Below are 425,041 nucleotides of genomic sequence, written 5' to 3'. Positions count from 1 at the left end.
AATGTAACATTTTACACAAATGTGTGTCTTTATTGTCACACAGTTGTGTAAAATGTTACATTTGTGACATAAATTTGTGAAAGTATAAAAAAAAAATTGTTACAAAGGAGCTGTATAGCTGCATACTAAAAAGCGCAGCACTGGTTTACAGCCAGCCCCCTTATCTTGGTCGTCATGCAGGTTTCGTCACGATGTTTTCCATCCCGGTTGAAGCAAGTGGATATTTTAATTGCTTAAAGCGTATATAACTTAGAAACGTTCGAGGTGCGTGCTAGGATTCGAACTCGGAAAGTGAAGTCCTACCCACTGGGCTATTCCGCTTCCACCCGGAAAACCTATATTTCTTGGTTTTCTCAAAAACGACGGAGTGTTATAAGTTTGACGTGTTTGTGTGTGTGTGTGTGTCTGTCTGTGGCATCGTATTTCCCGAACGGATAAACTGATTTTAAAACGTTTTTTTTGTTTGAAAGTTGAATTAGTCGGAAGTGTTATTTACAAAGGAGCTATCCGTTAACAATCCAAATGCTATAAATGATTTTTTCCTAAGTGTACCAGGAAACGAAAATGTGAAACATAGTCTTAAAGAATCCATCTTTTTAAAGAGCAGAGACATTCAAGCAATATATTCGAAATTAAACAAGTAACAGAGGAAGATATCTTAAAAACAATTTCAACAAATACTTTTGGTCATGACGACATAAATATACAAATGGTTAAAGTGACACTACCTTTAACGTTACCGATAATAACACAAATAATAAATCAGTCAATTTCCACTAACACTTTTCCTGACTCCTGGAAACTAGCAAAGGTGAAACCAATACCTAAAGGTGGAAAGGTTGAGGATTACAAAGATTTAAGACCCATTAGTGTACTACCTGTTCTTTCCAAAATTGCGGAGAGAGTAGTATGTACTCAATTAACCAAGTTTCTGGAAAATGGAAAAATGCTACCTGAAATACAGTCTGGATTTCAGGTAGCATTTTTCCATTCCAGACTGTACAATGTATCCAGACACCGCAAGTGCGCTTGCAAAAGTATCCGACGACATTTTTTGTGAGTCAGACAAAGGCATGGGAAGTATTTTAGTGCTCTTCGATTTCTCTAGAGCCTTTGACTGTCTCAATATAGACTTATTAATTGCTAAGATATTGTACTGCGGTATATCGAGCACATCAATTAAATGGTTTTCATCTTTTTTATCAAACAGACGTCAATACGTTGAAAGTGAATCTGGACAGGGTGAATGAGTACAATCAAATGTAAGAAATATTAATAGGGGCACTCCACAAGGATCTATATTAAGCCCTATACTTTTTATTTTGTTTACGGCCGATCTTGTCAATTCTATAAAACACTGTAAAGTACACTTATATGCTGATGACACCGAATAATAAATTTGTATTATTCTTTTGACCCTCAGCATACACGCACAGCTATTAATTTAATAAATGAAGATCTTAAGGCTGTTGGAGACTGGGCCAAAAATCATGGTCTCATCCTTAATCCACTTAAATCTAAATTCATTATTTTTGGCACTAAACACCAAAGTCTGAAAGTGAAACAAAATTTAAAACCTTTCATTGTTGATGGTAAAAATATAGAAAGAGTTGATTGTGTTAGGAATCTAGGATTGTTAATGGACGAAGATTTGAGATACGCTGAACATGTTAAAAATAAAATAAAAAATGCTTTTTACTGACTTAAAGTTCTTTATGGCATAAGAAAGTATCTGTCAAAGAAGGTGAGAAGAGTTCTTGTGGAATCCTTAGTACTATCTTCATTTAACTATTGTGACACTGTTTATGGGCCACGTCTATTCCAAAAAACAAAAAAAATATTCAGCGAGTCCAAAATGCTTGTGTAAGGTTTTGTTTCAATATTAAGAAGAAAGAACATGTACACACAGACACAACACCGTACTTAAACAAAAACCAAATTCTAAAAATGGAGTTCAGAAGAAAGCTATATCTGACATGCCTGGTCCATAAGATTGCTACACACAAAAGGCCTTTGTATTTATATGAAAAATTAAAGGTAAGAAAGATAGGGTAAGAGACTCACAAGAGCGGAATACACGAAGAAAAGAAGCCAATTGCATTCTCATTCCGACACATAGAACTTCTGGTTATAAAGGTTGTTTTAAGTATTCACCATCAAAAATTTGGAATGACATCCCTCCTCCCCTACGCAAACAAGTAACGTCTACAAAAAGAGTTAAAAAATTCTTTAAATTATTGTACAAAAAATCTTAATGACCATTAGTAAATAAAAAAATAAATAAAAAATAACAAATTATTACTTTTCACACCTTTTAGTACTTTTATATAATTTTTCCTTTATTTCACATTACAGACACTCACATTACATTTAATTTTTGATTTTAGATTTTTAGTTTTTCATGTTTATTAATTTCAAATTTTTGATTTTGTTTATTATTTACCTCTTTGATGATTTTGTATTACTCGATGTAAATAAGCTTGTGTTAATGAAAAAATATCTTTTGTTTGTTTATATATTATATTCTACGTTATTGTCCTTTTTCATGATTATTTTGTTATTGTTTAGTCGCGAGGATTCAGTGACGACGAAGATAATGGGGCTGGCTGAAAACCAGTGCTGCGCGTTTTAGTTTGCAGCTATACTGAGCCAGCTCCTTTGTCACACATTTTTTTTTATGTTTTATACTTTAACAATTTTTTACACAAATGTAACATTTTAACACAAATGTGTGACAATAAATACGATTTTTCTTTCTTTCTTATTAGCTATGTTTGATGAAAATCGGTCCAAGATGGCCGCGGTCACAAAATGGCGGCTTACGTATTTTTTCACAACTCCCTTATTACAGGTATCCATTAAAGCTCTTGTATAGTAGAATAATGTACACTATATTAAAAATAAAAGGTAGGTATTTAAATTTCTTTATCTGTACTTATTTTTAACCTGAATAAATGATTATTATTATTACATACAATAATGATGAAGGTACCAGCCAATTGAGGACAGTACTGCATAACAATTTTACCTATGTATCTACTTCGGTGCTTAATTATTTTCCTTCCCGGAGTGAATCGTATCACGTCATCATTTTGATGTTTAATTTATTGATTTGCGACAGCTTTTAGTGTTTGTTATGAGATAAATAGTTAAAACAGGTTATTATAGTAATTTATTAATTAAAATTGATAATCATGACTTCGATAATCTTACCCTCGTGTATAGTGCTAATGAGTTTTACAATGTGTTTCTTATTACGTAAGTTGGTCATTTTATTTTTAATAAGAATCCATTAAACCATTTTTCCCAAGCCAGGCTGTTATTCATAATGGCCTGAATACTTTTGTGCGGTGAACTATTGAATTACAATAATCTTTATACTAATAAAAAGATGAAAGATTTATTTGTTTCATCTTATCAACCCATTGCCGGACCATAACCGAAAGGGTCTAGGTCGTTAGTCCACCATGCTGGTCGCTGGCCCAGGATTGGTGGACTCCACACCCCTTTGCGAACATTATGGAGAATTCGCAGGTATGCAGGTTACCTCACGATGTTTTCCTTCACCGTTGAAGGAAGAACGTTAAGTAAGTTAAATGCTTAAAACGTACATAACTTAGAAAAGTTAAGAGGTGCGCGCTGGGATTAGAACTCGGCCCCCCGAAAGTGAAACCGAAGCACTAACCAGTAGGCTATCACGTTAAAAATAAGCAATAGAACGTAAAGAAACTATTTTCGAAATTTTTATCTGTTTGTCTTTTGGTTAGTGCGCATAGAACACATTTATAACTCATACTCAGGATTAAAATAAAGGATTTTCTTCAGCTTGCTTAGCTCTCCTTAGAATTACCCGTGTAAATTAAGAATCATTGGTGTTTATGGATGAAAATATGTAGCCAGAAGGAGTAGCGTTTAGGCGATACATCTTTTTTAAGCACAAAGGCAAGCACGCTCCTCAGACGGCGGAGACAGTGGCAACGGTGTGTAACTAAAAAACTTTTAATGGAAAAAAATAAATGGGAGAATCCCTTTATGGAGCACTGGGTTGGTACACACTCACATACCAAGTGCTCAAGTGGGTTTAGTTAGTTAGTTATTCTACTTATTTGGCGTGATAGTCAAATAGAATAGTACTGCGCTATTTGATTTGACAGCCGATTGGCGCAGTGGGCAGCGACCCTGCTTTCTGCATCTAAGGCCGTGAGTTCGATTTCCACAACTGGAAAAATGTGTGTGTGATGAATGTTTTTCCATGGCTGAGTGTTTATAGGTATATATGTGTATTATATTCATAAAAATATTCATCAGTAATCTTAGTACCCATAACACAAGCAACGCTTACTTTGGGCCTAGATGGCGATGTATATATTGTCCTAGTATATTTATTTATTTTATTTTATTTATTATACTTCTGGATGCAATAGCTTTCGAATAGTAAAAGATATTGTTAAAATCTGTTTCAGACTTTATCGATTAAGAAGCCAAAATTTGAAATGCGTACTGTCCATAACATATCTCTTTCTAAGACAAATCCAAAGGATAAAACGGGACCAAGACCCCTCTGCCTGTTTGTCCGTCTGTCCCTCTGTCACAAGGCTGTAGCATATGAATCGTGATAGTTATATAATAATAATAATAAGTTTATTTCAATTAACAGTTACACAGTTAATTAAAAATAGTACAAAATACGGGAAACATAAGGTAATGTGTATCATGAAACCCAAAATCGATAATACTGTGCTATAGTGCAAGACAGAGTCGCAGTTATTATCGCCCATCTCTGGAGCGAGAACCGTACACTTAAATTAAATCTAGTGAGATGAATAAAAATAGAAACCTAAAAACCTTTTGAATTAAATTCAATTGAAAGCATTTCTACATTTACATAAATACATCCATAAGATTTTTTTTTTAAAATTGTACTTAAAAAATTACATATGAGTGTGTGCGTGCGCGTGTGTTTATGTGTATGTGTATGTGAGTTATAAATAACAATTCATGAGATACAGTAATTTGCTCGATCAAAATATTAAGAAAGTTACTCATATATTTCAGATGCAGCAGTAGCTGTTGAAAGGTGTAACGCGAATGGTTGGTATAAATGTTTACTTTAATTAGCGGATTTCGACTTGTATCATTTCTTTTGTACTAATCATTAAACACAGGATTTGAATAAAATTTATTATTATTATTTATTTGTTTATTGAAATAAATTATGTAAAACTAATTAAAATCTAAAACGTCTTCGCAACCACCGCAGCGAGGCACAGTTCTGATGCTGGCAGCTTTTCCTCTTTGGATGGCCAAACTAATTCTTTGGCCAAGGTAACTGCCCGCTCTAGGATCACTAGTAGACTCGATAGCCCTTTTTGATAATTCTTTAAAAGAGCTCAGGCCTCCGGGCCCCGCGGTCAAAAACAAAAATGAAACTGCTATCCAAGTTTTCATATTTACGCCTCTTGACCTGGTCAGCACTAGTAGCAGCTGCACCCACCATGGAGGAGGTGGTCTGGATGTGTGATGCAGCTAGGGTATCGACATAAAAATAGAAATAATAAATTTTATTGAAACAATAATATAACATATTTTGCACCCTTGAGGTCTTGGGAAGTGTTGACTTATGCGAAGAAGTTATCTCGCGGAAGGAGGCCGCGGAGCGGATGTGTGAAGAAATCTGTTGACGCACATCCGTTCCGGTGTAGAGGGGGGGGGGGGGGAGGAGACGGCGGGATACGCTGCACGTCCGCTTTTCCTGGAAGGCGGCTTCCTTTATATTAGTATCCCTACTGACACTGTGTGTGAGGGAGTTCAAGCTGTCCTGATCCCCTCCTTAGCGTAGTAGCCCTGGCAATCTGTTTGGGCGGTTGGTTGACGTCGGGGAAGCATAAAACGGGTTCCCGGACGTCCACTGAAGCCAACGACATGCGGTGCAAACAAAAAGCATTTAGTTTTTTGCCAATATATCAAAATACATTCTGAAAGAGGGGGAAATCTCCAATAAATAACTCCCAACTCCTGGAACTCTTTCTCCATTATTTATAATTTTAATTTAACGCTGAAAATAGGTCTGCGCGCGCGGTTTAAGATTGCGCGCGCGGCGTCAAAAGCTTGTAGGGCACATTTATTAATTTATTTAAAGTATAACCTGGATAGCAGCTTCATTTTTGTGCCTTTTGAAGTAGAGACTTTGTGACCGTGGGGTCCGGAGGCAAGAGGAGCTCTTTTCAAAGAATTATCAAAAAGGGTTATCGAGTCTTCCGGTGATCCTAGAGCGGGCAGTTACCTTGGCCAACGAATTAGTTTGGCCATCCAAAGGGGCAATGCTGCCAGCATCTTAGGAACTGTGCCTCGCCGCGGTGGTTTCGAGGACGTTTTAGATTTAATTTAGTTTGAAATAGTTTATTTTAGGTTATATTTATAAAACAATTATTTTAAAGAATAAATAAATAGTTTAAAGTATTAAATTGATTTCTTTTTAATTTAAAAAAATGATGGTGAAATTTCTTAAGTATTAATAGTTAATGAAATATTGGCAAAAAACGAAATGCCATTTTTTTTAATCTTTAATTGTTTTTAACTTTAGCAATTTTTATGAGCTAATACACGCTTTTGGCTTTTTCTAAGCGCCATTCCAGATCCAATGAGCTATCGCACATAAACAAGAGCAGTATCTCTATTTTTTTACCATTTTCAACTTGTCGACTAGACTATACAGGCTGTTCTGTATAAATGAAAATGTAAAATAAAAATAACGTTAAATTTTGTCCGCCAATTTGGGAAGTCCGCCATATTGAATTTTCTGTGACGTCATTTTATTTTTCACAGGAAACCCTTTTAATTAGTTTTTCACATTCCGCAGAACAAAAGTAGAAAAATACTAAGAAAGATTTTTTTTATGGGTTTGCATAAAAGACATTAGTCGCAGGGGTCGGCTACGTCAATGGGTGTCCCACAGGGCTCAATTTTGGGTCCCTTTCTATCTTATTATGGGGCAAAGCTGTAGATATTGTAACTATATTCATATTGCAGAAAAGAGCTGTACGGTCAATATATAAACTTAAATCACGTGAATGCCTCCGTGAAAAATTTTTAGTCTTTATAAACAAAAGTGAATATAAAGAGTCGACTGACAAGAAATGGTCATAAATTAGTGAAATCTGCATATCGTCTGCGAAAGGTGCAGAAGTCATTTGTGGGATTGAGTATACGCTTTTATAATATGATTCCTAAGGTAATTTTGGACCTACCAATGCATAAGTTTAAAGAATGTGTTAAAACACATTTATTACAGCGAGGCTATTATGCAATTGATGAATTCCTTAATGACAATGTTGCTTGGAAGCATCCGGCTCCGCTTTCATCTCTCACAAGATAGAAAAATGAATTATAAAATGTAATTTGTTGATATTGGAAAAGAGCAACTGGTGAGTTTCTTGCCGGCTTCTTCTCGGTAGAATCTGCCTTCCGAACCGGTGGTAGAGACACTACACACAGATAGACTTGACGTTTCAAAAGTTCTTATATTAGGCCTACTTGAAATTAATGATTTTCTTGAATTTTTTAGTATTTTATCGTACTCGTCATCTAGTATAAAGCGCGAAGAATCGATTCTATATCGAAAGAGAGTATTTTTGGATATCCTTAAAACATTGGCAATAACATTTGCGCGTTATTCTTAAAGCTACAATATTCAGTGGTCCGTTTATAATTTTCATTTGGGTTTTCATACCTCTTATGTATTATTAATTTAATTATTATTTTAACTTTCGGCTAAAATGTCAGTCACTGCGAGGTCAGTTATTATAATAAGTCAGTAATTAATCAACAACATCATTCCGGGCTTTTAACTTTTATTGACTCTATTGAATAACGTAAAATATAATTAACTTTGAATTTATCTGATTTTCAGGTTACAAAGTACCCCAGAAGTGTAATGGGGATGGAGGTACGTAACGTTCCACAATAATCTATAATGCCCGCCAACCCGCCTTTGAGCAGCGTGAAGGATAAAAGCTCTATAACCCTCTATATAAGCAAGGCCTGGTCCAGAGAATTAGCCGCTTCGAGTAAAATTTATTTGCATTAACACCACATAAGGGTTGAGCTTGCTTTTCCAAAGATGGGATTTTATACAAGGCTAGTAAAGTCGGTAGCATGTACACTTTAAAAGTGTCGCTAATTCTTGATTTAGAGAAAAAAATCAAAAACAAATATGAAACGCCTCGAAAAATGGCACTTACGTACTAGTTAAGGCAATCGGACAGTAACTTCAAAAAGATTTAGCAGTATTCAAAATAAATCATGCTTACAAAAGTAAATCGGAGAAATTTCATACCTACATTCCTTCGATATTTTCATCTTGTCGAGTTCAACCATTTTTTTCTTATTAACTTTCTTATTGAACCAGGCTTAGCTATCCTAAATACATAAAGTGCTGCCACATTTATGAGGCACATGTCTTTCGAAAAAACAAAAACAAAAGCGGACGAAGTCGCGGGCAACAGCTAGTTTAATATATTTTGAAAATTTTGACCGGGGGATGCTTTATAATCTATACTGAGTCCAAATCAGATTTTTATTTTATTTTTGTTTGTCTGTCTGTCTGTCCAGGCCTCTCGTGAAAACTACTGAACGGATTTAAATTCAATTTGGTATAGTGGTAGCTAATATTCCGGGTTAACATATTTTTATCCCGATAAACAAAAAGAATTATTAAAGTTAAGATTTTAATAATTCTTTTTTTTTATTTGAAAGTATATACTATCAAGCATGTATTGTCTAATTTTAAGAAAGATCTGGATCTCGGAAATAAAGGACATAACTCTTCACTGATAATAGCAAGTCGCAAGGCATACGGGATATTAAATTATTTAAATTAGACCTATGTTTAGAAGTTAGTTAGTTTACGGGTATAAAAATGCTAAAAGCAAGAAAAATGCAGAGGGATGCCCGGCCGCGTATTATTTTAATCTTAGTTTTTCTTAGTTTTTTTTAAGATATTAAAACAGATAGTAATCGATATGATGCAGATGAAGTTGCGCGGGTCAGCTAGATAATGAAGATTTTATTTGGAGTAGTAGCAGAAGTATTTGTACAGTACTAAACACCACCGATATGATTTTCGATCCATTTCCAATAATTAGAAGATTCCAAAAAAGCTCTATTAATATTAATTTTCAATCGTTTTTTTTTTTTTAATCTTTATTTAAAGAGCTTTGTCGGCAATGTGACTTTGTATGAAATGTTTCCTAAAACTATATTTATACCGTCAATAGATTGGTATATACAATTTGTATTACCTATTGTATTGTATGTTATTTGTATTTGTTATTACCTATAGATGGCGTCACGTGAATGTTTACGCTTCGTTTATCGATCGTTCGATATCATCATATCAACCCACTACCGGCCGACTACAAGGCACGGGTCTCTTCCCACAATGAGAAACTTGATTAGTGGACTCCACACCACTTTAAGAACAATGAAGAAATCTCAGGCATGCAGGTTCCCTTACGATGTTTCCTTTATCGTGAGGAAACCTGCATGCCTGAGAATTCACCAACACGTTCTCAAACGCGTGTGAAGTCTACCAATCTGCATTAGATACGGTCAGTGCGGTTAGCTACGGCATACCCTTCTCTTCCTGGTAGGATACCACAGTGGGCCGATAATGGGTTGGAAGTATGAGGCTACTTATTTTATTTTCCAGAATTTTGCTTGTCTCACAACGGTGCGCCTATAGAATCAGGAAAGTTCGAATTTGGAAGTCTAATGATGGCAACGATCGGATGCCATTATAGAATGGACCCTGCAAAATATCCTCATAAAATAACAGTGGATTTAACTTTTAAAAGTGAACTAAGTAAGTGACCGCTTCTATTTAGTTAACACGGCTAGCATAGGCTGAAGACATTTTTTTTTTTATAGACGAGCGCTTGACTGCATACACACCTGATGGTAAGCAATGATGCAGCTTAAGGTGGAGCGCGCTTGCCTAGAATATGCCTATTCACTCTAGATTTGAAGGTACTCAATGTGGTTAGAACTGGGGAAAATGGAAGCTGGAAGAGCATTCCAGATCCTAGCGGTGCAGATCAGAAACGAAGATGCGAAGCGCTTCGTCCGCGTCCGCGGTATATTAACCACGTAGGGATGCAGATCCTTACGGTGCCTCGCGGTTCGATAGTAAAAAGGCGAGGGGGTAACTAGATCAAATAGTTCTTGAGCACACTCTCCGAAAACAAAAAAAACACACAAAGACAAAAATTATATCCCTCGATTTTATACCGTTTTTTTGTTTTGGCGCGGTAGAAAATCTTTATTGCTATCTGCGACCCTTGGGCAGGGCAGGACGGAAGTTATGTGGGACTCTAAAGGGGGTATACCCAAACCTAAAAACCACCACGGCATGTCGCTCTTGTGGTCTACCAACCACCCCAACCGATTGGGGATAAGAGTAACAAATGTAATACAATAGATATAATAAGTTCTTCTTGCTAACGTAAACTAATATTTTTTTTGTTGTTCAGGCTAACACATAAGGTGTGTTAGCCTGAACAACAAAAAAACATGTACAATGAGTAATTAAAAATACAATAAGTAACGCCTAATCAAAGGATATTCCTAGGTACATATACCTTTCACCAGTCGACTTTCACTAGGCAACTTCAATTATAACCTAACTTGCTTAAGGTTCTTGCCACAATGTAATATCGTATTTTTCATTTTTTTCATCTGTCAAGTTTCAGTTTACGAGTCCCCTAAACTTCACGATCCGCCAAATTGGTGTCGTAACTTAAAACGGCGCCTTACGTCCTTAGGCATCACATAAGAGTTCGTAAAATGTTTTATCTCTAGGAATCATCTAAATCACCAGGCATGCGATTGCCCTAACCATTTTTAGGAAAAACGGACATTAAAGTATTATATATATATATATCATGTTTGTCCGCGATTTCGTCAACCAACTCTCCAAAATAAATAAATAAATGTACAACGACAATACACACATCGCCATCCGGCCACAAAGTAAGCGTGGCTTGTGTTATGGGTACTAAGTTGACTGATGATAATTTTTAATGAATAATATACATAAATACTTATAATATACAGTAAGCAATTAGGATTTATTTTAACTAAAAAAAACAATTAATAAACAAAAACATTTAATAATTATCAAGTTAAGAAACACTTTATGAAATGATTTTGCAAATGGACAGCAATTAACTATAACGTCCGTCTATATCTGGTGCTGAAGCCGAACTGAGCTCCGTTTGGCGTGCGCGCAGCCTTGTACCCCGCGCGCCCCTCCAAGCGCGCCCCTCCAAGTCCGCTTGCCTCACGCCACGGCATCGTCCGAGTAGGCCACGCCTCCAAACATGACTAGTCGAGACTAATTCTCTGCTAATTATACATATAAACACCCAGACACTGATGTTAATCACACAAACATTTTCCAGTTGTGGGAATCGAACCCACGGACTGGGCTCAGAAAGCAGGGTCGCTGCCCACCAATCAGCCAATCAGCTGTTAACGCTCCAAAATATAACTTCTTTCTATTGTAATATTGTCCTGTGTGGGCCTTAATGAAAGTAAAGAATAGTAGACCGCCTTTGTGCACGTAATTTTCTCCCTTCAAAGTTTTAAATTTACTCTTGTTACAGATGAAGTGCTGTTAAAAGGAGCTCATGATTGTAGAAATCTGATGAAACCTATACATTTGTCTCCAGACATTAACAACAGAAATTTAACTTGTGAGGCCGTAGTTAGATACACATCGATACTAAAAGACACAAAAACAAAAACAATAACATTTAAATACGAACCGCCTACAACCCCACCATCACTAACAACAATACCAACATTACCAACGAAGATACAAACAACGGCGGCAACGATTCCCACAACTTCACCAACCACAACACAAAAAACAACGCCAACAACAAAGTCATCAACAACAGTGCCAACAACAACAACGTCTGTAACAACGGCCAAAACAACAACGCCATCAACAAAGTCATCAATAACAACAACGTTTGTAACAATGGCCCAAAAAACAATGACGCCAGCAAGCATAACCCCAACAAGAATAACGCTACCAACAGCGACAACAAACGCGTTAGCAATAATGCCAACCCCAACAACAATAACAACCGAAAGTATTTCAACGAATAATGCAGTTGGAGGTAAGATTAATATCAGTTAAGTTTATCAGTTTTCATAACAATGATATTTTTTATTAACCGACTTCAAAAAGGCTTCCCCCTTTTTTGAAGTGGATATGTATGATCAGGATATCATTTTATATTTTTTATGTATAATTCCTCGCAAGAGATTTAACAGTTGGTCCTATCGTCATCAAATTAAGACCTGTAGTGTTATCTTGGAGAACTCGATGGACTTTTTAAATAAAGTAGGCAACCTATAGAGATTTGGGTAGGTATTTTTAATAGTAACATATCCATTCTAATGCACAATTTCGGCAAGTAAAACTGATGATGAAGAAGGATTTCACGAGTTGCCATTAGATTACTTTTATTTAGATGCCCAGCAATTTATGATCATCATGAAAAAGGAGCTGTTTTTATTATTGTATCATTAAATTGGTTACATTTAAGGACATCAACGTGACAATAACAAAAATAAAAGAGAAAGGCAGGAGATTGAATCATTCTAGAAATGACCACGGTATGCAAAATTAAACTTAAAGCTAATCAACTACAAAAAAATAATTATAATTTTATACCTGTGTAAAGAAAATCTTTACGACCATTTTGACGACGCAACCGGGAGCGCTGTGAATTTAAGTAGGATGGGTTCGATTTCAATTGAATCTAAATTAAAAGAAATTGGCAATTCGGCGGGAGGCTTTGGCCGTGGCTAGTTACCACCCTACCGTCCAAGACGTGCCGCTAAGCGATAGTAGCCGATTAGGGGTATGGGTTTAATATAACTACCATACCCCTAACAGGTTAGTTACCATCTTAGACTGCATCATCATTTACCAGCAGGTGAGATTGCAATAAGAGCTTGAAAGCTTGTAGTGATAAAAATATAATAACATAGGCAGATGCATGGTTAAGCATTGTTTTTTTTTTAGACAAAGACACCACAAACAGCAAAGAAGATAACAAAAATGACGGAGAAGATACCAAAAATAGTCAAGAATTTTACAAAAACGTTGAAAATAACAACCAAAGCTATGGAGAAGTAAACCCAAACGACCAAGAAGTTATCGAACCGTTTCTAAAGAAACACTGGATCCCGTTAACGTCTGGTTTCGTACTGCTTTGTGTAGTAATAGTTTCAATTGTGGTTACGTGTACAGTTATAAGAACCAGAAAAACGCAAAAAGAGGTATGGTTTCGTTTATTTTTGACCAGCTGATCGACTACTACTGACCAGCAAGCGACATCAAACGTGTTGCTCAAAGCTGCTGGACATCTATTTGTTCAATTTTGGAGTGAAAACTTCTTTAGGCGCGGTGAGTAGGTACATTATGCGTTAACAAAAATCATGGAACTCGCGTCATCGTCACAGAACGCTTTCCATGAGCTATATATTGCATATACAACGCGTAACCGAATTACGAAATAATATTTAAAGGTGCATAAGTGTATTTCATAAGGAATCACCTGTAAAAATATTAAATCAAAAGAAGCATATTTTTTTTTCAATATAAACTCATTCATAACATTTTAAGTATTTACTTATGACAACCCTATTGAAGATAAAAGACTGACATGTGCATAGTACCTACGCTACGCGACGCTTGCATAATAAAGTACAGGAGTGGCTTATTTTAATTCTGCATGTGATTTTAGGGCTGTATCTGATTTCTTTCAGAACAAATTATGGCAGTGGCTTACTCAAAAACTATTAGATTTTCGGTTTTAGAGATAAGTCTCACGGACAGTGGATAATGTACTTCTAAAGCCATTAAAGTATTATTTCGGTTTTCATATTATGTTCGTTGTATATGGAAACTTTTTGGGTGAACAAAAAGCTCGAAACTCGCGTCATCGTCACCGGACGCATGCCATGAGCTATATGTAGACTGTATATATATGTGTACTTTATGAGTAAACAAAAAACGTGATCCTTGCATCATCGTCACCGAACTACAACCGGATTATTGTATTGATCTTTCCAAACGTCGATTCCCAACATCTCATTAAAAGTCCGACTGAAATAAGAAGAAAAGCAAAGACTGCCAACGCCTTACTCCAGCAGAACCTCAAAATCAATTCCATGATTTATACGTTATCAGGTTACAATAAGACATAAATACATCTTCTCAAAAAAGGAAAAAATTCAAATAATTCTTTTTTTTTTATTTAGTTTTAAATAAGGACACGGGTCTCTTCCCATAATGAGAAGGGGTTGAGGCCGTAGTCCGCCACGCTTTCCCAGTGCGGATTGATGGAATATAATATAATTAATGCATATTTTTGTGAACTTAAAAAACAGCATTTTCATACAAACTTCCAACCCCATGTTTTACCCCTTTAGGGATAGGATTGGATATTTGAAACATATTATGTATTTATAATGAGTATATTGACTCAATTTCTAATGACGGCTTAATGAATATTAAGAGTGGGCTCCTACACATCGCACACATTCGTGGCCTTTTCAGGCGTCCGAGTTGACTAACTAAAGTCGTTAGTCATTATACATGCAAGAGGTGTGTGCTCAAATAATTAGACTGGTGATTATTGTACTTTTTTCGTTTCAGGACAAATCACATCTAAACTCAAATGGGTCAAGAAACGATTTAGACGTCACACATTCTCCACCTGGTCGAAACGAAGCGCGCACAGAACCTAAAATTAACGATTATTATTCTGATATCAACTACGATTATCCTAGCCCAGAAGTATACAGCGACCCATACATGGCGATGTACAGTCAACCTCTACCCAAATGTGTTAGACCACCACCTAAAATAACACCAAATCCTAAACCCAAGCCTAAACCGAGTTATCGAAATTATTCTAATTCGACTCACCGCGACTACAACGGGTACAGTGAATTGAACAAGCCATCAACTTACAATAATATTGTCAAGAATACCGGTACAATGTACAGAAACACCGGTAAGACTCACAAGAATATGGAAAGCGTTCAGTTTTACGATAACATGGCAGCGAGTTATTCTAATACGGCCAAACGGATATGTCCTGATGTCAATAGTGAGCCTGCTTTGTATGAGGTACCGTCCTAAAAGTTGACGATCAAAAAAAAAAAAACAATTAAACGTCTGTACAAAAAACTTGTTTTTATTTATTACGTGCTACTACTATTGTATTATATAATGCCGTTAGTTGTGTACTGCTAGAGCTGCCGATGGCTAAGGAAGCAACTAGAAGAGGACCTGTTATAACTACAGTTTGCCCACCTTAGTGTGATGTGGATGTCAAAATGGCAACTTCCGCTAGTGTTCCGTGTTAGTGTGTTTCGATAGTACAAACAAAAATAACACTTTAAATTCTGCTTTATTATAGAATACACAATTTCAACAAAACGCATGACCATTGTGTATGTTTTCTCAGGAAATGTGCACGCTTTAATGGTGAATTTACACGTTCTAGCTATATGACTATACTATCTTATGCACAGAGTATGCAGATGATATAAAATTAAGAAAATCTTCAGTACTATTTATAAAAACTTGGGTTAGGCTTTTTATAATTCTTACAATGCCTATCGTTAAGTTTTTATAACTCAGACTAGTGATTTTATTCATTTTATATCATCTGCCCACTTAGTGCATACCCTGTATGCACGTTACAGCTTATGGCCGTCTCTTATTCATTTACTGCTATCTAACACCCTAAACGTTACATTTTAATGTTATGTTATTCTTAAGTTGTCAAGAATATCGGAACAACCTACAATCGTCAAGTCGTGTCTGTGATTGTGTGTGTGTGCATCTTGGAACCCCAACGTCCATCGGTTCTCCGAGCTATGTGCCACCCACTTCAGCTTTGCGACTAACTGAGCGCTGTCGGTAAATATAGTTCTTCTACAGAGCATTCTCAGTAATCGAGCCGAACTAGGTAGCAAACAAACCAATAAACACCCAAACAAACACCATTCCGATTTATAATATTAGCATGGACATTTCGTGTAGATAGGTACCGCTTATTTTCCTTCCTCGTTGTTACTAATATAGACATTATTTGAGGTATCTATTTAAATTCTAGTGCCATACTAATGTGAGCTTTCAGTATAGCCGATCATGAATATCATAATTAGGATATTTCATTTTTTTATTATTGTGTTTGTCTTCTCATTGCACTTCTTACACCTAAGTAAGTATCAAAATAAGTTTTCTCGGTGTTCAAAAGTTTAATAACCGGAGCCTGTTTTGACTCACGATGAACAATTCAATGCCCGAAGTAAGTGACGCCTAATCAAAGAAGTTTCCTAGGCATAAATTTATTATATATGAATTACCTTTCACGATTTTCAATAGGCAACTTGTTCAAATTTTTAACTTGTATATGATTCTTGCCACAAGTATGTAGATATAAAATTCCACACGTATTTTGTGTTAGTATTATCATATTTTGCATTTTTCGTATGGATAAGGTTATTATAAAAACCTTTTTATTTTATCTTCTTTGGCGCAACAAGATATCGGTCTTTTCAAAAATTTTATCATACGTCTTATGTTCTACGTTTGTAGAGAAAACAACACTAACAATAAAGAAAAGGTATTTAATAAATTGAAAGTTTTATTATAACGCATTATCTATATAGTTGTCTCATTATCGGATCACCAAGTTTCACTGAACATTAAAATTCGAGATTTTTGTACAATTGAATGGAATGAGCCCGCAGAATTTGAAAATTGAATATTTGTCGCGATGGAGAAAAATGATGAGAGTGAATTTTTAAGATGCGCGCGCACACACTACACCTGAATTCTACATCGTGAAGTTAGTTCTAGGTGGCATGGAAATCGATAACTATGTTCAAGTTGTATATTCTAGTATTTTTATATTTAGAACACGTGTTTCGTAAATCGTAACAGTACAAACTGCAAATAAATAAATATTATTACGATAATAAAACCTTTCATATTTAAATACAATCTTTTTGATTAATATTAATATTTATAGTTAATCACTACTGCATTTTAGTTATTTTTGTTCCATACGCCAAAGAAGTATAACTTCTAACGCGTGTACATAAGTACACACACTCTTTCTCATAACGCCGCTAAAGAAGTATAACTTCGAAATTCTGTTTAACTAAATAGTTATTTCAGATGCGGTACAAGATTACGACTGCGCTGATAAAGGTAAAATATTTAGTTCGCTATTTTTTTAATTCTTTATTTATTTGGGACATTTTTTATATTTATTAAGTACGAGCGCACCAGGCAGCAAGTAACAACCAGGTACCCATTGAATATACACTGAAATTTTCATCAAATTGACCCAGATGTTTGGGAGGAGTGGTGACAAATATACGTAACGAAGAATTATTTTACTGTGAGATGGTGATAACAAAAAAAATAGTTGCCCGGCTAAGTTTGTTGCGGGCTCATCTCAGACCAGGGCGCTTTTGGAACCCTCGTAGCTTTAGGTTTAAGTTAATCGAACGAAGTAATCACCATCCCCTTACAGTACACATATATATGTTTAAATATATATACGCTTCATAATTATGAATATGAATTTAAATGTTTGTTAAACCTAATAAATAAAAAAATAAAATTACCTTGTTATTTTTCAGACGTATGCATAACCGGGTTTGATGAATCAAAAGCCAGGTTTGAGAACAATAGCATAATATACAGCTACAGTGGTAAGGAGAAACTCAAACTTACCTGTCATGTAACAAAACATAAATTGCTAAGTAGCTGTTTGTACGATGACAGTGAAGTAGTCAATACGCGATGGATGAAAGGTAAGTTAAGATTTCCCAATACCACGGTCTTGTGTCGCTTGGATCCAGCGGCTCCCTGCGACTAGTTTGATGTAATCTGTCGATGTTCTTGGGAGGCGGCGGGTAGCTAACTATAAGCTATTGGGCTAGCTACCAGTCACCTACACACGCCTCTCTATCGGTCTGAGGAGCAGTTCAAAATGTCCTGATCCCCTCCTCGTTAGTGCGGGCACCCCAGCAATCGGTTGGGGTGGTAGACGTCCGGGCGTCTAACAAAACCAAAAAAAGGGGCATGCCGTGCCAACCAGCAGAAAACGAATATCCATTAGTTTGGGTATACCCCTTTAGAGTGGGGAGTCCCATATAACCTCCGTCCTGCCCAAGGGTCGTCAAAAAAAAAAACAACGCTGAGTTCACCGGCGCGAGGTCGCCATTTTAGCACCTTGGGATCCCAACGTCCATTGTTTCTCAGAGCTTGTGCCCCGCCCATTGCCACTTCAGCTTCGCGGCTCGCTTAACTCTGGTCTGTAACTCTGGTCATATACGGATCTGCTCATTTCTGATTCGATCACGTAGACATACTCGGAGCATACTCTCTCCGTCCGCTGTGAGACTCTGAGCCTTCTTATGAAACCCAGAAGAAGGCTCAGAGCAAGAGAGAGCGAGAGAGCGAGAGAGAGCGATATAGGTAAATGGCCATTTTTAACTCTTAACATTTGATTTGCCCATAGTGGTTATAGATGTATTTTTTTGTCACAAAGCTAAATTCAAATTCAAAATTCATTTATTTCAAGGCCTAAATAAACGTCGAGCTCGAATGCATACCCTGTCTTATTAATAATACTAGATTACCCGCCGGCGCTTGTTTTTCTGGGATATAAACCTATGTTACTCTGCGACATTTCTACTACATTACAACTTTATGCCAAAAATCAAGTCGATCGGTTGGTTGATTAGGTAGGGTTTAAACTAAAATGAACAAACAAACACAATTTCACATTTTTAATATTAGTATGGATTAATGAATTTAAACTAAGAACGAACAAACAAACATATTTTGCCATTTTTAATATTAAGTAGTATGGATTAATGAATTCCGTGTGGTGACGGCAGATCGGAGCACACTTGTTCCGTGGGTGTCGTATGAGTTGACTAGCGGAATAAGTCAAAGTCAAAAATATCTTTATTCAAGTACTGCTGGAAGCTGGAACTTTTAATGACTGAGATAGGCTGATGATGATGATGATTTGCAAGAACATTTGTACAATATCAAGATGTTGGTAAACGACATAGTCAGTTTAAAGAGCATAACATTCTACAAAATTAATAGTTTGCAAATTTGGTTGGTGCTAAAAATTGAAAAGATCAACCTTAATTAAATGTCAAATTAAATCAAAATAAACACTACAAACACATGATAAAATTAAAAATGTCAGATTTACCACTAGGCTATCAGCGCTTCACCGTCATCATAGTAACTGTAATTTATTCCACAGGTCAAGCCTCCGTCAGCAATGAGATAACTGGTGACATTCTTACAATAGATATTGATTTACCTTTAGACGGTAATGTGACCGATTTCAAATGTGAGTCGTTTGCAGCATTATATCCTTGTAAAAGCACAGCGTATATTACATTTTTGTATGTGCCGGAAGTTCGGAGATTAACTGAAACGCAAAAAGAAAATTTTAATGTAAGACAAAATGAAAGCCATACTGAAGCGCACAATGGAACTGTTCAAGAAACCCACACTGAAAGACAGAATAATGTTACTGACAATGATACACAAAATAAGTTTCAAAATTTAACGTACAATGGAAGACAAAATAAGACTCAAAGTGTAACTAACAATGAGACACAAAATAAGACTCATAATGTAACTTACAATGAGACACAAAATACGACTATTAATGAGACACAAACTGAGATTCTTATTGAAAAACATAGTGGAATTCAAAATGAAACACAAAACCAAAAACTAGATGAAGGTGGGTGTAATATTTCTTCTTTTATTAAGTTAATGAAGTGGTGATAGCACACCTCTAACTTTCCAAGTTATGTGCGTTTTAAGTAATTAAAATATCACTTGGTTCGACGGTGAAGGAAAACATCGTGAGGAAACTTGCATGCCTGAGAGTTCTACATAATGTTCTCAAAGGTGTGTGGAGTCTACCCATCCGCACTAGGCCAGCGTGGTGGACTACGGCCTTAACCCCTCCGTAGCTTGTGTTATGGGTACTAAGATGACTGATGAATATTTTTATGAGCATTACACATAAATACTCATAATATACAGATGAACACCCAGACATTGAAAAACATTCATGTTCATCACACAAACATTCTCCAGTTGTGGGAATCGAACCCACGGCCAAGGACTGAGAAAGCCGGGTCGCTGCCCACTACGCCAGTCGGCCGTCTAATTATAAACAACGTGGAAATGAAAACCGTAATAATACTTCACATGCTTTTAAGGTACATTATGTACTGTCTCTGACAATCTTTGAATCAGAACTAATAGTTTTTGCTGAAAGCACTGCCATAGTTTTTACTGAAAGAAATCAGAAACAGCTCTAACATCGCATGCATAATTACAATCATGTGACATCTGTCAATTTATTGTACGCGTCGCGTTGCGTTGGTACTATGCGCGTGTCGGTCTTTTATCTTCGATAGGGCTGTCATAAATAAACACTTAGGATTTTTATAATTTTTATTAGTGTTTTTACCTTTACTTGGAGGAATTATCAATTTTATAAATTTAAAATGCATATAAAAACACAGTCACACTACATTAAAGGCATGTACTAATTTCGGCATCGACGGTAGGAGAGCCGTAGCTTAATTGGTGAAAGCGCTCAGGCCGCGACTGCCCGAGAGTCGCAGGTTCAAATCCTGTCGGTTTCGAAAATTTTTATATGCATTTTAAATTTATAACACTTAGAATGTTTTAAATTTGTTTGTAGACAAAAATGTATATGTTTTGTTTTGATTTAATATTTTTACAGGGTGATTCCTTATGAAATATACTTATGCGTCCTTCAATATTACATCTGTTACACGTTGTATATAGCTCATGCATTATTTTTGATTATCGAAGTTTAATAATAATATTATTAATATACTTTATTGGGCACAAAGAAACATGTACAATTATAATGGTATAGAAAAATACATTTGTTATCGATATACTTAGATATTTTTTTACCGATATTGTTTACTTCTGCCCCTATACTAGGATTTAAACCTGTATTATAGGAGGCAGTGCTCTCCAACACTTGCACAAGTTTGCACTTCAAAAATATTGATAATTGTATGTGTAATATTTAATTTGTATAACAAACTATTCTTAACAAGTGGTTTTCTTTTTAGGAATGTCTAATAACTGGATTATAATACCCGTTGCGATTTTCATTACTATTTCAATAGTGATATCAATATACACACTATTAAGAAATAAAAAGGTATTTATAGTAAAACAAATTTTCTTTTTTTCATATAGACTTGCGTATATTGCAGTAAGTTTAATATAATTTGGAAGCGATGGCGTGCCGTGTGGTGACGGCAGATGAAAATAGAGATTGCGCGTGTTGTACGAGGCGATTAACGGACTATATAGTGCATCTACTACCATTGGCGTGCACGGGGTTTTTGACCAGGGTATGCCTAAAGAAGGAAAATGCTACATACATGAAGTGCACGCCACTGTCTACTACCATCTACTGCGATCACCAATCCGTCTGCCCAGTGAAGTGATTATGGGTAAACCCACTCCCGTTGGGAGAGGCCCTTAATCCAGCATTGGACTGTTATAGGATTCGATACCATAGTGGTTAGAGCTTCGGCATCCATTTCCAGATCACCGAGTTCGATCCCCGCCACGCACCTCTTAGTTTTTGGAGCTATGTGCGTTCTTAATTTAAAAATATACAACTTGCTTTAAAGTTGAAGGAAAACTTCCTGAGAACCTACATAATAAATCCATACCCCTAATCGTTTTCTAAACGCGGCATCGTCCCGGAGCGCTAAATCGCTTGGCGGCACATCTTTGTCAATAGGGTGGTAACGAGCCACGGCCGAAGCCTCTCTCAAGATCAGACCAGAGAAAATTTGGAAATTCATAAAATGCCCAAATTGCCCCCGTTGGACATCGAACGCGGGACCGTCTACTTATATACCACAGCACTCACCGCTGCGCACGGGAGGTTCTCTGTACTCCTTTTCCGACTAACCTTGTTAACGGCAAGTAGTGAAGCGGTGATAGCCCAGTGGGAAGGACTTCAACTTCACTTTCGGGGGGGGCGAGTTCGAATCCCGGCACGCAGCTCTAACTTTTCATAGCAATTAAAATATTACTTGCTTCAACGGTGAACGAAAACATGGTGAGGAAACCTGCATGCCTGAGAGTTTAACATACCTAATGTACTCAAAGGTGTGTGTCCACCAATCCGCACTGATGACAATAACGAACACAATCGAAATTTTGTGGGTCAGAGTTCCTCGCGTCAGGAGGTTTGACCATAGTTAGGTTCAGACCCTCAATACCCTACACGTGACCCCTGGGCGGTGCCAAATGAGCAACATAATATTGGTGATAGGCCGAGGCTAAAATAAACACCCTGCGAGCAAAGCCGCGTCGCAAAATGATTCTTCGTTGGGCAAGATTTATCATATCCCATGTTGTATCGTGTTCCGATGCGATGCTCGTAGTAAGCCATACTTGAGCGGCTGAGTTAGTACAGTTGAATGAATGAATGAATTAATATACTTTTATTGTATATGTAATATACAGGTGTGCAACCTGAAAAAGTACATAAAAAAGAAAGGTATTTAAAAACAACGTATATACAATGTGGCGGCCTTATCGCTTCATAGCGATTAATAAATAAATAATAATAAATAAATATACTACAACATTACACACATCGCCACCTAGCCCCATAGTAAGCGTAGCTTGTGTTATGGATACTAGGATGACTGATAAATATTTTTATGAATTATATATACATAAATACTAAGAAAATGCATATAAACACCCAGACACTGAAAAACACTTAATGCTCATCACACAAACATTTTCCAGTTGTGGGAATCGAACCCACGGCCTTGGACTCAGAAAGCAGGGTCGCTTCCCACTGCGCCAGTCGGCCGTCGAAAAATTTGTTTGTACATATAGTTTTGTTGTATTTGATGACAGGTTGTATAATGCAAAATCTCGTAAAACTTTCAGTCGCCCATACTTTAAAGGCAAGAGTGAATAGGCATTTTTTAGGCCTTCGCGCCCCAACTTAAACTGCATCATTGCCTTACATCAGGCTTGATAGTTGTCAAGCGGAAGCCCATCAAGTATAAAAAAAAAACAAATTTAATTTTTTCACTCCCGTTTTATTTTAGGTCAATGGATTCCAAGACCTTATTGTATCTAAAGAAAACTCGGAGTACGGCAATGATGAGGACAAAGAGGAATCAGAAGTAAAAAACGTACCGAGCATAAACGCAGTTGATCCTAATAGTGTTTACGACTATTGTGAACGCCTTCCCATGCCGAGCTTCACAAAATCGCCCATAATTATCGGATGTATTAATAGTGTAAACCTAAGTAACGAGCAATTAAAAGAAGATAATATTTATTACAATACAACAGCACGTTGCGATAAAACTACGGTATATTACAACACGTAAGATATATTTTAACAACATTACTGAGGATGTATATTTAGTAACTTTAAACTATGAAGAAGTGGTATAACTCTTTTCATATCTCAAGTTGGAAAATTGGCGCTCTTTATGTAAACTGCGAGAGGCAAACACCTTTTTAACGCCAGCGGGTAGTAATGTAATCCAAAAAGAGAAGTCGGAACAGCCTCTCATTTTATAACATACTATTTTTTTATGCTGTTGTTTTTTGATTTGTCCCCTTCATGAAGTAGGCCTATGATAAAAGCATATACCTAAACAAACTGTATGGTTTTATTTATATTTATTATATAAATAAAGTTTTGAGCTAAAATCATCGTAATTTACATTATGTATTTGATACACCAATTATAATTTTAAATAATTGTTGGTAATAAACGTAAAAATTATGGCTATTAATTATGCTAAAATGGCTTAGATATTAATTTGTCAGATTCCAAATAGGTACAATATAAAACAATACAACGCAATGACACTTTAAAATATTCCATATCTCGATCACGGTAGGTTGTTCTAACTTATCTTAAAAAAAAAAATTGAGTAAAAAATTTGAATGTCAAAAAAAATCATAAAATAAAAAAAAAACAGCAAATGTGGTAACAGGGTATGTGTGAATGTGTGTGGTTATTAGCTAATTCTATGAATATTAGCTAATTCTATGAATAATTTCGCATTAGAAGTGTCCTTCCCAAAAAAATATTATAATAATAGCTTCTGCCCGCGGCCTCGTATGCGTGAATTTCAGAATTGGGTCTTAAGCTTCGCTCGTTTACAATTTTTAATCCTACCACGGGGATTATTTGAGATCGGTATAGAAATTACATGTTCCATAGCATATGCGACATGCATACCAATTTTCAAAGCTGACTGGCAGCGTCTTAGTTCGTAAACAATATTTAATTTGCCTTCGGGAAATACTTAAGGAATCGGTATAAGGTAGCCTATGTTCTTGTTCATGTCAAAGGTACATGCATGCCAAATTTCCTCCAAAGCTGTTTTTGTGTGATTGAGTAACAAACATCCACAATTTCACATTTATAATATTAGTAAGATTAGTAGGATAGTCTTAGTGTGTGTAAGTGCCATCTATTGTATTATACGATTATTACTTCGGAAGGGTTTATGTATAAACATGTATTTATTTACAATGGCGTCTATTGACGCCATCTATACTTCGTCTAAATAGCGCACACTACACATCTTGATGCCGCTAGATGGTGCCGACAGCGTTCAGTTCTTTCATCTAACTATCGCAAACTACACGCCTTAATGCCGTTAGATGGCGAAGCCAGTTTTAACTTGGTTAAGTTCTGCCTTGGAGGCTTGTCTAGTTGTACAGATTACATTGATAATAGAGAAGTTGCAATCCAGTCATCTTTAGAGAATTCCGTCGTCGAATGGGTTACAAAATTTGCGTAGCAATCATTCTAAATCGTACATTCTGGTTTTTGTGACAGAGCTCGCCCGGGATAATATAACTTACTACTGCCAGGCTTATTTCTGCCTTATGCTTCTTTTTGTAGGACTTATTTTCCACAATAATTTTAAATGTGGTTAAAAGAGATACATTGGTAGGTACCTACCTACTACCCACAAACTTAACGATTCTCCAATTAAAATATGCAGCCGCTTATAACGTCGGTACGTACGTACCTATCTTAACTTTGTAAGGCACGGGGCACTTACCTAGGTACTTAGGTACTGGAGTTATTTTGTGGTACCTATGTAGCTACCTAATTCCTAGGTATAATACTTCCTAAGCGACGTTCTTTATTTTGTTCTTTTCTTTGATCTGGAAGATACCCAAAGTTTTTTGTTTCGTATCGTGGATCAGTTGCCATGCTTTTCGGTGTTGAGTCGAGATTTCTCTATTCCTAATGTCGTTAAGGTCCCCAAACTTTACTGTCTCGTAGATGACTTAAACGCCATATTTTTCGATGTTGAGTCAAGACCCTCGGCTTACCTAATAGGTAGTGATTTAATTGTCAGTTTTGGCTTTGGGCCAGAGATTTATTTGCATTAGGGTACTCTTAGGATTGCCTAAGAGTACCTACCCTAATTAGTAGGAAGTGAAACATTGAAATTCAGTTCGATTAAATCGGCTTTGGTGAGGATAACTTGGATTAAAATTTTCTACGTGGAATAAGCACCTACTGTACTTTTTTGGGAACTTGGTACCACTTCTACCTTCAGGGGCAGTTGGGGAATAAATATTTTCAGAATTTTCCATGTTCTGGTATTGGGAGGCTTTGGGCTGCTAATAGTTAAGATCATTCCGACAAAGACGAGGCGGCAAGTGATTTAATGTTCTTTTACCTACTAAGCAGCATAGAAACCGATTATGGGTGTCGATTTAATAAAACAAACTGCCATATCCCTAACAGGATAGCCAGCTACTAGGTATCTATCTTAGACTGTGCCACAGTCAGCTCTGACCAGTACCAAGTGAGATTGCAGTCAAGGGCTAACTTCTAGTAGAATAAAACAAAGACAAACTCGCTTGGCCGCCTCTTTACCTCTGCTCGTGTTGGGTTGTCTCCAGACCAGTCTTACGTTTGAAAACCAATTGGATTGTTTGAAGATAGGCAAGCTAAAACAGGACCGGCAATTTAGCTTAACCCAACTGACTAACAACATTAATTGATGTACCAACATAGTAAGCACAAGTCCTAAAATATTGTTATTCCAAATCACATTGAAGAAAAAAGGACAAAACATCTTTACAAAGCGAATAGACAACTAGCGCATCTACATCAAGAAGTAACATAGACATTTGAAGCTCTTTAAATTAGCCGTTTTATACGATCGAATAGTTTTTAAATAATAAAACTATATATTAAAAATTCTATTCTATTGCTTTGATTTAAAGTTTAATTTTGATTGTTTGTTTTTGACGGCTCCTGTCTGTCGCCATTTTCCATAATGGCCGCGAGTACCGCGAGTCGCGACATCTATACAAATTTTAGTGTCATCAAGAGCTTTCCGCGTGTCGGACGTGTGTGTTTTCCGCTGAGCTTATTGTTTGCAACCATTGTATTCAGAAAAATGATACGAAAATTGACTCGGAACAATCGGAATTCAATAATTTTCCATGTATTATAGTTAAATAAATGTGTAATAAACAAAGAACTGTGTTTCTCGCGTCGTAGGAAGTCGTTAGGTAGTAAAATAATGAATTTAACACGCTGCGGCAGTCTTTCTATCTGAATTGTCGTGAACCTTGTTGTGGAATCGATTTTCAGATGTTATTAATGAAATTACTAAGGTGCTTGTGGTGATATTGTTTGTAAAACAGAACCTGTTTTGCTGGTCTCGCGTTACGGTGACTTTTCGACCGACGGCGGTGGCGGGCTCTAAATCGATAGAGATAATAAAAAATGCATATTTTGCCCATGGTTTCATAAAGGTTCCGTTCAATACTGTGCCGGCACGATATTCCGACCGAAAGCTGTTCAGATTTCTCATCTGTTTGCAAACCGCAGTGCGATTTATATAATGATATCAATGTGATAGTGATACTAGAACATCGCGAAGGTTTTTTCTCAAGGAACGTGATAAGGTGAGTAAACAAACACTATTTTCTCTATTATTGTATTATGATGTTATCGCGATAAAAAAAAAACTTGACTGAGCTACCTATATTTTATATTTTAAATTGCGTGTAATCATATATTATTCAAAAATGTTCATATCACGAACGATGAATAATCAAACAGTGTCCGACCTGCATACTAAATTATGTCAATTGCTGTATTAATAAAAATGATACAACTGGCCGATCGCGTGAATAGGTACATTTTTATCAGAGCTAAAAATCTACTATTGTTTGGCATTTGACATAAAAGGAACCCTTATCAATACAGATTATAATAAATTGGTATGGATAAACTAAAAATAAATGGTATTTTAAGTGTCCTTTTCTATTTTATGAATGATCTAATCTCTGTCATTTTGAAACAATAATGTAGGTTTAGTTGGTATCTAATATGTACCTATTAAATTCATAATTATGTATTCAGTAAGACAAAATTTTGTATCTAATATAAAATACCTTTCGTTTTTTGAGGAACTGGTAACACATTCTATTTGTCAAAAACAAAGTCTTTTAGAATCTAAATGGTTCAAGCCCAGTTTATAAAAAATAAACTTTAAATAAGCCAGATTTTAGATTTATATACTTAAAGTACTACCTAATACAAATTTAAAATAAGAACTGCCTTTTTAATCGATTTTTAGGCATAATTAAAAAAAGAAGAACATATTTTAAATTAACACAATTTTATTTCTGTTTTATTTATTCAAATTGTTGAGTCATACTAAAAACTTCAATAATGTTTTAACTAAATACTTACCTATATGTTAAAAAAACAGCTAGATAACAGAACAGGTTATTTGACAGACTGAGTTACCTACATTCCCTTAAAGGCTGGCAACTGTAACCAGTTTAGTTCTAGCTAACTAGGTAGTTATTATATAAACTTGTGTTCCTGCAACCTTTGTGTCTGGTTTACCTACCACCTTACCAACACAACCGCTATAAAGAGACTGATTAGGGGTAAGGTAGTTTATATGAAACTCATGCATATTGTAAAAGTCAGTCAGTGTAATAATTTAATTTACTGTTTTTGGTATATAAAAGACTTTTTTTGACTTCAGAGCTTTAGTCTGCCAACCCTAGAATTATTGCAGTCTGAAATAGGATGTAACATTGCCAAGGATATGTAGATCTGATGGCTTAATACATACTGAATTAATCACTAGATCCTTCCCAATAGAGAGAGATATATAGAGCTTAGACCCATAACAATGTTCTAATGCAGGTTTTCAATATGTTTCTTATCTGGAAAACATGAAAGCAAACATAATCTTATTTCTTATTTGCAACTATAAATTGGCCTATGGCTATGAACAACTTGTACTATACCACAGAACAGACCAGTACACTTAGTACACAAAAGAAAAGGGGAGTTTACATAATTAAGGCGAAACTTTTGGGAACAGCTAGTGATAATATAAGTTTTATGCCAAATGAAATCACGTTTCATTTTTTACAGTATGCATAGTATAAGATTTGCACGCTCACACTCCTGTAGTCATTTTCAAGTATTGTAACACATCAAAGCATAGCAGACTTAATATTATACATTTTAGAGTTGCTTTAAACAACAACATTTTGCTCTGATGTTACATAGCATTGATATTCATACTGAACTATAATTAGGAGCATTCATAACTTATGCTAACGGTAAAGATGGTTGGTCGGAAACATTTGTTGTATGTAAAAACCTTTATGTTTTTAACCACACAATCAAACAACAAAGTTTCTTATTGCTTTCTTGACGAGATTGCTTGTTTGTGTTGGCTCTGATGACACCTTTTGGTAAGTGACATTACAATGTAAGTTGAAAGAAATATAATGTTGAAAGGTAATATGGTTAAGAACTTAAATAAAACTAGAGAGTTCCTAATAACAATATGTATTAGCTAGGTAGCTTGACTCCAACTGACTTTGTCATACAATATTTCAACATACCCACTTAATTCACTTTATTAAACAACAAAGTAAAAAGTACCTACTCCACATAAATTCTTCTTAAATCTTATGTACTTGACTGTATATAACAAAAGGGTATGGTAGTTCTATAAATACTGTTGTACGCAAATCTCTGAAGTAGACTAAATTGGCGGGTCTGAAAACAGCACTACTTTTGTTCTAGATTTGAATTCACCAGAATGGCTACCAGCATCTATTTACAAAACTACTGTACCCTTACAAGATTATAATACTTTCATCTTTGATTGCATCATCACTTAGCAAAAAGTGTTATCACGTTTTAGTTTGTTTTGCCAGTTAGTTTTTTTAATGTTTCAACAGGGCAACTTATAAGGTCACAACACACACCACTATCAGATAAGCAGTCATCAAAAATAGGCACCTTAAACATTTGTATTGCATAAACTGTTAATACTTCTATTTACGTTAATTTCTTTAAACCTTTTAATAAAAGGAAACATAAAGATTATTGTAGGGCAAATCATTGTGATTGAAATACCCCTTATGCCTTAAAATCATTAAAAGTCTAGAGTTTCAAATGGCAGATGAAATGCTGTTGTATTTCTGGTACAAATAACCCTTTCTCCCTATAACATATTATGATTTAGGAACATACAATGAGTATACCTATATATTTATATAATTTTCTGTTATACATTAACAATTAAACAAGTTCTTATATATTATATATATTTTTATTTTATAATAATATTTATTGTATTTCCCTCAAAAGCACTCTAGGATTAAAAAAAATATATCAATTATTATTATGGAAATTGCCACTTTACAGTACTTTTAATATGTGCTGTTTTTAAGGTGGTACAATGTTCACCAGGTCAGCTGGTAGGTATAAATATACTTATGAATTGTTCCATATAAGTGACCTAGCTATTGACTGTGTTTATTCCGTTTCTTTTCCTGGGATGAAAAGTAGCCTATGACACTCCATCTTCTCATGTATAAAATTCTCCTTGCCAAAATTCAAGCCATTGCTTGCTTAGTTAAGGCGTTAAGAAAGGACAAATAAACAAACAAAAGTATTCTAGCTTTTTTCTAAAAACGGTATTTAGGTACTTACCTATTTAATTAAGTGCATTGTCTATGTTTAAGTTATTTTAATGGCACTAGGTTCTCATAAATTTTCTCCTAACTTTACGACATTTAGGTACTAAAAGTTTTAATTATTAAATTACGAGCTTCTGTTTAATCCTGTAGGAATCCTTTGTTTTCGGGAGATAAAAATAAGAATAACCAATGTCAAAATCTGGCTCTTTAAATATCTATCATGACTTCGGAGAACACAGAAAATTTGTTCTGGTACATAGAATTTCTTAACAAAGAAATCTAAGCCTTCCTTTTTATCTGAACCGCGCATCGAAACCATGCCTTCTTGATCCGTAGTTCTGCATGTTCGATCAACGAGGCAGTTAATGTTACAGTTAACTAATATCAAACAGTTACGAAGGTAGGTACGCCCATGAATTATAACCTACACCATAGTGTAAACATCCGTTATATATATTTTAAGTGTTAATAATATTATGTAAACAATGCATGGAAGCTTAGCGTAGTAGCGCAGGCCTGTTACATCGACTTCACTTTCAGGGTGCCGAGTTCAAATCCTAGCACGTAGCTCTTTTAAGTTGTGTGCGTTTAAACAAGGAAAACATCGTGAGGAGACCTGCATACCTGAGAGTTCATCAAATCCTGACCTGCATACCTGAGAGATCTCAAAGGAGTGTGAAGTCTTCCAATCGGCCCTTGTACAGCGCGGTGGACTACATCTTAAAACCTTGCTCGAACATAAGATCTGTGCTCTCTAGTGGGCCGGTAATGAATTGATAATGTTAAACCTCTTTGGTGTAAAGAAACGAGTAAAAAACCACAACGCCTACGTCTCAAATTCACAGTGACATCTATTCAGTGTAACTATTTACTCGTCACGTGACACATACGGAGTGATATGGGATACAGCTTGACACTTTTATGAAGTACCTACACAATGTTGGTGGGAAAATAAATTCCACGCTACTGTTGACGATCTCCATGGCGCAGTAGTGGGCGCTGTGGTCATATAAGTGAGAGGTCCCGATTTCGATTCCCGGCGGGGACATTTTGGAAATTTTTTATTTCTAAATTGTGTCAAGTCTGTTGGGAGGCTTCAAATTCAAATTCAGAACTTCTTTATCCATGTAGGCCTATCACAGGCATTTACGAAACGTTCATACGTTTAACAGTAGTTGAACTTTTTGTAGCAGTAATAAGCCTTCGCCATGCTTATTTCTGCCCCTAAGCAGCCTTGTTGCAATGCTGTGTTCCAGTCTAAAGGGCGATGTTGCCGGGTTCATTACAGACACATGAGGCTTAACACCTACGGGACGCGCGGGACGCGCTCCTTGAATGCCCTGTGAATCATTACTATAAAAAAGTTTATAATAATACGATTGTGAGGTGACTGCGATAACTGCAATCGCTAACTAACAACTTAAGCTAACTAGCTGTCTTCGGCTGTGCCTCATTACCACCCTGCCGGCAAAGACGTACAGCCAAGTGATAAAGCGTTCCGGTACGATGCCGCGTATAAACCGATTAGGGGTATGTATATAATATAACTGCCATACTCCGTTACATTTTAACCCAAAAATAAAATACAACCGAAATTATACCCTCTGACTTTTTTTTTTAAGTCTGTTAAAAATGTATGCAATATGCTGACACAGAGTACAAATGGTAATACGGAAATATGCCTTCGAAAAACACGTACACCGTTTTGAAAGTTGGAGAAAAAAAAAATAACGATTCCACTCTCACCTGTTCCATTAGAAGCATGCTGCGTTTCAAACAGTACTTTATAGTCTTCAACACGATACCGTAATGATGGCGACACGACTCACGTTTATTAATACCGCTGCCAAGATCGATAAAAATACTATTATTATATTAAAACAAGTTAGCCCTTGACTGGAATCTCACATAGGAGTAAGTGATGTTGCAGTCTTAGATTACCATCTACAGGCATTCGTTAGGGCGTAGCAGTTATACATAAAACCCATACAGCTAATCAGTTGCATATATGCTGCATCGTACCGGAATGCTAAATTGCTTGGTGGCCCGTCTTTTTCTGTAGGGTGGTAACTAGCCACGGCCGGAGTCTCCGTCCGGATGCTATAGACTATAAGAAACAGCAAGAAAATTTTAATATTTATCAAATGTGTGCTATGATGATAATTTATTTCACAGTATTTTTAAGACTCGTCTAAAGAATTATTATTTAATACTGTAAGTTTGATTATTATATTCCACATTTACTTTCTGTCCCGATAACATTATTATATATAGTTTTAATATTAGTTATTTTACCATATAGTATTTTCAAAGTCAAAGTCAAAGTCAAAAATATCTTTATTCAAGTAGGCCCACAGGTGGCACTTTTGATGCGTACATAAGAATTACACGGTAGTGAGATGATGGCGATAACCACATTCGTAAACTTAAAACTAAAGCTACGAGGGTTCCAAACGCGTCCCGGTCTAAGAAGAAGCCCTTCAGATGAATGGCATAAGACAGAACAACCCAGTGGTAAATTAACTTCACTATCTACCCATAGTTTTGATAGTATAGGCAGTCATCCCCAGTTTGTGTCATCAGTGTCATCACCCTCTAATGTGAGAAAGGTGTGTGTCAGGTTAAGTAACTCAAAATCACAAAACATAAATATTAATAATAATTCCTTTATTGAAGCAAATGCTCATAGTAGCAGTTCAATAAAAACAATTATGTACAGCGATGAAATTGGATGTAACATGGGCTTATATCTTAACTCTCAGTTGAATGGACACACAGTTTTTAACTACTGTTTACCCAACTCAAATTTAAAAGCTATTGTAGCTGCAATTTGTAGAAATAGGAATATGTTTGACTGTAAAACTAATTTAATTATCATAATGGGAAATAGAGGGAATGTTAACAAACCTGAGCTGATTAAACTTATTGATTCTTTAAATACATTAAATGTAAATAGTATTGTATTATACACATTTCCTTATTTTCATAACTTGCCACACCAAGAAAATACTATTAGGTATAATTTAAATATGACTTTGTACAATTTATGTACATATAATAAGAAATTTCATGTTATAGACTTTAGCAAATGTGCTAATCCTACTTATAATTTGTACCGAGATAGATATTACCTATCACACTATTTTAAACAACAGATAGCTGTTTCGCTATCGTATTTTTTTACATTTCTAAATTTAAGAAAAAATGTGACTGCAATAATTTAAACATTAGAAGTAAGAATAATCTTACAGTGCAATATACTTGGTTACATAATATTCATAATTCGTTTAAAGGAAATTGCGTACAATTCTACAATAAACTACCAATTGACATCTTGGAGATGTCTCTTAAAAAGTTCAAAGTTTGTATTAAACGTAAGCTTATAGAAAAGTCCTATTATAGTATAAAGGACTACGTAATCGATAAAAAAGCTTGGGTGTCAATTATTGTTCTAACCAGGTTGCTCTTCTAATAATTTGAAATGACATTGTGAGATGGTGATAACAAAAAAAAAAAAACACCCGGCTAAGTTTGTTGTGGGCTTCTTCGTAGACCAGGACGCGTTTGGAACCCTCGTAGCTTTAGTTTTAAGTTTACGAATGTGGTTATCGCCATCATCTCACTACCGTGTAATTCTTATGTACGCATCAAAAGTGCCACCTATCACCTACTTGAATAAAGATATTTTTGACTTTGACTTTGTGATCTCAGATACAAAACCCATAACTGAAGATATTTTAGGTTTAAAAAACCTACATAAGCAGACACAGCACAAATAGACCACGCCTCTAGTGAGGATAATGACCGGACTATTCCTACGTTATAATTTTCTTGTGGTCGCTGTCAATTATTCATGAATGTAGGTATTTGAAATAAAGGAAGTACGAGGAACACATGAAAATTAACGAGAAATGGGTGAAAATGTTTTAAACAAACAAACAACGTAGTGTTTAAATACTCTTTGTATGAAAAAAAATATCCTCACCTAGGCTAGATCTGCCTTAAATAGATCAACAATACTAGAAACCAGAGCGAAAAAGTCAATTAAAACTATGCACTATATTATACATAGCCTGAAGTACGACTTTAAGAGCATGAGAAGTGAAAACAATATTATTTTGTCATCCGTCAATGTGGCGGTGTCCACATTATCCAACATTCATGAATGTAGGTTTTTGAAATAAAGGAAGGACAAGGAACACATGAAAATTAACGAGAAATGGGTGAAAAAGTTTTAAACAAACAAACAACGTAGCGTTTGCATACTCTTTGTATGAAAAAAAATATCCTCACCTAGGCTAGATCTGCCTTAAATAGATCAACGATACTAGAAACCAGAGCCAAAAAGTCAATCAAAACTATGCACTTTTATATCATTCATAGCCTGAAGTAAGACTTTAAGAGCATGAGAAGTGAAACAATATTATTTTGTCATCCGTCAATGTGGCGGTGTCCACATTATCCGACATTCATGAATGTAGGTTTTTGAAATAAAGGAAGGACAAGGAACACATGAAAATTAACGAGAAATGGGTGAAAAAGTTTTAAACAAACAAACAACGTAGTGTTTACATACTCTTTGTATAAAAAAAAATATCCTCACCTAGGCTAGATCTGCCTTAAATAGATCAACAATACTTGAAACCAGAGCGAAAAAGTCAATTAAAACTTTTATATTATACATAGCCTGAAGTACGACTTTAAGAGCATGAGAAGTGAAAACAATATAATTTTGTCATCCGTCAATGTGGCGGTGTCCACATTATCCAACTTGGCGCAACAAAGATCCTTCACGTGTTCACAATAATGACCATATATACAACTTCCAAACATCCACGGTCCCCTAGCACGATCAACCGCTCGGAGGAAGATCTTCCTATCCTTACGGTCAAGATCATTTCTTTATTATTTAAGGTCATTCAGAAACAAAACATTATGTACCTACCAACAAAAATAAATGCTCAGAATTACAAAAAAATATTTCCCTCCCTTCCTAAGTTCACTTATAATAGGTATTAGTACATAGTACCCAATATTTTGTTAAAAGCTGTAAGGTATTATTCTTTCAACTGCCTTTTCATTGTATCTGATCAATATCTTTACAACTACATCAAATTCAAGTGCCTATCTGTGACATAAAAATAGCTGCCTCTTTAAGCTTATATGGTTACAGCTGTTGCCCGCGACTTTGTCCGAGATTATATTGGGTTTTTAAAATCGCAGGAACCCTTTGTGTTCCCGAAATAAAATGTAACCTGCGGCGGTCTCCAGGTACACCGAGATTAAGTGATCGTACATTGGAACAAATGCAAACTCCTTTTTGGACGGTCGATTGGCGCAGTTTGCAGTGACCCTGCTTTCTGAGCCCAACACACGGCTGGTTCGATTCCCACTACTGGAAAATTTTGTGTGATGAGCATGAATGTTTCGTGTCTGGGTGTTTATATGTATTTTCTAAGTATTTATGTATACAATTCATAAAAATATTCATCAGGCATCTTAGTACCCATAACACAAGCTACGCTTACTTTGGGGCCAGATGGCGATGTGTGTATTGTCGTACTATATTTATTTATTTTATAATTAAGGTGCAACTGGGGGAACTCGGTGACCCCGAAACGGAGGCCGAAGCCCTAACCACTAGGCTATCACAGTTTTATTTCAAATAATATAGTTAGCTATTTAATCTTAATATATATAAATCTCCTGTCACGATGTTTGTCCGCGATGGACTCCTGAACTACTTAACCGATTTTAAATTAAATTGGCATACCGTGAGCAGTCTGGTCCAACTTAAGAGATAGGATAGCTTAGATCTTTAATTATAGTCGCAATTTTATTTTATTGCAAATTATTTGTCTATAATTACTTGACAGTCACATGTTATATATATATATATATATATACTACTACTATACTCATTTAAGGCTTAGCGATACTGAATACTTTAAAAACAAAATCTAACGCAGACGAAGTCGCGGGCAACAGCTAGTTAATATATATATTGTATGTTATATTATGAAAATTAAAGGGAGGGAGATTATGATTTAACAATGAATAATTTTCCAAACAATTGTTCATTGTAAATAAAGATATGAATTTGAATTTGAATTTGAAAAAAACAATTTGAATTTGAATTTGTTAAGTGAACATCTCTTGAGGATGCTCCGGTTTCGGAGCGAAACGTGCGTAGAGGGTACATTGCCGAAGGTCTGTTTGGTGTGGAGTATAAATAAGGATTTAAGAAATTATAAATTACACCATACCGATTCTCCTGCTTTTCGCGGAGTATAGCAAATTAAGCTTAATTTCCATGATATATCGTGGAATTCCGCAAAGTAACGCCTGCTTCTATCAAATATATTGTATGTTATAATTATTATTGTGCGACAGACGAAAGAAACTGGCCAATTTGATAGTGACCCCTAAAATAATGCCGACGGAGGGTCAATTAACTACACCACAGACTCGTCCTTATAACCGGTACACATCTCTTTAGTTGAGTGGCTTAATTGTTCCCGATTAACTAGCGCTGACAATCAAGTCACAATCCTTTATGATACTAGTTCCTCATGAATTTAATAATATCTAACAAAAAATTATAACAAATACATCTTTGCGTGTCTAATATGCGTCGCTACATTACATACAGTCCACAAATCCGCAAGTCCTGCAAACCGGTTCAACCACTTCTCATTCCTAGGTCTTGAATTTGAGCAAGACCAATTACCTAAAGGACTAATTTGACTCGTCATGACCTTTAAAAGTTACCTTCCTTTCTGTGCTAAATGACAAACAATATCAACTAATCTTTCAAAAACACTACGATAACGGTCAACACGCGAATTATGATTTGAAATTTCGATTTATAATTGGTTGGATTAAGAAGTTGCTATGTGCTGTTTGCCAAAATTAAAAAAAAAAATCAACAAACGAAAGATCTGTTATTTTTTTCAAAATTTTTAAATAGTTTACCTTTTATTCACCAATTAATATTTGAACACATGTGACGCTAGCCCGGCTTTTGGGCTTCTATGATAGTACCGCCACTGTTCTCATTCTCAGAGGAGACCCGTATCCTGTAGTGGGCCAGTAATGGGTGATGATGATAAACCAAACCCAAGATCAAAATAACGACGAAGCGGTTCGGTGGCCCTTGCGCATTAAGCTCGTCTTTACCGGGGCACTACGGTAGCCCCAGATTTTGAGTACCCAAGAAATAAATCATTAAATAATTATTCTGTATTGTACAAGTTAAAGCACGCTTGCAAGTTTAAAGTATATGAGGTGGATTTGTTTTCAAATGGGGTTGAAATGATTTAGGGGTGGTCTTTTGTCTTGCGTACGCTTGTCAGGCCCTAGGGTTAGTGGCGTGCCGCGGTTCAAAGCTAGGTTTTATTTATTAAGCTGAATGTGGTTTGACGTTGGTTGTGTGAAGTTTCTACTCAGAGTCGCCGACTAGGGCGCAGAATAAAGAGTTAGGGGTAATATTAAATTTATGTAGGATAAAAAAAGTCCGTGTGTTATGCAGGTAATTAAAAAATGTATATTTATGGTCGATTTTATCATTATTAATGCATTTGTTCGAAGCAGGCGTTGCTTTGCGGAATTCCACGATATGCCTACTATGAAAATTAGAATAATTTCTTAACGCGTACAGAGTGCCGAAGATATGTTTTGTGTTGGGTATGAAAATTTAAGATATCATAAATTACAACGTACAGATTCTCCTACTTTCCAATGAAGCATAATTTTGATAGTATTATTTTATTAATACTTTTAGTAATCCGGTGCGATGTCGCGTAGAAACCTATCAGGGGTATGACTACCATACTCCCTAACGGGTTAGCCCGCTACCATCTTAGACTGCATTATCACTTACTAGCAGGTAAGATTGCAGTCAAGGGCTAACTTGTAGTGGAATCAAAAAAAAAATTGATCCCGGAACCGGAGGCCACGTTTTGTTTACAAATTGCGAGATATTAAAAGGAGACCTCTCGTAGGTAAAGCCATTTCAGGCATCAGCTAACCCGCGTACGGCCGAGAACATAATTGCAGCGGCTCGGTACAATCTACCCATTATCTGCGTTTAACTGCAACCCTAACCGCCGGTTAGCGGTTAAATTGGGCGGCAGACGCGCGAAACTTGGGTTGCGGATTGCGCAAATTGAGAGGAAAGTAATCTCAGTGGCCATTATATGGTTTAGTTTTGCGTAATGCTGCGGCGGAGTGATTAGGAGTAAGTACATGTGAACGATGCTTTAACTCTGATGAACTTAACCTGGCAGTTTCAGGTAGTACGGCTGTTTGTGTCAGAGCTCTTGACGACCTCACTGGCGCAACGCTGTGAATTTAAGTAGGAGGCCTTGGGTTCGATTTCCGGCAGGGGCAATTTGGGAATTTATAATTTCTGAATTTTCTCTTGTTTGGTCTGGTGGGACGGCTTTGGCGGTGGCTAGTTACCCAGTTTCCTGACATAAAATCGGCTGGGCAGCGTACTAAGGCCACATTATATCAAATTCAAATTCCAAAATTCATTTATTTCAAGTAGACCTAATATAAGCACTTTTGAAACGTCAAGTCTGTCTGTGTGTAGTGACTCTACCACCGGTTCGGAAGGCAGATTCTACCGAGTAGAATCCGGCAAGAAACTCAGCAGTTGCTCTTTTCCTATATCAACAATTTACATTTTACATACTTACAATTTACGTATCTACTGGAAATTGTACAAATGAAGAATTCACCGGCAACAGACCACTTTTGTTGTGGGTGTGTGTGTGTTTGACTTTAACCCGACATAGATACCACTTTTGTTGTGGATGTGTGTGTGTTTGACTTTAACCGGACATAGATATTATGTTAATTCGAATTTCCAGTTAGGAAATTACATTTGATGACACGTAAGCAGGTTTAACTTTAAACATATTTGTAGCGGTGACAAAACTCGCTTGATATGGGTCACTCGGTATGGTATAAGTTATGAAATTATTGCGGAAGGTTACTATGCTGAATCTTAACTCTATTTCCACCACAAGTTAGACCTACGCTGCAAGCTTCATTATCATCATCATATCAACCCACTACCGGCCCACTACAGGGCACGGATCTCCTCCCACAATAAGAGGGGTTAAGGCCGTAGTCCACCACGCTGGCCCAGTGCGTATTGGTGGACGCCAAGACATGCAGGTTTCCTCACTATGTTTTACTTCACCGTTGAAGCAAGTGGTATTTTAATTGCTTAAAAAACTGCGATTTTATCTGGTGGTAAGTCATGATGCAGTTCAAGATGATAGCGGGTCTGGCAGTTATATTAAATCCATACGCGTAATTGGTTTCTGTGGGGTACGTATGCTAAATTGCTTGACACGTCTTTGCCGGTAGGGTTGACACTAGCGAGGGACCGAGCCTCCCATAAGACAAAAAAGTTATTTAAATGGCAAAATAATCGCAGTTTACTAGGGCTCTGTTTATCTATGAAAACACGGAACCTTCATAGTAAATAAATAAATATACTACGACAATACACACCTCGCCATTTAGCCCCAAAGTAAGCGTAGCTTGTGTTATGGGTTCTAAGATGACAAGATTTTCCAGTAGTGAGAATCGAACCCACGGCCTCGCGCCAATCGTTTGTCGCCGAGTAGGATTATACGCGTGTTTCTGTCAAAGCCTATTTTCCTCAACAACGTTTTCTTAGTTTGAATGTAAGGGGCCATGTGAGGAACCACTATGTTAAATTAAGTAAGAAGAATTAATACTAATACATAGCTAAAACGACTCGAATATTCTTGGTTAAATACATAGGTCTTACTTTCCATACACATGTACACTGGCGTATCTATAGCTGAATTTGAGGACATCAGGAGGAGAGTTTAACAACTAGGAACTCGCAACTTGCAACTCTATAATTTAGTATTTACCATTTTTTTGTACAGGGTTTTTACCTATACTTGGAGAAAATATCGAAGCCATAAGAATTATAAGACTGATGGATTTGAACCTGCATCTCTCTGGCAATTTTAATCTGAGTTCTTTGCAAATTGTCTTTTCGTATCAACAATACCGAAATTCAGCCCTAATTCGTTGTATATAAGAGCTATGTTTTAATTGTCAAAGCACTAAACTAAGCCTTTTATTTGCATTTTTAATTAATATATATATTTTTTGTTACTTACAAAACGCTGTCACTTCTAATTAAAACCGCGCGCCGAGTTCAAATGTCAACACAAAACTACCTCGCTTTTGAAAACGCACGGCCCGAAGGCACAGTTTACCCGCCCTATTGTAATGTTCACAATCCTTTCATCTCTACGTGATACTCGTGCTCCCGAAGACTTCTTTTGAGATATGTTTTGGACGTACGTGTTGAGATTCGTTTGAAAGTATTAATTATGATGCGGGGTCATTGCACACACATTTTGTTTCATTTAAAACAATAGTGTAACTAATGCATGTTTTCACTGAACCAATGGGACATCTAAATAGATTGCCTAGTGATTTAGTGGAATCCTAGAGAAAAAAACGTTTCATTAACGCTTCTGTGTTGTCTGACGACGTTAGGCGCCGTCTAAAGTTACGAGACTCATTCGGCGGTTCGTAGTTTAGGACTCTCGTAAGTGACACTTGATGCTCGTAGATTAAACAAAAAAAAAACTGTGTGCTGCCTACCACTTCATGCTTGGACAAAGCGCCTCGGTGCAAATTTTATTTACATATTGGGCGAGGTGTTTCGGGTCGCAAATATCCGGAGCACTTTGGTAAAATTACAAAAAGTTCTAAATAATCTTGTCGCCATAGAGAATAATATAACACAAGCGTTAGAAAGGGTAACTCGCGCGCGTTATGTGCTAGCATTACGAAAAATAAAAATGCAAGATGGCCTGTTAAACGTCCGGACGAAGACAAACTTCAGAGTCAAACATAAAGTTTGACAACTTGTACATTACCTTGCCTTGTTGCAATACTTGGAATTATAATCAATATAAGCAACTCATAGCTTGCCTGAGAGTTCTACATAATGTTCTCAAAGGTATGTGGAGTCCACCAACCCGCACTGTGCCAGCGTGGTGGACTGGAGGACTACGGCTTTAACGTGTGTTTATGTGTAGTGGACTTTCATTGTGGGAGGAGACCCGTGCCCTGTAGTGGGAGGAGACCCGTGCCCTGTAGTGGGCCGGTAATGGGTGGTTATGTTGATAAAGAATATATATATTCTTCTAGTTTCCCATTGCTGATCTACCAATAATAATAAGGAGGTATATGAATGCCTTTTACGGTTAGTATGAAACATGTAAACCGTGCACTTTTTGCCAAGATATCACTCTCCGCCCATAAACTATACCTACGCAGAATATAACAGTAACCCGTTGCTACGTTGCTGCATTAAAGAAAGGTTAGGTTAGGTTAGAAAACAATAAGCAATTTTCCGAAATTTCAGCAGATTATAGCAAATAGACAATCTGAATTCTTAATAACGCAAAAGGAACATATCCAAAGTGCTTTATCGAATATATAGATAGTTTTATTCGATAACACGCAACAATATCGTGTCCTTGTCACCATAACTAGCCAAAAATAGGTTACATTATGGGAAATAACTACGGGACGACAATACGGCGTAACCCATAAATCGTACCGTAAAGAATATACCCCATAAACATTTTATAACCCATTTGAAGCACGCACATGCCACCCATTTATTATCAAACCGACTTAGGCATATAATGTTGGCAATTTTTGAACACATGTGCGGGACTTTGATAAGAATTTTGGCCCGTATACGTCTTAATCTTATATAAGATCGTTTTATACGGCTCAGGAATTTGAAGACGAAAAATCTTTGAGGCGGAGTTCTGCGAATGCACGAAGAGGTTCTAGGTTTGATGTTTAGGGCTAACTCATTATCACCATCATATCAACCCAGTACCGGCCCACTACAGGGTACGGGTCTCCCACAATGAAAAGGTTTTCTCTATCGAAGAACTAGGTATATATGATGATCTTACAGGCGGAGCGGTGAGAATTCTTGTCTGTTCGTATAGATTGCCTCGGGGGTCTAGTGGTTCATAAGCTGAGAGTGATAAAGATTAAAGACTAAAGGTGGAAATGCTTCTTTAAAAAAAAAGACAAGATAAAAATCATATAAATATTTTGGCTGCCTGTAATCAATGCATTTGTACGCTGTATGCTTCGCTTGTATGATAACACGGTAGCGTTAAGACCTTCCAACCGCTATTTCATACCGTAAGTTTTCCAGACCAAAACCAGCTTGCGAAGGCCCTGGCAAACAGTAGTTTCGACTATTATTACCCATTAGCGGCCTATTACAGATAATAATAATAATAATAATAATAATAAACTTTATTCAGCTTCCACACATAAGTAAACTAATGAAAACTAATTACTAATTACATTAAAAGTAATTAAAACTAACTATACAGTATTTTACAAACTAAATGCCTTATCGAAAGGTGCTTCAGCTGAAAAGGCTGCCACCTCAGCATGTTGCTGCAGTATTTGATAACTGCAGCGCTGATTTTCAGGTATAGCCTTGATTGGCGTCACGGATTTGCCGGGAAAAGTTTAAAAAGAAGCGAAGTGAACTTGACAAGGAGAGGGAGTATACGGAAAAATAACGTAAAATAATATATATATAAAATTATCAAACGATACAATAGAACCACCACCACATAAAAAGAAAAATATATATATATATATATATATATATATATATATATACATATAAACAGATGTTACGCGTAAGCCCGACAACAAGCAATTAGTCTGAAAGATCCGGAATGTCTTTTTATTGATGAGTTTTTTGATTATCCAAAAATACCTTTTTAATGGCATTCTTGAACGAAATCATTGACTTCCTCATACGGGCTGGAGGTGGAAGGACATTCCAGACCTTACAGGCTGAGTACTTAAAAGTACCACGAAAAGCAGCAGTTCTATGCCATGGCATTGAGATCCGAGGCGCAGACCTTGTGCTACGTTTTCCATTTTCGTGAGCCCATTTTATTTTTGAACGCAAATATGCTGGTTTGCCTGTGGACATTATGCCAAACAGCATAGTAGCTAAATGGAGTCTACGTCGAGACTCCATGTTTAGCATATTTAGATCTTCACTAGCCTTTGTGAACATTGTGACATCATGAAGAGAACTGGCATGCTGGTTTCCATATATTGTTTCCCGTCACCAGTCCAGACCAGCGTGCACAGAGTCTTCGACCAGGGTATGCATAAAGGAACATGACATAAAATAGAAAAATTCCCCTCCAATACGAGTTATATAAAAAACTTGGGTAGGCAGTGCTTCTGTGCATGTATGAAGTGCACGCCGTTGCCCTTCACCTTCATCAAACAACTAATGTTTTTTTTTCTTTTCAAAAAACACGTCTCCATCTTTCCTTAAAGTAAGAGCGTAGCTTGTGTTTTGGATACTAAGATGACTGATGAAATTTTTTAATGAATAATATACATAAATACTTGTAATATACATATTAACACCCAGACATTCATGTTCATCACAAAAACATTTGTTAGTTGTGGGAATCGTACCCACGGACTTAAACAGCAGGGTCGCTGTCCAATGCGCCAATCGGCCGTCAAAGAGTTTTAAAACTGACATAACTCCGAAAAGTTTGAGGCCAAGGATATAACTCAGTTCTCCCTAAAGCGATTTGAGCTATTTTGTTTTTCGAATAGCATAATCGTTTCAATAACATAACTAATTATGGATCGCACGATCTTACAAAAAGGGATTGAAGTTAAATCTCGGAGACATTCGCGCGAATGGACTACTGCCTACAGGTAAACTTAGCTAAAATGAATTAAAAACATGGAAAGGTGGCGCTATGATATGTTATCAATAATAATTACGTGATAAACGCGAAAGTCTGTCAGCCTTTTCGTTCGTTTATTTTGTCACCGCTTTTTATTCAGTATAGCTTTGCCCGTATGTTTGTTTGTATGTTTATAAACGACTCCTTTGGACTTGATTTTGACCCTCTCCAAACGGTCTGATTTTATTAAACCTGTGTAGATATATCGAGAGAATTTGATAAAAGCATTCCATTTTTAATTTTGTTCTAATAAAAATAATAGTTAATTTTTACCTTCTTTCTGCTTAACCGTTGAACCGATCTTGTTGAAGCTCGGTACAGATATAGTTGCCATTAAAGACACGGGCCTAGGGATACTTTTATCACAGAAATAAATGATTTTTTTATTACTCATGTGGGATAAGAAGTATCTTAGTACTCGCTGTTGCGGTTGAAAAAGAGCTGTTTGCCCATTTAAAAATGACGCGTGAGTTTTTTCGTAAATGAAACCGTTATTTTAGTGCGACAAGTTTACTTGGCGCACGCAAATTATACTTAGCACACGCAAACTATCCTTGTCGCACGCAAAATGACTGTAAAAACTGCTAAAATTAAAATAAATAAAAAAAAAAAATCAATATAAAAGAAGTGAGGTTGACATTGCAAAGTTTATAGTTTTATTAATATTAATTAATTTGTATTTATTGTTTGAAATATATTTGTTTCTTTTTTTAAAACTTTTCATCCGTTTGTTGGGACTTATTATTTTGTGCCCACATACATATATCTCCGCATTTGTAATAAAAAATAGTATCTGCAACCTGTGCGATGTTGTCGATTGCTCACTCGAGCGAATGAAGCAACTTCGCTCTCGTGGGCAATCGATAACTTATCGCACTTGTTGCACAATATACTATGAATTTTAATTTTGAATTTGACATCTTGCAAAGTGTTGCCCTGTGTCCGTCAACCTGGGGTATATAAGTCAAGCCTCATGTGCCTAAAATAACACCGGCAACCACGCCCTTCAGACTGGAACATAGCATTGAGATAATGCTGCTTAGCGGCAGAAATAAGCATGCTCGCAGTACTTCCCCGGACGAGCTCTGGAACAAAAAGTTCTACTACTAGTAAATCGATTCTCTACTATTACTAGATTCCACATAAGTGTATGTTTGCATGATGTTTGGTGTTTATCTGTATATTATAAGTATTTATGTGTATAATATTCATAAAAAAATATTCATCAGCTATTTTAGTACCCATAACACAAGCTAAGCTTACTTTGGGGCTAGATGGCGATGTGTGTATTGTCGTAGTATATTAATTAATTTATTTATTATTTATTAAAATCACCAGCCGTGTCCAATCCAGGTTGAAAACAAATGGGAATACAAATGAAAAAGTATGTATTGGTATCCTCTTTGGACACGAGGCTTTGCCTAAAAAGATTACCAGCTGAAATCCTTCTTCGTAAAACAGCCAGATAAAAATGATCCAAACAGTTTGGCCGCCCGTACCGAATCAATGCACTTATTGGAATACGGTAGAGTGTTACGACCTTTTTATGGACTTAATACAATTTTACGATTTTCGATATGGCTTGAAGCAGAGCTAATAAACGCTGCCGAGATTCGGTGCTTATCTTTAGCGATTCCAATAAAAACTGCTATTGGATTGCTTTTAATAACATTTCTAGAATACCTAGAAGTTTATAATTTACTCACATAAATCACTATTACCACCTCACTATCGCACAGTGGTGAAGTGTGCATACACAATGATTCATATCAGCTTCCCTTTTGCCATGCGTACTTACCTCTTTATCGTGCCATCTTCGAACTGTAGTTTGCCGGTCGGCAGGACGGCCGATCACCGCAGTGCTTTCAGAGTAAAAGTCCATGAGTACGATTCCCACAACTGAAAAATGCTTGCGTGATGAACATGAATGTTTTTCAGTGTCTGTGTGTTTATGTGTATAATATTATAAGTGTTTATGAATATTCATAAAAATATTCATTAGTCATCTTAGTACCCATAACACAAGCTATGCTTACTTTGGGGCTACTTGGTGATGTGTGCATTGTCGTAGTTTATGAATTATTATTATGCGGTTTTTTGTTGCACCTTGCTTTAATTTTGAGTGGTTTAGTCCAGTCCACAGGGCTTGAATCCCAGCGCCTCTAACTATTCTAAGTTATGGGCAGTTTTGTCCATTAAAATATACACTGGCTTCAACGGTGAAGGCAAACATCGTGTGGAAACCTGCATGACTGAGAGTCCTACATAATGTTCTCATAGGTGTGTGGAGTCCACCAATACGAACTGGGCCAGCGTGGTGGACTACGTACGGCCTTGACCCTCCCCATTTTAAGAAGAGACCCGTGATGATGATTATATTCTTATTATGTGATGATATTTCTTGGAAGTAGGAAATAAATATTTTCTACAAAATTTTTATGTCAGTGCCAAATAAAATGTAGAAAGTTACCATATATATGTGTATGGATCATATACTTCGTATTCCTTTTTATATAGTAACAAGAAAAGTACCAGTAAGTAAGATGTAAGTATAAGCTCGCAGACACATAATAAATTATATAGAAAGTTGTGCGTTAAAACGGCCTATTAAACTTTAAAACTCGTTTATAAATGTCATTTTTAACTAGTACACTTTCTTTCAGTATAATATCTAAGTAGGTAGTTATATTAAAATTATCAATAGTCGAATATTATTCGCTAGGCATTAAATACAACTGACGATAAACCAATTTTCTATTTAATGCCTATCCGAATTCATTTCGAATCGGTACCAATGAGATTATCTTTATTTTATTATTTTAATGGTAGGTAGTTTAAGGTGATAGTGGTGTAACCTTTAAGGCATTCGACAACATGTTTTTGTTTATTCCACTACAAGTTAGCCCTTGACTTCAATCTCAGCTGGTGGTGCAGTCTAAGACGATAGCGGGCTAACGTGTTATGGAGTATGGTAGGCATACCCCTAATTGGTTTCGACGCGACATCGCACCGGAACACTAAATTGCTTAGTAACACCTCCTTGTCGTAGGGTGTTAGCCACGGCCAAAGCCTCCCATCAGACCAGAGATAATTAAAAAAATATATAAATACCCAAATTGATCCTGCCGGGAATCGAACCCGGGACATCGTACTTAAATTCATGGCGCTCACCGTTGCGCAAGGGAGGTAGTCAAAAATTTTTTGTTGCAATTTTAATACATATATAACTACTTAGATAAACTGAAACCAGTGGCGTGCACAGGGTTTTCGACCAGGGTATGCATAAAGAAGGAAGATGCCATAAAATGGAAGAAGCCTTCGCATTTATGACCTATACAAAAATTTTAGGGTAGGCAGAGCTTTTGTGCATTTATGAAGTTCCCGCAACTACCTGAAACAGAGGAGTTGTTACATGCAGTCCGATTCACCGAGGCAAAGTAAAGACCAGAGTTGGTCACCCATTCAATTGTCAAGCGGAGTAAACGGTGCTTAGTGATGGACTGCTTTACGATTTTTTTATTAATAACCACTTACTTATTATTATGTAAGTGTAACTTACCTATGAATATTATAAATCCGAGAATCTAGCAATAAGAGATCAACAGATTTCGTTTTGTTTATGTAATAGTGTTAGGAGCTGAAAGTGACATATATGTATTGCCTCTTTCTACCGCAATAAAATCTAAAGTGCAATTTTGTAATCACCCCGGCCAGGTATAATGGCTGAACGCATATATTTAAGCTTATTAGATTTTAGAGGAATGTGCAGCGTCCAAATAAACTCGTGTGAGTTTTAGGATGCGAAGAATAATAATTTTAGTAGTTTGTGTAATAAAAATAAATAAATAAAATCTTGACGAACTATTAACACGACTGCCAAAATAAATGAGTGTATATTTTTCTAGGTTGCATGTATGTTTGTGAGTTTAATTGTTTCACAATCAACACTAAATGGCTGAATATAATATCTTAAATTATTCAGGACTGATATAGGATATATATAATTATATAAATAAGAAAATGGAGTATTGGTAGGGCAATTTATAACCATATTCCTTCAAAAAGGAGAAGGCTTTTAATTTGGGTGTTTTTATTACGAATGTACGGGTATAACTCCATCATACACTTTTCATCCTCAAAAGAATCTCTACCATTATAAATTCCAAAGTGAATTTTTTGGTTTGCCCTTCTTCCATACATCAATATAACGTTACAGCACTAGTATTTGTACACACTATACAAATTCAAATTCAAAAATGTTTTATTCATTTAGACCTTATCACGGGCACTTATGAAGCGTTCATACATTTAACATGTTAACACTAATGTTAGGTGATGGTGATTGTTAACCTAAAACTAAAGCTAGGAGGGCTCTAAACGCCCCCTAGTCTAAGAAGAGCACACAAAAAACTTAGCCAGGTTTTTTTTTTGTTATCTCTATCTCACAGTCGAGTTAATGTTTAGCTATGACGTTAGGGCAATTCATATTCAAGCTTTTTTATCATAAATGTAATCCTTAATATTATAATAGGATTTTTTAATAAGCTTTATATAAACTTTGAACTTATTGAGAGACATAAGGTACCTACACGTGGGTGAAGCTAGCAGGTCTACTCTAATGAAATGATGAAAACCCTGTGCTATATACGCTCGTATAGCATTAATAAAACAAAGCCATTTCCTTTTCTCCCTCTCAAGAAATAGGATATAATGCATGCAAAGAAATTAACAAAAAGACGATGTGTGTGTACAACGCTCAAGGGTCCTCCAGCCTTGGCCGTACCTTTCCTTTCCTTGGCGAGAGTTGAGTGCAAAAAGAACAAATAAAAGGGCGTATCTCGTGACAAAGACCGTATGTAGCGTAAAGAGGTAAACGTGAAACGTTGTTGCATTTTTCTCTGTGAAACTATAAAGAAGTTACAGGCTCAAGTTTAAAGACCCCTGCAATGTTATGAATAATGAATGCTCTCATCTTATACGGACTTTTTTTTTTTGCTTTATTTATTTTCTCTTTCTTCTTATTTTCTGTCTATTCGTTAATAATAGCAAGACAAGCTGTGATGATAGCCTAGTGGTTACAGAGCGTCGGGCCCCATTTCGGGGGAACTAGTTCGATCTCCGGCTTTTCGGTGTTATGTGCGTTTTTAATTAAAGCAATTAAAATAACACATGCATTAACGGTAAAGGAAAACTTTGTGAGGAAATCTGCATGCCTGAGAGTTCGCCATAATGTTCTCAATGGCGTGTAAAGTCTCGGTATCCGCACTTGGTCAAAGTGGTCTTAAACCCTTCTCATTCTTCAATTGCTAAAAACGCACATAACTGAGAAAAGTGAGAGGTGGGACGTGAGATAGAGAGAGAGAGGCATGCGCTCAGCAGTGGGATATGAATAGCCTGAGATTTATGATGAAGATAAATTAACTTATTTAATTATTTAGTGAGTTTAGTAATATACATTTTAAAGCTGTATTTTTTTTTAAATAAACTTTAGCTTAGTCTATTAGTAAATCCCTACTTCCCTACTAATATTATAAATGTGAATGTAAGTTTGTTTGTTACGCTTTCACGCAAAAACTTCTGAACCGGTCGTCAGGAAACTTTGGAAACATATTCTTGGAGGTAATAGGTGAACTAGTTTGACGATTTTACACAAGGATTATATAAAAAATGTTAGAAATGTTATTCGTTAACCTTGAACATATAAATGAACTAACAATGCGATTTCAATTCGTCCTATAATGATTACTGTTTTTTTTAAGATAGGAGGAGCTGAGACTGGTCAGACAGTTCTTTTCAGATATTGTTTATGCGAATAGAATTTTTTTTTTTGTAAGAATTCACAACTTAAACATTTCGTTACAACTACACATAAATTTAATGTCCATGTGTCTCAGAAAACAAAAACAAACGCAGACGAAGTCGCGGGAATAAATATATATAAATATAAATATAAATAAATATATAAAAATACTACGACAATACACACTTCGCCATCTAGTCCCAAAGTAAGCGTAGCTTGTGTTATGGGTACTAAGATGACTGTTGAATATTTGTATTTATTATATACATAAATACTTAGAATATACATATAAACACCCAGACACTGAAAAACATTCATATTCATAACACAAACATTTTCCAGTTGTGGGAATCGAACCCACGACCTTGTACTCAGAAAACAGGGTCGCTGCACACTGCGCCAATCGGCCGTCAAACGACAGCTAAATCTTAATATATATAAATCTCCTGTCACGATGTTTGTCCGCGATGGACTCCTAAACTACTTAACCGATTTTAAATTAAATGGGCACACCGTGAGCAGTCTGGTCCAACTTAAGAGATAGGATAGCTTAGATCTTTAAGTAAAGTCACAATTTTATTTTATTGCAAATTATTTGTCTATAATTAATTGACAGTCACATGTTATATGTATATATATACTCATTTAAGGCTTAGCGATACTGAATACTTTAAAAACAAAATCAAACGCAGACGAAGTCGCGGGCAACAGCTAGTATATTATAAAATGTCGTCAGTGGATGGCTATTGTAGATGTAGAATTTATGTGGTGTCACCAGGTACAAAGGGCCATCTGAAAATCAGCGCTGTATGTTCCCAATGGCGCATGCAGCGCATTGCCGGTTACTGGCACCTTTTTCTAGGTTGTGCCACATATAACATAGGTGTCGTTGAAGTGCTCAGTAACGGCTTGAGGTATCCAGCTGAAACTCGCGCGGTATACTAATTCGCGGGGAATATCTGAGAATCAATTATTTCGATTCCCGTGCTGAATTATTGCGAATATTGCTGGTTACTAGGTCATGTGGGCTATCATATGAATAACGCTTTATTTATATCTATACTTACTTATATTATCAAACTGAAGAGTTTATTTGACAGTATATGGCTACTTTTACAGGTTGACGCATACGCGGACCAAGGCGCGGTGGACTGCTGGTATATATAAGACTAGTGGACCCGCGCGAATGAGTCGACAATTTAAAAAAATAGCCGTATGTTGTTGCGGACTGTTTTATAGAAATTTAAAGAAACAACAATTCCAAATATACTTAATTTCAAATAGCGTGATGTTATATATAGCCATAATTGTTTCTACAAATCGAAAAAAAAAAAAAAACGATACAGCATTATCTGAGATTAGCGCGTTCAAACCAAACAATAACCTATGAGCTATTCCAGACTATATTGTAGGTATCTCTGCCAGATTTCAGCCAAATCGGTTCATTCGTTGTGGCGTTAAAGCGTAAAAAATATCCATACATACTTCTAACCATCCATGCATCTATCCTCACAAACTTTCGCATTTACAATATTAGTAGGATGGTACGCATGCATTCGATCGTTGTCCCATATGCCTTGCGACTTGCTGTTATCTGTGAAGAATAATGTCCTTGATCTCCGACAATATTCATCAGATCTTCATTAAAATTAGACAATACATGCTTGGTAGTATACACTGTCAAATAAAAAAAGAATTAATAAAATCGGTGCAAATTTAACGGAGATATGAAGTAAAATTGATTTAAAAAATCATCTCATTTCCTGGAGGACTTATTTTTTATCAGGGCAAAAAGTATCCTATATGTACCCGGGATATCAGCTACCACTGTACCAAATTTTATTTCAATCCGTTCAGTAGTTTTCACGTGATGCCCGGACAGACATACAGACGGACAAAAATTAAATAAAAATCTGTTTTGGACTCAGTATCTATTACAAAGCATCCCCCGGTCAAAATTTTTAAAATATATTAAATGTACAGAATTCTTCCAGTTACAGTTTTATTATAAGAATAGATTATTTCCTTTCAAGCCGCATAGAGTTTCTATCACACAGAATTAAAAATCCATAATTTTTTTGTCTTTTGTAAACATCGGACGCATCGGAACCTCTAAAAAGAAATAATTTTTTCATGTATTGCAAAATGTTTAATGACCATCTTCTAGCCTAATAGTCGTAGTCCTAGTCGTAGCCTTTCTCGATATATAGACTATCTAACACAAAGATATTTATTTAACAAGTAGTTCTTGAGATTAGCGCGTTCAAGCAAACAAACTCTTCAGCTTTACAATACAAAGTATAAGTAAGTACCTATAAGGATACTGAAACTCTTCGCATTAATTTTGCTACGCTTACGTCAGCGCTCTTCAACAGTTTTATAACCGGAGCGTCTGTGTTTATCATATCGAAACCCTTCGAGGGTTTACCATCTACGTCATGTTACATGACCACTAATGTAACACGTTTAGCAGATACGAGTTTTAAAGGCAAAGGTTCTTTGTGAACGCGCTCGCGGAAAACAAGACAGGGTAGCGCCGGCGAGAGGTTTGGAGCATCCTTGAAATTATACAGGTGAATGGGCTAGTGATGGGGCGGAGGTGTCGATAGTTTTTAATTTAATTATTTATTCATTCTTGCATACCTACAATTTAGACTATTATTATGACTTAGCTGAAAAGTTTGGTTCAATATTAGGACTGCAGTGCTGTCACCGGCAGGAGACAAAGTTATATCCCCCGATTATATCCCCTGACAAGGAATATAATCAGAAATGCTATCAGTATATCAGCAACACTAGCATGCTAGCCTTGCTGATATGAAAAATATTATGTTCGTTTAAAAAAATATATATTTTTAACTTCTATTATGGGTAAATAATAATATTCCTTTTAGGTTAATCAGATTAAATTTTAGATTGCTAACATGCGTGCAACTAGATAATCATGTGTACAATTTTTTAGTCCTACTTATAAATAAATATACTACGAAAATACACACATCGCCATCTCATCATAGCTTGTGTTATGGTTACTAAGATGACTGATGAATATTATTATGAATAATATACAGAAATACTTATAAAATACAGATAAACACACAGACACTGAAAAACATTCATGTTCACAAATTGAACAGAAAACACAGAAATATTCTCCAGTTGTGGCAATCGAACCCACGGCCTTGGACTCAGAAAACGGGGTCGCTGCCGACTGCGCCACTCGGTCGACAACCTATTCTATGAGATGAGACGAGTACCGTGTAGACATAATTATATCGCACCGAGCTCCTTAGCCCTAAAGGTCAGCATTTCTGTCGTTATATTTTTATTGTTTCCCTACTATTGTTACACACTATAGTTATTGTACTCTTTATGTAGAACGATATCCACCAGTATCTTCCGATAAGTGACTTAGCTTTATTATGATACCCTACCCTACATAGCAGCTGGCCCCTTTCGAGCCTTCAGCTAGTAGATTCAACATTTTCCATAACTCCGACGATGACAGCATACTAATTAGATGCGGATACTCTAGCATACTGAGAGACTCTGCGATTAAAAGGGTGTAATCCTATAATAACCAAACCTTTGAACTGAAATGTTGCCGTTATCCAACCAACAAAACATTCCCAAGGGGGGTTGAATTCCCCGTCATCATATGGCCAAAAACAAAACATCAAATCTTCTTGATGCTTAAAGAAGGCATGATGCGTCTGCTCCAGGTTACGTTGGAAGAGGATAAGAAGAAGATCACAGCGACCTAAATTAACACCATGTTACTTATTTTAACTAATAGTTACTTTGAACCGTTGGACTATTTTACTTTAGAGTCCATCCGCATTTACAATATCATTAGTATGCAGTACCAAATTACAAGCAATAATCCTTCGAAGATAAACTAATCTCTGCTAAGATAATTTAAATCGCTCAAAGGCCATTATTTAGCGTTGAATATAAGTGAACTGTCGTTTTATTGGTCACGTCTTGAATATTATATTAGCTGGCATAAAGCAAGGCACTAAAGTTCAATTGATATATCTCGAGGGTTCGATTTCATCTTTCATCCTAAATATTAAATGCCACGTTTTAAATAGTACGACATGCTCCATAAAGTATTTAAGCTAATAACTTTTTTCATTATGTGTAATTATAAGTGGTCAGTAAAACTAAACAAATTTCCCCAAATGCACCATTTGCCATTAGGGAGTTACTGTTACCACCCAGTTACATAGTAAATCATAAATTACACAAACATGTAGCAATTCAGCTCGATCGGAAACTTGCAAAAATCAATTAGAAATATTCAACAAAAAGGTTAATATGTATGAACGTTAAAAGTTGAATAAAAGCTTCTGATACCCTCACGAGGACGAAAGGTTCGAGCTATAATTTAACTTTCAATTAGTTTCCAGTTAGTTGTCCAGAGTAGTTTAGCCACGAATTTGTCTCGCGTGGAGATTTCTTCTAAAGCCAGCAGGAATCCTTTTAATTACACTTGTGTAATGAATTATGCTAAGCCATTATCTCATCATGTCAACAGAAGGACGTGCTCTGCTGAACATAAGGTTTTTATACGGAGTTTCAACGGTTTCAGGGTCTTTGGCCGCTTGATGGCGCCTATCTACCTAGTCCTAGGGTCTACCTTGGAACTAAAGCGTCTATCGGTTCTCCAAGCCACTTTTGATTTGCGACTCGTTAAGCTGTATTGGTAACTCTGGTTGTTCTACGGATCTCGCTCTGTGACTCCGTTTTTGTTTGCGACCACGTTTGCCATGTCAATGCACTGGCAACACGTACCAAGACTGATTTTCAGGCAACGACATGACATATCCTTCAGTGTCTAGACGTTGTTATATGTGTCAAATTCCATAAAAACCCATTTAGCTGTTTACACGCATTTGAGTAATAGACACCTCAAAAAACTTTCAGTTTTATATTTTAAAGTGAAGCGTTAATAACAGTATTAAGCTTTCAGTTTATCGGGGAAAGGTATCGTATATCCGGCCCATAAACTACAGTATCTCTATGCGAGAAATCACGATCAATCTGATCATTGACGTGATTATTTGCAGGATTCTGTGAGGATTGGCGTGAGAAAATAAGAACACTATCTATCTTTAGTAAGTAAATTCGTATGACTCATCATTCAGCTTTTTGAGACAGAGCTCGGGGAATGAATTAATACACTTTTTATTAAAGAACACTAGCGTACCCAGCCCGTTTCGCCGGGCTAGATTTTGCTTTATTTTATATAAACCATAAACGTACATCATTAAATTTTTAATTTAAGTCTCTTAATATATTAAATAATTTATTTCTCTCCGTATTCATTCTCTTCTATTCTCGTCTCGAGCGGTTGAAGATCATTATCTACACCCAAGTACACCCAACAATAGAATATCATCATAGTACATAAAAGCTGTATTTGACAGTTTGACAGTTCAAAAATTGGAGTGCTCCAATCGTAATCAAACTTTACAGGATTACTCGCCCGGTCAATCCGGAGATTCCCTGAAAGTTTCATTGAAATCGGTCCAGCCGTTTCGGAGTCTATACGGAACATACCCACACACTTTCTCTTTTATATATAATACAGCATAGAGAACATTCACAGAAATAAAAATACAATAGAGCACTAAGTTAGAAGGTACAATTTGGCGGCCTTATCGCTCATAGCGACTTTGACAGAATCTAAAGAGGTACTTTGTAAGTGATAAACGACTAAGACACTGTAAGGTATCTTTGCATCGTTCGAGTCCATGTAGGACTGAAGTGTAGCGATAATCGTATTTATATTAAAATACCCACCAACTCAATGTCATGAACATTGGTTATTAATAAAATATAATATTAATTGTTTCTTGAAAACTATCCATTAACTAATTAATAATTATTGGGGTTAATATTTGTAAAATCCTAATCAATTTTATAAAATAAATACCTGGCAGATATAAAATTATAGTTATCAAAAGTTTGGTTATTTACCCACTTTATAAAATTACTATAACATAAGTCTTGTTTCTTGCATGCCCTGTGGTATTTTTTCTCACTCATCATCCACCCGATGATATATGCATTCTGGATATGCTAGGTCCGTCGATTATTACTAAAAATAAAAAATAAAAGTAAACATCGATATCGCTTGGTTTACAATTTTTTACATCACTTTCATAGTTCTTATACTAAGGGCAAACTTGGTCTCGCTTAGAAAAGAATAAGGTTATGGGGTCGCGACGGTTTTCGGTAAACGTCCGCGAGATTTGCATTTTTTTCTAACTACCCCCTTTAAGTACTTTTTTTGTATCGTGGGATGTAAGTAGGGTTATGCTTGTATTGGGGTCGAGTGGGTCTTGGACAATTTATGAAACACAAGAAAGAAAAAACGAATGCTAACCATTCTATCTTTCTATTTTAATATCTTATCTTTACTCATATTATAAAGAGCTAGGTTTGATTTGCACTTTTCAAAAATCAATTGATAAATTCGGAACCCACCGGAACGATTTTTTATATTTTCTATAAAATCTTAGATCGATTTATCGCCCCCAAAACTACTAAATTTCATTAAAATCGTTGGAGCCGAATCCGAGATTCCAATTATATATATACAAGAATTGCTCGTTTAAAGATATAAGATATAGGTAATAATATACTTAGAACTGTATCCGTTTCCGTATAATTATGTTTAAGTAAGTAATTATGTGTTCCCTTTGTGTTATTACAATTGGCTCTGGCGTATCTGGCTTAATTAATGTCTTTCTATTATTGGCTCTTTGTGGATTAAACAGTTTCAGATGTTGTTACCTACATTGTATCTTAGATATTACATTAGATAGATATTACATTTTTACACTGCAATCTCACCTGGTGGGGAGTGATGATCCAGGATTAGATGGTAGCTGGCCTTTAGGGGTTTCTACTCGGGGTATTGTGTCTAATCGCTTGTCGGCACGTCTGTGCCGGGTGGTAAGTATCTACAGCTGAAGCACATATATATACAACTTGACATAATATAATGTAGTTGGCTAGTTAGTTTGAAGTTTTTATAATTTTTTATTAGTGTTTTGTCCTACACTTGGAGGAACTATCAAAATATAAAAATTTTCGGAACCGACAGGATTTGAACCTGCTACTCTCGGGCAATCCCGGCCTGAGCGCTTTCACCATCTAAGCTAGGGCTCTCCTACCGTCGATGCCGAAATTAGTATATGTCTTTCACGTCAGTCTTATAGTGACTGTAGCGTCATCTAGTAGGAAACGTTGCAGTTTCGATCTACTTTTTCAAAGGTCCACATTACAATGAGACACGTTTGAAACAAGAGATGACACATTGCTTTTTTATATTTTTATAATTTTTTATTAGTGTTTTTACCTACACTTGGAGGAATTATCATATTATTAGTTTGAAGTGTATCGAAAATGCACCCCTATTTATATATCAAAATACCCACCGGCACAATGCTCATGACCATTGGTTGTCAATCAAATATAACTTTAATTAATTCTCATACCTTGGAGGCTGGGAAGGTCACTTGTGTGGGATGCAACTTGTGTCGATACCCTAGCTGCATCACTCATCCAGGCCACCTCGTCAAAGTTGGGTGCGGCTGATACCAGTGCCGAGCAGGCCAAGAGGCGTAAATATGAAAACCTGGATCATTATCATCGTCATCATCATGTCAACCAATCGACGTCCACTGCTGGACATAGGTCTTTTGTAGGGAGTTCCACAATACACGGTCCCGGGCCGCTTGCCTCCAGCGGCTCCCTGGAGCAAAACCTAGATAGCAGCTTAATTTTTGTGCCTTTTGGAGTAGAGACTTTGGGACCGTGGGGTCCGGAAGCACGAGCTCGTTTCAAAGAATTATCGAAAAGGGTTATCGAGTCTACCGGTGATCCTAGAGCGGGCAGCTACCTTGGCCAACGAATTAGTTTGGCCATCCAAAGGGGCAATGCTGCCAGCATCTTAGGAACTGTGCCTCGCTGCGGTGGTTTTGAAGACGTTTTAGATTTAATTTAGTTTGAAATAGTTTATTTTAGGTTATATGTATTTATAAAACAATTATTTTAAAGAATAAATAAACAAATTACTGATGATTTGTAACTCGGAACATAAAATTAATTCTTAAAACTATTTATTAATTCAGTAAATAAGAATTCGTAAAAATTCTAATCTGTTTTAATAAAATATCTGGCATAAATCAAATTATAGTTATCCAAAGTTTAATTATTTACCCACTTTATAAAATTACTGTAACATAAGTGAAGTGACTTTTACAAATGTCATGCCAGGGACCTATCACGTTCTTCCGTTACTGACCTCGCATCTCCTAAACAAGGTATTGTGTTCTAATCTGGTCTAATAAAATTTATAGCCCTGGAACCCTAGTACAAGAATTGCTTCTCGCAATCGAGGAGTCGTTTTCGAATATAGTAATCCTTGAGTTAATTTACATCAGAGTAAAATGGAACTTAATGCGTATTGTTTAAACGTACAAATTTGCCTGAAATGCGAGTCTTAATATGAGATTTACTTTGATGATTTCTTTTCTCTTTTTTAATTCCACTACAAGTTAGTCCTTGACTGCAATCTTAACTGTTGGTAAGTGATAATGCAGTGTAAGATGGTAGCGGGCTAACCTGTTACGGAGTATCGTAGTCATATCCCTAATTGGTTTCTACGCGACATCGCACCGGAACACTAAATCGCTTAGCGGCAAGTCTTTGTCGGTGGGTTGGTAACTAGCCACGGCCAAAGCCTCCCACACGACCAATATATACTTTGGTGATACAGAGACTCCTCGATTGAGATAGAGCAAAACTTGTACTAAGGCAAGTGTACGCTACAATGTGCCTACCCTACGTCCCGTATTTATGTCAATTGATATTGACATACAATGTAAGTGATAGGGGATGAATTAAAAAACGATTTTGGGGACCATCAGGGGGGGGGAGGCTTTTTAGCTGATTAAACTAACGCCATCAATCATGTATTGTCAATTGGGTTGAGTGTCCTAATAAGTTAACTCATACATTAACCATCAGCTATATCAAGATTTGAATATCAATATGTAATTAATTACCCGTGGTATATATGTAATGCTCTAATCACAGAATCAAGAACGTTCAGAACCCTCATTCAGCCATTGCATGCGGTGCATTGTGTCCAAAAACAGTGAAAACGCCCCATCTCACTTCACATCCGCAGAATGAGCTTACTGTTCCCATTTTTCCATTTTATGGTAAATGTTGAGTACATTAGAGGTCCAATAATTACTGTCAGCCGCTAAATAGAACGAAGTGACTAAATGCCTGTTCGAGAAACACTACTGAAGTGGAGTGATTTTTGATACTTCAATAGTTGTCGTGTACACGGTTTCTATATGTTCTCAATTCTGTGGGTCTTTTATCTTAGTAATTTAAACGGTGATAGCGCAGTGCAGCAACAGAGCTGGACTTCTCTTTCGGGGGGTAGAGTTCGAATCCCAGCACTCACCTCTAACTTTTCTAAGTAATTAAAAATATCGCTTGCTTCGACGGTGAAACAAAACATCGTGAGGAAACCTGAGAGTTCTACATAATGTTCTCAAGGATATGTGGAGTACAATCCGCACTGGGCCAGCGTGGTGGTTTAAGGCCTCATTGTGGGAGGAGACCCGTGCCCTGTAACACTACAGGTAATGGGTCGATATGATATACCGATCGACATCGATGAATACCTTTCCGGAGCATTAAGATTGTGACATAAGATTTAACACTGTTTTTTTTCACTTATTTCAGTTAAATTGAACATAATGCATATTGCTGAGAGAACCTTTCTGCCAGTTTGTAATTTTTTTCTTTCTTCTTGATCGTGTTAATCAAGAGTTTTACATGTTACATCAATAGCCAAATAAGTCAGAAATATTACTAAAAATAACATATTATTTTTCGTTAAGCAGAACTTCATCAAAATTCATTTATTTCAAGTAGGCCTAATTAATAAGCACTTATGAAACGTCAAGTCTGTTTGTAGTGACTCTACCACCGGTTCGGAAGGCAGATTCCACTGAGAAGAGCCGGCAAGAAACTCAGCAGATTGCTCTTTTCCAACATCATTTTAAAGTTCAACAATCTTTAGAATTTTTCTGTTTTGTGAGAGATGGGAGCGGAGTGGCCTGCTTTCAAGCAGCCAATTCATCAATCGTGTAGTAACCTCGATTTATTAAATGTGTTTTAATATATTGTTTAAACTTAGGTAAAGGTAGATCTAATATTACCTTCGGTATCATGTTATAAAAGCATACCCCACAAAGGATTTCTGTACTTTTCTCAGACGATATGCAGATATCACTAATTTATGTCCGTTTCTAGTTAGTCGACTGTTTATATCGACTTTTTGTTTATAATTACTTATATTTTGTTTAATAAAGATAATATTTTTCTTCAAATTTGGTACGAAGGGATTCGCGTGATCTAAGTTTATATATCGATCGCACAGCTCTTTTCTGTATTATAAATATAGTTTCTATATCAGCAGCTCTGCCCCATAACAAGATCCCATACGACATTACACTATGAAAGTACGCAAAATAAACAAGCCGAGCAGTTTCAACATCTGTTAACTGTCTAAGTTTTCTGACAGCATAAGCAGCTGAGCTGAGCTTACCCGCTAGTGTCTCGATATGGGCACCCCACTGTAGCTTACAATCCAAGGTAAATATGTCTATCAAAAATCAAGTAGATTAGTTAATTAATTAGAGCGTAAACGAAAGGACGGAAGAAAAACTTCTTTAGCATTTATAATATTAGCTAGGATTAAGAATTGTGTATTTTATTTAGTTAGTACAAACTCTAGGTCGGTAAATGTTAAAAAATATTATCTTTTTTCACGCCTTTTGAGCATTTTAACATTCAAACTAATTTGCCTCTATAGTAATATTATTTCCGTAACTTTCCCCGTAATGTCTCTCTGATCATCTTCCGAGAAGATCGCCGTAAATCTAAATAACTGGGAGGCGGTGACACTTCAAAGGGTCGACAAATAAACATAATGTGTCTTTCACGAGAAAATATTACAATATGGAGCTTTCTTGACTAAAAGAGATTAAACAATCACGTTTTTTTTTTTACTTCATGTCGCTTTACTAAACCGTGTTTGTTTCATCTACGAAGGAAAAAATAATCTAAGATGTTGTCGACCTTCTTGGGGCAGTGGTGAGTACTGCGGTGTTATAAATGGGAGGTGCCATGTTCGAATTAGTTATTTCTGAATTAATTTTCTTTGGTTCTTATGAGAGTGTTAGGCACTGCATTTATGCCTTATGGATTTAATATAACTGGCACACTCCTAATAGAAAGCCTGCTACTATCTTGGACCGCATCATCTCTTACGAGCTGAAATGCAGGTAAGGGCTAACTTGTAGTGATATAAACAAATAAATAAATCTCTATCTCAATCTATCTAATTCTTTTTATCTATCTACTAATATTATAAATGTCAATGTAAGTTTGTTTGTCACGCTTACACGCAAAAACTACTTAACCGATCGTCATGAAACTTTGTACACATATTCTTGGAAGTGTTAGAAGTAATATAGGATACTTTTTATCCCGATATTAAGTTCGGTTCCTTTGGGAAAGAGGATGAAAGTGTTTGAAGATTTTACATCATAACTCCGACAAATTATAACCGATTAAAATAATTTTTTTGTACTATAGAGGTTATAATATGTGTTTAATTTTGCTAAAACTGTTGGGGATAGAGTACAGAACTCCTCAGAAGACAGCAGCAAACCCCTGATTCAAGGCTTAGCGATACTGAGTACTTTAATTGTTTTTAGAACTACAACTAAATTTAATGCAAGATCAAAAACAAAACAAACGCTGACGAAGTCGCGGGCAACAGCTAGTAGTTCATAAAACTAAAAAACACGCTTGGTATAAAAAAAAACCAAACTAACTTCTACCTGTTAGTTTAGTTTACTTACAAAAGAATTTAAAATGAACATCATTTTAAATTCTTAGAAAAGAAAACCATATAAATTAACTAAAAGCTTATTTTTTTAAATTGAAATTTGGAATAATCTTAACAAATTTATTGTGTTGTCCGTGGTGTTGTCATTAGTCCTCGATATATGTACGAAGTTTGAACGAAATCAGACCGATTAAATCGGGTTAAAATCAAGTACAAACTTACAGGTGAAGTAGTGCACACCTCATAATCTCATTTTTTTCACAATAAAATTGAATTTTTTTTAACTGAAACTTTCAATGCTCATTACAATTTTTTTTTTTCATATTAATTATTATTCATTTTTTGTAAACAAGACACGGGAATGTCATAATGATTGCACATTGAAAGTTACAATTAATATTAGCGACAGTGAATTGAACGCTCATATTAACTAAGAAATTATGTCGTGTGTTACTTTAGATAATTAAAAAAAAATTATTCCGATACGATCATTTTTTCGACCAATTTTGATGCCACATACACCCGTCCATACACGGACGTCCAGAAAAGATTATGTTTAATGTTATTATTTACTATGTTAAACAAAAAAATTGTTATTGAAATGTATTTTATGTGCCTGACAAATTATTTGACTTGATATTAGTGTACTCAAATTAACCTGTAAGTGCAATATAAATAACAAAAAATCAATTTCAGTTTCGAGAAAACGGCTTTTTTTGAAATGTCGAGAGTAGAGCACAACCTCAACGCTTCGCTTATGAGGCGTGCAAAAGTGTAAAAAGATGGTATTTTGGCCCACTAATCATCGTAATCATATCGACCCATTACCGGCCCACCACAGGGCACGGGTCTCCTCCCACAATGATAAGGGGTTAAGGCCGTAGTCCACAACGCTGACCCAGTGCGGATTGGTGGATTATGTAGAACTCTCAGGCATGCAGGTTTCCTCACGATGTTTTCCTTTACCGAAATTGATATTTATAATTACTTAAAACGCACATAACTTAGAAAGGTACAGGTTCGTGCTGGGATTCGAACTCGGCCCCCCGAAAGTGAAGTCGAGCTCCTACCCACTGCGCAATCACCGCGGTCTTAAATAATGCTAAGGGTCTACTTTGACTTGAAAAGTGGACTCTATCTCTAGACTATATTCGCTTCAAACAATACAAATTTGTATCGATTTGATGAAACCTTACTTTCAAAGTTGGTTAAAAATACGAAAGAATGAGGTTTGGAAAAGTAAATCAAGAACTCTTTAGCGTTTCGAAGTAATTTGAAAGTATTTTAATGTCCATAAATCATGTTTAAGCACACGGTAATCTGTTTTTAAGTCTATTGTTAGACACGGACGACATCAAATAGTTTTTTGTTGCTCTATTTATGACGAGACGTATGAGAAATGCTTACAATAATGATTTAACTACTATTAAGAGACATTGTCCTTAAAATTGAACTGTTTTTTTTTTATTCCACAACAAGTTAGACCGCAATCCCACCTACTGCAAAGTAGTCTAAGATGGTAGCGGGCTAACCTGGGGTACCCTATAGGGTTAGGTTAATATTAAAACCACCTGTTTTTTTTTTTGACGGGGGGGAAATCTTCTTAAAAGATACCCAATTCTCTGTGGGAGAATTTGGGTTATGTAGGATTTCTACCCACTAAAACCCCCCCGGGTTGCCAGCCTCAGTACATAATGGGAGGCTCCGGGATCTCCTAGGAACGCACCGGTGCCTCCCTTGCACAACGCTCTAATAGCTCGTCCCGTAATATTAAAACCACCTAGACGGTTTCTCCGCGGTATTGCTGCGGAACTTCAAACGCTTTTTGGCGGCACGTCTTTGTTGAAAGGCAGGTTAATAGACTGCCGAGGTCTCCCGCAAGACCAGACCAATACATTTTTTTTTATATATACTACGACAATACACACATCGCTATCTAGCCCCAAAGTAAGCGCAGCTTGTGTTATGGGTACTAAGATGACTGATGAATATTTTTATAAATAACATACATAAATACTTAGAATAAACATTTAAATACCGACACTGAAAAACATCCATGCTCATCACACAAACATTTTCCAGTAGTGGGAATCGAACCCACGGCCTTGGGCTCAGAGAGCAGGGTCGCTGCAAACTGCGCAAATCGGCCGTCAATTGAATTGGCCCTGCTGGCGATCGAACCCGGCAAATACATATTGGTCCAGTAGTTTTTAAGTTAGCATTAAGTACAGACCTCTGTTCACTGAATCCCAGTTCCAACGTCGAATACCCAACAGGCATTGAAAGGAGCCGACAAGTGAAATGCTGGGGGAGAAGGAACAAAAAGTCGTATTACATATATATAAATCATTTGGTTGACTAACTGTCCTTCTTTATGTTGTCCGTCCTTTATACTGAGGAAACTTCTTTTAAGGGCACTTAGGCACATATATAATATATGATGGAATAAGCTTGCAATTGCAAAGCTGTGTTAGTAACTTTGTTTAATAATTCTTGCACACTTTTACAGTCAGTACTGCAGCTGTCCTTATCTAGAAGTAATAGTATAAAAAAAAATAGCACTACTTAATTCTCGGATTTCGTCGGATAACATTGATTATATTATTTTGGGCCTTATACACTATCTACCGTAACTACTAACAGTAACTATCATTTGGTCCAATTTACGTTGACTTTGTAGTGTTTCTTTACTTGAAAGTCAAAGTAAAATGGACCAAATGATGGTTACTGTTAGCTACTGTTTAAGGCCCGAAATAACCGCATGATTGCGAGCACGCAAAACTTCAAACGGTCAGCGAGGTTCGTAAAATGGTGCCAGCAGCGTCACTTCGACTCTACGAACCCTAAAGTATGTCCGTGAGCTAATTAAGTGTGTTATGAACCATTAAGCGTGATGTTAAGGTTGAATTTGGCTCGCACTATATAGTCTAAGTCAATATAACTTTAAGCACATAGCACGTCTGCAAATTTGAACTTAAAGCCACGCTCTTACAGTAGCTATCTTATTGCGGTGCTAGTGCAGTAGTTAAACATATTGAGGACAGTAGCAAAACGGACTAAAGCAATTCATTCGTAAAATAATATAATTTTTAACCATATTAAGAATAATATATGTAATATCCAAGTCGGTTTTGTGTTTTTGTGTTATTACCATATATATTATAATTTGCCCCGAGCTGACTGAATTATAAAATATTTTTCCACGACAGAAAAATATTTCTCTTTTATATGTTTTTATATTTTGGGCAAAATTAAAAACTAACAGAACATGTCCACAATTAAATCTGAAATGTTTCTATGACTAGGTATTATTTTTCGTGATCTAAGTAATATTTAAGCCTACGGCGAATTGTGTAGCCAGTAGAATCCCAGTTTAGAGATCATACAGTTTGAAATACATCATCATCATTTTAGTTATTAAACCTTCTTATACAAGGTTCTTTTGTAAACTACTAACAAACATTTTTTTTGTGCCATGAAAATGCAGACTGTAGTAAAAAATGTTATCTAGAGTCATGGTAGTTTTTACAACAGTCCACGGCAACTGAACGTGTAATTTCGATCAATAAATCTGTTAAATCTATGCGCTGTTACTATTCTTTGACAAGACAGCTTGTCAAAGAATAGTAACAGCGCACGCCGAATTTTAATAATATTTTACTAAATACCCTGAGCTATTAAAATCACGTAAAGAATTATTATTTTAATATTGTTAAGTTTTTATCTTATCTTTAAACAAAGACTGTGATTTTAAAATAACTATGAAATACAAAATCACAGCCCCGTTCATTTCCGAACTGTATGATTCCTAAGCTGTGAGAGAACGTTTGAGATAACGTTTAAAAAATTGTTCGCTATTTTTACAAGACGTTGTCGTTCCATCCACCCGTAACGTCGTAGAAATAACAGACATTCGCGATATAATTTCGAGAATTTTCTCGAGACTGTCAAGAATTACATTATATTATATATTACTTAGGTGAGTATATATATTTGGATCCCACCGTTTATGAATAATGGATTTTTAAAGAGAAGTGTCTTAATGCGTTTTCGGAACACAAGGATAATTCAAAGAGCGAAATAAAAAAATCGAGCGAGCGAGCGAGCGAGCCTATGATGAAACAATGAAATTACAAAATGGGGCTATATACATGATAGCAGAGAAGGTGCGACTAAGTTGCGACTATGCAAATCAGTCCATTGTACCTACTGGCTAAGCTATTATGAAAATTAAGCTTAATGGTAATTGTTAACAATAATTATTGATTGTAAAGTCAACAAACCGAGGAGAGTTTCGGAGCTCAACGTGCCTACAGGGTAAATTGCCGAAGATCTATTTTGTGTGAAGTATAAGGATTAAAGAAATTATAAATTGCACCATACAGATTCTCCTCCTTTTCGCGGAGTATAGCTAATTAACCGATTCAATGCGGTGGACTATTTGACAAACTTTCATGCCTGGCTACGAACAAATGTTTCGTGGCTCCTCTGGGGCGCCCAACGCCAGGCACTTTGATGGCTCCCCTAAGGCGCCTTCCGCCATGTATTGTAATGTATCGCTTTTTTTGTTGTTTCCACTTGCTGTAAGTTTAGTCGCCAACCAAAATCGAACGTAAGCGGTTTTATTGTTCGTTTAGTGTATAAAAAAGTGATTATCTACGTGTATTAATGGAAATGGAAGGTAAGTGACTCATTTATGTAAGGTGTTGTAAACCTTTTTGTAGTTTTCATTGAATTTATAAAACTATACTTATTTCTTTTCTAGTCTGTCGACAAAATTTAAATTCATGATAGATTTTTTATTTAATTACATTTATTTACATAAATTTAAAAGATTTACAATTCAGTTTACGCACTTTTTATTTTAAACAAAAAGTAGTTACAGAAAAATTCGTCGTAATGCTCACAGCAAGTTTTTTTTTTGCTTGATATAAACATATATTCTTTTTTGTTCTAGAATTACCAAAAAAAAGAAAATATATCCCAGAATCACAACTGGAAACGCAATGTGACACTGACTACGAGTTTGTCGAACAGGCTTATTTAGAACAAAATTCCCAGACTTATGATGACTGGGAACCTGGTCAAGAAAATGAAGATGAAATAAATTCTGCGGCGGAAGGTACAAAAAAACCTACGAAAGATTGTGCAACGTACACAGAAATATCCACCAAAGATATTTCAACGTTTACTGAAAATATAATGGTAGAAGATAAAGAACAATTTACGAGTACAACCGTCGTGGATATTCACGCCTGTAAATATTTTGGGAAATTCGTATCTAACGAGTTACTACGTTTTAGTATTAATGAGAGATATATTATAATGCAAAAAATTATAGAAACGCTAAAAAAATAATTTTATTAATAAACCATAAGTTTTAAATGAAAAGAGTTTTAGATGAAGAGAGAGAGGCGAGTTAAATGAAAAGCATCGGTTTTACATAATATTAAGGTTTATTTATTAACATTGTGCAATAATATTACATAATTGTACTTATTTATAAGGTAGATTTTTACTATAATCATTAAAAAGACTGATTTAGTAATTACTAATGAGAATTGTTTGTTATAAGTATTTAAAAATCTTCAATTAAACAAATTATAACATATAGTGTGTGTATTAATTGAAATCATGAAATACCTGCAAGCTAAAAATATCATAAATATTAAAAATTTCTAATACATTTGTTAATATTTATGATATTCTCGGAAGCATGGGGTGAGACATAACCCTGGGAATTCTGGGCAATCAGAACAACCATACATAACCAAGTTTCTTTTTTTAGTTTTGCTATAGCATACTCTGCATCGCTTTCTCATTGTCCTTCCACCACTCTTAGTAAAAGTACTAGGTAAATGTATTTTTCTTTCAACAAGGGATCGTTGTGGCACGGTTGGTGGCTTTAATAAATTTTCTAATACACTTTTTCTAAAATCATATAATTCTATATTCGATTTGCTTATTTCTCGATATAAAAGAAAGCTATTCACCAAACATATTTGGATTAAATGGATTATAACTTTTTTATACCAACGTAAGGTTTTGTGTTTGCAGGAATAATAACTTAAAAGCTGGTCGTGCCTATCAATTGCTCTCATGTATTTATTGTACTGAATTAGTACATCAGGCTTATACTTTATAGTGCGTATTCGGCGACTATTAGTCCCTTTGTAAATGCTTTTATGCTGCGAGCTCAAAAGCAGCACTTCGCGTTTATCCTGCCATTTGGTAACAACAATTTTTTTGGAATTGTGAACAATACAAGATTCACCGGTGTTTAATTTTATATTAATTAAAGTGGGATTACCAGCGCGCTTTGCTCGTAGTGTACCTGTTACGTACGTGTTTTTATCTAAAAGCTCCTCTGCTAAACCAACGCTGCTATAATAATTATCAATATAAAGTGAATGGCCTTTATTTAAATATTTTTCTATTAACAACATTACTACTTTTTTTACATGATTTTTTCCACCTACCAATTGATCCCCAGAACCAGCATATAAATGAATTTTTATTACTAGGCCATTCATGTCAGCTAACATATATAATTTAATTCCATAACGATGGACTTTCCCTTTTAAATACTGGCGGAAAGAAAGACGTCCTTTCCACAAAATCAAGGATTCATCTATTGCAACATTATTGGATGGGTAATAAGTTGTGGACATTGTTTCGTTGAACATATCTATTAACGACTTTACTTTAAAAATACTTTCCGGCCTCATTTCATCTTGGACATTTAATGCTCTTAATATTAAATAAAACCTGTCCCTAGCCATAAATGAATGTGGGCTTAGGCGCATTAAATAATGTCGAGACCAATATTCGGCCATTCTATTAACTTTCACGGTACCCATAAATAAAATTATGCCAATAAATACCGTGAACTCCTCAAGACTTATCTCCTTCCATTTTGTAAAACGAGCTTGTGCGGTGCGTGCTGCAATCTTCAATTCATTGCCGCACTTGTTTGTACAGTTTAAAATTAAATCAATGATACGACTATTGAAAAATAAAAAGAAAAAATCTATCGGTGTTTTTCCACTCATGTTATGAGGCGGTAATAAACCAGGTGTGCCCGTAAAAGGAATCTCGGCCATATTCGAGGGGTTTCCATTGAACCAATCGGTAGTAGGGGCTCTAGGGGCTCTAGGGGGACAATCAGTTGTATTTTCAACGTCCTGTTCTAACTGATCTTCAGCACAAACGGCTTCTTCATCTTCTGTGTTTTCATTTACCAAATCTTCCAGAAAGTTATCCACATCCTGTGCCAAAATCCCATACAATTCTGCATCACTTATAATAGCATCAATGCATGGCATGTCTGATAAGTTTATATGGCTGGGAGACATCATTCCGGATAACTCCATAGATATGAGATCCCAATTTGACGGGCCAGGTTCAGGGGATGGAGGAGTAGCCATTTTGGTTAGCAACTGAAAAAAATAGTAGAATAAGTTATCTAGCAGTCAACACACTTTATTTTATACGTTATAAAGGTGTTGTAACACAGACGAACACACACACAAACACACACACACTCTCTCACACAGATATACATTCTCACATTCACTGTCATACACAAGCACACACACATACACACTCACACAGTGTTTGTACATGTGAGTGTGTATGAGTGTAAGTGTTTATCTGTTTCGTCGAATGTTATGTATTTAAGCGCTTATGTGTGTGTATGTGGTGTTTGTGTGTCTATGTATGAGTCTGGGGGTGTTTGTCTGTTCATTTGTTTCAAGAGAACACCTTACATAGGGTACCTATCTTTCCGCTTAACGTAGAATTTTAAGTGTTTTACCTCTTACTTAACATTGTGTAGTTAAAGACAGAATAATAAACGAACAATTTAGAAAATTTTGTATTTTTTTTAGTTCTGAACACTGGTCACGAAATGGGATTTTTTCCAAAAACCATAAAATGTTCAATAACTCAAGACTGATTTATTTTGGCATATGAGTGTTCCTACAAAAGTTGTAGCACGAGACCTGTGCTACATGCCCTATCTAGGTTTTCCTCTAACATGGAATCACTCTGTCCCTCATGTTAAATTTCAAAAAGCTCATGTTAAATTTCAATGATTGAAAAGACTAGAAAAGAAAAAAAGAACATTGTTAAAAAAACTCACCTTGTAAAGTCAAGAATCAAAACAGAGTCCAAATTACTAGCCGGGGTAGTCACTGAAGCAAAATCTCGAAGTCCAGATACACAGTCCACAGTTGTTAAAAGGCAAACTAAGAGACTTCAGAAGCGAGCATTAAACGGTCACAACGTGCTTACGTCTGATCACCATAAATAGCAAAACAGAAGTAAACGAAAAAACATCATCGATAGTTAAGTAATTTGCGCGTGAGAAACCTTGTTAAGTGATTTATGGCACCGACTTCTTTTGTTTTTAGTTAAATAACATCTTTCCCTAGCCCATCAATAAAAAGGGTCGGTCGGCACGGCATATTAACAATAAGCAGTAGGGCAATAAAAAGCTTAAAAATCTTTAAAACATCTTTGATATGACTGCATAGCATAACAACAAAAGATAGTGCTTTTCTGAGAATCGTTTTTGTTGTTGTTTCTCACCAAAAATAAACTAAGTACATTGTCTTGATACCTAAGGAATGCAATTACTAGTCCGGTTAAATTTGGACATACTTCGAGAAACTACCTAGTTATTACCATAAACTTGCAAAAGAGCATATCCACAAAGCAAAAAAAGTGAAAACAGATATTTTTTAAATATTTAACTGTCATGATTAGTGCTATTCGTTTGTAACCCTTAATATTAAATAACATTTAAATAACGCTTAAAATGGTTTACCATCCCCGAAGAGTGTGAAATCACGCTACACCTTAAAGCGATTTCTCTGGAAAGGATCTACGTGATAAATAAAGACACTAATATTTTTAGAACACTGAAATATGTACTATTGATAAATTTAAATTAGTCAGTTTTTTGGTTTCAAATATTGGCTCCTCTGGGGTGCCACCCGCCATGCACAAAAGTTACCTTTCATAATTATTGTTTCTATTGAAAAGGTTTACAACATCTGAAATGTCTTTTTTCACGCTATATCTTGAAACTAATACTAGTATCGTAATCTACGTGACAAATAAGGAAACTTTCATTTAGGGCTAGCCTCTGAATAAAGCTTTTTTAGCGGAGTTTTACAGGAAAACATTTTGGCTCCTCTCGGGCGCCACCCGCCATACACAAAAGATACACATGGCGCCTCTGCGGAGCCATCCGCATTGAATCGGTTAAGCTTTATTTTCGTAATATGTCATGGATTTCCGAATAGTAACACCTGCTTCTATCCAATGGCTAAGCTATATTAATCTAAGTCAGTATCTGGAAGGTTGACCGACCAAATTTTTCGTTTTAAAATAAGTGTAAGTTTGAAACCCATCTATCTATATACATAAAATAGAAAGTGTGTGGGTATGTTCCGTATAGGCTCCGAAACGGCTGGACCGATTTCAATGAAACTTTCAGGGAATCTCCGGATTGACCTGGCGAGAAATCCTGTAAAGTTTGGTGACGATCGGAGCACTCTTATTTTTGAACTGTCAAACTATCAAATACAGCTATTATTTTCTATGATGATATTCTATTTTTGGGTGTACATGGGTGTAGATAATGATCTTTATCCGCTCGAGAAGATAATAGGAGAGAAATAAATGATTTAATATATTATGAGACTAAAATTAAAAAATTAATGATGTAAGTTTATTGTTTAAATAAAATAAAGCAAAATCTAGCCCGGCGAAGCGGGCTGGGTACGCTAGTAGCCTAAAAAAGAGCAACACTTCGCCGGGCAAGGAACACGTCACACAAAATACCTTCCTTTCTCCATCCAAGTAGATGGAGGGGTACTTGTTAGGCCCCCACGTGCCTGTTATAACAGCTGCAACCTTGCTCTCCAGCACGGCTAGCATGGGCAGATGACAATTATTTCCCCGTGGAAAGGATAAAAATGTATCTTCTCCCACAGGTTTATCAACTCTCGGAGCATTGGCGCACAAGGGGAAATAATATACAAGTAATATTTGTGTCATAATAAACAGGGCTAAACTTCTAAAGTCAAAGACAAAGTTAAAAATATCTTTATTAAAGAAGGCCCATAGATGGCACTTTTGATGCGTACATAAGAATTACACGGTAGTGAGATGATGGCGATAACCACATTTTTAAACTTAAAACTAAAGCTACGAGGGTTCCAAACGCGTCCTGGTCTAAGAAGAAGCCCACAGCAAACTTAGCCGGGTGTTTTTTTTTTGTAATCACCATCTCACAATGTCATTTTAAATTATTGGAAAAAGTTCTAAAATGCCATGTTCCCGTGCTTTAGCAGGTGGACTCGTTAATTATTTCCCTTGTCGGGGGATATAATTTTTGTCCCTGCCTATGCTAGGCAGAACTAAGCCTAGTGTAGTACTTCCCAAACGAGCTCTGTTGCAAAAAGCTCTATTACTAAATATATTTATATATGTGATCGTTGTTTGTACTCGTATTTATGGAGTTTCAAAAGTTTCAAAGTTTCAAAATATTATTATATATAGTCGACAATTCGTTGTAGAGTGTAAAAAAGAGCCGTTGTCAGGGCCCGTCTGACAAAACAATATTTGTATTTTAAGTTTTTAAAATATTTTTTATAAATTATACTCAGGTAAAAGGAGATAGCGAAGCTACGCAGTCATAATTATTAATTAGAAAAAACATTAGCCTTCTTAAGACAGAGAAAATTATAATAAAAGTACGTACTCTTGGTATATAAAAAAAAGTAAGCAAAAACACAAGTCTTTGAGCACTCAATGTTACCTGGGGCAAGTCTTCGTTGGGTGTGTTTTAAAAGAAATAGTAGAACGAAATAATTAAAGAGCTTGTCTTGCGTTAATGAACATTCAAAGGAACATGAGTGTTCAAAGTCGTGGTCGACGCCAGAATATCCAAATTGTTACCATAAAAAGTCATTATCATTAATTGCCTATAACAGTCCACAGTTGGAGTAAAGGCCTCTACCGAAAGAGGAATATTGTAATCTTATAGTGTACCTAACCATGAATAAAGGAAAGTAAATAATTATGCATGCAACGCGCTGGCAGGGTCTCATACACCTACGGTATAGCAAAGTATATGAAATAAATAAATAAAGAGGATTCGCTTATAATCCCCACGCGTGGTGATTGTGATAGATCGAAAATTTACGAGTGGCGTCATCAGTGGCGAAGCAGCTGAAATAACAATTAAAAAAAATAACTTTATTGCCATGCTTAGTATATATATTTTAGAGAAAAAGTATAAAAAAAAACAAAAATACAGTATTAGGTAACATAACAATACGGCAATTGACCGCAAACTCAGCATTATGGCGTACATTGTCAACAATGCTCAGCGCTGATTTTCAGTTTGCCCCAGCATCCAACTGAACTGACAACCGCGCCGCTCGCTGCGCTTTTCAGTGCTAATTGCAGTAGTTGTATAAATGGAAATGACAAACACAATAATTATATAAATAAAAAAAAGGATTACATTAATAAATAATTATAAAACATAGGTAAAATTAGAATTAAACAAAACAAGGTACTCATTTAGCATAAACAAATTTAGCTGCCTGAATTTGAGAGTTACTGTAAAAGTTTTTCAGTTTATACTTTATTGTCAGTCCGGTATGAAAAGAAAACTAATTGGTTGCTTAGGTACGATGTTAAGGACAAACAAACAAACACGCTTTCGCATATTCCAAAATTCGGCCGCAGCGAATCGGAAGCTACCTCTGAACTCTGCTTTTTTATATTTTAGAGTGGTTAGCTTGCCTATATTACACTCGCGTCCATACCAGGGTTATGACGTGAGTGTATCTTTACGCCAGTGCAGTCTCTCATAGAGGTATTTATAGGCTTTTTTAACCGAACTCATTCGATTCGGTTGTTTTTTTTTTAATATAAATTGGTCGTATTAATTGACTTGTCATATTCTGATGAAAGTTTCGGGGGTATACCCCTAAAAAGTGACAGCAAAATAACTACGATTGCGATTGCTATTGCATAAAAAAAAAAGTGTGTGTGTCAGCTCCGACGCACGACTGGAATTCACACCTTAAGTGCGATTGTCTAAACATACGCAAAAAAAATGTATTTAACTGAAAAAGGTTCAGTGGCGTGCATAGAGGGTATGTACATGATGTAAAATGAAGAAAATCTCCAATATAATTTATCAAAACTTTAGGGCACGCTTTTTATAACTCTTACAATGCCTATCCTTATGTTTTTCGTGAAATAAAATTAAAACAAAATCCGAAACTGGAGATTATTAAAATTTTATTTCATCTGACAGCTTAGTGCATACCCTGTGCATACCCTGCATGCACGCTACTGAAAAGGTTAATACCATATGAAAGGGTAAATTAAAAATCCTGTGCAATTTATTCACACCCGGCGTAAGTGTAACGTAGCCTAGGAGAGATTGAGGTGGATGTAGAGTATTAGAACTATTAGGATAAGTGTAAGGTTTATTATTTAGTTTCCATGGTAACTAGAATAGGTAAAAAAAAATGTGCTTGTTTCTTTATCTAGATATTATTCGGTTTGCTTGGTAACTTAAATAGGAAAAATAAGTTAATTAAACGAAAGCGACGTTGCATGTTTGCGCATCACAGTTGCCGGGCATGCAACGTCGCAAAGCGAAAACGTAACGAGGTCATTCATCGGTAGATTTTACTCCTCACATTTTTTCTCATACCGGGCGCCTTATATATGAAAATCGATTGTTAAGGAGTAAACTCCAATAATCTTTGTCTACGCAATCTCACGTAAGCGGTGATAGCCTTGAAGATAACTCATCCTTTCGTTGAGATCGAGTTCGAGCCCCGGCACGCACCACTGACTATTCGGAGTTAAGTGCGTTTTTAATTCAAGCTATTTAAATATCACTTGCTTTAACGTTGAAGGGAACATCGTGACAAAACCCTGCATGCCTATAATATTTTTACCTTATATACGTAATGATTACAAGTTTCGAAATGTAAATATCAAGTGTTAAATATTTTATTAATATTAAAATTATACTGAGATATAGCGAAGCACGGCCCTACTGCTAAAATATATATCATATATTTTATGTAAATGTACAATTTCATATGATACATATATATATATATATATATATATTTCAACAGTGCGCTACAGATAGTTAATTATTAAGTTTATACCCATCGCTCCGGGGCGGTCGAGATGAAACAAAAATACGGGGAAAATGGAGTAAAATAATTACTGCATTAGTCTTTATAGTGTGGGAGTCCACGTAATGGTATTGTGGGCGGTGTGTTGGATTTTGTGTCAAGATTTTTGTTTAAAAGCTCCCCTATTTCTGACGTCATCCAAATTAAATATCGTGGGCGTACCAAGGGCGCATTTTACTAGATTATTTTTTAAACTATTGCTTAGTATTGTGATTCTACATTTTTTTTCGTATTCCATTAAGTGAAATCTTCTTGACTACAAGGTCACCTGATGGTAAGTGATGATGCAGTCTAAGTTGGTCGCGGGTAAACCTGTTAGGGATATGCCAATTATAAAAAATAATCAGATTCTACGTCACACTATTGGGTATGCTAAAAAGTTTAACGGCACGTATGTGTCTATAGGGTGGGTGATAACTAGCCTCTACCGAGGCTCCCAACCGATCAGAGAGAATTCGCAATTTAGGAATTCCGAAATTGTCCTGTCGGAGATTGAACCTGGAAGTATAAGAGAGCAGCGCTCACTACGCCAAGAAGGTCAAAACCCATAACCTGCTTGTCTCATGCAGTACGCCCTCTGCAATACGCCCGACACATATATCGCCTATTGCTATAAGGCCGCTAAATATACTGCTATTCACTGTCTCGTTTGTTTGTTGAAACACATATATACACACATGTACAATAAAGTACACTTTCTTTTCTTAACGACTAACGCCTTGGTCGAAAACAACGCCGGTGGAGGTGAGCGACACACCGCGAAACGTGATTGCAAACGGACTTCGTTAATCCGACCTGCTAAGTGTTCATAAATATACAAGGTGACATTTATTCTTACAACGTTAACACGACGTATGTGTGATGACAATTTATTTGGTATTTGTTAAACAAATCAGAATTCAAGAAAATAATTAAGAATTCGTAAGAATTACATTAAGAAACGCTCTATTTTGAATGCGAGCGATGTGCGGACTCGGCTGCATGTCTTTCAGTGTTTCCATCATTTAATCCAGGAGAAAATATTTCGTGTGGCTCATGAAAAATGGCACAATATGTTTGGATGTGTGGCCTGTTTAAGAAACAGCCGTAACTTTTTAATTTTTGAATTATGATCGAATTTCATAGACACATTCGATCATAATTGTTTAGACTAGAATCATTATCAAGGTTACGTTTATGAACATTTTGTTGCATGACTGAGAAGAACGATATAATGTAGTGAAAAGGAGGAAGACGGCTATATATTGTTCAAAAACTAATCTTGTCAAATACTGAAGTGTATTTTGATAGTGATCTTAATTTGAAATTATTAGCTACACGCGAATCTAGAATATAATCATAATTGCAGAAATCAATCTGCAAATATGAGTATTTATTCGAGATTCTTGTCGTTATGCACATTATTTCAAATGTTAAAGGGCAAAGAAAAACACTAAATTTTACCATGGATACCTGTGAAGTCTTTATAAAGTACTCAACTATACTTTGTTCTTTCCATGAAAAGAATACTAATTCCACCTGTCAACAGCGGACAGGCCCTTTCAAACAGCTCCCTTTGAAATGGTTCATTCAACTTGAGTTTTCGTGAACCGCCTCTCATACTATACGGCATTGTGCTTTTGTGGAGTAATTTGATATTATAAAACGTAGTATCCTTTACACTAATGCTTTGAAGCACTAATAACCTGTGCGATAGGGTTGTCAACGTCTTTATATATTTTATTTCCTTTTTCACTAGTTAGCGCTTATCTGCAATCTTTATAAAAGGTTAGCGCTTAACTTGAAGAAAACTTAAAGCAGTGTATTAAATTGAAGCTTACCCTTTACTTGCCAGTAACTCTCGCTCGAATGGTTTAGTAGTCAGGTTGCTAAGTTGCCACCACCGAAGCCAGTTTAAAGAAAATTGCTAGAAATCGCACCCGGGGTCTCCTTTTTATAAGCCCAGAGAACATTGACGTGCCAGTAAAGTCGTCGAAACAAATCCTTATTCAAAATTCTATACAGTTTAACCCCACAGTGACGTATAGTCAACCCAACAAGAGCGTAGTCCCAACATGCTGCATCAATGCGTGTTGATGGTAACGTACATAGAATGAACTCCGTAATAATACACAATATATTACTTTGGCGATAGATCGAGATATAAAGACATCACAAATCTAGCATCGCGGGCATTGTTATTAAAAACAACTGTCATAATTCTAAAACAATACAGAACTTAATTTATCTGTCATGACAAAACATCTCGTCTACCATTAAACTTACCTTTGAACCGTCACTTCGTTTTTCTTTTGTGTGGGATAAAGTAATTTGATATCATGTAGTGCAGTATCATCTAAGCTAATAAGTAGCTGCTGCTTTTGAAGTGGAACCCGTGGCGTAGGGTTGCCAGCTTATCGAAATAATCCACACGAAGCAAAGATAGTAACAATGATAAGTAAATTACCAATAAAATAATATCTAGGGACCTGCTCTAAGGTTAATAAATCTTAATATCAACCCATTACCGGCTAACTACGGAGCACGGGGCCCCTCCCACAACTAGAAGAGGCTAACGCCGTAGTCCACCACGCTGGCCCAGTGCGGATTGGTGGACTTTTATAGGAGGACGTTTATAAATACTGCACCAAAGTTGCCCTTTTATTTTATTAACAAAACTATTGCATCGCCTCCTTTTTGCCTATTGAAGCCGAAATAAATAAATATGTACACATGCACAAAGATCGAAAAACAAGGCGGTCAAACTTATAAAACATACATTTATACGTCGCGGGGCAAAAATGCGGCTAATCATAGAATATCGTATATATATTTTCAGAACGTTTGTAGCATTCTAGCTGGTAATCGGACGGTGATTTTAGAAATCGGTGTAAAATTCAATATCTCGTACTACTATTAAACTAGAAACCCGTGCTCTATGGGTGCTAATATATCATAATAATAATAATAAAGGTATTAAAAAAACTAAACTTAAGTGTGTGACAGCCCTAAGTTATGCATTTTGTTGTACCAGCCAGTTGATGGCTGATGCCCTTTAGTGAATTCTCAGGGTAAGAGGGTAATTTGAGAGATCAAGCTAATATCAGATCTCGGATTTGCCATTATTTTTAACCGAGTTAAAATATGGAGGTTGTTGATTCCGGTGCATTTGTTTATTTATGTGCAATGATTTATCCGGCGTTCTTTGTCCATTATGCGCGATCTGTTTTCTTTGAGCCCGACCCAGTATTCTAAACCAGGACCTTGCGATCTGTAGTCGAATATATATACTAGGTGATTAGACCAGCGAGGCAATTTTATCCCAGTAATTTCTCAGTGTGCCGTGTGGTGCCGGTACATCAGAATACAGTACATGTTACCATCTCTTCCCACAAGGCAATATAACATAGCACAGGCAGCACCATCTTTTGTGCAACTACTACCATCTACTGCGATCACTGCTCAGAGTGGGAAAGGCCTTTAGTTCAGCAGCGGACTGCTATAAATCACAAATCCCGCATTGTGGACGAATCCGGGACCTCCCAATTAAAACTCCCACTCCCAAAAAGGGAGAGGGAGCCAAAACCTAACTATAACACAATATATATATATATATATCTATATATATATATATATATATATAACTGCGCTGATTATGATAATGATATATATATATATTGTATCATCATCATCATCATCATATCAACCCACTACAGGGCACGGGTCTCCTTCCACAATGAGAAGGGGTTAAGGCCGTAGTCCACCACGCTGGCCCACTGCGGATTGGTGGATATACAAATTATATTACTAGCTGTCCCGGCGAACTTAGTACCGCGGATCATTTTTTTTTTATGAATGCTATATTTTAATACTTATTATCCTATTCCGGTCTAAGAGGAATCCAATAAAATCAAATATCATGAAAATTGGTCCAGCCGTGAGTTATAAATGGTGTAACCAACACAACTTTCTTTTATATATATATATATATATATATATATATATAGATAGATAGATAGATATACTAACTTGTATTTACTTTTGTTCCAGGAGCTGGTGCAAACGGATGAAGTCACGTGAACAAATCCGCACTAGGACTTTACAGAGACGCAAATTAAAGTCGGCAGTATTATGTGATAGTGTAGTGGCAGTGTTAGTGTAGTGCGCGCGTTTCAAGATGGCCGTGTACAACATGTTCCGTTTGCGAATCGGCGGCCTGGTGATGAGGGTGGTGCTACTGTTGTCTCTAGCTGTTTATTCTTCTTATGGTGAGTTGCTTTGTTTGTTTACCCGACTGCAGGAGGGATACCCATTACTTCATCAAAGATCTTACGTTTATTATACAAATTGGCGTAGTTGGTGGCCACATATTACACTAAAGCTAAACTTAGACGACTTTGGTCTATAACGGTCACAAATGGCATTATTAAAATCACTACTGTGACCACGTAGATTTTTGATATGAAATCTCGATTTATTCGATTAAAACGTTTAAGTAGTTTTCAGCTTTAATTTACTCTAATTTTAGATTTATTTGAAAATTTACTTAAGCATTGCTACCTTGACCAACTGATTGTTATGGATAACAATGGAGACCTTTTTTGCTCGGTGCACCGAGATTGAGATCTCCATCTCTCGTTCTAAAATTAATTAATCAGTCTAAAATTATACTAGTTGCTTGCAAGCTATAATACTGTGTCAGAGGTGTGGTCAGTTAAGATCGTGTTAGCACCACAGGATAGGCTACTGTCATTATTTACTTAAATTAACGCGCGTCATTTTGGCAGGTGATGAGCTAAGTGACAGTTTACACAAAGGATATATTCAATACATGCGTCTAAGGAACTAAAATTTGAATCGCCAAAACCACTATATTATTAGTTCCAGAGACACTCGTGTGTCATGTGGCGCTTTTAATGGGGACAAAATGTGTGCTCTCATTTGTAAAGGGACAGTCAGTTCAATGGCTATTGATTAAGAAGCTTAAAGAAGAACGACATGCAAATATCAAATAGTTAGTACCCACGACGTTAGTAATGATAGTGGTATTAGCACAAAGGTTAATAAATGGAAGAAGATAATTTAATGGAGCTAAGGAATTATTGTTGAAATATAACTCTAATGTAGGACACGAAAAGGTTTATTTTATCAATGAATGTCGAGCCCCTTCAGCTGACGCTGACAAAAATGAACCGTTTCATATATTTTTTTGGTCGATTAAAACTAAAAAAAATAACTAATCAAGCCAAGCTTTAATGGAAAGGAAAAAACCTGCAATACGCTCTAAAAAATTGGAAAATTTTCCATTTACACATTCATTGACAAAATGATTCGATATATTGAATGTTTTAAAAATCAATGTTCGGTTTAAATTACAGTCTCTTCTTGCGTTTATTCGATTGGCTACATACGTCAAGTAACACTTTTAAGAGAGGACATAGTGCGCGTGTCCCATCCAAAAGACTAATCTAAGTCTAATATAAGTAAGGCAGAGTTGTGAGCGTACAGTCTCCATATAAGTGAGACTCCCCAGTTTAGATCCAGGCGCGGAAAATTGGGGAATTTATAGTTTCTGAATTTTCTGTGCTCTGCTTGGTCGGGTGGGTAGCTCGTAGCACAATACCGACAAACACGTGCCGTGCCATCAAGCGATTCAGAGCCCCGGTACGATGGCGCATACACTATTTTAATATTAACTTACTCGCAATCGTAGAGTAGTTTCGTGTATCGAAATACTATAACGTCAAAGTAAAATGGTTCTAATGTAACTGTTTGGTTTAGATTCGCAAATTCTGTAGTTACTACCTACTAATTTTAATTAGGTTCACAATCGTTCCACCGAGAGAGGATCTAGAAGTGTGCACGAGTTTGAGCTTTAAAACAACATTTACAAAATCCGGTCGGTGAAATGACGTGCTTTCTCCTTTGCACAATATATGTTATTGCGAATATGATATCGGCCAACTTTTTAAATTTATTTTTATTAGCGCATTTTGTTTTTAAGTTGGAAATGTGATATGGGGTTCAGAGTGGTATAGTCATTATTTTTCCCAAAAAAAAAACAGGTGGTAGGTATGTGATAGAGCTAAAGCGCAATGGGTTATGTATTGTGCATTTGCCAATGACCTTGTGGTCTCCTACTTTGGCAAAGGCATACGTGCATTTACTCCTGCTTGCTTTTTGGATGCACTGGTTGATACCTAAATAAAATCCCGTATATCCCGCCTGATTTAATATTTTTATTCTTTATGTTTTATACCCTCGAATATGGTGTGAAATGAATAAATTGGAAACATCTGGACCAATTTGATATTCATCGTGTATAAGTCGTATAAATCCGGGCACTCATTACGTTCGACCCAAAATTGGTCTCTACACAAAAATATTTTTTTCAGAAGCGCTCTGCGGTTTGTTACACACTCGATAAAATTAATTTCTCGCGTTTATATTTATATACTTTGGAATTCTTATTTAATTACTAATCGACTTTAATAATAGGAGTTCACAATTTTTTACGATTATGACTCTAATAATAAAAAAAAATGTTCAACTTGGTGCAGTCTACGATGGTAGCGGACTAACCTGCTTGGGGAAGTTAGTATATCTTCCATCGGTTTCTACGCGACATCGCACCGGTACGCTAAAACACTGGGCGGCATCTTCGGTAAACGAAAACATCTTTAGGAAACCTGCATGACTGAGAGTTTTCAATAATGTTCTCCATAGCCGTGTGATGTCCGCCAATCTGCCCTTGGCCAACGTGATGGACTACGGCCGAAACCCTTCTCATTGCAAAAGCAGACCCGTGCCCTACAGTGGGCCGGGAATGAGTTGATATGATGAAGGTGAATGTGGTACGAACATCCAAAAGTGATAGTTAATTCAGTGAGGGCAATAAAATAAATTGGGCATCACGAATCGCGTCCCGGCGCGGTCTGTCCTACAATTTGTACACAATTACATATTATTTGATATAATTCGTGTCTGCGGTTCAAATTATTATAAAAAGATCCATAGACTTATAAACTAATAGAACTGACTGCGGGTAAGTCACCACCATCATTATCATCATATGTCATCATCAAATCTGCTATTTCAATTATATGTCAGTGGTCGATCAATGATTTTGTAGGACTAATGAAAAAAAAAACGTGTGTGTACTTATGTAAACGCGTTAGAAGTTATACTTCTTTGGCGTAATAAGATAAAAACTTTTAAAAACATTTATCTTACGTCTTATTCTACGTTTGTAGAGAATCCGACACTAACAACAGAAAAAAGGAATTTATCTAGTTATCTCATTATCGGACCACCAAGTTTCACTGAACATTAAAATTTGAGATTTTTGTACAATTGAATCAGTTCAATCACTGGAATGAGCCCGCAGATTTTGACCATTGAGGTATCAGGAGTGTGTACAACATGTACATATTAAACTTTAAAGATAATTCAAGTATTATGAATGAATGAATGAATGAAATTTATTTATTTGCCCACAAAATCGCTTACAATTATAATACAAAAATATATCTTACAAAAAGCATGTGGACAAATAGGGTTCCACCTCAGCACGAAGCCGCAGCGAGCTGCAGCGCTGGTTTTCAGGGGGACCCTGTGTGCTCACAGACGTGTTTGCGACTGCATCATCCATGCCACAGTCTATACATAATAGAAATAAAATTAAAAATAAAACATGGTGCGGAATATAAAATTTACAGATCTAAACCAAGAAGCCTACCACAGGCAGTGTCCATGGAAACGCTAGATACTTCGTCTGTACATACGCCAGAAACAAATTACAGCCCTGCTACTATAGTGTTTTTCACACACAAACACATTCGGAAAAATAACTGATTCAAAGAAAAGCCTCATTAATGTCGATTTAAGAACTATAAATTTTTTTGTTGCTGTAGCAAATGTGCTTTGAGTTTTTCTTTAAACAGCCGAACAGTTTGTATATCACGTATGGGTGGTGGCAAGTCATTCCAACACTTAGTAGCAGAGAACTTGAAACTGCCGCGAAAGGCGGCAGTTTTAAGTTTAGTTTTATGACGTGTTTAAGTGTTTCTTTATACGACTTTTGTTCTGAAGCTTAAGGAAAAATGACTCACTAACCATAACATACTTCCAAATGCATGGGATTAATATAAGCCCCACCCTTTCCTTATTGTCATACAAAAAGCCACTTCTGTCTGTTCGTCACTCTGTATTACAGATAATGCGTTTTAGATGAGTCATATCGTGGAGAAAACATGGTTAGAAAAAATATATTGGATGCTATACCTACTATACCAAATCCCTATGGATTATGGAAATGATGAGGAGCTACTGCTTCGAATTGGAATAGTATTTTTGTATTTTAAAGATTTTAAACTAAGATTTTCGAGGTTAATCAACATTTCTTTATTATAGTTTCGACCCAGTTGCATGGATCGTGCTAACGACGGGACTGTGTGTGTGTTTTTGTATTTTGTTTGAAAACCACAGTGTAAAATCTTTAATTTAAAGTATACCTACCTAGTTACCTAGACTTTAATTTAACTTGTCATTATAAATTATATTTTATATTTTAAATATTTAAGTGTTTTACTTACGCTTGAAAAAATCAGTATTTAATATTAGTGAAGAAAAAAAAATATCACAGCCACACTCGGCAATGTCTAGATTTTATTTTATATAATACTTTAAATCATTAATTAAAAAAAAACGAACTTTATATACTTATTGTAACTTTTTTATCGAGACAATTTTACCATTGAATCAGAAAAGTCAAGAATAAAATCTCTCTTTGCACTGTGATAGGAATATAAGACATACATAGTTACGTTATACAAAAAGTTTAATAGGGATTCGTTCTTTCAATCTTATTTAGCAGCACACGAACGATTAAAATTTTTGGAATTCGCATCCCCCTAAAAGGGTCAAAATCTAAGGGTAAAACAGATCAGGTATGCAGATCAAATTCCTCCGGTAGGGGATCGCTTTTGATTACAGTGAATTACACAACAATTGTAGTTGGCCACAACAATTCGTGTAATTACGGGTTAATACACACGCCCGGCCCCACCGCTGCGGTTTGGTTCGCACGGCATACCGCTGAGGGATCTGCTACAACTTATCCCTATCCCTGTACGCAGCATACAGGATAAGCCTGGGCCTACACTTACTGAGCTTTTGTTTTCTCTCATTTAAAACTGTCCATCGTATTTTGACGCATACCATACAGTTCACGCGTGAAGTTATGATGAACGGTCTAAATAACACTGGCTCTAAATTTTTGCCGTCTGAAAAGTAGCGTCAAAGAAGGACTAACCAACAAACACACTTTCGTATGCATAATGTACCTACTTTATATTCACCCATACCACCGAACTTCCACCTCTTTCATCATATTTATTTCCAATATAAACATTGACATTGTTTTACCAATACTGCAATTCTTTAAATTCAAAATATGATGAATTTTGTCAGTAATATTGACGTATGTGCAAGCAGCGATAGACCATGTCATAATGTCATGTGGATCATAACAAAATAAAATAATAAATCACGGAACAGTTATACAGAAAACAGCACGTAAAAAAAAGTGTTTTAGACGTTTTTACTATGGCCAGTTGATGCGTTACTAAATGCTGCATTCCGACGTTATGCCACGTTTATTATTATTTTGTTATATAATATATACTGTCCTCATTGGCTGACAGAAAATTTACGTTAGCTATCAAATACGTATTACGTTACTATTTACCTATGTCATCATAATCATTTCAACCAATGGACGTCCACTGCTGGACCTATGTCTTTTTGTAGGGAGTTCCACAATCCACGGTCCTCTGACGCTTGCCTCCAGCCACTCCCAGCGACTCGCCTGATGTCATCTGTCCACCTCTCTGGGAGCCGACCTATGCTGCGTTTACTGGTGCGGGGTCGCCATTCCAGCACCTTAAGACCCCAACGTCCATTGGTTCTCCGAGCTATGTGGAGTAATCAAAATTTGTCGGTTGCGTGCCATACCACCATTTGTCTTAGAGGATACCCGGGCGTGCGAGCTGTAAGTAAAGTATAGTTTCGACGACCTCCATGGCGTGGCGCGAGGTGAGTTCTGTGGCTTTAAGTAGTAGGCCCTGCCTTCGATCCCCGCCAGAAGAAACTTGGGAATCTGTATCTGATTTTTTTTCTGGTCTTAGAATAAAAAAAGCAAACTTTATTCCGATACCCTCATAGCAGACACTTTTGATGCATTCATACATATTTTTCCATTGTATTGTATGTACGCTAACTTAGTTTCAATAAATTATTAACATAACTTTCCCCGAGCGCACGGCTGCGCGCCTTTGAAATCGTTCTATTTTTAAACCGTCTTATTGTCAACTGTCAAACACGATGACAGATGGCGCTAACTGGCTGAGGCGGGGATTTGTGAAAAAGTCGATGATTAAAGGCGCTGTCACATCGATAACATGATTTTATGCGTTTTTTTAAATGAATATAATTAATGAACCCGACTCCCTTTTTTAGTTGGGTTCTGTAGTCAAACAAAGGACTCTCATAGTTTCGTATGGTTAATCTGTCGTACTGCCACTCCGAACGTCTGTGCGTATGAATCAGCTGTTTTATTCAAGAATTATAAAGCTAACGCTGACTGACTTTTTAGAAAAATCCGGCTACTTAGTCGTGTATTTAAGAAATTACTTTGGCAAAGGGAATGGGTAACTCACAAACAGCGCTATGAGCGAGCGAACGTTTTTGTAAAATAATGATTAGTCAGTCATTAATTCGAAATAGCTTCCATTTTGCCTTTGGTCCTACTACGGTCCCATCATACCTTTTTAATACCTTCCTGCCATACAAATGAGGCTAGACACTTTTTGACCAACGAGCTGTTAAACTTTACTGTTCGTTGTTTTAACACACTCAATACAAAATGATTTCAACTATTTCAGAGATTAAGATTAGTTCGAGGCCAAGCGTTAAGATTGTTTCAAATTCAAGATTTATTTATTTTAAAAAGCACTTTTGAAATGTCCACCGGTTCGGAAGACTAATTCTACCAAGAAAAAGCCGGTAAAAACAGTTTGACAAGCATAGTTTGCAGACAACATTATTACAGTTTTATTTGATATGACAGGTAAAACTGATTATAAATTTGTATAGTAAATGTCCAGCAATTTAGTCTTACCCCGTCCATCTATCTTGATACCGATAGGTTGTGTAGAGGACCCTACCGCTATGTACATGACACGTGTACATAAAATAAAGCTTCGTAATCGCCCTCCGTATGGAGGCGACTTAAGTTCTATATTGGGTATCTCTGGAGAAAGCACGTTCCGACTATTAAGGCGGGAAGTATAATTTTAAATGCGGAACCGGATCGCTTGTTTGACATTTCGCTTTTTTAAATTGTCACTTTGTAGGCAAAGGATTATTGCTTAAGAGGTTTCATTCGGGTTTTTTTTTCACCATTTGACTAAAAAAAATACACAATAATAACTAATAGAATATGTCCTTAAACATGTACATTGTGTGCATTGTGATACGTAAGAGTTTACGTAATACGCTGAGCAATTATGCCTCTCTAGGTAGCAAAGGTTTAACGTTTAAAAAAAACAAAATAAACGGAGCTGAGGCTTGAGAGACGAACAAACAATAAATTTTATCAAGCTATTTGCGATGAAGAAAAGACTTGTCTCTCTTGAGAAATACTAAGCCAATTCACTAACAAAAATCGCTATTATAAAAATAAACCACGCGACGAATCTTGGACAAATACACTTTGCAAACAATTGCTATAGTAGCCCGTTATACCATGATGTCGCTTTTTTTCAGTCCTTTATGTATATAGTCAGTAAAACGATACAATTTGACGCAGGTCGCCCTTGTCTGACCTCTGACCTTTGACCTTTGAAACTAAAATAAATAAACTTTAACGAATAAATAATTTATGGTGAAAAGGTCACCGAAATTTGAAAGTCTTCACAATGAGCCACCTATCTATAAATAATTTTATATCATTTATGCTCGCTGCAGTACTATCCTCGAGAAAAGTGTTACAGAATTTAATTTAACGTCCTCTGGCATACATGTTTAAGGGGTAATATTACAAAGGACTTAAGGATCTTATAAGCTGCAACGGCGACCACACTCCAGCACGGCTAGCATAGAGTAGAAAAATGATATGTGAATGATAAATGATATAATAATGATACAAGGGGTAATATTAACATGTCCGCCTGCCAAAGCACGGCAACAGGAAATAGGAGAAGATTACCCACGTTTTTTATTACACTTATATTATTTCCACTTGAGTGCCATTGCTCGGAGATTTGATGCAGCTGTGGGAGAATGCTGTTCATTTTGTTCTTTCCCCGGGGAGAAAAATGTCTTCTGCCCGTGTTAGCCGTGCTGGTAGAGAAAAAGACCATATATTATAACCACTAAGTTCTAGTATATCTATGTCCCTCCCTTAGGCTGCCTGCCCACAATCTATATGATTGAAAATATGCAAATATTAAATATTAAACTTGTGTACATGGGGAGCCCTAGTCAACTGCCTGAATAAAAAGAAGAATTATACAAACCTAACCAAAATAATCGGTTCCTACATAAATAGTATTTTTGATATTTTCTCAAGATTTTAATAAATAACTTCAGCAAACTTGCTTAAGATGTTTAGAGTTTAACATTTTTTTTGTAAAGAGATATTTTCTTAATCATGTAGGTACTATTTAAGTATTGGCCAAAACATGGTCAAGAATAACATTTTTTTTTCGCGCGGGAGAACTTACTAGTTATAATAATGTTTTGACCTCATTTTAAAATACACCTTGTCATCGCTTAATCAGCTCATTCTCCACCTACGTTATTTTATTCGCCAAATTGTAGAATTCCGACTGTAGAATTCATGTATAAATGTTTTCAAGGAGATAGGTTATAAAACTATAGAAAATTTAAAGAATAATATAAGCAACTACCTACTTAATAAACGAAAAAGTTTGAACTTGTGAAAAGTCGCATAATCACTCGCGTAACCGACTGTTCGAACAATGGGGATGTGTTTGCCCAAATATATATCTTATTCGTTGGGGCTTAAAATTTAAACTCCTATGGGGTTTGTGCGCGATGCCATCGTTTAGGGAAATAACTTGAAATAAATCCACTGAGTTTATAATGCATTTTGAATAGAACAAAACATCCATGAAGTTGCATTTTTTAATAAATATTAAGTTTGTGGAAGTTTTTAGGAGTAGATCGTTATACCCACATGTTTGTATGTATCTTATTCTTAGGGTTCCGTAGCAAAATGTTAAAAATGATTATTTTACTCACTAATAAAGTAAACGAGAACATTTTGAATATAAGCTCCCTCAAACGAGAATCTGAAAATAAGACTAATATTAGTAAAAAAGTATGTTACGCAATGTGCAAATTAAATAACATAAAAGTACTATGTCCCTAATAACCTATTGTTTTCGAAATGAGCATTATTTACGCATTGTACGTTAATATAAAATAATCTTTGATTTTAAGTTTAAAAAGGGCAAGAGCTTAAAAATACTTCTATAACTATTAGATTAGATTTTAAGTGTTAAAAGATTTATCGCCCGTTTAAATAGTAACAACTCCATTACATTTTGTTCTATTGATTCATTGCGTGAGGCGGGGTCTCGGATTTATGACGATTGGTAAGTCCCGCTTCCGTTAAGCTCGCTGTTTGAACATAAATAATTGTTGTGTACTAAGTGAGATTACACTTCTCCAGTGTCTATGACTACCTAGTACTTATTTATGATAGATATTTTAAAACTAACAGAAAGAACTTGTGCCTTGGGAACGCCTTAGTTGGATGCCTAATGATTTGGGTGATGTGTAGACAGCGTTTCACCAACGCTGAGATTATGACAAACGACGCTAGGCGCCATCTAAAACTACGACAAAGGTTCGGCGGTGCGTAATGTTTAGAGAAATTGAAAACTGACACTTGACAGATGAAAAAAGGTATACATTCGGTATTTTTTAAAAACCCTAAATCCATACGAATAATGTAAATATAATAATACACAAATCCAAAATACCACATCTTGTGGTAAGAATCATAGAAAAGTTAGGTTAATCATAGGATTGTTGAAAGGTAAATCTATGTATCCCTAGGAATCTTTATTTTATTAGGCTTTACTTACGTCGAACAAGGTAATGTCTTAACATTACCTTGTTCGACGTTAGTGAACACTGGCATTAGAGTTTAAATCCATCTACCTAGCTGCTCCAATGCGGACGCCCACAGGGAACGGGTCTCATCGCAAGTTATATTTAATTTGTTAAAACTCATAACTCCGAAAAGTTAGAGGTGAGTGCCGGGGATGAAGTTGTCCGGAGGGGTAGGCTGAAATCTTACCAACTGGGCTATCACTGGGCTGGGCTGGTAACCGCTTATAATATTTGGTCTGACCTGGGATTCCAGACTATGACTTCCTGATCCTACCAACAGACAAAAAGGCAATTGTTCACTGTACTTTGTATTGTTTCAAATGAATTAAATTTGAACGAACATATAATTCATCGGATAAGTCGTTATCAACGCTAACTGATGTCGTAACTACGCCACGGTAGATTATACCCTTATCTTTTTAATACGAATGTTTTTTGAATGAAAAGGAATGTTTATTTCATTCCTTTCATAATATTTTACAAAGTTTTTGCGACTTAGTATTTTGTGTTCTTAGATTATTTAGCTTCTTATTATTTTATTACAAGTCTTTAAATAAAAGATTTTATGGTTGTTGCGACAGTTTTGTATCCAGGTTTATTGTGATTTTGTAAAAGAGTGAAAAGCAGCAGATTTTAATTCAAATAATAAAGCTGTATTATGTTTCGGTTAAGTTTTTTTTTTTACTGATATTTTCTGTATTAGGTGTTATTTGATTGTGAAAAGTGTTCAAATGAACAAAGCTAAAGTTAGATGTTTGCTTGAACTTGTATCGTCAAGAATATAAAAAAGTTTGTTAGTTATAAACATTTATTATTTTTTATTTAACTACAAGTTAGCCCTTGACTGCACTCTTACCTGGTAGTAAGTGATGATGCAGTCTAAGATGGTAGCGGGATAACCTCTTAAGGAGTATGGTAGCCATACCTCTAATCGGTTTCTACGCGACATCGCACCGAAACACTTACTCGCTTAGCGGCACGTCTTTGTCGGTAGGGTGGTAACTAGCCATGCCAAAGCCTCCCACGAGACAAAAAAAAGGTAGTTAGCATAAGGATAGTTTAACGGACCAAGAGATATAGGTTTACGGCTTATGCTTCATCATCATCTTACAGCTTATAAGTACTCTCATGTCTCTCTTAATCGTTTTTTCTCCTTCTAACTGACAATATAGTTTTGTATTCGCAAGTTGTGGCAGTCTTTAGGTGGGTCTGCAATATTACATTTATATGTTTTTTCATTTTTTGTTTAGTTTTATAAGAGTTGTTGTTGTAACCTGTTGATTGTCCATTAAATAAATAAATAAATCATCATATGAACTCATAACCGGCCCACTACAGCGCTTGGGTCTCCTCCCACAATGATAAGGGGTTAAGGCTTACGCAGGAGATATGCTGTGTATCGCTAGTACGGCTAGTGTACTTAAAAGCTTGTAATAGGGTCAGGATGCGGTAATAGCCCAGTAGGTAAGACTTCGACTTCACTTTAGGGTGGACAGAGTTCGGACCCCAGCACGCACCTCTTAATTTTAAGCACCTCTTAGTGCGTTTTAAGCAATTAAAATATATCTTGCATCAACGGTGAAAGAAAGCATCGCGAGGTACCTGAGAGTTCGCCATAATGTTCGCAAAAGTGTGTAGAGTCTGTCAATCCGCACTGGGCCAGCGACGTGGACTACGGTGGACCCCGTCTCATTATGGGAGGAGCCCTGTGCCCTGTAGCTGGCCGGTAATAGGTTGATATGATGAAAAAGGTCACATACTTTGTATCCCGTAAATATAAACATTGACGGCCGATTGGCGCAGTGGGCAGCGACCCTGCTTTCTGAGTCCAAGGCCGTGGATTCGATTCCCACAACTGTACAATATTTGTGTGATGAACATGAATGTTTTTATTTATATATATTATTCATAAAAAATAATTCATCAATTATCTTAGTACCCATAACACAAGCTACGCTTACTTTGGGACTAGATGGCGATGTGTGTATTGTCGTAGTATATTTATTTATTATTTATTATTATAAACAACTGTTTGTAGTTAACTGTCTTTACCGTCGGTTAAAATGAAAAGGAGTGGCCATCATCAATAAATAGTTCTAATTTCACTCGAGCCATTCAAGACACGCGGACCGAAGTTATTTCAGTGTTGCCATCAATTCCCAGCCCGCCCGTTCAGGGTAATTTGCCGAGACATATTCCCCCCTGATTATTTATGCCACGTTCATTGGCGCGGACGTTTTAAGTTCTTGTTCATTTTAAGATCGGCTCTTGTTCATTTTTCCGAACGCCCCGCGCCATTATAGTTGGCTCGGAGTGGCGCGAATTTGTGACAGTGACGTTGACAGCTCCCGCCTAAACTGTTTAATGAGGCGCAGGTCGTTTGTCTTTCCGATTAAGATAAATGTTTTTTGAGTGTTAAAGTATCTGTATTGTTGGTTACTTATCCTTAGAGCCGACAAACGAATGCTACAAGGCGACTTAGCGTTCCGGTACGATGCGTAGAAACCGATTTAATATGTACCACATTCCTGCAAGTAAAGTAATTCTATTCTATTCTATACTCTTCTCACCAGGTGAGATTGCAGTCAAGGGTTAACTTGTGGAATGAAAAAAAATGATTATTAGCTCATAACTTTGCCGTGTTTGTTTCGTTTTCCCCGCGCTAGCAAGGATATTCCTCTCCAACATACAAGTTTTCACTTTGCAAAATGTTGTCAAAAGTGTTTTGTGGGTAGAGCGATTTTTTTTTTCATTCCGCGAAAACGGATGCCTATTTCACTTTCGGTAAAAAAAAAAATGTCTATCCCAAGAAAGAAAGCTAATTGTAATGTAGTAAAGGTACCTAATCGGCTTAGCCGTTGTGCTTTGCATAAGTGCCAATTGATAAAACAAACAAAGAAACTGATATAAAATAGTTTCTTTTGTCAGTCAGTCGGGAGGAACGAGCTCTATTCCTGGCACGGTACCTTTAACTTATCAGATAATCTCATATTACCTGTACCCTGTAGTGGGCCGGCAATGGGTTGATAATGAAGATGAAGTTTTCAAAAAGATTATCAGGCTATGTTAGTGGAAGTAGTTGGCAAGAGAGGTTTCAGTAGTAGTGAGAGCTTTTTGCGGCGGAGCCTAGTCTATCCGGGCAAGTACTGTAACCCTGCTCATTACTGGTGCCAAGCAGTTCGATGCAGTATTCATGTCTGAATGCCCTGGCTCTGTTCATAGGCGAGGCAACCCTCACAGCTTTTGTTTTAAGTAAACTCGTATGTACTCTTTAAAAGTGCCTGCCATAAGTCTATTCCTTCCAGTCCGTACCATTCTTCTTATGGTAAACCGCCATCTAATTGTTAATAAGGGTTCGCTTAGGTTTTATATACGTAGGTTGAGTATGCGAAAACACTTAGTACAACACTGTAATATTTCCAAGAAAGAAATTCAGCAATGACTAACCCGTGATAAGGCGCGAATGATCACGAAAAGGGTCTGGTTTGATTCTTAGTCATGACAAATATTTGCATTACGATAGTTAGCATGCGTTATTATAATTCGAGAATGATTACGACATCACGTCATGTGGCCTTATTCACTATGATATTCCACTGTCATCTTCATCTATTGAATCTGATATCGGCCAGTAAAAATAAACTATAAATTAAAAAATATACAAGTTGCCTATTACCGTAATAAATATCTAGAATCCGTTTCTGTCAACTATATACAACGTGTAACCGAATAACGAAAAACTATTGAAAGCTATTTCATATTATATAGGGATAAGGAATCATCCTGTAAAAATATTAAATCAAAATAAGCATATTTATTTTTCAAGTGTTTACGACAGTAGAGTATTGAAAATAAAAGACCAACACGCGCATAGTACCTACGCTAGGTTACGCTTCCCTAATAAAATCAAGTGACAGGAGTGTTGTTTCAGTGAAAACTATGGCAGAGGTTAACTCCAAAACTATTGGAATTTATAATGCAATAATTATTTTTGACGTGACAACGTCTTATAATTCGATGGAGCCGGCTGCACGCACGAAAAAACATGACGTATGCGGCGTTACCTCGCTCTGAGGCGTTCCATTCAAGGCTTGAAGTGCAAGCGAGAGCGCGGAACGAGCGACAAAGAGGCACAGTCGGCCTCCGCGTTCGACATCTGTCTCTCTCCTACTTGAGTGAGAGATGCGTCCGCGTGGACAGCTTCTATACAATAATACATTTACATGTTTTCGGCAAGGATGAAGTGCAGTGAAAAGTGAATGTGGTGTCAATTGTTTATAGCAACGATAATATCTATCAAACAAATAAAATTGAAATTTTCTTTTGAAAAATGCAACCATTCCATCAGTATTTTCTTACGACGTTGTCACGTTCAACTATCGTCAGCCAACTTTACAGACAACCAACTTTTTCGATAAATTTATTACAATTGGGCGCCATGTAATCTCTCTTATGTATGTACATGGAAGCATTTGATTAATAAATTAAACTAAACTAAAGCGTTATGTGCTAGAGCAGGGTTTTTAGTGTAGAGCTTTGTGACGGCCGACTGGCGCAGTGGGCAGCGACTTGCTAGTATTTTAAGTGCCATTGTAACTGTTCCAAATAAAGATTTTTTATTATTATTATTATTAAGTATCGCAATGATATTATCAAAAGTTTTGCCATCTCTGACACTATTTCGATACTCATTGTGAATGGATTAATCATTTATATTCCTTTGGTATTTCCTTTACTAGAATCTTTACACCGGTGTAAGGACACATGTGAAACATGTGTGTGGAACAAAGATGGCGTGAAGTATACGGGTATATTTAATATATATTCCTAAAACGTGCCACAGTTTTGACTGTCTTGTTATGATTATGTTTTCGTCGAATTCCAATAATAGCTATGTAATACTGACTTTAATTTTGTGGATCTGTTAAATATTAAACATTAATTTTTTACCGAAAAATACTGTTTCTGCCTTTGTCTTTTCTTATTATTTTTGTAACCAAATATCTTGCCACTACAAAATAATAAAAATATTACTAGTAACTATTTTTCTTTAACTTGGATTCGATTAATATTACTACAGGTAAATATCGTAAATATAGTTTCTACGTTCTGGGAATCAAAAAAGTACAAAAAAATATTGATGAATTTTGTATTTCCTTACTGATGTATGTATATACGCATACGTAACGGATCCCAATTCCTTTTAAATCTAAATCATGATGACAGTTTAATATGATCTTTTGAGAAATGAACAAATACATAACACAGCCATCTGAGAACATGTCTTCGACACAAACAACTATATTGTAAGCAAAAAAAAGAAATGCGACTCTATTGCTTTCACTGTGCCGCCTCCGATGACAGTTTTAAAAGATCGGGATAAAGAATGGGTTAAGGATACCATATTACGTGTCGTCGGCTTTCAAAGAAAAGTAACGAAAATAAAATAAAAAGTCCAAGCGCAAGCGTGAATATGGCTGTACTGTTCCGTATGTATTATTTGGGTTATTCTTGATCTATTCATTCAATACATCTTCTTAATTTGCCTCCTCAGGGTTTAATCTCTCATAAACAACACGACTTTAATTGAAGGCGCATTAGGTTTAACACTACTTTATAGATAGTGTAACTATTTATAACTATTCATATTCCATGGTTTTTCACGAGCTATCAGGTTGATGCGGTGATTGAAGATTGATAGCCCAGTGAGTAGAACTTCGACTTCACTTTCGGGGGGGCGAGTTTGAATCCCGGCACGCACCTCTAACTTTTCCAAGTTATGTGCATTTTAAGCAATAAAAATATCACATGCTTTAACGGTGAAGGAGAACATCGCGAGGAAACCTGCATACCTGAGAGTTCTTCATAATGTTCTCAAAGGTGTGTGAAGTCCACCAATCCGCACTGGGCCAGCGTGGTGGACTACGGCCACGGCTACGGTTGTTTTCACTTTATACCAATTAGGTAGATGCCAGTGGCCTGCATGGAGGGTATACAGATGATATAAAACGAAGAAAATCTTCATTACAAGTAACAAAAACTTAAGGATAGGCATTGTAAGAGTTATAAAAGGCCTACCCTTAAGTATTTATATAACTCTTACTGGAGATTTTCGTGGCCTGGTATGCACTGGTAGATGCGCATAACAATAAGCGCATTTTGTATTGTAGACCGCATTGCTGTTAAATGATTACTTAATGCATAGAGACCGACACATCGTATAAACTTAGTAGTTTTATGATAGTAGGTAGTTTTTTTTTTTTTATATTACAGAGCTCGTCCAGGCAAGTATTACTGCTATGTTTATTTCTGACGCTAATTAGTGTTGTTGCAATGCTGATCTGAAGGGCTAGGTTGTGGTGTATTGCTCGTATACAACGGGTTCCCCGGACGTCCAATAAAGCCAACGAGAGGGACATGCCGTGGTGGTTTTTAGTTCGGGTAAACGAGTCCTACATAAAAGCTTTGTGGCTACCTCTGTCCTTTTGGGCAGGACAGAGGTAGCCATAAAGCTTTTCCACCACGACAAAAAAAAAAGAGTTGTGGTGTATTACAGGCATATGAGGCTTAACACCTACGCGTCAGTTTGATTGACACAGGGCGGCAAGTTGCAGGGCGATTTCCTTGCACGCCCTGCGAGGTGTTGCTCTGTTTATAAGCGACGCTTTTCCACTTATCATCAGGTGGGCTATCCGTTTGGTCCGCCAATCATTATCTACTGAAAATAAAGGTTAAAATTAGTTTACACATATTAATGATAAGTATGTTACATTTCTAACATTTCGCTGCGTGACTCTAAAAGAATATTCGTAACGGATATAACGTATCTCAATCGTTGACTAATTAATGATGATTAAGCGTTTATACGCTTTCCGCAGTCGGTATTAGGGTTCAGTTTTGGTTATTCACCTTATTAACATTTCGATCAAAGTGAAATAAAACATTATCTGAGATTTGAGATTTTTAACGGTTTTTTAATAAGTTGTTTTAATGTTGACTACGGGTCATGTGTTACTGTTTTGTTTAATTTAAGACAAGCGGTATCCCGCTACATCATTCGCGTACATAACTTCTGATTTTCCTGCAGTGCATAGGGGACTTTCAAAGAACTTGCAAAGCCCCATTTCAGATACTTAGGGGTGGTTTACTGGAATAAAAAATTGCGCAGATCACTCCTTTTATAATCCTGTAACTGCTATTGAGAGTAAAATCACATCAAAGCGGTCTTAGCAAAAAAATAAGACTACCAGCAGAGAAATTAAGAAAAAAAATGAATGGGAGGCTAAAGTTCTAGCCACCAGGTTATCTCCAACGACATATACTCGTATCTTCAAGGGTACATCTTAGCGAGTTATTATAGTTAATGGACTGAAATTTGAAACCGCATCCCTACAGCTTAGCAAAAGGATAAAAATCTGTGAAATATTTCGCAACATCGTTCAGTAAATCAAACGGCCACGCCCTCTTGGGCAACAAAACCGCGTGTTACCGCGCTCTACCTACTCTCTTGGCAACCCGATGTATTTATTGCTATAATAAGACGAAGATAAGTCGCTTTTAAAAATATGTGTGACTGGACAAACAAACTCACAATGTGCCATCTAACTGGAAGCCGCGACTTAGTCACCGTTAGTGGTTTAATAAAATCGATATCCGAATGTTAGATCACGTTATCTTTGCACTCTAAACCGCTTCAGATTAGAACGGTAGCTAAGCTCAACATACCTCTAGGGTGCTAAACAATAATATTCGTTTAGCACCCTAGAGGTAAAAGGACTTTCTACTCTTAAAGGATTCTTTGTTAAACTGGGAAATGGAAGTTGAAAGTCCGTAGTCCACCACGCTCGCCCAGTGCCGATTGGTGGACTCGAACACACCTTTGAGAACATTATGTAGAACTCTCAGGCATACAGGTTAAGCAAGTGATATTTCAATTGCTTAACCGCACATAACTTAAGCTAGAAATGCGTGCTAGGATTCGAATTCGCCCCCCGAAAGTGAAGTCGAAGTCCTATTATGACCGCTTCATATGTTAAAAATATGTTAATAGTAATAGTATAGTATAGTATAGTATAGTATTTATATAACAAACTCCAAAGAAAACTGCCCCTTACTTTCTGTAGACAGACATAGGTAGGAAGTTTATTGTTGATGAAGATGGTATACAATATACTTTATTTTTATTCCACTACAAGTTAGCCCGCGACTGCAATCTCACCTGGTGGTAGGAGATGAAGGTAGTTATTCGGAGTATGGCAGTTTTGTTAAACCAATGAAGAGAGTAGAGAGTAGGTAATCTAAGATATTAATTATATGTTTGAATGTTTTTTTTATTATTATTTTGAATTTGAATTTTTGGTTATTGTTATTATTGTTAGTTTTATTTTTTTTAACTCTTAATGTTATATACAGCTTATTTTTATGTTTTAATTTAATTTAATTTAATTTGTTGTAATTATTACTCGTTCATACATTATTTTAATAGCCCCGGGGAGATAAATTGGGCAACTTCACGGGGTGCGTTGCTAAATAAATAAATAAATACCCCTAGGCTCGAATCGGTTTTCAAGGCGTCATAGTACCGGAATGCGAAATCGTTTGGCAGCACTTTTTGTTCGGTAGAGTGGTAACCACGGCCGAAGCTTCTGACCAGATCAATGCAGAGACAATTTAGAAACTATGAATTCCCAAATTTACCCAGCCGAGGGTAATCATTTGACAGCAATTGCGATGATATGCAGTCTAAATTGGTAACTATTAGGAGTGAGGCAGTTATGTTAAACCCATAACTCTTAATGGATGCGTCGTCAAAAGAGGTCGTCAAAATCATAACATATCATGTTTATGCCCCGAACAAACTGAAGAGATTTCATCGCAGAATATCTAACATTTGTAAGTGCATTCCTGGAATTTATCTAATAACTTACAATAATATGCGCGACCTCCTCCTCTAACGCACCCCTTGGAAGGTTTCCAAGCTCGCGCAGATTTGCAACTCGCCCCGGCCCGACCTCCGCGTTCCCGGAACCGGATGCATGTACAGCGAAACCGCGCACTTAATCTTCGAGCTATTTTTGGTGAGAAATTTTAAAAAATACCGAACTTTAGAAATTTTTAGTTATACACCGCTTTTGGTTTTCTTTTTTTTTTGCTGTTATTACAAATGGAATAGTAGAAGTACCTAGTGCTTTTAGTGACGGAGCTGATAAAGTGAGAAGCAGACGCGCGAAACTTGGATTGCGGATTGAGCAAATTGAGAAGGAAACTAATCTCAGTGGGCATTATATGGTTTAGTTTTGCGTAATGCTTCGGCGGAGTGATTATGAGTGTGAGATGAGTTAGTATATGTGAACAATGCTGTAACTCTGACTGACTTAACTTGGCAGTTTCTAGAACAGCTTTTTGTGTCAGAGCTCCTCAAGAGAAGTTTAATTCTTCCACCAAGCAATTGCTGTTTAGTGGTCTGATGCGTGTGTCTTACGGTGTGAGTACAGGTACGTGAAAAGGCGCCTCAGATTGATGGAAACAAGGCGGTTTGTTGTAGGACCGTGTCCCTCGCACCCTGTGAAGAGTTGCTCTGTTTATAGGCGATGGGTTTCCACTTTATGTCAGTTGGGCCATCTGCTTCTCAATGACATTATAAAGTTACGCTAAATCACTTAGCGGCATGGTTGCGTTGGAAGGGTGGTGACTAGCCACGGCCGAAGCCTCCGACCAGACCAGATAAGAGAAAATCGACAGAGATCGAACCTTGGACCTCCCAATTAAAAGTCATCCACCACTGAGCTAGGGAAGGTCGTTAAAAAGAAATAAATGTAAAAGTAAAAAAAACTGATGAAAGCGCTATAATTTTAATTAGGAATATCTCAGTAGCTGTAGGGTAGTCCTGGATTTATTCAAAGCAACCTGCGGTAAGAATCGAATGCAGGATACAATTAACTTCAACTGCCCCTTTCCAAGTATGTACCGCAACCCCTTGAAATCCGAAGTGTTGTATACTTTACCCTCAAGGAATTTAACCCCTTTTAGCTTATGTGGTTTCACTACTTATTCATGTGCCGTTTCTAGAAAAAGTTCAGTGCGAAGAGACCCGTGCTCTGTAGTAGGCCTATAAAGTGTTGATATTACGATGATGATAACGACCTTTGTGTTGTAATTAGGAACATTAAATATTCACCTGATCACCTGTTAAAACATCGCTTAAAAAAATTATTATGTATTTATGTAATGGCGTCTTTCATAAGTTTATGATAGCATAAATATATATTCTAGTATATATACCTTTATATCGGTTTTTTTGTAGTGACTATATAAATGTTCATATAAGTTTATTTTATTTTTTAAATACTCCATGCACCACCCACTTTCCACTTTTTTATCGGCTTCGCTCGCTCAGGTTGCGTTTAAAAGATCACTTTGAGTGATAAGGCCGCCTTTGCACCCCAGCACTAAGTACTGTTATTGTTTTCCTTGTGTTTTGTGCAATAAAGTTTTTCTACTCTATTCTACTCTAAACCAGATATTCAAATCTACTATAAACACGTGTAGGTAAGGTATATTTCGAATTAGCTTGTATAAAATTTTGGTTTCCCCTTTCTCTTTATCCTATCATTACCGGCCCACAACAGAGCACGGGTGACATCTGTCAATGAAAAGGGGTTAGGGCAGTGGTCCACCACGCCGGCCCAGTTCGGATTGGCGGGCTCCACACACCGTTGTGAACATTATGTAGAACTCTCTCGTTTTTATAGGCGCTATCAAGCTCTACAACATTTTTCAAGAACTCAAACATAATATATTTGTCGTTCGAATTCGGCTAAGTTTGCAAATCCCACTACAACTTAAAAGTGTTTACATTCGGGTTAATATATAGCCTACGCAGTGGCGTGCACAGGGTATTTGAGAAGATGGCCTAAAATGGAAAAATCCTTTCCCTTTATGAGTTATATACAAAAATTTTAGGGTATGCATTGCTTTTGTGCATGTATGAAGTGCACACCACTGGGCCTACGACACTAACAAATAGTGTAGTTTTCTATTGGCATTTTCAAAATCGGTTCAGTAAATCCAAATATTATCCCCTACATCTTCGCAAATTTTACCTCTTTACATTATTAGTACCTATGCAATGTTCCCTTCTAAATTCTAGGTGAGCAAATCTGAATCGCACTTATCCGGTTTATTAATTATTTTTTACGCATAACTAAACAATTTTAGTGGATGGGCAAGGGTAATATTATACCTTATGGACAGCCGAAAAAACCACCCCACTTGTCCGTAGTTGCACGCCTGTACCTAGTCTGTAAGTAATAGCCGTTTGGATTAGATTTGAACAATTTATGTGTGTGCGATTAAAATGGCGGCCCGGGGCGAAACGATTTGTAATGTGCATTACGCTGATTGTTTCTATGTTCTCTTCTCCGATGGGGGATGAAATTGTCATGGCCGTTAAATCCCTTTGCCTTGAAAGTAATCCACTGTTCCTTTGCCATTTTCGAAATTGTCTCTTTTTGTGCAATGTTAAGAAAAGTTTTCTACTTATTGTGCAATGTTAAGAATAGTTTTCTACTTTTTGTGCAATGTTTAGACAAATTTACTCCTTTTTGTGTAATGTTAAGACTTATGACGGTTAATACATTTTAAACAGTTATTTCTAACGGTTATCTTTAATGAGGGAAACCAAGTATGCAAAGTCAACGTTTTCTCAGATATTCCAAATCTTCAAAAGGCAGCCTTAACCACAGTTTAACACTTAAACTGAGTTTAGCTCGCTTGATCGCGTTAAGGTTAAACGGTGAAATCAAGCCTTAATGTTATAAAGTTTAAATTACCATCTCAGAAACTACCAGTCTCACTGAAGAAAAACTTTTAGCGTTTGACAGCCGGTTTGTGAGGAAGGTTATATATTACTGTTATAGTTGAAAGCTGTAGGTACATTAAGTAACACGGGTAAAAGAAACATTTTTTTTTATAAAGGAATGAACTAATGATATCGATAATTATAATTCTACTATGAAAAGAGACTGTGTTTTAGCTAAATAAGTGATAAACGACTAAGACACCGGGAGGTATCTTTGCATCGTTGGAGTTCATGTAGGACTAAATTGAATCGTAAATGCACCCGTATTTATATCAAAGTACCCACCAACTCAATGTAATGAACATTGGTTGTTAATCAAATATAATTTTAATTGCTTCTTGGAAACTATTTATTGATTGAATAATAATTACATATAAGCGTTTTTGTAAAAATCCTTATCAATTAATAAAATATCTGGCCAATATGAATTTATAGTTATCAGAAGTTTAATTATTTACCCACTGCATAAAATTACAGTAACAAAAGTTAAAATGAACAATGAACTTGTGCAAATTGGGTGCAATATACTTAACACCAATAATAGTGACTTGCGACATTTCTGTCGCTTCAAAAATAGAACGTCTGGCATCCCTTTGTCGGGCGACCATTAACAGTATTTCGTTTCTTTTATTGCTTCTTGCAAGACATTTTGTAACGCCGCGCCGCGCCGCGACGTGATGTCTAAAGTTGTACAGCTGTAAAAAATCGTGTTGTGTCTGTTAGGTCCTCTATGCCCTATGGCAATATGAATACAACGTTGGTACAGTAACCATAGTCGTAAAAATACCAAGGGCTGAGTAAGTATGTATATATATATATATATATAATTATTAAATGAAATATCTGACACTAAAACACGTCCTCTCGACCGCGCGTCTATGTACGTATGAGCCATTAGTACACAAAACTGAAATCGAAACTTCAATACTCTACGTTATAACTAACGTATGCTAGTCATAAAAAAAAAAAAATCATCAGTTATCCTAGTAACCATAACACAAGCTACGCTTACTTTGGAGCTACATGGCGATGAATGTAATGTAGTAATTTATATTTATTTACTTATTTATCTACAAAGTTTATTCAACAATATTATCTGCAGAAAATGTATAAGTTGATCCTGTCGCATCACATAAATATATTAACAATGGATTTGTGTTAATTTGAAGTCGAAAAGCCATAGGGGTTAGCTGCCTAAGTTTGTCCCCATATCTAGACACCATATCAAGACCACGCGTGTAGGAAAACAAAACTTTTACATTGTGTATTGCTATCTATAGAGTCATGTTGACAAGACAAAAACTTATACTAAAGTACTTTTATGATTTAAGTATTATAAAGTTATTTTCAAGGGTGCATCCCTAAGATGATAAAAAATATCTTGAATATTATCTGATTGTATAAGACCCGATTCCCGCGAATCTTTTTTAATATAATGGAAGGGCATTAGACCTCATTTTACCTAAGTAAACTCGAAGTTCGATTAATGCTTTGACAATGCTTACGACTTTTTGGTCGCTCCCAAAATAGAATGTCTGCGCATCCTTTGTCAAACGATCATTAGTAAAGTTTTTTGAAGTTTCTTTTTGTTTGTTACAACTTACAAACAACTTTGCGTCTAGCCAGGAAGATTGTAGCTGAAATTTGAAAAATGAAATTCCTTTCCGAACATAATTGCGTACGGTCTTGTGTACCCATTATATAACCAGTTATTGACCGAGCTAAGCGAGGTTTTAAGGTATTTTTTTGAAGTTATACGAGAAAAATGATGAGAGTGAATTTATACGATGCGCGCGCACACTGACACCTGAATTCAAAATTTACCAGAAAATTAGTTCTAGGTGGCATGAAAACTATGTTCAAGTTATATATTCTAGTATTTTTATATTTAGAACAGTGTGAATAAATAAATATTATTACGTTACTCAAACCTTTTTTATTGAAATAAAATATTTTTGATTAATTTTAATATTTATCGTTAGTTACTACTGCATTTTAGATTTTTTTTTTCATACGCCAAAGAAGTATAACTTCTAACGCGTGTACATAAGTACACACACTCTTTTTATTTCTCTACAAGTCACTACAATCCCTGGTGGTAAGTGATGATGCAGTATATAATGATATAGCGGGCTTACCTGTTGGGGATTTATATTTAACCCATACACCCTAATCGGATTCGCGGCATCGGTCTTTGTCGGTATTTCTTCAAGTTTGAAAGAAGACATGTTGTGCCGACCGCAAATATAAAGTTTTTAACATTAAATATAATAAAAATGCGTGACAAAGGTTTGGTGCTAATATCAATGTAATTAACTATGCCCTTTGGATTCACATGCGTTATGGGTCTTTCAGTCAAACCAAATCTTTTCCAAAAAAAAAAATTATTAAATCTTAGTAATAATTCTTGTGATTAAGATGTTCAAAAATATGTACATACAAACAAAATCAGTTACTCACGTGATGTCTAAATACGAGTTTAACCACCAGGTTAAATTAACGTAAGGGAATAAGGCAACAGAGACGCGTCTTTTTGTTCGCTACCAAAATAGCACGTCTGCACTCTTAGTATGGTGATCATTAGTAAGTTTTATTTAGTTTTTTTTACTTTTTTGTTACATGGCGACACGATGTCTAGTCGTGAACACGGTTAATTATAACTTCGACTGTTTATTTTAACTGCCGATCGCTCGATTCCTGTATTCAGGACTCCTGTAGCCTTAGTATGAGATTTGCTCGTTCGCAATCGAGGAGTCGTTTTCGAGTATGGAAATGCTTGCACATCGGAGGCCAATGGATCTTATTTTTGATGAATTAAAGCCCAAATTTTCCTACAGCTCATTGGCTCGTTTTTTTAACAGAACATTTGTAAAAAAAAAATACAGGAGAACAGGACAGAAATACAGGAGTTGCGGCTCTAGAACGAGTGAAATCACGTCCAATTAACTTTAACGAAGCAGAGTTTGAAACGACTGCTTTATTGCAAATCCTTGTACTAAGGCTACTGTATACATACTATGTCTGGTGGGAGGCTTTGGCCGTGGCTAGTTACCACCCTAAGACGTGACAAAGACGTGCCGCTAAGCGATTTAGCGTTCCGGTATACGACCGCATAGAAACCGATTAGGAGTATCGCTTTTAGTATGACTGCTATACCCCTAACAGGTTAGCCCATAGCCATCTTAAAGTTCATCACGTGAGACTGCGGTCAAGTGCTAAATTTTAATGGAACAAAAATACCTAACTGTTCAACCTGATGCTACCTCTGGGAAAATCAGGAGACATACCGATTTCAATGACATGCCTGTCACTAACATATTAATGACATAGCTCCCAGAGGTACATTTCAAATAAAAGATAAATCAGTTAAAATTGAAACTGTTGCAACTTGGAAGATCGTCGAAAATATATAGTGTTTGATTTTTTATTTTTCACTACCTACATATTTTTATGAGTCACTGGGTTCCGATGAAGTGCTTCGAGGAGGCTACAGTTTGACCTAAATCGTATCTTCCAATACGCTTTCGAGAGGTTTCATTTTATGAACGTTACGTATAAAAAAAATCTTAAATAGTAACTAAGTTTTTTATTAATATCATGATAATGTTATATTTGTTCTTTCGTTACCAATTTTTGACTTAATTATTGATGTTGAAGCGGTGATAGCCTAGTGGTAAGGTAAGGTAATCTAAGCACGCACTTCTAGCATTTTTAAGTTATTTGCGATTTAAGCATTTCAAGTATCACTTGCTTTAATGGTGCCGGAAAAACGTCGCCAGGAAACCGGCATTCTGAGAGTCACTGAGAGTTCTCAAAGGCGTGTGGAGTCCACCAATCTGCACTGGGCCAGCTTGGTAGACTGCGGCCTAAACCTTTCTCGTTGTAGAAGGACACTCATCCCTTGTGGTCCGTTTATGGGTTGATGTTTTGATGATGATGATGATGATGATGATGATGATGCAGTATTCGCAATATTATTATATGATGTATGTAAACAGGACGACTTTCACGGTCCCCATACAACAGTGACCTAGTTCAACTGACCAATTTCTGCTATCCATTGGTAAAAATTAAAAACTAGTAAAAGGAAGTTAATAGTTTGGTCATTTGGTGTACATAATTATCGTTTCAGTAATCCCTAGTGTATTATAATAGGATTTTTCTATAAGCTTACGTTTCATATAAACTTTGAACTTATTGAGAGACATCTCTCAATAAGTTCAAAGTTTATATGAAACGTAGACGGCCGACTGGCGCAGTGGGCAGCGACCCTGCTTTCTGAGTCCAAGGCCGTGGGTTCGATTCCCACAACTGGAAATGTTTGTGTGATGAGCATAAGTGTTTTTCAGTGTCTGGGTGTTTATATGTATTTTCTAAGTATTTATGTATATATAATTCATTAAAATATTCATCAGTCATCTTTAGTACCCATAACACAAGCTACGCTTACTTTGGGGCTAGGTGGCGATGTGTGTATTGTCGTAGTATATTTATTTATTTATTTATCTCTAAGATTTCATCCGGTAATTTTTCATAATATACATTTCCCTTGAATGAATTACTAATTTTATGTAGCTCAGTAAACTGCACTACAACTTTATTTTTACATAACTTTCACACCCCCTTAATGTATACGTCTTATCCCGGAACATTCGGTGGATCGTCGCGCCAGGAGAATTATAGGTGACAAATCGATAACACAGGCGAAACTACATAGTATCCAGCACCGACGCTATGTTGCCTGTTTATCAGGTTTTTACCGGATATACTTCGGTGAGAGTGCTCAGGACCTACACAATTTTGTTCCGTCGTCCCCGTTCCACCACAGAACAGCTTGACACCATGAGCGGTGGCATCCTTATGTGGTTGATATTCCATCGACACGCACGAAACGTATTTTATCCACGTTTCTGATACGTACCGCTAAGATGTGGAACGCCCTCCCGGCAACTGTGTTTCCTGCCACGTATAATTTGAGCACCTTCAAGGCTAGAGTGAATAGGCTTATTCTAGGCAAGCGTGCTCCAACCAAAACCTCATCATTGCTTTCTAACGGGCGTGGTTGTCGTCAAGCGCTGGCCTATGGTTAAAAAAAAAAAAGTTCATAAGTTCTAGTAGGAATTACCAGAACCAAATTTCACGCAGACGAAGTGGCAGGCAGAAGTTAGTAGATAAGTAATAACCTTTTAAGGTATTAATAACGTCACTAGTGCAGTATTACTATTAATAAGTATATATAAAACGATGGATGCCCCACTACTAGGAACACATAAAGGGCAGTACCACTCTGCGAGGGGGATGTTTCATTAGATTGTGTTTGGTCAGCGTTTAATCTAACGGCCAACGGCGACCATTTGCACTTGATTGCGGATTCCGGAGGTAAAGCTGTAGATGAAGATAGCTACAGTGATAGTTTTTTTTAACATAATTAATTAAGTCTTTAATTAAAAGCTAAAATATTGTATAGGTAACTTCTGGGCAAGCGCGTCTTAACCTGATTATTGTTTTTCATTGGCCATGCAGTTAGGTATTCGCAATATTATTAAAAATGGTGAATTTTTTTGGACTTACAATAGTGACCCAGTTCAACGGTCCAATTTCTTCTATTCATTTGTATAAATGAAAAACAATAAGAAATTAAGAAAATTAAGTGAATAATTTGGTATAGCCAGTGACGTGAACTGGGTTTCTTAGCAGAGTATGCATACAGCAGGAAAATTGCATAAGACGGCAAAAATCCCCCTCCTATACGATTATATATAAATTTTAGGGTAGGCAGTGCTTTTGTGCATGTATGAAGTTCCCGCCACTGAGTATAGCTATAAGAAACATCCCATTTTAATTGCCTACGGCGCGATGCGGTGTCAATTCAAGTTATTGTTCTCGTTTCATGCAGCAGAAAATAAATATTCGAATAGGTACTTAAATTAATCAGCTGCTCCCAAATAACTAAATGCAGAAATTAATGTTTTAATTTTTTATGATTACTGTAGTAAACTTGAATCTGTCAACGTTCGATGATAAAAAAAACACTATTTTAGGAATCTAGTCAATCAAATGAAGTAAAAGGGTGGGTGGGCGATCCGACACTTGTGGTCGGATGGAGTATTTTGTTTAGAATATCAAGTGAAAAGTTGGCATGGGAAAAAAAAAACCTTTTCAGTTGTTATACGCGGACAAAGTAACGGAGAACCCCTAGTTCGAAGTACACTCAGCCACAGAATACTCACAATAATACTATAGATAATTTTAGGTGTTCCTTAAAGCGGGATTTAATTACGAGTTTTAATTGGCCTCGGTTTGTTCAAACCGAATCACGCCGGCTCCTGTTATCAATGGCGGAGTTTGTGAACTTTCTTACTTACATTTGACGCATTGTTGCTGTGACTCCTCAGCTTTGTCAACTTTAAACTTTCTCTTAGTCGGATTTGTTATGGTGTATCAGAGGTGTAGCTGAAGTATGATCACGGACTTGCTTTTTTTATTTATCACAGAACGTACAAAGTATTTGTGTGTGTGTGTGTGTGTGTGTGTGTGTGTGTGTGTAAAAAATCCACGGCGATTCCGAGACGTATTCTTGCATGCCAGTTTCCTGGTACACCTTGCAGCGGATTCTACGATTTTATTTCTATTTGAAGCGGTGATAGACTAGTTATAATGGCTTCGGTTTCTCTTTCGGGGGGCCAGGTTCGAACCCCAGCACGAAAATTGTACTTTTCTAAGTTATTGTGCGTTTTAAGCAATTAAAATATCCCTTGCTTCAACTGAGAGTTCTCCAAAATGTTCTCAAAGGAGACCAAAAATCCGCACTGGGCCATTGTGGTGGACTACGACCTTTAATCCTTCTAATAGTGGCAGGAGACCCGTGACCTGTAGTGAGCCGGTAATGGGTTGATATGATGATGTCTGCGGTTAAAATTTGTTTGTCTGTCTGTTTGTAGTAACATTACCACCGGTACGGAATACAGATTCGACAGAGATCATACTCAGCCATAGCTCTACATTCATAGCTTACCGATGTCGATAACAGATTTGGATTTTGTCGCTGAAACTGTCCCGTAAAAACAAATATTAGCTAATTATAAGAGCCGTGGGTTCATTTGGTCGAAGTTAGCATTTCATTACGGCTGTCAACAGAGGCGCTCGGCCGGAAGGGAAAACAATTGGAAAAAATTCAAGATGGCTGACTTTACATTCAGAGAGACAAGTCTTAATTAAATTGAAATTTTTGTGTATTCAGGCTATTTACTTAATGTAATATCCACCGTACCTAACAGGCCCAAGAAGTTTAACAGGCAATTAAGTTTCGCACACTTTTTGCATTTTTCAGTACCCATCGCTATTTTTCACCTTTTGCACATGCAATGCGCTACAGAAGCGATACAATCGCGTAGTTTGCAGTCAGTTTCGTTTCTGCATACATGTAAACGCGTGACTGTTTTGATTTGGATTAAAGACCAACGCGGAACAAAAATAAAACCTGTTTCGGGCGAAATCAGGTGAAAGAAGAAGCGCAGGAACGTATTATTAATATCGTTTAGGATAGGCTTGCTTGCTGGAAAGCAATGCAGAGGTCTAAGCTGGGGCGCGCTTGCCAAGAAAATGCCTATTCGCTCTTGCCTTGAAGGCATTCAAGTTGTATGTGCTAGGAAACACCGATGCCGGAAGAGCACTCCACACCTTAGCTACCGCTAATACTAAATCAAAAACGTTGATAAAAAACGCTTCGTACGTGTTGGCTGAATGTCAACCACATAAGGATGCCACCGTTCACGGCGTCTCGTGGTTCTGTGGTAGAATGGTGGCGGAGGAACAAGTTTATGAAGTTCCTGAGCACACTCGCAAAAGTATATCCTGTAAATAACCGATAAACAGGCGTTATAGGTCGGCGCTGCAGGCTGTGTTGTGTCGCCTGAGTAAGCGATTCGTTGCCGGTGATTGTTCAAATTGCTTGAACAGTAGCTATTAGATTAGCACTTTTGAACATACGACGGATCCATTCAGTATTATGACTAGTAGAAACATATTTAGCATAATTTTGGGAAAAACACTTTCAACCCAAAAATTATTTCATCGAAATTGAAATAAAAAATTACACAAATACTAAGCTATATAATATTATAATATTATATTATGAAAAAAGGTATATATTTTAAAAATTATTTCGCTCCCACCCTTATGAATGTTAACGAAATTTCCTTTTAAAAAATACAATTGGAAAATTTTCCTCAACATGTTTTGATAGGGCGCGAGACAGAGTTCATCCGGCATTCGGCACGCGGCATTAAAATTTTAAAACAGTACCCTGTAATGAGGTATTTTTCGCGGAGACCCGGGTTGCATGTAAATCAGGCCGATTTAACATCCCGGGCACCATTGGCTTAGTGGGGGGGTAGGATTTTAAAAAACATTTTTAAATCACACTTCTGCTCTAAAAAAACCTGCTGCAGTTCATAATGTCAGGCTACAGATCTATGAATTTTGTTTCAGTGGGCTCAATTCGATTCTAATTCCGAATTAGTTTGCAAAACTAGTACACTATGAAAATTAAGCTTAATTTGCTTTACGACTGATTAGAATTACTTTTGACAACTTAACCTAGGCATCAAAACAGAAAACAAAGCCTATTATTTTCTATAAAACACCAAAGAGTATACATATTCAAACCTATCATTTTCTATGGATAACTTTTTCTTGACAGATTTACTATACTTGCATGTTTTTGACTCCAAAACTTAAAATAGAGCCTCATTAAACGGGACTATTTAAAACTGCAAAGTCTTATTATATGAACAAGAGACTCGTGTTTCATTCAGTCGCCGTTAATAAGGTATTTCTCAACGAAGACGAGAGTTGAATTTGAATCAGACCGTTTTAGCTCGAAGCGTATGACCACAGCATAACAACCCACTGTTCGTATACATTGGATTGCTGCATTCGCGACAATATCGAATGTATGAAGTAACGCTCGACTGTTCATGTTCCAAGAATGAAAAAACGAATGAACGGACACGAATGAAAAGATCAGATCGAATCGTCAAATGCAAATAGAACTAATAAGCCGTTTCATATATTAGCGTACACAGGGATCGAAGCCAGGTTAGAAATTAACTTATATCATTGACATTGTCACTAAACTGTTTATTGCACTATAAGGTCGTACGTGAGATCAATAAAAAGATCTCAAATATGACTGACCCAGTGTTTTAGAATCTTTCACTACCATATAAAGCTGAAGAGTTTGTTTGTTTGTTTTCTTGAACGCGATGATCTCAAGTACTACGGGTCCTATTTAAAAATTATTTTAGTGTTGGATAGCCCATTTATGGATGAAGGATATATCATCACGTTAAGACCAATAGGAGCATAGCACTGAAGCAATGAAGAGTATTTCATAATTGGGAGTTTTATCTCCTTTTGGCAGCTTCCGCTGTATGATAAAATCGATCCCCTTTAAAAGATCTAAAGAAAAGTCCACGACAGCATATGTTTATCATTTAAGATTGACTTATACGTGGACGTCGCCAGGGACCGCTAGTTCCTTATAAAATGCAATCTTTCTCTGTTGGGCAGATTTGTTATCTCTATCCCTACTAATATTATAAATGTCAATGTAAGTTTGTTTGTTACGCTTACACGCAAAAACTATTCAACCGATCCTCATGAAACTTTGTACATATATTCTTGGAAGTGCTAGAAATAATATAGGATACTTTTTATCCCGACATTAATCTCGTTTACTTTGGGAGAGGGGATGAAAGTGTTTGACGATTTTACACCATAACTCCGACAAATTATAACCGATTTAAATAATTATTTTTGTACTATAGAGATTATAATATGTGTTTAATTTTGCCCAAACTTTGTGAAGACCTGATGAATGTGGTTGGAGATAGAGAATAGAACTCCTCATCGAACAGCAGAAAACCCCTAATTTAAGGCTTAGTGATACTAAATACTTTAATTTTTTTTTGAACTAAATTGAATGCCACATAAAAAAACAAAATCAAACGTAGACGAAGTCGCATGCAACAGTTAGTGATATATATATATATAGTTTTCACGCTAGTGAGTGTTTCCTTCAAATGAAAAACTCGTTTCAGGTAATTCCGTATGCTTGTTTCTGCCTACGTACGTTACCGTACCTACTGTAGTTTGCTACACTGTGGTATGCCATATGACCTAGTGGTTGGGGGCTGGCTATAAATCCTTAAACGTTTCACTTCCCGGCAGAATTTTTAAGTATGTCGCTCAGAAATAACATACATTATTGAACGTTCCTTACATCTCTGGGACCGGAAATGTGTTTCCCAGTTGTCATCCCGCTGTCAGCCGGTATAAAACATAATCGTGTAGCTTGGAGAGATAATGGGTATATTGTATTAATTTTGACCCAAATAGGTAACACAAATTCTCTCACACTGCTGTTAATTCATAAAGTGTAATTCCATTGTTTGAAAACATTATGTAGAACTCTCAGGCATGCAGGTTTCGTCGCGATGTTTTCCTTCACCGTTGAAGCTAGTGATATTTTAATTAATTAAAACGCACATAACTTAGAAAAGTTAGAGGTGCGTGGGATTCGAACTCGGCCCCCCGAAAGTGATGTCGAGCTCAATGCGCTATAACTGCTTCTGCTAATGACTAAACTTAAACTAGATAATTATCTTTTCCCGACACTTCTATTTTTCTATAGAGATAAAAGAAAGAGATAACTTTCTCGTGGTGCACATGCTAGTTCATACATGACTCGCCCGAAGTTTATTCTTTATAGAATATGACAGACAATTAAGTAGCAGAGTATTCCTGTATATATATAGAAACGAATCGATCAGAATGCAGTTGAAACAGTTTTGTTTCAGGGATGCGATATGATATAAAGAGGGTACTATTACATTACTACTCGATTTATAGAAATGATTAGAGATCTACATACTTCCAAATAACATAATAATAATATAATTCAATTGTGTACGTTTATAAACATACGTGTATAAATTATTACTTTAATATTTTATAGGAACATAACCTTTTTGTTATATATTACAGCGACAGTAATCTGCGAACTTTTGGACCTAATAAAAATAACTGATATTATGCATATTTATTTAAACAGTTATTTCTCCAAATGAATTGATTTCGGGTAAAAGTTATGGAACAAAAGTTAATTATAACTATAAATAGTATTGAATAGTGCATCTTGCATACCTCATCGACTTAGTTACCCCTTCTCCAACCAACCTTATATAATAACAGTTATATATTATATAACAGCTTTATGCAATTAAATATCACCTGCTTCATTAAAGGAAAATATCCTAAAGAATCCTGCTCGCCTGAGAGTTCTCTATAATGTTCCCAAAAAAGTGTAAAGTCCACCAATCCACACTGGGTCAGCGTGGTGGACTGTGGCTTAAACCCTTCTCATTGTGATAGGAGACACGTGCCCTTTATTGGGCCGTTAATGGGTTGATAATCTTGATGATATAACAGATAGGCATATCAGATTCGATGTGAAATCAATAATCTCTTTCATCGCTGTCGGTTAATAACCTCGTAACGCCCTGGGGCCTCAGACTGTATCGACTAACTATTGACGCGTACCCTCGCCGTCCATACTTCTGTTAGTATTTGTTTGATGTTAGGAACGGCCACGTTGGCATAGTGGTTAGCAGGTTCTAATGCAGATCGCGAGGGTAATGACATCTATCCTCGGGTTGGGCCAATGAATAGTTTTTTTTTATTCCACTACAAGTTAGCCCTTGACTGCTCACCTGGGGGTAAGTAATGATGCAGTCTTAAAATGGTAGCGAGGTAACCTGTGTGGCAGTTGTATGAAACCCACATCCCTTATCGGAACGCTAAATCGCTTAGCGGCACGTCTTTGTCGGTGGTTACTAATTGCTGCCACTGCTAAAGCCTCCCACGAGACCAGACCAGAGAAAAAAAAAAAAAAAGTTCGCTCCTGCCGGGAAGCGAACTCGGGACCTCAAACTTATAACCACAGCACTCAACGCTGCGTCAGGGAGGTCTTTCAAACGACGAGGGAGATCGGGAGTAGTATTCTTCTTTTATGAAATTCTTAGTACCAGTCCGGAGTTCGGAGTGCCTCGAAGAGCACGTTAAGCTGTCGGAATTTAACATGTTCACGAGGGCGTGGGTTCCAATCTCGGTTCGGGCCAAAAATCATACAACTTGTGTTTTCTAGTAGGCCCTATAAGAATTTCCAGTACCAGCACGGAGTTACGAAAATGGCGGTCTCAACCTCCGTGCCTCGTAGAGCATGTATGCCGTCGGTCCCGGTTATTACCGCAATACCGTGGGAGTTGTAGGAACTTTTTTTATGGAAATCCGTTCCGTGGAAATAAAAGACAAATAGTTAATAACTATAAAGGTTAAATAGGCGCGTTATCAGTTCAAATCTGATATCAATAATCTCTTTCATCGCAATCGGCTAATAACCCCGCACCGCCTCGGGGCCCGCTGGCGCAGCGCTTTGTGAACAGTGCACTCTGTTGACACACGTACAAACGCTATCCGTACTGATATTAATTAGATATATTAATAAGCGGTAGGGTAGCAACGCTAGCAGTTATAATTGGGATGAAATTGTCTATGTGCACCCAGTGGCGTGCTAATGTTTTTTGTCCATGGTAGACATAAGTAGGAAAAAAAACACCTTATATACATACTAGTTATTTAATGACATCCCAGATGTAGCGGTGAGCGCTTTACATTTTAAGTGTGAGGTCCGTGGTTCGATACCCAGTAGGGGCAATTTCGAAATTTATTATATTTGTATTTTGTCTGATCTGGTTTGTTTGGAGGTTTCGGTCGTGGCTGGTAAGTAAAAAAAAGCGTTTTACCCTTCTGCTAAGATGTCGCGTAGATACTGTAGGGATATGGGTTTTTCTAATTCTTTAGAAGGTTAGCCTGCTCCCATCTTTGGACTGCGTTATCAATTACCACCCTGTGAGGTTACAGTCCAAGGCTAACTAGTAGTGGAACAAAATAAAGGTTATTAAGGTCCAAGGCTAACTAGTAGTGGAACAAAATAAATTACGGAGGATAATGCTATTGTGCATGCATGAAGTGCGTGCCACTGTGTACACCGATTTGTTGATTAAGAAAACTTACAGCTGAGTACGGAAGATTGTAGAACAAGTAAACTAGTATATTCAAGAGTTTAGCCAACTAGTAGTTTTGACAAATAGAAAACTTATCTACTCGGTACTACTTATACAATGTAAAGATAGAGTCTGACTTCCTAAACACAATCATATTCTCGGAATGCGAAATAATTATTAATAAACGACCTGACACTACATCGCAGTTATCAAAAGCGAGCTATGGAAATTATTATGCTAAGGCCCCACACAACAAGTTATAGCCTTCGAAGCAAAATGTTTTTTTACTTTGCTTAAATTATACCAAATGTTTGCTAAATATTTACTGGTTACCCTACTACAAGTAAACAAGTCCGCCTCACATCCACTGTGGGGACACCACAGCCCTTGTTTCCCAGGATTATTCCAATCCGAATCAATTAGTGTTGTCAGTTGTATCGATAGATTGTGTTTTAAAAAAAATGTAAGAAACAGCACAGTGACAACCAATTGGTCTATAAATTTCGACAGATATGCCATGAAATTAATAGTAGGATGCCTATTCAATGCCTATTTAATGTTTCTTATTTAATGTTAGGATATGTGAATGGTGCAAGGAGCCACGTTATGCACTAGTAAAATAGTAGTTTCCAAAAAGTATTATATAATTCACTACTAAATTCGTTATTTCAAGTAGGCCTACTTTATAAGTTCTATTGAAACGTCAGGCATATCTGTTTGTAGTGACTCTATCACCGCTTCGGAAAGCACATTCTACCGAGAAGAGACGGCAAGAAACTCAGTAGTTGTTTTTTTCCAACATCAAATTTACAATCATTTTTCTATCTTGCGGGAGACTCATTAAGAAAGTTATCAAATGTTTAGTAACCTTGCTGTATTAGATGTGTTTTTACGCATTCCTTAAATGTATGCATTGGTAGGTCCAGAATTACCTTAGGAGGTAAGAAGATAAATCTTTAATATTAATTCGAGTAGTTTTAATTTTGAGCATAAAATTATTTTAACAAACGTTTCATTTAGCTAGCCTTTAAACAGATACTGATTATAAAGTTAAAGTGATAGTGAAGTCAAGCGCGAAGATAAAAAAGCAAAAAGTGGAGAGCAAAATATTTCTGCATCCGTATTTCCGAGCAAAAACGTGACGGCAATATATTTGACTTGAAAACAGTAAACAGCCAGTGAATATAAAGTTTATACGTCATTTTAATTCTCATCCCATTTAGCACGTTTAATCCACTTAGCCGCGGCGTGACCGAGTTGCTTTTCACACTGTTTATGAGTCAGTTGCTTTATATTGTATACACACGTGCCAACTTACGATCAAACAGGTCTTAAATGCGCCTGGATCCTTATCAATAAATAGACTAAGTCTAAACTTCTTGGCCCTATTAATAAACGTGGCATAACGTTGGAATAGTTATACAGTATTTTATTACATTTCAACCGACAGCACCTTTTAAAAAAATACTAAAATACTACAAAACTATTAAAACTCTTCATTAATAAGACCCTTTCAATTTTTGCGTATTTAGTTGATCATAAGGTCTTTTTTTTGTTTATTTTTAGAGTTAGGTTTACGTTAGTACGGTAGTATTCAATCAACGACGAGGCGGTACCTGAAATATTATATTACTAACTATTGTCGGTTTTTCGAAAATGCCACGAGAACTGCTATGAATGCGTATGTACTAATCTGATCTGATTTCTGTGGAAAATTTCATCTTGATCCGTTCAGTGGTTCGTTCGACAAACATTTATCCAGACTCTCCCATTTATAATAGTAATGAGATTAATTACTAAGTTGGATCGAAAGCTGAAAGTCGGTACGTGTGTATATTTTATAAGAGTTAGTTGCTTTAGCCGGAGCTCGTTGATTCATTAAAAAAAAACCTTTCATTAGAGTAAACTTCTTGTGTCGCTAATAAAAGTGCCGCGTAACGGGCTCCTTCCGCTCATTTACACGTGATTGTTTGAGTAACCGTTCATTATTGTGATTGCCTTTAATTCGAATACCACCTGGTTTTTGTTTTCTAAAAAAAATAAAAATACAGAAAAAGCTTTTGAAATCAAGTTTTCGTAAGTTTACGACCAAACACAACTCGCGGTCCAGATTAAGCAAGCGTGTTTTTTAGTTATTGAGTATATGTTATATTTTGGGACCTTACTCCTTTGATTTGAGTGGTGGTGGTTATTCTACCGAACTTAATCATTTCCAAGGGCGGTCGATAGTAAAAATTGTACCAAAAGTAAATAAAAACAAGTCTTTCTTTAAAATTTAAGACGACGTGAATGATAATGTGTGACAAGAGCACGAAGAAGAATAACGTTGAAGGTGAAACCCTGGCCACTGGCGTATTGTTGAGCGCTGTGGTTTTAAGAGATTCCTGGCATAGGAAATTTAGGAATTCATAATTTCTAGTAACCGATTAGGCTTATGGGTTCAATTAATTTGTCATACCCCCTAACCGATTAGCTCGTTACCGTCTTAGACGGCATCATTACTTGGAGAGATCCACCAGGGGGGCCTCACCAGGGGAGAATGCAAGGGCGAATTTCTGGTGCAATAAAAACCAATTGGGACTTCTGTCCAGGAATATTCCAGGCCCCATCATCATCTTAGTCACATTGCACCGGGGCGCTTATTCGGCATCTGCCCAAGATTTAAACTGCGTATAAAAATTCTTATTGAGATTTTGAGTTAAAGACGGGTGACACAAAGACACACGTACACTTTTAAATTTCGTCGCAAAGGTAACTTATACCGCGCAAGACAAGCCATAGTTTTTAAGAGACAAAATAAACACCTCTCTAATAATTGTATACAGAAAAGAGCTTGATAATACTGTCTGTAATATTAAATTTCTGTTTAAATGTCCTACATTGCAATATTGATCTTTGATCTATTTCTTTTACACTACTTTATGTATTAGTATGCAGTAATTCGCATGTATGTATTTTAAAAATATGCACCACTAGCAGTCTATTCTCCTCTTATTTTTTTCCAAATTCAAAGGTTGCCTGCCTGGCAGAGATCGCTCTTAAGCGAGAAGGCCGCCTTTTGTATTCTACTTCTTTCTTTATTTTTCTGTTTTTATTATATTTTGTATATGTTAATGTTGTGGTACACAAATAAAGAGTTTAATGAAGGAATAATTAATTGATGGTTTTAGTAGCTACTAGCTTTTGCCCGTGGGGACCTTTGGTTTTTCTGGGAAAAAGGACCCTACTCGCTTACATTTAACCAACTGTACCTATGCCAAATATTAAGTTCATTGGTTGCTTAGTTAGTGCGTTACGGTTCTTCCTAAACAAACAAAAAAATATTTGGCATTTATAATAGTAAGAATTAGATTTTGTATCGTACTGTAAGATACTAAACAATTATTCTATGTAAAATCAACATCTACTGAGGATGCTCCGTTTCGGAGCGAAACGAGGGTACATTGGTTTGGATTTGGATTGAAGAAATTATAAATTATACCATACAGATTCTCCTGCTTTTCGCGGAGTATAGCAAATTTAGCTTAATTTTCGAATTATATTGTTATCTTATATCTTTAAACGAGCAATTCTTGTATATATATATATTGGAATCTCGGAATCGGCTCCAACGATTTTCATGTAATTTAGTATACAGCTGGTTTCGGGGGCGATAAATCGATCTAAAAATATCCTTTTTGAGAGATTTTGATGCGTGCAATGCGTGAACTTTAAACGTTACGCCAAACGACGGAAGTATGTAGTAAGTAAATCGGAATTTTCGGAAGTGTTGGCTCTTTAAAGTTCTATGAAACAGTCCGCGACAACATACGAATATGTTTTTAAATAGGCTCATTCGCAGACGAAGTCGCGCGGGTCCGCTAGTTTTCATAATACGGAATGAGGAAAGTGTTTTTGTGTGTCCTGAAATTCGTGGTACTTACCTAAGCATCGATTTACAATATAAGTGTGGAAGAGAAGTTTTATCGTAACGTTTTTAATGTAAAACGTCGATGTTTGTAAAACGTGCGGTGTACATCACTAACGCAGCCGGAGGCAGTATTGCGCTGTGCATGGTGCTTTGCGCCCTTTGTTCGAGCATTATAGGTACGGATGCAGGTATTTAGGTACCACATATTATGTGTAACTGGCAGTTACCCCCCCGACTTCATCTCGCATCATTTCGGTTTTTCTCTTTCCCGCGGAATATATATGCCTATGAGCACTAGTCTTAACTTTTTTTCTATAGTCATAATTGACGACCATGAATATAACCCACCCAGTGGCGTGCGCTTCATATATGCACAAAAGCACTGACTACCCAAAAAATTTGTCATAGCTCATAAATGCGAGAATTTTTTCCATTTTATGGCTTCTTAGTTCTTTATACATACCCTGGGCAAAAACCCTATGCACGCCACTAACGGTAAATGGAATATCATCGCTTAATAACTAAGCTACAAAGTTAGCCGCACTGGTTCCGGAGTACGTCACGGTCACGGTATAAAGCACGGGTGAAAATGAGAAAGATTTATGCAGTAGTTCACGCTGCTCGACTGCAGATTGGTAGACTTCACGCGCCTCTTGAGAACATTGTGGAGAATGCTCCTGCTTTATTTTTATAAATTAAAAAGAAAATCCAGGCATGCAGGTTTCCTTACGATATTTCCTCCATTGTTAAATCAATGATATATAACTTCTGTTGCGGCGCGTCGGCGTTTTATGCCGAACCAACGCCAAGGGAACGGGTACCACTGGGTGACGAGGCGTGAAATAAGGCAGGTATAAGAACCCTGCCTTATGTTCTGAGACAGAGTTGGAGCTCTGTCTCGTGCGCTGGTCGGCGCCCGTCTGCTACGCACTCCGGTCGTGTTCTTCCACCAAAAGACGAGATGTTTCTTGTTTCAATGCTCCGGGTCGACTGATTGGCGGTCGGCAAGAGTGGCCTATTTATATTCGATTCCCGGTCGAGAACTCGTCGTGAGCTATCGAGCGTCTCATGTGTCCAACCGCTAATAAAACCTCTCGGGGTCTCTATATTTAGTAATAATTCTTGTTCCATAGTTCCGGCAAGTTGGGAGACCTTTACAAAAGACCGCTCACATTGGCGGCGCTTAGTAAACACGAACGTGACGAAGTTTGAGTGGAGGCGACTTAAGGCGCTTGATGCTAAACGCGATGAGCTAAAGGCCCGACAACCAGCGGCCTTATCATATAACTACATTGCCGGTGTGTTGACGTGTAGCGAATGCAGCCGCACGTTTAGCACAAAATCAGGTTATGCGAGTCATCTAAGGGCTCACCAGCGGCGCTCTCAGCCGGAATCTGAAACAGTCGCTGTGACCGAATACGGTTAGGATTGATTGATTGAATAATTCTTACACAATCTAACCGTATTACTAAATAATTGTCTAGTTAACATCTAAATAAAATCTATTCTAGCTAAATATCTTAAATGTTAACTGCTTATAATAATTATTCCACTACTTTTACTACTTATTTTGATTATTATACTCTAAGGTAAAAGCTAGTCGCCGACAACTTCTAAAATATAAAAGTTCTTGCACGGGATCGAACCCGGTACGAACGATAGATAAACTGAAGTACAGAGGTTAACTTGGCTATCACGCGTCAAACTTCATGTACCTATAATTACACCGGCGACCACGCCCTTCAGAACGGAACACAACAATGCTGGTCGGCGGCAGAAATAAGCGTGACGGTATTACTTCCTCGAACGAGCTTTGTTACACACAGCTCTACTACTACTACACTAAAAGGATTGAACTGGGTTTTCTGTTACAAAATTATCATTTCCAGTTATCGGAGTTAGGAAATTGGAGCATCTTGAAGTGGGTGAAACTTCCCAGGGTCCCAGTACAATAAAGTATTCACATACATAACATATGACGATATGATAATTTATATAAATACTTGAGTGTACACCACAGACACTATATTAGCTAGTATTATAAGTCATATTGATTGAAGCGGGCGTTACTTTGCGGAATTCCATTATATACCTATTATGAAAATGAAGCTAAATTTACTATAGAATAAATTTCCTCGAAAAGCCGGAGAATCTGTTTGGTGTGATTTATAATATCTTCAATCCTTATACTCCACACCGAACAGATGTACCCTACATTTGCCGAAGATCTGTTCGGCAAATGTACCCTACATTTACTCACGTTTCGCTCCGAAGATCCGGAGCATCCTCAGATGATGACTTTAAAATTGTAGTATAAAGATTGAAGAAATCATAAATTATAGCATACAGATTCTCCGAATATAGCAAGTTAAGCTTAATTTTAAACCGTTGCTAAAATACGAAAATACCGTTTTCAACTTATAATACTATGCAAGTGTGTTAACCAATAAAAATGGCACATCTCAGACAACATGAGCGAAAATTGTACATCGCGCTAACGAAGTTTCTAAACTTTTGAGCTATAAATACATGGTTCCACGTTTCGGTTATATACGTCGTATAATTTAAAAAAAGGCTTACAATGTATTTACAGCAATGCTGGGATAGAGTTTTAAATTGAACGCATAGCATCTGATTTTCATAATGCGCTAAAAGAACTTCTATAAAAACATTATGTCTGAGGTATATAGATTTCATTCCAAGACTACCTTCGGGTGAACAGCCTTTGAACTAGTTTTTGTGAGTAGAGCCTAACAATTAACTTTGCAGGCTTCATAGATAAGACCTCACGTAAACTGATCGCATTAAATTTCAAAGCCAAAGGAAGAAAGGGTCGACTCAGCCACGTGGAAGCGTGGCCGCCCTACAGTGTTACCTACTAACGCCCTTTAATAGGTAGATATACCCGCTCTATACTGTGGGTATGTTCAACAGCCGATTGCTTGCGACCCTGCTTTCTGAGTCCAAGGCCACATGTTCGATTCCCTTAACTGGAAAATGTGTAATAAACATTAACGTTTTTCAGTGCCTGTTTATTTTAAGTATATATATGTATATTATATTTCCAAATATATTCATCAGCTATCTTAATACCCATAACGCAGGCTATGCTTATTTTAGGGCTAAGAAAGCGATGGATGCATTGTTGAAGCACGATTATTTATTTTTATTTATTTATTTATATATTACAACTAGTTGTTCCCTGTAGTTTTGCTCGCCTTCATTGAAGTAAGGGATTTTTATTCTGGCATTCGTTACATATACCGTTACGTTATTTTAAGATTAAATCTTATTATTACTGAAATAAAATTAAAGTAAAGCCTGATAGTTAAGCTTACTATAGGCGAAAGAATTTTGAGAATCAATTACATACAGACATACAAAAAATCTCTGCATAATATAATAATATATACCTGTAGTACGTTTAAATTATGTAACCACCTTTTGTACTGTGTATCTTAATGAGTTATTGATATATGTACGTTTAATTAAATATGTTAGTTTAATTTATTATTAGTATAGTTGTGGATTTATTTAGTTAGTTTAGTAGTATTCGTTTTATTGTTGTATTTTTTTTTCCGATTGATTTTTGTTAAACTAAGCATTTAAATTAAAATATTAAAATGTGGTCAGTGGATGGCTACGTATTTCCGTGGTGTTACCTGGTACAAGGTGCCAACTGAAAATCAGCGCTGTATGCTCACTGGCGCATGCATAACAATGCTGAGCTGGCACCTTTTTTCTAGTTTGTGCCACACATAACATATGTGGTGTTGTGAATATTGTAATGTGTGGCGCAATGTAAAAAACTAATTTTTCTATCTATCTATCTTTCTATCTAATATAAGTATAGATCAGTGTTTATATCAGTGTGTGGTGGGTCTATGCTCTAAAAAGTATCTCTCCCATGAGAGATAAGGCCTCAGGTACATTAGTAGTCTATAATGATGAATATATAAACCTGAACATAAGGCAAATTCTTGGATTGTTACAAAAGGATTGTTTACCGAATAAAAAGTTGCTTGTCAACACGCACGACATGCAGGAGTTATGAATCTATTGAAAAAATAATCATTATTTTTTAGAATACTTAAAATAAATGAATAAGACTGTTATTTATATAATACTAGCTGTTGCTCACGACTTCGACTGCCTTTGATTTTGTTTTATCATGTGGCATTAAATTTAGTTGCAGTTCTAAAAAAATTAAAGTATTCAGTATCGCTAAGCCTTAAATTAGGGGTTTGCTGCTGTCCGCTGAGGAGTTCTGTTCTCTATCTCCAACCACAGTTTGGGCAAAATTAAACACATATAACCTCTATAGTACAAAAATAATTATTTAAATCGGTTATAATTGGTCGGAATTATGGTGTAAAATCGTCAAACACTTTCATCACCCTCACCCAAAGGAACCGAGCTTAATGTCGGGATAAAAAGTATCCTATATTACTTCTAACACTTCCAAGAATATGTGTACAAAGTTTCATGAGGATCGGTTGAGTAGTTTTTGTGTGAAAGCGTAACAAACAAACTTACATTGACCTTTATAATATTAGTAGGGATAGGGATAGGGATTATCTATATATATTTAAATTTCTGCTATTTTATGTTAGTTTATATAGTTCATCTTGATAAGTAGAAGAAAGCAGAGGTAGACTATCAAGCAGATTTCTGGGTTTCCTCATTTACTTTGTCTAGATCTAAATTTCACTACGTCTGCAAGCCCTGTTAAACCAGGATCACTCATCGTAACCAAGTTCGTTAATCGACAAAAAAACATCATCATTTCATGCCTTCTGTAGTGAATTTGAAGATTGAAAAAGAAAAATCCCAATGTAACTAATCCGATAAATTCTATGATGAGTACCATAATATTGGGTTGTAAGACATTTTGAATTTACAGTCAAACATTCTGAAAGTCAATTATTTGATCACATAACTAAACACATCTATTCTCGAACTGTTAAAGATTTTAAGAGCATCCGAATATCCACAGCTTTATGGAATTAGTTGGAATTTTTATCGCTTCCGACTCCAATATCGGCCGTTGGGTACATCCGTGAGATTTATAGCCACGTTTAACGATTGATTGGCTCTCTCATATCTGCGGTTTTGTTTTATGACTTCTGAGATTTTTTATTTTAACTTTTGGGCCGTTTTATTGCGCTTCTTAATTTTTAATTAAAATCAAAGGTGAGCGCTTAAGCTGTAGTATACCGAGATAACAGGGCCACCGAGATCTGTATTAATAAAACGGCGTCGTATCAATACCCGCCAACGGTACACCACGCTGGCCGAGTGCCGACTACACACGTCTTTGAGAACATAATGGAAAACTCTCAGGCATGGGTTCCCTCGCGACGATTAACTTCACAGGCGAATAATCTTATATCTTTAAACGAGCAATTCTTGTATATATATAATTGGAATCTCGGAATCGGCTCCAACGATTTTCATGAAATTTTGTATACAAGGGGTTTTAACAGGGTGCGATAAATCGATCTAGCTAGGATTCATTTATATTGGAACCTCAGAATCATTTATATTGGAAATACGAGATTTTTTTTAAGTCGACTCATTCGCGGACGAAGTCGTGCGGGTCCGCTAGTAAATGTGAATTGGTTAAAACGCATATAACTTAGAAAAGTGAGGGGTGCGTGCCGGGATTCTAACTCGGCACCTCGAAAGTGAAGTCGAAGTTCTACCCATTGGGCTATCACCGCTTTTTTTGAAAGTCTACAATGAAACAGGGTGGAGCTTTCTCTCTCCTTCTCATAAGATAAGAGCCATGTAGCCACGCCCAACAGTGGGACATTATAAGATCGATGGATGATAACGATATTGACCTATTGGCCATTAGTGTAGCTGGGCAGGTCGGTTGGAAACAATATATCTGTCAGAAGTTTAATGGTAAACTAAACCCCATATCGCTAATTTTCTCTCAAATATTAATATTCAAATATAATGTACTGTATAACCCCTTAGTATGAGAGTTGTACGCTCGCAGTATGCAGTCGTAGAGTCGTTAACAATTATCGAAGCAGTGACGTTGGAGTAAAATCACCTAAAAAGTTCTTTATTATATAAAGCACGTCAGAAGCGCTAGAGAACTTGCATATTTAGATTTTTACTTTTTTGAAGTTTTTACAGTTAGCACCTCGCCTTGATAATTTATGCATCCAAGCAGCATTGTTGCAATGCTGTGTTGTGTTCCGGTCTGAAGGGCGTGGTTGCCGGTGTAATTGGCAGGCTTAGGACCTACGCCTCAAATTGATGGACACGGGGCGGCATTTTGCAGGACGTGCCCTGTATTAATCTGTTAATAGGCTATGGTTTCCACTTACCGTCAGGAATGCCATCTGCTCGGTTCGTCAATTTACTATTAAAAAAAACACTTATACAGCCAGCGATTCATAAATATTAATCAGAAGTACATAATTAAACTTTAACGTCATAGCGACGTCATAACGTTTAATTACTCGAAAACTACTACGATTGCGAGCTAGCAAATCTTCTTCTAAGGGTTAAATCAGAATTACGTTTTAGTGAAAAGTACCTAATGCTTCCTAGATATAGAGCTGCTTTTTCAATCACCGAAATACTCATCCGAGGAATAAAATTAGTAGATATAAAAAATAAAAAAAATGTTTATACACTGTGTTGTGATATTTTTTGTTTTATGTACTTTTTTGAGAGAGGCATATATATTCATTCATACACTACAAAAACTTTCATAACGTAATAGTATTTATTAGTCAGTTAACGATTATCTTAATTTTTATAATTTTTTTAAAAGCGCTAAAAAAAGAGTATTAAGTAATATTTTAATATCGCAACACAGTGATTTGACTCTCGAAAGCGGTGCTACACTTGCGAGCGTGTAAATCTCATACTAAAGGTTTTGTAGAGTAATTAATTTGTCCTTCGCATACACACGTTTCACAAACAATAATCGAAACAAGTTTGCTCAAAGCGATTAACGTCCTACAGTGTATTGGAATAATCTAATGACTACGGGCTTAACTACCCCTGTTATGCTGTGCCTAACCTATTTTAGAACTATGGATTACTCGCTTCTTCATATCCACACCATTAGGGCTAGTATGCGTGCCACGAGATAATTATCTCTACCCGTTATCAGAGTGTTTTCTATAGATAGACGTCCGTGTCCTGTGGTTGGTATAAAGGAGCTAATATTCTTTGCACCTATTTAAAAAAGGTCCGTGTAAATCGGTTAAATTCTTTTAAACATTTAAAGGAGTACTAAAATTAAAGTTCTCATTACCCACCATGTCAATACGTTTAACAGCGCAGCGCCACCATTAGAGCTATAACGCGCGCTCCACGAGATCTGTGTCTACCGTTATCACGTCTACGATAAATAATAATAATAATAATACAATTTTATTTCAGGCAAAGCCCATATACAGTGCACTTAACATTTTTTTTTAAATAACATAAAAAGAAGCACAAATTAAATTAACAATAATAATAATAAAAAATAATTAAAATTAATAAAATAATAATAATTAAACACGAAACAAATATTAAAATAAATATAAAAATAAAATAAAATAAAATGGGTCTGATATAATTATGTCATCGCATGCTTGCTAGCCTTACTGGTATCGTTGACCATATGTTTTAATCTGCACTGAGAAATACACTTTTATTTGCGGTATTTTGCAATAGTATTGCAAAATATTTTGCAAAATATTTAGCAAAATACATTGCAAAATACCGCAAATAAAATAACTATTGCAGAAATCCTTTCTTTCCTATCAATAATACACTACGTTGGGACTACAACCTTAAAACCCTGTTAAAAGAAAGGTGGCGGTTACTCCAAAAACACTTCTAAAAAACAAGTCTAATAACAACCTACACCTGCAACCTGTTGACTGGACCAATAATAAAGCTCGCTTAAACGGCCGCGTCTTGTGATTGGTTGCTTCCAAGATGCAAACTTGGACGCCGCGCCGTTAAGATTGCTGTTTGGCTTTGCTTTTACGTGCTGGCAGCGGAACACGATGTGAATTAATGTATGTGTATAACCTAGGTTAGGTTGCCGCTAACCATGCATGCTGAGTATATGTTTCAATACATTAGTTTTACTCATTGACGTTTCGCAGGTCGCGTGAATTTTGCGTGACCAGCGCGTTAGACGAAATCACACCGTAGTGATCCATTCTTATCATTTTGGTACGGAACTCTGAAAGTTGGGTGATTAATTTGTCCTCCGCACACACGTAACACGTTCCGCAAACAAATAATAAACGAAACAGAGTTTACACAAAGCGATTTACGTTCAGGGGTATTTTGAGTTGCGAGCTTTGAGTTTGAGCTTTGAGGAGCACTGGCCCTGAAGTTGTGAAGCGAGGTATTTTAATTTTGTTATTGTATTCGTTTTGTTTTAAGTTAACGGAAGACTTTTTTAGGTTGTACTCTCGATTCTTCGCCCCATTATAATTTGTTTGAACTTTTTTTCCATGTGAGATACTTTGGTCCTCGTGCCTACTGTTTGATAGAAGTTTTTTTTTTGTTTACAGGTAAGCGAGTTGTCTTAAGCAGTCGTGGCTTTACGAAATGAGACGTGGGCTTTGTGTTTTGGTGAGTTAACATTAAATCAGATATACACAGCAAGTAGAGTCGCTATAAGACTGATATAAAAGGCATGCACTAATTTCGGCATCGGTGGTATGAAAGCCGTGTCTTAGCGGGAAAGCGCTCATGCCGCGATTGCCCGAGAGTCGCTGGTTCAAACCCTATCTATTCCGAAAATTTTATATTATGTATTTCAAAATTAATTACTCACGAACCCTACTTTTTGAATTCGCGTTCCGAGTGCTTGATCAATGACTAAAATATACTAATGAAAGAAACTAAACTAGTGACCACTGACAGGTTAACCCTCTTAGACTGCATCGTTACCACCAGGTAATGTTACTGTCACACACCTAACAGGTTAGCCTGCTTACATTTAAGACTGCATCATCATTTACCACCTGTAGGACTACATGCGTGCCACGAGATAATTATCTTTACCCGTTACTATATTTTTTTCTGTTGCGACGAGTTAACATAATTTTCTCGCGGTGCGCATGCTTACGCACTACAGGTGAGATTGCAGTCGGTGAATACAGAGAAAGCTATACAAACGAGCTTTGTTTATTACCCAATTCCTGAGAAATAAACAAATCATTAACTACATTCCCGTGATTCCCGTGTAGCTCATGATTAATTCAACCGCTCAAATATTTACGCGCTTCGCAAAATAACGCGTTATCTCAGCTGTAACTCAGTGTTAGTCATCTCTGAAAGTTTAGCATTATGACACCTTTACAACATAAATTATCAATGACTAGCTGTTGCCCGCGACTTTGTTCGCCTTTTTAATCAGTTATTGAAAATTTCGTTATGTACACGTTTTGTATGTTATCGACGCATCAAAAGTGCCATCTATGTGCTTATTTGAATAAAGAAATATTTGACTTTGACTTCGAAATTTCGGTCGGTCGAACCCGCAGGTCCTAGCGACGTCTGTCCCACTAGTACTGCGATCTAACAGTGGTTGTTAGCTATTGTTTTGCTCAATTAACGCATACTTTAGACCGACCTCCCTGGCGAGCCTTGTGGTGCTATAATTCAGAGGTCCCGGGTATTATTATTTTCTGGATTATTTTTGATCTCGTCTGGCCTCCCACTTCATCCGTGGCTAGTTACCAACCTACCGACAAAGTAGTGCCGCTAAGCGATGTAGCATTCCGATGTAACGTAGAAACTGATAAGGGGTATGGATTATATATAGGAATATAACTTCCATACTCCCTAACAAGTTATCCCACTACCATTTTAGTATGCATTATCACTTACGGGAAAAAAAATTCGCTGCCCTTGCAGCTGAGAACGTTTTGACGTATTCCATCCTACCTCGTATCAGACTTAGCTCCTTTATCAGACCGTATATAACCCGAGAACTGAAAACTTCTTTAACTACTATCATGTGGTAACGCACCCCGAAAAATTTGAACCACACCGACTCGACCGCCCGAGGGCACACTTGAATCTCAATTTAGTATTCCGCGGGAAGATGAAGGGAAAAAAATAACATTTCTGTACCCTCGCAAGTATTTGAACAAGACGCCAAGTCAATTTATCTTATTTAATTATGTACTAGAAAATTTGAATAAATATTTTTACTAAGCAAATCATCTCGGCCCGTTTAATTTATTATTCGATCAAAGTTTTGATGCGTTCGCAACTGATTGTAATTGGTGGAAACACATTGCCAATATTTCATCCCACCCTATGCACGAGTGTTAGTTTAATATATATACTACCCGCTGCCCGCGTCCTCGTCCGCGTTTGTTAAGGATTTTAAAGAATATGGCAGCAGCGGTTTCTTTACCCGTTTAAACTTATGCAATGCTATTTATGTCTATGCTATTTGAGAAGTTTTGCTACTTAACTATGCGGAAGCGGTTTTTCTCGCACTTGCCGGGATAAAAGTATCTTTTGTTCATCAACAGAATTTATATTTATTATTATTATTGATATATTATGTGAGCGAAATTTCAACGGTTGCGTCCAACATAGGTAACATAAATCACACCTTTGCATTTATAATATTAGTAGGGATATGATTTGAGAGTTCAACATGAAATGTATGTTACCAATTCATGTATGCATTGATGTTCTTGCCTCAATCACGCCTGAAAAGCTCACACCTCATCATTGCTTTCTAACAGGCACGATTGTCGCCAAGCGCTGATAAAAATCTTTAATAAAAAAAAAAAAGATCCGGATGAAATTTAGCACAGTGATAGATTATAAGTAGGCTGGAATAGGACATAGGCTACATTTTATCGCGGTGATGTACTGTTTCCGTGGTATAGCTTTTTGCTCACAGAGCAAGAGATCGACATATCTTTGTACATAATGGTTGGTTCTGGGATAGAGAATAACATAGTCCTACAAATCAAAAGTTCCATAAAGGGTTCACCACTGCCCCAGGGAATTCTTTAAAACCTAAGGAAACAGTGCGCATCGCATGGCCAGAGTTATCTTCAATACCAAATGGCGAACCCACACAGAACACATGATTTTACTTAAATTTGAAACAGCACAAAACCGCCCAAGGCGTCGCCAACCGATTTAGTATTCTGTAGGTAAATTTAAAGAGCGAAAAAAACCATTCCATCTCGAGAGCAAGTATTTGCACAAAATGTCAAATTATCTCATTTAATTAAGTGCGGAATACGTAATTTTATTTAACCGTACCGTACTATTCGACTATAAAACTGGGGAAGGATCCAGAGAAAGAGAGAGTTCTTGAATACGATCACTGGAAGTGAATCGAAATTATTTATGTTATGAAATGTGATAGATTAATGTTATCACTAAACCTAGAAATGGCCTTTATCGGATGCCCAGTGATTTCTAGAACGAACGTTTTACGAACGTTTGTGATGTCATCGTTATGACACCGATTCAGCGGATTACTCGTAAGACGATTTTTTTTTATGTTTAATAACCTTTAATCGTAGTACAGTAGTAGTAGTAGTAGTAGTAAGCTTTTTGCTTATTTCTGCCGCTGCATTGCTGTGTTAATGTTTAAATAGGTCTAACGCATACGCCTCAACTTGACGGACACAGGGCGGCACGTTGCAGGACGTGCTGCTTGTTTGCCCTGCGGCATGTTGCTCTGTTTATGTGCGTTGGTTATGTTACTGTTACTTTTATAACTGTGACGTAGACCGTACTTACAATAAAAAACGTATTAATTATTTCACGTCACTGGTCGCTTGCCAAACCTTTTGATATAATATCAGATTCCGTGGCCAGCTGAACCGCCTTGGGTATAAAATCTGTAAAGTTTAGCGAGGTATACAAGGTATTTAGTTATGACAGGTATCGAGGGTGGATTAACATTTCAAACGATATTAATTCACAACGAATCCCGGTCAGCCCGGGGGACGGTCTCTTTAAATTGTTTAGCAGTTTACGTAATCTTGCTTGCGGTAAGTTCGCCCTGTCACACCGACGCGGACTATAAGTTCGATTCAGGTTGCCATGATCATTATTATGTAAACCATGTTTTCATTACTTCTCTTTGTAAATAGTATGTTTTAATAATATAAAAAAATCATCAACAGAATGAGGATTTTTTCGTTATGTAGGTGTGTTTATAATTATTTTCTTAGCGATTTAATTAACACTGGAAAGTAACGAAAATATTGTTTACTTTATAGGACAGGTAAAAAAAAAATTAACTTTAGATTGCTCTATGGAAATTTTAAGTGGCAATGTGAGATACTGATATCAGAAAGAACAACCACCCACCAAAGATTGTTTTGGGTTTGTTTTAAGACCAGTTTACAGATAAAATTCACTGATATTACAAATGCGGTAGTGTGTTTGTTTGTTGGTCCTTGCTTAGCACTCTAACAACAGTAAATTTATTACCTAAAACAGTATGAAAATTAGACCCAGTTGATTGAGTCAAATATTACATACACTCCATGCTACCCTGTGCCCTTCCTTACTAAGCAACCATATTTTATCATAGGAAAACCAAAGGTTCGGACGAAGACCGCGGGCAACATCTAGTAATAATAATAAAGTTGCTGCGATGACCTAAATACATTTTTTTTAATTGAGGCAAATGATTTTTATTTTTTTTTATTTTATATTAATAGTGGGCAAACGAGCAAGTGGGTCACCTGATGATAAGTGATCACCGCCGCCCATAAACATCTGCAGCACCAGAGGAGCCACCGATGCATTGCCGGCTTTTAAGGAATTTGTTTATCCGCCCCTTGAATAACCCTAGATTGTATTTTTGAGGAAACACATCAGATGGGAGATTGTTCCATAATTTGCAAGTCCGCGGTAGAAATGATCTGGTATTTCGAACTGTAGAAGAATAATAAAAATCTAAAATATCGCTAACGTTCAAAACTAAAAAAACAATACCTATGAAGTTTTGTTTGTTTTGTTTTTAAAATATCTTTATTAATTAAATAATTGTATTACAGTTCATATACTAGCGACTTGCCTAGGTTGAACAAATCAATAATATATTACTTACAGATTAGCAGGTTACAACACCTTTTTAAAACTTTACAGCATATAAACTAAACATTTTTAACAACTTATTGAGCCCCACATAACAGACGGTAATAACTTGTTTACGTAGAACTTTGTACAGACGTACGTTTATTGATAAAATTAAATGCATTTAATTGTTAAAGATATAAATCCTATATTTATAAATTAAACGAGGGTAGCACTCGGAACTATGCAACAGTTACGTACAAAGCATTGACTCAGTCGTCGAGGAAGTAGTGATGTGGTAGTTGGTACCGATTGTACTTATCGATGCATATATCGATATAAGTCTTTATACCGGCTTTTGCCAATTGCGAACACAAGCGAATTTTTATGTTTTTTATTGCACACCATATAGAACTTTTTGGATTGTCCCAGTATGAAAGCTTTCATACCTATGAAGTAATATCTATTGATTTATATTTTTAGAATCCAATCAATAAGCATCTTCCTTTGCTTATTATAAAGCTCGATATACACGATAAGTGTGGTCGGCGTCTTCCACTCAATTCTATGAGGTGTTAACTGATTATCTTATTTAAGTACGTGTGAGTAGCCGTTAATTTCCATATTGCTATCGTATTACGCTACGGTGTGACACGGAGTCCGACCCAGAGCACATGTAAGCCGATTTGCGCGAGCCGATCAAAACTGCAGGACGTGTGTTCCTGTTAATACCCCTAAACTGACCACGCTTGCTTGCCTTTGATTATACGTGTGTTGGTTTGGCCTTTGTTTACTTATAAACGTCTGTGCAGACGGAGTTTTCAGTTCTAGCACGTTTTCGGTACTTAAACACTGACCAGCGTATTTATTGCAAGACAGTTGGAGGGTTTCATTTTAGCAGACTATTTTTGTTTGTACGTTGTAGCAACGATCATTATTAGATATTAGCAGGCTCTTTTTGATGGTTTATTGTAGCGGTTTTTGCCTTACATAAGAAGACTCTTAGGCACTATCCCAAAAATATCAGATTGCTAGGTTATGTGTGTTAGTTTGGCCTTTGTTGACTAATAAAATGTCTGTGCAGACGGAGTTTTCATTATTATCCCTTACTGGCCCACTATACAGTTTTCGGGTATCTTATAGGAAGACTTACCAAAAATATCAGAATGGTTTTCCTTAGGCTATGTGTTAGTTTGGCCTTTGTTAATTATTAAACGTCTGTGCAGACGTAGTTTTCAGTTCTAGAACGTTTTCGGGAATTAAACACTGAACCGCTCATTTATTGCAAGAAAATTGAAGGTTTGGATTGAAGCAGACTATTTTTGTTTGTATATTGTAACAGATTTGATTACTAAGTCGTTTACTTGGGCAAACACAGCTTACAGCACCGACTTAACGTTGCCTGTCTATCGGTTTTTACAGGATATAATAATATAATAATAATAAAATTTTATTTCAGGCATAACCCATATACAGTGCACTTAACATCTTTTTTTTAAATAACATAAAACGAAGCACAAATTAAATTAACAATAATAATAATAAAAAATAATTAAAATTAATAAAATAATAATAATTAAACACGAAACAAATTTTAAAATAAATATAAAAATAAAATAAAAAGGAAAAATTAAATAAAATAAATTAAGGCTATATATACTTTGGCTAGTGTGCTCTATGATCTTGTTCCATCGGCACCATTCTGCCACAGAACAGCGAGACGCCGTGAACGGTGGCATTCTTATGTGGTTGACATTCTGTCAACCCGTACGAAGTTCTACTTTTGTGATACGTACCGCTAAGGTTTGGAACGCTCTTCCGGCATCGGTGTTTCTTGCCACATGCAATCTTAATGTCTTCAAGGCAAGAGTGAATAGACATTTGCTAAGCAAGCGCGCCTTAACTGAGAATGCATCATTGCATGATAGTTGTGTACGGGAGCTAAGGTACAACATTTCAACTTTGGAAGTTGTGTATAGGTATGGTAATTTTTGTGAATATTTCGCGAGCGCGATGTAGAATCTTATGTGGCGCCATCTGGTTTAGTAATATGGAGATCGCAACAGTTGTCAAGCGCACGCCTATCTAGTACATAAAAGAAAGTGCTCTTTAAACAATAATAACCAGACTTGTTTAAGGATAAAGGAAAGCTTCGTAAGAAAAATTTAATGTTTGATGATGATGATGTTTTCAAAGCGTGGAGGTCTACGGCCTAATAAACTCATGGATGGTACCAAAAATTCTTTAATAGAAAATACACTAACCCAGGCAGTTTAGTGAAAATCCAAAATTAAATATACGTGTAATATATTCACACTGTATATATATATATATATTAAGTATTTTAAACTTAACTGAAAATTAGTCTACAATATACCCACTATGCAGCACTAAAATATATTTCCTCCATCCAGTTTAGTGTTGTACATACGTATAATGTATATCGATACTTCAATATCGACACTAGCACGTCCGTAATGAAATAAGTTGGTTGTATCGCGCGATCTTACAGAGTTTTGCTAGGGTTGTCGATACAAAATCTTCTAACGTAAAAAAAACAGAATTTTTTAAAATCTATTTGAATCTTTTTTTATTGAAAGCCAATTAGCTTAGTTCCGATCTGATCGCAAGTGTCAGTGTAGGTCTAAAGATCTTTAAGGGGTGTAACAGTATAATGCAGATGAAAGATCCCCGTTAAAATCCAGTACACATGTGATACCTACAAAATTTATTTAATATAGACCCTTTTGGTATGCTAAAAGAAATCTATTTGATTATTTCTATAATTGATGTTTGAAGTACTTGACAAATATAAACTAAATCGTTATCCTTAAAGCAATTGATATTTTCATTGTTTTAAATTAAAAACGCACTTAACTCCGAAAAGTTAGGGGTGCGTGCCGAAAGTGAGGCCGTAGCTCTAACCACTGTGATATCGCCGCTTCTAATCAATTACTTAAATGGGAGGAATCCTCATATCGTCTGAATACTCAAAAGTCAATTAATTATTAAGGTCGTCTTAAATATTAATTGACTGGTGTTTGATGTTACTTGTAAAGACGAAATGATAAATTCACATTTAATTGTACGTAACTTCTTTTTAAATTAGAAGTTAACTTGATTTAGTTTTATCTTAAACCTGAATTTGGGATAACATACACAGTAATAGATTTCTTACTACTCCAGTGATAAGTGTCCGTCTGAAAAACGGAATATCGAGAGTTATTTTTATCGCTCTTATTAAAAATATCATAATCTTTAGATAGTTGTACGCTATCCTTGCGAGTCGCTGGATACAAGCGGGAAACCGTGGCGCGGAGATTCCTTAAAAAGACTCCCGTGAGTGGGCAAGACCTCCAGCAGTGGACGTCCTCTGGTCGAGATGATGATGATGTTTTCCTAGTTTTCCTATATTATAGACAAGAAAATTCGAGGGAAGCTACGGTATTCCAAGTACTTTACTAATAATATATTAATTCTGCACTCATTTTATGAAAAGGTTGCCCTGTGGGTAGGAGCTCTTCACTTAAGGGCCGAGTTCGAATCCCAGCACGCACCTTAACTTTTCTAAGTTATGTGCGTTTTAAGCAATCAAAATATGACTTGCTTCGACGGTGAAGGAAAACATCGTGAGGAAACCTGCATGCCTGAGAGATCCACATAATGTTCTCAAAGGTGTGTGGAGCACAGTAAACCTCACTGGGCCAGCGTGGTGGACTACGGCCTTAACCCATTTTCGCCGGTAGTGGGTTGATATGATGATGATAATGCACTAATTTTTAACACAATTTGCGTCATTAAAAGACAATAAACAGGTCAGTGCGGCCTAGATGTAACATTATCCACATAAAACTACTTTACGTCGCACATAGCTACACGTAAGTCTACATTTTCTTTTTTTCCTCAGCTTTTTTTCCCTCGCCAAAGCCGATAAATGAAATGGCTAATGAAAGCTGACGTAATATCGAATGTCATTTTCCCTTTGCAACCCGATCGGCATTAAGTAAAAAAAAAAAAAAGAAACGTACTTATCGCAAAGTAAATTGAACGTGAATGAGCTCACTTGACAAGTCGTCGGTGGCGGCTTAAAAGTTTAAAGCGGGGCTTTTAAGGGTAATATGTATGAGGCATATTGTTCCGCAGCGTGGATTTTGATGCGGTGATAGCCTTGTGAGTAAGGCTTCCGCTTCTTTTTGGGCTGGACGGAGTTCGAAACCCGGCATGCACCTCTCGGAGTTATGGATTAAATATAGCTTGCTTTATCGGTGAAGGAACACATCGTAAGGAAACTTGCATGCTTAAGTTCGCTATAGTTTTCTCAAGGGCTTGTGAAGTACGCCAATACGCACTTGGCCAGTGTGGTTGTTGTGGATTTAACCTTCGGTTATCGACATCATTTTTTTTTTCCTTGACACAACACAACTGGACAGGAATGTTTTTTTAGTGTTTGGGTGTTTATAAGTATTTATATATATCTATATATATAAATGAAAGTTGTGTTAGTTACACCATTTATAACTCAAGAACGGCTGGACCAATTTTTATGATAATTGATTTTTTGGATTCCTCTTACACCGGAAAAGGAAGTTCGCCCAGACAGCTAGTTATTAATAAAAATAATATTCATCAGATATCTTAGCACCCATAACACAAGCTACGTTTTTTTGGGGCTAGATGGCGATTAGTGTATTGTCGTAGTATATACGAGTATATATATATTTTTAATTCTTTTTTTATTTCAACGTATGTTTGTGTAAGAACGTTTGGTTCTTGTTCATTATAGAACCGGACCTTGGAAGTGCCTAACGTGTAATAGCGTTTCTTCGTACGCGTTAATCACGTTTTTTAAAAATTCCTCGGCAACCATTTTGGTTTACTAGATAAAGTAGTATATCACTCTTCATCCTTTTAAATAACTCTGTGCCAAAAATCAAGTTCATTGGTTTCTAAGTAAGAACAACAACACAAACAAACACACGTTCGCATTTATAATTTTAGTAAGGATTATTAGTAGTACTAGAGATTTTCTTGAAGTCACCAATCCAAATATCCAATAATATAATAAAGTGATTGAAGCTACCATCTAATAATATAAAGTGGTAACCCTGAGTGACTGACGCTAGAAAAAAAAAAAAAAACTCCGTACACACTTTATATGTTATGTTAGATCCATTTTATTTCTTTGATAATATTATGTTCATCCTTAAAGTTGCGAATGTTATAGGATGGGAGCGAGATGTTTACACCTTACTACACTCCACGTAATAAACGAAGTGTTAAATTGACTAAGTTAACAATTTACTGGAGTCAGTCAATTTATTTTCAAACTTTTTCATAAATGAACTACGTAATAAGTTTGTATCAACGAATGAAGTAACTGAAAAACCTTTGAGGGAGCGGTACGGTAAGTATTGTACATACTACCGTGACTAAAATCATGATTAAAATCGGTGGTAGAGTCACTACAAACACACATAATTGACGTTTCAAAAGTGCTTATAAAGTAGGCCTAGTTGAAATAAATGAATTTTGAATTTGAATTTTACTAGCCCTTGACTGCAATCTCGCCTGGTGGTAAGCGATGATGCAGTCTGAGATGGTAGCGGGCTTACCTGTTGGGGAGTATGTTAGTCATACCCTTACCCTAATCGGTTTCTACGAGACATCGCACCAGAACACTAAATCGCTTAGCAGCACGTTTTTGTCAGTAGCGTGGTAACTAGCCACGACCAAAGTCTCCCACCAGACAAGACCAGTGAAAATTCAGAAATTTTAAACCTAGCTGTAAGTGATATTATATCGTAGTAATTTTTCATAATCACGAATCAACCCATTACCGGCCCACTACAGGGCACGGGTCTCCTTTTCTATTATGTTATTGCTACCTGTACAGTGATAAGTTTCGCAATATACCCCGACCAACCGCGTCGCCCCACCCGCCTTAGATATTACATAGCCTATAGGGGCTTTCAATTGATACTTTTTTCTTTTTTTAATACAACAGACATCTGAATTAAGCGCGTTCTGACAAATGAACTTTCTTCCCTATATGACCACTTTGGGGGTAGAGTGTTTATAAATCCTTAAACATGTAATTTACCATGTTAATTGTCTCACTGAATACAAAGTTTCAACAATCTAACTTGAAGAAGGACCGACCTACATACAAACAGCTTTTATGCTATGATAATTATTTACTCTCTATTTAGTGATATTTTATAAATTTATAATATGTCATACAGCCTTCGAGAATTGAGTTATCAAATGCAACCATTTTCCAAATCCGACTAAATCAGTCAAGCAAACTTTATTGTTGCTATAGAATTAGTATAGTGCTATTGTTTATGTGAAAGTTGTATGTCGAGATATATGTTATTCCTTCACGCCACAATGGCTAAACCGAGTTGGATGTAATTTGGAGTGGAAATAGCGTTTAAACTGAATTACCTTTATAGATAGCTGCTCACGGGTTGAGGGCAGAAACAAAATTAATTTGCTTCATTGAATAAATCGTTCATATTGTTGTAGTCCATATATTAAGCAGCATAGTATCCGGTATCCTATTTGAATAACAGTTCATTATATATTTTCATTGAGAAAAAATTACAATCGAATAGGTTCTTATATTTACTCAGTTTTTGTTAGGTGTTATATTAAACGTTCAATAATAATAAAGTAAAAGCCTTTAATTATGATATCGGTTTTAATAGTTTAGTAGCTAGTGTGAGACATGAACATGTTTCTGGTTAAATTTAACTTTGAACCTTTTAGTTAAAACTACAACTATACAGTGAAGGCAAGCAGTAGATTTTACGGATTAAGTATTGTATTTAAAAAAAGACAACAAAGAATCGATGTATTGAGTTTCATATTCGTACGTTTATGACCGTAGAATAATGAACTATGTAAAGAAAAAACGTTTTATTATTATAGAGCTTTATGTTTTAGAACGGTATATTTTAAAGTTTTTCTAAAAGAATTATTATCATGTATGAAATGGTTTTTAAAATCCCGCAGGAACTTTTTTCCGATATAAATGTGTTAATCCTGGTTATAATCTGTATGCGATCAAAAAAAATTGATACAGTAATTTTTGCGTGGAAGAGTAGCAACCTACAATCCATACATACAAACGTTCGCATTTATAATATTAGTAGCAGTCCTTTAAACCGTAGCATTTTTATGTAAAAAAAATACATAATTCTATTTTCTTGCATATCGTTAAAACTATCGAAATTTGTATCGATTTGTCGAAACGGAACATCACTATAGCGGGTCACGTAGCGACCTATTCCGAAATACACAATTTATCGTCCCAACTTTCGTATGTTCTCCACATATTTTTTTCCACTTTCTATTTCTAATTCCAAACTTTCGCAACGAAATATTGTTACGAAAACATTGTTATTTAATAGCTTCGAAATAATAATATAATTACTCAGTTTTTTTTTTACATGGATGATATATTATTTATTTCACTACTTAAGTTAGCCCTTGACTGCAATCTCAGATGATGAAGATGCAGTCTAAAACGGACCAACCTGTTAAAGGTATGGACCGTTATATGGTTTCTACACGGCATCGGCATCGTACCGGAACGCAAAATACCTAGGCGGCATGTCTTTGTCGCAGCCTCCCACCAGACCAAAATTACTATATTGTTAGTGTATGTATCTGTATTTTAATTTACTTCATCCGTCAAAAGTGTATGTGATAAAATATTGAAAGTTTTACGTTACAACGCGAGGTCGTTGTCCTGCGGCACCGGTCTCGTCTCTCACAAAAGAGCACTTTTGAGCAAATACCCACCAAGCTGCTGTAATCCGGGTTTGCGGACTATAACGACTATTTTCACGTATTGGTATTGGTATTAGGGGCTAATTTTCTAACTCCGGGCTGAAACTGAGAATTTATTAACAGAAAAACTTAATAACTAACGGGTCTTATTAACAAACGTGGCATAACCTCGGAATGTTTTGCCGCACTTTAACTGACAGCATTTTTCAAATGTCTGAGCCTAAGAAAAAACACTGAATAACAATTACGACGTTATGCCTCGTTTATTAAAAGAAGGCGTCGTGATCTATGATATCGTTTATGTATAATTAAAGTTCAGAAAACTTTATAATGAAAAAAAAACTACATTACTCTTAGGTTTGTGTAAAAGTATTGTTTGTTTCCCTGGAAGAGCTAATGAATAAATGAATGAATAAATATCCAGTCAGGTTTTATAGTTAGTGCGTAAGCTAGTTCCCAAGTAGGTTAAGCCCAAACTGGGTTGAACTATTAAGCGCTAACTCGCTAACTCTGAGCAGGCGGACGCGCCTAACGGATAATGCTAATTAGCGCATTTTGTGGATAAACGCGCTAACTTTTATAGCCCTTTTGTGTTTTGTGTGACTTGTGACTCATGTGAGTTAATTGACCTGTACCCTTAGTGAGAGAGAGATTGGTACGCTCGCAATAGTTAAGCCGTATTCGAGTATTAAAATAAAATTACTCTAGGTACCTTGTTTTTAACCTCAACTTTATCCATACACCCGCATCAATCGCTCTTGGCATTATATAAAACAGAACACATCATTTGCAATCCTTAACCAATTTTCATTAGATCTATTTTACCTTTTCGTAGTATAGTATATACATATTTTCGTAGTATCGTATAGTGTTTCAATACTCGAAAACGACGCCACGAATTGAAGCATACACACATTTTACTAAGTCTTAGTACGAGAGAGTACGCAATCGTTAAGTTGCTGTGAACCAGTAAAGTAAAACTTATCATTATTGTATTAAAGATAAAAATATTTCGCACAACTGCATAAGGCGCTCTTGGCAATATATAAAACATAACACATCATTTGCGTTCCTAAAACAAGTTTGATTAGGTATATTTTACTTTTGGCGTTACAGTGTTTCGATACTCGAAACCAACGCAACGAATAGAAGCTTGCAAACATTTTACTATAACTTAGTACGGGATTGGTAATCTCGCAATAGTTTTTGAGCATCAAAACACTAGAATGTCATGAGTAAAGTAGTACTTATCATCAATGTATTAAATCTAAAATTTGTCCACACCCTTACATAAAAAGCTCTTTACAAATTAAACATTTAAAACAGGGTTACAGAACATGCGACTTGACTAGGTTATTAACTACTACTAACCTAACTGGGTTGAACTTTTGAGCACTAACTTGCCGCGCTTTATAAAACAGTATTATATTAGCAAAATTAATATTATACTACTATAGTACAGTATTAATGAATTACCTACTCTAAAAATAATGCTATTAGGTTTCTTTTATCTTTTGCGTTATTGTTTCGATACTCGAAAACGACTCTGCTATTTATAGCAAGTAAACTTTATATTAAATGCACTTTACCCTTAGTATATTACTTCGCTCGCAATCGGAGAGTCGTTTTGGTGTATTAAAACGCTAGAATGTCAGAGTAAAATAGAGCTTAACGTCTGTGCTTTAAAGCTCAAATTTTTGCATAATTCTACAGCTAGTGCTTTTGCAGGCTTAACAGCAAATATTTTCCAACCAAAATATTAGATATATCCCTACTAATATTATAAATGAGAATGTACGTTTGTTTGTTACGCTTTCATGCAAAAACTACTGAACGGATCATCACGAAACTTTGTACACATATTCCTGAAGGAATTAGATGTAATATAGGTGCTTTTTATCAGTTATCTTGGAAGTGGAAAGTGTTTGACGTTTTTAAACCAGGCTTTGCTATCCTAAATGCATAAAGTGCTGCCACATTTTTGAGGCACATGTCTTTCGAAAAACAAAAGCGGACGAACTCGCGGGCAACAGCTAGTAAGATATATAATACAATACATAATATTTCATTGGTAGCTTGCATCCTGGATACCTGGTTATAAGATGCTTACTTTGAATGCCGTTAAAATAATCGACCAACTATAAAAAAACTGAAAAAAAAACGCGGACTAGGTCGGGAGCATGAGCTAGTTAATTATGCTTACTCAAAATATCACAACCCCTAAAGATTATACCCGCAATAATAATTCAGTAGCTTATAGTAGCGTAGCAACTTGGCTTCCTCGTTAAGGAAGTAGGTAACGTGTCCGCCCGAAATACCCGCCCGTATGTTTCCAATGAAAACTTACTTAGTCAAGATTTGAACAAGCCTTATAGAATTATACATGCAAATAACATTTTGATGGTCTGTAAGTGATACGTTGCGAGTACGGAACCCGGGGGACTTTGGGGTTCACTAATTATTTTGGGTAGTTCGTAGTTTCTTGTCAACTCAACGGAAGATTTGTTTGTGTGCTATTTGAATAAGAATATGTTGTTAAAGATCCTTTAATGTTACAAGCGAAGTGTATCTATCTATCTATCTATATATATAAAAGAGAAAGTGTGTAGGTATGTTCCGTATAGGCTCCGAAACGGCTGGAACGATTTCAATGAAACTTTCAGGGAATCTCTGGATTGACCTGGCGAGTGATCCTGTAAAGTTTGGTGACGATCGGAGCACTCCTATCTTTGAACTGACAAACTGTCAAATACAGCTTTTATTTACTATGATGATATTCTATTGTTGGCTGTACATGAGTGTAGATAATGATCTTCACCCGCTCGAGAAGAGAATAGAAGAGAATGAATACGGAGAGAAATAAATGATTTAATATATTATGAGACTTAAATTAAAAATTTAATGATGTAAGTTTATTGTTTAAATAAAATAAAGCAAAATCTAGCCCGATGAAGCGGGCTGGGTACGCTAGTATTTTATACTAGAATACTTTCGCTAGTCTAACAACGGCGGTAGTATAGTTAATGTATCCCATGTTATATTGGCCCTTCGATGAACTTTTTTCAACATCATTCTAAACAACTTTTTTCAACATCATTCTAAACATCAACAACCTAATACCAGTCCACTACAAGACACGCGTCTCCTCTCAAAAAAGGTGTTATACTTTATTCCGTAAGCTGGCCAAGTGCGGTTTGATAGATTTCACGTAATGGAGAACTCTAAGACACGATGGTTTCATTCACCGTTAAAGTAAGTGCTATTTTAATTGCCTTAAATTTAAAACGCACATAGCTCTAAAAAGTAACAGGTTGCGGGCATAAAACTCGGGTCTTCGAAAGGGAGACTGAATCCCTAACGATTAAATATTGGATAACAATTATTTATTGTAAAGCCAACATCTCCTGAGGATGCTTCGGCGTTGAAGCGAAACGTGCGTAGATGGTGCATTGGCGAAGATCTGTTTGGTGTGGAGTATTAGCTTAATTTGCTTTACCCCGCGAAAAGCAGGAGGATAAATAATTTTTCATTGTGAAGCCAACATCTCCTGAGGATGCTTCGGTTTCATAGCGAAACGCGCGTAGTGGGTACATTGTCGAAGAACTGTTTGGTGTTTGATTGAAGGAATTATAAATTACACCATGTAGATTCTCCTGCTTTTCGCTGAGTACAGCAAATTAAGCTTAATTTTTAGAATATCCCTTACGATTAGAGGTTATCACTGGCTTTTTTTATATGCTTCTTATTGACGAATCAAGCAATCTCCTATAAACAGAGCAACATTTCCTGCAAGGAACACTTCCTACAATGCCGCCCTGTGTTGACAACCTGCAGCGTTGGTGCTTTATGGGCCCGGAATAACACCGGCTGCCACGCCCTTGAGTACCGGAATACAGTAATGCAGCTTGGTGACAAAAATAAGAATGGCCGTAGTACTTCACTGGATAAACTTTATTACAAAAAGTTGTACTACTACTACTGAATGCTATAGCTCCGATACGTGGTCGCTAACTAGGGGCGATGGAAAGAGCGGTGCTCGTGATAATATAAAAAAAATTGACACATTTCATATTATTGGATAGAAGCAGGTGTATTTTGCAGAATTCCATGCATTATATTAGCAAATTAAGCTTAATTTTTAGAATATAACATTTCACAATTAAAAAAAATCCTGTGCAATTTATTCTCACACGGCAGAAGTGTAACTTCTGAAAAGTAGCCTACGAGAGATTGAGGTGGATGTAGAGTATCAGAACTATTAGGATAAATGTAAGGTTTATTATTAAGTTTCCATGGTAACTAGAATAGGTAAAAAAAAATATTATGTTTTCTGTCTCACTCTGTCCATTATACATTTATGAGTTTGTGTCTCAATGGACTTATTTTTTCGTATCATCCAGTTTGAAATCACAACGATTCAAAAGAAGTTTCACTTCAAAAATGTATTACAAATGAAACGTAAAGTACATACAAACGCAGCAAGTCATAAATAAAAACATTTAAAGTTAAAGTTATGATAAAACAATGCTTCGTGATGAATTTCCAATGGCCACTGTTTATGGGGGGGCAGCGGGTTAAATTCGTGACCTATTTAAGTATTCCTCACGATTGCCCCGCGGTTAATACTTAATCTTGTATATCGAGCTAACCTTCCGCGGAGCTACTGGGTTTTTGGGGCTGGTCATTTGTTACTCGATATGCAATCGATATGTTTACAGACGTCAGACGGTGACTTTTTTATTGTTTTACAATCATATTCATCTTTGCACTACAGGGCACGGGTCTCATCTGACATTGATAGAAGGAGTTAAGGCCGTAGTCCACCACGCTGGCCCAGTGCTGATTGGTAGACTTCACATACCTTTGAGAACATTATGTAGAACTCTCAGGCATGCAGGTTTCCTCACGACGTTTTCCTGTATGGAGTGCACGCCACTGGATGGCGGTTCTCCGGACGAGCTCTGTCACAAAAAGCTAAAAGTTCCTAATACTAAAAGCTCGATGTGTATGTATCACACCTAATGTTGAAAAAACAACCCCACAAAATATAATTTCGTTATACCCGTCTCCATAGCACATAAACGCAGATACTCGAATCCCACATTAATTATTCAAAGGGGTGACCAACGCACCCCAGTGTGTAGTGTTAAAAACCGACAAATCGAATAACCTACACTAATGTTTATTGTAAATACGATTTGGAATGAAATATTGCCATAGACCCCTCAGGAATCAGAAATTATAATATTTTATTGAAGTTTCACGTTACATCTCATTTCAAACGTACAATTTACCGTTAAGTGAAATTTTTCATAGTAAAATTTTATCATGTCCTTACTTCTATACTAGTATAAATGCGAAAGGTGTATGGTTGTCCTTCCCTAACGTCCTATCTTTTCGATTTTGGGCAATGAGTTAGTTTAAAGGATGGAGAGTAACATAGACTAATTTTGATTCTGGAAGAACATCAAATTCCGAAGGATGGTTCGGGAACATTCGTATTTTTACACCAAATATCATTCTTGCTTCACGTCCTAACAAAGCAACCAAACATATTCACCTCGGGTAACACCGCGGGGAGCAGCCTGTTAATCAATAATAAAATAAAGTTATTTTTGTTTTACTACGCTAACCTCTGGAACTACCTGTCGAATTTATAAAAACCGTTATAGCATTTGATTTTCCACCTTATGCAGAAGAATATTTCACTTTTTAAATTTTTACCTCTAAACCGTACAGATTTCGATACAATTTGGCAAGCCGTTAGATTGCGTTCTAGAAAAAGACAGAGGATACATTTCATGGGTTTGCACGGGTCTTCTTTCAGAATGAGAAGCGTTTACGCCGTAGTCAATCACGCTAGCCTAGTGTGGATTGGTATGGACGCCTTTGAGAACGTTATGATCTTCATAATCTCCGATCTGCAGATTTCGTCAATGTTTTCCTTCAGCCTTAGAGCCAGTTAAATCTAATAGTAGAAGGGATCGAGTTCGATCCCATTGACTATGAGGCGGAAGTCCTAACCACTTGGCTATCATTGCATCAATCTATGCACTGATATCTGCTTTCTGTTTTGGTGTCCTCTTTGTTTGAGTTTGTGAACTTTTTATTTGTTGTTAATATATTCTTACAGAATACTCGTTTCCATTCTTAGACCCGCTAAAATAGTTGGCTCTGCTATCTAGAAATTCTCAGTACTTGCAAAATGTTAGAACATTTTCCATCCCGATTCGCACCAAATCACGCTAAGCCATTTGTCCATGTTATAATCACTATTTGATAATAATTTAAGACAAACCAGTATTGTGTATAAAAGTCGCGATAGCCTAGTGGTTAGGGCTTCGAGAACATCGTGAGGAAACCTGCGTGCCTGAGAGATCTCCATAATGTTTCAAAAGGTGTGTAGACTCCACCAATCCGCACTGGGCCAGCGTGGTGGACTGCGGTCTAAACCCTTCTCATTCTGAGAGGAGACCCGTGCCCGGTTATGGGTTATGATGATCGTGATGAACCGATATTGAAACTTATATAAGAAAGGAGGTCTCAAACCCAGCTGTGGGAATTAATAGGCTTAGGATGATGATGTTAATAAGCGACCAATCCGGGCGCCGGATTAAGCGAACCTTGTGATTGGTCGGAAGTAGGCACTAGCAAACCACCTCTGACGCAGGCTAGACCCTTTAAAATGGCCTTGCTTTAAAAAGCTTTCAATTCCATAGAGAATCACGGTCCTGTTTCTTTCGATTCTCCGTTTCCCGTGGGCTTTAGCCGATGTTTTTGCACGTAGCTACAAATTAAATCTAATGGCAAAAACGCAATACTCTCCGCCGCGTTCCGCGCTAACTATCGATGCAATCAAATAACTCGTATATCATCGGCCCCGACCTAACGGTGAGGATTACAACGATTTTGGGGACTAGTGATGTCCCTTCTGCTTGTTGCAATTTATCGATATTGCTTGCAGTTTTTAATTTTGCGCTTTTCAAATGTGTAGTCCGATATGAACATGTGCCATTGTAAAGTAACTGGAAACGGTAAAGCTTTGTCTCTGAGCATACTAAGATGTTGCATCTTTGTAATTATAAGACAACTAAACTTTGTGTTTGGGGCTCGTTGATAAATGTGCAATAACAACTTGCAGTTACACCAGTGTTCGGTAAATAAGATCCACTTGAATACAAGGTTAGATAGGTATAACTTCTTTAACACATCTAAATTCTAATAATTTGACTGTTGAATCTCGAATGTTGCTTTATCTTTGAGCGCCGACGATGTGACCTCGCGTCACATCGAGCTATTTTAAATTAAAATAGCTAGTCTCAGTATCATGACATCTGTTGGTGATTGCCTGGTGGGAGCCATTGGCCGCAGCTAATTACCAGCATATCGACGAAGACGTTACGGTACGATGTCGCGTCAAAGAGCATAGTAAAATACATCTTACTAGGTAACACTATGAAATACTTAACAAAAATATGCTATTTCCGTAAATAGACAACCCCTATCCATAAAAGTTTAGGCGCAAACTCAACGGTCGTGCAAAAACATCTAATAGGTAGTTAACATTTAACCTGAACGAAGTATTAGAAATTTTAATTACTAACGTATCTTTGTTAAAATGTCATTAAGAAACACCTTTTGCTAGAAAAACCATGTTACTTTTAACCGTCTTAAGTTTATGAATTCACTACATTGTAGCATATAGGGTAAAATTTTTATATGGAAAAAAGTTATGTTTACACATGCTTGTTTTAGTGTTGTCCTTTTTAAAAATCGATAAAGTTTGTCTTTTATATTTATTATTGGCTATCTATTAATATCACCCATTAACACAAACCATTCAAGTAAGAGAGAAAGGTCTATTTTCTTTAAAAAAAATTAATACAGGCAAATGGAGTATTGATTCCTAAGGTCAAACAGATCATCAGAATTATGTAAAGGAAGTGAAATGGCCATAACGCCATTTCCAATATGTTTTGCCTTCTTGAAAAAATCTCAAGACAAAGCAATGTGTATCGTTAATCAGGTATTTTTATAACGATTACCTAACTTTAATCCATCCAATCCATTAGCGTTACTATTTAATCAATTCCTTATTGACAAAGTTGCTCGGAACCATCAACTCCGCACTCATCGTACATACAAGTTTTAGAAATGGGCATTACTGAGTTTTTCCCGGCTTCGTCTCAGTAAAATCTACCTTCCGAATCGTTGGTAGAGTCACAACTAACAGACTTATTTGACGATTCAAGTGTAAGTTACTTGAAATATAACAATGATATAAGTTTTTAAGAGAGTAATCTGCGATTTTTCTATAGAAGTTTAACCAGATAAGGGAAAATTTACTATATGATAACCAGGAATGGCTTAAGTGTTGCTAGAATTTGTATGCTTCGTCTCCTTAAACAGGTTTTTCCCATACATAGGTCGGATGATAATAAGCCATGGCCATAATGTTATACAAAATACACTGGAATTTCAATTTTATAATTAAGGTAAATTAATGATTCTTTTGTTTTACAAATCAAATTCCCACGGCTGTAAGAAGACATTTGCCCAATATAGACGTAGAAAGAACTGAGAAATCAAGTTAAAATGTTCATTTATTTTAACGCCTGAGAAAGTATGCACACTGGAGTCAAGTGCATGTTAATTATGCATAACTGCAAACTATTGCTTACGATAGCTGGTGGCTTCTTCTATAATTGCTCAGGGAATTAAACTAATGTAGAAATTCTACCCGTGCATTCAATTTGAATTGTAAATAATGTTCTTGGAAAGTGTACTCTTTTGTAAAGGTTAGGTTAGTATATACTCAACAGGATTTGAACTCGCGTCCCGTTAAGGCTCCGCTTACTTTACGAGAATGTCATTATAAGTAGAAGAAAATAGCTTCCAAGAATTGTTAGACGTTCGAATTTTAAATGAATAGGCACATATTTTTTAATCAAATACGCTCTTTCCTTAATTTTTGGAGTTACAAGGAAACATGAAGGTAATTATGACCAAGTTTACTAAAATAGCAACCTTCTCGCAGTAACGTAAGTTAAGGGCAGGGACAAAGGCAACATCCAGAAGTGGGATAAGCAAGACAGATAAAACAATAAAATAATTATGTCATTGTAGGATATAATTATTGTATTTGTTTGCAAAAAAATATCGACTGAATTTTATCGATAGTTCAAATCTCTATTGCAACCTCGCATTTTAATAGGCGTTTTGTTTACAATGCCAACTGAAGGGGACTAGCATCTGTCCGGTGCAAATGGACTTATAACCAAACAATTAAAACTGAACCATATTCCCATATGTATACGTTCCGAATTCCTTTAAAACTATCCCTGCTCTCTCCACTTCACTATCCGGAAGCATAACGCCGTAACTGACATTTTTAATAAACCTTACCTTCTGGATAATTAAGGTGAAAATTGCTCGTACCATTTGTATATATATAGAAGTGTTTATGAGTACAAGAGATCAATAACTCAAATTGAGTTCCCGTCGCCTATCTTCGCTCGGGAGTTACTTTTTTTGTACACACGTTTTTGTTTGATTGTTGGTCAAAGATGGTGCGGTTATTTGAATTTGAAATCGCATTGTGTGTTAATTAATCAGCAATCTCACGATATTACTGCAATTACAACTTTTTCCGTTTGTTTGTACATAAAATGTTCGGAAGTAATGAATATTCAATTCCGTTTGTTTGTTCATTATTCAATTGTAATAATGTTTAATGCCATAAACTATGATGTTTCGTAGTAATAATTGATATGAATGCCATGTGTTAAAAATTGAAATGTGAGATTTAATTGTCTGTGGGAAGAAAATATTTTACAATGCTTTACAAAAGCTTTGAACGATATATAATTTCCGGTAAATTATAACATTGGAAATACTATTAATACAATAGTAACGAGTGTGTTAAGTTCAAACATATTAATCAATGCACAGGTGTATTGATTAATATCTTCGACTTAAAATATTTTGGCTCTTTCTTTCGCTAAAGTAAGAAAATGTTACCAACTAAACTTAACTGTTGGTTGTGTTCAAAGATTCACGCGCAAGTATTATTGTTGTAATCCCGTAGCGACCTTTTACTTTCTCGTCACTGAAATTATATTTTGTGAAAGAGTAAAGAATATAGCTTAATTCAAACTCCGTTTCGCCGTTTTAGCTTGATATGTTTTCTGGCGAGCTCTGGTGCAGAGGTGTGCGCTGTGGTCTAATAGTTAAGTAGAAGGCCATAGAAGGATCCAAACTTCGATCCCCGGCTTGCAGGGAAAATTTGGTAATCTATAATATCTAAATTTTCTCTATTCTGGTGTGGTGGTCCTTGTCAAAGGCTAACTTGTAGTGAAATAAAAATTTAAAAACTTGTTGTGTTACTAAAAAAAATATCAGGATAGGAGGATCAGGATTATTAGAATGGCGTTACGTTGGGTTTAGATAGGTTTAGTGCCCAATCAATTTATCACTGTTGTATAATCTGCTGATAGATAGATGAAGCGGTGATAGCACATTGGGTAGGAGATCGATATAACTTTCAGGGGGGCCGGGTTCGAATCTTCAAGAGAGTTCGAATTTCCAAGTTATGTGCGTTATGAGTAATTAAAATATCACTTGCTTCAACGGTGAAGGAAAACATCGTAAGGAAACCTGCATGTTTGAGAGTTCTACATAATGTTCTCAAAGGTGTGTGGAGTCCACCCAGCCGCACTGAACCAGCGTGGTGGACTACGGCCTTAACCACTTATCTGCTCTGTAATTGGCCGGTAATGGTCAACCCATTACCGGCCAGTGATGATGAAATCTGCTTAGTGTATCCGACGCATCTCGCTTTGTGTTTAGAGCATACCTGAAATATCTACTTGTTTATTTGAAATCGAAATCAATCAACAAACCACCTCGCTGCGGTTTTGCACACTCTGTGTGTTGATAAGTTCCGACTGCCGCGCAGAGCTAAATCTAACTGACCCACATTCGATCGGTGATTCAAACGAGTTAAGGCTATCACCCATTATATACTCTTTATTCTTCCAAAATACATAATTCAAAAGCACTTTTGAAACGTCAAGTTTATTTATAGTGACTGGGCCACCGGTTCGAAAGGCATATTCGATCAAGAAGAAAACGGCAAGAAACTCAGCAAATTGCCCATTTTCAATATAATTTTACAGTTTAACAATCGATAGAATTATGTGTTTAATTCATTGTTTAAACTTAGGTTAAGGTAGATATACTATTCCGTTCAGCACAGTGGCGTGCACAGGGTTTTTGACCAGGGTATACCAAAAGAAGGAAGATGCCATAAATAACAAAAATCATTATGCAAAAATTTTAGGGTATGCAGAGCTTTTGTGCATGTATGAAGTGCACGCCACTGCTTCAGCATCATGTTTAAAAGCATATAGGTACCCCATCCCCACGAGCGCTTTCTGTAATTTTCTTAGACGAGCTTTCTCCTTTATAATATTATTTATAATATTTATGAGCATGTTGTATATTGCATATATTATATTATCGAACTGATTTTAAAAGTTCCGACTGCCCTTTCGCATATAGGAACCGCGTGGAGGGTCTGATCGCTTAATAAAATAGGAGGCAAGTTCTTAATAGTACTATTTAATAGCAGCATGATGATTAAAACCTCCTTCAAGATAACGGTAATTACCACAATATAAACATGAGCATGCTTTTTTAGATCTTTTAATAGCCATAAGCATATAAATACAAGTATTTACTCTTCATTTTTGTTTATGTCTTATTATGTTAACAATATTTCAGTTACTATTTAGTGTTAAGTATTAATAAAAGTAATAAAAGCATATATCGCTTGTTATTATTGTATTCGTTTTTCTTCTATTTTTAAAACATAACTTACAATAAAAAGTAAAGAAACATAAGAAGACGAGTTGGATAAAATTGAGTAAATATGTTACGCTTGTAATCGATTATTTAGTGCCCGTATAACTTTAGGCTGTATCTAGCCGATATGAACGCACTGATAGGCAAATCAAACGCATTACTATAATATACCTAATTGAAATTGCAACAGTTAACTACACACAACCAACTTCATTAGATAACATCTTCAATTAATTGATTAGATTTGAATATATGTATATTTAATAATTATTTATTTACATAGTATAGTTAATCCTGTCAAAATCGAGACAATAAACCTATAGAAAGCCATTCACCACTTTAGTCGCGTTACTATGGAATGGTAAATATTTCTATTGGAGTGAGATTTTAGTGAAAACTACATCCGAAATTAAAACTAAACCTAAAGGTTCTAAACGTCTAAGAATAAGCAAACAAGAGACCTTAACTGGGTATTTTTAATTTCACCATCCAACATTTTCAGTCACATATTGATTGAAAATGTTGGATGAAGTGATTTATACAAAATGTTTTAAATACGTGCGAACTGAGCTCAGCTGTTGCGCGTCGTATCATTAAAAGCAATCATCGTAATGTCATTTTATTCCATGTGCTATCCTTTCTCGCAGTTGATTTAATTATTTTGCCACTTACATTGTTATGCCGGTCAATCGTAATTTCATAGGTAATTTGGTCAAATTAACGAATCGCTGTTCTCATAAATTTAATATTTACTTATCACAGACTTTTTCAGTTGCAAATCATAGTACCTTTATTACCAACGTCAATAATTGAGGACTTGGTACAAAAATCAGATTTATTGCTAATATTTGCTGTGGTTTGCTATTTATGTGAACCCATTGTTTTTTCGGGATAAAAAGTAGCCTTTGTCTGTTATAGGATACTATCTCTTTGTAAAATTTTGCTTTGATTGGTTTAGCTGTGTAGCCGTGTAAGGGTTATAACAGCTATATTGAAATACCACTTTACTTACTTACTTGCCTAATATTATAATCTCAGGAACTTCTATTTCGAATTATGAATAAAATGAAGTATTTATGTATATTATTCATGAAAATATTCATCAGTCATCTTAGTAGCCACAACACAAGCTTACTTTGGGGCTAGATGGCGACGTGTGTTTTGTATATTAATTATTTAGTATATTTATTATTTATTTTATTCTTCATTATAGGGTAGGCCCGTGCTCCGCAGCGAAACAATAATATAGGCTGGTGAAGATAAAGAATTAAAAATTCAGAAATTTCAATTCATAGATTCGAAACAAAGTTCCCATTAATTTCTTAAATGACAGCATAAAGCAACCGCTTAAATCCAATTTCAAGCTCAGTAGCGACGCGGCCCAGCCTTTGATGTATCAGTCAATCAGTCAGGGCAAGCCTTTTTATCGTACGCCATACAAACGTCTGTTTGTTTCGCTGCCAGTCTGCCAGATGTCTGCCGGACAATAGGTCGGAACAAAGGGGTCATTAACCGCGCGGTGCCAATTTTTTTTTATTTTATTATTTTTGCATTAAGCTTTTATATTTGCCGACTGTATAGACGCCCAGAGTAAAGTGGGAATAGAGGGTCGTTTAATCGACTTCCAAATAAAAATTGAGGTACGATGGTTTTCTTTTCTTTTATGTTTGTGCACCGGGACGAATAGTACCATTCGATTAGCAATGTTCTCTAAAATAGGTTTCAATAAAATTTGGTCCAGTAATTTTTTTATATAAACTGAGATTTTAAACAGATAAGGCGTTTTACGCGCTTCGAGTACCTTCTGCCTAAATGTCACATTTAATGACCGATTTGTCGCTCAATTTTTCTAATACCGGTTTTCACTAAACCTAGGAAACGCTTAAATTGGATTTCTAATGATTTAAGTGATGCTACGAAAAATTAATAATATGAGAATATAAACACAAAATATGGCAAGAATCATACTAGGACTAGGACGGCCGAGTGGCGCAGTGGGCAGCGACCCTGCTTTCTGAGTCCAAGGTCGTGGGTTCGATTCCCACAATTGGAAAATTTTTGTGTGATGAACATGAATGTTTTTCAGTGTCTGGGTGTATATCTGTATATTATAAGTATTTATGTGTATTATATTCATAAAAAAATATTCATCAGCTATCTTAGTACCCATAACACAAGCTACGCTTACTTTGGGGCTACATGGCGATGTGTGTATTGTCGTAGTATATTTATTTATTTATCATAGACAAGTTAGGTTATATGAGTTGCCTAGTCGATGGGTGAATGGTAAATGGCCTAGGAATAATCTTAGATTGGGTGTTACTTACTTAGGCATTGCCTAGTTCGTCGGCAGTGAAAACGGCCATGAAGCGCATAGCTAGGCTTGACTAGCGAAAATAGAAACGACGCAAAAAATTACAATCCATTAGCAGACCACTAGCATACAAACCTTACACACAGTACAGATGAGCCATTTTACGCGCCTATCGAGTTGAGGGTTCCACGTGTTGTATGAACCTAGTATGAAGTTATCAGTTTGTCGCTACTAGCCACTTGCGCGTGAATGTATCTGTATAATCTTTAAACGGTGAATACGACAGGCTTAGTAGCTTGGTTAATATAAAACAAGATTTCAAGTTTTCAAAATACATACATACACCATGCAATACACACACTAGTGTAGCAATATAACCAGTAGATACTCAAAAATGTCTCAATTTTATCTCTAAAATATGTCCCTATCGAAGCAGATAGATGCAAACGTATAAAACTCGAAATATGATTTTCTTTAAATTAAATTCGCCTTCAGAGCACGATATTGGAAGTTTCCCCAGATTGCATATATGAATGATTTGCTTACGTATCGCAGCACTAAAAATATATTATGTGCATTCATATTTTTATTGTCGGTACGAATTAAAATCGTGGAATGTTAAATTGTATTTCGTTTGTTACGTGAATGGAAATCAGATGGTTAGCAATTAGTTATCATTATCATTGATCTGATTCAATGTCGTACTGCGGAGTACAGACTGCATCTATCATAGCATCATAAGCGAGAGTTCTAGAGTTGTTTGTATAAAACTCGCGTTTTATACAATACCACAATCATCATCAGATTAACCCACTACAGAGCACGGGTCTCCTCCTACAATGAGAAGGCGTTGAGGCCATAGTCCACCAGGCTGGCCCAGTGCGGATTGGTGGACTCGACACACCTCTGAGAACATTATGTAGAACTCTCAGTCATGCAGGTTTCCTCACGATGTTTTATGACATAAGGGGCACGGCTTATACCTAAATAAGATTGTCTTGATAATAAACCGACTCTTTTTGTAAGGATATGAGAGTACAAGACTTTTTTTAAAATCTACTAAAGACATTTCTGTAAAACATATTATTTAGTATGACTGTTCAATACCAAACGTACGCGGATAAAACAGATCATGAAAGATTTTTGTTCAAGCTTTTTAACAAATACCATTATTTAAGATTGCAATCTTAATGTATACGATATTCTATGTTACTTCTGGATAAAATAACTTTCTAATGATGAAAGTGTTATAACGATCAGCTTCGTAGTTTCAAAGTTTATAGATTACAAACAAACAATTAATCTTTCCAGTTTAAAATATTACTACCCAGTAGATCAAGTAAACAAGCGGCTGTCCGCGATTCTTTTGCGTGCTTATAAGTCCTTTTTAATGTTCTCCTCCAATTTGAGGATTTAGCAAGTATTTAATTTCAGGCACAAATGGCCTAACCACCTACACAGGTGTAACTTTCCTGCGAAGTGATGGAAGCGGAGATGAGAATTAACTGATCGCGCCGCGACAGTACTTCTTCAGTAACGATGGTAGAAAGGTACTTTGGATACAGTAATTTAGTCATACTAACCAAGACAAAACTAGAAATCAAATGATTACATAAACGTTATAATAATTATAGCACTTTCTGTTTTTTAACTACTCTGTATCCCACAGTTAAAATCGGGACTGAAATAGGTACATATTTGGGATTGAAACCGCAACTTTTTGGTTCGGCCTAAAAACTCGTCAGCGTGCTACATACGTGTACGAACCCTAAATTAAATCAAGGTAGGTAGGTAAAAAAAGAGCTGTAAGGATCGACACAGGGCAGTACACAATTTTTATGATGAAAACATACCAATTCCAAAAATTGCACTGATAAATTAAAAAACTATTACATAACTATTTCAGATAAATAAATAAATAAATATTAATGAAACCGATTATATTAGTTGACTAGTTGTTGCCCGCGACTTTGTCCGCGTTTGTTTCGGGTTGTTCGTCTCCAAAATGCTATGTAACATTTTTCCTCTTATAATATGTAACAAATATTAACATTAATATAGAACCAGTTTGCTATCGTTTTTTTTTTTAATAGAAAACTCTGTTTTTTGGCTTCCTGTAAAGTAAGATTATATAAATCTTAGGAAACAATTGTCCTTACTAAATTTAAGTGAGAATGAAAGATGATGATAACCAAAAGAATACCCGGATACGTTTATTGTAAGATTATTTTGCGAGGCATGGGCGCCATTCATCAATATGAAAATGTTCGAATAACGCCCGACTAACTAGGCTTAAATTTTAAGAGAAGAAATTAGAACCATTACATAAATTGCATGTGATGCACGCATCAAATATTAACACTTTGTTTTTAGTATTGTTTAAATTTGTTTTATTATTTTTAAGAATTGTGACGAAAACACAATCTTTACGTAGTATAGGACTGTCAACGACGTTTAAACCCAAGGTAGGTTTTAACCTGTCAGATAAATACGATTTTCTACACCTCTGACGGTAACTACACTGTGGACCGCAGTTAAATCGAGTCTGGAATTGGCGCGGTCGTTGCAAACTTCGTATGGAAACCGCAGTTTTTGATTTCAGTCTAAAAACACGTTCGGGCATGCACACGGTTCCGTACTAACGTCTACGTCATGGAACTTGCTCGTCTCCATCGGGAAAGTGTATGCCAGAGAAATGCAGTTCAATTGGTTGCCGTGCGCTTTGACAGATAGATTGCATTGCACTAAGAATATTAACATAGTGTTAATATTCTTAGTGCAATGCGTAGGGCCTTAAGTATAGGGAATAATTAACTGGTAGCAGCTGTATGTTAGAGTGTGAAAAAGGGTTTTTTAATCGTACTAGAGCTTTTCGTCACAGAATTAATACCACCATCACCATGGATATTTTTGCAGAACAGAGGTGTTCTGAACTACTGGCATATGAGGCTAAACACCTACGCCTTAGGTTCATGTGCAGTCCGGAACTTTGTAGGTAGTGCTCCTTGCATGCCCTGCGAGGTGTCTCTGTATATAGTCTTCTTCTGAAAAATACTACTTTATCCGTCCGTATATCAACACAATTTTTCTCAGAAACGGCGTGAGGTACCTACTAATATAAACTCGTCCATGTTAATCCCGATGGTAATTTCTCAGGTTTTAGTTTTACCGCAATTAAAAGACACAGCCCTGAATGTAGGCTATCGTTCTGAAATTCACTGGCATTATCAAAACCTACAGACTACTTCCCGACAACCTTGAAATTTCGTACGATACCTAGTGGGTCAACTACCGACGTGAAAACCTACTCGAGCTTGGTTCTTCTAAAACGAAGACTAAAATGTAAACCACTCAGCTATCACTGCTCTGATTTCGAGACCCGTGTTGAATTATAAATCCTAATCAATAGGAATCATGAAACTCAAAAAATTATAATTCCTTCCTACCATCTACTTAAAACTAAATTATTCTACCCTCATTTCGTTGGCATGAATAAAATCTTTTAAAATTATTAGTATGTCAAACACAAAATCTATCACGACCGGGCGATAACACTAAAAGGGAAGTAGGTAATAAGTAATATTAAAGACGGTCCTTTGAAAACTTTGTTCATTATGCCGCCATTAATAAAAAGGGTTCATCTGAAAAGTTTTTATTCGGGGGAGCCAATTTGTATACCTGGCACCGTTGATGTTACTTACAACGTGAACGTTATTACTTTGAACATGCAATAATACTGTGATGATACGTATTTATCATCTAACACTGTCATCCGTCCTGCGAACAGCAAATGAACCCAAACTGAACCAATTCCCTGTTATAGATGTTAGCGCAGTTATGTTTTTCGACTCCATCATCACTGACCTGTCAGCCAAATTCGAATGAGTCCAAACTGAGCATGTTAACAGCGGAGATCTTAAGGTCAATTACCTACTCTATGATCAGGAGGATAAGACCTTTGTTTAAGTGATGATTTTGGACTTCGTTATCACTAACCTGTCAGCCATGTGACTGTGAGAGAGACCAAACCGAATACGTTAACGGAGTTAAACGGAGATCCTTTGACTGATTTCCCCCGCCACGAGAAGGAGGAAACTTTTTTTGTATGTGGTCATAGTTGTTACAATATTTACCAGATAGATGATGATGAAGATGATGAATGATGACACAATCAAATTAATTTTGGGTGGTATGATTCCGTAACACCCAAAATTAACTTCATAAGCGATTGTTAACAATACGAGCGCCATCTCATGAGCGCCAATTCGAATAAATAACAAATTAAATAATTTTGGTCTTTTTTGGACACACAGAGTGTGATTGTGATTTTTTTATCGCCGAACTTCGACAGCTTCTGTAATATTTAATAGCTCCGGTATATGATACCTTACTATAAGCAAAACTCAAAATAAATAAATAAATATACTACGACAATACAGCGCACCGCCACTAGCCCCAAAGTAAGCGTAACTTGTGTTATGGGTACTAAGATAGCTGATGAATATAGATTTTTTTATGAATAAATACTTATAATATACATATAAACACCCAGGCACTGAAAAACATTTTTGTTCATCGAACCCACGACCTTGGACTCAGAAAGCGGGGTCGCTGCCCACTGCGACACTCGGCCTTCACTTACAAATAGAACTATTAAATCCAATAACGTCAAATTCTATAGACCAAACTACCCCAATAGTTGGAGTTCCAAATGTGTGAGTAGGTCACAACATTCATGTTATAGGTATTAGAATATAATACAAAGCAATAACAAAACAAAAGTTGTCAGAATGAAACCAAAAATCCATCAAAAGCTCGACGTTTCAAAACTAATATTATAGCGGAAACTCCTACAAAAACCGCAATTGTGTATTATACACTCGCAATATAGGATTTGTTCGTACCGAGAAATGAGGAACGCGGTCCTTCCTTCCACCGGGAGAGTTTATACTTACGTTCCTCTCTACCAAAGGACCAGACCTCAGGGTCAAAATTTATTTTAAGCCGGTGTATGTTACATGCTCTATTAATATTAGATAAATTCTATTGTTGTTGACTGTAAAATCAGAAAGAAATGGAGTTGCTGTTGGAAAAGAGCAACTGCTGAGTTCCTTGCCGGCTTCTTCTCGGTATAATCTGCCTTCCGAACCGGTGGTAGAGTAACTACAAACAGACAGACTTGACGTTTCAAAAGTGCTTATATTATGCCTACTTGAAATAAATGAATTAGCACTAATAAAATTGAACATTGATGATCACTAAATTCGTGTTTTTTCTACTCAACTTCAGCCTAATTGATCCTCTAGTAAGCACAAATATTTTAAAGGAAAGAGGGGCTTAGACTTCCCATGCTGCGCTTCAATGTGACTTGGAAGCCGTTTTGCACAGCATCCTATGAACGGATTATTGTTTTGTCCAAAATTTGCACAATTTCCTTGCATACAATTTTCACACTTTGTTATTGAATTAGAGCGCCTAAGAATTGTTGGTCTGCTAGACGCAGACCTTCTTTGAAGGTACCGATTGAAGGCTTACCCGCCACTTTACTACATTTTCTACTTGCATCGATTATATTGCTTTCTAAGTTGCAATTGTACAATTGAAATTTTCCGTTGTCTTCTCTTAGACCTGGTCGATGGTACATTGTACAGAGTAGGTACAAACGGACAAATCTAACTTGATATTATTACTGTTGACATATTCATGGGTTCAAAACAAACTTTACTCATTATTTCCCCTTCACATGTGTACCTGCGCAGCGACAGGTTTCACATTCAATGGCTGGATGAAGCAACTACATTGTTTGCTCATCACTTCGTCGGCCTATGAACCAATTTTAAAAGAATCTATATGCTGTTGAACACTTTTGTTAGAAATTTTTATTTTTGAATTTATCGCCCTCGTTGCTATTAAAAGGAATATTTTTTCTCGATTATGCAACATTTTTCATAGATGCTCCACGTCTATTGGTAGCAGCGTGATGTTTTACATATATATACATAGCTTTTAAACTTTTAAATGGACCATACAACACAAAAATATTTTTCCAATTCGAACCAATAGTCTGATTAGCGCTTTCAACAAAACAAACTCTTCGGGTTCATAATATTTGTATTGAATAAAATATTAACCTCACATGTTTTTCTTTGTTTCAGGTAAGAAAAACTTCCCATCAAATGTGAATATTCAGTGACGTGAATTACATACAAGTACAAAAGCACTGCCTGCCCTAAAATTTTTGTTTGTCTCATAAAGGACAAGGATTTTTCCCTTTCATACATCTTCTTTCTTTATGCAAACCGTGGTCAAAAACCTTGTGCACGCAACTGTGGATATTCATAATACTCAAACGAAAGTACCCTGATTTTTATTTTTCATCGAAATATAAATAAAGGTTCGTTTCGATGTGAAACTACCCCACCGTAGTTCATACAAAATACATTCATAAATGATGTCGCACTGTTTGTCCGTTTCCCGCCACACCGCAATGTTGGAGGAGGTTCGTTATTAAAATTGCGTTTAACCGACTTCAAAATTTAATTAACATGACATACGAACCACTAACTGTGCCCCTGATTAGTTACTCACATACTAACGCACTTTATAAACTTATGTATTATGGATTCTTAAAATTTTAAACGTCATGGGGCTAACCTGTTAGGGATACGTATGTTATTATTATATTACCATACCCCTAATAAGTTTCTACACACATCGCATCGAAACGCTTATTTGCTCGCCGGCACGTCTTAGCCGATTGGATGGTCACTAGCCACGGTCGAAGCCTCTCACAAGACATGACAAGAGATATTCAGAAATTATAAATTGTACTTATAAGACCCGAATGCAAAACACTGCGCCTGGTAGGTCGCCAGAAACCAGTTCAGTTTTACCAGTTTTAGTTACCAGTTCAGTTTTATATAAAAACATAGATGATTAGAGAAAAATAATACTGTTCCTATTTATTACCCACCAAAAACCGTACCCCGAAGTATTTGATTTCGTTACCGGGGCGAGAAATAAAATATAATTATATGCCAGGGGCGCGTTTCTGATAAATAAACATTATGTTATTTAAATAACAAATACAGAAATCGGAGTAAATAATGGCGGGCGTCTGGAGATTTGGTGAAGGAAATGTTTTTTTTTTGTCGGATTTATAAGTGTAATAAGAATTATTCAAGCCTTAATAGCAAGAGCGCTTTTTTCGCTTGTTTCTAAATAAGTTAACGCTTGACTCGATGCAATCACGGGCCTTATGTCTGTTTTCACTAAAAACTAAAAGGCAGTGCCTCAAAAAGTAACACCTTATCTAAGGGGAGGCCTAGTAGGCATATATCAACTTTTTAACAGAACGCATTCGGAGCAGCGCCAAACCGGTCGCTCGTATCTACTGAGCGACGCGATGGCTCGCAGTACAGCATTACCTACACTGATTTAATTAGTGTGCTACGTGCTGTTTACTCTATTGCTTGTTTAACGTTTACAATATGATATTGTATATTATTTAAACTTATTAGATATTAGAGAAATGTGCAGCGTCCAAGCAAACTTATGTGAGCTTCCGGATGCGAAGAGTAACTTTAAGTACTTTGTGTGTTAAAAAAATTAAATAAAAATAAACAAAAGTTATCACCTGAGTTAGTGAAACGTTTTTTTTCTTTGTGGCACAAATAGTTGTGGCAGAAAAGATTTGTTTGCAGCATGATTCCGAACAGCAGTGCACGCTTTTTTCCCTAAAATAATTAATTCTGAAAAACTTACGAAAGCGAAAAGAAGTCAAAACTGGAAATAGACATTAGACGTGGGTAACGTTACAGGCTAGTGTGAGCACAAACAGAATTTTGATTTCAAATTGTTTATTTCTAAAAAAAGTTTTTTATTATTATTAATTTTTGCTTTTTCATTGACCATACCGACTGACATGCAAGTGTAACAGAAGACTTGGGGCCTGATAGAACTCCTAACTTGACTACTAGTAGTAAAGCTTTTTATGATAGAGCTCGTCCGGGGATCGCCATGATTATTTCTGCTGCTAAGCAGCATTGTTGCAGTGCTGTTTTCCGGTCTGAAGGGCGTGGTTGCAGGCGTAATTACAGGCACATGAGGCTTAACACGTAGGCCACAAATTGATAGACACAGGGTAAAGTGTTGATCTGCTTCCAGGCTATGGTTTTCCAAGGCCAACGGCCAACTGTGGTAGGCTTTAAATAACTCTTACAATGCATATCCTTACGTTTTTTATATATCATATATATCATCTGCATACCCTGTGCATACACTCTATGCACGCCACTGATCTATACCATCGTCTGAACGCAGCATCTTACTGGTACTCGTTAGTTCTGGATTGTATATAGCCTCGGCAAATGAGAGAATTTACGCATTATAAATTTACAACCTATATCGTTAGTTTAGTGGTAACCTGGAGTTCCTTGGTTCTATTCCAAGGTCAGAAATTATTAGGTATTTGTGACTTATGAATTATATATCGCTCGCATTAACTTGGTAGTGTTTATGAGGCGACTTAAATGTGCTAAATAATTTTGAACAGCGACAGAGTTCTTTGGAATTTAGTTCCGTTCGAAGTGCAAAGGACGCTAAATAAAATTACCACTACCCCATAAACAGGAGAGGGAGAAGCGGGGGGATTTGAATAATTCACGCGACATCAAAACACTAATGGTGAGAGATGGGACGTATGGGATTGTGGTACACCGAGAAAAGGGCTCTACAGATAAGATGATCGGTATTGAAATCCACCATTTTAGGCACATAAAAGTATAGAACGCAACAAAAAACCACTCAAAGACTTGATTTTTGTTGTGTTAACTATATAAAATAAGGTCTATCCTTTTTAAAGACTAGATTTATTTTGACGAGACGGATAGACATACTTTACAAAATGTAGTTTAGGCTCCTTCTTACCGTGGAAGGGAATGAACCGGTTACGATCAAACCTGCCATAATTATTTCTCTTTTCAGGCTCTTGTTTCTCAAGGTAGCATAGTTTGGAGGTGTCAAAACTTAAGATTTCTATTTATGTATTTTCTGTGCCATACCTGTATTTATAACGGGATGAAAACCCATTTAGTATAGGAAAAAATATATTATTTGGCGACCCTGTCGCATACCCGGTGTACAACAAGTTTTATTTCTGGAAATTATGACTAATCGACGATGCTATATTAAATTTGTCACTTATTTATTACGCCTTATGTCCCCCCCGCGCCTCACATAGCTAAGTATCAGTTGAGTGATTTCTTTAATAAATTTATATCATCCTAATGTAATTTATAATTAATTAATATTGTCTTAATTATATTAAAGTCGGATAGCTTTATTTACATAGCTTTTTTTTTATCGCCTCGATGGTGTATTGTAATTTTAATGTTAATATTTTTGCTAGTCTTTAGATATTGGGTATCTGGTAACATATTTTCAGTACCAGCCCGGAGTTAAGGCGTAGGGTGGGTACAAACCCACCTGCCCGAATAGCAGCTAAATATTTGTTTCTCTGAGAGTTGACGAGGAATAAATATATTTTCGCTACTCATTTATTGCTTGTCAACTCTCATAGGAACTGTGTCTCATAGAAAAAGTAGTGTCTGTTTGTTTAATTATTACTATACAAAAAATACTACTAACATTTCGATGGGATTATCCACAAAAATGTTATCTCCTTAGGTAATTTCTTTTTCTTGACAAGCTAAGTACATTTTAAAATCTGACCCTCTAAAATTAATAATCTATTTATCTGTAACGTCTTCTAGACCATCGTCTGAACGCAGAATCTTACTGGTACTCGTTAGTTCTGGACTGTATATAGCCTCGGCAAATGACAGTCTGTTTGTTTCTTTGTTATCTATTTAATGACCTAGCAGATGGTACACCTGATAAGTAAGTGGAAAACGTTAAATATATACAGAGCAACACTTCGCAGGGCATGCAAGGTAAACGTCGTACAAAGTCCCGCCCTGTACCTATTCATCAATCAATATACAACGACAATAGACACATCGCCATCTAGCCCAAAAGTAAGCGTAGCTTGTGATATGGGTACTAAGATGACTGATGAATTCAAATTCAAATTCAAATTCAAAATTTCTTTATTCATGTAGGCCTATCACAGGCACTTATGAAGCGTTCATACATGATTGTTTACATAATTGTAACGGGATGGTGATAACTTCGTTCGCCAACTTAAATCTAAAGCTACGAGGGTTCCAAACGCGCCCTGGTCTAAGAAGAGCCCACAACAAATTTAAATTAAGCTATGAAGCTAGAGCAATTCACACCTAAGCTTTTTTATCGTTTAAATAATCCTTAATGTTATAATAGGATTTTTCTGTAAGCTTACGTTTTATATAAACTTTGAACTTATTGAGAGACAATTCAAAGATTTCATTTGGTAATTTGTTATAAAATAATATACAATTGCCCTTGAATGAATTTGCAATTTTGTGTAGCCTAGTAAACTGCACAACGAGTTTATTTTTGCTTCTAATATTTATATTGTTACAGTGCATTTTCTTTTTAAATTTTGATATATTTTTATGGACATAGATTAAATTTTCATATATGTACTGACTATGCACCGTCATTATTTTAACTTCTTTCAACAGATGAATAATTTTATTTATAATATACCTACACTTATAAAGTACCTTCTTATTATAATGCATATGGCCAGCGTACCTGGGAATATATGCTGCGATCACTTATAAATAAGCTGCCAGTTAATTTGTTTGATAAGATTAAAAACACTAATAACATTATATATGTAAGGGCAACCTTAAAGAATTTTGTTTTGAGATAACTTTATCAGAGAGATATGTCGCGTGGGGTAGGGATCTGGTATGTCATCTATGTACAAGTTGTAATCATAAACTTGCTATCTAACTGTTGTGTACTGACTACTGGTAGGGTTGTGATTGCAACTTAAATAATAATAAAAAAAAAAAAATGTTTTTAAAATGAATATCATTAATCTATACCTTGTCACATAAACTCTGTATGGTTTGAGATGAGGTGAGTGATCTAGTTGGCGTTAATTGTTTTACTCTTAAGTTAATCAATAAAAAAAAATAAAAAAAAACTTCCCAGACACTGAAAAACATTCATGTTTCGTCACAGAAACATTTTTCAGTTGCGAGAATCGAACCCACGGCCTTGCACTTAGAAAGCAGGGTCGCTGCTCACTGCGCCAATCGGCCGTTAAGCCTCATTTGCCTGTAATTACACCGGCAATTCAGACTGGAATACAGCGATGCTGCTTAGCGGCAGAAATAAGCATGTTGTTGTTTTCACGAGTTATACATTAAGTATTTTATGTCGTCTTCGGGTTGCAAATGTCTGTGAAAGTTTTTGTTCAAGATCAGTTCTTTCCGGACATTGCATAGGTGATAAAGGGTATTCTTTAAATTCTTAATTCTAAAAGAAACTCTGCTAAAATATTCATGTACCTATCCGTCTGTCTGTCACCGCTGTATCTCCCGAGAAACCGTACGTTGAAGAAACTTGTTATAAAGATTTATCACTCTTCCGAACTTAAAATAGATTTCATTTGTGTTTGAAGATAAACTTTGGATATTTTTTTTTGCTGCGCAGTTCAGTGCCTCTAGTTTAATTTTTAGAGTCAAGTTTTTATCGGCCGCGCAGTGCAGTCAGCGCTGTGGTTATAAGTTGGGATGTCCCGAGTTTGATACCCAGTGGGGACAATTTGAGAATTTAAATAATAATTTGAGAATATCTGATTTTCTAGTTCGTGACCCATTGATAAAGAGGTGCCGTCAAGCTATTAAGCGTTATGTTATACGCTGTAGCTTAGTACCAACCGTAGTGGTATGGGGCTTTAATATCACTGCCATACTGCCACCGCCACTAACTGTCACTAGCTGTATGTAGTCAATATGCCAAAAACTCGCACAAAGCGATTTGCATCTTTTTTTCTTATACGCATGGCTGGGATTTGGAACGCCTTCCGATTTCTGTGTTTCCTGAATCCTAAGTCTTAAGACCTGGGTATCTTTAAAAGAAGAGTGAGTAGGCATCTTCTAGGCAAGCGAACCCCATCTCAGGCCACATCTGCACTTTCCATCATTGTGGTGTGGTGGTGAGATTGTGGTCAAGCGCTAGTCTATTACCAATGAAAAAAAAATAACCCCGAACAGGTTAGCTTCCTTCCATCTTAGACTGAATCAACACCGCCAGGTAAAATTGCAGTTTAGGGCCAACGTGTATTAGAATAAAAAGCTGCTAAGGTGTGAGCTTCTTCTTAGATCACGGCGAATTTGGAGCCCTTAGTTTTAGTTTAGTAGTCACAAGAAATTGTGTCAAGCGGTTGTCCAGAGGTAGAACATCTGAATCACTCCCAAGTATGTTTCGCAAAACCGCGGAAGTGATTCAGGTTTTGAGTTATGATTTTTTACGTACTTTTTTTTGACCAATCCCGACTTGCAAGAGATTATACGTCACAGAGGCCAGATTATTGAGATGTGTGCTTGATTTTTTTCTTTTAGCTAGGTGAAAATCAATTATGTATAACAATAATTATTACCGCCGAATTATGAACATACGTAATCCTCATTCAGCTATTAATGCATGCATTCTATTGTTTTTAAAAACAGTGAAATCACGTCGCCCTTCACACCCGCTAGCTCACAGCAATTCTAGCCTTCTCACCGCTAGCAAACTCTTCCCATTTTCGCTTTTTATGGTAAACTTCTAGAACTTTAGAGGTATAATAATAATTACTGTCAACAGCTAAATGGAGTGAAGTGACTGACTGCCAGTTCGGGAAACACTTCTAAAGCGGAGTGGTTTTGGATGCTTTAATATTAATTGCGTACACGGTTTCTGTATAAATAAATAAATAATAATAAATAAATATACTACGACAATACATACATCACCATCTAGCCCCAAAGTAAGCGTAGCTTGTGTTATGGGTACTAAGATAGCTGTTGAATATCTTTATGAATATAATACATATAAATACTTATAATATACAGATAAATACCCAGACACTGAAAAACAATCATGTTCATCACACAAACATTTTCCAGTTGTGGGAATCGAACCCACGGCCTTGGACTCAGAAAGCAGGGTCGCTGCCCACTGCGCCAATCGGCCGTCGTATGATCCTAATTATGTGGTTATTACCATCACATGTCATAGGCGATCTTGAATAAAGAATTTATTGGCACGTACGAGCAATCAAATTTACTTAAACATTTCTACAATACCAAGGAATCTCTTGTACTGGATAAACACCTCGAACATTAGTCTAGCAGGAGGTAGGAATCTGAGTTCCTTGAAAAAACCTTCGTCCTCTGTAGTGGATTGACTTCCTGTCTAGTCTTACTGCGGCCACACTCAATGTCGGGAAATGAAAAATGGCTGACCGACGCGTCATAATATATTTCACCGCGTTTCCCGTGAATGCAATACACATAAAACCACTTTATATTGTTGTGCAGAAAGCATATTGAACAGTGATTTATTGTGGTCGTAACATGTATTTTAAGCATTGCCAGTGGGGTTTTTGTCACGTCTCCTATGTGAACAAAAGAGGTTGCACCTGGTTCTCGCACGCTAATCGACGAATTATCGTTGCGTAGCCTTTTTTCAGTGTATCTTTTATTTCTGTTTTTTGATAGTCCCCGAAAACAGTTACATTTTCCGGAATTTTATTCTGGAAAATGTAACTGTTTCCGGAAAATGTGTGTTCTTAATTCGTCTTGAATATACAAGCTATCCCTATGGCTGATTGTCAAGACCGGTGCAGTGTCTGAAGACCCGACCCGACATCTTGAACATAGTGAAACGGACGGTAACAAATAAGTCACTATCGTTTTTATCTATAAATATTAATACGTGAAACAAAAGCTTTGTAACCCCTTTTTACGAAAATTGCGAAGACGGAGGTCTATGAAATTTCGCACATTCACAGTTTATAGAAAGGAGGCGTGCAGAATTCTTAATTTTTTTTTAATTATGCATAAAACATACAGTATGTCATCACACACAAACTATCATGTATTTAAATAAATTAATAAATGTACTACGACGATACACACATCGCCGTCTAGCCCCATAGTTAGCGTAGCTTGTGTTACTAGATGTGTACGAAGATGACTCAATATTTTAATGAATAATATACATAAATACTTATAATATAACATATAAACACCCAGACACTGAAAAACATTTCACACAAACATTTTCCAGTTGCGGGAATCGAACCCACGGCCTTAGACCCAGAAAGCAGGGTCGCTGCCCACTGCGCCAATCGGCTGTCAAACAAAGTCATATATCATATATGCGTGTATGTGTCTGTATTTCACACATAAACGCATATTTATTATTTTTTAATCATTGTTTGGATTATAATTTGTTTAAAAAAAGAATGGCATATTTACAGTGTAAATCGAAATCAGTTATTAAAAAAGTAAAGTCTCCGACACTACTACTTTAATAATGTTCAAATTTTTGACCAGCGGGCGACCTCTAGTACAATTAATTACGGATCATTTCCTAAAGAGTGGCTTTACCTAATATGTGAAATAACCTGATGATTTTTGTCTTTCTTAGGGCGGATTTCACACTTTGTTAAAACCAAGTTAGAAAAAAAACATGTCTAGCTATGTGTTCAAACTGCAGCCCTGAATTTAAATTAACGCGTAAGCTTATCAACAGTTTTGTTAGATGCTGATGAAACTATGTAAAAGAAAAAAAAAAAGACTGAGTGATGCTCCATCATACTTAGTCATAATATCCCACCGTTGGGAAAAAGCCACCTTTCTCTAATAGCACAGAGTGAGCCCGAACATATTGGGAGCATCAAGGCTTGTGAGTTTTCGGTGATCTCCCTTCTGCGAATAGGTTAAGTCAAACAAGGAGGCGACACGAGCGGTTAACAGAGGACGACGTTGACTCTCAACCGACCTGTAGCTGGAGACTTGGGCGTATGTTTCTCGATTCCTTGCGAGCGATGTTTTATTAGTTTACAAGTTAGCCTTAAACTGCAATCTCACCTGGTGGTAAGTCTAAGATGGTAGCGGGCTAATTTGTTAGGGAGTATATTTAACCCATAGCCTGATCGGTTTCTACGCGTCATAATACCGAAACGCTAAATAAACGCTTAGCGACACGTACTTGTCGGTTGGTTTGTAACTAGCCACGGCCGTAGCCTTCCACCAGACCAGACCAAAGAAATTTAGGAAATAATAAATTTCCTAATCTCCCCTGCCGGTAATCGAACCCCCCTCCTTAAAACCACAGTGCTCACCGCTGCGTTAAGGAGGTCGACGTGTGTGAAGTTCCTGTTCGGAGACAAAGTTCTTGAGTTATTAAACACAACCCGTGTTTTCCCAGTGAGTCATCGGTCATTCGTAGGTAATTGGAGGAGAGTCTGCCTCGGTTAGCGCCGTTGGCTGGGTTGCGGATGTGTGCGGAAGCATTCCTGTGAGCCAATTACTAGATAACGATTTGGAAAACCTCCGTTTTAGTCGTACCGACATGACACTGTCATCATACCTCCCCATGCTGCGGTGGAATCTATGAGGATTTCCGCACGGAATAAAAAACAAAAAAGGTTGGTGAAATTTAACATTGTTGGAGTACGAGGCTAAAAACAAACATAAATAATATGTTCAATCCGATGTAACAACTCAACAAGCATCCGCTTCCCGATCCGTTCCGGACCCACCGGGATACGAGATCGGAATGGAAAAGATTCGTCGATTTGCACATAAAACTTCCGGACGTCCGGAAAGCGTACGGCCGACGGTGTACGAACACCTGCCTTCCGGTGGATTTAATCTGTAGTTTAGATTATCTTTGAAAATTAATTTAGGTTACCTAACCTACTTTATAAGCCACTAGCTTCCACCCGCGACAGCGATGGGGTGTTTAAAAGTTCCACGTGTCTGTGTGTGTGTCTGTCTGGCATCGTATTTCTCGAACGGTGGAAAGATTTAAATTGTTTTTTTTTAAGTTATACTTCTTTTGGCGCGATGGAGAAAAATTATGAGAGTGAATTTTTGCGATACACCGACATCTCAATTCTATATCGTAAAGTTAGTTCCAGGTGGCATGAAAATCGATAACTATGTATGTTCAAGTTGTATATTGTATTCTTATATTTAGAACACGTGTTTCGTATCAGTACAAACAGTGTAAATAAATATTATTACGTTAATAAAACCTTTTTTATTTAAATAGAATCTTTTTGATTAATTTTAATATTTATCGTTAATCACTACTGCATTTTAGTTTTTTCCATACGCCAAAGAAGTATACCTTCTAACGCGTGTACATAAGTTAAGTACACACACTCTTTCTTATAAAGGTAAATTAGTCGAGAATGTTCTTAGCTATGTTTGATGAAATTCAGTCCAAGATGGCGGCCGCCACGAAATGATGACTTAGCTTAGCTGACTCAACAAATGAACATAAGTATTATAATAAAGTTGATTCTAGCATTCAAAAATTGCGAGCAGAAGCCATGGAATAACCTCTCTCCGAAAGTCAAAATATATTAAAAAGTTACATTATGAAGTTGGGAAGGGTGCCATTAATTTACTAATTGTGCTTCATCCCCTATAGGTTAATTAATTAAGCGTTAACCGGCCGTGAAATTATACCAATTATGTATTTTATTATTATAGAACGTGACAGAGCAAGTTTTGTAACTCTTTTCCGAGATAATTATAATAGGGGGATGGGGGATAAATACGATTATCAAGTTCCTATCCTATCGGGATAATAACCTAGGTTTGTATATGAATTACGGGAACTTTTTTCAACTTATGTTAACACTAGGTGTTTCTGCTGCTGTTTATTTTGTTTTGGGAATTGGTTGTTCAAGGATAGAAACATGTCTAACTCCGCGCTGGTCCCTGAGAATTCTTGACAGAAAAGCCAAGATCCTAAAATTTTTGCCCGAACCAGGAATTGAATCCATTGTGATCTGTAAACCTGTCAAACCTTGTGATCTGTAGTCAAATATGCTACTAGGCTAACAGAAAGTAGCAACTCTCAATAGCTCTGCCTAGCTACTCGAGCAAACAATATCATTAATTATTTCTACGCAATACGCATTAGACGGATAAGGTCCTTATCACAATAAAATTGGGACCCCCCCAAACCCAAACAATCAAAGCCAAACGATTACACAACATAACTTAATCAATCTAACTATATGACATGACAGTTTTTGACCCCAATCTACCCCCAATTAAGTTTTACGCTGGACGAGGCGGATCCGACACGATAATTGGACCCCTATATTATTTTCACGGCCAAATTCGCAAGTCACTTTATTATGGCATATGGTTTTTGGTCATTAGTAACGTTAAGTGTAGCGTGACATACGCACTTCGACGGAACGTCGAACTCAAATGCGTTCCCTTCAAACATGGAGACTTTTATTAGAGAAGGATTTTTCTATGCTTGATGGAAACAGGCCGCCATTTTGCGAAAGTCACAATGTAAATCAAGCTTATACTTTGCCATATTCCATGGCAAAAAGTAATACTCACGGTGTTATTATTAACCTATTTATACGCAACAACAACCAGGTCTTCTAATTAAACTGTCTACTTTGGCACTGACACCCGACCTGATCTTGATCTGCCTGTCTAATGCTTTCCCCCCTTTTCAACTTTAACTTCTTCCATCGACAAACGCGAAATAGATTAATTTCTAGCATTAATCTATCTAGAAGAAGAAGTTGAAAGTTGATACATTGCGCAGCTCTGTCTTGCTTCGCACTTTGGTCATGAAACATGAACTGTAGCCTGACGTTGGAGCTAATGGTGCCAGCAGCGTCCAAAACCAATCGGGTCTGCTGTCGCTTTGTTGCTTCGCACTTTGGTCATGAAATATGATTTGTATCCTGACGTTGGAGCTTAATGGTGCCAGCAGCGTCCAAAACCAGTCGGAGCTTCTGTCGCTTTGTCAGTGTGACCTCTATCTCCAGGCTGTTACTGAGAATTGCTTGAGTTATGCCTGAAATTCTTTAAACCCAACCTGGTTGAACTCAGGACTTCGTGATCTTTAGTTAAACATATGGGATAGTACCATAATATTAAAGAATAACCAATTGGCTTTTATCGTGATTTATCTTAATCAATGTGATGACTTGCTGTTTAGAATGTGGGGTCGATTATGCCCCGATGTACCCCAAGTTTGTACCCACATATGTCGCGAGCTAGATACGGACTACGGTTGATAAATGCTTTGTCACAGTATTCGGTAAGGATATTTTAGTCTCACATGCAACTTATTATAAACCGACTTACAATTTCTGGTCTTATTGAAATTTTATAATGATGTGTGACATTCAAGGATAGGAGACGGAACTTCTGAATGGACACACCAATCTTACTATTATATATATATATTGTATATCTTTCGGTATGTCTTGTATTTTTTCTTGAGTTAGCAGTAAAGATGCAATGGCTTAAATGAGAAGATGTTATCGACGTTGCAATTTATTACTATAATTTTTTTTATTGGTAGATAGGTTTTGAAAATGGAAGATTTAGTATTGAAAGACACGAAGTTTGCTGTATATGTTATAGCATCACTTGAGGTTCAGCTTCACGCGGAAACCATTCGAGTGTAGAAAGTTAGAGAAAGATATCTTTAATTTGTATGCGAGTTATTAAAATTTTTACACTACATTCTATACTTATTATAAAAATTCTGAATTTAGTGGTAAATAGAATTAACAACGCATTTTCCAGACAGCTTTGCTTTATCTCACTCATGTCAGTTTTTACTACTTAATGTGTTTTTTAGCTTATCATCGCTCCACCAGTCTAGCGAACCTTTACCGACACATCGCATTTCGAGTTGTAAATGAGGCGTCGCACTGCGTTTTAGAAAACTCTTAATAGTATGGTTGCCCTTGTAATTACAGGTTCATGAGGCTTAACACCTTCGCCTCAAATTTAGGGAAACAGGGCGGCATGTTGCTGGACGTGCTCCTTGCTTGCCCTGTTTATAGGCGATGTTTTTCCACTTACCATCAGGTGGGCCATCTGCTAGGTCCGTCAATGACTACTTTACCGATGCAATGGTGCCGGTTTATCGGTTTTTTACCTGATATACTAATCTTGTTTCTCCTTCCCCGTTATACCACAGAACAGCGAGACACCGTGAGCGGTGGCATCCTTATGTAGTTTTTTATGCACGTTTCTGATACGTACCGCTAAGATGTGGAACGCTCTCCCGTCTACTGTGTTTCTTGCCACGTATAATTTGAGTACCTTCGAGGCAAGATTGATTAGGCTTTTTCTAGACAAGCGTGCTCCAACCAAGACCTCATCATTGCTTTCTAACAGGCATGATGTCGTTGGCCTATCGTTAATAAAAAAAACATGGTATTGCGCAAATAAGCACCTGCTTTTATCCACGAATCCAATACTGTGAGATGCTGTACCGTATCCTATGGTATCGGTGTTCGTAGAAAAGTCTCTGTGAGTTTACATATTGTGTAGGTAGCCCTACTGCACAGACACATCCGCCTGTCGAGCAGCAACTGACGCGTGTAACACTGAGTTATAGTCGTAACTTGTGTTCGCTTTGCCTTTGTTTTACTTTATTTGACGTTTTATTACCCACGACGGGTGAGGACGGTGGAGGTGTGCGAACGAAGTTAAATTTGTCTATGCGTTTTTGCGGTAATCTGTCACTATTTCCTGAAACCTCTTGCATTGCGCAGCTACTTATGTGTAATACTATCCATTCAGGTGCTGTGAATTCTAAAATTAGGTTCAAACTGCACATCTGGGTACCTACTATTATTTAATCTTTAAAGTTCTTTACAGCAAAAATAAAATACTAAAAAGCAATTTAAAAAAAAAATTGCAAAAAAGAAAAAAGGTACAATAGGTTTATCGCTTAAAAGCGATCTCTACCAGGCAGCCTACCACAGTACATGAAGTTTAGAAGGATTAGGGTGTACACAAAATAATACTTAAATGATAAACATAAATTACAAAGATAGATAAATTATAATAAAATAAATAGAATATACTTTTTTATAAATGTGAATGTAAGTTTGTTTGTTACGCTTTCACGCAAAAACTACTTAACCGATCCTCAGGAAACTTTGAACACATATTCTTTGAAGTGTTAGAAGTAATATAGGATACTTTTTATCCCGACATTAAGCTCGGTTCGTCTGGAAGAGGGGATGAGTTGTTGACGATTTTACACCATAACTCCGACAAATTATAACCGATTTAAATAATTATTTTTGTACTATAGAGGTTATATGTGTTTAATTTTGCCCAAACTGTGGTTGGAGATACCCTCAGCAAACTCCTCATATAAGGCTTAGCGATAACTGAATACTTAAAAATTTTTTAGAACAACACCAAAATTTAATGCCACATCAAAAAACAAACGCAGACAAAGTCGCGGGCAACATCTAGTATATAATATTTATACAATAAATATATACAATATATACCTATATATCATAAACATGCTGCATCATGCTACATCTAAGACTATCATTAATTACCACCTGTAGGACTTGCATGCGTGCCACGAGATAAATCTCTTTACCGGTTACCATATTTTTTGTGTTGCGACGAGATAATGGATAAACATAATTTTCTCGCGGTGCGCATCCTTAGCCCTACAGGTGAGATTGCAGTCGGTGAATACAGACAAAGCTATACAAACGAGCTTTGTTTATTACCCAATTCCATTATTGCATGCAATGCCTTGTGTTCAAAAACAGTGAAAACGCCCCGCGCACGTCTCACTTCACACGCGCGGAATGTTGTGAGCTCTCAACTTTTTCCCATTTACATGCTTTTATGTTATATGTAACACCTACCTCTCTTCTTGAGCTGTTCTGTGTTTTACGCCATTGGTTGCCTGGAAGAGATAGACATTGTTTAAAATTGTTATTTACAAATTATCTATTTCTGTATTTTTATGTGGTGTACAATAGAAGTGTAGTCATAAACTTACTATGTTTAACAAAAAAACCAAATACAAACTTCTTATTGAAATGTGCCTAGATATATTTTATGCATTGTTAGTTGATTTTTCTTTGTATTAGTTATCTTAAAACTAAAGCTTTGAGGGTCCCAAATGCGCCTTAAAAAAGTCGGTAGTGGAACCGTGATTTTCATTAAAATGCGGATTTACAAGTTTAGCAGCAGCGGCAGCAATAAAAAGCTTTGATGTGCCGCTGCGGGCGAGCCTGGGTTTTAATCACCGAGACCTGGATAACTGCGCCTTTGTCGCACACATAATATTGCCCCTTTGCGAGGCTTTGACCTGAATTTGTAAGTAGTTGGGGGGTTAGGATACCGTTTGAAGTAAAAACTTAGGTAAGGCGCTACGTAGACGTAGGTATGATACACTTTGTTCTACAGATACGGGGGGACAGCAACCCTCCTATTCTGTAACAAAAAAATTGCTGGACACAAATAAATAAATAATAAATAAATATACTACGACAATACACACATCGCCACCTAGCCCCAAAGTAAGCGTAGCTTGTTTATGGGTACTAAGATGACTGATGAATATTTTTATGAATTATATATACATAAATACTTTGAAAATACATATAAACACCCAGACACTGAAAAACACTTAATGCTCATCACACAAACATTTTCCAGTTGTGGGAATCGAACCCACGGCCTTGGACTCAGAAAGCAGGGTCGCTGCCCACTGCGCCAGTCGTCCGACAAAGGCGGCATGTTGCAAAACGTGCTCCTTGCATGCCCTGAGAAGTGTTGCTCTGTTGACGATGGCTTTCTACTTCATCATATATAACCTAACCTAAAAATATCTATAGTAAGTTTATAAAGGCAAGACCAAACAGCGGCGTCAAAAACTGCGTCCGTGGTGCCGTCCAAGTTTGCGTGCGACAAGACAAGTCCCGTGTCACGTTCTGTCTTGCTTTTAATCATTTTAACCGAGACCTAAATAAGTGCGCTTTTGTTGCACACTTTATATTTCCTATTTGCAAGACATGAATTTGTAAGAAGTTGGGAGTTGGGGTTTGTTTTATTTTTAATAGCTTCCACATTTAAAAAAAAATATGTGAATTTTTTAGAACTGTTCAAGAGTAAATATCCCTCTATACATTATTTTCATCTTACTCTAGGCGCTCAGATTTCTGAATTTTTCCCGCCTTACTTGAAACTTATTCTTATACTTACATGTTACATAAATATCTTTATAAATTATATCCTTTGTGTTATTCTGGGGTAAAAATTACAATATTACAATACATATAGACTCTATGTGTTATTCTGATGTAACCAGCGTAAAGTTTTATCTAAACCTGTTTTGCGTGAAAGAGTAACAAACACCTATCCATCTTTAGAAACATAAGGTCGCATCGCATTTATGATATTAGTTGGATTATCAAGGCAATCTTCAATCTATCCTCTTCTTTATCTTGCCTTCAAGGCCAGAGTGAATAGGCAAGCGGGCCCCGACTTAGACCTCATCATTGCTTCCCATCAGACATGATTGTCGTAAAATCATGTCTGATGGGAAAAAGCCGTGTCCATATGTATAAAATAATAGATATATACGAAGCGTTTTAGCCTATTGGGTTCCTACCCACCTCGAAGTCCTCTTCGACTTCACTTTTGATGAGGCGAGTTCGAATCCAAGCACGCACCTCTAACTTTTCTAAGTTATGTGCGTTTTGAAGCAATTAAAAATACCACTTGCTTTGACGGTGAAGGAAAACATCGTGAGGAAACCTGCATGCCTGAGAGTTTTCCATAATGTTCTCAAAGGTGTGTGCAATCCACCAATCCGCACTGGGCCAGCGTTGTGGACTACGACCCTTTGTCATTGTGGGAGGAGACTAGTGTCCTGAAGTGGGCCGGTAATGGATCGATATGATGATGGTATACACCTTACCATTTACAGCAAGTTATTTGGTTGCATTGTTTAGGAGAGATTATGAGACGTACAGGATAACACAACACTACATTAAAGCGGGTCAAACGGCGTGTAAAGTCTAGTTGACTGTTAGTACAAACCTTTTTCTAAAACACTAAGAACGTCGCCCAATCGATACCATAAGAGACATCGTGCAATTACAGGATTCGAACTCGGGATAGCGGGATATACCGGGATTAGGGGACTAAGCCCGGGATAGCGCCACACGGACCACTAACGACGGGCGTGTGTTTGTTTTTGTTTATGTCTTCGCCAGTTTGATATAAACTCGTAACAAAGGATTGAGATTTTAGTATTACTCTTTATTTTTATGTTTACTTGGTTGTGTTAAAGCCAAAGTGAAACTTTTGATTGTTCAAGTACGTTCTTATAAAAAGGCGTACAATGAAATATATATAGCAAGGTAGCGAGATGATGGCTACAACCACAGTCGCAAACTTAAAACCGCAGCTGCAAGGGTTTCCAATTATAATTCAATTTTTATAAAGAATCCGACGAATGCGCATTTACGTTTCTGTATACGTTGGGAGTAAATGAAGGATATGCATTTGGATAAATAATTAGACTTTAACAAGCTCAGAGTGATCATCAACCTATTGAAATCCTATTGCTGGCTTCTCTTATAGAAGTAAGGGATTTATATTGGACCATCCATGCTGTTTTAATGAGTGCGGTTAGGCTGTGCGGTTATGTATAGATAAGACAAGGTGGTGCATGTAGCCCACACAAGTACCCTGTCTCTAAGATAAAAGCACAGAGATATCTGACCAAATTTCGTTGCGGTTGCGCTGAACAAAGGTAAGAAAAAAAAAAACACACAAAGACCTTTTTTTTTAAGTCAAACAAATAAACAGTCACTAAACTTTCGTATTAATAAATAGTAGTATGTATTATTAATATCAACAAAAGCCTATAAAAGTCCACTGCTGGACTAAAAGCCTCTCTCAACGGTTTACCTAAAATCACCACGCTGGGTAAACTGGTTGGGGATCGCAGTAAATGGTAGTAGTAGCACAGAGGACGCTAATGCTCCGTTATATTCCCTTAGTTAAATCTTACGACAGAACGGTATTCTGATCTGCCGTCACCACACTGCACTATTATCCTATCCTACTTCCTATCCGTTCCTATCCTATCCTATCCTACTAATATTATAAATGTCGATGTAAGTTTGTTTGTTACGCTTTCACGCAAAAACTGCTTAACCGATCCTCATGAAACTTTGTACACATATTCTTGGAAGCGTTAGAAGTAATAAAGGATACTTTTTATTCCGACATTAAGCTCGGTTCCTTTGGGAGAGGGGATGAGTGTTTGACGATTTTACACCATAACTCCGACCAATTATAACCGATTTAAATAATTATTTTTGTACTAAAGAGGTTATAATATGTGTTTAATTTTGCCCAAACTGTGGTTGGAGATAGAGGACAGAACTCCTCAGCGGACAGCAGCAAACCCCTCATTTAATCAAAAAACAAAATCACACGCAGACGAAGTCGCGGGAAACAGCTAGTATTATATACAATTGAATTTTTTATTATGTAGTATTTAAAAAAAAAAGTTTCCGCTCCCGCTCTACTAGCTACCGCTGTTTGTACGCCTAGATCTTTTAAAAAACGCAACGTATTTTAATGCAGTTTTCACCAATTGATAAGAGTAATTAAAAATGCGTTTTAAACATTTTATATTCCAAAATCAATTTGTTGCATTTATAAAATATAATAATAGTTTCTTTTAATAGGTATAAAATAATTCAACACTGAAAGAGTGTGGGGCAAAACAATGTAAGAGGGAAGTGAGAATAAACAAGTAACTTCGAGTAGCGAAATTAAGAATAACGATCAGGGCCCCGAGTATAATTGTCACGAGAGTGCAATTCTTTCGAGCTCGCTTTGTCCATGTTGTATGGAGCCCGAGCACGCAATGTATAATGCACTTTGTTCGATTAAATTTTTAACAACATTCCAAAATAAAGTCCCAAAGGAGTTTTATTACGATACTGAGTTACTCCATACAATTTTAGTTTTCAATACTTATTTTCAACCGCTCTAAAAAAGGGAAGGTTTGAATTGAATGTGTATTGAAATGTGATTTGATAATCAGACTGACGCAAAAGCATGCGGTCTTAAGTGACAGGTCTAAGGTTCTATCTCCATTTTAGGTAATAATAGATGTACCTTGCGGCTTCGCCCGCTTTAATTACGGGACATACATAGTCTACACCCACCTATACAGCCATATAACCCAATGACAGTACGGATAGTATTTCAACATTTTTAAAACAAATGGCTTGCTCTTGGAGCATTAGTCACCCACTATTGGAAACCTTCACTCACGTAAACATTGCCAATCGCAAATTCCCGTCCCGAGGACCTACTCCCGTTTTGCCTTCTTCAAAAATACTTTGAATTCTCTATATTTTGGCTTAACAGCAGCTCCACATATTTGTCGATAGCTGTGGGTAAGCAACGTTTACCTAAGTCAGTAAATGCATGTGTGCCCGTCTTTGGAAATTTGAAAGAAAATTTGGTATCCATCGGTCTCAGCTAAAATGACTTACAAAGAATAGTAATCGTAAAAGTAAGACTCGAAATCGCATGGTTAGTTGATTCGCATGCTAAAGGTTTGTCCTAGTACTGAAGTATACCCAGGTCTTGTGCCGCTTGGGTCCAGCTACTTCCTGCGACTCGCTTGATGTCATATTCTGTCCGCCTCATCGGGTCTACCAACGCTGTGTTTACCGGTTCGGGGTCGCCTTTCCAGTATTTTGGGACCCCATCGTCCATCGGTTCTCCGTGCCCCGTATTCAAGCAAAATCCCTACCCTCAAATTACAGACTATTCTACTTATACTATGTTCCTGATATTATCTTAATTACTTACCGCGGAATATCAACGTGGCTCCAAAAATTGCATTCACGTCTGAGTGAATGAAATTAATGTTCTTATAATCGAAAATGCCAGCTCTGCTTAAAATGGAGGTTGACGGTCAATGTACCTAACGTAAAACGCGGGCAATATATTTCCTCTCTTCTGATCCACAATGCTTTAAATGAGTTCAGTACTATGTCCACATTCATCATAATCATTATAACAATGCTGCTGTGCAGCAGAAATTTTAAATAAATATATTAACATACTACGACACTACACACATCACTATCTAGCCCAAACATAAGCATAGCTTGTGGTAAGGTACTAAGCTGATGAATATTGTTGTGAATGTAATATACATAAATACTTATACAGATAAACATTTAGACACTAAAAAAAATTCATGTTCATCATACAAACTTTGTCCAGTTGTGGGAATCGGACCCACTGCGTCATTCGGCTCACAAATTTATTTATTAAAAATTAAACGCACGGAATTTAACTTCGTAGTCGCGATACGCCAATGAGTATACTTCTTATCACTTATAAAAAACAGTTGAGGAGATAAATTTCTTATACTCGTACTATAATACCAGGTAGGATTGCAGTCAAGGGCTATCAGGTATTGGAATAAAAAAAAACGAATTAAAATTTAAAAAAAATTGAGAATAATGGTAACGAGAGTAGGTACAACTTAACTTAGTATAATTGTCACGGAAGTGCAATTCTTCCGAGGGTGCTCCGCTCGTGTCACTAGACGTATGGGGCGTTGACACGCAACTAGGGAATCTAGTTGCGTTTATTTCATTGTCATTTTAATTGAATAACTGGGCAAGTGTGTCTTCGAACACGCATTACACAGGTGGGCTTCAGAGATAAATAAGAGTTTCAAAATACAAACCAATTAAACTGGGTTTTAAAATATCTTAAACCCAATAACAATATAAAGACTAATTATTCAATTACAATTTTTTTTTTATTTATTTGACGGCCAGTGGGCAGCGACCCTGCTTTTTGAGTCCAAGTTCGTGGGTTCGATTCCCACAACTGGAAAATGTTTGTGTGATGAACATGAATGTTTTTCAGTGTCTGCGTGTTTATCTGTATATTATAAGTATTTATGTGTATTATATTCATAAAAAAATATTCATCAGCTATCTCAGTACCCATATACATATAACACAAGCTACGCTTACTTTGGGGCTAGATTGCGATGTGTGTATTGTCGGAGTATATTTATTTATTTATTTATATTAACGGAACACCAACAGCTTGTTCACAATTGTTACAAATATTTTGTTTGTAATCAGTGTAACTAGCCACTTAAAGGTGTGCACAGCATTTACTACAAAATTACCGATATTAACACTACAAACTATAATAAAAATACAATTTTTTTTGATTAGTAGTAGAGTACTATCGCCGTGCTTATTTCTGCCGCTAAGCCACATTGTTGCAATGCTGTGTTTCGGTATGAAGGGCTCAGTTGCCAGTTTTTACAGGCACATATGAGACTTAACATCTACGACTCAAATTGATGGACACAGGGCGGCAGGTTGCAGGACGTGCTCTTTGCATGCCCTTTCAAGTGCTGCTCTGTTTATAGGCGATGGTTTCCACTACCCATCAGGTGGGCTATCTGCTTGGTACGTCAATTAATACTATAAAAAAAAAAATGTTTAACCTTTCTATGCTTTGTTATTATATTAAATTGAAGAGTCAGTATGTTATCTGAATTGCAGCTTTTGACGTGACAACGTCTTATAACTCGATGGAGCCGGCTGCACGCACGAATAAACATGACGTATGCGGCGTTACCTCGCTCTGAGGCGTTCCATTCAAGGCTTGAAGTGCAAGCGAGAGCGCGGAACGAGCGACAAAGAGGCACAGTCGGCCTCCGCGTTCGACATCTGTCTCTCTCCTAATTGAGTGAGCGATGCGTCCGCGTGGACAGCTTCTATACAATAATACATTTACATGTTTTAGGCAAGGATGAAGTGCAGTGAAGAGTGAATGTGGTGTCAATTGTTTGTAGCAACGATAATATCTATCAAACAAATAAAATCAAAATTTTCTTTTCAAAAATGCAACCATTCCATCAGTATTTACTTACGACGTTGTCACGTTCAACTATCGTCAGTAAGCCGACTTTACAGACAACCAATTTTTAATAAATGCTATTTCTCTTACATCCTTATTAAAAGTGGCATGAAATCGGAATAGTTCGAGTAGTGTTTTGTCAGACATTAACGACAGCTACTTTGAAATGTTAAAAGCGTGAAAACATATGTATTCCGACGTTATGCGACAACTTTTTTATAAGACCCTTATAGTTTAAGTTGTCGGCTCACGGATCGCTAACAGTATACCACCCTGAATGGGAAGATTTTACAAATTGATTGTTATTAAAGGAATATAGCCTAATCAGGAAAAGGGACTAAAATAAAAGGAAATTGTTTTCTTTTCTTTTCAATTATCGCATCCTGCAAAGCTTCTTTAATTCGTGTTTTGATATCGAAAGTAATCCATTGCTAGCTATGCTCTGCGGTTTTGCCCACAATCGCTAGAAGTCTTAGCGTATTAGTTTAAAACTACCCTCAATATATTATGACTATTTAACATGCGCTGGATGGGGAATTTGAACTGTAGATAAGTTCCATTTTCCTTTAAGGCTACTCTTAGAGTGTTTCGATACTCGATAAAGACTCTTAGTTTGCGTATAACTCTCGCATTTAGAGTTTTATACAAGATAAGCCGATGTCGTGATATCTCTTACGCATACTATACAGTCGTAAATTGTGTGAAAGAGAAGGCGCAAGTTTAACTAAGTTAACGCTGTATGATTATGACTAGCTGACCCGTGCAACTTCGTCTGCACACAATCGGTTATTACCGGAAAACACAAATAAAATGACATTTTCTCAAAATGAATCCTAGCTAGATCGATTTATCGCCCCCGAAACCCCCTGGATACTAAATTAAATGAAAATCGTTGGAGCCAATTCCGAGATTCTATATTACAAGATAAAAATATCTATATTACAAGAATTGCTCGTTTAAAGATATACGTTAACGCGCGTGCGCCGTGCAGCACTGTACGTACACGTGATAAAAGTTTCAAACTTTTTTTTTTTTTACGTTGGAGGTGGAATTTCAAAAATACCTCAACAAATCATATCTTGAATCTTTACAATTCCTCCTTTCAGCCGTCTGGGTTGTAGGTTATCTTTTTTTAATAGAAAAAAGTGGTACCCCTGATTGTGAGTATAAAACCGCCGTCCACAAACCGGGCAACACGTATGCAAGAAACACGTACTGCAACGTGTCGCCCTGGCTCCATCAGCCAAAGGTGTAAAATAGTTACAACGGTAACCACGCCTCCCGTACGGAAAAGAGTAATGGCGCTTGGTGGTAAGTGAGCATCTTCTTAGTCGTTTCAGTCTTGACAGACTGGTCGTGGTCGTCATCTGGGTGTTGTGGCTCGTTCGACAATCCTTCGCCACTCTTCTCTAACGGTTGCGTTTCTTGCGCATTCATGTAGAGGAGCCTCGTTTGCGGCCTTCACTTGGTCCGTCCATCTCATTGGTGATCTACCGCGTGTTCTGGTACCTTCTTTTTATTGTTTATTCGTTTATTGTTATTAGGTACACAAAACAGGTAATAACTAAAAGTAGATCTTAATATAAGTAATAACAAGTTTTTTTCTAAGCTACAACCCAAAGTATGTGTACACAACTTGGAATTAAATTAAACAGAAAGTAAAGATAAAATTAAAGTTGAAACAAAAAAGAAACACTTAAATAATCATACCCTAAAGATTATGTGGAATAGTGCTTAAAAATTTGATTTTTAAAAATATCTATATATTCTATATGTTCTACTTTCCCTTGAACCACAAGTCGCTCAATGGACACGTCATTACGCCTGGACACGTGACCGAAGAAACTAAGAATTCGCGCTTGAATTGCAGAAGATAGGTGCTGTTTGATGCTGAGTTCGTCAAGAATTGTGTCATTAATACGGAACATGTTCCAGGTCACTCCCAACATTCTCCTCCAGCACCACATCTCAAGAGCATCTATTCTTTTCTTCTCAGTCTCCCTCAGGGTCCACGTCTCCGAAGCGTAAAAAAATATGGGGAATATCAGTGCTTTAACTAGCCGGATCTTTGTGGCTTTCGTTATATTACGATTCCTCCATATCCTTTGCAACTTGTCCATAGCCGATCTAGACATTGCCATTCGTCTCTTGATCTCGTCAATGCAGCCACCATTATTGGAGATCTGCGCACCTAAATAGATGTACGATTGTACTACATCACAGTTCGCAATTTGTGTTACTTCGGGCATGTTGTTGTTGATACGGTCGACAATCATCATTTTGGTCTTAGCGCGGTTGACGGTTTTTGATAAGTAGCATGGCGGTAGAAACACCCCGGACGAGCTCTGTAACAGAAAGCTTTACTGTACATCTGTATCTACCAATATGTTGCCAATAAACAAGTTTCACTTGAGGTTTGTATTATTGTGTTAGCAAACTTTATCTACAACTACCAAAGTAACTACTAGGCAATGCCCGCGACTTTTTTGTTTTCTTAGAACTGTTAAAGAGAAACAATCCCACTATACATTAACTTCGCCTAACTGTTACAGCATATGCAGCACATATATATATTATAACAGCATATAATGTAATTTTTTTCCGACTAACATGACACTTTTTGTCAGTGAGATTATTAGGTACTAGGGTACCCAGCCCGCTTCGCCGGGCTAGATTTTGCTTTATTTTATTTAAACAATAAACTTACATCATTAAATTTTTAAATTAAATCTCATAATATATTAAATCATTTATTTCTCTCCGTATTCATTCTCTTTTATTCTCTTCTCGTGCGGGTGAAGATCATTATCTACACCCATGTACACCCAACAATAGAATATCATCATAGTAAATAAAAGCTGTATTTGACAGTTTGACAGTTCAAAAATAGGAGTGCTCCGATCGTCACCAAACTTTACAGGATGACTCGCCAGGTCAATCCGGAGATTCCCTGAAAGTTTAATTGAAATCGGTCCAGCCGTTTCGGAGCCTATACGGAGCATACCCACACACTTTCTCTTTTATATATATAGATAGATATAGTAACATATAAATGCTTTTTGTTATATTTTGGATAATTTACATGATATATTTAAAAATTAAAGCCCAGTTTTTTGATTTGGTCGGAGGCTTGGGCCGTGGCTACCACCTCATCGACAAAGACGTGCAGATAAGCGATTAAGTGGTCCGGTGCGATCTCGTGTAGAAACCTATAGGGGGTATAACTACCGTACTCCCTAACAAGTTACCCCCCTACCAACTCAGACTGCATCATAACTTACATTGACAAAAAAATCAACAAAATTAACAAAATAAACCTTATATGTGTTTCACTGATCTTTCCAAAATTCAAAAAATTCAAAATTCATTTATTTATTTCAAGTAGGCCCAATATAAGCACTTTTGAAACGTCAAGTCTGTCTGTTTGTAGTGATTCTACCACTGTCCTAAATAACTGTGCAAGTTTAAGGAATAATAAATATCCATGCATCGTCACAAGCTTTCAAGTTTACAATATAAGCAGGAGTGGAGAGTGGGATGTCACAACCACTACAATAAGTCAAGCTATCACTCGAGTTGTATTCGCGACATGTTTAGGCAGCGACACTCTTGTATGTAATGTGTTATGTAGTGAAGCCTTTACGCTTACATGGATGAAAGAAAGCTACATTAATAATGTCGGGTAATGTGAAAACAATTTAACCCCGAGTCGGTTACGTGTGGAAGAGGTTCAGCAGCTTGCTCCACCTAGACATTAGGGCACTGTCTACCCTTTCACTTGAGTCGAACCACGGCCTTGAACTCGGAAAGCAGGGTCGCTGCCCACTGCGCCTATAGCTCGTCCGACTAACTGACTGTAAATATATACTTTTAGTTAATACAAAACTAAGTGTCTAAGCAAAAAATATTTGTAGTGGATTAAAAAGAGTGAATGTAACGTGACATCTTAGAATATATATATTAAACCACTCCCGTCCTCGCTTTTATATATGAATGAATGAATGAATACACTTTTATTGTACACCAAAGAAAAAAAAGTAGTTACAGAGATATAAATACATATCAAGAGAGTACAATTTGGTGGCCTTATCGCTACATAGCGATTTCTTCCAGCCAACCAATGGCGTAAAAGGAAAAAACATAGAAAAGAGGTGGGTGGTGCAATAAATAAGATTTAAAATTATACAAATATATATATAAATATAATATATATTGTTATATATATATTTGTATATTTCACCGCGGAACCCCAACAATCTAGGCTACAAGCCGGCAGCTCGCAAGTATGATAAATCGCTAGACAAGCGCTTTGATAAATGGACCTCTTATAACATCAGACTCGAAGTGATAAGGCAACGCGAGATCCCACAGGGGACAACATGTTTTAGGTTTATTACACGCCTTCAGTTACCAGAACAGAAGGTGATGTTGAGGGTAAGCGATCACATAAGAAAACGAAAGCTATAGAAGTAGAAGAGTTTTTTGGCATTACCTAAAACTCGCTGAACCCACTTAATAACACGGCTTCAGTCCCACGTACAGAGTGTGACGTAAAGGGGAAGCGATGATATTCAAAATAAATAATAAATAAATATACTACCACAATGCACACATCGCCAACTAGCCCCGAAGTAAGCGTAGCTTATGGCTACTAAGGTGACTGATGAATATCGTTATGAATAATCCACATTAATACTTATAATATACATATAAACATCGAGACACTGAAAAACATTCATGTTCATCACACAAAAATGTTTCCCGTTGTGGGAATCGAACCCACGGCCTTGGACTCAGAAAGCAGGGTCGCTGCCCGCTGCGCCAGTCGTGTAATGAAAGAAATAGAACTAGTAGAGGTTTTTGTGACAGAGCTCGGCCCGGGGAGTACTACGCCACTATATCTGCCACCAAGCGGCATTTAAAAGAGTTAATTTTGAGGCGGTTTTCAGCTTTATAACACGGCTTCAGGTACCAGATTACATTAAAAAATTGAAGAAAAAGAAGTTTTAGAGCTTTTTAATTAAGAGCTTTTCCGGGGGGCTATTACCGCCAGGCTTATTTCTGCAGACAAGCAGCATTGCTGTATTCCAGTCTGTAGGGCGGTGGTTTCCGGCGTAATAACAGGCACCACTCTGTAGGAACTGTTTATTGCGATGGCTGATTGGCGCAGTTTGCAGCGACCCTGCTTTCTGAGTCCAAGGCCGTAAGTTCGATTCCCACAACTGGATAATGTTTGTGTGATGAGCATGAATGTTTTTCAGTGTCTGGGTGTTTATATGTATATTTTAAGTATTTATGTATATTATTCATAAAATATTCGTCAGTCATCTTAGTACCCATAACACAATCTACGCTTACTTTGGGGCTAGATGGCGATGTGTTTGTTGTAATATAATAAAAAATAATTGTAATATTTATAAAAAAATATAAAATTGCATGACATGCGACGTGTTGCTCTGTTTATAGGAGATGGTTTTTCACTTACCATCAGGTAAGCCATTGGCTAGAACCGATAATAAGCTATTTTCGAACGACAGATGATACCAAAAATTTTGTTAAAAAAGGTTTATCTCTCCTGACGACTCATTTGGCTAAGCAAACAAGAACGAGTCAAATATACATTCAGTGTTGAGTTACGCCATTAAGTGGTGAAGTGTTAATGAGACGAATTAGTTAATACGTACCTACTCGTTAAGTCTAGTGGTAACCATGTTCGCAAGGTTCGCATTGATCGCAAGGGATGCGGTTTGATTACCAGATCGAATCAAATATTATTTGGTATTGGGTTTTATTTGCTCCGTATGAAGTTAGAAAATCAACGTCCACTGCCGAATTTCGGAGATCACGTAAAGCCTTCTTTCTCCCGGTTTTTATCGCTGCTATGCGAATAATAATCGTTAAGGCCCTCCAACGCGAGTAGGAGCGGCGCGTGGAGTCTAAAGCTCACAATCCTTAACCCTATGTCAGGGAAGGTTTTGGCCAGCAGTGGGAGATTATCAAACTGTGTATGATGATGATGACACAGCAGATGACGTTAATTTTATGCCATTTAGATTCCTGCGAGCGAAAAGAAAGAGAACCTAAAGAAGTAAAGTCTCATTTGAGTGATTGAAAGATATTTTGTTGTGCCATAAAGTAGTTAATTTCCTATGTAATTCAAATTCTATTCATTTGCATTAAATATATATAGTTAAATAATTTTTGATACGTAAAGTCTGTCTGTTTGTAGCTACTCTTCCACTGCACCGGTTCGGAAGGCAGATGCCCGGCCTTCTTTTAAAGAACAACATATACAAATATTATTGTTATACTTGATAGTGATTTTGGAAAAGAGCAGCTGCCGAGTATCTTACCGGCTTCTTCTCGGTAACATCTGCTTTTCGAACCGGCGCAGTGGTAGAGTAGTTAGAAACAGACAGTACAGTAAAATATAACAATAATATTTGTATATGTTGTTCGATAAAAGAAGGCCGGCCTTCTTCCAAGTAACTTTGTCATTAAGATGTATAAAATGTGTTTAATTCGGTTACCTTTGGATCAATAACTATTTTTATAACGTCCAAAAGTAAAAGTGTGTGTACTAACACGTATTTGTTTTTGCTTCTAGTGTAAACTCAATTACACCTATAACCCTTGCCAAGTCGGGTACCCGTTTCTATCAACCGCAAACCTGTCATAGAATAAAGTGGATGGCTCTCATCCCCTGGCAACCGATTTACCCGTTAATATGTTTAGTGTATAATATTACTGCGCTGCGAGGATTTGCCCGGGATTAGTGCGTTGATTAAAAACTGAGCGGGCCCGATCGGAAGCCTTGATATATTACTGCTTTATTACATCCGAGTGATCAACACTCCGGTACAAATTAATTGCGGTATAAATAAACGTGAAAAAATTACTTATGACGAGAGACACGGTTTGCTAACTGGTGGTCAATACAGCTAATGTCAAAATACAAAATTCACTTATTTCAAGTGGGCTTGCTCTATAAGCACTTCTGAAACGTCAAGTAAGTCTGTTTGAAGTGACTCTACGACCGCGATCGGTTCAGAAGGCAGATTCTACCGAGAAGCAGCCGGCAAGACTCAGTAGTTGCGCTTTTTCAACAACAATTTAGATAGTAATAGTTAAAAATAAATATGCATTTTAAACCCCGACGCAAAAATGACTGGGTGTTATAAGTTTGACGTGTCTGTGTGAGTGTGTAAGTCTGCCTGTGGCTTCGTATTTCACGAACGGATGAACCGATTTTAAATTTTTTTTTTGTTTGTAAGGTGAATTAGTCGGGGAGTGTTTTTAGCTATATTTGAAAATCGCTCCAAGATTTCCATTTCTCAATATAGGTATCAAATTACTATAGGATTAACTAGTAAAGTAGGTAATAAAAATGAAACTGAAAAATTCCAAATCCTCAAAATGGTAATCTACATTTTTCACAAATCTCTCAATATGGTTATCAAATGAAATGGCTTGACTAGTAGAATAATGTACCCTATATTGAAACTGGGTTTTTTTTCATTTCATTCATATCTTGTGAGAGATGATAGCGGAGCCAGATGCTGTGCAAATTTGGCATTAAGATATTCACCAATTGTATAGTAACCTCGCTGTAATAAATATGTTTTAATATATTTTTTAAACTGATGCAAATATTTAGGTCCGAAATTACCTTTGGCCTACCTTAATCTGTTGAAAGAGTTTTAGTATTATTTTCTAGTCTATCATTCATAAGCCTAAAGCAGTCCCGGACTGAAGTATCTCCCAATGGGAGGGTTTGCCCATGATACGACGCATGGTGATCGCAGAAGATCGTGGTAGTAGTTGCACAGAGCTGAGCTCATGCCCGTTCTCCGCGGGAAGAGGAGCGATGTTGACACCTGTATTCTTATCTGCCGTCACCACTCTGGTCTATAGTGCCTAGTTTTTCCACCGGCAACCTCGCTTTTCAGACCGGAATACAACAATGCTGCTTGGCGACAGAAAAAGCATGGTAGTAGTACTTCCCCAGACGAGGAACAGAATGAGAGAACCGCAGTAACGTATTGTGACAATGCGTTACTGCGGGTGATTAAAAAAGTTATTATTTTTTCAGTTCATATTTAGCCCCTAATATATTACAAACACTGCGTACATTGCACTAGTATATCTTTTTCACCTTCAGTTATATTATGTCCTATTCGGAATGATGTATTTTAAACAAAACAGCGGCCATAAACAATAAATCATGATATGTACCCATCATAAACAATGTTCCTATTTGCAAAAAACAACGGTTGCGACGTTTAGGGTTACCAAAACATTTTACTAAAGAATCAGAAAGTCGGGACTCTGTAAAATTCGAATTGAAATTTAAAAAAATCTTTGTTCACGTAGGCCTAAAACAGGATTCGATCTGACCCCTCAGAGAAGTTTTAGGTATGGTAAGCTAAAGCTTAGCCAAGTTTAACATAAGCAAAGTCTGAACAAAGTTTGAAGTTCGGTTTGTAAATCTCGGTCTTAGAAGCTAGATAAGACATTTATTTCCTATGCCTTTTTTTAGCTTATGTAAACCTTAGAGTATTTAGTACCACAATTACCAATTGTTTTGGTCGTGGTGGAGGAGTTTTATTGCTACCCCCCTCCCTCGGGCAGAACGGAGGTTATATGGGAACCCCCATGAGGAGGTACATACCCGAACTAAAAACCACCGTGGCATATCTCTGTTGCTGGCTTGAACCCTTTGTTATTCACAATCATTGCATACAATGTTTGTTATATTATCAACGACGTGTACAAATTTGCATTTCAAAATTTTGAAATTTAAGAAGCCTTCCTTTGATCCCTTCGCCATCACTATAACTGAGGTAGCTATTCTAATAGATAATTATAAATATAAAAAATTTACAGATTATGGACACACTGACTAGTCGCAACTATATCTTGAGTCAGAGAGATGCTACAGACTCCATTTAATGAACCGAGCTATAACTTCTAACGCGTGTACATAAGTACACACATTTTTTTTTATATATTTTATATATAGAATATATAAATATATTATAATTTTAGCGGATTATACCAAGTTAATCTTGTACTTATACATCAATAATAAAATAAGTGTGTGTGTTTTTTCTATATATAGTCGCGTTACTGTTCGGGGATGACAGTAAAGTACGCGTGGCCCTTCTGGGATTAAGAATTCATGATCCTACATAAACAACAAGGTCATACGTAACGGTGGGTCGAAGAATTTGTCCCTATCAAGAGTTTTATTGCTCTAGAGATATACTTCTCTTTATTTTTAGTGCTATAATAACGTCGAGAAGTTTTAAGACACGTTCAAAGAAAGTGTTTGACGTTGATTGTAGACTACCAACTCTGAAATGTTCTTTTTTTGAATAATTTACAAGTCATTCGAATTTTATAATGTGCATTTATGAGTGAGAAGAACTTGAGTGTAGAAAAAAGTTACATAACAAATCTTACAAAAATTAAGCGTATATGCATTGAAAGTAGGAAATTTTCGATATATCTATCGAAGGGGTCCTTGGTATAATGGTACAAAAACGAAACTTCAAACGAGAATTGACATTAGTGCGGTTCAATAAAGATTTACCAATCCGCAGCGTGGTGGACTACGACCTAAACCATTCTCATTCTGTGAGGAGACCGTGCGTTTTAGTGGGCCTGTAATGGGTTGATAATATTTATTGCCATTTTATTAAGGCACGTGGCTGTACTATAGAACCTAAAACAGCAGCGATAATTGGGTATAATAAAGCATGAAAAAAAAGTTGGTTGCCTGTAAAGTCGGTATACGGGCGAAAGTTTTACGTGACAACGACTTTGAGTGGTAAAATAATTTTAATGTGAATATTCATTCGTATAGTAGGAAGAAGGATGAAATAATAGTAACAATTTAAAACATTTATTTATACAAAGAATTATATTTAAAACATTAATTTATACAAAGAATCTCGCACTGAATTTCATATTAACAAAATTTTATTTTTACCTTTACACATACATACGTATTTATATACAAATATACATACAATAACTTGCAATACATTTGCGTACAATGAAACAGCGTTTACTACAAAGGGACGCGTGCCTTTCACTTTTTATGTCTGTCTCTCTAGCTCTTAGGCGGGCTAACCATGCCCGAGTGGAAGGGACGCGTGCCTCTCACTCGCTCTCATTGTGAGCGCATAACGTGAGCGGAGCGTAACGCAGTTTCTTGAAGTGTCACCCGGCAAACCAATTTATAAGACGTCGTCACGTCAAAAGTGCTTTTTCGATATCTGTTAGTTAGTTCAGTTGAAAATTGTAATTAGATTTTGGGACTTATCCCACAACAGTCGAATACATGGTGCCCCTACGAAATGTTACGTTTGACTATCAGAATGAAAACACGCACCACATAAAAGTGTTTATTTGTTGCGAAAAAATGGGAAAAACGGGAAAATAAGCATTTTCCCAATGGAGCGGGGTGAAGCGATCCACGGACGACGGTGAAGTGCGTCTCGCCGTCTCTAGCATTAACAATTCATGGGCCTACATCAACTACAAGGTCGTATTGACATAGGGTTGAAGGATTCGCCCCTTTTTGATATTGTACCTATCTACATACACGTTTACTTTTTTATTATCTTACAACCGCGGCCCAGATGTAAAGTATCCAAACAGCATTTTAAATATATGATATTGATAAAATGTATGCAGTTTAGACATTGCGGTTTTAACTGAGGGTCTCAACGTTATATGATATTGGCCACGCGGATATCTGACACCAAAACCCATAACTCCGTACATCTTGTTATTCTAAAATTAAATTATCTTACTTGGTAACATAGCTTACTTTGGGATGTTTACAAGATATTTAGTACTAATATGATGATTGAATTTATATTTAGTTTGACATAAAATGCGTTATTGTGGTATATGATTATGTGGACTGTTTGGATATTTTGTGGTATATATTATTTCTGTATGACTGGCCATTTATATTATATGCCAGAAGCAGAGAAAAGCAGAAACAAAACGCGTACGTATTTTCTTCTGCCTTGTTTACAAATACCACTATTTCAGGCTGAATTCTTATTATTACTGAAACTAAATATACCCTCTTCTACTCTATGATGTATTAAACAAATAAATATACTACGACAGTAAACAAATCGCCATGTAGCCCCAAAGTACACACAAGCAACGCTTGCTTGTGTTATGCTTACCAAGATAGCTGATGAATATTTTATGAGTACATAAATGCTTATTACTTAGATAAACATCCAGTGACTTAAAAACATTCATGTTCATAACACCAACATTTTCCAGTTTGTGGGAATCACACCCACGGCCTTTAACTCAGAAAGCAGGGTCGCTTTCCACTGTGCCAATCGGCCGTCGAAATAGCTTTCAATTTCTAATATAATTATTAAAATAGCTTAGGTAGTTTCCAAGTTTATCGATATAAACGAATAAGTTATCTTTATTTCTTATAATCTTTTACGTTACAATCTTTTAGTAAAAGATTGTAACGCAATGTTTATATTGGCCACCTCTTTAAGCTTCTATTGTGGTTTAACTATGATAATATGATAGTTTGATATATTTTTTTCTCGTAGATTTTTTTGAAGTAAAATTCTTGCGCGACTAGTAATTCAGATTTTTTTCTGACGGAAGTAACGCTTACGTCAGACGTTTGTGTAGTTTCCGCTATTTAAAAATAATAATTTGGATTGGTCGTGAGTATATGTAATATACTCCAGGCTTCTTAGAAGACTTATACGCCAGCGAGTGGCAAATATAATAATCAATTAGGATTATTTATTTCCAATATTTTCAAACGGATCAATTGTAAATAGCATAGCGAACATATTACTCTTTCATCAATAAAGAATAATAAAAGTTTTACTTCCATCGCGCGTAAAAGTTACACGAACACGCTTTTTTGTAGGTTACAATGAGTAGGCATCTTGAAGTAGCACAAAATTTTTATCAACAATAGTTTTCTAAGCGCACAATAATGAATTTTATAGGCAAGATGTTGTCACCTTTGGTTGCATGAACACAATTTTTTTAAGGATATCTATTTTTTTTTTTTAAATTATAGCCTACGTTATTTCGTAATAATGAATGAATACACTTTTATTGTACACCAAAGAAAAAAAATAGTTACAGAGATAAAAATACATATCAAGAGAGTACAATTTGGTGGCCTTATCGCTTCATAGCGATTTCTTCCAGGCAACCAATGGCGTAAAAGGAAAAAACATAGAAAAGAGGTAGGTGGTGCAATAAATAAGATTTAAGATTATAATAATATATTTTTTTACTGGTAAAGAAATACTTAAAATCGATTAAGAAGTTTCTGAGCCTATTCAAAACAAACAACCGACCAATAGAAAAAAACAAATTGTTTAACATTAGTATAGCAATTTAGATCAGACATACTACATAGCCTTCGTTGGATCAAGCGAGAATCTCTCACGACAGTCCTCAGTTAAATCCCAGTTGATGGGAGCTCAGTCCCGGCTAGACTGATATATAATAGCCGGGCTAGATCTTTTAGTGTCATTAGCTTGATAGACAGGTGGAAATGAGAATGAAATGTATACTTCGAAAATGACTTTTCTCCCTTGGGACTGTTTTCATCATAAATGTTTAATCCGAACCGGTTCCAGACTTTAATCGCAGTTTACATTTAATCTTCAAAGACGCTTACTATGGGCCTCATAAGAAGGCTCAGAGTCACTCAGCGGGCGATGGAGAGAGCTATGCTAGGAGTATACGCGATCAAATCTGAAATGAGGAGAACAGTACTATAACTAGAGTTACCGACATAGCTCAGCAAGTCGCGAAAATGAAATGGCAATGGGCGGGGCACATAGCTCGGAGAACCGATGGACGTTGGGGTCTTAAGGTGCTGGAATCGCGACCCCGCACCGGTAGTCGCAGCGGCCACCGTGGATTGTACAACTCCCTACAAAAGACCTATCCACCTGTCCAGCACTGGACATCAATTGGTTGAATTGATGATGATGATTATTATGATATTTAATCTTATCTGTATCCCAATGAAACTAATATGAGCATAAATAATTTTTCATCCAATTATGGGGGTACAATTCGAAATTTCGTAAACTGTTACATAAATCGTCATTTTTCTAACCAAAACTCCAAGTTTTATAGATTCACCGATTTTGAAAAGCGGCACACCATCAGTGGCGTGCACTTCATACATGCACAAAAGCACTGCATACCCTAAAATTTTTGTATGACTCATAAATGCGAAGGATTTTTCCATTTTATGGCACCTTCCTTTTTTATGCATACCCTGGTCAAAAACCCTATGCACGCCACTGCACACCATACAACATTCATCCCCACTTTAAACCACTTCGAGAGGAATTTCAAAATACCCTTTCTTTGTGGGTGTTTAATACATTAAAGAAACCTAATCTCAACTCCAGCGGTTAAGGCAATGCTTTTACAGATCTGTCAGTCAGGAAAATCCTTTCTGTATACATATAGAAATTAAAATTATAAATAAACCTAACTCGAAATATGCTTTAATCTTAAATTAATTTTAATCTTAACGTAAGACGTTTCCCAGAAAACTTATTAATCTCGTCACGAAAACCTAACGAGATTAAAATTTTATATTATTAAAATATTCAAATGTAGCGTTACTTTAAGTTCGGTGTGAGTTATACTTTACGATTTTCACGTTAATTTTATTATTAACTAGCTGTAGCCCGCGTTCTTCGTCCTCATTTATTACGGTTTTTTACAAATCCCGTACAAACGTTGGTTTCGCTGTGATAAAAGGTAGCCTACGTTACTCGGTCCTTTCAACTGTTCTAAAAACCAAGTTGATTTGTTGCTTAGGAGAAACAAACAAACAAAACTTTTGCATTTATAATATTAGTATGGATAATACTTAAGAAGTACTTGTTAAACAGTTTTTTTTAGTCATTCCACCCCCAATCTAATAGTTTTATTTTCTATTTGCCTGTCTTGCTTTCTGGAGACGGACTTAAGGCACTGCTGCAAAATTTATTATTCTCTGTGTATTTAAGAAATAAGGGCGTTACCAAGTAAACCTGGAATAACGTCGGATAATTTTACAGTGTCGTATCACGCTCTAATGTTTAAAATGTGTTGTTAGTTGAAGTGGAACAAAACACTGCAGAACTATTCTGAGGTTATGGCCACGTTTATTCTTAAGACTCTTTGTGTAAGTTGGATAGATCTTTCGTTCGTTACTCACTAACGGTATTAATTGATATATGTCGCACTCATATAAATCATACATAGGAGATTTTTTATTCAAGTATTTTTTTAAACGCGCGGAAACAAAATTCCACGCCCTCGCGGACCCGGTAAAAAAAGTTCTCATTTTAATTATTCTTATTATATTTAATTAAACAATAACCACGCTTATTTGTCTGTAATAACACCACAGATTAAATAAAGCACTTGAAAACCCCAACGATTTTAGAATAAATAAAAGAATATAAAAACATAATGAAATCACAGCCGAGTGGGTACGAATAATTTCTATATGAACAATAAGCTGTGTGTAAGACGTTTAGGTGCATACGACTACGATACGATATTTGGATGATTCTTTAGATGGATTCGATAGCACTTCGCCAATACGATTTGGCGCAAAAATGCGTTGCTTGGGCATTTTTATTTCTTCCTTCCTTATTTCTTCTCGATCAATCGAAGATAAAGCAACGTCAAAAATTACACCAAAATCTTTATTATAATTTAATCAAATGTTTTTTGCTGTCATTTTGCACGTATTGAAATATTTATTAAGTTTTTCTTGTTTAAAATGTTAAAAGTAGTAGAGCGTTTTTAGAGGCAGTAGTGATATCGTGACAGAGCTCCGAAGAAGTAATACTGCTTATTTCTGCCGCCAAGCATGGCTCTGTGTTCCGGTCTGAAAGGCGTGGTTGCCGATTTTATAACAGGCACATGCGGCTTAGGTGGATTATTATGCCTTACAAAGTGTTACTTTGTTTATAGGCGATTCGTTTCCACTTAACATCAGGTTGGCCATCTGCTTTGTCCGTCAATTATTACTTGATTGAAAAAGGGCGTGTTGATATCGTGTCGGATCATGTAAATGGCTTGGCATGAGAACTTAATCTAAACAATCACAGTGCCTTATTTCTTTAGCAATAAAGGCCATAATAATCAGTTATAATACAATCTATGGGACTGTTGCCCAGTATACAGTACAATAAAATGCGTAACAAAGGGACTTTTATGGGGTGTTTTTATGGGGAAGATAGATGTAAAAATAATTTTGATATAAAAATTGGTCAAGTGCGAAATGTGCGCAAGGGGATGCTGTAGTAAAAAATTACTATCTATATTTTTTTATTTCCGTTTTGTCGAACTTGTATTTTTATGTATAAATCCGTTATCTTAAGGTAGTAACGTTTTGTCTTGATACTAAAGTGACTAGTGTAAGCACTGAGTGCAAGGATAACAATTTGGTGCCTTAAAAACACTTGAAAATTATATTATAATTTTTTTTAGACTTGAAATTCTTTATTGTGGCTTATGGATAAGAGTTCTATTGGTTTTTCATAAATCATAGCTTCAAAAGTAAAATTCAAAGTTTATCGATTACCAAAATGCTTTTCGAAGAGTATTGCATCATAGAGTTCGTAAAGTTACTCAGGTCTTTCCAACTATATCTATGCAAAATACTTATCGATCATGTGCTCATAATACAATTATATATATATACTAGAATAGTACCAAGCGGTGGTAGCCTAGTTGGTGGGACTTCGACTTAACTTTTGTGGGGCCGAGCTCGAATCCCGGCACGCACCTCTCTTTCTAAGTTATGTGCGTTTCAGGCAATTCACTTGCTTCAACGGTGGAGAAGAACATCGTAAGGAAACCTGCACTCCCGAGTGTTCTCCATAATGTTCTTAAAGGTGTGTGGAGCCCACCAATCCGCACTGGGCCAGCGTGGTGGACTAGGGCTTCAACCCCTTCTCATTGTGGGAGGAGACCCGTGCCCGGTAGTGGACCGGTAAAGACTTGATATGATGATGATGATGAGTTACGCTTAACTTATACAGCTGAAATTATGCAAAGACAACGTTCAAGATTCTTGGGCAAAAAAAGGGAATCCGCGGGATTTTTAAAAACCCAAAACAATCGAAGCCACAGGTATCAGCTAGTTTATAATGTTGTACGTATTGAGCGACCTTCTACCCTTTTACTTGTCAGTGTAAGATTGCAAACGTCGCTAGCATGTATTCGAAATTAAAAGATAGAAACTTGAAGGATATTCCTTTTAGGCTCTTACTTCCCATGCCCTAAGGGTTCCACTGAAACAAGCGAACGAAACCTCAGGGGGAGAAATGGGGTGTATTATAATACGGGTATGTGGAAAATTCTCAGCGTTTATCAACCTGAAACTTGATATAGGTACAAATACTTTTGGTAACAAACATGTATCTACATAGTTTAGGATGTCGCATGTATTAAGTCGCGGGTCCAGATATGTGTTAGCGATCGACAGCCACGGCATATTACATGTGACGGCACTCATCTTAAAATTTAGTAGTAGTAGAGTTTTTTGTGACAGCTCGTCCGGGCAGTACCTACTACCGCCATGCTAAAAGTCAAAGTCAAATATTGCTTTATACAAATAGGCCCATACATGGCGCTTTTGATGCGTAGGTACGTTACATAAATAGACGTATACATGGTAGTGAGATGATGAGGCGATAACTACAATCGTGAACCTAAAACTAAAGCTACCAAGGGGCTACGGGTGCTCTTCTTGTTATCACCATCTCACAGTGTCATTTAAAAAGCAGCCTTATAGCCTGAGGGGCGCGGTTGCCGGATTAATACGAGTACAGGCTCATGAGGCTTTACACCTACGGCTCAGGTTCAAAGACACAAGGCACAACTGTAATGTAGGTAGTTCAAATATTAAATATGTCATACCGGCGATCCCGCCACGCGGCGGGCGCTCGACAATAAAGGATTGACGCAATAAGATGCATCGTGTTTTATAATATTTTAATATCTCTTAAACAGGAAAGTTGCTTTAGCAACAAGATGTGTTCCCTGTTTATAGACGGTAGGTGGTAGGTTGGTGGTTGACTGTAGATAAGTGGTAACCACTTATCTACAGTCAGGTATACCATCTGGTACGTAGTTACAATAAAAAAAAAAGTTGGTATGCTTTGCTATAAATTTATAAAAGGTATCTGGAGCGGTATAAAATCTGAAGCATTGGCATTGTAGGAAATTCATTTTGAAAGATGCTCTTAGAATACTCGGTCTAGGATGGATTGGAAAAAATGATTCTTTATTGGAGGTCTTGGCGAAGGACAAGCTTTTGAAAATACCGTTGTCAGAGATACTTATCAAAATTAATTACTGTTAAATTCATCTTATTTATAACCAACTTCAAAAAGGAAGAGGTTGTCAATTCGTTGGAATCGTTTCTTTTTTTATGTTTGTTACCCGATTACTTGAAGACGCCTGAACCGATTTAAAAACATACTTTCCAGGTGGTACCATTTTAATTTGATCGAAATCGGTCGAACTGTTATTAAAAAATCAACAATAATGTAACCCAAAGTAGCAAATTTTTGCCTATAAAGTTCATTATTTGGTGTGCCCTGAGAAAAGTATTGTTACATAAAAATATGTACTACATGATTAAAGTACTCATCGTATTACCTACAAAAAAGTTCGCGAGGGAATATAGTCTAACTATCTAACTATTATTTTGTGTTCTAAATTTTAATAAGATCGCCGGTAGAAACAAGTATTTTTTGCTTTTTAGTTCCTGGGCGTATGCTAAAGTCGGTTATTTTTAATTTATTAAAACCACATTATATTTTGTTAATACTCCGAGACTGAAGTTTGAACGTGCTTTCTGGATGTTTCATACGAAATTGAAAGTACGTTTGCAAAAGTGGGTCACGCCGATAACTCAGTTATCGTGTGATTAGTTCATTTGCGAGCAGGATACGATTCGATTTGCTATTTGCTAGTATTACTTTGGTTGTTAGTACGATTGGGAGAATTCCAATTTTGCAATAAATTTTTCATACAATCGTTCAATTTGGTTTTACGAGCGAAGCGCGGTCTCCGAATTTGTTTAGTTTAACTAGCGATCCGTCTGCCTGTCTATCAGGCTTTTTTTGAACCAATGAAAGTTTTCAGTTTACTGTTTTTTTATACGACAAAAATGGATGTATGCAAAAACTTTAATATATTCGCATCATCATATCAAGCCCATTAAAGGTCCACTTGAGGGCACCGGTCTCGGTTTCGGCCGTAGTCCACCACGCTAGCCAAGTTCGGATTGGTGGAGAACTCTCAGGCATGCAGGTTATTCTGTTATTCGTTTATCGCAATTCTCATTAAATTCAATAAATAAACAAAAAAATATTGTTACAGTAATATAATACAGTCCGTAATTAATTCAACTTTCGATAACTATAACTTGATATCTGCCAGATATTTAATTAAATAGATAAGTATTCTTAATAAATTCTTATTTAATTTGTTTAAAAAAAAAACAAGGTTTTTAGTGTTAGTAGGTTTTTAATTATTGAAGTTATAATAAACAAATGTCAACTGACCATAATCTTTAACAAATATGCTATACCAATTATAACCCGGTTGGGGCTTCAAATGGTTCAGGAGTCCTCCCGACACTTCAGCATCTGCTATGTTATTGTGACGAGCATAAATTGCTAACCAACCATTTACCAGTAGTTCCGGTGTCCATCTGTGGTCTCTTTGTGTGCTATTCGAAAAAAATGCACAAGTTACTTTAAAAAATCCTTACAGGTGTGCCTATATTATTTAAAAAAATCCCTCAATTTTTCCAGGACCCCTTCAATAAATAAATAAGTACATAAATATACTACGACAATACACACATCGCCATCTAGCCCGAAAGTAAGCGTAGCTAATGCTATATAACTAAGATGACTGACGAATATTTTAATGAATAATATAAATAAATACTTATGATATACAGATTAAAATCCAGATATTGAAAACCATTCCTGTTCATCACACAAACATTTTCTAGTTGTGGGAATCGAATCCACGGCCTTGGACTCAGAAAGCGGAGTCGCTGTCCACTGCGCCAGACGGCCGTCAAAAAAGATAGATCTTGACCTGATTAAAATGGGATCCCTGGACCGTTTGAAACAAAAAATAATTTTCCAATTTAGTTTAGAAATTACAAGTATTACAAGTTCTGGTAAAGCTAACAAACATTGAGAACAGTACAAACGAATTGAGAACCTCCTCCTTTTTTGAAATCTCTTTAAAGTAGAAACACATAGAATCAAAAATCCAATATGACTTTCACAACAAATTAGATCGTTTCCCTACAAAACAATTTTAATACCTCCCGGTACGTACATGGAATTAGAGACGTATTTCTCGATTGGCCGGATCTCGCGATTCGATTACCGGGCCGGCCGAACAGTTCGGTGGAGTGAAAAATTTTCAACTAATAACCGTGCTGGGGTGAAGATTGGGTCTCTCGTTAACGTCTTATGTGTTCATGCCTAGTTGATTTTAATACGACAACGACGAAGAATTAAAACTAAAACTAAAACTAGGACGAAGGAAATTTTATTTTAATTGCATACCTCACTATTTATTAATTTTATATTCATTCGTTATTCTTTCATGGTATTAACCCATTACCGGCCCACTACAGGGCACGGGTCTCCTCCCACAATGAGAAGGCTTTATTATTTAGTACTTTTAAAATACTCATTGTTTTCTGTTCTTTTATTTGTATATTGAGATGTGTTTTACCTGAATCAAACAAATATTATTATTATTTAAGTAATTGTGGAGCTTCTTGTGACAGCTCGACCGGGGAGGTACTAGAGGAACAGACAGACATGCCCGTTTTCACTAACGACGGACAAGGCAATGTCTAAGTCAGCAGCGCCTTATCAAAGAAGATTCCTATGCCTTACCTTTCACCAATCGATTTTCACTGTCTATGGTTCTTGCCACAACGTGTGCTATTTGTTGTTGGTATTATCATATTTTCGATTATTTAAAAGAAAACGAATTGTAATTTTTTCATCTGTCTAGTGTCAGTTTACCAGTCCCCTAAACTTTACGATCCGCCGAATCGGTGTCGTAACTTTATACGGTGCCTAACGTCGTTAGACACGAGTTCGTGAAATGTTACTCTAGGAATCATCTAAATTAGTAGGCGTCCGATTAAGGAAATTCCTAGGTATAGTGCAAACGGGTATTAGTATCGCATCTTTATGAATGTAAATGGGAGAGAATGAACCGACGCCAAGCTGCCCTACTAATTTAAAAAGTATCTATCCACGGGCTCATCGCAAAAGAAACTGCTCCGGTTTTCTAATTGTTCTTTTCCAGTCAGAGATTACTTTCACTCCCATTTCAATTATAACGGATGCATGGAATGGGTTTCATACAAATTCAAATACCGACCGCTCTCATTACGTTATGTATTCTTAGAGTGCACTGAATCCATTTTTGAGATTAGACTTTTATACGTGAGTATAAGTTAAAAGGAAAATATAATACATAATTCTTTTTATAAATGAAACTCACGTAATTGAAGCATTAGTAGTAGAGATTTTTTTTAGCAGAGATTAGGGGTAAAGGTGTAATACTTATAATTACCATAACTCGAACTTCTGAACCCGCTACCATTCCTAGATTGCATCAACACTTATCATCAGAAGTGATTAAATTCAAGGGCTAAATTGTAGTGGAATAAAACAAAGAAGGGAAACATGAAGATGGCGAACATTTTTATTATGGATTCAAAACGAAACAATATAAAAAAACAAAAATACACATTTAAACTTGGGTTAAGGACTCGATAGAGTCTCTACAAACAGACTGACTTGACATTTCAAAAGTGCTTATTAATTAGGCCTACTTGAAATAAATGAATTTTGAATTGAATTGATTATAAACAACATAGGTACTTGTTTAGTACCTAGTTGTTTATAATCAATTCAAACCTGTTTAGAAAAATAGTTACCAAAATTAATGCACAATAATTTGGAAAAATTATAATTTGAATACTTTTTGTTTTACCACTACAATTTAACCCTTGGCTGCAATCTCACCTGATGCCAAATTTAATTGTGTTAAATTTTTGAATCAGCACCTCGCATTGCCAATTCTGTGTTGAATCTAACAACTGTAACTGGAAGAGGGGATTATAGAATAGCTCTGCAAGATGGGGCGTGATATTTTAATTTCGATGTAATGGACATTTCCCTGTGGGGCACAAATCGATATATTTCATTTCGATTTTATCAGAGGGCACGTCTAATTAGATTTTTAACTGGCTTGAAAAGAAGATTATTATTGGTTCTACGCGTATTCTTAAGGTTTCGATACCCCATTTAATATGCTCGTTGGTCTCAACTTGATATTTAGGTAAGTAAATGCTGTTTTGATGTTTTTTGTTTGTTTACTTTTACTTTCTGAATTTAGAAATTTGTTAGCAAATGATCAAATTAAGTATGTACCTAATAGAATATTTCTCCGGTGCACGCACGATCAAAGATTGATCTAATTGATACCTCCGCCGCACCGCACCGCTGACACTCGATATAGGATGGTTCTTAAACACAAAACATTTTTTTCATCACTCATTAGTAGTGTAGGTAGTCATTGGACAGATTAACTGAATCACTGTTGTAAGGCGAAAGGAAAGTCACGGTTTACCTCTATATAATGTACACTTTATAATTCTACATCCTTAGGAATAGAGTAAACATTTCAACTAGAACATACCTATAGACAAGTTAAATTATTATAGTACCTTTCAAAGAATAACTATAAATTCAAGTACTAAATACAATATCCGGCGTATCGATGAAAACTCCCGTACACGGGAAGTTATGAAAACAAACAGCTACTGCAAATAGGCTGTATTGCGAGTCGGAAGTCACGTGACGTCATCGGCGGAGCTATTTCCGGTCGCCATTATCCAATCGATGCCGGGGAAATTGTTCAATATGACACAAGTACGCTGCTCGAAGAGATTTCATAAGGGATACCACTTTCAAATAATAAAAACTTCTTGGATACGAGGATAACATTACTCAAATGCAACTCAAATTATCAATATTCAAAATAATTTCAAAACAGTGCCTGATTAAGCAAGCGCGGGCCCCGTAGCAAATTCTTTAAAAGAGCCCTTGATCTGCTATGGGTTCTTAAGTATAAAGTAGTAAAAATACAATTCAATACTCAATACGTATCTAAAATACGTATAAACGTATTTGCTATCTATAGTTCAGTAGTCAGGCATAGATGAGTGGTATTAAATATGCGGGGCCCTCTTACGCGCGAGGCCCGTAGCAATTGCTACAGCTAATAGTCCACTGCTGGACTAGAGGCCTCTCCCGACGGAAGGTTGATGATACCAGTAGATGGTAGAAGTAGCACAGAAGACGCTGCTACCCGTTCTCCGCTATATTTCCTTAGTCCTTTCCCTTCCCTTACTTTTTCATAGTAAATTTTACTAGGTATATAAAATAAAAAATAAATGTCCTCTTCGAGTGTCAAGCCTAAGGCTGCCAGTCCACCGAAGCGGAGCGAGGCAGCGGAGCCGAGAAACGGACTAATGCGGAGCGCAGTTGCGTACTGTGTCTGGTTCACTTAAGAGCAGCGGAGATTTTGTGCAATCCTAATGGTTAATATTTCTCCGTTTCTCGGCTCGCAGCCTTAGGCTGCTAGTCCACCGGAGAGGAGCGAGGCAGCGAAGCTGAGAAACGGACTTATGCGGACCGGAATTGCGTACTGTCTGTCCACCGGAGCGGAGCGAGGCTGCAGAACGAAGTGAGAAAGTTATACGGAGCGGAGTTGCTGTGTTTTTCAATATGCGCAGTATGTACGCGACAATTTCTCCGCTGCGCTTCCCCGCTCCACTTACCGGTTTTATATGAATTAATAAAGTTTCTTCGGTGGACTGGCAGCCTCATACGTTTATGTTTGAAATGTTTTCAATTCGAATATTGTTTTCGATATCTCACCACATAAAGATTTTCTTATATTAAATGTCACATAATAATAACTTATTGAAGTCTAATTTTACTTTTCGTACGTCATAAGTATAAACGTAGACGTTCAATATTCACGACATTGTTTAGTTAAGCATGTTTTAGGCACAGGTTTAGGTTATTACAAGTCCTACAATATAAAACGTGTAACAGAAATACGAAATAATATTGAAGAATGCATAAGTATATTTCATAAGGAACCACCCGGTAATATATTCAATCAAAAGAAGTATATTTATTTTTCGATATAAACGAATTCAGAACATTCTAAATGTTTACTTATGACATACCTATTGAAGATGAAAGTCCGACACGCGCATAGTACCTACGCTACGCGACGCATACCGAATAAAGTGACAGGAGCCACATGATTTTAATTATGCATACGATGTTAGGGCTTTATCGGGATTATATTTAATTTAATTTAATTTTTATTTTCATTTGGTAACTATGACCCATCTATACTATTACATAAACATAATTAAACACTTAACAATAACAAGCTAAAATATTATAGGGATTATATTTATAGTATAGGGATTTCGGTTTTCGGTGTTACAGATAGGTTTCAGAGACTTGTGAAGAGAGCCCGTGAAGATATACACTTTAAAATTTTGTCTATCATTTTTTTTATTTAGTTGTTTGTATGATACTGATTTGTGAAACCTTCATCAGCGCGATACAGGATCTCGTGGCGCCATCTAGCGTGGAGATCTACACAAATAGTTTTTATTTTGGGCGACGCCGTTACAGCCCTATGCCAAATCTCCTTACAAGTTTGGAAACTTTGTCGGCGCTACATACTAAATCAGCAAGCCGCCGCAATGTTTAGACGAGCCGGCGGCTTTGGTGTGTAGACTCCCTATGAGTTATCTGACGATTCTCAGTCAAGTCTCACATAAATAATATGGCGTCATTGCCAAAAGTCATAATACGTCTGGTTCCAAATTGAATATATAACGTTAACACGGCCCATTACCATTTCTTGCCGGTCCGGGGCACGGGTCTCGTACAGACGAAGAAGGATTTAGGCCGTTGTCCACCAAGTTGGCAAACGCGGATTGGTAGACTTTGCATGCCGTTTCAGAACGTTATGGGGAGGCTCTCAGGCAGGCAGGTTTCACGCTGTTTTCCTTCACCGTTCAAGTAATGGAAATTTGAATTGCTGAAAATAAAACGCACATAACCAAGTCACAGGTGCGTGTCGGGTATAGCACTCTGTACCCCCGAAAGGAAAGACGCAGCCCACTAGGCTATCACCGCGTATACATGTAAACAAACAAACACAATGTAATATTTAGGTGATGAAAATTTAAAGGCTTTATTATTATTATTTTTAATTGCCAAAATCATCTCAAATCATCTTACCAAAAATATAAAACTTTATTAATTTTGTCTCTGTTCCTTTCCAGGTAAGCTCAAATCCCGGTTTATAACGGCTCAGGAATGCTGGTAATGTCTGGTAAGTTTTAAAGTAGACGCGGTGGAGCGTAGGCATGCAACAGGAGTCGCGCGTCTGCAGTAGACTCGTATTTGGTTGCTAATTTGTTTTCTCCGGTGACGATCGATGAACGCGTACCTTTTCGTTTCCATTGTTCGACGACACGTCATACGATTGATTGTAGTTGGTAATACTTTGGATTTGTGATGTGTATCATATTTGTATTATGTTTGTATCGCTATGTAGCGATAAGGTCGCCAAATAGTGTACATATTTTGTTATTTTTTAGTCGCGAGGATTCAGTGACGACGAAGATAATGGGACTGGCTGAAAACCAGTGCTGCGCGTTTTAGTATGCAGCTATACTGAGCCAGCTCCTTTGTCACACCTTTTTTTTTTTATTCTTTAACAATTTAGACCCCTAATGTTAAATTTTACACAAATGTGTGACAATAAAGACGATTTTTCTTTCTTTTCTTTCTTTACATCATCATCATCATATCAACCCATTACCGGCCCACTACAGCGCACGGGTCTCCTCCCACAATGAGAAGGAGTTAAGGCCGTAGTCCACCGTGCTTACAAAATATTATTTAAAAAAAAACTAAAATATTCTTTAAAAAAAACTAAATCTTTGGTTTGTACGGTTCGTCCGGGGAAGTATTACCAGCATGCTTATCTCTGCCGCCACGCAGCACTTTTGTGTTCCGGTCACACGAGGGTTAAACCTATGATCCTGATTGATGGTCACAAAGCGGCACTTTGTAGGACGTAACCTTGCATGGTTCCTTGGATGGTTTACCGATTACCGGTGCGTCATCTGAGTGATACTTCAATAATCACTATAGCAAAACATTGTTTAAATGTATTCTAAACTATCGCTAACATCAAACTTCACATTCGATAGAGCTTGCATATTAAAAGAAAAACTGAGTAGAAATAAATAAATTAGTATGCTTATATTTTCAAAATTAAGTAGGGATCATGCCTTTTACCGTGACGGCATAAGGGAGCGTGGTGTCGTTTACCGTGACGGCATGTGTTTCTTTTAATTCGAAGTTGCGCCAAAAGTGTCACAATACCATTTATTGTTTTTAGTTTTTGGTTCGGCTGAGCGGAGTTATTATTGAGGGCACATTCCGAAATTGTATAACTTCCAGATCTATTACCCTTACAAGTATTATGAGCTAGCCTTGCTCGCGGCTTTGCACGCATGTCTTGTGTGTACCACACAATACCATTTATTTTATTTTTATTGAAGTTTTACTTCTTTTGGCGCGATATGGAAAAATTATGAGAGTAAATTTTTACGAAGCGCGCGCACACCGCCACAGAAAACGGACACCCTGAAGTTAGCTATAAAGTTTGACATTGTACACTTTCAATTGTCAAAGTCTACGGGCGCATTCCAAATGTATTTATCTTTATTATGTCCATTTCTTTAATTATAAAGAAATATATATATTTTGTGATATTTAAATATACCTTATTTAACTAACTGATATTGCGTTTTAATAAACTTTCAATGTATTAAATACCTCATTCTACAAACGTAGAATAAGGCGAAAGATGAATTTTTTGAAAAGATTTTTAATTTTAATCTTGTTACGCCACGTACCTACAGACGCTTTTTTTTTTAAGTCTGAGTAAAGCCAAACGGTTACCAACAAAGGTTTAATTTTAGTCTCATTTAAACTGTTTCTTAAATCTGAATAAAATTAAAGATACATTCTGTAGATCTCAGACTAAGTGGGTACGAATCAAGTTTTGTACGTAAACAAGTTACTGTTTCTTTTCCTGTGTGTTATACGTGCAATAAAGTGTTTCTTCTTCTTCAAAGAGGCAAAGCGCAAGCGAACCTTAAAATCTTAATTCAAAGCACTATGCAATCGTGATAGTGTAATGGAGACCCGACGAGGTGTAACCCGGTAGCACTTGTAATTCAGGCTGCAAACGCGCTCGAGTCGGGAATCGGGCCCCTTTATTGGCTTGTATTGAGGCAACCCATTGTATTGTAGTTGGTTTGTGTTACTGTTTCAGGGTTATTTGCGGGTTGTTTACTTAGTTCGACGTTATCAAAGCGCCAACAGGTATTATAGGTAGGTATACCTTTCTACCCAATGACGCCTGAGATCAGGTATCATTGAATATGCTCTGATTTAAGTAACTATTATCACGAAACAAGGTTATTTAAACGATACCTATGTTTAATGGTTATTGAGGTATCGTTTGTTTTATAAGTCTGAGTTGAGTCAAAGATACTCTCTTTCGATCTCAGACTGAGCGAGTACGAAGGTAGTTAAGGCTGAGATCAAACTTGACTTTATTCAGACTTAAGTAACATTTGAAGCCAAACGTTTACTTACAAAGGTATAATGTTGTTCTCATTTAAACTGTTAAGTTACACTCTGTAAATCTCAGACTCCACTGAGTCACAACGTACACTCACATTATAAGTTTGGCTTTACGCAGAATTGAAAAAAAATTAAAAAGAGCCTAAATTCTACCTTTCTACCCACTGACGCCTGAGATCAGGTATTATTGAATATGCTCTGATTTAAGTAATTATTATCACGAAACAAGGGTATTTAAACGATATCTTTGTTAAATTGAAACAAAAGGTATCGTTTGTTTTATTTAAATTATTTTCTAAGTCTGAGTTAATTCAAACATACACTCTCTATCGATCTCAGACTGAGCGAGTACAAAATTAGGTAAGGCTGAGATCAAATTTGACTTTATTCAGACTTAAGTAACATTTGAAAAAGACAAACGGTTACTTACAAAGGTATAATGTTGGTCTCATTTCAACTGTTAAGATACACTCTAAATCTCAGACTCCACTGAGTCACTACACTGACATGATACGTTTGGCTTTACTCAGACTTAAAAAAAAAAAAAAAGACCCAAATTACTACCTTTTTACCCACTGAGACTGAGATCTACCCAAAACATATTATCGTGCTACTAACTAAAAACAATAAATGGTATTGTGTGGTACACACAAGCATGCGTGCAAAGCCGCGAGCAAGGCTAGCTCATAATACTTGTAAGGGTAAAAGATCCGGAAGTTATACAATATCGGAATGTGCCCTCAATAATAATTCCGCTCAGCCGTACCAAAAACAATGCTGTAAAGGCGGCAACACACACCGCCTCATTAGCGTGAACGCGCCCTTATTAATATTCCGCTCGCGATGGCAACACTGATTCGGGCTCACATCCCGCTAATGCTGTTACTGGCAACTCTGCAAATGCAATTTATTAGCAATTTCGGTTTTACAAGCTATTCGTGTTATTAAACTTTAGTGTTTATATGCACTAGTTAAACTCTACGATTATAAAGTCCGTTAACATAACCCAATTTGAGCAGCGTTAAGCGCGGTGGGTCAAGCTCTATATATTCATCTTTTATAAGAGAACTTGTTCCCAACTGTGGGATACAAGTGGGCTAAACTGCCTTACGTCCATTTCGGTGATGTGAAAATAATAATAATATTTTTTTATTTGGTAACTATGACCCATCTACACAAATATATATAAAAGTATAATTAAAATGCAATAATAATCAAAAACTAAATCAAAAAATTACATGAGATATTAATATTAAATATACAAAATAGTTACAAATTAGAATTTCTCTATTTAGTACTATGGCTGTAAAACTAAGGCTGTAGGTACATTGTGCAGTTGGTTTGAATATCAATGGTATTATATAAACTAGAAATCAGAAGAGGGTGTCGACCACTCTGGCGCAGTGATGAGCGCTGTGGTTTAAAGTTCAAGGTCCCGGGTTCCAGCCTCATAACAAATTAAAAATACTTAAAGTGGGTATTGGACCCGTTATGGTTATAAACCGCTTTGCCCCAGGGGTCGTCAAAATGAACCCAGCCTAGCGGTAATAAAAAAAGCTAGTAAAATATGAGTCCACCTATGCGCTACGTCCAAACCCATCAATTCAATGAAGACCTACCTAATGCCAGTTCGTGGGTAGGTAATAAATAAACTGTACTCTTCATTTGACATAAAGACGTATTAGCTTCTGGGGAAACTATAATAAATTCCGTGCTGGCGGTCTCTTTCCATTCGCGATCGTAAAATACGTATCGAATTTTAGGGTTCGTGATAACACAGTGTAGCTATCGTACAGTTTAGAAAGCGTCATGAATCGCAACTTACTACGGTTGCCGTATTTGTATTCTAAACATGAAGCATCTCTAATGTCAGGGCTTTGTAAACTAGAAAAACACACTTTATAAACATCCACATAAATTTGACATTAAATATTCACTAAGCATGTGTTAGGAAATAGGGAATTATAGCACTTTATCTATGATAAACCCGATGATTATATTAAATATATCAACAAATCATAGTTTGTATACTCATTGATAGTGTATTGAAAATAGAATAATGGCCTTTAGTAGACTGTCAAAGAAAAATATAGGATCTATGGCGGGAGACGCGAGTTTGACAAGTTAGATTGGCGGCAAAGAAAAGTGAGGACGGATTTAAATTAATGAATTGAGAATAGAAGATTAAGTAAAGTATTGTGGATAGAACGTTACAAATTGGGAATAGATGATTTATAATGGAAACGACATACTTAACGAAATATTGTTGTGGCAAAACAAGAGTCGTATATACTGGTGATGGAGTTGAGATAAGTTGTTAAAAGTTGTTGGTACTATGGTTGTACCTGATGTAGCATCAGATAAGTATATCCCTTATATCCTTTGGGTTATTCAGGTATCATATATGGAGCCCAAGCATTATTTCATACAGATAGCTTATGTAGCATAGGTTGCTCTATACAAACAATTTGTTTCAAAAGTCCTGATGTTATAAGTGATCATAGTAGTTATGTTTGACCTGTCTTATATGTCTTGTATCAAAGGGCCTAGCGTTATAACATATGATAATGTTGTAATTGTGTTTATAAGTCTTGTTTTAATTGATTGAATAAAAGAGCAACGGTAGAGTTTCTTGCCAGTGGTCTTCTCTGCCGAAGACAGCATTCCGAACTGGTTGTAGAGTCATTTGAAGGTAACAAGTAATATGAATTATAGAGAAGCTTAATATACAGTATTAGAGTCAGTCCAGTTGTTTTATTTCACTCCTTGGGAAGTCAGGTTTATAGAGTACAGACCCACAACACTGCTCTAAAGCAGGTTGGTGGGCTTTAAAGATTTCTTTTATAAAATGAATACTTTAATAGGAAGGAAGAATAATAGTCATGAGAATAAATGATTACTGCTAAGAAACTAGGTATTTAGCTTCAATAATACTGTTAATTAATGAAAGATCTAAGTGCCATCCTGAACATTGTGGGTATTATAGTGAATATCTGAATACCATGGTCTTCCATTCTTTATATTTTTTTAGCATCAGAAGTTGGATCCTATTCATGTCCAATTTATGCCTTTCTCTAATGCAGATTTACTTTTTTTAGAACCATTCCGTCAAATGTGGACATAGTAAAGAGTTTGATGTTTTTGATGATGCCTCAACTATTTGCTGCTATGTGCTAAAAAAATATAAAGAATGGAAGACCATGGTATTCAGATATTCACTATAATACCCACAATGTTCAGGATGGCACTTAGATCTTTCATTAATTAACAGTATTATTGAAGCTAAATACCTAGTTTCTTAGCAGTAATCATTTATTCTCATGACTATTATTCTTCCTTCCTATTAAAGTATTCATTTTATAAAAGAAATCTTTAAAGCCCACCAACCTGCTTTAGAGCAGTGTTGTGGGTCTGTACTCTATAAACCTGACTTCCCAAGGAGTGAAATAAAACAACTGGACTGACTCTAATACTGTATATTAAGCTTCTCTATAATTCATATTACTTGTTACCTTCAAATGACTCTACAACCAGTTCGGAATGCTGTCTTCGGCAGAGAAGACCACTGGCAAGAAACTCTACCGTTGCTCTTTTATTCAATCAATTAAAACAAGACTTATAAACACAATTACAACATTATCATATGTTATAACGCTAGGCCCTTTGATACAAGACATATAAGACAGGTCAAACATAACTACTATGATCACTTATAACATCAGGACTTTTGAAACAAATTGTTTGTATAGAGCAACCTATGCTACATAAGCTATCTGTATGAAATAATGCTTGGGCTCCATATATGATACCTGAATAACCCAAAGGATATAAGGGATATACTTATCTGATGCTACATCAGGTACAACCATAGTACCAACAACTTTTAACAACTTATCTCAACTCCATCACCAGTATATACGACTCTTGTTTTGCCACAACAATATTTCGTTAAGTATGTCGTTTCCATTATAAATCATCTATTCCCAATTTGTAACGTTCTATCCACAATACTTTACTTAATCTTCTATTCTCAATTCATTAATTTAAATCCGTCCTCACTTTTCTTTGCCGCCAATCTAACTTGTCAAACTCGCGTCTCCCGCCATAGATCCTATATTTTTCTTTGACAGTCTACTAAAGGCCATTATTCTATTTTCAATACACTATCAATGAGTATACAAACTATGATTTGTTGATATATTTAATATAATCATCGGGTTTATCATAGATAAAGTGCTATAATTCCCTATTTCCTAACACATGCATAACCTGTGTATGCTTACTGACTAGCATTAGTTTAGTTTGTTAAAACGGGTTTTAACTATCACACACCGCTCCGCCATTGCATTTTTTTTAATAATAATATTATGTACACCATCGCCACGCTACTAATGTCAATAGCTGAAAACAATACAAACAACAATTCTATGTATTAGAGAAAATTGAATGCAGTGTCAGGTTTCCGAAATGTAAGATATCAAAGTTGTACCTACTGCTACCGGTGCGAATTGGGTCTAGAAGAAAAAAAATGACGGACAGCAGGTAAGCCAGACTCGATACTTAAATATACAAAATCCTTTATGTGCGCTAGATACGGTGATTCAAAATGTCAGAAATTGCTTAATGTGGCCGAAAATATGTAACAATTTGCTGAAAATAACATAAAAAAACTTAAGCTAACATGAAAAGCAGGGATACAGTAGACCCTATTCAGTAAAATTGCAAGAGCAACTCTTGACACTTAACTGACATATATAGTCGACGCGCGGTCTGTATGCTCTCTAAGTGGTGGTAGCCCCGTCAAATTGAATTCAGGTACTTAGCCTTGACGGTGTCCCCCTTTACTTGAGACGCAGATATTAAAGGCTTGCGAGCGTCTGTCTGTAGGGACTTTAATACCTAAAGACGCAAAGGTTTTGATACGTCACGTTTTCCTGATCGACTATTATATTATATTCCAATTAATAGGATATTATACAGTAGAATATCTTTATCTAATAATATAAAATTGTACTCGACTCGAACGAAACTTTAACGAATAATTTTAAAACTGGAACATATTTAAGAAAATAGGTTACATTGTAGGTATTGCCATACATGCCGTGCAAAATCTAAACTAACTTACATATATATTATGCAAAGAATAATATATATGTAAGTTTATATAATATATGTTTTATCCCTACCCCTACCCTACTACTATAATATTATAAACTACTCGTAGCTGTTGCCCGCGACTTCGTCTGCGTTTGATTTTGTTTTTTGATGTGGCATTCAATTTAGTTGTAGTTTTAAAAAAAAATTAAGTATTCAGTATCGCTAGCCTTAAATGAGGGGTTTGCTGCTGACCGTTGAGGAGTTCTATTTTACATCTCCAACTGTATTCATCAGATCTACACAAAGATTGGGCAAAATTAAACACATATTACAACCTCTATAATACAGAAATAATTATTTAAATCGGTTATAATTTGTCGGAGTTATGGTGTAAAATCGACAAACACTTTCATCCCCTCTCCCAAAGGAACCGAGCTTAATGTCGGGATAAAAAGTATCCTATATTACTTTTAATACTTCCAAGAATATGTGTACAAAGTTTCATGAGGATCGGTAAAGTAGTTTTTGCGTGAAAGCGCAACAAACAAACTAACATTGACACTACAATATTGGTAGGGAAAGCTCGAAAGAATATTACAGGAAGAAATAATAAATTAATATTACAAATGCGAAAGTATTTTCGTTGGTTTGTCTGTTTGTGCTTCAGTCTAACAGCGACAGGGCATGATCAATTCAAAAAATAAGTAACTTTTCAGAGTTATGTGCGTTTTAAGTGTGAAGGTAAACATCGTGTGGAGTTCTCCACAATATTCTCAAAGGCGTGTAAACTCTACCTAAACTTATCGCCTAAACCCGTGCCCTCCAGTGAGTGGGCCGATGATGGGTTAATAATGATGACGATGAAATTTTATTATATCGTAATTCATTGCACTTGTATCTTAAATAACTTGTTTTTGGTTACCTAAAATTCATCTTTATTCCTTTGAAATGTAGGATAAAGTTTCCTTCTTGGAATTTTTAGTAACCTATAGGCATTAGTAATCTAGAGCTGCTATAAAACCCCGAACACACGCTATCAGTGTCGCCGCCAGTCCCAGGTGTGTTTGGTATGTATGGACACCAACCGTTCTGCTTTTCTCGGACTGGTCCACGTGTAGCGAGCTTCATTTGGATTTTTAATATAATATCTATGGACTTACTATAAAATCAGTGCCTATCTATCGCTATAGTATATGCACTATCAGTGCCTGCTAATCCGAAGTGTATTTGTCCTTTATGTTTTTTTAAGTAAATCATTCAATTGAGTAAAATTAACACAGACATTATAAAATACATTAAGAAATAAAAATAAGAAACTTAAACTAGTTCTTGAGGCCTGCAATGGAAGTTTTATTGCTGAGCTAAACAATCTTTAGTGACATCAGAAACATCAGAACCATAGTATTTTAGTTGGATTTCAGATTAATCAAACTAAAAGCCTTAAACTCTAAAGTCTTTTAGTTCCTAAAGTTTGTTAGGTATGCTTTATATCTGTCCTGCTTTGTCCGGACTGTCTGGTTCATGGGTCAGGTGGAAGCTTTGACTAACCTAATCCTAAGAAAAACTGAAATAATTATTATAAAATTTCGATTTTTATCTCAAAGACTTTTATTTTATTTCAATCATAATGTGACGTAGGTGGGTAAACAGAATATACTAATATAAATTTAATATCGCACAGTTTAGGTCATCGAATGCTGAAAAGATGGAATTGTTTATAAAGTATAATTTCAACATTCGATAAGATTTATCAACTCATGTGGAAATGTAATACGCTTTAGTATACAGTATACAGTTTACATCTAGATGTACGGTTTAAAGATATTTGCATCTTTTCTGTTTTACATAGTAAGCTTAATATAACACAGATGATTTTATTTCTAAACGATGAAATTAGAAGGTTTTAACATTAGGAAATTTTATTAAAAATGTAGACATGGCTACCCTCGTGATGTGTCAACATATAACCAGGTGTTTATTACCCTGGTCTGCAGGAAAACCGGGCATGCTGCCAAGTGAGGCCTGATCCAATTGCTGGCAAAGTTAACATTTTTATGGGAAAATAAATCGAGCGACACTTTTGTTCGAGCACGCGAAAGGCAAACGCATGCCTTCTACGCAAAGTTTCTGCAGACCTTTTAGATAGATAGATAGATAGATAGATAAATTCTTTATTGCACACAATTTATAATATAAATTTTAGGTGTATGGCAGTGATACTGAACCCATACGGATTGGTTTCTACGTGGCATCGTACCGGAACGCAAATCGCTTGGCGGCACGTCTTTGTCGGTAGGGTGGTAACTAGTCAAGATCGAAGTCTCGTGGCTACTGGCAGGGAGGGCGTCGAAACGGTACCCATACTTAAAATATAATTAATCAATACTTATATTTAGCAGTTAATTGGGTCCTTTTTACTCTGGAATTTTAGTAGCTCTATACTCGAAAATGTTACTCAGTTTGCATATAAGGAAATATCTGAGGGTACAGGCTATAGTTCTGAAGAGAACGAAAGAAAGCGCTTGTACAAGACACAAACTAACTTTAAAGAAACAGATTTTGTCAAGGAATTTTCAGCGAAATTCATACAAAATAACATGTGACTTTTATAGGAAAACCTAGACCAGCCACCGTCTTCCAGTCGTAAAGCCATTCCGACGTTCTCATATACCTCGTAAACCTCCTCAGGCTTTTATATGGAGTCGTAAACTGAGCGGAGACGGGCGGCGAGCTAGCGTAATAAATCGTATAGAAAATTTATTTCACAACATGTACAGCTTCGCAGCCAGTTTAAAATAAAGTTTGGACATAAACGTAGCATTTAATTTGCTTTAATTATCTACTTTTTGCGACCAGCGGATGTCTGTTCAAATTTATTGGCTATTGGCGTGTTTCCGAAATCATAGTTGGAGAGTAAAAAACTAATGGTTGAACTAAATATAAATTTTATGAATCTTTTATTTTTAGTGTACCGTTGCCAATTTAAGAGCAGTGATAGCCTAGTAGTTAGGACTTCGGCTTTACTTTCGGGAGGCCGAGTTCGAATCCGAGGCACGCACCTCCTAATTTTAACACTTGCTTTAAAGGTAATGGAAAACATCGTGAGGAAACGAATGAACAAGGAATATTCTCGAAGTTGTGTGATGTCTACCAATCCACACTTGGTTAGCGTGTTTGACTACTACGAGGAGGCCCGTGTTTACTGTATTGGGCCGCTAATGGGTCGGTACTGAAGTTTATGATTTAGAAGTTAAGATGGAAGAAAGAATCTCGCAAAATACATACCTACAAATCTAATAAGACACTGACGTTAAAAAAGGCACCGACGACTACACTTCTATTTACTTGCATAGATACTTACTTACTAATAAATGCGAAAGTTTTTTTGTCCTTCCTTAACGCCCGAACTAAGCAACCAATAAATTTTATTCTGGACATAGAGTTGTTTATAAACATGAAATGAAATTCTCAGGAAAGCAAACGGTTCGCACGGTATTTGTAAAAACCCACAGTAAAAGCGGACGAAGAAAGCGGGCAACAGTTAGTAGATAATAATCCATAGTGATCCCCTAAGAAGGTTTCCTTACATCCATTGGATGGAATGTTATCAATTATGAACAAGGTCGTAAAATTGTTCCTTCGATGACATCACATTATGAACGGGGAAGGGCTGTCGGTCCCCTAGCGGCAGTAAACTGGATGTGCGCACGCCCTTATCGCACGAATAGTGTACCGACGCCAGTTTCATTGGTGATGGAAGAAAGTGACAAATTATTTGTATCGAAGACGAGAAGCTCGTTCCGCGGCGTGGCTAATTTGGGATTTTATAATTTCTAAATTTTCTCTTGTCTGGTGGGAGGCTTGGACCGTGTTTAGTTAACACACCCTACCAATAAGCGTATGAGCATTACGATCAATGTTGCTTTTAAAACCAATTTGCGATGATGGGTTTTATATGCTTTATAGTTCTCTCAGAATGGGAAAAGTTTAGGCCGCTGTGCACCACGCTTGCCATGTGTACGGATTGTTAGAATCTTCACCCCTTTAAGAACGGTCTGAAGAGCCTATACCTAAGAGAGGTATGCAGGTTTCCTCAGGATGCTTCCCTTCAACTTTTTAACTGAGTAATATTTGATTGCGCATAAAAATTCATCAAACTTGAAAAAGTTAAGAGGTGAATGCTGGGAATCGAACTCGGTCCCCCCAAAAGAGAGGTCGAAGCTTTTAACCACTAGACTATGACCTCTGTCACTACTATTTGGTGAGTATAATCGATAAATCGATCGTAGAAACCTCGATAGATCCAGACTATGTATTAGTAAACATATGTAGATGAATGTTATTAAAGGGCGCGGTGGCGTTGCGGTCGATCCCTTGGCGCCGGGTGTAGTGTGTACCCGTCTTAATGACGTCGGGGCAAATTCAAACATTGGCGGTGTCAAACTGTAAGGCGTTTGTTTTGACGTCTTTACGTTGATAAACGCAAATACATATATCAACTACTAGATTGTACACGCGATTACGTCCGTGTTTTTAAAGAATCCTTCGGGAATCGTAGTAGATGGTAAATAAAATGACACTAGATTACACTATTTCACTTGTGTCGAATGCAACGATGATTCAAGAAGTTCCGAGGCAGTATATGCCCGATAGGCGGACGAAGTCCCTTTAAAAGTACTTTTCACTTATGCTTCATATGCCACTATTTTACTACTATATATTGTTGGCACTTTTTCACTTATGTCACTATTTTACTTGTGACACTATTTCACTTTCATTATATTTTATTATTTCAGTTCAAGTTTGCCTTTTATTGCAATCTCACCTGGTGGTAAGTGATGATGCAGTCCAAAATGGTAGCGGTCTGATATGTTAGAAAGTATGGTTATATAAAACCATAACTCAAATCGGTTTCTACGTGACATCGTACCGGAAAGCTAAGTCTTTGTCGGTAGGGTAGTAACTAGCCACGGGCGAAGCCTTCCACCAGACAAAACCACTATCGAAGCAAACCAGTGATGTTTTTGTATGTGTGACCCTACAACCCTAAAACTGGAATCGTATTATACCCGATTGTCGGACCCTCTAAGCCTTTAATTTAAATTATTTCCTGCGACCTTTCACGTGTCATCGGCGACTACGAAAACTATGAACTACTCCACTTTGGATTATTATCACCTTTATCGTCATTATCTGAGCCGATGTAAGACCACTGCTGGTCTTTTGTACACTACAAATGTTATGCCCGTTTTCACTTAATCGAACGCGTAATGATTAAGGCTATGTTTATAGAAAAAGAAACGTTTCACCAACTCTTAGGTGATAAATATTGACGAACGGTTGATGTTTGCCAAGGAATCTCCCTAGATTAGGCGTTACTTATATAGGGCATTACCTTGCTCCTCGTAAAAAAGTAAAATCGGGCATTACTGTAATCTGTTCCCCTTGTACCTGCGTCCCGGTCTAAGAAGAAGCCCACAACAAACTTAGCCGGGTGTTGTTTTTTTTTTTGTTATCACCATCTCACAATTACATTTTAAATGATTAGAAGAGCAACCTGGTTAGAGCAATAATTTACACCCAAGCTTTTTTATCGTTTACGTAGTCCTTTATACTATAATAGGACTTTTCTATAAGCTTACGTTTAATACAAACTTTAATACGTTTTAGCAGTAATGATTTTCTCTATTAGAAATTCAAATCCAATGTTTTTTTTAATAGGGTATTTACCATGACTATAATTTAAATTTGTCTATATTTGGATTCTGTTACGCTATAGGGATAACGTCACATTTTGGTTTTAATGTTGGCATTATTTAGGCGCTTGCCTTGCACAACTGGATTCCAAGTATTTGCTTACCTTAGCTCATCATCGTCTCCGTTACAACTTGTCGTTTCAAAGTGTTTTGATTTATACTCTGTGCCCCGCGTGGCTATGGATCTCTTTGATAGCAGAACGTAGGAGTAACAGCTACAGCCGATTATACACACTCGCGGGATGTTTTCGTATCTCAGAACAGGCTTGCGACAGGCGTAAATCTCGCGGTATTTGCTGTCTAACGTAACTTTTGCATAGAAAAAGTACAAAAGTGACGTTTGCGTCAGCAAAGATTGCAAGATTTACGCCGGTCGCAAACCTGTCGTGAGATGCATAATCACCCTGCCGAGAACGAACGGACGATCAAACCCGAAAATAATGTAGAACTTTTGCATGCTTATAATATTAGTAAGGATATTGTTGTTCAGGCCAAGTTCAAAGTTATTCCCGTCTCTCCGGCTTTTATCACCTGACGCGGGTATCGGAATTTCGGGATTTGGCAATTAATCACCCGCGCGTTACAGCGCTGGCGGGAATTATTGAGGAACTTCCGCAAAAGGACGCACTTTGATACGGGGCACTCGCTTCTACGCTTTTATCTTTAGGACGGTTATAACCGTAAATAAACAAAATTTGCGGCGCGGACCTATTTTGATGACCCTGGGCCCTATACTTCTATAGTGTGTGTGTGTGTGTTTTTGTGTGTGTGTGTCAGTGTGTGTGTGTACGTGCACGTGGATTGGTGATCGCAGTAGATAGTCGTAGTAGCACAGAAGACGCTACTGCCTGTTCTCCGTTAACTTCCCTAAGACGCTTCGTACGGTAGGAAAGAAGAGGAGGGGGGTAGTGACAACTGTATTCTGATTTGCCACCTAACGGTACTATATTATCTTGGATCTTCTTTTTAAACATTAAATAGAAAATGCATATATTTATAATGACTAGAAAATTTGAAACTGGTAGGATTTAAACCCGCGTCCCTCCGGTAGTCGCGACCTGAGTGCAGTTGATAACTTCTTGGAATATGTGTGTATACATGTAATATCTATTTAATACCTACCGTGCATCTATAGCATTTTCGTAAGCCTTTAAACTTATCGCTCTATTGTATTTTTTGTGATTTTTAATTTTTATTTGATAAAAGTTATTCATTCCTTAATTAGTTCGAACACATTTGTCTAGTTATATCAATAAAATTACGGTATTAGGAGGAAACAAACACTGTTTGTATCCTCTTTGGATGTTACTGCTGGTAAAGTAAATTTCCGCCCCGATCCGCCCATGCAGTAGTCCTGGGTAAAGGGAGCTCAGCGCCACGGATGACCGGAGTTGGGGTTCTGGTCTCTAACATGTGATCCCGGGAAGACTGTGGCTTGATGCGGCATAAGCTGTCGTGCCTCACATTGAGAAAATACAGCAATTGGGGTATCTTTTACCCCGGACGAGCCAAAAAGCGTACTGGAAGCAACGGTGCGTTCTAAGAAGATCCCTGAGCCTACATATATGTGTAGGAAGTCAGGTCTTGTAAGATCCTAACCACTACGGTAGGAATCCTACATAACCTTATTTCCTCCCCAAGAAGTCGGATATCTTGCTTTAAGGAGAATTTCCCCGCGTAAGGAAACGTACTGCTTGCAATGTCTACTCATTGAGCTACGCGTGGTAATAACGACATACTACGCGTGGTAATAACGTATACCTATATTAACGAGATCACTGTCACAACTACAAACACATATCCACGCACCGCTAACTGAGCCCAAAGGACAATGGCCATACTCATTGTGAGTGCGTTTAATTAAACTATGCACCGCTGGACAAATAAAGGGGACAACTTTAATACAAGCCTATTCACATTGGCTTAACTTATATTTATAATGTTAAGAATTTCTTAAGCGATGAAAAAGTTTGGGTGTGAATTGCTCTTAATTCATAGCTTAATATTAATTTACTGTGATAAGTTGGAAAACTTAAAAAAAAATCGTTGCTAATTTTGTTTTGGGCTCTTCTTAGACCAGGTCGCGTTTGGAATCCTCGTAGCTTTTGGTTTAGATTGGCAAACGAAGCTATCACCGTCTCCTTGCAATTATGTAAACATATATGTATGATCGCTTCAAAAGTGCCTTTTATAGGCCTACATGAATAAAGAATTTTTGAATTTGAATTAGAATTTATAATTTATTTGTCATAATATGCTAAGCTCGATGTCGATCGTCAAATAATCGGCCGTATTCACTTAAATAACTTATTAATCTATAAACAAGGATGCAGCAACCTCTTAACTTAACATTTTCTAGGGTAAACAGTGCTTTGGCAACTAAGAATCTCAAACTATGGATTCATATTCAGAATGTGACAAAACGTATAGCAAGTGTAGGTAGAATAGTTTATTTACACGTACGCTTTTCCTGTCCGGCAGTGTATCTGCAACGGACATTAAGTACACACAGTTCCTTTAGTAGATATTGTTGTTTGCCTGAGTTTTACTGCTGCATTCACGACCGCTCTGCATTTGAATGGGTTACCTATAGCTACGTTAAATCCGATTTTGAAATATACCTACTATTGCTTAAAATATTCATTACTTTGCGGAATTCCAGGCCCACTACAGTGTCTCCTCTTACAATGAGAAGGGGTAAAGGCCGTAGTCCACCACGCTGGCCCAGTGGATTGGTGGATTCCACACCTTTGAGAACATTATGTAGGACTCTCAGGCATGCAGGTTTCCTCACAACGTTTTCTTTCACCGTTGAAGCAAGTGATATTTTAATTACTTCAAACGCTATGTTCGTTTCAAGTAATTAAAGTACCTACCTAGGACTCGAACTCTGATCCCTGAAAGTAAAGTCGAGCCTACCTCGTGCGCTATCATCGCTTCGATTAAGCTTATTTTTCTATACTCCGTGAAAATTAATAGAAACTTTCTGGTGTAATTTATAATTTTTTCAATCTTTATACTCTACACCAAACTGATCTTGACACCAAATGTACTCTCTAAGCACGTTTCGCTCTGACTCCGGTGCAGCCTTAGAAGATTTCTTTCTTGCCTTAGTAGCAAACCCTCCCGTTAGGAGAGGCCTTCTGTCCAGCAGTGGACTGCTGTAGGCTATTAATGAACATGATTTGATGACAATGTTAAAACCGCAGGGCAGTTAGTTACCATTCGCTATTGGAGTAAACTCAGTGATCGGGACTAATCAAGTTAGTTTGTCTGCGAAGTGAAAATACATAATTAATTATTATATCGCATCAGACGTTAATTTAAATTCTAAATTCAATCGCTAATGCTGTCCGCTCAGGCATAGAGTATTTACAGTGTACATAGTTTTCGCATCTCTGGGCTAAAACCTGTGATGTGGACTAAAATCCTACATAATCTAGATACAGTTGGATTGAAATAGCTTTAATAAATTTTCCATTTCTGTAAATAGCAGAAAAAGGAGGTTTTGTAATTGAATTTGTTTTTTTTGTCTTTCTTTGTCATTGACTGTTCAGATCAAATGAGTTGGTACTCTAACCTCGAATATTGAAGTATTACAATCGGAGGGGTATAACATTCAGGGATAAATGTTTTTTTTATTTCACTACAACTTAGGCAATCTCACCTGGTGGTAAGTGATGATGCAGTCTGTCAGTAACGGGCTAACTTGTTAGGGGTATGGAAGTTATATGAAACCCATTCCTACCCCTAATCGGTTTCCACGAGACATGTCCTGTCACCAGACCAGACTAGAGAAAATTCTTAAATTATGAATTCCCGATCGGCGACTTTTTTGTGTACTCCTCTTACACACGCCTGTTTTAATATGGAAAAATACAAGATTAACAATCTGAGTTCTATTTTAAAGTTTCTGTCTACAGTAGTATGGACTGCGTTGCATGCCAATCTACTATTTGGTATATTAAATTCAAATTGTATTTAGGTATTACCGACGACTCCAGATCGTCGACCTCAACGTTTCTCTATCAACCATAGGTTACAGAAGAGTCACGGATTTAATTCATTAGCGACAAGTAATGAATTAATAAGAATGTTTTAATTTAAGCCATAGTCTTTCGTAGTGGACCTTTATGGTTATTTTTACTCCTATAGCTTTGTTGATGAAAACGCAATGCATAAATGTCTCAAAACAAAACTAATCTTTTTATAAGCGGCGGAGCTTGTGCATTCAATACATTCGAAATTTAAAACTCACAAGCTACTTGGTCGTCCACAGATTAGAATCTATAACGTCCATAAATAAAATAATCATTGAGAGTTCTTATTAACCCTAAAACAGTTGTTGCAAATATATTTTTTGTCGCTTATGTAACAAAGGTGTGACCTAACCTAACAAACAACCGGTTTGGTTGAGGGCGCATAGGATTTATCACAACTACTTCTAGCGAGCAAATTTTGTACTAAGGACTCCACACACCCTCGCTGCTCGTTTCGAGTTTGTAGCTCTATATGTCAAAAAATAGATACATAACATACATAGAGTATTGGTACTCTTTTCTACGTTTTTTCCTTTTACGCCATTGGTTGCCTGGAAGAAATCGCTATGTAGCGATAAGGCCACCAAATTGTACTCTCTTGATTGTATTTATATCTTTGTAACTACTTTTTGTTTCTTTGGTGTACAATAAAAGTGTATTCATTCATTCATTCATAGAGTTGGTGTCGTTTTAACCGTTTTTTTTTCTATTTGAGGTATGGCTAAGTACGTTTACATTCTGAGCCACGGGACATTCCTGAAACAAATGTATGAACGATCTCCCTGGTGCATCTGCGGTTACAAGTGGCAGGTCCCTGGTTCGATCCCTGGCAGGGGCATTTTGGGAATATATAATTTCAGAATTTTCTAATTTCCTTTTGTCTTGTCTGGTGGGATGTTTCGGCCTAGTTACCACCCTACCGGCAAAGACGTGCCATTAAGCGAGTTAGCGTTCCGGTACGATGTCGCGTTTAGCCCATAGATTTAATATAACTACCATACCACTAACAGGTTAGCCCGCTACCATCTTAGACCGCATTATCACATTTCTTTTGTTTTTTAAACATTATATACATGATTATACTGAAAACTCTTGTCTATACTGAAATCCTATAAAGACGCATCTCTAGCCACAACGGTAAAAGGCGTGGCAATACCACCAAGCGCCAGCTTAACTATAACAGAAAGCCTGTCAAGTGGTAGAAGGTCATATTAACATAACAAAGAGGATTCTGCTTTGAATAAACGCTCTACTATTATATTATTACTAAACTTAAGACAAGAAATTATAATACAAATAGCTTACTTAACTATAAACTTAGGGGCCGCAAACACTTTTCAGTCAAAAGTATATTATGAAGATTTACTATGATTTATACACTATAATACCCCTACATCTAAGTGATCCTTGATCTTCTTTGTTCATAAATTGATATTTTCCAGAAACATTGAGTTTATATTTAATATTTTTAACATTTTATTCAATTTTAGTAACTTAGTCCCGTGTAAGCGGTCATAGCCTAGTGGTTAGGACTTCGGCTTCACTTTCCCGAGGTCGAATCCCACGCACGCACCTCTAACCTTTCTTATGTGTGTGTAAGCAATTAAAATATCACTCACTTCAATAGCCATGTGGAAAGCATCGTGAAGAAACCTGCATACCTTAGAGCTACCTCCATAATGGGTCTCCAAGTAATTGGATAGCTACGTTAATTACTACAACAATACAATTTGGCAGGTTTTGTTATATTAACCAGCATGGGCGCCACGAGATAATTATCTCTACCCGTTGCTCGTAGTTTTTCTAAAGAGTTAGACGAGATAATGGTAGGACAGTGGGTAGGAGCTCGACTTCACTTTCGGGGGGCCGAGTTTGAATCGTGCGTTTTTAAGTTATTAAAATATCGCTTGCTTCGACGGTGAAGGAAAACATCGTGAGAAAACCTGTTTTTGAGAGTTCTCTATAATGATCTCAAAGGTGTATGGAGTCCACCAAACCGCTCCCTTCCCCCTTCTCATTGTGGGAGGAAACCCGTGCCCTTTAGTGGGCCGGTAATGGGTTGATATGATGAAGCTGATGATGAATGGGTAGGCATAATCTTTACGTAACGCCCATTCCAGCCCTACCGGTAACATTTTTCTGTTATGGAATTTTCATTAGACCTACCAACCAGGTCGGAGATAGGAAATTGGTGAAACCTAGCAATTTATTTTTTTATAGTAATAATTGACGGACCAAGAATGTACAGTAGGTACATAAAAAAAACACTGATAGTAACATAAAGAGGTCAAACATAAAATTCTCTTTTTGCGTCGCGGTTTTAAATAAAAGTACCTATAGCGTAGAAATTAATTTTATTATGTTTAATGACCAAGGGAAATCTTCCCACCTTATATTCCCTTCGGCGGCGGACCGCATCTGTTGTCTTTTTAGAATACGCTGTATTAAAAGAAAAGAACGGTTTGTAATTTACTTAGTACAATATTCTTGTGAACTTTCAAAAAATAGGTTTGATATCCGAGACGTTGTTTCACCGACCACAAAACGCATATGGCACTATGGCAAAATCAATGAGGCTGGAATTAAAGCATCGTAAACCAACTCGGCTGAAATTAAAGCAAATTAAATAAAATTTAATTGTTATATTAAACCCATACCGATGAGGTGCGCATACCTCAACCGCTTGGTGATGCGACTTTGTCGGTAGGGTGGTAGCTAGCTACGGCCGCAGCTCCTTGATAACAAGGTAGATTAGAAGCAGCCAACCTCGCTTCCATCTCCCGCAAGATAGAAAAATTATTGTAAATGTTGATGTTGGAAAAGAGCAACTATACTTAGTTTCTTGCCAGCTCTTCTCGGTAGAATCTGCTTTCCGAACCGGTGGAATAGTCACTACAGACAAACATACTTTACGTTTCAAAAGTGCTTATAAAAAGTAGGCCTACTTAGAATAAATGAATTTTGAATTTTGAGCTTCCACCAGATTAGACCACAGAAATTATAAATTCTCATATTGCAACTTTATAACGGGACTTCCCCTTTATAGACAACAAAGCTCATGTCTGCGCCAGAGAGGTCCACAAATGACAATGTGAAACACTTTGAGATTTATTGGAATCGAACCTAGGTCTTCGGAATTCGTTATACTCTAACCACTAGATACTACACAGATAATATAAAATTCAGAAATCATTTTCCCAATACGCGTGATAGAATATGCATGTATGAATTGCACGCCACTGGCCATGCATGTTCCATTCCCCCCGCAAGTAACGTAGGTGGGAAATAAACTCAATAAAGCGTGTAAAATAACCCAGAGCTCGCTATCTCGGTATAAAATAAACCGCATTACGTCCCGTCTCTTTACAAACGTACGCTTCACTCACTGAAGTCGTAGCACTAGTCTATCACTAGATTATTACAGTTAGTAATGATCTTAGATTATCACTAACTCATTAACTAGGCTATCACTCGAGCAAAGTGACGTTTTCGACGACTTCTATGGCGCAGCGGTTAGCATTCTGGTCTTATCAATGGAGGATTGGGATTTTTGTAATACCCCCGTCTCTTTCCAAACGTTTGTTTAACTCACTGGATGTCCCAGACTATCACTAGACCAAACCCTTAGGCATAGTGACGTTTTCGACGACTTCTATGGCGCAGCCATGAGCGCTATAAGTGGAGGTCCCGGGTTTGACCCTCGACGGGGGCAATTTAGGAATTTATTATTTCCTCCTTGCCTGTAGAAACGTATGCTTCACTCACTAGCAGTCCCAGATTAACAAAGACGAAAACGCACGCGAATCACTATGCCGTTTTCGTCAACCTCTCTGGTGCAGTGGTGAGCGCTGACGTCTTATAAGGTAAGGTCCCACATTTGATCAACACCGGGGGATATTTGGAAATTTAAAATTTACAAAGTAATCGTTATCATCATCCCACGCATAAACACATACCTCACTCTTATTTTTGTGTCGAAGACCTGCGTAACGTTTCGTTTTATAAGTGGACGTACCGGGTTCAATGTACATGCTGGGGGCAATTTGGGAATTTATTATTCTAGAAAATTCTAGAATAATAAATTTTTATCTGGGCTGGTCTGGTGGGAGGCTTTGGTCGAGGCTAGTTACCATCCTACCGACAAAGATGAGCCACCAAGCGATATACTGTTACGGTACGTTATCGCGTAGAAACCGATTGGGGCTGCCATACCTCAACGGCCCAAATAGGTTAGCCCTAGTGGGGTTACCGTCTTGGAATCCACATGCAAATAAATAATTTACAATCATATTCTATCGGTAAGTAGAAAAAATAAATCGATGGATGTTTAAAAGACTTACGTGCGAATAAGTTTCGATTCGCGCAGACGGTACGGTCTCAACTGTAAGTGAGTCGTAATTTTATCCCGGAAAGTTGCTCGCAGCCGCCGGGACGCGGGACGCCCGGGACACCCGAGACGTCTTCAAATAGAGTTTACATTGAATCGAATTAGTCTGCAGAACCGTGCCATATTAACTATACGGTGCAGCACGCAAGTGTCGCAGTAACTTGTGTTGTGGTTCGGGTCGATCCACCTCTTAAGAGCGTGATATGGCCGGATTCGATTTCGGTACGTTGAAAACTAAAACGCGACCTACGTGGCCGCTCCGTGCTTACATGCTGGGCCAAAATATATGTTGTGTTTATCTAGTAAGAAATCTGCGCTAGCACTTGATCGAACAATCATTTTATTATTACGTGATTTTATATCAACACATGCGTGATGGAATTTATCGAATTCATCTTTGCCTTTGTTTGTTTATAAGACAAGACAAACTGAAATCTCTGGTTTTATGCCACTTCATACCACTACTTTATATTATTGTGTTAATAGAATAAACACCAGTGAATTTACTTACATTGCTCATCTCTTAACGTATGTACAGTACAGATTATGTACACATACATAGTCACAGTTATGGTCAAGTATAACATATCCTTCATTCGCTGTGAAGAAGTTAGTTTACGGTTGTTATTGACGAATCAAGTAGATGGCCAACCTGAACGAAAACTAGAACCTAAAAACAGAGCAACACTTGAAAAAAAAAAAATAGGTGTCCGCGACATTATAAGGAACGCAAATCGCTTGGCGGCAGGTCTTTGTCGATAAAGTTGTAACTAGCCACTGCCGAAGCCGCCCATCATACTAATCAATCTAAAAGTGAATTTAAAACAAAAATAGAAATAAACACATGAAACATTAAAAAAAAAACATCCAAATCGGTGTTATCCTCTTTAGTCATAATATTACGATCCATAATAATTTATGACATAAAAAGTCATAGTGATCGAATAAACTCTAAAGGAGAGGTGTAAACACTTTTTGCGTAGGTGTTTAGGAACGAAAAAAATGGTTTAACGTTAATATTAACTTAACGTGTCTCCACTATGTGAACAGTCTAACTATAGACGCACTAATGTTACAGTAACGTCGATGCATGTGACTGGAATAGCAATGGATGTACTCTAATATGTTTAGACTGTGTCCTGCGGTGCAAGATAGAAACGAGTAGCGATCTGTCTCACATAAATTTAAGATAAATAGGGCCTACTACGAATGTAGCAGATAGGTTTTTTTTTAAATATATTTGAAATGAGTTTTGAAGTTATTTCTATTATTTTTTTATTTTTATATCACGTAAATTTTACTTTCTTATTATTATTCTGTGTGGCAGAGAAAGATTGCACAAAATGATTTGGTTCAGCAGTTTCTTAATTACAATTAATAATTAATTAATGTACGAATATTGAATACTTAGAGGCATTTAGAGAACATCATATATGTGACATAATATGTGTTATAAAATAATTCATTTTTTAGTTATGATAAATAATAAAATGTTAAGAAAGAGTAACGATTACATTTACCAAATGCTTATTTTATAGGCGCATACCAGCATTAAGGGCGCGGTTTAAGGACCTTCTAGGGCAGGTCGTCTTGTTTTTCAATCCTCAATAAAAGGCCTATAGAAAAAAAAATCTAATCGTTTCCAATCTGTTAACTAAAATTACCTAGAAAAAATTACGTAAAATTAGAAGTATAGTATAGTATTAGTATTAGTATTAGTTTTTTTAAAATCACTATAAGTAAGACCTTGATGCTAAGAGATGATGCAGTGTGAAGATGCGGCTAAAGGGCTAAACCTGTTAGGGGCATGGCAGATGTAATAATCTAATACGTCTTACCAGTAAAAATACGGCATATTGCATCGGAACGCTAAATCGCTTTTCGGCAACTCTTCTGTCTCAGGCCAGAGAAAAATCTGAAATTTTAAATTACTAAATTGCTCCTGTTAGCATCAAACCCGGGACCCCTACTCATAAGACCACAGCGCTCACCACTGAGGTCATAAAATGAACGAGTATATCCGCTATAAACTGTAACTTGCACGGCATAGTAAGTTAGTTAATACTGAATAGAGAGAAATGCTCCTCATCTTTAAATTCTGAAAGAAAATGTACCTTTCGTTTTCACGCTTTCAACCTTATTTTGTTAACCGACTACACAAAAGAGAAGCTGTTAAAATGTTTCATTCACATTCAGAATGAACCTTTACCTACTGTGCAAGGCTTCTTTCTAAAAAAACGTCTTTGATGTCCGTGGCGCAGTGTCTTACAAATGCGAGTTGCCGGGTTCGATTCCCGGGGCGGAGGATATGACCCGAGTGCTATGATCCTAGCAGCGTCACACTTACCACAAGGTGAGATTGCTGTCAAGGGCTAATTCGTGATAAAAAAAAATTAGTTACGCATTATGAAGAGTTGCTTGGAAAAAACAATGGTCTTAAATACCAGGAGCGCAGAAAATTGATGTGGGGCATGGGCAATCTTATCTGCACCTTATTTAGAGGCTGTCAGAGTGCTATTAGTTTTTAAGTTAAGATAAGTGAAGAAGAAATTATTCTTATTCATTTTAACTGGCTTGAAATTTTTATTTTAAAGAAAAGACACAAAAAAATAATTTAAAAAAAAAGTTATTAAAATGCGAAGAATATGGATACAATAAAATATTTCCAGTCGCGCTATTTCACAGAACATCGTAAACAAACACTGAGCAAACTCCGAGTTGGAAAGAAGTTTTAAACCCCAACTGTCCTCCGAGAATTAAACTCGAGTATTGAAATAAAATATTAACTTAACAATAACTTACGAAGTATTAGTGTGACCACAAAAATTTATGATCTCAAATCGATAGATTCGTACAGGCGCAATTGATACAATTCTCATTTCGTCTAATACAACTTATTCGTGGTTATTTTCTTGATAAATTGTATGTGTTTCTATAATTTCTGTCTGTGCTTATATAAAATCGATAATGACACAAAATATTAATTTTTGAAATATATCTTACTATTTGTTGTCTGCGTTTTTATCCGTTGGAACCTCTTGTTTTCCTTCAAAGTATGTGATGATGTAACCCTTTGCCAAAAATCACGTTGATCGGTTGCTTAGCTGAAGCGTAAGGTCAAACAAACAAATAAACACACTTTCGTATTTATAATATTAAATAAGGCTTAATAAATTTTGGGATCGTTCGCAAAGTGGACCGATGACCTCCGTGGCGCTTTTCTAATAAATTGGGAAATTCCGGGTTCGAACACCGGTATGGACAATTTGGAAATTTATAGTTTTGGAATTTTCTCTGGTGTGAGATTGTGGCCGTAGCTACTTATCACTCTACCTGCAAGGACATGCCTGTGATATAACGTTCCATATCAATTACCATCAGATGAGACTGCAGACAAGGGCTAAGTTGTAATTAATCAAAAAAGGACCGCCTGCGATTTGGGTCCAAATCCCAATTCCACTGGCCGCAAATTGGATCAATTACGAAGTAGGTGTGATTTGAACCATTTGCATAAAACGATAATTGTGCCAATCGTAAAATAATAAACCAGATTGAAACTTTAGTCTAAATTAGTAATGCGTTTGCTCAAAATACATATTTGACGGCCGATTGGCGCAGTGGGCAGCGACCCTGCTTTCTAAGTCCAAGGCCGTGGGTTCGATTCCCACAACTGGAAAATGTTTGTGTGATGAACATGAATGTTTTTCAGTGTCTGGGTGTTTATATGTGTATTATATATAAGTATTTATGTATACAAGTCATAAAAATATTCATCAGTTATCTTAGTACCCATAACACAAGCTACGCTTACTTTGGGACTAGATGGCGATGTGTGTATTGTCGTAGTATATTTATTATTTATTATTATTTATTATATTTTAAACAATATTGAGTGTCTGCCAATCAGAAAGCTTTGCGATGGACCCCCCGAATTCGACAGGTACGAATGTAAACCGAAATTAAATAAATAAATAAATATACTACCACAAAACACACATCGCCATCTAGCCCCAAAGTAAGCTTAGCTTGTGTTATGGGTGCTAAGATGGCTGATGAATATTTTTATGAAATAGATGATGAATGTCTTGGTATTTTTCTGTATATTATAATCGTAAAAAGTATAATTTTCTGTATATAGTACGGTCTGGGTGTTTTTCTGTATATTATAAATACTTATAATATACAGATAAACACCGGACACTATTGCATATTTTGCAGTGTGGTCACCCTATAAGAAACACGGCTTTAAACCTAACAATAGAAGTTGAAAACAACGTAATACATACGAAACCTTTTAGAATCGTTGACTGTAGAATAAGTTCAAGAAATAAAAAACATATAGTAGTACCAAAGTTCGAGGGTTCAGATTTTCTACAGTAATTTATTTACTAGCTAGCACACCAATAAAGGTATTGACAATGTGTTTAACTGTTTTGGATACATCATATTGATGTTACTGAAAGTCGAAGTATGAATCTAAAAGTCTAAGTTAGTTCTAAGTTACTATATTATTGCTTAAATTAAAAATTAACTTAGTTCTCCTTATCCTAGTGTTACGAAGGTTCCAAATAAGCTGTGTTTACAAAAAGCCCACATCAAACTTAGCGGGGTATTTCTTTTCTTTATCACCATCTAACACTATTTTACTTATTGCACCACGTGCAATACTAGTTACCCGTGACTGCAATTTCCCCCGGTGGTAAGAGATAATGCCTTCCAAAATTGGTAACGGCCTAATAGCCGTATCAGTTTCTGCGACATCATACCAGAACGCTTATTCGCTTGGCGGCACGTGTTTGTCGGAAGGTTGGTAACTAGCCTCGGACCAGACCAGACCAGAGAAAATGCAGAATTTGTAAATTCCAAATTGTCCTTGCCCGAGATTCAACCGAGTACCTCCCGAGTACATAATGCCACAGCATGCCAATGTCACTTCTTCACCACCCCAGGGAGGTTGCCAAAAAGTATTTATAAAGCCGTAACTAAAATGTCGCTCTAGACATTATTATATACATTATTATAGACAGGTACGAATGTGAGCCAAAATTAAATAAAAAATTAATAAATATTGGTAGTGTGGTAGTAAACAATACACACATCGTCATTTAGCCCCAAAGTAAGCGTAGCTCGTGTTAAGGGTACTTAGATGGCTGATGAATATTTTTATAAAAAATATACATAAATACTTATAATATTCAATTTTTTATTTTATTTATTTGGAAAACTGTATAATATAAGTATTTATGTATATTTTTATACAGATAAACACCCAGACACTGAAAAACAATGTCGCTCTAGACATTATTATATTATCAGCTTCGTCTTAATTGATGAACGTCCACTGATTGACATAAATCTTTAAGTTTCGTTGATGCCTATAATACGTGTACGTATATATTAATACTTATACAATCCGCACCTGGGCCAGCGTGGTGGACTACGGCCTTAACACCTTCTCATTGTGGGAGGAGACCGTGCCCTTTAGTGGGCCGTTAATGGGTTGATATGGTTTAGGCTTAAGAGGTCTAACACTTACAACGTCTACTTAAAACTTTGTTATTTATATGGATAATTTTTTTTTCATTCTGAGAAAAGACATGTGCCGTGTTGTGGGCAACTGTCTTTTCTCAGAATGAAAAGGTTTGCCTGGCCATGTGCGGATTGGTATACTTAACACGCATTCGAAAACCTTATTGAGACTTCTTAGGCCTGCATGTTTTCTAACGATGTTTTCCTTAAAACGAACATAGCTCCCAAAAGTTACAGATACCTTCCGGGGTATCAAACTCTGCATCCCCAAAAGGAAAGCCGCGAAGTCTATACGGTCTATACAAAAAAGCTATCTACGCTCACGTTTATATTTGTATTCGGGGATCGGCCCCTTAGGCAGAGTCGCAGCCATTAACTAGTATGCTTGTACATATTCAATAAACTCTACGTGTTCTGGCTTACAAGAAAAACCTTTCAAAACGATATTTCCTTGTACCTACTTACATATACAGTACTACCTATTATGGAAAAAACTTTTCAGGTACTCATATTAAGTACATAGCGGTGATAGCCCAGTGGGTAAGGCTCGTCTTTCGGGGGGGACCTAGTTCCATCCCTGTCTTGCACCTCTTGACTTTTCGGAGTAGGTAATGTGCGTTAATTTAAAACCACCTTAACACCTTATTGACTTGTATTTTGCAATAAATAATTGTTTTTATAACTAATATTATAATGCGGGTTGATGGAATTTAACGACTCTATTTAGGGACCTTTATCACAAGGGCAGTGATAATAACCGGAGACTCAGCTACATTCGGAGGTACGGAGGTTGACACCGCTAATTTCCTAACTCTTGGTAGTGAACATTCCAAAACAATACCTAACAATGACTAACCCGACCCAAGATTCGAACACACGACCTCGTGAGCCGTTGTTAAATATGCTAACCACAGGACAAACGAGGCGGAAAAAAAAGAGAATATTTTACGTAAATTACTGTAAAAGATCTAAGGATTACAATATTAAATTAATAAAATTTCGGACTTGAGATGTTAAAATATACATACCCCATTAATGTCCGACGGATCTCCGGCCGGCCACCGGTACTCAGAGTAAACAGGTTCGATCCCCGGGGAGCACGTTTCATGCCCATCTAAATGGAATGCCCATGTACTAACCCTCTCGAGAGGCGAGAGGAAAAATGTTCCTCCGCTCTACAGAGGATTACGTAGGTACGTATCTGTGGAATTATGAAATACTGGCTTTTTCCGCGGCTTCGCCCCACTGTATATATGTACATACAATTCATATGCGTCTACTCCCTTACTAACCTCTATGCATATAGACAAAGTCAAAGTCAAAAATATCTTTATTCAAGTAGGCCCCCGTAGGTGGCCCTTTTGATGCGTACATTACATGAGAATTACACGGTAGTGAGATGATGGCGATAACCATATTCGTAAACTTAAAACTAAAGCTACAAGGGTTCCAAACGCGTCCTGGTCTAAGAGGAAGCCCACCACAAACTCAGCCGGATGTTTTTTTTGTTATTATCATCTCACATTGTCATTTAAAATTATTAGAAGAGCAATAGTTAGAGCGATAATTCACACCCAAGCTTTTTTATCGATTACGTAGTCCTTTATATTATATAACAGAACTTTTCTATAAGCTTACGTTTGATACAAACTTTGAACTTTTAAGAAATCTCCAAGATGTCAATGGGTAGTTTATTGTAGAATTGTAAGCAATTAAATAAAATATAAAACGTATAATAACCGAAATACGAAAAAGTGTTGAAGGATGCATTAGGAATCATCCTAAAGCAATAACATTTAATGACTTAAATTAAACACACATAACTATATGGACCGAGTCTGTTATCCTCTTTTTTTCCCAAGAAAAGGCAGCCTGGCTGAGATCTCTGGGATTCGAGCTCTGCCCGCCGAAAGTGAAGAGGAATTTCTGACCTCTGGCTATCATCGCGTCGATAGATTATTCTAATAATAGTAACTTATTCATATTTTGTATATAATATTATATTGAATTCATTGCTTATTCTATAAAAAGTAACAGCACCATATTTTTATCCTCGTAAATCGGTAAATAGGTATTGGCTGCACACAGGAAGCGGAAGTGTCCGAAATCGCGCGAACGGACGCGCTGGCTCTCTGGCAAACCATTTGTCAATAGTTGATGTAGTGCGACTTGTGCGCTTTGATACTTGATAGTCTTTATACCATGCTGTATTTTATTTGCTTTTCTAACTTGAGATGTGATATATTATTGCTTTGAAAAAAAGGAACGAGAACGTATTTATCAATACGTTTATTCTGTGTTCGCAGCGTTTTGTATTTGTTTCGTGTGTTCTACCAAAAATAATAAGTCGATAAATAAAGGCTTCGTGTGATCATTCATTTGGCACGACCTTAATTTAATAAACCTTTGCAAATATAAAACTTAAATGCAAAGTCATATCGTAATCTTAACCCTTACTATGAAAATATTATACCCTTACTATAAAATTTCAAACAGCTAGGGAATTTATTGTTGTAACTGGATGTACCAGTAAACAAATAATTAACAAATATACAAGTAACAAATAATTATGTAGGCACAAAGGCACAAAGTCGTACCAGCAAATATGTAAAACATTCGGCTGTGTTGTAGGATTCATAAAAACCAGGCGTTAGAATGTTTCGAAGATAACAAATATGAATATTACTTCTCAACTGTGCTATGTACGATTCCGAAATAATTATTATAAAATTTGGCTATTCAGCCAAACACAATTCCGATTTTTTTTTCTATTTATCAGTTTCTTGTCACTCGGATATGTGCGCACGAACAAGTATCACATAGTGTCGTCTTCACTATAAAGCTTCGACAAGTTTTGATCGTCAGTGCGCATCGTTAAGTGATTGGCTCTTAGCCGGACCCGGTCGGCCGATTTCAGCCGATTTTTATTCACAAAATAAAGACCTGTGCGTTTTCTTCTAGTAAGGTTTTTATTTTTATATTGCTAATGTTATTTTTGTTATTTTGTTTGTAAACTCTTAACGCAATATGCACTAAGTGTAATATATACAGTAACACTTGCACTGTCGGAACGCTCATAAGGCCGTATTAATAAACGTGGCATAACGTCGGATTATACATGGAGTGTTTTTGCAGGCGTTTGAACAATTTTATCCAGAAGATAATGCAAAATATGTTGGTATGTATGTATAAAAGTATAAAAGATTCATAATAACTACACAAACAGAACTGTACATGACTGTAACATTAAAATTTTGTCCTAGATTTCCATGGGATAGGAAACGGGATACAAATAAACCATTTACAAAATCGGTCTGCTTTTGACGGAACGTAATAGATAAACATAGAACATGCATTTTTTTTTAAATTCGGCTCTAATTTTATAACTTGGTGTTTGCACTCATGGAAGTTCAAATCGTTTTTTAAGTCCCAATATAAGGAACCGGAAATAGCCTTACGAAATATTAATAGCCGATATTGGCCTACCCGTGATAAATATTCATACAATTAGGAATAAAGTACATAAATAATTATCATGCGTGCCCATCAACTGATCGGGAACATCGTTGGAAATGCAGTTTATGCCCACTGAGAATATAAGAGACTGAATTTTTTGAGGCGATTTGGTTAGGGAACTGGAAGTCAACTGAAAATTTGAAAACTGATGACCCCAACACCAGGCACAAGCCAAAAAAAGAAGTGTGTAGCTACATGCCTCCTCTTTGACTTTATCGATGGTCGTTCCCTGCTAACCATACAGTACAAAAGTTTAAGGATTTCCTTATTCCACCAATAAAACAAAAAGTAATAAAAGGAGTAATTCTTACAGTTTGTATGTTTTATCACCCATAACAATATACATACCAATATTATAAATGCGCATGTTTGTTTGCTAGCTATATTAAGCTCAATCGATGCACCGATCTTGAAGAAATTTAATACAGAGATACTTTGCATCCTGAAGACAGGCACTTTTCATTCCTGGGATGCTAAAAAAAATAACTTTGTTACCTATGTATGTACTACGACATAACAGGACAACCGATGTTGATAACATGTCGCACGGAGAAAGCTCGTTTGCTGGAGACATACACATACATGTGGTGGCCCGTGGGTGGGGGTAGCGAAACCGTTCTTCGATTGGAGGTTTTCTCAATAAAAGACTTCTAAGATGTTTCTTGTTTCAATGCTCCGGGTCGACTGAGTGGGATATTTATGTGAAATTCGCGGTCGAGAACTCTTGGTGAGCTATCGAGCGTGAAAGTACTCGACCGCCAATGGAGACTCTTTATTTAATAATAATTTTTACATAATCTCAAATTATAAATGATATTACTAAATAATTTTCTCTAATCTATGTACCTACTTAAAAATCTTAAATGCTCATAATTATTATTGTAATTACTTTTACTACTTATATTAATTATTATAACCTAAGCTAAAGCCAGTCTCCGACAGGTACATACAAATATAAGTAAGTTATCCGAACGCTAATAATAATAATTGTGGGTAATATTAACGATAGTAACATATTCAAACGTCGTGGTTTTAGCATCATTCATGTGGGCTTATCAAAGGACCATTGTTTCAAATCACAGCTAGACACTTGAATAATATTTATTTGTACAGATTATAAAGCGTTTTTTCTTCGAACGGAAACAAAGGTGTCAAATATACAACATTTATATCAGAATTAACTTGTCAGCGAGAAGGACAATGGGGTATTTAATGAAGAGTTTAACTCGGAGACAAAACAGAAAATATTTCAAAAAAGATCTACTATTGTCCCTTATTATCCCTATATTTACATACAATGCAACGAAACATGCTAACTACAAGAGCAATAAACCCAAAATGATAACGCGAGCTTGATACGATTACAAAATTTCTATTTAACTACAAAGTTAGTAGTTCAATAACTTAAAATTCGAATCTCAACTTTAAACAAGTATGGGAAGTGCATGCATAGAAAGGTCGTCACGTCACTAGTTATAGTAAAGAGGCACAGGGATTTACATAATTCAGTAGTCGGTAAGTCGCATGGCCACGCCAGTCATAAATTATGATGATAAGTTGATCATATCGTCGATGTCGCAATGCGAAGAACCTACGAGTATAATATATCGAATGAACTTATCTGAAATCTTAAGTCACTACTATAGAATAACAAATGATAAAATTTACTTGCAATGATTCAACTACAAAGAATAACTTTAGCAATGTCCCTGGTAGATCTAGACCCTTTTTTTTTTAATATCACCTAATAAGTAAATGGAAAGCCATCGCCTATAAACCGAGCAACACTTCACAGGGCATGCAAGGAGCACGTCCTGCAACATGCTTCCCGGTGTCCACCAATTTGAGACGTCTCAAATTGGTGTTTGCCTATAATTGTTTTTTAATCCACTACAAGTTAGCCCTTGAATGCAATCTCACCTGGTGGCAAGTGATGATGCAGTCTAAGATGGCAGCGGGCTAACCTGCTAGGGAGTATGGTAGTCAAACCCCTAATCGGTTTCCACGCGACATCGCACCGGAACACTAAATCGCTTAAGGGCAAAGCCTCCCAATTACACCAGCAAACATGCCCATCAGACCGGAACACAGCATTGCAACAATTTTATTTATTTATTTACTAGCTGTTGCCCGCGACATCATCTGCGTTTGATTTTGATTTTTTATTTTTGAAAAATTAAAGTATTCAGTATCGCTTAGCCTTAAATGAGGGGTCCGATACTGTTCGCTGAGGAGTTCTGTCCTCTATCTCCAACCACATTTATCAGATCTACACAAAGTTTGGGAAAAAGTAAACACATATTATAACCTCTATACTTAGTACAAAAATAATTATTTAATTCGGTTATAATTTGTCGGAGTTATAGTGTAAAATCGTCAAACACTTTCATCGCCTCTCCCAAAAGAATCGAGCTTAATGTCGGGATAAAAAGTATCCTTTATTACTACTAACACTTCCAAGAATGTGTACAAAGTTTCATGAGAATCGGTTTAGTAGTTTTTGCGTGAAAGCGTAACAAACAAACTTACATTGACATTTATAATATTTGTCGGGATAGGGATTTATACACTTTATTTGTACACCACAAATAGGAAAAAAAAACCAATGGACACAACAAAAATAAACATAAAAAGTAGGATACAAAGGGCGCCCTTATCGCTTAGTAGCGATCTCTTCCAGGCGACCTTAGGATTAGGAAAACCAAGGGAAACTGATTGGTGGGGTGTATTATTATTATATACGTACTTACGAACAATTACACACTAATACTTATCAAGATTACACACATAAAATACTAATATAAATTAATAAACTAATATATACTAAAACATACTTAGATATGAGTAAGAGTTAATCGCTGTCGTCTTTATTGCTGCTCAAGATAATGGGCTTTAACAGCATTTTTGAATATGTCTAGTGACCTTGACTATCGTATGCTTATTGGGAGTGCATTCCACAGTTCAGTAGTTCAACAATGCTTCTTAGCGGCACAAATAAGCATGGCGATGGTACTTCCTCGGACCAGCTCTGACACAAACGCTCTTCTACTACTAAACGGAAACGTAAGACACTTCTGCACGGCTTTTCTTCCCTGGAAATGGATAAAATTTATCTTCACAGCTTCATTATCTCTCCGAGCAATTAGCGCACAAGTGGAAATAATATCCAAATAATATATGTGTAATAAATAATAAACGGGGGTTAATTCACATTCCCTGTTACCGTGCTTTGGCAGGTCAGGACACCTCAATTATGTCTTATTAGATGATGATGACGGCTGCAGCGGTTCGTTAAGACTGTCAAAAACAATATATCTATCTATATATATAAAAGAGAAAGTATGTGGGTATGTTCCGTATAGGCTCTGAAACGGCTGCACCGATTTCAATGAAACTTTCAGGGAATCTCCGGATTGACCTAGCGAGTAATCCTGTAAAGTTTGGTGACGATCAGAGCACTCCTATTTTTGAACTGTCAAACTGTCAAATACAGCTTTTATTTACTATGATGTATTGTTGGGTGTACATGGGTGTAGATAATGATCTTCACCCGCTCGAGAAGAGAAAAGAAGAGAATGAATACGGAGAGAAATAAATGATTTAGAATACTATGAGACTTAAATAAAAAATTTAATGATGTAAGTTTATTGTTTAAATAAAATAAAGCAAAATTTAGCCTGGCGATGCGGGCTGGGTAATCTAGTGAACTATAAAAAAACACATCAAAACTGGCACAGATAATGTCCTGATAGAAACTGTAGATACATTTCTTGGCCACACCTTTTCTCTCGAAGGTGTTAAATGACATATCGACGAGGCAGGTAAACGAGATATATATAAAAAAGATGCAAGTTATATACAAGTAATTGCTTACTCGCCATATAATTTAGTGGCCGGGTGCATGCCACGGGCCACCTCGGCAATAAATAATGCCGCTAGAGATTGCTAATTCTAATAAATCGAACGAGTCATTGCTTAGATTGCAGTGCGCTAGTCATGCAACTTACACTGCCGTCTTAACATGCATGCTAGGCTATAACTATAATTTTATAAATTTAAAATGCATACCAGTATAATTTAATATGCAACCGACAGGATTTGAACTCTCTGGCAATGGAGGCCTGAGCGCTTTCGCCAATTAAGCTACGGCTCTCCTGCCGTCGATGCCAAATTAGTGTATGCCTTTCACATCAGTCTTATAGCGACTTTAGCGTCATCTAGTAGGAAACGTTGCAGTTTCGATCTACATTTTCGAAGGTCCATATTCAATCGTGGCCTGAGCGCTTTCTCCAATTAATTTCTCCAATTAAAAGAGTCGCAGGTTCAAATCCTGTCGGTTCCGAAAATTTTTATATGCATTTTAAATTTATAAAATTGATAATTCCTCCAAGTGTAGGTAAAAACACTTATAAAAATTATAAAACTCATAGCTATAATTGTGATAATATCAAGTTGGATTTTTAGCTTTACGTTTTAGTTGTAGTAGAACTTTTTGTGTGCTATACGTGCTGGGTGTTTATCTATATGTAATAAGTATTTATGTAGGTTTATTATTCATATTCATTATTCATCAGTTATCTTAGTACCCATAACACAAGCTACGCTTACTTTGGGACTAGATAGCGATGTGTGTATAGTCGTATTATATTTATTTATTTCAATAAAAAATACCAGAAAGCTCTCGACCCGTACATGTTTACGTTAAGACTAACAATTTATTCAATATTTTACTCTACTTGTTAATACTCTGTAATGTATCACCGGCAATAGCGCGCGAACCACGACTCTATCGTGAGTGCTCGCAGAGGTTTGCAGGGATATGTATCTAGTTTCTCAGTGTAATGTCACTTTACAGAAATGCCATTTTTTTTTTAGTATGAAATAAATTAATACTGAATTTTGAAAAGTATAATAACTAGAGTTGAGTTTTAATCATGGAACTACAAGGTCGAGAGCTTTTTGGTATTTTCTATTTAACACCGTATATAGGATAGGCTACGACTAGGATTGACTCACAGCGTCTATACGTATATCAATCTCGATTCAATCAATGATAGCTAGTTTTTTAGGGGACATTTTGAGCTCGCAGAAGTGGTCACTAACATATTCTGTGTCATTTCGACTTTTGCTTTCATGAAGCTTGTTAAAGAGGGGAGTGGGTTTTACCACCATGCTTATTTCCGCCGTCGAGCAGCATTGTTGTGTTCCGGCCTGTATTACTGTGTGACCACGCTTGGTTGTCTGTGTACTTACAGGTACAGTTCGATGGACACAGGGCGGATCCTTATAGGGCGTGAGCCTTGCATGCCCAGCGAAGTGTTACTCTGTAAGCGATGAATTTCTACTCACCATCCATCCTCCAAGTGGGCCATATATATGCTTAGTCTGTCAAAGTACCTTTAACCGTAGAGCCATGGAGTCTCATAGCATCGGTTACGACATCACCTTTATATTAGGTTATGCAACGAATCCAGCGCGGTACCGCAGACGGGCATGAGCCCATTCTTGTCACGCGAGTGTATCCGCAATATATTGGAAGCGATGCCATTGCCGTCACGCCACTCCACGCCGAGCGACGCCACGAGTGTTACATCAATAGTATTTTGTATGCCCCAAAAACACATCGCAATTTGCCGTCACCCGACACTCGAAAACAATCGACGGTTCATCGTCGCGTGCATCTATACGGACATATACAATTATACACACGCACACAAGTAGATGGCCCACCTGACTGTAACTGGAAAACCATTACCTATAAATAGAGTAACACTTCGCAGGGCATGCTGGGAACACGGCCTAGAAAGTGCCGCCCTGTGTCCCGTCACCCACGTGCCACCGGAAACAAATTAAAATTGGTGACCAAAACACACACCATCGTTGTGTTCCGCAGGGTGATTACGTATCTCGCGACAAGCTTGCGACAGACATAAATCTTGCAATCACTGCTGTCAAACGTCACTTTTCCATACAATAAATAAACAAAAGTGACGGAACACAACGATGGTGTGTGTTTCGGTCACCAATTTGAATTAAGAGATTAAAAACAGGTTATAAAATGTGCATGAAAGTCTGACGTTTTTCAAGTATATGGAAATGGAATTTGGTTTTAAATAAAAAATATTTTTTACGCGGTTTTAATTCCACCTTCAAAGTAACAATATAAAAAGTAAAAATAAACTTGTAGTGCAGTTTACAAGGCTGCTTAAAATTAGTAATTCATTTAAGGGTAATTTACCATTTTATAACAAATTACCAGATATCCTTGGGAAAACGTAAGCTTATAGAAAAATCCTATTATAATATTAAGGATTACATGTATGATAAAAAAGCTTGGGTATGAATTGCTCTAATTTCATAGCTAAATATTAATTCGATAGCGAGATGGTGATAACAAAAAAAGCTCCGACTAATTCTGTTGAGAGCTCTTCTTAGACCAGGGCGCGTTTTGGAACCCTCCAAGCTTTAATTTTATGTTGGTGAATGTACAGTGGCGTGCATAGAGGGTATGCACAGGGTATGCAGATGATAAAAAATGAAGAAAATCTCCAGTACGAGTTATAAATGCTTTAATGTAGGCTTTTTATAACTCTTACAAAACCTATCCTTAAGTTTTTTATATCTTACTGGAGATTTTCTTCATTTTTTATCATCTGCATACCCTGTGCATACTCTCTATGCACGCCACTGCGAATGTAGTTATTACCATAACATTAGTGGTAACATGTTATATGTATGAACGCTTCATAAGTGCCTGTGGTAAGACCTACGTGAATATTTATTTCCTTTATTTTGATAAAAGGTATAAGCATTATAGTATTTCATTTTTCAAGTTACATCCATAAAGGGAATTTGACTTTTATTTGGAGTCAGCACTGCCTGTAGCTTGCTTTCTCGGGACGGGCGCAGGAATCGCGGAAAAATTTCTTAATCTCAGGGGATATCAGAAATTCTACGCAGACAGAGTTGCTGGCATCCACTAGTTCTATATAAGTAGACTATTTAATACACCCCTTCGTTAAGTCTGGTAGGAAACCATAATTGATTAATTAATTTAAATTAATATAGTCTTAGTTAAACTTCCTTTATACAAAAAGCCTCGTTGAAAGGAATTTTTGGAACGTTCATTTCAGATATATTAGTAACCCCTTAATTCAAAAAGAGGGGTTAAGTTTGACCGATTTAAATATGGTTTCGTTCGTTATCAACCCGAAACCCGTGCTCTGTCTGGGCCGAGACAATGAGTGACAATAAAGATCAAAAGGGGTCTCAGACTGAGAAAGAGTTCAGGCCGTAATTCAGATCAGAAGACTTCACGCTCTTGGGAAATTGCTTAGATAAGTTTCGCGTCATAAAGCACGAAAAACGGTTTTCCTGAAAAATACTAATCCAATGAACAGTGCACAGGTGAAGAATGCCTATTGGTGCTTATGTATCATTACAATGCACTATATCACCTCAGGAGCAGGTTCTTAGGCTCGGATGTATAGATTGTACTATGACTTGGCTCAAAGTATTAAACAGTCAGAAATTAAATAGTCAGAAAAGTCTGAGTAAGCTTCTGAAATCTCAGCCTTAATATGTTTTAATGCCATAGACAGAGTTATTAGTTTTAATCGCCAAGAATAAAACGGAAAATTATTTTACTACTAGCTGTTGCCCGCGACTCCGTCTGCATTTGATTATGTTTTTTGATGTGGCATTCAATTTAGTTGTAGATCTAAAAAACTTTTAAGTATTCAGTATCGCTAAGCCTTAAATGAGGGGTTTGCTGCTGTCCGCTGAGGAGTTCTGTCCTCTATCTCCAATCACAGTATGGGCAAAATTAAACACATATTATAACCTCTATAGTACAAAAATAATTATTTAAATCAGTTATAATTTGTCGGAGTTATGGTGTAATATCGTCAAACACTCATCCCCTCTCCCAAAGGAACCGAACATAATGTCGGGATAAAAAGTATCCTATATTACTTCTAGCACTTCCAAGAATATGTGTTCAAAGTTTCATGAGGATCGGTTAAGTAGTTTTTGCGTGAAAGCGTAACAAACAAACTTACATTGACATTTATAAGGATTTTTATTTAGTAAGGATTATATAGAAAAGAAAGTTAGGTTATCTGAGCATACTCTGTAGTGCCAAGTATGATGTTCCTATTGATTATCCATGGAGAGATAGAAGGCAAAATGGGCCTAGTAATGAGAAGAACATCCTGGCTGAAGAACCTGTGCCAGTTGTTTTAATAAAAACACCGGGTCACTATTAGTGTTGCTGTGTTCATAGCAGTTTGCCCGAGTGATAGCTGTCCTTCGTTAAAAGTGGGACTTTAAGAAGTTTTCGACGTAGATTTAAAAACTTTTTAAATTGTTTCCAATACAACGTTGAAGTAGGTTAATTGTGATAATAAATACTATCACAATTAGTTACTTTAATTATACACACCAATCCTTTAATTAAAATCTCCCAAGTCTTAGAAGAAGCCCACAAATAAGATCCCTTTGTAATCACCGTCTCACAATGTCACTTAAAATTATATCGTTACAGGCAGGAAATGAAACCGACATCCAATCGAAGTTTCATCTCGCTGAAAATCGATTCGTAACTCGTAATATCATCCACAACTGTCCGTGTCAACAGTCAACTGCTGACTGTCAAGCCGACGCCGATACTAATTTGCCTGTCACTCGATTATCCGGTCGTTGAGGCTTTGACAGTTTTCAAAATGTTCCCTCAGACTAATGGGCATATAGAGGGAACGGTGAATTAACGTGTACATTAGGCGAAGATCACACATGCGTTACGCTTTTCATGTAGCTCGTACTCAAAGCGGTTTGAATATTTTAATAAGTTTAACTAATCGTAGCTAAACTTAATAAATTTTATATATAATAACTGCGGTGAATGAGTCTGTACACATATTTTTTAAACTGCAATTACCTGTTCTACGCAGACTACGGACGTGTTCATCACGGGAAACACCGTGGGATACAGCTGGTATCATTATTATTACGGTGAAGTTTGCTTTGGCAAACTATAGCTATAGTTGTAGGACATGTACGCGAAAGTCAGTTCCCTGTGGGAACGACTCACGGCTGCGTGCCCCATGTCTGAATAAAAAGGGAAAGGTATATAAAGGTATAGGTATATATATTTGACAAATTAAATAAAAATCGGTGCAGTTGTGCAGCTGAATGTAATAATAAAATAAATGAAAAAATCAGGCACACTTTCGCGTTCATGATTCATAATTATATTTCATAATTCATTTATTGCTTACACTGTTCATAATGTAATGGTCTTATGAGCTGAAAGTTTGGGGCTTGCAGTTTCCCATTTCAGGGGTGCATTGTTATTTAAGCTTATAAATATATAAAAAACATATAAAAAAATTAAAAATAAAATCGTATTAAAGCATAAATCATATTTTAACTAAAACAATGTTCATATGGATCTGTTTCATTTGTCTTTGGTGGATGTATCTTCCATATGAATAAGGTTTTGAATATCGAACGAACGTAGGTTGCAGAGTAGAGGTTAAGGTCACTCACCAAACTCGTAGTAAAAGAAATACAGATTTATGAAAACTCTAATACAAAACATCAAAATACTCGACGGAAGCGCAAGGACAGTAAAAATGGCCATTTTAATAAAGTATAAAAGAATAACAGTAGCGTTTCCTACGTTTGAGGTCACCTAAACCCACAATATTTTACTTTAAAGGTGCAGATAGCAAAGCCGGGCGGCCATCTTGGATTTCACAAAATTTTATTACACAGATAAGAAAATGGCAGGAAGCCAGTTCAAAAATAGCTGTCAAATACATTATGGGGGCTAAGTGAAAATTTTTAAACTGCGAATTTCTATAGCTGGCGCGCGGTTTTTGAACGTTATCGAGTACACTTTTTATTGCTTTTCCGTTAAAGGTGAAACGGTTTTAATGTTGGTTACTTTTTATAACCTCAGTGGCAAAGATTTTTTTCTTAATTATATTATTAGACTTCGCCTGCTTCATTTATGGGTCGCAGCATGCTTTAGCCATGAAACCCTTGTCAATATATTATCTGCATAACGCAACAAGATATTTTGAAATGGACTTATGTTTACTTACTCTAAACTGATGATAAACAAGTTCTGCGTTTGATTTTGTTTTTCCTGTGGCATTAAATTTAGTTAAATGAGGGGTTTGCTGCTGATGCAAGCTGATGGCCAACCAATTGATGGCATGGTAAGTGTAAAACCATTGCCTTTAAACAGAGCAATCCTTCACAGGGCATGCAAGGAGCGCGTCCTGTAACATGCCGCCCTGTGCCCTTAAATTTGAGACGTAGGTGTTAAGCCTCATGTACCTTTAATTACACCGGCAAACACGCCCTTCAGACCATAACTTGCATTGCAATATTGTTGCACAGCGGCAAAGAGAAGCATAGCGAAGGTACTTCCCCAGAAGAATTCTGTCACAAACAGCTCTACTGCTAGGTACAACCACTTTTATTAGGAAAATAATTAAAACTTTTAAAAGTCACTTTCACAAGAGAGATGGAAGACAATATCCAGAGAGGATACAAGCAAACAATATAGCAAGCGCTATTGACAAATAAACATAGACGGATTGCGTTCAATTGTAACAAAACCTGTGTATTTTTAAAACCCCTATTATTGTACGTCGGAAAACCCATCCCGGCGTCTACGAAGACGCCCTATAAGCCTAGCGATATAATTCAATTTATGCGCCGTATATTTTATAATAACGCGCCGCAATCCAGTCGGTATTCTCGGTTGACGTTCGCCCCGCTTGCAAAAACAATATTTGTCATAGTTTGATAGATATTTCACTACATAGGGCTGCGCGGACATTTATCGATATGCTTACTAATAAATATTTATTTCTTTCATTTATATTCTTTATTTGTTCACTATCACAAAGGTGAGGTTATGAAGAAGTAGCTATAACTTAGCAAGGAAAGAAATTATTTATTTACCCACATAAATGCTTACAATACAATACTAACATACATACAACCAAATATAGTAAACCTTGGACCCTGATTCACTACGGTGTCGGAGTCGTAGAGAAACTGTGTGCACTTCGCGACGTAGTATAAAAGTAGTAGGCGCCTACCTAGAGCTCATGTGAAAGACCTTGTCCCGGGAAGTACAACCGCCGTGCAGTATTAATGTCTTATGGTCTCAAAGCCGTGGTTGCTGGTGCTATCACGGACAAATTTGGCCTAACATCTACACCCCAGGTTAATGGACACAGGGCGGCACTCTGTGGGACGTGTTTCTTGGATGCCCCTGTTCTCTTTATAGGTTGTTTACTTGCCATCATCTCCTCGGTACGTCAATGAAAAAAGTGTAGCCGTTGTCCGCGACTTTATGTACGTAAAATACGTACCCCTAATCGCTTTCTTCGCGGCATCGTATGCGAACACTAATTCACTTCTTTGCGAAGGCAATTCTTCATCGTTAGGGTGGTAACACGCTCCGGCCAAAGCCTCCCACCAGACCAGATTAGAGAAAATTCAGAAATCATAAACGGCCAAATTGTCCCTACCGGGGATCGAAACTGCAAACTCCCACTTATAAAACAACAACTCACACAACTGCGCAAGAGACCTCTCATAAAGTCATAGGAGAATAAATAGCTAAAAGATGTGAACTTCTAGTCTGATTAATTACCATTTACCAATTGATCCCTTTAACTATTGCGTTTCATTAAAATATATCACAACAAACAAACTGTTTTCAATTGATTTTAATGACTTACTTATTTAGATTGCTGATGCGTAGAACATTGCCGATAGTTAAACTGGAAGTTGGAACACAGTATTTCAATTAGGCACAGTTTAGATGTAACAAAAATAGGAACTCGATCGAACAACACTAAATCAATAGCCCCAGCCTAACTTTTAGTATTAGTTTCAAATTTACTATTCACAATTACATTATTTGACCCGTTAGTGATGTTACTGCTCTAGGAATAATCTCGGTATCGAGGTTTCGAAGTACCAAAACAAAATACATGTTCACAGTTTCAACTGCTTAGATGGCTGTGTGAGATGTTTGTAATTCGAATTTAGCAAGTTTTTAGGAGAAACCAGAAATTAAAAAAGCCCGTTTGCTTTTTATATTCTGTTTGCCCATAATTAAATGAATCGTTAAACATTTTATAAACCTTTATTGGGCTTTAATATTATTATTCACCGGTTTGGAAATATTATTTGGAGATCCCACGAGACTCCTTTGATCACTGTTAATATAGACATATCGCCATTTATAAATTTGTTGAATTATCTTAACATATTCTCATTTTCATACGTTTTTATTGCTATAATGTTTATATTTTGATGCATATTTGCCAATAAGGGTCTATGATAGAGGAATAATATATTTATAAGTGATAGCATACATAGGGATACAAGTAGCTTCGTTTGCCTATAAAATCTCTTTGCAAAAAAAAAACAATATTAAACTGTTACCATATACAAACAACAGACATTTTAGCATTTTTGTTATAAGTAAGGATTATGTGACAGCGACCTTAAAGGTAACATTAATCATATTAAATTATTTCTAAATATCGATAAAATATGTGGTTGCTTTTTTCCATCTATCGATAAAGTTACATCACTATTAAACAATGGCACAACTGAAGCTTCGCGACTCAAGACAAGAAAAACGTCGTTGTACCACCACACCTGTGTACCGCGAGACTACCTATAGTGCGACGCGATAACTTTACATACTTGTATGTTTTACTCGTGTGGTGGCAGCACATCACGCGTGTGTTGTACGAGCTGACTAAAGAATTATAAAAGAGAACGGGCAGCAGCGTCAACTGTGCTATTACTACCATCTACTGCGATCAGCAACCCCAGCGTGGTGATTATGAGCACATCCTTCCGTTGGGAGATGCTTTTAGACTGCTATCGACTATTGATGAAGGTGATGTTTTACCCACCAGATTGAATGGAATTAATAATAATAATTTATTCACAAGAATGTAGGTACATACAGTTTTTAAAATGTAAAGTAATTATTATAATATTTATACAAACAAATGCGTGCCTCACTAATTATATTGTTTGAATTGTATTGTTTTATTCATTATCAGCCTAAATAATACATATATAATTAAATAGTGTATAATATATAATGTTCGTCTCCTGGGCACAGACTCTGTCAAGAGGGATGTACAGCTTTATCCCACCACGATGCTACAAGGTGAAACGGACGAAATGGACTCGAACTCGGCCCCCCGAAAGTGAAGTTTAAGTCCAAGTAAAATTGTTGTTGGGAAATACAGCATTTGGAAGGGCATTCGAAATCAGTCATCGAAAGCAGTGCCTACAGAAAACATTTGAAACCTTTGAAACCTACGTACTTATACATGGGATATTTCAAAGTGAGGTGTGCATTGCAAAATATTGCATCAAAAAATATCTGTTACGCCTTGTTGCATCCTACAGTCATAAAACTTATCTTGAGAACCTGCCCATAAGTGATTAGATTATAGTTTATCTAAAAACAGAATTTTAATATGTTCCATTGAGTGTCACTATAAGAAAGACAGAGCGATCGAACTAATAACACGCCACTTTTTGCGTGGGAGGTTAATAAAAAAGCTACATTGTATAGTAGTCGATGCAATTTACCTCACTATTAAACAACGGAGGGACCTAAGCTCTGCGGCTCAAGACAAGAAAAACGTCGCCGCAACACACCTGGGCACAACTGTAGCACGACGCTCAATCATGAGCGTTTTGTTATTTTTATTTTTGAGATTGTTCTAATAAAATAACGATTTGTCGACCTCCCTGACTCAATGGAGACCGCTGTGGTATTTTAAGTTGGAGGTCCCGGGAAAAAATCACCGCCGAAACAATCTGGGAATTTATAATTTCAGATTTTTCACGTGCTTCGGCTTCGACTAATTTTTACTTTTGTATATATGCATTTTTTTTTGTTGTGTTGTGTACATTAAACCCTTCTCCTTGTGGATGGAGACCCGTGCCCTTTAATGGGCCGTTAATGGGTTCAAATGATGATCATGACGTTCATGTACAATAAAATTGTATTCATTCGTTAATTTGCCCTACTAACAAAGACGGCGCGCCAAGGACTTTAGAGTATCGGTATAATGTCGCGAGGGATCCTATTAAGGTTATTGGTTTAATATAACTGCCATAACTCTTAACTGCTTAACCTGCTACCATCTTAGCATCATCGCTGGATCATTTCAATCAAGAGCTAACTTATAGGGCAATAAAACAAAAAAAAAATCCCATATAAGACAAGATGTTAACATTAAAAAATTGGTTTTTATTACAGATATTAGTAGCAAAGAAACATAATGTAAGTAAACAGATGAAATATTAACAATTCATAGGTAGGATATAAGAGTTGACGAGTTGGTCGTTGTATCACCGTTATGCATGATGATGATCTAATAAAAATTACAAAATTATACTAAATAACTAGCAGTAGCAATAAATTCAAGTAAACCTCACGAAATCTATTAGAAAAATAGCGGAAGATACACCACCTTGAAGCCTTTTCGATTAAATAAACAAATATCAAGAAGGTAAGTAACCGTTACCAAGTACATAATGTAAATTTCAATTCATTTTGTCGCTCATTTTATTGTCACTAATATCTGTAATTAAAACATGTTTTCAATGTTAAAATAGTTTTATATGGCAGTTGACGAGTATAAGAATTGACGAGTTGGTCGTTCACCCTTTTGCATTATAATGATGATCTACTAAAAATTACAAAATTACACTAAATAACTAGCCGTAGTAATTATTTAATTAGTCGTTCAGATAAAGTAACCCTCGTGAAATCTATTAGAAAAGCAGCGAAAGATACACCACATTGAAGCATTTCTAATTAAATAAACAAGTATCAAGAGGGTGCAGGTAAGTAACCGTTACCAAGTACATAATGTTAATTTCAATTCATTTTGCCGCTCATTTTATTTTATGTACCGAACCAGTGCCCCATTGGATACACAAATTTCGATTGGAATGGGTGATCGGAATTGATGAATGGCAAGAATAATTGAGTGAGCCTAATTTCGGGCCCATGTCAACATTCTTCTACAATTATTGATATCAAACTTAGCTTGTTACAATTTCGTATTAAAATAAAGTACCTACTGTTTTTAATACATCACTTTTTTTTTTTCTTTGCCTTATTATCTCGATCGATGGCCCCCTGCTGGGCAAAAGCCTGAGCCTAGGATTTGAGTTATTTGACCTACGGATCCGTGCAGTGAGATAATACATTAATATCGACCTATTCTGTAAAAGTGCCCTTAATATTTCTTTTTTAATTTTTTTTAATCCACTACAATTTAGCCCTTGACTGCCATCTCACCCGGGGTTGGTAAGTGATTATGCAGTCTAAGATAGTAGCGGGCTTAGTTATAGGGGTAGGGCAAGTTATATTTATTTTATTTGTTACTTTAAGTAAGAGCACAATCAATTGAATACCGTCCGTTCGTACAAATGATTTGCAGCACAGAATTAAGAACAAACAGAAACCGTGTACACGACCTATATTGAAGCATCAAAAACCACTCCACTTTGGAATTTTTTCTCGAACTAACGGTTACTAACTTTATACCATTTAGTTGATATTAATTATTTTTTCCTCTAATGTTTCTAAACTTTTACCACAAAATGGGAAAATGGGAAAAAGTTTGTGAACTTTCTGCGGGTGTAAAGTGAGACTTGTGCGGGGCGTTTCCACAGTTTTTGGACACAAAATAATGGCTGAATGAGGGTTCTGGATGTTCGTAATTGTATGGTTTGCAAGATATAAGTGTATAAGCTATTTTGAAAACTGTGTAAAAACAAAAGAGTTATTTAAAAAAAAAATACGGATTGCACTCCGGGTGTACCGAGAGACGTGAAAACTTATTTTGGCGCGTTAGATATTTTTCAGATGGGTACTACGGTTATTGGGTTATTAGGTTATGAATTGCTGTTATTTATGAATTTCATTTTATTGATTACTAGCTGTTGCCCGCGACTTCGTCTACGTTTGATTTTGTTTTTAAAGTATTCGGTATCGCTAAGCCTTAAATGAGTATAGTTGTATATACATATAACATGTGACTGTCAATTAATTATAGACAAATAATTTGCAATAAAATAAAATTGTGACTTTACTTAAAGATCTAAGCTATCCTATCTCTTAAGTTGGACCAGACTGCTCACGGTGTGCCAATTTAATTTAAAATCGGTTCAGTAGTTTAGGTTATCTTAGCAGGTTTTATCTTAGGAGTCCATCGCGGACAAACATCTTGACAGGAGATTTATATATATTAAGATTAGAAACTTTAACATACATTTAATATTCTTTTATGAATTATTGTTAACAATTTCGACAACTCTTGTATCATTATGATTATCGTTAAAATTATTACAATCTAGAATATAAACTATAGGCATATAGGCGTCATGGCAACTGAAATAGGAAATAAACAAATGTAATTCGAAGTTATTCAAATATCGCGTGAATACCGCATCAATTGTACTTTTATATCTCGTTGTGCTAATATTGCGTTGATGTTGCGTCTTGTAAAAATGTCTCGAGTCCAGGGATTTTATCTCATCTAAAAATATGCGTACCGCGCGAAAAGAAGTTACGCATTGGCCCGGGTACCAAAGCGCGCCAACTATTTAAACAAACGAGCTATTACTAAAATAATATAGTAGGGGTGAATATCGCGACCAATTAAAAAAAATTATTCAAACTTTTTTATCCCTACTTTATGTACACCTAGCTATAATATAGATGATAGGAAAGATTGTGACTGGAATGCAAAATTGGTAATTTTAAATCACTTAAAAACGGGGTTTGGAGTTCGCGAGCTAGAGGATCCTGATCATATAATTTGTTGTCATCTTCTGTTCTTTATATTAAGTGCCAAAACTATATATAAATGTATAAGTGTGTTTTCTTGTTTGTCCTTCGATCGCACTGCAATAGAGTAGCGGCAACGACCTCCCTGGCGCAGTGGTTAGCCCCGCGATCGTACAAGCGGCCCCGGGTTTGATCCAAGGCGGAGTTTTGAATTTTCTCCTGTCGGTCTAGTGGGAGGCTTCGGTCGTGGCTCGTAACCTGGTTCTACCCACTAAGACCGTTAAAATACCGCTTCGCAAACGATTCGGGGTATGGACTTAATATAACTGCAATGCCTCTAAACCTGTTAGCCCGCTACCATCTTAGATTTCATCATCACCACCAGATGAGAAAACAACCAGGGGCAAACTAGAAAAAAAATAAGAATAAAATGACAGCCCTATAATTAATTTACATCCAATTTACACGAGTGCCCGTGTGTGTGTGTGCGTGTGAATTAAGGTTTTAAATTTTATCTTAGAGTTACTTTTAGTTTTCTGTTGCCGTAATAATCTCTTTAGCCCTGAACTTTGACGCCATTTTTTTTATATTCCACAAAAAAGATTCGGGTCAAAAATATAACAATTTCGTGAATACTGTAGTAGGTACTATCGGTGAAGTACCCTTTACGACTAGCCTTGTATAAAAAATATTATAAAGACGACTGTTAACAGTCCGTTCAAAGTTTAGGTATAAGCTAATACCATCGCACGCCCCGTCTCAGCACCGTGCACGTTCAAGTATCATTCAGCCAAATTACTCCACAATTGTATTTGACAGAGTCAATTGCATAATGTGGTCCCACGTCGCTGGCTACTGACTTGAGGTGGGGTCCGAAACCAGCGGAGAAACGACCTCTATCTCACAAGCGGTTAGATAAATAAAAACTTCTTTATACTCGTAAATCTTTATGATGATCTCAATATATTTCATCATTCATAATAATTATCAACCATAATTACCATTACAGGGAACGGGTCTCCTCTCAGAATAAGAAGGGGTTAGGTCGTAATCCACCACTCTGGTCAAGTGCGGATTGGTGGACTTCACACGCTTTTGGGAACGTAACTTTTCTAAGTTATGTGCGTTTTAAGCAATTAAAATATCACTTGCTTCAACGGCGAAGAAAACATCGTGAGCAAACCTGCATGCCTGGATTCTCCATAATGTTCTCAAAGGTGTGCGGGGTTCACCAATCCGGACTGGGCCAGCGTGGTGGACTACGGCCTTAACCCCTTCTCATTGTCGGAGGAGACCTGTGCCTTGTAGTGTGCCGGTAAATGGGGTGATAGAATGATGATGATGGTGATGAAAGCAAGTGATATTGAAATTGTTTAAAACGCACATAACACCTAAAAGTCAGCTGTGCGTGCCGGGGAACGCACTCCGAAACCCCCGAAAGCCGAAGCCCTTTCTTACCACTAGGCTATCAATACCGCTTGTTAATTAATAAAATACATTTCTTATCTTAAATCTAAAAACAACGAAGCAATAACCATCATCTCAATAATTAAAAGAATATGTATAAACGCTTTATAAGTGCTAACAGTTGTTTTTTTTTATTGGATCATATACATTTTTTGCCCGACCACAAAAAGGAAATGAAATCTTTAGTCGTTTGACGTTTCCAAAACCCACAGATTACTTAACATGTCTCCATGGCGCCAGGCATATGGAGTCAAGATATAAGGATCACTACTTACTAGATAACATTATGAGAATCATGCCATCAAATTGCTACGCAAATTGTATTTGACAGAGTCAATTGTATAATTTGGTCCCACGTTGACTTGAACCCGAGTTCTTGGTCAGGGTTGCCAACCCAGTGATTTTAACCAACACGGAACAAGGATTTAGTAATCGAATTGAAATATTCTTTATTTATTTATATTCTTTACGCCCATCGCAGGCATTTTTGAAGCATTCATACGTATTATATGTTTACATAATTGGTGAGTTGATGGTGATAACTATGTTCGCCAACTTAAACCTAAAGCTAAGTGGGTTCCAAACGCACCCTGTTCTAAGAAGAGCCCACAACAAACTTACTTTTTTAATTGCAAATCTACGACTACTCTACTCTACTATTCAACTTTTCTCATATTCGAGGGCTTCTGAAATAAATCACAAATAAATAAAGTTACAACGGTTTACATCGTCATTTGCGTTTACATGCGTAAATTACCGTTGTCAAATGCCACGTAAACTGCTTATTCAACTGTTAGACCAGATAATTAGTTTTCTAAAACTAATGATAAATATATTTTTTTTAACGTACTGGGGGTTTTCCTTTCCTTTAGCTTAAAATTTTTATTAGAGTGCTAACCGCTATTGCTAAAATAAATAAAATAAAAATAAAATAGCCTTTTATTCCAAAACGTCATTTCATATACACTAATAAACATTTATACTTTTAAATTTAATAAACTAATATATTGAATTGTTAGGTTAGCTATTGCTTAAAGCAGTATTATTTTAAAATAACGGAACTTGATGTCTCCAAATGGGAAGATAATAGTTCTGAAACAAGAGCAAAATAATACTAAAATAATATTGCTTTAAGCGATGGTAGTATGGTAAATGATGATGGTGGTCACGTCCTTCTTAGATGTTTTAAAAGTATTAGCCGCGAGCGATCGTTGAAATCGTATATTTTACTACGAACATTAATAAAAATAAGTTTGCCAATAATGGGTTTATAACGATGAAGTTTCATGTACATTGGATACAGAAGGTCACTCGCCATTAGGGACAATAGTTTATTATAGTAAACAAGATGTCCCTTATCAACTATACAATAAAGTGAATCGATGTCGATTTAGTGTGTTCACCTGAATCCTATTATTACATGTAAAAAACCGGCACTAAAACAAATTTAGTAAATATAAAACAATAGATTACCATCTAAATGTACGAGTCCATTAAACACACGTTAACGATTACCGTTTCCGAGTTATGGCGCAGTTCACAAACAGACATAATTGTCGATCGGCACGTAGATAACGCACCCTCGACGGCGATTGTCGGGGTCGGGTGTATTTTTTCGACATGTTCGACTACACACGGGTCACTATTGATTCGCTGATGACAGTGAGGTACGTTGTGACGTAATAATAGTAACTACTACACAGCACTTAGGGAAAGTTCTCGTTAACGCTTGTAGTTAAATTTGACGGCCGACTGGCGCAGTGGGCAGCGTGCCTTCTTTGTGAGTCGCAAGGCTGTGAGTTCGATTCCCACAACTTGAAAATGTTTGCGTGATGAACATGAATGTTTTAGTGGGTGGATATTTACCTGTATATTATAAGTATTAATGTGTATTATTAATAAAAAAAATATTCATCAGTCGTCTTCGTACCCATAACACAAGCTTATCGCTTACTTTGGGGCTAGATGGAGATGTGTTGTCGTAGTATATAAATTTATTTATAGTTTTTTATTTTTATTTTTACTCCTGACTAAAGGCCTTACGAGAGGGTTTAGCCATAATCACCACGCTGGGCAGCGCAGTAGATATTAGTAGTAGCACAGAGAACGCTGCTGACCGCTATCCGTTAGATTAATTTAGTCGCCTCGTACGACACCCGCGGAAAGAGGAGGTTTGGTGACAACTGCATTCCGATCTGCCGCCACGTTTTATTTATTAATTATTCTACAACATAACACCACTATACCAGTGGCCAAAAAAATATATGAAAGTGTGTCCGACGTACGACTTTCACACACATTAATAAAACCCAGGAAACGATCATGAATGTCGTTATCTGAGTGATAACTAAGAATTGCACATAACTGTTATCTGTTGCTAACATCGGGAGTTTCATCGATAATTACCGAAAGAAATAATGTCAAATTAATTTCAAAATCGACGCGAGACTTAATTACATCAGCTTAATAAATTAATTTTGAATTTTATTAGATAAATAACTCGGCCCGGATTTGCCGCTTAAATTCAAATTCAAAATTTATTTATTTGAAGTAGGCCTAATTTTTAAGCACTTTTGTAACGTCAAGTATGTATGTTTGTAGTGACTCGCTACACTGTCTTGGAAGATACAGCTCTTACATGAGATAGGCATATCAGTACAAACGTGTTATTTTGTTTTCATTCATTCCTCTTTTGCAATTGACGGACCGAGCTGTTGGCCCACCTGATATAAGTGAAAAATCTTCGCCTATAAACAGAGCAACATTTCACAGGGCATGCAAGGAGCACTTCCTGCAACATGGCGCCCTGTGTCCATCAATTTGAAGAGTAGGTTTAACCTAGGTCTCATGTGGCTGTAATTACACCGGCAATCACGCCCTTCGAACAGAACATTGTTTGTTGTACCACCTACTTATTTCTTATAACATTTTCTTGTATGCCTTTGGTTGCCTGGAAGAGATCGCTATTTAGCGATAAGGCCGCCTAATTGTACGTTATACCTTATTGTGCTGTTGTATTTGTATCTCTGTAAATTTTCTCTGTGGTGTACAATAAAAGTGTATTCATTCATTCATTCATTCATTGCAGTAGAATAGAATAGAATAGGAAAACTTTATTGCAACACAACACAAAAGGAAAAACTCAAGGAAAACAGTAATAGTACCGAGGACAAACCTTTGCGGTTATTTCGGTGCTTTTATACTAACCATTTTAATGCAATTTTTTAGTTTTATTTGATAAATAAAAAATAATAAAACGTACTTAGGAATAGGGTGCAAAGGCGGCAATAGTACTAAAATAATGCTGCTTAGCGGCAGAAATAAGCATGGTGATAGTACTTACCCGAGTAAGTACTATCGCCATGAGCTCTGTCACCAAAAGCTATACTTGTACTATTTTACTGCCTAAAAAGCGCCTCGTATGTCGCTCTAACATAATTGACGTAATTCCGGTCATCAGCAATCCATCATACGTAAATACCTAATGCCATACCATTTTGACATCGTGTTCCTATCATTACGAACAAACAATATAATTGTGTATCGCTATAATTCATTTGTGTACCGAAAATGTACATAAGTAACGGTACTCCTATAATTTATAACGTGAACGATGGTTGAGAATTATTATGTAATTTTAGAATAAAATTTAGCAATAAAAATATCACTTGTTTTAACGGTGAAGGGAAAAAACATAAGGAAACCTTTCGAATTTATAATTTAACTAAGTCGCGGGCAACAGGCGACTTAGTCTGCGTTTGAGTTTGTTTTTTGATGTGGCATTCAATTTAGTTGTAGTTCTAAAAAAAAATAAAGTATTCAGTATCGCTAAGCCTTGAGGGGGTGGGTTAAATGAGGGATTTGCTGCTGTCCGCTGAGGAGTTCTGTCCTCTATTTCCAACCACATTCATCAGCTCTACACAAAGTTTGGCATCATCATCATACATCACACCACCTCAATAGTACAAAAATAATTATTTAAATCGGTTATAATTTGTCGGAGTTATGGTGTAAAATCGTCAAACACTTTTATCCCCTCTCCCAAAAGAACCGAGCTTAATGTCGGGATAAAAAGTATCCTATATTACTTCTAACACTAACAAGAATATGTGTACTAAGTTTTATGAGGATCGGTTAAGTAGTTTTGGCGTGAAAGCGTAACAAACAAACTTACATTGACATTTATAATATAATATATTAGTAGGGATGTTCTCTGGATGGGCCTGGTGGGAAGCTCTTAGACCGTTGTGGCTCCGTTGCCAACCTACTGACAAAGACGTGCCGCCGAGCGATTTAGTGCTCTTGTACCTGTCATAACCTTTACACGTTAGCCTGCTTCCATTTTAAGTTGCATACCATTCTACAATAAACTAACTACACATTGACATCTTGTCTCTTAAAAAGTTCAAAGTTTTTATTAAACGTAAAATAGAAAAGTCCTTTTATAGTATAAAGGACTACGGAATCGATAAAAAAGCTTCGGTGTGAATTATTGCTCTAACCAGATTGCTCTTCTAATCATTTTAAATGACAATGTGAGATGGTGATAACAAAAAAAAACACCCGGGTTAAGTTTATTGTGGCCTTCTTCTTAGACCAGCACGCGTTTGGAACCCCTGTAGCTTTAGTTTTAAGTTTACGATTATGGTTATCGCCATCATCTTACTACCGTGTAATTCTCATATAATGTACGCATCAAAAGTGCCACCTATGGGCCTACTTGAATAAAGATATTTTTGACTTTGACTTTGACTTTATACTGCATCATAACTTACCATAGGTAAGATCGCAGTCAAGGGTTAATATGATTATGCCCGAAAATACATTAAAAAAATCTGAATTGATAACCTGCTCCTTTTTAAAGTCCTCTCCTTTTTAAAAATAAAATTCCACCCTCTCTCATCTGAACTGGAAGAGCTGTTCATGCTGGTTATTTCTTCCTTAGAAACCCAATAATTGAGTGTAAATAATTAATTAATTTGGACTAATTATTTCCTGGTCGTTTGGAGGAAAACTCAATAATAAATGTTTTTATAAAAAAACAGGTAGGCAACGAGAGTAAACAGCTTCCCGCCAAATTCGCCATTTTCTAATGACGAAAACATCCCGCCATATTGGTAGATTAGGGTGACCAAAGACATATTATTATTTTTGTGCACTTGTAATTTGGTAATGATTATTTATTTTGGGACGTTTGCATTTTAAGTGAGAAACTTAATAGGATTGTGCGAGCGCTTTATATGAACTGAAAGCATATACTAGCCAAATTATATACAAGGAAGGCAATACGTCAGTGTCCTAGCACAGTTGATACATGACCGGAAGGAGATGGCGCTGTTACTTTAAAATAATAATATACTTTTATAAAATGGGATTCGTTTTTGTAATTCAAGGCAGCGATACAAATTAAATTTCATTCGGTTTTAGTAAAGTAGGTTTACCCGTGGTTATCATCTTATTTGATCACATATGGATTCGCTGAGCTTTCTTAAGATACCGCTTATTAGACTGGGATATTCAATGCGTATTAATTAACTAGCAATCCACTGCAAAATGGCCCGCGTATTCGTCAAAGCTAAAATGTAGACATAATATGAGCGGTATTTATTTTAATTTTAAAGGAGAATAATTACGTCAAACATAATTTTTGCGTAACTCTAACTGACAAAAAGCTTTGTTATACCTTTGTCAATAAATGGAATAAGCAGCACAAAAAAAAAAATTCTATTTAGAATCAGTAGTTCCTGAGAGAAGCGCGTTCTAATAAATAAGTTTTATAATATGTATTTAAATTGTTTATTGACCTGACCATGGAGGAGTTCCTGAGATAAGCGCGTTCTGATAAACAAGCTTTATAATATCTAAATTGTTAATTCACTTGAACATAGATTATTAAAAATATTCAAGTTTATCCCATAACTCTAACAGCGCGTGGTGTTTCTAATTTAATGGAAACGAGAAAAACAGAGCCCGAAGTGTTTTGAGACATTAGTCGGTGTTAATTAGTTTTTTATTGGCAGTTTTAATTTACAACGAGTATCGCCTTTCACCCTATCGTACTTCAGACTTAGCAGAACTCCACTACTTTGTGATCGACTGTCGATATTATTCATCATTAGCCTACAACAGACCATTGATGGACAAAATACCTCTCTCAACGGGAGAGTTGGCACGCTGGGGAAACGGATTGGCGCTCGCTGTAGATTGTAGTAGTTGCACAGAGGACGCTACTGCCAGTTCTCTATTATATTACCTTAATGTACGACACCCGCGGAAAGAGGGGGTTGGTGACCAGTGGCGTGCATAGAGGGTATGCACAGGGTATGCAGATGATATAGAATGAAAATAATTTCAACTTAAAACCAACTCATCGTTGTGCCAGGGAGGTCGTCAAAATCCTTTTGAACAAAACCCTAAATTGACTAAACAATGGAAAACCATGCATTCCACATAGACGAAGACTCGGTATAACAGCTAGCAAGGTACATGCAGTTAGGTATGAGGTGGGAAACATCAAAAATGTTTTCGTATAATAATAAAGTGCGGGGAGCAACATTTTTTTCAATTTCCGCCCCCGCCCTAAACCGCTTAGCGGATCCCGTAATCTTTTGTTCGTATCAAATATGGAAAGGAATCTGTTTTGCGGCGGTTACTTCAAACGATTCGGAAAAATTCTCTATTTTTCCAACTTGCTACACCTTTTAAGCGCTGTTGAGAAGTGAAACTTCAAAAAATTGTGTGTAATTAATAAGCTGTCGTGTGCGTCAACTTCAACATCCACGTCGCATAACAGACGTTCGTGAACACAGCGTAATTGATACGGATCTTAGAGTGCAGTCTGAGATGGTAACGTCTTTGCCTGTTTGCAGCTTTAGCATGGTAAATTAAACCCATACTTTATAATCCCGGTTTAATTTATAATCCCATGTTTACTTACCCCTAATCGGTTTTTATGCTACATCTTACCGGAACGCTGAATCGCGTAACGTCGCACGTCTTTGTTTGTAGGATGGTAACTAGCCCCAGCCGAAGCATCCCATTAGACCAGACCAGAAATTAAAAATTGACAATTTTCCTTGCCAGGGTTTGACCCCGGGAATATTTATAATTTTTACCTATTTAAAACCACAGCGCTCAGCGTCGCGCCACGGAGGTCTTCGTACATGACGTGTAATTAAATTAAGTAAGCGACTGATAAAACGTAGCTCTAAGCGATTAACCGATTCGCTACGGTGCTACGAGGGTGCTACACATGTTTTAAAACGTGCTACGTACCACCAAAACAGATTCCTTTTTACACGCTTTTTATTAGCTTCCTGTATGTTTGTTTCTATATTTGTATGTTTGTAAATTTGTCATTTGCAAAATTGTCAAATGGTCTGATTTCGTTGAAACTTTGCAGAGGACCGGTGACTCTAATTGGATAAGATTATTCCATTTTTCAATTTACAAATAAGATTTTCGAAAAATTTATATAATTTTCATCTAAAGTCGATAAGGCAGGAATGATGATTATTTTAATATCCAACCATTATCTTTAGCCGATTTCTGTAATATTTAACAAATTTGCTGGCGGATGGTTTGCCGATTAATATTGCTGTAATAAAAATTAAAGTTAAAGAAAAACTAAAATTCTCGCTTTTATAAATGAACTAAACTTATGGGTAGAAGAAAAAAAAAAGAAAGAAGAAAAAAAAATGTATTATACACACTGTCTAATTTGCACCAATTTAGAAAATATTTATCTTTGTAGCCCGCAAACCTAAATTGGAGTAGCGTGGTGGGTAAGCTAAGCTCTAAATCCTTCTGTGTTGTTGGAGCCCTGTTGCCCAGCAGTGGGATATTAATGAAAGGCGATCTCATTTACCCGTTAAGTATGCTTTTGACAAGCGAAACTGGGAGTACAACATAGTCCTCACTTCCTTACTTATCCTTAATAATATTATAAATACAAAAGTTTGTATTTCCTTCACGCCCTAACTGTCCACCAAAAAACTTAATTTTTTGCATAGAATCAGTTGAAAGGATGTAGAGTGACATATGCTACTTTTTATACGTACCAAGAAAACAAACGTTTCCGAAGGATTTCTAAAAGACCGTTATAAACGCAGACAAAGAACGCGGGCAAGAGCTAGTGCGAAATAATTGAATATTTCACGAATACACTGCACTTATTGAATATGAAATTAATAAGCTAATGCAAGGTAAAAACCCTAACCGAAATACGAAAATCCACTGTATTATTATTATAAAATAGAGCACAAAATCCTATAAACATACTGCCAATGTAACGGAAAAAGACATTTCCATCACAACCCGTGAATACGTGATGGTGGAAATAATGTTTTGTTCCCTCTAACACGTGGGGTGCATACGTGTTGGAGAGAGACAAAAGAGTGGCGGTAAATGAGGCAAGTTCATTAAGAATTCCGAAAATGAAACCCAATCATATTATTTCGCGTCGCGTTTAGCATGGGACGGTTGTATGCATCAGTGAAGTTTCGACGAAGGCTTTTAAATTATGAATAAGTTTGCTCACTGAGTTTAGAAAGTTTAAATTGGAGTTTATTTTTTCAAAATTATGTGTAGTTTCGTGTTAATTTTAGTATATTATAGATCCTGTACTAGTTGGATATCACTACGACGGACTTTACATCCCTAAAATAATTAGGGTATCGTTCCTGGGGATTTAAAAAAAGCTATAGTAGGGGTGATTGGATCCTAAAGACGAGGCATACGATATTTTCTTCCCCGGGTATACCTTCTTGGGAATGCTTTATTGCTGAAATAACCGCCACTTTTTCCAAAGGGGTAAGGTATCATTGCATATTAATATATTTACCATTGCACATCAATAACATACAACAGGTTACTACTGCTGGAACCATCGAGAAGGTTTGCCCAAAATCATCACGCTGGACGGACGGGTTGTTGATCTCAATAGATGGTAGAAGTAGCTTTTTTCTTCCTTAGCCGCTTCGTACGACACCCGTGGGAAGAGGAGTGGTGGTGACAATTGCATAACTTTATCTGCTGTCCCCACACAGTCTACTCTAATTATATGTGTCTATTGTAACATAAAAAAAAAGTCTTGACTGAGTATCGCATAGCACCGTCCTACGCCAAAAACACGATTAAGAAAAGCTTTGACGAATGTACGAAATTCGATTACGAATAATAACAAAGTAACATACGTCGTTCTCATACTAAATCAACAGTATTCAGGGTGACAGTTACATACAAAAACTAACTTTTGCACGCGAATTCGTCCGCTTTTTTTCGTTTTAAATTAAATCTCGTCGGAACTGTTAGATTTCCATGGATGGAAAAAAACCGTCTGTAAGATGAAAAACTTCACGCGTCGCGTAGCGTAGGTACTATACGCGTCGCGTAGCGTAGGTACTATGCGCGTGACGGCCTTTTATTTTCAATAGCATTGTCATAAGTAAATACTTAGAAAGTTTGGAATTTGTTTGTATTGAAAAATAAATATGCTCCTTTTGATTTAATATTTCCTTCAATATTATTTTGTAATTCTGTTACACGTTGAACCGCAGCGCAGTAGTTGAACATTCAACTAGTGCGCTGCGGTTCTTGGAAGTTCAACTACTGAATTAAGAAATTTCTTAATTTTCAATATCACTTTGCATAGTGCCAATAAATACAATACCTGGCTAAGTATTGCGGTCTTCCTATTTCTTATAGGTTTCTAAGTTACGAAAAATATCTTACGATTTCTATGTATCTGCACGCCTTTAAATACAGAAAAGTAGAACTACAGTCCGTTTACTCAATGCCTCAAGCCGATAAGCCAGCATCGGCTACTTCAAAGACTGGGCAAGTACTGAACACAGTGTAAATTCAAATTCAACAATGTATTATTCATGTAGACCTTATCACAGGCACTTATGAAGCGTTCGTAGATTTAACATGTTACACTAATGTTAGTGATGGTGATAACTGCATTCGTTAATTTAAAACTAAAGCTAGGAGGGTTCCTGCCCGCGCCCTGGTCTAAGAAGAGCCTACAACAGACTTAGCCAGGTATTTTTTGTTATCACCATCTCACAGTCGAGTGCAATGAAGCAATTAAGTTAGAGCAATTCATACCCAAGCTTTTTTATCCAACATGTAATCCTTAATATATTATAGGATTTTTCTACAAGCTTACGTTTTATACAAACTTTGAATAGTTTGTATAAATCGTAAGTGTAGTTTCGTGTAGTGTAGGTAACATAGGTGGGATGCAAATCGGAGGGTACAGAAAAATATGAATAAGAAACGCAAATGTAATTTTTTTATCCATACTCAATACTCATATATTATAGATGCGTTTGTTTGTTTGTCTTTCCTTCACGTCCGACTGAGCAACAAACAGAGCAGACTTTTGACATAGAGTAAGTTGACAGACGGGAGAGTAACATAGGATTCTTATTTATCGCAGGAAAACAAACAGTTCCCACGGCATTCGGAAAAAAAAAGTAATAATAAACGCGGGCAATTACAAGTGAATAGGTGTAATGCAAACAATTAGAGTGGAAGAACTATAAAATACAGTGCAATAGTTAATTTTGTAACTTTTAGTTGTATAAAGTTGCACTGTAATGTCATCCTTCCTCTACGATCCAGTGGTAATTTAACTATCCACTCGTTTTTTTTTTTTAATTAATACACTATAACAATACACACATCGCCATCTAGCCCCAAAGTAAGCTTAGCTTGTGTTATGGGTGCTAAGATGACTGATGAATATTTTTATGAATAATATACATAAATACTTAGAATACACATATAAACACCCAGACCCTGAAAAACATTCATGCTCATCACACAAACATTTTTCTGTTGTGGTAATCGAACTTACGGACTTCGACTCAGAAAGCAAGGTCGCTGGCCACTACGCCAATCGGCCGTTTTCAACTGAAAATTCTGCGGGTAAAGCCAATTTGTCATTTCAATTTCGAAAATAATATGTACAAGATGGACAATTTTAACCGCTGATCCCCTTTTCGAATTGAAATTAATTAAAATGTATTGTTATGATTAATTGTTCGGAACTGGTAACAAGATTAATTTATTTAAACTCGTTGTATTACTGTAACAAAAGGACAGACAGACGAGACGTTTCAACTCCGATGATTTTCTTTGCCGCCCCCTCTTTAGTGAGACCTCTATAGTTCCTGTTCTAAAATCATCAATTAAAACTAATAAATTTTTCATTGGTATTTCCTTTTTAACCGACTTTTAAGGCATCAAGTCAAGTGTTTTTTTTGCGAGGTTATCCTATATCAACGAATCTATATTGTTGTCTATGGCATAGTAATTCCCGAAAGGAATAATTAGTCGGGAGTGCTCTGAGCTATGTTTGATAGTAATCGGTCCACGATGGCCGCCACCACAAAATTCTAGAACTCCACAAAATTCTAGAACTCCACAAAATTCTAGAAATATCTTTCACAACCCCCCTCAATATGGATATCAAATTAAAGGAGTCCACTAGTAGAAAACTATGACAAATTTCAAATCCGAGATGGCCGTCACCACAAAATTGCAAATTATATTTTATTTTCAAAATTCCTTCAATATGGGTATCTAATAAAAGGGCTTGACTACTAGTATAATGGACTAAATGTTAGTACATTTCTTGAAAGGGTTATTTAAATTTTAACTGTATATTGTATATATTTTTATTTTCAGTTTATGTGTTGTCTAGTTAATCGGGGATAGGGCTCCGGCCTCCCAAATTCAGTAATAGTGTAATATTCGATTTGGTTAAACCATCTCCTTTCTACCATCAAATTCAAATTCATTTATTTCAAGTAGGCCTACTTTATAAGCACTTTTGAAACGTATAGTATGTATATTTAATCTGGGTACCGTCAAATCAAGAGTGAATAGGCATCTTCTAGGCAAGCGCGCTTCATCTTAGGCTGCATCATCACTTACCATCAGGTGTGATTGCAGTCAAGCACTTGTCTATAAATTAAAAAATAAAATACTAATTGATGCCCGCGACATTCGCGTGGAAATTTAGATGTGTATGCCTAAGTCATTCTCTGACCCCTGAACTGCGATAAAAAAAACATATTTATCTCTTGCTCTGTTGAAAACAAAACCTAGCTATCCCACGGGAATAGTAATGTTTTCCAGGATAAAAACTAGCCCATGCGCTATTCCAGAATACGATCTGACTCTGTGTTAAATTTCATCTATTTTATTCAGCCGTTCTCGCGTGATTGTAACCAATATGCATGCAATCGGTAAAATTAGTGCATCGGTATACTACCGATTGCTTGAAACTCATTTTAGAATATTGAATATAAAAATAAGCAGTAAAAAGCGTTGATAGCTTGGTAATTAGGGCTTCGGCTCCTTTTTCGGGGGGACCGAGTTCGTTCCCCGGCAAGCACCTCTAACTTTACGGAGTTATGAGCGTTTTTCATTTATGCTATTAAATATCAGATGCTTTTACGGTGAAGGAAAACATCTCGAGCAAAACTGCACGAAATATAATTTTCCATATTGATCATAATGGCGTGATCTTCACACATCTTAAGAAAATTATGCAGAATTCTATTTCCATTACAACTCTGCCATTTTGTTACCACTTTATCAGCGGCGACTACGGCCTAAACCCTTCTCATTCTGAAAGGAGACCCGTGCCCGGGTCTGTAATGTATTGAAATGATGATAATAATAAAGACTTTAATCACCTATTATTATCTAGGATATTGGAGGTAGAGCAATTAAAATCCCATTAAAACGTCTCATTACGTACGTGTGAGGTAAACACAATATCCCTCTCTGCTATCGGTGAGGGTCGGGTAACAAAGCAATAATAGACTGCACTAGTAGAGGCTAGGACCTAAACGGAGCTTTGTTTGAGATCTATTTATTGCGTTCAGAACTACAAGTCGTGGGTATGGAAAAAATATTATTCATTTTACGCAGCTTCGTGGTGCAAGTGATAGGAATGAGAAACAAGGAGTTTTTTATATCGCCTTTAAGATTCAGCATCGCGGAGTAATCTATAGTTTTTATTGTAAAGCCTGTATCTCTCTATTTCGTTTAAACTAGCACTTTGAAATGCTTACAGCACTCAGATATACTATGTATTTATTTTTGGGTATAAGTTTCGATTTAGCACCTCAAGACGGATCTGAAAAAAAGGGTGACACAGCAATACAATTTTGGGCCTTATTGCGTGGTACAATATTTTGGTACTTTAAAATAATGTTCTCATAATTTTCTCGCATTGTTATCACACTTAAAAACCTCTTTATAATCCTTAATATTAAACCCGATAATTTTTTATCGTATTCCAGTTAATATGTAAATTAACTACCAATCATTAAAAGAAACGAAATTATTATTTATGACTGGTATGGTAAGAACCCCCTATCCTATTGCCAGCGGTGGCATACCAGGATTTACATAAAGCTGGAAAATTACATAAAATTGAAAGAAACGTTTATATCTCCGTAACTGTTGTATAGAAGCAGGCGCTACTTTGCGGAAATCCATGATATATTATGAAAATTAAGCTTTATTTGCTATACAGGAGAATCTGTAATAAGCTCTCACTTCCGCTTAATCTAACGCTCGTTTCACTTTTTGTAAGATAACTCAAAATTTAGAATGTGAAGAAATGTAACCAGAACCATTAACTCCGTATTGCGATGCGCACCTGAGGCAAAACTATGCCGGTTCGCTCGTTCGCTCGTTTTACTTTTTGTGACGCCGACTGTGTTTATAGTTTTGACTGAAACAATTTGTGATGTCACAAATCTAATTTTAACACGAAGCTTATCCGTTGAGCTGTAATCGCGTGACATTTAAATTGGATTAAATAGACTAATTTTGAATTGTTTGTTTATTCATAATTCACGCTACTAAGTTCAATATTGTAGGATTTAGGCGTGATAACGCTGAATCGGACACACGGAAATACAATTCAAACACGGAATATACGATATTTGGTAATTTATGCATTTGCATTTAAATTTAAATCAATGACTATATTATTCTGTATTTACTACGATAAACCATCATCAGCCGGTTATTTCTATTTTAATAAACTCATCTAATTCTAATTTGAAAACAAATCCCTTGTAGAAGAATCACTATGTTGGCCGGCTGTCCGTCCGTCTGTGACCCTCGTCCTCGAAAATGGCTTGTTTTATTATTGCTGTAGTTGCTACAGTTTTTTTAATAGGCGGAAGTTTTTTTTAATACGGTTTTTTTACTAGTTAAAGGTTCAAACAAACAGGGTAAGTTTCATAATGTATGAATAGTCTTAGATTTGATCATTAATATTTTTGTAGTGATCATTGACGGGCCAAGCATATGACCCGTCTGATCAACCACTGAAAGTCCACTGCTGGACATAGGTCTTTTGTAGGGAGTTCCAAAATCCACGGTCCTGGGACGCTTGTTTCCAGCGGCTCCCAGCGACTCGTTTGATGTCGTCAACCAGGTGGTTGGGGGCCTACCAACGCTGTGTTTATCTGTGCGGGGTCGCCATTCCAGCACCTTGAAACCACAACGTCCATCGGTTCTCCGAGCTATGTGCACAGCCCATTTCCACTTCAGCTTCGCGACTCGCTGAGCTATGTCGGTAACTCTGGTTCTTCTACGGATCTCCTCATTCCTGATTGGATCATGTAGAAATACTGATGTATGTGATTCTGAGCGTTCTTATGCGGCCAATACCAACATGATGGTTCTCGGAAAACCGTAAAAAAAAGAGCAAAAGTTCTAAGAACATGCAAAGAACACGTCCTACAAAGTGCCGCCCGGTGTCCGTCAGTAGCGTGCACTTCATACATGCACAAAAGCACTGCCTACCCTAAAATTGGGTAGGCAGTGCTTTTGTGCATGTATGAAGTCATGCTCTGTCATTAAACTAATGAACACAGAATTATATCAATTCGTTTAGGCCTTTTGCCTGGCATTAATTTTTCTACCTGCGTGCGGATCTGATCCGCATGCGAGCTGCCTGTATCCTATCGTTTTATATACCACTAGCGGACCCGCGCGACTTCGTCCGCGAATAAGTCTACTTAAAAAAACACGTCAATTATGCCTATCTAAAAACCACGTCAATCTAAAACTCCGTTGCGCGGATTTTGAAACACAGATGGGGAAAAAATTGCGATGCTATCCTGTAGAAGCTTTTTGCTTTTCCGGGATTAAACGAAGCCTATGAGCTATGCCAGACTATATTGTAGGTAACTTTGCCAAATTTTAGCCAAATCGGTTCATTCGTTGTGGCGTTAAAGCGTAACAAACATCCATCCATACATAAATCCATCCATCCAAACATCTATTCGTTTTCCCATATACCTTGCGACTTGCTGTTATCTGTGAAGAATTATGTCCTTGATCTCCAACTATATTCATCACATCTTCATTAAAATTAGACAAAACATGCTTAGTATCAACTAGTACACACTGTCAAATAAAAAAAGAATGATTAAAATCGGTGCAAATTTTATAGAGATATGAAGTAAAATTGATAAAAAATTTCATCCCATATCCCGGAGGAAACTTATTGTTTATCGGGATAAAAAGTATCCTATATTTTATTTCAATCCGTTCAGTAGTTTTCACGTGATGCCCGGACAGACAGACAACAATTAAAGTAGGCCTACTTGAAATAAATTAATTTTGAATTTTGACGTTTACCTTGCATGCTCTGGAGAGTGTTGCTCTGTTTATAGGTTTCGTTGCGGTGAGATATAGAAATAAAACCTCAGCTTTACAATACACGCTTCCACCCATCACTTGCGGCCCACCGATACATTTATAACCCACCATTGTGGCGTTGCGCATTGTTTTAAAGCGCCAGGTGTGCACATTGTGCGGTACGTGGCCCGCGCACCGATGTTTAGGCTCCCTAGGGCTTGCGTGGCTTTATGGCCCCTTTGTTCGAAGGGCTATTCTACTGGTTGCGAACGTATGAATGCAATTTCATTTTTCTACCAACTACCAGATTGGCACTGGGTGGTCGTTTTTTTGTTCTATTTGAAACTTAGAATAACATTTGATTGAATGAAATCTAAATGCTTTTGAACTTTTTTTCTATATTTACTTTCAAATAACAGATGTATCCCGGGAGAGAACTCAAGAACTGTAGGTACCTACAGTACCTACTATACTTTATTGTACGCCAAAGCATAATAAATTAATTAACGAGTATTAATAAAATAGCACATAATAAACAGGCGGTCTTGTTGATAAAAAATTATCTCTAAGTATCAGGCAACCTAGTTATGGGCGTACCCAGCTTCTGTTCATGGTTATGTGAATAATAAAAACGATTAAACCGTAGTAAACATTTAATATATAATCAAAATTTAAAATTTAAAACTAGCAAACTGGTTTGAAACTGGTCCGTCGACATCCTGAAACTTTGACTTAATTCAATTGTTTTTTTTTTTATTCCAGGCGGTGGCTGCAAGTTCCCCGCGGAGTGGACGGGCAGCTGGTTCCAGTCCGGGATCATGGGCCTCATAGCCATCAACTCCACGCACATACAGTCCAAGGGCGAGTGCTCGGAGACCGAGGACTCGGACAAGTTCCTGCTCTACGACAGGTAAATTTCGATTGATGAGACTCTCAAAAAACGATTAGGGGTATGGATTTACTATAACTGGCATACAGCACAGGTTAGCCCGTTACCATCTTAGACTGAATCATCAACACCAGGTGAGACTGCAGCCAAAGGCTAACTTGTAGTGGAATATTTTATAAATTTATTTATTTAATTTACATAAAAATGTTCGGAACCGACGCGATTTCCTGCGACTCTCTGGCAATCGCGCCCTAATCGCTTTAACCAACTAAGCTACGGCTCCATAAGCGCCGATGCTGAAATCAGTATATGCCTTTTATATCAGTCTTATAGTGACTGTAGCGCCATCTAGTAGGAAACATTGCAGTATCAATCTACTTTTTTTCAAAGTTGTAATATGACCTTATAAGTAAGATCTACAATACTTTTCTTTTCCAGGAGCTACGACTGCTACAGGTGTATGGTTATACACGAGAAGCACAAATACGTACTGCAGTATAAAGAAAGTAAGTTGTATTTACTTGCTTGCTATGTCTACTTTCCCATTGCACAGAGCGCCAAGTATGATTTTCTAGCTTCGTTTACTTATTCGATAGCGTAAAAGTGAAGTAATATATATGTGGTATCGAAGGAGCGCGATCTAGTGACAAAACTGGGAAACCGCCTTCCACTAGATCGCGCTTTCATGTGTCTACTTATTTATTTCAATAGGTATGTGATGTTATGGATATGGAAGTGCGGGGCCGCCTGCCGCAAGTGTTAGGGGTAATATTAGTAACCTAGTAGGATGGCCTAATGGCTAATATCGAAGTATTATTGTTCCGTCAGCATCACATCAACCGGCCCACTACAGAGCACGGTTCTCTTCCCACAATGAAAAGGGGATAAAACCGTAGTACTAAACCACCACGCTGGCCCAGTGCGGATTAGAGCCTAGAGGACTCCAAACACCTTTAAGTTTATTACGTAGATCTCTCAGGCGTGCAGGTTTTCTCACGATGTTTTCCTTCACCGTGGAAGCAAGTGACGTTTTAATTACTTAAAACGAACATAAGTTAGAAAAGTTATTGGTGCATGCTGGGATGCATACAAATTTTTTCCAATATGAAAGAGACAACTGTGACATTTGTATTTTATTTTGACATTGAACACGAATTTCCAATTAATGTTTCTGATTTTTTTTAATACATTTTTACTCTAATTATTATTACCGCTATTGTATTATTGTATTGTATTAAAGTTGCATGTTTTTAAATTTATTCTATGTGTTTGTAATATTTGCAAGCCAGCTAATGACAATACACTGTGACTTCGTATTTGATATTTAAATGTCTATGTAAACGTGTGTATTATGCAAATAAAGATCTGTCTACGTATCAACATTCCAGCATTCTGCAGCCAAAAAGACTCTCTGCGGTTGATCTGCGACGAGATCAGTGGCGACGCGCCGCTGTACTCCATGTTCAGGAAGGAGCCCCGGCCGGAGCCGGAGCCCTGCCCCTTCCACCCTGCGCCCTTCACCTTCACCTACAACAGGTAATATAATTTTTTTTTACAAATGAAACTTCTTTAGAATCGTTGTGATTTCAAACTCGATGATACGAAAAAATGAGTCTATATAGACACAAACACATAAATGTATAGGATTCAGCCGGCGACAAAATGAGATAAAACACATTAGACGTTCTCGGACTCCATGTGTTCAATGCATGTGTTTGCACCTGCGTGTTAGAAAGTTTTAGTATAAGTGTGTAGATTGTTGATGAATTTTTATTTGTGTCAATATTTTCATCTCCTTCATAAATGAATTTTAAAATTATGCCAAAAACTAAAGTTGAAAACAAACGTGATTACTAGCGGAAAAAAAATTAAAATAAAATTAAAAAAACCGCAATTTAGTATATTTATTATTTATTTATTTATATACAGTTTACATGAAGCGACTGTTCATTTTTTCAATAAGTTTTTTAATCAGGAATTTTTCAGAAGTTTCACGTCTACCGTGTGTGACTTGCACACACACACACACACACACACTTTTTTGTCAAAAAACTACTACTAACTACTTTTGTTATTTTCTACAACATTTTTAATATAGATCATATACTTCGTATACCTTTATAGTATCTAATTGTTAAATCAATAATATTAGTTTTAAAATCAACATCTCCTGAGGATCCTCCGGTGTCGGAGCCAAGATCTGTTTGGTATAAAGATTGAAGAAAATGTAAATGACACTATTCAGATTCTCCTGCTTTTCGCGGAGTATGGCAAATTTGCCCAAGATCTGTTTACTGACGAGTATAACGATTGAAGAAATTGTAAATTACACCATACAGATTCTCCTGCTTATCGCGGAGTATAGCAAACTTGGTCAAGATCTGTTTAGTGAGGAGTATAACGATTGAAGAAATTGTAAATGGTGTACATACAGAATATCCTGCTTTTCGCGGAGTAAAGCAAATTTGCCCAAGATCTGTTTACTGACGAGTATAACGATTGAAGAAATTGTAAATTACACCATACAGATGCTCCTGCTTATCGCGGAGTATAGCAAACTTGGCCAAGATCTGTTTAGTGAGGATGTATAACGATTGTAGAAATTGTAAATGGTGTACATACAGATTCTCCTGCTTTTCGCGGAGTATATAAAATTAAGCTTAATTTTCGTACTTATTATTATTATTTGTTTTCTTAAAATGGCGTCGTTACGAACTTCCGCCTGGGGCACCGTTGCTGATATAAATGTATATATTGCAGGGGATCCGGGGACTGCTTGTACCCGCCGTCTCGCGCTGAGTCATGCACAGACGACTCGCGGCTGCTGTTACGGTACATGGCCTGCCCGGACGTGCCGGGGACTGAGAGCAATGGTAATTCATGTTATATACGTCTGGTGACAGTGGAAATGGAGCTTTCTGTGTTTCTGTGTTCTTTGTGCTTCTTAATACTGCCGCTAAAAAGCAATGTCGCAATGTTGTGTTCCGGTCTGAAGAGCGGGGTTGCCGGTGTGATTACAGGTACATGTGGCTTAACACCTTCGCCTTAGGTTGATGGAGACAGGTTGTGTGTTGTCCGTCTGCTTCCACAATTATTACTATTAAAAAAAAATGTTTTGGCTGTGGCCAGCTACCAGCTATGGGTTTAACTAACATACCCCTAACAGGTTTGACATGGCCCCAGTCTCCACAGCAAACAGTACAAATATGCAACTCTCTATTAGAGACGCATACTTACGCTTTTTGCCGTTTACAGCCATCTCGGCTGCGGCTCCCGGAAAATATGAAGTTATAAAAGAAACTTATTCAACATTTCAGTGGAGGAGCTGGTTTGCCTGGCGGTCTGGAAAGAGGGTTCGACTAGATACCTTGTGGGGCAGATCTCCCAGGTCCAGAGGAGAAACTCTATCGCCTCTGATGAGGACACATACAGGTAAGAGATTTTTATTTGCCATTTATTTTCTTGTTGAAAACATCTATTATCATGTTCGCCTTGAAAGTTAAATAAGTGAACCGAATGCCGTCACGGCGAACGGAATGACACTCTCCTTACTTTTATTCATACTAGCTGTTGCTGGCGTGTTTTTAAGGTTTTTTATAAATCCCGTGGGAACCGCTTATTTTCCTAATATCAAAATCTTATTCATTTATTGGTTGCTTAGTTAGGGCGTTAAGGAAGGAGGGACAAACAACGAACAAACTGACTTTCGCATTTTAAATATAATAGTTAGGATTAAGATTATTTTTATAATTTATTAGCAGTTCCCATCGGTTATTCCCACGTTAGCTAAATTCAAAGCGGAACAAAAAGATTATTTGTCCTATTTTTCCGCTCTTATTGATCGTACCGTGATGTTGTAAAGCCTTCTCGATAAATGGACTATCCAACACAAATTTAAATTCGAACAAAGTAGTTCCTGAGATTAGCGCGTTCAACCAAACTTACAAACTCCACCGTCATAATGTTAGTTTTCATTAATTATAAATCGTACTATAAACTTTGACGTTTTACATTTATTACTACGTTCCTTAATTTCATTTGTTTTGCGATCTATCTTAACATATTAACAGTATATATCATTATATATTTATGAAGTAGACTTGTAAGTATGTATGACTACAATGTAAGTGGCCGCCAACAAAACAATGTTTACGGAATTTGAAAAATAACGTCGTACAAATAGATTAGAATTCCCTGGACATAAAACCGCACTCTATATTCAAAAAAATATTTGACGAAATGAAGCCACTAATGACTGACATAAAATGTTCAAAAGATAAGTTATTTCAATATTTAAATAAACAATGATGAATACTATTGATGAATATTTAAAATGACTTTAGAATTATTAATTTATTGTATTCTTTGACATGTCCCATGCCCATATTAAATTGTATGATTTTATTACTATTACTATTTCATAATTGTAATTAATATTATTGTAATTTTCGATATCTCAATTGTACCAAGTGGTAACTTCACTTAAAATTTAAATATTACCCTGATAATAATTTGAATACAAAATTTGCGTTGCACAGTTACGATATACATATTTTTTAGTTCAAACTGTATTCACCAATATCAGCAAATAAATAAAGTTGCATCTGATTGACAATCAGACTGAGAAAACTGGTTAGTTTTCATTTTAACGTTCCCGTTACAGGTGTTTCATATACAAAGGACAGCACAGTGATAAGAGTACGTCCTACATCATCGCGCAGTCGGGCGACGCCACGTGCAACGGCCTGTCTTCCCCCACTGACGGCAGCCGTACCATGAAGCTTACTACCAGTAATTTGTTTATTTACTAATAGCTGTTGCCGCGATGACGTCCGCGTTTGTTTCCTTTTTTTTTTTTTACTGTGAGAACCGCTTTTCAGGATATCAAATTATCCATGACAGCTTCCAGTATGCCCCATGTTAAATTTTGCTAAGATCGGTTGAGTTGTTAGATCGTGCATAGGTAAAGTACTTTTTTTTTTTAAATCCAGCTGGATGCTATCCGGGATAGAACATGTATTACAAACGCACTTTATGCCATTCATGTTAAAAAATAAATTGGTGAGACTATCTTATATTAGTTGTCACACTGGCGTACGTCCGACAGGGCAACGAATGATTTGGGGGTGCGGACTCTCACGTGTGCACTCGATTTTTCTTGCGCGCCGGTACTTTCAATGAGTATACAAACACGTTTACTCACTGTATACTCAATACACATTTGCCTGATTTCCTATTTTATGTCGGACACTTTTAAGCACGACAGAACAGATATAGCATCTTATAAATATTCTTTATCGATGAAATATATTTTTTTATATCATTATGGTGTTGTATTAGATTCTTTTAACATAAAAAAATGATTCCTTCCAGGTGATGACGAACACAACCGCTGTCATTTTCCGAGCTGGATCGTGGAGCACCATAAGTGGTTCAGTTTAGACCACACTCACCAATATCACTTCACCACTAAAAACGCTACACTTAAGGTGAGAAATCATATTAGTTACGGCGGTCATTTAAATCAATCAATTCTTCATTTCAATTTGTAACTTTTGATTGAAGAAAGTGACTCCAAATATATATATGCAATATATACAATTATAGTTTGTGAAATTTTAGGTTACTATACAATTGATGAATTTCTTAATGACAAGGTTGCTAAGAAGCATCCGGATCCGCTTTCATCTCTCAAAAGATAGAAAAATAAATGTTAAAATGTAAAATGTAAATTGTTTATCTTGGAAAAGAGCAACTGCTGAGTTTCTTGCCGGCTTGTTCTCTGTAGAATCTGCCTTCCGATCCGGTGGTAGAGTTGAACACAGACAGACTTGAAGTTTCAATAGTGCTTATATTAAGGCCTACTTGAAATAAATGAATTTTGATTTTTTTGAATTTTAACTTAAACGAGGCGTAACTTAATGGACGTGAACTGTCAAAAAACTATTAATAAAATGAACAAACAATAAATAAATTTAATTATCTGTTTAGAATGTCATAGTAAAACCTTTTTTTTCCATACTTAACACTACATTAATGAGGCACTTTGTTTACATTGTTTCGACCATCGCCGGCGCTGCGGTTTATCATGGGAGGTCTCGAGTTTGATTCCGGGGGCAAATATATAATTTCTGACTTTTCTTTGGTCTGGTCTGTTGGGAGGCTTCGGCCGTGGCTAGTTACCACCTTACCGTCAAGCGTGCCGATACAAAGAAACCTATTATAGGAGTATGAGCTTGAACATACTTAGACTACATCATAACGAATGTTACTAACTTGACGTGATTAATTATGACGGCCGACTGGCGCAGTGGGCAGCGAACCTGCTTTCTGAGTCGGGGCAGTGGGTTCGATTCCCACAACTGGAAAATGTTTGTGTGATGAACATGATTGTTTTTTAGTGTCTGGGTGTTTATCTGTATATTATAAGTATTTATGTATATTATTCATAAAAATATTCAGCAGTCATCTTAGTAACCATAACACAAGCTACGCTTACTTTGGGGCTAGATGGCGGTGTGTGTAATGTCGTAGCATATTTATTTTATTATTTATTATTTAACTTGTGTTGGCAAAAAAAAAAACTTTAAATATGAAAATCTCTTTTCCAGATTATGAACACTGACGGATCTTTTGAGGAGAAGCGTTTAGTGTGCCACTCTATATTGGAGCAAAAGGATAAGAAACACATAAAATTGGTGGCTCATGTTACACGTGGATGGTTAGTAAACGATTTTATAATACAGTTTATTGAAAACTGCGATTATTATTGAAAAAGTTATGTTTGTATTAGTTTGTATACTTCTGCAATTCTTCGGGAATCTCCTTAAGCCGATACTACCAACACAGAAAAAACTTATTCGAAGCAGCAGTTCCGGAGATTAGCGCGCCATTCAATTACAATGAATAATTTTTAAAAATGTTTGGTGTGGAGTATATGAGTCCTTCTGGAGTTCCAACCGATATAAGCCAACATATATGACTTGTTTAACATGGTCGCGGTTCCATACCTATCTCGTATTATCTCTTTAACCATTCGTCCAAATTATATGCAATAAAAGGGAGAAGTATTTTGTTTTAAATACTTGAGACGATCACTTTTATTGGAATCATAATTTTTGATAATATGACCAGACCAATAAACACTTTTTTTTTTTTAATTAAAAACTAATTTTTATTACTTTAATATAAAAGTTATACATATGCTGTCGCGGACTTTTTTATAGGCATTAAAAAGCTCTACGTCTTTTCGATAGAACTCAATCGTATAATTCTCATCGTTAAGGCAGCGTTCTTTAGAAACGTTTTCGTTCGACCGTTTTTTCTCCGACTTACTTTGCAAATCCGACTACCACGAAAAGTTCATTACAGTTTTCAGGTTAATAGCACTCAAAAACAATGTGGCTTAATATCGGTGAAAGAATTTTCAAAATCGGTCCAATAAATCCAGAGATTACCCCAAACAGTGTCACAAACTCACGAACTTTATCTCTTTATAATATCAGAATAGTATACCCTTAGTCGCCTCGTACGACACCAACGGGAAGGGGAAAACTGTATTCTCACCTGTCAAGTGTAAATTGTTGATAATGGAAAAGAGCAACTGCTGAGTTTCTTGCCGGCTTCTTCTCGGTAGAATCTGCCTTCCGAACCGGTGGTAGAGTCACTACACACAGACAGACTTGAAGTTTCAAAAGTGCTTATATTAGGCCTACTTGAAATAAATGAATTTTGATTTTTTTTTTAATTTTGTTCTCACAACAAATAAATGTAAGTAATAAATAAATATACTATGACAATGCACACATCGCCATCTAGCCCCAAAGTAAGCGTAGCTTGTGTTATGGGTACCAAGACACAAGCTACGCTTACTTTGGGGTATAAAATAAAAAAAAAATTTAGTTAATACATAAATTTGATTTTATAAAAACATAATAAATATAATGGGAAATAAGTAAATTATACAGATAACACTTAAAATGAATGTATTTTGAATTATTTAATTTGAATTTGCATGTTTTCATTCCAGTGAGTCGGGCCACGTGTGCCTGAAGTTCTTCCGTCGCGAAGGCAACGTGCTAGAGTTGCAGCAGGGCTCCGGCCTGTGGGAGTCCCCGCAGGACGCCTGTGCGGAACCCGACAACCCGCCCTTCGTAACTCTAATCAGTAAGTACAACCCGCCCTTCGTTACTCTAATCAGTAAGTGCAACCCGCCCTTCGTAACTCTAATCAGTAAGTGCAACCCGCCCTTCGTTACTCTAATCAGTAAGTGCAACCCGCCCTTCGTAACTCTAATCAGTAAGTGCAACCCGCCCTTCGTTACTCTAATCAGTAAGTGCAACCCGCCCTTCGTAACTCTAATCAGTAAGTGCAACCCGCCCTTCGTAACTCTAATCAGTAAGTGCAACCCGCCCTTCGTTACTCTAATCAGTAAGTGCAACCCGCCCTTCGTTACTCTAATCAGTAAGTGCAACCCGCCCTTCCTTACTCTAATCAGTAAGTGCAACCCGCCCTTCCTTACTCTAATCAGTAAGTGCAACCCGCCCTTCCTTACTCTAATCAGTAAGTGCAACCCGCCCTTCCTTACTCTAATCAGTAAGTGCAACCCGCACTGCGTTAGTCTAATCAGTAAGTGGAGCCCATTGAATAATATATACTACGACAATACACACATCGCCATCCCGCCCCAATATAAGCGTAGCTTGTGCTATGGGTACTAAGATGACACGTTAAACATTTTTAAGAATAATATACATAAATACTAATAAAAATGCAGATAAACAACCAGACACTGAAAAACATTCATGTGCATCACACAGACTTTTCTCAGTTGTGGGAATCGAACCCACAACTTGAATTCAGAATGAAGGGTTGCTGCCCACTGCGCCAATTGGCCGTCAAATAAATTAATTTATTGTATATAGTCAACATCATGTATAGCCTATAACACTACTGACTAAAGACCTTAACTGGTTGTTTTTTTTTGTTATCACCATCTCACAGTGTCATTTAAAACTTTTTAAGAAGCAACCTGGTTAGACCAATAATTTACACCAAAGCATATCCAAGATATCAATTGGTAGTTTATTGTTAAACTTTACTTTGAATAAATTATTCATTTTATTCAAAGTAAAGTTCATTTTATACAGGTCGCCTAGTGTGGGGTCCACAGGTTATCAATAATAAGAGGCAAATATCAATATAATGTGCATTCAGCTTTACAAATATGTTTACCAACTTATACGAAATTGTTTTACTTTTTGTGTTGTATTTCTTTTTCTTTCTACTGTTGTATTGATATTCTGTATAACATTTTTGTTTCAATAATGTTTTATTATTTTTTTTTTTATTATTAATTTTTTTTTCAGCGACGTCCCTCACTCCCATGCCGTGCCCTATACAAGGCAGATACAGTGTGCTGAGCTCATTGGCCGATCGTCGTCGGCGTAGGCAACAGTTGTCATCGGGTAAGATAACAAAAGCCAAATTGTATACTTTTTGTTAAATTTTTACTTATAATTTTACTATATGTTTATGTGGTGTACAATAAAAGTGTATTCATTCATTCATTCATTCATTCAAAAGCCAATCATCAAACATTATCCAATATAACAGTCCACTGCTGGACTAAACGCCTCTTCAAATGGGAGGGTTTGAGTTCTCCGTAAAAATAAAAATAAATTATCACAGAGCACGAGTCTCCTCCCACAATGAGAAGGTGTTAAGGCCACGCTGGCCCGGTGCGGATTTGTGAACTCCACACACCTTCGAGAACATTACGTAGAACTCTCAGGCATGCAGGTTTCCTCATGATGTTTTCCTTCACCGTTGAAGTTTAATTACTGAAAACGCACATAAAGTTACAGGTGGGAAGTTAGGGCTGGGATTCGAACTCGGCCTCCCGAAAGTGGAATCGACATCCAATCCAATGCGCTGATAGCGCTTTCAAAAATAAATAAAATATTATTTATTCGTCGAAAATAAGGAAACACCTATTGTAACTTAGAAATACGGCACCATGGTATAAGGGAAGGCACTCGATGTTTTTTTTTCTGACTCCCTGAAACCAGATCGGAACTGAATTATTTGGCTTAACTGGGCGCTGCTGAGTAGCCTGATGCTTACATTCTTGTTACATCCCTTAGACGATTCTCGCAGGAAGCTGAGGTTTGGTAGCAAATGTAATCAGATATGCCGCACCACACCACGGACAGAATATACCAATCCGCTCCGCGTCAGCGTATGTCTATCTTTTACAGTTTTCGTTAAAATGTCGCTTACAATTTTATATATAAATAAAGTGTAACAGGGCGTCATAAAGGCAATTTCGATATTGCTATTTCTGAATTTTCTGTGACTACCTTACTACCTAACAGGCTAGCCCGCTACCATCTATGACTGCATAATAACTTACCACCAGGTAAGGATTATATTTTAATGTATTAAAATCACATTATGTGATAACTCAAATAATGTGGTTATAATAAATTAAAAAATAACCGACTTCAACATACGCCCAGGAACTAAAAAGCCAAAATACTTGTTTCTAGCGGCGATCTAATTAAATTTTAGAACACAAACGCTACTATTGTGACCTGAATATGATAGTTAGATATATTCCCACGCGGACTTTTTTGTAGGCTATAATGAGTACTTTAATCATGTAGTACATATTTTTTATGTCTCATCAATACTTTTCTCAGCGCACACCAAATAATGAACTTTATTGGCAAAAATTTGCTACTTTGGGTTTTATTTTTGTTGAATTTTTAATGACAGCTATAAAATTTAAATGGTACCACCTGGAAAGTATGCCCTTTAAAACAAAAAAAGATTCCGACGAATTGAGAATCTCCTCCTTTTGGAAGTCGGTTAAAAAAATCATGATGTTTTGTTTATTTCCAGTGGATTCGGAGTCGGAGTCAGCGGCTGAGTGCGTGGCGGGAGACTACGACAGCGCCAGTATCGGCTGCGGCCAAGGGCAGGACACCATCGAGTTCAAGTCCTCCTGCACCAACACGGGTAATTGCCTGATTATCTTACCGCAGGATACTGACTACACTAAACTAAAATAACCAAACTATAAAAAGAATAGCTGTTGCCCGCGACTTCGTCTGCGTTTGATTTTGTTTTTTGATGTGGCATCAAATTTAGTTGTAGTTCTAAAAAAATTTAAAGGTCTCAGTATCGCTAAGCCTTAAATGAGGGGTTTGCTGTTGTCCGCTGATGAGTTCTGTCCTCTATCTCCAACCACAGTTTGGAAAATTAAACACACATTACCTCTATAGTACAAAATAATTATTTAAGTCGGTTATAATTTCTCGGAGTTATGGTGTAAAATCGTCAAACACTTTCATCCCCTCTCCCAAAGGAACCGAGCTTAATGTCGGGATGAAAAGTATCCTATCTTACTTTTAACACTTCCAAGCATATGTGTACAAAGTTTCATGAGGATCGGTTAAGTAGTTTTTGCGTGAAAGCGTAAAAAACAAACTTACATTGACATTTATATATTAGTAGGGATAAAAAACTAGAATATAATCTAAACTAAACTATCATAATATCAACTTATTTCCGGTCCACTACAGGGCACGGTTCTCCTCCCACATTGAGAAGTGGTTAAGACCGTAGTCCACCACGCTGGCCCAGTGCGGATTGGTGGACTAACTAAACTATAACTATACTAAATTATAAGCTAAACTAAACTAAATTATTTATTTAAACATCTATATTGCATGACACAGCTAACAAGCTATGGATACTCTTAACATATTTAGGCAGAACGCATGATAGACGGGAAATGGCAATTATAACGAATAAAAACATAAATTTACTCAATACATACAGTCTAAATTATATACTACTAGCTTCTGCCCGCGACTTCGTTTGCGTGTACTTCAGAATTGTTTCTAAAGCTTCGTTCGTTAACAACTTTTAATCCTATCCACTTTAACTATTTGAGAGATCGGTATAGAAAGTACATGTTCTTTTCCATAGTATAGGTGACATGCATATCCAATTCAAAGGTGTTCTTCCCGCGGCTTTGCTCATAAACAATTTTCGAACTTCCCTTAAGGAATCGGGATACCCTATGTTTCTATGTTTTCTTTTCCATGTCAAAGGCTACACGCATTCCAAATTTCATCCAAATCCGTTCAGCCGTTATTGCGTGATTGAGCAACAAACATCCACACTTTCACATTTATAATATTAGTAGGACAGTAGGATAGGAATTAAGATAATTATTAGGAGTTGAACTAAACTAAACGTTTGGCTGGTGGCTTCGGCAGTGTAGTATTTTGATATTGATATCGATTTCGATTGTTTATTGATAGACGTCCGCGTCTCCAAAGGCGTAGTATGTGCTGAGTGGAGACCAATTTGGGTCCACACGCTTTGTTATTTTCTTTTTTCACTATTTATATTTAGTTAATTTAAATAAAAGACACCCGAACTAACGTAAACATCGTAATCACCGGTGATTGGCGGTGACGCAAATTCAACTGACATAATTTCTTTATTTTTCTTCTGGCACTCTTAAAGTTTGTATGAATAGAATAGTTGTTATATTTCTCTATGGTCACAAGTTGTTTTTTAATATTGTTTCTCGGGTGAAGGCGCCATTACTGTTGCGGTTGTCAGCGACTGTTTGTACTGTTACGAAACACGTGTTCTAAATTTAAAAATACTAGAATAAACAACTTGAACATAGTTATCGATTTTCATGCCACCTGGAACTAACTTTACGATATAGAATTTACATTTTTCTCCATCGCGCCAAAAGAAGTACAACTTCAAATATGTTCTATATTTCTGTGGTTCCCAAATACTCGAAAGTACTTTTTCTTTCTTTCTTTTTTTAAAGAGCTATAGTTCAGGGGTCAGAGATAATGATAACTATTTATTTTTCTAAAAATGGAGACAGGTAACCAAGGCTTAACTATAAAATAGGCTAGAGGCCCTGATAGTTATCAGTGCTCTCCCCAGTTAACAGTTGCAGTAAGACATAGGCTTCGTGCTTGTAATTACAAAATTTCAAAGTAAATAATAATATATCTAGATAATATATATAAAACATATTAATATCTAGTCTATCTATTATTAGTAGTTTTGTGAGTATGTAAATGTGTGTATATATGTGTATGTGTATTGTACAGCGATTACGACGGTCAGCGCGTGCTGTCGAAGTTGCGGTCAATAACTTTTTTGAACAATCTAACGCGATTTTAATCTTGTGTGTAATTAAATGTCAGTGATCAATACAGGAGAATAGATCGATGTTAATTCTTTTTCTTTTTTCCCCAGTGTACACGTGCTACGGCAGCTGGCGCGAAGGTGAACGCGGGTTTCTGATAGCGGCGCCGCTCGCTCGCCCGTCCGCACGGCCCAAGACGTTCTGCTTCATGTACACGCACCACAACGGTCAGTAACTTACTCCTAAACAGCTACCAGTGGATTTTTTGAGTAACGGACTACTAACATAGCAGTATCAAAAGTAAAATGATCCTAACAAAAGTAAATCGAAGAAGTTGCAGATATTCTTTCGTTATTTCGTCCAGCATAGTTCAACCTTTTTCTTTTTTAATTTCATAGAATGTACATGTTTGGAGTTGTAATAGAAGAATTTCTACAATGCGGCATTAAAAAGTACGGATATGATTTTCGATCCATTTACATTATTGAGTAGTTTTAATAAAGCACCTACTCATTCGATTGCTTTATTTACACACAAATGACGTCACGCGGTTTGATTTTACCGTTAACGCGGCTTAAACAATAAAAATAACAATAAAACATATTTTAAAAGCTTAATCAATCATCAATCAATCAAAAATACTTTATTGCACACGAGAAAAAAAAAAAAGAGAACAAAGGTACAAGTCAATTAAATTTGTGTAACAAAGCCTTAATGCTTTGCTAATTTTTAAGCAATTTGATTTATAACCCATGCTGAAAAGTAACCCATTCTCTATTACTGTGGGTAATGAAGAATTATTATTATTATTGTAAGTCGGTTCAAAATGTAACTAAAACTGCCAAACTCGGTGCTTCGCTTTCTATTTAGAAACATACCGCCATAGTCATTATCTGACGATGTGAAGTGAGTGAGCTCACTTACCTAACATCTCTTATCATATATAAATCGTGAGGTGGTATTTGGCTCAAGTAGCAGTAAGCAATGCATGGCGTACAGTTATTGTACACCTTAGGGTACTTCATTACTGTCAACGCGTTACCGGCCCACTTTAGGACACGGGACTCTTCTCAGAATGAGCAGGCCTTCGTTGATGGTCCACCGCGTTCGATGGTGGTGGTATGATGTCGAGGTTGTGTTTTTATTTATTTATTTAGTACCAAAAATTTAAAATTAATATAAAAGGGACAGGATGTACACAAATCAACTTATCTCTAAAGACATTTCTTCCAGAAGCGCTCAAATATGAGAACAATTTAAGAGAAGAGGTACTGAAAGAAATAACTGATACGAATTGAATACAGATATTTGCACAGATATGGTTATAAATACCAAATGTAAACTATTATAATATATGAGATAAGGCCTAAAGGCCGTGGGCTCGATTCCCACAACTGGAAAATGTTCGTGTGATGAGCATGAATGTTTTTCAGTGTCTGGGTGTTTATTTGTATATTCTAAGTATTTATGTGTATTATTTATAAAAATATTCAACAGTCATCTTAGTACCCATAACACAAGCTACGCTTACTTTTGGGCTAAATGGCGATGTGTGCATTGTCGTAATATATTTATTATTATTTATTTTATATACTAATTATATAGAAGAAGTAGGTTTCTGATTGTGGTGTGATGTCACAGAGTCTTCGGGCGGGGCTGTGTGGCTGAGCGCCGTGCCGCGAGCCTGTGACCGCGCCGCGTTGCCGGGACGCCATGGCGACAAAGCCTACAACCTCACCAGCAACGGTAAATATAACTACTAGTGGCCACCTAGTGGTCGAAATTCAACCATAATTAATTTAAATTAAAAGTTTGTACACACAGAATTAAGAATGAACAGAAACCGTAAACACCAACTGTTATATCGAAAAAAGAATTATTAGAATGAAATTAAAATGTATTTTGGAAGCGATATCTTCTGGCACAGGTTTTTAGGCCAGAAGGTCTCTGCCTTATCTGCTATTGTTATATGTGGGCAAATAAATTTTCATCGAAGAATCAAAAACCACTCCACTTTAGTGGATCGAGTTTATCGAACAGGCGCTTAGTCACTTCATTTCATTTAGCAGTTAGAGTAATTATTTTACCGCTCACATTCTAAGCGTTTACCATAAATTGGGGAAGGTGGGAAAAGTTTATGAGCTAGCAACTTTCCGCGGGTGTGAAGTGAGATGTGCGCAGGGCGCTTTCACTGTTGTTGGACACAATGCACTGCATACAATAATGGCTGAATGAGGCTTCTGTATGTTCTTAGTTCTGTGGTTTGAACGTTATTTAGGTTCTGTTGTCATAGATTATACGTCTACAATTAGAGATTTCGCCGCTACATTTTTAATTTTTTTTTCAAGGTTTGTGCGTGTTAAATAATTTAATATCACTTCCTTTGACGGTAAAGGACAACATCGTGAGGAACGCCGATGCTTGATAGTTTTGCATAATGTTTTCAAAAGCGTTTGTAGGCCACCAATCCGCACAGGGCTAGCATGAATGAATGAATGAATGAATATACTTTTATTGCACACCACAAAAATTACATAGAACAAAAAGAAAAGTATAACAACACAACATATACAATTATTTAGCATGGAGGATTGCGACAAAATATCACTTGCGTTAGTGTAATCCTTCAAGTATATTATATTTCAATATAATTTCATTTAACAAAATCAGAAAATGTAAAGTAAAGTCGAGGTCCCACTGGCCTATGACCGTTTTGCTATGTAATAATTATAGATTCACAAATTACCTCTTCCGAGGATCGAACGTGGTATTTCCTACTTCGGAGATCACAGAAATCGCTACTGCGCCAGAGAGGTGATCCCGTAGATATTAACAGACTGTTTCTTTTCCCAGGCACTTGCGAGCAGAGCAGCAAGTATAGTGTGGCGACGCGACTCGCACCCGCCGCCACGCTCATCGCACTGCTGGTGGCCGCCGCCTCCAGATGATATGACCACTAGCCGCTCAAGGTGCTAGCCCCGCACGCGCAACACTAGTTTTATTTCCAATATTGTAACGCGCCGAACTTCTAGTACTCTCTGAGCTATCGCATGCCCTTCATGGAAACAACCTCCGACGTTTTTTTTTTTGTTGTTCGCCAGAGGAAAATCTTAACGGATATTTGCCCTACTCCACTATGGATGATATTCACGCCATTTTCACCAAAAACGACTTAAGTAAGTAACCTAAGTAAGTAACTGTCGTTGGTATTTAATTAATTAAATACATAAAAGTTTTATTCACTTTAATGTAAAGATCACATCACAAGTTCCACACTCAGCATGGTTACATGGTTGCTCTATCTACCACAGACTCCTAATATGTCTTAATAATAATGAGTATACTAGGAGTATACAAACATAAATATTGCTACTGACAGTAACGCCTTACAAAGAAGATTCTTAGGCATACCTACATTACCTACGTTTCACCGATAGATTTTCATTAGGCGACTCGAGTAACCGAACTTGTCTATGATTCTTGCCACAAGGTGTGGTATTTTGAGTTTGCATTATCATATTTTACATTTCTCATATGGATTTAAAGGTTATTAAAGAAATAATCGGATTATTTTTTTTGCATCTTTCAAGTGCCAGTGTGTGAATTCCCTAAATAATACGCACCGCGAAATTGGTGTTGTTACTTTAGATGGCGCATAACTTCCATAGTCATGATCTAAGAGTTGGTGAAACCTTTTTTTGTCTATGCATCTCCCAAATCATTAGGTATCCGAATTTAGTGTTTCCTTAGGTTTAGTGAAAACGGGCATTAGTGAAGTAAGGAGTAAAACCTCCTCCATTTTTCGCTACTTACTTCTCGGTATTACACTGAGTATTGCATTTGCAATACTTTTTGCTGGCAGCTATTTTTCTTTAGGGTGTAGTTTTTTACTCCTATTTATTATATAAGTGTCTCGTGTCTTTATAATATGAGGCCTAGAGCAATTTTATAATCCATAAGAAGTAATTTTAATATAAATAAATGAAGGTCTAAACTACCTACACGTCTCAACTTATTGTGTTGCAAAAATCCTTCGAACATATTTAACTGCAATAAATGTTAAAATTTTTTGGAACTTAACAACATCTCATTAAGAGTATTAAATAACCATATCAGCAAAAATAAGATACCAAATCCACATGAGAGCAAATATTTAGACAGAACTAAGGCAAAATGGGTTCCTAGGACCTAGTTCTGTTTCGAATGTCTGCTGTTTTTATATTACAGTCATAATTCTTTGGTATGGATCGAAAACTTTATTATACAGGATATTTCCAATGTAATGAATTGCGACGTGAAGTTTCTGTATGCGCTACCTTTTTAGGCACCCATCCATCTAAAGCAAATCTCTAAGCGAATAAATAAATAAATCTCACTCCAGAATCCATAGGGTTATACACATTTAAGGCATTTTTTCCTTCTCGAAAGTAACGCAGAAACTGTTGCCGCTTAAGGAGAGGTGTGAGGGACTAACTGACCAAAAGAGGTCCCATCGAAATTCAACTGGTGATGTAAAAGGAATCGCTTTCGCATGTAACTGCGGCATCCAGACGATGATCCAACACTTCGATACGATGAGCCCTCCTTTCTCCTCTGAAGGTTCTTTATCTCACTCTCTGTCCAAAAGAAAATGTCATAGAAGTGTTACCTGCCCCAGTCTTCCTCTGCGCATTGAGTTAGCGCCCACGTTCGCCTCTCGTTCTCGCTTCAAAGCGATTACTGACTCGCAGAATGAAGCACCCCCTTTAAGCAGAACCAGCTCCCATATACGTGGTCTTTCGCATCTATGAGATTCGCGGTTTGACGGACTTTTCGAACGTTCATTCGGTAGACTTTAACGTGCCTGACCTTGAGAAATTAATTGGTGACTTTGTTTTCTTGTACAATTGGCCTCAGCTTGGGGACCCATCTTATTGCCACTTAGCGTGATTTAGCTTTGATAGTTCTGTTGGTCGTATTCGTTATTTAGCGAAGTTCATTTTTTTTTTACATTAGCATCGTCTGAAGAACCTTTAGAACTTCAATCGGACCTATTAAATACTTTCCTTGGCTTTGAGAACTTCGCTAGTCAGTTTCTTTCTTCGAAATTTAAGATTGTTCTCTTGTTCTCGCTAGCCTCTATTTAAGGACCTTTTGAACGTTCACTTATCAGTTTTAGAATAGACGTGAGGATTTGATCAATCTAATGTGAAACTTAAGCGTGCCGACCTTGAGAGCTTTCTCGGTTGCTTTCATTCTATGTGCAAACCATTTTATTGTGGAATCTATCAGAGAAAAGTACGAAGATATCACTTTATATGAGCGACGGTGACTTGGAAGTTTACAATCTCGCTCTAAAGTTAAGGCGTAACCTACGTCTAAAATTACGTTGTTTGTGTCGTGCGTACGTCCAATCGCAAGGCTTGTACAAAAGGGCGCGTATTGTGATTGGTTACAAGCAGATCGCAAAAAGTTTCAACGCCGTTGATTTTTATTGGTAGGACTAATGGACAACTATACTTCAAGCATATTGCTGTTGTAGCTCCCGCGATGAGAGATTTTCTTTGCAGTAGTTAAAACATTTCCGCGACAACGATCTTCTCTAATAGCAAAACTTTATCAGCCAAGCATTGTTGTTGTAAGCTTTTAATTCTAGCTCTTTAAATCTAGGTATAAAGCTTAGTTAAACTCATTACGATCCAGTCAAAAGGGTTTTACACTATCCAAAGTAGGTAGCACTTAAAACTGGCTTTAAACCAATTAGAGACTCAGAGATAACTAGAAGTTTGGCGCTACTTATATTAATGTTCATTATAAAAAAAGTGTTTATTTTTAATACCTGTGACTATATTCTGTTCCATTTTGTGTATTTTCAATTGTGTTTAAGGTCATATGACTTTCGATATTAGATCCGCAACGATATTCTCCCTAGAAAATATTATTTATTATGACGATTAATGATGACAAAATTGGATACATCATCCCATAATAATACGTTAAAAAATGTACAATCATCGACTAGTTGGTCTCGAAATTATCGCAGTTGTTTGTCACAACATGCGGCATTTTACGCCATGTACTAATAACAATTATCATGGCGTTTATAACGGATTGAAATTCTAAAATAGCGTAAATAAAATACGTTGCTTTGATTGTGATAATGTGGAAGGTATTCTTAAATCCAGTGGTTATATGATAGTTGCAAACTTATTTTAGAAGGTAAGTTTTCTAGACAAGCTACATAAAGATGGCATATTTGATTTTAGAAAGAAATCTTAAAATCATGCATTTAAGGATCAAGACCTCTACAAACCAGTAAGTTCTTCAGCATATTTTGTGCTTTGATCTTTATGTTGGTCTTCAGAAAGTACTGTACTACTTCATGGTTTGTGTATAAAGCAAAAGTTTGTTTTTTAAAAACATTTTCATCTATAATCGATTTTACTGTGAATGTAACGTGTTAAGAATTTAAAGATTTCTAAGAAATGATATTCTTTTCTTGAATGATTCGGTTTACCGGAATTTGGTTCCCGTCTTCAAACAGCTCACCCTTGGTATAATTTCGGGCTGGATTATTTGTTTCAGCCCTTGTTTCTATGGAGCAGGGGCCACGACAGGGGTGTTTGTATTCACCCTCATAATCTCAAGTTGCGTTGGATAAAAACGTACATATACCCAGATAATATCTTACGAAAAAATTTGGGAGTAAAAGTTTGCAAAAATCATACCAACCTTACCAGAAATACTGAAATCTTTTGATGTGTTTCGGCAGCTTTTTTCTGTTTTTTTTTTAATTAATGTTTATTTAGATAATTAATAACGTATTATTATTAGTACGTATCTATTTATTGATTGCTTGTCTAATTAATTGTTGTAACCGTTTTGGAGTCAACAGTAACGTCCAGTGACTTCTACACAACCTAGTTGTGATATACGTGTTATATGAGGATTTAATTTAATTTATAAATCCTGTGATTTTTTTTAAGAGTTAAACTCTATACCTAATTAAAGTTCATATTTTTAAAGTACCTACGCTCGCAACCAAATGTGTGCGTCTTAAAAGTGGCATCTTTTTATTTGTCTATATATAGTTTTAGCTATTTTACCACATTAAAATAATCATATAAAATTTGATTCATTGCATAGGTTCGCACAAACAAACTGGCAAACAGATTGCGCTTATATTTTGATATGTAACATTTAAAACTTGGTTCCAAAAGCCTTCAAAACGGTTACGTCTTTGCATGGGGCCTTTAGCGACTTAAAACTATTTATCTATGCACATAAAAGCAGTATTCAAACGCACGCCGATTTTCAAATATTTCGGTCGATCGAAAATCGGCCATATGCGATTGCGTGTTTGGTGTGTCGAATCTGTATTTACGTGTGTGAATAAATCGGCCCGTTTCCTATATTATTATGATAATTTTAGGTTAGGTCGGGAACTAAACAGAGTTAAACAGAAACGAAGTTACGTGATCAAATTGTAAATATAAGATGGTATAAGAATTGAAATTAATTATGCATTTATAAAACTTTCGACGACTTTCAGATTGACGTTTCGCGCTTTTAAAAACGGTCTTCAAAATCATACCAATGCTATATATAATAATTAGGATCCAATTCTGATAAAATTCTATGACATCTTCTACTCTTTGCTGATAAAGATGTTTTGCTCGTCAATTTTGCGTTATTTAAATATTTTTGCGCCTACGAAAATGTCCACCTACAACTTATAAAAGTGGGAAATACAATTTAAATGATTAATAGATACCATATAAACTGACATTGGTTACCAAGAAGTACCTCCCTCCCTTACCTCTATAATTTAATTTAAATTAAATTAAAGGAGGTAATTTATATTAAACTATATTTGCAAGAGCGTTTGGCAGAATAACCAATATATTTCTATATTGTTTTAGGTACAAATATAACCTTTGTTATATTAAATAAAATGTGAATTTCAACTATTTCTATATTGTTTTAGGTGCAGTTATAACTGCACCTAAAACAATTTAGAAACTATTAACTTTTGTTAATAGATAACTATTGTTTTAGGTACAGTTATAACCTTGGTTATAACTGCACCTAAAACAATATAGAAACAGTTGAAATTATAATGGTTAAAACCTTTGCCTCTGCAGTTCAGAATCGCATATCTTTATCGCCAATCTGAGAGTTGTCCATGTATTTTTTGAACTTAGTACCCTGCGTCCTTCAAAAAAATTAGACGCTCGTCCCCTTTTTGTACTTTTCGGGACTTTGTACATGTATATTATATTATTTATAGGAAAAAACGCTTTTCAAGTATACCTAATACATATATATGGTATATAACAGATTAAACATAAGTCTAAATTAAATAGATAGACATAAATGTAGAGAAATTGTGCTCAGCAGTGTTTTTAATATCCATTTTCTTTTAAGTTGCGTGTTTTTTGAGCATATTTTTTTTTGCAATAAAACCATTGATTAGACTGCGTTGTGGTTATTGCATTTATGTATGCGAAGGATTTATAAATATCCCCATAAACTAGATAAAGTAGTATTTTTTTTATACATATTTTCTAGTTAAAAATTGTATTACTGTCTTTATCATAAGATATTCATTTTACATCCATCGAAAACATCGAAATAATTTTCAGAGGAAAAATGACGTACATTTTCTGTTTTTGTTTTTTATTATTGATTAGTTTTGCCATCTTGCCACTTAATTAAAAAGGCGAATTTTTCAATATAATTGACCTTGGGTAGCTTTACTGAGATAGAAATAAAACTCAAGGCTACACGTTAATTACACCCTTAGGACTAATGACGTCGTTTCTGCTAATTGTCATTTATTAATACGCCATGCACTATCAGCCATTTTGGATTTGGTTTGCTTTTTTTCTAACGCTTCAGGCAAACACTGCTATACATAAATCTGACCAATAGTAGTTAAAAATGTAATTGCTCATAAAAATAGTGTGGAATTTTATTTGTGATATAAAAATTACTTAAGAATGATTAAAAAGTAAATAATTAGCTATGTACATATTCACTAGACTCGAGTTCCTGACTTCGTGTTTCTTTTCGTACATTCTTTTGTGATAATCATTTTCGAGTATTTGAAAATAGTTGATAAGTGAATTGACAAATGCTTGCCTACACAAACCTATTATTTAAAATGGAAAAAATATAAAAGTAGCCGAAAAATGATATTGTAAATAAAAACCTAGTTCATAATTTATATACAATCGATATTTTATAAGTGTACGCATTTTTTTAATACAGGACGAGAAGTATTAATTTTTAAAAAATAACCGAAGATAATAAATAGCGTTAGATATATTGAATTGAAATTTAAAACAAATATAAAGGAATATCTGGCAGCCATTTTTTAAAATAAAAGTGTTATAAATGCACAATATATTAAGGTAATTTTCACGATTTAGCATATAAGGCAGCTTTTGTTGGTTTACGTTTTATTTATTGTTAAAGTAAACGAAATTTTTTCACATTGTGAATAAATTGCACTGAAGATAAATGTAAAAAATATGTATTAATACTCTATGGGAATTGTATTTTATCTGCTTGTAAATATTTTCTTTGGGCTTCAGACCTATTTTAGTTTTCGGTTTTTTTTTGTCAGCCTCAGAACCCATTTTGTATAGCTGGTAAAGCATATATTATTTTTTGGAAATAATTTCGCCTGTTTCGGTTCGCGCAAGCGATTGATCATGCCATGGGATACGATTGTAACTACTAACGTGTAAGCCTATTATTATATTTTGATTACTGAAATATATTTAAAAATCACTTCTCTTGTTTTATTTCATCATCTCAACAACCAATTACCGGCCCACTACAAGGCACGGGTCTCCTTCCACAATGAGAAGGGTTAACGCCGTAGTCCACCACGCTCACCCAGTGCGGATTGGTCGACTGTTTTATTTATCCTTTTTTAGTATTGTACCTATTATAAATAAATAAATAAATAATATCCTACGAAAATACACACATCGCCATCTAGTCCCAAATGTAAGCTTTGTTGTAAGTTAGCTTGTGTTATGGGTACCTAGATGACTGATGAATATTTTTTATGAATAATTTTATGAATAATATATAAAAATACTAGCTGTTGCCCGCGACTTCGTCTGCGTTTGATTTTGTTTTTAAAGTATTCAGTATCGCTAAGCCCTAAATGAGTATAGTAGTATATATATTACATGTGACTGTCAATTAATTATAGACAAAAATAACATTGCGACTATAATTTATCTAAGCTATCCTATCTCTTAAGTTGGACCAGACTGCTCACGGCGTGCCAATTTAATTTAAAATCGGTTAAGTAGTTTAGGAGTCCATCGCGGACCAACATCGTGACAGGAGATTTATATATATTACGATTTATAAAATACAAATACACACCTAGACACTGAAACACATTCATGTTCATCACACAAACATTTTCCAGTTGTGGGAATCGAACCCACAGCCGTGAACTCTGAAAGCAGGGTCGCTGCTCACTGCGCCAATCGTACGTCAAAATTTAATTCTTGTCGGCAGTCTGACTTGGTACTAGCAAGTAAGCATGCCAAGTGGAGTCAAATGGAGTTGCAGTCTAATAGGGTAATGGGCTTACTGTTACGGGTATGGCAGTTATATTAAACCCCTAATAGATTTATACGTGGCATCATACCGGAACGCTAATCGCTTGGCGGCATGTCTGTGGTAACTTGCCAAAGCTCACCCCACTAGACAAAAATCGCAGCGCTTTTAACTCGAGGGGAGTTAAGAAAGTGTAAGGTAGAGCATTTATATTTTTTAACCATTTGAACGCTATAGTAGTTGTCTACGTGCATACGGCGGCCGATTGGCGCAGTTTGCAGCGACCCTGCTTTCTGTGTCCAAGGCCGTGGGTTCGATTCCCACTACTGGAATATGTTTGTGTGATGAGCATGATTGTTTTTCAGTGTCTGGGTGTTTATATGTATATTACTATTTATTTATGTATATACTCGTATTTCATAAAAATACTCATCAGTCATCTTAGTACCCATAACACAAGCTACGCTTACTTTGGGGCTAGGTGGGAATGTGTGTATTGTCGTAATATATTTATTATTATATATTATTATTATACAAATTTGCTTCAAACGACCGCGCGTTAGCAGAGTAAAATAATCTTTCATACATTAATACTATAAAGGACATGCCTAGTGGAACTACAGTGAGTCGGTGAGTTCACCAATGATCTATTTCTTTAATTTTTTATATTCTATAGCTTTCAGGTATCTGCTCTCCAATAAAAGTTTAAATATATAACTCTACAAGATGCAAGATAGCGCGTCAGACAATTTAGTAAGAGTCTAAATAATATTTTTCTTCTATTCGACATATCGTCACTACGTAGCTAAGAAATAATATTTAGAATGTTTATGGGCTTCTTAGACCGGGACATATTTGAAACCTCCCTAGCTTTAGTTCACAATGGTAGTTATCACCATCACCTCACACTAATGAAGACATTATTGTTGTTGGTATATACCCTGTTAATTGGTATATGAGTGCCTGTAGAATATGTAGGTAATGTCCCGTGCAGGTATAGGATAGAAACAATGAAAACAAAATATAGGATTTTTCAATTTATTATTTTTTCAATATTAACCAATGATCTCTTAAGCAGTTACAGTATAGATAGCGGAGCATATTTCTTAGATAAAATGTACAGCCTTACAGTTCACGAGCAACGATGTTACATACATACGGACATACATAATTGTACACAAATGGATATTAATAATGGAAAATTGCCCGCGCACCGAGAATCAGCAGTATAAGTAATAATAGGATATTACAAATTAAGTACTTTCACGAACACGTCAAAATTTGTATTTTAAATGAGCGGTGGCCGGTGGTTTTTTTTAATTACTAGAAATTATAATGAAGTTATAATTTCATTATAATTTCTATATGTTAGTATTATACTGAAGTTAGTTAAATGCATGGTTCTTAGGAAGTAGGAATGCCCGTAAGTAAGAAACTTATTTTTTGTTTGTCGTATTATGAAGTGACGCGAACAATATACGTTGCTTGATATTACAGTACAGAAGTGGGACCAATACATTATTTCAAATTTAATTTAAAACTCACTTAAATTTTAGAATCGGTTTTTTTTTCATGTCAAAACTTTTTGTTTATTAACTTTGTAATAGCCCATAAATAATTTATTAAAAGCAATTTATTTTTAAATTATATTAACATAATAATTAAGTTTAACCAATTTAATAATTTATTAAATTGGTTAAACTTAAATAAACAACAACAATTTGTTTTATTACGTTGAAAAAGATTGAACGAGAAACGACTCCGAAATAAATAGAGAATAAAAATACCATCGAGTTGGGAAATTTTATGAAAACCCGTTTAAATTTAAAAAAAAAAACACCGGCCAAAGACAATAAAGGGAAAACACATCAGTCACCTTAACAATTACCGAGTACAAAATTACAGTTCTCTTTACGCTTTTAAAATATATGATTAGTTCCTTTATAACTCTTGAAGGCATTCTTTACAAATTAAATAATATAGCATTATGTACGGGTTCAGAAACTAGGTATTTATGTTGCTAACCATAGACATGAAGAGTTACGTGATAATTCAATTCGTAGTTCTTTTTCAATAAATTCCTATAAATAATATTATTAATGAGAATTTTTAGTCATTCCTTGACATTTTAAAACATATTCCTAAGAAAATCACGGCAAGATTTTGAAAGTTTCTAATCAATTAAGATCTGTCAATTTATGTATTTCTGCCATGTTGACAGGTTATGTCATACACCAAATGACAAGTTTAGAGGGTTGCTTATGTTATAAAGCCGTGTCTTAATGGAACGTCACATATACAAGGAATAAGGTTTTGTATGAGGTCACAAAAATTACAGTCTCACTCCACTGCGGCCTATAACCAGCAAAAGAGGTGGTACAACTTAAAAGGTAAAAATTGATTTATATATATCATTCAAATATTCCATAAATATTTTCACGAACTCTATATGTCGTTGGCATACACGGACCCTTATTCTCTACGATATTCCAATCGAAATGCACTGCTAACAACAATTTGTTACGTAAAAATGTACAGTCCAGAGATGTCAAAAATGTACATCACAACGTGTCACATAACGTGAGCAGTAAAAATTTCAATACCTTAGAGAATCAGTATCTAGGATTTATATTTATTTATTAGTTAGTACATTAATATTTAAATAAACGCAATGATATTACCATTCAAATTTTAATGTTAACAATAAAACCGATATCGGTTAAAACATAATGCAAAACAAAAACATTCAACCATTCAATTTCACATATTATAACATTTTTTATCATTACGTAACATTTTCTCTCAAGCATATGTTTTTTTTTATTTTTTTTTATATAATATATTTAAGTTACAGCAATACGCAATCATCTGTGATATGTGATGAATCAGGTCTACATTTTTGATGGTGGTGATTGAATGATTTATGAATAATTTGATAAAGAGATACTTATTCATATAAAAAATAAGTTATTATTTACCGCACTAGTGCCAAAATAAATATGAAATTTGGGCTTAAATATCATGATAATATAAATCACCAAGGATTACCTACAGGTAACAGAGTACTCTATAGAGAGATACTCTAAAGAATAAATTGTTAAAAGTGTTTTTGTCAGATTTTCTAAATTAATCGCTTTTTAAACACTTGTGCGGTAAAAATATACTTTTATAATTATAGTAAATAAAAGATAATGTAAAAAATACTATCAATACACATACATACCTATCGACCAAATATACAAAATGATCTATCTAATGAACATGTCCTTTAATATTGAAATGCTTATGGGTTATACCTGCGAAATACTACTAAATATATATTTTGTGTCATTTGAAATTGAGAAAATTATATGGGTACAAATCAGTGCCCAAAAACTAAATCTCTTTAGCACTTGTACTGCGGTAAATTCCTAGCATAAACCTTCATCAGATTTTATAATTGCAAGTAGCCAGGAATTATTACGAAATTTAGACAGGAAATAACAAATATTTTGGGAGTTTCAAGTTTAAAAAAAAAAAAAAGGATTAATCTTATTTATGGTCCTTTATGAATTCAAAGAGATTTTTTGATAACACAAAGCCCCACATTACCTATATAATTTCAGAGTAGTAGAGAGTAGACAATCAATATCCCTATTCCGATTTAGATAATATTGCAGGCATAACTCAAAAACAACTCCCCACACTTTAAAAAAATAAACGATACTATAATATCATAATTAACGCGAATCTTAAACAACCATAAATCTAAACATAATGTGCGTTCAATCATTCACTCTATACTAGTACATACAATTCTCTATGTATATTTACATGGAACTCTTGCGTACAGCAGTAATATAACAGGCAAAGCCGGGACTCTGAAGTAGTTAGTATATTTATTATTAGAAAAGTATTTATGTAAAAAATACTTTAAAAAAAACTGAAAAAAGTTTAATTCTTACTTACACCGTTTTACTTTTGGTTATATATTTTTTTTTCAATGAACATTAATTTGCTATTATTCTTGACTACCGGACGAATCTGTAATAACTTCTAAATTCTTTATATGTAACGGTTATTTATGCAACTACAAACGTTTTGCATTTTATGTCGCCACAAGTTAGCCATTGACTGTAATTCGACCTGACTTAAATATCTACCAAACAATTATTTTGTATCTCGATGATCATTAAACTATGTCAGAAACTATAGAAAGTTGCTTAGTCGCCAACTGTATTGCTGTTAACGTCACCTCGGTTGGCTAATATTACAGAATGAGTAAAGGTTTGACAGCTGTCTGATGGCAACTTTCCATAGTTTGTAATGTAATGAAATATTCACGGGGATAGAAAATAGACCGGCTGACGAAAAGTAATGATGCTGTAGAAGGTGGTAAGCGGGCTAACCTTTTAGGTATATTCTAATCAGCATCGTATCCGAAATCAAAATTTACCAGATCAAAATCACAGCACATGTTGACTTTTTAAAGCACAATCGAGTAACATTTGTGAGGAGTATTTAGGAAGAACTATGTTGTGTGGCTTATAAAGAAAATAGAAATTATTAAATAGATTGTACAGGTTTGTCTCCTTGTCGCGGATTATAGCAAATTAAACGTGTTTATCATGGACTTCTGCAAAGTAACGCAAAGTATCCTAGATATAGTTTCTATTTGCAAGTTACATTACTTTGCCGTGACAACGCCAATAACAACCTATAATTCGATCAATAATAATATTATTAAAGTAGTAAATTATTTAAGGCGAATTCTCACAGTAGCTACAAAATGGGTTAGAAAAACAATTACAATCAATTTTGGGATGCAAATTACAACATGATATGGACAAGTGGAGTCTCTTTCTTGATTTGCTTTTTGAGAAGAAGGCTTATGGAGAAGAGATTGGAATCACAGTACAATAGAAATACCGCCTGTGTTTTACGATAAATCGGGAATCAATGCCAAAATAAAAATAAAGTTGCGTATCAAAAATATTATCCAAACCACTGCAATGATTCAAGGTGCTCAGAAATTGTGTAAAAAATAGTATTATTTATTTTACAATAATTATGAAAAAAACACCGATGTCTGAAAATATAGCTCAAAAATGCTGCTGCTAAAACGAAGCATCTATAAGGTTTTATTCGTTTAAACTGAATTTTGTACACCACCCGTGAAAAGTCACCTTAAAATCCATGTTTTCTTCAAATCTCCAGGGTTTTATCATTTAATTAAAACTATGAATGAGTGACTTTTTTATGTAGTTAAGTTATTATTTCAAGTCCGGGTTTTTGTTTGATACATGATTAATTAAGTTGGGGTTTCAATCCGGCTTCACAGTAGCTGTATTGTATCGTAATCCATCGGTAGGCGGGTCCACATACATTTCCACGATACGACAAGCGTGTGCGCACAAACAAATTACATTATAGAAATGTAATTACCTAGCAACTTGCCTTATAATAATATGATCTTATATGTTTGGGATCATTTTAACATATAAAGAAACTTGGGATTTGTATATATTAAGATAATTTTAGTCGTCAATACTTTTATACCACTTTGTAGAACACCAAAAACGTGTCATGATACGATGTGGATAGTCTTTGTATACTTTCAAGTCGGTATATTTAGTAACTTGCAAACACTTAAACACTCAAGTGTTTGCAAGTTACTACAATTTCAAAGACTAATAAAAAAGGTTTTTTTCTATCATGGGCAGGAGACATTTTTTCTCCCTGGGGAAAGAAAAAAATTTTATACTCTCCCACAGCTTAATCAATTCAAGTGGAAACATTATCCAAACAATAAACGTGTGATAATAAACTTTTTCTATTCACTGGTGCCGTGCTTTGGCAGTTAATTATATTTCTTTTCTTGTCAGGAGATATAATCGGGGGTTATAATTTTTGTCTCATGTCTTTGCTAGCTGGAGGGAAAGGATTCTATTTACATCCTGAAATATTGTTGTATAGGAACCGAATTCACGCATTGCTAGGTATTTTTATTTCTATTTATAGATTAGAATGTATGGTGATGTATGGGAGCTATGGTTTCTTTTTTGACAGACTGTGATTGATTTGCAAATAAATCGAATGAAACAATTGCAATCACTGTATGGCTCAAATATAAACCCCTCTCAGCTATTTATTAAATTGACTGAAAAAAATCCTCATTCGCAACTGTCATTAAATATTATATATACAAAATACGTAAATATAATGTATTTGGCTACAATTTGCAACAGCCAAGTTAAGTCTGATCGACTAAGTGATTCTATTTTAGTGATAATTTTGCTGTATAATGAATAGTAGGCATAAACATGACCGGTTTTTAGTTGCATTCCAAATTACTATTATTATAATGCATAACTTTAGAATGTTTGAACTGACAAGTTTTTTTTTTTTAAATGAATACATAAAAATTTTATTGATGTTTTTTGCAATGACAGTTTTTATTGCATACAAAAATAATCTAGATGTTATTAAATTAATTGAAAACAAATACATATAGAATTTTTATGAAAAAAGCCAGTGTAATTCAAACACTAAAGTTTCAAAAACGCCCATATCTATTCATTCTACTTGCGTTTATATACTATTTTTTAATTTCCTGTTTGAGTGTTGTACAGTTTCCTGGGAAAAAAAGACTTTACAAAAGTGTGTGATAAAGAACATTTAAAAAAATAATTTATAACGCGACTTAAAACCACGTCATGTTTAGGCACTTTTACATCAAAAGGTAGATTAAAATTTTAGATTGTAATAGTGTCTGTATATTTTTGGACTTTTCTATATAAGTGCAAACTATTTATACCTATAATCTATATTTAAGGCGAATCCTCACACTTACTTTTACATACAAGCTTAATATTTATAACTTTAGCGATCAGCAAAAATATTGTATACTTATTTACATTATTCTATAAAGGACTTTCTCTTTACCAATGCGTAAGATTAAGTGAAACCTACACTGTTTTTTGGATAAACAGTGAGACCACACAGTAACGTGAGTAATACACGTGAAAATTCAGACTGTGCATAATATATTGTTTGTGTTGATTTTTATACCTCTTACAATATAAATATGTTACAGTGCCCTGTAATATTTTATGTCCTCCTTTGACTAAAAATTGTGTACTGCACACATATGAGGCGCTTATATTTTATATAGATAGATACATTTTGCATTAAAATAATTGTATACGGCTGCCCATGTGAGCATTCGCCTTAAGCTAACTTAACGGCAGTAAGGGGTAAATCTTATATATTCCATTGACAAATTTGCAAAAATACCGTATTTTGAGGCCCCTAATAAAATAGCACAAATCAGTGTGGCGGGACCGATAGGTTTTTTTGACAGCTTTCTATTGCGTGTTGGCAAACGGTCGACCGGTTTTTCTGTTGTCGATAAAGCGATATTTATCATACATTAGGATTCAGAAGAATTAATAAAGCAATGATCAACCAATGCTGTTTTTAATTACCGCTCTGGAACGTGGTTGCTAACTATTATCCATATAAGAAGGCTCGGACACTCAGTGAGGGATTAAGATAGCTACGTGATCAAATTAGAAATGAGGTGAAATGAGGTAGAACCAGAGTTACAAATATAGCTCAACCAGTCGAAAAGCTGAAGTTGCAATGGCGTATAGATGTTAAAACCGATCGAAGTTTGGGCCCATAGTGATGGAGTGGCGACCCGGATAACGCAGTGTTGGTAGACAAGGTAGACAGAAGTCATCAAACAGCGAACACAAAATCGTAGCGTGTGGAAATCCCAACAAAAGACCTACATACATCCCGCTGTTGAGATGAGAGTTTTGTATGAAGATGCAGCTGGCTAGAGTCACCTTTTTATTCCACTACAAGTTAGCCCTTGACTGTAACCTCACCTGGATGTAAGATAGCGGGCTAATCTGTTTAGGAGTATAGTAGTAAGTGGCGTGCACTTCATACATTCACAAAAGCACGGCCTACCCTAGAATTTATATTTAACTGGTATAAGGGGAGGATTTTTGTCGTTTTATGCAATTTTCTTGCTGTACGCATACCCTGGTAAGAAACCAAGTGCACGCCACTGATGGTAGTTATACCCCTAATCGGTTTCTACGCGACATCGCTCCGGAACACTAAATTGCTTAGCGGCACGTCTTTGCTGTTTACAAAACGGTTAAACTATCATCAAAAACAATTAACTCCGGATAGCAACCCGTCAAGAAAATTAATGACAAAAGAAACTGGCACAAAAACCCGCAGCCTCGCCACACGGTACATGGGTAATAGCAATAACATTTTTTTTAAAATAGATGGCCGGTTTCAACATTGTATCTCCAAACACATATAAGCTTACTAAATACAATTATTTTTCATTATTATTATATAAAAAACATTTTGCTATATACGCGCCGTTTTCGTGTTAAAGGTTTACGCCGATATCATTAAGGCTGATTACAAAATCACAAGGATCACCGACCTCAATTTGCTGTAATACGCGAAAACCTGGCAAATCTACATGTACCCTTACCGGTTTACTAATAAACGTTATATAACAAGGTTGCATAGTTACGCAATGTTTTGTCTTCTTCTTTTAAATGTTAAATTACTGATGTTAGATAGAGAGAAAATATTGTATAACTAATGAACATAATATTCAAAACGTTTATTAGCAAAGCCCAAAGAACAAGATTCGCAATCTCGCAACCGTACAGTCGTATTCGAATATCGAAACATAGCGTTAAACTAAAATAGACCTAATGTCTTACATTTTAAAGTCGAGCATTGTGAACTTATGCTTTTTGTTTTAGAAATGATCCACTGGCTGTTAGTATAGACGAATTTAAGCTTTTATATAAAGTGTAGGCTTATGATTGGACGATTACGGTCTTACGAATGCTATATCAAAGGGTACTCTAAAACATCTTAAACACATTCCTCGCAACGTTTCCCTTTGGAACCGGAGCACCTTGAAATTTGTTTGAGCATATTAAGATCGGTGTACCTCGTATAGCATCGTGGACTTCCGCAAAGTAACGCTTCTATCCATGAATACAAAATCGATTATGAAATCGGCCGATTCAGTTTTTCTCCTTTTCTCGAAATTTTGTTTTTTTATGATAAAAGAGTTTTGATTGCTGTTATGCTTTTGAAATAATTTGTTTTAGATTGTTCTTCCCTGAATTTCTCTTTTAGCAAAATTTAGGATAAGATTTTTTTTTTCAATAAGCAAATTTCTTAATCGATTTTGTGTGACTACGTTTTAAAATCCTCAAAAACAATTCAAGATTGGTCACCATTCAGCTATACACAAATGATTATCATTCTAAACTGACTGCTCTGTTTAAAAGGCTGACAATACTCAAATAACCTCAATTCAATATAAGCGCTTCGCGGCTCAAACTTTAAAGACAGTTTTGTGTCTTGTTGGACACAAGCTACCTTCGAACCTTTAATTTCAGTACAATCTTGTAAAATCAGCCGCTGTGGAAGCAAATATACATAAACAATCATACATTGTTGATGTATATTTCTTAACAAGCCGTGACGCATAAAAAGATTGTGTCGCATACAGGACTCTGCATTAATCGTGATAAAAGCACCGAACCTGGTGTCCAAATTTTCATAGTATCGAAAAGTATCAAGTGGCGACTGTGTCCAAGGAGCTTGCTACCGTCGCTTGAAGTATTATTTTAATATGATTGATGTTTTGTTCAACCATTTTAATCCTTTCAAATAAATTGGAATTTTACAATACTTTACAAAGAAAGGGCACAGCCGTCGTCGGTTTTTACTTCTAGACAGTTGGACACTACATTCGTTGCTTGTTTCACAATAAATGCTTCACAGTGTCTCTTGTGTACGGCAACGCCATATTTGTGTATAACCGAATCAAACCAATATGACGTATTTTTTTAATTTATTGAAAAAATATTATTTCAGGATGGAGTGCATATATTACCTATTAGGTTAAGGACGATCTGTGGCAGTTGTTTTGGGATTGAATTGAGGCACATGCGATTATATTTCTGTACAAAAAAATACTAGGCATTATGTATATAGCTTTTTTTGTTTTTTTTTCAAGAATTGACGATCTTCTCTACCGCAGGGCTTTAGGGCGTACGATTTATCACAGTAACGGGACAATTCTTTTTTTTTTTTATTCTACTATTGTGTGAAACACACTTTATGGATTATATTCGATTGACTACTTCAGATGATAAGAAAACTTTAATAGGCATTTCACATAATACCAGTAAGTTCCAATGGCACTGGACTGGAAAGGATGGTGGTTACTACAGATTTGAAATCGATTCTTCCAAAACTATCTCTCCGACATGATACACTTAGTGACTTAACTCACACAAAGAGAAACGAGCGAGCTAGCCAATTAGGTAAATTCATAGCAGAATCCCAAAATTCCTGCTGCTGTCATTATATCCATACCTATATGAGAGCGGCTCAGCAGCAGGACAATAAAAGGCAGTGAATGTTGCTAGTTAAACAGAAAAACATAATCCTCCCGTAATCTGGTAAATAGCGTGCTTTAACATCGTGTGCTGTGTCAAGGTCATTTAAGTAAAAACTTTCTTTATAAAATTAGGCCTTCAATAGACACATTTTTTTTTTAAACACATTTTGACACTAAAGATTTATAATTAATTTACTGTTTTTTTCAATAATTATTTATTAAAAAAAAAAACAATATAAGGATTTATAAGGATTCGAGCAGCCAATAGGTTAAAATAACTATCACTCACGGAGTACACTAAAAACTTTGCCACCTTTGAATTTTTCCATTTGGTAAAATGGAAAAATTGTTGGTACCTGCGTACTCGGATTAAAAGCCTGTTTATTGTTACCGATCATACACATAATTAAGTAGTGTTTTAATCCATAGTTTTATACAGCTATTTATATACATCCAGTTACTGGCATGCTACTGGAGTGATGTGAAAAACCTTACCCTAAAGCCCCGTATTATCTTACGATAGGTAACCTGAATATATTTTATCCTTGGCAATAACAAATGTCACATAGCGTGTAATTTAAAACCATAGTCTTAATGTGCAAACTATTAAAACAACTTAAACATCGTAAAGTTAAAGTGCCAACGCAAACTATGTACTTTTGATCGGTCAGTTCAAGCGATCTCTTTCTGGGATGCTGGTGACGTCATTTGCACTTTCCACAGCATTATATATTTCGTATTGTTATACGAATCAGCGGCAGGGGGTTTTCTGAGTGATCAATCATAATTAAACTTATTGAAATATCCTGTATTTTTTGTTCCGGATAAGGAGTACCAGTAATTGGACAATTTGGTTTAGACAATAAACATTAAGCTTAATTTTATATAATGGAGTGTAGAGATTGAAGAACCGTACAAACGTACAGTTTTTACTGCTTTTCGCGGATTATAGCATACTAGCTGTTGCTCCCGGCTTTATCCGCGTTTGTTTCAGTTTTCCGAGATAAAAAGTAGCCTATGTCTCATCAAGGTTGCAACTTATCTCCACTCCGAATTTAAGTAAAATTGGTTTAATAGTTTTTACAAACATCCAATCCATTCTTACAAATTTTCACATTTATAATATTAGTAGGATTAAGTTTAATGTTTATTGTATTTCATACAATTCTTGCTAGATGATTTAGCTTCAGTTTTATAATTAGTCGCTTAAAATCTAAGACCATGTCATCCCATCTCAAGGCTGGAATTAGCCAATAAAGTTAACGGTTTGCGTTGGCCCTTATAAAAAAATAATCAATAACAAATCAAGGTATCAAGTATTAACACATAAAGAAACAGCGCAAGATATAACCAACACAGCACCTTTGGCAACCTTCAACACAAAACGCACCGCGCCCCCCATTTCACGCGATGGAAGTGGTTGGCGGGTCCCGCACGTCCCGCGGGAAGTCCCGCCTGTTCTCCCGGAGAGAGTTGTTCCTACGGAGCTCGTCTTTTATTGAACTGTCCCGGGACTCGAGCCCGCGTCGCGGGGACGAGGTTGTGTCCCGACATTCGGATGACGATCGTTTTGTATGGGTACCTTTAAAAAGAAAGTTATATTTCATTTTTGTGATTATTGTTAAATATATATGTATATGTGCGTTTGACTACGTATATATATATGACAACTGCCCGTTATCTACGTATGAATACGTATCTCTGATTCACTACGTGTATACGTACGACATACGCTTACCCGTTATGACTAAGCGTATCTACGTATTCCTACGTGTATCTATCTATTTATGGATACAAATGTGACGTTTATCACTGTTTGACTACGTATATCTGTTTATCGCTACGTGATGCTTATGGCTGCAGGTAAGGCGACTTATATATGTGTATAACTACGTGTGTAGGACTATGTCTGTCTGTATGCAACTATCTGTTTATTAGTTCAGGTATCACTACTTGTATCTATCTGTTTACGGCTGCAGGTATGACTACGTGTATCTATTTATGATTACGTCTATCTCTGTATAACTACGTGTATCTGTATATGACTACATAACTGTGTTAATGACTACACGTATCTGCGTATAACTATATCTATCTGTATATAACCACTTGTACCTGTATATGACTACATGTGTCAGTGTGCTACCACGTGTGTCTGAGGTTTACTAAGTGTGTCATTACGTATATCTGTGTATAACTGAGTCTGTGTTTTTTTTTTGATTCCACTACAAGTTAGCTCTGACTGCAATCTCACCTGGTGGTAAGTGATGATGCAGTCTAAGATGGTAGCGTGCTAACCTTTTAGGGAGTATGGTAGTTATACCCCTAATCGGTTTCTACGCGACATTACACCGGAACACTAAATCGCTTAGCGGCACGTTTTTGTCGATAGGGTGGTAACCAGTCACGGCCAAAGAGCCACCAGACCAGCTCAGAAAAAATTCAGAATTTTTTAATTCCCCAATTGCCACTGCAACCGAACCCAGGGCCTCATAAATTCACAGCTCCACCGTTGCGCCAGGGAGGTCGTCAAAAACTGCGTGCATATTATTACTACGTGTGTGGTGTGTGTTTGTGTGTGTGTGTGTGTGTGTGTGTGTGTGTGCGTGCGTGCGTGCGTGCGTGTGTGCGTGTCTGCGTGCGTGCGTGCGTGTGTGCGTGCGTGCGTGCGTGCGTGTCTGCGTGGCGCACTCTCGTCACTCACCGGGCAGGTCCCGCCCGCAGCTCATGATCTCGTGGTCGAGGGAGGCGGAGGCTGGCTCGGCGGCGCGGCGCCCGCGCACGCCTTGCTGCAATCCCACGACTGATTGTATACTTAACTAGCTCACACGCCGCGGCATCGCACGGTTTGCATTAATGTCGTGACATGAACGGGTTTAACTTCAGTATCACCATCATATAAACCCATAAGCGGCCCAGTACAGGGCGCCGGTTTGCATTTTATTGCAAATTTCTGGATAAATTCTACGAATCGGGTAAACATAAATAACAATTTCCTTTTTTATTTATGTGGTTTTTTTACACTTGGAGGTAGAAATACCAGTAAAAATTCAAACAATTAAAAACAACAAAAATACTAATCTCTTTATATTAAATAGTATTTTAAAATTTTATTTTATTTTATTTTAAATTTTTAAACCATGAACAACATACTTTAAAATTTCGTTAGATGTTACTTAATAATTATATTATGTTCCAACTACAATTATAAAAATCAAAAAAAAAAAAAAAAAGTAAAAGATTACACCTCATCTTAGTACATTAATTAATCGTAATAATCCAAATTACTCTTTGAGGGAAGAAAATTACTCGTTTATTTGTCTTACTGTTAAACTGAATATTTTTCTCTTTAAATTATTATTTAACCAAATTTCTTTCGAGTATACTACTTAGCATGAATAATTCGTTTTAAAATATGTTTTGTCTGACTGACTCTTACACACGTTATCTTGTAAACCACTTGACGAACTTAACTTGATCTGTAAATCTACCTAAATTTCTACCTCAATTCTTCATACATTTGAAAAATTCTACCTCTAAACGGTTAAAAGTAGCAAGTGATATGAAAGTGGTATTAACCTAAAATCGAATTATTGTATTGCCGCATTAATTCAATTTTAGACTAATAATCTTTCTGTAAAAGACTTTATATATAGGGGATAAAAGTTTTGCACATTTTACAGTGTAGTTAAAAGAGAACCCTGTTGTTTTTAAATTGGGTTTAGATGGTTGTATGAAAGTCTGATCAATCAGGCATTCAGAAGTGGGATATTTTTATTAATTTAAAATTAATCATAATTTATAGTAGTTATTTTTTTTTTATTATTTGTTGTGAATACATTAAACATGCATTCAACAATTTCTGGCATAAAAACAATATATCAAAATGACAAGTACATTCCATGAGTATACTTGATGAATTTCGTACAATGTCATCGTTAAGTAAATAACTGATAACAACTTACTTTATATCCACTAGAACCACTCGTAACCGACGAACTGGATCCTAGGGGATGGGTTCCATTCTGAAAATAATTTATGATTAATATCACTAATTACACCTCGTCATCATCATCATATCAACCGATAGACGTCCACTGCTGGACATAGGTCTTTTGTAGGGAGTTCCAAATTCCACGGTTTTGTGCCGCTTTAACACAGCGGCTACCTGCGACGCGCCTAATGTCGTCCGTCCACCTCGTCTGGGGTCGATTACACCTCGTAGTGACGGCAAATTAGAATACAGTATGTCGAACGACGAGAGTTAGGGGATAGGGGGCGAACGAGTAGCAGTAGAGTGTCTTCGGTGTTCTACTGCGATCACAAACCCGTCTGCCCAGCGTGGTCATTTAGGAGGTCATTAGTCCAGCAGTGGGCCTCTCTCAACAAAGGAGTAAGTCAAAAACTTTAATAAGCCAATTTGACGGTCGATTGGCGCAGTGGGCAGCGACCCTGCTTTCTGAGTCCAAGGCCGTGGGTTCGAATCCCACAACTGGAAAATGTTAGTGTGATGAACATGAATGTTGTACAGTGTCCGGGTATTTATATGTATATTATAAGTATTTATGTATATTATTCAATAAAAAATATTTATCAAAGTCAAGTATTTCTTTATTCAAATAGGCACATAGATGGCACTTTTGATGCCTAACTTTTATGTAAAATATGACATAGGAGCGAGTTGATAGCGATAACTAAATTCGTCAACTTAAAACAAAAGCTACGAGGGTTCCAAACGCACCCTGGTCTAAGAAGGAGCCCACAACAAACTTAGCCGGTTGTTATTTTTTTTGTTATCACCATCTCACATCGTCTTTTAAAACTATTAAAGAAGCAACCTGGTTAGAGCAATAATTTACACCCAAGCATTTTATCGTTGACATAGTCCTTAATATTATAATCGGACTTCTCTATAAGCTTACGTTTAATACAAACTTTGAACTTTTTCAGAGACATCTCCAAGATATCAACTGGTAGTTTATTGTAAAATTGTATACAATTTCCTTTAAATGAATTACTTATTGTATGTAGTCTAGTATATTGCACTGCTAGTTTATTTTTGTTTCTAATGTTCATTAGTCATCTTCGTACCCACAACACAAGCTACGCTTACTTTGGGGCTATATTATTTATTTATTTTTTATTATTTATTGATTTATAATTTGGTGTATAGTGAGAGTTACCTGATCCAATTGGTCGATGGAGGTATGGCTTGTGGGACTCTTGATGGTGTCGAAGACTGACGAGTCGCTGTCGTGGTCGGACTGCTGGTGGGGTGTCTCCGGACTGTCGGGTATTTCCGCTGCTGTTGGACAAAGACAAACCGGATATGGTATTTGTTTTGCTTTTATTACAATCTCCAATTAAGGTAAGCGAGGGTAAACCTGACTGTCGGCGTGGCGATACAGGTGATGGAATATATACGAAGTTGAGTTGTACCAATGTTATTTAAATTTGTTTTTAATAAAACTTTAATTAATAGTCAATATTTTATGGCACAATTTTGTAATACTTTATCTTTTCAGTACGCTATATCTGAATCTTGTCGAAATCTGTTCTTTTATGCATATAACTTGTATAAAACAGTTTCAATGTTTCACATCTGCCAGGCGTCTCGTGACGGCTCACACATTTTTTTATTAATAATTTTTTTTTGCTTAAACATGGAAATAAACATAGAAGTTCATGCGAAGATTGGCGTGAAAAAATCATTATCATTATTTAAAACTATGTACTTATAATTATAATATTACGATGTTATGATAATGCAATAAATACAATTTGGTTCCCAAAGTAATAACTGAATTAAATACAAAAATGTTAAATCATGTCCTCAAATGTATGTTTTTAAGCTAACAATGTATTTAATTAATCTTAATTTAATTAGTGTGTGCGTTCGTGTGTGCGGATGCGTGTGTTAGGAAATAGGGAATTTCACTTTAAACTACATATATCAACAAATCAAATATATACTCATTGATAGTGTACTGAAAATAGAATAGTGGCCTGTCATCAGATGATTTATAATGGAAACGATATACTTAAGGAAATATTGTTGTGACGAAACAAGAGTCGTATGTACTGGTGATGGAGTTGAGATAAGTTGTTGGTACTATGTTGGTACCTGATGTTGCATCAGACAAGTATATCTCTTATCTGACGCAACATCAGGACCCACAACACTGATCTAATGCAGGCTGGTGGGCTTTAATGATATCTTTTATAAAATTAATACTTTAATAGTAAGCAAGAATATTAGTCATGAGAATAAATAATTACTGCTAAGAAACTAGGTATTTAGCTTCAATAATACTGTTAATTATTATAACTGGTTGAAAACCAGTGCTACGCGTTTTAGTATGCAGCTATACTGAGCCAGCTCCTTTTAGTGTTGCCCAAATGCAAGAACAAGACGAGACTTAGCCAGTCTTGGTCTTGGTCTTGCGCCAATACACCTGGTCTTGGTCTTGGTCTTGGTCTTGCAGCAAGAGTCTTGCAAGTCTTGCAATTACCTATTAGTCTATTACTATTTATTAAAGTTTACTTTAAATCTTAGAAAAACGTATTAGAATTGGAACATTGTGAGCTTGAATTAACATAGCCATAGTAAAGATCAAGCAGATTAATAAATAACTGAAGATTTGATAAGAAATTCGAAAAATCAACTGACCTATATGTCGTTTTCCATGGAAGTAACTGTTTCTTAATAAACATTTATGATTTATAAGCTTACATTTGCTAAAACATGTAAAAAAACAAATTAATTACAATAACTTGACTGTATTTTAAAGAACAATACTTATCTGTCTAGAAAGAGATTGAACCCTCAACTTATAAGAAATTTAATAAAAGAGTTTTACGATTTATCATTTATTTGAATAAAGCTGAAGAGTTCGTTTGTATGTTTGATGACAGAAGTTTTAAAATAAATAAATAAATCCTGAACGTCACTATACCTCCAAAGTTACTATTCCTCGTGGACGAAGTCGCGGGCACAGCTAGTAAATACTTACTCTCATCATCTCTCTCAGAGATATTCGAACACTTTTTTGCTATTTTTTCTTGTAAAAACTTAAGAAATATAATGACTAAATGTACAATAATAGTACCTAAGTAATTAGTTTAAAACCATATAAGTAATCAATATTATAATTACTTACTAGAATGAATTATTATGACATCTACTACCTATCCTCACCATTTTATCCTAATCATAATACTACTTGCGTGATCAGTATAATGTATTCATTTTCATTCTAAGCACTCTGAAACTTATTTATTCTTTGGAACACCTGTAGGTACTCTTAAAATTCGAAATTATTTTGCATGAATAGTGTCAAATGTTATGATTTCGGCGCGGCGGCAACGATTGTTTTAGATTTCAAAAGAAGCCGCCGGCGCGTGTATCATAACCATGTACTTCCGAAAAGCGGCAAATTTCTTTGAGAAGTAAGTACAAAACCTTTGATGCCGCATTATCAAAGTGCCGATGGTTAAAACATAACTATGCATGCACTCAGTTTGATTTTAATAGATATTTTTTTATTCGCTATGTTTATGGTATTAGTCGTAATGCGCATAGGTCCAGTTTTTCATATTCTTTGATATAGTTTTTTGCGTCTCATAGAATTCCTAAGCGTACCTACCTACCTATACACCGAACTGTTACACCTAACTACTCCGTGAAATAGCGCTAAGTCCTAGCTGCAAGACGCAAGAGTCTTGCAGGCTATGTCTTGTTCTTGCTCAAGTCTTGCACGGTCAGTCTTGGTCTTGGTCTTGCTAAAAATACGCGGTCTTGTTCTTGGTCTTGGTCTTGCAAAAACGCAAGAACAAGACCAAGACTGCAAGACCAAGACTGAATTTGGGCAACACTAGCTCCTTTGTCACACATTTTTTTTATTTTTATACTTTACAATTTTATTACACAAATGTGTAACAAAAAATACGATTTTTCTTTCTTTCAAATTAATGAAAGATCGAAGTGCGATCCTGAACATAGTGTGTATTGAAGTGAATACCTGGTCTACCGCCATCTCTATCCTCTGTTTTTTTTTAACACGTGTGTATCCTCTTACCGTGCGGCGCGATGGCTCGCCTCTGCGCACGGGGGGAAGGGGGGTGGTGCGGCGGCGCCCGAGATGCCCCCGGCGCTCTACAGACGGCCGCTTGCACGACCTCGCATACGCGGCGGAAACGGCGGATGTTACCTGCAGCAACGTAACACACACTCAATCGTAACAATTCGGTTGCAAAGAAATATCAGTACTTTTAAATGCAGACTGAAGCAGCACTGTCTTTCCTCCTTGTTTTTTTTTTTTATTTCTTTGCATTGCAGTATATTATCCCTACTAATGTTATAAATGTGAATGTAAGTTTGTTTGTCACGCTTTCACGCAACTACTAAGCCGATCAGCATGAAACTTTGTACACATATTTCTGAAGATGTTAGAATTAATATAGGATACCTTTTATCCCGAAATTAAGCTGAGTTCTTTTGGGAGAGGGGTAGAAGGTGTTTGACGATTTTACACCATAACGCTGTCAAGTGATAACCGATTTAAATAATTACTTTTGTACTTTAGAGGTTTATAATTTCTGTTTAATTTAGCCCAAAATTTCGTGTAGATCTGATGAATGTGATTGGAGATAGGGGACACAACTCCTCAGCAGACGGCAGCCAACCCGTCATTTTAGGCTTAGCTATCCTAAATACATAAAGTGCGTAGAATTACACCTAAATCGAATGCCACATGTCTTTCGAAAAACAAAAACAAACGCAGACGAAGTCACGGGCAACAGCTAGTATTTATATACTATAATATATGTAATATTCGCATTTTCATACGTCCTATTTATTATCTTTTCTTTTGTTGTACCTATTCTCTTCTCTTCTCTCTCCATTTCTCTCACTGGTAAAAGTGTCTTATAGAGCAAGTGTTGGTCTTGTCTTGTGTGAACTAAATTGACAGGTTTCCAAATAGTGATATCCTATATTGTGTGAAGGGACTATATTCAGCTGCCATTTTGGAGATTATTGTTCAATATAAATGGTACCACTGTCTACTAGCACTTGAACTTTTTGGTAAAAAATCTATGGCACCCCTCGTCAATCGGTATACCACGGAAAGCGGCGACTGTATATGTATACACTGTATACCACAAAAAACAAATGGCCGGCTCCATAAAACGGTCGAAAATGGTTTTATTACCATTATAAATAGTAATGAATATGAAACATCTCAATAGATGTCTTGGCAGTAACATCAAACCGTATGCCGTCACGCAAAATGGCATAGCGCTCTTTTATGCCGTCACAAAGCCACTCTATACTCCCTTGTGAGTATTATTTTTAAAAACAAAACACTATTTTATATTTTTAATTGGGTTATTACAACTTAAAATTGATATATTCTGCTTTTTGTTAATTATTTTTTTTATTATTATATAAATATAAATTTGTATCTATTAACAACAATTAGTATGTTTATTAATTACCTGTAGACATAAATAACTTAAAATTTACAATAAAAACATAAATACCTGATAATAGTGTAAACGTGATGGCGTATAGATACTCCTTCCCGTTCTCGCCCGGCGCTTTCGTTATCGTCGAAATATCCACCTGAAAACATAGTATTGAAAAATTGAATATTTTTCAATTCAATGATACTTTTGTCTTTTTGTCCTGGCAAGAAAAAAGGGGGACTTTAGAAAATAAATTTGAATAAGTAACATATACTCATGTTCGGGTTAGCAGCAATACCGATCTTGACCTTGAAGTATAGCATAGATATATGTAGTTTGAATAGACAAATTATACTGTTTATACCGAGAGACGTTTCCGCAGGCTAGATTTATTTATAGATTTAATAGCTTCTAAACTAGACAGTCTTGGCGATATTTGATTACGTATAGATAGCTAGAATGAATTGCGGGCATAGACTATTTACATTTCAGGAAAACATACTTCAGTCAAAAGGAGGGAAACAGCTAGTCAACGATCGGGTGCTAATTAGTCAAGGTCGGCTTTCGATCAAAGCAGTAGGGGGAGGGGGGAGGGAGGGGTCTTAAGATAAGAAGGTGAACGCAACTCACTTGGAAGCGGACGTGTCGCTGAAACATGGCGGGCGCGTTAGATCCTCGCTTGTACTCGACGCGAAACGACATCGGGCTTAGCACGCTATGCGACAGCTCTGCTATCTGAAATCATAGCGACACAAAATAAAGTCAAAGTCAAAGTCAAAAATATCTTTATTCAAGTAGGCCATTGGTGGCACTTTTGATGCGTTCATAAGAATTACACGGTAGTGAGATGATGGCGATAACAACATTCGTAAACTTAAAACTAAAGCCACGAGTGTTCCAAGCGCGTCCTGGTCTGAAGAAGCCCACAACAAACTTAGCCGGGTTTTTTTTTTATATCACCATCTCACAAAGTTATTTAAAATTATTATTAAATATTAATAGATAAATAGATAGATAAATGTATTGATAGAAAACACATTGTTGAAAGCCTTCCTAGCGCAACGGTGAGCACTGTTAAATTAAGTAGAAGATCCCGGGTTTGATTCCCGGCAGGGAAAATTGGAATTTGTAATTTCTGAATTTTATCTGGTCTGGTCTGGTCTGGTCTGGTGGGAGGCTTTGGCTCTGGCTAGTTACCACCCTACCCACAAAAGAAGTGCCGCTAAGCGATTTAGTGTTCCGGTGCGATGTCGCGTAGAAACCGATAAGGGACATGACTACCATATTCCTTAACAGGTTAGCCCGCTACCATCTTAGACTGCATCACCACCAGGTGAGATTGCAGCCAAGGGCTAACTTAGTAAAAAAAAACATTTGTCATACAAAGTTGTCATAAATGGTACGCAGTGACAACCATACCATAAGTAGTATAACATTGAATATCAGGCGAGGTCATGGAGTACTATGGCAAAAGATAAATAAATAGACTAAGGAGCCTTGATAATAATAAAACAATAGAATATTTATATATATTCCACATGATGATAATCTGGTGAAAGCTGAAAAGGAAAAAGTATCTAAATACTTGGACCTTGCTCACGAGATTACCGCCATGTGGAATGTTGAGTCGACCGTTGTTGTTCCGATCGTCGTTTCAGTCAATGGTCTTCTTGCGCCAAGCTTCGACCAACATCTCAAGAAGCTTTCGCTTGGTTGTTGAATCAAGGGTCGGATACAGAAGGCAGTAGTCCTTGAAACGGCGCGTATTGTGAGGAGGTTTCTCACTCTGGAGCCCTGACCACCGGTTGCTTGGGCATTCAAAAGCCCCGCAAGCGGAGGGTGGAAGTTTTTTTTATTTTTTTTATAAATTTTTAATAGTGTTTTTTAATTTATCCTTAAGCATTGTTAATAATTAAAAAAAAAAAAAGAAAAATAATAAATGATAGAAACGAAAAACAATAGTTAACACACTTATAAGTATATGAATATGGGTGTTAATGTCAAAAGAAATTCAGAAATTATAAAATCTTAATTTTTCATGCCCGAGATCGAACCCAGGAACTTCCACGTATAAGGCGCTTAGCGCTGCGCTTGGGAGGTTGCAGAAACGTCAAGACGTCGTCTTTCAATTAAATCTATTTTAAGTTATACGAAGTTCACTATGTCATGTAGTAAAAACATATTTTGTAAATTCTTTTATAACAAACAACCGGATGAAATCTTTGAGACATCTCTCAATAAGTTTAAAGTTTTTATAAAACATAAGCGTATCCTTTTATAATATTAAGAACGATAAAAAAGCTTGGGTATGAATTTCTCCAACTTCATGGCTAATTAATAATTGACCCGGTTAAGTTTTTTGTGGTCTCGGACAAGTATGGCTATTTATTTCTGACCGTTACTCATATTTTTTCTATAGAGATTGACGAGACATAATTCACTCGTTCGGAACCTTTAGTTTTGAGTAAACGAATGTTGTTATCACCATCACTCTCACAATAATGGTAAATAAAGTATATGTATGAATGCTTCATAAGTGCCTGTGATAGGTTTGCATGAACACAATATTTTGGATTTAGAAATTGAATTTTACTCACACTAAGGAAAGCGTGTATCAAATCCGCTTTGACGGTGGCCAGGGGCTTCCCTTTAACAAGGGCTGTGAACGTTTCTTCCTTGTCGGCTGACAGCAGCAGGGAACCAAACCAGGATCGCTTCGTTAGCTCCGGGGACGACTCCGGCGTTAGGTGGACTTCTTCGGAGGACGCTGGAAATGGAAATCGCAAGGTCAAAGGAGTTGGCCATTTTAAGAAAGTGTCAATCTATTGATTATGCAAATTAAGTCCCTATAATATATAATTTAAGGAGGTAATGTGTGTTGAATGTGCATTCTAATTCGAAAAATGTTAACAAAAGAAATATACAAATACAACTTTTACTATTAAAAATAAATTCCCGCAATTGAGGCAGTTAAGAAGTGCAAATAATATTATACTACGCCCACCCACAACTCACTATGGCAAAAAAAATATTACATTTGAAAGGGCGCAATTCTACAATAAACTCCCTAAGAGTATGAAAGAAAGTAAAAGTTTCTACAATTTTAAAAAACTATTGAAAGTCCACCTACTAAATGAAAAATAATAACGATGTCTTCTATCTACAAACTGAGGCACATCTTGTTACTCTACGCCTACGTAATATCCCCTTCATGACGTAGTTAGCCTAGCGATATTGGGTTTTTGTTACAATGGTACCATACTACCCTCATATTTTTGTATCCTTTTGACGGATAGCTGCATATGAATCAATTATTTTGGCATATTGAATTAAGTCTTTTGTGTAGCACTCTCTGACTACAGTTTTCATTTAAGTGAATAATTTTCACGAACATGTCTGAACATGTCTGAATTTCTTAAACCGCAATGTTTACTCTATAAAAAACAAATAATAAATAGAAGAATGACTTACAGTCTGGACCAACTTAGGAAGATTTGTTTGGGAATCGACTGAGGGGTCATGCTTTACCTGCATTAGAATTTATTTTATCTTTTGTGTGTGTATCATAAAACTATCTGAATTACTTTTGCAGATTTCTATGCAGTTATTTGGTATTTATGTTTAATTTTTTTTTATTAGAACAAGTAGCAGTAAGGCTTTTTGTGCCACTCCAAAAGTTCAATTGATTATAATTTCCTGATAAGGAATTCAATTCAATTCATTAATTGATTAGTTTAACAATGTTGGTAGATACAATATAAGGAACCAACAATACGCCTTAGAGAGCGTGGCAAAAAAAATATGTTCTTACACTAAACTTACTCTGGAACAATCTGCCTGCTGAAATCCGTGGAAATAATTCCCCTCCAATATTTAAGAGTCGTCTGAAGGACTACTATCTCATCATTTGAGTGATGGCATTTGAAGTAGATTCTTTGTTTGTTTGAAGTCTTTATTGCACCCACACATTTTATATAATTTAAACACAAATACAGAAGAAGAAGAACTTAGAAAATAGAGCATGCAAAGGCGGTCTTATCACTAAAGCGATCTCTTCCAGACAACCTTTGACGTTAGGAAAAAACGAGAGGGAACGCGTTGGTGCAGCAATTTCTATAACTTGGTTGCTTCGGCTCACCGGTAAATCCTAAATACTTTATGGTATCTTATATTAGTTGTGGTTGGGACTCGAATACACTCAAGGATAAAAGTCGATACAGAAAGAAGGGTAAAAATACGGAAAGGAAGTGTAATCTGAAGTTACTCACTTTGCATTTTCCTGCGGTGGAAGCGAGGTGATCCCAGGAATGAGTTTTTGATGGTCGCCAATCTCGCCCGCCACGGCGCTGCCGCACCGGACCCTGAACTTCCTGCCGGAACCCCTAAAAGATGCCAGCAAAATTCAAAATTCAAAAAATTCAAAATTCATTTATTTCAAGTAGGCCTAATATAAGCACTTCTGAAACGTCAAGTCTGTCTGTGTGTATTGACTGTACCACCGGTTCGGAAGGCAGATTCTACAGAGAAGAAGCCGGCAAGAAACTCAGCAGATGCTCTTTTCCAATATCAACAATTTACATTTTACATTTTAAAATTCATTTTTCTATCTTGTGAGAGATGAAAACGGAGCCGGATGCTTCCAAGCAACCTTGTCATTACAGAACATCAACAACATCATTATAAACTCACTACAGGGCACGGGTCTCATCTCAGTGTGAGAAGGGTTTAAGGTTTTAGGTCGTAGTTTTGTTTTTTTTTTTTTTGCGTCATGGTTTGTCAAAAAAAACTGTCATCTTATTCTTATACGTCAAATTCAAAGTCTAATATTTAGGCACATCGATGGCACTTTGGATGCGTACAATGCATGTAAAATATGACATGTAGGTGAGTTGATGGCGATAACTAAATTCGTCAACTTAAAACTAAAGCTACGAGAGTTCCAAACGCGCCCTGGTCTAAGAAGAAACCCTGAAGAGTTTGTTTACTTGAACGCGACGATCTCAGAAACTACTGGTCCGAATTGAAAAATTCTTTCAGTGTTGGATAGCCCATTTATCGAGGAAAGCTATTGGCTATATATCATCACGCTGAGACCAATAGAAGCACACCACCAATGAAGAATGTTTCAAAATCGGGGTTTTCCCTTATAAGAGCAACCGCTGCGTGCGCTATCGGTTATCGGTTGAAGTTTCGATAAAATCATGTATGACAAATATGTTCCCCATTAAAAATTCCAAAAAAATTCAGCCTTTCAAGGTTGTCTGTCTTTTAAGGTTGATTTATACGCGGTCGAAGTCGCGAGGGACCGCTAGTTTTAAGATTTCAAGCGACTGCAGTTAGTGCTCGGATGTAAAATATAAAAAGGTTTAATAAACTTGACAATAGAGCACGTACCTGCAATGGTCCCAATATTGGGAAACAGGGAGGTCTGAGCCGGCGTTTGCGCCGACCCTGGTGGACCGGGTAGCGAAGATCTTTCTCGCACTGCGAAAAAATAATACGAGTAAAGAACCCTTACTTGCGTCAGTGGTAAGAGAAGTACATAGTACCTCAATATATGTGTTTAATATACTCATAGATAGACCATTCTTATTTATTATATCCTCAAATCATATCAAATACACTTTACTGTACACCAAAGACAAAGCAATAAAAAAACTCAATTGAAAGAAAGAAGAAAAAGCTACAACAGTGTGTGTGAGTGTGTGTGTGTGTCTGTGTGTGTGTGTGTCTGTGCGTGTGCATGCACACACTAAAACACACGAAATAAATTTCGAATAGAGCAGAGCATGTTAAAGGTCAATATTTACCTCTATGCGATTGCGAGGGGCTGTGCGGCCGAACCGCTACCGATGAGCCCATAATGGGCGATTCGTTTATTATTATCACCGCCTCACCAGGCTCGCCACCTGTCACAGATTAATAAAGCTATAGAATAATGCTAAGTGCTAGGATTCGAAGACCTGGAATTAGAACACCTGATGACTTTTTGAAGACTTTAATTAAATTTTCAGTCCGACGTCCAAAACACACTTCCGTAACTCTATCGTGTTCCAGAACCGTTGCCGAGGTCATATGTTTATCTTCATTACTAAAGTATCGCTTAGATACTACTTCACTTCGATCTCGGAGCATACTGACTAACTTTCCTATTATTATTTTCGGAAGGACAGTTGCCCTCGGGAGGGAAGGGGTACCCCCGAGGGAGGGTCGACTCGAGGGTGCCTCCTTCAAGGACTCGGACCTCGGCTCGGTTCGACGTTAATCGGACTTGTGTTGATGGACTTTTGAACTAATATTGGCTGCGTATCAACTGACGGCCCAAGATATCCAGATTGCCTATTTGATTTTACTGAAAGATGGTGATAACAAAAAAATAAATTTACCCGGCTAAGTTTGTTGTGGGCTCTTCTTAGACCAGGGCGCGTTTGGAACCCTCGTAGCTTTAGATTTAAGTTATCACCATCCCGTTACAATTTTGTAAACAAATATGTATGAACGCTTCATAAGTGCCTGTGATAGGCCTACATGAATAAAGAAATTTTGAATTTGAATTTGAATTTGATGGTAAGTAGAAAACCATCTCAATAACATCACTGGAATCCAACACTGCAACCTGAGGTGTAGATGTTAAGCATCATGAGCCATAACACCGACAACAATGCCTTTTAGACCGAAACACAACAATGCTGTTTTAGGGCAGAAATAAGCGTGGCGGTTGTAGGTCCATGGACGAGCTCTGTCACAAAAAGCTATACTACTACTTAAATAAATAATAATAAATAAATTTATTAACAAAAATTCACAAGTAGACTTAAAACTATTATGGTGTAATCATAAATTCTTACGAATTTTACCGTACACCACCGTGCCGTCGACAAAAAGTAACATCTAAAGAATTTAATTAAGACCCTCAATATAATTAGGTAGATATATCAGAAGTTTAAAATTGGTAGTAGGTAGGCAGGTACTATAAATATATTTTAATATTAACTAACAATCTTATTTAAACCTATATCCTATAACTTTATTAGTAATGTAGCTATTGCTATTTACAAAAAACCTTAAGTGGATAACAAAGCAGGTAGTTTAAACATGCGGTAAGTTAATTACTTTTTGTGCTTTTTTAGTATATTCCAATGTTTTAAATATGATGCTGTGTCACAGGACCTTTCACACATCTGTTGAACTTTAAAATTGGAAGATAATGAATAAATAAATAAACTACAAAAATATATTATCTACCTATCCCCAAAGTAAGCGTGAGCTTGGTGTAAGATAACTGAGGAATATATTTATTTATAATAAACATCGTCATATCAATCCATTACCGACTCACAACAGGGCACGAGTCTCCTCAAACAATGAGAAGAGGTTATGGCCGTAGTCCACCACGTTCGCCCAGTGCGGATTGGTGGACTTATAAATAAAGAAATATACTACGAAAATACACACATCGCCATCTAGCCCCAAAGTAAGCGTAGCTTACGTTATGGGTACTGAAATGACTGATGACTGATGACTGATTTTTTAATAATATAGATAAACACTTATATTATACAGATAAACACCCAGACACTGAAAAACATTCATGTTCATCACACAAACATTTTCCAGTTGTTGGAATCGAACCCACGGCCTCGGACTCAGGAAGCAGGGTCGCTGCACACTGCGCCAGTCGGCCGTCAAATAAATATATACATAAATACTTATAATTTAAAAACATTTATTATTCTTCAGACAAACTTTAGCTGATCTTTGATAAACAGATACGATTTGAATCGAACCCAGTCTTTGTCTCAGAGAGTACGGTCGCTGTCCACTGCGCCAATCGGCTGTCAATTTGGCTATAAGTATAAAATACAGTTAAGAAAAAATGCACTTACTAATATTTAAACTAATAGTTGGTCCAGTGGAATTCGCCCTTTGATGATGGTGCTCACGCACCGACGGCGACGCTGAAAGGTGAATGAATGAATGAATGAATGAATACACTTTTACTGTACACCACAAAGAAAATTTACAGAGATACAAATACAACAGCACAATAAGGTAGAACGTACAATTAGGCGGCCTTATCGCTAAATAGCGATCTCTTCCAGGCAACCAAAGGCATACAAGAAAATGCTATACGAAATAAGTAAGTGGTACAACAAACATTAGTGAAACATTAGGATTTTAAACTTAAAATTGACATAAAATAAACATAAAACATATAAAATATATTCCACACATATATAAAAACATATAAACATACTCTCTACTATAAATACATAATTAAAAAATAAATAAATAAAATAAAAGAACCCTCAAAAATACGTATATATATAAGGTGATATCATTTGGTGTTAATTAACCTTCTTGCTTTGAGCACATTAAGAGATAACGACAACTATGTCTACCATTTTCTCGCCCTATTTATTTATTTATTCAATAACAATGTCACATAGAATACATAATAATTATATTTTCAAAACAGAATGCCAATCCAATGTTTACATTTGAAATAGAATTAGGCTACCACTTTATTAAATTCGGAGTACTGTTCCGCACTTTCTTTTTTAGCTTTAATAAATAAAACTGATCTTTATTTTTTTTTTTAAAGAAAATTTTATCTTTGACTTTGCTTACCTAAAGGAGATCCAGGCGTTGCTGGGGTGCCGCCTAAGGAAGACACGCGATGCGGAGTGTGACCTGATATAAAAAAAAATTAAAGTAAAGTCAAAGTCAAAGTCAAAAATATCTTTATTCAAGTAGGCATAGGTGGCACTTTTGATGCGTACATAAGAATTACACGGTAGTGAGATGATGGTGATAACTGCATTCGTAAACTTAAAACTAAAGCTACGAGGGTTCCAAACGCGTCCTGTCATTTTAAATTATTAGAAGAGCAACCTGGTTAGAGCAATAATTTACACCCAAGCTTTTTTATCGATTACGTAGTCCTTTATACTATAATAGGACTTTTCTAAAAGCTTACGTTTAATACAAACTTTGAACTTTTTAAGAGACATCTCCAAGATGTCAATTGGTAATTTATTGTAGAATTGTATGCAATTTCCTTTAAACGAATTATGAATTTTATGTAACCTAGTATATTACACAGTAAGTTTATTCTTCCTTCTAATGTTTATATTATTGCAGTCACATTTTTAGACATTTTTAGACATTTTTAGACTATTATACACTGTCATTATTTTAAAATCTTTAAATTTATCTCGCAATGACTCTCTCGGACCCATTTTGTAGATCGAACGAACCGCCCTCTTCTGCAGCACGAAAATAGTGCTACTATCAGCAGCATTACCCCAAAGTAAAATTCCATATGACATAATGCTGTGAAAGTAACTAAAATATACCAGTCTAGCAGTTTCTACGTCGGTACTAAATTAAACTAAAATAGATCCTCAGTGTTGCCATATGGGTATGGTTTAATAGAGTTAATAAAACCGGCCAAGCGCGAACCGCACTTGCGCAAGAAGGGTCCCGTACCATTATCTATAAATTATCTTTATCTTACAGGTATGCGAGATGGTGATAACAAAAAAAAAACTGGCTAAGTTTGTGGTGAGCTCGTAGACCAGGGCGCCTTTGGAAGCCTTTTTTTTAGCCTTACTTTTAAGTTAACGAATGCAGTTATCACCATCACTAACATTAGTGTAACATGTTAAATGTATGAACGCTTCATAAGTGCCTGCGATAAGGTCTACATAAACAAAACATTTTTGAATTTTGAAATTATCTATGGTGCACCCTTAAATATACATTTTATTCTGTTTTTTTAGTATTCGTTTTTAAAGCGGCAACAGAAATACATCATCCGTGAATATTTCAACTGTCGTACCTTAACGGTTCAAAAGATACAGCCTGGTGACTGTAGGACGGAAGGACAGATAGGGTCGTACGGACCCCTAAAAATTGACTATAGTAACAAATTAGTGATATTAGTAAAGATAAGTGGGTGTTACCTGGGGGGCTGGCAGAAAGTTGCGGGGAGCTCCGACCTTCGCTCCGTCGTCCCGAAGCGGACCTGCTACGACCAAACCTGTTCTCAATGCATTTATTTCAATACCACTTCTACGTAGATAGCATATACTAATCATTTATTTGCAAAAACAAATTCTTAACTGTCTTATAATTTAAACAAACTTTTTGTTACTTTATAGGCTGTCCGGACACAGTCGTTATAGAATAGAATAGAATAACTCTCATTTGCTGGAATGTGGTACATATTTTGGTCTTACAAATCATTATTTGTGACTCATAAACACTCAACTAATTTAATAGTTTGCAAAAATTTGAAACTATATATATAAAAGGCAAAAGTGACTGACTGACTGACTGATCTATGAAAGCACAGCTCTAACCACTTGACGGATCGGGCTGAAATTTTGCACACCGATAGATATTACAATGTAGGCATCCGCTAAGGAAGGTTTTTTGAAAATTCTAACCCTCAGATGATTAAATGGGGGGCCAAAGGTTGTTTAAAATCCTTCATTGATTAATGTATTTTTATTGAACTTTGATTTTAGGTTTTCCATTAAAAATAAAGAAAAACGTGTTTCATATATTTTGAAAATTCCAACTCCATAGGCATAAAATAGGGGATGAAAATTTATATGAAAGTTTCTAATTTTTTAAGACAAGACATTTTTTTAAACCTTTGTAATTAAAATTTACCAAATCAAAAATTTAACTTAACGTGAGCGTAGCCGCGGGCAAAAGCTAGTGTACTATATATTACAATATTTTATAACAATACTTCAACTCTTCAATACGCCCCCGCAATATTATAGACAATATGCAATAAAATTTACTTGTGTGTGGACAGCCTTAGTGTAAAGTTTATATTTAAAAGCACACCTTCATAAAGCCCTAGGGCGTAAGGGCCGTATGACGTTAGGCGTAAGGCGCCCTTACTTATCTAAGACCATAAGTTTTGTTTCCTGTTATGTATTTTTATTATTCGTAATAAAGAGTTTTTTTTATTATTGTTATAAAGAAAATATCTTTTTACAGTGTTCCTTTTTAAATATTTTATCACACTTGTCTTATTATATTTCCAAAACATACGTGAATAAAGAGTAATGAAAAGATTGCTTACATTATAAGACAATTTAGAAAAAAATAGTATAGATGTTACAAAAAGACGATACAGCAATGTTTAAGGTGTTTAAGTCGTGTAACGCAAGAATAACCGTTACGTTTTTGTCAACACCTCTGGCGCAGTGATTTTATAAGTATTCCCGGTTCGATCCCTGGCAGGGGCAGATTTCTAGATTTTCTTTGGTCTGGTCTGGGTCAAGGCTCTTAGGCTGTGCCTAATACACGCCGCCCAGCGATTTAACGTTCCAGTACGATGTCGTATAGAACGCGATGTTATGGGTTTAATAAAACTGCAATGCTTCTAACAGGTTGGCCCGTAACCATCATATACTTCATTTTATTTGTGAGATTGAAGTCAAGGGTTGACTTGTAGAAAAAAAGTTGAACGTAAATCATTACCCTTATGTTGGACGATAGACATTTAACTGTTACTTGATTGTTGTTTATTATGCAATGGTTTTCTTACCTAAACTGTGATCGTCTTGGCGTAATCGGCGACCCCTCGCTTATCTGTCCAAAATGCGTTGATTGACCATTCACCTACAAACAAATGCAAACTTTTTTTATTCTTTCAATCTGTACTAATACTAGCAGCTACCTACATTCTTTGGCCGCGTTTATTGCGGTTTTTCACAAATCCCGCAGGCACCGTTTGTTTCGATGGGATAAAAAGTTACCTATGTTAATTTCCATCCTTCCAACAATGCCAAAAATCTTTGACAAAGATATTTTTGGCATTAAGAGCCAATCAACTCGATTTTTGGCATTGAGGGCGTAAAGGACAATTTCTCGTTTATCCTACAATCAAATCCTACTATCCCACTATCCTACTATCCTACTAATATTATAAATGAGAAAGAGTGGATGTTTGTGACTCAATTACGCAAAAACGGCTGAACAAATTTGGATAAAATTTGGTGCATTAATATAAATTTGCATGATCGGGAAAAAAATCCCTTAGAAAGCTTCCGACGCGTTCGTGTCTAAAAAAGCTACGACAGCATTATGTCTATCTTTTGCCGACTGGCTCGGTGGGCAGCAACCCTGCTTTCAGAGTCCAAGGCCGTGGGTTCGATTCCCACAGTTAGAAAATGTCTTATCAACATGGTTATTCAGAGTCTGGGTGTTTATCTGTATATTATAAGTATTTATGTATATTATTTATAAAAATATTAATCAGTTATCTTAGTACCCATGACACAAGCTACGCTTACTTTGGGGCTAGATGGTGTTGTGTGTTCGTAGTATATTTATTTATTTTTAAGGTGGGTCAAAGTCAAAACTTTCTTTATTTACACATAATACTTGTGTGTGTGTGTGTTACACGTGTGATAGCAGCAAAGTTCATGTGGTAAATAAAAAAAAAAGGAAAACATGTATCATATATATCTGCTCACCCGACAGGTATCAAGTCGTTTCCTGGGTGGGTCTGAGGGGGGTGCGGGAGCGGGGGGTCGAGGTTCGTCGTCTCGCGCAGGCCTTCTTCTTTTACGCTCCAATAATAGGAAGTATATCACTTTTTCTGTGTTGTGACTAGAATTAATGAAAAGAAACACTAACTTTAATAGTACATTATGCAATAAGTATGTCATATCACATTGTAATGATCACTGCGTACGCGTTTCATACGACGTTTTTCATCACACTACGGGCTTTTCAAATATTTTCTCAGAAAATAACGAACTAGGTATTGTTTTTTCACTTCATGAAAGTTTCGTAGGTCGCTCTTTAGATTTTGGTGGCGAAAGGGTATTCCCTCGCGATTATATTATTTACCGAGCTCTCCAACTTAAACTAGTGATAACGGCTAAGACATCATAAGGTATCTTTGCATTGTTGGTGTCTCATACAAAACTTGATGTATATCTATATTATTGCTTCATTGTATTTGTATCTTTGAATTTTATCTGTCGTGTACAATAAAATTCATTTATTCATTAATGTTCGTTTAAATGCTTATCAATTTAGTACTACAATTTAGGCACTTTTCTAGTTATAGTTAAAAAAAGTTTCATTGTTTAACCACTTTACAAAATTAGTGTAACATGACACTTGAACGCTTTGTCTAGTGTTCAAAACAAATATCATCAATGTAGCTTTATTTTTGCAGTTATTTTATTGTACTCTGTATTATATAACAAAAAAAAAGGTCCACCAAATAACTTCTTTCTGATACTAGATGATTTTGATAAATTTTGGTTTTAGAGTCAAAACAACAATTTTTTACTCGCTTAGATAATAATAAAGGTTTATACTATTTGTACAAAAACTAGGATTACAAAGTATACTTGCATGCATAGCTTAGAAAATTTTAAATCACTCACTTCACTAAATATTATAAATCTTTCTTTGCAAAAAAATAAATGTTTTAGACTAACTTTCTTTAAAAGATGACGATTAATTTTTGGAGTGGTAATTTGTGCTAGGAGGTCTCAAGGGAGGTCCTGTTCGGAACCCTGGCAATAAGGGAATTCATTTTGTCTTGCTTTGTTTTGGTTGGAGGCTTTGTTAGCTTACCAGCCTACAGACAAAGAAATACGACTAAGCTCCTATTAGGAGTATGACGGTTTAAGCCCATGGTTAGCCTGCTGCCATCTTATAATATAAAAAGGAATTTATAACATTGGTAAGAAATAACAAGCGTATAATCTACTCACTGTGGACTCAGCAGGTCCTGTATAAGTTTGTCCCTTTGTTTGAAGCAGCCAAGACTGCATATAGCTTGCAAGACGTCAGGGTCGATGGCCTCCGCTGAGGGTAGCACCCTGGTCTGAACCACTTCCATCATGGGGAGCTCTTGTTCTAGCTCCCCTCTACCGCCCGCTGTCACCCATGGGTGGCGGGTGATTTCTGCTAGCTGTAATGATTATTGTATCAGGTTAAAGAATCATTTTACCCTCGTACACCCTCGTAGCTTTAGGTTTAAGTTGGCGAACGAAGTTATCACCATCCCCTTATAATTATATAAACATAATATATGTATGAACGCTTCATAAGTGCCTGTGATAGGCCTACATGAATAATTCTTTATTTATTTATCTATTTTGAATTTGAATTTGAATTTATTTCTCTTAAAGAATAATTTTACATATACACTTACAGAGAAATCATATTGATCATATATTATTTGATTAGCAATCATATTAAACTTATTATTTGACGGCCGATTGGCGCAGTTTGCAGCGACCTTGTTTTCTGAGCCGAAGGCCGTGGAGTCGATTCCCAAAACTGGAAAATGTTTGTGTGATGAGCATGAATGTTTGCCAGTGTCTGGGTGTTTATATGTATATTCTAATTATTTATGTAATATATTATTCATAAAGATATTCATCAGTCATCTTAGTACCCATAACACAAGCTACGCTTACTTTGGGGCTCGATGGCGATGTGTGCATTATTAGTATTATTTTTATATAATAGACTAAACAGCTTTCGCTGTACTGACAATACACACATCGCCACCTAGCCCCAAAGTAAGCGTAGCTTGTGTTTTGGGTACTAAGATGACTGATGAAAATTTGTATGAATAATATACATAAATACTTAGAATATACATATAAACACCCAGACACTGAAAAACATGCATGGTCATCACACAAACATTTTTCCAGTAGTGGGAATCGAACCCACCGCCTTAGACTCAGAAAGTCTGCCTTAATTCCCTCTGTCCTATAAGAGATGAGGCCTGTGCCCAGCAGTGGGATGTTGTTAGGCTAAGGATAATGATGTGCCCACTGACTCTTAATGGTCGGAAAACTTCTTTCATTCGGTCCTCGGTTTCCCAATAATGTAGACAAGTGAGTTTAGAGAATTGTTTAAAGTTAAATGCATCAGCATAGAACTTACAGTCATTCTTTTTTCAGGGTTGACTTCTATCATCCCCCTCAACAGCTGCTGACAGTCGGGTGGTACAAAATGTGGCACATGAAACACCCCTCGCTTTACCTGGAACACAACAGTTTCAAATCACTTATTATCTTGCTTATTATAGGCAGCACCTATCTTAATATATAACACAATAAAATACAGATAACTTAGACTAGATTAAAACTGGAATGCAATAAATAGACTCTCTTGAGGCCTTTCTATTCAGTTCCAATGAAATTAGAGAAAGTTTTATTGTGAAGATATGCTTCTAGCTAGCTATAAAGATAATTCATTCAAAAAGCCAGTGCCATTTGACTGAAAATTTTACATAAATCTTAGGTGTGAGTGAGGTAAAAGGTCACAAAATAGCAATATTTTATTGAAATCAGTTTTACACTTCAAGATGAAAGGTCATCAGCAAGTTGCAGACAAAAGATGTATGTCCAGCAGTGGATATGCAATGGTTAATATGATGGTGATGAAATGTAAATTAATAATTGCTTAGATGCTATGCTGAATAAGGAATACTCAAAAGGCTATAGAGATATTCATAAGACATAGTTCTTATTATTCTTCTTCTTCAGAGGACAGAACAAGATAGTTTTAAGATTCATAACGATTAAAAGGCGCAAAATAAAGTAGAAAATTCATTCTAATTGGTAGATCCACTCGCGACTAAATTCCTTATTGATACATTTGTTTCATTTGTTTACTGTTCCTTTGGGTTTTTCTTTTGCTTAAACCATCCCAGCATAGCTAGCATGGACAGGAGACATTTTTCTCAACAGGGAAATCCACATTATGTTTAACTTCTTCCACAATTTTATACTCAATTCAGTGGATATAATCAAAACTTTTTGTCTCCTGCATAAGCTAGCTGTGCTGAAAAAGGCAAACAAACGAAACAAATATTTTATATTGGAAGAGCCATTCGCGATATTCTGTGAGGTCAACGTGAAGCCAGAGATTTTAATATATTATTAAAATCTATGGCTGTACGAAGATAGAGGATAAAGATGAAAAGAAGTACCTTTTCGAGTAATTGTCTCAAGTTATCATCGTCGAATGGAAGAGCTCCAACAAGTAGCGCGTAGAGGATAACGCCACAGGACCAGACATCGGCACGCCGTCCATCGTACTTCTCACCCTAAAGAAAATTAGAAATGAGAATAAATCTTCCATAGTTCCCAATTCATAAATTTACATGTTTATTTACAATTTGAAACTTCAAATTTTGAATTTCGATTTGGCAAAAGCGTTTTGTTCGATGTAAATAATTGTATCAAATGGGTATGAATGATACGAATAGTTATTTCTTAAAATCTATATAGAAATATAATAAATATTTTTGAACGATTAACTGTTCTATTTTTATCCTTTTTTTAGGGTAAAACTTTTTATTAAAGTTATAGTTTACAAAATGAACATTTCTTCTGTATACTGCTTTTGTAAATAACAAAACGTAAATATACAATGTTGCTATAAAACAAATTTTCCCTCATCTAGCGGTTCCTAAGTTACGAGTCTAGATTTTAAATAATAAGAGTAACTGTAAAAGTAACTTGATACCATTTTGATGTGGCTATAGCATATTTACATGCTGAAATTTGTGATCATAAAATTTACAAGATACGTACAACATACAAACATTTTTATGGCAAAAAAGAATGTATAAGCCGTCACGGGACACCGCGCCTGGCTGATGTGAAACATCGAAATTGTTATGTATGAGTTATGTGCACATAGGAACAGATTACAACAGGAGTCAGATGTGGCATACTGAAAAGATAAAGCATTATAATCATAGTGTGATTTTGCTTTCTTTGTAGGAGGCTGCACACTTACACTTGCTGATTATTGCTGTCAGACATATTTTATTGTTAAAAAATATTTTTCTAAGTAAACACAGGTAATTCTCACATGTATTACGTGGTAAACACAACATACACGCAATATAGTACATGTATCGTGGGGATGCCTCTCCACAACAAGTATCGCCACGTAAACTATGAATATATGTATGTATATATGTGTGAGTGTTAAATTCACACCAAAAATAAACTGCAGAACTTCACAAGTCCACGCACCTACCTTATATGTTCAAATAGAGTAATGATGACGAATAGAATAATAATGTAAGCTACTAAATTAATTTATTTCTTTCAAAATTCAATACAGGAGTTTTGTATTCAATACTGTTAAACATGCATATTTTAATAGGTACAAATTTATATTGGAAAGTACCACGCAACATATTATATTTTGTTGAGACTGTTAAAATTTTATGGGAAAAATAAAATGGACTATGGCAACTTACCATATTGTATGTCAATATGACAAAGCTTGACATCTATTAGCCGACCAATTTGAAATAGTTCTATCTGACAGCCGTTATTATGCAAACTGAGAGAGCGCTATTCAGATTACGGTTACAAACAACGAGACGAAGATACTATGATAAATTCATGTTAATATTTTATTTAGTCGGTTATTGCTGTCGACTCGACTGACCGTTGCTTTGATTTTATAGAACCGTTGAGTTGAAAGTGCTTGAAAATTGAAATATTTAATACGAATAAGTTATATTTTGAGTAGAATTTATACAGTGAATAGTGCAAAAATGAAATCAGCGAAATCGAAACAAAGACTTAACGATATGCGGACACCGGGTAGGAGTAAACAAAATTTGTTTCAAGGTGAGAGAGACCCCGTGGAGGTTTATTGCCGTCTGCGACCCATGCCAAGAGATACAGATATTTCTTGTATTAAAATATTGTCACCCACCACGATCCTACTCACGCCTCCTTCAACAGCTGTAAGTTACAGAAATGAAGGCGCCAAAACAATGAAATATACTTTCAAAGAGGTGTTCCCGCCGGATACAAACCAACAAGATGTCTTCGACAAAGTCGCTCTTCCCTTGGTCGAAGGACTGGTAAAAGGAAAAAATGGCCTACTCTTTACCTACGGAGTGACCGGAAGTGGGAAAACCTTTACAATGACGGGCGAGCCGCATAATTGCGGTGTTTTACCACGGTGTCTCAACATTTTGTTTAAAACCATAAACGAATTGCAAGCCCACAAATACGTGTTCAAACCAGACAAAATGAACATGTTCGATGTTCAGTCTGAGGCCGAAGCTATGTTGGAGAGGCAGCAAGAACTGCACAAATTCCGAAGTAACAAAAAAAATAATTCGAATCCCAATCTAGCGATGTCTGAGGCCGAGGTAACTAAAATTGACGGAATTAATGAAGATAACCAGTATGCTGTGTTTGTAACTTACATAGAAATTTATAACAACAGTGTTTTTGATCTGCTGGAAGATGGCCCCCCTATAACTAAAAACTTACCAGTCAAACTGATAAGAGAGGATGCTGCAAATAAAATGTATGTGCACGGAGTTACAGAGATAGAGATAAAATCTGCAGAGGAAGCATTTGATGCCTTCTATTTGGGTTTAAAAAGAAAAAGAATGGCTCATACAACTCTCAATGCAGAATCCAGTAGAAGCCATTCCGTTTTCACAATCAGATTAGTACAGGCTCCAGTGGATGAGATGGGAGAAGCTGTGATACAGAATAAAGAGTTTTTAGCCATAAGTCAGCTCAGTCTTGTTGATTTAGCTGGAAGCGAAAGAACAAATAGGACAAAAAATACTGGTCAACGTTTACGAGAAGCTGGAAACATTAATAAGTCATTGATGACGTTAAGATCTTGCATGGAAATTCTACGTGAAAACCAAATCAACAGTACAAAGAATATGGTGCCATATAGGGAGTCTAAAATCACACATTTGTTTAAAAATTACTTTGAAGGCCACGGCCAAGTCCGTATGATTGTCTGTGCAAATCCAAGAGCAGAGGATTATGATGAGACAATTCAAGTCATGAGATTTGCTGAGATGGCCGCCGAAGTGGAGGTAGCAAAATCGCAAATTAATAATGCAGCTTCCACTTTAGGCTTGATGGTAGGTCGTCGTAAAGCAAATAGACTATTTACAACTGCTAGAGAGAACATTAATAGGCCTGAAGCTAAAGACCTAGAAATGGACTTAGGGCTTGTGTATAGTCTTGGCCCAGACTTCCCTAGCCTAGAATTAAAAAGTTCTCAGGCATCTCACATAATCAAAGAATTAATAGCCCATTTGGAAATGCGGATCAGTCGTAGAGAAACACTTAAAAGAAGCAAAGCATTAAAGGATGAGAAGCTCAGGTCTATGCTATTGGACATAGAAAAGGAATCCATGGATGTTAAAAGTGAGAATGTCTCATTGCGTGGTCAGTTAGCTGCAGCCAATCGACGCAATAAAGCATTAGAAGAACGGGTAACATCTGCAGAAAATACATCTCTTTCCTACCAAAGAAAGCTGTCTGAAATGACAGAATACACAACTGCACTTAAACGGGATTTGCAAGAAAAAGAATTGCTTCTCAGCCAAAACAAATTAGACAAAGAGAAACAGAAGAAAATTCTGGAACGGAAATATCACCACAAAATTGCTGCAGAACATGAAAAGGCTAAAGAGATACACTCAGAAAAGCAACAACTACGAAATGAGGTTGAAGAAAAGGAGAATAGGCTTAGAATAATTGCACAGGCTTTGAATGGAGGCAGAGGTGATAATATTGGAGATATTAAGAGGAGTACTGCTGAAATTGCAGCTCAGACTAGCATACGTGATTTTACACCTGGCTCTACACCAAGAGCGTTGCCTGCTCATCTTTTAACTCCATTTACTTCAGCACCACAAACTAGAGAATCTCGTGGTACTCCAGCGACATCGCGTCGCGGAGTAGCCGTAGCCAACCCTCGTCATAAACGCTCCTTGTCTGCTGATGGCAAAGGATGGGTTGAGCATGCACCTAGCAAAATTGTCCCAATGGGCACTGTCATGAAACCAAACATTACTAATAGCAAATTTGTGAACAAACTCACCAATGTTAAAGACATAGCGAACTCTAAAAAGTCGAAATACTGTTTAATATCCCAAGAACAGGATACAGATGGTGAATTGGAAACCAAATTGTACAAAGGGGATATTGTTCCAACTTGTGGTGGGGGTGCTCAAGTTATTTTCAATGATGTAGAGATGCTCAAACAATTTTCGCCTACAAGAGAACATGATAATTCCCGTAGGACATCGGCAAACACTTGTGCAAGGCATTCGGGGAAACGGCGTGATACTGGCTGCTCTCCGCCACATACACCTTCAAACACAAGTAAGAAACAAAGGGTTGACGATGATTAAAATGTAAAGACACATGGCACTGTGTTTTAGGGTCTCAAATATTGTATAGCTCAATGCAACCTAGAATCATACTAAAGCAATCACTAATTGCATTAGTTAATCCATCATATCACATTATACAGGTTTTATAAGTGCAGTATGATTTAATCTTTGATGCAATCTAATAGGAAAGCATGTTGACTTTCTAGTGGTTTGGCTATTTATTAAACTTGCAATATAAGTTTAATTAATCACAGCTGAATCCTTCCCACCAGCAACTGACTACCATAGTACTTATTAAATTTAAACAAAAGTGCAATTAAAAAATAAGTTACATAATTATATGTCAAATATCATACGTGTAATGAGTATGTACATAGCGCGTCATCTCACAAATCAACGTATTGTTTTCGTGAGGGAAATGTAAAATTCTCCTCTGTCTGCAACACCTGCAGTGGACCTGCTCTGTTTACTTTCGCGCCGATACTCGCCATGAGTATACAAACACATTATTTTACTCACTATATTATACGCATTAAACAGCTAATATTCGGAATCGATCCAATAACAACAATTGCGTTGATTAGTAATCAACGCAATTGTTGTTTTTTGGGTGCTGGTTATCGTAAGCAAAAATAGGCCCTATTCGTTTATTATTAAAGACTGTTTTTTGTTATTTTTAGACGCCAAGACGCAAGATGGAGGCTCTTCGCAAGAACTGATAATTTCTAGTAACATACCATACTTGTATTCTTTCGCGTAAGTTTTTCCAACATTCCCATCTCAACATGTCTTATAATAATAAATGAATGGCCTCATTTTGATGTTATTGTCAGTACTAGTAAAATATGAGTGTTTCTGTATTGTGCCTTGTTATTACGAAATTTTGATGCGATGAATAGGATTGACTAAAGTATTTCAAGTGTGGACAGGATACCATGAGTTATCCTTCCATTGTAGCTTGAATATGCTCTAAACAGTCACACTTAATCCTGACCAAAACCGCTCTTATAAGAGTGTAAAACAACTAAGAGAAAGGAGATACCATAGCCTTAGCCTATAACAACAATAATTCAAAATTCAATAATCAAACGTATCGTAATTCGTAATGATTTAATTATATTTTTTTCCTTATAAAACGAAATTACAACTAATAACAACAATTGCTATTTTTTGACAGCAAAAAGGGGACGATTTGCCTTTTCTTGCTGCAATGCACCGTTTAGATAGAGTATCATAAATTCAGTCATTATAAACAATGCCATATATCGCAATAATTAAAAGCTAGTTTAATTAATCGCAACTTCGCTTCAAGATACCTGATCCGATGAGGATTATTGGCATTGGCTAATCGCCATGATTTAAGCCAAAAGCAACAAAAAACATATACTACGTTCATATAGCCATAATAACTAGTTCGGTACTCGAACCTCTTAAATAAAACTTCTGACAATCCTCCTAATCAAAAAATGTCTTAACCAATTTAAATTGAAAAGATGTTAACAGCTTAAATGCAGGATGCCTAAATCTCTCGACATCCGTTCTGTGCGGCGAGTCGAAAACTGGCGATAATTGTGTTGAACGACTTGGTGAGAACTTGAAAGAATATTCTGTAGGGCTACCATGAGTTAGGAAATTTTATCCCCCATATACTATCATCCTTACTAAATAAATGTAAGCTAATACTTACTTGCTCATTGAATCACTCTCTCAGTAACTATTGCAATAAATGGTTTTGTAAATCTAGTGGAAACCCCATAAATTTACAGAATATAAGACGGTTCTATCTATTATGAAAATTAAGCTTAATTTACAAAACTCCGCGAGAAACAGAAGCATCGATATGGTGTAATTCATAATTTCTTAAATCTTTAAAACTTCGTTTAGTTGCGTTTATTTATTTAGGTATATTTCATTTATTAATTTTTCATTTCATACCCATACATTCATTCGAAACTTAGCTGTCCCTGGCGGATTATAAGATATCTTATTAGTAGTAAGATTTGATCGCATCAAAGATTCGTAAATGGAGGGTTGCTTACAGTAAATTGGCAAATGAAAAAAAAAAGTAACGAAAGAAATCGAATACAACAAAATTATTAGGTAACTCCTTCAGGGTTGCAGAAACGCACTTCTAAAACAATCCTACCATACACGGATTACTCTGTGTATTAATTCTATTTCTTCAATACTTTGTTATTAAATTAGTATTTATTATCATAAGCTGTGACATATTACTTATTAGTTATTATACCTCATAACAAACCTGCGCTACATACGACATTATTACTTAAAAGCAGGGTTGCCATCGTTTAGATTGATAAAACAGGACAAACAAATATTTAATTTTGTTTTGAATGAAATGTCTTTTAATATTCACTTCATTGTAAAATTTTCGATGATATTATATAGACATACGAAAATATTATAATATAATTGTATCGCCGTTTATTAGAACATATATTTTCTATATTTAAAACAATAAAAATGGTAAATTAGTGTGGCACATACCTACAATTTTTTTTAAATAATATTTTTTTCCTCTCAATCTCAAAAGTTGTTTTTTTCGGAAAAGTAAAGGAAAGGAAGTGTTGTCTGTGATTTCATATACTAATAAAGGGTTTTGTTTAACTTGTCTTTTGTAAAATTCTGTACTTAAATATCACCTTTGAAAGTGGGTGCAAAAATGTTATGTTGATCGGAATAATTTTCTGTAGCAATAATTCCGTAAAAACAAAACTACGTGTTTTTAAACTATTTTCACCATTATTGATAATTCCTTAGTGTAAAATATTTCCTCTATAAATTTTTGACATTTCATAGTATTGTTTTTGGGTAATAAGTAATAACTGTTATTGTAATCTTAATACTTTATATTTATAAAACATGTAACAATTATGTGGGAACAAAACTGAATCTCAAAAGTACAAACTTTTTACACAGCTTTTGTTTTAATAAAAGTTTATTTAAGTTCTTATTTAGTTATTTAATAAAAACGGTACTTAAATAGTTGATTCAATGATTATGTCTAATCTTTACCTCCTATGTGTATAAATGAAATGTACTTTTTCTTGTTACTTTTAGTTTTCTTGTACATTGTAACTTTTGTTTAATTTTGGAAGTGTATTAAATACCTTTCTGGTATGTAAAGATGTTTTATTTTTGCTACAATTGTCTGTCCAAGTTTGGGGATATAATTTTGTAACTAAGTCAAAAATCACATTCCTTTTCAAAAAATATTTTGTGGTTTCTTTATTATAAGATTATCATACTCACAGCCATAGCGTTGTTGTTCTCGAGTTTCGAACCATTATGGCATGAGTAAAGTCGACCTACTGTATTTCGTTTTAAGAAATAGAAGGATATAGATACTTACAAAAAATATACCTTTTAAAAAATTGCATTTTTTGCCATTTGATAAGGTCTTATACTCACTGTTTCGATAATTGAAAACGCTCTTACGAGCAACCAAATTTAACATCAAGGCTAAAAAAAATCCCTTGGTTAAAATAAATAGAAAGGTACTCATTTGTACACAAATGAAAGTATGTTTTCTATTTTTTTTTACTTTCCCACTGACAGACACCAACTGTTCCTATAGAACAGCGCTAAATTGTAAGCACACCAGATATTACAATTAAGCGTTATTTATAATATATATATTTGGTAAACAACCTAAGATGTTGAGCGCACTTAGAAGATGCTCCGTAAAATACTAGTAATAACTAATAACACTGGTATTACACTCATGCTAGCTATGTCCATAAGCACATACCGCACGCTCCGTTCCCCAACCTCGGATCCCAGTCAAAAACCCAGTCAAAACAGTTGACATTCGAAAGCAGACAGCTGGCATTTTACTCTTGTCTACTAGAACCTCTTTCTACAACCTATACTGCACTGCAATGATTATCCACTCTTGGATTTGAAGATAAGGAAAACAGTAGCTTGGCCAGAAGCCTGGCATAGCACTGGCTGTTCTATATATCAATTGAAAACTTGCCATCAAATAGCAATCAAGTTTTTGACGACCTACTTGTTAAATAAATAAATAAATAAATATACTACGACAATACACACACCGCCATCTAGTCCCAAAGTAAGCGTAGCTTGTGATATGGGTACTAAGATAACTGATGAATATTTTTATGAATAATATAAATACTTATAATTTACATATAAACACCCAGACACTGAAAAACATTCATGTTCTTCACACAAACATTTTCCAGTTGTGGGAATCGAACCCACGGCCTTGAACTCAGAAAGCAGGGTCGCTGCCCACTGCGCCAATCGGCCGTCACTTGGGGCAACGGTGAGCGCTTTGAATTTAAGTAGGAGGTCCTGGGTTCCCGAAAGAGGCAATTAGGAAATTATAATTCCTGAATTTTCTCTGGTCTGGTATGTTGCTAGTTACCACCCTACCGGCAAAGACGTGCCGCTAAGCGATTTAGTGTTCCGGTGCGATGTCGCGTGGAAACCGATTAGGGGTATGTCTACCATACTCTCTAACAGGTTAGCCCGCTACCGTCTTAGACTGCATCATCACTTACCACCAGGTGAGATTGCAGTCAAAGGCTAACTTATAGTTGAATAAAAAAAAAGTTAGGATACATAAAGTAATTTGATCTGCCAACAGAGTTAACATGAATTTAGTCTGAACTTTAGGTTAGGTTTCAGAATGCAAAATATGGATTTATCAGGTTATTTCGTGGCAACTCAGTGGATAGCTTAATTTGTTGTCAACTGAGATACAGGATCGCCCAGAATCCAGATCTTCACGTCTCTAAGAAGGAACGACGGAGCATAGCGATTCATATTTGTTCGTGGATAAAAAGTACTTAATAGGTCATAGTTACCGAAATTGGCTGTAGCCAAACTCGATGTGGAATTCAAAATCACAATGTATATGATTGTCTCACTTTTATTAATCGAAATTGTAATATTATCTCTTTTTGAAATTAAACATTATAATTTTAGTTTCACACCGTTTTCTGATAGATTACTTAACCGCCCAGTGTGTATAATAATGAAGTAAAATAGCTTAAAACTACAATTTTCAAATTTTTATTTACTAAGAATTATATGTCTTGCAACCCTATATTATAGTACTCGTCGTGTACGCATTAGTATCATTTGGAGTTTTTATGATCAATAGTCAAATTTACTACAGATTGTATGAAATTATATTTTTTTGTCGATTAACAAACTTGGTTACAATTGCTACCCACCACGGCTCGAGTGGGCTTGGAGGCGTAGTGAAATTTTCAAATTCCAATTAAAATTCAAAATTTCTTTATTCATGTAGGCAGGCACTTATGAAGCGTTCATACATATTTGTTTACATAATTGTAACGGGATGGTGATAACTTCGTTCGCCAACTTAAATCTAAAGCTACGAGGGTTCCAAACGCGCCCTGGTCTAAGAAGAGCCCACAACAAACTTAGCCGGGTAATTTCTTGGCAGGAAAAGGAAAAGAGCGAGCCCAGAAATCTGCAATTAATTCGACTTAAAACTGTTTTAACTCACATAAACAAAGTGAAATTTTAAAAATATGATGATCCTACTAATAAATAAATGTGACAATGTGAATGTTTGTTACTCAATCACGCAAAAACGGCTGAACGGATTTAGATGAAATTCGGCATGTATGTAGCCTTTATCATGGAAAAGAACATAGGCTATCTTTTATCCCGATTCCTTAAATAGTTTCCGAGGGAAAAATGAAAATTGTTAACGAGCGATGCTTTAGACCCAAATCTGAAGTCCACGCAGACGAAGTCGCGGACAGAAGCTAGTAGTTAAAATTATATGTAAATTTTCCAACCGTTGTTTTTATTTTAGGTATTCTTAATAATAACGTCAAAAAATTTTAATAGGCTCATAACATTTGCATTTCATTGGTTGCCAAGCAACGTTTTGTTGGTAAACATTTCCTATTGAATTTGGCATATGTATAGGTCTAAGTTTACCCGTATAACTTCAGGACAGGCGTAATGGGGGCTACCACACGACGTTTCCAGCAAAGAGCCAGCTGGTTGCAGAGAAGCCATCCCGAAATCCGCTATTTTGATGTTATTCCGCTCGTCTAGCAGCAGGTTTTCGGGTTTCAGATCGCGATGACTGAAAAATTTATATGTATTATAACCATGTGTTTTATGAAAATTAAATATTTTTGGCAGCGAAGCTAGCGACAAAAGTTTTATCCCCCCACTGATGAGATGAAATTTAACTACCCATTTGACCACCGATTTTATCTGGTGGGAGGCTTTGGCCGTGGCTAGTAACGACCATACCGACAAAGACGTGCCGCTAAGTTCCGGTGCCATAGCGCGTAGAAACCGATCAGGGATATGACTACCATACTCCCTAACAGGTCAGCCCCCTACCATCTTAGAATGCATCATCACTTACCACCAGGTGAGATTGCAGTCAAGGACTAACTTGTAGTGGAATATTAAAAAAAAGCAATTTATATTATAACACACTCTTCTATCACCGACTCTAACTTTTAATACGTTTGAATAAGTATTATGTTAAAGTTTGTAACAAAATATTTTTAAATACCTACTCTACTTTATGGTGGTTGTTTCCATTAATGAAACTTCTATAGTTTCAAGATTTGGTATCTAACGAAGTGTTTATATCCTCTTTGGGCTAGATATGTTTGCCTTACCATATCGAATGACTGTGGCAGAAGTCCAGCGCGGATATTATCTGCCTGAAGAACCGCCTCGCTTCCTTGGGAGTGAGTCGACCCTTCTTTACCAAGTAATCGAAGAGTTCGCCCCCACTTACGTGTTCTAGCACTAGGTACCTTAACAGAAAATAAAAATATTATTATTGAATACCCAGAAGCCGTGTGGTAACGGCTGATCGGTATGTGGTTACCACCATCATCATTCTCATTATTGTTATCTATTATAATACACTGTATTATATATCTATATTTCATTGTACCCCAAAATATATAAAACTAGCTGTTGCCCGCGACTTCGCCTGCGTTTGATTTTGTTTTTTGATTGGGCATTTAGTTGAAGATCTATAAAAATTTAAAGTATTCAGTATCGCTAAGCCTTAAATGAGGGGTTTGCTGCTGTCTGCTGAGGAGTTCTGTTATCTATCTCAAACCACAGATTTGGCAAAATTAAACAAATGTTATAACCTTTATAGTACAAAAATAATTATTTAAATCGGTTATAATTTGTCGGAGTTCTGGTGTAAAATCGTCAAACACTCATCCCCTCTCCCAAAGGAATCGAGCTTAAAGTCGGGATAAAAAGTATCCTATATTACTTCTAACACTTCCAAGAATATGTGTACAAAGTTTCATGAGGATCAGTCAAGTAGTTTTGGCGTGAAAGCGTAACAAACAAACTTACATTGACATTTATAATATTAGTAGGGAAGTAGGGATACACTGTATTTTTATTTCATTTCACCACGCGTTCTTTTCCGGACCAACGGAATACAATGGAGAAGGGGCAATAGCGTTCTATGTGCTACTACAACCTTCCACTGGGATCACCAACCCTTCTGCCCAGCGCGGCGTGGTGATTTTTTGCAAGAGGCCTTTAGTCCAGCAGTGGACTGATATAGGCTATCAGTCCCAGTGGCGTGCACTTCATACATACAAAACCCAGTGCACGCCACTGATCAGTCCACTGCCATTTTGCCAATCACATTTTCCTTACAAACTTTGCGGGAGTCCGACATAGATTTTCCTTACAAACTTTGCGGTAGTCCGACATAGTTTTTGCCTCCAAACTCAGCAGGTAGAGTAGAGATACTTACAGATATTTCTTGTTCTCGTATACATCGGATAGGCCAAGCACGTGAGGATGTTCTATTAATTTCATTATGGCTATTTCTCGCTCCACCTGGAATTTAAGAAGACAAACAATTAAATTAAAATAACTAACTTTGTTTATAAATCTTTATTTAAATTGCTGTTGACTGCAATATCACCTGATAGTACGTGGTGATACAGTGAAGGATGGGAGCGGATTAACTTTGAAGGGGTAGGGCAGTTATAGGTAAGCCATACCACAAATCTGGTTCGGAACACTATATCATTTCGCGGCACATCTTTGTCGGCAGGGTAGTAACTAGCCAAACTAGCCACGATCTAAGGGCCTCCCACCAGACCAGACCAGGGAAGATTCCAAAATTATAAATTCCCATATTCCTCCCACTGATAAGGCCGTAGCGCTCACCACTGCGCTACGGCCAATACCATCTTCTGCGATCACCAAACCGTCTGGCCAGCATAGTGGTAATGGGCAAACCCTCCCCTTGTGAGAGGCCTTTTCTAATGACAATGTGAGATGGTGATAACAAAAAGAACACCCGGCTAAGTTTGTTGTGAGCTTCTTCTTAGACCAGGGCGCGATTGAAACCCTCGTAGCTTTAGTTTTAAGTTTACGATTGTAGTTATCGCCATCACTACTCACTGCTACGAGTATGTACACATTTTGTATATAATAACGCATCAAAAGTGCCATCTTTGTGCCTATTTGAATAAAGAAATATTTGACTTTGACTTTGACTTTGACCTTTATTCAAGTGGGCGCGACACAAATATCTACAAGGGGAAAGGATAAAAAAATTATCTTCTTCCACAGCTTTATCAACTCTCAGAGCACGGCGCACAAGTGGGAATAATATCCAAATAATATATGTGTAATTAAGAAGCGGTGATAACGCAGTGGGGACTTTTCGGGAGGCCGAGTTCGAATCCCAGCCCGCACCTCTAATTTTTCTAAGTTATCTGCGTTTTAAGTCATTAAAAATATCACTTGCTTCGACGGTAAAGGAAAACATCGTGAGGAAACCTGCATGGCTGAGAGTTCTACATAATGTTCTCAGAGGTATGTGGAGTCCTCAATCCGCAGTGGGCCAGCGTGGTGGACTACGGCCTTAACCCCTTCTCATTGTGGCAGGAGACCCGTGTCTTGTAGTGGGCCGGTAATGAGTCGATATGATGATATGTGTAATAATAAACAAGGGTTAACTTCTCCTATTCCCTGTTCCCGTGATTTAGCAGGTGGATACGTTAATTATATTGCCTGCCAGGGTATGTAGTTTTGGTCTCCCGCCTGTGCTAGCAGTGACTATTATAGGCTATTGATGATTTATATTAGAAAATAACGAACTCTCACCTTCATAAGCACCGATTCGCTGAGCTTTTCCCGATTGATGATTTTGATGGCGACTTTCTTCCCCGTTACACATTGCACCCCGAGTTTGACCAGCCCTGTAATAAAAAAAAAATGAAATACTATTATATGTTTCGTAGCTCCGTACCCTAAGGGTAACGGGACTACAGTTTTTTTTTTTATTTCACTACAAATGAGCCCTTGACTGCAATCTGATCCGATGGTAAGTGAAAATACAGCCTAAGATGGTAGCGGGCTAACCTGTTAGGGAGTATGGTAGGCATACCCCTAATCGGTGCTTCTCTCTCTCTGATGCTTCGCATCATGAGTCGTGCAAAACCATGTGTGCAGTTAGAAGTGTGCGGGGCACACCCGCGGAATGTTGCTAACTCTCAACCTTTTCCCATTTTCCCCATTTTATGGCAAACATTTGAACATTAGAGGTAAAATATTTACTGTAAACTACTAAATGGAGTTGCAATAGCGAGCGGTGATAGCGCATTAGGTAGGAGCTCGATTTCACTTTCGGGGGGCCGAGTTCGAATCCCAGCACTGACCTCTAAGTATTCTTAGTTATGTGCGTTTCAAGTAATCAAAATATCACTTTTTTTTTTTTTTTTGGTGTGTTGGAAAAGCTTTATGGCTACCTATGTCCTTTTGGGCAGGACAGAGGTTATGTGGGACTCGTTTATCCGAACTTAAAACCACCACGGCATGTCCCTCTCGTTGCCTTTTTTGGACGTCCGGGGAACCCGTTGTATACTTCCCAGACCATTAAAATATCACTTGCTTCAACGGTGAAGGAAAACGTCGTCGTCGGCAACATGCATGCCTGAGAGTTCTCCATAATGTTCTCGAAGGTGTGTGAAGTCCACCAATCCGCACTGGGCCAGCGTGGTGAACTACGGCCTTAACCCCTTCTCATTGTGGGAGGAGACCCGTGCCCTGTAGTGGGCCGGTAATGGGTTTATATGATGATAATGACTAAATGGTATGAAGTGACTAACCGCCTGTTTGAGAAACACTTCTAAAGTGGAGTGCTTTTTGATGCTTCAATATTAGTCGTGTACACGGTTTCTGTATGTTATTAATTCAGTAACCTTCAGTGTAAAGGGACCCTATTATAGACTGTCTTTGCTGTCCGTCCGTATGTTTGTCTGGTTTTCCGACTGTCACCAGGCTGTATCTTATGAACCGCAATCTTTTGACAGTTTAAATTTTCCCCGGTGATATCTTTCTGTTGCCTCTCTAACAATAAATACTAAAAAACAGAATTGAATTAATATTTATTTCCCATACAACACACATGACTTTTTTTCAGTTCAACTCAGTCAAAGTTTTTGATTGTTTCAATTAATAAACAAGAAGTCTTTGTAATGAGCGTTAGATAAGAAATTTGATCTTAAGCTGGAGTTTTTAATCGAACTTCTAAACAATATTATTCGCAATGAAAGTTATACGAAGTTCTTGAGAAAAACCCGAGTTCTGCTGAAGCAATCGCTTATAATTCCAATATTCCGTGAAACTCGAAGGTAATTATAGAGAGCTGTAAATAAATTGTAGGCGAAGGACTTCTGAGACTAACGGATAAAATTATCTTAATATAGGGTATGCATATTTATATTTCACTATTCACAAAACAGATACATATTGCCATCTGATTGCTATTTATAAATATAAATAAATATAAATAAATATATATACTACGACAATACACACATCTCCATAGCCCCAAAGTAAGTGAAGCTTGTGTGCTAACGATTTTTTTTATGAATATACACATAAAAACTTATAATATACAGATAAACAACCAGAAACTGAAAAACATCCATCACACAAACACTTTCTAGTTATGGGAGTCGGACCCACGGCCCTGGACTCAGAAAGCAGGGTCGCTGCCTACTGCGCCAACCGGCTTTCAAATATATATATATTTTTTAATTACTAGCTGCTTCGTCCTTGTTTATTACGGTTTTTGACAAATCCCGTGGGAACCGTTAGTATTTCTGGGATAAAAAGTAGCCAAAGTTACTCTTAGTCCTATCAACTATATGCCAAAAATCAAGTCGGCGGCTTAGTTAGGGCATAGAGTAAAGACGGACAAACAAACAAACACACTTTCGCAATATTAGGTATGTAAGTATAGATAGTATGGATTATTATTTATTTCAATTACGTAATCGCTAAACTGGATCGGTTTGAAAACTACGTTGCGTTTCTTTAAAAAAGTGTTTGTTTATATCTAGTTTTATCCTTAAACTTCTATAGAAACTGGAGTTTATAGAGTCACCACTACACCAGTGTAAAAATAGTTTAGCAGTTGGTAATATCAGCTCTAGGTTATACTCACATTGAAAAGGAAACCTGAGCATTTATTCGTTTCAGACTGAATCGCGTATCAGTCTTACTTTGTAGACCATTTTTAGAGGTAACCGTTAGCAAGAACCGATAATATGGCTTCATGTCTAATAAACAGGTATTTATTTCAATATTAGCTGAAAATTCGCCTTATTACACAATAACTATATACCCCATTTCAGGGATAGATTTCTTTAACGAAAAGTAGATTATGATATCGTGTAATCTTCTAGTAGCCTGTAAACTGTTCCGTGTACTTTATACGTAAAAGCACTGCCTACCTAAAAATAAGGATTTTTCCATTTTATGCCTTGTAATAAACTCTGTGCACGCCACTGTCTCTGTTAGTACAGTCCTACCAGTTCCGGCGACTTGCCGGTTTATAATAAAAAACTTTATTATTATAAATCGGCAAGTCGCCGGAACTGGTAGACCTGATTTAGCGACTTGCCAGTTTATAAAATAAATATTGAGTCTACTAAATTGGCAAAAAAGTATTTTTTAAAACGACTTCCATAAAAAAGATTTTTTTTTATAGTTTTATGGGGCCATCCATATATTACGTCACACTTTACCGTACAAGAAATAGTGGGACAAGGGGTGGGAGGGATTCTAAATTTGGGGATGATAATCTAAGTGTGTTTTAATGAAACATATTATTAAAACAAAAAGAATTTCACGAAAATAAAAACCGATGCGAGCGTTGAAACCCATTAATGGTATGACTGCCATACTCCCTAACAGGTTAGCCCGCTACCATCTTAGATTGCATCATCACTTACTAAAAGGTGAGATTGCAGTCAAGGGCTATATTGAATAAAAATAAAAAAAACAATGTCGCATTTACAAAAAAACCATACCATATTTCTGATAAAACGGTTTCTGAAAACATAAATCTTCCGTTTTCAAGGAATTAAGAATTATTTATTTCTTACAGTATTTTTCTACTCTTAATTTCGGAGGCGGTCTGCAAACCTACATTGGAATACAAGGCCTCGCTCCAGGCGATGCCTCCTGGCGTCTCTATCATGCCTATCAATGAGGTATTGAACTCTAACAGTAAGTAAATCTTGTTTATAAGCGTAGTCCTATTTTCACGACCTTCGTGGCGCAGTTGTGATCGTTGTGCTTTTTAAGTCGGAGGTCCCGGTTTCACTCCCCCGCAGGAAAATTGGGAATTTATGGCTTTGGCCGTGCCAAGTTACACACCCTGCCGAAGGAGACGTGCCACCAAGCGATGCGAAGCGATGTGGCGTAGAAACCATATCGGGGTATTGGTTTAATGCAACTTCCATACCTCTGTTAGCCCGCTACCATCTATAGACTGCATCATCACTTACCATCGAATGAAATTGCAGTCAAGGGCTAACTTATTTATTTATTTGGGACAGAAAACCATTACATATTGCAACAAAAGCTCTTAAAATTAACAAAAAGAAACAAAAATGGCGTTAATATGTAATCCACAACACTATCAACATAATATTGTAGGGCGATACGATGTAGATACAGGTAACACTTACTATGACAGATAATATTAATTGTAGGTACCTAAAGTACCTAATCAAAAATTAAAGAGGGGAGGGGAGTAAGGGGAAGAATGACGATAACACCTAGTCAACCCCAAATGTCAACCTCACCTGCTCGTGGTGCTCCCTGCTGGACAACAGACGAGGTTCTGGCGACCGATCAGTGGCGGGATATCCATACTCCCGTCCGGGAAACTGAATGGAAGAGGCTGCAGCGGCCTTGGAGCTATAAATAACTCCTAAAATGTCTGTTGCAGAAGGCAACGGGAAACCACTGCACTATGTTCCCAAGAGAGAAATGATAGGTCGAGACTCAATGGTAATTTTGTCGGACGATCCGGCTGAGAAAGTTTACCAACGCGAAGTTGAGATCTCACCAGGGCCACGATCTTCAGTCATGAAGGAACGACCATAGAGAGAGAGAGAGAATGCAAAAAAAAAAAAAAAGTAATTAAATAAAAAATCTCTAGTGCTACGAAGAAAGATAAAAACAAAATGATATGATGATGACATAAATGATTGATTCATATAAAAGAAAGTAATGAAAGTGAACACACATTTAACTTAGAAGACTAAATGACTAATCAGAGAAAATAATATTAATAAATATTGATAACTTGTATTGATAACTTGTATTGATAACTTGTATTGATAACTTGTATTGATAACTTGTAATGGTAAAAATAAATAATAAGAAAAGCTCACCACACGGCACTGGTTTTTAGGTCAAAGTGGGTCAAGGATACTATTTATACAGACATACGTTCATACGCGCACACATACACGTGTAAATGCGATTGCAATTCATTGCAAGTAGTTAGGGTTTTTTAAGGTTACCTTTATATGGAAATTTAAAAAATGATTTCAAATTATAATATCCGTTTCTCTAAATCAAAAAATATTAATGGGACCTTCTTATGGTTTTTTGACCATAATATTGTCGCTGGTGGACCAGTGAACCTTCAGCCGTGGCTTAGCGTTTTAGTGTTTTTGGGGTAGGGGTTCAATATAACTGCCATACTCCCCAACAGCTTAGCCTACTATCATCTTGTTATTAAGATTTGCATAAATATATATATATATTATATTTATGCAAATCTTAATAACAAGAATATCTTAATGCATAAATATATAAATAATGCAAGTAAGTAATTAAAGAGCGTAAGTTAGTGATATACTTAATTTAATAAAAATATTAAGTAAATAATGTATGTAAACAATTCTATATTTTACTTGCGTATATACATTTTGGCCCAGGTATGCTCACCAAACTTAATATATTCAACGATTATAACGATATATATATCACGTTTACGTCGTTCCTCGCCGGGCAGAATATTTGTATACGGTATACTTGTGTATTGTTTTGAGTTGGAAAATAAAGTAATTCGCCATTTTGTTTTAGCGGCGATTGGATATAATATATATATATATTATATATTTATGCAAATCTTAATAACAAGATGATAGTAGGTTACGACAATACACATATCGGCATCTAGCCCCAAAGAACGGGTTGTGTTATGGGTACTAAATTGACTGATGAATATTTTTTGTGAATAATAAACATAAATACTTATACAAATACAGATAAACACCCAGAGATCGAACCCACGGCCTCGGACTGAGAAAGCTGGCTCACTCCCCATTGCGCTAAATCGTACGTTCGTATTTAAATAGCAGAGCCACCGAGCAGAGCCGCGTTATTTATTTGTAGATTGATTGATCTACACTGACTTAATTTGATCTACTTCAATGGAGTACCGAACCAAAGGTTAAACTGTGTCCCAATTTTAGACCACTGTCAGTTACCTGTCGCATTCTTAACATAAACCATTTTGGGACGTGTCGGAACTGTCCCGCATCGACATGTTATTTTTAACTCCCGACGCGAAAATGACGGAGTGTTATAAGTTTGAAGTGTCTGTGTGTGATGAAATCTTTTTGCACAATTTTATCTATAGGGATATAAAATGCTTTACTTCACTATGATAAATTTCAAATCCAAGATCGCCGCTAAAACAAAATGGCGAATTACTTTATTTTCCAACTCAAAACAATACACAAGTATACGTATACAAATATTCTGCCCGACGAGGAACGACGTAAACGTGATATATATATCGTTATAATCGTTGAATATATTAAGTTTGGTTACTTTATTTATTGAAATAATGTAATCACTTTTAATTTACTTATTCTTACTTTTTACGCGTGTTTATTTAACTCTCATGATTTTTTCCTGACGCCGCTAACGAAGTATACCTAACTTCAACAATATTAGAACACAAAGCAGGAAAAGTATATTAATTCCAGGGATTTAATTGATTCAAATGTACATAAATCTCAAATTTTAATTTTCAGTGAAGCTTGGTGGTCCGATAATGAGAAAACAAGAATGCGTTATACCTAATAAAACTTTCAAGGTACCTATTTACTTTTTTCCTATCGTTAGTGTTTCTTTCTCTACAAACGTAGAATAAGGAGAAAGATAAAACTTTTCAAAATATTGTTATCTTGTTACGCCAAAGAAGTATAACTTCCAACGCGTTTACATAAGTACTTACACGTTTTAATATATAAATTGTCCGTGTCTACATTATAAAACTCTTTACGTCCACGCGAGGACGTAAAATTAAACACTAGATAAACGAGGCTGATCCTACCTACCTATCCAAATTTTGGACGTTGGATACTTCAAATAATCTGAGTGAGAATCCAGGATAATCTGATAATCTGCTTAAGATATAATTAGTGAAGAATAATCCAATTTTTTAAATTACTACGTCAATTTTTTTTTTTTTTTCGAAAATAGATACCAATAAAATTGGCTTGAATTCCAATTCCAGCAAAGTTTAAGCAAGGCAATTCATTTTTGCCTTGAAACTTCTTGTATACTTTATAGACAGCCGTACCTCCAAAAAATCGAAATATTTTTATCAAATGAAACAAAAAAGTTCTTTTAGTAAAGATGACTTACCCAGAGATTAGCCAGGTGAACAGACAAACAGGCCAAAAATTGTAAAGGGTGTTTTTGAGTTATTCTTTCTTTCTAGTTGGAAATATTTATAATACGAGCTTTCTTGTTTCTTTATCTAGCAAGTACAAACAGACAGTCAAAAAATTAAAAAAAGGGGTTTTTGGGTCGTGCTAAAACAACATACGAGCAAATAATATGAGTTTATATTCCTCTCCATTCCTATCTATTTTCTCAGATATAAATCCAGGTTACAGTAGGTCTACCTAAATATAAGGTTGTTTTTTTTTTTTTTCTTTTTAACTTCGTTTCAGTCTTTATTTTCAACTTATGAGTTGTATGTAACTCGTGTTGAATCATCGTAAACAAGTAAGATGCTTATTTATGACACTTTTACCTTTTTCATTTAACACTAAACCTAGGAAACGCTTAAATCTGATGCCTAATGATTTGGGTTATGCGTAGAGTTACACCAACTCTTAGATGAAGTCTAACGGTGCCGTCCAAAGTTACGACACCGATTCTGCGGATCGTAAAGTTTAGGAAACTTGTATACTGACACTTGACAGATGTAAAAAATATAAGTTCGGTTTTTTTCAGCCATACGAAAAATGAAAAATATGATAATACAAATACAAAATACCACACCTTGTGAGTTGCCTAGTGAAAATCAAATGGTGATAGGTAAATGTATGCCTAAGAATCTTCTATGATTAGGCGTTGCTTACTTAGGCATTGCCTGGTTTGTCATTAGTGAAAATCTGCATTTTGTCATTAGTGAAAGAATACACTGCTTCGATTTTAAGCAACAATACCTCTAGCAAAGTTGAAATACAAGCAATGCACTTTGAACTTTAAGCTTGTTTTAAGTAGGTATTTTATAGAGGCTTCTCCACAAAGACTTTTAATATTCCTCGGAAATCTGGAAGGGGTAGTGCTTTTCATAAATTACTTACCTTGCAAAGTTGTGGCAATATTTATTTTAACGGCAGACGCCTCACAGACAATAGATTCTCAAGAGCACTTTCGACACCTTACTGAAGTATCAAAGATTAAAAAATCCGTAAGAAACTATATTTCAACCATCGACGCAAAAGTTAGTGGTACACAAGAATAAAATGGAATAGAAAAACTTTGTTGCAACACAACACAATAGGAAAAACACAAGAAAAACAATAGTAAATAGTACTTAGTGCTGGGGTGCAAAGGTGGCCACTAAAAGTGATCTTTTAAAGGCTACCTTAGCGTGCGAAGCCGATAAAAATGTGGAAAAAAAAAGTTTGGAAATCGCTACGTCTGTCCATTTATGCTGATCTTTAGGGGTGGCTCAGTGGCGTACACAGGATTAACGAACAGGTTAGTGATAAAGCATGAAGACTTTATAAAATGCAAAAATTCTCCTCCAATAAGAATCTCCAATGTTAGTTCAATAATAATTTTAGGGTAGCCTGTGCTTTTGTGCATGTACGAAGTGGACACCACTGGGGCGAGCTGTCAAAAAAGCTCTACCACTAGATACTTCAGAGGTCAGGGACTTCGTTTTCGCCAGTTGTGATGCTGAGCAGAGTTTGTATCAGTGTGTACTTTTTGTTATGCGAACGAGCGAGCCATTTAAGTAATCTGATAGCAAAAACCAAATTTTGCACGTGGTGCTTTTTGTCAAAGTCACAGCCAAAATTTCCCTTATTTATAAGAAGCTTTGCAGACACTTGCGTTTAAGTCAGGTGGCCCACAGAAACTTACTTTTTTAAATCTTAGCATGAATCCTGCCGGTGATCATGAAAGAAGATGTTTCTTTTGATATTTTTTTTGCAAAGAAATTAGCACTCTAAAAAGCGCAAGACGCTTTTCTCCAAGTGGGCCGCTCTTTGCATAAAGAGTTGCAAAATTTTAAAATGAATATTTACAATTCGTTATGAGCGAGGTTTGTGACATCTTTTGACTTTCGCGCTTTTACCATAGGTAGGTTTTTAGTATTTACCCGACTTAGTTTCATGAAGGCTTTTTCTTAGACCACGACGATTCGAATTTACCTAGTTTAAGTTTTTAAGTTGGCAGAATGGGGGAAATATCTATGAAGTTTTTATAGGTGCTTGTGACATTTACGCTTATCTGAATAAAGAATTTTGGATTTTTAATTTTTAGACGCTAATTTAATGACGGAATTTATCAAATAAACCAGATTAGGTTTATTACAAACCTTATGTGGTTTATTTGTACACCGCCATACATTGTTCAGCGCTCGGAATTATGAATATTTCAAAAGCTACTTATAAAATATTATTAAATAATAATATATAGAAGATATAATATATATATATATATATATATATATATATAATATATATATATATAAATAGATAAGATAACTCGATTTAGATAATAGATATAATCGATAATGGCATGGACGATAGCAATGCTGCTTGCTTACGGCAGAAATTACCATGGCGGTATGGTAGAATTAAGAACATACAGAACCCTCATTCAGCTATTATTGCGTGAAGTAGATTGTATCCAAAAACAGTAAAATGCGCCAAGCACTTTTCACTTCACACGCGTGTAATATTGCGTAGGCAGATTCTACGGAGAAGAAGCCGGCAAGGAACTTATCAGTTGCTCTTTTCCAGCATCAACAATTTACATTTTAACATTCATTTTTCTATCTGGTCAGAGATGAAAGCGTTATATGGTCTAACATTGGATCGTGATATTATTCTAAGTTCAAACTGCGCTCCCAAGAGTAATTCGTTTTTTTTTTGCGTCGCCGTAAATTTCTGGTTGCGTGGCCGTTGAAAACAAGTTTTGACATTGAGTAATCGGTGACATTAAAATGAATGTAGCTGCGTTCGAACTGTGTTTGGTTGCGACGACTTTTTTTGGCCACCGATTAAACATTTGCACACCATCAATTCGTCAACTTCACCTTTATTGAACATAGTCGAAGGAACTAATGAGGTGGGAGGGGCTTAGATATAGGGGTAAGAATGGTATAAAAGGCGATACATTTGGCGAATTTATTATTGTAAAGTCAAAATCTACTGAGGATGCTCCGGTTTCGGAGCGAAACGTGCGTAGGGTACATTGCCGAAGATCTGTTTGCTGTGGAGTATAAGGATTGAAGAAATTATAAATTACACCACACAGATTCTCCTGCTTTTCGTGGAGTAAAGCAAAGTTTTCATAATATTTTATTCTGTTTTTACATCTGTTTGAAGCTTCTTCTTCTTAGTCGTGCACTCTTGGCAGAGTGGTCGTGGCTGCTGTGATGAATTTCATGGCGCTAGGCATCATTGGATTGCACGGCTTCCCGCGCGAGTCTTCTCCACTTTTGGCGGTTGGTAGCGTGTCGAAAACATTCTACCACAGTTGTCTGGGTCAGCGATTTCACCGTATCTATCCAACGAGTAGGTGACCGCCCTCTTGCCCTTTTTCCTTCAACCTGTCCTTGCACCACCAATCGTTCAAGTTCAAGTTAGAGGTGAGTGCTGGGTGCGTTTCGAACTCGAAAGTGAAGTCGAGCTCACAGTCATATCACCGCATTTCTTATCAATAAGTTTTTCTTATCAATACCAAAATCAATAAACTCTAACTACGGGAACAACGACTTACAAAAGCTCTTATTTGCCTATGACGTCACAAGTAGGTACGACCATGACAACCGGCGAAGGATTCGTGGGAAATAGTTTTCAGAAAAATATAATTTGCAATTTATATCAACAAATTTAATTAATTACTGCAATTGATTTTTTTCTCTCCATAAATTTCATTTTCATTTTCAAAATTAGCCAACATGCCTTTTACAATGAACACTTTAATCGGTTTCTACGCAAAATATTATAGAAAACCTAAGTCGTTAATGTAGTAACTAGCCACTGCCAGACCAGACAACAAAATTCAGAAATTACATATTCACAAATTTACCGGGGAACTCAGTTCACCGCTGCGCCAAGGATATCTTCAAACGACATGTGACAATTATATTAAACCTATATCATAAATCGGTATTGACGTGGTATCGTATCGCTACCATCCTTCATCCAGGTGAGATTGGAGGCAAGGGCTAACTTGATATGGAATATTACGATTATCGCGAACCCTGAAACTGAAGCTTGAGGCCAATGTCCCGGTTTTCCCCCCCTAGATCAGGGGCCGCTTTAGGGTAAGGTGATGATGACGATGATTAATAATAAAGTGTTATATTAAACCTTTTCCAGATCCTCTTTTAGCAAACTCGCTATTTCAAGTAGTTTTAGAAGAATCTGATACGAAGAAACGAGTCCAGCGCTACAGGGATATAGAAGAAACGATTGAAATATAGCTTATTTGGAAGCTATTGTCTTTGTAATAATATTAATTATTAAACGAAAATACAAATAATAAAGGATATTTCTTTTATTATTTGTATTATTTAAAAAATATATATAAACCAGTCTTTAATTATCCTTTAGTGTAAGATTTATAATATGTCGAAAGAGTTATCGATTTGGAGTCGAAAATTCAGCAATACAGTTTTTATTTTACAAACGCATCGACATGAGTGCCAGCTGTATATAAGCGCGAATGATAAAAACAAATTGATATCATTTATCTGTTATTGCATTGTTTCGATATTTGAAAGCGAACTGCGAGCGTACAAATAACAGGCACACAGCTCCAATATTTTTGAGCAATTATATCACTTGCAACGAAGGAGAACTTCATAAAATAAAAAATTCAAAACTCATTTATTTCACGAAGGCCTAATTAATGAGCACTTTTGAAACGTCAAGCCAGTCTGTTTGTAGTGACTCTACCACCGGTTCGGAAGGCAGATTCCACTGAGAAGAGCCGACAAGAAACTCAGCAGGTTGCTCTTTTCCAACATCATTTTAAAGTTTAACAATCTTTAGATTTTTTTTGTTTTGTGAGAGATGAGAGCGGAATGGCCTGCTTCCAAGCAGCCTTGTCGTTAAGGAATGCATGCCTGAGAGATTTCATGATGTTCTCAAAAGCGTTAGAAGTCTACCGCACATGGCAAGCTTAGTGGACTTCGGTCTAAACACGTTTAATTCTAAGAGGAGACCCGTGATATCCGTAGAAGAACTAGAGATACCGACATACTCAACGAGTCGGGAAGCTGAAGTGGCAATGAGCGGGGGTCATAGCTAGGAGAGCCGATAGAAGTTGGGGTCCCAAGGTGTTGGAATGGTAACCACGCACCGGTAAATGAAGCGTCGGTCCACCCCCAAGGAGGTGGACAGACAAAATGTGACCCGGGATCGTGGATTATGAAACGTCATGCAAAAGACATATGTCCAGGACGTTAATCGGTTGAAGTGATGATAACTTGCTGATTGGTTTAACAATAAATTATTTTTACATTTATTTTTCTTTTTTTTACTTCTTAGTGTTTAATATGTATAGCATTGTTGCCAATCCACAGCATAAGGCTGAGTTTGCGGCCGTATTGATAACTAGCTGACCCGCGCAACTTCGTCTGCATCAAATCGGTTATTTTCGGTATTAAAATCTTAAAAAACCAAGAACCTAATTCCAGCGCCACCTACCGGTTTTATTTCCAAACTATATAATACGCGGCCGGGCGGCCCTCGGCATTCTTCTTGCTTTTAGCATTTCTATACCCGTCGTAACTTCTAAAAGATCCAATTTGAATAATTTAAAAAGGAATTTGCAGGTACATAATGAATTTTAATTATAAAACTATTTGTTTGGATAAGGATTAATCATTAATAATATTAGTAGGATGGTAGGCATGCATTCTTAAGTTCTTATTGACCAGCTACCACTATTTTAAATTTTATTTAAATCCGTTCATTAGTTTTACTTGATGCACGGACAGACAGACGGAAAAAAATTAAATAAAAATCTGTTTTGGACTCAGTATAGATTATAAAGCATCCCCCGTTCAAAATTTTCAAAATATATTAAATTTACAGAAATCTTCCAGTTACAGTTTTATTATAAGTATATATAGATAATAAATTGGTCATAATTTAGTTCAAGATCTTGTATTAACAATAGAGCGTTATTATTATAAATGTTATAATTATTAATGTTGGTAGATACAATCTAAAGACAAAAGAAATCTGCCATAGATGGCACGCAAAATAGCAGTGGCCGTCCAATGGTTTTCGGATTGGTTCAGAGAAATCCGTATGTCAAATGTGCAACTTCAAATGAGAGCAAGATTTCAGCTGTAATTTTTAGACATCCAGTCCGGTGATAATAGAGGTCGGTACAAGAAAAAGACAAAAAAGCTATTAAAGCTGTTTTATTATTCTTCGCCCGTTTGGCGAAGTGGGCAGCGATCATCCTTTCTGAGTCCAAGGCCTCGATTCCCACTACATACTTGAAAATATTTGCGGCGCCGGCTTCGGGAAAAGCACTATTTTGTAGAGTGTTATGAGCAGTTGGAAGTCGGCTATTATAACTTGGATATGATTGCAAACCTAATCACTAAAAGCATGAAAAAAAATTTTGAACAAAAAGAACCGACTTTGTTGTACAACTAAAAAGATAATAATAAGGCAAGTAAACAAATAATGACAACATATTTAAGTCGGTGCCAAGTAAACCTAGGAAATTACTGGTACTTTCCTTGCACATATATAAAAGAGGAATACGAAGTATACGTTCTATACATAGTTAAAAAGTGTTGTAAATAATTATCTCTTGCTGTTTAGTTGTATAACAAAGTCGTTCCTTTTTTGTAATATTTTTTTTTTTAATCGACACAATTTGTAGTGGTTATTACTGTACAAGAACTGTCCAAGAGATATTGGATTCCGATTAGCACTTCTATTGAAGTTGGATAAGTACCTCGTCGGAATAATACGATACGGATGGACGGAAATTCAAAGAGCCGTAGATTGGAATCCTCTGTCCAACTAGCACTAGTAAAAAGTTTTTAACGCCCGACTCAAAAGAGGGCTTTAATGAGTTTTATCGGTTTGTTTGTATGTCTCATACAGCACACGTATATTCTGATCCGGTTATTAATTAACGTATATATCACGTTTGAATATTACACAGTGTTTTTTTCACCCTCTGGCATTTGACAGGTGCTGTCAGTTGAAATTTGACAAAACAGTGCATAGCTGTTCTGACGCTCTGCATTGTTTTAATATGTTACTACTATAATATGTGAAGCTATGGCACTTTGATAATAAGGCATTGAAAGAGATAAAGTTATCCCCCGATAAAGCCATCTCAGATTTGGCTCCCGCTAAAGCCAACGTCAGACCTACGATTTCTTACGTCACCACGGACGGCTTATGACCGTCCACCAATTCCGACATCCGCCTAAGCCGAGGTCCGAGTCTCGCAGGAGGCGACCCTAGGAGGATGGCCGCACGATATTCCTCGAGCCCTGGGGCTCAAAACCCTTTAACAGGCGATGCTACGAATTTTTTATGAGATCAAAGTATTTAAAGTAATAACCATCTAAATAAAAAAAGAACCATCGAAATCGGATCTTATAAAATGAATCTTTATCCAGTACCCCCTTTTGTAAAATTTTTTGGCAAAAAAATCGAGCAAAAAATCTGTGAAGTCGTTAAACCTGTACACCAAACTTCGCCCAGATCGATTGTTTAACATGACCTGTTTAGGAGGATCAATAAACTGGCTGAAGGAGGCAAATTTTGTCGGACTTAAAGCTGAGATTCGCTCGGTCAATAAATTATTATTTATGTGAAATGCATAGAAGCGGTTATAGTCTAGTCTAGTCTAGTCTAGTATAGGATTCGACTTCACTTTGCGGGGGCCGAGTTTTAATCCCAGCGCGCACCTATAACTCTTCAAGTTATTTGCGTTCTAAGCAATTAACATATTACTTGCGTCAACGGTGAAGGAAAACATCGTGAAGAAACCTGCGTGCCTGAGAGTTCCATAATTTCTTCAAAGGTGTAACGTCCATCAATCCGTACTGGGTCAGCGCAGTGGATACGGCCTTAAACCCTTTTCATTTTGGGTGGAGACCCGTACCCTGTAGTGGGCCGATAATGGGTTAACGAGCATGCTAGACTAGGTACTTAAAAAAATCAGTCTTACCTGTCTGACCTTTCCCGAGGGTTTTCTCCAATCTGAAGGGCCCGACATACTGGTGGGCCTCTGCGGCCGTGTTGCTCCCCTCCATCTTCACGCCTGACCGTAACAGGACCGGTCCGGAACCGACTTTTCACCGTCAAAAGTACGATTCGTGGCGACAGTGCATCGTGTCATATTGAGAGTTCTTTTGGAGACATCTTTCTTCCTATATATTTTACAGTCGGGTGCCATAAAAATGGACGGTCATAGCTTACTAAGTATTCGCTTTGGGTATGAATTTTAATATTTAAATTTTTTTAAATTTTGGATGGATTTTATAACTACTTCAGTGCCTTTCGAAAATAACTATTATTGAACAAAATTTATATTTTATTACCAGTAGGTACATAATCATTTGAAAAAGTGTAAAGATATAAAGTCGCGGTATGCCAAGCAGCTTTATGAAATATCGAAAATACATTGTTTAGAAAATTATAATGACATCCAACAAAAAGAAAATATTTAAGTTATTTTATAGATTTCTGTAATCTTTATGTTGTTTACGTAATAATTTTATAAATAGGTACCAATAAAAATTCAGTTTTTATTCGCTCGGTTGAAGCGGTTATTCTAATTCCAGTACCTCTAGCATTTCTAAGTTATGTGCGTTTTAAGCAATTTAAATGTCACTTGTTTTAACGGTTAAGGAAAACATCGTGAGGAAACCTGCATACCTGAGAGTTCTCCATAATTTTCACGAAGGTGTGTGGAGTCCACTAATCCGCAGGGCTGGGCCAGCGTGGTGAATTACGGCCTTAACCCATTCTCATTGTGAGAGAAGACCCATGCCCTGTAGTGAGTTGGTAATGGGTTGATATGATGATGAATAAAAACTGAGACGGCAAATGTAACTGAATAAGGGAATTGTCTTACAATCAGTTACATTAAATTCCACTAAGCTAGGGGAATCGACAGAACCTTCTGTTTTTGTTTTAATTCGGTCAAATGGGTTTCAAATCTAGCAAAAAAAACGATAAGTGATCCATCCAAAGCGTTATATCGGCAACAAAATTATGTTAAAAGCTTGGCTAGTTGCCAGACGACCGAACCACACTTCAGATTCCATACGGGGCTATATTTTTTTTCGGACTGTATAGCTGATTAACTCTAATAATTTTAACAGCGTAACGCGGGCTGGTTGGCGTCCCTCTGCCAGGAAGAGTTTGAACCCTAGGGCTCGAAGAAGGGATCGGCCTGAGGGCGCCTCATGTGTGGCCGAACCTCGGCTCAGGCGTCCATCGGAGTGAAAGAGTTACGGAAGGTGATGAATGCGCACGCCTCCAAGGCCATGGTCAGAGCCCACCTCCGGATGACGTCAGAAGTCGGGGTCCTCGTCTTCGCCGGCGAAGACTGTGCAGAGGTTGATTGTATGGCCTGATACGGAGCATTGTCAGTAGTAATCTGATCGTCAGGGTCGTGAAGGATATGTTTAGGCTTCCTTTTGTTGAGAGTGGCTCTAAGGTTGGGTGAGATAAAAGAAGCAGAAACTATGAGATGGTTGGGATATCTACCATCGGTTCTGAAGGCAGAGTCTAATGAGAAGAAGCCGGTAAGTAATTCTGGAGCTACTCTTTTCTAACATGAAAATTTTAAAACCATTATAAGCTGTAATTTTTTGTAAGGTGGAAGCAGATGCGACTGCTTGTAAATTCAAACAGAAATTCATCAATTGTATAGTAACCTCGTTGTAATATATGTGTTTCAACATATTGTTTAAACGTAAGCGTTCTCACCGATTAACATAGACTTTATATCAAAATATTTTTTTTCAAACATGCTTGGAAATTTGAGCATTATTTTCACAAAATTCTTTGATTTAAATCGAAATTGCTGACTACTGGCCAAATACATGCGACCAGCGGCCGGCAAAAGTTTTATGAATATCCACATCTGACGTGGTTAGCGGCTAAATAAAGTAGGTACGTAGTAAACTCATATCAGCTGGCGTGTTAATTAAAAATGGAACGATCTTTTACTCCAAACATGATAACCCTACTTGGTTGTCATGTTTGGAGTAAAAGATCGTAACTTATCAAAGGTTTTATTTAAATTTCATAATGGCTTGCAAATAGAAAACTGTTTATTGAAAAAACATACAAATTAACATGGGAAAAATTATTGTTAATTGTGGTTCTTCATTGATCTGGAAAATTATTTGTATACAGAATATTAACAGTCTTAATTTGCGCGCATTATTTGATAAAAGTACTAAACATGCCTTGGGTTCAACTATGCATAGATGAACTTACGTATGTGTAATTTATTTGGGCTCTTAAATGAAACGTCAAGTCTGTATATTTCTACTACTTTACCACCGGTTCGGAAGTCAGTTTCTTCCGAGAAAAAGCCGGCTAGAAACTCGGTAGCTCTTTCCCAACATCAACTCTCTACAAGTTAACAAAGATTCGGTATTATATCTGTGTTAGATGAAAGCGGAGCCAACTGTTTCCAAGTAACCTTGTAATTAAGAAATTCATAAATTGTACAGGAACCCTGCTGTATGGAATGTGTTCAATACATTGTTTGACTTATAACTTGGTCCACATTCAGCTGCGGAATCATGTTACAAGTAAGTATACATATATAGCGTACTAATAAGTACCTTATCTACCCCATAAATAACTAATAGCCTTTACCTTTCGCAGACAATATGCAAATGACATAAATTTACATTGATTTAATATGTAACTACTGCAAAATTACCTATATCTGTTTCTACTTATTCGATGGTATGTATATATCTACTGGGTTCCTCACCAGCGTATGCATACAGCAGGAAAATTGCATAAAACGCCGGTGGCAAAAATCTTCCGACTATACGAGTTCGATATCAATTTTAGGGTAGGCAGTGCTTTTGTGCATGTATGAAGTGCACGCTACTGCTTATTAATGTCTTGTATCACAAAGGCTGCAACGAAGGTGCTAAAATCCATGATACAACAAAGTAGGAGTATCTAAATATGTTTGGATCTGCAGCGCCCCCTGATAGTCTTTAATCCCAAAATATATACGTTATCGTCATAGCTAAAGCTCTGGGCCTCGGTCAAGCAAATTTCTCACTCGGAGGAGTCAAAATGGGTTCCTCCCTTGAAACATCCCACGTCCTCAAGCTTTCACTACTCTCGCGAACCATCGAATTTTGATTTTTTTATCTTTTTTTATTTGATCATTAAACTGGTAACAACCAATGACATTATCATGAGAATATCATATTTAAAAGAGAAAGACAGGAGATTGAAACCTTCTAGAAATGACCACAGCATGCAAAAGTCTTCCTCTCTTCCTGTGACCTTAACATTTTGGGGGCATCTCTGTTCCCTCGCCGCGCCGTCACCACGTTCTTAACACTTTAATAGTTTTGAACGCACCCGGGCTAGTAGTAACACTGCTGGTTCCTTAGTATTGTTGTATACTCATCTCTGCAATCTTAGCTACAAGACCTAAGGTTTTGCAGATGAGTATTTTAGTCGGCCCAGACAGTCAGGCAGAAAAAAGAAGACAGGTAGGAATAGTCCAAAATAAAGATTTATTTGCGGATATAAACCGTATGGCTACGCTTTCCGTCGAAAAGACTTAACAGTTTGGCTAAATATTGTAACGATAAGTTAGTATAGTACTCTAAAGAAGGGTTTTATGCTACTTTAAAGGTTTGAAAGCATATATTTGAGAGGAGGCTCAGGCCTGTGGACTGTAGAGGTGCAGTAATTGGCTGAGTATGATAATAAAGACCTATAAAAGTTGAGGAAAACTCAAGGCACAACACTAGTCTGTAACCTAAAGGATACATTTCAATATTTTATAACCTAGGTCTTCAAGATACAGTATGATGGTTGCAAAGAAATATTTTTGTAGCCTTTTTTCGTATCAAAATAATCGGGACTGCGTATAGGCCTGCCCAGATAAATTGTTTTTTTTTTCTAAATGGACTGTTTTTTTAGTACAAAAGTCAAAAATATATATTTCTATATGTAGAGTCCACGAAGAGTCCAATAAACGTACCTTCGAGATAGTTTTGAAATTATTTAAACATAATTCAAACGAATAATAAAGTGACTATGTTTATTAAAAAATAAAAATCGAGTTTAAAAATAACAGAGCGCTTGAAGAAAATCGAAGAAAAACAAATGTAATCTTGTCAAACGTCGTATGCTGTTAACAGCAATTCTACAAAGCGCTACGATCGATATATCTTCAAGTTGTTTTCAATTTAACTAAATAAATTAATCATTCATTCGAAAAGTAACATAAATGTTTGAATTTTATTAATTAAATGTTTATTTATGTATAACATGGCGCCCGTATCATGAACTATTCGATTTAAATAAACATTCGAATTTTAAATTAGTTCTATTGAATTTTTTTTTTTCATTTTTGGGGTGTGTTTAATTTTTGGGGTTTTAACTTGTCGAATTTTATTTTTAGATTCTTTATAAGGCACTGAAGTATTTATGTGTTTAATTATTTTCCAATTGAGTTTAAGTGAGTAATAAATATATATTTTACAGGCAAAAACACTGCACCATCTACTCACTCTAGAGGAACACTTAAATATTTCACTACATCTAATAAAAACACTGGATTCCGCATAGGGTTCCTTCACGTCACGGAAAATCAATATTGCCTTCACATCGCGCGTGCTTTGCTAATGGAAATTGTCATATATTTTTTAACACTAGCGGAAAACTTTAATATCACTGTATTTTTTTTTATTAATATAATTTTAGTGTAAAAAATAATTTACATATTACATAATTGTAGATGGATTGTAAAATGTTTTTCGTGCGCCCGTACGCGTAAGTTTCGTCCACCGTCGGGTTTGTTCGGTTATTTTCGACTGGGGGTGTGAGTCATTAGCCTTTGAGGGGTTGTTTTGCGTTCCGTTTCACCCTTGTTCTTATTATTGCTTTGGGGATTTATCAAATATTGTACTGAATTTTAAAGTATTTTACAAGTTGCAATGAGTTTTTGTTATAATATAATAATAATATTAACAATGCATATAAATTTATATACCAAAAAGTGTTACATCACCACAACGTAGATTAGAAAATATTACTAAGTTTATTTGGACCAAGATTTTTTCTATAATGTCGTTGTTCGCATTGTGTTGTGAATGGAGTTTTTTTTTGTTTTTTTTTTATTCTTCTTCAAGTGATGATGCAGACTAAGATCTTCAGAAATGAAAAACCCACATACACATACTGGACCACATTTGGATGACTTAATATACTGACCTCTTAAAGTTAAACACTACATTAGCAACATTGTTTCTAAAATAAATCATTGTATTATACAACAATTTATTTGGTGCCTAGGAGAGCACGATAAGCCATCGGTCTCGGTAATTCCCTCAAACATGTGATAATAATCGTTAAAGCCCACCAATCCGCATTAGAGTAGCGCAGTGGGTCTATACTCTCTCCCATGGGAAAGGAGGCCTGTCCTAATTTGTTGGACTGGTTAAAAGCTTCTAGCTAGCTAGTTAATTGTTAACGGTATTTTTTTCAAAGATATAAAGTAGTCAAGTAAAGGTATCTGAGTAAAATTAGTAATATGAGGCTGTGTGGATGTTTGTTACAGTTCCACGCAAAAACTACGGAACAGTACAGTAGCTAAAACATGAGAATTTTTAGCTATCTATACTGAAAATAATAAAATATTGACTTGTAAAAAAAAATCTTGTCCCGAACACTCAAGACTTATTCACCTTTCAAACAAACAAAAACAAAATCAAAATCGGTTCCGGAAATACGATAGCACAGGCAGACACACACGCACACACACACACATACACTCACACACACACACGTGAAACTTATAATACCCTGTCGTTTTTGCTTCGGGGGTTAATCAAACTGTAAGTGGACGATTCCAGTACATTTAAATTTTTTTTGCAAATTTTAATCAGGGGATGCTAAGATATCGGTCGAGAACCTCACAGGTAGGTTAAGACTTTGTAAAGTAATCCATGCTTCTTTTTAGCCACAAATACTAAACCAATTTTTACGAAACCTTTAACGATACAACTTATGTTTGCAAGGAGGGATCATTTTTACACCTACTGTGGGAAACGTGAAAACAGAAATTCTGCGCCGACAAAGTCACGGGAAATTATTTGTTAAATAAATTATTAAATTCCAAATAGTTAGGTAGCTTACATATTTAAATTGATCGATTAATAAACAACGCTTTGTTTAGTTGTTACTTTTTGACCCCATGGATTGGCAACCTTTGGTTTTGTTTTATAACTCATTTTTTTTTATTGTTATTTTTTATTATTAACGAAATCAATCTCAGATTAACTGTGTGTAGTGACAGAAATATCTCTCGTCCATCCATCGTAAATTATTTTACTAAGCATATAAGCTCAACATTTTGATATTGAGATTCTTCTAGAGCTATGAAAGCTTTTTACGAAAATTCACACCTATCGAGGATAACAATGTTGTATGATAGTTGTTTAGAGTAACAGTAGAGTCTTAATTCTTTAAACACTAACAAAGAAGTCTTAATTCTTTTAAAAATTTATAATTTCAATAAATAATATTTTTGTGTCGGAAAGAAAAGTCTTATTTAATTGTAACTTATTTACGTACTCTCGCAAATTATGGGTACTTTATCTTATCTATATTCAACTGATTTGATGACCGCATAAACCACCTCTGTAATGTAATTGATTAAAAAATTTGCCGAATGTTGACCACCTCATTTTTGAAAGACCATGAAAAATTGGAATAATCGGTAAATTGTTCAACTGCATTTTTATTACTAACCGGACCGGCGAAGGTACACATAGTTTATTAACAAATATCCAGAGTTTTAACAATATTTTCTGAACTGAAGTGATTTCACCCATCATTATCATCTAAGACGAAGATTTTCGTAAGAAGGTCAGGTTGTTTTCTGTAACATACGCGGTAGCTACGTATCATTTTGGGGCTTGTTTTAAGGTATGGTTGGATACCTATAGGCCAAAGGGAGTCGCTGAGATACTGTTTTGATTTTTTTACTGTTAGCCAATAGCCCAATCTACCGGCAAAGAAGTGGTTTTAGAGTGCCGTTTTGGTGCTGTTGACGACTTATGATAGCGGGCAGATGATATAAAATATCCAGTAAGAGTAGGCTTTTCATAACTCGTACTTATAAGCGATTTTTTCCATTCCATATCATCTGATTCATCTGCCCTCTTATTGCCCCTATCCTCCCTACCTACCTTTTTTAGGTTATGCCCTAAATAGGGGTAGGTAGAGGTTTTATATGACAGCCGTAACCCAGTACCAGTCTAGCGTGGATATCCTGCAGCGATGCTAGACTGCATCAGCCCATATCACCAGGTCTTTGAATTGCAGTCAAAGGCTAACTTGTAGTGGAATAAGAAACGTCCCTTCGATATCCAGCAATTCCGTGAAAGTGATACTCCAAGATGAAATATAAATACATAAAAATTCAAAATAAGTAATATTTGAGGTATCTACTGGCTCGCAACATTCTTTTTTATTTCTGACTTAGTTCCGTTTCGCCTTTCCGGCACGCGATTGTATCCCGCTTCTGTAATAATAAGTGTACGTTCAAAGCAAAAGTGCATAGGCCTTTTCTAGGCAAGCGTAACCCAGTTCACAACCTAGACCTCATTCATAACTACTTGCTTTTCATATTTATAATAATAGTCATCAGGCGAAAGCTTTTATCTCCCATTTGAAAAGCTCTCCTCTCCCGTTTTTGTCGAGTTTTATAATTCCATAAAATATTTCCCCTTTCCTGCATTATATTTCTCGACCAACCGCCTTGAAACAAGAATTGAGCTATGAAATTCAGATACTACTTGTCAACCTAAATATTAGTTTTCAACCATATGAACTTTCATATAAACTCTCACCCCCTAATTAACCCGCTTAGAGCTATTAAAGATTTAGTTAAGATGGCAAGAAAGCAAGAAACTGAGAGGCCGTTTACCAACACGTTGGGCAGACCAGCTGAGGGACTCCATGTGCAAATTTCACACTACTTATTGCTAGCCTGGCCTCAAATAGAAACCGGTGGAAGCAATTACACCAAGACCACGATTTTCAGCAATGAAGGAGCGACTAGAGGAAGCGGTCATAAAAACTCTCACCTACCAACCTATTCAACCCACTTAGGCCTGAAAAATATTTGTATAGCCTTCGTCGTAAATATAAATATATAAAATAGGTATAACAGATGTTCGAATCAGACGAGTAGTTCAAGAATAGGTAATCGTTTGAACTACGCGCCGGATTTAAAAAATAAACCGTTCGCGTTCGAACATCAAACCAAAAATTAATAAAAACCTCATCAACTTTATGATTACCATAGATTAATAATTAATATGTAATCTTATTTTGAAGGATCCAAAAATGTCTTACAACAAATACATACCAATAAGCAGAGAGCGCTATGATGACTTGATGAACCGATATGAAGAATTCCAGAAGACTGTTGACTCAAAAACCCTGGATCCAATCAAGGTGTTCCCACCGCTGGCACCTAAACTGGTTGAAGAGATTATGCTCATAAGAGGAGTTAGTGTGGAGCTGCAGAAGAAAAAAGACGAGGATATGAAAAAGATGGTAGCATTTTTTTATATTCAGGCGTCGGTCGGCTTTCCTACCTGAAATTGGTAAAACCTAGGCCAGGGTACATAATGTTATCTCGTACGGGATCTTTTTATGGGCCAGAACTGCTGGTATACAATCTATATTTAGGAATATCACGAAAAAGAGCTTAACAAAGAATATTTATTATTATATTCATCACCATTATCAACCGATTATCAGCCCTCTCCCAGAATAAGAAGGGCATAGGCCGCAGTCCACCACACTGACTAAAAGAAATAGGTTAGACATTAGTTTTTATAAAAGAAAAGATGAAGAAACAATCAACCTACTAGAAACAGACATAAATTAGTGATAGCCACATATTATTTGTAAGAGTATCTACGGATATCCTTGTTAGGTTCTTTATAACATGATACCGAAGGAAAGCTTCGATTTTTTTTTATATTTCTTTTTTTTCAATTATTAATTTATGTATTTTGTGTTACAGCAAGGTATTGAGGATAACAAAGTGGAAATCAAGGAAAAAAATGAGAATGAGACTGCAGAGATATCCGTAGAAGTTTAGCGTATCTATGTACTGTTAATAAAATAAAATGTCCAATAAAATATCCTTATTTATAAATGTTATAATTTTGACCCATAAAAATTGTATTATTTTCAATTTAATCCTGAAGCTCAACAATAATTTTCCGACGTATCAGGTTACAAAAATTAGTAGGTATAATGAAATTTGAACTTACCTACCATCAAGTCAAGTCAATAAACAAGCAGTTAAAACAAAATCTATTAAATCTTTGATGGAACCCTGTTGTGAACGCAAAATAAAAGAGCTTACAATATATATAAAGACAAGTTAAGTCCATTTTAATGAGCCTAAATACTCAATAGCTGCTATGCTCAAGGTTTCAGATTGCTGCAGAGTACCTAGGTACTTACTGCTACTTAATCAGCTCAAGTTTGCCATGTCTTCGAAATACCACCGTAGTAATTAACAAATTACATTTAGTAGTACCACATTTAATAGCAAGGCCCTAGGAGTTGCAAGTTTTAGAGTTAAAATAAATACACAGCAATAATGTTAGCATAAAAAAGTATAATTATTTATTAATAATATTACATGATATATGTATAGCTAAGCCTATTACTAAGAATTGTCCGTCATGACATCCTCATCCTCATCCTCAGGCTCCGCTAGGTCGGGATGACACACCCTGATGTGTAAATTGAGATTGATTTTAACAATAAAACTTTTACCACACGTCATACATTTGTGTGGTCTCTTAACGTCGTCATCCATTGTCGATGGATGTGCTCTAGCAATATGAGTTCGAACCAACGAAGAATGCATTGTCCTATCACATTGAGTACATTTTACGTGACAATCCATTGGCTGCCCTTCATGAGTCTGACGATGCTTCTCCATAGTTATTTTCGAAACAAACAACTTATGGCAACAGTCACATTTAAAATTCTTGACCTTAGTGTGTTTTTTCATGTGAATCTTCAAACAATTCTTGGTCGGAAACATCTCATCACATTTTGAACACTTGAATTTCTTTATATCGTTGTGTAGCTGCATGTGAAGTTTCAAGTATGCCTGGCCTGTGAAATTTTTATTACAAATCTCACAGTTTATTGTGCTTGTGGAAGAGTGAGACTGCATATGGCTTTTTAGGAACTGTGCGGCGACGAAACTACGGTCGCATACTTGGCAAATGAACTTTTTGGAAGCATTACCCTCATGCTTGCTGCGGTGAATGTCGAGGTGGTACTGCGAGTTGACTTTCACGTCGCACTGGTCGCATTTGAACTTCCTACGCTTCTTCGGGCCCTCTTTTGCCACTGGAGGTTCGGGCTCCATCGTCGGCGCGTCTTTATCGTTCCCGTGGAACTTTTTGTGCAACATCAAAAACTCCATACCTTCGAAGGCGAGATCGCACACGTTGCATCGGTACCTTCCCTCGTTCGGCTGTTTCATCTCGTAACTTATGTTGTTATCTTGCCCGTTATAAGCGTCTGCCATTTTTTCGCGTTTTACTGATGATCTATTGTCGATCTGTACTTGTTTGTCGCTGCCGGCCGGCTCCATCATACTTTTTATCCAGTGGTCAGTAATTCCGACGCCAGACTTTGTATCCATTTGCAGTGAGTAGTGACGCTACGGGGACATTTCAGAGGGCGGGATATTGATCCGTAATAAGGCTTATTCTTCCCGTAAAATAACATTGATCACGCAATTACTGCTATTATTATCTCAATTAACGCATTGTTGACATGATTGTATCCAAAATCTTAAAGTTTTTCCGAGTGAAACACAAAAGCGAGCCTTGTTACAGTAACATAAATTCCAAAAGAGAAGCGAACGCGTTGGTTTTTTTTTTGCCCACAGCTAATGACAGCGCGGCTGTAACTTTTTAACTTTGACAACAGGTTTATTGCCAGTGGTAAAAATGTATTATTTCATGGAAATTTGTTTATTAATATAGAATACGTTGCAAAATATTAATAACTATTATATTATTTTAGTTATTTTTTGACAACTGTTATAATATAATATATTATAGCAGATAACTGTTACATAATATCTTATTTTGCTATTATATTAAGTTATATAGAATTAAAAACTAGCAACAATAATAAACTGGTTCAGTATCTAAACCCTAAAAAAACACATTTTGTTCTAGAAACAACTAACAGAACAGTAGTACATTATATATAATGTCCTCATGCCTATATTATAGGCTATAACTTTTTAACTTTGTCGACGCATTTATTACCCGTGGTAAAAATGTATTATTTTAAGTAAGGAATCGTAAGTCGTTTATAATTGCAAAATATACATAATTATTATTTTTAAGTAGTTTTAGTTCCATTTTTACAATTAGCTATATAAATACGATTTTGACCGGTCGATGAAGATTTAAGATTTTAAACAAATATCTTATTTCTTCATTGGTTAGGTTCTTATTTGCAGACACATAAAAAAATCTTTTCAAAAATTCATAGCCATTGCGAATTAATAATTTTGTTTTTTTGCTTTATAAATTGTTAAACAGGAATCATAGTTTTATAGAAAAAATAATAATTACTTCATCATCATCACCTCAATCGATTTGTGTCCACAGCTGGACATAGACTTTTTTTAGAGAGTTCAAAATCGATGGTCTGCAGCTTGTTTCTAACGGCTCACAGAAACTCACTTAAATTACATAAATGATTTAAATAAAAAGTGGGATATTACTCCATTTATTTACAATAAAATAGCAGATAACTGTTACATAATATCTTATTTTGCTATTATATTAAGTTATATAGAATTAAAAACTAGCAACAATAATAAACTGGTTCAGTATCTAAACCCTAAAAAAAACACATTTTGTTCTAGAAACAACTAACAGAACAGTAGTACATTATATATAATGTATAACTAGGCGAAAGTTACTTGAAAAGATGATGTTACCAAAATTTAAATATTCTTACAGGAAATAAATTAAATTGCATGTAGAATTTCATATATTTATAACAAATTAATTAACAAGTCTTGTTTTTCTGTAATGATGGAGATACATTTTTTCCTAAAACATTTTCTTTATATTTAAGTTTTTCTACATTAGTTGGATCTTTTAGGAGTTCATCTTGTATTCTCTCGAATCTTTGATCTTGTACAGGTTCTGAAAAATTTAAATAATTATATTTCATACAAAACTATTACCATCTTCACTTCATAATGGTAAAAGGATAGAATTAATAAGCCACTGTATAACAAATTATGGTCATATTGAAAAAGTTTTTTTTTTACATTATAATCAAATGTTTATGAAGCTTACTGTAGCAATATAATATGCTTTTCAAGGAAAGCAGGTATTAGAATTATTAAAAATCAATTTACTTAGTTCTGCAATCAACCCTTTTATTACTTGCTCTTTTCCTTATCTTTAATTGTATACCAATTTAAATACCCACTCATGAAATTCACTCTCCTTTATATTTGAAGTACATTTTAAATACACATTTGAAACATACAGATTAAATATATATGTAAATTATGATCAAGCACTATAATTTTAATTTAATTTAATTTATATACTACGATAATCGCCATCTAGCCCCAAAGTAAGCGTAGCTTGTGTTATGGGTACTCAGAAAAAAACGTCTGGTGAATATTTTTATGAATAATATATATAAATACTTATAATATACATATAAACACCCAGACACTGAAAAACATTCATGCTCATCACACAAACATTTTCCAGTTGTGGGAATTGAACCCACAGCTTTGGACTCAGAAAGCAGAGTCGATGCAAACTGCGCCATTCGGCTGTCACTATCTTATTAATGTTGTTGACTTTAAACTTACAACTAGTTTTTTTTCTACTATCAGAGCTAACTATTGGCTTGTCAAAGATAACTCAAGTACCTTTAAATAATGAGTGATAATAAATTTTATAGGCAAACACAGAAACCTAGACTTCTATGCATCACATCAGAAATTAAATGCTTCAAGCACAAGTATATCTTCTATAGAAAAAGGTAAAAAAAAAAAGTATATCTTCTATAGAAAAAGGTAAAGAGTAGAACAAGCACATCGCAGTAAAGATGATTATGGTCGGTACTTACTGTTATATGGAGTATATCTATCGGATAAAAGACTTTCTAAATTATAGCCTATTATCCCAACAACCGCAGCTACTGGTAGGGTAACATAGGCTGCGTTCGACCGTAGTAACTGCATTAATATCGGCCACATCTAGAATGTACATATATGTGGAAATACTTAGTAACAGCAATGAATAAAGATGTATGTAATGTTTATTTTTATAAATCTAGTTAACCTCAAAACTATTCAAATTATTCAACGAAACATACCTTTATAGAGCAATTTTTGTGAATAATGTAGAAATTGATGGTCTTTTTTAATTGAAATTGTAGTTTTTGATTACCTATTTACTTAGAAAGTTAAACTTAAGGTTATTAAAAAGCAAAATATTATGGTTTATTTTTCTTCTAGTGACAGTTGACAGCGGACAGTTGTGAAACTTGACCGTGACAGTTGTCCAGGGCTACCAGTCGATATATTATAATAATACATTAGTATTCGCTAGATCAAGAAACTATACCAAAATATTTCTTATTTAATATCGCATTATACAAATACTTCTGTGAGAGTTCTAAATAATGTTCTCAAAGGTGTGTGGAGTTCACCAATCCGCACTGGTGGCCAGCGTGGTGGACTACGCCTTAATGTATTGGGAACGTAGATGGTATATACTATGGAGCTACCCTCCATAGTATATACATATTGCAAGATTATCAAAAACATTGTGACATCTGTCATTCAGTCAGTTGTCATTTGTCAGTTCTCTTCTCAGCTGTTGTGATCTTTATTCAGACAATACCACTCATTTCCTCCTTTGAGTAATATTGTTCTGTGCTTATTTCAATCGTTGTAGCGCCTTTTTATACACAAAATGATGCGAACACATTTCTCTAGTACATTACCACAATATCTCGTTACAAGAATGCTAGGTTATTCAAAAAAATTACATCGAGTACCACTCCGAAATCAGAGCACAAAAGCTACAAAAAAAAAGACTGCTAGTTCAGTGTATCGTACAATGAACATATTTGATAGGAAAGCGAAAATATTGCAGAGGGAACGGGCTGCACAAAGTGAGGATTATCACTTATCTGAGTACATAAAGGAGGAGGTGGGATGGCGGACCGCCGATCGCATTTTCGATATAAAAAGAACTTTCAACAATGCTGTAGAACTCGGTAAGTGAAATTATACTCGAGGGTGTTCATCGATCCACGTCGATCACCCTTATAAAGTGGCTTTCGTGTTTAGCAACCGTATTCTGCCACTTTTGTTGGTGTAATACACTATGGTGAATTGCTCTATATATATGAAAGAAAAACAACATGAATGTATGTTACATTTATAATATTTATTTATTGAACCATCAAATCTGACTTTTTCATGACTACCACCTATTCGAGAGGCAGATTCTACCAAAAGAAGCCAGCAAGAAACTCGGCAGATTACTCTTTGTCAACATCATTTTACAGTTTTCCAATATTTAGAATTATTGACTTCTATGATTTTGTTTAGTATCTTGTTTGTTCCAGGCGCAGGAAGAGGGTATGTGTCCCGTCATTTTCTACCTGACAGTGTGGAGAAGGTCACATTATGTGATTCGTCACAGACACACTTAGATAAAGCAATAGTGGGTGACAGTGTAAAGTTTGATAAGGTTGTAGTGGATGAAGAGAATTTTGAAGTAAGTAAGTAGTTGTAAACATTTCATCCATGCTTATATTATAGAGCTAAAGAGTTTGTTGTAAGAAACATCAACACTTAAAAAAATCATTTTGATTAATATACAAGGATAAATAATATAATCCAGAAAGCTCTCCACTTCAAGTCAAAATATCTTTATTCAAGTAGGCCCATAGATGGCACTTTCAATGTGTACATTACATGAGAATTAAAATGTGAGATGATGGCGATAACCATATTAAGTACCAGAAACTTAATATTAAGACTACGATGGTTGCAAACGCATCCTGGTCTAAAAAGAAGCCCACAACAAACTTAGCCTGGTGTTTTTTTTTTGTTATCACCATATCACATTGTCATTTAAAATTATTAGAAAGCGACCTGGTTAGAGCAATAATTCACACTCAATATTTTTTCTTTAAACTATAATAGGACTTTTCTATAAGCTTACGTTTAATAAAAACTTTGAACTTTACTTTAAGAGACATCTCCATGATGAAAACTACTACAGGCCTAGAGCTTCCTAGTATTTTTATTTAACCCTGTATATTTATTAAGGAAAGTATAAGTATATAAATCTATTTTATAACATAGCACAATAAATAAAACCTATACAATAATAGCACTAACCATAAACATCACATTTGGCAAATTTCTGCAATAATCTATTTACTAATAATAAAGCAAAAGAGTTTTTGTGTCTGTATGATTGAATGCATTTGGTAGCACAATTTTTGAGGAAAGCTATAAGATACTTAACATTGTGTTACAGTAAGTGTGCTAAGCAAAGTGGTTGGTTATAATATAAAAGTTTTTATGTAACTTTATGTATCAGATTATAGAAGTCCTCCTAGTTTCTGGACTTTCTTGCATTTATATGAGTGAATGAATGAATGAATGAATATACTTTTAATGCACACCACAAAAAGTACAAAAAAAAGAAAAGTATAACAGAACAACATAACAATTTTGCTGCTTTATCACTTCATAGCGATTTCATTCAATACAGATAATAGTTTATTTTTAATCATCAATATCAAAAGCATTATCTAATAATTTTCCGTAAAATACAATTAGATGGTTTAATATTTCTGAAATTGATTAATTAATACTGATTTTTTTTTTTTACTTTTTATTATTTTCAGTTTCCTGATAATAGTGTGGATTTGCTTGTTTCCTCATTGGCGCTGCATTGGGTCAATGATTTACCAGGATGCTTTGACAAAGTTATTCAATGCTTGAAACCGGATGGGGTGAGTTTTTAGCATCAGTTAACTATCCCGTACTCATTGTTCGGTACAGTTTACTAAACAAGCTAGGGAGTTTTTTTTTTGACGAGACAACGTCTTATAATTCGATGGAGCCGGCTGCACGCACGAAAAAACATGACGTATGCGGCGTTAAATTCCATGCTTGAAGTGCAAGCGAGAGCGCGGAACGAGCGACAAAGAGGCATAGTCGGCCTCCGCGTTAGACATCTGTCTCTCTCCTACTTGAGTGAGCGATGCGTCCGCGTGGACAGCTTCTATACAAAATAATACATTTACATGTTTTCGGCAAGGATGAAGTGCAGTGCAAATGAATGTGGTGTCAATTGTTTATAGCAACGATAATATCTATCAAACAAATAAAATTAAAATTTTCTTTTGAAAAATGCAACCATTCCATCAGTATTTTCTTACGACGTTGTCACGTTCAATTATTGTCAGTAAGCCGACTTTACAGACAACCAATTTTTTTTAATAAATTGGTTGATAATCGAATTACCATATAATGTTATTTAAGGATACATAAGTATATTTCATAACCCTGCAAAAATATTAAATCAAAAGAAGCATTGAAGATAAAAGACCGACACGCGCATAGTACCTAAACTACGCGACGCGTACCTAATAAAGGGACAGGAGTCACTTGATTTTAATTTCGCATGTAATGTTAAGGCTGTATTTGATTTCTTTCGGAAAAAACTATGGCAGTAGTTTACTCAAAAACGATGGGGGTTTCGGTTTCACAAATAAGCCTCAGGGAAAGAACATAATGTACCTCCCAAAGCCTTTGACGTATTATTTCGGTTTTCATTTGCACGTTGTACCTATGATATCCTAGGCCTTGAGTGCCATTTACACATTGCTGGCAGATTAAGATAAAGTAGAGCAGAGTAGAGTTTTGACCCCCCAATATATGGCGGGTCGGCAGCCGGGTCGCTGCCAACGAGGTGTATTGTTTGAGCTGCTTCACTAGAAAAGGCAGGAGACAAAAATTATATCCCCAAATTTTATCCCCTGACAAGGGATATAATTAACGTGTCCTGCTAAAGTACGGGAATATAGAATAGGAGAAGGCTACCCCCGTTTATTATTACACATATATTATTTGGATATTATTTCCACTTGTGAGTCAGTGCTCTGAGAGTTGATAAAGCTGTGAAAGAAGTTAAATTCTAGCTAGATATGCTAGCCGAGCTGGACACGTTAATTATATAATGTCAGGGGATATAAACGGGGGATATAATTTTTATCTCCTGCCTTTTCTAGCCCTGCAGGGAGTTCGATGAAAGTAAAACTATTTCACGCAGGTATTCGTTGCCTGCGTGTTCGGTGGTGACACCCTCATGGAGCTCCGTCAAGCTCTGCAGTTGGCTGAGAGCGAACGATTGGGTGGAGTGCATCCTCACATTTCACCATTCACCAGGATACGGGATATAGGGGGATTGCTTAATGCGTAAGGATTCATAATCACTCTGACTTAATTCTAGATAACTCCACCTCCACATCTTGGATTTGAAATGCGTCATAGTCTATTGTATAATAGTCAAACCCTCTCATTAAACTTATTCACAACATACTTATTCACAGTACCGGTTATTTAACTTCCAAAAACAAAAAACAGAACACAATCGGTTCATCCGTTCGGCCGCTAAAATGCCACACACACACACACACGCACACACACAAACACACGCACGCACGCACGCACGCACACGCACGCTTCTAAATGTACCCTATAATTATTAAACAACAACCACGTTTGTTCTAGTTAGTTCATTGTTGCTTGTTTTATCAAAGTTACTTTGTTTGTAAAAATAAATAAATAAATTGGCTCAAAATGTACTCACGCCTGAATCTCATATCAGTAGGGTTGCCAACCGTACTCTGAAGTTGACGGGTTGGGTATAGATATCCGGTACTTGATTTTACATATGTTTTTTGCTTAGGAGCTTTGTCTGGGTTAAACTTGGTCCATATACACTGTTTTTGGATTTCGGAAATGCATTTTGAATTAATTACGATACTAAAAATTGCGTATAACGAAATGCAGCTAGATATGTATTTGGTACAGTTTATGAATAGTTACAACAAAAAAGTGTGTAACGGAACGTTGTCGACGGCCAATATTTAACATAGGATATTTAATACATAGGTCAAAATCTATTTTAAGAAGCTAGGTTAGGTTAGGTTAGAACATAAAAGACCATTGAGAGCCGAGCGAAGCGGAGCGGAGCGAGGCGTCCCCTAGAATCTGACACTAAAAAGGTATATTTAACATAGGATATTTAATACATAGGTCAAAATCTATTTAAGAAGCTAGGTTAGGTTAGAACATAAAAGACCATTGAGAGCCGAGCGAAGCAGAGCGGAGCGAGACGTCCCCTAGATTCTGACACTAAAAAGGTATATTTAACATAGGATATTTAATATATAGGTCAATATTCCTATGTAAAAGAAGTGAGGTTATGATTTATAAAAAAAATCATTACTCGAAAACTATACTTTTCCGACAAAAGGGAAAGGTGGGGGGGGGCTTAATCTACCCTCGTACGCAAGTACCGGATATCTATACTTTTACCAAGTTGACTATTGAAATTCATTTCATGTAGCTGTACTCTATTATCTCTGATATTATCAGTGTAAATTTTTGTATTTTATTTTATTCTTACCAGTGTTGTCCTTCCACTGACACAGAATTGCAATAGCCGACTTGGGCCCCAGATATTGCAATGAGCTTTGTCCGCTTGTTGCATAATGTATGTCATTTCAGGGCAGGATTCACACTTCAGACCGTGGACGTGGACACGATGACAGTGTGGTATCCCTCGATGTGGCACGTAATGGGCGACCTCCGCGCACTGGGCGAGTCGAACGCGGCGTTTAACCGCCCGCTGCGTTTGCAACGCTCGACTCTATTCGCTGCAGCTGCCATCTACGACGAAATGTATGGCAAGGTATGTATATATCACGTATTCATTGCTGTATACCAAAATAACTTTGCAAGTTAACAGTTTCTAGTGCCGGAGTATTTTAAATCGGAAAAGCGCCATCTAGTTATAGTATTGTTTCCCAGTGTTGTAAGTAGATGGCGCACTGTCGATTCCGTATAAATTGTAGTTAGCTTTTACGCGGTGAAAGTCTGGCACCAGGCGATCTTATATGAGATGTTAATATGACTGAACTGATATTGATAAAACTTAAGAGTTACTCCTACATCAGTGGTAGTATTTACAATTGAAAGAGAGCTATAAAGCGACTGTATTGTTCACACTGTACATTGCTAACGAATAAATAATACTGGAGTATTATTTATTCGTTAGCAAGTCGTAGATAAATTTTAGTCGTTCGCTTAGGTAGAAAATCGTCCTCCAAGCACTCTTATTTATACTCTGATAGTTTATTTTTTTTATTCCACTACAAGTTAGCCCTTGACTGCAATCTCACCTGGTGGTAAGTTTTGATGCAGTCTAAGATGGAAGCGGGCTAACCTGTTAGGGTGTATGGTAGTTATACCCCTAATAGGTTTCTACGCGACATTGCACCTGAATACTAAATCGCTTAGCGGCACTTCTTTGTTTGTGGGGTGGTAACTAGCCACGGCTAAACCCGAAAGAAAATTCAGAAATTATAAATTCCTAAATTGCCTCACCGTTACGCCAGGGAGGTAGTACTGACTGGTTATTAAAAACTTCAATAAATATATATAGTTACTCCAATAAATATGTATAGTTCGAGACTTGTTTAACTTCCTTTTATTTGTATAGCAGACTTTATCATGAAGTTTCTCAGTGCATCTGAACGCGTAGTGTAGTTTGAATTTATAATGTGACGTGTTATGCTGAGGTTTATAGACCAATTGTACTAAAATTTTCACCTAAAATAATTTGGAATTTACAACCATTTTTGAGTATAACAGTCAGTAGTGCGCATCAATGTAAAGTATTAGAAAGTTAAACCTATTTTCATGAACTAAAAATTTTAGTGTTTATAACGGACTAGCCGTCCCGGCGAACTTCGTGCCGCGCATCTTTTTTTTTTTGATAAATGTTATATTTTAGTACTTATTATCCTATTCCGGACTAACAGCAATCCAAAAAATCAAATATCACAAAAATTGGTCTAGCCGTTCTTGAGTTATAAATGGTGTAACTAACACAACTTCCTTTTATATATATAGATAACGTTAACGATAGAAACGCTTGCGTATATATTATTGTTCTAACTAGGTTGCTCTTTGAACAGTTTTGACAATGTGAGATGGTGATGGTAAAAATAATCTCTGTCTAAATTTCTTATGGGCTTTTCTTAGAGAATTACAAATTTGGATTTGTTTCTGGATCTATTAATTTATTTAAATCAAGAAGTTGTTGATTTGACTTTAACTTTACATTTTAGAAATTCTATTTTATTTCAAATTCCAGGAAGTACCGGAACGGGCGTCCAGGGGTGTTCCAGCGACTTTCCAGATCATAAACTTCCTCGGCTGGAAACCAGATCCGACTCAACCCAAACCAATGGAGAGAGGCACCGGCGAGCTATCATTGAAAGATTTGCACAAAATAGATGAGATTATAAAGGATACTAAGAAAATTGAACTCACTGACGACGATAAAAAATAAATAAAATGCTGTTTTGAAATGTAATTGACTTTTATTTATTCACAATTTCGATTATCATCTTCAGTTTTAATTTAATTATCCGTCTGCAATCAAATTTTTATTGTTTTCTTCGTGAAATTAGCTTGTCAGTATTTTAGCGTACTACCAAGCGGCTTAGCATATCGGTATGCTGCTGCATATCAAACGACCGGAGAGAGAGAGAGACAGGGAGAGAGAGAGAGAGATAGATAGAGAGAGAGAGAGATAGAGAGAGAGATAGAGAGAGAGAGAGAGAGATATTGATTGCAAACAAGGGCTTAAATGTAGCGTAATGAAAAAAAAGTAGCCCCAGCTACCGCAACGATTATACGGGTTTCTTTGGTTTAATTCTTCGCACAGTGCGTGTTGCCAGTGATGACTTATGACTCGGAAACATCTAACATGGTCGCTGACTATGGGTCTCATAGGAAGACTCACGAGTGCAGAAAACTAAGCTCAGGGTATCTCTACGTGATCAAGTCATATTGGATAGATATTGGATAGAAGCAGGCGTTACTTTGCGGAAATCCATGATATATTATCAAAATTAAGCTTAATTTGCTATACTCCGCGAAAAGCAGGAGAATCTATGATGTGTAATTTATAATTTCTTCAATCTTTATACTCAACACTAAACAGATCTTCGGCAATGTACCCTCTACGCACACTTCGCTCCGAAACCGGAGCGTCCTCAGGAGATGTTCTTAACAATTATTCAAAGTCACACACAGATTCTCCTGCTTTTCGCGGAGTATAGCAAATTAACCTGTAAAGTCACACACAGATTCTCCTGATTTTCGCGGAGTATAGCAAATTAACCTGTAAAGTCACACACAGATTCTCCTGCTTTTCGCGGAGTATAGCAAATTAAGCTTAATTTTGATAATATGATCAAGTCATGGTTGAGCGGCACAAGACCGCGGTATTTGGAACTCCTACAAAAGACCTACGTCAAGCAGTGGACGCCATTGGTTGACGTAATGATGATGATATTTTATTTATAATTCCTATATTAAGTTTTCATTTAATGTCTTATTGCTTATACGTTATACATATTGATCTGCTTGATTTCTTCTATAGTCCATTCTTCGTCTTCAGATGACTCGTCTATATCTGAAAATAAACAAACGAAAAAACTACTTAATCTTGCTTTCTCCCTGCGTTATTGACCCATTATCGGCACTTTCTATAGGGCACGGGTTTCAAGTAGGCCTACTTTATAAGCACTTTTAAAACGTCAAGTATGTATGTTAGTGACTCTACCGCCGGTTCGGAGAGCAGATTCTACCTAGAAGAGCCTGCAAGAAACTCCGTGGTTGCTCTTTTCCTACATCAACATTTACAATCATTTTGCTATCTTGTGGGAGATGAGAGCGAGGCTGGCTGCTTCCAATCTACCTTGTCATTGAGGAATTCATCAAATGTATAGTAAACTCGCTGTACTAGATGCGTTTTTACACATTTTTTAAATGTATGCATTGGTAGGTCAAGAATTTACTTAGGAATCATGTTGTAAAAGCGTATACTCAACCCCACAAAGGAGTTCTGCACCTTTCGCAGACGATATGCAGATATCACTAATTTATGTCCGTTTCTGGTAAGACGATTGTTAATTTCAGCTTTTTGTTTATAAAGGGTAATATTTTGTATCACAAAGACTATATTATTATAAATATATTGCGAAGCTGTACTGTAAGGATATCTATTTGTTTAAATTTTTCACGAAGCGATTCGCGTGATCCAAGTTTATATATTGATGCAATGAGAATGGTTTAATATAAATGTTTATCAAATAAAACTGGTTTGAAACATGCAAGAGTTCTCACGATGACTTCCTTTACCGTTAAATTGTTTAAAACAGAGAAATTTGAGAAGTTAGAGGTTACGGATCGAATGCGGTCTCCTCAAATGGCTGCAGACCGAAACACTAGGCTATCAGTCTAAATAAATAATTATATCGCGGACAATACACAGCCCCAAAGTAAGCGTAGCTTGTGTTATGGTTACTGAGATATATGATGAATATTTTTATAAATAATATACATAAATACTTATATTATATAGATAAACACCTAGAAACTGACATCACACAAACATTTTCGAATTGTGAGAATCGAACCCTCAGCCTTGGACTACAAAGTAGGGTCACTGCCAACTGCGCCAATCGGCCGACCTAGTGAAAGACGGACGTGAAGGGAAGACGATATTTATTCACAGCGAGTAATATCGCAGGGCGCAGCTAGTAATATGAAACTACATTACATTGTGGTTTCGGAGTCCTTCTTGGTGGTGTCACAACTGGCGTTCTTCTAGGAAGAGCTGGCGATGGGGCGTTGGAGCTTTGAGAATTTACTGTGAAAAATAACCTCGTTAGTGAGCTGACAAAACTACGAAGCGGGTATGAGGTGGTTTAGGTATATTAAATTGGTTGAGCCTCGACGCACATATCTATAAATTCCGTCAATAGAAGACATTTAACAATTTTACCGCCTTGATAGTCAAAGAGTAAGTAAATTTTTAAGTCCAGCAATTTTAGTATGTACCTACGTACCTATACAATGTGTTACGTAATTACGAAAAATGTTAAAGGGTGCATAACTATATTTTATAAGGACTCACTCTATAAAAATATTATATCTAAAGAAGCATATTTATTTTTACATACAAACAATTCTTGAATGTATTTAGATTTCTTGATAAAAATCCAGTGAACAGTGGTAAATTTTAAGTTTTGGTGGTGGGCGTGATCACTGTTACGCAGTTTCACACTTTTACAGTGAGCATGAGGATGGATGGCGCGCTTCAGAGGTTAAACGATATAAAAGCTTGGGTGTGAATTGCTCTAGCTTCATAGCTGAATATAAATTTACTGTGAGATGGTGATAACAAAAAAAAAATTAACCCGGCTAAGTCTGTTGTGGGCTCTTCTTAGACCAGGGCGCGTTTGGAACCTTACGTTTAAGTTGGCGAACGAAGTTATCACCATCCCCTTACAATTATGTAAACATTTATGTATGAACACTTCATAAGTGCCTGTGATAGGCCTACATGAATAAAGAAATTTTGAATTTTAATCTGAATTTGAAATCCATGATATATTATGAAAATTAAGCTTAATTTGCTACACTCCGCGAAAAGCAGGTGAATCTGTATCTCTACAATGATCTCTGAAGATGCTTCGTTTCCCAGCGAAAAGTGCGTAGATGGTACATTGCCGAAGATCTGGTATTGGATTGAACAAATTATAAATTACACCATACAGATTCTCATGCTTTTCGCGGAGTATAATATTAATATAATAATAAAGTTTTTTATTAGAGGCATATAAACCCATATATCAGCTTTTATATACAAAGGAATCTATAATTAAATGTATACATTAAAACTTACATCTAACTGAAATAGTTAATAAACTTATTTCAGATGTCATAGGTTCTTATTTTTTTTTTTGTTCCAGTCTCGTTCAACAGACAGCCAATAGTCTGAAATAGGACTCGGCATCCCCTCACAGACGACCCTAAGTATTCTATTGTTAGAGTTTCTAATCCTTTTCCAAAAGGATGCTACACGAGCTCTAACAATACAATAAAAGTCAGGCACTCCCGATTCGGCGAACATTGTCGAAGCGCTGCAATACCGCGGTAGGCCCATGAGTATTCGGAAAGCATCGTTGTATTACACTCTTATGGCAGAAAATGAATTTTTGAAAAAAATTGTCCAGAGCTGGCACGTGTAGAAGCACTGACAGTAGGCGTTAAATAAAGTTTTTTTTTTTTTTTTACATTTGCTACATTTACCAAATCTACGTGCCAGCATGTTACACCGAATCGAAAGCGCCTTTCTTTCCCTCTCAATGTCGCTGTCATCCTTAAGATGTTCCGTGAGAACATGTCCAAGGTATTTGAATTTCTGTACAACCCGAACTGCTTTACCATTTCAAATGATTCCTGGGGTCCTATCCGGACCTTACCACGCCTTGAAAATAAGCATTTCCGTTTTGTCAACGTTATACTTCAGTCCGCATTGGCATAATGCTCGCAAACTGAAAGTAAGTATAGCAACTTAAGATTAATTTTCATAATACATTGCGGTAGTACTTCTCCGGACGCGGACGGTCTGTCACAAGAAGCTCTAAAGCCATTCTAGGTACTACTATTAAGTATTGTTATTAAATGAAAATTGTACCTACTTAAGAAAATATTGAAATTAAATGAAATGAAATATATTTATTTCTATATGTGATAAAAAATGTTCTTAACAAAACCAAAAATAAACGTGTGTGTACTTATTTACGTACACGCGTTAGAAGTTATACTTCTTTGGTGTAACAAGCTAAAAATCTTTTCAAAAAATTTATCTGTCGCCTTATTCTTCGTTTGTAGAAATAACGACACTAATAGAGAAAAGGTATTTAATGTATTGAAAGTTTTATAATAACGCATTATATAGTTAAATAAAGTTTATTTAAATATCACAAAAAAATATTTCTACATAATTAAAGAAATAGACTGATTATCCGAAAGCCAAGTTTCACTCAACATTAAAATTTGAGATTTTTGTACAATGGAATCAATTAAATCCCCAGAATGAGCCCGCAGACTTCGACAGTTGATAGTTTACACTGTCAAGGCTTACCTATAGCTAACTTCAGGGTGTCGGTTTTTTGTGACGGTGTGCGCGCGCATCGTAAAAATTTACTGTCATCATTTTTCCATAACGCGCCAAAGGAAGTATAACTTCAAAAAGTCGCAACGTATCCAATCAGTTAACCCCAACATTCAAAATTTGGTAAATAATAAATCTAGTTCTGAGGCTTTAATTGCAGATTGACACTTACAATTCGCTCGTCGCTTTAATTTTTCCATTAATTCATTTGTAATTGACTCTTTTTCTGGATCTGTAACATAAGTTGCGGTTATAGTTGAGCAACATCTCCAGGGGCCATCACGTCTCACGTAAGTTACGTACGACTTACGTAGGTACCTAATAGCATCAACGGCTTGCGTTATTCTTTTAAAGGGTAAAACGGGACACTATTGCCAAGACCCCGTTGTTTGTCTTTCCGTCTGTCTGTCTGTCTGTCCGTCGGTAACCAGGCTGTATCTCATGAACCCTGTTAGTAAGACAGTTGAAATTTTTACAAAAAAAAGAAGATTTTTTTTTTTAATTGCTCCGTTCCCTACAATGTCATCGTCACCACGTAGGTTATGTGTGGCACAACCTAGAAAAAGGTGCTAGCTTAGCATTTTGCTTCATGCGCCAATGGGAGCATACAAAAATAAAATTTAAATTGTGTATTTCTGTTGCCTCTATAACAACAAATACTAAAAGCAGAATATAATTATATTTAAGTGATTAGATATATATTTTTTAGCCCTTTTTTATATATGTATTATGGTATGGCAACTTTCGTGTGTCAGATCGACTTGCACATTGCCGTATTTTTTCTAGTTAATAAACTGGAACAGAAGAATAACGCAAAACGCACAGATTGACAAAGTAATCGGTGAACATGACCATAAAATTAAATAAGAAATACTTTGATTTAAATTCTCTTTCATTTAAAATCGAGTGAAAGTTAAAAGAACGAGTAAAAACTTACCAGGAACTCTTCTAGGCGTGTTCAGGCTACAAGACACACTTGGCATTGCATGTGTAAAATTTACAGGTGGTGGTGAAGCGATGGTAGGCTTTCGGTGGTCTGTAAAAACAACAATAGTTGAATGCATGAATATACCTGTTAGTGGGAGGTTAGTATCGGTTGGCCTCCCAGATTGCTTAAATTTTTAAGATGCCACCATTATCGTTCCACTAAATGCAGTGTTGAAACATATAAAATAAATCGTGGTTATGTACTAAACGATAGATACATTTCTTAACGACAAGGCTTCTTGAAAGCACGGCACGGCTCAGCTCTCACAAGATGGTAAAATTCTAAAGTGTAAAATGTAAAATGATATTGAAAAAATAATAATAGCAATCTGTTGAGTTTCTTCCCGGCCTTACGAACCGGTGGTAAACTCAGTAGAGTCACTATCAAAAGACTGCATTGACGTTTCAGAAAAATGCCTAATGAATTTTGAATATAGTTTTTTTTAAACTACAGGGCTACTGTCAAGTGCCATCAGACGCAGTGCGGGCAGATTTCACACGGTTTTTTAGAACATTAAGGAGAACTCCCAGGCATGCAGGTTGGCTCACGATATTTCCCTTCATCGCTTTAGCAACGGATTTAAATCTTTGTGCACAGGCCGTGTAATATAGAACCACGGATCAAAGACACAAGCAGAGGACTACCACCGTTTATGTGTTGATGACCAAAATGTAAGCTACGTTTTGTCCTTTGTAACTAACCCAACTGGCCGCTATCAAAAATCCCTACGTAAGGCTTCATAATTTCTTTAATAATACTGGCACATGGTCATCCAGAGGTCCAACCTTGGTGTCCCATAATAACTCAAGACTTTTAGAGCGTCAGAAGCAACGAGTTCACAAGACCGTATTTTCCTTAAATGGCATAAAAAATCTAGATAACAACCAGATCCTATTATCAACACCATGTCTCCTTCACATCACCATTCAATACATCATAGCATTCATTCATTCAACTTCATCTCCTTTCTTCAGGCATTCATATCTCCGTTAAACGGTATAGTGGTTTCACTATGTATCACTGCTTCCTTCTAGTAGAGGAAGAAGTATTTTATGGTACCATCATCTCTTATTGAAATAATGGTAGTTGCGAGCCCCATCACCCGCAGCGCAACGGTGGACCCGATCTCGGACTAGAAACAAGTTCGATTGTGAGTTCACCTTTTGCAACAAATTAAAATTACGCTTGCAAATAAAACTTTTTTTTAACGCTTTGAGCTTTTGAGCTTAAATGTTATCCACTTACGCTGAAACTCTCTGACGTCCGGTAGTGATTCATAAATACGAGACGCTCTTTTGCCCAGCAGTGATTCATTTCGTTTTGGTGGGTAACCTAAAAAGAAAGGTTAGTAAGACTTTGACTTTATTAATATCTCTACGTGTGTTTCCTAATTTCCTAGGGTGCCAACTTCATAGGTTAATAGATGAGTTTGACGACTGCGGTGAAAGCTGTGGTTAAAAGTAGTTCTTAATAGTAGAGATCCGGGGTTTGATTCCCCGATTCTTATAAATTGTGATGTTTGGGTTTATTTTCAACAAATTTTGAGTGATAGCCCGGAAGTTGGACATTGATGTTGATATCCACCCACACTCGCCTATTATCTCGTTTTACTATTTTCTCTGGTCTGGTTTAGTGGTATAGGTTTAATAAACATAACTGCACTACTTCAAAGAGTTAGCCCGCTTCCACCTTAGACTGCCTTGTCACTTTACACCGAGTGATTTTGCAATAAAGGGTTAACGTGTATCAAGAAGTCGCATGGTGCGTTAAAGCCATAAACAAAATATTTTTTTAGCTTTTGCCTGCTATCTTTCGTCCGCGTTTATTACGATTACTGACGAATCCCGCGGAATCGTTTGCCTTCCAGGGACAAAAAAGTAGCCTATGCTACTACTCTCCGTCCTTACAACTAACTCTATGCCAAAAATAACGTTGATTGGTTGCTTAGTTAAGGCGTGAAAGAAGGACAAACAAACACACTTTCGCTTTTATAATATTAGTAAGTTTAAGGATTGATTCGCTTACCATTTCTGTTGTATTCTTGCGGTAGCGGTAAACGAGGTTTAGGTATCATAACAGGTGATGGGGTTTCTCTACCTAGAACAAATATATAGAAACTATCATCAGCATAATAATTCGTAACAGAGAAATATGGAGCTAGGAACCAGCACGCTATTTTCAATGTTCCAATCAGTCAACTTTATTGTGCCAGAATATAGTACATGCAACATGTTTACAAAGTTGTTAGTCTATAAATATAAAATTGTTATGTTGGTTTGTGTACGCTTCAAAAACTCAAAAAGTTCTGCACCGGTCGAGCTGAAATTTTAACATGATATATAATACGCATCAAGGTTATATTATTAGATATATATATATATAAAGGTTACCTTCTGCTTTCCTGCTGGAGCACGTCGCAGTCCGGCGACTTATACTTCCCCGGATGAGCTCTGTCAAAAGAAGCTCTACCTATGATGACTTACCATAAAATCTTCTTGCCCTGTTCAGGTCTGGAGTAAGCGATGGGGTTGGTGGTGTGAACATTATAGGTGGTTGGACGGCTGGCGGCTTAGGGAGGTCTGGAAAAGAAAGTTATTTTGACCTGTAGGATGGGTGGGTGGGAGGTCGTCTACCTGGCTCACTGTAACCGGGATCGAACCGGGACCTGTCACTTATAATACCACACGCTGAGCACTGCGCCACGGAGGTTGTCAAATGGTCGCTGATTAGAAGACGCTGTAGTATTTCTGTTATACCTTAGGTATACCTAAGAACTGGTTTTGTGATTCGTTTTAAGGTTATATAAGTCCACCAATGGCTTAGTCAGTTTTTGCACTGAATTTTATCCTCACTAATATTAAAAATCCTCACTAATATAGTGTGTTTGTTTGTGCTTCCTTTACGTCCTAATTAATCAAACAACTTCCTTGATTTTTGTTAGTTAAAAGGACTAAGAGTGACATGGGCTTTTTTATCCTAGGAAAACAAACTGTTGTAAAAAAAAGTAAGAACAACACAGCAGGTTAACCCGCTACCAGCTTAGACTGCGTCAACCCTTACACATCAGGTGAGATTGCAGTTAAGGCCTAAGGGCTAACTCGTAGTGGAATAAGAAAACAGAAAAAAAGAAACACGGATGTAGAACGCGGGCTACAGCTAGTAATTCTTATATTTTCCACAATATCTTAACTTATTTACTTACGTCTTATCCCCCTAAGGTCCGGCAATGATTCATAAATCTTGTGTGATCTGTCGTTTCTCGACGAGTCTTGAGGTTTCAGAACTGGAAAATATTGTGAAACATAATTTTTACGGGGAAAAAGTAAGTATTCGAGTCTGCAAAGCCTAACAAAGCCTAATTTGCGTTATTCTGATGGCACTTTTGATGCGTACATTAAGATGAGATTAAGATTGCGATGAGAATTACACGGTGAGATGATGGCGATAACCACATTCGTAAACTTAAAACTAAAGCTACGAGGGTTCCAAACGCGTCCTGGTCTAAGAAGAAGCCCACAACAGACTTAGCCAAGTGTTTTTTTTTGTTTTTTTTTGGTCATCAAGTCCAAGCCCTTTGTATAACTAACCTGATGTACGTAGTGGTGTTGGAAGGCGTCTTGTCTGGGGGCTACGTGATGGCAACGGCGCATGGGGATTGAAGTGCACTGGAGACTTACTGGGTACAGTAGACACTGAAAAGTTATAATTGTCTATCTAAATTTTTATTATCATCATAATCATCAATTGATGTCCACTGCTGGACTTCAATCAGTTAGGTTTTTGACGACCTCCCTGGCGCAGCGGTGAGCCATGTGACTTTAAGTGGGTGGTCCCGGATTCGATTCCCGGCAGGGGCTATTTGGGAAATAATCCCTATCCCTATCCCTATCCCTACTAATATTATAAATGTGAATGTAAATTTGTTTGCGTGAAACGCAAAAACTACTAAACCGATCATCATGAAACTTTGTACACATATTTCTGAAGGTATTAGGATTAATATAGGATGCTTTTTATCCCGAAATTAAGCTCAGTTCTTTTGGGAGAGGGGTAGAAGGTGTTCGACGATTTTACACCATAACGCCGTCACATGATAACCGTAACCGATTTAAATAATTACTTTTGTACTTTAGAGGTTATAATGTCTGTTTAATTTTGCCTAATTTTCGTGTAGATCTGATGAATGTGATTGGAGATAGAGGACACAACTCCTCAGCGGACGGCAGCCAACCCGTCATTTAAGGCTTAGCTATCCTAAATACATAAACTGCGTAGAATTACACCTAAATCGAATGCCACATGCCAGAATTTCTGAATTTTCGCTGGTCTGGTCTGGTGGGAGGCTTTGATCGTGGCTAGTTATTTAATAATGACTGTGAATTTCTTAACATGCTCTGCAAGGAATGAACGAAAAGGCCAAATTCAGCCCTCCAAAGAGATCCATTTACCGACTCGCGTTCCATATAAGAAATTCCAGTAGTAAGAGGTTGTTTTAAAGTTTTGCGGAACAAGTAACCCGAAATTCGAACATTTAAATTAGAATTTTTAGTCAAATCATGTATAAAAATAGTTATATCGTTATTTTTTTGTATTTTTAAACCAACGTGAAATCAATAATATATTAGTCTCGCTGTATTGGTTAAAAAACCTGCTGTTTACTAAATTATTGTACTAATTGCGATCGCTTTGTCACTGACCATATTCAGTCTCTAACGATCTTCATCAGACGAGGCCAAGTTTAAACGGAATCGAGATGTTATTTCCTCTATTCCGCTGCAGTTATTTCCTTATTCTTTCTTTAATCCCATGTTACGTGGGATCAGCACAACCTGTCTTCTTCAAACATGAAGACAGACTTGTTTGATTTTGCCATATTTTTTTACGACCAACCATCTGTCCTGCGTTCGACCTCATCGCTCCTTGGGAATGATATTGTACGACATGAATGTGCTGCAGCAATAAGATAAGGGTAGTGTTGGGGAAGCCGCGGCGCTATAGCACGTCAGCAATGTTGCTTCGACGACTTCTACGCCATTATGCGCAAACGCGCTGCGTCAATGAGTAGCAGACTTGCGAGTAGCACTAACGCCCTCCTCAGCACATTTGCTTGTAGACTAGACAGTCTTCTCGGGAGCTTGGAACGATGCTTATGTTAGCGCTAGGGGGCGCAATTAGTTTTAAGAATTAGTGATAGGAACTAACATAGGTCTAAGTTACTAACAAAAAAATATATGGAATGTTATTCTGAATTAAAGATTATTATTTCCTGGTGGTATTGCTTCCACTATTTGGTTCAAAGGAGTAAGGTTTTAATCGCAAAGTCTGTCAGATTTCCTGAGCATGTTATCATTGCACCATCATCGTTGCAGATGGAAAAGAACTAAACTAAGTGTGGCATAAATGATTTAAAAAAAAAAATAACCTTCGCGACCCCGCAGTTGCAGCAACTGCTGAGTCGAATGCGCAGTTAAAGTTGAGGATTTAGGCCCTGTAAAGAAATTTTATTGTTAGTATGACCGTGAGAAGCAAGAAGCTCTTCTCTGTTTCAGAGTTTCGATTACAAAAAATCGAATCTTTCATGTTTGTTTCAATATAGAAGATTAGCAATTGAAATATCACTTGCTTCAACGGTGAAGGAAAACATCGTGAGGAAACCTGCATGCCTGAGAGTTCTACATAATGTTCTCAAAGGTGTGTGGAGTCTACCAATCCGTACTGGGCCTGCGTGGTGGACTATGGCCTTACCCCCTACTCATTGTGCTAGGAGACCTGTGCTCTGTAGTGGGCCGGTAAAGGGTTAATGTGATGATGATGATGAAAGATTAGATTATGCCATCTTTTGTTTCCGACTGTTTCCAAGCAACTAAATAAAATTCATCAATGGTGTAGTAGCCTCGCTGTAATACGTACAAAACATAACTTAATTACAATATATATGTTTACTTTTAATTTATGCTGTGGGTCTCCCCTTCGAGGTTAAGGACACACCCAAGTACTGGCAGGGCTTCCTCAACGCTACGGTGTTACCGGGTAGGGAACTTCCCAGTGACGCCGTTACCGTTTTATGTTGGAATTTTGTTCCCACAGTTTTTATATATAACTTTTACGGGAGCTAAGATGATGCGCTTGACCATAACAATACGGTGATTATCCTCGGAGCTGGTATTGTGCTCGAGGACCAAGGTCTGGATATTCTATCAATCTATCTATCCTTGGGAGTTATATACAGAGTTAAACAAAAATTACCAGAAAGCTCTCTGCCTCCGGTACTCCGGCTGCCATTGAAACAAACAACTTTTGTTCTACGACTATCAAAATTCAGTATTAATTTATGTCATCCAAAAAAAGAGTTAATAAATCATGTTATTTTTGTAATGTGACATTATACTGTGAAACCAAATACATGTGAGCAGCGAAACAGTCACCATAGTACACTGCCCCTGTTGCAAAACCGCTGCGAGCACTCATAGGGTCGTGGTGTGTGTGCGACGTGCATCGGTAAGTTCGCGACTAGCCGATGTTACATTACAGAGTAGTTACACGTAGAGAATCTATGTTAACAATATTGCACATTTTATATCTCACAAAGTATCGATTAAAACAAAGTCGCCGAAAAAAAGTTGTCAGTTTTAATGTAAACAGCTACAGGCCGAGAGCTATTTGGTATGTTTTCTTTAACCCTGTTTATGGCACCCACGTGTGAATACTTTGCACGATGTAAATTCTTGTGGCACAAGCTTGATAACGTGGAAACGGCCACGAATCCTAAGGTTCTATATACTCTACTTACCGTGTACACCGTTAGGTAGCGGCAAAGGAGGTCGGTTTCGTTTTGGTAAAGTTGACGTAGGCGGAGGCTCCGGTTTTTCTACAAAAAAAAAAAAATGTTAAAAGTTCTGGTTAAACAATTACGACCACTGTTCAAAGAAATTTTGACGTAGTGTGTCGATATTCTGAAACAATTGTGCGATTTTGAGCATACAAATCTGTATTATTGAAAAATGTAAGTTGTTTTTTTGAATGCGCTAAGCTCTTTTTTTTTTAATTTATCCTACAACATTGCTCAAGAATTGAGCAATCTAATTATAGACTAATTCTTGAGCTATGCAGCAAGTAATTTATACTAGAATAGCTTTGGAAAAATGTTTAGGTTATTTTGTGAAACCCGTCAAACGAAACCCTGGCACCTACCTGCCGATGCGCAGGTTACGGTTCTGTGGTTATTACTTACTTCCCGCTCTGTCAGTTATATCTTTGACGCATTCATACTCGTACAATGAACATGTGTGATTCTGCTCAGCTGGTTTGGCGACGTGCGCGTTAATCCTGCTTGGAGCCCGTTGATAGCGATCTAAAACATGGGTTATTATGCCAACTGACGGCCGATCGGCGCAGTCGGTACGTTCCATTCCCATCTTATAATGTAAACAATGTTTTCATTCGTTTTAGGTGTAAAGTAGGATTTAAAAAAACAAAAATTAATCCCGGGCGATGTAATAAATAAAAACAAAGGTGTGTTTTTAATATTTTCTTAACAATTTGAAAATAAACTATATGCCTACTAAAAGAAACCAATCTGTAATATTAAAGTATACAATATTTTTAATTGTTTTTGGGACAGATTGGACAGGGATGCACTTAATTAAGATTACAAACCGGCGAAATCTTTAATGTTTTAATGTTTTTTTGCGTGGGGTTTAAAAAAAAGAAATTCGTTTACCCGGGTAAAAATATTTAAAAAAATTACCTGAATTCCCGTTTGGTGTTATTAAGGGGGCCATGTTAGTAATACTGCGACGAGACTGGTATGACTTCACTAAAAAAAAAAAATTATTTAGTTGCTAAGTTAAGTGTATCTTAGGTTAGGTTTGTCGATTGTTCCGCTGGAGAAAAAATTATACAAAAGTACTAAATACTTTATATATTTTTTCTTTTATGTACAATAAAAACACTCGAATTATGATTTTATTTTAGTTTTTAGTTTTCATGTTTATTAGTTTTAAAATTTTTTCAAAATTACCAAGAATATTTCTGACATTTTTTATTTAGTAATAGCACTGAAGTCCTTATAAATATGGCAGCTTTTATGTATTTAGTATCGCTAAGCCTTAAATGAGGGGTTTGCTGCTGTCCGCTGAGGAGTTCGTTCCTCTTTCTCCAATCACATAGATCTACACGAAATTCTGGCAAAATTAACCAAGTTTTAAAACCTCTATCGTACAATATTTTTTTTAAATCGATTATCATTTGACGGAGTTATGGTGTAAAATCGTCAACCACTTTGATCCCGTCTCCCAAAAGAACTAAGCTTAATTTCGGGATAAAAAATAACCTATGTTACTTCTAATAGCTCCAAGTATATATGTACAGAGTTTCATGATGATCGGTTTAGTAGTTTTCGCGTGAAAGTGTAACAAACAAACTTACAATCACATTTATCATATTAGTAGGGGATAGGGATAGGGATAGGGATATTCTGGTTTATTGTCCTTTTTTATAATTGTTATTGTTTAGTCGCGAGGATTCTGCGAGGACGATGATAAGGCTGGCTGAAAACTGAAGGCAGTGCTGCGCTTTTTAGTATGCAGCTATACTGAACCAGCTCCTTTGTCACACATTTTTATTTTAAACAAATTTATGATACAAATGTTGGATAATAAAAACGATTTTCTTTCATTCTTTTTAGCTGGGTCGCGGATTCCTCCTAAAGCGTTCCCGTAGCCCAGCCATCAGGCGACTGGTTGAAACACCGTGGGCTTTTAGACGGCACGAATCCATGAGGATTTCCCCACGAGAGAAAAAAAAAGGTTATCGATAATTCGATAGTCGTGATAATGAACAAGGTTTGCGACATAACAGCTAATAAAGTTTTAAAATAGTCTAGAGTGAATTAATGTATAACTAAAAGTATAAGTACGACTTGTATAAGACTTCAGTAGACTGATAAAAATGCACAACATCGTTTCGCTTACAATGCCGCACAAGTGAAATTACCGAAGTTTTCAGGACACACAAGAGAGAGTCATCAATTTTATTCAGTAAACGAATATCTAAAATCAAAGGCTTAAATTATTGTATTTATAGGTTTATATTTTGGTTTACTTTACATTATTAAATTTTAAGTTGACATTGTAATTTTTAGTTTTACAATTTTTGATACCTTAATTTTCTGACATTTTGTATAAATTGGAAAAATAATTTTATAATTAAGGTGTTATTATAATTTTCATGCCATAGAATGGCAGATTGTAGCACGTAACTTGTTATGTTAAATTTGTTATAAATTATAATTTATAAATATACTACGACAGTACACACATCGCCACCTAGCCCCAAAGTAAGCGTAGCTTGTGTTATGGGTACTAAGATAGCTGTTGAATATTTTTATGAATATAATACATAAATCCTTATAATATATTTATAAACACCCAGACACTGAAAAACATTCAACCTCATCACACAAACATTTTCCAGTTGTGGGAATCGAACCCACGGCCTTGGACTCAGAAAGCAGGGTCACTGCAAACTGCGCCAATCGGCCGTCAAATTTGTTAACCTGCAATCAGGCAAATAAAGATTTGAATTTGAATTTGAGTACATTTTATTTAGCACATTTTAGTAGAGTAGAGTCTGCGTCATGATTTACTAACAGCCAACAGGTGAGATTAGGCTTGTGGTGGAATTATTAAAAAAAAGGTGGTAACAAGTCACGAATATTCCGAAATTATAATTTCCAAAATTGTCTCAGCCGGGGCTCGAACCCGGGCCCTCTCACTTATAAAACAGCGCTTATCACTACACCAGGGAAGTCGTCAAAACTGGTAATTATTATAACTTCCTCTATGGAAGTTTGGCAAAGAGTAAGTATAGAGAATACAATAGATTTAAGAACACACAGAAACTGTGTACATGACTAATATTGAAGCATTAAAAACCATTCCACTTTAGAATTTTCTTACGAACAAACGGTTAGTCATTTCATACCATTTAGCAGTAAACAGTAATTATTTTATTTATTTATTTAATTATTTATTTATTATTTATGTACCATAAATTGTGATTGTGAACATAAGATACATGAAGTGTACAAAGGAAAGCTTATCTCTATAAGAGATCTCTTCCAGCTACCCCAGCCAGCCAGCGACCTCTAATGTTACCTCTGATGTTCAAAACATTTACCATAAAATGGGGAAAAGGGAGAAAGTTTGTTAGCTAGCAACATTCCGCGGGTGTAAAGTGAGACGTGCGCGGGGCGTTTTCACTGTTTTTTTGGACACAATACACTGCATACAATAATGGCTGAATGAGGATTCTCTATGTTCTACATTCAATGGAATATACATACGTTTTCTGATGTAAAGAAAGAAGCAGAGAGTCTGACTGACGATGAGTAGAACCGCTACGCCTATCCCGATGTAAATCCATGTATCTGAAGATAAATATTGTTTACTAGTTGATACCCGCAACTTCGTTCGCATTAAATAAGGTTTTTTAATTCCCGCGGGAACTTCTTATTTTTCGGAATAGCCTATATGCTATTCCAGACAACAATCTCTGTAACAAATTACAAAATTCAAAATGCATTTATTTCAAGTAGGCCCAGTTTAAAAGAACTTTTGAAACGTCAAGTCAGTCTGTTTGTAGTGACTCTACCACCGGTTCGGAAGGCATATTCTACAGAGAAGAGCCGAAACTCAGCAGGTTGCTCTTTTTCAACATCATTTTACAGTTAACAATCTTTTAAATTCACTATCTTGCGAGAGATTCATCTATCGCAAAGTAGCCACGATTTATTAAATGTGTTTAAACAAAGTGTTTAAACTTATGCATTGGCAGGTCCAAAATTACCCTGCGAATCATTTTATAAAAGCATATACTCAATCCCACAAATGACTTTTGCACCTTTCGCAAACGATATGCAGATATCACTAACTTATGTCCATTTCGAGTACGACGGTTGTTCATATCCACTTTTCGTTTATAAAGAGTAATGTTTTGTCTTACAAATATATTTTAATTGTTATAAATATTTCTTTTAATTTTTCACGTGACTGATGATTCACGTGATTTAAGTTTATATATTGATCGAACAGCTCTTATCTGCAATATGAATATAGTTTCAATAGTTATAGTTTCAATAGTTAGTTATAGTTTTATAGTTTCAGCAGCCCCATAATAAGATCCCGTAAGACATCACACTATCAAAGTACGCAAAGCAAACCAGTCTTGTCAGTAATCTGTCTAACTTCCCGGACCAAGTAGGCAGCGTTGCTTAGTTTACCAGCTAGTGTCATGTCCTTTTCCTTAGCATAGGTGACATACATAATAAATTATAAAGCTGTCTGCCCGCGGCTTAGCTCGTAAACAATTTTCAATTTTCCCTCGGGAACTACTTGAGGAATGGGGTAAAATGAAGCCTATATTCTTTTCCGTGTCAAAGGCTACATGCATGCCAAATTTAATCCAAATCCGTTTCGTTGTTTTCGCGTGATTGAGTAACAAACATCCACACTTCTACATTTATAATATTAGTAGGATAGGATAGGATAAAACTATTTTATTAGCTTGAACTGTAACTTAGGAAGGGAAGGAAAGACGAGCAAACAAACATATTTCGTATTTATTACATTAGTTAATATAGTTTATCGTTTCGGCTTTGGTGCTGAAAAATGTATGTAAGAAGATAAGTTAACTTACTTAAATGTATCGGCATAGGTTCAGCTGTTGTGGCTAAAATAAAAAAATAGCAAAATAAAATGGAAATCCCGCTTATAATAAAGCCTGCAAACGTTATACAAAGTATAACTAAATATTACAAGGAGATAAATATTAATTTGACTATTGTGGGGTCTTCTTAGACCAGGGTGCGTTTGAAACTCACCTATGTATTTATCACCACCACCTAATTATATTGGTATCATATCATTCGAAATTAAAATTCAAAAATTCTTTATTCATGTAGGTCTATCACAGGCACTTATGAAGCGTTCATACATAAATGTTTACATGATTGTAAGGGGTGGTAATTTTCGCCAACTTAAAACTAAAGCTACGAGGGTTCCGAACCCACCCTGGTCTAAGAGCCCACAACAAACTTAGCCAGGTATTTTTTTTTTACACAGTAAATTTAAATTAAGCTGTAAAGTTACAGCAATTCACACCCAAGCTTTTTTATCGTTTAAGTAATCCTTACCATTATAATAGGAATTTGTATGAACGCTTCATACGTGCATGAAGCGGTGATAGCCCAGGGACACTTCGACTTCACTTTCGGGAGTTCGAATCCCAGCACCCACCTCTAACCTATAATTTGGGTACCTTCAAATCAAGAGTGAAAAGGCATCTTCTAGGCAAGTACGCTTCATCTTAGGCTGCATCATCACTTACCATCAGGTGTGATTGCAGTCAAGCACTTGTCTATAAATTAAAAAAGAAAAAATATAAAAAAAAAAAAACTTTTATGAGTTTCATGCTTTTTAAGCAATTATAATATTACTTGCTTCAACGGTGGAGGATAACCTCGTGAGGAAACCTGTATGTCTGAGAGTTGTCCATAATGTTTTCAAAGGGGCGTTGAGTCCACCAATCCGCACTGGGTCGGCGTGGTGGACCACTGTTTTAGCCCCTTCTCACTTTAGGAGGACACCTGTGCCATGTAGTGGGCCGACATATTAGTACGTGTAGACTACATATTTGATTTTTGACTGTTCTTTGCTTTTAGCATTCCCAGTAGCTTACTTTTTGGAGAGAAATTCTCATTCCCAAGAGATATATTATGTGAGAAATCCTACGCAGACGAAGTTGCTTGCATCCTTATCCTTTTATTTTTTATTCCACTACAAGTTAGCCCTTGATTGCAATCTCACCTGGTGGTAAGTGATGATGCAGACTACATCTTAGTAGTTTGGAGGTATGGCAGTTAGTCAAACCCAAAACTAACCCATTGCTAACATCATACCAGAAAGCTAATGCCAGTTTTCACTATCGTCAAACAAGGCAATGCCTTATAAAGTAACACATAATCTAAGGAAATTCCTAGGCATACATCAACCGTTCACCAATAGTCATCACCTAAGAGTTGGTGAAACGTCTTTTTTCTATCGCCATCGCCAAAAAAACGGGCATTAATCGCTAAGCACCACATTTTTGTCTGTAGAGTGGGAACCAGCTACGGCCGAAGCCTCCAGACAACAAAGTTTATTTAGGTATGGTTAGGTATCTGTTATTAAAATTTTACTTGTTAGTGGTGTTTGTGTAGTCGTTTGTGGTGATACTGTGGAGGTTATTACAGAAGTTGTCGGCCTCCTTGTTTGCTCATTGTGATCTGTAAAGAAAAAAGAAATCGTTTAGAAATTACAACCACTGTCCAGAGATGTCCGTTAACAAAGTTCGTTGTTGCACTTGCACAACAAAACGCGTAAAAAAATAAAAAATTAGTTTTTCTTTTCTAAAATTTTGTTTTTTTTGATATAAAAAGTTTCCTCGTTTTAAAATATATATCTATATATTATATATTTTGACGGCCGATTGGCGCAGTGGGCAGCGAACCTGCTTTCTGAGTCAAAGGCCTTGGCTTCGATTCCCACAACTGCAAAATGTTTGTGTGATGAACAGTAATGTTTTTCAGTGTCTGGGTGTTTATATGTATTTTATTGTAAATTATTCATAAAAAAATATTCATCAGTCATACTTTGGGGCGATGTTTGTATTGTCGTAGTATATTTATTTATTTATTTACCAATAAAATAAAATACCAATACCAATAAACCAAAGAGAAGAAGAAATAAGCATGTAAGCACTATTAAAAAAAATCCCCCGAACGGGTGAAATGGGAAATTAAAGTTTAATAAATATTAAATAAATAAATATACTACGACAATACACGCATCGCAATCTAGTCCCAAAGTAAGCATAGCTTGTGTAAAGGGTACTAAGATGCAGTCATCTGAATATTGTTATGAATAATATACATAAATATTAATACTAAGATATTGAAAAACATTCATGTTCATTACACAAACAAAAATATTTTGGCTTTTTTTTAACTTTGCCTTGTAGGTTTCTGGAGATGGACAACGCTGGGATTTATTTTATCTTTCGGGCTTTAAGAAGTTTTACGTTCAGTATAATTCAAAAACACTGATCAAAAAGCAAAAGAAAATACAGTTTCGAAATTAAAATTCCAATCACGCGAATCTGAGCTTTATCCGTAATAGGTTAAGGTTCTTCATTAGGATGAAAGTTGGTGTCGCGATTGTTGACGCATTCTTTCCGTTTTTATATAATTGGTTTTAGACTTCAGCTTCTGTAAATCACACTTTCATACATATACGTTATTTAGAAAGTCAATGCCGTTTACAGAACCATGATAGGTGGTCTGGATTATTTTTATACGCATTACTCTATGACGTGAATGTGAAAAATGCAGGTAGAAAACAATTGACCTTTCGTAAAAAATTACATAAACGCTTTAGCAATTGCTGATAGGTTAATCCTCATTCTGGAATACGCATCTTAAATTGCTGTAATGTAATATAACTAGATATATATGGTGTTATATGCACGTTCAAGTTCAAATATAAAAAAATCTTTATTCAAGTAGGCCTATCACAGGCACTTTTGTATTTCGTGTTATGAAGGCTGATCAGAATACAGTTGTCACCCCCTCCTCTTCCGTAGGTACGACACGAGGGATATAAAGGAGAACGGCAGCGTACTCTGTGCTACTACTACAATCTGCAATCACCATCCCGTCTGCCTAGCGTGGTGATTATGAACAAACCCTTTGTGAAATACCTTTAGTCCAGCAGTGGACTAAAGGTGAGGACTATTGATGAGGTGATCATTCGTTAACTGAAAACTAATGCCAGGAGCGTTCCAAACGAGCCCTGGTCTAAGAGCTCACAACAAACAGCTGGGTAAGCCCCAAACACCGATCCCTGACTCCAAACTCTTAAACTCACCATTGCTACGTAATTTACCAATTCAAAAAACGTGACACTATCCGAATAAGTGACAGAGCCAAAACAAACAGACAATATGTCTCTGTTTGCTTTTTTCAAAAGAGCTGTAAGGTAGGTCTAATTCATAGAAAAAAAATTCTAAAAAAACACTTACGACATTGAACGAACGCACTACTTGTCACTAGAAACACTACAAATACACCAACACCCATGTTAGAATTGTTATTAATGACAAAATAACGCTAATTTAGCCTAAATCACATCTTAAGTTCACTTTGTCCATCGTCTTGTTCCATCGAAATAATACATAATGTTTCATACTATATGGTGACAAGGTTTTTCGTTACAATCAAAGTAGAATTCCTGAATTAAATATAATTATACTAAAACTTCGAACAGTGCGTGTTGCCATGACCTATGGCTCTGAAACATGGTCGTTAACTATGGGCCTCATAAGAAGGCTCAGAGTCACTCAGCGGGCGATGGAGAGAGCTATGCTCGGAGTATCTCTACGCGATCGAATCAGAAATGTGGAGATTCGTAGAAGAACCAGAGTTACCGCCATAGTCGCTAAGCTGAAGTGGCAATGGGCCGGGCACATAGTTCGGAGAAAGGACGGTAGAGTCCCAAGGTGCTGGAATGGCAGCCCCGAACTGGTAAGCGCAGCGTTGGTCGACCCCCAACGAGGTGGACAGACGACATTAAGCTCGTCGCAGGTAGCCGCTGGATCCAAGCGGCTCATAACCGTGGAATTTGGAACAACTACAAAATAACTATGTCCAGCAGTGGACGTCTATCGGTTGATATGATGATGATGATGATACTAAAACTCTTTCCGATTCGATCGAGGCTAGGAATCCAGCAGCTATTCTGTATCTCAGTTGACACCAAAGTTAACTAGCCGGTGTAGAAAGTTGCCACCAAATAACCTGTTAAAATCATATTTTGCATTTAGAAACTTAAGTTACCAACTGAGTTTATTACAACTTGATTGGCAGATGCGATTATAAAATGTATAATAGTGGTTTGGGCTTTATTTGATGGCAACTTTTAACAGTGGCTTTCTAATTTTGGTGTCAACTGAGATACAGAGCCCTGCAGGTTTCTGCGATGTAGGTTTTATCAATTACTATACAACTATCATCTTTTAGTTTATATAGTAATATTCACGGACAACGCAGATGGCCTACCTGATGGTAAGTGGAAACCCATCGCCTATAAAAAGAACAATATTTCGTAAGTTACGCGAGGGACATGTCCTGTATGTACCTTCCTGTTGCCATCAAACTAAGGCGTATGTGTTAAGTCTCATGTGCCTCATTAGGGCTGCCTGGACGCAGAAATTTTAATTTGTAACTTTTTTTATATTGCATATTAATATTTAATGTAAGTTTTTTTTTTGATTTAGTATAGTTTTTAATTATTCTATTTATGTCATAGTGTAGTGTTTAGTGATGGGTCATAGATACAAAATAAAAATTACACCGGCAACCATGCCCTTCTGCTTTGCGGCAAAAATAAGTATGGCATTAGTACTTTCCCGGACGAGCTCTGTCTGAAAATGTTCTACTACAACTAAAAAGGCTAGGCTAGGTTCTAGATGTATTATAGGTTTTTGCCGAGGCTCGTGTCCCAGTTCGATACCCCATAAAAGCCAAAAGAGGTAGGGGTTTAATAAATTACCATACGACCCGCTTCTATCTTAGAGTGTATTATTATTTACCATCAAGTTATAATTAGCACGACATATAATAAAAAAATATAACTTTGTGCAAAATCACGCGGGTGAAATCCCGGGCAAGAGCTAGTTATAACTATAAATAAAACAAATCAAACTATCCTAAAACTTTATGGTCACAGTACATCAGTGAATAACATTATGTGACGTAAACTATGCGAAGTGTTACAGGATAACCTGTTTTTTCCTGATTATGCACCACCGGAATGTACATAATTGTTGCTATCTTCATAAACATTTTTAATTGAATGTTTGTACATCATCCTCAAATGCCAAATATCCGAAGCTTAAAGTGATGCTGCGATCTATGTGATGGTTGCGGACTAACCTGTTAGAGATTGGGGGGTCTGAGGACAAAACTACATAAAATTGTCATATTCACGCTTCGAAGAAAATTATCTGGTCAATAAATATTTACGACGTTAAAAATCCATTTAATTATTCATAAATAGCGCTTTTTTGTATACAACGTGTAACCGAATTACGAAATACTGTTAAAGGCTGCATAAGTTCATTTTATATGGGGGGTAAAATATTAAATAAAAATGTAAAAATATTAAATCTAAATAAGCTTATTTATGTTTTCATACAAACTAATTTAAAACATTCTAAGTGTTTAGTGTAACAAACCTATTAAAGATAAAAGACCAACACGCGCATAGTACCTACGCTACGCGACGCGTACTTAATAAAGTGGCAGGAGTCACAGGCGTCTTTTGATTTTAATTTTGCATGTGATGTTAGGATTTCTTTCAGTACAAACTATTGCAGTGGTTTACTCAAAAACTAATAACGATTCAGTTTCACAGATAAGTCTCAAGGACAGTAAATAATGCACTTCTACAGCCTGTGAAGTAATATTTCGGTTTTCATTTACACGTTGTTTATCTAAATTCTTAAGTAACTAATAAAACAATAGGCTATATAAGGTTTCAGACGATTACATTGGAGGTATCCGTGTCATTCTTTAAAATTAAACAATATAATAGTTATAAAAAAAACAGTCTGTGGTATAGCAGTTATATTTGCTTCGCTTTGCCGCTCGTTTTTTTCAGTAGCGTGGTAATTAGAAAATGCCATAGACGAGGACTAGAAAAAAATCAGAAAATCAAATTGCCGGATTCCAGTATCGAACCCTTGGCCTCCCAGTCCCACAATACCACGATGGTCAACACAAACTTCGTCAAAGAGCGCACCGTAGAGGTCGTAATTCCATTTTTACCTTACGTAATGAGGTCAACCTACTTTAGTTCCAACATGCTTACAGTTCATGCCGTGTTCCTCCGTTCGAACTTTGGGTAGTTCACCGTTGCTATAGGGAAGCGAGACAAAAGTCCCGTCTGAATTATGTTTTTCCCATCTCGAAGTCTCTTTTTATACAGTCACTAGCTGTTGCCCACGACTTCGTCTGCGTGCGATTTTGTTTTTTGACGTGGCATTAAATTTAGTTTTAGATCTAAATAAAATTAAAGTATTCAGTATCGCTAAGCCTTAAATGAGGGGTTTGCTGCTGTCTGCTGAGGAGTTCTGCCCTCTATCTCCAACCATAGATTGGGCAAAACTAAACACATATTATATCTATAGTACAAAAATAATTATTTCAATCGGTTATAATTTGTCGGAGTTATGGTGTAAAATCGTCAAACCCTCATCCCCTCTCCCAAAGGAACCGAGCTTAATGTCGGGATAAAAAGTATCCTATATTACTTTTAACACTTCCAAGAATATGTGTACAAAGTTTCATAGGGATCGGTTTAGTAGTTTTTGCGTGAAAGCGTAACAAACAAACTTACATCGACACTTATAATAGTAGTAGTATTTAATGCCACATCAAAAAACAAAATCAAACGCAGACGAAGTCGCGGCAAACAGCTAGTTATAATATAATTCTTTGTAGTTATCCTTATTTAAGTTCTTTGGACATTGCTTGGACATAGTACATTGTCATACTTACAGCGCCAAAATGGCGTCACTTAGGAAAGAAAAAGTGACAGTGCCCTTTCGCTAATGGTTATAATAGAGTTAGGTGCTCGGTGGGTTCCGCAGACTTTCGCGCGAAAGAGTTCCTATGGTTATTACCAAGCTACGAGGGAAGTTGTTTAAGGAGTCTGCCATATCTAAGTAGCGAGGAGGCATCCATGACGATTCCCCGCAATATAAAGTTAAGAAGATTCAAAATTATACAAGTTGCTGTGCATTTTTCTCTTTCTTACTGCGGAAATGAATTTTTAACCTAAAACTAATTTAAACTGCTTTGTAGAATAATCAGCAAAAATATTATAATTTTTCAGCAAGATGCACTTTTCTAAATCAACTAGATCGTAATAGTAGAAGCACGAGCGAAACGAGTGGAAAAGTTTTACTGCATCCCCGTACTAGAAAAGACAAGGAGGGTTCACCACCCTTGTTGCCGCCCATCGCTGCCGTGGCGTAATATTGCCAAAACTACTGTAACGCTAATGAAGGCACCAGACCTAATGCTGAATTCCAGAAATTTCCCGGATTTCCTGGCCATATTGTTGTTAGTGGTTCATTAATATTGCTATTTATTTGCAGTAGGCTCTATTTAGCTTAAAAAAATATAATTCGACTGAGCCGTAATTGATAAAAATTCCATCAAATTAAGGATATAGCAATATAGAATAGAATATTAGATATAAAAGAAACATACGGAAATATTGGATGAATTCCAAAATAGCATCTAGATACGTATTCCAAGATTTGGAAATCTAGGTATCTAAGAAAATATTGGCATAGGTACATTATTTGTAAATATAGTATTTTACTGATTAAGCTGCATTAAATCTGGGTCAAGCTCGAATCTTTTGGACTGATTCTTATTATAGTCTATGGATAGACAACGAGAAGATCTTTAAATTGGTGAAATTCATGCTAAGCAAAATACCAATTTTTAATAATTTTTGTGCTAGATAAGTAGGGATTGTTTTTCATTGATAGAGAAAACTTATAGCCTTTTTATATTCATATTGTTATGATCAGTGTATTTATAGTCTATGTATGCACTAGAATTCTGATCTATGCCCTATATTTGGTGTAGGCAATGCTTAACAGCATACGAAAATTAGTCTATACTCAGAACCCCTAGACGCATGCGCGCTCCCGCCCGTGCTAGACAAGATGGCCACTCGGTAACGCGTCTTTCAATTGATTTTTATTCCGTTCTCCCCATACCGATTGCATCCGAAAAACACAAAACGGCTCATCGAAATACCACGTCTAAACCAACCACGTCGCACGCAACGGTAAAAATAAAACCGTATTATTTTATAATTTTATAACCTGAACCGTACCCGAACTGTTTCTGTGTTATGTGTTAATTACCAGTGTATTTTAAATTTGGAACGGGTGAGTGCTACATTTAAGTAATGCAGTTTTTTTGAATGTCTCTATCTAATGAAGCAGCGAAATTAGTGTTGTTCAGCCAGTAATGTTAAAGTTATCTCGATTCGCTCTTGACATAATTTATATAATGAAAATTGAAAAATTCTTACGAGACAGAAATGTAGTTCAAGTTATTATTTTTAAAAAAAATTAATTTTAATGAGTGAAATGACATAACATTTTTAGTGCTATTTTATGGGGGTTGTGCCTCTGCGTTTTTAACGTTTCCCCTGAAATTCGGGAGTCCCACATTTATCTCTTTCGCTCTTACGGACTCCATCCCGTTCTGAGGTATTTTTCAATGGGGAGATAAGCATGCGCGAAGTCGAATTATCTCATATGCCTCGATGAGATAATTTTTCTTGGTTACAAAAATGACTGAAAAGGGACCTAATTTGAAGATGGCACACTGATCACTAGTGTTATGTAAAAAATTCCCCATACGTGTTTTATGTACTCTTTTTATTTATTTACTTATATTCTAAACGGTTCTTATAGATCTAATTAAAAAATTGCATTTAATATTGTTGGATAATACATAAGAACTCGATATTTGATCGTAGAACCTAGCCAACTATGAATATAAGGCCTTCTAGATTTAAGCCCATGTGCTAGAATGAAAATGTTCTCAACTTATTATCTTTAAGCTTTTTTCCTCACTGAAACACTTACAAAATTAGGGTTTTTTTTCGGAAAAATATAACGTAATTTGCGACGATATAAAATATTTTGAAGAAAGACAAGATATTGCCTATACAGCCTTTAATAAATGGTAGTTCCATTTACTCTCGTGAAAGTAGAACTGAATTTTTGTCCTAAAAATGTCTTTATTTCACGCATGTCAAATATTTATGTAATAAAAAAAAATCTAAAGCGAAGTGTAGGTAAAATAAGTCGTGAAAATTGCTTCCCCTTCCGCTAAGCTGTCCCGGAATCCCGGGCAAACATTACAGGGTCTTAGCTAAGGCAACGGTTTGGGAGATCAATTGTTCGGATACATCCTTTGTAGGGATTGGTTACATGACAAATATAGGTTAGGTTAGACGCGAATTCTTTGTAAAGAGTTTATACTGGTATGGTTCATCGACTGCGAGGAAATTAAACAGTTTTTTTATCTTTAGCCTATCAAAATCCCACTGCTGAGGATTGCACTTTTGTAGAGTAGTGTCTTAGAGCACAAATCCACCAAGTTTCTCCAATGCGGATTAGTGGTCTTTAACGACTATTATCACATGTTAGTTACAATAACTTTGAGTATCGAGTTTATGATTTAACGTATCTAAACTACATATAACCTACATTGAGTTAAAAAAAATATATAGATAGTTTACGTTTTTTTTTGATTGCACGACGAAAACCAACCTCTTTAGCACCCCCTGGTGGCTTAAAAGTTTAATACATGTTTTTAATTCGTAGGAAAAAACACATATGAGACATAAAAAAAACAGTATGTAAAGGCGATCTTATTGCTGAATCAATCTCTTGGAGACAACCTTTGAGGAATGTTAGTAGTATATAGTTAAAATAAATACGTATACGCATTCGCATCGATCAATCTCTTTAGCGCTATGATGGAGAAAAAGTGCATTTTTTTTTAATACACACAAACATTTTTAATAAACTATGCAAAACCAACCTCAGCAGCACCTATAGGCAGCTTTTAACGGTAATACATAATTTAACGCGCCGTTTAATGACGGCAGATCAGAATACATAATTTAACGCGCCGTGTAGTGACGGCAGATCAGAATGCAGTTGTCATCACCTTCTTCTTCCTGCGGGTGTTGTACGAGACGAATAAGGAAATATATTGGAGAATGGACAGTAGCGTCCTCTTTGCTACTAGCGTAACTTATGGGCAAATCATCCCGTTATAGAGGATTTAGGTCCAGCAGTGGACTATTATAGGCTATCGATAGTGGCGTGCATAGAGGGTATGCAAAGTATACACTTTGACAGATGATATAAATTGAAGAAAATCTCCAGTAAAAGCTATAATAAATTTTATAACTCTTTCAATGCCTTACATTAAGTTTTTTATAACTCGAGATGATTTTTTTCTATTTTATATCATCTTCCCGCTTAGTGCATACCCTATATGCACACCACTGGCTAACATATTCAACATATATATAATATATATGACATATTTAAGAGTCTACCTAGAAGTTTATATAATACGTAGGTAAATACGCATTCATTACGATCAAACCTATCGAGCACTATGATGCATAAGACATACAAACGTAGCGCTCTAGCTTATATACAAATATATATGTAATAGCTCTAGTTTTAACTGTATGCGTAAAATTAATTATTGTGCTATTTAACGGATGCCCGACTAATTGTGAGTGTAGTTATTAATTAAACAGTGTGTCGCGCGAATACGATCATGATTTTAAGCACCGAATGGGTACAAGAGTAGTCTGTATCCTCCGATATATTTTTTTTAATTAATAACACTACACGTTAGCCCTTAACTGCAATCTCATCTAGTGTTGAGTGATGATGCAGTCTAAGATTGGTAATGGGTTATCTTTTTAGGGATACGGCAGTTATACTAAACGTATAGGTTTCTGCGCGACCGGAACTACCGGTCTCTTAGTCGGTAGGGTGGTACAGCAAAGCCTCCCAAACCAGACCAGAGAAAATTCAGAAGTCATAAACTCCCAAAAATGCCACTGCCGCGTTTCTCTGCTAATGTAAACACTGGAAATTGGTGAGGGTGACCAGTTGGAATTAAATTAAATACAAAATGCGACGTGTATATTTATTCAGCGCGCGACCCGTTAACGTCGCCGCCTGTAACACTGGCGAGTTACAGTGAGTGTAAAAAGACTTATGTATGATACCAAACTTGCTTACACAGTAATCCCCACACCGGGGATCGAATCCAGGACCTCCCATTTAAAACCACAGAGATCACCGCTACGCGATGTCAGTTGTAAAATTAATACGACAACACTACTTTTTTTTGTGTGCTTCTTTTACGCGACCTCACTTTTTCTCAAATACATTCAAGATTAACATGGTCAGACTTATTCTGAAGCTATAGAGCTTCATATCATAGGTTCTACATTATTTATTTATGTATAATAATTTTTGCACAACATGTTAAGAAAGTAAAAAAAAACAGACTCGTCAAGTATTAGGACAAAAAAGGCGGCCTTATTGCCAAGTAGCGGTCTCTGATTTTGAAAATGCTCTCTAAGATCTGCATTATTTATTTATTTTTGAAGTAAAAAAAACAAACTCGTCAAGTATTAGGATAGTAAAAGGCGGCCTTATTGCCAAGTACAGTCTCTGCCAGGCAACCTTAGGATTGCAAAAATTAAAAAGGAAAAGAAAACGGTACACCTCTAAAATATACATACGAATTACTACATACTGATACATACACTGATTTTACACATGTAAAACAATACTTTAGCATAGCATAAATACTTAAATAATAATATTAAATAATACTTAAATAATATAAGTAAGAGTAAATAAACAAATTTATTCGCCTTTATTAGTATCGTGAAAGCTCTATAATAGCTCTTTAGCTCTATAATAGTAAGGGGGGGAAATAGCTTAGAGGTTAACACTACTCACTGTGGGACGAGATCTTTGCCCTATAGTGGGCCGGTACTGTTAACATCCGAAGAAGTAGCACAATGACAAACTCTATGCACTCTCTGTTCCAAATGATTGCAATGATTATGCACCTATGTATATAATGTGTATGTGAGTTTCTGTATTCCATCATAATTTCTTAATGCCGAAACTATTTTGAGTACTTACATCAACTCGAGTAACATTGACTATAATTGTTGAATAAAAAAATCGAAATTACGACTATAATATTACGCTATTTTAAAATGCGTAAAATTCGTAGTATTCGACTTTCGATTTTTGTAGTAAAACTTCTTCAGGCGATACTAGGGAGAACTCAGATTTTTTTCTGACGGAAGTAACGCTCACGTCAGACGTTTATGTAGTTTCCGCTATTTAAAAATAATAATTTGGATTGGTGGCAAATATCATAATCAAGTAGGTATCGGAAATTGGATCAATTGTGAATAGAAAAGTGAATAAAAATTAAATAGTTTTAAAAAAGATATTTTAAATTGCAGTCAAAATCTGTAAGTAAACTTGTTTATTTATTACAAAAGTAATCAATAATCTAGAAAATTATCAATAATTTTTCTAGCGACATTCTAAATATTCAATGACAAGGTTATATTGACATGTGCTGAACTAACCTTCAATTTTCTACTCTCAATTATTCTATTTAACAAATGAAAATATTTATAAAATGTGAATGTGATATTAATGAATTAGAAATAGAATATAACATGAAATAGTGAATATTAAATGATGACGCACACACTTTTTTTTTAGCTTTTTAATTAGTTATGTTCTTTTGTAGGATTTATGTACAGTTGAACTATCGACAGTGCTGTGTAGGGTAGTCTCTCTTCATATCCTCGGTACCGTCTGTATAATCGATATACATACGTACTTGTTAGAAAATCCAAAGCTCAAGCAACGAGCACTTAAGTCTCAATTAAGCTGAATCTACGAAGGTTAAGAAAGCGAGCGTACTGTTTGACTCTAAGCAAATTCCTGATCGATTCCAATGCAATGCAGTTTCACACAATTGTTCTGGAAATGTGCCTTAAGGCTAGGAACCAATTTAGTGAAATGACAGCAAGACTCGCTGCGATTTTCCTTAGCCAAAATAATTGTATAAATTAAAACTAAATAATTTTGTTCATCCCGAAATCCGGGTCAGTTTGAGGTTTAGATGGCCTCTGGCCTTGGTATCTAAAATATATTGATTATTCAAAATGTTACAGGCACCACACACCACAGTTTCCTGAAATTTGATTTTTACAAAATAGGCCAATATTACGACTCCACCCGACTATTGTTTGCCAAAAATGAAAATTCATTGGCAGGTGTGTACATACGAAAATTTTATTGATACTTATGCTTCAGTCCTGTTTGGACACGAACGATGGAATGATACCTCCTGGCGTCTTAATTATTGCCGATATGTTATTTCTTAACTTAGGGACAGAAGTGTTCGCCTTTTGATACTTTTTTAATATGTGCGATTGTTTAGTTCACCCAAACAGAAATGTAAAATAATGTACCTTTTCGATTTAATAAACTAGATTATTATCCCTATCCCTACTAATATTATAAATGTCAATGTTTGTTTGTTACGTTTTCACGCAAAAACTACTTAACCGGTCGTCGTGAATCTTTGTACACATATTCTTGGAAATGTTAGAAGTAATATAGGATACTTTTTATCCCGGCATTAAGTTCGGTTCCTTTGGGAGAGGGGATGAAAGTGTTTGACGATTTTACACCATAACTTCGACAAATTATAACCGTTTTAAATAATTATTTTTGTACTATAGAGGTTTTATATGTGTTTAATTTTGCCCAAACTGTGTAGATTTGATGAATGTGGTTGGAGATAGAGGACAGAACTCCTTAGCGGACAGCAGCAAACCCCTCATTTAAGGCTTAGCGATACTGAATACTTTAACTTACTGAATAATTTACTTTTTTTAGAACTACAACTAAATTGAATGCCACATCAAAAAACAAAATCAGACGCAGACGAAGTCGCGGGCAATAGCTAGTTAGTATATGAAGGGTTTCTGTGGGATTTTTTTAATAATCCAAAAATAAACGCGGACAACAGAAACAGAAACTAGGTACTAGGTAGATAAATTATAGCATCGCAATGTTAGGGCTGCCAATGAAAGACAATGATAAAGTCGTCGTGTATATGTGTTTCATATTGGCACTCACATTACCATAGATTTGGCATGCCTCGAGTGCCACTTGTTATAGATTTGCATGCTTCATGCTAGATGCGACAGTACGGGTATATCTAGACTTTCTTTTTCGAGAGTGCCATAGAAAAGATAGCGTGTTCTGTGGTGTTAGGGTGCCGAGTCTAGGAGCAATGAATAATTCATGATGAGTTTAAATGAGATTGAAAGAACTTAAACTATTTTAAATCTATCTAGTTTTTCACAGTGAAAAAAAGTGTGTGCGTGTAACCTTTACGCGCGATTGAAGTCCAACTTTTATTATTATTTATTGATGAAAGAGTAAAATGTTCCTGGGACTCCGCCATTTCATTTAATATTCATTATTTCATTTTTTATTTTATTTAAAATTCATTAATATCACTTTCACATTTTATAAATATATACATTTGTTAAATAGAATAATTGGGAGTAGAAAATTGAAGTTTATATCAGCATATGTCAATATAACCTCATTGAATATTATGGAACGTCGCAATCGTCAAAAAATTTATTAATAATTTATTTATTACAAAAGTAATAACTAAACAAGTATCTTTAGAGATTTTAAAAACCTTTGCACACAAAAATAGTTTCTTTAAAACTGTTAAATTTTTATTCACTGTGCTATTCACAATTGATCCGTTTAAAGATATTGGAAGTAAATAATCCTTATTTCTTATGATATTTGCCACTAGTTGACGTATAAGTCAAGAGGCGCGGAGTATATGACATATACTTACGACCAATTCAAATTATTATTTTTAAATAGCGGAAACCAGACAGACGTCTGACGTAAGCGTTACTTCCATCAGAAAAAAATCTTAGTTACTCCCTAGTCGCGCCTTAAGAAGTTTTACTTCAATAAAAATTATTATTAACCATATTGAAAACTAAATGGTTTTCCGCTTTACAATATTAAGTAATATTTTCTGGATAGACAAAAAAAATCTTTAATGAAAATTTTATTTGTTAAAAAACTAGCTCACATGCGCAACATCGTCTACACCGAATCGGTTACTACCGGTTTTAATATGAAAAAAAACCTAATTTCAGCGCCATCTACCGGGACCAGTTTTATTTCGAAGCTATATTACATTTCTTTACCCGTCGTAACTTTTTGCCTTTCCGGAACTTCTCCACTAACACTTAAACTTTATGGAATGGTATTAAAGTTCAAATTGACTAAAAAGTATTACTACGAATCGTTTGTCTGGGAGTATAGAAATGTGTTGTTTTAGACTCATTCGGCAATTTTAAATTTTTTTCTCCATCAAACCATCTTCGTAAGTCAAGGAATAGCGAAATCAGAAGCTGCTCTTGAGATTTGCACTTAGCAACACATTTAGCGATTCATTTTTATATTATACGTAAAAATTTGTTATAAAATTTAAAATACTAAAGTTACATTGCATACATTATTTGGTTATTTCCAATTTTTGGAATACTTTTTTTATACTGATACATTCTCCCAGTGTTGGTAACCGACATAAACACATTATATTTAATTCCTTCAAAATTATTGCAAATTGCAAATTGGTGCGTTCTATAATAAATAAATAAATACATAAATATACAACGACAATACACACATCGCCATCTAGCCCCAAAGTAAGCGTAGCTTGTGTTATGGGCACTAAGATGACTGATGAATATTTTTATGAAGAATATACCTATAAACACCTAGACACTGAAAAACATTAATGCTCATCACACAAACATTTTCCCGTAGTGGGAAGCGAACCCACGGCCTTGGACTCAGAAAGCAGGATCGCTGCAAACTGCGCCAATCGGCCGTGAAATTAAACGGGTCATGTCATGATCTTTAGTTGCGTCCTTTCAATACATATTTAAAAGCCTAAAAGATTCGTAAAGGAATCCTAGTTCGGTGTTTCCGAAGATAGCAGCAGCAAATAATAATCCACGGGAATTTACTAAAGTTGTTAGCATTAGCTTAATGGTGTGATGTCATAACTTACCCCCATTGCAGCGTGATGTCATAATTTACCCCCGTTGCAGTTTATTATTCTCAAGTTGGCAGTCTGTTTTATAAAAAGCGGCATGTAACGCGACCTAGAATACGACGTTACTCGGTCGGCCATAAACGTCTAACCATCGTTCTAGAAACAGTAGTTAGGTGTAGAATCCTTAGTGTTTTAGTAGTAGTAGCAGTAGATCTTTTGGTGACAGCTCGTCCGGGAAAGTAATATCTCCATGCTTATTTCTGCCGCAAAGCAGCATTACTGTTGTCGTGTGCGTTTTGGATGGCTTTGGCGGTGGCTAGTTACCACCGCTCCGACAAAGAAGTGCCGCTAATGACAAGGTTGCTTGGAAGCATCCGGCTCCGCTTTCAGCTCTAACAAGATAGAAAAATGAATGTTAAAATGTAAATTGTTGATGTTGGAAAAGAGCAACTGCTGAGTTTCTTGCCGGCTTCTTCTCGGTAGAATCTGCCTTCCGAACCGGTGGTAGAGTCAATACAAACAGACAGACTTGACGTTTCAAAAGTGCTTATATTAGGCCTACTTAAAATAAATGAATTTTGAATTTGAATTTTTGAATTTGCTAAGCGATTGAGCGGTCCAGTACGATGTTAAAAACCGCTAAGGGGTATGGTTAACATAACTGCTAAACCCCTAACAGGTTAGCCCGCTACCATCTTAGATAGCAGTCAAGGGCTAACTTGTAGTCAAATAAAAATTACAAAAGTGCTTTGTTGCTGGTGTAATTACAGGCATATATGTCTTAACAGGTACGTCTCAAATTGATAGACACTGGGCTGCACTTTGCAGGGCATGTTCCTCACATACCCTGCGAAGTTGCTCTCTTTATAGATGACTAGCGGACCCTCGCGACTTCGTATGAGAAACTACTTTTTGTTACCTTAATATAATAGTTATACATACGCTATTGCGGACTTTTTTGCAGGCATTATCAATCTCTACAACTTTGCTATAGATCTCATATTATATCTCTCATTACATTTTGTCTCGAATTCACTTTGTATATTCAATTCGACAACTACGGAAAGTTAGTTAAACAATATATAGCCTATGACACTCACAAGTAATGTAGGTTTATAATGGTGAAAGAATTTTCAAAATCAGTTCAGATAATCCAGAGATTACCCCGACAGTGTCATAAACTCACAAACTTTACTGTAATATTATAAAGAGTTGTCATATGACGGCCGTTTGGCGCAGTTGGTAGCGACCCTGCTTTCTGAGTCCAAGGCCGTGGGTTGGATTCCCACTACCAAAAACCGTTTGTGTGATGAGCATGAAGGTTTTTCAGTGTCTGGGTGGTTTATATGTATATTTCTATTGCTATATTATTCACAGGCTACGCTTACTTTGGGGCTAGATGGCGATGTGTGTATTGTCGTAGTATATTTATTTATTATATTAGTATAGATGGACTAGGGACTTGGTCCGTCAATAATTATTATAAAAAAAAATGAATGACGCGTTTTTCAAATGTATAAATCATAGTATTGAGAAGTCGCGTCTTAAATTTTGTTTTAAATCGGTTTTGCTTTAAAGTTTCGACTTCGATGGTGACTTTTCTTTTTACTGTTAAACCTGCGCGTGACTGCCATACTAAGTTACGGAAAGGAAAGTGAACTTGCAGTATGCATAAAATATGGAAAGTTATTCTCGATACAATTCCAATTAACTAATATTAATATTTACAAAAAATATAAGCCGTCTAACCAGTGGCGTGCACTCCATACATGCCCAAAAGCAATGCATACCCTAAAATTTATATATAACTGGAATACGAGGAGAATTTGTGTCGTTTTATGCAATTTTCCTGGTGTTGGGTTTCTTACAAGGGTATGCACCTGATAAGAAACCCAATGCACGCCACTGTGTGCGCAGGATGTGCAGATGATATAAAATGAAGAAACTCTCTAGTACGAGTTATGAATACTTAAGGGTAGACTTTTTATAACTCTATTATAGTTTTTCATAGATCGTACTGCAGATTTTCTTCAATTGATATCATCTGCATACCCTGTGCATACCCTCTATGCACGCTACTGCGTCTAACTGTTCTCTTTATGGGCATGGCACCTAAAATACTGGCGCTGTTGCCCCTAGGAATTGCTAGTAAAAAAGTTTTTAAGCGTCTGACGGTGAAATTGAAATAAATGCTCATTCATCGTCATCAATAGCTTATAACAGTCTGGATAAAACTCTCACCGCGCTGGGCAGACGGATTGCAGATCGCAGTAGATGTCAAAGTCAAAGTCAAAGTCAAAAATACGTACATAAGAATTACACGGTGTGAGATGATGGCGATAACCACATTAGTTCCAAACGCGTCCTGGTCTAAGAAGAAGCCCACAACAAACTTAGCCGGGTGTTTTTTTTTGTTATCACCATCTCACAATGTCATTTAAAATTATTAGAAGAGCTACCTGGTTAGAGCAATAATTCACACCCATCGTCTTTTTTTATAGATTACGTCACTGGCGTGCACTTCATACATGCACAAAAGCACTGCATACCCTGAAATTGAATTATAGACAGTATAAGAGGAGGATTTTTCCATTTTATGCAATTTTCCTGCTGTATGCATACCCTGGTAAGAAACCCAGTGCACGCCACTGGATAACGTAGTCCTTTATACTATAATAGGACTTTTTTTATAAGCTTACGTTTAATACAAACTTTGAACTTTTTAAGAGACATCTCCAAGATGTCAATAATAATAATAATAACGAATTACGAATTTTATGTAACCTACTACATTGCACTGTAAGTTTATTCTTACTTATTTAGTTTTAAATTGCAGTCACATTTAAAAAATTTAGAAATGTTTCTATGAACGTACTTTAAATTTTCAAATATGTACTGACTGCCATTATTTTAAAATCTTTAAATTTATCTCTCTATGGTAGCAGTAGCACAGAGTTTAGTAATAGTTTCGCTGCTTTCCGTGCACGGGTTCGGTAGGTCATTGCCCTGTTGACAGTATTACAACATTGTGCTATTATATCCGCTAATATGGTGTAGTAAGTTTGTAGGTATTAAGTAGGTACTCTGTCGCTTTATGAATGAACTGGCTTCGGCAGTGCTTATACACGTCGTTAACGATCCTATTATATCTTTGAAAATAAGTTAGTTTATCAATTTTTTAGTTTTTTTTCATAATATAATGATCTTTTGATGCGTGAATTTATTTATTTTTATATAAATGTTTGCATTGTAGTGAGATTATGGTGATAGCTAGAACTAAATCTACAAAGGGTCCAAACGCGCCCTGTACGGCTAATATACGAGAGAATTGTTTACCGATTTCTCGTCCTGCACGTGTTTCGACTTTGTGTGTGAGTTAGAACCAAACTTAAGTATCTTATTGTGATTTTGAGATAACTTCCTTTAATAAACTAGAATCAATGATATTGTCAAAATCGTACGATTTAAATAGACGCCTCGTAATCTCATTCATTACAATAAAATTGAGATTATTTGTAAATTTGTAAACGTATTTATTAAATATTAATTAAACTACATCTAATAATACCGTGAAAAGAAATAGGCTTCTATTCCTCAAAATACTGAAGCCTATAAAAAAAAACCCATTTGTATGGAGAATTCCCTCTATACTGTCGTCTTAACGCGAGGAATAGCAGGCAAGAAATAAAACCATTCAGATATCATCATCATATAAGCCCATTACAGGATTACTACAGGGTCTCTTCCCACAATTAGAAGGGTTTAGGACGTAGTCCACCACGCTGGCCCAGTGCAGATTGTTGGAATTCGGACACCTTTGAGAACATTATAGAGTCTCAGGCGTGCAGTTTCCTCACAATGGTTTCGTTCACCGTTGAAGCAAGTGATATTTTAATTACTCAAAACGCACATAACTGCTGGAGTGTTACGCTCGTTATCGTGAACACAAGGTACGGGATCCGCACATACAGACACACGGACGTCCAAGAAAGAATTTTTAATAAGTTTAAATAATAAAAAGAGATTAAAAAATATCATAAGTGTTAAAAATAGTGTTTTTTCTCAACATTTGTCTATTTATATTCACGCATAAAAGCAATAAAGAATAAAAAAAGTGACATTTTAAGTTGGAGAATCACTCGGTGTGCGTAAACTGACAGTCATACCCACCTCAACGCTTCGCTTTTGAGTCGTGCAAAAGTGCTCTTTTTACGTGTCATCTAACACACAGTCAATTCCAGTCTAGAAACGAAGTCAGTTGATTAAATCAGGACGCGCGGGTTCGGTCAAGTCGTTGCCCTGTTGACACTATTACTACATTGTGCTAATACCCGCTAATATGAACACGTAGGTATTAAGTAGGTAGGAGTTATGGGTATGTAGGTAGGTAAGGTAGGTAGTTAGGTACCTACCTACCTACCTAACTACGTACTTACCTACCTCAGTACTAAATCAATTAAAGATTCTTTCAGCAGTTAAGTCAAACGTTACTTTGAAATGCGTATGACTCTTTATTTCTCTGTAATAAAAAGTATCTTATGTCCATCTCAGGGATGCGAACTATCACTGCGATCGCTGTAGCGTTTGAGCCAGACTTAAAAACAAACAAACAAATAGACACAATTTCTCATTTATTTTCTTCTTTACACCGATAAGCCAAATTCCTCATTTATAATATTAGTATGGAATGGTATGGATTTCACACGAACGAAGCGTTTTGCTTCATATATTCTAATATGCATGGCAAATATCTGGAACCCCGTCTTACACTATTGTAGAACCCATTCCTTTCAATTATACTTACTTGAAAAGAGGAGAGTAAAAAGGGAATAAAAGGCCTATTGAACATGGCAAAGTTCAATTTAAAAGTAAATATAAAATTGTTTATACCTTTTACGCAACTTATACATGTAGGCACTAGGCACCATAGTTTATAGAGTCCTACAACTTTTTAATTTAAAGATTCATTCGAATTTCGAAATTAAGAATGAGATTTGCATGCTACCCTCATGTTACCAATAAATAAGTTGTCATGATAGTACAAAAGTGACGGTTATAATTTTATATTGTGTTATAAGCCAATTTAAAAAGTTCATCTTAATTTATATATTTTTGATTACCTTGATTACAACATGATATAAACTTTTACAAAGTTAGTTTAAAGTACCTATAAAAGCTAAGTACTGTAAAGTTTCACAAAAATCTAATCTACCCAGCTTGGTGACTATGCAAACCCTCCCGTTGGGAGAGGCCTTTAGTCCAACAGTGGTCTGTTATAGGCTATTGATTGATTCGAATATTTAAACATTCGATATTCGAATCAATCAATTTAAATCTTATGCAAACCCTCCCGTTGGGAGAGGCCTCTAGTCCAACAGTGGACTGTTATAGGCTATTGATTGATTCGAATATAGAAACATTCGATATTCGAATCAATCAATTTAAATCTTATGCAAACCCTCCCGTTGGGAGAGGCCTCTAGTCCAACAGTGGACTGTTATAGGCTATTGATTGATTCGAATATAGAAACATTCGATATTCGAATCAATCAATTTAAAGCTTAAGTTCGTGGACACTATAATAATAAAAAATCCTTAGGTTTACCTATTATTATATTAATATAAAGAATCTTAAGATTTTTATTTATATAGTGGAATTGTTACCTTTTGAAATTCTGTATCGTGGGCCTAGTTGCCTGAAGCAATAAAAAAATAAAATATATAAAATGAATAAACTAAATAAATTAAATTAAATAATTACAAATTAAAATCAGTAGGTATTAAATAAACGATTTTTAACGTATTATTTATATATTTAAATAATAAACAAATAAAAGTGTTGTGAAGCCGTAATGTTATGATTCTCGAAAACGACTACGATTGCGAGCATGCAAATGATATTCAAACTAAGGGCACTGTTATATTTTGAATGAATGAATTGAATGTCAGATGACACTGGGACCGGCGCAAGGTCCCAATTGGTCAACGCCCCAATGACACTAATACGCGAATGTATGAATTAAATTCGGTGATAGTCGTGGTAACATAAATGTTAAGGGCTTATGCACACGGTTTATTCTTTAGATTCTCGAGTAGGTACAATGCGGAACAGATGAGAATGATTGTGTTCGAAGTTTGTATTTATTTCAAATCGCATAATAATACGTATTCAGTGTTATATTACGTTCTGACATTTGAAAGAAACTTTCAGTTGAAAAATGCTTACGTCTATAAGAATCTACTGCTTTACCCATAATCACCACGCGGGGAAACGGTATGGTGATCCCAGTAGATTGCCGTAGTAGCACAGAGCACGCTGCGCCAGCTCTCTGTTATATACCCTTAGTCACCTCGTACAGCACCCGCGTTTAGAAGAGGGCTGGTGACAACTGTACAGGACTGACTGGAGTGCACAGCACAATACGTATTCGGACGTTATATCACGTTTACTTGTAAGGTCCTAAAAGTTTATTTTTCCATAAAGTACCACGTAAAGCGTGATTATTACAATCTAGCCTTGATACAAATTAGTACTCGTATTATTTTAATCTTAACTTATTTATTAAACCTTTATTAAGAACTAGCTATTGCCCGCGACTTATTCTGCGTTTGATTTTGTTTTTTGATGTGGCATTCAATTTAGTTGTAGTTGTAGTTCTATTATAAAAATTTAAAGCATTCAGTATCGCTAAGCCTTAAATGAGGGGTTTGCTGCTGTCCGCTGAGGAGTTCTGTCCTCTATCTCCAACTAATTCATCAGATCTACACGAAGTTTGGGCAAAATTAAACACATATTATAACCTCTATAGTACAAAAATAATTATTTAAGTCGGTTATAATTTGTCGGAGTTATGGTGTAAAATCGTCAAACACTTTCATCCCCTCTCCCAAAGGAACCGAGCTTAATGTCGGGTTGAAAGTATCCTATCTTACTTTTAACACTTCCAAGCATATGTGTACAAAGTTTCATGAGGATCGGTTAAGTAGTTGCGTGAAAGCGTAACATACAAACTTACATTGAAATTTATAATATAAGTAGGGATAGAGAAGTAGGGATAGGGATAGGGATAGTGATAGGGACTATGTCCAATGACTCGTTTTAGACGTTGTTACTGTAGAAGACATTTATTTTTGTGATCTTAAGATTGCACTAGGACAACTCTTTTACTACGCGTATCTCACAAGGCTTAGTCTTTTCAAGTCTTTTCTATTGTTGAGTTGCTGGATGGCCTCGATGTTTACGTGATTATGAAGCTTATGTTCATGGGCTTTGGCTTATTTTGCAATAACCGTGTTTACGAAGTCCATTCGCATATCCCGGTGGATGTCCTCATTTCTTAGATACTAGCGAGCATGGATGATTCCTCTGAGTACTCTTTTCTAGAATCTGTTGGGTACTTCACCATGACTGTGTACCAATATGTACCTAACATATTGGCATTGAGACATTTTCTGATGGTGATAATTGACGGGGCAAGCTGATAGCCCAGTATCATCATCATCATCATCATAATATCAACCTATTACCGGCCCACTACAGAACACGGGTGTCCTCTTACAATGAGAAGGGGTTAAGGCCGTAGTCCAACGCTGGCCCAGTGCGGATCTGTGGACTTCACACACCTTTGAGAACATTATGGAAAACTCTCAGGTATGCAGGTTTCCTCACGGTGTTTTCCTTTACCGTTGAAGCAAGTGATATTTTAATTGCTTAAACGCACACTACTTAGAACAGTTGGAAGTGCGTGCTGGGATTTGAACTCGCGACCCTACTGGGCTATCACCTCTCTTGTAGAAAACCCTCGCCTATAAACATAACAACACTTCGCAAGGTATGCAAGAACACATCTAAAGCCCGACCGATGCCCACCCACCTGAGGCATAAATGTTAAGCCTGATGCGCCCATGTGAACAACAGCTACTACGCCTTTCAGACCGGAACACAGCATGGCGGTAGAACGACCCTCGAAGAACTCTGTTACCATACTCTAAAAAAAGAAAGCCAACTAAGAGAGATTTTCTCTTAGTTGACGTTATATAAATTATAACAATTATGATAATAAACATAACAACGATTTTTAAAAGACTCCTTAAAAAACATTTTATGCCACCCTAATTCGTCATTTTTTTTTTTTTTCGCTTCGGAGTCACTTTTCTTTGTGTTGTTGGCTTGTACTTTGTATGATATAGTAATTGATATATATATTTATTTTTAATTTGTTAACTGCTCTTCTCCTGTGTACAACCTACTAACCCTTAAGTCTGTGTTTTTTTGTTTTTTTCCTTTCCTTGATTGGGTTGCCTGGCAGAGATCGCTTTTTAGCGATAAGGCCGCCCATTGTACCTGTGTTTCATTGTGTTGTTTTTGTTTATAATTTAATTTCTGTTAGGTGTACAATAAAGTGTATTTTCATTTCATTTCATTTCATTTCATTTCATTTCATTTCATTTCATTTCATTTCAACAAAAGCTGATTAGTTATAGCAGCAAGTTCATTATAGATTGAGCTAACAATGTAGGTATATTCATTGATTTTAACAAATAAATACGTTGTTTCTATTATTATTTACTTCTTTGTATGATTAGATCATTTTTAATTATTTAGCTTAAAGAAGTTAGTAAATTGAATCAGTTAAGAATATGCCTTAGTTAAGTAACAATAATAGGAGCAATACAGTTGCCCAGTCCATTGAATTATGATAAACAATCATTATCATCTTATTTGATGTATCTATGTTCTTGTTAAACTCGTATGGAATCAAGATGCTTGATCACAATAATCACTATCTTGTTAGGAATAACCAATTTTTTTTTTAATAAGCTCTTGTTTTCATGGGAGATTCTTTTACTGTTTTATATTTACCGGATATACTTCGGTGAGTGTGCTCAGGAACTTCACAATCTTGTTCCTCCTTCCCCGCTCTACCACAGAACAGCGAGACACCGTGAGCGGTGGCATCCTTATGTGGTTGATATTCCATTAACACGCACGAAACGTTTTTTATCCACGTTTCTCATACGTGCCGCTAAGATGTGGAACGCCCTCCCGGCAACTGTGTTTCCTGCCACGTATAATTTGAGTACCTTCAAGGCTATAGTGAATAGGCTTTTTCTAGGCAAGCGTGCTCCAACCCAGACCTCAGCATTGCTTTCTAACGGGCATGATTGTCGTCAAGCGCTGGCCTATCGTTAATATAAAAAAAAATAAAAAAAAAATTAATTTCTGGCTCATCTAAAAACCACTTAAAAATCCAAAATACTTAGTTGGAAAATTCAAAAGTGCACGCCTCATAATCTCATTAATTACAATAAAATTTAGATTATTCGTAAATAATAATTAAACTAAATCTAATTATAACGTGAAAAGTAATAGGTCTCTATTCCTCAAAATACTGAAGCCTATAAAAAAAAACTAACTCGATAAGTGAAGTATTTCAGTTTTTATCGTGACCACAAGATACAGAATCCGCACATACAGACATAGGGACGTCGAAGACAGAACAATTTTTTAATTAATTTAAATAATAAAAAGAGATTTAAAAATATCATGAGTGTTAAAAATCGTGTTTTTTCTCAACATTTCTCTATTTATATTCACTTATAAAAGCACATTTTAAGTTGGAGAATCATTCGGTGTGCGTAAATTGACAGTAATACCTACCTCAACGCTTCGCTTATGAGGCGTGCAAGACATTTTTGAAACGTCAAGTTAATCTGAGTGTTGTGACTTCACGATCGTTTGGTGGCAGATTATACTGAGACAGAAGTCGATAAGAAGCTTCGCTATATAATTTTACAATTTAACAATCATAATTTTCCATGTCGTGGAAGATGAAAGCGGAGCGGCGTGCTCCAAGCAACCTTGTCGTTAAATTCATCAATTGAATAGTAACCCAAATGTGTTTAATGTTGTTTAAATATATTATTTAAACTTATGCCAAGGTAAATATAATTTTACCTTCAGTGCCATATTGTAATAGAATATACTCAGCCCAACAAACATTTAAATTAAAAACGTTGTATCTGTAATACAACTAATTTATGTCCGTTTCTATTTTACTGATGTGATGATATTGAATGAATGAATTGAATGATAAATGACTAGGGTACCGCAAAATGAGCTCAATTGGTCATGGGCTCATTGACCGTACCTTAACCTAGCGAATGGATTAAATTCGATAGATGGAACCAATTCCGTACATAAACCGTAAGGGCCTATGCACACGGCGTACTTCCTTCGGACGACAAGTCGACACAGATGCGTGTGAGAAGTGTTAATGAAGTGTTTTACAGTGACTTTAGAACGACTACCCGTTATTTAGCTTAAAAAAAGAATTTAAAAGATAGCATACATAATCAAACATTCTAAAAATAAAAATAAAACTATCTGTCTGTCTGTCTGTATTTTCGGGTTATTGGCTCCACCGATCTTAACTAGACATTTACATTCCGCTAAAGGATTATACAGGTAGTAATATAGGTATGCCGCCTTTTATTTCTGAAATCTATGATGGGATCGGAGGGAGAAAACTGAGTTGGAAGACTGTATGAAAGTGACGCTTAAGGGTGTTGAGGGCAACGAAGTCACTGGCACTCGCTAGTATACAAATGTGTGACGCACGACGGTGCTATATTTTGTGCATTGGCATATTTTAAAGGCTTATAAAATGCATTTAAAACGAAAAAAAAATTGGTTGTAGAAACCATATTTAACATATCGAAATATTAGCCTAAAGAAGTTACAAAACTATTCTTAGTCTGTGACATATAATTATAGAGAAAAATATATTTTATAAACAATTCCAAAAAAAGAAACGATTCTTCGACATAAAAAACCGCTACAAAGTAAATATAGCATAAAGCACTTGTTATGTTCTATTTTTTTCAACACGCTTTTATTAGCTTCACCTGTATGTATGTTTGTATGTATGTTTGTAATTAAATGCAACGTTTGTTTACAGAATAAGGTAACTTTCACATTTATAGTATAAGTGGGAAGTAGGATTTATTAATGCTTCATTCGAAGCGAATTTATAATTTACGGATAAAGAAGATAGCGGGCTAACCTTAAGGGGTATGGCAGTTATAACGCTAAAAATATCTGTGGCAGGCTGGTAATTATTCACGGCCGTAGCCTCCCAACAAACCAAGACTGTCTGACACACACTTATCGACAACTGATTTAGCGTTCCGTTACGATACCGCGTAGAAGCCGTACTTCTGTTGGCCGAACAAGTTGGCTCGCTACCATCTTAGACTGCATCCCCACTTACTACCACGTGAGACTACAGTCTAATAACTAATTTGAAGACTAATTTGTATCTTTTAATAAAAAAAAAACAAAAATTTGAAATAACGATGTCACCAGTAACCGCTTGTGACTACATTATTTATATAGGTTGTTTATTATCGCAGTTTACTTTGTAAGAAATTAATTTCAAGCGAAAAGAAAGCGGGCGATAGGAATTATATTTTTGAAGTACTACT

The 425,041-nt window shown here is 36.2% G+C and overlaps 12 protein-coding genes across 15 annotated transcripts; 7 read left to right on the top strand and 5 right to left on the bottom strand.

Annotated features, from left to right (window-relative positions):
* Positions 1 to 3,204: 3,204 nt before the first annotated feature.
* Positions 3,205 to 15,228, top strand: LOC120628252 (cell wall integrity and stress response component 4-like). Its single transcript, XM_039896533.1, has 7 exons — positions 3,205 to 3,258; positions 5,056 to 5,091; positions 7,910 to 7,945; positions 9,710 to 9,862; positions 11,664 to 12,185; positions 13,100 to 13,356; positions 14,738 to 15,228. The coding sequence occupies exons 1-7, from the start codon at positions 3,231 to 3,233 to the stop codon at positions 15,224 to 15,226; spliced, it is 1,521 nt and encodes a 506-aa protein (XP_039752467.1). The 5' UTR covers positions 3,205 to 3,230; the 3' UTR covers positions 15,227 to 15,228.
* Positions 15,229 to 16,234: 1,006 nt separating this feature from the next.
* LOC120628299 lies at positions 16,235 to 23,605 on the top strand. The gene is made up of 6 exons (XM_039896607.1): positions 16,235 to 16,316; positions 17,279 to 17,311; positions 17,749 to 17,922; positions 19,398 to 19,889; positions 21,274 to 21,365; positions 23,296 to 23,605. Exons 1-6 carry the CDS (start codon positions 16,244 to 16,246, stop codon positions 23,581 to 23,583), a joined length of 1,152 nt encoding a protein of 383 aa, XP_039752541.1. The 5' UTR covers positions 16,235 to 16,243; the 3' UTR covers positions 23,584 to 23,605.
* A 2,989-nt stretch (positions 23,606 to 26,594) lies between these two features.
* On the top strand, positions 26,595 to 287,904 carry LOC120628484. Of its 2 annotated transcripts, XM_039896875.1 has the most exons (16): positions 26,595 to 27,157; positions 79,100 to 79,317; positions 271,130 to 271,277; positions 271,695 to 271,762; positions 272,645 to 272,792; positions 274,017 to 274,129; positions 274,574 to 274,688; positions 275,920 to 276,047; positions 276,630 to 276,745; positions 277,868 to 277,977; positions 279,286 to 279,422; positions 280,625 to 280,723; positions 282,162 to 282,278; positions 284,562 to 284,678; positions 286,093 to 286,197; positions 287,305 to 287,904. In XM_039896875.1, the coding sequence occupies exons 2-16, from the start codon at positions 79,227 to 79,229 to the stop codon at positions 287,397 to 287,399; spliced, it is 1,707 nt and encodes a 568-aa protein (XP_039752809.1). In that variant the 5' UTR covers positions 26,595 to 27,157; positions 79,100 to 79,226; the 3' UTR covers positions 287,400 to 287,904. The 2 variants fall into 2 exon arrangements, with proteins under 2 accessions (XP_039752809.1, XP_039752811.1); XM_039896877.1 differs by lacking the exons at positions 26,595 to 27,157; positions 79,100 to 79,317 and adding an exon at positions 205,636 to 205,679.
* Positions 66,242 to 67,431, top strand: LOC120628485. The gene is made up of 2 exons (XM_039896878.1): positions 66,242 to 66,501; positions 66,778 to 67,431. Exons 1-2 carry the CDS (start codon positions 66,489 to 66,491, stop codon positions 67,176 to 67,178), a joined length of 414 nt encoding a protein of 137 aa, XP_039752812.1. The 5' UTR covers positions 66,242 to 66,488; the 3' UTR covers positions 67,179 to 67,431.
* On the bottom strand, positions 66,779 to 71,088 carry LOC120628483 (piggyBac transposable element-derived protein 4-like). Its single transcript, XM_039896874.1, has 2 exons — positions 69,964 to 71,088; positions 66,779 to 69,259 (listed from the first exon to the last, which is right to left on the bottom strand). Exon 2 carries the CDS (start codon positions 69,245 to 69,247, stop codon positions 67,511 to 67,513), a length of 1,737 nt encoding a protein of 578 aa, XP_039752808.1. The 5' UTR covers positions 69,248 to 69,259; positions 69,964 to 71,088; the 3' UTR covers positions 66,779 to 67,510.
* Positions 287,905 to 306,587: 18,683 nt separating the features above from the next.
* LOC120627903 (serine/threonine-protein kinase BRSK2) lies at positions 306,588 to 359,435 on the bottom strand. Its single transcript, XM_039896026.1, has 24 exons — positions 359,217 to 359,435; positions 344,304 to 344,398; positions 342,937 to 343,022; positions 341,819 to 341,959; positions 341,115 to 341,265; positions 330,942 to 331,058; positions 329,891 to 329,989; positions 328,702 to 328,901; positions 327,442 to 327,577; positions 326,511 to 326,584; positions 324,904 to 324,965; positions 323,567 to 323,629; positions 322,822 to 322,893; positions 320,746 to 320,844; positions 320,330 to 320,419; positions 319,204 to 319,317; positions 317,533 to 317,702; positions 315,566 to 315,670; positions 315,011 to 315,092; positions 313,546 to 313,677; positions 310,651 to 310,772; positions 309,433 to 309,492; positions 308,172 to 308,256; positions 306,588 to 307,049 (listed from the first exon to the last, which is right to left on the bottom strand). The coding sequence occupies exons 1-24, from the start codon at positions 359,299 to 359,301 to the stop codon at positions 306,871 to 306,873; spliced, it is 2,619 nt and encodes an 872-aa protein (XP_039751960.1). The 5' UTR covers positions 359,302 to 359,435; the 3' UTR covers positions 306,588 to 306,870.
* On the top strand, positions 332,414 to 337,209 carry LOC120627902 (kinesin-like protein KIF23). Its single transcript, XM_039896025.1, has 2 exons — positions 332,414 to 335,133; positions 335,825 to 337,209. The coding sequence occupies exons 1-2, from the start codon at positions 332,532 to 332,534 to the stop codon at positions 335,902 to 335,904; spliced, it is 2,682 nt and encodes an 893-aa protein (XP_039751959.1). The 5' UTR covers positions 332,414 to 332,531; the 3' UTR covers positions 335,905 to 337,209.
* Positions 359,436 to 366,018: 6,583 nt separating the features above from the next.
* LOC120628189 lies at positions 366,019 to 368,442 on the top strand. 2 transcript variants are annotated; one of them, XM_039896436.1, is made up of 3 exons: positions 366,019 to 366,142; positions 367,619 to 367,840; positions 368,316 to 368,442. In XM_039896436.1, the coding sequence occupies exons 2-3, from the start codon at positions 367,628 to 367,630 to the stop codon at positions 368,391 to 368,393; spliced, it is 291 nt and encodes a 96-aa protein (XP_039752370.1). In that variant the 5' UTR covers positions 366,019 to 366,142; positions 367,619 to 367,627; the 3' UTR covers positions 368,394 to 368,442. The 2 variants fall into 2 exon arrangements, with proteins under 2 accessions (XP_039752370.1, XP_039752371.1); XM_039896437.1 differs by having other exon boundaries at positions 366,019 to 366,202.
* Positions 368,443 to 368,901: 459 nt separating this feature from the next.
* LOC120628376 (zinc finger protein 525-like) lies at positions 368,902 to 370,230 on the bottom strand. The gene has a single exon (XM_039896713.1). It carries the CDS (start codon positions 369,966 to 369,968, stop codon positions 368,973 to 368,975), a length of 996 nt encoding a protein of 331 aa, XP_039752647.1. The 5' UTR covers positions 369,969 to 370,230; the 3' UTR covers positions 368,902 to 368,972.
* An 877-nt stretch (positions 370,231 to 371,107) lies between these two features.
* Positions 371,108 to 372,858, bottom strand: LOC120628214 (small integral membrane protein 12). The gene is made up of 3 exons (XM_039896473.1): positions 372,698 to 372,858; positions 372,449 to 372,578; positions 371,108 to 371,499 (listed from the first exon to the last, which is right to left on the bottom strand). The coding sequence occupies exons 2-3, from the start codon at positions 372,576 to 372,578 to the stop codon at positions 371,360 to 371,362; spliced, it is 270 nt and encodes an 89-aa protein (XP_039752407.1). The 5' UTR covers positions 372,698 to 372,858; the 3' UTR covers positions 371,108 to 371,359.
* Positions 372,859 to 373,299: 441 nt separating this feature from the next.
* LOC120628058 (arginine-hydroxylase NDUFAF5, mitochondrial) lies at positions 373,300 to 380,022 on the top strand. Its single transcript, XM_039896252.1, has 6 exons — positions 373,300 to 373,606; positions 373,961 to 374,112; positions 375,257 to 375,364; positions 376,687 to 376,832; positions 378,150 to 378,333; positions 379,801 to 380,022. Exons 1-6 carry the CDS (start codon positions 373,300 to 373,302, stop codon positions 379,996 to 379,998), a joined length of 1,095 nt encoding a protein of 364 aa, XP_039752186.1. The 3' UTR covers positions 379,999 to 380,022.
* An 852-nt stretch (positions 380,023 to 380,874) lies between these two features.
* Positions 380,875 to 400,900, bottom strand: LOC120628240 (serine/arginine repetitive matrix protein 1-like). Of its 2 annotated transcripts, none has more exons than XM_039896516.1 (17): positions 400,787 to 400,900; positions 398,907 to 398,993; positions 397,367 to 397,399; positions 396,015 to 396,098; positions 393,417 to 393,485; positions 392,901 to 393,020; positions 392,460 to 392,537; positions 391,092 to 391,157; positions 389,257 to 389,361; positions 388,872 to 388,952; positions 388,153 to 388,248; positions 387,695 to 387,766; positions 386,915 to 387,001; positions 385,619 to 385,717; positions 384,854 to 384,913; positions 382,279 to 382,368; positions 380,875 to 381,129 (listed from the first exon to the last, which is right to left on the bottom strand). In XM_039896516.1, the coding sequence occupies exons 1-17, from the start codon at positions 400,842 to 400,844 to the stop codon at positions 381,056 to 381,058; spliced, it is 1,359 nt and encodes a 452-aa protein (XP_039752450.1). In that variant the 5' UTR covers positions 400,845 to 400,900; the 3' UTR covers positions 380,875 to 381,055. The 2 variants fall into 2 exon arrangements, with proteins under 2 accessions (XP_039752450.1, XP_039752451.1); XM_039896517.1 differs by lacking the exon at positions 400,787 to 400,900 and adding an exon at positions 400,633 to 400,685.
* Between the last annotated feature and the right edge of the window lie 24,141 nt (positions 400,901 to 425,041).

The sequence above is a fragment of the Pararge aegeria genome, chromosome 12 (genome assembly GCF_905163445.1).
Source record: "Pararge aegeria chromosome 12, ilParAegt1.1, whole genome shotgun sequence".
Classification (NCBI taxonomy): Eukaryota; Metazoa; Arthropoda; class Insecta; order Lepidoptera; family Nymphalidae; genus Pararge; species Pararge aegeria.
Note: the sequence above shows the minus strand (reverse complement) of the source record. Positions and strands in the feature narration are given on the sequence as shown.

What these genes read in the sequence shown, in the direction of transcription:
- LOC120628484 (XM_039896875.1), top strand. Translation starts at nt 79,227, where the DNA reads ATGGCCGTGTACAACATGTTCCGTTTGCGAATCGGCGGCCTGGTGATG. An exon ending in CTAAAAACGCTACACTTAAG is followed by an intron (nt 276,746 to 277,867) that starts GTGAGAAATCAT and finishes TCTCTTTTCCAG; the next exon opens with ATTATGAACACTGACGGATC. An exon ending in CTACAACCTCACCAGCAACG is followed by an intron (nt 286,198 to 287,304) that starts GTAAATATAACT and finishes TTCTTTTCCCAG; the next exon opens with GCACTTGCGAGCAGAGCAGC.
- LOC120628214 (XM_039896473.1), bottom strand. Translation starts at nt 372,578, where the DNA reads ATGTGGCCGATATTAATGCAGTTACTACGGTCGAACGCAGCCTATGTT. An exon ending in TAGATATACTCCATATAACA is followed by an intron (nt 371,500 to 372,448) that starts GTAAGTACCGAC and finishes TAAATTTTTCAG; the next exon opens with AACCTGTACAAGATCAAAGA.
- LOC120628058 (XM_039896252.1), top strand. Translation starts at nt 373,300, where the DNA reads ATGATGCGAACACATTTCTCTAGTACATTACCACAATATCTCGTTACA. An exon ending in TGGATGAAGAGAATTTTGAA is followed by an intron (nt 374,113 to 375,256) that starts GTAAGTAAGTAG and finishes TATTATTTTCAG; the next exon opens with TTTCCTGATAATAGTGTGGA. An exon ending in ACGACGAAATGTATGGCAAG is followed by an intron (nt 378,334 to 379,800) that starts GTATGTATATAT and finishes TTCAAATTCCAG; the next exon opens with GAAGTACCGGAACGGGCGTC.
- LOC120627903 (XM_039896026.1), bottom strand. Translation starts at nt 359,301, where the DNA reads ATGGAGGGGAGCAACACGGCCGCAGAGGCCCACCAGTATGTCGGGCCC. An exon ending in TGAGACAATTACTCGAAAAG is followed by an intron (nt 329,990 to 330,941) that starts GTACTTCTTTTC and finishes GTTGTGTTCCAG; the next exon opens with GTAAAGCGAGGGGTGTTTCA. An exon ending in CAATATTGGGACCATTGCAG is followed by an intron (nt 319,318 to 320,329) that starts GTACGTGCTCTA and finishes GGCATCTTTTAG; the next exon opens with GGGTTCCGGCAGGAAGTTCA.
- LOC120628189 (XM_039896436.1), top strand. Translation starts at nt 367,628, where the DNA reads ATGTCTTACAACAAATACATACCAATAAGCAGAGAGCGCTATGATGAC. An exon ending in ACGAGGATATGAAAAAGATG is followed by an intron (nt 367,841 to 368,315) that starts GTAGCATTTTTT and finishes TTTGTGTTACAG; the next exon opens with CAAGGTATTGAGGATAACAA.
- LOC120628483 (XM_039896874.1), bottom strand. Translation starts at nt 69,247, where the DNA reads ATGGCTACTCCTCCATCCCCTGAACCTGGCCCGTCAAATTGGGATCTC.
- LOC120628376 (XM_039896713.1), bottom strand. Translation starts at nt 369,968, where the DNA reads ATGGATACAAAGTCTGGCGTCGGAATTACTGACCACTGGATAAAAAGT.
- LOC120628299 (XM_039896607.1), top strand. Translation starts at nt 16,244, where the DNA reads ATGAATATCATAATTAGGATATTTCATTTTTTTATTATTGTGTTTGTC. An exon ending in CAATACGCGATGGATGAAAG is followed by an intron (nt 17,923 to 19,397) that starts GTAAGTTAAGAT and finishes TTTATTCCACAG; the next exon opens with GTCAAGCCTCCGTCAGCAAT. An exon ending in AAACCAAAAACTAGATGAAG is followed by an intron (nt 19,890 to 21,273) that starts GTGGGTGTAATA and finishes TTTTCTTTTTAG; the next exon opens with GAATGTCTAATAACTGGATT.
- LOC120627902 (XM_039896025.1), top strand. Translation starts at nt 332,532, where the DNA reads ATGAAATCAGCGAAATCGAAACAAAGACTTAACGATATGCGGACACCG. An exon ending in ACATACACCTTCAAACACAA is followed by an intron (nt 335,134 to 335,824) that starts GTAAGAAACAAA and finishes TGTTATTTTTAG; the next exon opens with ACGCCAAGACGCAAGATGGA.
- LOC120628252 (XM_039896533.1), top strand. Translation starts at nt 3,231, where the DNA reads ATGAGTTTTACAATGTGTTTCTTATTAC. An exon ending in GAAGTGTAATGGGGATGGAG is followed by an intron (nt 7,946 to 9,709) that starts GTACGTAACGTT and finishes TTTATTTTCCAG; the next exon opens with AATTTTGCTTGTCTCACAAC. An exon ending in AACGAATAATGCAGTTGGAG is followed by an intron (nt 12,186 to 13,099) that starts GTAAGATTAATA and finishes TTTTTTTTTTAG; the next exon opens with ACAAAGACACCACAAACAGC.
- LOC120628240 (XM_039896516.1), bottom strand. Translation starts at nt 400,844, where the DNA reads ATGGGTGTTGGTGTATTTGTAGTGTTTCTAGTGACAAGTAGTGCGTTC. An exon ending in CAGGGCAAGAAGATTTTATG is followed by an intron (nt 387,767 to 388,152) that starts GTAAGTCATCAT and finishes TATTTGTTCTAG; the next exon opens with GTAGAGAAACCCCATCACCT. An exon ending in AAGGACTCCGAAACCACAAT is followed by an intron (nt 381,130 to 382,278) that starts GTAATGTAGTTT and finishes GTTTATTTTCAG; the next exon opens with ATATAGACGAGTCATCTGAA.